At 42.3% G+C, this 463399-nt stretch overlaps 8 protein-coding genes and 1 long non-coding RNA gene across 46 annotated transcripts; 6 read left to right on the top strand and 3 right to left on the bottom strand.

Annotated features, from left to right (window-relative positions):
- The first annotated feature begins 11493 nt into the window (after window positions 1–11493).
- On the top strand, window positions 11494–32429 carry SACK1F (scaffolding CK1 anchoring protein F). The gene is made up of 5 exons (XM_009475223.2): window positions 11494–11949; window positions 15706–15873; window positions 25658–25779; window positions 26926–27638; window positions 32365–32429. The coding sequence occupies exons 1-5, from the start codon at window positions 11494–11496 to the stop codon at window positions 32427–32429; spliced, it is 1524 nt and encodes a 507-aa protein (XP_009473498.2).
- Window positions 32430–48712: 16283 nt separating this feature from the next.
- On the top strand, window positions 48713–183281 carry TNRC6B (trinucleotide repeat containing adaptor 6B). 21 transcript variants are annotated; one of them, XM_087767830.1, is made up of 26 exons: window positions 48713–48820; window positions 65241–65313; window positions 70344–70442; window positions 90375–90442; window positions 137655–137742; window positions 141603–141624; window positions 143171–143515; window positions 148492–150822; window positions 152155–152313; window positions 155642–155820; window positions 157069–157143; window positions 158446–158491; window positions 163900–164048; window positions 167690–167815; window positions 168861–168992; window positions 169525–169620; window positions 169866–170040; window positions 170428–170562; window positions 170766–170942; window positions 173202–173285; window positions 175743–175889; window positions 176125–176220; window positions 178672–178992; window positions 179394–179464; window positions 181336–181475; window positions 182439–183281. In XM_087767830.1, exons 3-26 carry the CDS (start codon window positions 70389–70391, stop codon window positions 182827–182829), a joined length of 5607 nt encoding a protein of 1868 aa, XP_087623956.1. In that variant the 5' UTR covers window positions 48713–48820; window positions 65241–65313; window positions 70344–70388; the 3' UTR covers window positions 182830–183281. The 21 variants fall into 21 exon arrangements, with proteins under 21 accessions (XP_087623956.1, XP_087623957.1, XP_087623969.1 ...); XM_087767831.1 differs by lacking the exon at window positions 48713–48820 and adding an exon at window positions 49100–49242 and having other exon boundaries at window positions 70344–70433; XM_087767843.1 differs by lacking the exon at window positions 48713–48820 and adding an exon at window positions 49100–49242 and having other exon boundaries at window positions 178672–178896.
- A 13398-nt stretch (window positions 183282–196679) lies between these two features.
- ADSL (adenylosuccinate lyase) lies at window positions 196680–215207 on the top strand. 3 transcript variants are annotated; one of them, XM_087765700.1, is made up of 14 exons: window positions 196681–196945; window positions 201496–201699; window positions 202831–202875; window positions 203662–203741; window positions 205926–206097; window positions 206403–206449; window positions 206860–206950; window positions 207765–207834; window positions 208853–209000; window positions 211143–211233; window positions 211770–211859; window positions 214056–214232; window positions 214541–214642; window positions 215025–215207. In XM_087765700.1, the coding sequence occupies exons 1-13, from the start codon at window positions 196790–196792 to the stop codon at window positions 214625–214627; spliced, it is 1458 nt and encodes a 485-aa protein (XP_087621826.1). In that variant the 5' UTR covers window positions 196681–196789; the 3' UTR covers window positions 214628–214642; window positions 215025–215207. The 3 variants fall into 3 exon arrangements, with proteins under 3 accessions (XP_087621827.1, XP_087621826.1, XP_087621825.1); XM_087765699.1 differs by having other exon boundaries at window positions 214541–214660; XM_087765701.1 differs by lacking the exon at window positions 215025–215207 and having other exon boundaries at window positions 196680–196945; window positions 214541–214684.
- A 1379-nt stretch (window positions 215208–216586) lies between these two features.
- On the top strand, window positions 216587–247316 carry SGSM3 (small G protein signaling modulator 3). 8 transcript variants are annotated; one of them, XM_087765692.1, is made up of 25 exons: window positions 216595–216721; window positions 217359–217714; window positions 220036–220250; window positions 220351–220558; window positions 226982–227064; window positions 228358–228443; window positions 229679–229745; window positions 231172–231380; window positions 231534–231641; window positions 232594–232737; window positions 233126–233321; window positions 233552–233697; window positions 234645–234872; window positions 235828–235882; window positions 239340–239467; window positions 239776–239931; window positions 240459–240513; window positions 240957–241006; window positions 242328–242480; window positions 242581–242651; window positions 243003–243051; window positions 243381–243466; window positions 243834–243956; window positions 245594–245654; window positions 246072–247316. In XM_087765692.1, exons 5-25 carry the CDS (start codon window positions 227058–227060, stop codon window positions 246153–246155), a joined length of 2262 nt encoding a protein of 753 aa, XP_087621818.1. In that variant the 5' UTR covers window positions 216595–216721; window positions 217359–217714; window positions 220036–220250; window positions 220351–220558; window positions 226982–227057; the 3' UTR covers window positions 246156–247316. The 8 variants fall into 8 exon arrangements, with proteins under 8 accessions (XP_087621819.1, XP_087621818.1, XP_087621817.1 ...); XM_087765696.1 differs by lacking the exons at window positions 216595–216721; window positions 217359–217714 and adding exons at window positions 217934–218367; window positions 218470–218638; XM_087765691.1 differs by lacking the exons at window positions 220036–220250; window positions 220351–220558.
- A 1090-nt stretch (window positions 247317–248406) lies between these two features.
- Window positions 248407–349487, bottom strand: MRTFA (myocardin related transcription factor A). Of its 6 annotated transcripts, XM_087765689.1 has the most exons (17): window positions 349316–349487; window positions 340309–340372; window positions 329976–330237; window positions 280478–280543; window positions 265271–265326; window positions 263168–263243; window positions 262330–262491; window positions 260724–260899; window positions 260108–260263; window positions 259349–259602; window positions 258821–258992; window positions 257419–258534; window positions 256084–256254; window positions 254307–254471; window positions 253229–253402; window positions 252747–252807; window positions 248407–252312 (listed from the first exon to the last, which is right to left on the bottom strand). In XM_087765689.1, the coding sequence occupies exons 4-17, from the start codon at window positions 280482–280484 to the stop codon at window positions 251813–251815; spliced, it is 3246 nt and encodes a 1081-aa protein (XP_087621815.1). In that variant the 5' UTR covers window positions 280485–280543; window positions 329976–330237; window positions 340309–340372; window positions 349316–349487; the 3' UTR covers window positions 248407–251812. The 6 variants fall into 6 exon arrangements, with proteins under 6 accessions (XP_087621815.1, XP_087621812.1, XP_087621816.1 ...); XM_087765686.1 differs by lacking the exon at window positions 254307–254471; XM_087765688.1 differs by lacking the exons at window positions 248407–252312; window positions 252747–252807 and adding an exon at window positions 253826–254155 and having other exon boundaries at window positions 253275–253402.
- Window positions 349488–381548: 32061 nt separating this feature from the next.
- Window positions 381549–402629, bottom strand: SLC25A17 (solute carrier family 25 member 17). Of its 3 annotated transcripts, none has more exons than XM_087767231.1 (9): window positions 402444–402581; window positions 396327–396393; window positions 393801–393886; window positions 393207–393358; window positions 390679–390795; window positions 389823–389968; window positions 387788–387883; window positions 383539–383621; window positions 381549–383089 (listed from the first exon to the last, which is right to left on the bottom strand). In XM_087767231.1, the coding sequence occupies exons 3-9, from the start codon at window positions 393821–393823 to the stop codon at window positions 382942–382944; spliced, it is 765 nt and encodes a 254-aa protein (XP_087623357.1). In that variant the 5' UTR covers window positions 393824–393886; window positions 396327–396393; window positions 402444–402581; the 3' UTR covers window positions 381549–382941. The 3 variants fall into 3 exon arrangements, with proteins under 3 accessions (XP_087623357.1, XP_087623358.1, XP_087623359.1); XM_087767233.1 differs by lacking the exon at window positions 393801–393886 and adding an exon at window positions 397466–397526 and having other exon boundaries at window positions 381555–383089; window positions 402444–402629; XM_087767232.1 differs by lacking the exons at window positions 396327–396393; window positions 402444–402581 and having other exon boundaries at window positions 393801–393890.
- Window positions 402630–402887: 258 nt separating this feature from the next.
- On the top strand, window positions 402888–411435 carry LOC148054646 (uncharacterized). Its single transcript, XR_015706799.1, has 3 exons — window positions 402888–404487; window positions 404636–405064; window positions 406680–411435. It is a non-coding gene; the product is annotated as an uncharacterized LOC148054646 (long non-coding RNA).
- Window positions 410871–434079, bottom strand: ST13 (ST13 Hsp70 interacting protein). The gene is made up of 12 exons (XM_087767230.1): window positions 433878–434079; window positions 428791–428848; window positions 427453–427522; window positions 427272–427342; window positions 426666–426732; window positions 426003–426087; window positions 423809–423919; window positions 422339–422441; window positions 418948–419064; window positions 418181–418244; window positions 416955–417049; window positions 410871–412723 (listed from the first exon to the last, which is right to left on the bottom strand). Exons 1-12 carry the CDS (start codon window positions 433985–433987, stop codon window positions 412595–412597), a joined length of 1080 nt encoding a protein of 359 aa, XP_087623356.1. The 5' UTR covers window positions 433988–434079; the 3' UTR covers window positions 410871–412594.
- Window positions 434080–434411: 332 nt separating this feature from the next.
- XPNPEP3 (X-prolyl aminopeptidase 3) lies at window positions 434412–461302 on the top strand. 2 transcript variants are annotated; one of them, XR_015706798.1, is made up of 13 exons: window positions 434412–434584; window positions 436328–436444; window positions 438974–439381; window positions 441188–441390; window positions 442249–442311; window positions 443700–443813; window positions 446226–446311; window positions 446955–447138; window positions 448662–448782; window positions 449576–450718; window positions 452462–452774; window positions 455595–455943; window positions 456030–461302. XR_015706798.1 is itself a non-coding variant. In XM_087767229.1 (10 exons), exons 1-10 carry the CDS (start codon window positions 434524–434526, stop codon window positions 449740–449742), a joined length of 1524 nt encoding a protein of 507 aa, XP_087623355.1. In that variant the 5' UTR covers window positions 434412–434523; the 3' UTR covers window positions 449743–451980. The 2 variants fall into 2 exon arrangements, 1 of the variants encoding a protein (XP_087623355.1); XM_087767229.1 differs by lacking the exons at window positions 452462–452774; window positions 455595–455943; window positions 456030–461302 and having other exon boundaries at window positions 449576–451980.
- Window positions 461303–463399: the final 2097 nt, after the last annotated feature.

The raw sequence follows: 463399 nt of genomic DNA, 5'->3' as shown, positions 1-463399 counted from the left end.
CAGAGAAGACATGGGGCCTTGTGTCAGTGTTTATGGAATAAGCAATGTATATTCAACTTGGTAAACTCTGTCATTTAGCTTTATCCCCAGTCCCACCCAAACCACAAGGCATGAAAGAAAGACAATATTGAAATCATTTGCCTGGACATACCTATGCTGGGAGAGGATGTGGCAGGTTCAGAAAATAAGACAGGAGGACCAACAAAGGGGGAAAAGGACAGTTTTCATTGAACCATGACTCCCAAGTCCATGAGAGCCTCGGCATCACACTGAACAGAGGGTAATGAAATGGAGGGTCACAAAGGCCCAAGTCTTTAAAGAGGTCTTTATTTTCATGTCCAGTTTCTTTATATTAACGTCATCTAACGCCCATTAGTTGCAGTGAAGCTCCCTTGCGTAAGGGGGAACGCAGTATCTAACTTCACTTGAGGATCCGACCCTTCAAAACGGACCCCGCCAGACCCTGCGGAGCCCCTGGAGCCTCTGCTGAGCAAGGGCTGCTGCGGGGGAGCACCGCGTGGGGTGGGAACGGAGCATCCTGTCCCCACAGTGGAGGGGAGCGGCTGCACGCAGGATGCTCTGGCACAGACTGCTGACATCCTGGATCAAAGTTAGTTACCCGTGTCTTCATTTTCGTTCTCTGGCTTTCCCACTAATGGTTCTTCCATATTTCTATGGTTTCGTATGTGCAGCTGCCTGTGGTCCAGAAGGTCTATTATCTTCCCATCCTGACATCTTGATAGGCAGTAGAATGAGTCGGATAGAGCACTAAGAGGTAATTAGCATTCAAATAGGTCAGGAGCTCACTTGGGGGTTGTGCATGACTGGGTTTTCCCAACTTCTTGTCAGAAACAAGTGTTGATAGAGCGAGGGCCGTCACAGTGGTGAAACCGAAAATATGAAATCAAACCTCGGTGGTGCTTCAGAAAAAGTACATGGGGGCAAGGAGGAGTTCACCTTGCACATTTGCTCATCTGCAGGAAAGGGAGGTCATGAAATGCTGCCCAGAAAATACAGAGCATGCTGCAGAGAGCTCGTGTTTGCGTCGTGCACCTCTCCTCTGCTGTCCAAGCCGATCTCATGTTCTGAGATGTGTCCTTTTTGGTGGATGTAATGTGTCGAGCGCCTCTCTCCTGTCCTACAACAATCTTACTGGTCCCTTATTTTCGGTGTACACTAATATGTATGTAGACTACTGTGTGTATGGGTGCATTTGTAGAAGATATAGTTAGTATCTGTTTAAATTTGTGGGTATGTGTGCTTGTTAGGAGTTTCATAATTTCTTCTGGAATCTCCTTATGTGTAAAATGGAGATAATAACACGTAATTACCTACCTTGCAGGGCTGTTGTAAGGACAAATTAACCAATGCTTGTGTGGGTGTTTGCAGATGAAAAGCATGATATTAAGACTAAATATAATGATTGAATGTTACAGAAGAGAATTTGTATTTATTATGGTGATTGACTATGAGACGAGAGTGCTTTGTGGGTGTTTATTTCTTGTGCAGTACCAAGTATTTGTGGAGGGTGGGAAACTGGGGGAGCCGAGTTTGGGATAGGTGTCAAAGAGATGGTTAAAGTTAATCTTTAACCTTATAGCCTACTGACTTTCTTCTCTTAACTAAAGCTGATGCTGAACAAGGGACAAGAGAACAGAGGAATGAAAACAGGGCCAAGCTATAGAGGAAGAGAATGAAAATAAAGTACAATTGAAGATCATGATTTCAAAGAACAAAAACATAGAAACTGAATGGGAAAATAAAAGCTAGGGCAAATGAGGACAGAGGAGAGAAAAGAAACCTCAGGGATTCATGGTGTTAAATTATCTCAGTACACGGAATTACAAGAAAGTAAACACAAATTCAAAAGAGGCATCAGAAACAATTGATGGAAAGCGTGTGCAGGGAAAGAAAGAGTGGAATGGGAAGGAAGCAAGAGATGTTCTTAATATTTTTTTGTTTTGATTTCATTAAGTGTAATGGCATCATTCTTTTATTTCCCATGCGTTGTTGAGAGGTACTTCTTTGCAAACCTTAAAGATGGTCTCAAGTATTTTAGACACTTTTTCCATGTGTTCCATAGGCAGGCTGGTGAGAGTTAAGGTGTGGATGCTTTTGTCAGCCTCAGAATGGCCCTGTCTGGTTTCATTTGGCTTTCATGCTCTCTGGAGAATTAATGGAACAAATTCATTTCCATCGACTCCAGTGAAGCTGCACCAGGAGTGAATCAGACCCATTCTCCCTGCTAAATGCAGCTGTTGCCCTGTGAAACCCTGATCCAAAGTCTATTTCAGGTTAAACCTGAAATGTTTTGTGATTAAACACAAAAAAATAAAACCAAAGTTTTATTTTTATGATCTCTCATTGAGTATGGTATGTGGGTGTGCAAGCTGCCCACAGGAGTGGCAAGGGGAGGTGGACCACGAGAGGGAGTAAGGGGTAAATAACCACTATACTGCAGAGTTCAGGGAGCAGACTGCCTATGAAAATCATTGGCCAACATCCTGCAGGGTCCTGTGGCCTGTTTGCCTTTGCTCCCTCTTGTTCGCCCTCTCTCATCCCCACCCTCCTCTCTTTGACATCTCTCCAAATCCAGGATGGCTTCAGTTCTTCACCTGGTCCTTGTTTCACATCTCTTCCTTGCACCCCAAAACTTATTTTAGGCTGACTCACTCTCACCTCAACTCATTGACCTAAATTAATCTTTTGTGTAATTCAACTGACTAAAATTGACGTAAATGGAGTTACATCAGAGCTGAAATTAGCCCAGTCTGACTAAAATAGCACCTGCCTTTTCTACCAAACCATTGCTTATCTCTTCCCCACCTCCACCCACATATCATGATTTTAACATTTCTTTCTCTTCATTGCTCTTTCTCTTATCCCGCTGCCATGAGCAAGCTGTGTTCTCTGTGGCCAGTGTTGCCCTCTCCTCTCCAGCATCCTGTTCTCCTTCATCCCCACAGCAGAGGCTGTTAGTCCCTGTTAACAGACGAGCCTCGCCTGTGTCCAAGTCTATGCAACAGCTTTTCATCTTCCATCGGATTGTGCTGTTCTTCATGATGGAGATGCACCGGCTGAGTTCAAAGCCTGGCTGCAGTGGGCACTTCATATGCCTGTAGAAATTATAGTCTTACTCCAAAGAATTTGCAAGTCAGAGTGCCAAGATGTACAAAGGTGAGGAGGGAAGGTAGATGAAGGTGAAGTGATTTGCCAAAGGTAGCATAGCAGGACAATGGCAGAGCTGTTGATATCTGACTCAAAGCTCTGCTTCCTTTTCCGTGACTATCTTTATGCCAACATAGCATTTCTCATCATATCTTACAGTCTTTGGGCCCTCACCCTCACGTGAGGGCCCAAATCTCCTTTGCTTTCTTTCTCATCCCCTCTGGCTTTCTGACTTCTTTCAGCTTACCCTTGGAGCTTGCTCATGTTGGCTAGGCTTTCTTCCCTCCTTTTGCAAAAACCCTGGCTGTTTCCAGCACACTCCTCTCTAGCTGAGCCATGCTTCATGTTTGGCAGCATGCTCCACCATTTGTATCTGGGTATCTCTTTGGGGCAAGGATTTATTCCGTAATTACCCTAGCTTATTTGTTATCGTGGCGTATATACCTGCAGTGTTATGCAAACTGTAAAGGCTTCTAGTTCTAAAGGTCACCATGGGCGTACTTTGTGTTTACCTTCCAAACGCAGATGAGCTCAGAACAAAGGGACTGACAGGCCATTGAGTAGATGATGGCAGGGAATCACTCTTATCTAACTAATTTTCCAGGGCAGTGTTCATAAAAGTAGGTTACTGACTACTGCAGACAAACAACCCAATCCAAACTTGCCTTCTTCCAGCCGACTGAATTAATTCCCCAGTATTGCTGTGTAGTCCCACAGCAGTATATAGCTGCATGTCCTGAGCACCCAGAGCAGGAGCCTATCCATCTCCCATCCTAAATGTCAGGCCTGCCCAGTCTCCCACACTGGGGCTTGCGTACGGCGCTTCTTGTTCTGCCGTGGGTATCACGGCTGCCTCTCATTCTGCATCCATCTGCATGGTGGATGTGCCCCGCCCCCCCCCCCCCCCCCCCAAGCTCAAAAGAGCCTTGCTGCAGCTAATGCCCTTCAGATGAAGCCTAGCTGGAAAGCCACCATGCTACCTGGTGACCAAGGCCACCAGTACATCCCTCACATTGCTTGTCACAGTGTTACCCCAAGTATTGGCATGAATGATATTTGAGCTGTAATTTGCTATTCACATTGCTCTGCAGTGTTAAAAGAGGATCACAAGGTAATTACCTCACAGGAGAGGATGAAATGACCCCACTATATCCCATACGCAACTTGCAGGAAGAGTAGAAGGATAAATTAAATGTTTGTGAGAAATGCAAAATGCTAAGCCATTAGTTGCAGTCCTTCCCAAGATCATCCACTGTCTAATTGCATTTCCTGCCTTACTGTGGCTTAGGTCAATTGTCAGCATGGGGGGAAAAAAAATCCGATCATCGCTTCCTCTACGAATTGGCAGCCTCAACAAAGTGGAAGTAGAGCCATGAATACTGGACTCTCTCATCCTGCTTGTCAGAGCAGAGATACTCCGGGAGGGATGAGGATCTGCCACAGGCTGCACTCTTCCCGAGGGGATGCAGCTGCTTCTCCAACAGAAGGAAATAAATACAGGGGGCTGGGGAAGAAGGTGTGGGGGTCTGACAAGCAGAAACATGTTACTGAGCCAGCCTTGCTGGAAGAGTAAAAGGAAAAAATGCCCATTGTCACTCTCAAGGGAAGATTTTTAAAAGATCCCACAAAAGGATGGCAGGGCAAATAAATAGAAAAGAGCACGTGAGGAGGATAGGCTAAACACAAGGAGAGATCTATGGATTCTCCATCGTCAGGAGAAGAGGGAAAAAGGAACATGGATAAGCTCAGAGCCGTGGCTTATTTCTGCTGCAGCTCCTCCTCCCCCTCCCTTCCTCCTATGCGTTTTGCATGAGGGTGCAGCACGGTAACCAACAGCCTCAAAATAAAGAGTAGTGGGGGACAATCTGTCTGGAAAAATACCCCTCTGGAGAAAGGAATCTCTTAAATATGATGATCAAAGTGTTCAGATATTAACAGACAAGAATGGTTTATGAATCTGGATTAGCTCAGAATCCATTTGATTATTTTTAAACCTCTAAGACTGAAAGCTATAAACCTTCCTAAGAGAAATGCCACTTATCTTAAAATGAGCAGCGAAATCTTGATTAATTGAGTTGCAAAAGAAATGGATCTAAAAACAGGCACTGGAGGAACATAAGTGCATTATGCATTTCAGTCTTGCTTTCGGAAGAATTCAAAACCAGATCTTTCTGCCAATGCTGATCTGAAAATATGATATTCTAAGCTTGAATTTAGGTGTCCGTAGGCACAGGGAAGGACAGCCTGGGTCACTGTCCCTGTGACACTGTCTCAGGACCAAGACCATCACCATGCCTCAGGCAGGCTGGCTGGCTGGCTTGGAAGCTCTTCCCTACTAACATCCAAGGTAGGAGTGTCTCCTATATCAAAACATAGGCACTATGCTACTTTCTCCTTGTGTGGCTTTGGGGTGGCCGGAGTGCACCCCTACTTGGAGCAGCATTATAGCCTGGGATAAGTGCTGCTGTGCAGTGTCTCGGTCAAGCAGAAGGGTGTTTTGTCCACAGAAAGAGCAGCCAGAACAGAGGCAGGGGATGTCATCTGGTACATTTTTTATGGCCTTAGTTCTGGATTTATAAGGCAAAAAATTAAACAGCAGATTTCAAGCGTAACTTCCTGTAAAGTTTTGCTTTCACACCTACAACACGTCTCTTGGAAACAGCCTTTCAGGAGGGAGGTCTGGTCAGCTCCTTTTATTTGTTTTTTCTGATTCACGGGAGTTGCTTGCACCTACTCCATCTGCCTTCACCGTGGCATTGCTGGCCAGAAACACCAGCGAGTGAAAGGTAGGGATCCTCTGGAGCTAGCAGTGCTTCTGGTAAGGTCATGAGCAGCTGACTTCTTTACACTGACTCTCTGGATATTTTTAAGCTAAATACACATCAGAGGCCAAGGTATGCTGATCAGTAAAGGGCATCTTCCAAACCAAATAAACACACTTCTACCACATCTTAAAATCTAGCTGTATCTTTCTTCATGTTCACGAATCACAAATCTCCTTGTTTCATCTCCAAGTCTAAGCCTACACTTAAGCCTTCTGCATCTCCTCTCAGGGGGGGGTCCCTTTATCTTTCCTATGCTGCTCCCTTCACACGGTTTTGCATTTATTGTGGGGACCAAACTGCTTCCTGCCTGTTCATTTTTGTAGTTTAGGGCCCATTTCTAACTTCTCCTCCCCATAGCCAAGCCTCACCGTTCTATTCTTTCTCCCTCCTTACAAAAAACAGGGCTTCCTTTTTTGCCATGGCTTTTTTTAGCCATCTTCCAGGATGGCTAAAACTCTGTGGATGCCAGAGCCTCATCTCGGCTGCCCACTGCTCTCCTTTCCTCCACGAATTATGCAGCTTTTCAAATGAAGTTGTTCACTCTTGGACATATCATGTCTCTCGCATTCCCTCCGTTGACTCCCTCTTATCCACTACATAGCACTGGGACATCTTGTCCTTGTCAACAGCACATAACTCCATCTCCCACCTCATCTTGCTGCACCGGCTGGTGGCCTGCTCCACTGTACCAAGATTGTCCCATTAAACTCTTCCTGCCAGTCTGCTCCCCATCCCTCCAGCCTCTGCCTGGGACACCCATCCCAGCCTTCCCTCTGTGCTCCACTCCTCTCCCCATCAGCTCTCACCTGAGCGTTATCTTCTCCAAAGAGCCGGTAGCAATGCACACTGACAGGGGGCCAGTACACAAGTAAGTACACGATGCTGTAGACTTGTTGCTGCCTTATCAGCGCCCCCCATTCCTGGTGTTCCTTTGTCTATAAAGCACACTGTGATTGGAGAGCAACATAATTATAGCTGCAATTAAGCATCCTATTCAGAGACTCCATTGCTTATTCCTCACTGTTTTCTTTAGTGAGAGCTTCCATTCATGGTTTGGCTCATGTGCAAAGGGACTCTACAGCTGTCTTTTTTTCTCCCCGCCCCTTGCAGGAGAAACCAAAGTAAACGTAGGTGATGTTGGTTTGGGTGTTTATTTTCTAAGCTCTTCCCTGTAGCAGTCCTGTGAAGTAGAACAGTATTTTCCTCATTTTACAGATAGGGAACTGAGGCACAGCAGACAACTTGGCCAAGGCCCCACAGGCTAGCTCGGCTGAATTCTGAATTGCAACCAGTTTGAGTCCTTGCCTATATGGAAGTTGAAAGATTAAGCGAGAGACCTGGGTCAGCGCTATTTCTTACAGGAAACTGCCTCAAACTGTTGCCCTGTGAATAGGAGCAGCCGGGGAAAACAGCCAAAGGCCTTTCTGTGCGTGCTCAGTCAGCAAATACCTTGCTGCAAGAAATGAGCCCGCAAACACAGTTGTTCCTTTCTGCTCTCTTCAGAGGACTCTCTTACCTATTTACTCTCACATGGAAACAGCAGCTCAAAAACTGAGTGGGAGGCCAGAAGCACTTGACTCAGTTGCGGCAATTCTCCGATTCAGCAGCTAGGTTTTCTCCCTGAGGCAGTGTAATATGACAGAAAGGAAGCATCTGAAAGCATTTCTTCATCCTCCGGATTGCAGTCTGTCACTGCTGCTGCAGAAGTGACACACCTACCTTCCACCGCCTGCAGCTCTTTGGGTCGCTGGAGGGAGAACGGTGAAGGCAAACGCTTCTTCCTCTCCACCCTGAAATCACCTTGTTTCAGGCTTTTTAGCTCTGCCAATGCTTGGACGTGACTAATGCACCCATTCCTGCGCTGGGCTGGCAGCCCTTGCAAATGAAATTTCAGACTCGGGACGAGCAGAGCGCGGCTTGCTGCGCACGTAATAGTCTTCCCACAAACTCCTGGATCCCGTCTGCAGAGAAGAGAGTCGAGAAGACGCAATCTCCACCAAGCCTTTGCGAGTCTTTCTGTGGTGCCAGCCAGCACAGGGGAGGAGTGTAGTGTTTAATAACAACCATGGCACAGGCACCTATTTATATACCCTTCCATTTCAAGATGACAAAGCCCCATCACCTCAGGCTAACCTGCAGCTGGGACGCTGAGAACTGGAAAACACTCTCTTGTACCCTCCATCACTTAAACCATCCTGTTTTCTTTGCAAAACTCATTTTTAACCAGTTGCTGCTTTTTATGATGGGAAAACAAAACAAAACAAAAACCCAAAAGGTAGTATGGTTGATCAGGACATTTTGGGAAATCAGGTTGTTTCATTTTGGAGGATACCCCCCCTCAAAAAAAGGCTTCTACTATACAGCTCTCAACCACTTTATCACGAAATGATCCTTTCTTTTTAATAAATACCTTCCCCTGTTTTTACTCCTATTTTGCATGTAGATGCTGACTGCCCTTGGGAGAAATAAGATGTAAAGAAAAGGTGAGCATAAGAATTTTATTCCTAAAGAGCTGAGCACCCAAAGGTTTATAACAAGATCTTGTAGCAGTTTATGTTACAAGAAAAACACTGCTGGAAAATTTATCAAAGAATATATCATGAGGTGGGCTATTTAGGGCCTGAAATTACACAGGAAGGACTGGCAAGAGAGATGTATGCTCAGGACAAGCGCAGTTACAATTAATGCTAAATATAAGGTGTCATACCTTTATCTAATACACAACCTGCACTGCCTCGCAAAGGAAAGTGAAGCAATTAGGCCCAAGTAACCAGAATATATGTGGGAGGTGTTTGAAGGCAGAAGATTTAAAACACTGTAATGGGGTTGGGGGAGGGTTACAATAAGAGGTAATATTTCCTGATAGGTTAGTTTACATCCTTTGGAAAAGGTTTTGGAACCAGACCAGAAAAGTAAGCAACACCTTAACCAGGACTTGGCTGGGATGGCACCCAAACAAAGGCGAAAAGCAATGAGACCCAACCCTGCCTACGCACAGGCAGCCCCTCCAGTGAGTAATCCCCAGGAACAAAATAAATCAAAGGACGGATACTGTAGTTCTGCGTGGATTTGCAGCTGCCTCAGCCCAGTTCAAAAGCAGGCTTCCCCTTTCTTCTTTCTCTTGAGCCAGGGCTAAGGGCAGAGGGGAAAACCTGAGCTGAAACAATAATGACCCTCTTCTAGAGGGGAAACTGGAATTCACTCCTCCATCCCAGAGAGGCAGGGCCAGGCACAAGTATTTCCCCCCACCCTGCCTGCCACGTTTCTTCCCCAGTCCCGAAGGGTTGGGTTACCTCTGTGACAGAGAGGGCAGTTTGTTTGCACAGCCCTTTTTACCAGTCTTTAAGGTAAGGCTGTCAGCTGGAGGGTCAGGGTATATCAAAAGGGATTGAATCATCAGACCTTATAAAAACTCCATATAGGAAACACGCTTGTTTGGAATGTATTGCTGTGAGAGCGGGTACGGGACACACGCATGCATTGGGAAAGGGGCTCTCAGCTTTTGCACAGCTCCTTGCCCCTATTTATCGATCAACACACAGACAGCACTTTGTCTTTTAGAGTGAGAGATGGGGGCTAAATATTTCATCACAACAAACTGAAAAATGTCTGCTGCTTTTACTTGGATGTGGGAAACGTTTGCTTGCTTTTAAATATAAAACTAGACATACATTTGTGAACCTACCGTTGCTTTCATGTGGGAGCCTTAGCTGAACACAAAGGATTACATTGTGCAGCTACAAATGAATAGAGCACCTAGGATTAAAGAGATTTTATTTAGCCACACATGAAATAGCAGAGCTGATGGCAGCCTCTGGTACAGAAAAAAAAAAGCCAAGAAGTAGTTTAGTGAGCACTGGAACTGACATAGCCGCATCTCCTGAGTATTTGTATATTGTGGTTGATTGACTAGGGTGTCTAAGACAGCATAAACTTCATTTGAAGCTTTTCATACAGATCAGGCACTTATTAGTGTTTTTACTTTTATGGACTATCTGAAATCTAATAAGGTGTGAACGCATGTTGTAACTTTCCCTGTTGGGGACTGTGATAGGGTCTCTTTTTGCTATCAGGCGATTTATTTTCACAAAATTTGTAGGGATGTAATTACACTTCTGCCAAACCTGTTTGAAATCAGCCAGTGGGTTCAAAAGTCATTAGAGAGATGGACAGACAGGCAGACAGATGCAGACACCATGACCACATAAGCTTCATTTCCATTGGAAAGCAGGCTAAAAGACCCTATATTGAAATTAATTTTTAAAGGGGACTTGATAGGCAGAGGAGTAGACCTCTGCAAAGTGCAATTGCTAATTTTAAGTGAATTTCATGCTAGGAAAAGCTATTGATGACAGCCTGGAATACTAAAATTCTCCCTTCTACCTAAAGGAGAGGAACAGCACAGGATGAGCTCCGGTGCCCCACCTCATCCTTGGGTTTTCAAGTTAACTCACACTGAGTGGAAGCAATTACTTACAGAGAGGAGACAAAGAGCAGCTCCAGCAGCTCTCTGCCTACAGTTTTTTGTGCACGTGAGCACTTAGGGCTCGTCACGTATGTAAAGTGCTGCAAACGCTTCTGAATGTTTGTATTTCACCACTGCCTTGCCTTTACCGCCTTTTGCTTGCTCCTCCCTGCCAGCCCTGTCCCTGGGCTGCAAAGGGGAAGCACTGCTTTTTATCCTTTGTGTACGCACTGCAAACCGCAGTGGAGCCTGAATCTTGATTAGGGCCCCTAGCAACTATTGCATACCACGCAAAAATCATAATTTAACATTACAGCCCCTAGCGTCTCAGCTGGGACGTGTGTCAAGCCGGGGGTATTTATTCACGCTCCCAGCCAGAGACTAGGAGCAGGGCGGTTTTATTCCCAGCTCTGACACCAGCCTGTTGGGCGGCCTCGGGCAAATCGCTCTGTCATCTTCCCATCTGTAAACAGGGTACCCACCTCCTGCTTTTCGGGAGTCGCTGAGCTGTTACTGCTGCTCTGTAAGTGGATTTGGAGCTGTGGCCGACGGACCATGGCTTGCGGCCACCATGGTGCTCTGCCCGCACCCCTGGTCCCACTTGTGTCTCCCCATTCCCCATGAGCACCCCTCAGGTGGCTGCCACATCTGAAAAAAGGGGGGGACAACCCTCTTAAATAGACTTTCGCATTTGCACCCCAAAATCCACCCGCGGCCCAGGCCTGGCTTTCCTCCAAGCGCTGTGGTCAGGGACTCTGGCCCTGCCCATGCCGGGGGGACGGCCACCCCTGTCCCCCTGGGGGCCGGCCACCCCTGTCCCCCTGGGGGCCAGGGACATGTGCAGGTCTGGGAGAAGGGTAGAACAGAGGGGACAGCCGTGTCCCCAGGGAGCCAGGGGAGCGTGAGGCGCCGGCGCAGGGCGGTGCGGCCGCCCCACCCGTCGGGGCGGGCTCGGGCAGGCCAGGTGAGGCGGTCCCGGCTCTGCCTTTCCCTCCTTCCGCAGCCTCCCCAGCCGGCGCTGCAGGTGCCGGCAGCATGGCGGAGTCCCAGGTGCTCCTGCTGGACGAGTCGCATGTCAACGAGAAGGTGACGGAGGCCCAGGCCCGCTTCTACTACAGCGAGGAGCAGCGCCGGGCCCTGGAGGCGCTGGTGACCCAGGGCGAGGAGGCCTACCGGGAGGCGCTGAGGAAGGAGCAGCTCCGCGACTTTCTCTCCAGCCGGGAGCTGCAGGCCCTGCGGGGCAGCTGGCGGGGATACGACGACCCCCGGGAGGGCGGCAAGGTGGTACGGGGGCCCGGCGGCAAGACTCTCTCGCTGGCCTACTGGCCCGAGTGCTCAGACACGGAGGTGCCCCCGCTGGACTTGGGTTGGACCGACAAGACCTTCTACCGGGGCATCAGCCGGGTGGCCCTCTTCACGCACCCCCGCAAGGAGGAGAGCGTGCCCCACCTGAAGGAGGTGGTGCGGGAGATGATCCAGCAGGCGCAGAAGGTAGGGTCCAGCCGCCACACGAAGCGGGCGCCCTCGACGGGCCACCCCTGCCCGCCTTCACGCCTGGGCCGAGGGCACCCGGGCAGAGGGCCCGGCTGGGGAGCATGTGGGGTGGAAGGGAGGCGAGAGCCCGCCACGGCCGGGCTTTCCTCGCTGGCCCCCTCCAAAGCGGGAGGAGCGCGCTGGCCCTCCAGCTGGTTGCCATCCACCCGGTAGGGCTTTCTCTGCAGTTTTTGCTGGTCACATTACTGTTTGCCACAGCTGATGGGTTAAACCCCTGCACCCCCCCAAACTGGGGTTTTATACCCATGTTTTGCTTTTTGGGATTCACTGGCTCAGGGGAAGACAGGTCGTGATGCGGTGCCAGCCACCCCGCCTGTACGTGCAGGTATCCCTGGTTAAACACAGGGCAGCGAGTTTGTTTATGGGGTGGTGTTTTTTTGGGAGATTTATTTTTTGTGGTCCCAGCACCATCCAGCCTGGACTGCAAGCAGCCAGAGTCCAGACAATATGTGGCTGCTCCTCCTGTTTATCTTTGGCTGGAAAGGACTGTTAGTGATGACAGGGCACCTTTGGCAAGAACACAAACCAGCTGTGACGCTACAAGAACTTGCGTTGAATAGGTAGGGGGCAATGACGAGGTTTTTCTAGGTCTGGGTGAAGTTTCCAGGGAAGACCACTCAGGAAATAGTCCCCTTCAGAGCTGACATCCCCCCTAGGGAAAGGGGATAACAGCATAAGACACTTCATTCCTGCTCTTAGTTTTGCTGCTTTCTGTTTTTTCTGCTTTCTAATTCAGCAGTTATTCCATCCTCCACCCGCTCCCCCCCAGCACACACTATACACACAACCTTTGCATACCTGTTAAAACCAAATCTGCTGGGAAACACAGAAAACTTTCCAGAGAGGCATTAATCCAGCAGGTGATCTCCTCAGCTCCCTGCTCGCAGAAATACATGCACACACCATAATCCTGTTCAGCAACTGCTGTGATCAGTTGTTTAGAAGAGCCAGGAGCTGTAAAATGCTTACGCTCCGATTTAGTGCGACTTCACATCCTCTTTGCACTGCTGCAAATGCCGCTACAGACTGTGGAAGGACAGGGAAACTTTGCTTTTTTCGATATCTGTGCCTGGCACCTAAAAGTAATCAATTCCTTTGTAGATTTTTATTTTTTCACTGACTTGACAAACTGTGCCCCTCCCAGCCTGAAGGTGGTTTCATGTTTAACAGCCACCTAAGTGTTTAATGGTCCTTTTCGTAGATAACTATGCCCGTTGTTACCTATGAAACTGAGGCCAGCTGAGCTGGCCCTGGCAAAAAAAATTTCCAGGTAGCAGCTTTTCATTCAGTAGATGAGAGTAGGTTTTGGTTGTTTTGGGGTTTTTTTGAGGGCGGGGGGTCTAAACAGATACTAGTAATATGTGGCACATGTTTGTGGGTGGCTTATCATCAGTGTTTTACAAACATATGTTAATTAAGCTACCTTGCTGCAATGAGATTGGCAAGTTAATACTTGCCAATCTGTAAATACCTATGAAGAGCTAGGCACACCTATGGGCCCTATAGATAAGTTGTTATCCCTGGGATAGGTAGAGGAATGGGGAAAACCTCTTGCAGGAGTAGACACTCGTGCTCTGACTTGCTGTATTTGGGAATGCTCCTAGGTAATCTTGATGGATCACCAGCTGTGGCAGAGGTTTGGGAAGACTAACATACCAATAGTGGGGTTGCCCCCCTCATATTTTGCTGGCTTGCAAGTGCCATCTGCATGGCAGCTCATCTGATTTTCATACAGGAGAGCAGTTTTCATGGATTTGGTCCACAGTCTTGCAAAGAAAGAAGCCTGAACTGACCCAGGGCCCCAAAGCCTGGAGGGAATCATCCCTTCATATTGCAAGGCCAGTACTAACAATTAATGGTCTGTCCAGGATGTGGCGTAACCTCTGCAGTCATTGGACTCATTGCAAATGGAGGGGATGGAAGGAAAACAAATTCACGCTTCTGGTATCTATTCTTGATCAATTCCCTATGTGGATGTTTTTACTTCAAATGAATATTATCTGGCATCCTTGCTCCTAAATAACTGCATCCATACCACAGTGTGTGGAGGGGAGAGGGAGCATAACAGGCCTGAATTAATGCATGAACTCTTCATGCCTTTAATTATAATCTGCCTGTTTATGAAGTTGCTCAGGAATAAAGTGGCACAAGTTCACTGTATTTTAATTTTCAGAGGTTCAAGTAACATTCCCTGTATCTCGCTGCTTTGTGCTGGGAAGTGAGAACCAAGGCAGGATCTGAAATCCAGTTCTGCCTAGCAGAAGTTATCAAGGGACTAACTATTAGTTTATAATGTAGCCCCACCATAGTTCACCCGTATCAGGAACCTACATGTTAATGATGAGCATAAACACAATGTCAGCTTTTTTTTTTCTTTTTCTAACAAAGAAAACCTTGTGTAAGCACTGTTGACAGAAGGAGCCTGACGGGCAGATGTGTTGGTTGTTGTTGGCCGTACAAGCAGAGACTCAGCAAACACAGTAGGGGACATTTACTGTGGTATCACTTTCCCAAAAGCAATTTGTTCAAGGGCATTTTTCAAAGGAAAGAGGTGTCTGGTGAGAATTATTCCCCCTTCCATTGGGGGCTCCTGCAACTTGAGCTGCACCTCTTCCAAACTTCAGGTGAAGAAAACCCTACTGTTTAATCCAGTCTTCAGCTCCATTCACACCTGTACGTGCTGTCCCAGCACAGCCTGGCTCGTCACTGTGACCCCAGCACCTGCAAAATGAAAATTTAGGCAACTCTATTCACAACATACTGTCAGAATGAGAGCTCTGACCTGGCAAGTTGATGTTTCTCAGGAGGACTAGGAAACCAGTAGTTGATGTAAAAGGTACAGAAAGGGAGAGAAAGACAAAATATGTAAGATCAGAATTAAAGTTGCCCATAACCTTCTTGGGTTTGCTGTTACTCATCCTATGAATGTTCAGGCTTGTCTGTCCTGTCAGTGCAAGCTTTTGTTTTTATGTAAAATCTATGCCTGGAAAGAGGGGGTAGTTTTATACCAGAAAAAAATGTACATGTGAAGAGAGGGAACAATCGTTTTTGCCGCCACATCTTGAACACACTCTCCAGTCCCTTCCTGACAAATATGAGGTGTTTATGTTTGAGTTCCATAAGACATTCCTCACAAAGCCAACCCTGAGAGCAGACTTCTCACAGGGAACTGGGAAAAAAGGAAAATAAAATTCTTGTTGTCTGCACTATGCACCATGGCTGAGGATTTAGGCCCTGATTCCTCTGCACATTCATTCTTCCATTACTCACCTTCTGATAAAGTGTTAGAGCTGTGGTTTTCACTCTTCTTTTTCAATCTATTTTCAGTGTTGTTCTTTGTTTAAGTGGATCCTTACAGAGGCAATGAAAGTTTCACAATACAGAGGAGAAACTAGGTATTTGGCTTTGGCATTCCTCAGGCTGCTGAAATAAGCCATCTTCCTCTAGAACAAGGAGAACTCTCAAAGACATTTATTAAGTTCCTTCCAAAGTGCAGCAGGAGCCAAGCCAGAAAATTACAAGATTATTGGTAGTGCTTGGGCATGTACATCCCTGTACTTTTGCCTCCCCTATATCCTCCTCCTCCATATTCTGGTATCAGTGCTGTCTTTTATTTTGCACCAGTGTGATGGGCATCCCTTTCAGTTCCTAATATTTTATTCAGTTGTCTGTCTACTGTCTTCTTGTTTCCAGATTATTGCAGTGGTCATGGATGTATTTACAGACCGGGACATCTTCCGCGATATTGTTGATGCAGCATATAAGCGCTGGATCCCAGTCTATATAATCCTAGATGAGGAGAGTGTGAAGCTCTTCCTGGAAATGTGCAGATGCCTTGACCTCAGCGACTTGCAGATCCGGGTAAGATATTCAATACTGAACCATTATGTCCTGCAGATCAGTGGCCTTTTTCAGTTGTAATGAATCTTGGAACTCACTTGGACAGGCAAACACATCTCTTACACAAGTCATATCACAGTACTTAGACAGGGGTTGATGGAACATAGAGGCATAAGAGAGTGGCTTGCTAATACAGAAGGAAAGAGAAAGGAAATATTTGGGGTTTTCGCCTTTCACCTGAGACAGGGGTCTATGTAGTTCCTTAGCTTTTGTGATCTAAAAATTCCTGTTTGGGAAGAAAATTGTCTGAGGAAATTCCTGTGGGTCTCCTATGCAAGGATTCAAACTAGAGTTCAAAGTAGCTCTGGATCCCAGTTATAGGACACATATACTCTGTGAAATCAAGACTTTCCTATCTACCAGTGATCATCTGGGAGAGAATGAGCTTGTAGTTCTCCTTTGCCTGAGAACATCAGAGTATACCTTCTTATAGTGCATGCACTACAGCAGAGTAGTCAGCCTAGCTTGGCTGGCAGAAGCAGCCTCAGTAGGATCTCATTCATAGAATCACAGAATCATTTAGATTGGAAAAGAAAAGACCTGTAAGATCACCAAGTCCAACCATCAACCTAGCACTGCCAGGTCCACCACTAAACCATGTCCCAAGCACCACATCTACATGTCTTTTAAATACCTCTTGGGATGGTGACTCAACCACTTCCCTGGGCAGCCTGTTCCAGTGCTTGACATCCCTTTTGGTGAAGAAATTTTTCCTAATATCCAATCTAAACCTCCCCTGGTGCAACTCGAGGCTGATTCTTCTTATCCTATCACTTGTTACTTGGCAGAAGAGACCGACCCCCACCTCGCTACAGCCTCCTTTCAGGTAGTTGTAGAAGGCAATAAGGTCTCCCCTCAGCCTCCTTTTCTCCAGGCTAAACAACCCCAGCTCCCTCAGCTGCTTCTCGTAAGACTTGTGCTTTAGACCCTTCACCAGCTTCATTGTTCTTCTTTGGACACGCTCCAGCACCTCAGTATCCTTGTAGTGAGGGGCCCAAAACTGAATACAGTATTTGAGGTGCGGCCTCACCAGTGCTGAGTACAGGGAGATGATCACTTCCCTAGTCCTGCTGGCCACACTATTTCTGATACAAGCCAGGATGCTATTGGCTGCCTTGGCCACCTGGGCACACTGCTGGCTCATTCAGCCGGCTGTTGACCAACACCCCCAGATCCTCTTCTGTGGGGCAGCTCTCCAGCCACTCTTCCCCAAGCCTGTAGCGTTGCATGGGGTTGTCGTGACCCAAGTGCAGGACCTGGCACTTGGCCTTGTTGAACCTCATACAGTTGGCCTCGGCCCATCGATCCAGCCTGTCCAGATCCCTCTGTAGAGCCCTTCCTACCCTCCAGCAGATCAACACTCCCACCCAGCTTGGTGACCTCTGCAAATTCACTGAGAGTGCACCTGATGCCCTCGTCCAGATCATTGATAAAGATACTAAACAGAACTGGCCCCAGTACTGAGCCCTGGGGAACACCACTCGTGACCGGCTGCCAACTGGACTTAACTCCATTCACCACAGCTCTTTGGGCCCGGCCATCCCGGGTTTTTTCCCAGCAAAGAGTACACCCATCCAAGCCATGAGTAGCCAGTTTCTCCAGAACAACGCTGGGGGAAATGGTGTCAAAGGATTTACTAAAGTCTAGGTAGACAACATCCACAGCCTTTCCCTCATCCACTAAGTGGGTCACCTTGTCGTAGAAGGAGATCAGGCTAGTCAAGCAGGACCTGCCTTTCATAAACCCATGCTGACTGGGCCTAATCACCTGGTTGTCCTGTACATGCCGCATCATGGCACTCAAGACGATCTGCTCCATAACCAAGGCACCGAGGTCTGACTGACAGGCCTGTAGTTCCCCACACCCTCCTTCGAGCCCTTCTTGTAGATGGGCACCACATTTGCTAACCTCCAGTCAACTGGGACCTCCCCGGTTAGCCAGGACTGCTGATAAGTGATGGGAAGTGGCTCAGTGAGCACCTCTGCCAGCTCCCTCAGTACCTTTGGGTGGATCCCATCTGGCCCCATAGACTTGTGTGCATCTAAGTGGTGTAGCAGGTCGCTAACCATTTCCCCCTGGATTATGGGGGCTTCATTCTGCTCCCTGTCCCTGTCTTCCAGCTCAGGGGGCTGGGTACCCCGAGAACAACTGGTCTGACTATTAAAGACTGAGGCAAAGAAAGCATTAAGTACCTCAGCCTTTTCCTCATCCTTTGTCACTATGTTTTCCCCTGCATCCAATGAAGGATGGAGATTCTCCTTAGCCCTTCTTTTGCTGCTAAGGTATTTATAGAAACATTTTTTTATTGTCTTTTATGGCAGTAGCCAGATTAAGTTCTAGTTGGGCTTTGCCCCTTCTCATTTTCTCCCTGCACAACCTCACAGCATCCTTGTAGTCCTCCTGGGTTGCCTGCCCCTTCTTCCAAAGGTCATAAACTCTGCTTTTTTTCCTGAGTTCCAGCCAAAGCTCTCTGTTCAGCCAGGGGGGTCTTCTTCCCTGCCGGCCTGTCTTTGGGCACATGGGGATGGCCTGCTCCTGCACCTTTAAGATTTCCTTCTTGAAGAATGTCCAGCCTTCCTGGACTCCTTTGCCCTTCAGGACTGCCTCCCAAGGGACTCTGTCAACCAGGCTCCTGAACAGGCCAAAGTCTGCCCTCTGGAAGTCCAAGGTGGCAGTTCTGCTGACCCCCCTCCTTACTTCTCCAAGAATTGAAAACTATCATTTTGTGACCACTATGCCCAAGATGGCCTCCAGCTATCACATCACCCACAAGTCCTTCTCTGTTCGCAAACAATTCCATTACATATAGACTGAAATCCTTTGTGTGTTTATAGTTAGTATTGTATTCTTTGCTTTTTTCATGTTTTTTAGTCACTGTCACTACTACAGACTTGTTCCAAATACTGAAAAAGTTGCTAGGTTGGAAACAACCTACAGGGTGCAAGACTCGCATCTCTTGTGAGACAACGGTTCTGCTGAGCAGTTGAAACAAAATAAAGTGTCTTTTTGTCTGGAGGAAGGGCAGGTCTTCCATAAACACACAATTAATAGTTAAAAAAAAAAAAAAAACCACAACCGAAACTCAAAAAGCTCTGAAGGTTATAGAGGCTCATATTAACCATTTTAGGAGAACCATCTTAAATCTGGACGAAAATGACTTGCATATATCTGAACAGTGCTCCTGAGAACTACCACTCTGCTCTGAGTTTCTGGGCTTCTTCATCAAAAAAGACATCCAGCCGAGCAGCTTTCTCATCTTTGTCCAAAACAGAGATGGAAGTTTCTTTCCTCTGGTGTCTTTCAAAGCAAGACACAGACATCATTATAATAGACCTGTTTCAAGCTTCAGGGGTATTCTGTGGCCTAGGCTCGAGTCTCTTTGGTACAAAACTGTGAAATCACAGCAGTAGTTCCATTTGCTGTGGTACTTGTTTTCCAGTACTTTTCTCACCATGTCATCATGTGCAGGAATAATGACTTCAGTACTGCATATTTTAACTCCTGGATAGAGTGAATGAAAAGATGCCCTGGCATTTTAGCAGAAGTTACAATGCTATTGGAGAGGTGAGTTCCTTTTTGTCTGCCTTTTCTGTCTTTAAACAGTAAGCAGTCCCCTTCTGCTCTTCCTCTTACCTCTTTCTCCATAGGTATCTACACAGACTTTACACTCCAAAACCAGTCACCACAGTGGCATTCTACAGCAGTGACTAAGTCCTGCAGCAGCCTAGTTGCATTACAAGGTCACCTTTTCCAAAGAGGCATAGTTTGAACTGATGCTATCAAATGCAGGATAAAACACTTCTGTGTCCCTTCTGTGCTTCCCTTCTCCCACAGCAGCCCTTGCTATGTTTTTCACTAGACTCCTTCAGCTAAAAAAAGTCCAAATACAAGCTGAGCTGAAGGAGGTCAACTGAGAAGAACTTTTAATACTCTTCTTTGACCTAGTTGTTCACTCCAGCCCACAGAGTGTTGTCCTTCAACTTTTCCCCCTCTTTTCCCAGCTATCTCATACTGTATCTTAAATTCCCCTTAAGGTTGTTGTTTTCCTTTTCCAGTATGGCTAAAAAGGCTTTAGTTAATCTTGTTAAGGTCAATGCAATTTATTCTTGTCTATGGTGCTATGGAAGGACTGGGAAGAATCTTCCTGTAAGGGGAAACAGGTCATTTGCCTCTCAAAGAAGATGTCCTCTTAGTATCCTGCTCAAGGCTGCCTTGGGTGTATCCATGCTGCTGCTTGGGTCATTATGGCAGAAATCATCATATAGTGATTCCCCCGACAGCAGGCTTTAGATACCCAAGTTGTCTCAAGCAAGGTTAAAGCTTCCCCTTGTGGACTCCCCTCACCCCTACCTCACTGATGTAATGTGTCTAGGGTTGATTTGAACTTTTAATGTTGAAGACCCAGAATTAAAGCAGGAAAGCAAGCTGGGCCTCCGGTCTTGTTCAGGCAGAATAATTTTGTCCTGTATTGCTTGATCACAGAGGATGTTGGAATTGCTAAGGAAGAATGAGAAACTGTAATGCAGTTAACTCTATCATTCACCCATTTCTTATTTATAACATATCTTTCTCCTGACATCTGCTTTGATGTCTGAGTTTCTTCTACAGATTTTCAGCAACAGGGAAAACATTCTCTCCTTACAGTGCCTTTTGGTGTAACCATTTTGCTTTCTTCTAAAAGACTTTCATCAGTGGGCCACAGTTTGTCAGCAAAGGAACTGCATGCTCTTCCTTCCTGCCCTTCTTCCCACCTTTCCTTTGGAATGCTTGTGCAAGATTTACAGGATGGCTTTTCTCAGAAAGTTGCAGCAATGTGGGATGTAACTTTAAGGTTTAGAGCCAAGTTCTGATCCCAGGGAAAGAGAGAGAGAGATGACACACTACCATGGGCTGTCATTGCTGCAGGGTCAGGATGCTTATTCTGTCTTCTGTCATCACCAGATGCTCAGATTGCTCTGTGATCCCTCTGCTTTTGTTTCCGTTGCCCTGTTCATCCAATGCAGAGTGAATACTTCAACAGTCCTAATACAGTGAGATTTGCTGTTAACACTGGATTTTGCTCTTTTTTCTACATACATTGCTGGGCGTTTTCACATAATTCCCGGCTAGTGTATCATTTTGAGATGGCAAGGTATCATGATCTGCTGACAGTCTCACAGGAGGGAAACTGCTGTAGGAAGACAGTACCTCACTCTGTAAAGACAAAAAGTTCTTTACTGACTCCAAGCATGAAATGAGAAAAACTCAATTTTTGTCTGAAGGCCAGAGATCACTAGAAATGCATTTAAATTCAACCATCGGTACATTCATCCTGGGATGTTAGCAAGAGCGTGTCTTGTGCGTGAATCATATGGCTTCCTGAGCCTACAGGACATGGTTTGCCAGACTTCTGTTATGTTTGACACGAGAGTGTTCTTCTGACATCACAATGAAGCAAAGTTCTCATAGATATAAAATTCATAGCCCCACAGTCCTCTTTTTGTTGACCTGAGGGTGAGTGTTCTCACCAGTTTTTAGATGAGTTCTCTTCCTCCCCATGCTTCTGCTAATGAAAACCCCCGTAACAGATGCTCCTGCTCAAAGACAGGGAGTTCACCTAGAGCTCCAAGCAAGCCCGGGGAATAAGTTATCTGCAGGAAGTTCACCTTCATGGTAATTTTCATTGTTCCTCTCCTCACTCCAGGAATTCTTAAAAGTTTCTGCCTAAGAAATTTTTGGAATGTCATTTCAATATTTCATGTCTTTATCTCCGAGCTTTCCTCATCCAGTCCAAACTCAAGTGAGTGAGAAGCTGAATGTGATGTGATGCAGTGCCGTTCTTTTTTTAATTGTCTGTTAGAGAATTCTTCTAGGTTGTTTATGAACTTTCAAAAATGGGGGCTTACAAGGCTCTTTTTTTGCAAAGACCCAGATAAATAATACCCACTAATGACCTTGGCAGGTCAGGTCCAGCTAGCTGCATTCCATCCTATTCTACTTGATTACCTGCAAGTTTTACTGTGTTGTCAACAAGCATACTTTTTCCAAAACTGTTTGGGGCAAACACATAGGACAAGTCCACAGTATTTTCCAGCATTACTTGGTGACTGCTTCCAGACTGTGGCTGCTTTTGTGTCCCTGTGTAAGATGAGCACCTACCACCCATCTCTCTGACCTAGAGGTCTGATCACCAGAAATGAGAACCTTGCAGACCATGAATAGGAAAGATTCTTTGTCTGTTGTTACTGTGGTCCTGTCCACGTGAATCCCATATCTCTCTTCCTCTTTCCCCCTTCTGTGAAACCTCCATCTAAGATTTTAGAGTGGGAAATAACAGGCATCTAGGGCCTCCCACTCAGCCTTGTGCTCAGGTGAAGCAGTGTTATAAGAGAACAGAAGACAAGAGCTACCCCAGCAGATGCTATTGACTGAAGGGATCTGATTTTTCCAGGGACAGCAGAAAGGGGATATCTGCATTTTGAAAAACACAGTCAATGTAAGGGGCTGTTGAGTCACTGTCATCTACCAGCTACCGCTTTTGTCTGTTGCCTTTCATTTATCTGTTTTACATCTGTTAGTTTATAGAGGTCATTCATGCCATCCATCCCAACTTGAAATAAAGATCCCTCCTTGCTTTGCAACATGTATACCAGTGGTTGTTCTAAGAGGGAAGGTACTCACAGGCTTCCCTGGTGGAAGTACTTGCAGTACTTGCCTTTAGGGTCTGTCTTGTGTATCTCACCCTACTTGACCCCAGCTTGTAGGCACTGCTGCCCAGGTCTGTCAAGGGACAACTAAGTGTTAGTCACAACACAAGCTATTACTGACTTTCTAAACTGGGTCTAATTTAACTTTCTGTGGATTCAGGGTGAGGTTTAAAAGTGCGTCACAATAAAGCAAGAAAGACTGATTCCTTCACTGTTTGTGTTAGGATGCTCTGTCAGGCTTGAGTGTTACCAGTCCGTAGTAAGTTGCTGCCAGGGAGACATTAGTCACTGCTTGTGATGAGGAGTGGTGCAAGCCTGTGTAAAGGAAATGTGGAAATTTAATGCAGACTGCAGCTTCCATAAGCCAGGATATGACAAACCTTAAGCATGCTTCTGCAAGAATACAGATCCGGAGGGATCACTTCTATCTGGCGAACTAACTGGTGCTCTACCCAAAATATTTCTTACTACTGTAACATTAGTGGCCCCCCAAAATGGCTGCAATCTCACCTCATTTATATTTGCCTTTCCTCTTTTGTTGTTGTGTAGTCTTCAGTACGTGAACCCAGGCTTGTTCCTGCTCTGTACAGCTTGATATATCAGTCTGCAAATGCTCCAAGATCCTTCAAGGCAGAAAACATTATACAAATAACCTGTTAAGTGACTCGATGTTTATATGACTTTGTGCTTGTTTTCCGCATTTCAAGATGTATTTATGCACTCCTGTGCCTACTTTGTTCAAGGAGGTTTATGTGTTCAGCTGTTTGGTTCTATCCCCTCTGTGCCTTTGTAAGTGTTACGTGTAGTTACTGCAGAAATTCAAATGTGCTTTCTTTCCACCAAAAGGCGGTGATATAACATACAAACAATAAAATCCACACTTGTTACATGCTAAGAAACTTTCTGCTCACACAGGCTAATACTTCTTAATTCACAAAGGTATGTGACATGTCAGAGCTGCTGACTGATTTGAAGAACGGAGGTCCTTGAGGTCCTTCTTGACACCTGCAGTCAATATTCCATGATTTGGCAAATCCCACATCCAGCTTTACTCAGCAAGGAAAAAAAAATATTTCAGGTGATCAGCCAGCCAGATACAAATGTTATTCTAAATACTGGAAAGGGCACCCTTTCTCATGCGCTCTACCCAACCTGCATTCAGCATCCCACACATATGACTCACTGCTAGGCCTTGGGCAAGTCACTTCATCTTTTTCTCTCTCAGGCTCCTCATCTTTAAAACAGGGTAATAATACTTTCAGCAGTATTGGGAGCATTAATTAGCTAATGCCCACACAGGACTCCAGACAGATCAAGCAACAGACGAATGCAAAATAGTAGTATCATCAGTTACTGTTAGTCAGAATTTGTACTGCCACTGCTGTATTTTAGTGGGGAAAATAGGAGCAGATTCAAAAGGTAAGAGTTCTATTCAGAAAACTGTATTTTGAAAGAAATCTGCATTCTTATAATCACTCATTCCTGCATGCAGATTTTTATAGCCTATCAATATTTAAGCTGACAGTGAGGTTTATAATAATAGGGATTTTTGTGGGATCTGAGGCTGTGCTAGCATTAGCCAAATCCTCGTGATTCTCCTGCTCTGCAGATGGGGGAAGAATGAGGCAAAGGTGAATTGGCTTTCCCAGAACATCACAGGGAATGGTGTCAGAACTGTGATTACACTTGGGACTATCTGACTCCCAACCCTGGGTTTATTACTGCTGATCACAATACCTTTTAGCTTTTCATTGTTAAAGAATTCTTATGGAAACAGATGGCGGAATGAACAAAATGGTCTAAATTTGTGTGTCAGAGAGATAAGATAATTTTCTCTAAACTTATACTGACAGTCAATGCTTTGAGGTTTTGTTGCTGGTTTTTTTTCATGTTAGACAGTACATATACCTGTTTGGCAATTCAGCCTCATGCAGCCAGGACTCATGAGCATAATAACACTCAGTCCAATGTGCAAATATGTTCTTATAGCATGTGCAGGCACACATCTGTTGTAGAAATCATGTAACCTTAAATCTGTGTTTTCTCTGTCCCCTGTAGAGCTTTGTTTTATTACTTGTAGGTTTGCTGGCCAAAGGGTGTGAGACAGGAGTTTTGGGAAGAGGTATTATCTTTTTCTAACTACTTCCTTTCATTTCATGAAAAGTTTTTCCTTTCTCTTCTTGAGAAATTCTTCTTGGCTGAAAGGAGAGACACTTACCCTACTCCTTTTGTTCAAAGAAAGTTCTGTGTTTTTTTCACTCTCTGTTGAACGGTGGGGAATCTGGGTGGACACTGTAACTGTTTGGGATTCTTAGCAAAATGACAATGGTCGGGGTTCTCCTTTTGTTGTAACAACATAGAAAACATCTATGTTTTGAGCAACAGAACTGTTTCCTCCTCTCTTCTGTAATAACTAAATTGTCCAGTCTTCTAATTTGCCCGGTTTTGTCAAGTCATGTGTTGTTGGGATCAGAACAAAACAGAAAAAGAACCTAATACAGATCTGTCTCATACGTTACCCTCCAAGTAACTGTGGCCTTCGCACTGCGCAGGTGTTGCAAAGTTCCTTGGTTTTGTGGTCCGGCTAACATAGTCTGGAGAAGAGCTCATGAGTGCCGTGGAATAGGGATCGGGATTCAGAGAGTGCAGACGTGACTCAGAGCTTCCTCTGATTCATTCCCCTGAACTGGGCTGGGCCTTCTGAGCTACAGCACAGGACTGAAGATGGAGGATTATTTGATTTTGAAAGCATTGTCTTGTCAGTGGGCTAAGATGAATAGCTGAAGACAGCAGGCAGGGTTACAAAGATGCTGACCTATTGGACAGGGCTATATACCGACGGAGGGGACTGACTTGCATAGACAGGGGATGACAACAGGTCTTACGGCACTATGCTTTCCTTTCTGCAGCCCTTCTGATTTCTGGTGGCTGATACAAAATGAGCTGTAGTCCGAGAAGTAGTGAGATAATGTGAGTGACATGTTAAGACTTGGAGCTGGCAATTACCTAATTTTCTGCCCTATTTATTGCAACATTTTGTCTTTTCACCTCCCTGTTAGAATATCCGCGTACGTTCTGTGACAGGAGTTGGGTTCTACATGCCAGCAGGGAAGATCAGAGGCACGTTGGCATCCCGATTCCTTTTGGTGGATGGTGAAAAGGTGGCCACTGGATCATACAGGTGGGTTGCTCTTACTTAAGGCAAAGCTACATTCTTTGTGTAAAGAATGGCTTGTGGCTTTTCTTGAGAATCTTCTTCCCATGTCATTTCCTTTCTTATCCCAGCCTCTGTAATCTGTGTGGCATCTGTAGGAATTGGGGTGGGATGACAGAGAAGGTCTGTCATGGTTTAATTCAACAGGCAGGTAAACACCACACAGCCGTTCGCTCACTCCCCCCCAGTGGGATGGGGGCGAGAATCGGAAAAAAGGTAAAACTCATAGGTTGAGATAAAGACAATTTAATAGGACAGAAAAGGAGGGGAAAATAACAATAATGATAAAAGAATATACAAAACAAATGCACAATGCAATTGCTCACCACCCACTGACCAATGCCCAGCCAGTTCCCAAGCAGTCGCTGCGCCCCTCCCCCCGGCCAACTCCCCTCAGTTTTTTGTTCAACATGACGTCATATGGTATGGAACATCCCTTTGGCCAGTTTGGGTCAGCTGTCCCAGCTGTGTCCCCTCCCAGCTTCTTGTGCACCTCCAGCCTCCTCGCTGGCACGGCAGTAGGAGAAGCTGAAAAGTCCTTGACTTAGTGTAAGCACTGCTCAGCAACAACTAAAACATCAGTATGCTATCAATATTATTCTCATCCTAAATCCAAAACACAGCACTATACCAGCTACTAGGAAGAAAATTAACTCTATCCCAGCTGAAACCAGGACAAGGTGGCATAGAGCACAAGCTGCTCCTGAGAGAATGGAATATGCCCATGCTAGTGGACCATTTCAGTGGGCTAGAGATAGTTCCACACTGCATCAGGTGGTAGTCTGCAAGGACTCCCCACCAGCCACTATGCTCAGTTCTCTTCAGTGAGGTTTTCAGTCTAGAGACTCCTCCTGTTGATGCAGTGTTGCTTTTTTTAAAAGGGTAAACTGCCCGTCAGAGTTTTAGGGCCTGTTCTTCCAGATCTGGTCTGCATGCATAATGAAGAACAATAATAAAGAGCTTCATGTATCTATCCTGACCCATCTTGGCAAGGACATATGGGCAAATGTCACAATGCTACATATTCCCATGTAGTGTCTTAGATATTGTTAGGTGGGCTGCGTCGAGTATGCACCCAAAAAATCTAATGTCAGTTCTGTTTCCTACTCTTAGCTTCACATGGAGTTCATCCCACATTGACAGAAACATCCTGCTAGTCTTGACAGGACAGCAGGTGGAGATGTTTGACGTTGAGTTTCGCGAGCTCTATGCCATCTCAGAGGAAGTTAATTTCTACAAGGAACTGGGTATTGCTAACCCAGTCCTTCTTGGAATTGGGAAGCCAGGCCTTCATTCCTCCACCGTGGCTCGCAAGTTCATTAACCCCAAGTACGGTTTAGTGGCAGGGGCAACCCGTGGTGATATGATGCTCTGGGCTTCACGACACAGGCAGGATAATCAGGGGAACATGGAAAAGGAGGAAACAAGTGAATCAAAGAAACGGTTAAATCAGTTCCTGAATGACCTAATCACACTGGAGCAAGAGTTCCCAGAAATTGATCCACCTTTGGAGAACTTGAACAAGCTGAATCGGAGCCCTCAGAAACTGTTCTCCCGGCTCCAGATGGACCTGAGAAATAAATCCAAATCCAGAGAGTCTATTCGAGATGCAAAGAAAGAAGATGCACAGGCCAATTCAAAGCAAGGAAAACGGTTTGCCAGTGGGCTTTTCGGTCGCAAGGCCAAACGGTCTCCAGGCTCAAGCATTGAGGCCAATTCTTTTGCCAGTGAAGGACATTCAGGAGAAGACCTTGGGAACATGAAACTGGAATACGAGCGGCTCAGCATTGGCCATGCCAGTGTTCGGAGCACTGGAGGCATCTCAGGTAAAACCTCTTCTACCAGCATGTTCTGCTGCTCTGTCCCTTGTGAGTTTGGTTGATTGGTGCAAACATATTCAATATAGGCACCTGTGAGTAGATCCTCTTATTGCCTCTACATTAAAATGAGTGGAATCAAAGAAGAGTAGAAGTTGTATCAAATGATACAGGCAATTTAAGTTGAAGGCAATTTAATGGCAGTGTTCTTGTAAAGTTGGTACTTCTCATGTAAATGTTTTCTTGTACTTGTCAGCAAGTGGGTATGGGACGGGGGGGGAGAAAGGTGAATGTCTCCTTGGGTAAAACAGATTGCATGTGCAGTTCTTGAAGTGCACTGCCCTAATAAACAGCAGCAGTATGTTCACTATTGTAGTGTCTAGCGGGGTACAGACAGATTTCCAGTGTAACCTCTCCTTTCCTCATTTGGGTTTAGTCGGGTGTGTTTACCGTGACAAGTTACTGGTGAAGAGAGGAAAATGTGTTTATGTTGAGGTGAGGGGGCAAGGAGTGGAGGAGAGGGTGGAAGTCTTTTTAATTTGCTCCTTTATCACCTTCTGAAATGGGGGAGAAGGCCGTGAAAATAGAAGCTATGGAGAAGTACTAGATGTCAACTTTTCTTTCTTTGCTAACGCGTGATTGATATTTTCACTAAGTCATTCCAAGGCTTCATCCTGCTGAAGACACAAATGATAAAGATTTCTCCCAATTTATGAGTTCATAGCTAACTTCCCAACATTTTAAATGTTTTGATTGAAGTAAATCTATGGACTCCTCAGCCTGGTTGTCTTCCTCTCTCAGTGAGCTGCGCCAGCAGGAAAATAAACTAGTTCCAGAGAGTAAATTTCTCCTCAACTTGTCTGGCCAGAGACATTCTGTGCTCTGATGAATACGAAATGCAGGTGTAGGGAGACTGAATTCCCTTGAGACTGCCATGATGTGAAATGGAAAGACATTTTCCTGAGACTAAAAAGAACGGCAAGGTATCGGGAAGGTCAACAATAGCGATTGATTAGGTTCTTAGAAATATTTCTGGCTGAATGAAGGACAGACTCAAAAATGCCAAATGAACACAAGGGAGGGGAACTGTAAGAAGGCATGGATAGTTTATTTAAGACTATAGTAGACCCATTTTATGATGCGTGTTTGGCATTTGGGGACGCAGAAGTAAACCCTGGTCTAAAGAGGTCCTCTCTCCAAATCACTTTATCTCTTGAGCACAGACAGTTATGTGCTGCTGGACCCCATTCCTCAGAGCCAGGAAAAACAAAATCCGTGAAGACCCATGGGGAGATGTATGGGCATTTCCTCGCGGAGGAGCGGACCTGAGGGCTTGCACCACCCTCTAGTGACAGAAGTAGGGAATCGTGTAATCTTTGATTTGTCAGCATTTCGCGGTATCTGAGATTCCCTACGTTTCTCACTGTCAGCTGTTTTAAAGCAGACAGCCCGCCATTCCTGCAATGTCATGATGAAATTAGGCCTGGATTAAGGCACGAAAGAGACTGATGTCTCTAGCTGAACAGCGAGGTGCTGCGCCTTTCTGGGGCATTGCACAGCCAGGGCAGCTGGGATGTCCCTGTTCCTTTTAACACAGTGGATCTGTGCCAGCCAGTCTGATGCTTGGTCTGGACCATTTCCACAAAGACACTATCATGCTATTATGTTCAGGTTTTATTTATTGCCACAGCTACTTCCTGAGGGCTGCCACCTCTTTCAATAAAGGGGAAGGGAGAACTGAGAACAGGTGCAGGGAGGGCACAGAGGTCCAGCGCACCACCCTTCCCGCTGTGCTCTTCCTGACCTGATAAGTCTTTCCAAGGAGCCCATGCAAGTATTTTTTGTTTTACGCAAACTGAGAATGCCTGTTCATGGTGGCAATGGGAGACTCCACAGCTTTTGAGGTATGGTGTAAGTAGAGTTAGGTCATCCAGTGTTGTAAAAGGCTGGAGGGAGATCACTGAGTGCGGGTTGCTTTTGAATGGAATCACTGTTCTTGAGAGAAAGCTTCTCTAGTCTAGTCCCAAAATGGCATGTGAACAGAGATGATAGAGGGTGTATTAGAAAGATGGAGACTCATGAGAAAGCGGGAAAAAATGAGTTACCACAGAAGATCCTGCAGCTACGTGATCAGTAGCACATGCTTCAGTAGGATTTAATAAAAAATTCTTGAACATGGGCATGGAATAGAGTTCCAGCTTCAAGATAAAAATAGGAGGCACTTTCTTCTTGAGTAACTGTAGGACTGACTTTATTTTAAAAGTTTAAGTTATCTTTGAGCAGGTCTCATAAAAACTGATGCTGTGAGATTCTAGGTGACAGAAAGGAAGTAAGAAGTGGAAATGAAGGAGGGAGAAGGTGCTTGGTATGCAGTCAGGTTAGGATGCAATTATTCAGAGCTTCACAGTTTGAAATAGCTGCCCTTACCTTTTGTAAAGACTAAACAGCACACTTAAGCCCTGTGGGCCTGCCTGTGCACACATCCTCCAAAGTCACTATTAATTCTGGAGTACCACAGAGACACATCCCACCTTGCAAATGCATAGAGAGACCAGATCCACACCCCAAGTAGCTCGCAGAGTAATTGAAAGACATTATTCAAGCAAGCTAAAGGTCAGGTTCAGTCTTGTAAGAGCAAATGGTGATGAAGAGAATCCAAACTGGGAAAGGAAGGGATGAAAGTGCATTCTGTGACAGAGTCTGAAAATCTGACTGGGAATTTATTTATGTGCCAGGAAATGATACCTACAAGTCAGAATTGGCAGTCTGGAAAACACAAGGGCTACAGATAGTAATGTCCCAAACTAAGTGTCCAAATTAATATCCTGAGGTGTTGTCCTAGCACACCGCATGGAGATTGTGCTTTGTCTTACAAGGCTTTCTTAAAACCACATCATCAAATTGACACAACTCTTGAATTTCACTGTTGCCCGCTTAGGAACACAACAGCAGCAGCTCTGAACCTGACCAGAATCTTGTTAATTTTAAGCTGCTGCTGGGCAGACTGTGATCAGCAAAGATACTGTCGTCTGTGTGCAGTTTCTGGAGACGCTGCAAGGGTTTGAAAGCTGTGTGCCTTTGGAAGGCGCTGGCTTTTTGTTTTGTTTTCTGCCCTGCAAGAAGCAAAGCGGGCTCATTCAGGAGGGTCTGCCGTCCTGAGTTTCTCCATACATTGGCCAGCGCCAGTTACAGGTGGTAACTAGAATTTTCAGCCTCTGTTCTAAAGAGAAAGAAGGGAAAGTTTTTGGGTACATACAAGGAGGGTGTTTGCTCTAACTGTAGCAGGATCTGTAGAAAAAGGTCAGAAGACAAGAGTAGAAAGTGAGAAGAATAAAGGAGTTGGGATTTGAGATTAAGCAGAGGAGCACAGACACTTGTGAAAGTAAACATGAGGGTCTTGCATGTAATACAGACAGGGAGGGGAACAGGGGTGGTGAGGAGATAGGAGTAATGATAAACTTAGTAGTAACATACAGAATGGGTCAGGGGGACAGGAGATAGATCGAATGAAATGCCATGGGGAGATGTGGGGAGGAGGCAGCAGCATACAGAGCTGCCACAAGAGTGAGGGGGGCGTTGCAGTGCAGCCTCCCATGTGGATATCAAGAAGTTGCAGTATAGAAGAAGTTGGAGAGGAGGAGGGGGAGAGGAGACAGCTCTTCTCTTCCCCATCACCTACAGGTGAGGGAAATGTTAATCAAATACCCACAAGCAAGAGAGTGACATGAAAAATTATTCATTTGAAGCTCAGTTCAGAGACAGTGCTTGGGCTGAAAGCTCCCTCATCTCAGCAAGGCTGAGACTTCTCAGTAGGATGTCACCATGACCTGTGGCAGTTTTCCCTCCCTGTTCTCACTCTGTACTGGTCACTGGTTCCGACTGCTTGGGAGATGCACATATACCTTCCTTCTGTAGAAATACACGAGTGGGGTCTGCCCTTGTTCAGAGTGACCGCAAGCCACGTGGCAGCCCCTCTCAGTATGTACTGCCCTGGGCTATATGTCACGTAAGCCTCTCTGAGCTCAGAGCACAGCAGAGCTCCCTTACTTGCAAAAGCCTATGCAAACACACTTTAGTACAGTGCTTGAAAAAAATATGCTGGGGCATCCAGACCAACATTTGGCTGTAATGAAGGAGATCAGACAGCAGTGCAAGCATTGAAAAGTACAGATACTGGGAGCAGAAGGAATCCATAGAGTGATCAATGAAAAAAACCTAAGATGATAAAAAATTGGGGCAGCATACTGCGCCACTTCAGTGAGAGACCCTGGGGCCTTGGGATTTCTCTTGCAAAGGAAATGGTGGAAATACTGAGATGTTTAAAACTGGACATGAAAAAACCTCTCCTAAGACTATGTGTGGGGATGAAATGGACAAAATGACCTGACTTTTTTTTTTTATCCCTCACTCTTTGGAAAACCTCCCCCCCAAGTCATGTCCAGACTGTTTTTCAGTGCCAGCTGGGACCTGAGAATACACTGAAGCTGGCCTGGGTACAGGCCAAAGCCCAGAAATACTTCTCCAGTGGTTTTCTCCACAGTATACTCTGAATTTGCTGTTATTTTAATGTCTCTTCATTTCACAGTAGTAGGAAGTAAAATCACGAGAAAGTGCAGAGTAATGTAGGCCTAATACAATGTGTAAATAACGAGAAAGGATTGACGTGTGAGTCCAAACTTTATTCAGGTCTTATTTACTTAACATTAACATTACTTTTAACTTCTTTTCATTCCAGGTAATCTGGGTCCAAAATCCACTATGAGTGATAAGAACAAACAATCTACCTGTGTGTTATCTTGATTGGGAAGGATTGTCTGGAGAACTGAAGACTGAACAAGCTGGAACAGTAACCTCTTGATTGATTTTGAATCTACAGCCATGTCCTCACACAGTGGTCTGTCAAGCCACTGTGTGGTCCTGGATGCACCTGGCACCCCCAGTTAAAGCACATTTACTGGGTGAAGCGTAGACTTTGGATGGTCAGTCCCTAAAACGAGGGTTAGTGATGAATGTGTTAGTCCATGTGTCTGTGTGCACGCATATTTTATATATAAAAACAACTGTGATGACTGGTCTCAGAGCTCGCTCTGTGTCCAGATAAATGCAGGAGATTTTCTGACCGACTTGTGCTGCTATTTCAGTCTGTCTAGCTACAGACTCAGAATCACTGTGTTGCATTGTTTACTCTACTGCACTGCAGAAATGTATTGGTCTGACTGGCTGGAAGGGTAAATCCAATCAAAGTGGCAAATTCTGGGTGAAATAAGGATGTTCACCGATAGCATAGTAATCCTTTGTCCACAAGGAATCTTCCTGTAGATTCCTGTTGTCACTTATCCACACAGAAATGAGTGGTCGGGGAGAAGGGTTTAGCTAGCAGAGGCCAACAGATCAGTATCTTAACTGTTTCATGTCATAAATATAGCAGTCGAACAAAGTGATTTAGCAAGAATAGAGCAAAGAGAAAAAATGGAATATAGGGGAATGTTTAACCTGCAGTTGAGACTGTGTCAAGAGAAATGCCTTATAAGGGGGACTGGGCAGGATCTGGGAGCAATAATGCAGCCTTCAGTGGCTGTTAGAAAATCCCGTTTGTTGCTAATTCAGCCATACTTTACCATTCCTGAAAACTGAATGATTAAGGAGCACATCTTTGAGGCTTGAAAGAGGAAGCAGAGGAGGCATACAAGCTTTTCAAATGTTCCTTTTTTTTTTTTTTAAAGTTAACCTTTCCAAACTCTAAATCATGCCAAAATCAAGGGCTTTGATCCATAAGAAGCACTGCATGCAATCAGACCAAAGGCCATCTAATCTGCTGCCCTGTCTCTGAGGATAACCAGTAACAGGTGATCACAGAACCATAAAATACAAAGCTTGTATACAGAGGTCTTTCTCTGACACCTTTCCAGCAGTCTATGGACTTTCTGAACTGGCAGTTCCTTCTGGGCCTGGCCTTAACGAATGCACTTAGTCCCTTTTTAAAAATCCTTTTCTGCTTTTGGCCTCCTCAGTGTTCTGTGGCAGTGAACCCTGAGGTCATTGTGTGGTATGAAAAAGAACTGTTGTCAGGCTGTTTTAACGGTTTTCTTGATGATTTCATTGAGTGACCCTTATTCTTCCACTGTCAGATGTAGTGATGACCACCCCTATTCCTTGTCTCCTTGCCGCTTGTGATTTTACAGACCGGTATCATATAAGTCCTCAGTCATCACTTTTTCCAAGTTGCAGGTTCATGGTATACGTAGCTGTTCATTATATGGGACCTGTTTGTCACCTCTGTCCTCTTGTTCACTGGCCCTTTTCCAGTTCTACCCACTAACAGAGTGGAGAAGGGGTTGTTTTTGTTTCTTCAGCGTGTGGATTATGTTTCGCTCTGCTTTCTTGCCATCTAAATTACATACTCTGCTGTCATAAATAAGCCCTCTTGTGATACCCAAGAAAAATAGATCCTAATTGTAAGTAGACACCTGAAAACTAACATACCTACTTGCCAAAAAACTATTCAGACATCAGAAAACCACATGTTTAGTCTTCTTTCTTTTTGTTTAGAGAAACCATTTGGGTTTTTCACTGCACAAAGAATTCACAGCGAGGCAACTGCTGCACTCCCAACACAGAAGCAGCTGTTCCAAAGACTATTCTAGGTGCTGGGTTGCAGTAGTGGTTGTTACACTGAAACAGCTGCCTGTAGTTGATGACAAAATGCAATTGATTGATTGATTAATTGATTAACTGCCTTTCCTGGAAGAGTATTTAATTTGAATGGCCAGCAGGTCTGTTTTACTCTGAGTTTACCCTGTAGAACTTAAGACCCTAAAATACCAAAGGTATTGTGCCCTCTGTTAAACATACTCATCCTCACTCAGTGGGTTAAATGCTTGCTACTCTATATAGCTATTCTGTATAGCCTTCTGGGAACAAGCTGTAGTTTTACAGCTGGGTCTGTCAGCTCCTATTATCAGCAGTGTTTTATAAAATTGTTCCTGGTAATGGGAGAAAAGAGGTGTTGGAAATGACACCATCACTTGGATGTAGAAGCAACTTAATACACGAGTTACACTGTTGGCTTCAGGTGTACAGCTCATGTGCCAAAAGCTACTCGCTGTGTGTTTGTAGGATTGTCTAAAATGGCTTGATTTTGCCATACTTCCGTTATTTTCCAGATATTGGGGAGATTTTTTTTTCTCTCCTTGTATTTATTTCATTTTGTTAGCAGAGATCAGAGATAAATTTATCAGGCCAACTTTTTGTTCTGATAGGAACATTGTCATCTGGTGCTTCCTTGTTCGCCCAGACTTTTAAAATATTTATTTATTTTTCAATTGTGCAATAGGTTAATTAACTAATTAGTACCATGTTGATATATATGGTCAGGTTTTCCAGGAAGTCCTCTATCTCTGTTTTTATGTCTTTGTTGCTTCATCTTGGGTGGAGTGACTTCACAAATAGTCCGAGAGGCTGATTTCACTTGCCCTTCATTTCCTTCTGTGCTTACTTATTAACGTGCTTTACTTTCTCTTTCCCATGATGGCTGTGAGAGGACTTTTCTTTAACCTTGTCAACTAACAGGATTTCCTTTCCAGAGAAAGTCTCTCATCTGTTTGTCTTCTCTTTTGTTGCCACACCAGTTCCTGAAAGGTAGCCTTCACTTGTTGTTTTTAAATTCCTTCCCCTGTCACAGAAGTTGCGTCTTATGCCTTGACTCCAGGGGCTAGTAGAATTCCTTAGGCTTATCACGCGCTGCTTAATTGCTTAATTTGAGAGAGCAAACTTGCTTTCTTGCATGATATGAATCTGCTCCTTAAACTCAGCGTGACTCTTTAGGGATGCATGCTGCCTTGCTGATCCAGAGTGGATATTTCAGAGTCTGGTGGAACTTGTTCTTCTCTGAAGATAAGATCAGCTGAACTTGGACTATTTGGCTGCTCCTATGGCAACAGATCTGAGTCCGGGTGAGGTGACCACAATTATTTTGACTAGTTTCGCTAATTGTGGTTCTTGATGAGTGCTAGACACCTGAAGCTGTGACCTGTAAAATGAATCTCTATCACTCTCTAGATAAAATGTGGTTGATGGTGCTGGGGAGCAGAGGGGCAAGGAGCAGTGGTTATGAATTCTGTTGGAAGTCTGCAAGTGGAGGCTGAAGGTACAGCAGTACCTACAGCTGTCTTCAAATAAGCTATCATTTGGTCCTTGCCCAAGAAGCCACCTCTTGCAACCAAGTCACTAACCTCCCTAAGGGGGTGGGAAAGATGGGAGACATTTGTTGTTCTGTTGCTATTTAAAGAACAAGGTTAGCTCTCTTTGGCATCTGTGTCCTGACCCTGGACAATCCCAAGAGGACGCCCGTTGTCCAGATCTTGTTTACTCTTTGGCTTGTCAGCCCACGTTTGCTGATCTGCGTGGCGCACCATGGGGCCTACGCTTGCGGTCCTGGTTTTGGACAGAAAGTAACGAAGCTGGGGCTCATGGCTCTTTCTTTCTGGCGTGAAATGGTGAGTGGTTCTGAATGAGCCTCTTGGCTGAATGTGTGCCTTCTGGATTTCCTTTGGTATGCATTTGTATATTTAATGTGTATGTGTCCAGTGAATTATGCCGGAGACCTTTTCTAAGTCAAACAAATAAACTCTTTACTATGTTACATTCAGACAGTTTGTTCATTGGTGTCACTTTTAATTTCTCAGCTACAGTTCCCGGGTTTTGGGGATTTTTCTGTTTATTTGTCAAGAACCTGTACTGTCTGGATTAGAACGGGTTTCTGTGTAACACATAAACATCTTTGGCCAATATTTGGCGGTGCTTGTTAAAAGATGTGTGAGCAACTAAATTCCCCACAAGTACAGTGTCCTGTGGCTTTCAGTACCTTGAGAGTGACTAATTAATTCCTGCTTTCTCGATGCTGAAGTAGGCTGTAGTAGATATCCACTTCAGTTTTATTTTCTTTATTTTTTACTACTGCTCTCTTTGCGGCTGAACTGTATCTTGCTGCAGCTATAAATGCATCTGACAAAGTGCCACCTCTGTTTCCCTTTCCATCTTTCTTACATAATTTGTTCCATCAGCAATGACATTTCATTTATGAAACTGAGTCCCTCTGCTACATTTCAGTTTTACCTGGTACAATGTAATCCTTGACATTTAAGTAACTCCCAAGCTCTTGTTTCCCGTGCTCCCTTTGTTTGTGTATACAAAAGCCTGTTTTAAAATTCCTGACCATGTTTCAGAATAAATCCAGCCTCTATTTTACTTTTGGGCATTAAGGTACATGAAAAAGTATTTGCAGTAAACAAAATCTTCGTCTTTCTTTCAGTGTTTAAAGTCCACATAGCTTTTGCATTCATGCTGTTTAAGAGGAATGTGTCTAATCCAAGCTCGTTTCACAGGGTATGTCAGGGCTCTGTGGATCCTGAGCCTCTTTGTTTATAGTATTAACACCACCATCGCTTTGTGCTTTTTCTTTTTCTGCACTTGTTTTAGGGAGGTTCTCCAAGAAAGTAAGATAAACTTGTCCTTCCCCTCGCTTCACTGCTACTTTAATATTACATTTTTCTCTTGTTTCTTGACACTTTTTTTCTGTGCTCTTTCAAAATTAGCGAGCGGTCCAGGAATGAATGACCTCTTTGTGTCCCTAGACCTTACGTCCCCTCTCCTTAGCCTGCTGAAGAAATGCAAATTTGGGAATCCTCATTAGTAAGCAAGGCTTAGGAAAAGCACAGTCAGTGACTGTAGGAACCACCTTGGAAGAGAAACCTATGGATGCAGATGAAACGATAAGGCCTTTCTGCATGCAGCAAGGCTGGCAGGTGTTTACCTAACTCTTTGCACAACACCTATTTCTAATCTTTCTTGCAAGTCTGGGCACGTGTACTTGGAGAGTTAGGGTACAGAAAACCACAGCATAATGTACAGCACCCCAGCAACTCCATTCTCGCTCCCGATGTTGGCAAATTTGCCGTGCTTTTCAGCAAGATAGGGAAGTAAGGGACAGTAGCTGAGAAGCGTCTGCACAAGGACGTAGGGGCAGAGTAGCTGGTGTATCCTAAATTCATAACATAATGTGTCGATGTCTCAAGTTTCAGAGATGTTTCTAATCCTGCTTCTCTCTCTCTTTCCAGCCTGCCTGTCTTCAGTATCAACTTCTGCCTTTTAATCTGACTTGTTAGGTTTTGTTTTCTTTTTCTAAAACATTAGATATGTCACTTGTAGAACTATAGGCATAAAACAGCCCTTCTGCTTGTCTCAGGTAGAAAGCAGCAACTCCTCAATGATGGGGAGTGCTGAAAGCCATGATTTTATAGATGCTGGATGTGTGAAATTGCACATAACCAGGAAAACACAACCAAAAGATTTTATGCAGAAAGCATAGAGGCAAACTACAACATTTGAATAATGAGGATTGTAGCTATTATAGAGGGCCTGAAACCTAGAATATAAAAATAAGAGCTGATTTTAATGTGTATACATACAGTAGCATAAGGAAGGATCAGGGAGGTCAGGTTAAGGATATTTTCCATTTGTGAGTATTGACTGTATTCAGGGGGTCCTTTGCCTTTTTAATTTATTTAAAGCAAAAAAGCTTCTGAGTAGCGAATTTCCAATGTGCAAGAAAGGAAAGTATGCTGCACCAGTGGGCTGTGGACTGATCAGCGCTTTGCATGGGTTTGGGGGTGGATTTGGCACATGCTTGCTGTGGGCTGAATGAACACCCGTGTGTCTTCAGCTATTTCATTTACCAAACTGGAGTGGCCGTTACAGGAAGGATATTGCTTTCTGCAACCAGACCAATAGCTGATTGATTGCAGGATGGAGCACTAATATCAAGACTCTCCAGCCTTTGTACTGTGGCAGGTGTTGTGCCCTTTTATTTAAAAGTGCCCAAAGCAGTACTCCCAAGCCAAGGGCGAAGACATATGAGCTAAATGAACATGAGAACATGGGGTGACAAAGGAACAGGAACACCTCTGCGAGATCTGCATCCTTGTGATACGGCTGGTGGAGCACATTGGTCTGTGCTTCCCCTGAACTGGCTACAGACTAGTGGTGGGATGGAGAACGGGGAAAAAAATTGAGCACACGAGAGCAGGCTGCTTACTCCAGAGCTGGATCCTACACCAAGCATTAAAAACAAAGGCTACGTCTTGCACGCCAACAGGGTGCGTGGGATAGGAATGTCAGTTGTCTGCATCTGCAGAGCTGCAGCAGCCCAGGTCTGGGGTTTTGCACGCTGGGGATTGTGAAGAATATAAATGTTATACCTGAGTGTTTATGTAGGCAGAGCCTTGTGTCTGAGGTTCCCCCTAGGACCCAAGGAAAGGTGTAAGTGCTGCTGCTTGGTTATAAAGGGCAGAACCATACTTGCCCCTTCTTGCATTGCTTGGTGGGTGTTGTGCTTAAGAAATGCAGGGGCTATTTTATTATTATTATGCTCTGGCTTTTCTGAAACGTCAGTACCAGGGGAAACAATAAGGAACTTCCAGGTAGCTGGGGTCTAACTTCTGTGGAGGGGACATTTCCACAAAGAAAGATAATTAAAAGAAAAAGCTAGCTCCCTGAGAAATTGCAGTATATTTGGTGAAACTCTGTGCGAAATCTCAAGGTGTAGATGCCAGACAGCCTTGGGAAAAGGGCATTTACCTCAAGTGTTTGAAAAGAAAAGCTATTTAAACTTTGAAAGAGCTATTGGTTTTATTGTTGCAATATTTATGATCTTCTCTTTATAGGTCATGCAACCATTTCCTTAGTTATACTTAATCTCCTACCAGAAATTCTTTCCCTTGGCTGGCAGTCCCCTTGTGCTGAACACTGCGCTACAGAAACAGAAAATAGCAAATCTAAACAAAGTGGGATCATTTCTAGCCATCCTGCTAAATGCACAACACATCTGCAGGAGGATCAATTGCTCTGATTTAGCGTGGCCATTAGTGACATTTTGCTGCCACTGAAAGGAAGAAAATGGCTCTGTTTTAGTGTCCTGAGGTACAACTGCGATAACCATAGACATTAGAAACGGAAAAGGCCACTAGGTCGTCTGGTCCATTGCCCCAGTACAATGCAAGGCAGTTCACCAATGTACCTTTTCTAGGACTTGGGACATTATTCTACCACTTGTTTGAGATTCTCCTTCAGAGTCTAATAAATCTCATAGGAAGGAAGTTAAAAAATAACTTTTTGGAGAGGTACAGTAGGTAGACGTTCTGACAGGCATTGCACTGAAATAATGACCTGTCTCCTGGTTTATCAAAGCATCTGCCATTGCCCTTTCACAATGAGGACACTGCAATATATTCACTTCTTTTGTTCTGTATTTATGACTGCAGCATTTCAATAAATCAAAAGAAGTCTTCTGGAAGGAAAAGTTGGAGCGGTCTCTACTGGTTTCTCACCAATTTCCAAACCACTTTTAAAGATGTTAATTCAGCTACGGAGCTGAAGTTATGCTTCTGCAAATCCAGATTAGTTTCCCTGCACTCAGTGGGGTTACGCTGGATTTACACTGGAGTTACTGACAGCACAGTATGACCAGCAGCTTCCTCTTTGCATCCAAGGAGACAGACTCACAAGAACAAAGAGAGAGACAGACAAGCACAGGCGCTGGCTACAGATGCTGTACCCTGCAGCCAAAAGGAGGGTGTTGTTCCAGGCAGGCTCCATCTTGTTTCAAAATCTTCCAGGTAAGTAGTGCTTGGTGTAAGTAATTGGGAATTCACCCATGCACAGCAGCGTTGTTAACATGAGGACACCCTTGGAAACGCTGTAGCGACTTTGCATTGAGCATTGCTGCAAAAGCAATTGCCACAACAGAAGGTCTTCTGGAGGAGTTGAGCTCCCTTGGTAAACACGGGCTCCCTGTCTTCTTGAACGCAGCCCTGGTCTGGAATGTCTCGGAAGAGTAGCTTAAATGGGTATTTGCCTCGCTCTTTGTGCACTAGCACTGCCCTGTGGAAGCAGGACCCTAGGTTACAATAGATACCAGGGCCGGTTTAGGCTCTATAAGATCCTAAATGACAATAAGCAATCCAGCAGCAGAAATCAAGTGTGGTCCACGCAGTGGAAGCAAACAGACTAGAACTGAGCTGCTGAGGGCTTTTGAGAAGGAACATACTTTGTTTTTAGCACGATCCTTGAATCTAGAACAGCAGTCATAAAAGAAAGAACATTTTGCTCTCTTTCAGAAAAAAAAGAAAGAGAGCCCCAACAAACTGTTGACTTCCCTCTAGCAATCCAGGAGTTGCTTTAGGGCGGGATTAGGAGGAAAACCCCAGGGTTTTTGTTTCCTTTTGCCCGAGTGAGGGAGAGAGAACCTGGTGTTCTGAGAAGGGCTGTTTGCACATGGTGAAACCCACTGGAATCTCTATTACCTTTCTTTCCTCATGCAAAAACAAAATGGCACAGTGGGCCAAATACTGCTGTAGCCCCTGAGCAAATGAGCCTTCCTCCTCTGCTGCCTGTGTGCAGTTTATCAGTGTCTCCTACGAGATCATCTCCCAGTACCAAGAGGTCTTATAATCGCTCCCAGGAGTCGGTCTAAGGGCTTTGCCCACACAGCCCCACCCTGAACTCCCAGCAGCCGATCCCATGGCAGCCCCGGGGAAGCTGCTGGCAGGTTTTCATCGAGGAGGTGACACGGAAAGCTGTATTCGCAGACCTGGGTTGACTTTGCTGACAGCTGTTGCAGAAGCAGAGCTGGGATAGCGAGTGAGTCATGGGGTTTGCAAGTAGTCAGGTTTGAGCAGTAACGAAAAAGAGCTTGGCCCACCCAGCTTTGCTGTTCTTTGTTCCCGCAGCTGCCAGAGGCAAAGTCATGGGAACGGCTGCCGCCGCCTTCCTCGGGGTTCACCCCACCTCACGTGGGGTGACCCTGGGCCATTTTCCTTCGCAGCTCTTCCTCCTGGTTACTCATAGCCCATCGTCGCCATCGATCTCCCTTCTGCCTCCCCACGCAGCTGTCTCTGCAGGGTCCTTGCCAGGCTCTCCCTGCAGCTGATCGGGGATGACGCAAGGGCGAGGAGAAGACTGCAGCTGATGAGAGCGCCGTGTGAGGGACAACATACGCCCTTCTATGCGCAACACTGGCCCTGGATCCAAGAAACCTCCCGTGTAGCTTCCCACTCCCTGGCACATAACATCTTCCCCACATTTTTCCCACCATCATCCTCCTGCCTTGCACTGAGATTTTCAGTCATGATGTTTTTTTACCCATCCCAGTTTTATGCTGTCTTTCAGCTGGTTTCCTCCTCCATCTTTCTTACTTATGATGCTCCCTTCCTGCATTATTCTCACTTTCTGTCCTCAGATCCTGCCACGATTGACTCTGGGCCCTTTGCAAGTGTCAGTTAGCAGTGCAGTTAAACACTCAGGGATGGGGTTTTTTGGTGGTGGTTTTTTTGTGTTTTTTGGGGTGGGTTTTTTTGGTTTTTTTAAAAATAAAAATGTAACTGTTATGCTTCCCTATCAAACAGCAGTTTTGGAAACTTTGGGAAGAAAAGGAAGCCTGTGAAGGGGGAAGAATACATCCAAAGTGTGGGAGAGTTTAAACAGTCAAATTATAGCTTCAAATCCCTAATCAAAACTGACAGCAACTTTTGTGTTTTTTCCTTTTTCACCTGGGCTGCCTGAAGGAGGCACGATTTTCCACACACTAGAAAAGGAAGCTGATTTTTCTCCCCTAGATTTTCTGCCCTGCCTTCTGCACACTCCACTGCCCCATCCGCCAGTTACGCTTCAGTCCGTCCCCTGTTCTCCAGGCCCCGCTCCTTGTTTTCTCATATGTTTTTCTCGCAGAGCATTATTCCTGCTCGCTGTCTGCGCCCGGCTCACTAGACCAAAGAAGGGCAGTCCCTTTGCCGCTGGTATTGCTTTCAGTCCTGCTGACAAGTGCAGACAGCGCTGTGCTTTTTTGCTACGGACAGTCTCACTTCCACAGACTAAGGAGAAATGGCAGCCGTTCTGCTTGCTTTGATCTCATTAATAATAAAGGACAATGGGAGCTCTTTTGAATATGAGGAAAAAGCTTGAGTTAAAATAAGAAATTAAACAGCATACCCAATGAATTAAAACCACAGCAAAGCCTTGGAAAGGTGCCATCTTAAATTACTATCCAGCTACAGCTCCCAGAAAATAATAATAATAATTAAAAAAAAACCTCATATGCTCTTGCTGTCCTAATAAGAGTTTGGGATAGAAGGACAGGTGGGAGCTTTCCCCAGCATCAGTATTGATCCTGCGTGTGTGATATTACCAGATGTACGTTCCTTATTCCCGTCTTGCAAGTGCACGGGCACATATATATCCATAGCTCCTGTGGCATAGGGAAGGAGCTGGCAGGAACGTGCCCAGCCCTCTTCCTTCTTCCAAACCTGAGTCTTCTGTTGCGATGGGGCTGGGTGGCATAAATTGGTACATAAATGAGTACTACACATGAAACTGGCTAACTTGGGAGAAATAAAAACTCCAGTGTAGATCTGAACCTTGGAAAATGGAGGGACAAAGTGCCTGTAGCAGTTACGCTACGCCTAGCTGTAAAATTCTAACGCTGTCCTGATGATGAAGGTGGACCTGTGACAATAGAATACTGTAATTGCTTTCACATACCTATACTTTAGTTTTCATTTGGGTTCAGCTAAAGGTGACTCAAAACAGTTTTGCACAGGCTGCTACTGGTGTTGAGTATCAGAGCTCTAACCAAGCTGGTGGAATGAGGGGTTAAAAGGTAAATAAAATCTTGTCTGAAGAGCCGCATGACCTCTAGCCTCAGCATAACTGCTCCAGTCCTAGCCAATAATTCCTATATGCACACTGGTTCACTTTCAGCACTGAAAGCACAGAGCAGGCATCTTTCTCTGCCAACATAGTGAAAAAATGGGTAAAATAAAGACTGTTTGGGTAAAAGAATACAATATTATTCAAAATATTTTCCTAATTGACTTTTTTCCATTAAAAAAAAAACAAACACGTTAACATTGTTTTGCTGAAAATGGCAATATCTAAAATAGCTTCAAATAATGTTAATGAAGCATTGTTTTAATTTTGCCTCCAGGAAAAAAAAAAAAAACACAAAACAAAACACTATTATAAATTGTTCTCCATTTAAAAACACTGCCATCATATTAGTAATTTTTTCCCTTTAGCTGTGGCCTGACAACCTTCTCTTTTCCTCGTTTCCTTTCAACAGTATTATGTGAGCGCAACAGCACAACAAATTGAAACTTCTCCTAAACACTTTGCTCAAGACATGCATAAACTGCTCTTGTTTCTATTGCAACTGCATGTCTTTCCTGTGTATGACACATAAAAATAGGTAATGTCAAAATAAGCCTATTATATTAAGAACAGTTATAGAGGTGGAGATGTCTGACTGGGACTTAAAGCTCAGATCCTGAACACTAACAGTCATTGAAGATATTTTTTTTTGTAAAGCAGGAATATTAGCACTAATCAGCTGAACAACGTATGAATTTGAAAATTACATTTGACATTATCTCCCTAATTTCCTCCTGCTATTTCATTTAATTCTAGTATTCATTACTTCTTTTTTTCCTTAAATTGCTCTTTTCTGTTCTCTGCTGTTATAGGTGACCTAGAAAGGAAAAAATAATTGGGTTGAAGTCTGCTCTTCTCTATTTTAAATACAAATTCCTTTCTCCTATCCCCATTTTTACAGCTCCCAGGCATAAGAAGTATTACGTCCCCTCTCTCTTGCCTGTTCCCTGAAAAGCTGTGTGAAGGATGCAGGAGAATGGTTGAGAAATCTTCTCACCACTCAACTGAAGGAACAGGAAATGCCGAATCCTTAGCAGGTATCTTTTCTGAAAGTAATTATTAGGATAAATACTTTTAAATAAGGATAATTGGTATTTTAAGCCATATCAAAATGTTTCCAAACAATCACGTTTTATTCTTTTGGTACTTTGATGTTATACACCTGCTGAAACTTCACTGAAGTCTTCTAGGAAAAGGACGGATAAAAAAGCAGCTTCCAGGGGAAAGAAATAAGCAAGAGAATAACGTAATCAGCCTGTCTTTATATATAACAAGAGAACATCAATTCTTTTATTACTTTTTTATGAATCATCTTTTTAACAACAGCCATCTTCTTTTCCAGTGCTGCCTGCATGTCAGTCACAGATAAAGTACAGCATTATATCATATGTTAAATGCCACATTTCATACCAAAACACTTAAACATGATGCGCCATAAAGAGCATCAGCATACACTTTACTGTGGCTTTCCAAAAAGTAACCTCGCTCTTAATCGCAACACAGGTAGCGAACCAGTTACTTTCTGTGCCCCCTAGATAGCTGCTGCTTAAAGCGTCTGAAGCAGAAAAAAGGTGGGATTAGCAAAGACTGTTTTTCAGTATCAGTAGCTTTTAGTGACTGATTATCCAGAGTTCATTCAAGTACATTAATTTAAAAAACCTAGCAAGCCTATAAAAAAGATGTTACGGAACTGTTGGAAATAATAAACCGGTGTCAGATCTAAAAACCCCTGACTTTCAACTCCAAATATCAAAGCTGCTTCTAGTGTTTTGTCCCCTCCCATTCCTGCATTCAGAATTGCCCCAAGCTGGCAGCACTCCTTTTTTGTTTAGAGAAGTCCCTTCGCACAGCCTTTTCCTGTACTGTATCCCTGTCAGGGGCAGTATTATTTGCCTCTCTGATTTCACAAGTAAACTTAATTTTAAAAAAGAAGAGGCCATGTATTTTCATGGCATAAGGAGGTGAGGTTGGAATAGTCAAAAGGTTGTGGAATTGACCCCAACGTTGAAGCGCGTCTGTCTCTCAGGCTACAGTCCCTGTGAGGTGTGATACTTCACGACATTTGCAGGCAGGGTCCCAGCCTGCTTCTGCAGAAGCCAAAGGGAGCACATTCATACTGCAGCGAGCCCGTTCCCCCGCGCTTCAGTGGTCTCTCACGTCACTTGTCCACCACAGAGCAAAGATCTTCCGAAAGTCCTCACCCCAAAGAAGCTCAACCTTTCCCAGCACCTGGAAATGCACCACAGTGGTAGTGTAACACTGACATCCAGTGGATGAAAAAATGCAATTTCACTAGCCAACTTGGTCCCATTTTTGGACAGAAGTGGCAATGGGGGACATATGAAATAAATAGGAAGAACTACTTTGTGCATGAGCATTTGGACTTCATGAGAGCCAGAAACTAGCCTGGGAGCCCCCAAATGCACAGGTGAACCCAGGTGGGAACTTCTGAGTCATCCATTATCACGTCAGACAAACCAACACAATCTGCTTGCTTTCTGCAGTTCAGATTTGTTCTGTAGCGTGAAACTACAGGGACAATGGAGCATGGTATCTTTTGCTCCACTGAAATGAAAAAATCTGGTTTTCTATGCTTATGCAAAATAAATCACATTGCTTTCTATGTGCTGCTACAAGCGCACTAAAACCCTGAGCAAAACATATGAAGGAAAACCTGCAAAAGAACACCGACAAGGGGAAAGGGAATCTAAACAGGGAAATTTTTTTTTTTTTTTAATTTTTTACTTATGGCAAAGACAAGGTCAGCATCTTGGACATATCCTTCTCTCCCAGTGCGTGCAGCCTGTACTCTCAGTACGTGATTTCTGCTTACACCAGGAAAAATATATGTGGATATAGACTGGATATAGATAGGATATAGACAGCTCCTGCTCAGTGAATAAACAACGAGGAACAGAGGCAAGGCACATCCCCAATTTATACCATTATTTCATATTGATTTATATAGTGCCTTTTGCATTCCTTAAAGTACTACAGTAGCAAGTACGGACATACCCAGTATAAAGTCTTATTAATGGGGCTCTTTCCCCCACCAATCAATGTAAAAATCAATTACCATTACTGAATGGGGAAGCCATCAAAAGATTCAGTGCTGTTTACTAACTTGTGTAGCCTGGGTTCACATGGATCTTGCCTGCTGCCCGTGCCAGCAGCACACGTTGTTTTGCTGTGCTGGCAGCTGTCCCTCCCGGTGACGAGTAACCTGTGAAGGGCTCTACGGCTCTTCGACGGCAAACCGTGTTTTCACTGAACACCCACAGACCTGTTCACTACTATGACAGGCACATGACATCTCTATAGTTCTCTGTTCAGCACCAAAACGGTATTTTCAGCTGCCCCACTATTCTGTTGATCAGGTTGTAACAGGATTCTCCAGAGGAGATGAAATGAAAACATTGTACTGGCATGCAGCCCTGGGTGAGGTCAGGAAGTGACAGCCATTAAGATAACAGCAGTCTTCAAAAATACCGGAGAATAAGGAGAATGAGAAGGAGCATAGAAATTCAGTACAAGCAAGGATACCCTCTGTCTCCTCCTAGTTTATCCTCCACGTGCTTCTGTTATTCCATGTATTCCCCTCCCTGCTTTCTCTCCCTGTCAGTTTCAGAGACGTATATGCTCCTCTGGCCATCCTCTTCTGCTCTATAATCCTAAACCCTTCTTTGTCCCATGAAGGTCCTGCTTATACATCTCCCATTTTCTTCCTTGCCTTTTGGAGATGCAGAAGTGCTGCCCCATGCCTGCTCTGCAGACCCATCCAGCGCCGTGCTGATGTTGCTGCACCTCACCCTGGGCTTCACATCGCCTCCCAGGAAAGCGTCGCCAGGCCAGCTCAGCTCTGCCCCATCCCCGCAGCCCTGTTTCAGGCCCAGCCCACTCCACTGATACTGAAGATCAGCGCTTATTTTTAACAATTACGTTTATGAATGATACTGTGGTCACTGCAAAACCATTTTTCACAGGTTTTCCTGATTGCTATTCACAGCTTCCACCTGAAAATTTAAGTGTCATTTTCAGCCCAGAGAACCTGGACAACAAAGGGACTGTAGACATTCTGGACTGAGCTGTCTGGAGCACTGTGGCCTGCAAAGCCTCAGGCCTTGTTCCAAAGCAAACCGCAGCCGATTCTTGAAGCCCAAAGGGCAAAACGCTGCTTTGTGGAAGCCGATGGCCGAGCTCCTCTCAGCCCTAACGAACCCCAGATTCCACCCGTGAAACGTAAAACACTGTCAGCTAGGTAGTATCAGGCGAGCCCGGATCACTGGCCACCCCCACGCCGCCCTGAGGCCGCCGGGGACCAGCCTCCACAGCTGAAGGCAAGCCCTGAGGGAACGCCAAGGCCGGCAAGAGGGAGGTGGACCATGAACCTCCCTCCCGCAGCTCACCGCGCTGTACTGTGCGGAGACAGACAGCGAGACAGACGGCATGCTGAGGGGGCGAACCGCGCTGCCGCCATCGCTCCTTCTGCCCGGACGCCTCCTCCCCTTCCCCTCACCCCCCCACCAACGGCCGCCGCGGCGCCTCGCGGGCCCCCGTCACGTGCGCAACTCCCCGGGCCACGTGGGGCCGGGCAGTCACGCAGCATCGCCCCGCCCACTGCCTCACGCGGCCCGGCACCTCCCTCCCCGCCCCACTCCGCGCTCCAGGCAGATTGACAGTGAAATCAACCAATCAAAGACAACTTCTTCCCCTCCCCCGCGCCCCCTCCCCCCCCCCGCCTCCGGTTGCTGTGTCATCCGGCGGCTGACATCGGGGTCGGCTGCCAGTTGGCTGCGGAGGCGTCGGCCTCCCGCCAATGGCCTCGCGAGCCGCACGACTGACATCTCCCCTGCCCAATAGTTGTTTCAGGGCGGGCGTGTCCCCGAGGGGAGGGGCGGAGCAATGGGTAAATGTCGTTGGGGGTCGGTGGGCAGTGTGGCGTTGTTGCGGTTCCGCGGCGGGGGTGCTTGGCGCCGCTGAGCGGCGACAGCCGCGGCCGTAGTCGTTATCGCGTGTGCCCGTCACAGCGCCCCGCCCTGGGGGCCGGCAAATGAAGGAGGCACACTGACGTAGCCTCCCCTCCCGCCTCGGCTGAGGAGGGCCCCAGCGCTGCCGCGAAGAGGCCGCCAAGGAGAGCAGCTCGGTGGGCGGGTCTTCGTGCTGTTGTGGTGTAAGGGGCACATCCCTTCTCCAATGGTGTCCGAGGGTGCAACCCGCAACCCAATCCGTGGCGCGGAAGGGCGGGGCAAGTAGGGGCGGGCGAGCGGGTGCCCCATTTAAGGGGCAAATCTCGCAGCCAACTGGCAGAAAGGAAGAAGGGGTGGGAGCCAGTGAGGGTTGCGAAGGGGGCAATATTAACCGATGATAGTCAGCAAGTACAGCCAATCAGCGAGGGTGTAGTGACGCGACAGCCCAGTTAGAAGCGCTGGGAGGTGGGTGTTCCGCTCTGATTGACGTGGGCCGTGGCTAATGGGCGGAGAGATCCCCGAGGCTCTTCCCAATGGGCAGCGTGTAGGGGCGGAAAGGGGAGCGGAGGGAGAAGACGAGCAGGCGGAGCGGCCAATCAGCGTGGGGGTCGGCGGGGCGCCGTCCAATGGGCGGTGCGAGGGGCGGTGCGGGGGCGTGTCTCGGTGTGTTTGGGTTCGTGCTCCTCGGGGGAGGGAGACGGCGGCGAGGAAAGTTTGGTTTTTTTTTTTTTTTCTTTTTTTTTGGTGGGGTTTTTGGAGGGCGGGGGGGCGTTTTTCGCAGCTTCTTCGCGTTTGTTCCCTGGGTTCGTGTTTCCCGGGCGGGCGGGCGGAGCCGCCCCCGGCACTGAGAAGAAGGGGGCTCAGCGCACCGCGGCGGCGCCTCAGCGGTGAGTGCGGGACAGGCCCCCCCCCCATTCCTCCCCCCCGTCCCCGGGCGGAGGGCGGGCGGGCCGCCGGCCTCCCTCGGGGCCCTTCCCGCCCTGGGGACCCTCCCGCCGCCTGTGAGGGGGCCTTTGGCGCCGAGCGCGGGCGCCCCCTCCCCCCTCCCCGAGCTGCGGTGCCTCGGGTGGGGGGGGAGGGGAGGGGGGGCCGGGCCGGCGGGAGGGGCCCCGAACGGCGGCTCAAGGGCGCTGCCCCAGCGGCGCCGGGGCTGCTGCTCCCCCCGCTCCGCCCCGGCGAGCGCCTGTCCCGGGGCAGAGCCGGGCTCGTGCCGCCCCCTCTCCGCCGCCCGCCTCACGTGCGGCCGTCGCCCGCCGCGGCTGCGGCCCGCCGCCGCAGAGGGTGCCCCCGCCGCCCCCGCCGGTTTTCCCGACAGGGCCCCGGCGGGAGGCGCGGGCGGCCCCCAGGCCGCTGGCCGGCGGCCGTGGTGCGCAGCGCCGTGCGCTCGGCTGGCTGCCGAGCCCCGGGAAGAGCCGCCCGCCGGCTCGCCCAGGCCGGGCAAAATGTGCGACGGCGGAAAGACCCCGAGGAGCCTTTCTGTGGCTGGGGAGAAAAGTGCTTTTGTGCGGCGTGGGGACAGTCCTGAGGTTGCGTTGATACCACTATAAGCCGCGCTGGATGTGTTGAACATGATGCTAGTTATAATGTGTGTATGTGGGTGGGAGGGAGGAGTGACCGTGCTCAGAGGTGTGTCCCAGGCGGAAAAAAAAAAAGCCAAAACCAACTTTCCCGAGCTGTTTGTAGCAAAATGAGCGAATGTTTGTGTCTGGAGAAACTTCACTGGCTGTGGATAACGCTGCTTGTGGCATGGTTATCTTGCAAGCTCAAATCTGCTTTATGGAAATGCATGTAGGAGTATCTACTACAGGATAGAGCTGAGGCTTGTTGAATAAAACCAAGTTTCAACAAAGTGTTTTCCTAGCTAAAGTAGACATGCTCATTACTGTAAACGGTACTTCATTTGTCCATTTTTAACATTTCACAAACTTTAAGGAATATTTGTTAAGATATCTCTTTGTAAATTTAACTTTTTTTTTTTTTTGCAATCCATAATTATTATTTTTTAAATCATGACTTGTTAGGTTTCAGTGTCGCATTTTCATCCTCTATAAAACCTGTGAATCTTCCTGAGAAATAGTAGGTGGATCTTCAGGGTTTGTATATCTCCGTATTTGAAAGGTCTCTTTTACTTAGTATTTTCCAGTAATATTGCTATCCAGATGAATTGGATTTTTAGTTTCTGCTACAAGCGTTGTAGAGGTAATAGCTTAAATTCGCAGGGCTGTTACATACGTGCACAAATTCAAGCAGCTTTGTAGTTAGTTTATCTACACTGGAGTTGTTCAACAATTCCGTCCTCTCCTATGGTGACTCTCTCTAATGGTACAGATTCCTTGGAACATGCGTGCTGTTGAGAAGCTGGGAAAATACTGTCATCTGCTGCATTACCTGAGGTCCTGAATTTAAAGATAAGGTCAAGTTTTTCTACACGATCCACGGTTAGTGCAAGTACTGCCATGTAGATATACCTCAGGGAGTGGTTTGTAAGGGTGACTTTTCACCTGTGTTTAACTAAGTTGCAGGTAAATCTAGTCAATTCTGCAGTGAAGAAATCATCCTGCAAAAAGTTGAGGCTGGGGAAGGGGGAATGGAGCCCCGAGCAGTAGGAAGTGTGTGTTAGCTTTTCTGCTGTGAAGTTCTGGCGGCAATAAGGCGCAGGCACATCTTTCTTTGTAGAAACTAGGTGAGGTTATCATTATACCTTTTACTTTCATCTTGGTTAGCTATATTGCATGTAAATGTTTAGTGAATATACAATTTTATGTAAAACTATACATATGTATAGAATTAGCTCAGAAGTTTCAGTGCTAGTTGGTAAAATTCTAATGTGCATACTTCTCGTGTGAACTTGGTCTTGGTTTCTGTTTTCTCATAATGTTGTTATCGGGATGCTTGGTAAAGGGAATCACTTCAATCCTGTAATGTGGAAGTACTGGGAAAAAAAAGAAAAACCAGTCAGTGTCTCTTGATTAGGCAGCCTTATGAATTGGTGCATTACTGCAGTTTCTGTATAGCTGCAAATTTAGCTGGAAATCTAAGCTTTCATTTAAATAAGCTCAAATATTTGGAAATAAAAATCTTGAAACTGTGAATCAAAAAAGGCTTCGTCTACCAGAGTTTGTGTGACTGAATAGTCCAATAAAACATTTAGGTAGAATGTTGTCATGGCTTTGCTTGGTGATGAATGTTTGATCATTGAAACTTGATGTTGGAGGATGATGACTTGAAGAGGAGGGAGCTTCAGGAGAGAATTTTGCGTAGTTCTGAGGTAGTGTATTTTACCTGGGATCTTCCTCCTGTCGTAGGAAGTATGAAATTAGAAATAAATTTGTTTTGCAGAAGTAATGCATAATGTACATCATATATAGAGATAGCTGCATCTAGAACAATGGGATGAATAGCTGCATCCAGAATGATGGAAAGAATTAGAGGACTGCTATAGAATAACTCGTTTGAAAATATGTTCAAATGAGGTTTGTTCTCTTGGGTTTTTGAGTGGGGTTTTTTTGTTGGGTTTTTTCCTCCGGTAAAGATGGTGTATTTCTGCTCACAGAAGAGACTGGATTTACAATTAAGCAGTATAAAGTAGAGATCATAGAATAAGTCTAAGGAGCTTAGTTATTGACTTGAATGAGTTTATTAATAGTCTGCTTAATGGTTCAGTTACTTTATTCTCCATTTCTGCAGAATGCTTGGATGCAAAGTCTCTTGCATCCTAGTCACTTATTGCCATTATCATGTTTATTTTCTCAGAATGTCTCTTTATACATAGATATTATCTGGTTTGTGCAATAATAGTAATAATAACGATTAACAGTCTTTTTCCAGCTTCTTTGCAATGGCTTTCCTCAGTAATTGCTCTCTAGTGCTACTATTAGATTCACAAATTCTGTCTATACTGAAGATTTACAAATTCTGCAATACTTCTACTTACAGAGTACCTTACAGCTATTCAATTCTTTATTATTAGATTTTATTTTTCACTCAGCCTTTTTCTGTGTATAATTTCTGGATCAGTAAATGTGTCATTGTAAAGAACGGGCATTGCTTGTCTTCGTAGGATAAATTAAGCATATTTAGCACATAGATAAGGGGGGGAAGTACCTGATACGAGCAAATATATACCAGTGGTTTTCTTTTAACTTACAAGTTTTCTGTCACCTCAGTGCTTATAAAATGTGTTTGCCTGAATTATCTCTGGAATTGCTTTTAATGATCTATTTGTTGCGATTTCAGAAATTTTACTTGTGAAACGTTATACTATCTTGGGGAAAGAATATCATGAAGATGTGAGTCTTCAGTTCTAATAGGAAGAACTTAGCACAGAGATGTTAAGCAAACAGTTAGTAACATTATTTCTAATTGTTTGACCAGATGTGGTAGAATAAGACATGGATTCTTCCTGATAGTCTTCCTTAGCTTAACATTTACTGTCTGTCTCCCTTTTCAGATAAAATAGATATGCCAAGTTCACTTGTTCTTTCAGCAGTGTGTGGAATAGGGACTGAAGAATTGTTTTTAATTTCTTGTGAATGCAAACTAAACTTTCTGCTACTATCTGCTAATAAAAGTAGGGGCACTTTTTGGTACTTCAGCCAGCTGTCACTGTCAGACAAGTAGTTGCCTGTTGGTATTTTTGCTTGTGAGGTGGTCAGGGTAATAGTAATCAGGGTATTCTGATTGCTGTTCCCTGTCACTTTCAGTGGATAGTAAAACTCTTATACTTCCTTACATTTCTCTGTGTTACTGTTCATACCATCTTTGCGTCGCACTTTTTTTTTTTCTTCAGGGGAATAAGCATGCTTTGCTGCAAAGAGCTGGTGTATTTTTTTTTTTCTCCTTTAGAGCAGTAGGCAGTGAAAACGTTAAATAATTTTTCCCTTTGCCTTCTATAGCGGTAAGAGGGAGAGGGTGGTTTTGCACTTATTATGGTTTGCATCATGTTGTAGGGGAATGTTCTGAGGTTTTTAAGTTTTCATCAGTGTAAGGGTTGTGGTTGGAGTTTGGATGTTCTCCGTGTTTACCATGTAGTGAGCTATGGAGATGACCTTTTCCAGTTTCAGCTAGTCAGTACGGATTGCATTTCTGGGCCTTGCCAGCTTTAGTAGTTCTGAAATCAGATATCTTGCGTGTATTTCCTGATTTAATGTCTGTGAATTAGAAAAAACACAATAGTTCCTTTGAAAAAATCTGGGAAGAAAACTGATGTTCTATCTGAGACTTCCACTGTTTAATAATTTTTAAATATCTATTTAAAAGGGTAAATGGATCTGAAAGTAGTTCTTGCCCAGTTTAGCTTTTAGGTCTGTGGAGAAACATAGTGCTTGTCAGGAGAAATAGGAGGTACTGTAAGGCAGCAGTCTTGCTGCATGTTAGAGGACAGTGGTCAGAATAAATGTGTAAAGTATAAACTGGTAGTCAATATATTTTGATCCTGTCGGGCACAAGATTGAAGGCTGAAAAGCTAATTAGCGGATGAAAGGATAAGAAGCAAAGTTGCAAAACAAAGATTTGATAATTTTAGCCTGACAGAGGATTGGGCAAAAGGTGATACAATAACATCATGCTGCCTGTGTGAGGGGAAGCCCTCTAAGCCATCTAAATGAGTAGCAAAGTAAGAGTCGTTAATGTTTTTACTTGCATTTAATTTGTATAATTTCATTGTAGCTCTTGACAGCATTATAAAAAGCATTATAGTGAAAAACAACCTAACGAAAGGTTTTTCAGTAGTGTATTCATTTTTTCGATAGTGAAGTCTGTTTGTATTAGGAGAAATTTATTCTTTTATGCTGTTTGATTTAGTAGCGGACTAAGAACAGTTTTTACGAATACTATTAACTTTCTTCTGTTAAGTTTAGAGATTTTCAGATTCTAGTCTCTGTTTTCCTAGTTGGAAATGCTTCTTCCTGTTCCTCTAATCATCTTGTATCCTAGCATTGCAGGTTTTTTCCTACTTGAGTCTCTCTTTTCTTACAGCAAACATCGGTCATGCCTTGCAGTTCTCTACTGTGTTCTTCATGTGGCAAAAGTAGACTTTGTGAGAAAGTTTCACAAGTTAAATTGAAAGTTTGATTTTAAATCAAGAAGCTAAATGTTTGAAAAGCTGTATGTCGGCATTCTTGTTTTAAGACTGGTCTAAAAAGTCTGCACATGATCAGAACTGAGAAATGTCTGGGCTGCTCTAAGGCAGTTGCTACCGACTTTCCTGGCCCTGTGACCTCTCTGCAAAAATCTCATGGCTGTATCACGCATGTGGTAGAAAAGGGATTCACCTCTAGGAAATAGAAGTAACTCTCCAGGGACTTAGCAGTCTACCGTGGACTGAACATGCTTTGGCCCTAGAGCAGCCCACCAATGTTAATAGGAGTAGGCCCTCTTGTCTTGCTGCTTCTTACAGCCAAGAGATTTAAATTACCCAGCAACCCTGTGTCAGCATGGTCTAGTTATAAACTTGGCTGTCTTATGAGCTATGTGTGGTTGAAGAGACACACGTTGTCCAGCTCTTCGCTTGTACGTTTGAAAACCTTTTACTTCCCTCCTAGGACATTTTTTGGATCTTTAGAAATAATCTGATGACTCTTTCTGGAGACTATTGAAATGCCATAGGGTACATTTTATTTTCTCACTACCGCTGGCAGTAGAATCTGCTTTTTATACAGCCGTACCATAACTTTGTGATTTAAAAGTTTTTCCAGAAGTTAGATTTGTAGGTGGTTAAATCCCCTATACATTCCCTTTCTTTACTAATGCAGTGAAACACTATTTCAAATGTCCGAGGTTTCTGTCCTTGCACACTGTGACTTAAGAAACTGTAAGTTAATAATACTAGCGGGTGCAATTAGCTTGAGGAACGATGTCTTTAATACAAACTTAGAGAAAGTATTAGTATAAATTTTTGATGAAAAAATGTTGTCTCTGAAGTAGAGGAAGGGAATGTGTCCCCTCACCTCAGCTTCGTACAGAAACCAAAATATACTTCACTCCAAAATGAATTATGATCCATCCTCGACCTGAAGCAGCTGAAAATCACTTTAAGAAGGCCATAATACATGTTGCATGAAATAGTTGCTTTGCAACATTGTCAGCTACTTTTATTGTTTTTAGTATGTATCTTTGTGACCCTCTCTAGGATTTTTATGCATTGAGATTTTTCCCAGATACATTTGTGTGATTATGACAATATTCTTATATTGCTATAAATGAGGCAGTTTAACTCTGTGTTGGGAACATGCTTATTCTGAAATTTGTGTGTTTGTTTCTTTTAAGTTCAAGTTAAACCATTTCTAAGTAAGAAGCAAAAAAAAAAAAAAAAAAAAAAAAAAGAGCACTTTGGCACAAATGTGTGTCCACACAGGAAGTTTTACTATTGCAGCCATTGTAATTTAAATTCATATCCTTCCGTATGCATTTGGGTTCTGAGAAGAATTTGTTTCGAATTAGCTTTCTAACTTTTTTCTTTGTCAAATGGCTAAGATTCTGCCTTGTCGGATTTTAATTGCATTGCACCAGACGTCTATTCTTGCAATTAAAAATGCAGATGAGTCTCTTTTTGATGAGGAGAGCAAGAATGAAAAAGAATCAAGCCACAGTGCTTATTTGGAACTGTTCGTCAAGATACAGACCTTTTTTCATTGACATTGCAAAAAAATTCCAGTATTTAATATTTTTGAAAGTTTTCTCACATTGGGAAGCTTTTAAAGATGGATACCATCTTTATACTAGTATTCCCCTGCCCCTCATATTAAGTGTCTTTTTTGTGGTGATTTTATGCAGGCACAGCTCATGTATTTCCTAGCCCTTCAAAACAATGTGTGATACTAAAGCTTAATTATTTTTTTTTTTAAAGCTGTGCTTTTTTGCTTGGGTAAATGTTTGGGTGCTTCAGGATCTGCTCATCCACTTTCTGTAGCTGGTGTGGCGACAGCATGAAGAACGTGCAGATTTTAGTTGTTTTTCAATGTTTCTATTTAATAAAAGGTTAGGGGAACGTTACCTACGTTTCTGACGGCACCCACTTTGCTGAATGGTACTTGAAAGGGGAAAAAATGTTTTTTACTGCACAGCTAGGCTTTTTTACTCACTTTTTAAACTACATAGTTGCAGTAAATTAACTGTCTAGAACTTTCTTTGCTTGGCCTTTTTAATTTTGAGGGTACACCGAGAAGCAACCAAAACTGGCAGATAATCTTCTCTTTTGTTGGAAGTTAACTCCTCTGGTTCTTTCATCTTTAAAAGCCAACTTTCTTTCTTTTCCCTGTCCTTGGCAATTCATGTATTGCAGAAAATGGATTCAAATTGAGAAAGACTTCCTGTTGATTGAAAAGTAAATTAGCTTGTGGAGAAGCGTCTCAGGGGAAAAAAGGTAGAAGTCCCATTGTATCAAATAATTTTAACATTGGCTAATAAGCAATGGAAAACGCTCCTGACAGCGTAGCATAGTGGTGGCCTCAGGGCAAGAATACAGTGACGTAATTTGTCTGTTCTGTCTCCAGCTCTAACCCTGTACTTATCCAACGCTGGATAATGTTACTTTCACCAGTTTAGGTAACTAGATAAACTGGTACTGCCTTGTGTATGGATACTGTATGTCAGCTTAACTTGCCCCTGCTTCAGCTGGGTATGTAAATAAACTAAAAATAACCTTAGTTTTACAAAGTTTTAACTCAAAAAATAACTGGGAGTTTTTATTACTACAGTTTCAGATTGAATAAAGGATGAACAAAAACTAACATCTACCGGTGACAAACATTCAAACCTAGGAGCAAATTTAAAGAGAGATTTTTAGATATGGTGGGAGAGCTTGACTGTGAAAATCGCTTGTCATGTATTGCAAGCAGGTAGCCAAAAGGCAGACTTTTATGTTTTTGATAGAAATAATAAAGATTGGTTACCTATCTTTTAAATGCCACTTTCAGAGGAAATTAGATGTGAATGTTGAACTGTTTTGTGCCAAACCCAAAGGACTGAAAATGTAGGGCCCTGACCTCACACATACTTGAGCAGGTCCAAAACTCTTCTTGCCAGTAGTTCTAACTAAGCGTGTTTATCAGAGGTTGTAGTGTTGAAGACTAGGATTGTATCGCTAATAACTTTGCTTTTGTTTTTAAATTAAAAAAAAAAGCCATAAAAAAATGAGTGTGTTGCCTCATTTCTTTGAAGAAGATTGAAAAAAACATTGAATATAGAGCAGATTTTTGAAAATGAGCTTCCTGTTCCTTTCTTAGGTGCCTAAATAGCTGAAAAGTACAATTCAGACTGATGTCAAGCTATAAATATTGATGAAGCTGAACTTGGCAGCTGGTTATGTTGAAAGGTGGTATTTGCAATTATAGTTTAGAATTATTTGCTTGACAACTCAGTATTTGTTGTCTTTGACAATAATAGTGTTAAGATCTTGGACTTCTCTGCATATATAATCATGTGGTAGGAAGTCAAAATGTCTTTATATAAACCAAAAGACTCAGTTATTAATGATTAGAAATGCGATAAATATGGAACATTCATTTGGAAAATTTCGGGGTGTAAACTAGCAAAGAGTGAGGTAAAAAATAAGAGCAAACTGTGATTTAAGCTTCATTCTCCATCCCCCTCTCCCCCCGGCTCTCCTCCTGGCTCCGTCTGGCTAGAAGCGTCTCCCTAAAGCTGCGTTACGGGGTGTAGTGCCGCGACCTAGAGCGGCTCTGTGGGCGGCTGGGGATGCCTGTCTGTGTGTCACGACGGCTGTAGGGGTGAGCAACCAGCAGTGCCGCGCTGGTGTGAATTCCCTAACAGTGCAGCTCTTAGTGTGAAAGATAACAAAACAAAAGGATAGTTTAACAGAGGAAACGTTGATACTCTTCTAATTATAATACAGGAAGACAGTAAGAACTAGAGAGTTTGAAAGATGCAGTGTCTTCCAATCCTGTGATGCATTTGAATGGTGTTTAGGAGTGCTGTCTTTAACTCTTGTAACTGCTGAAGTTACCATTTACATGTGTCAATGGATAAGCCACCCCTCCCCCTTTGCCGTGCGCATGCCTGCTTACTACCTTATCAGTTTTAATTTAGTTACTACTGCTGGTTTTGATAAACGTACTGTTATATAGGACTTGATGACTGTTACTGGTGGCTCAAAAGGAAACCTTCGATCCCGAGTTGTCTTTCATGGTATGAACGGTCGGATGGGATGATTCTGTTGGGATTATCAGCAGTGAAGGAGTTATTTATAGCTTTCAGGTTTAAAGTTGAGCTGTTGAGAAGCAGGCTTCTCTCTCATCATAACATTTTGCTTAAGACGGAGAAAAATGTTTAAAGTCTCTGGTCTAGTGTAACATCCCCTCTCCTTCTCTTCACCTCTCCTCCAGGACACTCAAGTCCTCTGTATTCTGAAGACTCTGTCGTTTTGCAAATGTCCTGAAATAAAGGCTTGCTACAGTTGCACTGGTTTTGCTTCAGCAGTGCTGAATCATTGGGAACGCTAGTATGCATGGATTGCTGGTGCTTTGAGCGTGTTGACTGCATCCCCATTTTTGCCACCGGGGCACCGTTAAATTACATGATAGTTGTAATACTCATGGTAATGACTGCTTGTGTGCCATTAGGATTCCGAGCATTGCTACCATTATCAAGTAGAAGCGGTATTAGCTGTGTGAAATGGTCCCTTTTTGTGCCTGAAAAGCATTAGTTTGCAAGACCTAAGAGAACAGAAGATGAACAATTGAAAAGAATGAGTTTTTTATAGTGATAGTTTGTTTCCAACTTTGCTAAAAAATTTCTTTCATTATGTTGGCTGGGTAAAACTTTGATATAGAGTGGAAAAAGTAGCCAGTATTCTCAACTCATCATGTTTTAATTCCTAGATGCTCCCGTCATCATCAAAACTCTTACTATGCTGCTGACTGTCAAGAAGACACGGTTGGTCAGCTAAGATAGAGAGTACTCCCAACAACCTCAGTTTCGGTAGTTGCCATAAACGTTGTGTTAGAGTGTTGAAGGACTTGAAGAGAAAAAGTAGAAATAGTTTTGAGGATGTTTATTACATATACATATGTACGTACACACACACATGCATATGCATATAAACTCGTGTATATATATGCTTCAGCCATACTGAAAAAATAAAGTGGGACAAAGCACAAAGGACTTTGGAAAACTTAACCAGTTGGCAGCTGTGGGCAGATTATAGTCGGGACGTAACCTTGATTACAGTTGCGAAGTGATAAGTAGTGTACGATAGGCTGCTGAGGCAAAGTAGAGACAAATACCTTTTATGTTCACTGTAACCTGTAACAGATTATTTAGCAAAACCAGTATAAGCAGGAAAGAAGTGAATTTTTATGCTCCTTTGTGCAGTAGAAGGTGTCAGAAAGGTGTAAGCAAAACACTTCTAAAAACACAATTTAAAATTTACTTTTCCTTTAGTGGGAAGAGGAACATTTAGCACCTTAAATGTTTATGTAAATATTTTGGAACACTGGGAAGGTGGCAATGCAGTGTTCTGTCTTCAGCTCATGTTTCAAGGCTGTCTTCAGATTCAAGAGCTAGAAACAGGATTTTTTTAAATAGAAACTCTGACTTAGGGCCATTTTTGTGCAGTCCAGGGCTGCCTTTCCTTACCCTGCTTTTGAAACTGATGATCTGGTACCCAGGTGATCAAGTGAATAAAATTTTTGCTTTTTTAAAGGTTATATTTCTTAACTCGTGTCCATATTACTAGTTTGCTCAGAAAAAGCCCCATAAATGTGATTTGAGAACTATCCTTTTGCACTTGTTTCTCATGTCCTCCTTAACATTGAGTCAAAAAGGGGGACATTCTTTAACAGCAAAAACCCAACTCACTAATGATTGGGTTTTCTTGAGCAGGTCATGTTGTGTAATTGTCCATTTAGCAAAAAACCCCTGACATCTTCAGGAGCGTTCTCTTTTATGAAAGGGGTTTGCTAATTTATTTTTGGGCTGTTGATGTGAAAAGACTTAAGTCCTGTGAACTGGGGCTTGTGTTTTGTACATGTAGGTTAATGACGTAACTTCAGTATAGTCCTTCTGTTCTCATGTTCCCTTAGGAGAGCAGTACAGACTAATGTACATGATATCTGTTCCAAGTTACAGTTATTTATCTTGTCGTTGAAAGTGGCTGTGTCATATCTACATTAACAGCTGAAGCATTTTCCATATAGTACAGAAAACGTCAGTGCAGAGAAGTTAATATTGAACTGCATATTGAATATGAAGTTGTGCAGCCAACACTGAATTAAACATAATGGACATTTTGTCCAGTGTCGTGTTTTGCTGTAGAACACCACGGTGATTTTGTGGAGTACTCAGCTGCCATTGCTGAATGATGATCTCTGGATTTTTTTTTTTTCTAAGAGGCTGAGGATTTCTGCCTTCTCCCATTCCTCCCCGCTGCTTTGTTTAGAGTCTATCTTTAGTTCGTTTTTCCTTGAAGTGCTAATCCTTCCTGAATTTCCTTCCACCTAACTAATGCAAAGAGATGGTTCTAAACAATGTGAAAGAAAGAGGTTGTAAATCTTCTCTCAAGCACCAGTAGCATCTCTCCTTCTCCTAGCGAATTGTTTCTAATTGAGTACAAGTTCCATTTCCCTCTTCAGTCTCCAAAAGTGGAGTAAAGCGGAGAAGGACTACCACAGTGAGACCTGGATTGTGTTGGATAATTTTTATAGTAAATCATGACTGTTGGAGTGCCAGTGTGCTGTAGATGAATAACTATGAAATATTTCTGTATTGTTTTGAAGTCATGAATGACTTTAAGCCAACTTCCCAATATCCTAATTGGGCATGTGATGTTTTTGTGTATTTATGTCGGCAGCTGGTTTTTGTGAGGTGATGTTTTTAGACAGCTTGAGGCCTTCTGAGCAGAGAGTGTGCTTTTATGTTGTGGAATGATTCTGATAAAGCAACCAAGTCAGAACTAAGCTTAAAATTAAAATTTGCTGCTGTCAAACATTTACCCACTTAGCAAAGAGACAGTTAAACCACCCTGGCAGCAAAGACCCCCTTTTGTCTCCAAATTACTATTTGAATGGAAATCATGCCCAGAAAGCTCTCAGTTAATGCTAGGAGCTCAGGAGAAAATACTCAGTTTATGGCAGCTAGTCCAATGACAGGAACAGTTTGTCACTAGATAATGCTGTAGTACATTAAGTATGAGCAGTAGCCAACAAGGTGATGCAGTGAATTTAGAAACATGCCACCTGTTGGTTACTTTCATAACAAACCTTTCTTTTATGGTGCCTGAATAATGGCAACTGGAATAATTTAGATTTTAGTGATGTTAACTTGGATGTATAGTGGTAAACCAATACTTCTGGACCTCTTTTCATTCCTGGAAGTTGGTTATGTTTTGCGAAACCAAAATTGAAGTATTTAATTCTAGCTGTGGTTAAGACTGGGTGGTGGATTCTGAATGAGTTGAAATGGGCTTGAGCTTTAGCCAGTTCAGTGCTGCTGATATGTTATTCTTTCAAAATAGGATTAAATACCCGATAATTGGTAGGTAATGGGATTAATTTTTACACCTAATATTTAATATTCAGGAGTTATTGTAGGATTATGTAATCACTTTCCTTGAACACACTTGTGTGTGTTCTCTCAGTTCTTATACAAAAAAAACAGTTTCACCCTGTGTTTTTTTCCCACTTGTGAATAGAAATTATATTTTTTTTTTTTTTTTAGGGCTTCTTACTGTTCTGTTGTATCTCATAGTCTCTGTTTCTCCAGATTTGGATGGGAGGCTGGGGGGGAGAATTTGAAGAAAACATTTTCTTGATGGCAACCTGTTCCTTTCAGTTCTGTGCACCTGGAATATTTTGTGTTCCTACAGAGGCAGCTTATGTGAGGTGACCAGAAAGGAGATATTTGCTTTAAGTAAAGGACCCTGTGCACAAATGTGGGAAGATGTGCAGCACCCTAAAGAATACTTGAGGAAAAAAGCTAGTCTAGGAGTCCTGACTGCACGGGATATTTTGCTGTTTCATAGATTCCCTAACCCAGCTAAGCAAATTGCTGCACTTGACTATATTGGAACTAGAAATACATACAGAATATTTGGGGGGTTACACTATACATGCATACAGTTCTAGTCTGTCAGGGCAGGACTTAATATATGTAAGCCAGAAGTACGTAGGTATAATGAATTGTTTCTGCTATGGCAAGATAATAAAGACTGAGTCTTGATCTTTCAGTGTGCCTGGGTGCCTGAATTAATAAGTAAGTGTTGTAGTTAGCTGATTAATGCTTCCCTATGAACTGTCACAGTTCTTGGAGGGAAGGGGGAGGTGCCCCCCTTCGTTCTGTCAGAGGAATGGTGGGTTTGTGGGTGGGTTTTTTGTTTGGTTTTGTTTTTTTTTCTTTTTTCTCCCCTCTGGCTACCTAATCAAACTATGTCTGCTTTCCTGGCTAAGATTTTTCCTGTGCAGTCCAGGCAAGTGGGTTGATGCATCCTAAAGCCCTGGCTGTCGGCAGAAGTAGATACTTACTCTGAGGATTTGAATTAGGACAAGATGTATGCATGACATTTAAATTCTGTTGTGACTGTGGTAGACACTGAGATTCTCCTCGCTGTAACATCTTTGCAGTCCTACTCAGCTACATATCGCGTTCTGTCTTTAACCCAAACTGTTTTCACTGGGTCCTACTCTCTTGTGCCACTTTGACTTTGCTAATTAACATTGTTATTGCTCTAGAAACATAGGCCTAAATTTGTCAGAGTAACAAGAGGAGGAACATCAGTCTTTTCTTGTCTTATATCTATTAAAAGTTAAATAGATACTGCCGAGAGGCTTTTTTCAATTAGGGATAGGAATCCATACTCCTCTTCATGAATAAGATTCTGTAATGAGATAAGACAGATTATTGGCATAATTAGTAGCAGTTCTCTCTTTTCCCATGGAGGCATTAGTGGTCTATAAGCATGTGGTGGTTTGGCTGGAGCTTTGAATGCTTTTGCTAGATACTAATGCTACAGTATTTCAGTATCCAGCCTGCAAAAACCCATTTCTGGGAAAAGCTGCTTTTTGGCCAACTTCTGCCATATTTCCTGTTTTCGAACTTCAGATCCTACGCTGTGAAAAACTGCACAGACACTTCATTAGTCTTTCTTTTTTGCTGATGCTCTCATTTGATGGACGTACATGTCAGAAACGCATGATAAAACTGCTAAGGCAACAACAGCGTTTGACTCCGCCTATGTGTACTTGACTGTGTAGATTAATAATAGTGTATTAAATGGTGTGTCTGGGTATTTCTGAGATGTTTTGGGGAGATGAATAATACTTTAACGTTCAGTCAAGGAATCAGGTTTTTTTTTTTTTGCTATAGTTTTGGAAATTAATAGGGAAAATTGAAAACTTACAGACGACAGAGTGGATTACTCTTACCTCCACATAATATTTTTAATATATTTCAGTAGTAGAAGTATTTCCTTGATCTACTACTGTCTAGTGAAGCCAGGTAAATGCAACTTGCTTTACTTAGTTTGCTAAGATGAAAGCAGTGCTGATTTTTTTCAATGGAGGAAATATTACAAAGTGGTAAATTACGGCTTCTTACTCATTTCAGAGTATGCATTTACTTATTGTAAAAGTAATCAAGAGTTTGAGTTTTATTAGACTTCTGTCTCCAGAGCCTTACTGTCTAACAATGATTTAAAATGCCTTGCCTGGTAAAAACATTCTCAATTTGGGTGTGGACTCTAAGGTTGCTAATGCTTTGGGGACATCATAATATTAAGGTGATGATGTACTTAATGTACATTTTTCACGTGGAAAACTACTTCAGAGTGATTGAGAAGATTGAGCATGTTGCACATGTACTTTGATAGTGCTTTGACTGCATGTTCATTTCTGAATGAAAAATGAACATTTCACACATAGCAAGTAAACAGTTAAAAACTGTTGTGAAAAGGATAATATGATGATTAATGATGAGAAAATTGTAACTTGCTGCCAAATAAATAACGTTTTCAGCACGTATAAAATTTGCAGTGCCTAGTTTAAATGATGACATTCATTTTAGGAGGTATTGCTGTTACACCTTTGAGGAAATGTTAGCCTTTTCCGCCCCCCCAGTGGTTCCAGTGGCAAAGTGTGCAGAAACTCTGGTAGTGACAGTAAATCCTTGGAAGGGAATTTCCTGTTCAATAGCAGCTTGAGGTTTCTGTCATACAGCACTGTGCAAGGTACATTGTTAGACTTCAGTGTCAGGCCTGTATCTGTAGTATTTAGTGAAGATTCAGAGCAAGCTAATCAGCCAGCAGACTAAGTCCTATAGGTACAGGTACAAGGTACCTCTGAAATGGTTTGGTGGGTCACAGCGTAAGGATTCTTATTTTTTTTTCTCAAAACTGATTACATTGATCTAAGTTGCGTGGTGATGGGTGAGTAAGAAGTATGCATAAGCAATAAACAGTATTATGTTTTTAACATTTTCTCTGAGGTAGTTAAAGATGCATTTCCAGCAGTGGTGCAACTTTATTCCATAAAGCCTAAATTTGCTAAAACTTGAGCCTAAATTTGAGCCTAAGGCTCAGCAATTAAATACTTTTTGTGAAATGTAAATTTCTTGCCTTTGAAGAATAATTTCCTAGACTGGGGTGGCAGTTGAAGTGGAGGAATAGTGAGGAGAAAGGTACTTCTCTCCTTAACTCTAACCCTAACTGTATCTCTCTTCCCCTATCGCCCAAATAGTGCATAAATTACCGGGGGGGGGAAGAGGTCTGGCTGTATTGCTTCTTTTGCGATTGCTGTTGTTTACCCTACATGATTTTAAGATTAATATGGCTTTTTCTAAATGCTTTGGAGACAACTGACTCTTGGTTTTATATGTGTTTTATCTAGTAATGCCCACAGTTGGCTGGCCTTTTAAATTTTTTTTTGTCTCCTTTTAGGGTTTCATTTTTGCACTGAATGTAGCCAGGACGGATCCTTGTGGGCTTTGGCAGCCCTTGGAAACTGTCAAAGGTAAAAATCAACCAAAGTTCAATATTGCATTCTTGAATGTTGGAGGTGAGAAGAACATTAGCCTATAGTAGTTATTAACCAACTATGGGATATGTTGCTGTTTTCATATACTTTCTAGTGTGTTATTTCCTGTGGGTTTGGGTGTGAAGTTTTTTCTGTAACTGCCTGATACGATTTGTTTTTGTCAGCTAAAGTTGATGCGTATGATGGTTTTCTTTGAAAACTGATTAATTTATGACAAGATTTTAAAGTCACTGGAATCAGTTAGTGATTAGTTCCTACAAGCAATGAAGTTACATTCAAGTTTTGTTTATCTTCTGGATGCTCTTGCTTTCATCTCAGTGCCTCTCAACTCACATTTAAAGTGACAAAAAATATTCTGTTCTTTTTCCATATGTTAAATTTTATGTTGCTTTTGTATGTTCTTAACAAACTCAATGTAATGTAAAGCTGTAGCAATTAGATATATGGCTAGACCATCTGTTAAAATTAACACTTTTTTGTCTATGTACCTAGATAGAGACTAATGGTTGCAATCATGTATCAATACGATTATGTCAAATAAGCACAGTCTCATTTAAGACATAGTTTGGTACAGTACTGCCTTGTTCTAACTGCTTTTTTTCAAGAATGCCTTGTATACAAGATCACCATCTTTGAAGAGCACTTGTGTGCCTGTTTTGCTTTGTGCTCTTGTGAGAGAGTTTGGGACCTACCTTCAGTTTCTGCTCACTGTCTGTAAAGGTGGCAGTTTGCACAGCCTTGCTGTCCTTCAAGGGTTTTCCACTGGGCCATATCCAATTTAGTCTTTGGAATTCACAGGAACCATAATTGGTTTTACATTAATAAGTGCTTCTCTTGCAGCTGCACTCTTCAGAAGCTTGAAATAATTTTTTCTTCTACACCAAATGAAGAAAAGTTTTTCTCTTTAGTCCATATTTGTTTGCTGCTGGCAATCTGAAAAAGAAGTGTTGCTGTGTGAAAGGCCCATTTATTAGACAAGGTGCTTATTTCTAGTGATGCCTGTTTGGTGGACAGCAAATTTGAAGACATTTGGATTCCAGCGCTCTCTTGCTAATGAGGACTGTGTGTTTCTGAATGGTGAATCTTTCTACCTGGGGGAAAATGAGGTCTGGGAAAGTACCTTGTTCACTGGTATTGATTTTCAGGGATTTATAAGTATACAGAAATTTGACTCGGGTTTTACTTGCCAGAGCATGCTAGAATGCAATAGTGAAAAGACAGTATCCATCAGGCGCTCTGCGCTCTTCTGCTTGCACTGAGTTTATGACTGGTAGCTGTATCCATCATCCTGATACCACTGAATTAAATGTGTACATCTTTGCTGCAGAAAGAGATGGAACATAAACAGGACCAAATATCCAACTGGGTTGTCCCAAAGCCATATTGTTTTATGACAGGACAATATTGTAGAGGGCATTAAAGTTCATAAGAGCTGCAGCTAGTTCATATTGGCGAGTGTTTTTACCTTTGAGAATAGATTCTCATCACTGTACGGTATTTCAAAGAGTTAAATAAAAATTGTTCCTAACTTTAGACATGCATCTACTACATCATATGTGGACATACCTGTGCATTGCTACTTGCCAGACCTTCCTTCGAGTCCTCACTTAAGCTGAAGTTGGTTAATTTTTCTGGAAGATAGCAGGTGAATAAAAAGATTGAGGGATTTCAGTCCCATCTGAAGTAGTTTTGGTGAGTTATATGCAAGAATGGAAGAGGAGGATTATCTTACTTTTGACCTTTTCCAAGAGTGACTTTGTTGATAGATGTTGAATCTGAAAATCTAAATGGACTGTCTATAAACGTTATGTATTTTTATCCCCTGGGAACCTGACATATCACGTAAATATTGGAAATAAGTAAATAAACGCCTTTTGGCATTTGGCCTTTTTTCCAATCCTAAAGACGCCAGTACAAATTCTGATTGCCTATCTATCCTCTGTGTACAAAGTAAATTACCCTATGTGTGACCTTCAGCCCTCTGCTCAGAAGCTAGTGAGCTGAAGAGGCGGTGTCAACAACATGGAATAATTATGTTGTTTCTTCACATGCTGGCACTAAGCAGTCAACTTTGTTGGCTGAGAAGTCATCCTCAGTTGTAAATGACTGCTACAAAAGTCTGCCACAGAGGTAGTTTCCCATGGATTCAGGAATCCCCAAATGCCTGCTTTTGGCAATAGATAAACTTGAAATGCAGCACTCTTGTGTCAGTGGCCATGGGAATCAAGGGATTCACGTATGCAGAAAGAACATAAAAATGATAGTATTGAATTGGGCTCTTAGTTTGTCGCCTGATGTTTTGCCTCCTGGAAGAAGCCAGAAGCAAATGCAATGGGGAAAAATACAATAGGGTAGTGTTCAGCAAAACTTCCTCTTGCAATACCTCTTGGCTTAGGGTCTTCCTACACCAGCTGCAAGATTTTTATTGATGGATTTTCTACTCCCCCCATGAATTTTTCCAGTAAATTACAGAGCCTTTTAAAACTTCCACCTTTTTGCCATCCCATGCAAGTGAGTTCACTCTAACTGAGCATTGTATGAAATAGTATGGTACACGTTTTGAACATTAAAGCTGATAAAACATGAATTACGGGACAAATGAAGAGTGAGTGAATAAACTGTCTTTTCCTTCTTCATTACATTGCTTTTTTACAGATTTCTCTCTGTTTTTCTATTTCCTGCTCTCATCTCTGAGCTATGGATAGTTCCAGTGTATTTAATCTGTCCTCTGTGGGAGAACTTGCTTATCTTTGTGCTTGTAGCCTTTCCATTTATTTTGTTTTCTGTTTCCTAGTTCTACTGACTTTTTGTTTTTTGAGATGCACTGGTTGGTAGGTTTTTGTCTTCTTCAGGAGTAATATATAAAAACTGGTGTCAAATATTTCCACTTTCCATTCCTCTGGTAGTGAGGGATAGTTCAGAAGATAAACATGGCAGTTTTTCAGAGGTTCATATTTGAGTTCTTCCAGCACTCTGAATGAACAGTGACCCTGTCCTTGCAGTGGTCTTGCCCTCACCTGACTGGTCTTGTTTTATTTTATGAGCTTCTTTTCATGCTTCTGTAGCTCAAGTTCAGTCTTGCCTGTTTCGCTGATTTGAAGCTAATTCAGTGCCACAGCAACTCTTCCGGCCAAAGCTGTTTTGGCTGTTAGACTTCAGACTATCTGTCTAACAATCTGTGGATCTTCTCCATCGCTTGAATCTGATATTGCAAAATCATGCTCAGAAACTCCCAGCTCCTGAGCTCTGGAGTGGGTTTCAGAAACTCAGCCGGTGAAGTACCATGGACAGGGACTGCTCGGCCTGTCCTCCTCCCCTCCTGCCGCACAACAGAACATAGCCTGGCAGCGAGAAATACTTGCTACATGCAGGAGGATCTTGGCATAGATGCATGATGCAAGTCTTGTTTAGCATTTGATACCTACGATTTTTGATTATATGCTGCAGGCAGAATATGTGGTGAGGATTTGGGTGAGAATTCTGCTTTATCCTCACTCCTCTTTCCCCAGAAAAGGAAATTACTATGCTGTAAGTCCTTACAGCTGTCGTGCTTTGCATGAGAATCTATGATATTACTGAACCTAACAGCTTGTTGGCTCTAAGATTTAATACGTTGTATGTAACATTTTGTAGCTTCGGGCCCTTTATGTTCGTAGAACATATTCTTCAACTTAATAGCCATGAAAGATGTTGTCTACCTATGCACAACATACGGAAGACATTGGCAGCGCAGACAGCCTTACCTTATGAACAGGCTTTAACCTGGAAATGAAGGAGGTGCATCTAGATGAACAATTTCCAAGCTTTCTCTTTTTGACCTCATTACTATTGCACTCCCAAAGTTGTCAGTTTCTGGGCTTGGAATTGCTGCTGTGAAGTGACAGTGCTGCTGTGACAGTAGAGTCAGCAGCTCTGTAGCTGAGGTGCAAAAATGAAGTGGAGAGACTTTAAATGGATTTTAAATGCCGGTGCAATTGAAGAGTTTTAGTATCTTGAGAGGGACAGCTGTTAAAGGCCATCCGCTCTTGGCTTTAAGAGAGTTTTTAACTCCGTGTGAGCCCTTACTTTCCACATGCCTGGAATGTTACAGATCTGCTGATAGATTACATCTTGCATTTTGAGAGTGAGAGATTCCTTCTGAATTTATGCTGGTGCATTTGATGTCCTAAATTGATTAATTTGATCCATTACCTCTGAAAGATGGCTCATCCTCTGGAGTGGAAGACATTCTAATTTTTGTAACCAAAGTCTCCCTAACTGTATTGCATTCTTCCAGAAGTTACTTTACAATTCTAAGAATGGAGTTTGGGGTGTAGACTTTGTTCAGCTGGAACTGCGCTGACACTGTCAAACAAATTTAAAAATAAGTTACCAAATAGCGTTGAATATTGGAAACACTGGGAGTTGTTGATCTGGGTTAGATTGGAAATGTTGACCTAAAGATGAATGACTTTATCAGTTCCGTGAACCATTTAGAGCCTAGACTGTATTTATTTCTAAAATGAAGTAAAGGAAAAACTCCCTAAAGTAAGAATTCAGAGGTAGTGTGGGATCACTGGAAGTCTAACAATTTTTCAAACTAATAACCTTTAGGTTGCCTGTAAGCTGAATCTGTGAAGCTTATATTTGCACAAAAGCTATTTCCGAGTAAGTATGAATTGCTCAGCTCTAGTCTGTGTGATTATTCCTTACTGACTGTAGCTTTAATGAGTAAACGCAATGAATATGTTAACTACTCAGCAATTGCATGTTTTAAAATTAAAAAGAAAGTATATTCCTGTTAGCTGCTTTTTTTCTCTTAATGAAGTAGAGTTTTGTGTTATCCTGAATAACAGTTTTCTCACTTGTTTGTGTAAAATGTATAAATTCAGCGAATATGTGCAGAATGGGAACATTAAAGGTCATAGCCTAGAATTGTTACTTATGTGCACCGCAATCTCATGTAACACTGTTAAAGGCAGAAAAATCATTGTTTTTAAAATATTTCTTTCTTTTTTATCCTTTAGGCAGTATTTTGCATTTCTGCAGAGCTTTGCACAGATCCTGTTCCCATGCAAACCGATGAGGGAGAAATACTGGAGGAAGGCAGTCCCAAGGTCAGTGAGGTAAATGCCACTGTGTTTTGGAGGAACAAGAGCTTCCTTGGCTGAAATGGGGGATACATTGAGTGAACGTTGACCGCTAGCGATGTTTTTAATAAATACCGGCATGCAAGTAAATAATATTTATTACCCTGGTGATATTTAAAAAATCAAGTTTTTAAAGGCCTTTAGGAAGACAGGCTTTTTGCCATCTACTAAAGATTGCGACATGTGTCTTTGGGCACTCCCAGGAAGGGAAGAGGAAACTCTCGTAAAGAAATACTAACCTTGATTGTATTCCATTTATTAGAACTGGAAGGGTTTGTCAAGCTTTCTGTCCTACCTACCCACCCTCTCAACTGACTTAAAGAATTAGGCATGTGGGCACTTAGATGCAGGTGTCAGTGATTGTGGATTACTGACTGATCTATATTCAAGGTGTTCTGCTTGTTTCCTTGTACTTGCCAGCATGTGCTTTGTTGTGAGACTGCATAGTATGGTGCTTTTAAAGGTACCCCTGATTCTCAACATACCTTGTTGGGACAAGAGGCTATAAAGTGTGCTGTTGAATATAATGTTGGCTGTGTCCTGCTTTTTGCTTACTGCCTGAAGATGCAGATGTTGAGTTGCAAATTACTTTGCTTTGCACAATGGCATAGTGATTATCATATTCTTCAATAGGTTTAGAAATGTATTTTATAGTGCTGACTATCTCAAAGAGTTAGTGTTAACTTTGAACTGATCTGTGTTTAAAATATGGCTCCTAAATTTCATGAAAATCTGAATCATTGTTAGCTTTCTTGTAGTTTTGTGTAAGAGACTGGCTGAAAAAGTGGAAAACTAGAGGACTAAAATTAAAATTTGTTGGTTTTTTTTTTTTTTTTCCCCCTAGCTGGAGCTTTTTTGAGAGATGTTCTCATCATTTTATGCTCTAATAGAATAAAACATTTTTTTTTTTTAAGCTGTAGGCATCAAGTTAGGAGATGCCTAATTATTAGAGAAAGGATTTGGCAATTGTCCTGCATGTACTTTAGGAATTGTGTTAATTTTAAATAGCTTTGAAGGAAGGCTTGCTAGATTAGGAGCTGATAAATTAAAACATATCAGTGAATGTACCTGCAGCCATCCAGGGTATTGAATGCATCTCTTGACAAGGATGTGATTACAGGGTTTAGTGGATAGACGTGTGAGAAGAAACATCATGGTGCCGATTTTATTAGCATGGTTCCTAGTGCTTACTTTTCACCAAACAGAGAGAACGTGTGTGTATACATATTTATGTATATACACACAGGTGCCTGTATGTATGCATGTATGTATATATATATAGATACACAGCTTTCATTTTTTTTTGTCTGTGTGTGGCAGGAAGTAGGTTGAAGTAACTGTCTTGTGAAACTTACTCTTTTCCTCCAGTGAAACATATGCTTTTCTTTGGTATTCTTACTTCTGGGTGTAATGGCGAAGATTGTATCTCTATTCCAGCATTATGTTAAAAAAATTTAGTGAGCTTAAATTTCAAAAAATCTTTTAGACTTGCTTTGAATACCTAAGTGTGTGTGCAGTATTGCTTTGAAACAATTGTCATTTAGAGAACGTGGGAAATTTCAAATCATACATCTGGTATTCAGTGTTATTAATTAAAGAGCTATATAGGATTAGTATATATTAAGCAAAAAAGACTCATGACTACATCTAGTCCTTCTCCCCATCCTGTGATGTACAGGACTACTCACGGAAGTGTTTTAGTCTGTAAATTATTATCCTCTCTTTCCTGGTCTCAGGAGAATTTTATAGCTATAACAGTTGAAGGATTTGTCCTAGAAAAAATTAGGCAAAGTGTATTCCACTATATTGTCTTGTATCGTTAAAATGATGCCCTTAATTTACAAATGTTTACATGATCTAGTGAGCCATTTTCATAAAGATACATTTTTCTAAGAAATATTTTTTTAAGACTTCAGTAATATAGTTCAGGTTTTTTCCTTTTGTCAGGACATTTCAACTCCTTCAGGCAGATGACATCAGGTTTTTTTTAAGAAGTTAGTTTGTGCTTCAAAGACACTGATACAACTACCTATTCATTCATATTTTATTTGGACCTTTCATTTCTCCCCTTCTACCCATTCCAAAACACTAACCTGTAAATAAAAGCTAAAATATATAATTACTGTTATGCTTATTGTTCAGATCCGTGGATCTTTTCTTCTATGTTTTTCTAGGTGGTTTTTCTTACACATGTATTAAAGTACCAGCAATCCTTTCGGACCTCACTCAGTTTACACTCTGTTCTCAAAAATCCCATAACTTACCTGTTTTTTTGCCTTCACTAGAAATGGTATTTTTTGAGCCTGTAAATGATATCTAAGGAGTCATCTTCTAGCATTTTATTTCCTATGAACGTTTAAGGAGGACTTGGAACACTTCATATGTTAGTAGCTCCTTTGAAGCTCTTCCCTTAAATATTGTGGAAGTTGAGTGTGCAGCTTGTCGGTCTTATGAGATTAGTAAATGCTGATTAAGCCCATTCCAGCTACTTCAGTGATAAGTTTGATTATATCATATATAATGTCAGATTAAGGCCCCATTCTTAGCCTTTGTTCTGAATAATTCATTTCTAGCCAAAAGAGATTTTTTGCATGTGATACAAAGAATGAAATTACTGTTTATGGTGATTCGTAACATCTTTTATTGGCTGCCTCAGAATAATTATGAAATAAAAGTGGGCAAGCTTTCTGTCTTGAAATTACTTCTTCAGTCTTGTAGGCCTTCAACAACAATATTAAAGCTATTGTTGCAAAAGGTGGAGGAAAAGATTGTAGAATTTATTTTTATACTTTTTTATAATAACATAAAGCGGTTTTTAACTTATATTTTATGTTCAAAAGACAAAGGTCCAGGCCTACATGCCAGAATGCCTTGATATCAGCTACACTTGAAGCATTTCTGTTGAGCAGTAAATGGCCTTGCTGTGATTGTGCTTGATACTTTTTCTTCTTTTCAGAATGCAAGGTGATCAGGGGTCTGGTAGGTACCTCCCCACAGTTCAGAATTTCTCTCTTATTCAGTTTTGGTCTTGACAAGAAGTGGAAACCCTACATTTGGGCCTCTTGCAGAATGGTCCTGTTATCACTTCATCTGAATTTAAATTGAAAAGCACTTGAACAAGCAGACGTGGACAATTGTCTTTAAACTCTGTAGCCAAATCCCTTCCATGTTGTAGTATATTTTGCCAACAAGGGTCTTTGCCAAAATGTCACCTGACAATCACTTCTGACACTGTCTTAAGCTGATCTCGAGTTGAAAATTGATCTGCCTTATTTTCCATAAATATGCATTGAACTCGAGGGAAAGAAAGGAAATGCACTAACTTCTAGAGATATCTTTGTTATATTGTTATCAAGGTGTTTTGTCTTTATCACTGTGGAAAGACATGCTCATAATTTATCTTTGTAAAGAGTATGGCTCACCACATGAAGTTCAGTATCTCAGTGTTGTTAGCTGACTCTTCTGCTTCCACAAAACAAGACAGCAAGAGGGGTTCCTGTTGATACATATAGCAGGAAAAGCAGTGATTAGAATAACAGTCTCAGTTGCCTGAGACTGCAGATCCCATGACCAGTTACCAATACTTGTTTCCAGAGTCTTCAGTTAAAAGAATGTTTAACTGACAGAAAAAATGTCACTCACTTTGCTTTTTATGTGCTTGCCCAGTAGCATGGGAAGAGACAGTATGTTAATGCTGTCAGCAGTCCTAACCGCTAAGAGCCTTGGTACTTCTGGAATCAGCAGGGCATAACCTGAGGAACCAAATTTATTGTAGATTGAGGTATACTTGAATGAAGTATTCTGGGGTGTTAGGGATGACCTCAAAATCATCTTTCATGGAGATACCGTGAACATCAGGATGTAAAGATTTGGGTACTGCAAGAATTAACTTTCTTATGGTGCCAGTCTGGAAATAACCTAAAAAGTTTTGTGTGAAGACTCTATCACACAGTGGGAAACAGATGATATACCATGCTTTAGTCCTTGTGAACTGGTTTGGTTCTATAACTGTCTCAGATTTTCTGGCATCCTAGACTGAATAGTGTTCTGAGATGTCAAGACCAAGCCTTGAAGAGAAAAGGAGATTTCTTTCTGTTTTTGAAAAAGAAAAAAAATTGTGCCTCGTGTAGACCTGAGCAAGTTACTTTAAAGACTAAATATTTATGTGCTTTGAATTAATTAACATTACGTGAGGTATAATTAGAAAACTTAATCCCTACAGTCAGGCATCATGAAGATTGATAGTCTTGCTTGACTCCTGTCAACCTGGTGGCACTGCTACAAAAGCTGGCCTTCATGCTTGCCTTCGTCACTCCTGAAATGAATGACAGAAATCCAGTGTCAACCTCTTGGTAATTAAGCTTAAGGAAAGTTACTGATGGACTCAGTCCTCACTTTAATGTTTGTTTCCCGCACTGTTATTAATGCATACATTTTTATTTAATTTTGTAATTTTTTTTTTAATATTGTGGTAGTTGAGTTGTGCTCTCATTCTTCTCAATTTTGCATGCTTGGGAAGTTACTACAATTTTTCCCTTTAGTTTTTTGGCAGCGTATCCTTCTGTCATTCATTGGATTGCTTTCCAGCAAAGAGTATTTTTTGCGCATGCTCTCTCCCCTTCTCGCCCCACCTGCCCCATAGGCTGCTTTTGGAGAAACTTACTGACTTGGTAGTTTTGTTGCCAGGGCTTTTCATCTTAACTGGTTCCATTGTTTGATCTCACAGTTTCTTCCTTGTTACGAAACTGTCAGAAAATGTTCTTTCTGTTAAAATGGCATGACACGGTAAAGACAGCTGGCACCTATCAATAGCACGCTCTTGATTCCAATAATTATCTAATATTAGTGCCACAAAGAGGGGAAACAACCTGTACAGAAGTAAGCTTTTTCAAATGAGTGTAGAGTTTTTAAAAACGTAGTTATTTTTGGCAGACGTAGAAAACTTATTTGACAGGAATATTTATCTTCTGATTAATATCATACAGCAAAGTATCCTTTCACTTTATGAAATAGTTGGGGGATGAGGTGTCTGGTTTCTGACTTTTCAGGGTCTCTCTTCCTCCCTTCACAAAAAAAAAAAGAAAAAACAACATTTCTATTTGGAACCCCACACCCTCTACTGTTCTTTGGGTTATGATTTTGTTTTATTTTTTTAATGATATTTTGCGGTAGTTAATGTGCTACTAGTGATTACTAGGCTTTTTCCATTAACAGCCTTGGTACTCTGAAAATATCAACAAGCACTGAGCTTCTTGTTTGTGGCTGACTTTTCAGCTGTTTTCATCCATCTGTTAAGGATTACTGCACAGACAACACTTAAACTTTGTTTCTCAGTTGTTCCTTTGCTGTAAAATATTGCAGGAGGAAGCTAAAATTTTATGCCTGATTTGAAGAATTTTTAGTTTTCTTTCAATATTGGCAGGAGTTTTGAGCTTATGTTGCGATCTTCTTTCTCAAAAAATGCAATTAAAATTTTCATGTCAAATGTAAAATGTCCCCTCTCCTCTGTGTTGTTCCTTCATCTTTCAAAGTAAAAACCTATGAATTTGCAGGGAGTGGGGGACTTTGACCTAAGTAATTTATAGAAAGATATTTACGAATCATGGTTTTGATATTTTTGCCCTTTTAATGCTTTGTGAAAAATGTGGCTGCACAGGATTTCTAATAATGCTCAATACCTAATAAGTACAGGAAAAGTGAAAAGGTTCTGTACTGTATGGTGTTAGATAAATGTATCTTTATTCAAAGTTTGCATTAGTATTTATAGAAATAATTACTGAACTGAATAGGTAGTCTATAAATTAGGCTACTTTTCCATACTCCGATGGCTTTTTTCAAAACCAGTGACAGAAACATTGAGGCTTTTCCTGCTGTTCAGTCTCACTGTCCAGTGCCACTTAATCAAGCTGTCTTGAGGTTACCTGTTCATCCTTGTTTTATTTCCTTTTAAGTTCCCACCCTGTTCTTACCTGTCAACATGAATCTTTCCCTTACATTATTGCCTGCCTGTTCTCATCCTGGTTAATTCTTATTTTTATTGCCTCTTGGTGTCTTAATTGTGAACTAGCATTTGCCTTCTGTTTAAATCACTCTTCAGAACTCTGTTGGAACTGGCGATGTGTTTTGGTTTTTGTTTTTTTTTTTTTTATCCTGAAGCATTCACACAGAGGTGATGAAAAGGTTAAAAAGTATGACACTTACTTGAGTATCTAAGCTCTTGCTTTTGTTTCATATATGTTGGGAATAAAGAAGCATAAGCCTGCCAAAGTAGTATTTGTATTGGATCTGTTAAGTTACATGTTTTTATATTTATAAACAGAAGCTTAAAATTCAGAAGGAAGTGTTAGGAGAGAGTGTTGCCAATCAGGACCTATCTTTCCTAAAAGCACAAGTGTTCCACTAGCTGCATTTATGGGTGAGTTACGCTCAGTTTTTGATAGTGGATGTTGCTTGATGCTGACAGTAGTGCAAAAGTTAGGCTGGCGCTTTCATTGTGTGGGATTTAGAATTAATATAGTAAAAAGAAAATCTTAGTTGGGTAGTTAAACTTAACACAGCATCCAAAACCTTGCCACCTCTGTCTCTGGAGCTTATAATACTACTTAGTGATAGAGAACTGAGTTTCTATTCAGATGGCACTAAATAATTTAAAGCATTCAGGCTGAAGGCCTATATAGTAATGAAACTAACAAAATGCTTTGTCACTGCAATTAAAAAAAGGTATTTTCCAGTCTAGTACTGGCCTGGTACGTGGTGCTTTCAGACTTGATGGTTTTTCCGTGGTATGAATCCCTGCTACTCTTGAAAATTTTGGCTTGTTACGAAGTGGTGAACTTTCAACCTCAGTGTACTTTCTTGTGAATACCTGACAAGTCAGAGTAGGTTTCGGTTTACTCATGTGGCTGTTGCCTCTCCATTGGGTCCAGGAAAGTTTTTTGTTTTTTGTTTTTTTTTTTTTAATCACTCACCATATTTTTGGAATGTATTAGTTTATTCATTTTTTATGTCTGCTGGTGGGTTACTTGTGGAACTTTCAACATTTCTGTTCCCTGATATACAGGGCACGTTTCCATCATTTTTCTGGAACGTGAGTTGTAGGAGCAGCTAATCTTTCTAATGCTGACCTACAACTATACTAAGTTCCTAGAGTCTTTGTATAAAGTATTTTGTAAAATCTTTTAGACAAGACGACTTATGCTTCTCCCGAAAGGTAGCAGCTTAACAACTGGTCTGAGCACAAAGATAATTTTTCACAACAGAAACTGATGTCATCTTCATCATGCTCTGCTAGCTTCATTTTTCTAGCCTGAAAATGTTACAGCTCCTTAGGAGAGTAATTTCAAAACCAAAATCTTTGCATATCATGCATTTTAAAGAAAGAGAAATCCATTAATCTCTCAGTAAAGAATGAAATTACTTCAAATCTTAAGTTAATAAAGTAGTCCTCCCTTTTAATGACATGTTATTAAAGCTTGTAAAAAATGTTATGGCTTACTCCTCCTGTTTTAGAAATAAATTAACATAGTCCATCAAGGGGAGCAGAAATTTTGGCTAAGTTTTTCTCTTGAACTTTTAACACTGTGGCCAACAAAAGAGCCTAATAACACTTTGCAACAAAACAGTACACAGTTGGATCTTTCTACATCGGGGGAAAAAAACACCTGCTTGTGAGTTTATAACTTTGAATTTCAAAATTTCAAAGTATTGTAGCAAAGAGCTATAATTACGGTATATGGTTTAACCTCAGCTGGCAACTAAGCACCACACAGCCGCTTGCTCACTATCCCCCACAGTGAGATGGGGGGAGAGTGGGGAAGGGTAAAAGTGAGAAAACGTGTGGGTTGAGATAAAGACAGTTTAATCATTTTTTTTAAAGGAGAAAAAAAACAACAGAGAGGAAAATAAAACCCAAGAAAAAACAAGTGATGCAAAATGAAAACAATTGCTCCCCACCAACCAACCGATGCCCAGCCAGTTCCTCAGCAGTGGCAGCCCCTGCCAACCTTCACGCACACCCCCGCCCACACTCCCACCTCAGTTTATTGCTAAGCATGATGTGATATGGTATGGAATATCCTTTGGGTCATTTGGCATCAGCTGTCCCAGCTGTGTCCCCTCCCAACTTCTCGTGCACCCCTAGCCTACTCCCTGGTGGGGCAGTCTGAGGAGTAGAAAAGGCCTTGACACTGTGTAAGCACTGCTCAGCAATAACTAAAACATCAGTGTGTTACCAACACTATTTTCAGCACAGATTCAAAACATAGCCCCATACTAGCTACTATGTAGAAATTTAACTCTATCCCAGCCAAAACCAGTGCAGTATGTTATGAGGGGTCTACTGGCTTCATAAAACAGCAGTTATAAACAAGGTAAAATTGTCGAGGACTTTGCAAAAAAGAACATGGAATTAAACAGATACTACTACTTGAACTATTGTAAAGGAATGCTGTTGATAGCTGCTTGGACATTTTTGAAGAAATTCAGGATCAAGTGCAAGACTTTGCCAGTTGGGTGTACTGTTTTCTACAGAGGCAGAACAGATTACTCATTCGAAACCTACTTACACATAGTGAAAACTGCTAAAATATAGATACCAAACTGAAAGAGGACTCTCTGTTTTCTAATCTCAGAATACCCTGAAGTGCTTTTGAAGCACAGAAGAGAGGGTTAGTACAATGTTATATTTTCTTTCCCTTGGAAAATACCATTATTTGCCAAATTGAATTTGAGATCTGTACGAACTGTCATCGTACAGTCCTTTGATCCAGCCTTTATGTATGTACAGTTCATGTGGCGGCAATGTAATCACATGGAATGTCATTGCAGTGAACAGGTGTGTATCTCTGATTTCTAAAGAAAATGCTTCAGTCTTAAATAAAATTGAGTTTAAACTCACCTTTTCCATTCTTTTAAAGGTTCTTTTTCATAAATATTTTCTCATTAGCTTTTTCTCAACGAATAGCATCTCTTCTTCAGTTGATTACAGTGGTTTATAATACTTTGCAAAACAGACAAAAAAAGCAAATAATACTTGCTTAAAATTCAAAAAGCACTTCTGCATTTGAGAGTTAACATGGTATAGTCCCACTATGATTTTGGAGACACAGTCAGGGATATTGCTTTGTGGCTTTGCTTACGAAGTGTCTCTTCTCATGCAGGTGTACTATTGGCACACAATTTGAGGGGTTTCTGCCTCTTCAGAATATTGCCTTTTTGATCTCTTTCCATTCAGTATTGGCTTTACAGAGTCATTGGCAGTGGTTGTAGTCCATGTCAATGTGACAGAGTTCTATATAATCAGCCACTTAAAGTCTTGTAGATTTGAAAACTGATAAATGTTTTCAATCTCACTGTTTTATGGCAGACCGAGGGGGACAAGTGTTTGGGGAGAAATTTGAGCCATGGACAGTACAAGCTTGTTTTACCCTTCCAAATCATTTGTAGTCTGATTAATTTGGCTGAGTCATTGAAAGGTGTAAAACTCGCTGGTCTTCATACGTTTGCAAGATTTTAAACATTTGCATGACCCTACAAGGACAAATTTGTTTTCAGTTTGTGAAATAGATGGGTATGAATTTGTTTCAGTTCCTCAAAATTTTTTCTTCTCTCATTGGGTGAGGAAGAAGTGGATATGGGGTTTGTGGAGATGACCTTTTTTTTTTTTTATTCTTGACACTAAAAATAGTAGTGATGGTCTTCATTATTACAGTAGATAAGAGTGTGTGGACAACTAAGGATGTTTGAACTCTGCAAAATGCATTGTGCAATGTCAGTTCCCCTGAGGGTAAAAGCAGCATTAAAAGCATGTCAACATTTCCTGTCACTTGCTTAAAGTCTGTTCACTGAGACATTTGGATAGTAGACAAGACAGTGTATTATGAAGAAGGTAGAATGTAATAGTTGTCTACAGATGCAATAAATCTGTGTGGAATTAGGTTGCTAAGAAATGTGATGGAAGTACTCTGAAATCATATTGGTAGGTTTTAACAGATACAGAGTTTCCACATGTGATCCTAGAAAAATAACTTATTCCTGTGGCGTTTGAGTGTGTTTTGGTTTGTTTGTTTTTTTTTTTTTTTTTTTTTGTGAGGGCAAGTTGTAACGTATGCAAGCAAGAAAAGCCCAGGTTCTGCCCCAGAGATGAGTGGGTGTTTTAATCATTTGGTTGTCTGTCAGTTATCTAACAATTGTAATAATCCTGAGATTGACAGTGGCTCCCTTGTGACTAAAATGAGTTTGGATTTACATTCTGATAACTGGAGGAACTGGAAAGTAGCTGTACACTGTGAATGTGAATAGCCTGTATTCCTTCTCCTTTTTGACAGTGGTCAAAAGTAGATGCCTAAGACAGGTTTAAATCAGAGTTAATAGATGCTTGTAACAGAATTGCTCTCAGCCTCCAGCTGGTTGTTGCTCAGGAACTTTCTGGGCCACTGGCAGTTTCTATGTGTTTAGGATCCACACAATAGATTTCTCTTCTGTGAACACAGAAAAGAAAGTTAGTTCTTCTTTCTCTTCCTTGCCTGTCTGGTCAAATCTCTTGAGGCAGAATAATTTCAGCACCTCTTTGTATGTGCCTGGTTTATGTCTCTTTCAGTCACTCCTAACAAACAGCAGAAAACTATCTGTGGCACTGAAGGTGATTGAATGTGTAGTGCAAAAGTATAATTTAGTTTTCCGTAATTCTGATTATCATCCGCTTTCTTGAGCCATTAAAAATTCATTTCGTTGTTTGTGCCTGCTGTCCTTTTGTGGCAATGCATCATCTAGCTTTCCAAATCTAAGTGGAAGAGAGCAGTTAACATGTTTTCTCTCTTCTCTGTCAGGGTGGTTAACAATGTGTATATCAAAATATCAGCCACTTACAGCAGTTTAAACTGACATCTGTAACTTGTTCATGTGTGTCTGCACCGTAAATAGTAAATTAACTGTAAAACGAGTTGGTGAAATAGTCATTGGGCTGCATATGAGTGTCTGTTCAAAGCAGTGGTCGGGGGTGAACTGTTCAAGGGCTTTTGGGTCAGATTTTCCCCTAAATGGAAAGTGTAAAAGATTTGTTATGGAAGTGTAAAAGATTTTTTTCAGAGTTGCAGAAGTTAGCAGGAATTCATGGCTTGTGAAATGCTCATGATCTTTAGCTCAAGAATAATACAGAAAGTTAGTTAAATAAAAGATGGGAATTACTCGTGTCATACTAAATTCAGATTTTTCTGGGGTCCATACTATGTATGTACAGAACACGCTAAGAAATGGACGGAGTGCATCATCAGCTGTGGTGCAGGAGAAGGAGAGCACTTTTGCTTACATTCAGAGTGCTTTATGCATTTTTGTGCCTGAGATTGCTGAACTATTATTCAAAGCTGCCTTGGCAGCTTCAGAGTTGGTTTTCAAATGACATTTCTAGATATCCTGTCATACCATAACTTGAGTGACTTAAACATCTTTGGTGGTTGAAGGTGTTACCGGCAAAACAGTATCTTGCTGCAAACAACTAGGTAGTTCGAATTGCCTTCAGAGCAAGATTCAGATGAATTATTGTGTGTATATCTATATATATTGATAAGCTGTTGTATTTGAAATACTTTGCAGCTGAGTAATGTGTTTTACTTAATTAAAAAATTATTTTTTTTAAACTTTATTATCTATACAGTGTGAAATACAGTGGCTGGGGTCCTGACCGTTTTAGCATTTCCAAAGTGTGACTTGTTTTCATAGTATTCATAAAACTATTTGTTTTAAGCTTAGCAGGGAGTTCGTGTTAAGCTGCTGGGTATTTCACAGAATATTAGATAACATAAACATTTTTAAAATTACATAGAAAATGGGCCATAGGTTATTTCTGCAAGTGCAGGTGATTAATTAGTGACAGTTGGAAGTAGAAGCAAAACTTAACAGTCCTTTAGCTACTGCTGCGTTTGGTGCTTATTTAAGTGAAACATAAATTTCGTATTCTGAGTTACATAACTTCTCTATTCTTAATGATTAATTGAGCTGCCATTGATAATCTGTCCTATTGTTCTATGAGGACGATGCACGTTTTAATGGTGGTATATGTTAACATGTTGGCATTTATAGTTAATGTTGTAACATTTAATTGAGTCAGGAATTAAAGTACCATTAGGCTGCATACACCAAACATAGGTATTAGATTAGTGATTTTAAAAAGTAATTATATGTAGTTTAAGTGTGTCAGCATTCAGAATTATTAGCAGGGAGTACTGCATGTGATATATGACTCGGCAGTAGGATTGATTATGTTATTAAGTTTTCACTTCTCTTTTTACTAACAGGAAAGCCAGTTAGGACTGCGTGATGGTAATAACATTGAAATGCTCAATCTAGATGCTGATGAGAAACTTCAAGAAAATATTGAGTAGGCTAGGAGATGGTTCACATCTTGTGTTGGTATATTTGTATATCGAGACAGTGCTTTGGCAAAATTGAGAGGGGAAAAAAAGGTAGAAATAGGTTCAAATGAAAATTTAGTAACATCACAAGACTGTACAATACAACAAAATCCTGAAAGAGACCAAAAATTCAAAAACTTTTCATGCATATCTGTCTCTAAGACTTTCCTCTGTGTGGTTCAGAAAAAAATTTTGTTCTTTCTCATTTTAGGAGCTGCTTTTTCTACTATTTGCTTTCTTTTAAGCTTAAATCACTATTAATGCTTTCATCTGTGTACTGAAATTAAACCTTAATCTAAAAAGTATATTTTGGGACTAATTTTGCTAACCAATTTGTGCTATTCTTTGCATATTTTGAGATGCTAGCTTAACACTAATTAATTCCTAAGAAAATTATTAGAGTGTTTCCAGCTGAATTGCATTGATTTTTATTAAAATAAGTTAAATTAAAAATTTAATTAATCTGTTGCTAATGAGTAAAAGTTTCCCCTATGCAGTTTGTCCAAAGTGCTCCTAATAAAGCCAGGCAGAGAGGTGACTCGGCTTTCCTTTCATTTGTAGTAGTGATTACCTTTCTGTTACACCTCAAATTGTCTCTGAGATTTCTGACAAGTTCTTCTAACTGCTTGGCATTTATAGGGCTTCCACCACTGTTAGCAGTAGTGACTAGTGACTAATTGCTTGGATTTTAACGATTAGGTTGTGCAATTCTACTTAAAGCAAGTGTTAATGAGACAAAAGAAACGCTGATGGCCTCTTTACAGTAGCACTTGCTGCTCATGATTGGGAAGGTGCGCTGGTGTTAAAGCAGTAGTTGTGAGAAAACACCAAATTTATCAGTCTTAAGCTGGGCCTGCAGTAGGCTGTGTTAAAATTAGCAGGTAACATAAAGCACTGGAAATAAATTGCCACAAGCTACAGAAAGCAGCTTTTGACCTTGCCTCGTCCTCACCGGAGTCTAGTTGTATGCTAGAAAAGGTTTTCAGTTCATGTGTGCTTGAGATGCTAGCGAATTAAAAATGTTAAGAGAGTCTTCATCTCCTGTTCACTCAGGTGGCTGGTTGCAGTCTTTTTTTTTTTTTTTATAAAATAGAAAAGGAAAAAAAAAAATCACAGCTATGAAAAGGAACTATTGAATGAGTGGGAAAAGGTAGTGATAGCAGCTCTCTGATGAAACTTCATTAAGTATATTTTTATAGCTGGTGAAGACAAAAAGACAATACTGTTTAAAATTAATAGCCGTTCATAATAAGTATAGGGATTTCTTAGAAGCATCTGTCGTCTTTTCCTGAGAAAATGTTTGGTTTCTCTTATGCTCAGCTCAGTTTTGGTGGGCTAGGATATCTAATGAAGGTATTGAATCTTGGTAGGAAAATGTGCTTTCCAACATCAGGATTCAGGAAAGATGAGGCTTTTGCCCTTGAAACTTTCTGACTCTTCAAAGTGTGGCTGACTTTATCTAGGAACTCCAGATTAGGTTTACTCATTAATCAAATCCAGTGGGGTCTCATTGAAGATATTTCTAAAAAGAGTAGTATGAAACTGTAATAACAGGTGTTGCACTTCTGGAAAAAAAAAAAGCAATAGTTTATTATGTCTAAGCTCCTTCTGGTATATTTCATTTTCTAAAAACTAAGTATTGAGTGTCTAGTTGTGAATAGCTTTTTTAAACTTACATAAAACAATTTGTCTTTTATTATTTAGAAAACTCAATGTATAAGCTTTTGTCAAAATTTGGATATTCACAGGTGCCTGGATTTTTAAGGGAAAAAAGCTTTGAAATAATGAAATATGAAGTTCAACAACTTGCGGTTCCTTTTTTTAAAAGTGCAAGTTTTCTATTGACTTCCCCCCTGCTGTTTAAGGGTCTATTTCTGGTTCCTGCTTCCAGCTGCCAGAATCTTGAAGGCGCCTCCATCTCTTGCCAGGAGAAACAGGTGTGGAGTGCGGCTCCTTTGGTTCCTGCTCTTGGAATCAATGGCTCCCTCTGCAGTCCTTTTAAGAGAAAGTAAAGTGTTGCAGATTCTCTGCCATTCCACCTTTTCTTCCCTTGGGAGGAATACAATAGGTACAAGACTTTTTGGGGTTTTTTTGTCTTAACTCCACCTTCCACTCTTTTTCTACATATTCAGGACAACTGCATTTCCTGCATATGGTGTAAGTCAAGAGAGACTAAAGACTTAGAATACGTCTTCTCAGAACGTTTGCAGTTAACCAGATCTGTTGTGGTTGCTGTATGTTATGTATGGCTGAAACTTAGTGAGGACGCTAGGCTGCAGCTTTCTTAAAAAGAAGACTAGAAGAGCGCCAGATGTGATACGGTGACGATAGAGTGAAGAGAAACTGAGAGACTTATGGGAAGAAATATGCATAGGAATTTTATAAGAGCTGTGGGTGGAGGAGAAAAAGAATATTTTTCAGCTAACTGTGGCTATTATGTGCTGTTCCTGTCTTCAGTTCATGCTCAGGTAGTCACTTAATCAAAAACTTAAAATATCATGTTCTCATCCTTTCTGCAATGGGATGTTACTATTGCCATTGGGAAAATAAGACCTAAGTATTTTAATTTATAAGTACTTTTTTCAATCTCAAAAATGGCTCTAATGAATAGATAGCTGGGCCTAAAGAACTAGTTTTATGAAATTGTAAGCAATGTCCATGAAATTTTACTGGGGCAGTTTGCTCATGAATTGTTTTCAGAAGGCTCTGTGTCAGATATCTCTTTGAATTAAGATGAACTACCCAGTAAAGCGACTTTTAAATGTCAGAGAAAGCTGGAAATGGATATTACTTTATAAGCTTATTCTAGAATTTTTAGGACACAAAATAAACTGTGTAGCATTTTCTAGCAAAACTTAAAAACTGCAAATTTCAAAGTGAAAAATATAGATTACTGATCACAAAACTGTTTAACATACGCAGGCAAGCAAAAGAAAATTAGAGGCAAGGTTCTGCAACAAGGGGAATGCAAAAATTGCAGCACTGGATCAGGCCTGTGGAATGATCTTATACATATAACTTCCCCTTGCACTTTGTAAAAATTATTTCATTGCCAGAAATGGAAAAGCTTGTATTGCTATGGTTTTGTAATCCTCTAATATACAAGTAAATCTTCATACATATAGATATATAAAACATAAAATCCACAAGAACTTACGAAATTCAGTGTCGCAATTTGTTTGTACAACTAATTTTTTTGTCTGCTTAATAGTATATTTTCCAAATAATTGAATATCCTCTTATGTTGTTTTTTTGTGAGTGGGTTAGGTTTTATTTATATTGTGGTAGCAAAGGGGTGATGTTTGTTACAACACTGTCAAACTGTGCTTTTTTTGTGTATGCCTCAGTCATGTGTCATCTCACATTGAGGGAGATCTGCAGCCCAAATGTTGGATTTCATTCATGTAAAATCTTCCCTCTGTCTCAGACCTTTCTTTATTCTGAGCTCTCACATTTTGAGAGTGTTGTGGAGGGGTTTTGAGCCTTCACTGTCTGTACTCATAGACAGTATTCTAAAAGAGGACATACTATGGTTCTGTTACAGTTATTTCAGTATTTCTTTTTGTATTACTGTTCTGCATAGTTTAGTTTTTATTGGTGGTTGTTTTATTTTTGTTTTTTTGATTATGTGACTTTCTAAGATATTTTTCTTAGACCTATTTACACTGAAGTGCAGGTTCTTTCTGGGTTGGGAATTTGGTAGGGGTTTTTTTCTCCTATGTATCACCTCTCAACATTAAACTGAATCTGTTCTTGTGTTCGTGGGATTGCTGGGAAATTCAGGTTGGAAGGGACCTCGTGAGGTCTCTAGTCTGACCTCCTTCTCAAAGCAGTGTCAGCTATGAGGTCAGACCATGTTACGGGGGATTTTATCCAGTCTGGCATTGAAAACCTTGAAGCAAGGAGACTACAAAACTTCTCTGGGCTATCTGTTCCAGCGCTTGACTGTCCTCATGGTGAAAATGAGTATGTGTATATGTATACAAGTATACAGTATATAAAAATCTTATATCCAGTCTGGACTTCTCTTGTTTCAACTTACGCTCATTGCTTCTTGTCCTGCCACAGTGCATCACTGTGGTGAGCCTGACTGCTTGCTGACCTCCTTGTAGATACAGACAGGCTGCTGTTAGGTCTCCCCAAAACTGTGTCTTCCAGGCTGAACAAACCCAGCTCCCTCAGCCTCTCGTCACAGGGAAGTGCTCTGGCTCCCTGAGCATCTTGGTGGCCTACTGCATCCAAATTATGGGTGTATTTGTTGTATTGGGGGGCCCAAAATGAGGTGAGTTAGACCATATATGGCTAATAAGCACTGAGGAGAGGTGATAATCAGTTCCCTCATCTACTGGCCAGGCCCCTCTTAGTAAAGCCTGGGATACTGTTGACCTTTCCTGCCAGGGCACACTGCTGGCTCATGATCAGCTTGCTATCTGCCAAGACCTTTTCCACAGAACTGCTCCCCAGTCAGTCTCCAGCCTGTATTGTTGCCAGGGCCTCTCAGGTGCAGGGCTTTGTTTTTTGTCCTGTCTGAATATGAATTCAGTGCCTGTAGAGTCCATTCCTCCAGCCTGTCTAGGTCCATCTGAATGGCAGCCCAGCCCTTTGACTTGTTAATTGAACCTCTTCACTGCAGTTAAGTATTATCTTAAAATTCTGACCAGAGCACACCCTACTAGCCCTTCAAGTCATTGGTAAAGTTGTTTAATGGACTTGTCCTAGGGTAGACCCCTGCAGCACCCAATTTGATGCAAGCCTGCAGGTAGCATACAATGCTGTAACCATTATCCCCTGAGCCTGTCCAGCCAACTGTTTCCTACCAGTCTAGTTGTTCATCCATTCTAAAAAGAGGTATTTTTTTTTTCTAGTTCACTAATACTCAATTTGTTGAAGTTCCCATATTCTCTCTTAGTGTCTTGATGCGTTTTATTGTTAGCTTTTTTAATCAGTGAAAACCTACCGATTAATCTTTATTTTGTGTATTGAACAGTTACTTTCTCATTCTGTGACTAATTTTCTTGGTGAACTCGTGAGAAACTTTGTCGTTGCCTTTCTCTAAGTTACACGAAGCCCAGCTCTTTTTTTCAGTGCTGACATAATCATACCATATCTTCTTCAGTTCTTTATAATGGTGATTGTAGTCATTTCAGATACTCCTGCCTACCGTCTGAAGTAGAGCAAGCTGATTAACATTTGTTAAAGTAGATGGGGTTTTCTAGTTGCTTTAAAACAGATTGTGCCTGGACCTACAATCTCGTTTCTAGCTCAGGCGATTTGTTGTTCTTAATTATTTGCTCACTTCTCTTTGAAATGGTCATTTTGATAGATATGCGTGCTAGATGATAATGTGTCTGGAAAAGCTATGTCACTAGCATTCTTCATATAAAATTCATACTAAAGCAACAGTTTTACTGGCAGTACTTCAGCAATTGCTTTGTCTTGGTGGTGGTCTACTAGATGTTCCAGTTCTTATTCAAATTTGTTGCTTATGATCTAATAAAATAATTTCCCGTTCCTTTCTAAGCTTTTGTTGGTTTTAAAATCATTCCTATTTTATACTTCTTTTTTTATGATCTCTCCTTTTCTACAGCTTCATTAAATTGAATTTCTATTTCATATGGAAATCTTGTTAGTTTAGTGCTATATATGCTGTAGGTAGTCTTTCTTTACTCCCAAAGGCCGTATTTCATCTTTCTTCCCAGTACTGGCCGCAAACTGTTCCCTTGCTTACCATTCATATGAGTTGTACTTGTTGCATACCAGCAACAGGCTAAAATACCTCCTGATTTCAGGTTGTATAAGAGTAACTCTTAAATGTTTACCCTCCCTCACAGAACCATGCTGTTTTGCTATGTGGCCGCAAATCTGTAGCTATTTTACCAGTTGTCACACTTCTGTTTTAACATCTGCGACAACAGAACTAGTGGAATGAATACCTTTCTCTTCAGCTAGACAGTTTTGAGTACAGATGTTAGAGCTCTTGAGAATCAGATATGGACTGGGGTACAAATAGGTTTCAGTGTGTCTGATATGGTGGGAACACATGGATGAAAGTCTGAGTTATTTACAAAACTGTAGTGCAAAATTTTCTTGCTTTCAAACATTGCTTTTAAATGAAATACTGTTTTGACTATGGGTTGCATGGGTACATGTTTACAAATGTGAAATTACCTTATGCATATTTGATTGACTACCTGTCTTCTGGATGTCATTACCACCTTAGAGTTCAGCAGTTTCTTGGTTCAGTTGTGTTTTGCTTAGGTCTGTGTCTGCGCAGGCAAACAACATAATTTCTGTTATCCTTATTAGATGTCAATATGCACATAATGGTTTTTGTCAGTATTTTTGACCTGTCAACAGGATCAAGGTACAAATGAGTAAACTTGACTCTTTTGGGGGGAGGGTAGGGACACAAGAGAAAGTGGCCTCTGGATTTTGGTTTGGTTTGGGGGTTTTTGCTCCTTCAGAGACTGCCTAAATCATGTTATCTTTACTGACTGAATAGCGCTTCTCTCCTCTTTCCAGTTTAATGTAGTGGATCATGGATTTGTGTGTGATTATGATTTAGTTGCTTTGTTGTATGGCTTATTGAGTATTGCAGTGTGGCCTGTTTGCTGGCTTCACATGAAGTAGAGCATTGCTAACTGTATATCTGGATGTTTATATAAAATACTAAGTGCATGTGTTGAATTTTTGTATAGAGAGAAGAATATTTTGCTACCTGTGCAAGAAATTCTGGCCAAATGAAGTAATTAAATGAAGAGTGCGTATTTAATTAATGATCAAATACAATGTGATTCTTCTTTCTGGCCAAAGAAATTACTGAAAATGTGTGCTAAAACTGTATTTTAAAAGCAAACAATTAAACAGAAAACTTCCTTAGTGCCCTTGGAATCTTTTAACATGTGAGCCAAAGGAAATGCCTACCTTATGTTGTCATTGGAACAGCGTCTATTTGAGGTTCCCTTAGGCCTCTTTTTTACCCTGCTAACTAAGCTATGTGCGTGCAGTGAAAGTCTCTTTTTCATATAAAAGTTACTTTTCACAAAAGTACTCTGCTTTCACAGCAGTTTCTGTCTGTGGTTAATAAATTTCTTTGAAAATTCTGATTTTTCTCCAGAGATGTTGATAGACATAACATTTTTTAAATTCCTGATTTATATGTAAGGAAGAAGTGGTAGGAGCCATATTTATTCAGAATGACAAAGGAAGTCCATAGCAGAGCAAAACTTAGAACCTAGATACCCTGACTGATAGTCTTCTGCTCTAGCCATTAAATCATTCTTTTTTTCTGTATAAGATTTTCTGAAAATTGTGCTATGAAATGATACCACAGTAATGGGGTTGGAGATGTACATATGTTGCTAAGAAACTGCATGGTCTGTTCTGGACCAGCCACTGTGATAAAGTGGCTGTCTTAAGTTGTTGCGTATGGAAAAGGGCCACTTTAGGTGATGTGCGTTTTGCTCCACCAATTTCTGACCTGCAATGCTTGCCTTTGCAGATGGAACATGAGGATTTTGTAATGGAGGGGCATGGCAAGACTCCACCTCCTGGTGAAGAAAACAAACAGTGAGTCACACGTTTATTTAAAAAGGGCCTTACCATAGTAAATGGTGTGAAGCACTCTTGTTTAAATGTGCTGGGAGCATTGGTTGGTTGTTTGGTGCTCGCCCTTTTGGTTCCTTAAATATCCATATAATAGTGGATGGTGGCTAAAAAAAACCTTGACTTGCCTTAAATTTAAAAGCATAGAAATATGCATTCTGATTTCAGAAGGTAAATCAGAAGTTGTTGTAAAAGGGATCATCGTTCTGGAAGCTTGGCACTGAGGTAGTGAGTTTGTACATCAAGTTTTTATACAGCTCTTCTTCGCTGAAATAATGTGAAATATGATAGAACCAGGGCCTTCCTTTTGGTGTGCATACGGTAGATTGGTCCTCTTTGAAATATGAGCCTTACTTCTTTAGAATGCCTTTTAATAAAGGAACAGAAATTGTAAACAAAATGCTCTTTCAAGGATGAACAACTTAAGATGCTGGTACGCAGTGCTTTAGGGAAAGAAGCTTGATCAGAAAAGAAAATGACGGATTTCCATTAGCAAAAGGCATGTAAAAATGGCTTTTTCATATGACTTCAAACTGAAATCCAGTTGAGTTTTTTTCCTGGGTTTTTGTTCAGATGGGAAGAACAGAGCCTTGTCCTAAAAGTACTGCAGTGATGGTTGTCTTCTGTATTCTTTTCTTTAGTTAATGCAATAGTAATTCAATTTTTATATCATAATTAATTTTTTTTCCTGACCTGCCTTTTGGAGCAAGCAGAAGATGGTCTTTGGGAAATCTACAGCACAGAACTCTTTTTTCTTTTTTTTTTTTTTTTCTTTTTTTTTTCTCTCTCCTATGCCTGACTGGATGTCTCCTCACCTCATGAGAAGGAGGAAGTTCTCATTGATCAGTAGTACACTTGTTGCAGAAAGGCTGGGATTTGACTTGGGGTGAAGGTCTTCCTTGCTTCATAGATAAGCTAGCAGCTGTAAGTCCACTGCCTCTGCAACAGTGAGAAACCATTTCTGAGGTAGCCAAGATGAGTTCAGGGAAGTTCTAGTGCTGAACATGCACATTCTTTCCATCATGGAAGCGAGCCAAACGTCTCAAAGTAATTGCTGCTATTTCTTTCTATTCAGACTGCCCAACTTACTCTGGTACCAAGAGATACAAAGCTTGTTGAAGTAGAAACTTTCAGAAAGTTCCAGAAGAAACATCAGTGCAGAAATAAAAAGTAGGAGTTAGATTTCTGCTCTTCTGAATTGTTTCTTTAGATATCTAGTAGTATAATGAAACATGTTATTGTAGTGCATAATACGAGGGATGTTTTATTGGATTTATCACAGACTTGTGTTCGCTGTCTTATTTTAGGTGCAAGTGGAAGCTAGAATTACTTTACAGTTGGCCTGATTTCTAACTAGAGCTTTTCAAGTGCCTTACAGCATTATCTCTCTCTTCTCCAAAACTGTGGTTATTAGAAAGAGATTATGAGATTAGTGATAGGCAGGATTTTATTTAACTAATACATTTGTGTTCAGGTGGCATCTGGAATCTTGTCATACAGATCCTGCTGTAAGGAGTATCATTCCTAATAATGTTGTTAGTAATATTTTGATAAAAGTCTAAAGGTGCAATTTTAGTAATACAACTAAGAGATGAAGATACTTGTTTTGTGCAACTGTAGCATAATGCCAGCAGAATTCTATTGTGGGTATTGCTCTTAAATTTAAATCAATCACTTGAATCTTTTTCTACCCACTATCTCAAATTTTCAACTACCTAATGAAATTGTCTGCCTTGGTAGAGCTTACCTCTTGCTGTAAGTGACATTGATCTGGCATCTGAGATAAACAAATGATAATCACACAAAGGATCAGTAATTTGTATTCTTAAGTGACTCCAAAAAGCTGCATTGATTTCAGATCTTTTTCTGTAGATCTCAAAAGCAAAGAAAAATCTGAAATTGCCTTTTTGTATTATTACTCACTTGCATTAGGACATCCTGGAGTGGGTCTAGTGAAGGGCCACAGAGAGGGACTGGAGCATCTGACATAGGAGGAGAAGCTGAAGGAGCTGGGACTGTTTAGCCTTGAGATGAGAAGACTTAGGGGACAATCTTATCCATATGTATACATACCTGGTGAGGGGACTAAGGAAGACTGAGACAAACTCTTCACAGTGGTGCCCAGTGAAGAGGCAAGAGGCAATGGGCATAAACTGAAATACAAGAAACTCCACTCAAACAGAAGGAAAAAAACTTTTTTTTTTTAGCTGTGAAATGTGGTCAGACCTTTGGAATAGGTTGCCCAGAAAGGTTGTGCCTTCTTCATCCTTTAAGATATTCAAAATCCAGCTGGACGCAACCCCAAGCAGCCTGCTGTAGTTAACCGTACCTTGAGCAAAGAGGTGAGACTGACGGTCTCAGAGATCCCTTCCATCTGCAATGATTCTGTGTACCTGTGTTTACTCTTGTCCTCCTAGTTGGTTTGAAATAAAATTGGAGCTTGTTAGTGAAAAGTAGATCATAAGTTTGAATGTAGAGTCACATTCACTACAGAAATAGCTGCACTAGCTGAAGATGCTTCCTTCCCTTTCCAGCTGTTCACCAGACTTCCTGGAGTTTACTGCCTCTATGTAGATGGGATTTTTTTTTTTTTTGAGTGCTTCTGATTTGCTTTCCTGAAAAGTTGGCCATGTTAATTTAATTGCCTTTCATAGGCAGCCTGAGCTGGGTAACTCTGTACTGAGGTTGTTGAGGAAGTATTCAGAAGATGCGGTTTCAGCAACTGACCTGCAAGGTTGCTGCGTGCTGGAGCAGTCTGCAAGCATTAACTTCCTAGGCAAGACCAGCAATTTCTTAATATTTAACTGCATTGAGTGGGCAATGAAGGAACAGCAGTAAAAAGATACTTCTGAGTGACTTTCAGTGGAAGCAGTAGTTCTTACCTAGCCCCAGTTTCATGTGAAATTTCCTTTGCTAAAGTACAGCTTCGTAATGGATTACAAGGAGCCAGTATCCGCGGATGACTTCTGGCACTTTATTTCTGAAATGCTACAGAGTATTTCAATTCAGTTTGATTCAGAGATAAAAACTTGGCATTGCAGGAGTACCTTCTAGTATTAAAAAAAACCAAACTAAACCTGCTTTAGTCTCGCAAACCTTTCTTTTGCTGTACTGAACAGTTCTTTCGGGCAGACTTACTGTACTATAGTTGCAGCATTTTAAGACTTTTTGATTGAACTGTAGATGATACCTGAGAACTGCTGTCTGCTGGTATCTGTTAGCTTCGTGGGGAAGAATTATCTTGTTAGACTGTATACAGGGTCTTTAGAAATCTTCAGCTGATCATTTACAACATGAATATAATTGATTTCAATTGAAGCTAATTATGAAAAGGAGAATTACCCATTCAAAATCCCTAGTATGAATGAAATACGGAATGGGCATGCTAGTCTCAAGTCCTGTGAGAGATTTGCAGTTTGTGTACAGTGCTTGTGTCACAAAACTGTCATGGTTGTGCAGCAGTGAGGGCTGATGCTTACTCTAAAACCTACACTTCAAAAGAAGCAAGTCTGCCTGGACTAGTGGGGCTGATGATGGCCGTCTTGGACCATGCTTCTGCTCTGGCAGAGGACCAATGGACTCCTTGAGAAATTGGTACTTCTCAGTTTTTAAGTACTCGGTAAATTCTTCCCTCCTCTCAGCTCTCTGGTATGTGATCTAACTGTTTGTTTCTTACACTTGGCCACATGATTGTTATGTGGCTACTATGTTTAGTAAGAAACCCCTTTCCCTCCCAAAGGAAAAGTTTGGAGAAAGATCAGTATCGTTATGTTTAATTGCAGGTGGAAATTTTATTAGAGGCGTTCTCTCATACTTCCATCCATTATGAAGAGGTTGACCTGAACTGTCACGCTTAAGGAGTAAATACTATCTCCCCCCAAAATACTTATGTTTCACATGGGAGTAGCTTCTTGGTGCCTTACCAGTTGTAATAGGGCTTTTACTTTTTCACTGCTAGAGCAAAGATTAACAGGCAACTTTGATCCAGAAACATCTTTCTAAAACAGTCAGGCTTCTGTTGATGAGCAGACAGCAGCTTCTCTTTGTACCTTTTTTGGAGTAGGAAAAAAACTCTACTCAAGTCTTTATATTGAGGTTGTGCTCCTAGTTCTAGCAGTATTAATTAGCAACTCTGCCTGTGCTAATAAATTATCCCCTGCTGTCACCACCAGAAACGTATGCACCTTGATATATTAGCGAAAGAGATCGTGTATTGAAAAACTCCTTTTTACAAGAAAAATGTAAATGTTTTTCTATTCCTGACTGACACACGGAGAAGTCTGTTTGACAGTAGCTATTTGGACAAAAAGTGAGCCAAGTTCATACTCATGTTTACTAGCAAGGTAAGCCAAGCTATTGCTGCTGTCTGAAGTAACTCAGCTGGCTATTCCCCACCTGCTGTTTTGTAGTAATGAGAGAGAAAAGTCTTTAACTATCTTGGCAATTTGTACATCTGGAAGTGATTCGTATTGTAAGAAAGATAGCAAAACAAGATAATTTCCATAAAGTGTCATTGGTTAGACCTACTGGATAGCCTTTTCCCTGGCTTGATAGTTTAATGTATAGATTCTGAGGCAAGAGCTTTTAGCGAGACCCTCTAAGATTGCAGTAATGCCAGGAAGAGATTGTAACCAGTGAGGATCACAAAACTATTTTAAATTTGGTAATGTTCTCTTACATTATTCTTTGCCATTTCAGCAGGAATATTCAATGTCTTCCTGGATTTGTGTGACACTGCAATTAAAGCGGTAGCTAAAATGGTCTAAGCTGAAAACAGGAATCGTAGACTAATAAAATAATTTAAGTTGGAAAGGACCTCTGAAAGTCATCTTGGCCAGTCCCATGCTCAAAGGAGGGCCAGGTTTGAAGGTTAGATCTAACTTCTAAGTTGTATCAGGCTTTTCAGGATTATTCTAGAGCCTTTCTGGGCAACCTGTTGCAATGTTGCTCACCCTTACAGTGAAGAAAACTTCCTAATATTCAGTAAGAATTTCCCTTGTTGCAATTTATGCCCGTTGCATTTCATCTTCCAGTGTACACGTCTGAAAGTCTGGCTCAGTCTTCATTAAAACACTTCTATGTTTGCTTATGCAGCAGAATTATTCCCCCCGCTGCCCCCGTTTAGTTTTCTCATTTTAAAACTAAGTGAAACAAGCTCTATCAGCCTTTCCTTGTACTTCAAATTAAGGAGCCAGTTAATAGGCCAGTCTTGCTTTGTTTTCAGTAGCCTGCCAATATTGGGTGCACGTGTAAATATCACTGCCACAGTGGCATAAAACGGCTGATCTTACTCTTTCATAGTGTTGCTGAAAACTATAAAAAAGCTGTAGTGGTATATCCTGAAGATGTCTGCTTTGGTTGGTGAGAATGCCAGACGTTGTAATGAAGTACTACGGTATTCTTTTGAAAGGTTTCTTTAACGTTGAAATCCTATGAATGACCCTAGCCATAGCTTCTATCCCTGTAGCATAAAACACTGTTCTTACCAAATTTAAAGTAAACAGTTAGCTAAATGCTTGCATAATGGGGGTTTTGTTTGATGTTTTAAGGACATTCCATATTACAGAAGGTATGGAGATTTGTCTTGAGTACCATTGCACTTTTTTAATTTACTGATAGTACCAACCTAAGCAGAAGGGGTTTTTTCAGCAGATTCACTCTGGGATTTTCAGAATAGCCTCCAAATCCTAATTCAGATTATCAACTCAGATTTGGGGTACCTGAAATTCATGGTGAGTTATGTCTTTCGTTGAAAACATCAACAATTATGTTCAAAAGTAAAGGCATAGCTGATTTTTTATTGCTGATTGTTCTAAGTGTGTGTAGAATAAGTAGCCCATTAGAGCAATGTCCCCAGACACTGAAGTCCTCTGTCCAACATCCTAACAAGCCACCACAAAGACATGTGCTATGTCTGTAGTGGCCATAACCGGACACTTTTGTCACAGGGTATTGCAGTTCTGTTAGTGTGTCAGAATACGCTTCAGTCCCAGTGATCATTCAGACGAGCTTTGGTATTGGCATCTGAGTAGGAGAGTTTTAACTTTGAAAATTTTTTGTCTTTTATGTCCTTGGAGATTTGTAAGGATATTGGAGAGCGCAAGACCATTAGACTAAAACTTGAGATGGAAACTGGTCCAGCTAAGGTTTAAGGAATATTTTCATCACCTTCATATTGTAGAAGTCTGTTTACTCTCTGCGGTGGAGCAAGTGGCAGGACAAGTTTGCATTTGAAGGCAACTCTACCTGTGTATATAAGGGGGCCCTGAGGCATAGAGAAAAGAATTGCCCTTTGTTGTGCAATTGAGTGGGTAGAAATGGATGAGACAGCAGTGAATTCTGTATCTGTAGAGGCAGCTGTGTTGTAGCCGTAATTCTGGTAAGTCAATAATGTTGCAAAAGCTGGCTTGCACCCTTTATAATACAGTACTTCTGAACAATGTAACAAAAATACGCAGAATTTATACTTAAAACTTAAGCACTTTAAAATGTCAAAAGTTGCATCAATTGTCTTTTTATATTTTACCAGTTTAATGTTATACTTAAATCTTTTGAAACTTTTGTTCTTTAAATTAGAGGTATTACCTACAGGAAAACTCTAGTTGGAGTATTCTAAGCAAAAATAATTTAAAATTAGGTGTTCATTTCTGCAAGTTAGTCTTGAAAATAATCTCAGCTGTCACTTCATGGTTTTTAAGATTTCCCATTTCACTCTCTCAGTGTTTTGGTCCCCCCCCCCCCCCCCCCCTTCAAACCATAAATTAGGAGGCAGCAAAGCATATAGCACTGTGTGGTTTATTTTGTCATGAACAGATACAGGCTTTCCATGTACGTCAGCTAACCTACACCATTAGCGTACTGTTATTTTGTAAGTATTTTCTCAATATGTGGAAAAACAGAAGCCAGGTGACTGTTGGGGGGGGGGGGGGGGAAGCTATGGGAGATCACACAGAAAAAAAGTCAACTTTGGAAGATAAGTTCCCACTTACCATCCCAATGTATTTAACCTACACTGCTTCTGAATATTGAGAGAGGAAAAGATTTGTGGATAGTGTACATTCTAAGTGTGAATAGTTTGGCACTTCTTTTTCCTTAGGATTTTATAGTACTTTCTTCCAGATGTCTTGTGGTAAGAACAGGGCAGTTTGTTTGGGTCAGGTCCCGCCCCCCGAGTTCTGTATTTGTCCTGCGTAGGAAGTGCACAAAGCCTGCTTCTGAATTTGCAGTCTCATCTGATCAAGAGACTTCTTTACATTTGTTGTCTTTCTAAAACAAGAGAAAAGTATATTTTTCCATTCCAGCTTGCTTATAAACACGATATTGCAAAATACCTAGAGTAGATAGTTTCACATGCTATCCTTTATACCATTGGTTTTTCTAGTTATTACAGTTAGTAGTAATTCTGATTTCTAGCGAAAAGGAGGGTATTCTGATTTACTGCTGTCTTAAAGAGTTTACTGCGATTTGAAGGGGAGAGCATTTGCATACTGATCAAATTCCTAAAATCCCAGAGCCTCTTTATTCCGGACACCACCACTCCCTCCACCCCCTGTCCTCTAGTCCCTTTCCAGGAGATAACTGAACGCTCTATTGACATCTCAAGTTCGTTGTCCAAGAAGTCTGTTTTAGGTCTGGTTGATTAATTCCCTCTCCCAGGTTACCACTTCCTCAGAGCTGCCTGAGGTAACTGCACTCTGATGTATCATTTATATGGGTGTCTGGACACTGCTCTCTTCTCAGTATTTCATTGCTTTTTAGATGACAACTGTTGGATGACATCTTACATGGGAGCGAGACAACAGACTCAAAGAACAGCAAGCAAGATCATTTAAGGGCTGTTAATAATTTTAAGCCCTGTCTAAATTAGTGTTTTGTCTCTATTAATGTAAAAAATAATTTTTAATTCAGACAACTTTCTGTGGTATCTACACCAAGTTAGCGCCACACATTTTGGTTTGCTGAGGATCCACTTTTTGGACTGTTAGCACAAGTCAGCAGCATCATAAATGTGTATGAATTACAGTCCTAAATTGGATGCAAAAGGAAAAAACAGTAACCTTTAAGTTGCTCAGTGCCTTTTTTTTTTTTCTGTGCTTCATTCTCTCCAAAGAATAAATACATTCATCAAATCTTTGGGGTTTTTTGTGTGTACACCCAGATGAATGGTTGAATCTTCCTTTCAAGGAGATGAAGAGGGGAAGGGAAAAGAAGTCTGATGGTTGTATGTAATATTAGAGTTTGTGCTCTCTTGTTGTTTCCTGTGTCCAGAAAATAGAAATTTTGGTGACTATCCACTATGTCTTAGAGACACCAGAGGTTAGAGAGTGAAAAAGGTAAATGGTCTTAAAGTCCAAGAACTTGGTTCTAGATCCCATCTGGACCCTTCAGGAATTGACCATTATTGGTTAAAGTAAAGGAGGAAAGAAAAAAAAGCAAGCTCTTTATTCCATGTAGAAGATATGACTTACTTTGTATGACTAAAAATACTTTGCTCTGTGGTCAACATGGTATGAATTAAAAACTTGTTTACAGAGATATTTTGGAGCTCTTACGCTGCATTGCTCCTCTGGCATGCTGTGATCTGGAGAGCTGGTATGATTTCTTTTGCTCCTACCTAGATAGATGGAATTGGCTGAGCTCTTTGCCCTTCATCAAAGTTGATCATATTTGGGGATCATACTGGTTTTGGATTAATGCAAGCATTTGAATATTTGTGACAGCTACAGCTTGTAGAATTTTCTGCATGGATAGCTAGCTGTTCCTTTCCTGACATTTCAAACTGAAGGGCTGTACATGAAGGCAAATTACTTAGGGAAGATGTTCAAGTCACTTGGAAAGATCAGTTTACAGATTTTTGCAGCAATAAATAGTGCTTTTATTAGAAAAATGAGTCAAATTAGGGGAATATTCTCTTACAGTAATCCACTGAATATGCATTCCTTTTGTATTCTGCTTTTACTTTGGGGTTTTGTTTTATTTATTTATTTATTTATTTATTTAACTTAGTATATTATGGTTCCTTTAATGAGAACAAAGGAAAATGGGTTGGTGCCAGCTCCAGCCAAGATGCCAGAAATTCCTTTGCTCAGAGGTTTCCGGGCCAGTGATTGAGCTCCCCATACTAAAACTAAAGGCAAGTTAGAACAATTTGTAGAGAGGCACTGGTCTATCTCACCATAAATAACAATACTTTAAAAATCTAAGTGCAGTATAGCATCCGGGGGGGGAGTGGGACGAAAAAAAAAAAAAAAAGATTGGACTAGAATAAGACTAACTCTTTCAGTCCAAAAATCTTCCTTGTCTTTTGTCAGACCTCCCATAAGTATTTGTAAGAAACCTGCTTTGCGTGAGCAGACTAAAGCAAAGTGAGTAGAGTATACTTAAATTTCAGTAGAAGCATGTCTAAAGGCTCCATATAAAGAAGGGGTCCTGTTGTGGTAAAGTGTTTATAGACATGAAAGATAAGTTTTTCATTAAATATTCCAACCTCGTCAGATGAAAATGCTGGCTGCTATTTGTTTTAAAATGTTTAAAGCTTCAAGGCTTAAACAGGGAGAAGGAAGGATTTAACCAATGAGGTTACTCCTTTTGAAACACGTAGTAACAGCTATTGTTGATGGAAGGTCAGCTGAATCAGTCATCTAACTGGCATGGGAATTCACATGCTGTAAATAACAATTAGAAAGCAACGGCTTGCTGTATATATGGGCGGAGTGATATCCCATTTCCCTGAACATCTATTTATTTCAAACAAGTATTATCTTTTCACTGGCATAGATAGAACTGCATAAAATGGATAAACTTTTCCTATTTCATAGATACTTTGGCAGTTTATAGGATTTTAGAAACTGAGGAGGGAGACCTATTAGGATAGGATTATAGTCTCCAAAATCAAGAAGCTTCTGAGATGATAGTAAGGAGCAGGTTAACCAAATTCTAAGAATACTAATTTGCACAAGTTCCCTTGTATGTTATGTTACTGGAAAGTACTTGTCTAATTTCCAAGGATATGGGTATAAAAACTCATTCAGCATTTAGAGGGGGACTTGATTGAATGGGAGATGTTTGGGGTCAATTCTTTCAGTTCCTAGAGTAGTTAAGTCTCATGCAATTGCTTTCCATGTCTGTATCTTTCCTGAGTAAGTTTGGAGTCTCTTGTCCAGTTTTGGTCAGGTGAGGCAGAGGAGTAAGAAATTATAATATGGTTGTGATTACCAGTACATTAAACTTCAGTAACTGCCTGGAGAAGAGACCAAAATTAATTTCCTCACTAAAAGAAGGGCTTCAGGACAAAACAGAAGACTATCTGTTCTGGTTGTGTCTGCTAATAGCTAATCATCATGTGTATTTTGGGATTAGCTGCAGCATATGCTATTTTTTGCCCAGGTACTGAAAGAGGTGAAAAAAAGTTATGGGAAGAGACCTACATAGGGCTCGATATACTGGTAGAGCCTTGGCATTGAAGGAGAACTGGCTGTGCAGGAAGCTGGGATTAGTGCGGTAAAGTAGAGGTTCGGTGATGTGTGACAGATCCGTAGGAAATGAGCTTTCAGTTCCCTTGTTCATGGAACGACTTTGTTAAAAGGCAGCTAGAAAGCTTCACCTTTCTCCAGTTTGGAAAGGGCATTTGAGGAGGTTGAAGAAGTGGAGGCATAGTGATGGATTATTTATAGGCTGAACAGCTAGGGAAAGCATTGTGGCAGATTGAGCAAAAATTAAGTGGAAAAGCGGCTGTTTGCAAAGTTTGGTGAATGAAGTTTTCCTTCTGACTTGTTATCTTCCTGTGAGCATTTCATTAATGTATGGGGTCAGAACTTTGGCTTGACCTTGAAGTCATGTATATATAGTTCTTAAACTTCATATGCTGTGAAGTTTTCAGGCCTTGTATTGTTTCTTTTGTCCCTGGCAAGATATGAATGAGATCTGAGCTTTAGTATGGCTCCAAAGCACTGTTGCAGTATAAGTTTTGAATAATAATGGTGGTGTCCTCCATTCCTAAAATGTGTCGATTAGGTGCCTTTGTGTAACGGATGCAAAGGTTGTTGTAACCTTTTCAGAAACCAAGCAAGCTTTTCCTTTGTCAGATGCTTTTCGTCACGGTATTTTTCTCTGAAGAAAGAATTTACATTATACTGTTGGTTATTATAGTTAAAAACTCCTGCCAGGTCTGTTTTCACAATTCTGCAGCATAAAATACTCGCTAAATGTGAAGGGGGAACCCCAAAACAAAACCCTGGTTTTCCTTAGGAATGAGTATTTTGTCCTTGAAGAATGCTTGAACATCTTAAAGTCTTGCACTCCTGCAGAAGGAGAGGTCATCTCTCTTGCACAATGCCTTAAGTGCAATTGCTGTGAAGACTTTTAAAAAAATTGTATGTTGATACAGCCAGATTTAGCTATCGTCTTCACTTTTCAAAAGTGTTGGGCATTCAACATCTCTGTTCAGAGAATATAATTTAAAAGTGATCTGAACTATCCCTTCTCCAGGACTGAGATGCCTGTGTCAAGTTCCTAGTCGTTACCAAGTCTAGGAAGCAAGATGCTTTGAACTCCTGGTTTTAACCTTAATGTTTTTAATTGTTCTCTTAAAATAAATCGTATGATAGTTGTTAGAGCACACAAGGAATACTTAAGACGCTTACTTCTGTTCCTTAATGTAAGGGGTTCTCTGCTTGCTTTTTATTATTAGAAATTGTGCAACTATGTAACCTAGTCCTCACATACATGTCCCTACCCTAAGAGCTATGCTTTTAACTTCAGCTCGGGAAAGACAAAGGGACCTTTCTGATTCCTGTTAACTGGAAGAGGTGTGCTTGCTAAGATTGTAATCCAGGTCAGTTGGTCCACTGGTGACGGGTTGGCGAGCTGGGGAAGAATCGGCCTCCAATTATCTCGTATCTGTTACTGCACCCCCTTTCTGGGGTTGGGGGAGGGAGGTCTAGGGAAATCTAACTGATGAGCTGCAGTAGGATAGAGGGCATGTAGGCGTCAGTTCACTTTGGCAAAACAACCTGCCTTTTTGCCTCTGATACTTCAGGAAACAAATTCTTCACCAGCAGGAGAAAGGACAGTTGGTGAGAAGGCATTCATGCTATGAGAAACTTGTTAATATTTGAGGTTTCTGCTGAGGAATTGTCTCAGGAGGAGCTGAGTTGACTTTTCCACTTTCATAGTATCAGCTATGAAGAACTTTCTAGGGGGAAAAATAAGTCTTAAATTTATTGCCACATGTGTATGGGCAATGTAGAAAGCCCAGTGGGTGGAGTTCAGTGTTGTAGGGCGGCGAGGGCTCAGCCTTCAAAATAAGTAAGATATGGCATCGAACTGTAGGACTTTGAGCCCAAACAAAATGCCAGCTCATGAGACAGGGAGTTTTGCATAAGGACTGGATGAACTTGAATCCTTTTAAAATTGAGTAAGGATCTATGGATCAGACAGACCAGGTCTCCTTTTTGAGATGACAACTAGAGGGTACAGTTGATACCTCAGTTTGTCTAGTGGACACTGGAGCATGCCTGTGTACATAATGTTGAAGCCTAATTTATTGATTCGTATCAAAAGGTCATCAGAAAGCATGAGCTGTTACTAGAAGCACAATGCAGCTTAATGTGAATTAAAAAAAACACTCTTCTGTCTCAGTTGAGATACGAGCGCAGAGAGTCCATGACTGTAAGCATCTCTGTTAATGTGCGTGTGTGTGTGTGTGTATACGTCTGCTCATACTGGATACTGTCCTCATAGGAGCACTGTGAAGCTTCATTAAAGTTTTTAAAGTGCTTTATGATCCTCAGATGGAAGGTGCTTGGAAATGAAGTGTTTGTAATCAGATAAGTTAGTAGCACATAACAAGGATATAACCTATTAACACTAGCTATTAGCAGCGCTGTTAGCATCAGAAAGCTTAATGGTTAGGTTTTAAAGTGCAGTTGCCCTCTGAAAAGGGATGTGCAGATTTTATATATGCTGTGTATTTTTATGCTCTACTCCACTGTTTTCTGAACTACTGTGCTGCTGCTTCTTCCACAATTTTGGTTGGGGAAATGCTGCATTTAAAAAAAAAAAACAAAAACAAAAACAAAACCAACAAAACCTCAAACCAAAAAAATGACAACAAAAACCAGCCAAAACAAAAAACCAAAACTTCTTGTGAGCCATTTTAACCAATATGCCAACAGGAATAGATAAAGAATGAGGTATGTTTCAGTTGTTAGCTTAGTTGAAAAAAATCAATTAAAGTATTTATTTCATTTATTTTTATATTAAAATAAGGATTTTGAAGTTGCTTCCAAATAACATTTTAAAGGAGACAAAGCGTGGGTAACTTTCACCTTGTCAAGTGGAGTCCATGTTTCTTTATGGAAGACAAACTAGTCAAGGTAAAACCTAGGCCCATAGCACAGACGTTTTTAAGAGTGCTAAATAACCCAAGCTGTTTTATCCATGCTACAGTTACTTAAGTCTTGCCTATACTGGTCTCTCGAAGTATTTTTAGTTCACTGATTATTTGCTTGTCCCAAAAAAAGTTTTCTGATTGAAAAAGCTTTGTCAATAGAACATTGACAAGGTGAAATTTCATAGCAGTGATTTACACTCGATACACAGCAACTCAAGCGAGTGCTGGTTGCTTAAAGTCATCACAGTACTATCAACTCCTTGAAGTAAAAGCTTCCAGGACTTTAGAATGGAGAGCTGGCAAGCCCTACTGAAGTTAAGAGGATTTATAAGTCTGAGTAAAACAATTTGGCTTTTGAGAGGGAGTAAAATTATCTGTAGCTTAGTGCATACTGTCATACTCAGTGTGAACATGTATAGAACATGCAGCTGCAATACTTAATGTAATTTTTCAGAAGGGGGATAGCTGTTTCATAAATATGCATATATATTTGCTTTTATGAAACTGTGTAAATCAGATGCCTAGCAGTTGTTTTGGGTTTTGTCTTTAGATATTCAGAGCAGTTGTGCTGTTCTCTTCGGGTCTTGCCACAAATAAGAACATGTTCATTGAGACTTCACCACATTTCTTAAATTGCCGTCTTTGGATTAGCCCCGCCACAAAGCGCTGCAAGCCGTTAGATCCAGCCAGCAGGCCGATTCTCTGCTCTGGTTTAGACAGAGCAACCTGAATAGCTAGCATCTAACTGCTTTTATTTCATTAAGTACCTGTAAATGCAACGCGCATTAGCTATTTCCAGAGTTTCATGAGCCTGCAGAGATAGATGTCGGGGTGGTTACAGTGCAGGCTGTGGTCCTGTTGAAGAAATCCCCTCACTGGGGGAATCTCCATTCGAGAGTTTCCGTACCTTACTGCGAGGGTAGTTGGAGCAAAGCGTGTCAAAACCTGAGCCGTATTAGCCATTCGTAGCCTCCTGATGATTTTTTTTGAAATGTAATGTTTAGCCAATGACTGAGGTAGTATGATAGTATACACTAACGGTTTTTATTCTCATTCATAACATCTGCAGCTTCTGCTCCTCCAAATTCATTCCCGGGGAGTGCCCCCCCATGACTTCTCAAGTTAGTTTCCTTCTGTGGTATTTTTTCACTGCTAGTGTAGTCTTTTTTTACTTTGTACATAGTTATAGTGCAAAACTGTACAGAATTAAAAGCTCTGTTATGTTAAGGGTGTATCCCGAGGGTGCTCCCGTGAGCTTCCCGATCCGCGGTCAGTTCTCTCACCAGGCATGGTTACGTTACCGGGTCGGTTCAGGTGTTTCTTACCCGTGTCGGGCTGACTCAGGAGCAAGTCTCCTCACAGCAGAATCATACTTGCATTACCGTATACTGTTTCTGAACTATCTTCTTCGCTGTTTCTGCACATTCAAGGTAATGTCTGGGAACATCCTGCAGATTTCTTGATGTTGCAACATGCTGGGATTCTCTCTTTCAACTGTTGGAGCATTTATCTATGGAAATTGTGGGAAGAGACTATCAAGTGCGTGCCTAATGATTGAGTTGCAGCCTGAGACTTAAAGGCAGTAGGAGCGACCGAGTTTGCTCTCCTGTGCTGTAGGTGATCGTGCCTCTGAACCTAGATCTCAGGTTGACGTGTGCACGTCGTGTAGGCAGTCCGGTTACAGCCTGGATTCATTGTGGACTGAAGAGGAACCTCTTCTTGTCCTTGAACCGGGATGGGGCACTTAAAATGTGGTTTCCTCTCGAGGTAAGTGCTAGGGTCAAGTGTCCGCCAGGGCACCGCAGAAGAGTGAGTGTGGCTAGTGGGACTTCCACGTTCCATCATGCACCGTCTGCAGCCTTAATGTGGAATTAGCATAATTATCTGCTTGATTTTTAGCTAGTTTTCAAGAGAAACGCTCCAGCCGAGTTGCTCTCCGTATTCTCAGGGCTCACCTATTTTACCCTCTCTGTGTTGCCTCTGCAGGATGAACGGAGCAGAAGGAAGCGGGCGGGGAGCGCGTTAGAGCGGCGTTGCTTGGCGGGGAGCAGTCGTCCCCCGGTGCAGGCAGGGCGCGGTCCCTTTAAGGCGGGGAGTAGGCGGGCCCCGGGTCGTGATTGACAGCCTGCCTGGAGTCACATGACCTGCCTCTATTTGAAGGTCACAAAAAGCTGCTTCCTTTAGAGAGAGCAAGAGGGAGAGAGAGGGAGGGAGCGGGAGAGTGAGTGAGGGAGTTCAAGCCAAAATGGCCGACAGAGTCTCTGCTGGTTTCTGAACATTTGAAATAAAAAAAAAAAAAAACAAAAAAACACAAACACAAAATCATTTTTGGATCTTTTTTCATTTCCATTTCTACCTTGTATGCCTCAACTCGCTGGATTTAAGCACTGCTGCACTTTATGAGGTTAGTGGTACGTTTATATTTTATTATTATTTTTTTTTTTTTACCTATTACTAGATTTTTAAGAGTCTGAGCTGACCGGTTTCATCTGTGGTTTTGCAGAGGTGTTTTTTCTAGCACAAATACTTGCTTCAGATGCTGTCTGGTTTTACGTGTAAAGCACTTTTTGTGGATTTTTAGGGCTTTTTAGAAGGAGGTCTCCGTAGAAGTGTATTGTGGATTTTGAAGAGATTTGTAATTTAAAACACATAGGCAAATTTCAGAAGATCGTTTGTATTTTCCAAGCTGGTGAAGTACGAGATAGTACTGAAAATCTTGTTTTATTTAAATAGAGGCTGCTTAAAGAGTGATTTCTTCCCCACAGCACACGAAGCTCTTAAATCTGCTGCAAAAATTTGCATATATAAAAATGGGTTTTCATTCTTTCTGCTGCTGGGTCCGACAGGGGACCGATGGGGAAGTGTTCTCACCGGGCTACCCTTCCCAGGGAGAAAGGAGAAAAAAAAAAACAAACCCAAAACCCAAAACCAGCCCTAAAATCAGGCACCCAAACAGTCAGGGTGCCAGGTGTGGGCAGGGAGCGCGGGGAGGCGCGGGGGTGAGAGGATTCCTGCGCCGGCGGAGCCCCGCCGAGCAGGGCGCAGGCGGCAGCCCCCGGGCTCCGGCGCCGGCTCCGGCTGGGGCCGCCGCTCCCCGCGGCGGCCGGGCCCGCCGTGTCGGCCGGCGTTGGGACCAAACGGTCCTGCCCCCGTAAACATGGCATCGGGACTTAGAGGGAGCTGGGCGCCCCAGGTAGTGCCGGCTTTCAGGGGGTCTTGCCGTGTCCGGTTGCCCAGAAGTAAGGGGACCCTTCCCTGCTTAACGGGTCTGGCGACTGATCAGATGTGGGGCAGATATTTAGGAACGCACGCTTGCAAATGCCAGATGCTGGGTGCTACTGATGTTTCGTAGACTTTTGCTCTGTATTCTCTATAAAACGGGTATTCATCTGCATGTTAGTAAACGTAGCTAAAAAGCTGTGTTTTCTCGCTTTTTTTCCTCCGTCTTCTATGTTACTAAAAATTTAAAACCAAGTTATTTTTTTGCATCTCACTCCACAACCAAGCAGAAAATTAAAGAGAAATAGCTGAAGCTTGCTTTCTGAGAACAAGCCCCTCCTCCTGCATTGTAAGAGTGTGATGTAATGCTCCTTTCTGTGAGGTTAAATGAAAAAAATTCTCTGTGGTGGTATACGTTATTCTTCACCCCTTCCTGACAGGCCTTGTACTGTGATAATTTTTGTAGCTGGGTATTTAAGCAGCAGATAATTATGCAAATAATCATGTGAATGTACTTTCACACTGCAGTGTGTGTGTGAATTGATTATGGTTAGCAGGTCAACTTTGTAAACCTACAAGATGGGTCGTATTTTATGTTTCTTTGTGGCCTTATATCCATGCAGTTAAATACGAATGGAGGAGACGGATTTGGATACGTTTACTGAAAATGTATCTGGCTGTCCTCATTATTGTCTTGTTGTAGTATGTATCGGGGCTTTTTTTTCCCCTCTACTGCCTAGCAAATATTTGAAATAATTCTGCAGTATATTAAGTTTTTCTTTTGGAAGTTAAAGGCGGTTTTTTATTTTAAATTAGAGGAAGCCCATAAAAAAGAACTCTACTCAAATTTGATATGGTGTATTGTGCTGATGATTTTGGTCTTACAAAGTTTAGTAGTAATGGATAACCCAGTTTGTGTATGAAGTACTACATTCTCCCTGTTTAGGGTTAATGAACTTATTAGATTCCACCCTCGTGTTATTGGCATGTATCTGTGTGAGGGAATATTATAAAAATGCTTTGTGTCTTAGACTTGGTGCAGCCTGACGGTTTTGTTATTCAAAGCCTTCTTGGGCTTAGTGGAGATCCTGATGTAGCCAGAATGTTGAATATACTTGTTGACTGACAAACTTAATTAGACATTAGAACGGTTTTCAAATACAATATAAAGTAGTAGTATTCTCAGATTTGGTACTTAAAGGACCAAAACATGAATTATGTAGTTTATGTGATAATTGCTATAGCATAGGATGGCTGAACTGAGGAAATAATGAAAACCTAAATTTTGTCCTGGGTTGTCAATGTTGTAGGACATTAGCCTTCCCAGAATCTGTGCTTGAGAAAAGTATTCGCCTTGCATGCAGGCGAAAAATAAGCAGGAATTATTGTCTATATTGTACGCTTCCAAATTGTGTAAATGTTAGTATAGCTTGATTGTTAGGAAGGTGGAATACAGGGTATTTTCTAATAGCTGCAACTGCTCGTAGCTATAGAAGCTGTCATAGATCAGACAAAAAGCAACTATTGAGAATAATAGAAGTGATTCCGGTACGGACTCTGCCAAACATTTAAGTAGCTTTGTGAGACAGTACACTGTGAATAGAAAGGACCAATTAAAATAATTCCTCATATAAATATGTCTTTGACCCATCAAATTTTAGGGCAGGGTGTGCTGAGGACTGCAGCCTGTGAAACTGTAGGATTTTAGAAGTGTGGGTCTGAGCAATTCTCAGTACTGTTTGCATTCAGTATGTTCCTGCAGTACAAAGGGAACAAAATACTTATTTAAAATCATTTTGAGACACATGACTCGAGTTGCAATTTCTAGATCAGTTTGAAGCTTGCAGAAGTGCTGGGGTGGGGGAGCTTTTTCTGCTTCGTTCAGTTTACAGTGATGACAGTGAGCTCAGAAGCTTACTTCATTTTTCTCTTTGCGGTTGTGTGTCAATTGTTATTGCTATCTACAGGAATCAGTCCCTTTCCAAAGCAGACTATTTTAGTAGGTTGAAAACTACAGTGAAGTCTGTAGTCAGCAGAGCCCCTGGAGTTTTTTTGCACTACATCTAAGAGATTCTTGAGAAATAATTGACAGGAAAAGCCTTATCACCATTGAGCTTCAATATACAGGAGCCTGCGGTTCTAATGGGAAAAAAATCAGGGAAAACAAGTGACTGAAAAATCAGTATGCTTACTTTCAGCAGCTTATTTTAGCCTCTTTCTCTCCTGCTGGGAAGGAAAAAAAAGAAACTTCATAAGAACATACAGTCTGTGCTGGCTGGTTTCAGCTAAACTTAACCTTTTGAGACTTTTGTCTCTTACTTATTAATAGATGTCTGAGTAGAGGAGAAAGCATCCAAATCTATAAATGAAGAAAAATCTATAGAATTAGCGTATTGCTGGAAGAGAATTTTTATCTGTACCTTTCCTAGTACCCCTGCAAAAACTTGTTGTGGCTTGCACCTTGAAGCAGAATTCTTTAATTCTGGTCATTATGGATCTACCTTTCCTTTTGGTGACCAGGATGGAAGGCAAGAAGTTTAATTTACAGTTTTATTTTGAACAATGTTTGTTGGAATCTGCACATTTGGTATTGTCTTCAGCTGGCTGTTGTTTTATAAGTTTGAGGGTTTGGGGGTGGGTTTTTTTGTTTTTTGTTTTTTTTTGTGTGGTTTTTTATTTTTTTGCTTTAACTGATTAAGAAGAAACTTACCTCCTTCTGAAGAGCTGTTTCAGCTTGTTAAGTACTGGTTTCCTATTTAAACAGGTCAAGATTTGAGGCAGGAAGATACATAGGATGTTTAGCTCTAAAAAGCTATACTTCACGTCCTATCAAAGGGATCGGGTGTGGGTATCTGGGTTCTAGCTTTGTAACCTTCCTGAAAGTCTTGTAAAGGGTGGTGTGTAATGTCAGAGCAAGTAAGATGTCCTTTCACTTAGAAGAATCCTACTGAGGAACTGGTTAGATTTTAAGTGGCTAAACTTTAAATATTTAGTTATAATTATTGCTGCAGAATTGATTTGATAAACAGATGTAAAATTCAGTTTAGGTGGATACAAAGATTTATTGCTTCTCAAAGCAAGACAAGTTTAGTATTTATTTCAAGAAACAGCAGCTTTAGTTGCTGACGTAGCACTGGAATTTAGTTGGTATGATTGCATGTGCCATATTTCAAATATTGGTCAAACAAGATATCTAAAGTTAGGTGTCAAGATAACACTTTTTGGCCATTTCAGCATTGAGGGCAAATGTGGAGGCATCATGGAGTTAAAAAATACTACATACTGAAAATTATATCTGTTTTGTTTTAGTGATGGTACCATGATTGTTTTGAAGGGCACAAGAGAAATGGTGCCTTTCCCTAACTGTGGTGAATTCCAGCTCTAGAGCTGTACATTTAGCAGTTTTCACTGCTTAAACTTTTTCTGCTTTGTACATAGGCTTCTAACCCAAGAAGACAATAGTTTCTTTTTCTTTTTTTTTTGTAGAGACAGAGCATGTATTTTGGGAACAGTGTGAATAGATGCAAACTCTGATTTTTTTTTTTTTTTTTTTTTTTTTTAAATACGTATGCGACCAACACACTTCTGAAAAGAGTTCATAAGGCTTTATGGCCATTGTAATTTTAAAGGCTATTTTCTTGTCTGTATACAGAATGCTGGCATTATAGTTCAGGGCTGAAATGTTCTGGTGCTACTAGCATTATATATTTATTATAATTTCTGAAATGTCATGTCTTAAGAACTGGCTGATGCGATATTTGGATATTATATATAGTATGGGCAAACTGAAAGGCAAACCTTGATCCTCTTTCAAAATATTGTAGTTCCAGGACTACTTTTAATTAGCCTCTTTAGCTATGTGGGGAAACATAAAACAAGATATGAACCCTGCAGTTATTTCCGGTACCTGAGAGAAGATACATTAATAAAACAGGAGATGATCTTTAAATGCAGAACAAATCAAACCAAGAGTTAAACAGCATGGAAAAATGTGTGCTAATACACCAGGAGAGAAACTGCTGAGGGGAGTCTTGTTAAAAACCACAGGTAGTAAGCATGAGAGCTGAGTACTTTTCCTTTCAGTGCGACAATTTGTGTCTGAATTTAATTAAATGGATGCTTGTATATGTTAGAGAAAATTATCTAAAAGTACTTCGATATCGATAGGTGGAAAAATGCTTAAAAGTACAAAGCATGTATATTAACACAAATTTATGTTAAACTGAGACTTTTAGAAGTGAAATGTAGCCTTGGATTTTACTACAACAACAAAACCAAAACAAAGCATCAAGATACAACTGTGTTTTATTTCATGCCAGCAGGGGAGTGCTTCTCTTTTTAGGATGGTACTTGTGAGGCCTTAACTTCAGAGCATTTTGAACAGTAGGGGAGGTCGACAAATTTAGAGGTAGCTCAAATAAGAGCAGTGAAACATAATAGAGGGAGGTAGTCTAGCAAAAAAACACTTCAGCTTTTTAGTATTTGTTTTTATGGGTACATACATTCTCTGTAAATGAATAAGCAGTTGTTTAATTTGTGTCGGGAAAAGCATTATTTTGATACTGAGCTCTATCATAGTTGAATGTGCTTTGAACAGGATAGGCACTTAAGCAACTGAAAAGCAGAAAGGTACAAATATTTTAAAATGAAGGTGGCCAGTTCTTTAATACCTTAAGAGTAAACAAAACCCCACCATGCATGTTTAAATTATGAAGTAAGGGGAGGGTGCTCATCTTGCCCAGCGTTCTCAGTAGATGTGGAGTTAGGGCTTCCTGAAGTACAGACACAGGTATAACAGCTGAACCCAAAAACTGATTTGAACTTGAGCAGAACATTGTCTGAATTTCCAAATTGGAGAAGAAGTATTTTTTAGAAAAATAAAACAATGGGAAAACTACTTCTAGTATTCTCAGGATTTTCTTCCTTTTTTAAGCACAGCATTTCTTAAACAGCACAGTCAAAAGCTACTATCCATCTGTAATTTCGTAGTGGCTGTTGGGCACAGCCTCCATGTACATCAGAACACGTGAAACTTCAGCTGCAGTGAGACTTCTGGCATTTATTTTTTTTTAAGTGTGTGCACACCGTAGTGTTTGTAGATTTTGAGCTTTTGGGGCTAGTTGACCTATATGAAAACAGGAAAGGTTAAACATATATTCTGTTAATGCCACTTAACCATTAATGAGAGTTCAGCTCAGTTGTCCCATTTTATATGTGCTCTGCAGCAAATATACACAGATGTGTTGTCATCGTGGTTCAGTCTACATTTGTGAACTTGGTTATGCCCGAGCCATCCAGTTGTCCAGGATGCAGTGTCCTGTGTCACTTAAACCTTCCTTAAAATAAGTCTTCCGTGTCTTCTTCCACTTCTTTCCACTGGTTTAAATTGTACTGTTTGTAGCAGAAGACAATGCAACTCAATATTAAAGCCCTAACGTAGCAGCGTTTGTGTTCTTGTTGCAGCTTCTGTATTAGCATTTATATTTTTAATTGTATACAATTTCAGTTAAGCAATCATGCTAGATTCAGGGTCTGATTTCAAACACATGGTTCTAATTCTATGTTGATACTCTAGATATACTTGTCTACAAAACAGCTTTCTTTGGCAAGAGGGTGACTATTACTGAGAACTTCATCAATTAAAGTGAGACTGATACATTCTGATACGTCACTTTGCCAGCTAAATATACAGTGTGTTTATGCTCAGCCTTTTGCTGAACAGTTCATGGGGAGGGCGATTTGATCACAACATACAAGTGAATTTTGGTATTTTAATGCTTGGAAATTCTAATCTGGTAACTCTTGCTGGATTTTTTTTTCCAGGCTATTTTGCCTCTTACTGGAGAGAGTTTGAGGACAAGAAAAATGAAAATGGCTGCCTTCTATATGCAGGGGAGGGGATGGCAGAAGGAACCAAAACTTAGCTAACATCCTTTCCTAGCTTACTCATATGTGCGTCAAAAACTGGTTGTCCTGTGAAACAGAAAATAGTCATTAGATAGTTTGATCCCCATGTGAATTTTTAAAAATTAATTCTTCTATATTCTAGTTAAGAGTATATAAATAAACCTTTCCTATTCTGTTAGGCTTTACTTGGGTACCATTAGTGTTATTACTCCACTATTTTACTCAAGGGAGCTTCTATGGTAAATACTTAAAAAAAAAAAAATCTTAAAAAAAATTTAAAACTGGTTAAAAAATACAGTGCATGGAAATAGAGGATATCCTATTTAGGTTATACATATGTCATTCTATATCTAGCTCTATTTTTCTTTGTAGATGTGATTACAAGTTTATTTGCACTGGTCGGAATCTAGATGTTGACCAGGTTCAAATTGCCTGTAAAAACACTTGGCTAACCTGAAGTAAAACCCCAAAAGCTTTTTTTTGAACCTAGTGTAAAAGAAGGCTCCAGCTGGTGCTACAGAAGTCAGTTATAGCAATATTAATGGGAATTTTAAATTAAATAGCCTTGTGTTACAGAGCAAAATAAATTTTCTGTTCCTTTGCAGGTAATGCTCAGATGATCTGTTTGATACATCTCAACCAGACCAAACAATGCTGAGAGAGAGGAAGTGGATGAGGCATTAGCGTTATTTCTGTTTTATTTTGTCTTTACCTGTGTCCTGTAGTCCTATTCAGAGCAGATCTAGATAACTGTGGCAGGAATGCTTGCTAACCAATATTCTGGCCTTGCTGTAGTATTTGTGACTGCTTCATCTGATGGAAACATACTGATGGTAGTGTGATGTAGGAAACTAAAAATCTCACCTGGGTGAAGATCTAATCTTCCTGATAAGTTGCTTAGATGTACTTCTTCATGACGGTATTTCTCTAATGTTCTAGGTTTAATCAGCAAATATGTTTTGAAAGCCACTGAATGACAGTGGAAAGTTTTAGTAAATGACCTGGGATGGGAGAATCATGTGTCTTACATGCAGGTAATTTTACAGCAGTTTGAATCAGCGTAGTTGTCCCTGTGCAAAAGCTATCTGAATTTGCATTTAACCACCTCATCTTTGCATGGTAGCTATTCTGGAACGGCTGTTTCTGATTAAGTCCTTGAGTGACTGTTTTTATCACAAAATAACGTTATTCTGAATTAATTTACTCTGCTGTGTTGTTAATTGGAAGACAGTTTTGCTTTACATTTACCACTTTCTACAAATAAATTCTACGTTCTGATACAGAAAAACTGTAGGAAGTGTGTTCTTACCAGATTTTAGGTAAAACAAGATGAAAAACGTGAAAGCAGGTGGACACTAAAATTTGAAAGTCTAGGATTTACATTGGCAGCTTAACGTACCATGAAGCTACGGTTGCTTGGTTCTTGAAGCTAGCTCTCTGTGGTTAGGCTATGAATAACTGAACAGGTTAGTTTTTGGAAAGTCAGCCTGTCTTGATAAAGTTTTTGGGACAAGGTTTTTTCCCAGGGGTGGATTTAAAGGCAGCATATACTGTTTTAAAGGTGATGAGCTGTAGTTGCGTGATTGTATCATTGGAGTTCAAGAAAAGCTGAGGTTAGCTAGTGTCAGTCTCCATTACATTCTGCTTCAGTCTAGATAATGTGAAGTGAAACTCTTCTACAGTAGACGTGCAAGCATATGGTTGGCTTAAGTTTATGTAACTTCCCTTGATCTTTTTCTTAAGAAAACTTATCTTCTAAATTATGTTTGTTAGCGCTAGGTAACTTGGTTAAGCTTAAATCCTTTCTCCCCTTCACATTCCTAGGCCATTTTTCTATTGTTACAGTAATATTCTAAAATATTAGTTGTAATTGTTTTAGCTTGAGCATTGTGTTCCCTGTACATTTATTGTTAAGCTGTTAAAAACAGACTTCATCACTGGCTCAGTGGGTTAATAAGAACAAGGTTCTAGGTTGTTCTGCATTCTAAGTTTAATTACAGCAGATAACTTGATTTCATTTTTTCCATCCTGTTTGTTGACAAACTTTGAAATAATTCTGTTTTCCAACTTACTACATCTTTTGATATTTGTGTGTGTATCATATGTGTGTATACACATACGTATGTAGTATGTGCATGTTGGCAGTTAATGCAGTTGAAAACTGCCAGGTATCGGCTGAAATGTGGAGATTTATTGGTGGGCCTTAGGCATTAAAGCCATACTAAAAACTGCTGTCAAAGCCAATTCAAGTTTTTTGTTTGGGAAAAGCCTGCACAAGCAAAGCAAGTGCCATTCTGTAAGGTAAGCCTACAGATTGAAGACGAGCAGCAGAGAAAGTTAGAGGCTCTCTGAAGGCCACACAGAAAGTCAGTGGCAGAGCCAGACTTGAACTCAGAAGTTCCTGGCTTGTGGCCTGGGGCTGAAGCCAGTCGTACACAGCTGTATTGAATTGTGAATAGAATGATGCTTTCTTTTTCCTTTATGGCTTTATGGGAACAAAGCTGATTTAACTAAAATTAGAATGTGGGTAAAAAGATGGAATTGTGTATTTTACCTTTTTTGAAATTTCAAATGCTAAAAGTTCTGTTCTATGTTAAAGCTTGCATTCAGCGGTTGTGGATTTCCACTTACCAAGGAGTATGGTTAATGTAGCTGGGTCATAAATTGTAACAAACCATAGTGTGGTGTCTCCAGGTTCAGACTAAGGGCTTTTGCTGAGGGTAGAGGAATTCAGGCCTTAAAAGCTGCTCTGCGTACTACCTTGAGAAATATTAACTTTATTAAAAAAAAAAAAAATCCCTGAAGAGTACATGATTTTCTTTGATGTTTTAAAATAGAAGTGAAAACCTAGTTCAGAGGCAATCTTCCTGAAGTAACTGTTTGTTAAACTGAAATTCACATTCTATATTTAACACTTGTGGAGTTTTTAATGAGGCTTTAAACATTGTTATCCTTCAGTGCAGTATGAGAGAAGAGAAAACCTTCTGTAGGTCCGCTGACTGGTATTTTCTTCCTTCCCGGAGTAAATCTTAGTTTTGAGTAGCTTTTATTGAATGTATGGACAGTTTCGGTTATTTGAGGAGTTCCCTTTAGGGAGGAGGAGGTTTTGATCTAAAATATTATTATAGAATGAACGTCACCATTACGAGTTATTTTTCTGTACTGTTAAAAAACTTGGCAGGGATTAGTAAATCCATTTTCACAGTAAAAGGGACTTTGTTTTCTGCACAAAATGTCATTAGTTCCAAGCTCTAGCAGCAAAGTAGAGTTTGGGTTTTTTTCCTTAGGTACATTTGCTTTATCTGTGTACCATTTCTTGCTGAGGCCCTATGCAAATGTATAGTTAGGATATTTTCCTAAATTACCAACATGGAACCTAGCTAGAGAAAACTAAACTAAAAAACCCAAAACAAACAAACAAAAAACACCTCAGTGTTTTACCAAGAAGTAATTTTCATTTTGTCTGTTGAAAATAACAAAAATGTTAAGTAGTTCCAAAAAGAAATCAAAGTATTGAAAGCGTAATAATAAAATATTTCACTTCTGAGGGGTTGAAGCACTTGAGCCCTCCTTTCTGTCTTCTCTCCCACTCCGCAACAGTGCCCCAGTGTCTCCTGGCGTGTGCAGTGTGACTGTATCTCACTATTCGGAAAGAATTGTTACTGAGTGGTGTGTGCTTTGAGGCTGCATCTAAAACTTTTCATTGATAGTTAACAAAAATCAGACTAATTAATTTGAGCATTACAGTAGTCTACTCTTTTACTCACTCTTTTTTTTTTTTTTTTTTAATACACTCTGCTAACCAAGCCAGATGGAAAATGCTTTCCGAGTTTCCCTTTCAGTTTCAGGTATTTGAGAGTTTACAAGTCCCGATTCCCTTTGGTTGTGGCTTCAGAAGACAGTTAAACTGGATGTCTGTCAGGTTTGTTGCACAAGCCTGGGCCACTTTAGAGATTGACATTATTGTGGCAGTTCTTGCTATATTCACCTATTACAGCTGGTAATACGTTGTAGTTAAATTGTATAGTTCTTCCCAGCAGGTCTTACAAAAATACTTGTAGCCATATAGTGATGAGTGGCTCTGAGTTTAGAGTTGCTACCCAGTCACCGTCTGAAGCAGTGTTATGGACTAGATTCTTGCAGCGGTGAGTGGGAGACCCAGCTGAGACTGTTTCATTTTGAGCTGTGTTGCCCCCTGATTTAAGCTGATAGAGATAGCTTCAGTGGCAGAATAAAGCTCTCCTTCGTCTCTTTAAAACAACGTGTTAGTTAAGAGCAGGCTTATCAAAGGCCAGTTTAACTAAGGATGTTGTTTCCAGTTGTGCCCAATGTATTTTTTTTTTTATACTCTTTGGATAGGGCATAAGAAAAAGTTGCTGACTCTTACTTGGTACACTTCCCCATTTAAGTCAGCCACGTATAAATTACACTTACTGACTACCGTAAGTCCAGCTGGCACTTCCAGCATAGCAGATGGATTTGATTAAAGCTAAAAGCCTGGTCCTTCACCTGAAATTTTGAATTTTAAATGCTTATGTGAGTGATTGAATTCTGTATCACTTTTACTATAAAGTCATGCTAACCTTTTTGCTAAGTAGCATTGACCATTTTTTCAATACAGTGGCTTCATAGAAAGAGAGATGCTTTGCACTGGCAGTATGCATGGAAGCATCAATAAGCTGACAAATTAGATTTCAGGTTCTAGTGTTTAAAGGGCTTTTCTTTCAGCAGGAAATAGTCTCCCACATCAGTTTACACATTTTAACCTTCAACTTTATATAGCAGCGAAGGGTTGACCCGTCTTTATGCAGAGCCACCTTTCTTAAAGAGGATAGAGAGAAGGTTTAACTGAACAGATTAGAAGTGCCTTTTTGTGTGTGTGTGGAACAGTGAGTATCTTGCATTCCTGTCATGTATCGTAGACTGTTTTTGCATAGTGTCTAAAAAATGAAACTGCTCTGTTCCACACTTCTACGAAATTCATCAGTGGTAGATAGGAAGAGGTAGCTGTTAATTAAAGATAGGGGGAGTCTTCAGATCTACTGTCAGCAGAGGTAAAAATTATTTTTGTTACTGGAAACATACAGAACTTAAGTGAATCTATATGCTGAATGCTTTAAATGGTTTTGATGTAGCTATTTCTCTGTTAGGACTGATGGTGAAAAGGAGAGTGTATTTTTAACCCCTCAGAAATAAAAAATAACTGTTATTCTTTGAAAATTATAGTCTCTGTAGGTTTTATGCATTTCTTTGTGTCTTATGACATCATTACTGAACATGAGAAATGTGTGGTTTTCATTAAAAATAAGCTGTTAATCTTGCATAATTCAACAAGGCAAAAAATGCCTAAAAGTAGCAAACACTACTTGGGTTGAGAATTTTAACAAGACAAAGCAGCTTAGTCTTGGAACTTTAGAAATGTGTTACATGGCAAATTTCACTTATATCACTATAAGTTTCACCTCAGTTTTTCCCTTGTGAGTTTACATTTTTTATTTTCTGTGTACCATTGCGGTGGTGCTCTTCTGTAATCTCTTAGGTGGCAGTTCAGCGGTTTCCTCATTTTAGGTTCTTTTCTGGATTACCTCTTGCTTTACAATTTATTTCACTCTTCCATGGCAGAAAAAGTGGTGCATGTCTGGAAGATTAACCATAGCCATGTTGTATGTGGTTTGCAAGTTCCTGTCATCTTAGAATTTTTGTATGCTGAAGCAACTTTCTGATGTGAATTTCCATGTTGTGAAGGAATCCAAGCTTTCTGGAATATAGATGTTACAGAGCTGACTTAGTTTACAAGAGACAATTCTTCTTGGGTAGTAATGTATCATTAATTCAAAGATATTTCCTTCTTGCTTTTTGAATATGACTGGACACTAGATTTTTCAAGTGAGATGTATATCCAGTTGTCAGACTGATTTACTATTTTTTAAAAATTTCTAAGTTCTCTTAAGCCATCGTATTAAAAGGCAGGAGATATTTAAATGGAATTGAAGTTAGAAATTGATCTGGTACCGTATCTGTGAATGACATAAGCAGCAAGTAAAATTCATCACTTAAGCTGTAAATTATCATTCTTGGAATGAGACAAGGAATGATAACCCTCAATCGAGATTTTAAAAATCTTGTCTTCTGCACTCAATACAAATAGGAAAAGCTCTCAGATGAGTGGCTGCTGAGATTGGGCAGACACCAATTCCACAGAAATAACAGCATAGTTAAAAAATTCTTTCCCTGGTGGGAGACTATCCTTAGTTTAGACAAATGCCTGAGGATGCAATGAACACTTTTCACTTAAACTTTCTAATGTCTTTGCTTAAGAAATAAGGAAGTGATTGTTTACTTAGCAATTAGTAAGAGTTTCATGTCTAGACTAGGTGGTTTAATCTATGCTTCATTTCCAGAAGGCATGAAATAAAGTTTGGTTTTTTGGGTGTTTTTGGTTTTGTTTGGTTTGGTTTTTTTTTTGTTTTTTTTAAATGCAGCTCCAGGAGTGGTGCACAGTATCTGGACTATAAAAATGGATGAATCAAAAATAGCTTATCAGATTACTGAACATGAGAGGTGGCAATCATCTCTGCCTATTAATGGACTATTTCCTAGACCTGCTTTTGTTTCTACCTCATAACTATTGTGGCTAGTTAATTTGAAATAGGCTGTTAAATAGGTATGATAGTATGTCCTGCAGAATGCTGTTTTCCACACTTTTCCATTCCTTTTGAAACGAAGAAGAGACATTTCTACATTTTTCTCAGTTACCACTATATGGGTGTCTCAGGTCATCTGCACAGATTACAGGTAAGATGCACTACTGTGTGTAGCAAAGGCTTGTGTTTTCCCATTTAAATCAGGAAGGTGCGCGATTTAGGGTAACAGTACTTCATTGTAATGCAGTGGCAACTACTTGGGATGGTTTTGTTTCATGGATTCCAGTAACTTTCTGCTTTGGTTCTTACTTTTTGCAAAAACATGTGAACAAACAGTAGTATTTCTAGTGTTCACCTAATTTATCCTCAGAGTGGTCTCTCTTTAAAAATGTGTTTATCATTAGATAGTTGCAGTTTTCTGTGACCTTACAAAGCTCTTGACTGAACTTCTAATATCCTTCCTAATAAAGCTTCCAATGGAGAACTGACAGCTGTCTCTAGTTTTCCAAATACAGCCTGCCAAAAAACACGTTAAAAATATTAAAAACCAAACAGCACCACCCCACCCCTCAAAAAAACCAACAAAAACCCCACCCCACAAACAAAAAGTAGTATTGAGATGTTTACTTAGAAATTCTTGTTTTTTCTCTATTGTATCAGTTAATGGAAGCAAGTAATTCAAAATATGAGGAGAAATTAGAAATTAAAAGGTTTGAGATGCCACAAACTTTCAAATAGTGAGGCGCTTTTACACTTCTGTATAAGCATTATTTGCCAATACATTGTGCTTGTAGACATTAAAAAAAGGGGCTGAGGTTTTTTTCTTTGCTATATGTGGAAACTGATTTTTATTAGCTTTCTGAAGTGTATTGTACATGCTTTCCTAGGAGATTCCTAAAACAGAAGGAATTTTCCTTGATACATATTCAGTCATATCATAAAATGTAGACCTATGATATAATATGCTTAGAAATTTAACGTTGGCCTTTAGAATTATTGTTTAAGAATTTGTTCTTCACGAGGAAAGAAGGGTGCACAGCTAATGTCAAATCAAGCGTTCTGCAATTAACTGGTCTTCAAAAACACAGAAGCAATTTTAAGTCTTCGAAATTTAGGGAAGTGTATAGCGATGCAGCTTTTACTCTACTATTATGTGTTGGTTGTCCCTGTCTTCCCCCCCCCACTATTTTTGATGTTATCTTGGGCAAATAGCAAAGTACTAGATTCCAGAGAACGTTGGTGTGATACTTGTTAATTCAGGACAGTGATCAGCATTCCATGTCAATGAAGAAGTCACAACTGTAGACAGACAAGAATAATGTTCTGGGTAATGAAGAGTGCAAGTGATCTTTGTAGACGCTGCATGCCTTAGTGAGGGTATTTGGTTCTTTCTGCCATTTTGGGATCTTAGGCAATCATTTTGTTGGAATGCCAGATCAAAATGATCACACCTTCTTTGTGTCCTCAAAACTCAAGTGATTATATGAGGAGACAAGTTTGGAGAGGCTTTGAATTTTTTGGCTGCTTAAGTAACTTCGTGAGGAAGAATTATTGGTTTCTTGTAGTTCAAACAAGTCATGTCTTGCACTTGTACTGTGGTGGTGTTTCCAGTTTTCCTGTTTCCTACACACAGTTTCTTTACAATTCTCTAGGTTCCATTCTGTGTGCCAATAAATAATTTCAGCTTACATCTTAATTAGTCACATGAGTCATGACACGAAGTATTGAATTGTGATGTTTTGAATAATAATTTCTCTATCTCACTTTTGAATGGAAAATGACTAATGAAAAAGATGGCCAGCTGGTTGCAGTACGAAGGCTGAGAAGCACACATCTGGCAAACACGCGCATCCGTACCAGGCTCTGCAAAGAATCTGTGTGCTTAACACATGCAAAGGTTCCCTAAGAGTCAGAGTCATTTTTTCAGTGCCCCTGAGGTCTTGCTGCTTTAAAAGTAGATATCAAGTCTAGCATACCTCTTTGTTTTGACCAAACTGCACTATAGAATAGAGTTCACTTTATTGACTGAGAGTGTATCAAATTCCATAGTAAAACCCACACCTTTCAATTACTCGCTTATATTTTATGCCTTTAAGTCTCATGTTTTGGCTTTCAGAATGTCTGTAGCAATGCGGCAAGGAGAGGACTTAATGCACTTGTGATTCACCGACTTTCTTGAGCAGGGTCTGTAGTCTCTCATCCTCATTGAGGCTTTAATGAGACCTGATCCCAGCCTCTCTGCCTTAACAGCAGGTGCAAGCCACAGAACAAGAGGGCATGGTCTGTTAACAAAATTGCTCACTTCGGTGTCATGTATACATCTTACAAATATCACTCCATCATATGAATGGTGGTATGCATCCGATTCTAAAAGCCATTTAAAGGAGATAGCTGATTACTTGTATGGGTGTTTAAATCTTCATACAAAAGGAGGGAGGGAGGAAGTTATGTTAGTTTGTATATTGTGAAGAGTATATCTTAAAATGCATGCCAAAGTTGATGTGTGACAGGACAGTCTGTTTCAAGTTACACTTAAAGTGGTAAATGTATTTAACCATTTTTGTTGTGAAACACCTGGCTTAAAATTTAGCACTGCTGTTTCACTGGATTTTAGTTTTTCATCATCGGTAATTACCGTATAAGCAACAAATATTGAATAGTAGCCTTATAAAATAGGGTGTTATAGTGATACAGTATTTACTGTGTCTTTGTAGTACTGGCATGGCAAATGCTGACTTTATTGTTGTCTGCAGTGGAATCTTGATGACCTTAAGTACAACCATGATCTGCAACAGTATAGTTCTAATTTCTTTCTTCATATACATACGGTCCTCCATGACTTACGGAGTGTCTCTTAAAAGTGTGAGAATATGCTGCAACACAATTACACATTTTGCATGGGGTATCCATTATATCTAATACTAGATAAAAGCCAGGTGTCAGCAGCTTTGTGTATGTAATAAAACTCTATTGAGAACTGACTAAGTGCACTTGAAAAATGTTTTTGACTGATCATTAGAACCAAAGCATAAGCTTGGAAATACTGTATTGTAACAAAAGGATCACCTATCTGTGCTTTTCCAGACTTGGAGAATTACTTGCCTAATGGTTATGTCTGTAGTAGATCTGTTTGTCTGTAGCATACGCTACTACCACTGTTCCCATAAAGCTTCTGTGCCTGCAGACTAAAAGGTTGCTCCCTCTTCGGTTCCAAGTACACTTGGACGCCTCTCAGCAGTGTTTGATCTTGAACTTATTGCCACTTAGAAGAATGAACGAGTTGGTTAGTATCTTCAAGACCTTTGTGTTGAAGGCTAGGTGACTAGTTTAACCCAGGAAAACCCAGCAACTTTTGGGCTGTTGATTTCCAAAGAATTACTGGGGGTGTGGGGTGGAACGCCATTTGTTGAAGCCTAGCTGTTAAATCTCATCAGTTGAAGGCATAATGCTTGATGATAACATAAACTGTGTTAACTAGCTGTTGTCCCATGTAAGAGAGAAGAAAAATTGTTTCATGTGCTGAAAGCTGTATATTAAATAGAACAGTGAATTGTTCTCTGGTTTTGTGCTGTAGGAGAACTTGAGATAAAATTGTAATAGTGATACACACCTTCATTGCCTGGAGAGTAAGTTTCTACTGCCAGATTACGTCCTTTTGAAAGGGGGGGAGGGGAACAAAAAACCAACTAGATCCAGGTGTTCATTCTGTAGTCAGAAGAAAAACATACTCTGTAACTGAAAATACGAAACAAAACCCTGTTTTTCATTTGGCCAACTCTTTGTCAGCCTTCACTGAATCTTGTTAGTTTGGTGGGAAGTAAAACTTGTGCTTGAGCTGTTTTAAAAAAAACAAAACAAAAACCCCAAACAACCTAACAAAAACCCAAAAAGCTGCTGGGCTGAAATATGAATTACACAATTTTTCATTTAATTTCTTTATCGACACTGTAACAACAGAATAGTCTCTTCTAACACAAGGTTCACTGTGAAGTGAATCTGCAAATGTTTTTAGTGCAACTTGGTTTATTTTGTCTTATGTAGAAAACAGTCTTTCTCCAAAGCAAAAGTATTTTTTGCAATCATATTAATGTCAGATTCTCAAACCAAATTTAAAAGGGAATTTTTGCAGGAGTTCAGAGCTTGTCACCTTTGGGGGCTTTTCAGTAGGTTAACAAGAATTTAAAAAAAAAAAAAAAAAAAAATCACAGTCCTGTCATTGAAGTCTGCAAATGTGGCAGCACATAGAAGCAAATCAACTTCGGTATGTTTTAGCATAGTTGGCTTTCACACTAGAACGAGTGTTACAGATTGGTGTCTCATGATAGTTATGGTCATTGGAAAGAGTAAATAATTCTAAAGCAGGTCAAGTGTGGACATGTTATATTAAGTTGTAAGATCACTGAAGTACTTGATTAAATGACGACTACAATATAGTTTGCTGAAAATATTCATTTTGGACTCATAAAAGTTATTTCTTTTGAGAATGGATATTGAGTTCTTAAAAGAAATTGGAATTTCTTTTCCTTAATTACCGGAGTACATGATTAAATGTTAAGAAGTAGCTTACTTTCGTTTGTGGTGTCTGGACTCATATTTGAATTGTGTCTCAGCTTGATATTAACTTGTTAATTTTGTAAAAGTGCCAAAGAATATCACACTTATACCTGTCTTCCTTAAAGAAAGTTACCAGACAAGAAAACCAGAATTTTACTAGAAATCTCATGAGAACTGGTTTCTGTGTTTGGAGGAAGCCAAATTTAGTGTCTTCGTGAGAATGCTGCTTGAAATTTAGTGTGATCTTTGCAGGATTGAGCATGACCAAGACCAAGGCTTTATAGTAATGTATTGGTGATCAAGGGCTGTTCACATTACATTTGGAGTATTAATTATGTCCTTGTTCCTAATGGAGTGCTCCTTAATGGCAAGAGCCATTTATTCTCCATACTGCTGACTTGTCCTATGACTTTGAACATAGGTTATTTATTCTTTGCTTGGGTTTACTCATGTGCAGAATTAAGTTTTACATACTTCTTAGTGTTGTTGCAATGCTTAATTAATATTTATAAAGACCTTTGACATCCTGTGATGAAAGGAGCTGTGCAAGTGTTCAGTAGTGGTACTATTTTATTAGTGAAAATACAGGAGGAGTCAGGAGGATACCAGTTTTTAATTCAGAGTGAGCAATGGAGTCATTCTGTAACCTTGAGCAGGTCATGCAGTCTCTTTTGTAACGTATCCTGGGAAAGCTCGGTGTTGTGCGGCATGTGTTATTAAATGTCATCCTTCCCTCCCCCAAGTCAATTCTAAATGGAAAAAAAAAAAAGTATACAACTTCGCTGAGCTGCTAAACATAGCTGGTATTTCTTAAGGAAATGTATTATTAAAAGTAGCAGAGAGTGAGAAGGTAGTGGATGTAACAGTTGCATTTTAGAGTCAGCATGAGAACTGGAACACGGGTTATCTAGTCATAGACCACGCTGAATTTTGCCTGTTAGAGATCTCTTTCTTATTCAAGTTCAGTATACACTGTGCTTAACTGCAACTTCACTGTGAAGTGAGTGTATATAATCTTTATTGCATTCTAAGAACTCACTAATCCATGGTGTTTAGCTGGTAAACAAGTTCTTACTTCAAACTGAGTGCTGTCTGTGTTTGAGCTTTGATTGCCAAGGTTGATAATCAGCTCTTAGAGCATCTAGTATTTGGCTATTACATAACAATATACATATCAATCTCTTGTGTGGTTTTTCCTTCATCTGACACAGGAAGGTTATGATTATACTCTGTCATTAAAATTACAAGATACCGATGAACATTTGAAAAGTATACATCTGTTTAAGGCTTAGCCAGCTAACCATTTGTCTGATCATATAAGGTGCAATAGTATTAAATTATTTGCCATGCTTCATGCGTGCAAATACAGGGTTTCAGTTTTTTGTTTCATACAAGATGGTACGTCTGCATTTTACTCATGGTTTAAAACCATATTTGTGTTTTGTGCAAGGGGCTTCAAAACTGTCATTTAAAGTATTTTAGGAAGCAACCAACTTGCCCAGTGAAGTGTGAGGCATAGCTGAATGCAAGTGCTGGTTTGTGCATGTGCATTATGGTGGATTCAAATTGGAAACACCTGGATCTTTGTCCTGCTTTGTTGCAGTCTGGGTGTACAGCTTGTTCCCAAGGGCTTTTTACTTGCCTTTAGTCCTGCTTCAGCTCTCAGCTCAGCTGGCGTAAGGATGAAGAGGAGTAGCGTTTGTCTCTGCTGAGGATAAACAATGGTTTGCAGTCTTCAAGAACAGCAGTTATGGGGAAAAAAAGAAATCTTATAAGCCTTAATTTATGGAGCATGCTTAGTAGTGATGGAATATCAAGAATTTACCTGCCCAACTCCAGCTGAATATACTGAACATACGCAGATAGATTTGTTTGAAGAGACCGTAATTTGGCAGGATTTATACAGCATTTCCCAGACCTGCAAAATGTTACTTGCTTTTCCTTCTGCCTTTAATTTAGACCTCCTGATATGGATCATGACAGTCCTGAAACTTCGTAACTGAATATTTGCAGGAAGTAGCTGAATGAATTTTCTTACCTGGTAAAAATAAATATTGCCTCAGGCAATAACTGGAGTAGAAAACACAAACCTTAAATACCTTTGCCAAGAAAATCTGAGCAAGCCATAAGAGTTGGTTTGGTTGTTTGGTTTGGGTTGTTGTTTTTGGTTTTTTTTGTTGTTGTTTTTTTTTAAATGTAGTAGAAGTTCAAGCAACCTTAACTTGCTGGTTCTTCCAGCTTGGCCCACAACAGATGAATAATAACTTCGTGTGGAAAACCTTGTTGTTAACTTCCCACTGATAAAATTAAATACATTCTTGCTTTAGTATTTTGATTTAGTATAATTAAAATAATGACTTAGCTTGATAAATGTTATTTTCATTACTACAGTGCCCTGAAGCACTGTATATGGAAAATTTTACAATATTATACAGATCTGGAGGTATGTAATGTGCTTGTCAAGCTATTAATTAACTTGCATAAAGTGTTTTGGTTTTTATGGCAAGTGAATTTAGAGTGTTTCTTTGGAAACTCAATAAAAGTAAACAATCAGATCACTTACAAAATGAAGTATAAATTATACCATTCTGATGCTGTGAGGGTATCCTTATAGCATCCCCAGGCAGGTAGAATTCCAAGCACCTCATCATTTAGTAGAAGCTGCTTTTAAGCAGCGTGCTTCTGTCTGGGTTTGGTTGGGTTTGTTTGTTTGTTTGTTTTTCTAGTAGTATAACTGTCACTAAATAGAAATTGCTTAACTCATACGCGTATTTCAGTTTTTTTTCTTGATCCCTCCCGAAGTGCCATACCATGACAATATTTTAAAGTGTGTTAAACTGTAGCAATAGCACTGTAATGTGGTATTATCTAATATTTCCTTTATTTCCACCTTCCCTTAAAATTCAGTCCTTGTCTCTCCAGATAGTTTGGATATTTACCAGGCTGGCTTTTAGGTCTGGTTTATTGTTTTGGGGTTTGTTTTTTTTTTTTTTTTTTTTTACATGCCTGAGAAACACAAATATAAAAATGTTAGTCAGAATCCAAGAAAAGTTAAAAGTTTGTTTTAAATGTAACTACTTCTGTTGTCAAAGATTCTATATGATCCAGTTTCTTACTGTCTACATGGCCTGTGCTGGTGCCACAAATGGTGCTCTGCCAGACAATGTTTCATTTAATTAAACTGTATTATACGTTTTCAGTAGTCTTTCTGAAATGTCACATTCTGACATTAAAACAAATGTCATAATTGTTGTGTGTACTGTGGTGTAGTTACCATAGCAAATAGATTAGTTTCTTGGGACCTTTTTTTAGTGTTAAAAAATAATTCTATTCTTGGCATTTAAGACAGAAGTGTGTAATCTAAGCAGGTACAGAGCTGCTTTTGTTAAAGCTAAGTTTACACCGTAGCCAGCAGTTAGCATTTGCTTTTTGACTGCAGTCAGATTAACAGTAAACAGGTTTTTTTTTTTTTATAGCACTTCTCATACATACCTACAAGAATGTGTTATTAAGGTGGCAGTAAATGCCTATCAACTTCACTTGCGTCACAGTTTGTAACCAGTTCAAAGCCCCAGTGAGGCATTGGTAAAGCTGCCGGTAGAGCTTTGAGCTTGACTTGTGGAGTCAATCGGGGCTGCAAAACGCAGTGGTATACTGATACAGACACCTGAAGTGGAGGGTAGCTCATTTAGGGGTTTCTGCTGCAGTTCTTCTGCAGAAGACATATCTGTAATTAGCTCCCTGCTCACTGGACCACTAAGTACAGAAATACTTGTTCACTCTAAGGTAATACATTTTTTTGAAAAAGGATTCCAGAGCTGGATTGCCAGAGTCGGTGATACAGAGTTGGTTATGGTCAGCAATGCAAAGTCCACTGGCAGCTGGGCAGTATAGTGCCCCATGGGAGTCAACGCTGGGGCTAGTACTGTTCAATATCTGTACTTACGACCTGATCAATGGGGTGGAATGTACCCTCGGCACATTTGCAGATGATCCTAAACTGGGCTGAGTGTTTGACACCTCCAGAGGGTAAGATTGCTGTTCAGGGGGAACTCAGTAGGCTAGAGAAAATGGTCTGACAGAAACCTCTTGATATTCAACAAATATAAATGGAAAATACTACACCTGGGTCAAAATAACCCTTAGCTATAGCATAGGGTTACGCATCCACTGACTAGAAAGTAGCTCTGCAGAAAAAACACCTGAAGGTCCTGAAAAAGTAGAATGTGGGTCGGCAGAGTGTCCTTGCTGTTAAGAAACCAGCCGCGTGCTGGGCTGTACTGGCAAGGCTGTATCCAGCGGGTCAAGAGAAGCGATTCTTCTCTATTCAACACTTAAAAGTCCACCTTTGACATACTGTGTCCAGTTTTGGCTCTCATACAGGAAAGACGCTGACATATTAAATGGCCACTAAGATGATTAGCGTTCTGGAGCACATCTTGCACAAGAAGAGGCTGAGAGAGCTGGGTTTGTTCAGCTTTAGAAATAGAAGGCTAAGGGGGTAATGTTACTGCTGTCTTCAGCTGCCTGATGAGAGGTTATAGAGAGCCAGACTCTTCCTGGAGGTGGTGCACAGTGATAAAACAAGAGGCAGAGAACACAAGTTGCAGAAAAGAAGTTCTGATTAGATATAGGGGAAGGCAAATGCAATGAGTGTAGTAAAAAAAATGGAATAAACTCTCCACATTGGTGGTGGTGTCTCTGTCCTTGGAGATAATGGGAATGTGACTAGGTCCTGAGCAACCTGCTTGATGATGGCTCTGCTTTGAGAGTGGTGACTTCCAGAGGTCCCTTCAATCAGAATTACTTGTGCTTCTGATGGTGAGACCAGTAAGTATCATGTATCTAGTGCAGAAAGTGTCACTTAGTTCCAAAAGATGAATTGGTTTAAAAAATAAAAATACAAAATAATTTTAAAAACGAAGTGGAAAGGACTGTTTAGGGAAAAGGTCCTGTGTAACTTTTCTTTTGTTAGTTTTCAAATGAAAGGATTTTTTTCTCCTGACATGCAAGCCATTTGAGGTTATAAAACTGGTAGAGTGTACATCTCCTAATCTTTTAATACGAAGCAATACTGGCAAATACTTGTGTATACTGCACTTGCAGACTAATAAGCAATCCTTTAACTGACATCTGGCACTTTTCCCAGATAGCCCGCGTTCATTTCAAACCCCGTGTTGTATGGTGAAGTAGGACTCTTGAAGTATTTCTATATGCACAGTGAGGTAGGTAAAATATTCTTTTTGGACAATGTAGTGAAGTGTCTCACATGCAACAGAAAGTTCAGCAGCAGCTCCCTCAGAGTGATCATCTGTCCAGAGCTTTGATACCACCCCACCCCCACCACCCAGTTGCAGAAATGAAAGGAGTTCACTTAATGGAAAATACAGAGATATTTTGCCAGGTAGTATGTCTTATCTGCTGAAATTATGGCTATAGTGAGAATTAGGGTTTGAAAGAGTGTGTATTACCAGGATAGGTAATCTGTAGTGGAAGAGAGATCTCAACAGTACTTCTTGAGGATTGCCAGCTCTTCCCTTGTCAAAAAAAATGACTTGTTTCTCTCTAAGCCTGTAGCAGAGACAGGTTGAGATTTTATTGTGGTAGCTGTTATCCATTTACTGTTCCATATTGTTTGTTATGCATTCATTTGTGTATTTTTTTGTGGCTTTCAGAACCACAAAGATATTTTTATTGGTAAACAGTTATAGATAATAGAGCTTTCTAGAGGTGTGAATAGTTTTTAGAGGAATATAAGGTTATTTCATAATCACATAAATCCTTGAAGTCCTGAATAGAACTGTGTCTTGCTGAATGAATGTTCTGATATGATAAATTACTGGACATCTTAATTACAGGCAGATTTCTAACTGCCATTCTTGGGCTATTTTTACCACGTTTCACAATTCTCTAAACACGCTTTATCTGTGTCTTTGGTGCACATGAGTGCACATGCTGTGAAATAATAACTATGATCTGTAAGAGCTCTGAAGCATTTGAAGACTGAAGTAGGGGAGAAGACTTGCGCAGTTCTTACGTTCTAGAACTTTGGCTATAACTCTCTATTTCCTTAAAACTTTCCTTTTTATCAACTGTGGCTAACATTTGGAAACTTCAGATCATACCTGGAAGTCATTCTTTTAATGTATATAAGTGATACAGCTGGAAAGAGTAATTCTATAAAAGGAGAGGACTGCAAGCAAAAAATATGGAATATTAAAAACATTTCAGTTCTTTTTATTTTTTTTACACAATCCAAGGTTTTCTTATGAACAGGAGACTTAAAACTGCAATTGACCCCCTTCCCCTCAAACCGGTTGCTGAAGTGTTGAGAACAAACCTCCTTATTTATGAGCATTTGTTGTTGTATTGTAGGGCTTATACTGTCCAGTTCTTTAAAATAAACAGCCCTTTATGGTCAGAGTTGTTTTCTTTCTATTATGTAAATCATTGTGCATACATATAGAGAATACTCCACAAAGAATTAATCTTACTCTATAAACAAGTCTAATAGCAGACTATAAGGAGTCTTTCTTTAGAAAAGTGTACTTTTAGCAAAGTCAGTACGCCAGTGTTTTAAAGTTGGTTATTTTCTACATCAGCTTCAAATTACTGATGTTTTGCTGCGATAAAGGCATATCAGTTGTTCCAGATACGCTATTTAAAGTAAGCAAACTTCTTGCTGTGACGCTGTTTTGGTTTTCAGCCAAAGAGAAGAAAAAAGCAGCTTACTCTAACTTGACAAGCAATAATCTTTTGCGTTTTGAAAACACTGCTTTACAGAGCACTTCTAAAACACACTTTCTGAAGTCTTTTCATTTAATACATGGCAAAGTGTATGTTGTGTGTGTATAAAATCCACAGCTTGCTGGGGGGGGGGGGGGTGACACACTTGTGTTATTGTCTTGTGTGTTATACTATGTACATAATGTTACAAATATGAAAGTTTTAATGTCATACTCTATTGAAGGGTTGAATTCTGATACCTTGATTTCACTGTCATTCAAAAAGTGTGGGACAATCATCCTTTTACTAACTGGTTGATTTTAAACTGCATAGTTTATCCTTTACTTCAATATTGCAGTTGTTCGGTGATGCTGTGAACTTAAGTTATTTCAAGCAAACAAGTAACTTTTTTTTTCTCCTTGAAATTTTTATACTGTGGATCTTCAGGGGTGCTATTCTGGAGGATCAATTTTTTCCTTATAAACATCAGAATTCATTTGACCTAAAATAATTTCGTATTCCGTTTTTGTCAGTTCAGCCTAAAGACTGACTTTCTAAATGGCTGTCTCCTATTTAACCATCTTTTCTATGGCTTACGTCTGTCTAGTTTATCCATGCAAGCATGCTTAACAAGAAAGGTGGCTGTGATGTTGTGCCTTTTAACATTTTTTTAATGAAATGAATTAATCCCATTTTGAATCTCTTGATCAGCAAGACCAAACTCTTTACATGGCTTAGTCTAGTGGAAGGAATTTTACCTTTAGGAATTCAGGGTCTGTCAACCCTGGGATTTATCCCATGCTGTGTTACATTTTGCTTCTGTTTGATGTTCTGTTTAAATGTGCTGGAGCACTCTTGTGTGTTGGGACACGCCATATTCTTCTCATGCTGTTGAAATAATGGAACGTTTCTGTTAAGTGGGTTATGTTGAATGAAAGTAGAAGTAAAACTGTGACGATTTCTGTACTCGAGTAGCAGTGCATTTAATTTTGCTTCATTTTTAGTCTCTGACATCCAGCTTCCTGATACAATTTAAAAGCTTTCATCCACCTTGACAATTTGAAGCAGTAGATTGCCAGTATTCTTTGCTGCAGCAAAAAGGGCTTGCACCTCAAGGAGCAAGAACTCATTTGGGAGTTTGTAATTCGCTTTTTTCTTCATTGCTCATGACCTTTAGTTCTAATCAGCTTGTGCTTTTTAATGTATTTATAAATAAATACTCTTATGCTAGAGGATTGTACCAATAAAGCCCCTGTTACAGTTAGAACTGCACAGGTGCAGGTGACAATGCTCAGGTCACATATGCAGAGTATGGGATAAAGGACTAAATACAGTCCAGAGGCAACATTCTCCTTGATATATTAGAACAATGTAGGAGTCTGTTTCAAAAGGAAATACACTCACTTTTACTAGTAGATCTTTCTATGATACAATTTTTAGAGTTTTAACTGGGTGGTGTGTGGAGAGGTGTTGTGATACAATAAGGTGCAGTTTCATTCAATAGCAACCAATTTAACATGTTCCTTTGAAAGGAGGAGATGCCTTGCTGCTTATGTGTGCTACTTCTGGTGTTCATCTGATAATACGCTAAGCTAATTCCATTTCCAAAAGGAGGGGGGATGGTCTAGGTGAGTTTTTGTGAGTTGAATTTGCTTGCCATACAATCAGCTGAGTTCCAGAAGAGGCTCAAGCCAGGGAAGGTCAGGGACAGAGCGTGAAGAAGAGAAATAAAGTGGAAGAAAAGGAAACCTACTTCTCCAGTGGCAGCAGCAAGCTGTTCATGAAATAGCACTGTTGAAGACTGCTTACTTTTCTCTAAGAGATTTTTGTCCCTGTGTAGACTGAGATGAGCTTTTGCCTTGGAAGCGTACCTGGCCTTGAGCTTGTTATAAAGGTGTTTTGCAATGCATCTAAGACACCAGTGTGTGGTGCCTAATTCTGCTGCTATCTAGGCTGTATAATTTATCAAAATACTGAGGAAACTTTCAGAAATGCTGAGAAGCTGGATGCTTGTAGTTAGAGTTCACTGGAAATTCTTCTTGCTTCAAATCTTGACCAAAGTTGTATACCTTAGTGTAGATTAAATTTCTGGTTTAGTCCCTCAAGTTTTGAGTCTTGTCATCTATTTCTAAGCAATTAGAAATGTATTTGTGGTCTGATATTTTGGATCACTAGAGGCCCGTCTGTAAGAAAGAGTTGGTTATTAGCTCAAGTGTTGCCTCTAAGTGAGACTGGTCTACGCATGCAAATCATTATCTCACCTAAGGTGATGGCCTTTATCTCTGGCTAGTTATGGCTAAAGCCTTTAGGGAAAATTTTAAGTTGTTAGTGTGACCTCATAGCTATATAGATAAAAGCTTGTTCTGTTGAAGTGCTGCTGATGCTACAAGTGTAGCTTTGGAATCCCCTGTATTCTGGAAGAAGGTACAGAAGTTGGCTCACAATTTGGAAGCAGATTTGTGAATCATCCTATGCTTATTACAATGCAGAGAACAGGATGCACCTATAGAAATTTCCTGTCAGTCCTGTGTTCTATTATAGTATAGCTAAACCAAGATAACTGTACTGAAAGTGAAGTGTGGGGTCAAGAGGAGGGAAGATGACTCACAGTACTGGTAGCTAGTCTGCATCTTTACGTATGAGGAACTTCCAAACACTGTTACACTGTTGTCCTGTAGCCCTGTGGAAGGAACTGGGAGTTGCATACACTTAAGTGCCACTCCTGAGTTTCTAGGAATTTTCATTTCTTACATTTTACGTATATCTTTTTGTGCAGTTTTAGTTTGAGGGTGACTTCATAGAGTTCTGGGTTTTTTGGTAGACTACTACTCTGTGTGGCACTTTATCTCCACCTATCAAAGTGTGTTGCCAGCAGATAGTATGTAATGTATAGTACGTCATCTTGTCTCACAGTTCAGTTTGTGATAGCAAGAACTTTGAAGACAATTTCTGTCCTCTACCCATGCCTCAAGCCCATGCGTTGCGAGAATAAGTCTTTTTAAAATAGAGTTTTCTGGAAAAATGAATATTAGGATTTTGCAGAAAACTAATACTTTCCAAAACTGGTAAATTGTCTCGGGGAAGGGCACACTTCTTGGATACCTATTTTTTCTTTTTTTCCTGAAATGGCTATCTGCTTTAATAACTTGGACTACACAAGTACTTTCTGTTACTTCTCTAGTTAACTAGCTGAAAAACCTTCTTTTCTCTGAAATGATTGCTTTTGTCTTAGCCAGAAGAGGTTGTTATAAGAACTTAGATAAGGTATGGAGTGTACTGCACCATAGCTACTAGGTTTGTTTGGTTTAGTTTTTTATAAATAAAATTTTGGATTACAACCTATAGTTTCTCGTCATTTGTAAGCTGTTCATATGCCTTACTTTAAATACTTTGAATTAAAGTCTGTAATGTGCTTTTTAAATACTTTTCAATACTGTTGATTCTAAGATTTTGTGGGAAATATTAAAATGCAATTAGGTCATAATTTTAAGATCGACACATGCTTTCTTGAAGAAAGCTAGAGTTAAAAGCTGACTGCTGATTGCTATTTAGCAAACTTCCTCTTCAGGGTTGTGGTGTGTCCGTGTTCCCACTACTATGTCCTGGTAACAAAAAACGGAACCACACCCCATTGTATTACTCTAAATTCACTCATTTGGAGTTGATGGATTTTCTCCCCGTGTTGATCTTGTCAATGTAAGCAGCCAGTTGCTGGAATGTACATGATGGACCCTCCAGTTTCCTTGACCTGGCCAGGAAAAATTATCTTTTAGCTAATGAGAGCAGGTTAATAGGCACCGTTGTCTTCTGAATGAATCAATGAGGTACTTGAGAGCTTTGTTTATGTTAAATTTATCGGAACACTTAACACTGCAAGTTAGGTTTGTCTTTAACAAGCTTCTTGCATACAACTGAAAAGGGAAAACCATTGATCATAAAACTTCAAATATTAGTGAAATGCATCAAAGAGTGAAAGTGGGAAGATGGCAAGTGTGATGCCCCAAATGGCAATAAGCTATTTCCCCCCCTAATTCAGTGAACTTTCAACACAGTGGTATGTTGTTAGCGTGTCTATAGCATCAGTTCTTGCTCTGTCGTTTGGCGAGTATAACTTCATACTTCCTACGTGTTTATGAGGTTTTAGTTACATTTTGTCAGAAACTTCATAGTCTTCTACATGTGATGCAGCCGAAGTGTTCAGATAGATCCCTTGTACCTCAGAACTTAGGTGGGTGCTTACATGAATTGAAGCCTAAGTTACTAAGTATTGATTATTGCTATATTGTAGTTGTTGGTGATGTGCCCAATAGAATATTAAATGCACATCTCTACTAAAAGAGCAGAAGAAGGGGAGGTCGCCATGAAAGACAAAGGGCTTCTCTGGAGCCTTACTACCACAGATATTTGTCTGTATATGTCTGAAAACAAGGCAGCAGCAGTAGCAATCTCTGTGTCCTGAATTTACCACAAAGACAGATAGATGACCATAACTAAGTGTTTACTTTCAGGCTATGGATCTTCTGTCCTTGGGTTCTTTTATTATTAGTGCTACATGTTGTTGTAAGCCATAGCTTCAGCTTTGATTGTGAATATGACCTTTTTCTCATTCTTTTCTATTCCCTGCTCTTCTGCTCACAAAACTAAGGAAGGTGCTTTGAAGTAGAAGGCTGTCTGTGTGCCAGGCAGTTACTGGAAGTCATTTTGTATTTTGACTCTACCCTTTTTCAGCAGCTCTTTTAAGACAGCTCTTAAACTTGCCTGCTGCAAGAAAGTTTTTTTGGAAATAGTATACTTGTAACTGGCGCTACAGCCCAAAAAGCACACATAGCTTGAACAGTACAAAAGTAGGAAACATAATTTGAGGTTATAGTAACTTTGAAAGATGAGGGTGTCACTGGAGAGCTTTTTCATATTGCTTACAATCTGTGGCTCAAAGAAAACAGAAAATTTTGTCTCGATGCTATGACAGACAATGTGAAGTATACGAACCTCCCCAATGCTTCATGTCTTGTGCTGTTAGTAAAACTGAAAAACCTGTGGGGCTTTTCCTTGCCAGAGTTTAGGGCTGGGAAGTGTGCTTTGACATTTCGTAGAGAACAGAAAAGAGCAAGAACTGACCTGGCTTAAGCAATACCAGACAGAGTGCATAAAACACTGTTCTGTATGATGTGGAATACTTGCCTCAAACTTTGTTAAATGCAGACTGAACTTGCCATTATGTATGAATTTGGTAATTTGGTAATAACTTAAGGATGTTGTTACGAAGGACTCATCTTGCCCTTATCCATTTTCTCCATCCATGGAGGAGAGCCTAACTTTAGGAAACCAGGAAGACATTTTATTACTGTCCATAGAACCTTTTCTCTTTAAGAGAGTTCTTTGAAGTCCTCAATCAGGAAGCCGTTAACATGTAACATCTCAAAATATTTTTGTAGGAATTGATTAGTTATGTAAATGTCTCTTTGTACGCTGGCTTGGCAGTATCTAGTGAAAATGCAAACAAAAATATTACCTATACCATATAAATGCAATGGAAGGGAAAGTCTGAGTGATGTGACAGCAAAGCCAGCTCAACTCTAACCTTTTTAAACTGCGGTTAAAGAAGAGCTTTGATTTGTGCATAAATATAAGAAATAGTTCAGTACTCTTATAGACTCCAGTTTTGTTTATAAAGCTGTTCTGTTTTTTATAAAATCTTTTTCTGAAAGATCACGGGTTATACTTGTTAGTTGTTTCCCACATGGGTTATACTTGTTAGTTGTTTCCCATTTGTAAAGTACACATCTCTGGTCTCTGATCCTACCCCTCATCTGTCAGATCATCTTTTTACGTTAATTATCTTCATCTTAGTCTTTCCCTATAAAAAGAAATTACTCCAAGTGAGCTGAAAACTTGGTCTTAAATTTACTTTTAAGGAGGTGAGGAGAATTGGTTAACAAAAATGTGATTCACCATAGAAACAGCTCAGCCAATAGCATATATGCAGTAAATTAACCATTTTCTGGTACTTTCATATTTGATACGAAACGTAGCAACAAGATGATAGCTTGACAACAATAGCAGCTGCACATATTTTTCTTCCTTTTTTGAAAGAATGTTCTCGTGGAAAAAATAGATTCCCTGGAAAGTAATTTATGTTACAAATTTCATCACAAAAATTCTGTGGGTGGGTACAATAGGCTAGAAATTAAATTAGTGATTTGTATAATAAATGATGGGTTTGATTTGATATGACACTTCTAGTCTCTTACAAGTGACATAGCTACAGGCAATAGAATAATCTCTTCCCCTTGTGAAGATAAATGTCATATCAGACCAAACCATCTTATATTAAATTACAACTTCCCTTTTTTTACCATATGAAAAGATTCATGAGACTGTTCATTAAATAATAGCACAACCCAATTAAAAGGGTTCTTTGGCCAAAATGTCTTGAAGATATTTCCTAATATCAGGCATGTAGTTAATTTATATAGGATACTGCCATAAGAGGCCTGATCCAAATAAAGGAATTTTCCTTTGTGCAGTAAGAGGCGTGATTGTGGCCACACTGAGCCAGAAGGTGCTTTTCTTATCTCAGTTAGACTGAAACCCTCAAATGCAATTGAAGTATGATGATAAGAGGAATCTAGTATCTCGACTTCCTTTCTTGGGGGGAAGAGGAATATAGTATTTGCGGCTCTTGTTAAACAACTTGATTGTGCTCATACTGTTGCTTTTCATGTTTTGGCAGAGAGAAGGAGCAAGAAAGGGAAGAACAGTTAATGGAAGACAAGAAAAGGAAGAAAGAGGATAAGAAAAAGAAGGAATCTGCTCAGAAGGTAGGTTTTGATATTTGAATTCTTTTATCCAGTTGGAACATAAATAATATTAGGGGTGGCAAGATGTTAAATTGTTTGTATTTGAGCTTAAAAACTTGATTGTTTAGAGTGATGCTTCATTGAAGAATCTTTTTTTGTATCATCTTTCTCGAACTTAGATGTTTAACTTAAACATTTCTTCTCCTTAGTGTGTCATGTGAAGTAAAAGAAGTTTTTTTGATATAAAATATTAAACTTAAGTTATTGAATATGGGCTCTCTTGATCTATGCAACTCCTGCTGTCTTGGTGTTTGGGGATGGAAATGCTGCTGGGCTTTTGCAATTCTTGCAGTAAAATTGACTAAATATTTTCTAGAGCAAGAAGATGCCTTTTTTTCTTTTTAAATCCTTAAGGAAGTTTGTGCAATATTTACTACCGAAGGTTCCCTTTATTTTTTGCTGAGTATTGCTTAGGTTTTTCATTTTCTGTAGCTAATGGCAGTTTTGCTGAAGTGTATCAATTTGAGTCTGAGCTGTGGAGAACTGATAAGTCACCAAAAATTGGTTTTGCTCAGAAAATGGGTTTGAACACTTGATGTATTAGAAGCTCTCTATTTTGCTGAAAATATACTAGATTATTCTAGGAATTAGGTTGTCGTATGAACTTGAGTCTCTTGCAGCTTTATCCATGGCTTTACTGGTAAAATCCTTTGTCTGGTTCTGGGCTTCCCAGTACAAGACAGACGCAACCATTCTGGAGCGGGTCCAGCAAAAGGCCCTAAGATGATTAAGGGACTGGAGTATCTGACAAATGAGGAGAGGCTGAGAGCTAGGACTGTTCAACCTGGAGAAGAGAAGGTGCAAAGGGGTTTTACCAATCAATGGATATAAATACCTTGTCGGAGGGAGTAAAGAGTATTGAGGCAGGCTCTTCTCAGTGGTGCCCAGTGACAAGGCACAAACCATTGTGCACGAATTGAAATACAGGAAAATCCACTTAAAAAGACTTTTTTTGCGTGTATGTGTGACTGGGCAACCACTGGAACAGACAGGCTTCCCAGAGAGGTTGTGGTGCCTCCATCTTTGGAGATGCTCAAAAATGAGTTGGACGAGGCCCTGTGCAACCTGTTTTTGTTGAATTTGCTTTGAGTTGGGGAGACTCCTAGGCGGCAGGTGGGGACCAGGGGTGGGAACTGTGGCCTAGATCTCCAGAGGCTGTCCCTTCCCATCCTCAATGATTATGTGAAATTGAGAGCAGAAGACTTTAATTTCTTTCTCTGTTTTTCAGTTGCTTCATTAACAACAGACCCTACGAAAGATTGGACGTTACTCTGTGTTAGATTCTGGAGGTTTCTGCTGAGAACAGCCAGCACCAATTCCAGTTAAATTTTTGCTTTTCCAGGGTCTTTTTAAATCTGGCTTTTTCACCAGTTTGAGTCTGTCGGTTTAAATTGGGTGCAGATAAACTGGTGTATTTCTATTGCCTTTATGTGTTGATACATCCCCAATAATACTGCAAAAGATCAGTAGCTACAGAATAAGGTTCCTTCAGTGTCTTTTTGCCTCAGTGTTGCTGCTGTTTAACATTCAAGTACAAAAAATACATGTAGGAACCAGGAGGAGCAGACCCTGTTAAACAAAGACTAGTGACTTGAGGATTACATGTTGATATTGAATGATACAAGAGAAACTTGAAAAGGTTGTGCTGATCATCTTGATAACAGTGCTGGGAGTGTTTATTGAGGAATTGGTGCTTTGAATACAAAGGAGATTTGCCAGCTTTCCTGTGTGGTCCCTCACCTACTAAGTTATTCAGTATGGTTGAATGTTATGATATTTTGCCAAAATCTTGGGAAGGGTAAACACTAAATAAGTTAATCTCCTAGAGACCAAACTTAACAGTAATACTTGGAGATATCTAGGAATAGGAAAGCGGGCAACTGAATGGACAGAACATAAACGTGTGTGTTCGTTCTTGGTGACTGTGGTGGTGTTCACCAAATAAGCAGTAATGATTTGGGGGTACCTTTTTCAGACAGAGTTTGTGAAATATGAAACAATTGTTTCTGTCAGGATCTTCTGAAACTTAGAAAATAAAAAAAATCACTTCAATAGAGGTTATGCAAGCAAATTCACAGACTAAATTCCTGTGGTTGGTGTCCCAGGGACTGTTTGGTAGCTTGTCGGAAGGCTGAGTTTGACTCCACCTTCCCGTTCACTGTAGCTGCTCCTGCCCTGCTGATGCTTATAGGTTGCACACAGAGAGGTGACAGCTGTAAATCTGAGACAGTGTCACATTTTCTCAGCTTTTGTATTCTAGACAAAAAAAAAATAAAAATCACAAAACCAGATCATTTTGACTAGGAGAGAGATGCGGTATAGGCAGAACAGGCAGTACTTTTTTTTTTTTTTCCTAAAGCAAACTGTGGTTATCATGTAGAATTCTTTAAAGATTTGATAAAACAGGATTCTTCCAAGTAGACAAGTTACTCGTTTACTTTTGACCATAGTAAACCTATCAGCGTTACCGGATTGGATTAATGAATAATTTTATTCCCCCTTTTCCTTTAGTAGTGGAACATCAGAGTCACTTAAGTGCTTAACAGAATTTTTAACTGTGTTACAGAAGATGACTTAATTTGATGCATGCAGGATTTTTCTTAAGTGAAGTGAAAATTGATATCTGGCTTGGTACAGATGCAGTTTTGGTACAGGTGCATTTTTAGTATCTCGGAGACTTTTGGATTACATAATTCTATGAAGTTACGATGCTTAAGATTTTGTATTCTAGTGAATGTTCCACTTCACATATTGCAGTGTTGATCTTTGCAAAGTAAATGATGCCACAGCAATTCAGTGCAGTTTGTCTTTTTATTCTTTACCATACAAAGGAGTTCTGGCTTGGTTGGTTTAAACAATAAACTGCTTTTTACTTGTGCTTTCATTATTCTATACTGTCACTGTGTGCTTTCCAGAATTATGGACTAGTTCAGCAATTTCTTTTAAGAATAGGTGTCATAGAACCTGACACATGATGATCTTTAGGGTTTTTCCATTATTGTGTAGTGGAACTCATGATCGACACGTTCAAAACATGCTACAATACACGTGATTCCAGAGAATATACCAGTAGTATGTTTGTCTCTGCTGTAGCTTGAAATCTACTATGCTGAAAGAATGTAGAAATACAGCAAAACCAGATATTGAGTACGTTGGCCAGTGTGATATCTCACTTCAGTAATCAACTTCTTATTGCGTTCAAGAGATTTTGAAGTTTCGTGCTTTATAGGTACTGCTGATACTTTTTGTAATTGTAGCAATGAATCCAGTAAGGTTTAGGATTTCTTCTCCTTGGAAGAGATGTCATGGGAAAGGTAAAGTGGGAAGATGGCAGAGAGAGAGAGACTGCTACTCTCACCCATGGTTACTCCTGTGGGAATTCCTTTGCTAGCCCCAACAGTCTGCTCTAAGGATACTCTCATAGAAGGAAGTTTTTGTTACACTTTAACTGTAATACTTCACTTCCAAAATCTGAAAGAACTGTAGTGCTATAGCACATTTTTATTTGTGCTTTGGAAGTCCATATTTGGGATGAGGAGGGTGGCTGAATACTAAAAATCATCACGCGTGAAGTAATTACTATTTCTGTCAGGGACTTTTGCATCAGGCAAAGGTGTTAGAGGAGCTGTAGTATTTTTGAAAACTTCATATATATGACTAGGAATACTGTTTAGACTTGTAGTTCATCAGCTGATTATTTTCATGCAATGACAAATACTGTTCTTGTGCTAAAAAATTAAGGTTGTGATTTAGCACAGCCTGTTCAATGTTTGTTTTGAGGTTCTTAAAACTCTATTTACATTCTTGCTCTTAATTTGCAGGTCACAGATCAAAAAACCAAAGGTAAGAATCTTTGATCATAAAGAGTATTTTTTATTGACTTGAGCCAAGACTCAGATCTTGATCAAAACTTGAAGAGGGAATGAGGATTGTAGATAAAATAGGTTAGCTGAAATATTTAGTTTTCAGTTTTGCAAAGGTTTTAGACAAGTAACCAAAAACTGAAACCACCTATATAAATGGAATGAAAGACAGGGAAAGTACTGCTTATGGTGAGGTACTGAAATGAGTGAAAACGACTTGTTGGAAACTTAAGAGAAGTTCAGGCACCTAAAGGTCCAACAGATAAATCAGGACAGATGAGTGAGCATCTTGAAAGTTAAGCTTATTTAGCTGATCTAAAAATATATTTAATCTTGATTTGTGTGTCAGTTTTCAAAAAATTGTGTGGGGAAATGGCTATTACTGACAGAAGAGAACTAAAGATAGTAACTTGATTTTACAGCTAACAGTATCCTTTTTTGGGTTTTGAGCAATGAAGCCTGTACAGAGAGATCTGAAAAACCTTATCAAAATAAAATGTGGGGAATAATGCATTCATGTTGCCAAAGAGAGACTCTCTTGTTTTGAGCTGACATTTGTAAGAAAAAAGTTTTACTGATTATGTTCACTTTGCTGGGGAGGGGTTTCTGGACATCCCTTTCTTGTATTAATCTTCCACAAAGGCTAGAGTAGACGTATTAAATTTTCGTTGCCTTTGGAGTCTGATGTCTTAGCAATTGGACCTTCTAGATGCCTAGCTAGGAATTTCTTTTGCTCTGTTTCAAAAAAGCACGTGGAGAATGTGAGTAAGGGGTCACAAGTCTAGGGCCTCTTAAGCAAATTTTGTGATGGTGTTAGTTCCTCAAGGATTTGTTCGTAGTTTTCCTCTTCTCCAATGCATGATAGCCCTCAGAAGCAGCTTGTCCTTGCTTATAGGGGTACCTGGTGACCACCTGGGAAACTTTACGTGAGCCCAGTATACATGCTGTATGTAGGACTGCCTTTTGGGTGAGAGTCAACTATTACTGCCTTAAAGAGCAGCGCAAAGAGCTCAGATTTGTTAACTCTGAATCCAAGAGAAGGGTTTTTTTTCCCCCTATTTTCGTTTGTTTTGAAGGTGGCCATGTAGCCTACTAAGCAGGTGAAAAGTTGGGATCTGATTTCAGGTCTCCCATAAGGCATAACAATCCAAAAACCAGTTGAAGATCAGGGAACAGAGTGAGGGAGGGGGAATCAGTTATATTTGACTGCTCGTACTTTAAAATGACTCATTGCCAGGGAGATATTCTTTGCCAACTTTACGTTTCCAAGAAATTCGGGGCTTAGAGCGAAATACTTGCTGAGGGCAGAGTTTCATCCTAGGGTAGAGAGTTGCACACGGAAGCAAAAGGTTTGCCGCTACTGCTTATTCCTGCTTCTTTAATTAAATTGTTCTTCGATAAGGTTGAAGTTGCACAATATTTCGGAGAAGAATGAAATTATAAAAGGAAAGAGTCGCAGTGAGTTCTTGTAGCTAACACAAGTTTAAGTGGAAAAATTTCTGATTTTCATTCTTCCTGTTTTTCAGTGCCCGAAGTGACGAAACCAAGTTTAAGCCAACCAGTGGCTGCCAGCCCAATTGGCAACTCTCCATCGCCACCAGTCAATGGTGGCAACAATGCCAAAAGGGTGGCAGTGCCGAACGGACAACCGCCAAGCGCCGCCCGCTACATGCCTCGGGAGGTGCCGCCGCGATTCCGTTGCCAGCAGGACCACAAAGTGTTACTGAAACGTGGGCAGCCCCCTCCACCATCCTGTATGCTCCTTGGGGGTGGAGCAGGGCCTCCTCCCCCAACAGCACCAGGAGCAAACCCAAATAACGCACAACCAGTGACAGGAGCACTGCTGCAGAGCGACAGTGGGACTGCAACAGGCAAGTAATAATAACATTAAATGAGCATGTGTGTGTGCATGGCAGAAAAGGGACCACTAAAATTGTGCATAAATATACCATTATATAATAAAACTCCTCAGATTGCTTTTGGAGAGCTTCTACTGTTGTAGTGTATAGACTTTTCTTTTGGTGTGTTAGCGGCAATGGATGCAATTTTTCCTACTAGATGGAATAGGAAAGAGGGTTACTCTTTTTAAGATATGTTTTGGGTGGTTTGAATCAGATGCTGTAATGCTCTTAAGACCACAGCAAGGTAAACACAATGCACAGATAAAGAGCATTTTATGGTTGTCATTGAGTAGTTCTTAATAGCTCTTTAGGTTTCTTTGATGACATGAATTTCCTATCTTGTCACTTTTTTTATATGATCTGGTAAAACAGATGTAGATATCAGGTCTACAAATGGCAGGTGTCTGTCACTTCTCATCTGGACGAAATAGAAAGGTGGTCCTTTTGCTCCTGACTTTTTTTAGTAGTAATCTTGGTTTTGTCCTTAGATAAGCCTTTTTCTAAAAGTCGTGACTATCCTGTTTTTGCTTTTCTGTTCACTTTGAATTCCAGAAGATAAATTGATTTTAAGATTAACTGTTTTATGAGCATGGAGAAATTATGACTGCTCCTGAATTTTTCAGACCGTTGGGGAATTGCAGTAACTGTAGTATTTCCTCCTTAAGTTATGATAGTAGAACGAACAAAATTCCACTCAAGACATGTGCCTTCTAAAGAACAAGTTAGGTGATCTGAGAAGTCAAGGACAACTTCAGTTCTAACAATAAGGGTGTTTAAAAAAGAAATGATAAATGCTTGAAAGTCAAAAGAAGAAAATAATGATACTGCTATGTCTGAGTTTGCCTTTGAAAACAATGACAGATTAATGGGGTTTTTTACCACAGTCTTGGAGAGCATAAACTTTTTGTAGTTCTCTATGGTTCAGAAGAAAAAACAGAGGTGACGTGGAATTCCAGAATGAAGTAAGCTAGATGGGATGTCTGTCTTTGTTAAAAAGGATTCTAGGAAAATAATTCCATTTGTTTTGTGGTTTTAGTACTTGAATTCCTTTGTAGCAAATCCCTGTTTGGCAGATTATTTATCTTGTTGTCTTTGATGTTTCCTATTTAATAAGGGGGGGGAGGGTGAATTTCAAACTACAATGGCAAAGTTTTAGCTAATCAGTTTAAAAACAGATCTCTTGGAGACGGCTGATGTTGATAAAACACCTGAAAGAGAAGAGGGGAAAAAAACCTGCCCCAGAGTCTTTCAACTATGTGTAAAATCCTAGCATTATGTCAGCGTTGGTATACCTTCACAGTGATTGTAGTAGACTGACAAAGGAGGTTTTACGGTAGTGAAGCATTCTAAAAGTTTTTTCAAAATTTCTCACAAACAGTATTTTTTTGCTGTTTGGTGTACTATATGAGGACCATTTTGAAGTATTTTAGAGGCTCCTTAAGTTCTGTGTAATTAATTTGACACCTAATATGTTTTTCTGAGACTGAAATTTGATTTTATGAATTCCCATATTTTTACATTTAGTTTAATAGTGCATTAACAACTAAGATGTTACGTGGCTGTATTTTATTGATTGTGGCAACTTTTTATGCCAGTGGTTGGTTGCTTTATCATGATGTAAGTCAGGGGTGTTGCCAAGAAAGATACGGGTCCTTCAGACCTGTCTCATTCCATCCAAATTTCTGCACCATAACACAGTTAACTGGGCTGGGGAGCTGACCTGGATTAAAATTAACTCAGGTTGTTTTTTAAAGCTGATTTCAGTCTGGGTGATTTACCAGTTCAGCTCACTGAATATCGGTGGGATCATATGTGCTAGCATGTGAGAGTAGGTGTGCCAGAGGAGCGGGAATGAGCAGCTGGACAACAGAAAGGCCCGGGCTGTCACTCGGGGTGCTCCATCAAAGTGCTTATGGAAGTGTGGTGTTGCTATCTGTCTCGCACATCATTAACCCCATATGAGATCCTGACTGTTGACAAATTGGATTTCAGATGGGGCCCAATTCTGTCAGGCACTTGTGCACTGATACTGCAATTAATTCATCCCACATGAAAACAAAAGCAGGTTCCCAAAGGGGAAAATGTTGCAGCTTATCTGCTCCTTTGCATTGTTATATTTGCCAGATAGCTATAGATGGTGTTGGTGAGGCTTTAATACAAAAAGTCAGTACGTAATCCTTCTTTACACGGATCTCTTTCTACCAGAATTGAAATGCTTCTGTAAGATAGCAAAACTCTAGTTCCCTGAAAGATGACACCAAATTTACTATTGTCTCATAGCAACATGGGGGGTTGGGGTGGAGGGCGCTGTATGTAATTCTTCTAATACCAGTGATATTCAGGATGCACAAGACAATTTTGGAAAGCAAAGCTTAAATTTTATTGGTGAAAGTCTTTCAATAGTTACAATACCCTCTAAGAATCACCATCATATCTCACAGCAAAACTGCATCATCATTTCAGGACTCCATTTCAATACTTCACTTACTTTAGTTCCATACTTTCATCCTTAAAAGTAGTCATTTGCTAGTAACTTTTTTCATTTTAGTCAGATCAGCAACTTGTTTGTCTTCAGCATGTTTGTTATTAAGGAAGAGTCTGTTTTAGAACCAAGAGCCCTTACCCATTATCTTAAGACAAAATCATAAATTGCCAAAATTTTGTTGCCACTGTCAAATATAGCAAGGGAGGCTGGTTTTATAAAACAGTCCATTAAATTGTGTCCTCCTACGCTATGTTAGGAAGCATCCAATCTTGGTGCATAGCTGCCTATGCGTCATTCATTTGCTGAATCATTGCTAAGTTCAAAAGACAGCAACCTTGCAGTCTTTTGAGCTTGTCTTTGGCTGTCCTCCTTAAGCTGTTCCTGTGACCAGTCTAATCAGAAAGTTTTTTAATGGGGGGGTTACTCAATGTACTAAAAAGATAGCCAGATATAAATACCGGTAGAGAGTCACATTTCCTTGCTATTGTTAAGTTTGCACTTGAGGTTAAGGCAACAGAAGGAACAGAATGTGCATGGGAACTGCTTGGTCTTTTGGATCGTGGTGGCTAGGGTTTAATGGATGAAGACAAACTTTTGTCCATCAGTATTCAAAGCGTACAAGAGAGTTTTAACCTTGCTATGAAGTCTGCATCTTTACTGGTGGCCCTCGGTCAAGCGGGATCTGGAAGGCATTCAGTGGATGTTCATTGATTAATCTAATGAACGGAAAGCCGGAGACAGGCACTCAAAGCTGAACTGTTCATCTTCTAATAGAAGTATTAGCAACCAGAAATTGTGGTCTTCACTTTTGAATATATAACATAGGAACTTGGGGGGGATGCACTTTTTTAAGGTCACTATGCGTTATTTTCATGGAAGCTGTCATATGAACCAGTATTGGTAGTAACACTATGTATTCAGGTATGAGTACTGATGCAGATGTTACTATGAACTTTATGCTCTGCAAAAGTAAGTTAAACTGCTTGGGTGGGATAACTGAATAAGACTAATATATTAGGGCTCAGTACATGGTTTTGTAGAAGGGAGAGTGTTTAGTCTTCATCACTGGGAATTTGTGGTAAGGGCAATTTAGGGTCCCTTGGTATTAAAAATACGTAGAAAAATGAGTGGAACCCTATGTAGAGAGCAACACTGAAGTACTAATGGACTTAAATTATTTAGAGGATCAGAGGTAATTATGTGGGTGGCAAGGGAATCTTGGCTCATGCTTTAAACTAGTCATGATAACATGTCCACATATATGCAGATGTCATGCTGCCAGCACTGACATAGGCTTCATCCATTGTGGCGCTGTGTTAATTTATGTCTGCTTTAAAACTATATAAAAATATCTTGTCCGTGTGAAGTCATACCACATAGGACTTAAATAGTTCACCACAGATGAAAGAAAGGGGCGCTATTCAGTTATCGTTCACTCCAAAGCTCATTAAACTTGCAGGTTACCCTGTACAATGTGCTAAGCCAGCAAAAAACTAACCCATTAAAAAGTGGACAGTTTTGTGTTGAATTATTGAATACAGTTGACTTAGGTTTAACTGCCATCAGAACTGTCACAAATGAGAGGTGAAACTTGGGGAGCTTGAAGCAAGTAGAGCTGGTGAGAGAAGAAGTGAGATCTTACTAGCCTCTATACAGTAGCAGAGATCAGCTTAGCTGCTCGCAAAACCACAAACTGTGGTTTGTAGGGTAAATACAGCAGTGACACAAATGTGGGGTAATTACATACTGAATACAGCTTGCATGTTACTACATAGGAATTGTAATTTGTGTAGTTTTGTCTCTTTTGATTTACAGTAACTTTTAAAATAATTTTATTAGTTTTGCAAAGGGTTGAAAGAAATTCCTAGTATTTGAAGTTGAAGTATAGACTTCCTCAACTTCCTCAACTTTATATATTCATTAGATGCTTTTTGTCTTCAATCTTTTATCTTTTGATCTGTAATAAATTGTAGTTGCTTTGAGTCAGTTGAGTAGCAGACCAACAGCTGACTGCGTGTACACACACATACATGTGAATGTGTGCGCATACGCATTCGTGTTCTATATATAGTATGATTTTAAATGTGTATTTGAGAAGTCTACAGCCAGTATCAGTAATGACAATGCAGGTTCATTAACTGGGTTATAATTATTATGTTGAACTTAAGAGTGGGACTCTTAGCAGAAGTAGTGAGTCAATGGTGAATTCAAATCCCCACAAAATGCTTTTCGGGAGTTTGTTGAAGGAAGTTTTTTATCAGTATCTTCAATGATGTTTTCTAGCCTGATGTTTGTCCGAAGCAACTTTGTTACACATTTAAGGGAAGGGTTCTTATTAATGAAAACAGTAATCAGTGGTATCAAAAATGTGATGTTCAGTGCTTGTAAATAACATTGCTTATTAACGACTTTTTTGGGTGTGGGGGTTTTTGTTTTGTTTTTTGTTTTTTCTTTTTTTTAGATTCAGCAATTGGAGGTGCTGCTGCTTCAAATTATGCAAATTCCACTTGGGGTCCTGGAGCCTCCTCCAACAGCGGCACCAACGCCAACCCAACTCACATCTGGGACAAGGTGATTGTAGACGGGTCTGACATGGAAGAGTGGCCTTGTATTGCCAGCAAAGATGCTGAGTCTTCTTCCGAAAACACCACCGATAACAACAGTGCCTCGAACCCTGGCTTGGAGAAGAACGCTCTGCCAGGAAGCACCACTAGTAACAAAGGAAAAGGAAGCCAGTGCCAGTCTGGAAGCGCTGGAAACGAATGTAATCTTGGGGCCTGGAAATCTGATTCCAAGGCTAAATCTGTTCAATCTTCCAACCCTGCTGCCGAGAGTAACAATGGACTAGGTAATTGGAGGAACTTGAGTGGACAAGATAGAATTGGTCCTGGTTCTGGCTTCAGCAACTTTAACCCAAATAGCAACCCGTCTGCTTGGCCGGCACTGGTTCAAGAGGGCAATTCTAGGAAAGGGACTTTGGAATCTGATAGTGGTAGCTCCAATGCACAGATTAGCACAGTAGGTCAGACCTCTAGGGAACAGCAGTCAAAGATGGAAAATGCGGGTGTTAACTTTGTCTCTGGCAGAGAACAGGCTCAAATTCATAACACTGATGGACCAAAAAATGGAAACACTAACTCCTTGAACTTAAGTTCACCAAACCCTATGGAGAATAAGGGAATGCCCTTTGAAATGGGCTTGGGGAACCCTTCCAGGAGCACTGACACCCCTTCACAAAGCACTGGAGAAAGAAAGACTGGGAGTGTTGGATCTTGGGGTACAGCTAGGGGGTCTTCTGGAACTGACACAGTCTCTGGACAGAGCAATTCTGGAAACCATGGGAACAATGGAAAGGATAGAGAGGACTCCTGGAAAGGAGCTTCTGTTCAAAAACCTAATGGGTCAAGAAGTGATTCTTGGGATAACAATAACCGGTCTACGGGTGGTGGGTCTTGGAACTTTGGCCCTCAGCATGCAAATGAAAGTAAATGGGGTGAAGGGAACAAATTAACATCTGGGGTCTCTCAGGGAGAATGGAAACAGCTGTCTGGGTCTGATGAACTGAAGATTGGAGAATGGAGTGGTCCAAACCAACCAAATTCTAGCACTGGAGCATGGGACAATCAAAAAGGCCACCCTCTTCCTGAAAACCAAGGCAATTCCCAGGCTCCCTGTTGGGGAAGATCCTCCAGCTCTGCGGGAAGTGAGGTTGGAGGTCAAAGCACTGGAAGCAACCACAAAGCAGGAAGTAGTGACAGTCACAATTCTGGACGCCGATCATATAGGCCTACGCATCCTGATTGCCAGGCAGTCTTGCAGACTTTGCTGAGCAGGACTGATTTGGACCCCCGAGTGCTTTCAAACACCGGCTGGGGCCAAACTCAAATTAAGCAAGATACCGTGTGGGATATTGAAGAGATGCCGCGGCCCGAGGGGAAGTCTGATAAAGGAACTGAGGGGTGGGAGAGCTCTGCCACACAGACAAAGAACTCAGGGGGCTGGGGCGATGTACCCAGCCAAAGCAATCAAATCAAGTCTGGATGGGGTGAGCTCTCAACCCCAACGGAGTGGAAGGACCCCAAAAATACTGGAGGATGGAATGACTATAAGAACCCCAATTCTTCTAATTGGGGAGGAGGAAGACCAGAAGAAAAATCATCTTCCTCTTGGAATGACAGCTCTAGTAAGGATCAGGGGTGGGGTGGACGGCAACCTAATCAAGGATGGTCTTCTGGAAAGAACGGTTGGGGAGAGGAAGTTGACCAAACAAAAAACAGCAACTGGGAAAGTGCAGGAAACAAGCCAGTGTCTGGTTGGGGTGAAGGTGGGCAAAATGAGATTGGAACTTGGGGTAATGGTGCAAATACAAGCGCTGCTTCAAAGGGTGGATGGGATGATTGTAAAAGAACTTCAACATGGAATGAGACGGGTCGACAGCCCAACTCCTGGAACAAGCAGCAGCAGCAGCACCAGCAGCAGCAGCAGCAGGAGGCTTCTGGTTCCTGGGGTCCACCGCCCCAAACTCCAAGTAACGGGCGACCTCCAAACCCAAACTGGAACAGCGGACCACAGCCAGCTGCCCCCAAAGAGGAGGAGCCTAGTGGCTGGGAAGAACCTTCTCCACAGTCAATCAGTCGAAAAATGGATATTGATGATGGCACTTCAGCGTGGGGAGATCCTAGCAGTTATAACTACAAGAATGTGAACCTGTGGGACAAGAACTCACAAGGAGGACAGGCCCCAAGGGAGCAGAGCCTGCCTACTCCAATGACTAGCAAATCACAAGCATCAGGTACTAGTCTCGTACCTTTTTTCAGCCAGCTCCTGTATATGAATGTAACCTTAATGCATAAGAGATACTCGTGTAGCCTCCAGTTCTTAATAGCTTATTCCATAAAGAAAACCAATTTCTTATTTGAATAGTTGGTTCTGTATTTAAAGTGTCTTTAAAATTTGAATCGATCAGTCCTCTGCTTGTTGTGCCTCAGTAACTGTGATCTGAATACTGGTCAGCTTGCCAGTAAAAGAAAATGTTTATTAGCTGACAAATCTGCATATTCAATCTGAGCTCTGAAGGAACAGTTTGAATTATAGAATCATAGAATTGTTTAGGTTGGAAAAAACCCTTTAAGATCATTGAGTCCAACCGTTAACCTAGCACTGCCAAGTCCAGCACTAAACCATGTCCCTAAGCACCACATCCACACGTCTCTTAAATACCTCCTGGGATGCTGACTCAACCACTTCCCTGGGCAGCCTGTTCCAATGCTTGATAACCCTTTCGGTGAAAAAATTTTTCCTAATATCCAATCTAAACCTCCCCTGGCGCAACTTGAGGCTGTTCTTCTTGTCCCATCGCTTGTTACTTGGCAGAAGAGACCAACCCCCACCTCGCTACAACCTCCTTTCAGGTAGTTGTAGAGAGCAATAAGGTCTCCCCTGAGCCTCCTTTTCTCTGGACTAAATAACATTTTTTTTATATTTAATTATTAGAGAAACGGGGAGAAATTCTTTACTTACTTTTAGTCCAAACCCTTTTTGCTCTGAAACACCCGGTTAACACTTGAAACACTTGAAATTGAGCGAGTCTGTGGTTCTCAATTTGGCTCTGCTGTTTGATAAAGAATATTTCGCAAAATATTTTCTTCTTTGAAGTAAGGACAAGAAAAAGTTACATAGCCTAGAAATATATTAAGATGTTATTGTTATGTAATCTCTTTTCTGACTCAGACATGCTTTAAAGAATACTGTTTCATTTTAATGTGTACTTCAAATATGTCATTATTCTTTCTTCAGTATCAGAGAACCCTGAGTTAGTCTGGTGCTTTTAATTAGTTACAAAAGTTCACCAGATTAGGAGGACAGCATTAGATGTGGGGTTCATGTTTAACCTGGGAGAAGAATATTACTCATCATAGCATTGTCTTCGTTTTCATCCCTAGAGGTCAGTGCCCGCTCTGAGTTTGATGTGAAGAGATGTCAATTCTGTTGCACCCACACTATTGAGAATCTAAAGTCCTCCACAGAAAGAATGAAGCAATAGATTAATGACGTGGTGCTGCACTGCAGTAAATAGTTCATTGTCTAAATAGTCTGTAATGAAAACTCTTTCTCCTTTGTGCAGTCTGGAGCAAAAGCACTCCACCTGCTCCAGATAATGGTACGTCCGCCTGGGGTGAGCCAAATGAAACCAGTCCTGGGTGGGGTGAAGTAGATGATACAGGAGCATCGACAACAGGCTGGGGGAATGCACCTTCCAACGCCCCGAATGCCATGAAATCTAGTGAGTATAGGCCAGATACCAGTTTCTTTGCAATGATCCTGGAGATTTTTAGTGTTTGGCCTTTTGATATGGGTCACCCATGGAGGAATTGTTATCTGAGGCCTAGAAGCAATGTTGAATGTCATGTAACATTTTGATGGAAGTGATTAAGTGCTTAAAAATGACTGGAACTTTGTCTTTTAAGGTAGTGAAAATTTCTTAACTAAGCAATTAAATGGGCAGCTCTGGTTTATGGAAGTGTTGAAACATTATAGCATGTGAGTGAGGAAATGTGTCTTTTTCTGAAAATGTCTTTTTCTCTGGCTGCCCACGTGTTACTTAGCATATAAACTTATTACATGATAAATCACTTTTCCTGATGATATCAGAAAAAGGAATGCACAGTACAGACAAATTTCTCAGTGGAGGCCATTACATGGTAATCTATGCTTTGGTAATGCAACTTGCCTTTGAATGGATTTTTTTTTTTAATTGTATGAGTGTGGAAAATTGCAATGCTTAAGAACGGAACTTTCTTTTGTGGTTGAATCTAAATGGATGACTATTTTCTGGGTATTACCTGTCTACAACTGTGTTCTCCATGAATGAGATGCCGTTGAAATCTTTTTAAAATTTACTTTGAAGTTAAAATTATGCTGTATTAAGAGTTTTATTTTTGTGGAAATTATTCCTGCTGATGTAAGCTGTCTGTAGAATTCTTATTTCACTCTTTTTAAGGAAAATGCAACAAACAAAAGTAATCACCTGCTGATACAACATAGCAATGTTATAGCCAAAGCCAGTAACGTTTGGATATGAAGTCACCAGTAGAAAATATTGATAATACATGACTGTTACTGAACTTGGCTGATGATACCCGTTGTAAGACTGTTTCCAGTTACGAGTTGCTTTTGCAACATGTAATTGTTTGGAATGAAATGCTCTGTACAGATGGTCTGCTGGTGGGTCATTCTCCCTTCCTCCCACCCCAATTAAATAGCTTGTTTATGAAACAAAACTGGGAAAAAAGCATTGCTTCCTTAATGTTAACATTATAGCAGCCTTTCTTGGATGGCTTTAGTGCTTCCTGTGCCTGCTGCACAAACTTGGCACTTTTCAGGATGCTAGACTTTTTTAGATGGATCTCTTCTTTCATCTGTAAAAAGCCACCTCAATATGACCAAAATCAGAGCCTCTGAAGTGCTAATGATCCATTGCAAATTCTATGGATTTGTTAATACTTAAGATAGTCTTTAAAGACTATGCATGGTCACTTGCTTGTCCTAACTGGTCTGCATGTGTGACATAACCAAAGCGCTGCAGCATACGTGTACTATTTCGTATGTAAGCTGTCCCCAGGTCTACAGGAGCAAAATGTAGGGAGTTTCCCCTTGACAGCTGTTTCAGGTTGGGGTGTAGTAGGTCACCAGTGTTAAGAGCAGAGATCTTCATTCCCCTGTGTTCTGTGACTGCTCTCTCAACTCCTTTCTAATTGGCACCCAGAAGGAATGAAGAAGAAAGCGATGTTATTCAGTGATGTAAGGGGAGATATTTAATGTCTTGGATAAGTCGGAAGAAGTAATTGGGACAAAGAGCCTGCAAAGGCATGATTTATGGTTGAAGGTAAGGACAGGAAACAGAGAGTAGCAATGACTGGAAAAGAAAACAAGAGTTTAGAGCCAATGAAAGAAAGCATAGATCATTGCCCACCTGTTTAAAAAAAATGGATTTACATTTTACCAGCATTGCACAGGAGTTCTCTGGCAGAAGTAGGAATAAATTCAGTTTTCTGTAACATCATTATTTTGTCTTTATCTTGAAAGTTTCTTTTGCTTACTGTAGCTCTTTGTGCCTCCTCACCCAACAAATGCAGAAAATGAAGCAGGAGTCCTGCAGACTAGTCATCTTTACACCACTGTCCAGATTCACATTCAAGAATCTCAGATCTGAGAGTTGTCAATGCAGAAAAATAATCTATGGTCATGTAGTTAAAACCAGGATCATAGTACTATATTTAAACACGGTGGCCGGAAATAAATTAAAGCTGCAGGGACTACCCCATATATGACGTTTCCAGATTAAGTTCTTGACTCTGCAAGCGTAATCCTTAAATGTAGCCTTTTCTGTGTAAGTAGTGTGATTAAAGGGTCAAGAAGTAGATTTTTGTGCTTGGACCAGTATGTTTCCTAAGCAGCCCTCAATTTTGATACAAAAATGAATATACTTTAAAACATTGTTTCCTGTGAAGTATCTGAGTTGTTACTTACGATTGATTTTAAGGTAGCTCTTAAACTGCCATGAAATGCTGCTGTGCTTATTTTCGGCTTGATCAAGGTAGAGTTCCCCTTTGTAGACTAATTACAATTCCTGACTTTTTTTTTATATTCAGATTTTCTGCTATGTGTGTTAATATCCTTATCCCTGATTTCCATACTCAAACCCCAGACAACTGAAAAATTAGTTATGAAAAAGATGATGATGGAAATCTTTTTTTAAAGGAGTAAATGCTTAGGGAATAAGTACGCAGAATGAAGAGCTACAGCAGGAAGGAGAACAGTTGCACAGTGGACAAGATGAGGATTTGGGCTCTTGTTGGCTTGTCAGCAGAGGTTAGAATTCTAAGTTGCCTGACAGCTAGAGAGTAACAGCAAGAAAAGAAGCCAACAGGGAAATTCCTTAGTCTGAATTGATACGATGAAATGGTTGTAGCTTTCTGGTAACGGCATCTCTACTTAAGCAGCACTGCTAATAACTCTCTTTAGTGACGTTGTTAAGAACAGAAATTCAAGTAGAGGGGTTTTTTTACATTAAACTACTTTTGGTGTTACATATACCAGAACACAATGTCAGGTCCTGTCCTTCAGATTCTGCTTAGTTTTTACTCCTTAAAGTTCTTTGTTTCTGTAATTTTGTGAAACAGTTCAGTGCAGGGGAAATGTTACGGTTTTGAAGGAAGAGAGGAAATAATTGATAAACCACCTGAACCAGAGTCCTCAGCATGCTTGGTTTTTAAGTATACTTGAAGTCTTTCATTTACACTAGAAAATAATAGGTTGCCTTTTAAAGAAATCCAAACACAGTTGTGTCTGTGTAAGAGAAGATGTCCCTATAGTTATTATATCTTTAAGGGTTTGACATTGCTTTAAAATAGCTGCAAAACACAACATGCTAACACACCACCAAATCTCATGGGTTTGGGGATTTATGCACAAGTTTTTATAGCTGTTAGTGTAGACACTTTTTTTTTAACTCCTTTGGGGTTCTGATGATTTCAGCTAATCTTGCAGTCTCGAGTCACCAGCTGCATGGCATTGTAGACTGCTTTTGAGCTTTTTTTCTTTTTCTAAAGGTTCTAAATCTATGCAAGATGGCTGGGGAGAGAGTGATGGGCCAGTGACAGGAACGCGTCATTCCAGCTGGGAAGAGGAGGAGGAGGGAGGAGTCTGGAACACAGCAGGCTCTCAGGGAAGCAGTTCCTCCCACAACTCAACAAGCTGGGGGCAAGGAGGAAAGAAAACACAAATGAAGGTAAAATGCTTGAATGATTCATAACTACTGTGTTGTCTGAAAGCAGTATAACTGATAGAGCATTATAATAGTTCTTCTTTTAATAGGGTATTATACAATTCGTCTAGAAAGGTGCGTGTTACAACAGTGTAAAAAATGTGAGGTTTCTGGATTTGTTTTAATGTATTACACCTGTTATGACTAACAAATCTGCCAGTAGGTGTCAAATTCTTTTGGTATGTAGGCTGCAGAGCCATTACTGAATGAAACTGAGCAATAAGTATCCCAAGGCTATTGCTCTGCTCTTGTTGACACGTCTTTCTGTGTTAGGGTGCTGCTGTTCTTGCATAGCCTGCTGAAGTTCGGATTCCACAGTCCCTTTGACACATGCACTTCTTATTTCTACTGACTGTTGGATTTAGGTCTGACTTGAGTTGGTTGTTATTGACCTTTGGCCTCAAACAGGAGCAGGAGCTTGGCTACAGTCCTGAGTGAATTGCTTTCTAAGGCTTGTTTGTGTTACAGTTCTCTAGTACAGTAACAGCTGGTACTGTATTACGATTAGAAGGACTATGCTTTGTCTACTTCTAATCAAATAGGTAGGGCAAACTTAAAAGGCAAGTGCAGAGCAGCTTCCTGGGATGTGGAAATACTATTGTGACGTGGTATGGAGTTTTACAATTCCTATTTTGCAAAATAGATTCTCAAGAACTTTTTTCTCACTTAAAGTTTTAGTCTAACCACCAAAGCAACTGTCCAAAAATTTTTCTTACCAATATCTTTTCTGTTGAACTGTGTTCAGTTTTGGTTTTGATCACCTGTAAATTACAGTAAGGCCAAACTGAGAGCCAGGTCAGCACAGTGCCCGTGTAAGAGAAACGGTACTAAAGGGAAGAAAGCCAAGGCAGAAATCTACCTCTGTATTTGGTGGATTTAAAAAAATGTATTAAACTGTAACAGAGAGAAAAAAAAATTAACATTCACGAAGCTTTCCAGATTCCAGAATGAAACCGAAGGTGTGATAAACATTCTACACAGCAAGTGTTCATCCAGGTTGGTATACGTAACAATGAACAATTTTATGAGAGAGAAGAGAAAAAAGTGGTAAATGTTTCCAACGATGCAAAAACTTGAAGTAATTTGTTCAGGAGATTAATTTCTCTGATACCAGGATTTTTATTCGACACTTGTGCCTCTCAAGGATAAAACAGAATTTAAGAAATCAAGAAGTTGCTTAAAAATACTTTTGTCTTTTTTCTTCCTCTTCAGTGCTCATTAAAAGGAGGAAATAGTGATTCATGGATGAACCCTTTATCCAAACAGTTTTCAAATATGGGCTTGCTAGTAAGTAAAGTTTTTAAATATAAAATCCAACTTTGTAAAAAAGCAGTAGTCTTTAAATAAGTCAAAAGATCAGCTGTTTCACAGTGTGTAACTACTTATTTATCTGCATTTGCTATGCTGCCATGTTGATTATAATACCTGTAATAGCTGGGTATTCAGCACTTCCTTGCTCATCAGAATGGCTTCTCAGAAAAACCCAAGACCTACTCTGACTCTTCAAAGTTACTTTATGACAGCTGTTGTTCTGAGATTGCAGTTTCCTTGCAAGTAATAGGATTTGAGTTTTTTGTTTGTGATTTTTTTTTTTTTTTTTTTTCTCGTAACACGCTGTTTAGACCACTTGAGGTAGGGGCCTCAGCTCCTGGCTGTAGTGTCAGACATCTGTGATTAGTCCAAGGCTATTCATTCTGAATCCCAGCCACCAATCAGAAAAGATTTACAGCCCTGTGTCTGTCTTGGCTATTTATGTTTTAAATACTGTGCAGCAGAGCCTTTTAGAACAAAAAGGGCTCATTATTAATCAGTACTTAAAGATTGATTGGTAAAGTGAATAAATAAACAGCACATCATGGAGAGAAAAGACAGATCTGCCGGGAGGTACCTTAAAAACAGTTACATATAAATTTTTTTTAAGAACTTCTGACGTGCTAATTTGTAAAACATTTTACAGAATATTGTGCCAACTGTCATCCTGTGAAGCTGGAGTAGGATGTAATGCACGCTAGCAAAAGATAATAGCACAGAGGTTCTGTGAGAAGCGCAGGGCTGCACAAACTGTCACTGACATGACTAGGATCAGTTTGTAATGTCTGTTGGCTCCCAAGCCCAAATTCAGTCTGCTAGACCATAGATGCTTCTGAAAGCTATGGGAACACCCTGTCCCAGACTGCCAACTAATAACTTGGCAGCACATTTCAAGATTTGATGGCTTGACAGGTCATGAGGATGAGCTATCATTTTGGCTGCTATTTTCAGTGTTGCATCTCTCGACCACTGGAACATGAGGACAGAGGTTCATTTCACAGAGCAGCTGTCTATCCATCTTTCTCTGTCTGTCGCATGCATTCATGTGTCTGGTTTCATATCGGTAAACTTGCCACAGGCAGCACTAGGGGGTCAAAGTGAGGTGCGCCCAGGGTGATATCAGGAATCCTTGTATCTGATTTTAGTTCAAAATAAAACTTCTGTTAGCACAAGCATGTCCTTTCTTCATTCCACCCTTAACCATCAAGGGCTGCTTTCTGAAACATTCCTCAGCATTTCATAGAAGGCAGAACTGATTTTTTTTTTTTCCCCCCCCAGAGTCAAACTGAGGACATTCCAGGCAGTAAGATGGACTTGTCTGTAGGTGCGTATAATTTAATTTAAATGCACTTGAACTATGAGATCATGTGTAGTATTTTTATGTGGATGACATGCTGTGTTTTGGAAACGTTTGATCCTTACTTTTAGCACTCCTCATAATAGAAAGGTAGAGCTATAGCATCCAGTATCTTAGCTGTAGGCTTTGAATAGTTACACAGTTGATGCTGGTATGCAAGACTGGGATGTATATCTGTACAGAACGGAGCTGTAACTTGTGGAAGGCACATCCTATAAAAACTGTTTTGATCAGTGTAGTTTGTACTCATTGTTACTGTTTCAAGAAAGTGAAGCGTCCCTTTTCAGGAGGACTGTTTCAGCTCTTGGCAGTAGGACATCCCAGTTACCACAGCTCCATGGAGGTGAAGTGAGGGAAAAGACTACCTTCTATCACTGATTTCTTCAGTTGCTTGCCTCAGGTTATTACAAGGTACTGTTCAGTAGTACTAGATTTTTCATTCTTGATAGCCTCACCACAAATCCTGCGCAGCTTAAGGGAGATGGGCTGTGTGGAAAACACTATCCTAAATAAGATGTAATTTTTCTTGATTTGAACAGTAGATTTTAGGGACTACAGGAGGCAGTTCTTCTGAAACTGGCCATTGTGCTATAATTGCAGTTTCTTTGCCATTCTGATTCTGCCATACCTCTTCTGTGCCTTTCTAGTATTGTTGACTAAATTATTCCAATATTATGCCTTGCAAAAAGTCTGCTCTGATGTTGACCCTCTTTGCACCATTGCTGTCACCAGCCTTAGTACTTCCAGCTTTAGTACTTCCTCATCTGCCACACGTGATACTACAGTCAGGATTTTCCCAACCAAAAAACTTCTCTTATTGGGAATATCCATTAATCTTGTTGGTACCAAAGATAGAGTTGTGGTAGTCAAGACTTTCTTCCATCTAATATCAACTCTAGATTTGGTATTCTAATGTAATCCAAATAGCTGCAGTGTCTCTCGGCTTAGAATCCATTATATTCTTAAAATGTATATCACACTTCATAGAGGATTAACTAGTTAATTTTTCCTAAAATAGCTTTCTTCCTCTGAACAGTTAAGGATCCCAATAAGAGATGTTAAAACGTGCATTTTTATAGTACAACACAGTTTTGGGGAAGGTAACAGAATTTTTGGATCTCTCCACTTTGGTCTCATACAGCCTCTCTAGAATTCAGGCTCTGATGGTATCATGCTTCTGTAAAGATCTTCTAGATGGAGATAAGTTGTCATCTTCTTGGATGTTCAGTTCTCATCTGCCTTCAGATGCTGCTGTTAAAGAACAGATCTAAGATTATACAAATGAAGAGGATGGTAGCCTGGATTATGCCGATTACAGCTTAGTTCTTTGTCTCCAAATTAACCTTTTGGATCTTTAAGAACTTTCTGCTGTCAAGGACCTTACGGCCATCAGACCTTCTGAGGAAAGATGGCTGACGCTCAGAGTATCCTGTGAAATGGTGCAGAAAGGTTGCATACTTAGTCTTGATATGTTGCACTTCTTTAAGTGTAGTATGCCCATTAATGGTCGCATTTCAGTACTTAAAGGGGGCCTAAAAGAAAGATGGGGATAGTCTTTTTAGCAAGGCCTGCTGTGACAGGACAAGGGGTAATGGTTTTAAACTAAAGGAAGATAGATTTAGACTGAATACAAGGAAAAAATTTTTCACGATGAGGGTGGTGAAACACTGGAACGGGTTGCCCAGAGAGGTGGTAGATGCCCCATCCTTGGAAACATTCAAGGACAGGCTGGATGGGGCTCTGAGCAACCTGATCTAGGTGAAGATGTCCCTGCCCATTGCAGGGGGATTGGACTAGATGACCTTTAAAGGTCCCTTGATCCCAAAGCATTCTGTGATTCTATGATCGTTGATCCTAGGTAGAGGCATTTATTGTAGTTTGTATTCAATTTCAAAGACTAAGAATGTAACAGATCTTCCTGAGACTTTTCTGTTAACTTTTCTGCTTAGTGGTTTTGCTCTTGTTGTTTATGGCAGTTGCTTGTGGAAAACAATAAGCTGTTTTGCTCAGCCTATATCTACTTCTAAACTTTAAAAGCTGGACTTACTCACGAGGCAGGCTTGTTCTTCAACTGGTTTTCAGTCAGGATTACAACATACCAGGTTTTCCTAACTAGATAACTCCCAGCATGATATTTTCCCACTTTATGGATAAATGCACGTTGATGTCAGAGTTTAATCTGTGCTTGGAGACCACACATATCAAAGAAAACTTTGGCTTTGGTATGCACAGAGCACCTTGGCTCAGATCATCATGCATTGTAAAATAGGTCCAGTTGTCAGTAAGTAATTCTTACTACGTTGGTCTCAGTCTCCTTGTTTGAAAAATGTGTTGCTTTTATTCTAAGGTGTTGGAGTGAGACTTCTATTTACTGGCCAAGACAGAAAAGAGATGGATCAGTAGCATGCCTGAGGCAGATCTACTTCCTCTTTTTTTAATTTTTCTATCAAATCCCTTCAATGGATAGCTTGTTTTATTTTGAAAATAGGATACAACTTCTTTTCCATTGAAATCTCTCCTAGTATGTAAGTCCTGAGGAATGACGTTTGCTACAGTAAGTAGCTTGGCAAAACCACTTAATATTTTATCTTTTGCTTCCCTCTGACAACCACCTTTGTCTTGTTTATTTTCTTAATGTATTAGTTGCAACCTCTGCAGATCACTGAATTCTCAAATCACCTGTAAAGACTGGAAAATTAATTTCTAATTTCTATTGATTCAAATGCAATTCATGCAGCTCTCTATTGTGAATATGTTACAAAGCCATAACCTGATTTAGCATTCAGGTGCAACACCTTGATATCTAAGTGCATGTGATTGCTCAGTAGGCTTGGATGATGTAATTTTATGGCAAAGGTATAAAACCAGTATCGTTAAAATGTTTTCACTTTTGTGGTCAAGCAGAAAACATGTTTCAAATGTGTTTTGTTTTGGTTTTTTTCCATTTGGGTTACCCCACTGGATGTATGTATTTTCACCACATTGAGTCTCTCGTTTGCAAATGTTTTAGGTAACTTCGCTCAACAGCAGTTTCTGTCTCCTATCTCCGAGTACAGGATCACATTATATAATTCTGTTTGTATAGAATTCAATTTTTGATTTTTTTTTTCTTTTAAGCTATGTGCATGTGGTGGGGGAGATCTGCTTAATAGGGTTTTTTTTCCTCGCTAGGGCGTGAATGTCATCTTCCAAGCTCTTGTTTCATTTTGCATTTTTCACAGCTGTTAATAGTGGGAAAAAATCCACGAACTGATGGAATGTCTTCTTTTATGAAGATGGTTGGACTTTTAACCTGTTCTACATTTCTGAATGTAGAGGATTTGGGGCTTCATATTTATTCATGCGCAAGTGTTCTTGCCTACTGCAGAGGGTAAAATTCAAACTTTTCAGATTTTAACGGTCATCTTGTACTGTGTAAGGTAAAGATAGTCTTCAGCCACCTGCATTATTTATGGCTTTTGTTGGCAAGTGCAAAAGACAGACAGGTTTCAACGTTCCATTAGAATTTTCTATGAATGGGGATAAATGAATACTATCATCTCTCTTATCAAGGCCTTGTTTATATTGAAGTTTAAGCAGCTGCCTCAGCACTGTGGCATGCATATCTATGCTTGAAGCCTTTAAAGGTGCTATTTAATGCCGGTTTAGGAGGCATCACTCAGTAATGTTTGAGGAGTTGATTGGATCATCAGGATAACTGAAGAGACAAAAGGGTGTTTCTGCAGCTTAGTCATCTTCTATTGGCATTGACCCAGTTTCATTTCAGATAGTGATGCAACTCTCTCTTGCTTTCAGTTTCTTTTCAAGCAACTAAGGGACAGGGCTTCCTGTCTAGATTTAAAGCACACGAGTCTTTTGGTAGTGCGTTGCTGGCATTGTGTGTAGTAGTTAGATGTAGGTATTGACAGGATTGAGATGTACATGACATTTTGTGACTGCTTTTGCAGAACCAGTTCTAGCTTTTTAGGATATGTTAGAAAGGGATGAGCTCATCCAGGTCAGTATGACTCCAGTTACAAGCCAAAATATGTAGGTGATTTGGCAGGTGTTTTTGTGATACATGATGTTGAAGGCATCCGAGAGGATGAAGCTGGATCAACTTTGAAAGCTGTGCCAGCAAGAAAACCCCATATAATTAGTGGTTGATTTCATAGGTTCTTGGCAATAACATACCTATGTATATTAATAGTTTGTGATCGGACATTAAGAAGAGATGCTGGCTTTGAGAAGTTTTTGAGGAACAGATAAGTGTTTTGAAGGTATTGGAGTGATTAGCTGTCTGCTCTGTTTGATGAAGACTTAGTTTTTTGTCAGTCATAGGGTAGGATATCTATCACCAACTTCCTTTGGAAGAGTCATAGATTTTGGTTAACTGTGGTGACAGGTTTTTAAACTGTTCTTGTAAAGGCCATCTGTGCTACTAAACAAAATTATTTAAAACTAAAAATACCAGTAAAGCTCATTTCTGTCATGTTGTCCGTATTTTAAAACGAAGATGTTTTCCATCTACTTCAACATAGCAATATGCATCTGATACCTTACAGGTGCCAAAAGTGACAAAAAAAAAAGTTGTTTCTTGGCAGCAGTCACTGTATAAGGTAGAAAACTTCCTTCAGTCAGCACTTGGCTGATGAAAAGCTTATAGAAAGATGTCTTGTTCACTGCGTATGTTACAGTTTGATCATCTGTTATTAATGTCTCTTCCTTGTGTTCCACCAGATTACTCACTAAACAATGGCAGGAGACTGCAGGGGACGTTTGAAAAGTGTCTCTGTTACTGGTTGTGTAATCATTGCATACAGGCTTAGGGAGATTGGTTGCCTGTCTGGAAGTTATGCTGTACCAGATGATCAGTGGTCTTCAAGAGTTAAGTTTACGTGGCTGTAGGAGAGTTGTGATCAAATTATGTGTGTGGTTTTGCAGTTTCAGAAATTCTTTCTCAATGCCAAACCCAGTAAAGGCTAAGTAGAATATATGGAGTACTTAAATAGTGGTGTCTCTATAGATACTGAATATCAATAAATAACAGTGCAAGTTCTGGAAGACATTGAGAATTATGTATAAAGGAATATCATTAGTTGAACTAGGCTGCTGTAGAAATGAATATATCTGTGCATAAATTGTGAGAAATACTTCATATTAGACTCTCTAAATTGGCTTGTTCAGTCTTAAAAATGAAACTTCCTACTTTAATTTCTCAGCACTTTTAATAGCAACTGTAGCTATGCTAAATTGTAAGACAGATCTAATTTTTTACCGTGATCTTAAAGATACTTTCTTTGGCTGTGAACATGCTGTCATGAAACGCGGTAGAGATTATTGGCGCTAATTTTGTTGCCTTTCCTCTTTTTTTTTGTTTTGTTTTGTTTTTACAGGTGGTCTCCCAGATAAGAAGTTTGAGGTAGATAAACGAGCCATGAATCTCGGGGATTTTAATGACATGATGAGAAAGGATCGATCTGGGTTCCGTCCACCTAATTCCAAAGACATGGGAACCACAGATAGTGGGCCTTATTTTGAGAAGGTGAGAGAAGTATCTTTAGATAAATTAATACCAACCTCTGTGTTCGAGGTCCCAGTTTTTACCCTACTCCTCTGGAAGTGCTAAAGATCTGGTAACCTTGGACAGACTCAATAATAAAAGGTGGGGGGGGAGTTATGTTTGTAGAATGAATGTGTATGTAAAACAGGTGTCAGATGTGCATAGACAAACTAAATTATCTGGGGAGAATGAGGCTTTTTATTCTAGAACAGACTGCTCTTAATATGGACAGAAAGAAATTCCTTTGTTTTTCTTGGAAGGGTAAACTACTGGTAGCAATGAAATTCATTACAGGTTTCATCACAATGATTCTTTTTGCTACTGACTGCAATCATCTACTGTAAAAAAATTGGTTTAGATCTAAGTAAACATAAGTAATCACAGTCTTCCAATTTTTTTCTGCTTTCATGTCTGTCATTTATTGGAAACACCCTTTCTAAATTCCGCAACCCCTTATGCTGTATGTCCGTGTACTGTAAGCTTCTGTATGACATCTGTTTCTCTGTGACATCTGTTGTATGTTATGATAGTGTTTCTTTCATATTCTTGCCTATTTTAACTAGAAGCTTTCACTGTTATTATCAAACATTAATTGCTTCACATTATGAATTGGAGAGTGTCCAATAGATTCAGAATGCTTTAGGGTTTTTTTAATACAGTTTAAGTTTATCACATGTAAAATGGAAAAGAAATTTGGTTTAAAAATTCTGAAGGCGTGTTACTGTCAATGAATTTTTTTAATTCCTCCATTTTAGTATAACAGGCCAAAAAAAACCCAGTTTTGTCAACTCCCTCTGGTGGCCTGATTAATAAATAACACTAGCAGATCTGATGCATTCCTATCAAACTGTTTGTAGGTGTGTGCTAACATTAGGAATTCATTCAAGATTTGTTTGTTTCTGTAGTGGTAATAGTCACTGTCAGAAACAAACTTCACAAGAGTTCAAAATGTATTTTAAAAAAGAAACCTTTATGAATGTATTGATTATCTCCTTGGACCAAAATCTTAATTGTCAAGTGATCATTTGAGTCAGAAGTTTTGTCCTTGTAATTGCTATTTCAAATTAACTTTGCTTCTTCCTAGTCACTCACCGTCCCTCTTTCTCTCCTCTTGCGTTCTGTTGCTTCACTAACCAACTCCTGCTGTTGGCTAACGGCTGCTTCAGCTGACTTTGCCTTTCTCCAATCAAGATGGGTGCCTTGGGGATGAGGCTCCCTGCTCTCCCTTCTCCCCTTCTCCCAGCTACAAGCTGTCTCCCTCTGGTTCCACACTATCCAACGTCGGCCTTGGGGCAATCGGCTCAGGGCTCAGTCCCCAAAACTTCGCTGCTAGACAAGTAAGCAGGCCACCTTATAAGATGCATTGTTATAAGGCTGCAACCTGAGCTTAATCCTGGTTAGTTGGTTGCTTGCATTTGTTTTCCTACTAAATAAATTAATATTGTTAATGGAAATTTCAGTTATATCAGGTCATTGAGAATCAATCTGCTTTGGTTCCTATCATCAAAATGTATTCCATCTGGTTTTGTTGGCCTCTTACTTCCTGAGTCACTGTGCAGCAGCAGATAGATGTGCTTTTCAGAAGTCATGAAGTTAGTGGCAACCTTTGTATTTTAACTGCTGTTTTAAAACCCACTTAGGCTGTTGATTTGCCCCTCCACTCCCTGACACTGAATTTTTCCATACTCCACCCAATGACCTTGTATATAGAAATGTGCCTGTAAAAAATTGCAATCATTCTGCATTGTGCCTGTTCCTTTCTCCCTTCCCCACAGCCCAAAGAAAGGATTGATTTAGCAGCCTTTAAAAACTCTTGAAGTAGCAATATTTTTGTTCTATATACGGGGGAATGACGGGAAAGAAATTAAGTGGGTAACTGCAGTTTGGAAGAATTTCTGGCTATGATGTTTTGCATTATGCTAGAAGAAAATGTTGCAGGAATGCTAGGAAATGAAAGAACAGAACCCGAGTATTGCAGCCGAACTAGCTGATATAGTCACATGCCTAACATGATGGTGTTTCTTTGTGTTGTCTTTCTGTTTCTATGTGACACAATCAGTGTTGAACATCAGATTAAGTCCAATATTAGCAGGCATGTTCTTGGATTCGGTGTGCAGCACTCTGTTGAGCTTTAGGGAGAGCTGAAAATGTAGCTGCAGCTTCAAGCCTCTCAAAAATGTTAACGTGTAGTTGACCCCAGTCAGTTCTTTCCAGAATAAAAACTCTTTTGTCTCTTGGGGTTTTTTTGTTTATCCTTTTACGTGCTTAATATGACATCTTGAGTAGCTTCTGAAAGAGAAGATACATTAAGGAGGTGAAATGTGATGTAGGTGAATGAGGCAATCCATAATGCTGCCAGTATAGAAGCAGAATGAGAGACTTCTGTTTTAGCAAAATGATAGTGGAGGATGCACAGTATTATGGTAGAAGGGAGGCAAAGTTTATGAAATCTTGGTATGTAAGGGAAGGAAAAGTTTTGGAGAAAGCCTGCACAATCTCAGTTTGGAAGAATGATGAATTTATGTTGGGTACAGCAGTGCTGGCACGGAGAGGGAGAGCAGAGAATGATGGCTGAGGGATGGAAAATGTACTATTTAGAACCGCAGGTATCTGAGGATTACAGACATCCTGATATACAGCGGAAGATGGGAAGTTCTGAGGGTCTTGAAAATGAAAGCACAGAATCAGGGCACATAAAGGCCTTTTGGAGTACGAGCTTTGGCTTTTAGAAGCAACATCATGTGACTGTTAGTGTAGGAGACTGTCCATAAGGTTTCCTGTGGCTTTTGTTGAAAGGTGTTAAAAATAAAGACAGTCTGCTCAGAGGCTGAAATAGTGAAATACAATCACGAATTTTCTTTAGTCTTTTTTGTGCAGTAGGGTTTATTATTACAGGAGTTGCTTATAAAACAGTAAATACTTCTCATTGAAAAAAAAAAAATCAAAAGAAACAGCAAGTATTTTTGCCTTAGAAAATAAATCGCTGGGAGAAAAAAAAAAACCCAAACGTTTCTTCTCACTTGAAAATTTTCCTGCTATTCAATTTATTGGGGAAAAAAAGGAAAAGACAAACATCCCAATCCAGAATGCTGAAATTTCCACATCAGAAGGAAAATTTTTAATACAATTTTTGAATTCTCGTTTCAGTTAGTGAAAGGCCTGCGGAGGAAGTAACAGGCTTATAAGTGATATCTCAACAACCTACTCAGAAAATGTACCCAACTTTTTCTGAAGTCATGGCCCAAAATTCTTGTTGACACAGACTTCCCTTACTTTTAAGCCAATGGAATGGTTGTTTTTGAGCATGTTGTTTGTACTCCAAGTTTCCATTTCCCAACATGTAAAGTGCAAAAAATATGAAACATTAGCTTTTTTATGTGCTTTGAAATAAGTGGATAAACATGACTCTTCAATGTAGAGGAGAAAGAGCTTGCATCTCGACAATGTAGTACAGCAGTTCTAACCCAGGTAGAATATTACTGATTTAGGGCAAACATCTCTGTAATTATAAGGGTACTCTGTTTAAGTCAGTACGTGCCTCATTGTTATTGCTATGTAGCTAATAGGATAGAAATCCATTATCCTGAAAGATTCATCTTCTGACTACTGCTTTAATTTTATAGGGTGGCAATCATGGTTTGTTTGGAAACAGCACAGCACAATCGAGGGGCATGCACACACCAGTGCAGCCACTAAATCCTTCCCCCAATATCCGGGCGCAAGTGCCTCCCCAATTTCTTTCTCCCCAGGTAAGGAATTTATAGTAACTGGTTACTTGTAAAAAGTAGAGCTACAGCCTTCAGAGCACATCATTGAGGTTACTTATACATCTACCTTAGTCTTGACTTGATGTTAAGAAATAGAAAAATTAGATAAGATACAAAATTAAAATTCATAGTTGACAGTGCTTAGAACTCAATGCAGAAGGATTAGCCTTCTTTCTTATTCCAAGACAGTTGATGGTAAATGCTCGCTAACAGTATTTTTAAACCTCAAAGTGGATTCAGGAATCCTGTGTCTTACATAGGCTTTTGCAAAGTATTTTAAAAACAACAAAAAAAAGTGAAAGCTGAAAGTTTTTCTGAAGTGTGATAGGTTGCTTAATTTTTTTGAAACAGTCTCGTCCTGTGCTTCCTGCCCCCCCCGCCCCCCCCCCCCAAAGAGGCCTGATGAAGGGCTATACATTGTAGAGCTCTAAGACCTTATCCAAATGCACAAGTTTACCTTTTGCTTTGGACTTGGTGAAGACTTTTGGAGATTCTCTTGAATTCTACTTGTGTAACTCTCAAATAATGCAGGGAGAAATGGGGGGATTCTTCTCCACCTACTCCTGTCTTTTACTATAGCTTATTCAGCATACAAAGAGATTAACTCTTTCTGTGAGCCACTGTTTCTTTGCTCCAGTGACTGCCTGAATGCCTTTCTTTTCCCTTGTCAAGCAGTACATTTTTAATGTGATAATTCAGTACTGTGATTACTGGTTAGCTGCATATATATCAGCATTTTAATTTAGTGCAGTCTCTAGCAACCGAATGGTTGGGGGAGGAACCTTTGTCTGTGTGTCTGCATCTGCACATGTAATACTGTATATTGTCAATCAAGTGAGGTATTCACTCTGCTCAAGTCGTAGATTGTGCATGTTTAAATGTGATGTGTTAATAAATCTGTAATGTCTTTCCCAGAACACCGTTTAAGATGGGTGTTGTACCTATTCCTTTATAGAAATACTTCTGCTTCATCATCTTTTCTCATAGCTGTGCATTTCTTGAGGATATGTAACTGGTTTCCATGCAGGTTTCAGCCTCCATGCTCAAACAGTTTCCCAACAGTGGCTTGAATCCTGGTCTTTTCAATATGGGCCCCCAGCTTTCTCCACAACAGATTGCCATGCTGAGCCAGCTTCCACAGATTCCCCAGTTTCAATTAGTAAGTAGCTAGTAATCTTGTGAGACAGACTGTTCACAAAGTCTGCCGAAAGAGTTTTCTTTTTATGTTTGTTCTAATTCTGTTTTGTCCTACTATCTTGTGTTGTTTTTGTACAAATATTCCCTGTTCGTTGTACAGGAAAATACAGCCCTGTTAGAGGGCAGCAGATAAACTGAACAGGCCTGTGTAATTATTGTGAATATTGCAGTGGGTTAGTAATGATTCTAAGCAATGTTTTTGTTCAGAAAGCAGTTGTTCATTGATTTTTAATGATGTTTTCTTCAGACTTGCAATCATAGTGATGGTAATAAAGCAGGTACTAGTAATACTGTTGCATGATGTTGAATTAGGAACAAGTGAAGGGTGTAGTATTCTTCGAATGCATTCATTGTCATTTTATTTGTGTGTGTGGAATGAGAAACAGTTTACCTAAGTTCCGAGCAGAGCATTTGCTAGTAACTAGCTCCCGGCAATTATATTTCACTTGACGAGCTCTGTATTTTCACTCTTCCCACCCCCACTTATCTTGTAGGCATGTCAGCTCCTCCTTCAGCAGCAGCAGCAGCAGCAGTTGTTACAGAGCCAGAGGAAGTTATCTCAAGCTGTGCGGCAACAGCAGGAGCAACAGGTGTGGCACTGGTTTTGTCAATCATACGAAGTATAAAGTGCACTGGGAAAATGCAGTCTGCAGCAAAGATGGCGCTGGCTTTAATAATGTCATCTGCTCTTTTCAGTTTGCACTCTCTTCACATTGCACTTTGCAGAGAGCAAGGTCCTTCGGATCTCTTTCAAGTCACTGTTTCTTCATGTTTGCTGGAATTCTGTGTTACAGTATAGGATATATCATCCCCATTTTTTTCTTACATTTTGCAGATTGCTCGTATGGTGAGTGCCCTCCAGCAGCAGCAGCAGAGGCAGCCTGGCATGAAGCATTCACCATCCCACCCTGTTGGGCCTAAGCCACATTTAGACAGCATGGTACCCAATCCTTTGAATGTGGGTCTCTCAGATTTACAGACCAAAGGGCAAATACCTGGATACGGTTCAGGTAAGTGCTCTATGAAGAGAGATTTGGTGCATTGCCTATAGTTACCATATTAATATGGTAATTGCGTTACCATATTAGCCAGTTATGTCTGGGTCCAGAAATGAGTAACTTATCTATAAGCACTAGAGCGAAGGTTACAACAAGTGTCAACTCTTGATCAAATTGCATTATTTTTCATGACATGGGAAGAAGACAAACCTAATAACAAAGTGTATCTTGGTGTGGCATACTGACCTAACAAGCTTATTTGGAAGTTGCCTCTTGAACATTTCATTTGCTACTGTTGATTTTTTTTTTTTAACCTCATGATCACAATGACTCCCTGTTTGAAGATATTTAAACCAAAAAGAGCAAATGACAATGGAGTTCTGTTTGTTTGTTTCACAGGCTTTGGCTCAAGTGGCATGGATTATGGCATGGTGGGAGGGAAAGAGGCTGGAACAGAATCACGCTTTAAGCAGTGGACTATGATGGAAGGGCTGCCCTCTGTGGCTTCACAAGATGCCAATATGCACAAAAATGGTAAGAAGGAAACTGGCTGTTTCAGGAATGTCCTTGCAGTATCATCTTGCCAGAGGGGAAATAGCTCAGATGAAACTGTGCTTCAAGTTAGTTAATACCTTACCTCACCAGTATGCGTCTTTAAATATTTTTGATTTTAGTATTCCATACTCCTAAAGATCCCAACCTTTCTTGAGTGTAAATGTATCTTTTTAATGCTTCAGGTGCAATAGTGCCCCCTGGAAAGGCTCGCGGAGGATCGCCCTACAACCAGTTTGACATAATTCAGGGCGACCCACTAGGTGGCCATGCAGGCCCTGCTGGTGATAGTTGGTTACCTGCCAAATCTCCACCAACGAACAAGATTGGAAGCAAATCCAGCAACGCCAGCTGGCCTCCAGGTATTACATAAGGGCAGGGGTTATGTCCTAGCTTTAGAGTACGTGTGCTGGGACCTTTCCTCATCATGCTTTTTAAATAACCACCACAAGGAAAACATTTGCTTGGCCTATCTCATTTTTTAAATTTCTTCCACATTAAATTAGAACATAAATGTTGAATTTCCAGTAAAAAATTGCTGGGCCAAATATGAACTAACTGCTGAATTGCCTGAATAGTATTTGGTTTTTGGTAAGTGAACTCTTATCTTCTGTAGTTTGGTGACCTTACACTTATGGAAATTTTCATGAGAACACTTGTTCATAGAATACACAATACCAGCTCCCTCCTCTTGTATTGATTCCTTATTTGTGTTGTGTTAGGCTGACACACAGTGTAAAAATTCTGATTGATAGCGTGGAATCAGAAAGCAAAAGACATGAAAGTTTTTTTTTTTTTCTGTGATGGCGGGAACAGGATTTTCTTGTCTTGACCTTTTGTATTTTATGTAGCATGAACTTTTCTTCTGGCAGTTGTTCACAAATATGATGCACTGCGGACCACAAGGTTTCTTTTGCCAGCAGTATTGGTACAATATGCATACAATGTGTGTGCTATGCTGTTGTGGTTCACCTTTGCTCGTCGCGTAAAGGATAGAAGAGTGTTGCCATGTTCCAGTACTGCTCAGCAATCTTGTGGCTTGAGTAGAAGTTTCTTGCTTTTTGGATTATAGGCCTTAGGACATTCTTTTAGTCTTCCAGAGTTTCACCGGCAGAATTTTATCTTTCCGCTAGAAAACTCAAAAATCTAGGAAAAACACATATGTATTTGAACATGCATGTAATTTTCTATACAAATGATTCATTAAACACAGAGTGGTGTCCTTGAAGTTGCACAGATTAATCACCAGTGCTGTTCAGCAAATGGTGGATGCTGTGATTTTTCTCTGCCTGGAAGACTTTCTTAACGTTCCAGGAAAACATTCCTAACTGCAAATCCTCTGCTGTTTATCTCCTCAAGCACAAAAAAAATGAAGGTGCAGGTACATCTCTTGTGTAAACCAGTAGCATAGACCTTGCATCAGAAAGCCTAGGAATCTGTGTGACAGATACAACTGCAGGAAACCTACAAAAAGTAGTTAAAGCTTTTTATGTGGGAGCCCCTCAGTGTCCAACTTGGGCAAGAAATTGTTTTCTCATGAGCTAACAGAGTTAAAGAATTAGTTATCTCAAGAACCTTTGCACACCCACAACATTTCATACCGCTGACTGCTCTCTGGAGAGGTGTATTTGCATTACATTTCTGTCAGCCTGATTGTTACGTACTGAGCTTCTTGAGCTGGAGTTACTGTTCATAATGCCAGAAGCCTCCAAAATTTGATCTTTTTCAGGATGTCTCTCGTAGACTTGTTGCTGAACTTGTTTCTTTAGTCACTATTCCCCTATATAATACCGAGAAACACAGTACTGCTTGGAATGTTAGGAGAGGGATGTGAGGATCAGCCCTATTTCCAGGTTTTGGAGCAGCCACTGGCTCTGGCAAGATTCTTGGTACCAGAAGGCCATTACAGAAGTGAGAAGCTGAATAGCTACTCTTTGTCTCTCGTTGATATCATAGAGCTTCCTTAGCGATATCTTCAGTCCCACTGTCAGCAATAAGTAAAATTTTTGCTGTTGCTGACTCTCTCACCACTGTGAGAGGATGGCTGGAGTTCACAAAACCTGAATATAAACTCTCCCTGGGGTCATCAGTACCATCCCTGGTTTCTTGTGTAAATGAATAGCCCGTGACTGTGATTGCAGGTGTCATGTAACAGATCATGGGTTTTTGGCATGTGGCTTTTATTCAATTATTGCTATATTGCTAGCCCTCTCCTATGAGGTCCATAGCCTACTGGGACAAGTGGTACTGTCCCATAACCATCAGCCACTTAAGCTGCCTCGTAGCCTCTTTAGTGTCTTGGCTTCCTTGAGAAGGAAAACTTAGCTGAAATCATGATCCACCTGATCAACGACCCTGACGAAGAGTAAAGATCCCAAATGATTTTACACTGTAGGTCCTTTTTCTCTGCAAACTTGTAGGTGAGGCCCACTGTCAGTTCCTGGCGTGGAGATATAATTTTTCTTCCTAGTGTTGGAAATTTAAGTTGTTAATGAAAATGAGTTTCCAAGAGAGAACCTCTTGAAATGGGTGCGTTTTTCCTTTGAATGAATACACTGGTCGCTCAGCATTCACCCTGACTGCACCTTTCACGTTTTCCTCCTAAATGCCATCTGCTGCAGAAATTCTGCCGTTCAAGAGAGCAGTATTGTTCAGCACAAAGATAAATGAAGTGATGCCCAATCAAACTGATATCACAGCTGGAGGTGAGAGCAAGTTTTGCTGCATTGGTGAGAACTATATCTTTTGGTTATGTCACACGGACTTGCATACCTAGGTAATAGTAGACTGTGATTTTTCCCATTCAGGAGCAGTTCAGTCATATACTCCAGGCAAACTGGCCTGAATGTGTCTGTCATGGTTTTCCTAATAATCTTATGTTTGAACTTTTTGGGAGGACCTTTCAAATATCAGTGGAGAAATGCACTTCATGTTTTCTTTGCTTAATCTAGAAATAAAAGAGCGTATCTTCAGGGAGAGTTGGTGAATGTGCATGAAAATAACTGTCAGTCCCAAAGGATAGTTTTGAAATTTGTCAATATGCTGAAGTTCAAGGAAAACTCTTCTCCAGACCAGGATTATATTGATGAGTGAATGTGTTTATATGCAATACGCCTGATCTTTGGAGTCTTGTTTGAATATTCTTTACCTTTTGATGAGAGCTTACTATGCACTTAATTTTCAGTCTCACCAATTCTCAGAAATCTTTACAAAGGCAAGACTTGGACTTATCCTCCTTTTTTTTTTCTTTTTTTTTTTTTTTTTTCCCAAAACAACTTCTGATTTCCAGGTCCGAACCTAGGTTCATGGATTCTTTATCTCGGAACAGAGAAGGTCTTGTGACTAGGCCCAAGAGCTGCCTTGCTTGTTCCTTAAGTGTAAGGTGGCCCTGTTTGTCAGGGGATTGCACTATTTTGGCAGTAGCTGAGCAGATTCCTTCCTTGATGCGGTGCTGATTGGTCATACTGTTAGAAATGTTGATACCTGGTACCCTAGATTATTTTGTTGAGCTACTAAAGACTGGGAGATGTGACTGAGGTTTACAAAATCATGAAGACAGTGGATGAGAAATGCAGAATTGTAATTCTGTGAATCCTGCAACACTAGAACCATGGTGCAAATGCTGGATATAAATTTTAAATCAATAAGAGCTTTTTTTTTTTTTTTTTTTTCCTATCAGGAGTGGTGAACTTCAGGAATGTGTTGCTTTTAGAGCTTCTGGAGACAGATGGTACTAGCCAATTGAAACAGTGATTAGATAAACTGATGGAAAAAGTTTCACAAGCAGGTGCTAGCAGATAGAGGGTATTTCTGACATCCTAGATAGAAGGACTATGGATGCTGGGAGAGTGTGAGGGCAGTAGCGTACAGGTAGTGACCAGGTTTGTGTTCTGTCCCTAAATGGTATCTCTTCTACAACTGTTAGCAGAATACTGGGCTAGATGGACCACAGCGCTGACCCAGTGGGGCATTTCTTGTTTCTTCTCTGAGATTCTCCTGCCAGTGCATTATCATAATGTAATACTACCCTTGCTGTGCCAACTGTTTGAACCAGCACTACCACATTTTTCTTCTGTATTTGTCTATGAAAGTCATGGTCTTGACTGCTTCTTCATTACAAAGGTGACTGAAATTCTGAACCCTTCCATGCCAGATTCACCCTACATGGTTTCATTTCGGAGAGCACATCCTGGATCCCACTTTTAATCATGGATTTTTAATTACACTCAAATATTCTGTCACTAATTACTTCAAAACTTCATGTGGGGAATAAAGGTATCATTCCATATCCTGGACTTGTATCTACAAGGGATGAATCTGCCACCTTGGCACTCTTTTCACACTTACCCAAGTTGTCACATAGTATCTGAAGCTTCTTTACGTGTTTTTGTGTTTGGCAGTGTTACTTTCTTATCACTGCTTCCAGAATTGACCACAGCACTTTATTCTTTGAACATCTACTCAGAGAAGGAACCAAGTTACTGATCTTTCTTACAGTAACCGGAGTTTTTGTATGTTCATACTTTATATAACTCATCCTCTTGTCTTAAAAAATCTGGCATGCCTGGAACTATAGTTGAAAGGAAACTAAAGCATGATAAGTATATTCCCTCTCATTGTGAACCATGAAGAACGTCAATGAGTATATACATTGCTTTCACCACAGGCATCTCACTTTAGCATTACCTCAATATTGATAGGTAATGTGTAAAGTGTGTGTGTACCTACAGTGTAAAGTGTCAAATGTTGTGTTTACAAACTCTTAAGGTAAGTAGCCTTTCCTTGAGAAAAGCTTCTGCACACACACAAAGTATGTGTGCAGAATCTAATCTTACATATCTTAAAAAAATATATAGTGTGTTAAGGAAGGCTGAAACTATTGAAGCCTCATATGAATGTAGTAAAACAGGAATAGTCAAAGGAATACCGTATGCACTTGCACCACTTTTTTGTAGTGTAGACTTGTATTCAGACAATAGAGATGGTGCCATGGAATATATGAAAAAAGGAACATGAAACAGATTTTTAACTAAGAAAAGTCTGATTTTTCTGAGGAACAGTGTAGAAGACAATTATTTACCCTCCTAAATATCTTCAACAGTTACTTCCAGTAAATGACATTGCCCTGTTTACATCTAATTCCTTTTTCCTTCCTGTCCCAGAGTTCCAACCAGGAGTGCCATGGAAAGGTATACAAAACATTGACCCTGAATCTGACCCCTATGTGACCCCTGGAAGTGTGCTGGGGGGGACAGCCACATCTCCCATTGTAGATACAGATCACCAACTTCTGCGGGACAACACCACAGGTAAAACAGTGAACAACTGGTATGTGATTATTTAAATTGTTCTGATATTTGAGAATATTCTGATGTTCCTGTCATAACAGGGTAATGATCTATTGCATTTGACTAAAAAGGAAGCATATGTGCATAAAAGCTCAGCATTGGTACAAATTGTGGCTCTCTTGAGGTTTAACTATATTACAGAAACTCTATGAAATTGGCCTACTCTTCTCTTTCTCTCTCCTTTTCCCTTTGATAGGGTCTAATTCTTCCCTCAACACCTCGCTGCCTTCACCTGGTGCCTGGCCCTACAGTGCCTCTGACAATTCCTTCACCAACGTTCATAGCACTTCAGGTATGGAGGCTCCAAAACTTACCTGGACAAAGCATTTTCCACTTACTTGCTAGTTCCTCATTCTTGTTCCACTTGTCTTTCAGTAATTTCTGAGGAAGCTTGGAGGTTTGAGTGACTAATCAGATAGTTTTCCTCCTGACGATAGAATACTCTGTTGTAGTTGCTTTAAAAACTAGGCTAAAATCCTCTGCCATTCCTCCTACCCCCAAAACAAAATTCTTAGTTATGCAAGTTAAAGAACAAGGTAGCAGTGCAGCAGATGCAAAAGGAGGAAAAAAAAAACACCAGCACATGCAGAGTCTGTTGACACGTGTAAGGGGTTGGGGGACTGTCGTAATTTTTTTCAGCTTACCTGCTCATGTATGTATGAGTTAAGGAATTTGAGTAATAAGGTGAGTGATTTTATTAATTTTAACTTTAGAATATTGGAGTGCTGTGAAGGGAATATTTTTGCCTCACCTTTTTTAGCACTCATCATTCCCTGAAACCTGAAGAGAGAGAGGGCTTTTAGTTCTCTGGCTTTTAATGGTTGTCCTGTAAATAGTAATTTAGATATCTGCCTGAGATCCTTGGTAAGAAGGTCTCCAAAGTTTTTTTTGTGACAAATGGTCTCTGTACGCACTTCTGAGAAGGATGCTGGAAATACTTGCTTCAGACAAACCATTTGGATTTTGAACTTCTTACAAATGCCAGAGTTTTCTCTTGAGACATCATTGTCTTGACAACTACTTAAAACTGAAGAATTGTGTGTAAATAGCAGAAGTGATGAACGTAGCTGAGAGCTGCATCTGGCCCAAACTTCATGGGTTTTGTATCTTACTGAATAAAAGCTGTGTACATATGTTATCTCAGCGTCTTCACAAAATGTGTTGAAAATCCTATTTAGCCCTCAAAAAAACCAGTGTTCCTGCTGCCAGTTTGTGGGGTGACTTTGGTTTGAAGCAATATCTGTGTATGCAGCATTCCAATGACATAATACATTTCTCTTTCATAGCCTGGGGAAAGGAATGACATGTATCAGCTTCTTACCTCTGCTTAATTTTTGTCTAGCACATAAGAAAGACCCAAGAGATAAAAACTGATTGAAGTCATAGCTGAATGGAGGAAACTAGACCATTGCCTGGCACACATACCATCTTCTGCTCATCTTGTTAAGCTACACACACCAGCATTTTACAGCGAGAAGGCAGGTCATCTGAATTAGGGATTTAGAATTCACATATCTGTAAAACAAACCAAGTCTAGTGAAAGCAGGTTTTTAAGCATTTTCATATACTTTCATAGGTTAGTGCTTGAAACCTGCTTGCTATTGACAGTTACTCTGTCGTGGAAATATACTGATCCCACTGTAAAATGAAGCACACTTTTATTTGCTGAAAGCTTTATGGTCTTGATTCCCACGTGTATTATTTGTGACACCCTGACATATTGTAAACCTGGATTTTTACCCTTTGTTTCAAGTAAGTAATTTACTACCTTTTGTTAGTGAATAGCTTAATACCTACATTTGCGCGCGCGCGCACACACACACACGAGTTCCAATTATGATAATTCATGACACAAGTGCCTCTTCCCCTGGATTGGTCTGTCTGTGTTCACTGGTTCTCATTACAGAACAAGGAAAAAAGAAATTATTCGAGCAATTTTGACTTTTGGTTTGATAAATGTCCCTTGGTGTCAGAAGGTGTAGGAGAATTTACGGTCTACCTTCTTAAGGAAAACTGGTTTAGGAAGAGCTCCTAAATATTCATGACCAATAGCGATGTTTTGGGGAGTGTGTTAATTTTTCTCTTTTATTGGACTTTATATAAAGAAGTCTTGAAATGTGTTAGGGATATCCACTATTGGTCTTAACTTCTCCTAACAGGCATTTGGTAATGCTTTCTAGTAAAAAAAGGAATATGCGCTATGAAGATTGTTTAAAAGTGCAGCTGTCACACAGCTGAGTGGCCTTCTTTACGTGTTACCGTTGTGTCAACTCTCTATGAAATCTGTGATTCATGAGAAAGCTTTGATCTTATAGGAGGACATCTTTAGGAGGTATCATTAGGTTCGTAGACCAAGAGTGGTAAATACTTATGTCACTTCTCTGCAAGTTTATGGAGTGAAGAAGGCTCAGATTCATTGAAGGTCAGCAGTGCCCAAAGTTGTAAGAAATTCTCAAATGAAATACAGTGCGGACATAAAAGTTGCTGTTCATCGTATTAATAATTGAACATACTGTGACAGGTTACATTATCATAAATGATCTAGGGATTTTTTTTTTGTCAGCTAAGATTAACCTACATGTAGCATGGCTTTTTTTGGTGTGGTAAATTAACTGTTGTATGGTTCTGTGTTTTGTGCTTGTCTCTGATATAAATGCAGTCAAAGGCTTTACAGTGATAGTACAGTTAAAGGCTAGTTGAATCTCAAGTTTTTCTAATATGTACAATTTATTTAATCTTCTAGCAAAATTCAGTGATTACAAATCAACATGGTCCCCAGATCCCATAGGACACAATCCCACTCATCTCTCCAACAAGATGTGGAAAAACCATATTTCCTCAAGGAACACTACAGGGCTGCCCCGCCCACCTCCTGGCCTGACCAACCCCAAACCATCATCTCCATGGAACAGCACAGCATCCCGATCGGTCAGGGGCTGGGGGGCACAGGACTCAAGGCTTGCCTCTGGTGAGAAGAATCAACTGATAGCACCATTGATCAGACCTGAGGAGTGTACGTTTTACAGCACTAATGGTTTGGAGGAAAGAAAGTTGCAGTTGTCTGGTAAAAGGAAAAAAAAGTTCCTTCTTGAAATGGAAATTTGCTGTCAGTAATTGGGGTGAGAGGTTGGTGGGTGTGGTGTGTGGAATCCCAAGTCCTGCTGCAGGGGATAAGCGAATAGGGCTGGGAGCTGCCAGGAGGGAATACCTACTGCATGGGGCCTTTCAAGACTAGATGCTTTCTGTGGGTGGGAAACTCCTTGAAGATAAAGTCTAGTAAAAAGTGAATCTTGATATGAAATGTGAGGAAAGATGTGGTTTTGTTTTCAAGGCTGAAGGTTAGACTACATTTGTTAGCAGGGCTGATAACGCTAAATTTGTCTGAGATTGAAACATCTGACTGCAAAGAAAAATGGTTTTCTTTGTATCAAATCTGTCTTGATTGCTCTGTCTTCTAATTTGCAGCATCTACTTGGAGTGATGGTGGCTCAGTTCGTCCTAGCTACTGGCTGGTTCTTCACAATCTCACTCCGCAGGTATTTTTTGTTGTTGTCTCTGAGAACTTGTTTGCTTTACCGAGATACAGATTTGCGTATTCTTCAGTTGTTTCTCTTTGAATAAAATTTAACAACATCAGGTTTGTCAGTAAGATGTGTTTCTACTAAACTTGGCTGCAGTCTGATTGGTTTTTCTATTGTAATCTCTTCAGCTAACTTTTAGGTGTTCAGTTTTTGCTACATAACTGTCATAACCTTCCATTACCTAGAGTTTCAAAAAAAATTACTGGAACAGAAAGATTTTTCTTAGAAGTGAAGATAAGTTGCATGACCATAACGTGGAATGGTTTATACAGCTGTTAAAGAGACTGTTCTTTGGGATGTTGTCAATAAGAAAGCTGGTGTAGCTGCCAGTTTTCACTTTGGTGTTTCCATAGTGAAACCACAGAATGTTTCCAGCACTCCTGCCAAGAACAGTCTAGTTAGGTTATTCCTGCAAGCATTCTCAGAGTTTGCCTTCCATTCAGAGCGAATTATGTGGAGATCCTGGTTTCAGCAATCCCAATTAATCTGTATTCAAGGCTTAGGAAAAGCCTATATGATTATCAGCAGCGCCCTGAGGTCTAGACAGAGAGCCCCCTGTTCAGCAGGATAATTTACCATGCTTCTACTACAGTCTAAGAAAACATCAACGTGAAAGGAAGGACTAAGGGCTCCTTCAGATCACCCAAAATGGCAAACCGTGCTGCTTTAATAGAAAATACTATTTTCCTTGATGTGAAGGAAACAGCAGTGGCGTGATGAAGAGGCACAGTTCTAAGGCTCCCTTGTGCAAGGTAGTTTAATACTGCTTTAGGAGTCATTTAATGGAAGAAGAATATATTTTGGAGGCATTTAAGTTAATAGAAAAGAGAAAGAAGCAGGTTATCATTGTCTCTTCCATAACTCCTCTTATTCGTTGTGGGTCAGGACAATAGAGAGAAGGAAGCGTAAAGGTTAAGGTGGATTCAGGGACAGTATCTTCATTTCAAGTTTCTCTATTTTAACTTTGTCCATATTTGTACCCATGCACAACTTCCTTTTCCCTCATTTGAGGTTGTATTATATAATGGGGGGGAAGGGAGAAGGAAGAAAGTAGCACTTCCTTAAGTATCTGCACATATGGATCCCATTCGTGTGTGCATGTTCTGTGGCATACCAGGAATGGAATCTGTCTGTACAGAACACCTTGGAGAACAGCAGTTACTGGAGGTAAGTAACAAGCTGTTGCTGCTGCAGAAGGAATGCGGGCAACAACTGCTGCGAAAACATTAGTTCAGGAGGAATGAACATTGCTGGGTTTGGCAGAAAGATCACTGACTGTTTTTGTGACTTACTGTTTCATAAAGCACAAAGACAAAAACGCACCAAAATAAATTTTAAAAAAACCCTCATTGTAGAGGTGGCATTTCCAGTTTTGCAAAGAACTTTTAAATACTGATTGATCTAAATTCTACTGAAATCAGAGTGCTGGAGACTAACAAATTCTGGTTCCTTTGGTACAAATCCTAGTGGCTGAAGATGGTGAGAAAGTACAAGTTGTATATAATTACTGGAAAACATGCCAACATGAGGATAGTGACAATTTAAGAAACTCGGTGAGACGGGGAAAACAGGACTCAAGCTACAAGTGAGCAGGAAAGAGAAGTCAGATTATTCCATAAAGCAAAGCCATTGTAATTGTGAGAAGTCAAGGCATACTGATTCCATTTGAAAATTAAATCCTGTCACCTTTGCCTACTTCCCACTGCTTTCACCCATTTTCCTTTCTGAGAGCAGATTATCTTTTAATTACTGAGACAAGTTAGGCTTGAAGTTCATTTGGAGAAACAGTTACCAACATCTGTTTTGTCCTGGCTGTTCTTCCTCAGATTGATGGGTCAACCTTGAGGACGATCTGCATGCAGCATGGCCCACTGCTGACATTCCATCTGAACCTGACCCAGGGCACCGCCCTTATCCGATATAACACCAAACAGGAGGCGGCCAAGGCCCAGACTGCACTGCACATGTAAGCAATCCCCGTGTCCGTTCTCAGTTACTACGTTAATCATGAACACAAAAGGTCTGTCCAGTGCTATGCTTTGGAAAGTCGTTTCAAGTATCATGGTTGGAAGAGAATCTTTCCTTCATGGACAGAAGAAGAAGAGAAACAAAGATGCCTTCTGTTTGTGTTACTGTAATTGCTCGCACAAACTGGCACATACAGAACTAAAAAGGTGCAAATAGGATGGAACTGTGACCAGTATGCACCTTACTGTACAATTTTGGCCATTTTATAAAAGCTCGTGAATTTTTTCAGATGAAAATCATTCTTAAATGCGTAACCCAAATGTGTGGGAATCTGCTATAGTTTTGAGATACACCTGAAATAGCTTGCTTGAAAAGCTGTGGATCTTAGGTTTCCTGTTCTTAAGCTTTTTGGAACTGACTGTGGCTCTGGTATGTTTTGAAAATGTGAGAGGTTTTGAGACAAAAATCTTGGGGGGGGCGGGGGGTGGTGTAAGCCATTAAACTCAGTGAAAACTTTTGAACTATACTAATCTTATCCTGAATTTCACAGGCTTTTAACCTATTCTTCCTCTGTTTTGTTTGAAAGGTGGCATATGTGCATTTACCATTGTAGCTACACTGTATAGGCACTTCTGTCGCTCTTGGTGTTAATGTTCAGGACCTCAGTTTAAATTTAGAAGGGTTTTGTTGCAGGCAGGCATAACTGAATGTTGGGGGAAGGGGGCTGGTTGGTTTGGTTTCTTGTTTTTTTTTTCCCCCCTTACAAAATGGAAGTTCCTGTCCTTTGAGTCAGTTTCACTGTCAAGAACAGCTAAAGTTTTCTGTGCTCACTCCGTTGTGGCAAGCTGATACCTGCTTTGGTTTGGGCACTTAATAATGTTGTTTCCATGCCTTCTGAATGCCTTGCCATTACTTTCTGGCTCTAATTTTTTTTTTTTTTTTCATGTATCTTGTCTTCTAGGTGCGTGTTGGGAAACACTACCATCCTGGCTGAGTTTGCCACAGATGAAGAGGTTAGTCGCTTTCTGGCACAAGCTCAGCCCCCTACACCTGCAGCAACCCCAAGTGCACCCACAGCAGGCTGGCAGTCCCTGGAGACAGGACAGAACCAGACAGATCCAGTTGGACCTGCTTTGAATCTCTTTGGTGGGTCAACAGGGCTTGGGCAGTGGAGCAGTGGTGGCGGCGGCGGCAGCAGTGGGGGTGATCTCACTGGCGCTTCGTTGTGGGGGCCCCCAAACTATTCTTCAAGCTTGTGGGGGGTCCCAAGCGTAGAGGATCCACACAGAATGGGCAGCCCTGCTCCCTTACTACCTGGAGACCTTCTGGGAGGAGGGTCGGATTCAATCTGAACTTAGAACTTTCAACTCTGACCTCGTGACCTTTTTTGGAACAGCAGCAGCACTAACTTGACCTTTTCGTTTTTTTCAACTTGCAATAAATACATTTATAAAAGGAAAAAAGAAAACGGAGAGAGAAAAAAAGGTGGGTCATTGACAGACTGTCTGAGCACATAGTTGCCTCCCTTATATAACTTCAGTTTTTTCGTTTGGAATATGAATCCAAAAAGAGAACATATCACTCTTGAAATACTTGAATCATGAACGCCAACTTAGAAAGACAATGTGAAGCAAGTACACATACCATTTAAATTTAAACACAAAAAATTAAAAAAATTAGTTTCTAGTTTTTCACTTTTTCATGTTATACGGAAGTTGTTGCTAAGAAACATATATACTGAAAAAATAGCTTTTTAACTTTGTTTGCACTGGGTGTGTTTCCGTCCTTAGGTCTACCATGTTGGGCTGGGGTAGGGGAGGGGTTCAAAAGAAAAAAGGGGCGGGGGGGAGGGGAAGACTTGACGGAGCCTCACTTTAAAAACAAAAAAAACTTAAAAAAAAATTTAAAAAATTAAAGAAAAAAACCACAAAAAAACCCACAAAACAAAAAAAAACCAACAAACAAAACAAAAAAACCAACACTTTGTGATTGGCTGGTCGATAAGTACCAGTGTGTTCTGGCACATGTAACTGCCCACGTGTGCTTGTTTCTGTGTGAGTGCGTGTGCACATGTTCGTGTGTGTGCATTTTTTTCTCTATATATATAATCTTGAAACGCTGCATTGCTGATGGTCTACGGGGTGGCTGGCCATCTGCATGTCTTGATTCTGAAAACAAGACAGGCATGGTGGAGTCCCTGTGGCTGAAGCAGAATCCAGTTGGGCTGGATTAAAATTTGTCAGTAGGTTTTTTTAAATTCATTTTAGCAGGGTGCTATCTGAAGTCTGCAGATCATATTGAGTGGGTAGTTGCTTCCTAGCCCTCGTTCTAACCCTGTGGTAGAGCAGAACACTGCCATATCCAAAGGATTTGGTGAGAGGGGAGCTAATGTTGTCTTTTGAGTAGCAGTGTATTTATTTATTTATGTCTGCATGTGGGGTTTTTGTACTGAGTGAACCCTAGAATGTTTGTTATAGAATGCAAGCCATTTTTTTTCTTCCATTGAGGGGAAAAGAGGAGGAAAGAAGACATTGCCATTTTTTGTGCGGCTAAGACAAATGTTCTTATTCAGTCTCTCACAAGCTTCAGTACCTTTTAAAAAAAAAAAAAAAGTGTGTTTCTTTTCTCCCCCAAACCTATAAATAGGCACCCATACTCATCCTTGAAGAATCCGTCAAAATCTCGGATGTCCAGCCCAACCAAATTAGCCTTTTAATTGATTTACTGCTTGTATTAAAACTGACAAAAACTAAATGGTGTCAGCAAATTGCTGGCCGGCCTGCCTCATCTCCTGAAAGCACATGCAGCTAACTCCTTTCTGCGTCCTTCATGGTGAGCGTTACCTGTGCCAGGCCTTGGTGTATTACAGCGCCAGACCATCACTGACAGAAACGTTTACTTACGAATGTTCTTAAACCAGTGTGTACTTCAAATGTTTCCTTTTGTTTCTCTGTGTTGTGTTTTTTCCTGTGTACGTGGTTTTGCTTAGGGAGGTATATAACTAGCAAAGACTTTTTTTTTAAAAAAGTATTGCACCTTTTTGTTTTTTGTTTTTACTTTTTCTGTACTGTTGCTTTTTAATTTCTGTATTTAAGGAAAGGTTTGGGGTTTTTTTAGCATCAGTGTAGTAGTACTCTGGGCAGGATAGGGGTGACCTATAATCCACAGTGATAGCCAGTGTGTGCGTGCACGTGTGCGCTGGGAACAAAACTTTTAAGACCTGTTGTTGTGAAAAGAGGTGTAGCAGACTTGAAGGAACATCCCTTGACACAAAGCGGGAAGTCGGGGTGGGGGGGAGGGAGGGAGAGGGAAGAGAGATGCCGGTACTTGTTTTGTAAGTGCTAGGACTTCCATGTGGTGGTGTCCAGCTGTTACACTGTCTAACAAAGTGCCGACATTCTTTACCAGCACATACCTGTCCATTCCAGCCCTCAGCGGGAGCAGCGCTCAGGCTTTATTACCTGGGGGGTAGGATAGGGGAGTCTCTTTCTTCAGCGTTTTCATTGAAGGATACGACAATGTCTCTCTCATACATTTAACTCTAAGCATGGGTTGGGTGGGGAGAAGCGAAAGCAGATTCAAGTAATGTAGGGGTATGTGTGTGTGTGTGTGTGTGCGCACGCGCGCACGTGTTTGTGTGTATGCCTGCGTGCTGGGGGTGGGAGGGAAGGGCTAGGGAGTTGCGTGGCTTTTTTTAATTCGCCCTTTCTATGTAAACCCAATGTCACAAGGAAGACTGAGGGAAATGCTGCATATACACATGCCTGTAGATTTGTATGCAAAGTGTTACGTGACAAAAAGTACGAGTAGGTTTGTATTTGTTTAGTAAACTGGAGTGTGCAGCATACTCTGGCCCCTTCAGAATATACTTTTCTATCGTGTCTCCTCCTTCATTCATCCCACCACGCACAAAGAAACAAAATGCTCTCTTCCAGCTCCTGCTAGCTAGTGCCCCTCGCGTGCACACATCCATAAAGCTTTGTTTCTGCTAGTCCCTGCTTGAAGACCAGCCGCACTCGGACACGCAGAGCAGGTTCTTAAAAGTCCTGTGCCAGCAGTACTTCCTAGCGAAGCACCTTTGGCCTGAGTAAGCCAGTCTCCGTTCTGTCACATGATTTGCTATATACATGCTGGTTCATTGCTGTGTTCCACCCTCACTTCTCTCTCCCAACCTGCCCTAAGGTCCCTTTTCCTGCACTTTGGGCTAGTTGAGTTCATTGCGATACTACGGTGAAAGCCGGGTGCTAGAGCCCCTCTTGTTTACAAGACATAATGAGGGATTTGAAATATTTAAAAAGAAAAGCTAAATTGTTCTTCCATTGTAAGCTTAAAGGGAAAAAAATTAAAACGTACAAAAAAAAAAAAAGACCAAAAAGTGCATATATATATTTTAGATGAAGACTAACTCTGGGAGCATTTAACAGTGTTTTTGTTTTTATTTTAACATTTTATTTTCCTGCTTTAAATTTGCAAGCATTCTCAGGAATTCTAGGGTAGGAAGCCAGTTTTTTGAAGATGGTTTATTTAACCTTATCTTATCCTAGATAGATGGCTGTTTCTTGTTGATAAACTTTTACAAGTTCCTGAATCTTCAAAATGTTTGAAAGTTTTTACTTTAAAATAAAAATGCTAAAAAAAAAATAAATAAAAAGAAAAAGAAAAAAAGAAAAAAAATCTCCAAATGTTACTGTCAAGCGGGGGATCAAGAATTTTAAAGGCTGTATAAATTAAAATACATTAAGAAAACTTCTCTATCAGCAACAGAAATTCATTGTAATCTTAAACAAGTTGTGGGAGAAGAAGGGTTATCATTTATAGTGCTTTGTTACTCATGCAGACGTGTGCAGTTGCATGGAGAAGAGAAGTGTGTGAATGGAAATCTCACTTTGTTCCCTCTCAATTGAAATGAAACAAAAATATTCTTCCAAGCACCTTTTTAAAAGCAAAGTGAAACTATAAACCTAATGAAAATGCAGTATAGTTTAACTGAAAGAGTCCTCAGTTAGGACGACTAGCAGAAAATACATCATGGTGCTTCTTTAAACCACTTTTAAGTAGTGCTAAAGCAAACCAGTGCTGACAGAATACCCAATAATGAAGTAGTTTTATTATCCTGCCTTTTTCAGTACAGAAAAAGGAGAGACTATGGAAAAACTCCAGTAATACGTACATTAGAAATCAACTTTCCTGTTTTCAGCTATTTGGTCAGTTTTATTCCCCGCTTGGAGATTTGCTGCTTGCTTTTCTTCACCCACCCCACCTCCCAGTCTTTCTGTTTTGTTTTATATGAGGGGAATAGCTGTTAAACTCTCCTGTTCACCCTGTTAATGCTGGCTGTCAGGGCTTACACTCGTGAACTTCAGAGTTTGGTATTGGGATGGCCAGCTTCTCCCAGCTCTAAGGGTCAGGGGCTTACTCTGCCTGAAACGGCTCGGCTTAAACCACAAAAACCGCGTTAGTGCCTTTCTACATGCACCCACATGCCCTACAGTAGGGGAAGGGAGGGAAGACAAGGCAAAGTGTGAGGCAGTATAGCCACTTCATGGAAATAAATATATCTGTTCTTAAGGAAAAAGAGCATGCTGCATAAGCAGTTACGTAACAGTAGTTGAGATAACTTGATATTATTTAAAAAAAAAAAATCACATGCCAAATTCCTGTCCTTCTCCTATCAGTTGCCCAGTGTTTTCATGTTGCGCTGCGTGTACATCTGAGTGTATACGTGTGTCTTGAAAAGAATGCATTTATAGTAATAATAATGCCCTTTTAAAAAAAATCCTGTCATGGGCCAGTAGAGGAGGGTTTACTTAGGGAGTTTGGGATTTTATTTTATTTTATTTTTTTTATTTTATGGAGGAAATTTGAGTGCTTTGCCAGAGGCTGTGTTTTATCAAATCAGCAGTGTCCTAAAAGAGAGGAAATTGTAGGATTTAGTCAAAAAGAGCCCAGGAACTTGACAGTCACTTGGAAGTGGGTTGTGACTGACTGCTGAAGGGTTGGCAGTCTGCAGTTTCAGCAGTCTGCTGGGTCCAAATCTATTGTAGTGCAACAGTCTGCTCCTCCTTTCTCTAAATGTGCAGGGCTGCAAACGTTAGTGACTGTCTCCTCGGTGATAGTTTTACTAAATTGTTGAAGCCACATTAATCTTACTATTTTCCAACTACAGTTGACAGTTCTGTTCCTCTCCAAATTATATGTAGCTAATCATGATGTTGCTAGTATGGCTAAGTCATGGCACTCCTAACCATCGCAAGTGATTTCTGAGCATTTTGCTAACCAGACTCATCTTCTGGGGACAACCATCGCTTAATGTTGTAAATATTCTGCTACCATTTGAGCTCATAACAGCGAAAAGTCAGCAGGAATTGATGTTAGGTTACTTCTGGGCTTTTACAAAACTGTTCCAGGGAGGGAATCAGTGGCAGCATCTTGTTTAAACATAATGACAAAGAAGGTAGGGAAAAGAGGCTGGGGAAAGCACATCTTCGACTAGATTATGGGCATCTCTTTCCAGATAAAAATCAAACATAACATCTTTCACTGAAAAACACTTTTTACTATCTCGAGTGATAAGGAGAACTCTGTTTATCATTTTGTTCTTGTTTTTGGTTCTCCAGGTTATACAGTTTAAATATATACGTACTTTACAGGTGGTTTTTAGCATTCCTGTTCTTTTTTTCTTCCTGGTTTTGAATCCTTCAGTGCTTAATTCATGAAAAAAAAAAATCCATTTTAGCAGTCTTCTAAGCAAGTATCCATTATTTACCAGCCAATTTGCTTACCCCGCCCTTCAGTGTGTATCAAGCTGACCGGGTTTTAATGGGTTTGATAATTCTTTGATCCATTTGAGTATTTCACTTTAGCAGTGACAACACAGTCTAGCAAGCAAAAAAAAAAAAAAAAAAAAAAGGTGGGGTACAGCTCAGAAACGTGTGTTGAGACCTCTGACGTTTACTTTGGAAAGCAGTTTTAATACCATGTACTTAGGAATACTTGCCATCTTTTCCCAGTGTTTTTATGCTTTTACCTGGACGCTTGCCCAGCAGTCTTGAGAGTGGGTTTTTTGTTGATTGGGGTTTTTTTCCCAATCACAGGGTGTCAGGTTTTTCTTACAAGTTTTTTATTCTGCTTCAAGTTAAGTGGCTTGTGTAATGAGCAAGAATATTAAGTCAAGTGTGTTTTTCCTCTGCAATATAAAAAAGATGTTTTCAACAAACTGGCTGGGATAACCACCTCTATATTAAGTTGGTCTCTTTTTTTTTTTTTTTTTGCCTGCCATGACATTTCTAAACATTTATTCCTTAGAATTTCTCCCCCATTCTTTTTTCCTAAAAATGCTGCCACATCTTCCACTGTGTTTTGGTAGTGCATCCAAACAGTACTGTAGATTTTTTTTTTTTCTTCCTTCTTTCTTATGTTTACCTCTTAGGCTTCTAATTCTGTTTGTGCATATTTTTTTCCTGTTGACTTTAAGAGGAGTACTGTATGTGTATCTGAGATGGCCAAATTTGGCCAAGGCTGGACCAGGAAATCAGGAGTGATCCTGATTAGTCCCACTGACGTTAAATGAGTGAGTACTGCTTGGGTAAGGGCTCTTTGTGTAAGTAAGCCTTAGCTGGATCAGGGCCAAGGTAGCAGATGAGGACCTGTTGTATTTCCAGTGCAGCAAACATCTCTGTTGCATATATCACACTCACTGTAAATCATGTGACCTTAGCACCCAGGTTTCTCCGGTGGATTGAAATGCTGGTTTTGTGGTGGATGGTTCGCATCTCAGGGTATGAGTCCTGGTTGAGTAAAAGGTAGTTTTTTCTCTCTGAAGAGGTAAGGTTCCCCTAGCAGAAGCAGCTTTCTTAATTGTAAATATGCATGCATGTATTTGTGGGCAGGAAAGTAATGCCAAGAAAACTTAAGTTGAAATGAATTCTAAAACCAACCAAACAAATGCTGTTGAAGTGCAACTTTGGTTCCGAGTCTGAAACAACATACACAGATTCTGTTGCTTTGTCTAAATTGATTTTGCACAAAATACCATTTAAGTTCTCTGGTTTATTTGCTACTATTTTGCAATATTAGGAACTGATACTGTTAGATCATATCAGTCATTCCCACCGTGATCAAAATACAGATGTCTAAAACCCAAACTCTTCCTTCACCTCCAGTACTAGGCTTCCACCTGTGGCTGAAGGATGTTAACAGTAATGGGGAGAAATTCGTAAAGTTTCCCTGATGTAGACAGAGCCTGTTTTCCCTGTTGTGCTGAATTCACATCCAAACCTAAAACAAAAGGCAAAAATTACGCTGGAGCAGAGTTATTGGTTGGGCTAAATGACAGGAGCCTAACTGGAGATTTTTAGCAGCCTTGCTAGTTCACGTCCCTCACAACGTTTTGCTAAGTGTCCCATCACTGTAAATACCAGTGTTTGCTGAATTTTACCAAAGTTCCCCTGCAGTAGATAGTAGGAAACAGATCCATTTTGTAGTGACTCGCTGAGCAGAGCTTTGTCTACAGTAGAATTCAAGGGTCTGTCTACGTTGCTGTTAAAAATGAGTCAGGGTCCTGTTTAAAATATAGCTATTTTGTGGTGTTATGTGAGACTTTAAACTTTGTGATGTAGTAACTGTAGCTTCTAATCCTTTTATGAAAAGTGATTTAAGGTTTCATCTGTGCTACAAAAAGCACCACAGCTCCTGATGGTTTGGAGCCTATTTTTAAAACTATTGTCAGGCCAAGATGCAGCTTCATCTGTGGCACGCAGCAGACAGCGTCCGTTTGCATCCACGGTTTGCATGCGTGTTGCTTTTCATCGAGCTATGCAGGAAAGGTTTCTTTTCTCTAAAAGTCTCCCAGAATCCTGTGCTATATAAGCAAGCTTCAAGCAAATCAAGTGCCCTCTGCAAAGAGCCATTTTTGCCCTGTATGTGTGACAGTTGGGACTGGTGACATTTAGCAGTGTTAGGGCTCCTGTTAACTTTGTAGTGAGAGTTTTTTGACTTGACTGACAGCCTTTCTGTAAAAAAATACAGAGCACTCCAGGGGAAAAGAAAAAAAAAAAAAAAAAAGGGAAGAATGCATTGTGCCAGCCAGCGTTAAGTATTCTTGCAGCAAACATTCTTGACTGTGGTGGGCAGAGGGGAAGAGAAGAGACTGGAAAAGTTTGCATGGATGCGCAATGCGAGGAGGCAGTGCTTAGCAAGAAATGTTTTCTTGAGCACTACATGCCTTCTCTTGGGTATTGGTGTGTGTTGTTGCATTTGCAGAACTAACTTTCTCATTTTTTTAATCTGTTTGGTTTTTTTAATTGAGACAAAGTGGAAGCTTCTCCTGTTTCAGATGAAACACAACCATAAGTGAACATTTTCTTCATCATTTACTGTTGAGCAGTAAGAGCAGGTTGCACAGCTTGTTAGAATAGCTATTTTAGTGACATGGTTATGATATTATGTGCTTTCTTTCCCCTCCCGCTCCCTGCCAGATATGGCTTACCCTTTCTATATAAGGCGCTGTGTAGGTTTTTTTGTTTTGTTTTGGAGACGTGTGGAGAAGAAGCAAAATGAAGTGAAAATGCAAGCCAAGGTAGAACAGCCTTACTTTAGGGGGTAGCCTTACAACAGAGCTTTATAGTGAGTGTGCTGTATTCCAAAATATGTAAGCCAAAAACAAAAAAAGCATTCATTTATGCAAAAAAAAAATATCTTAAAAAGAGGTGTTGGAAGACTTCTTTAATATGTACCTTCTAAAGGTAGAGTAAGGTCTCACCAAGTGATACGTTATTGTGATACTTCTTGCTGGGTCAGTAGGGATGGGTTGGGGTATAAGCGCTTAACGTTTTCCTCCTTCTATGTTTTTAAAAGCAGTAAGTTAAATGTGGTATTTATGAATGTGCCTTTGTGAGTATAGTGACTGTCTAATTGAGGAGACCACTTGGGCGGGAGGGGAGACAATGGTCAATTTATTCTTTCAAGAGGTCAGACATCGAGATTGCAGCCCACTGGTCCCTTTTGACAAGCAGCATCTTTGGGCTGGTCTCTACACTGCACAATACGTATTCATATGTGGTAGAGATCGGGGTGGGGGGGTGCGAAGGGATGTTGTCATGTGATGCACAGAAGCTGTTGATAGTTTTAGGCTAGTCTGCCGTTGCAGGTTGAGTTTGTATATGTATTATGTGGCTTCTCTTTACGTTTGTGTGCATGAGTGTGAGTGCGTGTGGCTTTATTTTTTGTAAGCACTGGAGAATTAAAACAGTGATGTTTGAGACAAATTTATACATGTAGAGAAGATGATGTTTTGTAGCTTCTGTTAAATAGTGGGTGCAGGCACACTTTTACCCTCTCTGTCCGTGTCCTGATAAGAGAAACAGGAAATTTTTTTTTTCAACCCTTCAACTTCCAGCACACTTAACGTTGCCATTTAATGAACAGGGTATTACACAAGAAGAAAAAAAAGAGTTTTTGAAATGTTGAGGTAGAAGTGTTTAAAAGGAAAAAAAATCTGAAGTAATTTTTTGTTTCTTCGAAGCTGTTTGTAGCTAAACATGGGAATCTGCAGTGTCTCCTTCCATTTGTTTTTTTTCTTTCTAATAATTCACCTCTTCGTCCCACCCAAAACATGAGGTGTACAAGATCAAGAGCTGTTCCTGTAGCCCGTCATAATTCCCACCCCGAAAAGAAACTCTAGTGGGATCCCTCAGCTCTATTCAGGAAGACAAAGAGAGGAGAGACTCTGCAGTTTTCTTTGCTTCGCTCTCATTCCTCTCTAATGGCCTTGAAATGTATTATTATGCAAATGTGAATTTTGATACTGAACTTAAGAAGAGGTTGTTTGTTCTTTTTTTCAAAAAAAAGGTCCCATATGTGGTCAGCATTGCTTCTTTATTTTGTAAGTGAATTGTAAACTATGCATTCTGCAAAGGGGGTGTAGGGGACAAAGAAAGCTTTGCTAAACTGTTTAGGAGTTTCTGTGTCCATGGTATATCCATTATAGTTTGGGGAAGTGGGGAGATGATTACTTTGAAATAAAAAGGAGTTGATAAGAACTTCTCTTTTTCAGAAGTTGGCCATTAGGTAACTGGGCAGAGATTTGGAAAACTAATGTTGACTGCAAATCAAAATCATCTCTAGACCTTCTGCAGGATTGTGAATTCTAGCCGTGCAGTGTTAACCCAGGGCCAATAGGGCGAATGGGACACCGGCTCTACCTGGGGAACTATCTACCGCCTCCTGTGTTCTGGCCCTTGTCAAACTCAGGAAACACAGTGCCACAGGCGCTGTCTTTTTTGGATTTACTACTTGTTTTCCATTACAGCAGTCCTATTGCTCTTCCAGGAGAATTGGAACACAGCTGGTTCTTGATGGCTACGCTTTCTTCTCCCTAAGATTTTCTTTGCTGCCATTTGTGGCAGGGCTCATACAGTGGCAGCACAGCTGTGGACAAGGTGGTGGAAGTGGTACTTACTTTCTAGTGCTTATCAAAGCATGACTGTGAGGACTGCGTTTTTTCAACATCAGCAGCTACCAGTGCTTTGTTGTCTGGTGTTACTGCTGGTGACGTAGCATTAATGTTGGCAGTGTGTGAAATTTTAGGGTATGTAGACTGATGTGTAGACAAGGCCCTCTATTTAAAAGAAATGATCCTTTTATAAGGTGGTATCATAATGGTCATAAAAAAGGATTCACTTCCTCACATCTCCAAAATGCAGTCATTGTGAATTATGTCTGTTCCTTGAAGCTTGCTGAGCTTCCAGGAGCAGTCTCCTCAGAAAAATGTAGGTCTCGCTGCCCTCTTCGTCATCTTAATAGGGACCCTTTGACTTGACTTTTTCCTTTGTCCATGGTGTACCATGGTACCTGCATTATCCTTGGCATTATCTTAGATGTAATATCATAAACTGAGAGATTATCCTGCCTGTATTCAGTGTTTTCATGCAGCAGTTTTATTTTTGTTGACGTTCACAGTACTGTAATAAGTAATAGACTTGATGATCACTCTCGCATCTGTGCCTGCCTTGCAGATGTGATCTTATCAGGGTTCCACTCTGTCAGATTGCCTTTAAAAGAAAAGGAAAAAAAAAAAAAAGAAAAATCTGAAGTTTAAACTCACTCACTAAAATACCTCGTTGGTACGTTTCCCCTTCTGATGTAACCTTTTAAATCTTACCTTTTCTTCTAAACTTAATGGGCTTTTATTTCCATCTGTTAATCTCCTATCTAAAAAGATGTTTGAACTATTAGTTTTAAGCACAGGACCAGAAGCCTGGAACTCCTGAATTTTAACATTGGCCCTTACTCTTCCCTTGCCTTGGGCAAGTCATTTAATTTCTTTGCCTTTGTTTTTTCATCTGTAAAGCGGGGGTGATAATAATACCTACCTACCTCACAGGGGTTTTGTGAGGATCAACTAGTAAATGTTTGTAAAGTGCTTCAAAGATAAAAAGCATGATAGAAGTATTACGAGGTTTTTACAGCAAGATCGCTCATTCTTTTTACATTGTTTGCTTGTGTGGAGGGAGATAACTTTTTTTTTTAATGATTAAAGCCATCAGACACTCAGATCCTAAATAACAGAAGTTGATGGAGATTGTTACTCATACTCCTCCTCTGTCTTTATGCCAGTTTCCTTCTCCTGCTCTACCTTATCTAGTTATGCCAGTGTTGATACAGGTCACACGTACTTTTTAGATAAGCTTCAAACTTGACTGAAGTACTTTGAGCTTGCTGCTTCTTTCACCACATCACCAAATCGGAATCAGTTTGTGTAGTTTTCCCTGCATTTAAATAGAGTTTTTGGTAATCTCGTCCTTCAAGTGGACACATCTTTTCCTGCCATCAGGAAGGGGAGGTGGTGGTGTGTAGTTCCAGAGAGGGGAGTGTAATATGAAGAACGTTGCCACTGTATGCTGCTGCTCCAGGGATGAAGGGCAGAGTAGCTTCCTGTTTCCTTCCCTGAATTAACTTCAGTGTGTTACCAGGGACGCTTCAAATGCAGTGTCTCTTTGTCCATGATATACAGAAGCCATCACCTCCCAATAAAACGTAGGAACAGAGGGAACGATAGTAGATGCTGCTTGTGTATATGCCTTACAGCTCTCCCAGAGCGTCTCTGGGAGGGTGGTGGGGGAAGAGGTCTTCGTTGGGTGAATCCCACAGCTGTCAGGGAACCTCTGCTACTTTCTCCCCTCTCCAATCACATGGTCGCCGTTTCTTCTTTCTTGGATGTGCGTCTCAGGGATGTGCATATGAGCCCATGCCTTTTGGAATTTGGCCTTTGAAATATCAAGAATATGGTTTCTGTACCTGAAACCTTCCTATCTGACACTCCCTGGTCCCCTCTGTCCTGCATCGCTCCCCGTGGCCTTAGGAACATCTCTCCACTGTTGCCATGTGCCACCCTCTCCATCTTTGCCAGTACTCACAGTGAAGCGTATACAGGGATTCTGCAGAGAAAGAAGTTGAAATGATGCATGTGCACCTGTAGGATTTACAGACATACGTATCTTGGATTTCTGCCGCACCCTGTCTAAAACATGCAGAATATCTGATGCACGATGCTTTTTCTTTCTCGCCTAGGAAGCAGAACGAACAGCAGTGTGACTCTGCTGATGGTAATTCTGTAACGTTTACTTTGAATTAAATGCTAAGCGTTTTCCCCAAAGAACCAAAAAACCCACCTTCTAACAAAAGTAACCAAATGTAATCTTGGGGGGGGGGGGGGGGGGAGGGAAGGGGAGGAGGAAAAGCAGTGACGGGGGAGCATTCTGATCTATTTTAATCTCCGCCGCTTGGATGGAGATACGAAATGCTGCTTTGAGTTCCACAAACATAAGGGATTATGTTTACAAAGGTAAATGCCTTCTACCTGTTCAGGAAACTGGCTAATGGTGGGCATCAGATGTTTGGCGAGTTTCTCTTCATTGCAAACAAGTAATGGGAGAAGGGTGCGTCTGGAAGAGGAACGGAGAAATAGATTCATGTCATCTAGTCTTCTTGGTAAAATAATGCCACCTTCCTCTCCCCGTACAAAATGGAGGGAGGAGGTTGCAGAACAGCAAATCAGCGATGTCCGAAATGGCTGGATTAGAAAAGGCAGCTTTTCTACTTTGCACATAAATAGGTAACAGGAAGGTACAGCTAAAGTCCTCTTGCCTGAAACACTGTCCCCCAGAAGCAAACATTGTAATAATAAAAATAGTGGCTGTGTGTATATTGATGCTACTTGCAAGTTACCTAGAAGTGTTTTATTTTTTCTTATACTTGAAATGGCTTCCTTTACTAAACTCTCACCGTAGCTCCGTTTTCTCCCCTCCTTCTCTAGTGTGCAGTAAAGAAACATACAGGACAAATGGGGAGAACGTAGAGGAGACAACACAATGTCTTGCATATCCAGGTTTTGTCTTAATTTCCATCCCGTACGCTCTCAGATGTTTGAACTTGCTAAGGGTTTTCCATGGACACAGAAACTCGGCACTTTAGAAGGTGCTCTCGTATGGCTGGCTGCCCCCCTCTTCCTCCTTTTCTATATTTTTATTTTACTTTTAGTATAGTGGTACTTAAAATCACTGGTTCACTTAAAAAGAAAGAAAAAAAAAAAAACCAACAATAAAATGTTTAAACTCTACTAATGTACAAATAAGCTGAAATGTTGCATTTTATGTGTATTTTTGCCATAGCAGGTACTGTATTTCTCATGCTGGATTTAGAGAAAAAAAAAAAAAAGGAGAAAAAAAAAAAAAGAAAAAAAAGAAAAAACAAGCAAACAAAAGGGTGATGATTTATTGGAGTGTGACACGTTAAGAGTAATAAGGAATTAAGTCGTCGTCATTTCATTGAAACTGAGAGATGGTGTAATACTTATATAAGTTTTCTGAAGGTTTTTTTGGGCTTTTAAACAGCTTTTTTTGTTTTTATTTTATTTTTATTTTTTTGAAAGATATGATTGTATTATGTGCAACTCAGTTGCTTACATTATAACTACAAAATATTTTTGGGTTCCTGGAAAAAAAAAAAAAAAAAAAGAAAAAGACTAATAAATGTGTTTGGCTGCTAAGCATTTAACGCCCCTGGTTTCCGCACGTTTGTCCGCCCCGCGCGCCGCCGCCATCTCCCCTCCCGCCGCCCCGCGCGCGCGGCCTCCTCCCGCCGGGGGGCGCCGCCTCCCCCGGGCCGGGCCCGCGGCGCCGCATTCCGCCGCCGGGGGCGGGGGCTCCTCGCGACGGCGGGGCGGGGCCGCCGCCCGCCCTTATCCCGCGCTGCCGGCGGGCGCCCGGCCCCGGGCGGCCGCGATCGCTCCGTCGCCCCTCCGCCGCCGCTGCCATGGCGACCCCCGCCGCCGAGGAGGACGCGCTGGCGCGCTACCGCTCTCCGCTGGTGTCGCGATACGCCAGCGCCGAGATGGGCTTCAACTTCAGCGAGAGGAAGAAGTTCGGCACCTGGCGCCGCCTCTGGCTCTACCTCGCCCAGGCTGAGAAGGTAACGGCGGGACGGGGCTGCTGAGGGGAGAGCGGCCCGGAGCCGCCTCCGTGCCCCGGCGAGGGACGAGGGCTGGGCCCGGGCGGCGGAACGGCCGCGGCGGAGCGTCTTCACGCCTCGTCCCGCTTCCCTGGGGTGACCCGCCAGGGCTCTGGCGGGGGGGCCGGGTACCGGCGGGGGCTGTTGGAGCAGCTCACCGCCCCTTTGCCCGCGTCGCCCGTTGGGTGTCTGCGGCGCGGGAACCAGCGGCCACCGCCCGTCGTCCGTTCCCGGAGCTGCCCTTGGGAAACGGGTGACCGAGCAGCGGCCTGGGCCCGCCGGGGGTGAGCGGGAGAAGGCGGACCGGAGCGCGCCTCGGGCGGCCCTCCGCCTCTTGGGGCGGGGGGGGCAGCGTGCGAGCCCAGCCGTGCACAGCCCTCTGCACGCAATGCTCCACGTACCCGTCACCCCGCAGCAAATCGCCTCTTCCTGTCTCGTACCCTCCCCCTTGTACTTTTGCCTTCTTTGCGAAATCAGTTTTGTAAAAGCTTTGCTAAGCAGGGTTTTTTTTTTGGGGGGGGGGGGTTGCCTTCTGAGCAAACATTAGTGTCCTTCTCTGGCGCTTGGCTGTTTGCTTTTCAGGAGGTGTGACTGATGAGACGTGCTCTCTTGTTCAATCAGGTTGCTGTCAGTCTGTGCCAAACTGGACCACCCCGCTCATCTGCAGCCAGTTGGTTTTAGATAGCCCTTATTTCTGAGATAAGTTAACTTTTGGCCGAAGCGAGCGAACACTCACCCCAGAAATGCTTACCGTGTTTCCGACGGGCCAGGCATCACACAAAAATCCTGATAGCACAAAAGATTGGTATCGATTCAGCCATGAGGAAGCAGCAACTGAGAGTACATCCGTATGATTGCAAGCTGTTGTGTTAGTAGAGTCTACGGAGTTAACATTTTTAAAATGTTATTTAAGCTAAACCTTCTTTCTTTGAATTTGGTCCTAATTATGGCTATGTATACAGCCAATTATTACTACTTAGTTGAGATGGAGTCACTTTTTAAGATGGACTAACTTGATTCCTTGTGACTGTTGGCATACCTTGGGAGGAAAGCTCATATCAGGTTTTTGACAGTGAAAACGCTGTAATATGTTCCAGGGGAGAAAAAAAGACCCCCACAAAAACACTGCCTTCTGGCAGAATAGCTTTCAGACTCAGTAGCTGCCCATTCGGTTTGTGCACAAACCTTCAGTTTCTGTTTTTGAAGTACTGGGGTTGTTAGGAAGCGATCCAAGCACCAGAGGTCTGGCTGTTACTATTAGCCTCAGGGCAGAGAAGCCACCGTGCTGGAGAATGAATAAGCAGTGCACAGTGTCACTGATGTGTTCCTTCTCCGTTCAAGGATCATACCGCTACAGTGGCCTCATCAATAGTATGCTGCAGGAAATGTGATGTTTTAGAAGCTGAAGGTGTAATTATACAGCTGTGTTAAATAGGAGTCCGATTCTAAAAGACCACATGCTAGGTGTTGTCACAGTTGAGATGCTGGAGTGAGCAGACTGCAAATCTCATCTAGTATAGGAAGTGTCATGCTAAGAGTGCATGTTTAAGGAGCTTTGTATGTTCAAAGCATGATAATTAAAACAGTCATATCAATTCTAGCAGATAATCATCACCTTTTCTAGTGTTAGAGGACAAAATACTTTACATGACTTGCCCAATAGGAGAAAGCAAGCTGCTGAAAGAACCAGTGAAGACTTCTCAGTTTCCACTCCCAAGCCCTGAACTTGGGGTTCCCCTCTCTCCTGACCCTTGCTTTCCTTCCCATTGCCACCATAGAGTTTTGTTCCCAGAAAGTAGAGACAGATCTTGCAGTTTCTTGAGCGCACTCTTTGTAGTGGGAAGAGGGAGACTACTATTTTTATCTGTCTCCTCATTCCAAAGGAGTTTGTCTTCTGATGTCAGCTCTGGACTGAAAGGAAGAGTCAGCAACTTTCAGCACCTGTTAGCTCTGTCAATGATCAGTTAGTTATAGATACAAGCAATTTCCTCAGGCTGCTTATTGAGGATGCATAATATTTCTTTTTGGGTACGTTTTATTAAAAAAAGTAGTGAATGAACTATGGGCAATATTTAGTCCAGTAGTACTCACTATCTGCACTGTCTTTCAAGCCACTCCAGTCATTCTAGAAGCCTATTCTACAGTAAATCAGAATATTAGGAAGATCTAACCACAGGTGTTCCGAAAGTTGCAGGGAAGTAGTAAAAGAGGGAAATGCAATTTAGTGATAAAATTTTAGGTAAAGTATAGGCCCAGGCACATGGTTTCAATATTCACCCTACTTACAGGAGCAATTTTCGAGTAGTTGACTTGGAATATGTGAAGTAAAAACTCAAATTTATTTCACTGGAAAGTGAATTAGGCAGAAAATCTGTATAGTTTGTATTTTGTTCCTTACAGCAGACAACTGGACAACCAGGAGATTGAAAGAGGAGACTCAGCAAAGTGTGTGATTAGTGAGAGAAAGCTCCTTCAACAAATCTTTTCCCAAATGACAGTTGTTAAAGTTTGGGTTAAGAGCTGAAGCGTGTGAGTTCATACCCATCCCAAAACTTTAGTTTATTTTTTTGAACAAAAATTCATTTGTATTATGATACCTCTATTAATACATCATTCTTTTTTTTTTTTTAATCTTGAGGTCTTGATCTAAACAATATGTTATTTGAAAGACAAGTACAAATTTCATGGAGCTCTTCCTTCTAGCAGAAGTAGCTTTGACATCCTGCAGCACCATACTGACCAATAAAATGTTTTGCACATGTGTAATCTGAATGTTTTCTCTCTTATAAGAATCCGTTGTAGCTCTTGATCTGTTTTTTGTCCAATTTAAGTTTCGTTATTTTTCTGTCATATGTTCTTTATTAGATGAGCAGCCCAGTGTTCGCATTCTGTTTGCAGGAGACGTTCCATGTCACCTGCCTGTTCTGCCCTTTAGGAATAGGGACAGTCGTGGTTGTTACAGTGGCACATCAAAGTATGGGAACAGCCTCGGAGGAGTGGCACCTTAGAAGCACGATCCAGAGAGCGCATCACTGACCTGTAGTGCTTTGGAGAAAACCCTGTGCTGTCCCTCAGGTAGTTTTCCTACTTAGTTTTCTTAGGCAGGCAGGTTTGAAGGACATTCAGTTGCTTTCCTCCTGAGGTACTGTCAATATCAGCAAAAGCTCGTAGAGAAGAGGCCTCACGTGATGTTTGTGGATGCATGAGAATAGGATTTGCCTTGGCACTACCCTATGTATAGGTATACCTATGGCAAGTAGTCCCTTTTCTTGGGGATTATTTATTTTTTTTCTGTATGGCTGTCAATGCCTGCATACTGTGGTCAGCTTTTCCCAACAGATCACGGACGTGTGACGATTTTATCTTCACGGACGTGAAGATTTTAATCTCGGCACAAGAGTGTATTGCCTGCCTAGTTGCCTGTGTGCTTTCAGGCAGTTATGGTCTGTATCAGTACACCTCAAAGAGCAGTCTGGGGCCAGGTGCCTTTCCTCATTTATCTGGACACTCATGGTTGTGTATACACTTGCAGCATCATATTTTAAGTTGTGTGGGTATTAGTTATCTGATGAGGACCTTGAAGACACATCTGCTTCACTTGCTGTCTTCTCTAGTTCCAGATTCCATATCTGCAAAACATTTTTTCAGTCAGTTTCATTTAGAACAGAACCAGCTTTTGAAAAGACTTTGTGTCGTTGAAGCTTCCTGGCTGGTGACTTCCAATTACTAATGCACAAGACAATAGCATTTTAATTTGGAAAAGGCTACTAGTAATGCCAAGTTCATTGTGAGACTTTTAAACTCTCAGTATCAGGAAAAGACATTTTTTTCAGCTTAGTTAGATTGTGCAAGTATAAGGCTGTGCAAGAGTTATACCAGTATATAATTCTGTAGTTTGATATCTTACTGTTTGTAAGTCAGCTTGCTGAAAAAGTTTAGCAAATATTTTTGAATATGAACTAGGAGCATTTATTTCTGGTCAAGTAACTGATTTCCCAAGCTTCCAGGTTCAGACTGAGATGAAGTACTTCAGGACTTTTGGAAAGGTACAAACATACGTACCTTTCCATATGTTCTAAGCCTGCTGTTAACGGGTGCGTAGGTCTAGTTGTGGTCCAAAGAGTTCTTCTTGGTACAAGGTATCTTGTCACATGGTAGCTGGATTGTTCTTTACCCAAAGGGTAAATTTCATGAAAAGCAGTTAAAGCTATACTATTTTTATATCACTTTTCCCCACGTGTCTAATTTTTGTAGTTGTCACAGGGATGTTACATGATTGAGGGAAGTATGAAGCCCAAGAGGAACAGCTAAGCACAGACACTGTCCTCTCCCATTGGAAAAGGTTGGAGGACCCTAGAATGAAAGCATTTGCTGTTACGGCTTTTGATTTTGCCATATTGTCATGCTTCCGTGAGTTGTCATATGGGAGTAAATTATTTAAACAGCTTCTGTCTCAATTTGGGTTGTCTCTCAAAGAAAAAAAGAAATAGAAAGTTCTTTTCCCCTTGCAGTCACTTGGGCTTCCGATCACAGATGAGCAAATACAGGAGATGGAAGCAAATCTGGACAACATTGACTTCCAGATGGCAGCGGAGGAAGAGAAGAAGCTGCGTCACGATGTGATGGCCCACGTTCACACCTTTGCCCACTGTTGTCCAAAAGCTGCAGCCATCATTCACCTTGGAGCAACTTCCTGTTATGTAGGGGATAATACGGTAATACAATATTTTCAGTGTCCTGCCTGCAGAGCTGGTGAAACAAAGCTACAGTTGCTTACTTGATAGCTCTTACAAACTTTTCTTTATAAAATAATATTAAGTAGATTTTCCAGACATTTTTATTAGTTTTACTGTTGAAGTTAATTCCCTTTTATCCTAGCTACCCTAGGAAGGCAAGCTCCTCTTGCCTTCTTTCTTTTCATGTGAAGCAAGATCTGTCTGGAAACAAACTGTTCCCTGAGCTCTGCTTGCATGTTAAATATTCAGGGAGATAAGAGATCGTGAGTTGCAAATGCATGCAGAAACGTATGAACTGTCAGTTGTGCCAATGGGACAAGAGTTCACTGACTTAGAAAACAAGGCCGTTTTTGATATATGCAGCCCATGGGCTTTCAACTGCTGCTTGGAAGCCCTGTGTTAAATACAGCTTTTCAATGGCCAAGAGAATGGATAAATGCGTTAAGTGAAAAAGGAAGTACCACCATTCTACAGAACTGTAAAATGTTTGTGAAAAACCTGTCTAAAACTGAGTGCAAACTGAAGTCTAATTTCCCATTATATGCTGCTGTTCCCCTGGGTCCAAGTCATTGCAACTTCACATCTACTTTTGTCATACGAGAAGCTGCTGCATGATTATTTTTACCCTACTCCTTTGCAAGCCCGTTTGGCTTTAGGTAGTACCACCTTCCTTGTGACATTTGCCACCTAGCTGTACCTCAGTCTCAAAAGGAGTGAAGATGGCTGCTGCCTGATCAGTCCACTTACTTTCCTGCTGTCTTTCGCCGACAGTGCCTGCATTTTCCACTTGGGATGAATGATTTAGTCTGTTATTCCACGGGCATCAGTAGTATCTCAAAATAATCATTCATGCCCAGTCAGTGGAAATGGGTCTTACACTGCCCAGTATGACTTTCTGTGGGTAGTATAGAAGGAGCAATGATGGATCCAGCATTTTTGTTGTAAGCAGGTTCACTGTAAGTTCTGATACAAGAAGAAAAGCAGAGCTTTCACTATAAGACACTTTTGAGCGGAAAAAGCGTATTTTAATTATCTGTATCCTTTCCGTGAGAAGCCGTTATGTCTGGTCCTTCAGACATGGCCCAAACTTCCTTTCTTTCCTTCTTTCAGGATCTGATTGTTCTCCGTGATGGGTTTAACCTGCTGCTCCCCAAGGTGAGAAGGCAGTTGTGCACAGTGTCTCAGAAGTGGGCAGCGGTGATGTCCTATGAATAGCCTGTGTTGAACTTGGGTTTTCCTAAGCCTTGCTGGGAAGCTAGGAGGAGCTGTCTGTTTGAGTTATTCTCAAGAAAGTGAACAGTTATCTTCCTTTCCTTTCTCAAGTCTTTCCCCAAAGCTTCTTTGGTCACCATGGCAATTACAAGCAACTCCTTGTTTATCTGTGCCAGAGGTACTAGTTTCAGAAAACAACTGTATTACTTTCAGGGTCAGCTTAGGCATCCCCTTAACTGTATTCCTAGGAGTGTGTCAGCATTCAGGAAGCTATATAATACAATTTTCTGAGGGCAAATATAGTGGGAGTGTAGTGCAGTGTTGTCTATCCGACCTGAGTATCTTGGTACCGAATTTGCCCTGGACTGTACCTGTGTCAATTATACCCCCAGCAGCTTTATTTCTGACCAGTTCCGGGAATAAAGAAAATACCCAGGGATAAACCAACTGCAGGACTGGGTTGGGCACGAGGACTAGACTAGTTTGAGCTGAAGTCCAACCGCTTGTATCATCTCTTGCTCGAGTTTTGTAGCAAGCAAAAATAATGTGCATGCCCTGAAAAAATGAAACACACCATATTCTACAATCAGAGGGGGGTATTCAAGGATTGCACAGTTGTTTCCCTCCCCTTTTTCTCACAATGCTGTTGTGCTTAAGCATGCTGCCTTCTGCTGTGGGGTTTTTTTCCCTCTCATTCCACCTCTTTTCTATCCTTCCCACATCCACCAGCTCGCAAGGGTGATCAGCCGGCTGGCCGACTTTGCTGAGAAGTATGCTGACCTGCCTACTTTGGGCTTCACTCACTACCAGTAAGTAGCCATCAGCTTTTGCTTTCATTTTGCCAGCTGTGCTTTGGTTAAATTGACCTGCTACTGCTTTCTTTCATCCTTCTTTTTCCCACTTCTGACCACTGGCAGTTGGTACTGCTGGACATCATTAAGACATTGTTGGTGGTTCAGGAAAGAAGTATGTGCCTAACTCCAGCCTTGTCTCAGGAAATTGAACTGTTGCTTTGACTAGCTGTCAGCAGTTGTTTTAACACAGCTTCGTAAGGAACGACTTCCTGGCGAACACAGATGTGTAAATTCTGGCTGTTTCAAAAAGCGTGACTGGGAATTGCAGTAAGCCTGTCTTCCAGTCACACTTTTGTTTTTCTGTCAGTTACGTTAGTTTCAACTGCAGCTTAAAGGTTTGTTACTGGCTACTTGTTACTACAGCTACTCTGTCACTGTTGCTGAAGCTTTCTTTGAAAGCGATGATTCAAAATCCATCAGTTTTCATACATCCCTATATGGATCCCTGGGAAGAATCAGGAAGATTTTCTTCTGTTTAACAGGGCAATAGTGTTTTCTGTCTCTTGGGAAACTTAAACTTCTTGTGCAGCACTTCTGACATTAGAATAGAATAGAATAGAATAGAATAGAATAGAATAGAATAGAATAGAATAGAATAGAATAGAATAGAATAGAATAGAATAGAATAGAATAGAATAGAATAGAATAGAATATTTTTAGGCAGACTGCTGAGTCAAAGGACAATGAGATCTGGATGGGTCTGTTGTTGGGGTAGGTTAATCTGCTGCTGCATGAAGACAGTTTGCTTTCAGAGGCATTAAATTGTACACCTTGAGGTAAGCCTGGATCTTCTGCCCCGGTGATGTGGAACACCAAAGGCAGGGAAATTAAGCACAGGTCATGTCAGACTCAGTGTCTGGCAGTTTAAAATTTCTCCCAAAGGAGAGTGGGAGCATCAGGTCAGGTCCCTGATCAGTTGTCTTGCTGTATATGCCGCGTCGGTTCAATCAGCTGTCGTCCTAGGCCCTTCTTCATCTACAGCTTTTCGGAGGAGTATTCTCTGGGCTCAGTTTTATCTTGGCTTTTGGAAAGAGTACAAAGGAGTATTCAAGAAGTGTATGCAAGGTGAAGTTGTAAAAACTACGGTGAAGAAGGCATTGATACCTTGGCCTTTTCCATGTCCTTTGTCAGCAGGGCCTCTGCCCCATTTACAAACAGGTCTGTGTTTTCCCTAGCCTGCCTTTTGCTGCGTACGTACTTGCAGAGGCCTTTCTTGTCGCCTTTCACGTCCCACATCAGATTAAACTGCAGGTGGGCTTTGGCTTTCCTAGCCCCATCCCTGCAGTGTTGGACCATTTCTTTGTCTTCCTCCTGGATCACCCGACCCTGCTTCCACATCTTGTATGCTTCCGTTTTATGTCTGAGCTTAATCAGGAGCGCCTTGTTGCTGTGCGTATGCTTTTTTGAAATGGTATAGAGGTTGTCTGTGGAGTTCATGTGGATAATTTGAAATATTTCCACTTCTAGGTTTTGCATAATACCCCCATTTTCTCCTCAAAGCATTTGCAGGGAGACGGTGTGGTTGAAGCTTGCAGATACTTATTTCAAGGTGGAGGTCTTACAAAAAATGTTGGCTAACAGTATTGTTAATTACTGCATGTTTGCCCAGAGGCTGCGGAATGTGTTTTTATAATTAAAAAGGAACAGTCCCTTAGAGGAATCATTTAAAATCACAACGTGTCCGCAGGTGTTTCTGCACTGAGAGATTCACACCCGTGCTATAAGTTACCCAGGATGCCCCCTGAGCCCTGGGCGAGTGGAATTAGGATGGGGGATAACCGCACCCCCCGTTTCTCCCAGCCCCCCACCCCCGGGCCTGTCTCCACTGCGGGCCGAGCCCCGGGCCGGCAGGGGGCGCCCTCCTAACACCCGCAGAAACTGCAATGACTCTTTTCTCTTGATGCAATTTCACCTAATTCCTGAAAAGAACGATCATATCTTCAGTACCGTTTACTGGTCGTATATATGTGCTGTTACATCTTCCCGCCTAAGCCAGGTCTTTTTAATTTCTGCTCAGAGGAGTCAGAGAGACCAGCCTGCAAGGAGGTCTTAACAGTAGACTCAGCAGCGAAGTGTGGCCCTTCCGGAATTACCGTGCAAATTGTCAATGAGTCGCATTCTGTTCTTGGTTGTTTTCAGACCTGCACAGCTCACCACTGTGGGGAAACGCTGCTGCTTGTGGATTCAGGACTTGTGCATGGACCTGCAGAATCTGGAGCGGGCTCGGGATGACCTGCGCTTTCGGGGTGTAAAAGGCACCACTGGCACTCAAGCCAGCTTCTTGCAGCTCTTTGAGGGAGACCATAGTAAAGTAAGCCAGATAGCCCAGGGCGTATACTTGCAGTCTTTGCAATTCTCCCCTCTGGAATGCTGTTCTGTGTGGGGGAACATGGAGATTCTGGCATCAAATTCACATGGGCACTGCAGTCCCTCTGGGGCCCACTGACAAGGCCCTGTGTGAAAGTGAGCAGAATCTGGGGAGGAGGTGCTTCCCAGCAAGTATGACATTTGTTGACAGTAAACTGAGAAAAGCAAAGGATCCTTTTTGCTGTTGCTGACCTTCCCGTGTTGTTGCATTGTGAGCTCTGTTTGTTTTGTTTTTTTCTTCACCCTGAGGTTGAAGAGCTGGACAGATTAGTGACTGCGAAGGCAGGATTTAAGCGGTATGTAACAAGCATGCTTAGTCACCTAAATTTGGTGTTAACAAAGTGTGACTCCTGCTGTCCGTGTTGGCCCAGATTCCCCTAGCTGCCAAACTGACATCTGCGCTGCTGTTGACTTATCTCCCTTTGCCATCTTCCATTCCCACTTGCAGCTTCGTGCAGGAAACTTCACCTCATAAATAGGCCACTTCTGTCTGCTTGTCTCCCTGTCAAAGCACAGCTCTCCATTTCCCCTCTGCTTTTCTCTCTCCCATCTGCATGCTGCCCAAAATTGACAGCCTGAATCCAAAGTTGTTCTCATCAGGGCAGAATGACAGCCCTCTGCTTTAAGATCCATGTCACTCCTTGCTGAAAGTCTTGCAGTACAGTTATATCCGTCTGGAGCGCTCAACTTCTGTGTTTATTTTTAGGGCTTATATGGTCACAGGGCAGACCTATAGTCGCAAGGTGGATATTGAAGTCCTGTCTGTGCTGGCCAGTCTTGGGGCATCTATACACAAGGTGAGTGCCCTATTTGTGTACATTGGGAAGAAGGGGAAACATTTTAGATCTTGAAGAGAAGGTACTCATGGTGCAGAACGCCGCTCTCAAGAAATATTGATTGGTGTTCCTTGTTCAGCTGTTCTCTTTGTGATCATGTAAATTCACCATTGGGTACATGCCTAGTAATCAAACCTCAAAGATCTTAAGCCCAGTGGCAAGTAAAGCAAGTTTACTGAGCAGATTCTAAGATGGGTTAATAAATCCCACACCAGATATTAGTCTAATTATGCTAAATTGATCCCATTAGAGTAAATGTCTTTCCTAGTGGAGTACAAGTTTTTGAATTTCACTATTTGCTCCTAGTTAATTGCTTCTCTGATAATGGTGGCGTTCTCTCTGTCCTTGTGGATTCTTTTCATTGATTTATTTGTGTTCCCTCTCTCCTCCTCTTGGACGAAAGTGATCTGTGCTATTTTCTTCTGGTTTAGTTTTGTAGGCTGGTCTGGTTCAGTGAGCACACGTTATCTGTGTTTGCAAATCACTGTGTGATTTTGTTATGCATTTTCACTGTTCCCTCCTAGTATCTCTTCCATTCCCTGCAAACATTTGCCCTTCTTGGAGTCCTATTCTAATACAGTGGACGCCTTTTTTGACTGGGATTTTTAGGCCAGGAAGTATGATTGCAGTGTCAATTTTTTTGTCAAATTTTTCACTCTGCCCCAATTTACTTCTTGGACACAGATGCAAACACTTCTCCAAGAACACTAACAGGAGTATATATTGGTGTGTGTTAGTTTGATTATGTTTGTTAATTTCTTGGGCTTTTTTCTAGATTTGTACTGACATTCGTCTTTTGGCCAACCTGAAGGAGATAGAGGAGCCTTTTGAGAAAGACCAGATTGGTAAGGGAGGGGAGACATTTCTTGGACCGGTGTATGTATCTTTTCATTTATGTTGGTGCAGCCTTTTAAGCAAACTTAGAAACGTCACTGACAGAAGTTGCTTTAAATTAACTGAGGTTTGACATTGTTAGTGTTTTGGGTCCTTTTTAAAGGAAAAAAAAATGCACTTTACCCAAAGGTTTCTGGATATTAAGTACTTAAAATCAGATTTGTATTTGTGCACTTCCTGGGTTGGGGAGGGAGCAGAAGCAGTCACATATTCCCCACAGAGGAAGACTTGGGTCTGAGGGGTATTTAGTGTTTTCCATTCCTCATGAAGCTTACTGGAACTGCAGGTTTTCAGCTTGACTCAGCATTTTGGTCTTTATAAACAGACAAATTTGGAACAATGAAACGAGGCTGGACCCTTGCCAGAAGAATACTAATGATGTGATTCTGACATTGGTAAGGGGAGAAGGAAACATAGAGTTTTGGCTCTTGGCTGGAAGAAAGTTCAGGCAACCATCCTAAATAGTTGCATAGGATCGAGTCAGCAAATTAAGCCTTAGTCGTATTTGTTACTTGAATCATTCTGCGTTCTGTGGTTGGTTTTGATATTCATTCACCAGAGCAACAGGCAGCACTATCTGACTTTGAAGGACAATGTTAATGAGCAGATGGGGTCTTGAACACTGCTAAAGTTGCCATGGGTAGCCTAGAGAGATGGTGCTAAATCCTGCATTAAAAATTAAATCCATTTGTTCTTTTTACATGGTAGTACTTCTTCTGTAAAATGGAATTGCAAAATGTCTTCTCACTTTTTTTCTCCCCACGGTTGGATGTTTCTAATCTGAAGGGAAAGTGTGGTGGTGTCATTTTCTTTATTCCATTTTGTCCTTAGAAAATCATCATGTTTTGAGGCTTTAGTCAAAAACATGATTCCTGACACATTTTTCTTATCTGGGACAGGACCTTCATCTCTTCTTCCTGAATGCACTACTTCTATGTCCTGTTTCCATCACTCTCTCTCCTTTCACAGGTTCAAGTGCTATGCCTTACAAGAGGAATCCAATGCGTTCAGAACGCTGCTGCAGCCTGGCTCGACACCTGATGACTCTGGTGCTGGATCCCCTCCAAACAGCCTCCGTGCAGTGGTTTGAGCGAACGTTGGATGACAGCGCCAACAGGTTTGTTTAGATCGTGCGATGCAGCAATTTTAGAAGGTCTTGTGCAGGAAGGTCTTTTGATGTATTTAGAAAACACTATTTTTAAACTAAAACCACAAGTTACTACCTTGATGAAAAGCAGTCTCCATAGAATCTAGAGATTACAAACTGGTTTCCTCTCTAAGATCAGATGAAAACTGTTAGCTTTTTTTAACATCAAGATCTTCTGCAAAGTAAACCAGCAGAAAGAGGGAGGGATGCCGAAGCCATGGTAATAAATTGCTCTTGTAGTCTTACTGTTTCAACAGCATACTGTAGCAGTTCTTACATTTCTCAAATTTTCCTCCCTGTTTTGAACGTTTTTTTTAACCCTACTCCTCTTCACTTCTTAAAGAATAATCAACATTTTATCTGTAATCCCTTAACCGTCCAAATAATCTAAAGAAACTGATTTTCATCTCTTTGTAAAGTGGTTTTTTTTTACAAGAGGTAGTTCAGATCCTAAAGAAAGAGCACAAACGTTACTTTTTTAAGTAATGTTTCATGAAAACCTCTGCAGGTCTTTTAGATATTGCTCAGCAAATTTTGCTTCGTTTTCTGATTCTTCATTATGACTATTTTGAGATGAGCAAAAGTTACCTATAATTATTTTCCAGTAAATTGTAGCAATTAAATTCAATGCTTCCATCTTCCAGTTAGTACTAAATTTGCATAAAGCTCATATTTACCTTTGAAACATCTTAGTTTCAAAGTAGTCTTCTGTTGCTGAATTTGATCTCCTAGAATCTTGGAAATCTTTAGATCTTTGTATTTCTAAGATATGGCGCTTGTGGAACAATGAACAGAAGCAGTTTTGGCTATAGACTAGTGTTCAGCTTGTTGCCAAGAATGTTATTTTTAAAAATGTCTCCACAAACATAATATCTGCATAACATTTCATGAAAGCATAGATCTTTTCCCAAAAGGACTTTACTCCACAGCTGCTAGTCTTGTTAAGAAACGAGCTGCATAGTCAGCAGAAAACAAAGTAAATTTAAGAAATTGGATACTGGTTGATATGTGTGTTTATTTCCCAATAGCTACCAAGTGTTGAGAGATGTATCGGAATGTTTCAAATTTTATTTTCACCTCATCTAACAGAAAGGGTCATTTGTCCCCTTCATAATCCAATTTAAAAATTTTGTGCCTTGGATTTTTTGTGTTAAAGCTATAGTGTTTTGAAAGGAGAGCAAGCCAGAGAAAATGCAGTCAACCTACAAAACAGCAAAGTCCTTTTGAAGACTGTGTGATAGAATTGGGGGCCTTAAATGTAGCACAAGGTTCAAGTACTAGTATACTTTAAAAGACCACAGTTTAGAATAGGCCAGGCACTGCTGTCACAGATGTACGATGCTGTAATTGCTGCACTGTGACACAGAGCCTTTTGCCTGATACAACTCAGCCCCCACCACTCCTCTCCTTTCCCTCCTTTGCTTTTTGTCCTTCTTTTTTGTCAGGAGCCTCCTTTGTGACCAGGAGCTGGTCTCTTGGAGGAAGCCCCCACCAAATGCATGGATCACGTTGAAAGTTCCCCGCCAAGCACAGCCAGGCACAGCATGAGAGTGCAGCATGTCTTACTCTTGGAGAGTAGGATCAGTAGACAGGGCAACACAGAACACAGGGGAAGACAGTCTCATATGTTTGCTAGCTCTGTAAATTGCTGCCCTCTTTGCTAGCCTTGTAATCGTTGAATTATCTTGGTGCTTTCTATGTGTGCCTTTACCCTTTCTCTTCCTCTCTCTCCCTTTCTCTACTAACAAAACAAAACTGCTTAGGGACATGGTTTAGTGGTGGACTTGGCAGTGCTAGGTTAACGGTTGGACTTGATGATCTTAACGGTCTTTTCCAACCTAAACAATTCTATGATTCTGTGATTCAATAAAAAAAAGAACCTGGAACCCTCCCGTCTCCCCAGCGTGAGAGCTACTGCTATAAGATGTTCTTTAGCTTTCCTGGTTGTGACCTTTAAGCAACAAGAAGCACCTATAAGGAGAAGAGTTCCAGCTTTGGGGCCACAGTAATGCTATTTACAGAATTATTTACAGAAACTAAAGAGCTGGATCTGAGGTAGACTGGAACATGGCCTTTATTGCTAACGGGGCCCTGGGTATGTGTGTTTCATAGGCGCGTGTGTCTGGCTGAGGCTTTCCTCACAGCTGACATCATTCTGAGCACACTGCAGAATATCTCCGAGGGACTTGTGGTATATCCAAAGGTAAAGCAGGCGATAATGTGTGCAGTGTTGCATCCTTGATAATGCTGCAGCTATGCCAAAGTGTATAAAAATCCTCCCACTCAAAGGATTACATTTTTATCTGTTAGTTCGAACAGTTTCTGAATTTTGCTCTCTATTCTCAGTGTTTGCAGGACAGACATGAAAGGGTATTTGTGGAAGCCAAAAGGTAGTAAATTAAAAATTTTTCAAAAAGGATATTTTTCCCTGAACTACACGGTGGAACCGTAGAACTTACCACCAAAAGATACTGTCAAGGCAGACCTGTAACTTACCTACAGGTTAAAAAAAAAGTTCATTGTACATCTTTTCCACAGTAATGTCCCTTGCAAGATATAGATTCTAAGTATTATCAGCTTCAATACCTGGATTTCCATAGCTAAGTTCAAAAAGAGAAATGATCTTTGCATCATTGTCCAATCCTGGAGATTCAAAGAGAGAGGAAAACCTCACTGGGAGTCCCAGTTGTCTGCAGAATTGCTGTAATGCTGTTTCTTTTTTCTGTTTGTTTTGTTAAGGTGATCGAGAGGAGGATCCGGCAGGAGCTGCCATTCATGGCCACAGAGAATATAATCATGGCGATGGTGAAAGCAGGGGGCAATCGTCAGGTACAAATGCAGTCAAAAATACCTTTGTTCACTGCCTGGCATTTCACTCCTAAGAAACAAAAGTACCTGGGCTCTTGTCCTGGCCATCTCACCTTTCTCTGTTCTCCACCTACTCCCACAGAGTTATTAATATTACACTGGTGCTGCAAAGCCAGACTCTGCTCTCTGAGGAGAGAGCAGTTGTGGAGATCCATATTTACTGTTAGGAACACTGTGCGTTTGAGCTAATCTGGCTGGCTGTGCTGGAGAAGAGGGAGACCTATTTTTATGTTAGATACTAGTAGGCGTTTTCCTTTTGTAAATGTTTGAAGGAACTTGGAACACAGGCCAGGCTTCTTTAAATGGAACATGTTGGCAGTTGGCTACCTTATAAATAAAAAGAATGAATCAGTGCTGTTAACAAAAAAGCAAGTAAGACCATTCTGAACCATTCATTCATGTGTCACTCTTCCCTAATTCAGTGTAGTGCTTTTTATTATTAACTTTGTTTATGGCCCTTTATTCAGTTTTCTGTGTTCAAGCAAATTGAAATAAAATGTTTTCCTTAGTAAATAAATCCAGACACAATTAGATTATATTTCCTTATCATTTAATTTCGCAATTCAGTTTAAAACTGATAATCAAATTTACATCTTAATAAAACAGCTTATTTTCACTTACCTTTAGATAGTAATTTTTCCTTCTATGATTATTTCCACACCAGGGACAGAAGTTAAACTTGCAAGATAGTAATAGCAAAAGGGTTTGCTAGAAGCTTTGAGTAGGATGTGTGGTTCTAGTTCTCTGAAACACTTGTGGCAGCTCACCGGTGATGTTAGTCAGGAAAAATCCTTTTTCCTTTTTTTTTCCCCCCATGTGTCTCTGATATTTGTCACTGGGTCAGTTAGTAAGCTTCCTAACTAAACTTACTAAGGGTTACATCATGTGGATAAGTTTCATTATCTTCTCGGCTGGTTCTCTTTCTAAAGTATCACATACTTACCTAAACAGTCCTCTCCATTTTGATTAGATTGAAGAGTGAATTTCATTTGTGTTTGTTATTGGCGTACCTTCTTTCTGGTGCTGTTTAATTACAAATCTATAGTTTAGTACACTTAAAATCTGTTCTTATTCACATTAGTATGTTCTGTGTTCCTGTGCTGGGAATGCCGGAACAGCACATTTTCTATGCTTTCCCACCTCATAGCATAGAAACTCACTTCCTTTCCCCACCACTGAACAGCTCCCTCCCCTAAACATCCAGAAGACAGATCTGGATTCACCCGAGGCAGGTCAGTGCTGGAGCAAGATGGCCTTTGGATGAATGAAACAAGGAACAGGAGATCATTTTCCTCCTAACTGAAGATAGATCAAGGATAATACATGTGAGAAGAAGTGTTACATGGCTGTAAATGCAACCACATGACTGTATTTTAGGGCCAGCATGGCAGCATCTGATTTTGCAGGTGGTCCCTGACTACAGTTGGGTTCCCGTGTGTTTACAGATAGATTCCACAGGAAATCAAGGGATTAGGAAGTATTTCAGAAAAATTGTGATAAGGGTTTTGCCAGCCTTGGTGTCATGTGAGGGTTGTTTGGGAGAGAATGTTTTAAGGCCCTCAGGTTTGTTTTTCCCCTTCTGTCCTTATGTAAGCCATGATTTACATAGTCTCACTGCTCATCAAGTTAGACAGGTTCTTTTCCCTTTTCCAAACCTGTAGAGGTTTTACGTTGTTATGCTCCCAAGACGTTCCATACAGGGGATGACTAGTGATGAATAAGGAATTCCTTTATTACAGTTCATAGAATATTTTGGGAACAGCTACTATAGTCTGTCTTTGGAAAAATCATGCAAGTAGGGAATAGAACAACTGAAGAAAAAATCCTATAGTGACTCCTAAGAGTATTTGGAGAGCTTGAGGAAGTGTAAAGGATTCCAGTGTTGTAAGTTTGTGGTACAATTGAACAGGGAACATACATGTCATTCAGACTGTTTTAGCCTCAAAGGGCAGATGTGGAAGGATGAAGAAAATCTTGTTCTAACATAGTGGTATAAGAGACACTGCAGTCCAAGCTGTGTCTCATTTGCATGCTGTCCAGTGCAGTATGCTTTGATGTTTCTCCCCTCCCCGCACAAGTTAGCGGGATGAACTTGTGCTGTCAGTAGCAATGGAGTGACTTTCTTCTTTTCCCCTCCTCTTCCCCCTGCTCCTACAGGATTGCCATGAGAAGATTCGCGTTCTCTCCCAGCAAGCAGCTGCTGTTGTGAAACAGGAAGGAGGTGATAATGACTTCATTGCCCGCGTCCGTGCTGATCCTTACTTCAACCCTATCCATAAACAACTTGAAAGCCTGTTGGATCCCTCCTCCTTCACTGGACGTGCTCCTCAGCAGGTAAAGTAGTGGAAGAGGCTACGGGTGTTACAGGTTGTAATGCAATGTGTTGTTTAATCCTGCATTCTCTTGTGTGCCAGAGAGTGTACATATTATGTACCTCTGCCCATGCTACTAAGGCAGACACATTTCTCTTGTTTTCCTTGTCTTCCTTGTCTTTCCTTGTGGTCTTCAAATTTTGACCCTGGATGTATCAGACTGCTAGGTGTCTCTGTGAAACAGAGACCCCAGTGAGACAAGCAGGTCTGAACGGGGAGAAGGGAAGCCTTTCTTTTGCTAATTTTCTCTTTCCCGTCTTTCTTGAACAGGTGGCAAAGTTCCTGAAGGAGGAGGTTCGACCAGCACTGGTTCCATACCAAAGCAAGATGGGTGGGAAAATTGAGCTGGCGCTTTAGGTATATTCTGCAAAGGTGTGTGGGTACAGGAAGGTAATAAAAGCCTTATTGAACCAGGTCAGTTTACTGTGTCACGTTATTTTGGTTCTCTACAGTAGATTTAACCGCCAGGGCTTACAGCCACCTTGATTCCAGATGGGCTTTTCATTCTTTGTCTGCTGTTTAATCAAGCCTCCATCTATTGTGTGCTGAGTTACTGAGAAACGCTTGATTGTGACAAGGTGACTTTATCACAGTACCTGTCATTGGCCCCTTACAGAGCACTGCCAGCTGTTTAAAGAGCAATGCCAGGTGCTGCCTGACATTCATGTGTGACTTGTTGAAGAGCAGGGGATAAGGGGAACTGAGCCCACTTCCATTTCCATCTTAATCATCTGCTCTTAAACTTTCTCCACAGGTGTCTCAAAAGATGATAAAAGGTTGTCCTGGCTTTCGGAGTACTGTGATTTGGGAAGCAAATAGGCCAAAAATTTAGGAATAATGAAAGGGAGGGGCCATGGAACTTCTCGGCTCATCAAACTGGCGGTCCTTCAGTGCTCCCTTGCTGGTTTAATACTGTACCTGTGGCTCTGTAGCTTCTGGAAATCATATTTACAGGTGTGGGTTAGGAACCAGCCATTGTGATTTACTTCTCCAGGTCCTTTGCTGTAGGTGCTTGGTACTGAATGGCAGGTGGACTCTGGCATGTGAGAGTCATTCTCTACTGCAAGTAAGTTTTGTCTGATAAGGAAAGAAAAAAAGATGTTGGAATTCATTGGATGCCAGAGAAATTCAGGAGCTTTGGTCTTATTTCTGACCCTGAATGTTCTGTTTGCAATGTCTGCGCTTTACTGGACGTTCAGTACTGGACCAAACTCTTCTCCCTTTGACTTAAACTGGAACGATTCCCTTACCTCTTCTTTCAGCGTTGTTATGTTACAGCCCATTTCTTTTGCTTGAGTGCAATAAAAAAGCTCCTTCTTACCTCTGTTATTTATTCAGACTCTCAAGAGATTATATGATCAGAATTACTTGATTCTTTTTTCAAGTGTGATTGCTGGAGAGAATTAAGAAAAGTAGAACTAATTGAAAGAAACTACCTGCTCTCCTTGAGGCCATCATTGTTTAAAGAGGATTTCAAAATACAGTATGTTTTAATGAGGCTTGTCTATATTAAGTAGTCAGAGAAGTGGGAAGCCTCAGGCCGTGATATGCCCTCATCTAGATTGCTCTGGCTTTACCTTGCCTCTAGACTACGGCATTCAAAACGTCTCAAACATTTGTGAGGTTTATGGCGTTTAAAATATTTTGCCTGCTTATGCTATTAACATTTAATTAGCTATCTGTTTGAAAAGGATAACTCTAATTGAACACTGGTAATTTTCAAACTGTTACTCAAATGGATAGCCAAGAAAGAAAACAGATAGATGCGGAAATCCTCGTCTTTTGGTCCTCTTTCCTCCTCCTTTATGGGATTAAAAAAAAACCCAAAGAACCCTGCGCAGAGAAAAGGACCGGGTTAACATGTCTTTTCTCATCATCTGGAAATAAATCTTTGTGCTAGGTCGAGGCTGCCAGCTGTCGGCTTGTTTTCCTGGGAAGTTTAAAAAGAGCAACAATGACAGAGGGAAAATGTCACCCTCCGAGAAAACCGTGGCATGAAACACAAGTCCTTTTGGAGACTTCTGCTCCTCTTCGGAAGAGCGTGGTTCGGGACCGAATGATGGAAAAGAACCGGGCAGCTTCTCCTGCCGCTGCCTCCTTCGAGGCGGGGGGGGGGCGCCTTCCCCAGCGCTCGCTCCCGCCGCCCCAGCTGCGCCTCGCACAGCTTCCTGCAGCCTCTTCTGCCGTAGCGGGCACCGGAGCCACCGGTATCGCTCGACTCCTGTCACCGTCCCCGAGAGACCCCGCCGCGTACCGTGTGCCGCCGGCGGCGCCGGCCCGGCCGCGGCCTACAGCCCCCACAGCGCCCCGCGCCGCCGCCCGGATGCCGCGCATGCGCGCCGCGCCGCCCTCCGGAGCGGCGTGTGGGGCCGCCGGGTCGGGGTCGGGCGCCCGCCCTGCGGGGACAGCGCGGCGGGCGGGCGGCGGCGAGGACGCCGCTGACGAGAGCGGGTGAGTGCCGGCGGGGCTGCCCCGGGGGCGGCGGGGGGTCCTGCCCTCGGCGGGCCGCCCCTCGCCCGGCGGCGCTCTCAGCCCCGCTCCTCCCGCCGCGGCCGTCGGGCTCCCCAGAAACGGTCGCGCCGCTTGCGAGGCGCCCCCCACGCGCACCTCACCCCGCCGCGCCCCTGCGGTGCCCCTCGGGCAAGGCGGGGGGGGGGGGGGGGATTAAAACCGCTGGGGCGGCCCTGCTGCTGGCGCCGTGTGTGGGGCGGGGGGTGCGCGGCCGCCTCCCCGCTCCCCGGCCCCTTCCCGGGCGGGGGGCTGCGAGGGCTGGGGGGGCTGCGAGGGCTGGGGGGGCTGCGAGGGCTGGGGGGGCTGCGAGGGCTGGGCCCCCCCCCCGGCCGCTGGGCAGGGCCCCGCTCACCTGCTGCGCTGACGCAAGGTCTGGGCTCCGGCGGGTGACTCAGGCTGGGCACAGCTTCGTCGTCAGGCTCCGCTGGGTTGGCGGGGGCTCGTCCTCCCCGTGGGTGTGCTCTGCCTGCTCCCCGCTTCCCCAGGCTTTGCTCTCCCCCTCCCCGCCGTCCCCGCTCCCCGGGATATGCCTCTCCCATAACCTGCCTTTTCTCCTCTCTGCGGCTGCGGCTCTCAGGTGGTCTCGTCCGTCCAGCTCTGCCATCCTCGATTGCTCTCCACGCCTCTGTCTTTTCGGAGGTGCCCCGGAGGAGAGACAGTCTGTCTCCTGTCTGGCTGGGAGGAAGGACCAGTCACGAAACAGAGATGGAAATATGGCAGTATCCTCTAGGCGGTGGGCATAAATAGACACGCTGCAGGCCCTGTGATTGTCAGCTGTAATAAGTGTTAGAAGGAAGTCGAGAGGCAAATGAAATTCCTCATACCTGGTGATGTAAATTCAAGGGAGTGAAGAACCGCCGTCACACGGATTTAAATCTCTTTGCAGGCAGTGGCTGTGGGCTCCGGGACAGCTGCTCTCTCTTCACAGAGCTGGTAAGGGTGGGACAGGAAAATTTTCTTCCCTGTGTCTGCTTTTCTTCCTTCCTCGTTTTTTGAGGGATGTCTGGATTTAGGCAGGTACTTTCCCTCTAAACAAGTAGATTTCAGTGTTGGTGTGTGGGTTTTTTTATGTGATGTCATAGCTTCCTACTTCACGATGTTACTCTGCATGGCTTGCTGTGATGTTTGGTGGGTGGAGTGGTGGGAATAAGGTCGTAAAAGTGCCTGAGGAAATGGAGGATCCTTTAGTGCTAATAGATGGGAGAGAGAAGCCGTCTTGCTGGATTTAAGAACAGTAGGTGTTCAGGAGTGAGAGGCTGGATCTTAAAATCACTCAAGAAGGAACTACCAGCCTAGCAGGAGTGGGGCACTGCTGTGCTGTTGCCGAGATGTTCATCGGAATACAGTTGCTTGCTGGATAATCTGAATTCTAGAGTAGTTTTTCAGCTGCTACAGAGTCTGGAGTGGTGTCCTGGAAAGAAACAGTCACTGGAACGAAGATCTATTTCATTACGTGTTTCCGTATCCGCATGCTGTGTGTGTGACTTTCCCTATGCAGAAACAAAGGTTGGATTCCTACCCTGGAGAATTCATGAAGTAAAAGGGAAGGAAGGGTGTGAGAAGAGGCGTGACGTGTAATTAAAGAGGTCAGGGTGGGGACTGGTTGTGGCATGCTAATATAAAGTTATGTTAATTCTGTATTTAACAGATTAAAATGACGGGTGCCACCTTTCTTAATTCCTATTTAGGATAATGTTTTGATAATGTGTCTCGGTAATCTCAGGGAGATGTCATTCATAGTGACGCTTCCTCAGAAGAAGGACGAAGGGAATCCATGAGGTGCAGCAGAGAGGAGGGGTGTATTTCTGGACGAAGTGCCCTGGTCAGGGGATGATAGAGTTAACGTCAGCTGATGAGGTGAGGGAAGTACTGCACACCTGCTCAGGACTGAAATGATTCTCCAATTTTGGAGTCTCTGCTAATGTCATTTAGGTTTTTCTTCTTTGCTGTGCTTTTAACCTGTTGCTTGCTTTCCTGCAAGATGGTATCTTTTGCAAATATCAGTGTTCTAAAGGACCTTGATGATCTTAAAAAAACGGGCAATAATCAAAATATTTAGCTTTTAAAAATCAACATATCTTACCTGAGGTGGCGTGGTAACAGTAGAGATTATTGGTTAAGGGATCTGTATGAAGTGAGCTGCCAGTCTCAGTCCCATTCTTAGTGAATTAGCTTGTGTGTGGCAAAATTGCTTACTGTGTTTGGTATTCGGGATGCTCTAACAAAGGAATCGGTGAGTTCGCCCTTCCCAAGTGATACCGCATATGAGGTTGTAACTGTTTTGGAAATGATTGGCATGATGTCTGTCTTCCTGGCTGTTAATCGCAAACTTCTCACCCAAACATGAGAAGGAAAGAAACCTTTAAAAAAAATAAATCCTAAGGAGTATTGCAACTTTATCTTCAGTGATAAAGGTAAGGCACCTTATATTTTGGTGTATGTGGTCCTACAGCTCTTCTAGCTAAATCAGTGGTGATCCTAGTTGGTGATCTGTGTCACACTGGTTATCCTAGATCCCTATCCTAGCTCAAATGGATGGGATATAGAGATTTTGTAATCGTCAAGTAGGATGAGGCAGACAAATAGCTTCATGGTATGTTGTGAGTGCAGTGTCCCAAATGCCCCTCAAGGGATGGAGAGGTGTTGGCACTCCAGATTTGTATCCTCAGCAACACAGACTTGTTTAATCTTCTTTCTATGCCACCTTTCATCACACAGTCAAGATTTTAGATACATAAAGCTTACACAGGGTAAGTATCTGTGAGCGTTGGGGAAAATCTCACTTGTCAGCTGTGTTACTGTTGACACCAGGTAGGGAAGAGGAGGATGTTGTCCTGCCACATTTGTTTTGTCTCCAAGGAAGTCTCAGCTTTTTTTAAACTGGAGTGCAACAAGTTATATTGGTAACAGAGGAATTCTGTTTCTGGCTTAAGAAAAAAAAAATAGGAGACATGAAAACACACTTGTTTTATGAGATAGGAGAAAAGAAAATAGCATATTGGTATGAGTATGACTATGAGAACTGTTGTCACTGCCCAGTCAGTGCAGTATTTCTTGGCTGGGAAGTACCTGATGATTCAGAGATGAGAGAAGAGTCCATAACCCAACAGCCCTTTTGTTCTGGAGAAGAAATCTTCCTAATCCCCAGAAACAGGAGATATCAGGGGGATTGTCTTGTTTTGTTACAAATGTTAATGATCACTGTATATATTGCTTTTTGTCTCTGAGTTACCTGTGCCTATAAATTTCTGCAGGAGCAAGATCTAAGTAGTCTGATACAACATGCTAGATAAGAGCTTTGCAAACAGTCCTGAGAGGTGTTTTGGGTGTTACTAGCCTCTTCAGAAAGTTGAGTTCTGGAAAGACAGAGCCCTGAAGGAGAAAAATCTTGAGTGCTGTGGGATATATATTCCTTAAAAAGCCATTTTCTGGAGACAAACGAAGTGAGACCTACTTGGAGTCCTGCTAGGTGAATCTGACGGTTTTTTACTAATACTAGAGCAAATAGTAATACAACAGAGCTACAGGAGCATGACCTGAATCTAGCCTTTCTTGCACCTCACCAACAGAATGGCAAACCCTGACAGCTAAAGCTTTGCAGATCCATCAGAGGCCATATCAAGGAAGAGCCATTCTTCAGGCTGTTGTTCCTTCATCCCTGGGAACAGTAGGATGAGACCAGTTTGAGAATCAAACTTTCACCTGGAGGGTGCCTGCAGGGCTGGCTCTGGAGGTGATGGAGAGAGCCTCGGATGGCACCGCTTGTCACTGCTCAGGGTAGGAGCATCATATAAAAGATGTCATAATATCTCTCTTTAAATAACTGTCAGTAGCGTCTTTCAGCCTTTCTTTGGTTGGTACAACCCTGCATCTCTAACAGAAATATTTACTTTTAAACTTCTGTATAGCAAATGAAACTGTACAGTTGCCATTACTTTCCACAGACATCTTATAAATAGTTTGCAGACTTGCAGAAGTTCATGGACCACAAGGTAAAAATCACTTCTGGAGAGTTTTGGGGAAAACGAGGTTCTGCAGAGTTCTGCAGAAGTGCCCTCGTTCTGCACCATGCTTATTTGGGTGAAAGTGTCCGTTTGTTGTGCAGAAATTGACTCTCAGGGAAGAGATGTTTGGGGCCCCCTTAGACACTAATCGGAAACCTTTGGATTGTATTTGTGTAGCAGTGTTTAATGTGGAGTCGCCTTTACCTTAAGCCTTGAAGACTGGGGCGATTGCACACCTGACTTTTGGCACACATGGCTTTTCTTCCCTGTGTGTTGGAAGCAAGGAGAATTTTGCTGTGCAGTGCGAGTGAACACCTTGCTAGTTTGTATCTGGCCTTTTTTTCTGTTGTCATTCAATGCAGATTAAAAAAAACAACTGTTGTTCCAGTGCTCGATCTATTGTAATCCTCCTGTGTGAGAGGGGAGGAGCGCTCTATATTCCCATCACATACCTTCTCACAACTCAACTAATGGGAGCACCGGGAAAGGGGAAACTCCTCCTCCTCTGATCCCAAGGGTCTTGGCAATCAAGAGGTTCTCCACAGCAGTGCAATTCATGCTTAGCAGGCACCAAGTGTCTGCAGTGTAAGGATAGACACCCTCTGCTTTCCAGGGCTACAAGTGTGGTAGCTTGTGTTAGCAACACAGGGAATCAGCAGAGCCATAGGTAAGTTTGGTTCTGGTTTGGGTTTTGGTTTTTTTTCATGCACCACATGGGGGAAGCGTTTGTTATCTCCAGATCTTAGAAGTAAGAGCTTCAGCCTTTTCCTGCATAAAGGATCAGCTGTCTGCTTTGGAGCCAGATAAATAAAAGGCAGTTCTGCTCTGAAAAGAAAATACATGTTGATATGTAGGATATCTGCATTCTACGTAAGTAGGTGTCGTGTAGGGGTTTTTTTTAGGGGCAAGCTTGACACATTGAACTGCAATCAGGAGGTTCAGCTGTGGTCGGTCTGTCCGATGCGTAAGCGGTAGGAACTAGGATTCTGCTTTTTCACATCCTTATTTTCAAAATGGATATGAAATTGATATGAAACTGGAAGTTACTGTTCCTTTTGTATAAACTGGAAGTGGCTCAGCACCTTCAGCTCCAGCGGAGCGCTCTCTGTCATTACGGCAGGCAGGCTTGCTGGACACCCATCAGGGCAGGGAGCAGATCTGTTGCATGGAAGTACCTTTTAGTTACATTTCTGCATGGAATTACATTTCCAATGTGGCCAGCAGTCTACAAGGTGCTTTATGGCAGGAGGCACAGAGTTCCAGTTTACTTTTTGTTGTCCCTGTTATGTGCCCTGGGGCAGCGGGGAGGAGGCGCTCTGCCCTGCCACACTCCTGCGGTCAGTATGTGATCCCAGTTGGTGACTGGGCAGCACTGAAGCCCTGAGCAATGCCTCCGCCGTCGGCGACGTAACGCTGTCAGCAGCTTGCCATCCTTCCTGCCTGCCCACCTGGCTCTGCAAGGCTGTCACAGCCTTCACCTTTGCTGCTTTCCAAGTCTCCCGTCACCCTTTTTAGGCCTGCCATAGGCTTTTATCTCTGATTCGCTTTCTCTGCTATGAGAAAGTGGGCTGAGGGCAGTTAAAGTCCCCCAACTTTTCATTCCAAGTCACGTGGTAGAAAGCAAGCATGAAGGGTACCTCGGCACCTCCCTCCTGCGTTTGTAGTGTGTTGCTCAACACCCAAAGCAATGTGAGGCTGGTCGTGGTTTATAAGCCTTAAACGGAGAGTTCCAGGGGTGACCCAGGTTCACCAACACCATGTTGACTCCTTAACCAGGCGCTGGTGCGTGTCAGTGTCGGCGTGGGATTCTGCATCACTTAAAAATCCAGGGTGTCAGGGTGCGGGGGCAGAAATTATCTGTATCTTGTCTGCCCCTTGGTCAGGTGTGTGGCTGTCCTTCGTTCACTTTTCTACTTGTTTGTGAAGCTGGAGTTTCTTCTGACTGTATACGTGCAAAGCAAATATTGACTCGTGGGACTAATGGCATTTGCAGCTCCGGGACAAGCCTTTGCCTGACCTCGGGGAGAAGCCCAGGGGGGAAGGGAAGGCAAAGGGCTCCTGCTGAGAGCTCCCCTTGTGCGTTTCATTGGGCAAGTCAGGATTTTAATTAGGAAAACAAAGCTTTGGAGGTGTGAGGGGACAGAAATGAGCTGCCTGATTCAGTGCAGGGTTTGATTTCTGACAGAGGAAGAGTCAGTCTAAATGTTAAATTGGATGCGATCTACATGGGACTTTAAAGGCTGAGTTGGAAGAGGCTTCTAGAACTAAACCTAAGTGCGTGGCCTCCAGATGAGTACTGTGGCTTTGTAATCGCTTTTCTCTTCCAAAACATACTTTCTTTCTTTTTTTTTTTTTTTTTAAATAAAGGAAGAGAATAGAGAGCAGCGGAAACCAGCTGACAGTCCAGAGGTGGCAGTGGCATTTATTGCATGCAATGTTGCTTCGTGTTCAAATTAAGCATAATGGAAAGCAGAGTTTTTCCCCATGCTAGCTTATTGTCGGAGGAAGCGTTGTATATGCTGTTCCTATGACAGTGGATGAAAATCATTCTAGAAAGAATTGTTATGCTTGTTCTGGTCCTTCTGATGATGTTCACTGACGGCTCCTGCATAGTTACTAGTTGCAATGTTTTCAGCGTACAAAAACGTTGTTTTGTAAAATGTTCATCTTCTGCACAGTCTGTCTGCTAGAGGTATGTTGCTTTTTTGGTGGCATTTTAGTGGATTCTTTTGTTGTTGTTGCTAAAATCAGCAGGGGAATAACACCCCTGGGAAGGAGTTTCTGTCCCAAAATAAAGATCCTACTGCAAGGCTCCGGACAGCGTTGTTTCATGCCTAGTGCATCCAGGTGCTACCACAGCAGGCTTAAGTGGAGATCACGTGGCAAAAGAGGCCAAGCAAGTAAAACATAGGCAGCAGGAGATTGTTATCTGGTGTTTGCAAGAAGCCAGGTAATTGAAATCTCTCATATCACAGCTGTGTGGAAGAGCAAGTGTGTCCAGAGGAGGCTTGATATTGTGAAGTGGAAGTAAATTTGCAGGTCTCTTTTGCAAACATCAATTTCTAAAGGACACCTACACTGGAAAAGAAACTAATTGGATATAATCCTGCGCGGTGTGTATTTGTAACTGATAACGGTGTTGCAGCTGGAGTGCTTCAAATAGCTGTACCTGATGCTGACTGTGTGCTTCCCTTGCAGCCTTCGTTTTCGGGTATGCACACTGTCGTTATAGCTCTCTTCTAACAGGCTGGAATCAATGGTGGGGTGACTTGTTTTAGAGTCTGAACTCAAAGAGTAAAGCTGCAAATAACAGGTACCATTTGCATTTTAACAAAAATGCATTTCTTTCAACGTGTGAAGACTACCTTTTGTGTGACCAAAATTGCTTCATATAGGAAATTTAAATTGCCTTTAAACATGGGAGATGCTTCTTAATGCATGGGTGAAAACTGGTTTTAATTTTAGAGTTCTGAGGGTGTGGGAGTTGCCATTAATGTTTGTTGGATCTGATGTGTTTTTTCCTTTGTATCCCTTACTGTTGCTCGTTTACAGAAGTGTATATTGTGCAAATAACACAGCTAAGTTAGCTGTAACAATTTCATGCATGCAATTTCACAGGCTTGACGGGAGCCTGTTTTGTTACTTGCTGTCTCCCGGCTAGGAGAGTTTGAGAGTTGTTTTAGGTTTATATCCCTCAGTCAAAAGAAAAAACTTACTGTATCAATCCCATATGCCAGGTATCCTCCTCTTCCTCCTGGCTTGCACTGGGTGGTGCCTGGCTACGCCAGGGAACCTTCCTCCCAGTTGCTGTGGTGCTTTACTGGAGGCAGAGTGGGAGGGGGGAGAAAGCAGAGTGATGAAGAGCTACAGGACTGGCGCAGTGGCCTTGGCAGCTTCTCTTGGAAACACCTGGCTCCGTGGGCAGTCCGCAGCGCACCGCCTCCTCGTGCCGCAGCAGGAGCCTTCTCTTGGCGCGATTCACGCTCCCCGCCCTGCCCTTCTGCACACCCTGGTGCCAGCAGCAAGGTGAGCCTCTCGTGCTCTCCCTGGGCCTGGTCCCAGATGGGTGCTTGCAGGAAGGTTTCTATAGGAACCAGGGGCAGGAAAAACCTGCCCACCAAGTTCAAGTGCTCTAATGTCAGGGACGGAGGGCAGGCAGCAGGCAGGGGAGTGATCTCCAGCAAGGCAGAGGCCAGCGTGCGATGACGTGGACAAGTGAAGGTGTTCCCCTCTGCTACACCTGTCCCGGGACGAGGAGGGACTTTAGGCCTCAGCACTCACCTGCCCTCCTTCCCGAGCGCTGTGGTTAATTCCCTTGTTATGGGGTGTTTTCTCATCTATGTGCCTAACGCGCTGGCCCAGCTCCTCCGCAGCAGGTTGGTTCAGCAGGGATTGTGCACGCGATGAAGGTTAATAATGACCGAGGGCGATCCCCACTCACAAGCTTGAGGCACTGAGCACGGATGTAGAGCACAGGTAATGAGAAGCGTGGCAGAAGTACCACGTGGCTGAAACAGTGACGGCGTTCCTAGTAAAAGCCATTGGAAACAGGGTTGACTGGGCTGAGAGAAGGCAGGTGGGAAGGACATATTGCAGGCTCAGGAACAGAGCAGCTGTGGTTGCAGGGCAGTGATAAGCCTGAAAAAAAGGCATCAAAATACATTCATAGTGATGTTAAAAGGGGAGTAACTATTGTCAGCAGATTTACCTGCTTGGTGTGCACGCTGTGTGCGTTCCCATGTAAAATGAGTGTGCAGGTGCTCATTTTGTAATTTTTGTTATGTCTTCAGCTACTGAGGGAAAAGTTGGTGCTAAGAGAACAAGTGGGGCTAGAGTGATGGGAAGGATAGAAGAGCGTTTACAAAATTTGTGGGTAAGCAACTGGCAGTTGTGCGGACAATGTTACTTCTCAGAAACAAAAGCTGAACATTCTCTTGTTTGTTTGTTTGTTTCCCTGAGAGTTGGTGTCAGAAGATCAGAGTGTCTGTTCATCCATGCCAGCCCTTCTCCTGCAGAGAACTGTTTAAATCTGGGAGGAAGAAGCCTTATCATTTGTGTTCTCAGACACAGATGCTTTTTATGCTTTTGCAGTGTTTTACAGCTGCTTATCTTGGAGTGCCATAGCAAGCCACTTCCAGACTGCAAGTGCTCACTGGAAAGCTCACTGAGATGCAAAGGCAATATAACCTTGTACTATTGAGCACTATAAACAACTTGGACAGGGCCTGCTGGATGAATCCCTGGGGTTCCTTCTTTTAGTGGTTTGCAGTCATAAGTAGCTTTACTGAAAAGGGGAAGCTGGAAAACCCATCCCAGACGTGCAAATGTTAGTTTCTCCCAGGTTCTTTCCCAAGTAAGTGTGAGTGACTGACATATCCCAGCACTGGCTTTATCTGCTTAGTATAGGTGGCCCTTGCTGTTTCCCACACACAGTTATAAGGTTGATCTTAAAGTCCAAAATATCTCTCTCTGATTACTGAACTATTCCATTGTTGTTCTGGAAAACCCCTATAAAAATCTGCTGGGAACTGGTATCAGGAAAGTAAGGAGGGGAGCTGTGTGGGCTGTTTCATCATCTGAGCTCTATCACCAGATTTATTTTAGAGGAGCCTCGCTCCTGGCTCATTGCAGAGGTACTCAATTGCATGTTGTCCACATCCTAGTCCAATTCATCACAGAAAATCCTTGTCAGAAGCTTTCCCAGCTCCCTTCAGGGAACTGTATTCCACAGCCTAATACACTTTGCTTCAGTGATGCTACCCCTAAAATCTCTTTCAGGCTTATTGCATCTGTACCCTTTTCACCATTCCGGTCCCTTCTCCAAGGGCAGTGTATTCAGAGAACGATGATGTATGGTGTGGTTTTTTAGTATTCATAATTAAATACAGAACTCAAAATATGTGATGGAAAAGGTGATGAAAGTTGACTTGTTTTTTGACATTCTTTCAATCAGCAATGCTGTTACTGTCTCAAGGAGTTTGGTAAATGACAGTGTGCTCTTTCTGGCTGATGGGTAGGTATGAAACCAAGAGGAAATTCCAGTCTCTGGAATTTAATTTTCCTGTGGGGAACTTAAATACTAAGGGATTTAATTTTCCTGTGGGGAAGTTGTGTGTGAGCGGTCTGTCTGTCCCCCGCCATGTTCTTAGATGGTAATTGAATTCTTTCATCAGCAATTTTTTTCTTTTTATAACAGGATAGTGACCTCTCACCTCTGAGAACAGCATTTCTGGACCTGCTGACAGCCTCTGCTGCTCGCCTTACCTAGCGCAATGTCAGGTGAGCAGACAAAAATGGACACAGTATCTTCTTGTTTGGTTGCTTGTTCTTTCTTCAGCTGCAACTTAGTAAAAGAAAGTTACTGGTTCCAAGAGCCGTTAATTAACATTAACATCCTGTCTGGGCAAATTGGGGGAGAGGAAGCCACCCGAGTCTTTGTGACTGAGCTGCCTTTTCACTCAGGGTGATCTCAGTTCCTTCTTTTACCCTGTGCTGAAGCCTGCAGAAGCTGCTTCAGTCATTGAACACAGAGGAAGAAGGAGGATGAAATGTAGTCTGCCTTCCCCATTTTTCATAAGGTTTGCTTGCTTCTGTTCTTCTCCCAAGATTTGCTCCAAAATGTGTGGCTCACTTATGATCTGAGAGATTTTTGCTGTACAATGGTAGCTCTAGGGCAGGCAGAAGGCTGAAGAATTACTGGAGTTCAACTGTGGACTACTGAACTTTACTAAAATTAGGTTTCCTTCTTACAGTGGCCAACTCTCTGACCCCATATTTTTGTCTAAACTTTCCTTCCTGGTCCAGCTGGTTACTTCAGGGCATATAACCCTGAGGGAGGCTATACTTCAAAGCCAAGTAAACCTTTTTCTCGGTGATGTGCACAGTGGAAGACCTGGGACATGCTTATCTGCTTCAATTGCAAAACTTGATGTCTCCTTTTATTCCAAGGGAAGCTATTCAGTGGGACACTACCTGAGACTGGAAAGGTGCTTATCTCGAACACAAAAGACCAAGATGATAGACATGCTTTCATTGCTGCAGCTCTCTATACATAGTCTAGCAATATTCCAGCCCTTCTGGAGCAAAGGGAGCAGTTGAGACTCTTGCTGAGGGCTCTGATTTCCCATTTTGGTGCCTGGGTGACAAAGTTTCAGCGAACTCTAGAGTGCTGCTGGAGCTGGGGTCAGTGCCTCTATAGGAGGCATTTACTTCTCCATAATAATTTTTTTTTTTTTAAATGGGTTCCCCTGGCTTGGCACTGATCGTACAGCTTTTCCAAGCAGGAAAAAGATCACATGATGCCATGAAACTATTTCTCTTCCCTAAAAGTCCCTTTCTTAGAGGGAACCCCATTTGGCCTTCCTGCTTCTTTTGCTCAGTAATAAGGGTCAAAACCATCTGAAATTACTTGCTTCCTTGGTGAAGTGGGAGCTGTCTCAATGCCTAGAGTACCAGTAGTGACAAACTGTTGCGTGAGTCTTTCCCTTGCTGGAACAGTCTGTATTAAGTGTGTGTCTTCCAAGGGAGTCCTTCTAGGTTTTCACTGCTGTATGTTGATCTCTTTCTGTTTAGGCCATCACACTCCGTCTGCTGGGGGTCCCTTCTCAGCACTCACTCCCAGCATTTGGCCTCAGGAGATCCTGGCAAAATACACACAGGTACAGTGCGGGGCAGGGAGAGGGTGTTCTCTGGCTCTGCACAGACATAAAGGGACCCTGGTGATTTCTGGTGGTCTCTGAAAGCTGCAGGGAGAAGGAGGGAGGGGTACGCTTCTCCTCCGGTGGTTTAGTTGTGGATGCTTGTTTGCTACTTAAATTTCACGTGTTTTGTAGCTGCATCCTGGCTCTTGCAAGAGGATCTTGCAGAGCACAAAGAAACTTGTGTGAATTATTGCCCTGCTGTTTTGCAACTATTGCTCCACTGTAAAAATGTTGACACCCTCAGGGAGTCTCTGTCGCCATCAGGCTACTCTGGATGGCTTGTGCATGGCAGGAAATGCTAGCCTCAAGACTTGTCACCAGGTGGGCAGAGCAGGAAGGAAGGCAGCAAGCAGCTGTGGAATTTTGCAACTTACCCGCAGTGTTTGCTGAAGGCAGTTGAGCTCAGTGAAGCAGATTAAAGCTTATTGTGGAGCTATGCTAGAAGCACGCCTGGGTGCTGCCTGGGCGCAATGCTTGCGAGAGACCCCACAGGAGGGGCAGGTGAGCTTGCAGGAAAGGGGAGGTATCTGTAGGTTTTCAGTCCTTAAAAAAGCCTGGTTGTAGCCTCCAGTGTGTATCCCCCAATGCCAACCACGAGGAAAGTTGAGATTTGGGTCATGGACCTTAATTTCCTTTGGCCTATAATTTGAGCTTGCTTCACGGGTGCAAATCCCAGTTTTGCCTGCTGTCTTTCAGAGCAAATCTGGAAGCGACAGGCAGGAGATGGAGCAATGCAGAGAGCTGAATTTGCAGTATGCGTGCACTAGGTGACAGAGGACTGCTGTGTATTAGAGATGCAGACAATAGAGACCACTTTAGCTGGTGTATGTGGGTTCCTCAGTCCGTGAGGAGGGCTGTGTTCCCCTTCAGGTGGGGAAGTTCTGATCTTGGTATGATGCTGCACTCAAGCAGAGGTACCAAGCCCTGCTGGAAAAGGGATTGCTGGGAAAATCTCTATAGGTGGGAAAGCGGGGCTTCACAACTTCCATGGAGAAGTCAAAACAGGGGTGGCATGCAACACCTCCCCAGCTGGGAATGATGGTGGGAGGCATCAAAAATAAAAGGGCAAGGAGTATCGTTGCTCAGAGGAGGACACGGTGCGGGCAGTGGTGGGATGGGGCAATATCCACATGTCTCTATTCAGTTGTTCAAGACTGGTGATAGTGTCTGTTCTCCTTCCTCACATTCCCCAGAAAGAAGAATCCATCGAGCAGCCAGAGTTCCACTATGATGAATTTGGTTTCCGAGTTGATAAGGAAGGTAAAATCAGTCCCATCCCTAACCCTTCCGCTGTGTCTGGGTCCAGCCCTTCCCATGCTTTGGGGTGATTTTACAACCATTCTGTGCTAGGTCTCATCTACCCACCCGTCATCATCTTTCTGTATCCTACCGCTGCAATCAAGGGCCGTACATTAGATGTGCTGGCCTTATGGGGGTCTGGAACATAGAATATGCAGCAGAGTAATTTCCATCCCCTTATGCTTGTGCCGTGGGTAAGAGAGAGAGGAAAGTTAAGAAGTTATCATTTCCACTAGCATCTGCATGCTGGGGAAGGGCAACTTTCCCAGTTGACAGTGGGGTCTCTGTTGTGGTCGGTAGCACTGTAAGCACCGACAGCAGGCACAGTGACACGTGCTGTCTGTTGAAAAACTTGTGATCAAGATGAGTGGCAGCAGTATGTGTTCTGCCCAGCCTAGGAGCTTGGCAAAGTGTAGGGCAAACTGTAGGGGCGGAACCCACATCCTACTTTTTCTGCAAGATATAGAGGCAGGAGACCAAACAGAAGGAGGTGTGGAGAGCTATTGCAGCTGGGCATTGAACTACAACAGCTGGCTGCCTTTGCAAAGAGAAGGAGAAAGGAGTGGGGGATGTAGGAATTGCTTTATGTGCTCTGAGAGGACATTTCCAGGGCTCAGGCCATACAGTGCAAGAGCAGAAATTGTTTGCATGTGTGCCCTGAGGCACCTTGAGTCATAGAGGATCCTCTTTGAAGCAATGACCTGTAGATGAGGACAGGACACAGCAATTTTCTTCAGCCGGAACATTTGATAGACTTGTGCATTATAAAATCAGCAGAAAGACTTGGACTGCATTGTTGGGATGTGTTACGTGATGAAGGACAGAGTGCCTTACGTCAAACCTGTACTTGTGCTAAAGTTTCTATTTTAGAAAGCCAGCCTCAGGTTAAGGTGCTCTCATTGTGAATTTGGAAGTGTTCTTATGAAAGCTTTTTTGGTGATTAAATATCCCCAAAGTTAACATTTTGCGCCTCATTACTTGCATGAGCATATAGCTTCTGCTTGCCACCTCTGAGGCTTGCTATGCTTTTGTCAGCCTGATTTACAGATCCTTACAAAACCCAGCAGGATGACTGCTGTCTGGGTCTTGTTTAATTCCAGCCACACTCTGCTCTAAATCATGAGTAAGTAGAGACTAGAAGCCTGCTGACAGCTTCTTAGTTCTCAAGGCCCCAATGCCTTTTGCTTATGACCATAAAATTTGCTGCATGGAGAAGACAGACAGAAACCAAGCTTTGCCTTTCCATGCTCTGGCTGAAAGACGTGAATGTTTTTAATGTGCTTGCTTCAGATGGCCTTCTTACTCCCCACCCTGCCCTATGCTTGTTCCCTCTCCTCCTCCCTCTCTCACTTGTCTCTATTTCATTCTCCTCCCTTTGCTGAGGCAGATGGTGCTGAGCCAAACTCCAGCAAGCTTCTGGGGGTCCCACTGACGGAGGAGCCACAGCAGAGGCTCAAGTGGCAGGCTCATCTGGAATTCACACACAACCATGACGTGGGAGACCTCACCTGGGACAAAATTGAGGTCACCCTACCGCATTCAGACAAGCTGCGCTCCCTGGTGCTAGCCGGCATCCCGCACAGCATGAGGCCACAGGTGAGAGTGCTGCCTGTTCTGGGCAGGCTCTCCTGCCTGGAGTAAGAGACAGTGGAGCGAGACTACTTCCTCTTGGTCGAGAGGGCTCCAGATTATGGCTTCCTGTGGCTGGCTTAGTGACCCTTCCTATCTCTGTTCACCCTGTCCCCCCAGCTGTGGATGCGCCTGTCGGGGGCCTTGCAAAAGAAGAGGAATTCAGAGATGTCATATCGGGATATCGTGAAAAACAGCTCTAACGATGAAACCATTGCTGCCAAACAGGTAGGCAATACTGCCTAGTGCTGACTGGGCGCGGGCAAGATTTGCTGCGTGAGGAGGAAGGGGTGTCTGCCTAATACCTGCAGCAGGGACAGCTGAGAGGCCATGTGTGGCTGAACCCTGCTAAAGCTTAATCCTGTTGGGCATATTTCTCCTTTGTTGGAATAGCAATTGTGCAGCTCCCCTGCTTCCTAGGACAGCAGGGAAGGGGTTGCACCCATGCTGCCTGCAGGCTAGAAAACAGGGCTGCTGTTGCATCTCCGCAAACATCCTGGTATTCATTGAGAGAAGTGAAGGGTGAAGGGCTGACAGATGCACCTCTGTTGAGGTAGTGGCAGCTGCTTCCAGGGACTTTCTTTGTTCCCTCAAATACAAAGTCTCTGAACACCAACAAGACTGTTACAGGGTGTTTCCCTTCTTCCTCTGACCTCTCCTTTTGTGGGAGGAGGCAAAGGCTGTGGCAAAAGAAACTGAGCTGTGCGCCTGTTCACATCTCACTAAGAAGTTAGGTTCAAAATGTTTGGAAGGAGGAGCAACACTGCCCAAGGGAGATCTGTGGGCTGTTCACCTCCAAGTCCCCTGTCACAGATGTGGCCAGGTTGTTGGTTTCTTTCTGGGATAGGTTTGTTGGAAAGCCTTGCTTGAAGTCCAAGCAGATGAAATTCCCAACCAGTATGCCTACTATTCTCAGTGGTGATGCTAGGGGCTGAGTTTAGGCAAGTATTTCTTGGGAAACACCAAGTCACCGTCTGCACTGGCATTTTCCCACGTGTCAGTGAAGGCTGTTAAACTGACCCCAGGTGCTTGGACAGGGCCATCTTCTTTGGTGCCTAAGGACTTATGCATGAGTGTGGGGAAGCACAGTTCCCTGAGGCAAGAGGCCATGGGGAAGTGCAGAGAGCAATTGTTCAGATGCTGCTAGCTGACCCTGTCCTTGCTTATGGCTGTCTCACAGATTGAAAAGGACTTGCTCCGCACGATGCCCAGCAACGCCTGCTTCTCCAACATGAACAGTATCGGGGTGCCACGGCTACGCAGGATACTACGGGGGCTTGCCTGGCTCTACCCAGAGATTGGATATTGCCAAGGCACTGGCATGGTAACCTGCTCTCAGAGTGTCTTTATGATAGGGATTGTTTTGTCTGTGGTGGCTATGCTGGGGCAAGTGATTTGAGGCAGTGCTGCCAGACACTGTGACCTCCAGATGAGCTGAAGGGAAAGCCCTTCCACATGGAACATTTTTCCTAGGGAAGGGAGAGCAGAGCAGCGCCACGTGTCCAAAGATGGGGAATAATTCAGTTCATCTGTTGGGGAGGGACAGACATTACACCGAGGAGAAATCACTTCAGTGGGAGACTGCAGGAGAGCTGCAGCTGCAGAGGAAGATGTTGGTCACTGAGATACTGGTCCATTGCTCCATGCGAGGAAGTGGGGAAAGAGTTCTGCTCCTCTTAGGACATGCAGTTCTTCTTCCTTCAAAATCCTAGGTGGCTGCCTCTCTGCTGCTCTTCTTGGAGGAAGAAGATGCCTTCTGGATGATGTGCGCTATCATCGAGGAACTGGTTCCAGCCTCCTACTTCAGCACCACCCTGATGGGCGTGCAGACCGACCAGCGTGTCCTGCGACAGCTCATTGTGCAGTACTTGCCCCGTCTGGACAAGCTGCTCCAGGAGCACGACATTGGTAAAAATGTGCCCTACAAACCATAGCTTTTCCTGCCAGGGTGACACGCAGACAAAAATTATTGTTCTTCCTTCACAAAAGGAGAGCAGCAGGGCTAGGAGCATACCTCCTGGCCCTGGAAGCAGTGCATGGTCATCTTTGAGCTGGGAGGAGGGCATTTAGGAGAGTCCGTCTTCACTGGTTGGCTGAATTCCCTTTGTCATGTTTCTTTTCCGCATCTTTATTCTCAGAGCTCTCCTTGATCACGTTGCACTGGTTCCTCACCTCCTTCGCTAGTGTTGTCCACATCAAGCTGCTGCTACGTATTTGGGACCTTTTCTTCTACCAGGGCTCTCTGGTGCTGTTCCAGCTCACTTTGGGCATGCTCAGTATGAAGGTAATTCCCACCTCCTCTTCCTCCTTTATAGTATTTTGGTGTTTAATTCTGAGTTTTAGGGGCAAGAAGGTTTTGTATCCACTTCCTGTGTGTGGTTTGGGAATGTGCTGAGGAAGACAACTTCCTGCCTTCCTCAGAACTTGTGAAGTTCTTGTGAAGAACTTCCAAGGCACTTCACAGGATTCAGGGATTGCTGTTTACCCTGCCTACTTCATTTGTTCCCTTATAATTAAACCCCATCAGCTGCCCCGCTTTATTCAGTCTAGATCCCAGCCTGAGAGTCCATCTTACCTAAACCAAGATACCTCTTGATTTTGCACCACGTCTGAGCAGAGATACAAAGCCAAGGTTGTGGTCATGTGGGAAGCTTTTGATGGCACTGTTGAACGCTCCAAGAGATTAGCATTGTCCTGCCTACATTTGATTTGGCTGGTTTACATTTAACCACCTGATCTTTTCCTTTTTATGCGAAAAATAATGTTGTGGTTCAGCTTGCTGTGTGAAGGGCAAGGATGAGCCTGCTGGGAGTGAGGGGAAGGTGGAGCACAGTTTGACATGGTAGGCGCTCTGTAGTGTGTGAGACTGAGCACACGTTGTCCCCAGCAAGATTCCTGCTGTGCCCAGTCCTGGCAGTGGGTGCAGAATAGCTTCTGTTTTGTCTTTGCTTGCTGATTTGTCTTCATTTCAATGATGGATGCTGTGATTCAAAAACATGCTAGCTAGAACTTTGGGGTCAGATCTCAGTGCAGTAGAGTAGTAAAAGATGCTGTTCCCCTCCCATAGGTAGCTTGGACTCTTCCTACTGAAGTTTTTATGGGGTTATCTAGTTGTACCTGCATTGTTTCTGGCCCAGGCTATACACTGAATATAAAATTGTATCTAGCAGCCCCAAGAGCATAGCTGTCATGCTCACTGTTCTGTATGACAAAATGACTGCATTGTTGCAGGAGGAAGAGCTAATCCAGTCTGAGAACTCTGCCTCAATCTTCAACACGCTCTCGGACATCCCAAGTCAGATTGAAGATGCAGATGTGTTGCTGCGGGAGGCCATGCGCGTGGCTGGCACGCTGACAGATGTGGCGGTGGAGACCCAGCGTCGCAAACACTTGGCCTACCTCATTGCTGACCAAGGGCAGCTGCTCAACTCCAGCACCACTGTCAATAATTTATCCAAAGTGAGTGCACAGGGTCCCATCTGCCTCTGCTGCTCCGTTTTTACCATTCCCTTACGTGTTCCCTCCCAATTGCTGTTTGTGAGCAAGAGGTCCTCCTGTCTGAGAGGATTTTGGCTCCAGGATGACTGTGTCATTCAGTGGAGAAAAGGTGTTGGGAAGTGAGGGGAAGGTCTGTACTAATGAAATGCTGCCAGATCTGTCCTGGTTGATAAATCCCCAGGTGAAAGGGATATTGACATTGATTGTAATTGTCATTACCAAGAGTTATGATGGAAAGTGATGCATTTTATTAATGGAAGCTAAAAGAAACAACATATGCTTTTGGCAGAATTTGCTTGGAGCATGCAGAGTAGGAACTGGAGTTAATCCATTAGTAAGAAACTGATACACTAAAATAATTCTGGAAGGAGGAGTCAGAAAACAGCAGTAGCCTTTGAGAAGCTGAATAAAAAAATGCATCTGCGTTTAATCTTGGACTACAGTCTGCAGTTGCGGATGTTGTAGCTCCTGCTTGTCAAGCCTGTGTGGAAGACATATTCTTGATGCTCGTCTGTGTGCTAATCACAAGACACTCCTGCAATTCTATCATGTAATAGGCATCCACTTAGAAATTTATATATAATTACATGTAGAACTGCTTTTGGCAACAAGTAGAATTAGAACTAAAATTATTCACTGGAATCATGGTTGATTCTTCAACTTCAATTATGCTCTCATAATAATTGAGCTATAAATAACTCATTGCCCATGGAGCAGATCAAGCAGTAGAGCTGATTCATTGCGTTAGAACTAGAACAACTCCTGTCTAAAATTGCCAGTGCACTTGCCTGCCCCTTCCAGTAGCAGCTGTCAGGACCTCTTGTCCAGAGCTGACCTGTGTGGAGGATTGCTTTATTTTATTTCTGAAATCTGCCCTAACGTGTGCACTTTGTCCTCTCTCTTCCCTCTCCCTCAGATTGTGCGGCGCAGGACTCAGCGCAGGAAATCTGGCATCACCTCTCTGCTTTTCGGTAAGGACAATCCTGTGCCTTTCATGTGGTGTTGATGGATGTAGCAGCCTAAGAGGGAGGGAAATGAGCAAAGCAGGGAAACACTGGGACAGAGGAAGAGGAGAAGAGCGAGCCAGAACTGAAGAATGAGAGGGAAAAAGTGTAGTTTTCTATTTGCTTGTTTTGGTGTGAGCTCAGAAAGTGAATTTTAGGTTAGATGGTTAGTCCTTAAATGGTGACTAACAGCAGGCTGCAGCTCAGCCCAGCTGTAATGTCCTTGCACTGACCAACAGGTCAAACACATTTTCTGTCAGACCGTATGCAGTCCACAGGCTGGATGTTGTACTCTCCTGATCTTATTCTGATCAGTTCAGGAACATCTCTGAAGATCTGAGACAGGGCAGGATGGTCCAATGTGTCACCCATCAAAATTTATAAATGCAAAACTCACTGATGTTTCCCCTTTGAGAGTTCGATGTTGTGAACACTTTTAAGTCTTAATTTTCTTTGTTTATGAGCTAAGCCAGCATATGTCCAGAAATCAAACGGCCAGAATAGGTTTTGCATGGGTTTAAAAGTAACTTGCTTCTGTGACTCCGTAGTAGCCCTTTCTATTGTAAGCCTCACTGTCATCACCTTCCTTGCAACTGGTTAGCTTTCTTGAAATTGCCACATCTCACCACAGAAATTGTTTTTCCGGAGGAGGACAACATACTGAATTTACAGAGTTCAAACAGCATTTCTGTTGTGGTTGAAATGGCCTGAATAAATCTAAAACTGGGTTTTACCGGTCTTTTCAGAGAAGAGCTTTTCTGATGTTCTCCAGGAAGCTGATATATTGTCACAGGCTTGCTACAAGTTCATACAGCATTACATACAAAAGTTATGGTAGAAGACCAATGAAGCTGTAAAGTCAAGCATGCAGAAGTGAAGAAATGCAGGGAAGTTGCTTGTGCAACCTAAACTCAGACCTCTTGTATGTAATGTTGTCATACAGTCAGTACAGACTGAACTGGTAGGGAACTTAGCTGCCAAATGCATCTTTCTTGTGCCTCAGATAGTCTCCTTGCCCACATTTCAGTAGCTTTATGAAAGCTATAGCGAGTTATACCCATGCACAAAGATTAAGTTTAAGCTTCAAAATGTATCAGTGGTAGAACTGAGATGATTGATAGTGTTTTCGTATTTTAGTAGGGTTTTTGTACAGTGACTATCATGGTTTTTACCTAATATTCTTAATAATTAAAACATTGGTTAAAATAGAGAAGAGCAAGAACTTACCCAGAACTTAATTCTTCTTCCTTAGAGTGAATGCGGATTTAGTAGTGACTTGGACAGGAGTTGTAGAACCACAGGAGCACTGTTGAGAAGGGACCTCGAGATGCCTGTAGTCCAGCCTCTCCTGCGCAAAGCCAGACTCTTGCTCATGCTAGATCAGGTCGGCCAAGGCTTTCTCTAGCTGAGATTCAAGTAGTTGGACCAGACTTCTAATGAAGGGATAGAAAGAAGAAACAGCAAAAGGTAGTTTGGCAGAGAACAAGATGTGCGTGTTGCCCTTTTCCTGTTGGATGAGCATTGCAACAAGGGAATACAGGAGAGCTAGTCCTCCTCTGCACAACTGTGCAGCTAGTCAGTCTTTGCAGGCTCAAAATAGAGCCTCCTCACATGTGGCCGATCCTGCACTGGTTTCCTGTTTTGGAAATGTACATGCAGGTGTGTCGGGTGCAATGAGGTGAATCTGGTGGACACCCCATTTGCTTTCCTCTGTATCATGTCTATTCTACAGTGGGAGGGTGTGGAACTTGCTTCCCATGTCTCCTGCTTATGTTTGGGTGGGATTGATCTGAGTACAGAGGGAGGAGCACGGTATTTCAGCCAGAAGGGACTGAATGGCGACAGAAAGAATCAGTGATGTATGTAAATGAGGGCAACCCACTGAGCTACTGTGGCTATAGTTGAGTAGTTTCTTTTTTAGTCACATTCTGTTTTAGCAACACGAATTTTCTGGGAATCCCCGCCGTCTGCGTGATCGCCTATCTGTTTACAACCTTTGTATCTCTGAATCTGTAGTGAGATTTCTTACATGCTCTATTTCCTACCCCTGGCCACTGAGGAGGAGGTTTTGTTAATTTTCTTTGCTTGGACTGGGAGTAAGTATGCCCTACAATTTTTCTAGTCCAGAAGCAAAGTTCAGTTTTCTCTTAAGCTCTGTGTGTCTGATTCTCTAATAATTTAATTTAGCAAATAGAAAACAATTATAAAAATAATTCTAAATCTAATTTTGTGCTTCTATTTATGTTCTTAAAGTTTTAGTCTTTTTAATTAGGATCACTTGTGATTAAAAGATACTGTTAAATCACTTTTCAATAAGTAGAAGCTTCATGTGTACATAGCTGTTGCAGCAGCTGTATAGCTCAGGCCACACTTTATTCATATTGGTTTCTGTAATGCTGTTAGAAGATAAGCAGAGTACTAATTTGCTAGCCAATGATTTACTTGGGTCTCGCATAAAAGCTGTGTTTCTATAAAAATTGGAGTTCAGTGAAAAATACATTGTTTTAAAGGTTCCTTTTGTTAATCCAGCTACCACATCTTCAGTATATTATAGAAAAAACAAAAACAGATGTATGAAAATACATTTCTAATTTGAAACAAACTGTATTTTTTTTAGAAAAAAAAAGCAAACGGTTCATTGTTCCCAAACATCATGTACTGAATTTTTAAGGCATTCAGATACATTAACTGCCTAAAGAATCCATCCCATTAGGTACCTTTCTGCATAAATTAATTGAGATAGGCCGTCAAAACTCCTGGAGGAATTAGTGATAATTCAAAGATACTTTGGTAACCTTTACTTTGTACTTGTGACCATTTCTATACACCCAAGACCTTTGAAATCTGGCTCTTAGGGAAGTCGAGGTCTTAAGTAGATGGCGGCTTTTCTCTCGTGGCTCTGACTTCTAGACTGACACAGGAAAGTGGGCCGTCTTGGTTTTTCAAATCTTCTTCAAGACTCAGTGAAAAATATCCTCTCAGACTGTGAGGTATGCAAAAATCAGAAGTAGTTCAACCAATAGCTGTTTCAGTTTCAAGAGAATTTCAGTTGAAGAGAATTTTTGTAAGTTCCCTAGTTTTGTGTCCCACCATTCAGCTGTCTACATACTGTGTAGACACTTCTCTGAAGTAGTAGGCAGTACCTTGGTATACTGAGTTATCTAGACAGATCAAAGATGACGTCGTCCAGTTCCATGTGTGGTTTGAAATACCAGCTCCGTAAAATTTGAGACAGTCAAATTGGTATTGGTTATTTACATTGTTGAATAGATTGGCAGTAAGTACCTGCCTTAGTGTCGGCACTTCTAACGTCACGCTTTTTTGATTTCTGTAGAATCAATGATTTCTAATGTTAACAAAAAAATAAATACCTCATACTTGTTTTCCTTTCCTTGCCTTCCCTCGGCTGTGTGGGCTCCCCCAGGGGATGACGATCTGGAGGCACTGAAAGCCAAGAACATCAAGCAGACGGAGCTGGTGGCTGACCTGCGTGAGGCCATTCTCCAGGTGGCACGGCACTTCCAGTGTGTGGATCCCAAGAACTGCAGCATTGTGAGTGGGAACAGCTGGATCTGCACTGCTGTCTGCTCCAGGCATGAGTGTTGAGTGTCCACTACACAGCAGGGCTGTTCAAATGCTCCTGGAGTGCGTGAGCTTGAGGAAGAACACGCCAGGTGCAATGGGTGGAGAGTGAGGGTTGCTCAACCCATCCCTGGTGGAGGAGGGCTGCACTGAGAGGTTGTCTGCCTGCTAGGAGAAGGAAAAGGTTTGGGAACAGGGGCATGCAAGCTTTGGCAGATCAGCTGGGAGTCATCTGTTGCTTTTCGTTCCTCTTTGCTCTTCATCCACATGCATGCTAGGATCTGACTCCAGACTACAGCATGGAGAGCCACCAGCGGGACCACGAGAACTATGTGGCCTGTTCCCGCAACCGACGACGACGAGCCAAGGCACTACTGGACTTTGAGCGCCACGATGACGATGAGCTGGGCTTCCGCAAGAATGACATCATTACGGTGCGTCAGCCTTTGAGACAGGGACCGGGGCAAGACCATGCAGACCCAACTTGTTTGGGATGCTGCACTGCCTCTTCTGCAAGAAAAGGGAGGAGGTCAGCTCAGAGCCCCATTGGAAGTCCAAGGGAAGCAGTTGTTGTTTCTGGGGGCTGCCTGGATATGAGGCAGTATGTTCCTGTGAGTGTTGTCTTGTGGGTCATTCTCAATGCAACCACAAAATCCCTTTCCTGGCTGCCATACAGCTGAGCGAAAGATTGATTTCGTCCAGCCTGGGTCCTGGTTTGACTGTAAAAGCATCCGTTTGCGTTTTAGCTGTGGGCATCCCATCTGAAATTGGGGAAAACAGGGATAGCATTGCATTTGTAGTAGCTTTTTGCCCTTGAAGGTCCTGGGCCACGTGAGAAGAGAACATTGGCAAAACAGTTGAGAAGAAAGCAGTTCTTCATTGTGCACACACATCCGGGCAGCTGTAGCCCTGCTGGCACTGCACTCTCTTCAACCAGTGTTTTCCACTCCCTGTTTTTCAGATCATTTCCCAGAAGGATGAGCACTGTTGGGTGGGAGAGCTGAATGGACTGAGAGGTGAGAGGAGGAGGGGTTTGCACTGGGGAGAGTGGGGCCGAATGCGGAGCATCCGTTCATCCACAGCAACTGCTCTGGCATGTTTGCAGCAAAGGCTCTGCCAGTTACCTGGAGCATCTGCCAGGCACAAGGGAAATGTTAAAGCAGGGTATGAGGGCAGTGGTGCAGCTACCTGGTTACTTCTTGCAAACAGCAAGTTTAGGCTCCATCCTCCTGGTACAGGGTGGTTGGGTGCATGTCATCTCTGCTGCTTGTGCATAGTGTCCTGTAATTGGCTTCCTCTTGCAGTTGCCTTAATTCTTGTGATTTTGAGGCTGCTCACTTCCTTCTTTGGGGCTGGACCCTATGAACTGTGATTTATTCTCAGCTTCCACTGGGCTCTGGTCTTGTCTGTATTAGAGGTTTCTCAGTGTCAGACTGGCTTCTTTGTCTGTTCTTTATAGGTTGGTTTCCTGCAAAATTTGTGGAGATCTTGGATGAGCGGAGCAAAGAGGTAATTAAAAAAAACAAAACACAAGAACAACAAACCCCCAACATAAAAAAAAGGTCATGTCATAGCTGAAAAAACATAGTTGAAGAGAGCCATATATTTCCTTTTTTAAATCTGTTTGCTCTCTCTGGCTATTGAGCGCTTAGTGATGTGATCAGGCAGCTTATCTTCCTAAGCCTGTTTGCTCAACTTCCTGATGCTGACTGAGTGGAGAATGAGGGCCCCAGAGGGTGCAGGGGGTAGCTGAGTGTGATGCCTGGGCTTGCAAGGCTCCTAGAGATGAGCTTTGGGAAAGCTGAGAAAGCAGCAGGCAGGTACGCAGGAGGATCCTGCGGGCAGTATTTCTGCCTGCTCCCTGCTGGCTGTGCTCTCTTCCTCCTTTGAGGCTTTGCCTGTGAACCCTGCTCATGCTTTGCAGTCACCACAGTGGATTCTCCCCGAGCAGCTGTGCCTGAGGGGGCACTCTGTCTCAGTTCCTCTCGCAACCGGCAGTGGTGAGGTGCCACCTATTTAGAGCAGATACCTCAACGTGGCCCCAAGGCTGGGGTAACGGATAGGAGACAAACATCATCAGCTGTTGACCTAGGCAATTTGCAGGAGAAGTGGAGAAGGCCCTGTTCTCCCTCTCCTCCTCAGCATTTGGAGAGTGAGGAACGGCTCGAAGGCTGACCTGAGACCCCAAGAGAAGCCCCTAGAGAGATGTCACTATTGACATCTCGCTTGCTTCCTCACCCCCTTCTCAGGGCTGGTTCCTCAGATGCAGATCACTGGTCTGTGTATAAACACACGCTGCACTGCTGAGCAGTTCTCCTCCCAACTGTGGAAATAGAGAGGATCCCACTCATCCTAATTTTGGAATATCCTTTATGCTAACAGCGTGTCAGGGTGACACCTCGGAGTGGTGTACCAGCTGACCTGGGAATTCCCATCTACCCCCCTTTGCCTTGACTTTTAGCAGCTTACAGAGTCCCAGAGAACCCTCGGTGCAAGTCCTTCTCCTTACCTTAGCTCAGTCAGCATCACACCAAACCACAGCAGTTCCTACATGCTGAACGCTGCCAGAATGGTGCTGGGGTCACCTGTGTGATCTCCTGGGCAGCACCTAGGCACAAAGGTCCTGGTGTCCCAGCAAATCCCAGGGGAGTACCACTGAACACGGTGCCTTATGCAAGAGCCAGCAAGAGCATAAGAGATGAAGGGAGGGGGGGCTGGTGGGCACCTGGGAGTGGAAGAGATGTGCGCAGGGAAGCTGTAGGTGAGCGGATCACCTCCATGCTCTGCCCCCTTGTCAGTATGCTGAGAGCTGGCTCTTCATGTTCCTCAGTACTCCATTGCGGGAGATGACTCAGTCACAGAAGGGGTGACGGACTTGGTGCGAGGGACGCTGTGTCCAGCCCTGAAGTCCATATTTGAACACGGACTGAAGAAGCCATCTCTGCTGGGGGGGCCCTGCCATCCCTGGCTCTTCATTGAAGAGGTGAGATGTCTCAGTTCCCTTCTTTGGGGCAGCGTTGCCAGAGGGCTGGGGTGAGGGGGCTGTAGGGCAGAGTGTACTGACTGTCCCTCTGCCTTACCAGGCTGCAAGCCGGGAAGTGGAACGGGACTTTGACTCTGTGTATTCTCGCCTTGTGCTCTGCAAGACTTACAGGTAAGGCCACTTCATTCACACAAAGTGGCTGGCTCTGTGCCCTGCTCCTGCGTGCTCGTCAAACTGCTGCTGCTCTCCACCTTGGGAAGGGTCATGGTCTGCCCCATCCTCCTGTCGGTGTGGTGTCAGCAGGCTGCTGTGCCCGTGCTGACTTGGGACTGGCAGTGGCTCTTGCCCCCTTCCTCGCGCTCCTGTGTTTGCTTCTGGGGCTGTATCTTGCTCTTTCATGGCTGCAGGATCGCCTGTGGGCTCAGCAGTAGCAAGCAAGCTGTTGGGGTACGGAGGGGGAAGGGCCTGCTTGTGCCCAGGGTGGCTCCGGAGCTAGCTAGCTCTCTGCTGTGATCTTTGCAGGCTTGATGAAGACGGCAAAGTCCTCACTCCAGAGGAGCTGCTATACCGGGTGAGTGCTGCCCCCAGCCCAGCCAGAGCCCAGCTAATGTGGGGAAGTTTCCCACAGAGGCTGCTGGAGGGTGATGCCCTTCTCTAGGGAGATGCTCAAGAGTCTCCCAGACCTTCCCTGATGGGAAGCAGTAGAGACACCAGGTGCCTGGGGAAAGGCAGAAAGTGAAGCCATCAGGAAGGCCGGGCCCCTCTGATGCTGGCAGGTGGCACTGGGTGAGGGTGGGGAGCTCTGGGGAGGGGAGCATTTGGTTGTGTTGCTGAAATGGCTGCCCGGCCCTGCCTAAGGCTAAGCTGAGAAGGCGGTAATGACATCTTCCCACCCTGCAGGCGGTTCAGGCTGTGAACGTGACGCACGATGCTGCACATGCACAGATGGATGTGAAGCTTCGTTCCCTCATCTGCGTTGGACTCAAGTGAGTCGCCCAGTCCTGATACCCCTGGGCGGGGTGTGCCAGGAGCTCGGGAGAGGGCAGAGTGGGCTCAAGGGCAGCAGTTGTTTCAATCTACCTTAGGCCACAGGGTATTTTTCTCCCTCTCACTGCAGCCACTGAGTGGGACCTGCTCCTTTCTTGTTCATCGTGCTGGCCTGGCTCCTGGCTGGAAGAAGTAGCTCTCATTGCATGGAGTGGCTCACACAAGTTTACTGGGTTATCCTGTTCTCCCTGGGGACAGGACTGTGGGCTGGGGTCAAGGCTTGGGCTGGAAATAGACTGTCCCAAAGGGATGGGGCTTCTTCCCCTGGCTTCAGCCGAGTAACATGCCTCTAACCCATCGCTGCAGTGAGCAGGTGCTGCACTTGTGGCTAGAGGTGCTGTGCTCAAGCCTGCAGACCGTGGAGAAGTGGTTCCATCCCTGGTCGTTCCTGCGCAGTCCTGGCTGGGTGCAGATCAAATGTGAGCTGAGGTGAGTCTGTCCTCGGGCCTTGCCAGGGTCTGGAGTGGATTTCTTCCTCCCCTGCAGGAGGTGGCCCTCACTATGGCTGGCTTTGGACCCTCTCCAGTGAGTAGCAGCGTGGGCTGCCCCGACATCCCCGCTGCAGAGATTTCCTTCTGTGTGCTGAGGCAGCAGCAACTGTCTAGACAGTTTAATGCGATGCACTGTGCCTGCCTGATCAAGAGCAGAGCTTGGCTCCTGGGGAGCTGTCGTGACAGGCAGGCAGCCTCTGCCTGCAGCAACCTCCTGCTGTGCCCTGCACCTACTCTGATCATGCCTTTTCCAGCCCCTGCTTGCCAGGTCCTCTGCCAGCCACCGTGAGTCCAAGCAGGGAACAGGGAACGTGCTGTGAGACAGTCTGGCTGTTGCTGGCCAGGAAGGAGTCGCTCACCAGCTGACTCCTGGTTAAGCGAGGGAGCGGTGTCAGGGGCTGAACGTGGCTGAGCTCGCACAAAGCACATCGCTTGGAGCCCAGGGCACACGTCCACGCTGCTTGCTCCTGGCCCTCCCGCACTTTGCAAAGCTGCATCCAGTCCCAGGGAGCCACAGAGCAAACCCCACCGTCACCACCGCCACTCCAGCCCTGCTGCTGCTGCCATGCTGCGGGAGCTGGCTTTTGTCTGTGCCACCCGGTTGCCTCTGGCCCCAGTGGGAGCATCTGTAGCCGGGAGCAGGCCTGTGTGTACACACCTCGGGGTGCCCCATTCTCCTTGTGCTGCTGCTGAAAGGGAGGAAGGGAGTCCCCTCCACCTCTGTGCTGCGGTGTCCTGTGGCTGCTTTCTCGCAGCGTGGAGGCAGCGCTAGTTCAGCACAGCCAAAGGACCAACTGGGACTGGTTCGTGGCTGAGCCCAGGTTTGTGTGGAGCAGGAGCAGATGCTTATGCCATATTTCTCCCAGCCAGCTTCCTGTGGAGGGCCTTGGCTCCCTCACTGCTGCAGGAGTTGGAGGAGACCCCCACGTAGGAGTTTCCCCTGTACCTGAAGGACTGACAAGCTTGTTGCCAGGTCTGAGCTGTGCATCCCTGTCCTAGGGACAGGGTTGAGGCTGTGCCTGCAGCCCCTGCTTGGAGCCAGGTCCAGCAAGGGAGCCCTGCATGCCAGCCCCACGTGGCACTGGTGTGTGAGGGTCAGGACACTTCTCTTACTCCAGGGAGAGAGAGAGGGGTGCAGAAACTCTGAGGTGCTACTGGCAGGAGTCTGCTTTCTGGAGAGGAACCTGCGATCCTCCGATTGCTGGCTGCATGCGGTCCTCAGCCATACGTGTCTGTGGTCTAGCAGAGCCCGGGGCTCCCTGTGCCTCCCTGCGCTGCTGTGTCAGGCTCTGTAGGGGATGCGCTTGAGTCACATCTTCAAGCTTCTCTTTCCAGCCTGGGCCTGGCAGGATGTGAAGCCCAAAGAGGAGGGGAAACAGGGGATGAGTGGCTGGTGCTGTCCTTCCAACACCAACAAAACAAGGATTTCCATCCTTGTAAGCTTAGTGGCGTGCCAGGGCAAGCTGAGGAGCCGGTGCAATTGTGTGCCTGGGGGCAGCAGTTGTGGGCACAGGCTGGGGGTGTGATCTGGGTGGGCGTGCGCCTGTGCGTTACCATCGCTCTCTTCCATTGCAGAGTCCTCTGCAAATTTGCCTTCAGCCTCTCTCAGGACTGGGAGCTGCCAATAAAGAGGGAGGTGAGTAGGTGGCATCTCTCATTCTCTCTCTCGGCCGCGGGCTTCGCTTACCGCCTGCCCCTCCCAGCTTTGTGCTCCAGCCCATCCTCTGCCTCCTCTTGAGCCGGCACCAGAGGCCGTGGATGGGGCCACTCTCCCTGCCAGGGCAGGCTGCGCGGGAGCTGTGTGGCAGTGCTGGCAGAGGGTGCTGCCCGCCCCTGCCCAGCTGGGGCAGAGGGAAATGGCAGGCCCCTCCCTTCCCCGGTGCTCTCCAAACCGCAGGGCCTCTCCCTGTTTCAGCTGCACGGAGGTGGGAAGTGCAGAAGGCTGCTCTGTCTGGGTGCCGGAGACCTCGGCGTGCTTGGGCTCTGCCCGCAGACACAACCTCCCCTTTTCTGGGTGCGGTGCACTGACCCGGGTCTCTGTGTCATCCTGCAGGAGAAGGAGAAGAAGCCACTGAAGGAAGGGGTGCAGGACATGCTCGTGAAGCACCATCTCTTCAGCTGGGACATAGATGGGTGACCCCCACCCCGCCCCATCCTGGGGAACCTTCTCAATGGCGCACACTCCTCTCCCCCATCCCCATCATGTCTCACCCCCTGCCCTCCCCCACCCCACCCCCTTATATCTGTGACAAAATCCCCCTCGCGGGGGGCTGCCGGGCCACCTGGGACAGATGGCAGCAGCGCCGAGAGGCCGAGCTGCAGACCCAAGGGAGGTGATGGTCGAGGGCGATGCTGCAAAGGGACAAGTGCGTTCTGGCCACAAAAACAAGTGCCCCCTCCCAGCCTTCTCCATCTCTGCCACCCTCCCCCCCATCTTCTGCTTGCCTCAGCCCTGCTTCCCCCCCAGTGCCTGGGGGAGCAGCCTGGCCCGGAGCCCCTCATGCGCTGCCCCATGGGCTGGCAGCTGCGTGGTGCGTGAGCGTGTCTGCTGCCGTAGCTGTGGGGAAGAGACAGCCCCTGCGGGGTGGCTTTGATCCGTGAGAGCTGGTGCCGTTGGCAGGTGGCACCGCGGGTGCAAGTGGAATTAGGCTGGTGAGAGACTCGTCGCTGTACGGGAGCAGGGATGGCACGGCCCCCCCCGCGCCAGCCACGGGCTCGCCTCTGTCGGGGAGAGGGATGGCAAACCCTGAAGCGCCTGGACAAGTTCCTCTGACCTGGAGCCGGGGCTGAGAAGGGGGAACCAGCATCAGCCTCATCCCGCCTCCCTGGCACTGGTGTGCGGGGTGGTGACAAGAGGTGCCCGGCTGCACCGGCCTGTTAGCACTGCAACAGCCTTAGGGGATGGGCCTTGTCTCCTCTGGGAGCAGACAAAAACCACCTCTCCCCTAAACGAGAGTGTTTCATGCTGTCATTTTAGTTTCTAGATGATTTTTACTGTTAACCAAAAAGCTGTAAATTAACCCCAGGAACGTGTATATTTTGGCACCGTTGTAGCTCAGGACGAGGTTCTGGTTGGAGCTGGCTCAGGGAGACTAACTCGTCCTCCTCGCCCTGCGGTGGCAGCGGGGACGCAGGTCAGGAGTGGAGAATTGCTGCTTTGTGGTGGTGGCTCTGGATATGGAGTCTGTGACTTTCTACTGAAAGCGCTTGTCTGGGAGCACAAACTACTCGTGAAATGACACTAGATTCTTACTTTCCTTTATTCAGTGGGTTTGTAAATAAACTGCATCTTGGGAGAGTGCTGGGCTTTGGCTTTGTTTTTTGGCAGGGCCAGGACTAGATTTAACTCTTAATTTCTGCCGATCGATAATTATGACCCCATTTCTGCGCTGGCCCCTGCCAGCGTCGAGCCGAGGTCTGTGCTCAGCCTGCGCTGGCACCGTGGGGGCCAGGCCAGGCCGCGGCCGGGGCAGGAGCGCTTCTGCTGCCAGCAGTGGCAGCCCTGCCTTGCCTCTCTGCCGCCAGCCCTCCCTGAAGCGCAGCTCCGCAGCAGAGCCCCGGGAGGCCCCGACAAGCAAGAAATACTGAAAACGAAGGGAGGTAGGGACCCTGCGAGAGGAGGGCACGTAGCAAAGGGAGAGGGGCTGCCGGAAAACAGGGCTGGGTGGGGGTGGACAACGGCGTTGTCTGCAGGTTAACAAGCTTCTCCAGAAAGAGCCAGTGGTGTCCCTTCTGCAGAGTGGGACAGTAACAGGGCCCTGGGAGAACCGTGTTCAGAAGCCCAGGCTCATGGGAGGGTGGAAGTTGCAGCATATTTACCGATGTGAAAATCAGTGGGTTTAGTCAAAGTCATTCCACTTTGGCATCTGGCTGAGGAAGGCCGCAGTCCCACCTCACCACCGTAACAGCCGGGGTCCAGACCAGCCTGCTGGGCTGTGGGGAGCTGTAAAAGCTGCCCATGCTTCTCCTATCGTAAAACCTACTTGTGGTTGCAGGGTGGGTGATTTCCATACGCAGAGGGAATCTCCCGGCAGCTGAGAAAGGATGAGGCACCACCACTCAAGCTTCTTTTTTTTTTTTAGGTTTGAGAAAGACCCAGAGGGATCACCCACCCTTAGCTGGAAAAGGCAGAGTGACCCCAGGCCCTCCCACCAGCATAGCAGACAAGTTTTTGAGCACGTGGCTGTTTGGAATTTTTTTAATAAAATGGATTTTTTTTCAAATATTTGTAACTGAAAAAATAATTCAATTTAAAGAAGATCCATTCTCTCCCCTGTTGTCACTTTTATCCTTTTCCAGTTGAATACTCGCTCTGGATCCGATGCCCCAACACCATCCGTCTCAGATGGTGCTGACCACCCCTCGCTGTTTGCTGCATAGTGGAAGGGAGAGTGCGTGCTAGTCAAATACACGTTACAAACAAGTAGTGGTTACAGCAGAAAGATTCAGGATTACATTCAAGGTAGAGGCAGAACATCAGACTTTGTTTTTCCCAACGGGTGCAAAAATGTATGTCCAGGGGAATACCTCTTCCAACAAAGAACTATTGAACTATTATTCAAACAAATAATAGTAAGAAAGCAGAGAACGGGGGTAGCCTGCTCTGGGCACTGCCTGGGGAAAAGACTTTCTAATATTTCCTGGGATGAGGCACCATCTTCCCCTCTGCCCCCGGGCACAGGGATATCGCCTGCTCTCCTGGCAGGAGCCCCTGGTGCAGAGGGGCTCTGGCAGGGTAGCTGGGTTCCTCGGGAGGGGTGAGGCTCCTTGAGGGCTCTTAAGCCCAGCAGCCAATTTCAAGTACGTTGGGTAAAGTTAGGGTAATTAAACTCCTACAAAGTTTCACAAATGATGGTGGCTGGGTCAAGGTGAAAGGGAGCGGCTGTGAGCTCAGCCCTTCACCAGCAACCCTGGGGAAGCACTAGATCGGTAACGGGCATCGGCATCTCTCTGCCAACGAAGAGTGGGGTGCCTGGCCCAGTGCGAGGAGCAATGGCTGGGTCAGGCCAGGAGTGCAGGTGGAGTGCTCCCACCTTCTTCTAGGAGCTCATTGCACTTCAATAATTTCATTCTTTCTTTATTTACTGTTGCAGCTTTGTAATTACTTGTACAAAAGAAATCACACAGCCGGTTTGGGGGGGGGGGGGGGGGCTATTGCTCACTGTGGGCTAAAAGCTGATTTTGCTTGAGTTTGACAAAGAGGCAGCCTCACTTTTTCCCCTTAGCATTTGAAAGACCCTCCCACCCCCCCACACACATACTTTCCTCCTAAGAAACCACTTGCCTCCTGTGCCCACCTGGTCCCAGGGCTGGGCAGCTGCCCTGGGGGGAACGGGTGGGAGCTCTGTAAGGCAATTGCTAATGCACTCACTGCTCCCAGCGAGCACCAGGGCTGCACCGGGACAGAGGTGAGGGAGGGCTCAGCGGGGTGAAGGAGGTGTCCACCAGTCCCAGTTATTCTGATTTTTTTAGGACATGACACTGCAGCTTGGGCAACAGAAAGCAGGCGGGGCAGGGGGAAAGGGGGTATCCTCTCACTCCAACCCGGACACGGAGGGAGGCAGGTAAGAGGCTGTGACTTGCTTACAACAGGGGGTGGGGGAGAGGGGAGAGAAGGGGGCAGAAAGGAAGGAAGCTGCCAGCAGGCTCCCCCTGCAAATGATTAAGAAAGTGGCTCCCCATGCAGTTAACAAGCAAATAGGGCTCAGGAAAGCAGGAGTTTCTCCCAGCTGCGAAACAGGCATGACCGCACCTGGCTGCCAGTGCAGTGGCTGACAGAGAGCACGTCCTGCAGGGCTGGCATCCACCTGCCCCGCCGTGGGGCAGGGGTACCCGCACCCCTGCAGCAAGGCCTCCCCCTGAGAAGAGCGCCAGGTACCAAAGGGGCCCGGGGCATCGTGTGCCCACGGGCACCTACCCCTCCCCAGCAGGCAGCACCGCAGCCTGGCGTGGGGGAAAGGTGGGGACAGCATCCTCAAGGAGCTATTAAAAGGATGGCAGTTTACCCCTCCATTGCCTGAGCAGGGTCAGCACCTTAGTCCGTATGATTTCAAAAGCCACTGCCCGCCCCGGCTCCCTCAGCCCGAGCAGCCCAGACCCAGCTCCGGGCCAAAGCAGGGGTAGCTGTGCGGCGAGGCGGCCGCGTGGGGCACAGCTAGGCTATGTCTCACCTAGTAAATACGGCGGTGAGTTACTACTGACAAACAGGAATTTAAAAGCGACAGGAGTAACAGCACGAGAACGAGCCACAGGCCTGGGTTTCCAACGCAAAACCCTGCACAAGAAATAAATAGCATCGTCATGGCTCTGGGGGCTTGGGGTACTCGTCCGCCCACTCGTCAGTCAGCAGCTACCCCGAGGCACCAGCCCGGTGCCCGACCCGGCAAGGAACGGGCTGGACACAGGGCCGCAGCTCACCGTAAGCAGCCCTTTGCTTTTGCCTTTTACCCCGTGGGCCTGGAGGGAAGGAGAAGCAGAGGTCTGCTGCCCATCACTTGCTTTCAGGGGAAAGCCCCACTTCTTTCCAGAAGAATAATAATCTTTTCCACTTTCCCCACTCCTCCCCAGAAAGGGGCCCTCACAGGCACACTGCTGCGCTAGGACCCGTGTTGTGCCACACCACACCCGGTTTGCAGCGCTGCTTCCCCTTCCTTGCCTGTTGGGTCTGACCTCCTCAGCTGCTGCTTTCCACTGGGGCACCTGCTACAGGGAGGCAACAGCACAGCTGAAAGCAGGAGGGAGATTGCACATGGCCCCTAATATGTTGCTCATTGCTAGCTGTGCCCCTCACGCTCCCCAGGACAAACAGACACTTTCTCGTCCCTAGCCCCCACCGCAGGCTGACAGCCTTGCTCACCTGGGGATGTCACAAGTGCTGGGGGGGAAGAGGGGTGTGCCTGAAGGCGACTCCAGGCACAGCCAGAGGTCTGGGGCAGCAAAGGACAGGTTTAACATATAAGGACCTGCATTTTAGCACCTTAAAAATCTGTTTTGCAGCCCAAAGCGAGTGAAGCAAGCAGGCAGGCCTCTGCCAAGCTCAGCAATATTTGGGAAACCAGCTCGGATGTTACCAGCTTGGTGGGGAACCCTGGTTCCCTTTGGCTACACTTGGAAAAGGTGCCTGTTCTGCCCAGCTCCTCACAGCCCTGTGGCAGACCAGACCCTCCCCTGACAGACGGCAGGTAGTGCGGAGGGCAGCCGTTCCGGCCCCCAGCCAGCATTCCTGCCTTCGCGTCCTGCTCCGGTGGTAGAATCCCCTTCTGCAACCGTTAAACCGACCGTGCCGGGGCAGCACAACCCCCCTCTATTTGCCAGTCCCAGCAAGGCGTGGGGTGCTGCTTCTGGAAACGGCTCAGGCCCAGTCACGCTACGCCCCACTGCGAGGCGTGAGGAACTCGTGCCTGGCAGCATCGTGCCCCATGCGCTGCCATCGCTGCTCCTGCCTGGAGAAAGAGGGGCTGCCGGCTCCGTTCTCACCCGGGCTGGGTCAGGCTGCACTGAGGGGGCAGGAGGCCACCAGCCCCAGAGCTCCTGCAGCCTCCTCTTGCTCCCCAGCAGCCGTTCTCCCTGCCCTGGCCTGGGCCGCTGCCCAGGCAGCAGTGACTCGAGCAGGGGGTCTGCCTTTGCCACCACTGCCGGCTTCGTGCAGGAAGGACACTGTTGGGGGAGGAGTACAAATACTAGGAGCTCATGTCTTTTTTGTTTTGTTTTTTTTTTTTTTTTGGTTGACTGGCCTCTTCCCCCCGCATGCCCGTGCCCTCCCACTCCCATTCCCTTCAGTCTCTGCTCACAGAGTTACAAGCAAGAATCCCAGTGCAGCTGCAGATCGTGTCCATCAAGGAAGTCTGTGGAAAAGAGGCTGGGAGCCGCAGTGCTAAGGGGAGCCAGGCTCATGACAGGCCCCCCCGGCAGCTCCAGCCAGTCCATGCTGTCCAAGTTAGCCTCAGCCAGATCCAGGGCTATGCCCCCGGACGGCTCATGAGCAAAGTGCAATTCCGAGGTGTCCATAGGTGAAGGCGGGTGGTCCAGGATGGCCGAGCTGCTCAGCATCTCACTGTGGAGGTCATCAATCAGGGACAGGGGCTCTGGCCCATCGTGGCCTGCCGTCAGCAGCGGGAGGCCAGTGCTGCTCTCCAGGAAGTCCTCCAGCCGACCCACGGGCACCGGCTGCCCCAAGGACACTGGCACCGCCAGCTCTGAGGAATGGTGGCTGCTGGGCGGTGAGGAGCAGGCTGGGGCCACGGGCGGTTCTTTCCCAGCTGGGGACGATTGATCCTTGAAGTCAGCAGAAATCTCTGTACAGGAACAACCAGGCAGGCCAGGGTGAGGAAAAGCTTGCCCAACCACCAGCAGGATCCCTCCCACCCACCAGGGCAACAGGGATCCCCCCCAGACCGAGCCATCACTTGGGATAAAGTTGTTCATCCTGCGCCCGCACTCGGCTGGCTATGGGGAGTTTTCAGCCCACCTCTGGCAAATCCAAGCTCTGTCCAGTATCGCAGAAGAGACGTGCCCAGGTCTGGTGCAGCAGAGCCACCAAGAAGCTTTGTATCATACTAATGCCTGACTGACAGCTCCCATAGTGCCTTAATGACTACTGCCTACGCTGAAGGCGCTGGCAGGGATGCGGGAGCAAAGACCTGGGCCATGACAGACTCTCCCCTCGATGCTCTATAATCCCCGGGCTCAAACCCAAAGACCATGGGAAATGATGGCTTTGTCTCCTTACCTCCGCTTTCGATGAGAATGTCAAACAGGTCGTCCATCTGCTGGCTGGAACAGCCGTTCTCCTGGGGAGAGCAAGCGCAGGATTAGCTTCCTATTACCGGGGAGCTTCCACCTCCGGCAACACCCTTGGCTGCTGGCTCTCCTCCCTCGCCCCAGGGATGGGGCTGTTATCTAGCAAGACCGAGGAGCACACAGAGACATGGCACTGCAATCCTCTGTAACCCCAGGCTGTTACTGGATGGGAAGATATAGTCAGCAACTGCTGTACTAACACTCACCAGGCAGTGAGTGGTTTGGGATCTCTACCTGTGGTTTAGGGTCTGCCCCAAACCCTCCAAAGGAATTCAGCTAGGAAGGCGCAGTTAGAAAGGGACGTTGTGTCTCCATTCTCTGTTACTGGCCCCGATCAGGAATCTAAGCAGATTTACAATGGCAACTTTTCACCTGCTCCCCAAGGAAACCGGGGAGAAGAACTGCTCTCACCTGGGCCTTTGGCTGTTGCTTCATGGCCTCTTCATAGCCTGGTGGCTCTTTCATTGGGACCGAAGGAACAGGGAGAGGAGGTGGAGGACTTCCAAAAAGCGACGTGTGCTGTTGCTGCTCCAGGTCCATCTGGGATGGGGAAGGGGCAGCAGGAGAGCCGGGCTGCGATGAGGGCTGTTTAGAACAAAGGCAGGAGGAGCGATCAGGGGAAAGCCCACATCAACTCCTGTCTCACAGCTGCTTTGAGAGACCATCACCCCCTCTCTTGGCAAGTGCTGCACAGAGGTCTGCACTGCTCTGCACCCAGCAGCCTGGCTTCTTCTGTGTACTCTGTGTACTATGCCCTGGCTGCAGGGGAGGAAGACAGATTTCCCCTCCAACCCACAGCTGGAAATCTTTTGCTGAATTTTCTAACGCTAAAGCAACCATGCCACAAACCGCCACCGGGCTGCTCCTGGATGGGGAGAGCCTCATCTGCCCAAGTGGGGGATTCCTCTAGCACTTTGGAAAGACAGAGAGGGCACTTCCCTGCTGCGTTCAGCCTACTCTGCACAATATATCCAGGACCTATCTTTTAGCTACCTCCCTCTGCAGTACCTGCTTTGGGGACACAATCAAGCTTCACTAGCAGCAGGTTTCACGGCCTGATGGTGGGCGGAGAGCACCAGAGCACTCAGCAGCACCAGAGACCTCCAAAGGAAACCCCAAGTGTTGCAGGAAGTGGTGCTCGTGACTCAGCTTTACCAGATGAATCAGCACACAACTGCCCATAAGAAAAGTTGAAACGTGGATCCGGTCTTTGCCTCTACAGCAGTTATGCATGATCCACACTGAAGCTTGCTCCCCTGGAGCAGTGATCCCTGGGCAGTAGCTGAACGCCAGTTCCAACACTTGTACATATTGGTGCTCTTCCCCATCCTGTTTTCCCTGGAAAGCCGTTCGTCTGTTCCGTGACCTGCAGGTAGAGGAGCGACCCCAGGCCCCAGCCAGCAGAGCTGCTCTGGGGTCTGCTCTCTTCCTGAGAGGGGCTGGAAGCTGGCGTTGTGGCACAGGCCACCAGGATGTGCTGGGAGGGTACCTTTTTTGACACACTGGGTGGGCCGGCTTTGGCAGGAGCACCAATTTTCAGGGACTGTTTCTGGAAACGGTTGGGGAAGAAGGGCTGCAGGTTTGGAGGTGCTGAGAAAGACAATATGGTGCGGGGCAGCTGCCCCGTGACCACCCGCAGACCTGGCTTCTGACCCTACAGGGAGGCAAAAGGATTAGGAAAGTCACTACAGATGCCCCCACAGCACACGAGCTACGGGAGTCTGAGGGAAAAGGTGCCTTCGTTTACCTTCTGCATTTCCTCAAAGGTCTCAAAGCAAATGAAGGCACTGACCCTTTGCAAAGTGGTATCTCACTCTGACTACACCAGAAATGACTCCTGTCTTCATATCCTTGCCAGCATCTGACTCAGAAGTGATCCTCCAAGCTCTAAAAACCCTTCACAATCTTTCTGTATCTTATCTTAATTACATGTTAGAGAGAGAGCTAAGTCATCCCTGATGTGGGCTAGAAAGGGAGGAGATGCACAGCAGAGCCTCTTTACAGCCGTCACCTGGAGAAGGGGTAAAGCCAGAGGTGCTCTCTTTCCTGAAGCTGCACTGCACTTCACAAAGAGATGATTACCAGGTATGCTCAAGGCACAGAACAGAAATCACAGCATGTTCATCGGTACCAGAGAGTAAAAGGTCACACACATCCTTTTGCCCCTCTCAGAGCTCACACGCCACCTTCAGTAGCAGACTTACTGCCTGCACCACCCTCTCTCTGTGCAGTAGCCACCTTTTCAGTTCAGCAGCATTCGTTCAAGAATCAGGGACACCACTATGAACCAAGGCTGCCCATTCTGGCCTCTCATCGTTTTTAATTGATAGATAACGCCTGTTTAAAACACCAGCTGGTATTCTGTCCAGATGTGGAAGCAAAGGGCAGAAGCTAGTGAACCGTCAGGGTTTAGCCCAGAGCTCTTTGCTGTAAAGCCTCCACATCACTTCCAAGCCTGCCCATAGGGGAAGACCTGATGGACACCTAGTGCTCCTGAAACTTCATGCCTGATGGGCTCTCCATCACAGCTAGAGTTCGGCAGGAGGCAGGGGAATGGCAAGGCTACACCAGTGTCCTGGTTTCAGCTGGGATATAGAGTTAATTTTCTTCTTAGTAGCTGGTATAGTGCTGTGTTTTGGATTTAGTGTGAGAATAGTGTTGATAACACACTGATGTTTCAGTTGTTGCTAAGTAGTGCTTACACCAGTCAGGAACTTTTCAGTTTCCTGTGCTCTGCCAGGTGCACAAGAAGCTGGGAGGGGGCACAGCCAGGACAGCTGACCCAGACTGGCCAAAGGGCTATGCCATACCGTATGACGACATGTTCAGTATATAAACTGGGGGAAGAAGAAGGAAGGGGGGGACGTTGGGAGTGATGGCGTTTGTCTTCCCAAGTAACTGTTACATGTGATGGAGCCCTGCTTTCCTGGAGATGGCTGAACACCTGCCTGCCGATGAGAAGCAGTGAATGAATTCCTTGTTTTGCTTTGCTTGTGTGCACGGCTTTTGCTTTACCTATTAAACTGTCTTTATCTCAACCCACGAGTTTTCTCACTTTTACTCTTCCAATTCTCTCCCCCATCCCACTGCGGGAGAGTGAGCGAGCGGCTGGGTGGGGCTTAGTTGCTGGCTGGGGTTAAACCATGACAGCCAAGCACCCCTTCTTCTTCAGGGCTGTGTGTGTGTGTCCCCTTCCCATTGCTGCTACAAACCCCGTCAGCAAGCAAAGAAAAACAAGGAGGAAAAGTGAGCAGGCAGCGAGCTACCTTTCTGACAGATTGGTTTAGTCCTCGGGGCTGCTGCTGCTGCAGGGGCTGCTGCTGCTTCTGCTGCTGTGTGGGCTGCTGCTTCTGCTGCTGCGTGGGCTGCTGAGGGGTGCTTGCAGGTAGCTGACACGGCGGTTGGCTGGAAGTTTTAGCGGGCGATGATTGTACTCTCTGGAAAGAAAAGGGTATCAGTGAGAAGCTATTCCCCAGACACACCATGGAGCAAGGCTTGTATTTCTTAAAGGATTTATGAAGTTTGGTTTTCCTCACTCTTCATTCTTTGGGAAATTCAGTCTATCGTTCCGTTTCAACAAGCAGAGAAATCAGATTGGGGTGGGATTCAGAGTCCTAAAAGAGGAGGCAGTACCACTCTAAATCCCTGGGCTATCCATGACATCCTTCAAGGGCTGGCAGACCTGCCACAGGACCTGTGCCCTTCTGGAGCAGCGGCTGGGATACCCTGGGGTATCAAGGGTGACACTGGACACTGATATTTAAGACAGCTGACTTGCATCTCACCTGCTACGCAACAAATGCAGCCTGCTCAGTGCCTGCCCCTGATGGCAGACACTGCCACTTGCTCTGCAGAAGGTGCAAGAAATGGGGCAGCAGAGAATGAGAATCTTCTCTGATGCCATGGAAGATGTTGGGGTTTGACTTATGCCATAAAACCTGGACATATTTATCCCTTCCTGGAAGAAACACTCAGAACACTTCTGTTAAGTGCTGAGCTCATACCAACAGGGGAATAGCAGATCATCTCTGATGAAAGACTCTGTTAACACTGAAATACTGACATGCATTAAAACAAAGAGCAGTCGAAAAACAGAAAGTCTGCTCCCAGGGTCTGATTTCAGCTCTCGGTAGACGAGGTGATGTATCTATCACTCTGACTACAATCTCTCTAATAAAGGACAAGAGGTGAGATACACCCTGCTTTTTTTACTACCACAGGCATAGTTGTTCTTCCAAAAAGTAGTGATATGTAGCAGCAAACCCTTGTCCTCGAAGCCTGAGATCCTGCCTGACAAAAGGCAGAACCATGTGTTTGGAAGAACACCGAACAACCTGTGATGCACACAGTCAATCATGCATTGCTGTACACAGTTCATGGTCAAATCCTGGTCTTTTTGCTGAAGATCTGCTTACACTGCTCTGTTTTACAAAGCCATGAACTACCAGCCATCGTAGCAAGCAACTCAGCCATTTTAGTATTTAGTGCGTTGAATTTCCACCGCGTTAAGTCATGCTATGGTAACCTGAAACATCGGAGCGGGAAGAGGGAAAGAGGAACCCAACTGCCTGCAGCAGGGATGTGATCTAACCCTTGCCTACCTGCAAGGCCGGGCAGCTACTCCCTGCCTTCCCGTGGGGCGAGAGGCCCTGCCTCTCGGCACTCTGCTTGGTCACGGTGAGGACGATGTGGGTCCCTGTGGAGTCGGTGATGAGGGTGGGGGGAGGGGCGCCCTTGATGAGGTCACTCAGGGGGCTCCCTTGCTGGCCAAGGAAAAGCCGCGGGCTGTGGGACTGGCACGGCGGCTCTGCTTCCGCGGCTGGCACCTCCTGCTTCACCATCACGGCTTTCTTTGGCACTGGGCTTGGATTCGAAGTGTCCATTTGGCTAGCGGTTGGTGCAGGGCTGAATTGGTCTGTTTGGCCACTGGATTGCTTTGCAGACTGGCAACTCAGGAAACCGTTTTCACTCTTGACCTGGGCGCCAAATGCTACTGGGTTGGAGGCAAGGGCTGTTCCTTCTCCTGCAGCCGCTGGGGCCGGTAGTGACTGCTGAGAGCGCTTCTCCTGCTCTAGCTGCAGTCTAAGCATCTCAACCAGCTGCTGCTTCTGCTTCAGCATGCGGGTGAGTTCCTCGATCTGCTTGTCCTTCTCCTGCAGCATCTGGTCTTTGTCCCTAACTTCTGCATCTCTGCTGTTACCAGTGCTGCACCGCTCTGACCTAGGTGCTGCACTTACGCTGCAGGAGGCAGACTTGGAGCTTTCTTCTTTCACTAGGAACTGCACTGGAGATGCCTGCAAGGTGAGCTGGGTCAGGGGTGAAGTCACCATCTCTCCAAAGGTGTCTCCGGTGGCCGAGTTCTCATCCCCTGTGCTCATCTGCGAGCGCTCAGAAGGAGTTGGAGAAACAGGAGGAGTCGAGCCTGTGCTGCCAAACTTCATCACGCCGCCACCGGTGACTGTGGCCACAACTACTTCTGCTGGTGCAATGCCAGTGGTGACCAGGGCTGGCCCTGTGCTCAGCCTGGCAGCTGGGAAGGCTACCACCACTTCGGCAGCTTTTGGGAGGATGGCTGCTGTGCTGGGCTTGGGAGTAGAGGTTGTTTGGCCGGCTGCACCGTTCTGTTCTTGGTAAGCTCTGAGACGCTCAATCAGGTCTGTCTTTGTGCCCGAGACAGGCAAGGCCCTCAACTTCAGCTCTTGCTTCAGTTCTGCTACCTGATATGGGAAAAAAAAAAGGGGGCAACATTAAGAGAACATACACTCTAACCAGAACAACTATTAACAGCTACCAGAGCCATGGGGCAAAGCACTAAGCTGACCTTCCTGCAGGCCAACAAACCTGCACCTCAGGTACAGACTGCAGGGTAGCAATGCCAGCTGCTATCACTAACTCCTGCCAGTCCAACTCAGCCCTGCTCCGGGGCAGCAACACCGATCAGTACTGCCCTCTCCACTGACAACGGCAAAAAAAAAGGGCTGTGCAGCTTCACAGGACATTTACCTTCATCTCATCTAAGTTGGCAGGGAGAGGGCCAGGCTTGCCCACTGCAGCATTACTGTTTTGTCGCATCAGCCCGCTGGACCCAGAGGATACTGAAGATGCGCTGCTGACTGTGGCAGAGAGATTGCGTACACCAGGGGCACTGGCACCACTCTGCTGCTCTCCTGGAGGCCTGTGGGGAAAGAAAAAACACAGACATCAAAACCAGGGTGGAAAGGCACCAGAGGCCCTCAGTGTCAACAATCATAGGTGTTCAGAAACGTCTGGGTCACTAGTGCCACCCTAGACATTAAAGCACACGAGCGCCCTTAACTACATTCACGTGCCTTACATGGCCAACCAACTCGCTTCAGCTGCTTTTGTCTGATTCATCTGACACCGGCCCTTTTTGTGGCCCGTTGTAACTTAATGAGATTGAGCACATTACCCCCAACCACCACACCTCACATCCAGAACACCATGTCTCTGATTAACAGTACTGGGGAAGCAAGTGCTTCCTAAGAGAGACCTGCCATTTAGGACCCATACTTTGGTGGAGCTGGCAGGATGGTCTGATAGTTGTAGTGCTGCTGCTGCTGCTGGTTGAGGATCTGAAGCTGGAGAAAGAGCTGCTGCTGCTGCAGTATTTTGGCATAGGATGAATCCATGGGAGGAGCTCCCTTGTCCTGCTTTTGGTCCGGGGGAATATACTGATGATATTTAAGCTTCTTGACTTTCGGCTTCAACTCCTTGGCTTTTTTACTGCGCTGAGACTTCTCACTAGCAGACTTGGGCTGGCTTTGCTATTTAGAAGAAAGGGAGGAAGCAAATAAGAATGGAAACACTGAAATAGCACAACACCCCATGTAAACCAGAACGCACACTGGGATTTTCATTTCAAAATTCTCCAGATTCGACCTCAGGGTCTTTCTGTGCTTCTCTAACTCAGGCAACAGTACAGTCACAGCACCTGCAGCAGCTTACGCTGCACCATAACACAGGTCATCTTTCCCAGCACACCACATCACCTACTCATCCAGCGAAGACTCACTGACTCTAATTATGGATAATGCTGGTTGTTTCAAAACATTCTGCATTCAGGACCCATTTTACAGAAGGTGAATACATCATGGATCAGAAAACCTATTAAATATGTTACAACTAGCATCAGAGGAAGACATTAGTGAGAAATAAGCTTTCCTTCCTTTGCATCTGTTAACACAATACTTCCAGCTCCAAACCTTCTTCAGGGTAACCATCTTATCTTTCTTCAGACTACAGCAACGAAGAAATCAGCTAAAATAGTACCTTAATGAGTGTTGGTGGGGGCTTGGCAGCAGTAAGAGCCGCTCCATTGGTAAGACTAGGAGGCAGAAGAGGTGGAGGTGGCAGAGGCGGGGGTGGCTGTTCAGGTAGGAAAAGTGTTTCACTGGAGTCTGTGCTAATCTGCAATTGGGATGTACCCTGCAGGGACAGAAAAAGGCGTAATGAATACACATATGAGGAGGGAAAGAGTTTAAGAGAGCGCAGGAACTATCCACTTACAGGGAAGCAGCACAGGTTTCAAGTCATTCATCAGACTCTTTTAACCCACTGCTTCAGTTGTCCCTGAGAAGCAGCACAACTTCTTAGGGCAGAAAAGGAATCAAAATCCCACACCTGTATCTCCCAGCTTTGTCTGCCAGAATCAGTCACACACCAACACAGGCTGTATCACCAAGTAATGACTGCCCACATGGCACCACTACGGGGGCTTCTGAATAACCAGAGGACTTCACCGACACCACACAGAACTAAGACCCCTTGTGAAATCTCACAGACTATACCTTTTAAGGGTCACTTGGTCTCACTTTTTAGGATCCTGCCACAAATCAGCAGTAGCTGTGAAGCTCCAGGGCACTGCAGGAGGCAACTGCATTCTCACCTGAGCTAGTGATGTGCCAGTGGTGCTAGGGAGAGGCTCACAAATCCGAGAGTCCATCGGCGATGGGACAGACCCCTGGGACTCATGGCTGGCTGGCTGTTCTGGGGAGAGGGCATCACTGCTGTCCTCATCAAAGGAGGAATTGTCTGCAACCTTTGGGTAGTTCACCTGTCCAACTAGAAACACAAATATCAACTGTGGTCTTTAAAGTGGAATAAGAAATCATTTCACTTGACACTAGATGTTTCACAAAGATAATGAAGGCATGGAGAGAGTTGTGTATGAGCTGTGCTTAAAGCACCAACCAAAAATGAGACAACAGAGCCCAAACTGGATCAGTTTTAAGTGTAAACATTCATCTCTGCTATTAGTACAATAAAATGATGCAGACCGAGGTGAACCATTTCCCTTGCTTCTTAGCCAGACAAGATCAGGACGTATAACGAGAGCTACTTCACTCTGCCCAAACCCAGATCTGTGACATGGCTTATTTGATTATCATTTGGCACCAAAGAAGAAGAAGGTTAGACAATTAAAGTTGAGTCATGGTTTCTTTGGTGTTCATCCTATGCGGTAGAAGGTAGAATCCTTCTTCAGGACAGAATCCCAAATTGTCCTCTAGTCTTATAAGCAACAAGGGCTATGAATTAAGTGGTGGCCCTGACTGCTATTAGCATTTCTGCCTATCTACATGTTCAGTAGATAAATTCATTTGAGTGCACGTTTGTAATGCACTGATGTTTTTTAGGTTACATTATCTCAAATTAATCCTGGTAAGCGGGAAAATATTATAATTTGCACCTAACATAAAAGCAACGGAAATCCAGAGAGGTGTCAAAGTCAGAAGGAAGCCACATCTCTAATGCTCCAGTTCACAAGGTCACACTTCGTGTGCAATAGTGAAGGCAGGCTCTCCCACAACACTATCCTTTTCCTTTTTCATTAAAAGTATTCTGTCTTGCTCACAGTTGTATCCCATTTGTCTCTAAAGTAGCTGTGTGTGTTTGAGGGGATGAATAACCACAGACGCAGACAGACTCCTCAGTCTGGGGAGACGGGAAAGAGCACTGCTGAGGCAGTGGGAAGGCTATTCCTCAGCATTCCTTTCAGCCCTTGGAATGGCACTGGCATGATTTACACCTGTTCTGGTTTATTTTTAAAGGGGTTGAATCCTCTGAAGTTTTTAAGTTCACAGACAGCTTTTGTTTCATCACACCTGTTTATATTCTGTCTCCTCCCTGATCCAAGTAAGCCAGTGGGTTCTCCCTGACCAAGGCTGCTGACATGTTATACCAAGAGAGAGATTTTTAAGGAGAGAATCTAAGGAATGCAATCTTCAACAGTCTTTCAAGTCTTTAGGGCATTCAATTGCTTTCACGTTATGCTGGGATGTCCATACTCCTTATAATTTAATGTCTCTGTAGCACTATCTGGGCCAGAGGGAGTTCTGCTCTTCAGAATCCTCGGGGCTGAAAGGTTTTGTTTCCGAGACAGGAAAACAAGACCAACCATGGGATTGCACTCCCTTAAGCAAGCAGGTGAATTGATAGGAAATCACAGCCACTTACAGGAAATGCCCTCAACACAGATCCTCCTCTGGCCTTACCAATAATGGCTTCCTTCAGGCTTGATTCCACAGGCAAGATGTTCTTCTCCACCAGCTCCATGGGACCTGGCCTCTGCGCTATCTTCTCATTCAGGTCATCTGCCAGTCTGGCTCTCTTTAGCTTCAGCTGCTTTGCCTGCAAGGAGGGTTCAGCTGAGGTCTCTGTTCAGGGGAAAGTAAATAAAACGGCATCAATCCAGCAATGGTCAACCTATGCACTTCAGCAGTATTTTACTTCTATTCAGAAAGGTAACTGAAGGTAACAGTAGATAACTACAGAAAAACAGTTGCAGATAACAACAGATAACTATGCACTATAAAGATAATACAGATATTACATATATTTAAGTTACAAAGATAACTACAGTAGCCCTTGTGACTCCAGAATAGGACAAATTCTTTCTTTTCAAACTGATGTCACGCAATTCTCATTCACCTTTTCCCTTTCAGTTGTGTCCCAAGATGTGGTACTCAGCAGCAGCATAGTACCCCCTCTCTGAAATTGAGGTGCTTACTAACTAGATCAAATTTGCCTCACTCCCTCTTGGATATTTTACAGTGTCTTCCCTTAGTAGAAGAGCAATCCACAGGCATTCCATTTCATTGTTGCTCAGCTACACAAAACTGCACAATTTTGAGGTCACATAACAGATCCTTCTGAGAATCTCCATGCAAGCAGAGTTGAATCCCTCCCAAGAAATCATGCAATAAGCATGATCTTCTGCCTGCTCCCAACTGAAAGACAGACTTGGAGGTCAGAGGCAAAATAGAAAGATGTTAAATAAGTAATTATGATAAAGTTTATTGTTGATGTTTTCCTGTTTAGCACGTGTCATACCTTCCAGAATGTGCATTCTAACCAGCTCTGATCTCTCTGGCCGGGACCGGATTTTCCGTTTCAGATAGTCCTCTGTCTGCAGCAAAAATACACAAGCGAGAACCAATTTCAGTTGATCAGACACAGGAGTGAGGTAATCTTGGACAGCACAAACAAGAGAAACAACCACCTTTAGTTGTTACTGAGAGCTAAATAAACACAGAACAGAGAAAGGGCATATCTTCTGTCCCAGAGGACCCAGAGAATGAGCTTATTCTAAAGGTGACCTTCTACCATACATCGCGCCTCAGTATAAGAGTGCACTGCTGCCCCACAGAACAGAAACCGGAAAGGACTGAAGGGCTGAAGCCCTCTTTTCCCCTTTTATGCAACACCACTAACTTGTGTCAGGGTGAAATTTAAGACATTTCTTTTTACATTAAAGACAGATGCACTGGTTCCATTGCTCCCAGCAAATACTTTCATATGCTGCTGGCATTTGGGGCTGGCTTGTGGTTTGGGCATACTCTTTTATTTGTTTAAAGATATGTTATTTGTTAAGCTAAAGACCCCATGCACACCCATGGTGGGCAGAATCCAAATGTTATGACAAGACCCATTTAATTTCCAGGACTGCTTTTAGCTCTGTCTTTGGAGAATGCACTACAAAGCAATGTACAGAGATGACCCTGTCCAGGCTGAGCGTGTTATCCTCTACACAGCCAGATGGAAATCTGGGAGCAGTGGGTAACAGACTGGTAAGTACTGGCCATCAGAATGGGACTTCAGAGAAAATAAATATTAAAGTCAATCAGAAAACTGCACCACACTCACTCAATTGCCCACACCAAAATATTAACTTAATAAGAAGGTTTTAGGAAAAAAGAGGAGAAGCAGCAAAAGCCTTTGGGACGCTAGTCTTAATGCAAAGTCCACTGTTCCAATCATAGAATCGTTTAGGTTGGAAAAGACCTTTAAGATCATCGAGTCCAACCGTTAACCTAGCACTGCCAAGTCCACCACTAAACCATGTCCCTAAGCACCACATCCACACATCTCTTAAATACTTCCCAGGGATGGAGACTCAGCCACTTCCCTGGGCAGCCTGTTCCAGTGCCTGACTACCTTTTCAGTGAAGAAGTTTTTCCTAATATCCAACCTAAACCTCCCCTGGCGCAGCTTGAGGCCATTTCCTCTTGTCCTCTCGCTTGTTACTTTGGGAGAAGAGACCGACCCCTGCCTCGCTACAACCTCCTTGCAGGTAGTTCTAGAGAGCAAGAAGGTCTCCCCTCAGCCTCCTTTTCTCCAGGCTAAACAACCCCAGTTCCCTCAGCCGCTCCTCATAAGACTTGTGCTCTAGACCCATCGGCAATCCTTCCACAGAATTTAAAGTGCTAACACTCCCTTGCAGGTTTTAATCACAGCTGTTATTTTTTCACTTACATTGCTTTCACTTTTAAAACAAAACTTAGCCCAGCAGTCATAAGGGGGTTTAGTCCCCTGTAGGCTAATCAGAACAAAAACTATCCCCAGAGGCCTTTTGAGGAACAGAAATCACCAAGAAACCCCCCAGTTAGCAAAGGTGCCCCATGAAGTGTGACGTCTGGCTTCCTCTTTCTATAGAGCCAGAAGTCTGTGTGATTTCAGTGTTACAAGATTTTGGGGGGGATCCTCTCTACTAAATTTTCAATTTCTAATGTCCTAGATAAACAAGTGCACGTGCAGGTAACAGAGAAACCATATACCTTCCTCAAAGGTGGAACTGAGCTCCCCACGATAGGAGCATTTAAGGGCAAAACAGACACCATAAAAATAAAAATTTAAAGTATATGATGGACAGTGGGGAAGAAGAGTATCAGTGACTTCCAGAAAGAAGACTCCAGGGTAAGTCCAGGCACCATATTCAATGTTTTTCAGGCACGACTAGTTCACTGAGCATTAACCACCACCACATACAAGCTAAAGGACACCCCATCCAATACATCTCTGACTGCATAGCGCTGTATTACATCCAGAATATGAATGATTTCCTTCTGCATCTCATTAACAGCTACAGGATGCCCAAAACGTAAGAGATACTACTCCTGACTTCCCCAAAACATTAAAGAGCATATTGCATCTTACCCTGGCCCGCTCCAAACTCCTTCTTTGTTCATGAAATGCAGCTGGACTTTTCAGAGCTGTTGAGAGAAAAACATTTAGGGAATGAATTAGAATGATGGAAGTTCTCTCACTGCACGTCCCTTCAGGCCAACTAAGTTAACAAATGCACTGCAGCAACTGCCTCCTGCATCTTTCAACACACTGGACCAGATCTCCAGCTGGTATAAAGCGATGCGAATTGACATACTCCATTTGACAGCACAGGAGCTACAGGAGCTGACCTGGACTTTTTGTGGGCTACTGAAGAAAGTAATATGGGCTACACTTCTAGTTGAACTAGAAGTTCACTGTTCACAAAATTGGGTCCAAGAACATGAGTCAAAAACAGCCCCCCAACAAATGCCTTTTACAAGCTTCAACATGGAGTAAAATATCCAGGACCCTTAAGTAAGGGAATGGCACTGAAACATTGAAGAGATACATGAAATGGTTGGAAGGATGGAGGAGGACCCTAATGAACTGTAAATCCTCTTCACTACCTTTTAATGTCAAAGGAAGCTGCAAGTCTTCCCTTAATCTGCACCTGTGTTTTGTGTACATGCAAGGGCTGGTTACAAACTCTGCAGGTCCACAGGACATATATATTGCTCCATGTAAAAGAAACTATCGTGCAAACAGGAATACTTGGACAGGAAAGTACATCTGTCTGTTGACAGAAAACCAAGACTTGAGGAATTAACAGCAGCTCTCCATATAACAGACCTCCTCGCCCCCTCGGGCCCAGTATAAAACCAGAGCCAAAATGGATCATGTTTGAAGAAACTGATCCTCTGCTGTCCAGGACCATACTAACCCTGGAGGAATCTCTCACTCTGCCTGGCTCCTCTGTAGCACACAAAGCTCACGTCCCACAGTAAAACCAGAGAAAGAGGGTGACATTAGTTCTAACTCAGCAACAGTAAGTGTCACTAGCTCCTCACAGTTTTCCTGAATCCGCAAGTTAGCTTGTTTTTTAAAACAATCACATTGTGGCTTGTATTCAGAACTAGCTGAAGGGAACACAATAATTTATTTTCATATTTGTGAAATACTCATATTTAAAACTGCCTGGTGAAGTTGCTAAATTGCCATCAAGCTAAACAGCAAAGTTAAAAAAATTCAGCTTTAAAGATAAGTTGCAAGTCTTCTGAAGACAGAAGTCTAAACTTGTACCGTTAATAGCTCCAAAGTATTGCATCTAGGTCCTATGAAATATAGTCTACTCGTATTATTTTTCACTTAAGACCAATGATTAAATATTTCTCAAATGTCACTTCATAATGAAATCTCAAAAGGCTATTAAAAAATAAAAGCCCTTGCATAAATGCAATGTAAGAAACTACTTCTAATGCATGTATAGACTTATAAACTCTTTCCTACAGAATAAAACAGAGCAGGCAAAGACAAAGTGTTAAGACAGACACACGTTCTGCAAAACATAGACAGAGTCCCTCTAGGCTCACATCAATGGGGTAAAGAGTAGAATTTAGTCCATATGCCAGGAACACACATTCTGAACACACCAGGGCATCATAGACAGGATTCAGACTACAAAAGTGAATGAAGAATAATTTGTAGAATAAATTCACAATAATTGAGAACTAACCATAGCGAGTGAGTATACAGACCCCTACAATGATGGGGCAAATAGTTCCTGTTCAGATTAAAGGTAGTTTTGTACAATCTGGTTATGGAGAGAAATCACCAGAGAAAGTTATGCAAGCTGTGAAATGGGAGTGCACTGATTGCACTTTGGGATAAACCAAAGAAAGGGCAGAGATGTGGTTTTGCAATAACTGCAAAAATAATACAAAAAACTTCACTGGCTAGCTGAGACATCAACTCCCAGGCAGTCTGACCATCACACTTCAATGAAGAGCAAGCAACAAATAATATTGGGAAATACCCTTTTCAAGCTGCATGAACTGCTTGTGAATATGCACGTGCTTGAACTTAAACACGCGTTTCTTTCATTGTATGCATATCACAGAAAAGTGAAATAAAAGTTCAGGTACAGTTGGGCAAAGATACCATGCAATATATAAATCGGTATAAAAATCTATCCTGGAGACAAGCAAAGCAGACCTCATCTTGAGTCTTCAAAAGCTCTCTACCACTGGAATGTGCAGGCATGACAGTAATTCTTTACTCTCCCTTTCCTGCCTACCTCTGCCGTCAGTAAGAGGCAGCGCATGAACTTTAAGTGACATTTCCCTGACCATAGCAAATGGTCAGGAAAGTCAACTGCAGGAGTTCAGCTGATTTCACAGACGGTCCAAGAAAACTCTTGCATACAGAAGAACAAAGCAAGAAGAAAAGAATCCCCAAGTAAAAAAAAAAAAAAAGAAAAACCCTCCCCCAAATCACACACACATTAAATAGTAAGCAATGCAAAACTGCTACAGGAAGAATCTCGTAAAGAACAATTTCAAACTCTCATGACTAGTCCTCTGGAAACAAGCACTGGGTTGTAGCTGTCTGGGCTGGCAACATGACAGAGGACTTCATATTCGACCTCTGAAAATGTCAAGAGGGCACCAATCCTTCACTGCTTCCCTCAGCAATCTAGGATGGGGCTGACATGTCAGAAGAGGGTGTCTATTGTAAAATTATATTCCATTCAAAGTTAACTAAGCCTTGCACATTTTTCTGGCTTTGAAATGACTACATAGCCCAGAGCTGTGGAGCAACCGTTAACTTTACTACAGCAAATGGAAAAAAAGAAAAATCTTATGAAGACCTCTGAAGCAGTAAGGCTCTGGGTAAGCTCTACAGGAGACCCACAATGCAGATATGTCCCTCTTCCAGTTCCCACCACTGCCCTTCCCGGCCACTCGGCACTGATCCCTGCAAAACTATTCCTGCCCTCTGTACCCTGCTGGCTTGCTCACCCAAGTGCTGCTTTATCCATTCCATTCAAAATTACCCATATTCATAAATCTCTACTGTTCTCAGCCGTATCAGCTATTCTGGCTCATTCTGGCGGTGTACGCAAATGAGCGGCTTAGCTGGTGGAGCAGAAGCAGTGGTAACCAGGTAGGCATGGGCCAGCACTTCTGTCACTGACATAGGATTCATGTCCACAGCTCTTGGTACCTGAAGCAGTGGATATAACCACAGAAAACAAGGATGAAGAAACTCCAATCACCTAATCCTTTCTGACTGCTCAGGCTGGATAAAATATACTAAACTATTCCTTACAGTAGTTTGTCTAACCTGTTCTTGAAGACCTCTCATGAAAAAATGCAATATTATTGCAGAGGAATCATTCCAGTGCATAGGTGTCCTTACTATTTAAAAACCTTTCTGAATGTCTAACTTACATTTCCCTTCCTACAATTTATACTCATTCTTCCTTGCCTTACCTGCAATCATTACAGAGAAAAATTTATTATCTTCCTCTTTGCGTCTATCCCTATATATTTGAAAACTTTGGTCTTTCTACAGTCTTCTACTATGTAAAATGACCAAAGCCAGCTGTTTCAACTTTCCCTTATAGATAACATTTCCCAGCCCTTTGCTTGTTTACTCTTTTGGACTCCGTCCATTTGATCTGCAATTCTCTTGAAGTATAGTGTCCAAAATTGGGTACATATTCCAGCCTAGGCTTTATCAGCTTTTATAGAGCTAAATGATTATTAAATAACGCTTCTCAGATATATGTCCCAGCCGGTTTGCCTTTTTTGTGTACATAAAATGCATAACATGTTCACTTGTGCTTGGCTCACAAACCATGAAAGGCCTCCAATCGCCTTCTGTAGAACTGCTATCTAGCCAGCCATTCTCCATCCTCAACTCATGCCACTTACTAGATATACCAAAATGTAGAAACTCTGCATTTTTCTTTGGTTTTGTCCTGTATTTCTCAGCTTCTCCAAATATCGTGAGTCCCAATCCCGTCCTCCTCCCAGCCTACTAACCTGCAAGTTTATAAATATGCGCACTATTCCCTTGTTTACATCACATTACTGAAAATACAAATGGTATCAGACATGGGCCTCCTCCCTCCCCACTCAAAAACCCTGCCCAACACATCCTCCCAGTCTTGACACCAAGCCTTTATTCCAATACTGTTCCCTCACCAGTTGCACGTACGGCTTTGAGTTGTCCCAGCTTGCCTACGAAAATGTCAGGCAAGCCTGTGTCAAGCACCTTACTAAACCCAAGAACTGCAAAAAGACATTTAACATCTGCCTTCCTGTGGGGAGGCAGTTCAACAGATGTTTAGTCTGCTGGTAGAACCAGCTTAAGTAATGACCTCTTCTTCTCCCTCCCCCGTGTCCCATCCATTTCTGCCTCACCACTGATGGGCCGATTGTACTCCTGCCGCACAGGGAGCCATACCAGGGAACTGTCACCATAAAGCAACTCCAGCACCTCCCCATGGTACTTGCCCCTTCCCCAAAAGAGGTACTAGTTAACTCGGTTCGAATCCTTGATCTGTCTAACTGCGTGGCCAGCTTTGCTAGCAAAACTTCAGGTGAGCCCCTGATGAGAATAGAGTGCTGCCAGAGAAAAAAAAAAACTTGCCAAACTACAACAGTAGTATCAGCTGTTGAGAGTTTTTGTTTTCCAGTGTATGCAGAAAAAAACTCCTTGATATTTCTCTGCTACTGGGATATTTGAGAATGCAGAAGTAACTTCTGCAGTGCCCAGTTTCAGTTAGGTGTACTTTTTGCCTGCCTTTCTGATTTCGTTTCTACATGATATGGGCGTGGTATTTTCATCCTCAATAAACTGCGGTTACGCTTTCTGCCCTCGTTCTTGTACCTAGGCCTGGGACAAAGCATGTTAGCCCTCAGTTATGCTGACAAAACCGTTTGTGGACTCAGATCACAGTTGTTTTGAAAGAGTTATTTTAACCTGGACTGGTATGCTGGTTTACAGCATGGCTCCACAAATAATAGTGTCAGCAAAACTGAGCAAACACTGCCCTGCCAGACAAAGTCAGACAGCAGAGGCTGTGTTTAAAGCCAGCGCTGCAGCAGGAGCCCCCCGTGCTGCTGAACCACAGCCCCCATGTCTGCAGACTGCCCCATCCGCCTTAGGAAAACAGCTTGATGTTATGAATGGCCGAACAAGCACTAAAAATGGTTTAGTGAAAGAACAGAAGGGACAAGAACATCACCAACAGGGTCTGGGGCAGCACAGTCCAGCAGGGGCCCCTCACTGAGTTGTAAATCCTTCTGTCCCACTCAGACAACCAGCTGGCAATTTGCAACATCTACTGTTGTAAGGATGAGCTTGATACCCCTCACCTTTAGATGACTGACAGCAGGACATGATTTTCCTACCACAGATGGGTTGGCGAGCAAGGATCTCATGAAATTCTCACCACATACATCCTAGTTTTTTTAGTCTCTCTGCTACTTATTGTGGAGCATTTTGATGCTTCATCACCAGAATTCCTGAAGCGTTAGTATCTTTGTGGTCACACCCTTAGCTACCATGAGAAATCTCCCTGGAGATCAATGATGCAACTTTTTTGTGCCTCCACCCTGCTTCAAAAATGTTTGCAGCTATACATTGCAACTACTGTCCTTCTGTCTGACACCCTGAGTTAAGCAGCAGCACAGAGGACCATCTACGATGATGCACACCTTTCCGTACAAAGCACGGAGATGGAAGTTGCTAATCTTTGATTCAAAGCAATGTACTAATTCCTGTGAAACAGGGTCCAAAACTGCAATGCATGAATTCAGTGTTCCCTCCGTCCAAGACACTTCTTTGAAAATGGCAATGTATGAATTAAGGGAGATAACTGCTGCAAAGCATCAAACTGGTGCTGCTATGAACAGACTGAATCAAGGCCCAGGAATCAAACCCAAATCTCCAATATACAGCAGAGACAAAAAGCCAGGTAAAATGCTGCTAACATTTTCTGCTCAGGGTTTGCCCCGCAGCATACAAAAGCAAGTGTCAGCCTTGCAAAGCTTTCAAAGATAGTCATATGCAGATCTTCAAGTTCCTGTTACCTAGTGTGAGAAATAAGCGGAATCAGAACCAAATTCAATCACTCTAAGAACGAAACACAGCAGGGGAAGGGGACTGACCCAACTGCTGAGAAAAAGAGGTCAAAATATTTGTACACCCTGCATTTGCTTATGCAACGGACAGAAGACACGAAGGTTTGCAAGAAACCAAATAAAGGGAAGAAAGAAAGAAAGGCAAAAGGGTCTTCACATGCTCTCACAGCTCAAGTGTCTAGGGGAGGAGGACAGGCTGCAAAACCTGCAAATTGGTAAGATCACTACTGGAGGCTATCAGATGTGTAGGCTGACAGAGGAGACAGCACAGTATCTAGCTCATCATAGACAACACGGTGATACGTGAACTGCAAATGAGTTGGTCAGACAACATGCAATATTTGCAGAAAGGCTACTGATTCAAGTATTCTGCTCTTCAATTAGATCAGTTCCTGAGGGAAAGGTAAAATCTTCCTTTGCTATGACAAAGAGAAGCTCGTGTCATGTCCAAACCCAACCTCCGACATGCTGACTTAATTCAGAATGGCAAAAGGCCTGCTGCTGCAGCTATTCACCTCTGCTCTCAACCAAATTCTAGTTTCTCTCTCTTGTTTACTATGCTTTCGTAAAAAGATGAGATAAAGTTCTGCAAATAGACTCGATGACTTCCTCTGTCGGTTCAGGGTGGGGCTCCCACCCCATAGCATTCGGTGTGTAGCATTTCGTAAGAGACACAAAACTTGAACCACAGATCAAGGCAGTTGGCACTTTCTTTCCCCCTTCATCTTCACCCCACTTCCAAAAAGCATTTCTTAGAGCATGGAAGAAAAAAGTATTCCAAAACTGGGACACGTGCACAGAAGGAGCCATCATCTTGCCAGTGGGGCAGTATCAAAGAGCAGCATGCTGTAGAAATACGGAAAGGGGGTGGGGAATACACAGGGGACAGAAAAGAGATCTCCATCAGCACCCTCTTCTCCTTACGCAGCTCCAAGGAGTTTCACATCCAGTACACAGACTTGATCATACTTGAGAACTCTTGCTGATTTCATACCCCTGGCATTGGTAAGAGCCCTTGGATTAAAGCTAAGATCTGAGTATCAAGTTAAGGATAAGAAAAGAAGCCACAACTGGTAAATTGTGATTATTCAAACCCCAATATATATATATAAACTCAGAAAATTCAAAATTAAGATTGACCTAAAAAGAACAACCCAAATATTTTTATGAAGGTGAGAAACACATCTCTGGCAGCCAAACAAATGCAGCTTTGCCCTTCAGTGACCCCCTTCAAGCACAATGTCATTGTTATTAAAGAATTACGAGTGTTTCTAGTCTCAAACTGAAGAAAGGCTGGAGAAAGGTTCTTCCCCATATTGTTACTGTTGCCAGCACTGCCAAAGCATGGCATTACAGTTACAATGCTATGGCTTTACAGAGACTTCCCTGTTACTGAGCTATTCCAATCAATAGAGATACGGCACAGAAGACAGCACCCAAATAAAGGCCATGTTAGCTAGACTGTTTGGTGAGGCTCACGCTGTTGTGGAAGCCAGAGCTGAAGAAGTCCTGCCTCCCTGACACCCCATCTCATAGAGCCACTCCTTCTCCTGCATCAACACACGTGAGCCTGCACAGCAGACTGGCTCACAGAGCTGCTGCTCCCCAAAAAAGCCACTTTCCAGCTCCCTGAACTAGGCTTGCCCTGGTTGCATGAGCATCCGCGCAGGTGGGACTGTGGTACCCTGCCTCAGCTCAGCTCACCATGGAGCCATGCACCACCTAAGCTGCTTCCAACGCCTGAACCAAGCACCTCTCCAGAGCCCACGTCCGCAACTCAGCAAAACTGTCAGTAACTTTATCACGGCGGTATCTCCTTTACGATACAGCTGAAGTGTAAGATTTTCATTAGTTTTAACCGTGTGAAAAGCCTGAAGTGTAGGTTTGTCACAGCAAACATGCAAAATTATTGACAGAAAGGGCTAAGATTTTTCAAAGCCCAAGACTGAGTTACTTTAAACTCTAACACATATGTGTAATTTCTCAGAAAGTTCACTGTCTTTAGGAGCAAAATAGAAATTATCACCCATGGTAACAGTTATCAGATGTATGGGTGACTACGGCTACAGCTTTCTGTCAAAGAACATTTACAGCAAAAACAGATAGTATAACCTGCTCCGTCCATCCCCATTAACTCTTGGCATTCAAAAGACATTACCTAAATCCTGAACTGAAAAATAAAAAAGATGAAAGAAAGCTTCATTACAACTAGGAGGATTATGCCACCTCCAAACTGAAGAGGAAAAGGGAGATAAGGAATTTCTAGTGAGAAGCCTTTGATCCATGCATTCCTAGACCAGACTTCATGCCTGCCTCTTGGATGGATAATCGCCTTTGCAAACTCTTACGACAACTTTACGGAGTGCCCAGACCAGGGGAGGAGTGGGGCCACGAGAAGAAAAAGGATAGACCATTCCCAGCCAACGAGTAAGAATGAACCCAAGATGACTGTGGGAACATGAAGGGGAAAAAGCTGTTACTACATACCAGATTTTACTCCCCTGAATTATTATGTTTCTTTTGCAACCGGCAGAGTTAAATCTTTTATCATTGCAGGGATCAAGGACTAAACGCAGCCTACCAAACCCCTGAGAACAGCCTTTTCTTTCTATAACTTTAGAAAGGGCAAACAGCACATTTCCATTACTAACAAAATGAACTTTCCTATTCCAACCATGTCTCATTAATCACAGACGATATAAACACATGGAAAACAAACACAGAAAGCTATCTAAAAATATAAACAAACCAGGTGCAGTTATTAGGCCCCTGACAACGAGGCTCTCAGCTTAAATGCACGGACTCCTTCTCCACACAAAGCCTCACGGCTTTGAAATTGTGCTTCAAGAGAAGAGATCAAAGTCAAAGAGCCAGCAAATCATTCCTGGGAGACAAGTTACAGGTAGATGATCAAATTAAAATAAAACCAGTTACAGATTTCTGTGCTACATGCCACAAACAGAAATACAGCTGCAAGTGCCCTCTACAGCTTTTGTTTGTTTTCTGATACCTGCTTAGTGTTCCAGCCTTACTCTCAGAGTATATCAAAAGTCTCGCTGCAGCCTCTGTTTTTGAGGTCTCATTCTGTACACAACGAGCCAGGAAATAGCAAGGTTTCAGAGGTTAAATGAAGTATTAAAAAAAGTTGTTATTATTTTTAGATCTCAAAGACTTGACAGGTTTGGACATTTTATTAAACAAGTCTGGGAGTAATGATATTTACAGTCCATACATTTGTTTTTAACTCCTTATCCTAAATGAAAGTACAGTTTCAGCTTGTTTTGTGGAAAAAGGGTATGAAAGTGAAGCAGTCACCAGTGGGCAGAATAGCAGACACTAGATGGCAGGGAAGTAAAAATTTGTATTTTTGTTTCGTTACTATAAATATATTCCAAAAACTATAGGGAACGTCACTACAAAGACTTGATATGTGAAACAGTGAGAGAATGACCGGAACATGTTATGCAGCAGAGATAGGTAAAGCAGGAAGAGCTCTTTCGGGGTGTTAAAGCAAACGGTTTATCTGCAGTTCAGATGTAACACACAACGATCTCAAAATGTTGACTCCGTAGCCAGACTGCAACACTTCTAAATCAGTAAAATTCCACATAGGCGTAGCAGTTCATCTTCTATCCTAGCCTTTACGTAGAAGATAAAATATTGTTGAGACATTAAGAATTGCACCTGAAGTTATCAGCATGACTGCAGAACGATTCCTGCCATGAAAAATACTGCACATGTAGATAACCGTGTATGTTCCAACAGCTTACTGCCTCTCCTTTTTTTGACATACATCAAAAGATGCTCATATTTCACAATTAAGAGGTAAACAATTTTAAAAAGCTAGGTTTTTTGTTCTGTTTTGTTTCTGACAACATTTAATATGTTCTGCTGTAGCTATTGTTTGTGACAGGAACCAGAAGTTGACTATATCCTCAAAGGACAGGCCTCCTTCAACTACAGCCCCATATACTGTATTGACGAGTTTCAGGTTTAAAACTGGCAGCTTAATAAGAAAATACGAACGTGAATAAAATATTAAATATAGAGCTATGCAATAAAGTTGGAAGTGCATAATTTTCATCAGCTTACTTCTTTAAAATTGAGACATGGTTAGACTATCAGGTAAAGGCTAAAGCAGCAATTTAATTTTTAGCGACCCTACACAAACACAAGTGTGGATGTACAGCCAAATTTGGGGGTTGAGGTGTTAAAGTCTAGAGACGTGGTTTAACTTTAGAAACTCTCAAGTGGCAAGCATTTTGCTTCATGAAATCAACACCTCAAAGATCCTTGTTTTCTTGTGATGGTAGCTGTGCTGGATGCAGAAGACCAGTTACAAGCTTTGCCTGGATGATGATCAACACTGATATGCCAAAGCATAACCTGTGTTCTGTATCCTCAAATCACTAAGTGTCCACAATAAATGGCAATTCCTTTAGAATTAATTCTAAGCAATGTCTCACAGCCCCCCAAAAAAGCAAATACTGTATTTCAGTTTTGTAAGAAATATTACATTTTCTCCATTAATCTTACAGCTACAAAAAAAGCGCAGCCAGTGATATGAGAGGCCTAATAAGATTATAATCATTAGACTGCCTGCTGTATTACAGTCATTCCTAATCGCGTGACATGTTGCAATTGCCTGATGGCACACTCCCCTCGTGTAGTCCAGAGGTAAAATACACTCTCTTCAGGAGAGTCTGAAACCCAGCAGCACAAGATTCACAAATCTTGTATTCCAAAATACACTCAAACAACTAAGAGGCTGCACGTCCAAGCAGAAAACTGCATCGGAGTGTTGGTAACGCAGACCTATAGCATGGAAACATCTCAGCGCCTGTAAAAATAGTCACATTAGAAAAACAGCGCAAACTCCATCCTGTTTGGATCCTACATACATTCATGCATTCTGCATATATCGCATCCTGGAATGCAAACATACAGTCAGAGTAATGGGATGTGGGCACAAAAACTGGCAAACATCCAATACCCTGAAGCGAAAACGAAGCTCCCGGAAATTCTCTGCCTGTACTGCAGCCACCCTCCTAGTTTTCAGTCCAGACGATGCCCTTTTCAAAGGCTGCCTCTGTCATCTTTCAGATATTCACAAAGCAGTGCTACAGAGCAACAGAAGGCACATTCCCAGAAATTATCTTCTACTTCTCTTTCACCCACTTATGTGAATCTGATGGTCACAACGGCAGATTTCCTGCAGGATTCTGCCACACGACAACCTTGCTTGCTTGCCTATATTTTGTGTTTGCAGCCAGAAGCCAAAGATCCCGATGGATAAAACAACGGGCATGTGAAGCTTTAAACCTTGCAAAACAGAAGAAGCGCAACATATTTTGCAAGGCAGAGTATTGCTACATTTGCCAAATGTCTTTCCCCTAAAAATTTTTGCTGTTTTAGTTGAAGATACTTTCCACATGTCTTTCTACTCAGATGCACGTTAGCTACTGTTTTAAATATTCTTTTCAAGGGTGGAAAACTGGGTGTTTAATACTCCCCCCAAAAACCTTACAATAGCTGTAACCTTGAAATTCGGCACTGTAAAAACTGACAGCATCTGACTTCTACAGCATGACAAGAGTTCAAAGAGTTGAGCATAAACAGCAGTTTTTGTTTAGCTTGCATTTTATGAGGACGAGAAGATGAAAATCACCTCTGCACAGCTACAAAAAAATGCAAAGAGCAAAAAAGCTTGTCTGTTTGCACTATCAGAAAATAGGCCAAAACGTGAATAAATATGAAAACTCAGCTCTCCTTGTTTCTAGATACAGTCCTTCTAGCTCAAATCACTGGTATGTCAGATGCAGATGAAGATTTGCTTCCCACCTCTTTTCTATGGGCAATTGAGAATTTTAATCTTCAACTAATGAATCCTGCTACTAGTAAAAGGTTACGTAAAGTGATAACAGAAAAGGAAGAGGAATTAATGAAGCATAAAACCCAATTATTTTGAATCCTCTGTCACTGCTTATAAATGCTTTGTTTCTTACTACAATACACTAATCTTTTAGTGAAGCATAGCCCTACTGTAGGTAGCTGGTGGGTTGGAAAGGTTATTCAAGCAAGATTAAGTGTACTTGGTAAAAAAATGTTGAAACATTTGCCTTTCCTCTCTACCATATAAACAAAATTCCACATGGGAACAAAGTAAGCAAGTCCCAGCTCTGCTCTGAACAAGCAAAACAGGAGTGGTGTGACTCTCACTCTCACTTTAATGGGACACCAACGTGTCTTCTCCCACTCCTCAGGTTTACAGCGTCCAAAAACCTTGTGTTGATGGAAGCCTGAAATACAATTTCTCGTTTAGGGCACCAAGCTGAATCTAAACACCATGTAAGACTTATATTGCAGTCAGGAGAACCAAAGGTACCAAAGTAAGTTTGCACATTAGATAGCTTTTAATGTAAAACAGAAACTTTTACTTCTCCCATACGTGTTTCATGGATTTTTCCACACCTGTTTGGCTACAAGATCCAGGAACTGATCTGTATTAAAGGCTAATCTAAATGAACATGTAGGAAAGCATAGTAAGGCCAAATCTGCACAGAGTAACAGTTGATGCTGAGGAACTGACATCCACACTCTATGCGTGAAGGTGAAACGGGAGGTGTTGTGCCAGACAAGCTGTAGTCTGGTCCCATGGACTGCATGCATATTCGCTGTAAGTAGAATATTTTCCGGTTTACTTTCATCCCAATTTAATCCAACTCTCAAACTTCATTTCATGGTGCAAAGCAAGGTACAGTAGGCAGATGCAATCAGGAGCTTCACTTCAAAAGCACCTTCCTGATGCAAGCTATAACGCTAATGTAGATACAACTGCAACTACCACAATTGTTTCAAGAGTGTTAAAGCTCTCCAAATGGAAAATAAAGGCTAGAAGCCAACCAGTGTTTCACATGGAAAGAGCGCTCCAGCTCATTTCATTCAGCACCAAACCATCCTCTGTATTCCCACGTTTATATTTTTGTTAAATCATCATAAAGGGCTGTGTGGGGCTTGGTTCCTGACTAACAAACTCAAGAAGGAGACATGGGGCCCCGTATAGCCATGTTTAGTAGCAGATGACAGAGGAACAAGGTTAAGTACCTAAATGTTTTCACAGACAGGGGGTACAGGGCAGAGAGATGAAAGAATACGGATACCTGCACATTCCCAGTAGTAAGTAACAATGTCTGTTCTGAACTGCTGAAAGTAGAAGCAAAGCTGTCATGGCTCTGAGACACCTTCAGGAGGAACATGGCCCCTAGTCATCCTCTGTACTTCTCAAAGCAAAAGTCCCATTTTTAACCTAAGTATCACAATTTAGCTCACATCTGATCTTCTCATTAAAAATGGCCCAGGCAAATAATGTCTTAAACATTTCCCTATGTGTGGTTATTTCCAATCGGCAGGTATGGGTAAATGATACCATGACTTGGAGGGAACTAATTTCAAATCATGTTTAGAACAGATCTGCTAAAGTGTTTTTTCTCCATTGCAGAAAGGACCTTTTCATGTGTCGCCAATATTTTCACAATGATATTTCACTGAGCATTCTTCTTTGGTCTGTCATAAAACTCACATATAAGAGACATAAATGAAGCAACGAAGGCCACAAGTCTGCAAAGACTAGTTATTTAGGCTATATTTTAAGCAAATATAAGACTGACTAATTACTTTGGGTGCCTTACTTGAATTACTTGCAAGGGCCTCCTTTTCAAAGGGCCCGTAAAACAGACCCCTCTCAGGAATCACAAGTTTGGCCAGCCACACTTTGAAGAAAGCCAGTACTGAATATAACTTAATACGGTATTTGCATACATATCCACCTAAAGCAGGAGACCACAAAGAAGTCAGGAACATTTTCTTCTGGGAAGCATTAGTAAAAGGGCACAGTCACTGGGACACTAGTCTTTCATCCAAAAACAAGTAAGTGTATTCTGTAGAAGCAAGTATACGAGTTCCCCAGGTAAAAATAAGAAGACAGGCAGAAGACTGGTACTATAACCAGACAGGACAATCTTTCCGTTTTGATCTGCTAATAGAATTTTAAGTAGGGGTCCCAGAAACATCTTGAGTATGTCACTACCTTCCAGAGAGCCACTTCAGCTGGCAGAGTGCTGCTGACAGGTTCTGTTCATTCAGATGGAGAGCAGACAGCCTAACTTCACGCCTTTAGCAAAGTCTAAGCCACATCACTGTGTCATATTACAGTGTGCACCCCAGAAAGAGAAGGAATGAGAAACTCCTCATTACTACACTGTCTTCAAATAAGGTTTGTGAAATGGCAGAGGGGGAAAGTTTTTGAAAGAAGAAAACATATACCTGATGCATTGCCTTTTACTAAAGCTGTTAAGTGAAACTGAGACGACCTCAAAAATAAAACACTTGGGTCTTTGGTCTTGCTTCAAGTTGTTACCTGTAAGTCATCTAGTTCGGAGGCACCAAAGCATGACAAAACTATTTGTCAGATATCTTTTTGCATTTTGGGGGGGGGGGGAGGGGAACAAAACAAAAAAATACCTTCTCCAACACTAACCTGACAGTGAATTTATTAAAGCTTGGCAGTAGGGTATATCCTATGTGTCCACCCAGACAAGTTCTCTGGCTCTGCAGATTTTTGCCTTCCCCTGCAGGAAGGGGACTGGCCCATAAGGCTCTTTCTAGCTATGTTTTCTAGCTACAAGCATACAACATGGGCCCTTGTTGGTTAACATCTTGTACGCACTGCCTGTTTTCACTCAGTTTATGGAATATGCACATACAAAGTTACAACTGCCTCAGAGGTCTGGGGAGCTGACAAACAAGAACAGAAACTGCAGAGGCAGGAAGCCTGTTAAAAGAGTGATTACCAGCATGTGTGAAGTATATAAGGCACTTCTAACATAGCATGTTCTCCAGAAGACTCTTCTCCACTGTGATCAAATGCAAACTTTGTTTTGGAGTACAGTTACACTTGGAGCCATTACTCTCTTCGTCAGTATCAGAGGTGGCCCATACCTAATCAACACTTCAGAAGGACCAAGTTGGGTGGGAGAGGGTGGGGCTCTTTCATACGATGTTTTTCATCCAGAAACAGAGAATCTGATCTTTCAAATCGTAAAACCATTCTCCGCTCAAAAACATGCATAAAAACACCAAGAAAAAGAGTTTAAGTGATACTTACGCGGCATGATCCCTTGGCTCACCAGCTCCTCCCGTGTGCGTCGCTGCTGGAGCTTCAACTGCAGCACTGCACGACAGCAGAGAGAGGGAAGAGAAGGAAACCCATCAGTGCAAGAAACAACCGAAGAGACATTTTCAAATGCATCTCGTTTTCTTGTTTGGATGCCAAGGTGCTAGCGAGCAGCAGAACAAAAAGACCCCCCTCCCACCCTGCTCCCCTGCACCACTGCAATTGCAGAAGTGGCCTTCAGCAGGCAGGTTTCCGTATTCTGCTGTGGGCAACAGGGAGAGGAAGTTGCGCAGGGTCTTGGCAGGGTGATAAAAATCCGCAAAGCCAAGCTTGTTTCTTAATTCTTTCTAGAGCACCAACTTCTTTCCAAACCATTAATATTAAAAAACAAAGAGAAACACCGGCTGACAGTCCTCCAATAAACACAGAGTGACACCCCAGCTGCTAATGACTCCTGAAAACTCTAATTACCATGTGTAGATTAAATTGATATGACAAAATTATTGGTCATTACTCTAAATTACAAGGCTGATTTCCTTCTTCAACTCAGAAATTCACCTTCAGAAACATCTCATGAAAGTGAAATATCTGGAAGTATCCTTGTTCCACAGCAAAAGGAATCTCTTATCACTAGAATTTTTCCTATTTATTTTAGAGTAATAGAACATATGCTTTATGTATATGAAATGCAATTATATTTTTTTTTCTAATGCAAATCTCTGGAATAGTCATAATTTCAACATTTAGATTATAACAGCAGTTTCCCTTTAAACTACACAATCAAAGCAATATTCTAGAGATTGTGCTTACAAACAAAGACACCTCCCATATAAAAGGGACCTTACAAAACCGAAGAAAAAAAATCAGATGCGCGCGTGCACACACATGTGCGCAGGCGCGCACACATGCGTGCACACACACACATCAATTTAGGACACCCTGAGTGAACATCAATAGATACTGAATCCTGCCTGCAGTCAAGCCCAAGCTCCTAAGTATACTCAACATAAAATATTACAGAATGAATGTCATGGCATCTTCCCTGTTTTCATTTCAAGTTCTCTGTCAAGCTTATGTTCGTTGTATAGTCCATATAAGAGAAGTCCACACAAACGTAGTGGAACCACCAGACAGCAAAACTACTCTACGGCCCAACTATACAATCTCATTATAACCCTTATGCTTCCTTTCTCAAGGACTTTTCTTGTCCAATACGTGCGTTTCATACATTATATCCAAATTTATACTGTATGGTCCCTGAAGTGGGGATCAAAAAAATTTAAGGAGAAGATACCACTTCATCTACTTACACACATTATCACATTTTACCTGTTTCTTTCAACCTCCTATTTGCAGTTTGCATTTGACTAAGATACATCTTCCAATAAGGGTTCTGGTCTTCATATGAAGTTAACAAGAGATCCATCTCTTCCTTGGTTGTTTGCACCGTGGCTAATTACCCTCACTTAAATGCACACTTAAATTTTCACTTGGAGTTGTCTGACTTCCACCTCCCTTGGCTCTTCATGTGCTTTTCTTTGAAAGGTTTATGACAGTGAGATTACATTTCCTACCTGTGGAGGTACTTCTATACACAGTATGCAACCAAGTTACCTCTCTTCTCTTTCTTAAACCAAACTAGGATTTCTTAATATATGCACCCTGGGCAGGAAACTACTTCCTTTAGTATGGGGAAGGCAGAGAGGGAGGGTGCACAGAGCACCATGCTAATTCTGTGTGGGATCAGCCAAGAGCCAGAGCGAGGAGGAGGGAACGCAGAGGGGAAGGAACAGGACCTTCGTTTGGCCATGAAACTGCAAACCGAAGTGGTAGTCCCAGACTCTTCCTCCCACCCAGCATGCGATCGCACTCCTACTTCTGTGCTAGCGTGAGGGCTAATACGGTCTCACGGCTGGTCTGTTCACAGCACTCTTCCTTTGCTGGATTCGTTTTGAGGTGATCAAAACCTGAATCAGGTGATGATGCATCTACACGAGCACTTGATCTAACAGCTTGCTGAGAGGGAGTCAAATCCCTCACTCCCCACATCATCTCTCATGTTGCCCTGACTGGTGGCTGGACTCACTGACATGACAGAGACCACAGCCCAACCAAAACGGGGAATAATTTTCCATCTCATTAGTGAGTTGAAGAGGACAACTGTATAGCCAGATATTTGCTAGCAGTAACATAAGGTGGGAGTAAGACTTCATCCTTCCAGCAGCGGTATGCCACTAAGGGATTTCAGCCCTATTAGGTAACGGCACATTAAGTCTCTCACTATATGGCATTATTTCCACTAGTGAGCCATTTCAGGGACTCATTTCCATACCTTAAATTAGCACATGTCACTAAATGTATACAAGCAAGGCACAGACCTACAGCACCAGGTCTATCTCCACAGCTTTAAGTGCAGATCTCATTGTGTGATGTCTTCCCACTTCCACAGCTAGCAATGTACGTTAGCTCTTTTTGCCACTTTGCTATTTACTTGCTAGGACCATCTACTTTCCCTCCCATTTCCAAGTATACCTACTATTTACCTTTCACCTCCCAGAGTTAGGGATTTTCAGCAAAAAACTCCCACACACGTGTGGCTGGCATTTTTCGCTCCTTGGTGCATAACTCTGCCCTCACCTGTATTTATTCACATTTTGCCCAGCTGTCTCAGTTTGCCTAAATGATCTAAACCATTTTTTTAATGTCATTATTTACGCCTCCACTAATCTTTGTTCTGTCCACACCATTACCGTCTTGCATTTGTTTCCAGACCGCACCAGGCTGATCCCAACTAGAAACGCTTTTCTGCTTTCTTTGATTACAGTCCGTTCTTAATCCACTTAAACAGTACTTCATTAAATTCAAAGATACTTTTTAAAACCAAAATCTACCACACTACTAAGTTAAAGACCTTATAAAAGTCTATTACACCCAGACAAAACCCCTAGCAACCAAATTTCATGTATCCAAACAACAAAATCGCATTTGAACAGACCTGTTTTCACATATTGAAAAGCTGAACAGCGTGATTATACTGCTATTCTTATACCATCTAAATTATTTATCAAATTTTCCATAGTTTTTTCCTGGAACTGATACCAGATTAGCCACTCTTTACTCATTCACCCTTTTTCAGTAGTGATGCAAAATGTTACTGGTCTTTTGCTCTTCTGAAGTCTCCCTGCTGTTCCCAGATTTATTAGAAAATTAGTCTCAGCCAGACAGCTAGAGACTTCATCAAATGACTTAAAATTCCCTTCCTGACTTCAGCTTCCCTTATGAATTTTCTAAATATATCTTATTTCTGTATCAGTTACCATCTACTACCCCTTTTCTCTACCCATTTTATGCATCTTTTATTTTTAAATACTATGTGCCTTCACAGCAAGAAGCTAGCAACTGTCAAGAGGACTAAACTGGAGAATACGAAAAAGGTCATTTTCTATACTTTTAATAGCCACTAAGTAATTCCTGGGATTTATGAATGTATATACATACATATTAAGCACAAGTTATAATCAGCACAGAATGCACTTTTTTTCCAATACAGCTTATTTTTGTGGCAGGGAGGAGAGCAAAAAGTATTACTTCAGTTCACTCCTGAATTCATTTTGGCTTAAATAAGTACTTGGAGTTCCCAACACCATTTCATATATTTAGGAGATCACCTGTTTACGTGTGCAAGTGTGTGAATTCTATATATAGATTAACAGATGTCCCAAGAGCCAATCCAAGGCTGTTGTACATGGAGCTCAGCCAAAGGTCTAGAATGACCAGAGAAATTCAAAGTTACTCAAAGACAGACTGGAGTGTCTTTCAATCACAAACCAACAATCTTCTGTTTCCTTTATCCCTCTACTTAAACTTTTAAATTAATTTTCAAATTAGGAATAAATCAGGTCATATAAAGGAGAGATATCTCTGCTGGCTAGAAAATAAGTTCCATACTGGTACCCTTCTACCCACCTCCTTCATTCAACTTGTGTCTATGCAACATTTTGTGGGCCTTGTATGCTTGTCTGATTTTCCCACACAAAAATGGGCATAATTTATTTATTTCACAAGTATGAAAAATTCTGAAATATAGTTAAAGTTTGAACAAGGTTTTTATATGTCTAATGAACCGTGCCAAGAATTAGTAAAACATTCCAGGGAAATCTGGGAGCTGGTATAGAGGACTGTTGCCAGCAGTTTAAGAGGAGGGGTAGAGAAGAATTGGAGGGGGGGGGTGTGTGGGGGGGTGTACTAAGAGACAAATAACATTACGATACACCTACTATCAACAGAGTTACACCGTTAGTGAAATAGAGCAAGTCATGATTATTTTTTGTTCACCCTACCACAGAACTGCCTTAACAGGGAACCCACAGGCATATTCCGAAGACCAGAGCTTACTCCTGCCTACTCATGGCTGGTGGCAGCTCAGAGCAGTATATGTGTAATATACAGAGGCTGCACCCATATGGACACTTCCAGGACACTTACAACTCTAATCGTAGTACAGGGGTGCATTAGTAGTAAGCACTAGAAAGAACAATGTTTATGATGAGCTAAGGTGTTTTTTGCAGCTTGTCATCTAAACCTGCAACAGCATGCCTGCACTTACACACGCATATCTGAAAGCCCTTCTATTTCTAAATCACACTTCGTGTTTAATAGTTTGGCTAGAACTCCTACAGAAACTAGACTCTGCATCTCAGCATCTCAAGAGAAAAAAAAAATAATCTCATCTTCGAGACTATGTCACATACCAGGACAGATTTACAACAACAAATTAAAAACATATTCTGCATTTCCTGTTTTTTTGAGAACTAGTGAAGAGAAGCCCACAGCACTCAACTGCAGCCCGCGGTAAGGCCCTGTGCATGTTACGCTGAATACTGACTTACTGCCAAAGGGGAGTCTGTGTTCATATTTCTACAAAACCTTTTCTTCTGAGGAATCCCCAGTGATACTCAAGGTCACCCAACCAAGGTAATGATTAAGCACAGCCATATGGCGGATTACAACAGACAGCACGAGCAGTAGCACAGAACAGGAAGGGAGGAAGGCTGCTACAGCCAAACGAAACCCTATAGAGAACCTGAGGGAGGCAGAACTCCCTGAAATTCAGGCGAGGATACCCGTACAAAAAGGGAGCGTGCAAGACATAAACCGCATATAACTAGATAGGCTGTATGCTCACAGACATGATTTATTGATTTTGTAAATTCAGTGAAAGCAGTTTGCCTGATAGAAAAATTCATCCTTGCAACGCAATCAATAAGCCATGTGATTAGAAAGAGAAACTACCGAAGAACAAGTGAAATTAGCCTAACTTCATTATCTAAGCTGAGGAAAGTGCAAGCGTAAGTAAATGCAGTAAAAAGCAAACTGTGCACTTCAATGCTCATAAGGGTTCAGGGTCATTTATTTGTATGCTGTTCAGCACCTCTGCACACCCCATTTGAAAGCCCTGTGCTACAGCATCCACTTAACTCACAAGGAAGCAGTAATAGAGCACGAGCTGGGATGGAAACCTGCCAGTTAGTTCATCAATACCTCTACCTTTCGGTAGTGATGAAGATTTTTAGGAGAATTTTCACTGGCCTAGCACTCAGCACGTAGGTCTGACTGGGTTTACTTTGTGAGGGTCAGAGACCACAGCCTAAGGAAATGGGGCACTAGGCCACCGTTTGCAGCCCACACATTTTTCAATTTTTCAGTACAATGTGTACACCACCATTAGATTAAACGAACAGCCTATATGCAACCAACGTAATTATAATATGCAACCATAAAAGATGACTTTGACGACATGGGATATTTGCTGAACAAAATCATCACAGCTGTTTGCGCAGAACTGGGGCCTCTAACTTAAATATCACAGTGCCATGTAACTACTGCTTTGAAGGGCGAAACCACTTTTCCACTTACTACTCGGCCAGCAGCAGCCATTCTAATTACATTGCAAAGAGAATATTTTTCCTAGTTTCTGATTAAATAGTCACATTTGACCAGCAGCCAATGCCTAATGGAGCTTTGGAATATGCAGCATATCAGCCGTTGTTTGCAGTGGAGGATACATCCTACATTTATGACTGAATTCAGTCCCTTGGAGATGTGATGAGAAAACCTTTCCTGTGCACCGAAAATGGTTTCTGAACATTTTTCAGCTGTGCCTGCTTACAAAACAAATGTTGACTTGCATTAGCCCTTTCATGCTTCGACGGGAAGCCAGATTAGATTCTGGTTCATACACCAGCAAGAGCAGCATCTGCTAAGCTCCAGTTGCAACACCTTTCTGTACAGAAGCAGCAAAGGGCGGTTAGTATTACCAAATTTTTTTTAGTGTCCACAAGAAGCTGTAAGAAAAATTCAGCTATGATAGTTTGTGATCAATGAGTGAGTATACAATGGTCAAAATTAATTTTGAAAATAACTCAAATCGCTGAGGTGGATGACTTATTTTTTTTCAGAGCTGCATTTTTCTGGCTCTGTCAACAACACCCCCCACATCACACAGAATGTGCTAGAATGGGGGTTACCAACAAAGAAAAGCCAACTTTTGGGGCCTTTTTTAAAGGCAATTTTGTGAGCCTAACAGCATTTTAATCCACTAACTGCTGATGGGGAACACACGCTGGCTTTGCATTTAAGCCGACTGTGCAGTTAACAGAGAAGCATTTAAGTGAAGCAGACTGTAAATGACACCCAAACTGCAGGGATTATATGACCGTTTGCTACCCTGGGAAGGGGATGCCAAAAATTCATGTCCCTCTGTGGGGTGAAGGAGAAGCAGCAGGTACACTGTTGATCCTCACAATTTGCAAGCATTCACTGTTGTTGGAAATAGCAGGCATACGGTTCTAGTCATCTCAATGCATTTTAAAGAAAAGCTTGGAGCAAGCCTGGGCAAAGGGACAGTTAAGCAGAAGTTTATTTCTTTACTATTTGAGACTATCTCACATTCCACTACCTCTTTTCTCTACTGTAGCAACAACGGCTGCTATTAAAATGCAGGCAGTTTCCTCATCTCTTCCTTAGCAACCATACTACGGAGAAAATGGAGTTTGGGAGGGTAAAGAATAGAAAGATAATTTGTTTTGGTCTCTTAAACTGTTACAAGAACCTTTCAAAGTAGAGGCAAAAGCCACTTATTTATATTCATGCTGTGGTCTTCTCTTTGTGAGAAGTAGGATTGGGATCACTCTCCCTACCCCCAAAGAGGAGGTCTGTGAAGCAGATCCTGAACAGGAATCAAAACCAGGATCAGGAGCAGTTCCCTGTTGCAGGTGACATGTATGATGAAAGTGGATTTCTTAGCAGCACTGCAGAAATCAGCATGTTCTGCCGCAATACGCTTAGATGAGCAGGTGTCTCATATCAGTTTGGGGAACACTGATAAACTCCTTACCCAGCTGTGCTTGTCCAACAGAGACGATTGCAGGCACAAAGCCAAACAGGAGGTTCCACCAAGCAAGCCATGCAGCTGCATCAAAGGCAGATCTAGTATAGAGGACTTGAAAGTTTTTTCACAACCACCTTTTCATTCTTATCCTCTTAGTAAGCTTTTGAGAGCATTAAAAATTTGTCCAGGTGAGAACAGGAGTACAATTCTGCCTGATGTAGACCTAAAACCTCTGTCAAGAGCTTCTTAAAAAACAGAACAGATCCTTCACCTCCAAAGCAACAACTTGCAAAATATTTCACAGGAGATTTGCTAGTAATAATCCAAGGATGTAATGTGGGTCACATAACACTAGGGTTGGTTTTTTCCATCCAGCACTTCCAAACGCCTTCAGGCTCTCAAATGTCCAGAAGCTTTTAAAAGCAGCTGAAAAGTACAGAAAAAGGAGCGACTGGTCATTTAAGAACAGAAAAAGAGGAGGAAGAGAGAAAATTAACTGACTCTCACCCTCAGGACAAGAAGGGCTTGTTTCACGATAAAAATCACACTCTTCAAAGCTTCTACAGCTCAAAATGTTCTTGGCTCATATCAAATCATTGGCATGACATGCAGCTTACACATGCCTGCTGACATATTAGATGCATTGTTTATATGACCATGTTCCAGTAGACTAGTTTTGGCTACTAGAAATGAAAAAACAGGTACAGGGCAATAGTCCCTTTTTGTTGGGATGATGCTGTGGGAAGAGAAATATGAAATAGGAATAATTTTTTGAAATGTTTTCAAAGGATGATGAAATACTTGCATGTATGATCTTTTAATGAGTCAATGTTATGAGGCATTAAATAGCTCTCTTAGTGGAGACAGACAAATATGGATTCTTTGATATGGTTAATTTAGCAGAATCAAAGATCCCAACCTACAGAAGAAACTGGTCCCCAAAGAATATGGAATCAGAAGCAAATACACAATCAAAAGCAAGAGAATCTATTTCCATCCTCACAAGGCAGCTGGCTCACACTGTGAGCACAGTACAAGCTACCTCAGCAGGTCATTTTTGAGGCTTCATATCAAATTTGATACAATGTGGAAATCAAAGTAATGTTAATTAAAGCCTGTGTTTAGAAGATAAAGCTACCGTTTACAGCAATAGTAGTTTTGTTAGGACATAGCATTACAAAACAAACAAAAGGAGTAGCATGGTCCAAGTATCACGGCATAACACAATCTAACCTTCAAACAGGACAGAATAGTTACTCCTGACAGTGGTTCTCAAAGGCTCAAGTTTGGCATTCTGCTGTGGTAAAATGAGCAGATACAAAAGGAAGAACCAGTTCGTAGTCTTCGAAGTTTACAATCTCAGTCCTCAATATTGCACACAATTGAATGAGTTTATTTCGCGGGTGCTACTCATGTGTATGACTCTAAATATATGCAAACTTGATTATTACTACAAAAGTTATGCTGAGTTTTGTAGGGTTCTTTTTATGTTTATTTAAAATAAAGAGTAGCAGTTGCTGTGCATCTTACAGCATTTGCCTTTACGTTCTTCCCTCATGATTTAACTCCTGCCATTTCCATTAAACATGTAAAATTTAGGGAGGTTTAATGCCATTTTAAATCATCACTACTTTTTAATGCAATGCCAGCTTTGTCTCCTTTAATACTAAAATTTTAAAATCAGATAAATGTATTACTATTTGTACATAAGTCTTTCTAATGAATGCATAGAAGCCCACTCTTACCATAAAATCTTGGTACATCTAATAGTCCATTTCAGCATTCATTGAAACTGTTAAAATAGAATAGGACTTTAAGAAATAAACCTGAAATACATGTAACCTGGTCTATTTATTAAGATATGCAACCTGTAAAAATGCGCAACAAGCTTGTCAACAGGAAAAGTTGGTTTGCTTTCTGTGCAGGGTAGATTCTTAGAAAATCATTTTGTCCCAGTAATAACTGGTTAGGTGAAAACGAAGTGTGTGAATAACTAGGCACATATCCGTATCTATGGAATCTGGCTACCATGCATGATTAACAAGATGACCTGTAACAAAATACCTAGGTGGAAAGGTCTACCTAAAAGTGACACACCAGTATCATAAGACAGTAAATATTATCTGTAATTAGTGCTTGTTGATGCCATCTATATATTCATTGTTACTATCTATAGCTGAAAGAGAAGCCTGGGGGGGGGGGAAAACAGACAGAATTTCCCAACTCCCTGTGTAAACTTGAGTCACAGTCTATACTGATTTATCTGTTTCCATGAAACAATGAACAAGGAGGAACTAACATCGCCCTTAACTACCTTGCAAAGAAGACCCTAGAAAGAAATTCTCCCAGATAACTTAATATGACATGGCAGATGGGGACAAATGAATAGGTAGATACATCCTGGCAATCAGATCTACAGCTGTCTACTAATGTGACAGTACAAAAGGCAAGCTACACAAGGGAAAAACAAGTTTGGACCCTTTTTCTTTTCTTGTAAAGATAGATATCTCTGCCTATAAGAAGAAAGAGCTCCAATCTTCTTATTTTCCTTAAAGATGAGACATGACAGTTGTTTATACTTTTTCTGAAAAACTATACAGAAGAAAGAAAAAACATGTTTAGAGTACATCAGAGTCTGAACAATTTTTCATTTTATTTAAAACTCGGGGTTCAAGGGATAATATGCTTTTGTGTGTTTCTGTTAAGCAGAAAAAAAACAAGTCTTGAGACAGTGCCAAGATACATCCATAAAACACATGATTGGACATGTTTATAATACTAAAATTGATGAGGAAATCTTTCCATGCCTCTTTCAGCAATAAGAGACACGGTCTAATATTTTTCCTTCATAGCTCACCTCCCATACTGCAATTTCTGCTACAGCACAGCGCTCCAGTGTACTAACAGCTCAGATGGAGGCCAAAAACTTCCTCAAACATTTCTCCGAGACTGTGGTGTTGGCCCAATGATTCAACCTTCCTTCTGCCACAGGGCACCCTCTACAGATAGAAGTTAAAAGCTCCCTTCACAGAAATCACCTGATGGTCAAGATACCACAGAACTGCTGAGACAACAGCTGGGACACCTCGACATATGAGCTGTGTTTTTGGGTTTTCCACTTAAACATGGAACAATTCTGTATTTCCAAGACCATTTCAGATTCTTAACCACCTAAAGATAAAAAAAAAAAACAAATTTGAAACCAAATGCAAATGAGAGCAAATGTGTTTTTCCACAAGTGGTAGAAAAAAGGACTTAGAAGTATGCAAATTTAAATACAAAACCAGCAGTTCTTCAGAAGAAGTAATTAACAGGTTATATAGGGAACTTGGAAAGCTGGCCCTTATAATTTTAAATTAGCTAGCTTGAGCATCTCCCAGCTTCATTTGGTTGATTGTGCTGACAGTTATTTCATGGGACATGGAACAAAAGTGGGTTTGCCCAACATACATATTACATGCAAAATAAAGACTCAGAGCATTCCCTATTTAGTTAGCATTCCTACCACCAGCTTTTGTGCAGCATCCATTCTTAGCAAGAATTTCAGGTGGATGCTACAAGGAATTACATATTTCTTCAATTCATGGTAGTGAGAAACATCTTTGCTGTTTTCTCAAGGACTGCAAAGAACATATGCCACAATCATGGCATCTGAGGTTCAAATAAAGATCCCAGCCTTTGCACTGCAACAGTCTGACACCTTCTTTACAGTTTAAGTGCAAATTCTATTACAGTTCTGTTTCTACTTGTAAAAAAGTTACGAGATTCAGCTATGACCATCGTATCCCTCTACATTAGAAAGCAGTTCCTTCGCAGCAGCCCAGTATGGAAGCTCATCCCCAGAATTTGCATTACACATAAAAAGCACACCAAATTCCCTTAAACTCTTTAAACTGTGATCATACAACATCTATCTACTATTTTTTACTTCCTTTCTCTTTGGATATTTACTTTCTTTCAAAACTCTGGACTACAGATCTCCAGGACTGACTTTCTTGGGTTTTTCCACGAGGGAAGATCCACAGCATTGAAAACAAATCCAGCTATGAGGCTTAATGTCGTTCTTAAGTGCTATCATAGCTATAAATATCTAAATAATATAATTCTGTGTAACAGGTCAATCAGCAAACTAAAAAAAACCAGCAGTCCAGAATGGCCTGCATGACCACTGACTTCAGACTGGTGGACAAATTCTGCAGATGTTTAAAATGTTTCTGCTGGCTCAGTCCTCTACTGAAGGGCAGAGAGGAGACTGCCGGCACCAGCAGGTACTCCCACACTCATTACACACAGTGGAAGATTCTCTCCAACTGCTAATAGAGGTGGGCTTTCGCTAATATACTGAACAAAAGCAAGTGAAGGGCAGACACGTTTCCTTTCTGTTGCTCCCTCCAGCAAAGAGGCAGGGGAGATAGCTACGTGGTGACAGTGGTGGTGACAGTGTTTGCAACCGCTGTAGTTGGATTCACGGTCACATGTCAGTCCTGAAGACACAATCCTCGTTCTAAACTGCCTGCAGTCAATGTGACAGCTATTATTAGCAGCAGTAAAAGAGTCTCGCAGTGAGGCACAAAGGTACTACTAGTTTAGCATCTACTCCTAAAATGTTGTCTTCCACTTCTGAAAAGACAAAATTTGACATTGGAGCATGGAAAAGGGTGTGAGCTGCAAGCAGGCTTAGAAGGACTTTCACACAGAAAGATACAGAAAGAGGCATGAAAGCTTAGGAAAGTGAAAGTGAAGAAAAAGAGCATCAAAAGAGCATCACAAAGAGCATTCACCAAAATAAGAAAGAAAACCCCACAACTATTTGCAGGGACAGGTTATGTGCTGCTTGCAATACTGACCAAATTATACAAAGGGAGCTTGTACATTCTGGCTTCCAGCACTGCTGTGAAATTTGCAGAGATGAGCAACCAAAGACCATAGTTACTGCCACATTCAATTCCTACAAAAAAACACAGCTATAATCTCCATGCATTTAATACTAGAGAAACAAGTAGCAGCATGAAGCTGGGGAAACTCCACGCAGAGAGTCAAAAGTGGATCTCTTCTGTCACCCAGAGGGCATCACTCAGTTGCCCCCACAACAATCCAGCTGGGCAGCACAGTGCTTGTGCCCTGACAAGTGTTTCAGTGAGGAAGGTTACCAAAAAGATGGTAACTGTGTCAGCTGGTAGGGTGCGACAGTGACATTACGGGAAATACCCTCAGAATGGTGACAGGCCCCCCTCAGACTCCAGTCTGTGCTTCAGCTCCATGAGCTGCCTTTGGGGATGGAGACCACAAAATGAGGTCTTTATAAGCATGGCTGCAACAGATGATCCCTGTCCCTACCACGGAGAAAAATCCATTACGGACACTTCTATCAAAAACTTTCAAATACATTTTTTTCCCCCCCCAAAAGATTTTGTTTACAGCTGCTGTCTTCTGAAAATCTGTATTAAAATGAGATTGTCTAGAAAGCCTGGGTTTCACCAATTTGCACTGTCAATTTTGGAAAGAATCCCTAGAGTCATAGAATCGTTTAGGTTGGAAAAGACCTTTAAGATCACTGAATCCAACCGTTAACCTAGCAGTTCCAAATCCACCACTAAACCATGTCCCTAAGCACCACATCCACACATCTTTTAAATCCCTCCAGGGATGGGGACTCAACCACTTCCCTGGGCAGCCTGTTCCAGTGCCTGACTGCCCTTTCAGTGAAGAAATTTTTCCTAATATCCAATCCATGTCCCAAAGCAGTATATACTCTTCCTTATTGACCTTCTTACACATTTCTTGTTAGCTTCATCAGGCTTGGTCTAACTTTAGATGGCAGAACTGCAGACCAGAAAGTTCAAATCTTTGTTTTCTTGGAAGAATGCTTACTATATTATATACACAATAAACTTTGACAGTAGGTCACCTGCACAGTTCTTCTACCCATCTCATTGAACACCAGGAAAAATCCTGAATACACTGATGAGCAAAAAACATTTTGTAGTTCTTGCTGGTAATCACGATATCGCAATGTACTTCAGCTGCCGCGGCCTGCGCTTAGTTTGGAGAGGTATCAGGTTAGTAAATTTTACGCACCGCCAGGGAAAAACATTGTACCTACTTCCACTAGCCCAAGTAAAAGAAAGAAAACCATGAGTTCTGCTCCCTGTTAATGCCATTCAGCAGATTATGCATCCACTTACAGGCCTCCTGCAAGAAAAAGGAACACAATTTGCCCCATAGGCTCACTGCATGTTTTCGTTTGACAAACCTAAGCTATGTCAGGAGCCATATCTCGTTTTCTACCATAGGCTGCAGAGGTTCTTGCCAAGAAATTTGCTGCTTTAACATTTTGGATCGAAATTTATTGATGCAGCAGGTGACAAGATCAGTAATTCAATGCTCAGAAAAGACTGGATAGATGGGAGTTGGAGCACGAAAGGAAAGATCTAAGCATGTACTTATTTTTGGTATAGATATTCGTTAAGTTGTTGATCAATGACTTGCAGGTGTGACAGAATGCTGAAAAATCTGAGGTGACTAGTGACAGATCTTATAGATGATAAAAGTACCAAGATAAGATTTACACAGGCAGCCTGATGTGGATCCAAAAACAGGAGCAGAAACCACAACTGTCACTGACCCTTATCTTCTTTGGGCATGAGAGTCACAGTGACATCTGTCTGGCAAGGACTCTGAACAAGCATGTTAACTGCAGAAGTTGTTTCTGGATGCAAAACAGGCAATCTGAGTTTAAGTATCACAGTTCTGTTTTCAAAAAAGCATCTGCTTCTCAACAGCTCCCAGAAGTCTAAGCATCAGTCATTTGCTGTTTAAAAGTACAAATACAGATATTTTCTTAAAAAAATAAACAACAGATAATTATCAAATAATGAATAATTCGAAAGCCACACAAGTTTTTTCAAGCTTTATTAACATGTTTCCCAATTGCTGGATTATCAATACCCCAGCACCACTGCCGTTGAACGTGAAGCTCAGTTTAACTGTGAAGAAAATTCAGTTCATAGGGCTGGAAAGTACTTACTGCAACTTTTACTTGGTATCATTACTAGTTCAAAGCATTGTCTGCATAAATGCTACTGACAGCTGCACTCATTGCACCACACCCAGTTTCTATTCTTTTTGTTTTCTGCATGTGTTGAGTCCTTACATCTCTTTGCTCTTGCAAGTCTGAGTCTACAACTCTTACCTTTCAGTATTACTTTGTGCTAAAGAAAGTATTATAGTCGCTGTTTTTTGACAAATCAAGTAGATCACAGTGTGGTAAACAAGCTAGCCTCTGTTCGTCTCCTCCTCCCATTCCCAGCATGAAAATAGCTAGGGCTAAAGCAACAGCTGGGGATCATTACACTGACAGGAATAGTTCAGTAAACTCCAAGAGGGGAAAACATGTCATATCCAAAAAAACCAAAAACACATTAGGGCAGCAGGACCAAAAAAAATATGTGAATTCAACTCCAGGGATAATGCTACGACTCTCCTTCCACTGATAACCACAGGCTTATAAAAACCCTGGTCATTCAGTGTTAACCCTTTCCCTAAGCTTCGCACTCATGTTACAAAGTTAACAAATACCCTGAAATGCCTCTAAGTCTTCACAGTCAAACGAGGCACACTGGGAATTAAGCAAAAATAAATTTAAATTGCCACCTTACTGCCAACTTTGAGCCACCTCACATTAATATATCATTATCTTACCTTCACTTCACCTCTTACCTTTTAAGCACAATCACTGTGCTACACATTTGCAAAGAATGGTTGCAGCACCAGGCTGGAGGGAATCTAACTACATAGATTTGGTGTGCTTCTGGATTTGCCATAAGAAATAACAGCAGGTTAGCTCCCCATACGTTCAACACATTTTCTATGTTTTTTCCCTGTCAGAGGACTATTTGCATAAATAATTCTGAATTGTGGGATGTATCTGGCCATAATTCAGAGATGCACCTGTTGTATTTTGTGACTGGTTTCTGATGTTCTTTACCCATGCATTCGCATGAGGCATCGCTTTGACATCTCCCACAGCATCTTCAGGTCCACCCTGAACCAGGAAGACGCAGATCGACCTTTATAGAAAAACGTCACCCTGCATTCCTGTGAGATGCCTCAGACGCAGGGGCTGCCCTCTTGCTGGGGATCTCCTTGGTGTTGAGAGCTTCCAAGTCCACACGTGCAGGTTCTTCTGCCCTCTACTGGATGAGGTACGGCCACCAACCAGCTTTACCTTCAGGTGCCTGGACACGTTACGACAATAAGGTCTAGATGACTCGTGAAGAAAGCCGTATGTTAACAACCACTTGCATAACTCCTGATCTCTTCAAAGTACTGAACAGATATTAATAGTTTAATCAAAGGCTAACTCACTCAAATTACCTCACATTTGCTGTGGACCAAGAATGTGCACACAGTTACCGCAGATCAGATGGCATGCAGGAACTTGTTCGTGTGTCTGGGCCCTGAGACACAAATCTTGGAAAAAGACAGGTGAGTTTCACCGTCAGCCCCCGAGTCACACTGAACATTTTTGAAGGGAAGACTTGCCAAAAAAAGTGTTTAGTTTAAGAGCAATGAATGAAAGATGTTGCACAGAGGGGGAAGAGTTGGAATTTACTTTTGGAAGTGCTTAATTGTAGGTTAGAACTCACATGAATGCTAATGGATTTTTGAGTAGCTTTCTGAAATTTTCTAAAGCTTGCAATTCCCTCTTCATATCTTTCATGAGGGGCTACCATACTGTAATTGCTCTAGGAACTGCAAACTGGGCTCTGGTATTTGAAAACTAAATCATTCCAAGGCATTCTTGAATGGAAAATATGTTTATGGATTCCTGAATTCTAGGAATTTTACAAATAACTGCCTCAACACATACTTTGAAAAATACAAGCATACGTTCTTTGACTTCCCCATGTCAAATCCATTTCTGTGTGGAAAGGATCAGCAGTTCCCAAACTTCAATGTCAAGTTCCAATTCAAAAAAGTAAATAAATCAGATTTAGGAGACCATCTGTTTTCCAGAGGCAAGGAAACAAGAGGAAGTCTATTCCAGATAACCGTTTCTCGTGAGATTCATTAAGAGAATAGGCATGAGCATTGTCAGCATCATACAGACATCCCTTATTTGCCTGGCTTTATAAAGAGGAGAAAGCAGACTGGCACCCATTCACCTGTGTGTGGCAAAGAGTGAGGAAGAGAAGTGCATGAATTTCCTGTCCTGGACGATAACAAAACTAAGCTGTCCCATTTTTAGGGGGACCAAAACCAAGGTACAACAGTCATTATAGTTTCAGCTCAATGCTAATTCTGGACTTCCAGAGCTCCCATAACAGTTTACACATGAGTGTATCTGCTTCTCCATTGCCTGTAAGATTTGGCTCTGCAAATACAGTGCACGCTACAGCATAAATACAACAGGCATCCCGAGACTGCAGGAGACTTAAACAGAGCAGCAGCAGCAAAGCTAAAAGGTTATGCTTTTCTCTTCTGACATGAAAGAAGCTGGCAGCATCTATTTCTCTTCCCTACCCTTCCTGTTTGGTAGCTGGTAAAAAGTAGCCTTCCTCATCATGTATGATATTAGAGTATCACGAATTAGACATGGGGTAGGCTGATGATATTGCTAGACTTTGCAGAGTCAACACAGCTTTTTCAATAATCAGAATTATATAAGAATTCAATGACCTTAATTCACTTCAACTTGGGACAGCAGCAAACATTTTTATATTGATTAAAGTACTACAGAATTGCATTTTCCTCATTCTACATGTTATCCCACTGTAGAGCTTGTGATATTTAGTGACTGGATGAAAGATGTTTCCTGGCACATCCAAATGCAGAGTGCTCACCTTCTGTGAAAATCAATGCCTTGCAAATACAAGACAGCTGCAAGTTCTGGCTTTTTTTATTTTGGTTTGTTTTTTTCCTCTGAAGATTGATGTGCTGCAGTTCTGTGCCTCCAGAGCAGACAAAGTAATCTGGGAATATTGCCTATACTAATGGATTTATGACTCGCAAACTTGAATTTGAGGACTGTGACTTCAGTTTTCTTTTCCATATTTGTTTGACAAAGAGTATTCCAATGAAAACAAGCAACAAAAATAGTAATATTTTTAAAAATCTAATAACAAGCTAACTCTTGATATCTGTTAAAGAAGCTTGGTAAGGGGAGTGACAATAGGGAGTAGAAACTTAACAGTTTTGTTTGGCAGACTCAGCAGGCCTAGAGCTGCACATGAGAGAAAAATCCTCTAAATGCAACTGCTAAAAGCGTCTTCCACACACTGGCCATCTTCCCGCAACAAACATGGCCTTATTCTATCTGGCTTTTTATCCTCAACTCCTACCACCCTTTACTTTACTTTTCTGTCCAAAATGTCACTTAAAGTCATTTTCCACTCCTCTCAGATCACATTACTCACTCTCAAAATCAGTCATGACCTTATTTCTGAGGCCACTGTGCTCAAGATCTTCGTTCACTCCTGCAAGTTCCTATTAAAATTTCACCTGTAGCTAGACAGATCCAGTATTTCTGAAAAAACATAAATCTTGTTATGTTTGCCATTGGCATATTGTTACGTTCTGCCATTCTTCCCTGTAATCTTTTCCCGGTTCCTGTTTGTTACTATTTATTATGCTGTGGACTATGAATGGATCACTGTCTGTTTTCATCTTCTCAGTCTTTTCTCAATCCCTCCAGATCTTCTTCTTTCCTCGTAGGTATCACTCCCTGAAATTTGACCACTATCTGTCTACATAATCTTTCAGAACTGTCAAACCCCCATTAAAAAATCAGATAGATTTGCAGAATACCATTCACTAAAACAGAATCACATTTAGATATACAGACCCCACTCCTTCCATACCCTCCAAACAGCAACATACTGAAACTTAAAACATGATACTCTATCTCCTTCAAAGTAGAGTTGCCACTCCAGGACAAGCCTTTACACCTTTAATAAAACAGCTTTAAAACATTGCTCACAAGAACCCTATAGACAGAGAGGAGAGGAAGACATTTAAACTCTGAAATTAAAACTTCCAAACGCAAGTGAAATTGTCCTAAGGTCCAGGCGTTGCAAGTCACTACATACAGAGCTCCAACCTTCTCCTGTGACATGCTTATGAGCGCCCTCAGGGACAACAGGTCACAGGAGTCAGTGGGAAACCCAAAATCTGGACTACTGCCCAGAAAAGAAAAAGCACTCAGATTCAATATGCAAAAGGAAAAAAAAAAAAAAAAGAAAAAACCCAACCCATAAACCAATTACACAGTGCCTACAACAAAGAAAGCAGAGCCTGCTAACCTTCTCGTAAGCTGTGGTATGAATCCTGATATGTGCTTGAACAGCTCTTCCCTTGCTTTGACACAGTCTCTGCAAGCGGCACAATCCCGACATAGGCAGGCTGGAGTGTCTTGGCTTTATCCAACATATTAGAGGAAATCCCTGGACCTGAAGGCAGATTCTGTAACACAGGAGGCGTCCCAGGCTAGTGGAAGGGGTGCTTAATCCTCACAAGAGACCCAACCGCAATCCCTCTCTACCAGGTTTCAGTCACTGCACCAAGCGGGAGAGTGGAAAAAAAAAAATTAGTTTACTGCTAGATTCCAAGGCTGTGCTTGCATAGGAACAGGGAGGCACTCAAGGCACAGACAAATCCTGACAGCCAACATCTAAAGATTAAAGTCAGTGAGGTTCTTGGCAAAACTTTTCTTCCTACTATCTCAAAGCTCAGACAGAAACTTCACTGTTTCAGCAGGCGGCTAAAAGCATTCAGGATCCCAGTATGCAGAGCAGTGCTTATCAACAGATGCGTGGACTTCTTCGTGGGGCCACTTGCAGTAACAGCCAACCTCATTCACCCAAAATAGTGAACAGTTGGTTTCTCTACTCACACTACAGACACCTGCCAGACAGGCAATATCATGTGATTGAACACTACCCTCTCTCCCCCTGCACCTCCCGACTGTAAGCACGCCCTGCACACAGCTACGAGAACACCACCACTCTGAGTGCAGAAGCCACGCTGCCTTTTGTCCCTTCCTGTCTAAACTATTAGAAATGGAATTTTAGTTGTGGAGAAAGCTAAACTGACAACCTGGGAAACAGAGTTCTTACATGCATTTGCTCTGAGACCACATATCAGTAACAGCAGGCTACTTCTGTACAAGCACACGTTTTCGCCTCTCCCCTTAAAACCTTTCTCCCAACCTAGTAGAAACACCTACCTGAAGATAATCAGCAGCCCCCAATCAATAACCCTCTACTGCAAGCACTAAAACTTCAGAATCTGTGCTTGTATAGAAGCAGTCATCTCACCTGGAGATTTTTTAATGTGCATCATGAACAGATGCCATATGCTTGACAAACTTCGGTTATACATACTACCCAGCGTGGTACTGGAACTGGAAGTGGCCAGGGAAAAGCATACTCCATCCGAGCAACGGCCAGGAGGTGCTCTCACCAGTACAGCTGGTGGCTTTGTTGGTTTTTAATCTCGCTAAGCATGCATCATAAAAGGTGCAATGAAGTCTGAGGAAAAAAAAAGAAAAAAAGAAAAAGAAAAAGAAAAAAAGAAAAAGAAAAAGAAAAGAAAAAGAAAAAGAAAAAGAAAAAGAAAAAGAAAAAGAAAAAGAAAAAGAAAAAGAAAAAGAAAAAGAAAAAGAAAAAGAAAAAGAAAAAGAAAAAGAAAAAGAAAAAGAAAAAGAAAAAGAAAAAGAAAAAGAAAAAGAAAAAGGAGTTGCCCAATGAACACACATACCTGAAAAAAAGTATTCTGGTATCTCTCCAGAAAACAAAAAGATGAATAGTAATCGGTGTCATCCTACAAGCCTGGAGCAAAGATAGCCACATGGACATTACAAAAATAAGAAGGTGAATAAACACTATTGGAACAGTCTCCATTTCATATGCTGGCCCTCCCCACCTTCAATCAAGACAAAAATTTCTCATCTCCAAATAGTTTGAGAGGCATCCAAGCCATTCTATAAAGTAAGGCTGGAATAACAACCACAGGGAAAAAAGTCTCCAATAATGAAGCTAATATCAAAGAAAACTGGTGTTCAACAAAATTTTAAAAGCATGACTTTTAACTCTGCCATAAAGCTGCACTAGAGGAATAAAACAATCTAACACATTTTTAAGTTACGAATTAAAAACTAATATACAGAATTTTACATGTTTATTAAATAAGAATACTAGATGGCATCAGTGACATTTCTGAGTACCTTCAACAGTACTCTTCTTACTTTGAAATGTTAAACCTTCACTCAGAAAAGAATCCAAACTCTAAAGTTCCTGTGAATTAAAAAATACCTTTGGTGATAGTATAAAGCTCTGTAATCGCGTTATTCCTAAATTACCAACGTATACCCAACACAAACTCTCATCTTAAATTTAGGATTTGTGAAAGTCAGGTAAAGGTTCAGTTTCACAATGAACTTTGGCCAATAAGATCAAATTACTGCATAAATAGATGAGCCCGCTTTTGCGTGAGCATTAGCAGTCGTGACGCTGCAGGGAGCTGCCTCGGGAAGCTGACCTGGCAGACCACAAGATTGCTAAAGCCAGGACGAAGGAGGGGAAAAAAGAAACACACTGTCCAGATCTCCCCTTCCAGCAGCAACACGCAACTGCACATTGAATCAGGCCTGACAGTCTGTGCAGACAGGTCCCATAATTACTGTAATAACTAAAGAACAACTATCCTGTGCCAGACTGAGTCCTACTTCTTCTGGGAAGCAATACACCACCTGGATGGTGGAAATGACAAGATTCAGCTACAGATGTCAAAGACTGCTATTACATCGCCAACCAGGGCCTCTGAGCTAGTGGCTCACTACAGTGTACGAGGCCTGGGAAACGCAAGATGGTTGCTCTATCCAGCTGACTCACCAACACCCAGGCACTGCCGAAACAGCCCGAGTTCTGATGAAGAAAACTTTGAGAACTGAAAGAAGAGAGGCACCAAACAGCTAATAATATATGAAATATATTGCCAGTTTTGGCAATCTGATGATATAACCCATCCTCTGCTGCTGTAACTGACATCCAACTTGATGAAGAATTGATCCTCTCAATGTATTATTGCAGAGCTGCAGATACGTATACAGACATACCTTTCTTCCTACATAGAAAACCGCTTGGAAAGAAAAACACCAGATTGGCTCAATGGTAGGTAGATAAATCTTTTCTTTGCTGAGCAAGATATTCTAAAAGTTTGTCCTACAGCATCAAATTTGTCCTACAGAGTTATTTACTGTTCTGAAAGAAGGAGCAGTTATCCAAAACAGAAAAACATGGGCCAGAACACTCTGAAAAGGGCTTGGATAATGCCCTACATGCTGTAAGAAGACAAACTCCGAGGGGCCCAGGTTGGAAGATATCTTCAACACGCAAGCAAGCACTTGTGGGCTACCTCCTTGCAAAATATGGATTCTGACAGATGAGTAAAGGCTAAGAGCAACCTGTCTTGTATGAAACGCTGACACTACTGCCAGATGTTGATGAGCATCAAAAAGTTAAATGGAAGTTTAATTTGTTTTATTGGATCCTGATGTACTGGTAAGAGATCTGAAAGTCTGCTCAATGATCGCATGGACAGAAATGTCAATGCACTGTAAGAACAAGTAAAACCTGATGAGTAACTTTCACAGTTACTTTGGAAATCAGCAGGGTAGAAGGGAAGGCCCATTTCACAGCAGAGGTAGGATTTCCAACAACAGTTTCAGTTGCTTAACCGTTCCAGAAAAGTAGGGTCAGCCCACACCAATGCATGTCCAACAGTCAGTGTCTTCCACAACCTTTGCCCTGGAATTGGCAGCAGTGCTGTTGGCATAAAAATCACCTTTATCAACAGGACCTAGGTATTTGCCACAGATTTCTGGTTTGGAAAACATCAGGCCTAATTTTCATAATCTGTCCATGAGACATCTATTGAGCCTTAAATCCTTTGACTTGCAAGTGTGAAATGAGACACAGACTGTGGGAATGTATTCTTCCTCAAGATGCTGCATTACTATTTATACCCTCACACAGAAATATAAAGTAACATCAGGTGCACATATGGCTTGCACAGATACTGCTGCTAGTTCTGAGGCCTGGTGGGCACAGAATGCAACACTTGTATTTGAATGCCAGTTATCATTACTTACTCACTATTTTGAACAAATTCATTAACTTTTTCTTCTCTTATTTTTCTGTCCTCAAAAGCCAAGACAGCATATAAGCAGCAGCTTTTTCAAATTCCCATTCTGTGCTAGAAGAGAAATATGGAAGAGTGAACCACCCTCAAGTTCAGGTCTAATGCTGCCATAGATATTTGGCCTTTAAATTCCAGGAGCACACAAAATTTTACCTGTGCAAAGTTAGCATCAGATCTGCAAGGTGCTACAGCTTAAAGCTTGCTACCACCAAAAGGATCTCTCTCAGTTCACCTTCTCCTGTCCTTCTCCCAGCCACACACACTCTTAGCCTCCTTAAAACCAGTTTGGACATTCATCTGGTACCCTAATGTCCCGATTCAACCTACTAAACAGCATTACCAACAGGTGGGATGAGCACCTGAGCTCATGGCCGGTGAACACAGCTGGGAAGAGAGAGTACACCAGTCTTGACACAGGCTAAACTTTGGATCAGCTTGACTGTATCACAAGACTGCACTATTAGTTTTATCCCCAAAAATGAATGTATTCTTTAAAATCAAATTAATAAGCAGATAAAAATTTGCTGACAACCCGCTCACACCAACTTAAAATGTGCTTTTTTCCCTCCTTTCACCTCCAGTCCTCCCTGCAGCAGATTCTCCGTCTTCCTTGCCCCGGTAATCATGTTCTCAGACAACGCAGTGCCTGCAAGGATCTGCATGCACACAATTTAGTGATGAAATCCAAACAATGTAGTGCTAAAAACTGGCAAACAGCTGCAATACATACACACGTAAGAAAGACCTCAGTCAAGGTCTAAGCCAGGTGAACCCTTAGAAAGAAGTATGAGCCCACTATATTTGAAGATCTGTCTCTGATATTTCTAGCAAGCAGACAAAAGCTGGAAAAATAATAGAATGCTGCACCTACATCACTGTAAAGCTTTGATGTCTTATGACTCTATTCATTTTATACTTCAAAATAAATACAGACTTCACACTGACACTTGTGTCGCTTACTTCTTCTCAGCTAAGGATCACATTTATGTAATGTGAGTTTGCTTTGGATATTCCCAGGATCCTGCCTCCCACCAACAGTGACCTTCAGGAAGAAGCAGAAACATCTAGCTGGGAGCACTGTACATTCTCGCTTCTCCAGTTCTCAGGAAGAGCCTGAAGTTTACATACTCTGATCTTTTCAACTAGCTGGTGACAGCTAGTGCTGCCAGTCAGCATTCAGAAAACTCCTAGACATGACAGGTAGCCAGAGGTAAACCGCCATGCAGATGTAAAAAAAGGCAACAGCAGCAGGCGTGCCTGGGAACCTGGACCTTTGCCGTAGCTTTTGAGCAGCCCTTCAGTCCCCCAACCCACTCTGGGATATACCACCACCCCCACTTTTGGCAAGTTGGCTGTCATTGAGCTGTAAATACTCTGAGTTGAAAGCATAAAAATAGCTGCTGCACAGGCTGGAAAACCTATCAGATGATGTCAAGGCGCGTTTTGAGCCCTCCCCTCCCCCCCACCACTTCCTTTCCTATGTCACTTTCTCATTACCTCACTGTCTCTAATTCTGAAAGTGCTTCTCTCTGCATCTTTCAGCTGCCAAAGTGAACTTTACACAGCAGCTAGAGCCAAATCAACCCCCAGCACATATATAAACTCTGCCACCCACCCCATTCCTTGGGATTCAGCCAAGATGTCAGTTTGCCTTTCCCTGAAAACACACACATGAAATCCGCGATCCCTATCAGCAAAACACAGGCCCGAGAAGAATCAGTTCAGCCCAAGGAATGCAACGCTGATCTGCATTTGATTAACTCCGTAGATAAGCAGTTTCCAACCAGCAAGGCAAGTCAACATTGTAAGTGAGGTGTGGAGAGACAGCAGCAGCGATGCCCCAGGCCCCTCTCCCTGAGTCACTCAGCCCTGCCTCTCTCCCAGGCTCTGCAGACCTGAGGAGGAAGGAGAGGCAGAAGCAAGAAGCCAAAACCTTTGCTTTTCCCACCTCTCCCCTCCCCAAACCAAGAACTCACTTGGTCAGTGTTGCTGACCAAAGGTCATCTGCAAAGAGACTGCAGCAATATTGCTACAAGGGCAGAAAAGAGGGGAAGGGGAGAGAGAGGAAGGGTAGGAGAGATGTTGGTTCACTCATGGTCCATGCTCTCCTCTCCCCTCCCTCCCTCCAGGACCTGTTGTACTGAGGATGCCAGGGGGTGATGAAGAGAAGGAAAAAGGTTCAGAAGTCTACCCTCCTTTAGTTCATACCAAAACAAAAGCATGAGGCAGCACATGCTCCTAATATTACTAAATGGAAGTGTTACACCCGCTCAGAATGTGTCATCCACACAGCCAAAGAAAGCAGTGCAACTTTTAAAGACAAGTCAGCTAAATCACCTTCTTTTTGTTTTTGAGTTCGTTCTTATTTTCTTTTGAAAACCACTGTCAACAGTTCTGTCAATGCTGTCCTCCAGAAAGCTGCACATATACTCCTTGATGACAAAATGGTGTTGCCTACGTAGAGATTTCTATCCAAGAGAAGAAATGCAAATAGTAGGTGGATTTCTCTGGCTAAGGTAGTGGAAGAACTCCGTCCACAACCGAAGACTTCAGAGTAAGGAAAGGAGGAAAGCAGATTAAGAGAAAGAAGTTTTATAGCTAGTTCCCAAACAACTGCAGTCCGCTGTGCATATAAGCCTAACAAAAACAAGCAAGTAAATTAAAAACACATATCCAAGCACATTTTATTTGTTATTTTTATCATTTTGGTTGATAAATTCGGGTTAGATGCAAACACTGTCGCATACCTCTTTATAGTTCAAAGTTACTAGCCCTTCTTCAGGTTACCACCCCGTGCTGAGCCCCCAGAACTGGTTGTATGAATGCTCTCACTCTGTTCCAGTGCAAAGTTAGAAAGATTAGCTCAAATTACCTTTGCTAAGCCAACGAGCTTCACAGTGAGAGCTCACACATCAAGTACGGCGGCCCCACAAATGCGGGGCAGGTATCTCCAGTGGAGGGGCTTAACTGAGAGCTGCTCCAGCTGGAATTGCAACAGAATTCCCATATATTCCTTTAGTTCAGTTATTACCCATCTTGCTCTAAAATAATTACTTAAGGCCAAAGGAAGTAATAGTTCCCTGCTCTTACCTAAGAGCAATAGTTTACCTGTTATAAAAGAGTCAAAGGTTTCAAGCCAGAGACAGTCACCCAAGATTCAACAAAGTTAAGATTGTTCTTATCGGCCTTCCCACCTGCAGTTCGGTCTGCTAATTCACCCACATGCACCCCAAATAACTTTAGCCTCTCCAGGGGCAGGCAGATGTGCTCACACGCATGCAGATCTGCATTTCCCCACTACCACCACCACACGCAGGCAGGAACATCCAGAGGTCGCACGACGATGGACATGTGAGTAAGTATACACTGTGCCCAGTGAAAAATACTGAGCACAAGAGACCAGACTTTGCAAAACATTTGCAGATATTCCAGGCTTTAATTTAAACCACTATAAACAAGTGAAAACAGAAAAACCCAAAACACTTGGTTTTGCTCTCGAGAGCAGAAAAAAAGAGGAAGTTCTGGCTGCCAGACCAAGAGGGGTAGTGAGCAGGACAGAGCGGAAAACGAGGCAATTTGAATTTGTCTTAAAACAGCAATTTCTTTTTAGGAGGGAATAACTGGGAAAGGACAGGAGAAAGATACCCTTCCCCTCGTGTTAAGGCATGCCTAAGAGTTTGAGAAGTTATGTCACTAATTCCTGTGGTTGTTGAGCAGAAGACACCCCACACTTCTCCCTCCCACATCCTTTCAGCTTCTGGCAATAAAAGGTTTCTTCTCTACCAAACCCTCCTGCTGCACAGAGGGGCTACCTGCAAACACTTGGGAAATGCAGTCTATTTTTAAACTACCTAAGTAAGAGAGGAAACAGCCAGGCTGCACTCCCTGTTCATGCACCACTTGTGAAAGGATTAGCAAACCCTTCGTTTGCTTCGCAGTTTATACTAGCAGAATAGCTACTAGGTAAACTCTCGCTACAGGATTGTGACTTTTGCCCTGAAAGCTACTGTTCATTCTCCCAACACTTCAGTTACATGGGAAATAACTACATTGTTGAGGCTCAATATGACAATTAATTTTTGTTAATCTGATACAGAATTGCAATTGCAGAATCTAGATTTTTATTAAAATGTATATTTACCTTTTACGGTTGCAGAAGACCGCTTCCCAACTTGAAACAACACTTAATATGTTAGTAGCCAATGTTAATAGTTTTAGACATGGTGTTTTCTCGACTGTTAACTGTTTCTCCAAAAATGATTCAAGTGCTTTGTCACAGACATGTAGTAGCGGAGGCTTGGATGAGGTAAAATAGGAGAGGAAGTTTTATGATGCCGCCACTGAAAATGGTGGTCCCCTTTTCCATTGTCACAGATGCTCATCTCACCCCACAAGAAAAAATAGCTATTGTCAGGATTTTTTGAGACAGAAAATAATTTTGTCCTTAGAATGTAAAATTCAGTTCTTGCATTGCCAAAGATCGATAAATCACCTCCAGTGTCAAACGCTCAAACTCCTTCTTTAGTGCTGAAACTCTCAGCTATCCCCTGGACAGATGCCAATCTCAGGCTTTCATGGTGGCTTCGACAACTGAATTTATGTTTCCAATATAAAAATGTATAGCACGTTCAAGTTTTAATCTTCAGCTACAACATAAAATAAGCCTGAGACAATGTCAAGGCGCACAACCATTTATTTCATGGAATGGACTGCACTGATACAGAAGGAAAGGGCTTCCAGGATCTAGTATGGACTTATCCCTCCTCCACATGCGCAGACATTTCGAACTTTAACTGCAACATAAAGCGTGAATCTCAAGAGGGAGACAGAGTGAGACTGGATTTGGGATAGTTTTTACCTGTGTGCCACTAAATCATTCAGCTTTTGATTAGCAGGAAAAATATCTGGGTTATGCTACAGTAGAAGAAGTCCTTTAATGCCTTCATGGCATTCACTTGCCTATCACTTCAGGAAGATGCGGTTTTGATGGTATTACCATTCCTTCTCCACAGACTACATTTTTAAGTAAATCGTACTCTGCATTAACCAAACCAAAGGTTTGTTTTTCTTGAAGCTGTTCAAGACTATAAGAGAAGACAGGCTCTTGGTATGAAATGTACAACTTCTTCTCGTTCAAACATCATTTCTACCCTCTCCCCAATGATTTGGTCACAACACTCACAGGTACCAAACCAAAGCATAGTATTTTCCCCAAACGACCTGAATTGACCTAAAATATTCATGCGGTTCACAATAAATCCCATTTTCCAAGCATTTGAAAAGAACCATTTCTGGATGGAAAAGCAGCTCACCAAAAACCAGGCTCAAGCAAGAAACAGTAATTTTGCACGGAGAAAGCCATAAAGACAAGGGGTCCCTTCAGTGAAAAGCAGGGGGAGTTACCTTGCTTTTACTGCTTGGTACCTCAGTGTAAGTTCACACATACAGGGAACTGCCACAAAACGTAACGCTGTAGGCTTTACATCCTAAAGTTAGCCTGCAGGTATCCATGTTCCAAAACTCTGCCCCAAAGACATTTCCACGTATGCGAGACTGCAATTTTTTAAGCACCCGTGATACTACCATCACTGGCAAAAGTTTAAGGCAGAAAAGATTTTAGAGAGGTGGGGAAAGTACAATAATATACTGCACATGGTTTGATCTGACCTATGTGGTTAGGGTGGGGTGGAGCGGGGCGGGGTGTGGAGCAAAGACACAGGCCTCCTTTGCAAGGAGCATGATTACTTTTAAAACACATTTTATCTCATAACCAAGACTTCTGGTAATCCCGGCCATGAAAGCAAAGAGAAAAGGCCAGTAACCGGGAGGGTGTATCCTCTTCTGTTGCCCCAGCAAAACCTGCCAAATCTTACAAGTTTTAATCCCCAACTGGCTTAAAAGCATTGAAAGGCACGTAGCCTAAGTGCTTATAACGGTAAAGATAGCTGTGCTTGGAACATTATGTTCCGATTCGGGCCTCAACTTTCTGTTCTGCTTCCCTCCTCCTAAATCTGTGAGCTCACCTGAAACAATATGCAAAGAAGCCTCTTCGGTCACTATCTTTCATCAGCTGTCTGGCATCCATTTAAGATCTTCTTCTGTCGCTTTGGCATGAGTTACCAGAACTCATCAGTCAGAACCTCACATTTGTTGATTCTAAACAATTTAATTCTATTAAAAACCCTTTGGTTTGATAAACTGGGTTAAAACAAGTAGAGAGGTTTACATGTAACACAGAGTCTGTGTGTCAGAACTGGAATGAGAACTCCTAGCACCCTTCCTTGGCTACTGAATCCAGACACAAGAGAGGGACAATTGAAGTGGGACCGCATAAAAGCAAAGAGGTTGATGATTTAATTGAATAAACAAACACACAACTGAAAAAGATATATTTTTTATATGCCTGCCAGTTCTTATGATCTGACAGGGCTTGGCCGCTCGCTCCCAATACATCTAACAGCTGGCTTAACAGAAGTCACTTACAAACAAACTCTTCAGAACAAAAACAATTTCAACAGTATAGACATTGCCATATGCTTACTTTTGGCAATTATGCTACAGTAAGTCCAGAATTTACTATAAACTCACAATTCTCCCCTATCAGAAAATATTTTTGCCTGAGCAAGACAAAATTGGGCAAAATTTTCTTTAGGTTTGAGCTATAATCTGGAAAGACAGATGTGGTAGAAGAGGGGAGAGCAGTGGATATTGCCTACGCAGACTTAGTGAGGCTTTTGACACCATCTCCTGTAAAATCCTCATAGAGAAGCTGATGGAAGTATGGGCTGGATGAGGAGACAGTGAGATGGACTGAAAACTGGCTGAACGGCTGGGCCCATGGGATGTACCAGCACATGTTGGGGGCCAAGTGGCTGGAAAGCAGCTTGGCAGAAAAGGACTGGGGATCCAGGTAGACACCAAGTTGAATATGAGCCAGCAATATGCCCTTGGGACAAAGAAGGCTAATGGTATCACAGGCTGCATTAGGAGGAACTTTCCCAGCAGATCAGGGGAGGTGATCCTTCTCCTCCACTCAGCACTGGTGAGGCCACACATCTGACCTCAAATGTGTATAAATACCTGAAGGGAGGGTACAAAGACGACAGGCCAGGCTCTTCTCAGTGGTGCCCAGGGACAGGACCGGAGGCAACGGGCACAAACTGAAACACAGGAGTTTCCCTCTGAACACCAGAAAACACTTTTTTTTACTGTGAGGGTGACTGAGCACTGGCACAGGCTGCCCAGGGAGGTTGTAGAGTCTCCATCCTTGGAGATACTCAAAAGCCGTCTGGACATGGTCCTGGGCAACTGGCTCTAAGTGGCCCTTACTGAGCAGGGATGTTGGACAAGATGACCTCCAGAGGTCCCTTCCAGCCTCAACCATTCTGTGATAGACGTGTAACCACCCTTTTTCCAGCGGCTTGCCTGTCCATTCATAGATATGTAACCACCTCAGAGTAAAAACAAAAAAAAAATTTCTAACATGACAAACCTCATACTGGGGAAATGCACATATTTTTAATATTCTCCAGAGTGATATGTACTCTGGACCCTAAAAAATTACCCACTTCTAATTTCATACATTTCTCAATTATTTGAGTCTATTACACACTGTATATCCTTCCTTGCTGCCTGATCTTTTCTCTCGCCTAGACTTACTGCCCAGCCACTGCCATTCTTTACTGGTTCCATGATCTAGCGTTCAGCAGTTTTCTCATCCTACTGATGACTTCAGAGTTGAAATTGGTTCTCTCCTACCTTACTCGGTTTCACTATTCAGTACAGACAGTTTGAGTGATGCTACCCAAGCCAGATGAAATAATCTAGCATCTTGTTCCACTTCTCATCATTCCTTCTTTTCGATGGCTCTAAGTTTCATAAGAAAGTTCAGTGAGTTAAATCAGCCCACTGATCCAGCAGAAAACTTTTTTTTTAATGGCTTTGTTTGCAAAAATGAATTAGACTACTCACAAAAAAGTCCGATCACGCAATTTACATCCAAGCTAGCTAAGGCTCAACAGCAGGTGCACTGAGCTACTAATGATGAAACACAGAGGAGTGAAGAAAAGTAGAGCCCCTTCTCCTCCCTTCCATTGGTCATGACAAATCATTGGGACAGTTCAAACCGTTTCCTGTTATTTCACCCTTGAGTCAAGCTTCTTCATTTTAGTTTCAATCTCTTTACCATAAAGAGGTTGGACCCCAAGAGACAGAGCTGCCACATTTCTGTTTGGAATATCCTGAAGATAAACATGCAAGCACGTCCTATGTAGATTGCCAGAGCATGTACAATAAATCCAACACACTGTGGACACACCAGGATTACCCTCTGGTACTACAAGCACGCCAGATACTTAATTTGCAAAAGCACAACATTTTCAAGGTATGCCAGATTTATTATGATTATGCTGCAGAAATGTCTGGGATTTCTGAATATCTTCTGCCCTCTCAGTTAATGGGGTGTCGGACATCTGGAAATTCTGCACAAGTCTTAGAAGAACCCCCATGGTCCGGGGGGTGGGGGGGGGGTGGGGAGGGGGCTACGAGGGGCCGAAGGAAAAAAGGTGAACAGTCTGGGAAAATCAGACATATAGTAGCCATACCAAAGTTTACAGGCAGAGGCAGTATCTATTATTAGCTCAAACCTCTGGAAATAAGAGCTCCCACCACAATTTAGGCCCCTAGCTCTCCACAACCAACTCATGCTTCAAGGTTCAGTCTGAAAACTCCTGTCCAACAATGCTTTTTCAGGATACGCTTCTGCTATCAGCATCTTGAAACCATTGCGTTATACGAATAAAATTATGCACAGCCAGCCTCCTTACACAAATTAGAGAGAACTACTTAAGCATTTGATAATGCCAGAATTACGACCTTAGGACAGCCTTTCCCCACACAGTCCTCCTACACTTTTCCGTCTTCTGCCCCCGACTCTTCGCTCCTCCTCCCCTAAACCAGTTACTCACCATTCTTCACTACAGAACTAATTTTGCCCTCCTGCTCACTCTCCAAATGATTAGCTATGCAAAACTCTAAATCAAGCTCTGCAATCTCCTGTCCTAATTAAATCAAAGGAAAGAGTAGTTCGCATAAATAACATTTTCAAGATCTAGTTTTAGCTTCTAGATTTTGCAGCAAAGTTTCCAGTCCCGCTTCAGGGCCAGAAGGTTAAACATTTCTCAATGACGCAGGCTCCCTTAGCGAGAGAGCGACGAGGAAGTGGTCCAAAAAACCTCATTCTTCCCAGGCACTAAATCAACAGCCACAGCAAACAGCGAGTGCCTCTCTCCGAAGAAAACTGGGACGAGTGGAGCAGTCTCTTATTATAAGCAGTCACTTAGTCTGCCACCATAATGCAAAAGCCCAGTACAAGGAGAAGAAAGCAAAACATAATAAAAGAAAAGAAAAAAACACGAAACCCTAGAAATGAGATTGTGTGTAATACATTTAACGTTATATGGAAATCAACATAAAATAAAAAAAACAAACAAACAAACAAAAAAAACCACGCTTAAACTTCTGTAGAATATTGCATTTCTGTTCAAAATTGCTATTCTTTTCTGGTCCGTTTAGGTTGCTGGTAACTTTCTAGCTTAAACTTAAAGATGGTGCTTTGACCTTTAAATGGGCTGAAATTTTCCTGCCTGAGAGACCACTTTTCATACACTGTTCCAGACACTCACATGTTAGTCTCTGGATTTTCAAGATAAGACCAGCAATAGAGGTTTCTCCATAGGGAGCCTACTAATCTGGATGTTGTTCTTGCTTAGTTTGCGGTAACAAGGGGTCAGCAAAGGCGTACTGCAAAGTGTTTTCTGTTTATTTCACCTTTTAGTGAAAGAACATTGAAGGCTCTAAGCCTTCGAAGTGTTTTGCAATAAGTCAAATTCAAGGTACTTTCTGAAGAGCTTAACCAAAAGTTTTGGGAGTTGTAATTTTTAACTGGTGGTACCTCAGTGTCAGATAGTAACTTTAATAAATGAAAACTACTCAATTTATTTTTAAAAGGCATATATTTAATTTGAGTTGACATCAGTGAACGCAAAATCTAAAATATTGAAAGACAAGGAAAACCAGCTTCAATCAGAGTATCTCCAGCAGGGAAAAAAAAAAGGGGGGGGGGGGAATCTCATCAAGGTCACTTATCATCACAGGCTGATCAAACCAGCTTGTGCTTCACTGGAAGCTGCAACTTCTTTATTTGGGATATACTCGTTTCTGAGAAAAAACGATCCGGGCAAAGAAAATGGAAAAGACTACAAAGAACCATAAATACATTTCTCAACCTACTTCTCACACTGGATAATTAAATAGGTTCCTAACCTGCTGGGATTCCAATGATATGTATAATGCCTAGGAAGTATCATTAACATTACTGATTTAAAATAAGCATCACAATAGAAAGATATATAAAAAGTATTCAGCAGGTCACATTAGCAGACACTACTTTAGCACTTGCCTACTTAAGGATATTTTAAGTGGATGCAGCTTCCTGCGAAAATATTTCACCGGCATCAAGGTTTGCATCCGTTTAACTACAAAAAGTTATTTGGACTAAAAGACACTGACACACATGCTCACTGGAACAGGTTGCCCAGAGAGGTTGTGGATGCCCTGTCCCTGGCAGTGTTCAAGACCAGGTTGGACGGGGCCCTGAGCAACCTGGTCTAGTGGGTGGCGTCCCTGCCCACAGCACGGGGCTTGGAGTTACATGATCTTTAAGGTCCCTTCCAGCCCAAGCCATTCTATGATTCTATGATTAATATTGAAAACCAGAAGATTTTTAACCAAAGAGAGAAATTCCAGGACAGCTTTCCAGTATGAGTTGCTGGCAAGTGAGAAATCTAACACTTTTTAAAATGATGCTTGATAAAATTATGAAGGGGAGTATATGACTTTGCAACAGCAGGGGAGTGGGCTCTGTGACCCTGAAGGGTAATTCCAGTTCTGTTTCTTTATGATTCCTTACCTACTTAAACTATTGCTAAGTTCTACAACATTCTTAAACTACACTAAGGTTAATCACAAAAGGGAACGGTGCCAATGTAATTAAATTACTTTCCTATATTGATTCTGTTAGTAAAATTGTCTTGACAAAGAAATAGAGCGGAGAGGGGGGCAATCTTTCTTCCCTTAAGATTCTAGTTTCACCTCCATAAAGCACTGTTCATGTTTCCTTAGTCACAAATGAAGAAAAAGTTGAGACCGCCTCAAGATAACCAGCTGAGGTTTCTCTGTTTGAAAAGACAATTTGAAACAAGTGTCAGCCTCTTCTTGGAAGAACCCTAAGGTCAGAACAGCAGAGGGTGCTGTAAGTCTGAACTGAGGTGCATCAGCTCAGCCACAAGGAGCATCCAGATGCGACAGGAAGCTGTAGTTACCTCAGGTTTGGGGGTTTGGTTTTTTGTGGGGATTTTTGTTTGGGTTTTGGGGGTTTTTTTGTGCTGCAGGAATCACTTAAGACTGGTAAAAGCAGATGGCAAACAGTTAAATATTAAAATTTATCTATGTCAGTTTCCACATAACACCAAACAACATCAGAGACATTCCCAAAACCTCAACAGTTACCTATAATCCCCACCACTGATCTATACAGCTCTGGGCACACATTAGAGACTGATTCATATTGAAGCTCAGATATAAAAAAAAATTCATATTTTAATGGATATAATAAAAATGTAGACTGGACATGAATCCCATTATTACAAAAAAAAAAAAAATCCTGAATCTAAACCCTAATGTAAATTTCTGCTGTCACACAGGAATGGAAACTTGAGCGCTTTGTTAAACATTAGCCGTCTCTTAAATCTGGCAAACACTGGATATCAAGGACTAACCAGGTAACTGGAAGAGAGAACGGATGTGTCTCTGCACTGTACCCCTTTAGGCAAAGCATGCATGGTGTAATCATCATACCAGTTTAGAGAGACTCAGCATAACACACGTTCAGATATTAACCCAGAACCCGAATTAGTGGCAGGCCAGAAAGATGACTATGATCAGTCGGAATCACAAAGATAACAATGATCAGTCTAAGCCTATTTAAATAATCATTAAGTAATTTTTATACAATAGTGCCTAAAGACCCCAAATAAGAAGCTGATTTAAATACTACTTTTTTATTTCATTTTGCTCATGCACTTGAACTGTGTTCCTAAAGAAAGGTTTATTTATATTCATTATGCAAATGAACGGGTAACTTACAGAATATGACGACAGCAATTAAATAGGGCCCATTATACATAATGCATTAATTTCACACCAAGGAAGACTCTGCTTTGATTAAAGTTACAGCACATAAAACCTTGACATGAGTTTACATGCATTTTAAACTTTCACTTAGTTTTTAATAGCAATTGGTGAATGACACAAAAAAATGCAGTATGATGATGACAATCTTAGTATGTAGACTGGAAACTGGTTAAAAAGCACATGCACAGACACCCCCCTCACTTAAAGTTATTTCTCAATGGCTACGTTTTAAAGTAAGCTGAAGCCATAAGAATGGTTAGGAAACAAAGCTGTTGGTGAATAATTGTTTTGTGTCTACCACATCTTTGCTGTTTTAGAACAAATGCAGCCTATGTGTGCCCTTGCAAGCTCATCTTAGTTCACAAGACGGATAAAGACAAAAAGCTGTCTGGGTGGTTTTTTCCTACTCCCTCTTTCTCAACCTGTAGTGTAACGCTTGCTGCATAAAATGAATGAATAGAGTATTTTCAAAGCAGATAGAGAAAAAATTACTATTTTTAAAAGGTAATTTAACACTTCAACAAATACTTACTCCAAGTTTGAATAGATTTCCAGCAGTTTCTTGTTTAAATTTAAACTTGTCAGTAGAAATAGATACTGGTCAACTAAGTGATTCTAATGAGTATTCTTTATTGTAGCCTGTCATTCTTGACCAAAAAAAAAGCATCCTTTATATATTTAGTTTCAGTACAAACCTTTAACTCTAGCTTGGCTAACACGACAACACAGTGATTTGATTACTCAACAGTTAATCACAGGGATAAAAGGCAGCAAAAGGTTATGTTCAAATCTTTCATGAATGGAATAACTCAGTAATGTGCAGCTTACAGTTGTGCACTCCTCAATCCATGTCTTATAACAACCAACTCAGAACTTCAAACAGTTGTTAGTAGCTCTGACATAAAAATTTCCATATTTAAAGCTGACTTCAGGAACGTCCCATTTGCTGCTTCGGAAAGAATTCCCGCTGCATGATGACGATGAAGCTCACATAACTTTGTTCAGTCTTTGGATTACATGCAGGATTCTGGTTAAAAGCCAGTGAGAGTCATTTTATCACTACTCAGAGTATACACATCTCGGGGAACTGTACCAGCAACCAGAGGACTCTTCGCACTCCCCAGGAACTTGCTACCTAGATACAAAAGGTTACATTTCCAAATGCCATAGATTCCAAACTGAAATCAAAAGTTCTATTTTTAAAGTGGTGATGATACAAACCATAATGCTAGGAATGTTTTCCCCTCACCTCCACTCTCCATCCCAAACCAAAATCCTGATTGTGTTCATTCAAGAACTCATTGCAATCTCAAAATTCCAAGGGGGGGGGGGGGGGGGGGAGCAGAGAAGAAGGGGGTGGGGGAAATCAGTATTTTAAGTTCTACTATTCAAACAAAATGAAAAGCCAAAAACCAGAGGAAAAAAACTCACAGCTAGAAAAACCTCTTACTAGAAAATTAAAACAACAGTAAGGAAAAAATCCTACTAACAGGTGCTTGAAAAAGACAAGATGAAGTCAGAAGGCATTTTAGTGCATGAATAAGAGGTTATTCTTACGAGTACCGAAAGCCAGCACTGAATTTATTTAAAACAAGAAAAAGAGAAAACCAACCACAAAAACTGCAGCTCTGACATTTGTCACTCCTGAAAGAGCTGAAGAGGGGGACACCTCCCATCTATGAATACACAGACATGCTGTCCTCTTTCTTCCCATTAGAAGTAGTTTAACAGTTGACATTCCTACAGCACTTCGACTTAAATCCTTTAAAGAGGGAAGAGAAAGAGCCTGGGAGCTGTGTTTTGAAAGAAAGAATGAACGGGATCAGCATCGGTTTGTCCTAAATTGAGTTGAATATATCCCTAATCTGCTGAAGTAGCTCAAAAACGAGCTCAAAAACACAACTTTTCCCCTGAAAATGAGTGAAGTTTTACATTTGATTCAAGATAACACTAATTTTCAGCTGAAGCGAGTGTTCCTTTTTCAGAACCAGTTGGATACAAAGCAATTTAGACCAGATAAATCAAGTTTTATCCACTATAGAGAACTGAATTATTTCTATGATCATTTACAGTGCTGACTTCAAAACAATACTTCTTTTGTTCTCTAAATATACATGGAAAAAAACCTGTTGTTCATCTGAACTGCACTTCTAACAGTTTAGAACAACCTGCTTCTGGTTTGCATACCTGGCTTGACCTCTAATAGATTCTAAGATTTTTTTCAGCAGGTCAATGGAACAACATATCAAAACCCAAAGATGCTATCCAATAGATCATTCTATGCTGACAAGGTGTTAATTTTTTTCAGTGTACTCACAGAAAGAAATAAAGATTACACAGAGACAATTACTAGCGCACAACATATACCAAGACAGTGCAAACCACAGTGTAGTGCACAGAAACAAACCAATGCTACCCTGAACCATAAACGAAGAAGGTTTTAAGTAGAGCACAATTTAGGGGAAATGGAATTCATTAACAGAAGTAGCTATTTAGCAAAGTGCTAACATCCATTAGTTCTGGCAATGCACTGTTAGACTCTAAGTGACCCTAAGTGGCCATAACTCTTATCCATCCATGCAAAACATCTGCAAAAAACGATCTGAAATTTCAGGTTTATCTATCTGGCTGATTGCACCTCTGTATGTGTACTGCACACGCATTTCTGCCCAGCCATCTGCTAGAACTCATAAAAAGAAACTTGTGAGCATAATAACTAAAATAAAAAAGAAAGTGAAATTATCACTGAGGGTTTGTATTTGCCATTTAAGCACAAAATTTGCACATAGATGCCAGCAGCACACCCAAGACTCCTGAGATTTACCTAAGTTGCATGAGTCCCTCATATGGCTGTTCAAAAACAGTTAAGTATTACTGGATTGTAGATTGTGTCAAAAAAAGTATTCTTCTAGCCCTCTTCCCTCTTCGTAAAAAAAAAGAAAAAGAAAAAAAAGAAAATAATATTCATGACTCATTCTTTCAGTGGGCCAAACAGTGTGTTACAGAACTAAGGGAGGTCATATCAACAAACTATTCAGTTCATATCTTGACCGAACAGTGACCAACAGCAAAAGAATTTGCAAGATCTCCATATGGGATAATTAGGTAGTGACATGAATAACACAAAGGCTTCAGGGGACCACAAAAAGAGGCTACATAGGGAGATCAGGTTGAAGTAGATAATGGGAAGGAAACAGCAAGCTTTTGGAATCAGCAAATAAATACAAAGAAAACAAATGAGTCAGATGCTGAGAGAGTCAAGGCAGGAAAAAGGACCAAGTGACTCTCGGAGAAAAACGCTAATGAGGGAGCTCCCACTGCTAAGAGCTTGGTATAGACCTGCACATCAGCTTCATTTTCAACAGAATGAAAACACAAACTGGCACAGGGCTGTTTCCAAAACTGTATTCTTGAATATGAATGTAGAATTTTGCCTCACTGCGTATGATCACTTTTTGAATGACTGGGTCAGTAACATCATAGTTCTTCAAACAAGTTCAGTAGTCCAATGAGATGTCAAATAGAGCAGTTAAGTTTCTGCTCTTATTTTCACAATTTTTTCTGGGTCTACTGCCTTTTCGGAATGTCTTTTCAGCCTCATTTTCACTTTTACTTTTTCTTCCTCAGCTGTCATCACCATCACTTGTATTGGTTTTTTTGTTTTGTTTTGTTTTGTTTTTTTTACTCTTCACTTTTTCAGTTTGACAGGTATGTTTCATTTTTTCTGGTTAATACATGCACCTCACCAGTCATCCTGTTCCTGCTTCACTCATGTTTTGTTCTGAAGAAACAGTCCCTCCCTGCTTAAGCTATTCTGCTCCCAGAATAGTAAAGTTGTATTCTCCCCCTCAGTTCTTTCTCTAAAGTATTAAGAATGTTTTCTCATCTTTAGTATCGAAGATGTTGCTTTTTTATGTACCCACCAACATGGAACACAAACATTATTTCCTATGTCAGCTATGGCTTCAGATACTGTTACTTCTTGAGTGGACTCCCATTAATACCCAAGCATTAAATAAGCAGTCTTATGACCTGCGTGCTTTAAGAACATTTGGTCTATGGAGTGCAAGCTGTGTAAGGGCTATCGGGATAATTTATTTACCCAGCTTAGGCCACGATTCTCCTACTTCTTCAATGGCTGTTCAGAAACCTTGATGAGTTGACTGGGACAACTGTTTCCAGCTTCCATCTTTCCAGTAGGGCTTCTGGAGATGAACATCAGGACCAAGAAGCTTTGAGAAGATAAGTCTTTCCTCATTAGATGATTCTAGCTCTCAACAGAAAGGAGATCCATTTTCAGTCTCTAAAAAGTCTCAAGTAGTTTGCCCAACAGACAACTTAACTACCTCCCTAAGCTAAATAACAGTAGCAACCAACAGCCGCTGAAGTCACTAAATATTAACTTTTTTTAGGAAAAAAAAGTTGAACAATTTGGTCTCAGCATCAAGTAGCCATTTTCCTTATCTAGAAGCTTGTAATACACTTCCATTATTCAAGACTGATCTTTAAAACTTACTATGCACATGGTTCCATCCTGTTGTCATACTTAATTTCCCCACTAATCTTGTGAACGTAAACATTTGCCTGCTTCTTGCTTAATATTTTTCCAGCAGTGGTTGACCCAGGAGAAAAGAGAGCTGCCACTGATGGAAGAGGTGCAATAAATCTGTATCTCTCATTAGGTAAGCTAAGCTTGACAGGAAATTGCCTCAACATTGCAGAACGCCACTGCATAATCTAGGACTAGGGTTAGCTGACTTAAGCGAAAGGTACACAGAAGTACTCTTTACTGGGAGAAACTCTCACCCTAAGAATTAAATGCAAGCCTCAGGAGTCTTCATAATTTGGAAGAAATACGAAACACAGCCACAAATAAAGTTTTGGAAAAAGTAATACTAATATAAAGGCTGTTTCCCTAATTTTAACAAGTCTTACTTTATTCTGTGAGTTTCCCCAGAACATCATACACAAATTCAGTTACAAGAACCCTGAAATGTAAATTCCATGGCTCTTCCTTGTCTACAAAAAAAATTAACATGACTAGAAAACGTATTAGAAACAAAGCACATTGAGGTAAACAACTTTACGTAACAACTGTCATATCAAGAAAAAATAATTTGTTTACAACAAAGACAGATTAGAAACTGTCTTGCCATACATATCCTGTTCAATATCAAACACCTTGCTAATGTCTAAATCTTACCTCCAAAATTCAGACTGCAAGAGTACAACTAGAGAAATGATGCATTGTGTCCGAACACCCTCCTGAGTTGAGACAGAAACTATGTATTCCATGTAAGATGTAGCCCTGCCCTAAGACCTCTCTTGCCTTTCCTGTCTACAACAGGAGGTGAAAAAAAACATACTTTGGTGCTCTAAACAACAAAGAATACAACCATATGTCAGAACTATAAAATAAAGGTCATACAGGATCTTTATAGACATACACAATTTTCACAGATATTTTACAAAACATAAGACCCCAAGCTAGGGAAATCAACGCTGCAAATTCAGGAAAAAAACCCAGCAATTTCTGAAAAAAACTATATTACACTATGAAGTTATTGGTTTACTTGTCTCTTTCCAAGTCACTTCTTAAGGAAAAGAAAAAGCATTTAACTTTCAGAAACAAGTCTGTCTTGATACTTTTGGCATCACGTATGCGCTGCTTTTCAGGCAACGCTGTACAAGAGATTAAAAGTACACAAATGCAACCCCAAACTCCTAGGCTACTACTAGTTTGCGGTCGGAGCTTACCAAGGTTACAGTCAGTCTCTGTTCCCATCCATAGGACAGAGGGCATTCATATCCATACATATTTGTTAAGTTTCATGACTACAGGATGTTCTAAAGCCTCAGATAAAAATGTTCTTCAGAAGTACACCATACTGTCATTAACAGATAATTCTCACTCTAGCATATCTTACATCTCAGAAATGCAACTCTCTACACATCTAACAGGTAAGCACAGTATCACAAAAAGACTGTAGTATTTAGGACAAAAATCATATAAACACAATACCATCTCCATTTGCAAGGAATCAGTCTTTCAAGATATAAAACAAGTACTGGAAAGTTTCAAAGCAGAAGTGTTTTTCCCAAAATACACAATTTTAAATCTCTCCAAAGTATCAAGAATATGTTTCATCGAAAAATAATTAACATCAGCTAAAAGCTAAACAGAGGAAATTTCTTTAGAACAAGTCCTAGATTTGACTGGGATTTTCTAATATCCATAAGGCACTTTAAACTTAACACTGGGAACCAACAAATGAAAAACAGAAAGATAAAATTATCTCTGATGAAGCTCTAAGTATTTAACATCCAATATCAGTATTTAACATCCAACTAGTATCCATCTGCAACTTGCACATGAAGTTACCACAGCTCTCTAATTTGTCTTTACTCAAAGTCACATAGCCTCCTGGCACTCCCTATATAGTTCAGCGACCATGATTCACTAGCAAAATTTACCCATGGGATATGTTTGGGGTGATACCTGATTGGAGTGTTGTCAGCTGCATTTCTGGTTCCAGCAGTGTCATGTTGATCCTTTTCTCAACAGTTACAATCCCTTAAAGGCCTCTCTTTGTATGTAGATTGACAGAGAGATAGATAGAGATATGTTAAAAAAAAAAAAATAAAAAAAATCCAAGAGGACCTCTCAACTTTAATCTCGTTCAAAACTTGCAAGAAATTCTCAGCCTTATATGATGAAAACAGTGCCTACTGAGAAAACTCAGTCTTTCAACATGCAGTTCTCTGCTTATTCACTACAGGCAAGTTAGAACAGCCCAGAATCAAATTACTGCTAGGAGAAAAATGAATACTCAAAGGGGAAGGCAAGATGTGTAGTTTGCAGAAGTAATGTCTGCCCTTTGATGCTCTGTAAGTAAAAGGGAGGGGGGAGGAAGGGGTCAGAGACACCAGAACTGGCAGTTTTTTCCTCTTTTAAAAGAGAAGGATGACGTCTTGGGTAGATTTTCAATCCCCTAAGGGCCTCTGCTGATGAGGCAATTTCATTCCAAGGACAAGGAGACCCAGTGTTAACATAAACATGCAGACATCCTCAGCTTCGAAACAACATGGCCAAAAACATATACATCCCGCTGATAGATCAGTCACTTCTCTTTAATCTTTATCAATCCTTTTTCTTAATAATTGCACTATTCCTCTATCCCTATGAAATCCCCTTGCTGTTCAGTAAACCTGAGCTACTCTAACAACGGACTGGAACTTCTTACAAATAGATGGTAGCATCTGTTTCTTTAAAACAAATAAACAAAAAGCCTTTTCTCCTTCAGACTTTTCCCATTATGGATCACACCCTCCATCCAACCTGTCTAGAGGTTAAAAAAAATTTAAGCCATGTTTCCCACATCCAGATGATTACTTTCAAATTATTTGGGATAGTGGACAAAACTTTTATAGTCAAATATTTCTTGAGTAAAAGATAAAAATAGAATTAAGTCTTTCCTCACTAGATGATTCTAGCTCCCAACAGAAAGGAAATTCAATTTCAGTCTCTAAAGAGTCTCAAGTAATTTGCCCAACAGATAATTTAATTATCTTAACAAACTAATTGCAATGCTTCTGTCCCCAGAGCAGCTTTCCCTTATTCCCCATCTTTCTCCAAGGATCATCGTCATTTCTCATTAGGTCATCTAAGTAAGTAACTGCATATATTTGCACCAAGCCCAAAAATATATTGAGCTCCGCATCAAAGATACAGACCAATTTTTAGATTTAAAATCCCTTTGCAGCAAGTCAGAATCCCTCTCTTGCCACGATAGTAAGTCATGAAGATGAGTAACTGGGTGTGCAAAACAGCTTTAGCGCTGTTTTCTGACCCCTCCAATCTTAAATAACTTCAGAACTTCTCTAGCACTCAGACGCAAGAACTCCACGACAGCTGCTCGACAGCTGAGAGAAGAGCATGGCAGGTTTTAGCAACACATCCTCCTTCCCCACACAAACACATCTGGGGCTTCAAAGGACACAGAGAAACTCATTTGGCAGCTTTTAACAATACAGGAAAATCCCTTACATTGATGATATTGTAGTATTTATCTGATTTCCGTACTTCTTACATCAGTAGTGTGTTGTAAAAGGACAAGAATCAGTTCATTTGGGCTTCTCTCATAGTCAAACGCTACCTATGCAGTCCTAGGTTCACACCCAGACTAGGCAAAAATTGCAGGCCTAAATGTTCCTTTTTGCTGTGCAATCGGTATGGATAAGGAACTGCAGTGGTGCACTGTATCCTGAGAATTTAGAGACACTAGTGACAGAAATAAGTCAGCTTTAACACCTGAATATCCATGTTCATCATAAATAAAGGAAACCATCAACTTTCAGCAGAACGTATGCTTTTTTTTGTGGTGATACGTGGAAATATAAGGGGAAGGAGTATGAGCAAAAAGGAAAGGAAATCTTTCCTGCAGTGTCCAGGAATATCACTTAACTCCCTGAAGTATGTATATGTGCACTGTCAGTGACCATGGGCAGATGAAATGTAAAGCATTAACCAGGATGTTATTTATTTGACCAGCAAGGAAGATGAAGATTGCACTACTCAATGCCTTCGAACAGAGATTCCTTCATTATACTTTGTGGTGATATATTGATTGTAGTGGCGAGTTACAGCCTGCAGAAGTGGCTGATAGTACCCCAATATAAATGAATTGCAGAAAACCTGAAATTTTCGTAAGGAAAGACACACGTTACAGAAGCAGGCTATCACCCAAAGCTAGGATTCTGTTTGCTAAGTACTAACAGCAAGTGACTATTGTGAAATAGTGCAATCTTTCTTGCATGAAGCAGCCACTCACTGTTTAAGTAGAACAGACCGAGAATCCTGTTGAATGGCATTGTCCCTTTAAAGAACCAGACTTCCTTTCCCCATTACTACTTTTAATATTTAAAACAGCAAAACCAGCAGCAGAAGTCCTTACTCACACAGACAAAACAGCTGCCCAGATCTGGGCCTGACTTGTTTAGCAAGCAGTTTAAATTCATGAAAAAAGGAATGTTTTTTAAATAGCTATCAAATGATATGTCTAAAGTTCATCCATCAGCCCTGAACCTTGAAATCTCAAAGGCAAACTGAAATAAAAGAGAAACTGGAAAGGAGAAACAGAAGGGAGAGGAATATTACAAACCAGTGATCGGAGAAGGGCATTATAACCTTGTTAACTTGATCAGGAACAAACAAAAACTGTGTTGAGAGCTAACTTGTTAAAGCCACCACATTAAAGCTGCCTTTGGCTTGACTCCTTCCAGCTCAACTATTCCTCCATCACTATTTAAAAGTTTGTTTTAAATATTTCAAGAGATTACCACTTCTCAGCTGTTTAGTAGCTCCCATCAGTAACAGGCCAGTCATTTCTATCATGCTCTGAATCTCATAGCTCTACCAGAAACTTTCAGACAGCATGCTAAATTTATAGTCTCCTGGGACATAAAGTCTCTTAACACAAATCTGTCCAGGATAGACTGGTTGTTTTTATTCTAACAACTATTCCGCTTACTCACACACAAGAGAAAACAGCAAGCCTCATTGGAATGTGTGTGAAGGACAGATCAGAGAAAGCTATATATTTCCTGCCTTGGTCCTTTTGTTACAATACAGACTTAATCTTCTTCACATGTAAGTTCTGGATGAGGCAGTAACCACCACTATTCCAGAAGTTAGATATACACTAGAACCAAAAAAACCCCAAAAAACTGAGAAAGTAATTTCAGAATAATCCTGTCTTTTTAAAACCCTTTCTCAGGAATAAAATACCACCCTTGTTGATAAGCAAACATGCCTAACTTCTTAAATGAGTTCACAAGTCACAATATTCACTTTTTAAAAGTTTATGACAGTTTATGACATGATTTTAAGAAAACATTATCAATGTTTTTAAAGTCACAATAGCAAGAAGACAGCTATAAAATCTGCAAAACCACCATAATAAGTTATATTTGAAATAAATGCTGAATCTGACTGCATTCAACATAATGACAATCCAGGATGGAAAAGGGAAGGAAGGGGAGGGAGACAGGAACATATAACCTAATAAAAGAATTATAGGAGCAATCACCTACAAAATTCTTTAAAATAAAACCAGGTGCCCTAATAAACATTTAAAATATTACTCGTGTCTTTTAACAGTAAATGGGCATAGGCATATAGGCACTACGTAAGCTCCTTAGAACCATTTAAAAAGTTCAACTCTGTAATTTGTAAGTGAGTATAATCACCAACAGTTTATGTGGCAATAATTAATCCCATGCTTTATACAGCACTCAGTCTTTACAGTAACAGGAGTACCTTCCGATACCTAAAGCACATGCCTGTTGTATGACTTCAAGTCATACTGAAATTCCACACATTCCAACTAGTCTCTTTCTGCCCCCCGCCGACACATATGGTACTTTGTAGAAGGGAAGCATCCCAGATCAAGTAAACCTCCAAAACTGACAAGCTGGTACAAGTTTTGTCCAAACCTGTAATCATAAAATGCAACAGTTTATTCAAAAGAACGTTACCTCACCTTAAACAAGCCTACAGTGAGAAGAAACCAGGACTGTCGTAGGCTTCTAACACAATGTTTTTCATGACCTCTGGGCAAAGGTAACTATGAATTCATCTGGGGAAAATGGGTCAAAAAAGAGGGCCAATAAGCTAGTGGAGCAATCATCATAATTTCAAATGAAAGTTAAACACAAGGACAATTTTGATCAGAAATGATCGAACTGCACAAGACTTGTATATTCATCACCTGTTTTTTTCTCTTTTTTGTAACCACATTCATCAGGGCCTTGCTCTAACCCTGCCCTAAGGGTTGGGAAAAGTTATCTTGGCATCTTAGTACAGGCGACTGAGAAAAATCAAGATACACTTAAGAGCTTCAGATGACTCTGTAATGACCTTTTTTTGGCTTGTGTGGCAATGAATGAGTCAGTCATAGGTAATCTCTCATAGTTAAAGCAAGTTGCGGCCTTGATCAACATGGGTAAAAAAGGAGAAGGAACGTGAATTTTGGGTAGAAAATCCACTGTGAAGCACAAAGACAAATGAAATAACTACACCTTAAATGTCCCATTAAGCTTGATGTCTGAACAGCACCTAATAATTGTGTCAAAATATTTTACTAACACCTTACCACATAAAGTTTCCTTCCACTGAAGTGACAAGAAATTGTTTCCTATCTATCTGATGTGTTCCAATACTTCACACATATCTGTAATAGCTTTTATTGCATTTTAATTTAGTGTAACTTAGTAACAACTATTCAGTCAAGATGTTTAAGGTCTTTACACCCATCTATCTAGGTGTACCTAGCCTTGCAGGTACACACACCTACAAGGATAATGTGTAGCTGTGATAAGAGAGAATATGAAGAAGAGTCTGGGTCTGAAACAAAACAAATCCAACAAGAAAACCCCCAGAAACTGTCTCTTGCTGCCCTTCAGTTCTCTTAAGAGCAGGAAAAAAAAAAAGGAACCCGCTGTCCTAGGACATATGGCAGCATGCGCATACAGGACTGCATTCCCAGTTCTCCCATGGGATACATAATTCCATGATGCTTCACATGCCACAGAAATTTCTATTATACCTCAGCTAATAGTTTATGTCCTAGATCCACTGCCTGGAGTAACAAATTCAGTACAAATCTATGTAATATTTTTCTACAGACATCTACAGATAAGCAAAGTCTTCTGTAACCAAAAGTTACACAAAGGGTTAACCTGTTAGAAGCGCTCAGCATAAATAGTTAGTTCAGCTGTGAGTCAGCAATGCCTGTCTAGAACTGCTAACAGGAGACCCTTTGACACAGATAGGCAGCTTCCAGCAAGTCTCTTATTTACCATCTCCTCCCCTCCCACTGCCACTCAGCCTGAATCTTCCTCATACCTTGAATTTGTCAAGTTGTCACAGAAGCAGTTTCGCTGCACAAGATACACTTCTACAACCACTTTGGATTGCTCAAATGTTTAAGCAGATTGCCATCTCAACTGGCAGATCATCTCTAGAGGTTTTTTAACACGTTTGAAGCCAAAGGCACAACAACAAAGATACAACATGTTTTAAAAAGAAGCTTTAACAAGCTCAACAGCTTTCAACAGCTGTGCAACCTCTACCCCAAGATAAGTGAAGAGTTCCCATTTGAGAGAACAAGTTTATTAATTCAAAATGCATCAGCTATGTTTCTCAACAGCTCACTAAGCCAAGTCTCCTTTTATGCTGTGACAGTTTGCAGATAACCATATTTCAAGAGCACTTTTCAGTCCCACAATATTTTAATGAATGTACACACAAACAACACATAACGACATAGTGCAGCCTAGGAGAAAAGAGTATGGTATACCTCTGAAGATAAGGAATATTCAAGTAGTCTAGATCAGGGACTTTGGACTTTATGCCTTGTCTGAAAAGCTGCACCTCCAGCAGTAAAATTCCCACTACCGTGCTGAGCCCTGATAAAGAATCAGCTCTGAGGAGACCCACCTAATGAGTCATTTCCGGGAATATCCTAATTTTCTTTGGCAGAAGGTATGGGCAGAGGTGTTCCTTTTCAAATACTTTTTAAACCCAACTCTATTTTACCTGTTCCAGTCAAACAGATTTGCAGCCCACAATGGTACAGCTTGAAGGTTGAGTCCATAAAAATAACATTATTCTCATAGAGGAAAATAATCTGTTTCTGTAAAATATTCCCAAGATACCAATTTTTAAACCTATCCAAACAACTGAATCATATAAAGACTCTCTCATTTCTGTAACAGAATATCCTTTCCTCTGACCATAACAAATGCTGCTGTGTCCTGCTTGTATCCATTCAAAGTGCTGCTACAAGTTTCATTTTCCTAAAAAGGTACTCTTAACCATTCCCAACACTAGTATCCCTAGTATTTCTGTGGCATCAAGAATAAACTACTTCTTCCCAGTTCAGGACCCTTAATGATGTCTTATTCACTAAGAAGAGAAGAACCCTACCTCCAGTAAATTCACAATGTCACCTTCAGGTGGCCAGCTGCCAGGTTTTAGAAACAAAGGCTCATGCGCTTTTCCCATGCTGCCTTCAAGCCCTCCTACCAGTTTCAAAACCATCTCAGTTAAATTTCATTTGAAATCTCTCCTTGCCTTCATAACTATAAAATGTCCAAGTCTTCCACTAGTTGAGATGTGTTGAGACCACAGCCTACCATGCTGACTAATATTCCGATTTCTTCTCTTTTATTTACCACAACCACCTTTACCTCCATCTGTTGTCTTTTATCTTATACTTAGAGGACTACAAACATTATGGATTAAAAGCTTTTTGTTCTGTTTTTGCAGTTTCTAGCTTCTCCATTTTTAAGGCCTGTAAACATGACTGTAATTACATAATGATGGTATAATGTATATGAATGAGGAAACTCTTTTTATCCTCTTAAAAAACAATATTTTGGGGTTGAAGTTAATTAATTCTTCCAACTAGCACAACACTGATACACTGTTCAGAAAAGAGCATGCTCAGTTTCTGGAGGTAAAGAACCAGGCATGTGAAGTGAGGTATCCCTCCAATCCAAATTACTGCCCTACAGTTCACATATTCTAAATCACTTTACCATAAGCATTTTGTTCTGGCTCTAAAGCCACTTCAAAGCTCCCCAGCATTTCCAATATGCTGTGCCATGCAACTCTATGTAATGTGTATAATGCAGCATATAATGCAACATATAATGCCCGACACTAAGGCACCCAGGACTCAACCATGCTCAAATCCATAGTATCTTGGAAGTAAAGTTGATAGCAAGAATTCCGACTTTAGCAAGACCTTCATATTGCCAAGAGCCACCAACATATACCCCAGAGGGTGGAGTGAAGGGAGATCACCAAGAAGAATTCACAAACAGAAGCCACCAGTTATCAAATGGTTTCAGCAGTCTGTCACAGGATGGGGCTGAACGTGCAAAGGCTTTCATGGCAGCCTGCTGATTCTGAGCTTCAGACAGTTCACATTCTTCCAAACCCAGGAATTCTTGTCACCAAGTGACCCTGTATTTTGCCACTCCACTGTCACCCACCAAATGGTTAGAGGGATTCATACCATAGTTGTCCATAAGCTACCCGCAACTTGAGAAACATAGGCAGGTCATTCTCACTCTAGGATTAGAAGGCCTAGTGGGATATTTAATTTTTAACTCTAAGTCTTGTTCTTCCTTCTAACAAGTCTGACAGAACCTTTCAGACATTTGCAGTGAGAAAGTTGCTCACCCCTGGTAAGTGCAGACCAAGGTGGCAAAGAAAAATCTGCAGATGGCTATAGTCCGAAGATGAGCTAACGCTTCCTTTGACTGACTGTCTCAGCTTTGCACAACCTTTAGTCACCACAAAGCACATGGAAGTTGTTTCTGGTATTCACCTAAAACAACCTTAAGTATTTATCACTGGAGCTCTCTGGAACTTCCACAGCCAGTAACATCAATCCTTCCCATCAAACAATATAAATCAGTTTTGTCAACTCTAGATTATTAGTTCTTCATACAAATAAAACATTGTAAGAAGCAATAAGAAGCAGCCCTGTCATCAGAACACGTACCATGACAACACCACAGCTCTTCCTTGGTGAGGACATGCTACACGAGACATGAGTGCACTGTACCACTTACCATTCTTCCTTTCACTGAGTGGAGGAAGGTTGGGGTTTCGGCCATGATGGAGGCTGAGGGTCAGCTCGGGCTGCAAGGAGAGCTCCTGCAGCTCATTGGCAACAGCTTCGCTCTGAGGGCTGGGGGCCGCCGAAAGCGACACCAGCACCGGCTCATCATCATTTTCGCCAGCCCCTCCTCCGTCCAGCCCATTTCCAGCAATGACGGAAGGGGGCAGGCACACCACTCCGGAGAAATCCACTTTGGCTTTCGTGATGGCAACCTGCAAGACAAATTAAAAAAAGTATTAGAGTCTTAACCCATATGTCCAGTTCATCACAGCATCTCCGTATTCTAGAGAAACATGTTCTTTAGCACAGTGTTTGTGTTATCATCATCAATTTGAATCCAACCAGTGATTGAAACTTGCTAAACTCGGCAGTTTATAAACTTGCATAAACCTCCAACAGCATCACTGCAGAAACTACCGATGAAACTACAGATTATTATCGTTTTCTTAAAGTATAAGAACATTCTCAACTTTTGGTACTTTAGGAACCCAATCTTGAGAAGACACAGATTGAGTTGTTCCAGTGAAGTCAGCCTATCTAGAATCTTGCTGAACTCTTGATTACTCTCCTTTTATACTGACAATGGTGTTTTAACAGGACAACTGTCAATTTGAAATCCAGTCAGGTAAAATAATCATTCATAATAAACCTGGAAGAACAGCTGAGTACAACAAATAAGGATTTTCAAATAAAATCATTTGTATTTCAAAAAATAATTCTCTCTTCCCCATTCACTGTCAGTGAAAATGAATGCAAGAAAAATATTCACATAAAGTAAACAAAAAAGCTTTCCTGTCTAAAACCTCAGCTACAGTAACTGAAATGTGCAATATATAAAGGGATTTAATGAAATAAGCAATTTTTAAATGTTTCATGATATTCTCATAATTCTTTAAATAAGTATTTAAAAGCCACCACTATGTTAAAATTAAAATTCTTTTATGTTCAGTAATTTAAACAGAAACAAACCAGCTGGAAGTCTCCAGTGAAATGGTTACTGTGTCAACATTTAAACAGCAATGGACATTATACAAGGGCAATCATATTTGGTTTTCATTAATGAAGATGCAAGTCTCCTGTTTCTTAGTATGCTGCTGTTTCAACCAGTCTAAACTCAGAAAACTACCACTACATAACTCTGCTGCACTGTAGTCATTTATCAAGCAAAAGGTATTTCCAGAGGGTAACCTTCAGCTTCAAAAAGATGCAGATAAAGCAAGCTGCAAAGAAGCAAGGTAAAAACCATCAGGATAATCCTCTAGAAGTCGATCAGAAAGCATAAACTTGGAGCAATGTTTTTAACAATACGATTTGTTATTAAGTATTCCCCACTTAACATTCATAATTAACCTGAATGAGTGTGTCAACATTCAACATATTAATAGCTGATAAAGTAGCTCAAATAGTCATTTTCCCCACTTCCATTTCAGTTTCACACTTCAGTTGATTAGTAATGTTTGCTCTGTAATACCCAGAACAAAGTTATAGTGGTAGTACATTTGTTTCAAGAATTTGTTCAATGTATATTCAAGGCAACAATAAGAATTACTGGTAATGAATACATGCTATTTCATCCATGTTGTCATACATTCATTCCCAGGACCCTATGTCATGATCTGAAGAGAAGCGAGGAAAAGAAGGATGAAGGAAAAAAAGAAAACTATGAAAACCACCAACCGAAGCTGGTGCTTGTTATAACAAAACAAACAAGACCGAGCCAAACCTTACTGCCATATGAAGTATTTGCTTTTACTTCAGTTACAATTTGGCTAGAAAGTGCCTACCCCCTCCTTGATAGATTTCCTGTCCAAAGCAAACATCGCTCATATCCATTTGAGAGCAAATTGTAATGGTAATCTGCAAAGAGAAAAAATTGGGATTGTGCCCTTCTTCTCTTTACAATGTACACAGAGAGCCTGGAAACACATGCCCTTAAACCACAGACTTAGAATAATGCTATAACAATCCTTGCAAAGGCTGGAAAGAGTTAAGTCACGACTAATATAACTGGCTTCAGGCCCTGTCCCTGTAGTGATGGGAGGCCTGTGGAAAGGGGCTAAAAGGAAGAGTAATTGCTCAGTTAGGAGGCTGGCTGGTAAAGACTGCTGTCACCATCTTAGAGGAGCCAAAGCCAATTTGCTTTATCAAAGGAGATGTACTAGAGACATGACACTTTGCCTAGTACCACATGACGGTTAGGTCAGACCATGCGGGAGGACAAGTGCAGCCAGGCCTGAATCCACAAACAGGTGACAGACATATCTAACACCCACCCAGCAAGGATGTGGAATGGCAGAAGACTCAACCTTCCCCCCTCAATCCATCAGAGAAAAGGAAAAAAGTTCCTTCCTCTTCCCACAAGGGGAAAAAAAAACTTGACGTGTCTCAAAAAGTCAGATCTGCTTCAACTAGGAAAACAGCAAGTGCACTTAGGAACTTCTGACATGCTGGATTTTCTTTTAGACAGGAGTTTGTAACCCGAAATCACCATTTCAAACACCGTTTTAACAAGTGTTGTAAAACAGAGTCTGTTTTCCTAATCTAGGTACATTCATATTACCCAGTTCACTGAAACTATATCCTTTATGTAAAAGCACAGTACCAAGCTACAGTAAAAGCAGTCTAGCCTAGCCGGCCACAATGTAGAGCAGAGCAGGAGATCAGTGCTCACACACCAGTTTGCTGTGTAACCCTGAGCAACACCATACCAAGTGGCGTTAATTGGTACTGGGATTATAAACCAGAGTTTCTCCAGTAAACTGTCCAATGGAATTTCAGCAAAGGGGCTGGATTATTACTAGAGTTGTACCTGGATCTGCAGGTTTCCTAACTAATGCAGAAGACAACACAGATGGAAGGTATCTTCTTCTTAATACTAGTTGGCATGTCATTCAATGTTTGTCCCGCATCAAAGGTAACACAGCTGAAGCAAACCTTGCCTTGCCATTCATTCTTGCCCTGCCACTATGCCCTGCGTTGTGCCAGCAGCGCTGCCTGTACAGCCACGCTGCGAACTGTATCAGAAAGCTGATTCAGCTGAAATGCAATTTTTCCTAGGTTATTTTCAGCTGGATCGATTCCTCCATACAAGCCACAGTTAAACCAGCACAGTACAGGGGAACATTGCCACAAAATGCAAAAAAATCACAGTCTGACCCTGTGCATCTCAAACAGCCTGGACAACAATTCTATTACTTCACGTAAGGTTGCAGCTCAAATGAAACTAAACTGGGATGAACCATTAAATGCATTAGGAAATACTGCTTTCTCCTTCCTGAACATCCCCTCCCATTTCAGGCCAGCAGAAGAATCTGCAGTGACACATGATAAACCAATGAGAAAACTGACCCAGGTGTAAAAGCTAGTCTTCTGGTTCACACTCCAGCACAGCACAGGGGAGAGAACCTGCTTACGCCATTAGTACATCCAAACATCTAGCCACTACCTAAGGGAAAGAGAACTTTTTTCAGAGCAATGCCAAGTCTTAGTATGCAACATATCCCCACTTAAAAAAAAAAAAAAAAATGCATCCAGTCCACAAGACTACAGTAAAAGCTATAATTGGATGAGTTTGATTTTAGTGTTTTCAATTAAAAGTCTGTTGAGGACATAGAGGGATTTGGAAGATGCTTAGAGGATTTATAATCAGCCATGCTGCATTATTTGGAAGTCCTGTGAAAGGCGTGGAGTCCTTTTCTGTAACCAACAGTAAGGCTGTTTTTAGACTTCCCAGACAGTTATACCACTCTATAACTGTCATTGTAGAATGATCAATCAGTTTGTTACACACATTAATGTTTAGAACCTAATTAAAATTTTAAAATGTTTGTTTTCCTGTCATTTCTGAACAGACTAGAAACTTTCCCATAAAGAAATGTGCCATACCATGATCTTTAAGTGAGTCATCCAGAAGCTGATGGACAGTCTTAAGAGCAAGTATTTCTTATCCTCAACAGGGGTTTCAGGGTGAGTGCCCTCAAGGATTCATGTCTGTTGCCTAACCAGACAAAAGCTTTCTATAATGGCATTTTTCTACTTTTGGGCCAGCTGCTTCCGGGAGAAGAGTGGCTGTGATCCCACAGACGTTCTACAGCAGCAACACCAGCTTAAGCAACCCTCAAGTCCTCCACTGTCCAGCTGCTCATTTCTGTCCCTACACTGCCCCTTCTTCAACTGGGGAATCAATTGAGCTGAAAAACAGACATTTTTTTCTGGGTATTCAGCAAAATTAGTTCCCCAATCTAGTCCATTGCCAACTACACACACAGCTGTGTCACCATAATGCAGGGGCAACAGTGAGCTCTCAGGAGCCAGGAGTACTCAAATTATGTTGCTATAAAATACAAAACGACTGTCTCAACAACACAAGCATGGACCACAGCACCAGTGAGAAGATGGAGCTGCTCAAAAGACTTCAATTTCAGATAGGCAAACATGGCAGAGTCAATTTTGTGCAAGTGATAAGATTAAGAACCATAGCCAATAAGAATTTTTGGAAAAATATGATTTCTATCAAATCAAAAGCTCTGCAACTTCTACATGGTAGCTTTTTAGGTGCATCCTCTTGCCATCCCAACACCATATCACAGTAAACACACAGTAAACCTGATTAGCTTACTCCTTGGTGAAAAAAGTATTCTACTTTGCATTTACCATATGACAAAATTACTTGTAGAGACACCTTGTAAAGCTGCTCATCCAGAATCACTGAAGGATAGCTCAAAGCCCGAGAGGTGAAAGGGAAACAAAATAGACAGACACATGCAGTACTGAAATCTGTCTGACCCACAATAAGCCACTTCACGGAGCTAAGTGAAAAGAAAACTGGGAGGGGAGAAGGGATTAGGATTAGTTTCCTGCCGTTTTAGCTCACTAATCATCCCATCATAAGGCCAGACAAGAACCAATGTTGGCACAAGGAAGCAACAAAGGCACGCATCCAAGACCGCCCCTTTTGGCAAGAGCTAGCTTAGATCAACTTAGCTGTATCATAAGACCACATCCTCTGGTTAGACACTAAACTGGCATTGCCAACAAAAGGAACAGTCCAGCCTGCTAAATCCTCACTTCTTGTGGGCCAGCACAGGCTGAACCAGATCAAGGAACTGACCTGTGTTAAATTTAACCTGGCCACACACACACACAAACTACTGGTTTTAATCTGCATCAGCTCCTAATCTGGCTTGCCACCCAGCCACACAAAAACTTGGGCTAGCATGAGGGAGAATGAGGCACATGGTAATAAAAATGAAATCAGAATGGCTGCTTTTGGTAGCACTGTCACCTTAAGGTGTTGTTATACAGTTTAATCTACTCAACATTCATGTTGGACATGAACACGTACACTAGGTCTTGATGCATTAGACTTCTCTCAATTTTGGCAATATTGACATACTCATGGCATAATCAAGACCTCGACAGTCAGTATTTAAATGAACCAAAGAGCAGTACCACCTTCCTTAATGTGAAACCTCAATAACCAGAGTAAAAATATATGAAACAAAAGGAATTTAATAATAAGTAAGTAAAAATCGGAGAGGCACAAAAAAAAAAACCCCACATAATTCTCAAATCAAGAAAGGACACCTCTATAAACAGCTTTCCCTTGTTTGCATTTTGGGGCTGAGTTGCCAGGGTAATAGCAATTTCCTACCAATGTAAGAATTGCTAAGCAACCTCCAGCACCTAACAGCAACAGCATGTATGTGCAGCTGGGCTATTTTGAGAAGACAGGTTTTTTTATTTTAAACTTAAGAGCAGCCTTCTGTTAAATGATTATGCCAGCTGAGATCATCCAGCCAAGAGAAGAGGCAATCTTGGGGCAAAGTGGCTTTAAGTGGACGAATCTTTGAAATGAGTGAGAAGGGAGGAAGAGAATGCCATGGCATGCCCAAAGGCAACTATACCCCCCACAACATCACAAATCAAAAGAAACCCGGGAGAAGTGAAGTTCCAGCAGATGGAAGCCAAAGCATCACATTAGCTTGAGAAGCTATAACGATCAGAGTGAGAGACATTCCTTTTATCTTTAGATACCAAAGAAAAGTCACCAACAGGAAGACCTCCAAGGTAGTATTAAAAAAAATTATTTAGTTTCCTGTCAGTCAGCTTAACCCAGGCACACAACTGTTGGCAGAATTACTTTTCCAGTTAATTGAGAGTTAAACTGATGACACTGTCCATAAAGTATATACAATACAGTAAGCAACAACGCAAACATCACAAAGACCATACCCTGACAATGTAATAGCTTGCTCGTGAGGAGCCACCTTAAGTTAAGAAACCAAACTATGCAAACCACTAAAGAGAGACATTCTTAGATTATGGAATTTTGTTTTAACACACATGTTGCACATGCATTTGTCTTCTGCAAAATGAACCAGTCATCAACTTCCTTTACTTTCACAGTAATTGGGGGGGGGGGGGGGGGGGAAGGCAAAAGCAGTCAAAAAGTAACCTAATTTGTTCTGAATTAGAACCGATGATTTGAAGGTGTAAACTGTTCATCTTACCATGATCACAAGCCTCACAAGCCACTACCCTACAAAGCCCTTATTAAAAATGCAAAGATTGCAACATATGTGCACGAAGATGCTGGTAAAACATGGATGAGCACAACTTTCTACCCGAGCTAAAGAATCTGAATCTGTATGTCTACTGTGCCAGTAACATTACAGTAAGGGAGGACATCTTTGAATCATCACCGGAAGTTTCTCCAATACCACCTCCAGCAAATCTATCAGTACAAGAGTCAAAAAACATGCTCGGGCCAGCAAGAAAAAGGCAAGAAATGTCATCAGACAAAAGGCATGAACAGCTGTATAGAGATGTTGGGACTTGAGGGGGAAAAGATGCAAAGAACACACCTAGTGCAAAGAAATCAACTGCATAATTTCTGCTGTAGACAAACACAGCCTGGCACATGATTTCAACAACCACTCATCAAGAACCATATTTCTCAAGCCCTAAGTATTTCCTTCACAAGACACTAGCATTTGTTTCACTCAGTCCAACAGTGATAGAAAGTCTTTAAGAAGTCTTGAAAAATCATCAAACATCCATTTCTTAAAACCACAAATAGCAGGCTAAGAAATGTAATTTGGCATTCCAGATGTTTTTTAAGAAATACTTGTCATGATTCAATATGTATTTGGAGGAACTTTGTGGCTTTCAAGTTCATGGAACTCTGGGTACACAGAACTGATAATACCAAAGCTAGTTTTGAGAATCACAATGGTATTTATAATAATCCTTGCTCGAAAAGAATGAACTCCCCACCAATTTCTGAAGTTCTTATTTAAGCTTAAAGCACGAATGAGGAAGACATCGTTCTAATTTCAGAGGATGTTGAGCCTTAAACTGGTGAAGCAGTTTACAGACACATAATTCTATCATACCTCTCAGTGTGTTGAATTAATCATCTCGTTTGTGAGACTACAAATGATAGCTACTGAAGAAATAACAATTTCTACTGAAGTTCAAAGAACAAAAGAGACCAAAAAAGACACGATGTTCAGGTCTCATGTGTCAATGGGTACACTTGTATATTTTAGGCCTTGGTCATGATGTAGCTCAATGTCATAATTAAAAGAGGAATCCAGCCTTCTGCTACCGAGCTATTGGTTCCTGCTGCTTCCCTTTTGTCTGATCTAATGAGTCTGCACCCACGGGGTGACTCAGGTCAGCTGAACCAGCAGACGATTAACTCTGCAAAAGATTAGAAACCATTTTCTACAGATCAGTCAGCTAGCTGGACGTGCCCTGTGGCTGCACAATCACTAGCTCTGATGCAAAGGAAGAAGCAGGAGTGCACAGCTGCGTAGAGGTTTGACCAGCCTGTGCAACAGCAGCTCACTGAAAGATCAACTTAACTGTAATGTCAAAGAGCACACTTAAACATCTAGCAGTGGTGCCAACTTAAGCAGTCTGTTACACATTCCCACTCTCATACCTTCCTCATTGTGAAACTAGCATAAATCTTATGGAGACAACATGTACTGGACCAGATGAAAAATAATCTAGGAAAAACCGCTTCTTTCCAGGAGGATCTGTTCCCCAGAGTGGCTCACCATGGCCACAAAAACAGCTATGCCAGCAAAACAGAGGGAGCCATGAAAGGGAGCAAGCTGTTTAAACCTGCACTGGTGCCAAAGAAATGCATGATAAACTACTGTGTTTAGAACAGGATTGCCTGTTTTCCACTGCCTTCTGACTGACTTCCTTGCAATTGCTGTCTGATGCATTTTTTAAAATTTCCTTCATGTCGGAGGCAAAGCATTCCTCCCCGCCCCACAGGGGCAAGCAGATGAAGCAATGGATTCAGCCAGCAGCAAAGGCATGTGGCAACGGATGCCAACAACCAATGGAAGCAGGGAGCCTGCAACAATCTAGAAAAGGGAATGCTGACAATCTGCAGCCAGATGTGAGCTTTGACTTGGAAATTCATGGCAGGAAAACTGAGGGGCTAAGAAAGTATGTTGAATGCTGATTTAGGGCAGATTGGGACGAGAAAGTCATTGGACAAGAGGAGAGTGGAAATAAGGCCTCACAAGAGACAATACGCTTTCAAATGCAGAAGATTTGAACTTTGGGACAAGAACTGGATGACCTAGGGCATAACAAAGTGGTCACTTGGGCAAGGAAGGAAAGATAGCTCAGGGAACCAATCTAGACTAAAATAAAAAAAAATAATTTTTAAAAAGGAAAAAAAGGAAATAAAACAAAGGTAAAGTAGGTAAATTTCAGTCAGTTCAGTTCCTGGCACAAGCTTTCATGTCAGCACAAAGCAGCAGGCAAAACTGCAAAACTTAAGAATCTTAAGGAGTTTATGGCAAAGTTTTTTGGTAACTTACTTTTGTGTGTCTGAGGAAGTAGCTTTACATTTTACCTAATTCTGTCTGATCATGCACTGTGACTGAGAGTGTAGGTCCACATTGTATCACCTCACCTCAGTTTGAAATTCTCACCTTCTCTCCTTCAAATCTAGTGGCCCTGCAGCCACAGAGCAAGTCAATTCAGTTTGCTGTTCTGATGAAAAGCTACACCTTGAAACATGCTTTTTTTTCCCCATTGTGCTAGCAATCTGAACCCTGCAACCACAGTTTCATTAGATCTCATCCAAAAAAAAAAAAAAAACAACAGAGGAGCAGGGCCCACTGAAGAGTGACAGCTTTCAGTTACCTCATGTTAGGTACAGTGTGAAACCAAAGCCTGAAACAGTCTTCAAGAAGTTTTCTGACCCCAGTCACATTCTTTAGTCATGACAGTATGAAACTGTCTACAGAAATTAAACCAATCTGAATTGACTTTGCCTCTCCTCCCCGTCAATGGACACTGGGCGTGGAATCCAAATTTCTTTGAATTTATTAGCATCTCCTTATGCAGCTACCCAGCATGACATTCATTTAAGTGGAAAGTCCAGCAATTGAGACTGAGTTACCAGACCTTCTGTTCCCTTTTTCCCCTATGAGAGCTGACTTTCCACCCTTGGATTTCCCCACTACTGAAAAATAGGTAAGAATTTTCTTCAGTGATTCACAGAGAAGCATATATCAATATTACTGTCTTGTCTAAGCTAACCAGTTTATCAAAAAGAAGTAGTAAGTACTCAAAAGGTGCTCCTTAACATGTAAATCTAATGAATGTGAGTAAAGAACATGGTGGAGGGGTGGGGGAATCAGTATTGCTGCTGTTCTTTGCCAATTCAAAGGATACCAAATTCAACCTTCACTACTTCTTTCTTTGAAGCAACAATACTAAGAGCCAGCACATGAAGGACACCTAAACCAAGACTTTTGTTCTGGTGTTAAAATAGGTTAAAACATTTTCTATTATTTACTACAAGACTCAGCCTGGGACCACAGATAATGTCTGAATGTATCATCCTCTCTTTTGAGTGCTATTGGATCATGGTACACTCAGTTACAGTTTTGCAGACATTACAATTTTACTGTATAGTCTGCCTTCATATACTTGAATAAATCAGTCTAGCGAGCCAAGTATCAGTAATACTGAAAAAAGTTGGCAACACAGTACCAGCTAACTTGTGACAAGTCTGACTAATTGCTAGGCAGCAGTCAGAAGGGGACAAGTGTGCCACTTATACTCTTACACTATAAAGTCCTTGCTGAACAGCTGTCACACCTGATGCTAAAAGAAATTCGAAATACTCCATCTCTAACACACTACTATCCCTCATATTTAGTGACCACAAGCAATTTTCAATTCAGCACAAATGAATAAAAGGTGCAGACTAAAGACAGCAAAGAGAACACAATACATACCTTACTCACAGTTCCCACGGACAAACCCAGCTCACTTCCATGCCAGCAGCTCTCTCCCCAGTCACTGAAAGGGAAAACAGGACACAAATATTCAGAGATCTTAAAAAAAAAAACCACAGCCCATTTTCTCCTTTAAGTGTAAGGAGGGAAGTCCTTCATCTAGGATTCTTTTTTCATATAATGTTTAATTCATTTGGCATACACAACAGAAGTTGGATTGAAATACCATAAAGACTGCCACATTTGTATACAGATACCCATGCTACTTGCAGAGCAGAACTTTTACTTTAGGACTATTGGTTTGTCAGTTCTGAAGAATGCATTGTTTGAGATTTACTAAGCCAGAATATTCACCAAATGATACACTCACTCTTCCTGTCCTTGTACTGAAATCATTCTTAAACATTGGATAGTAGAAGCTGGAGACTGTTATGACTCCATGTTACCCATCCAAACAAAAACAGGGAAGGTTAAAAAAAAAAAAAAAAGTACCTTTCAGAGATTTGTCAAGACTGTAACGGGAATCCCATTTTGGAGGTGAGGGGAAGAGGAAACCATCCTGTGCACCTTAAAAACTCATAAACACTGAAGTAACACACTACTTTGGCCATACAGTTTTAACAGGTGTGCACAGCAGTACTTGACTAGAAAATAATTACTTCGGAGGCTCTGGAAGACTATTGTCTCAAATGGCAATATAAAGGGCTGGAAGTTGATTTGTAGTTGCCATACTTTCACTCCTACTTCATTAGCCACCTTAAAAAAATGCAAATCATCATATGAAGGTTTTAACACAAAGTTTCCATTCCATTTCCTCCTCTGAGCTTTTCAGATTTTAGGGCTTCCTAGACACCAGAAGCACAGAACTGCAGTTGAGATGCCATGATATTCTGTCAATAAGAGAAAATAAAAGAAACCCAGGCACTCCCCAAATACAAACTTCAGATCGGTTGGACTTAGGACACAAGCATTAACATAGCTGGAGTGGAAAGGAAAAAAGAAAAAAAACAGAATGAGCTGTCTACTACTTTAACATCAGAAGAAATAAGACCAATTAGACTGATTAGTCTCTTCTGAAGAAAGAATGACCACAGCTAGACGCTTGGATAATCAGTGTATCGCAAAATGTGAGAGAGTTCCCTGATCCCCAACAAATAAAAGAAGGAGGCTGTTTTGAAGCAGCTACAGGTGATGAATTGCACAGCTACTTGGTCAACTCTCCTCCAATTAACAATTTGCAGGAGAAAGGATTTACAATACTGATACAAATTTTAAAAAGTAAGGACGCCACTACTTTAGAAGCTTCCCTTACAATCCGTTCCAGAGAACGTTTCAATTTTTCTTTGAATAAAATGTGTCAGCACACATTAATCATGGCTCTACCACAGAATCAAGAAGTCATTCTGTCACCTCTTACAGTATTTGTCATCAAGTCAATATTTAGAATTACTTACAACCACGTAAACAATGAATTTAATGTGAGAACCCATAACAAGTAATTATTTTTTCTTTAATAAAGCAGCCAAACTGATACAACTGTAATTAAAATATGATAATGATGCAAGGCTACAAAACCAAGTATATACTTACAATGTACTTTTTACAGAATTGCAGATCCTAGATTCCCTAAAAGGCAAGGCAAAAAGGCCTCAAGAAGTCAAGGAAAGTCTTCCACAAAGATAGTAAACAATTAACCACTGATAAGAGTTCAATATTCCAATCTGATGAACAAAGTGCCTGATCATATAATCTGATAAAATAATTTTCCTGGAGCATTCTTCTGACAGCATTAAACACATAACATCAAAATTTAGGTATGGAATGTTTGCTTGCGATAGTGTTGGGTTTTTTTAAATCACAAATTATAAGTGAGTGAAATTTATCCATATATTAAATCTTTACTCCAGTGCAAGTTTTTGGCATTATTTCGTTTTGAGCGGGATTTTTTTTATTTGGGGTTTGGTTTGGGTTTTTTTTTTTTTGAGACATAGGTACCCCTGAAACAGCTTGTCACTCATGAAAGTGTGGAGAAGTTAGAGACACATTTCATTTGAAGATTTCTGCTGGCCAATCCCTAATTTCCAGTAATCTTGGTTCACTGAATATTCTCTTCCAATTTAAGATTGCAGCAGCACTGATAAAGCTGGACAATCATCATGCTGCTGCATTTAATTTCCAGCACTTCAGATCCATGTTCTCCTGAATCTCGTTTGAGTCAAGACAGCTCCAACACTGAGCCTTTTCTTGGTCTGCCTGTCCTACTACCTGGTACAGGGCATCTGCTAGTCTTTTACAAAAGTGGGACCCTATACCAGTCAGAAAATCTTTGTATTTTCTTCAGCATGTTTTTCTCTGGGAAACTTCAGACTGCTGAATACTCCAGGTCTAAAGAATATACCAGGCTATCCCTAATCAGCTGGCAGGGTGAGGCAGAAGGGGGAAGAATCTCTCTATACACCCCCAGTTCTACATCCCTTCCAAGGCACTCATCACCAGCAACTGCCCAACACAAGACACCAGGCTTGATAAACATCTCACCTGGCACAACATGGAAGACCTTGAAGTCATACCTCTTAAGGTATGCATGAACACTTAAAGAAAAATATACGTATATGTATACCTATACATGAAAATATAGATATACACTCAGTGATTTTTAGCATCTTTGCAAAAAACTTAGCACCATCCTTCAGAAAAGAACACGTGTGTGTGTACATGCAAATACACACTCAGAAAACAAGACAAATTATTTCAGTAACTTCCTTGCCTCATTTTATTTACCTCTTCTGAGTTTCCAGCACTTCCATTAGCCTTCTCAGGTGTCCAGAGATCCTTGTTCTCCCACACATAACTCATCCTCCAGGACAGCATGTCTTTATCTTTCTCTCTCTACTAAGAACTAAAGTTTTATTCCAGATACTCTGGCCAATAAAAGGTCAACTTTAAACTTTAAGTGCTATTTGTCAAGGAAGTTCCTGCTCAGCCTTAGCAGGCGGTTAAAGTATTGCATCCTGCAATTTACTGCTTAGTCATCTGAACCCCAAGTAGGAGATAAACTGTCTTGCAATAGGTATGGACAGTCATCAGCTTCTTTTCTAATATGTGTGCCAATAATCTAAGAGATGCTGCAGGTATAATGTATTTCTATCATTATCCTTATTCAGTCACCCCATGGAATTTCAATCCAGCTTGAAAAGAGAACAACAGAAAACACAGACACACCTTCAAAATAACGAGTCAGACTTCACAAAAAATTAGCAGAACAGCCTTACAACTGTAATGAAAGACAAGCTCTTTACTTCTCCTTCTATATGGCAACGAGTGAGCAAAGATTAATCTGATAACTGAAACATTTTCTGGCAAAATTCTACAGTTAAACTGCTTTTGTTATTCTTTGCTTATAGCACAATCAAAACATTCCTCCAACCCTCCTTTTTCCTCTCACTATACAGTCAATGCAGGCAAAACTACTGTCCTAGATTTTCTCAAGAAAAAATAGTGTCATCTCTAAGAAATGCAGAAGTCTCATCTTGCTGATAAACTTCTCCATCCAATGGAAATGTTTATATGTCAGTGTTTACATGTTCAAGCCAAATGGCTGCTATTCCAGTGATTACAACGGCTTATTGCCTTCACTGGTGACTTGGAGTTTGAGCACGTCTGAACAACACAGAAACTCACTGACATGATTTGCAAGTCTGATCTGAACACGGCAACGCAGAATTCATATCCCATCTTTCTAACAACCACACTACCTCTCAGATGCAGGCTTTGAAAAGATTCCGACTCCAGGCGATCTGTTGCTGTAAAGCACGCCTGACAGTACGTATGAGAGCGAATTTAGAGGCACAGTTATATTAGGCCTAAAATTAACTTGGCCCTACCAATCACTCAGAGAAACCTCTCACCCAGGTTTGGGTCGATCTTACATAATGGAATAGATATTAAGTTACAATGCAAACCATTGGGAAACTTCTTATATTTCTATAAAAATATCAGAAGAGAGGGCAAAAATAATAATTTTTAAAAAAATAAATAAATCATCCAAGCAGAGTCTTTCAATGCTTTTCCAAAAGTTTCTTCCTGAAGGAGGAAAAGTTACCCTGTAATTGACAGAAAGTGAATCCTGTCTTGTCTTTGCTCAGAGCTGTACCTTCACACATATAAGCAGTTACAGAAAGAATGAGTTCATCATAACATGGGTATGGCTGTGTGTAAAGGATGATCTCATTTGAGTAAGCCTAAATGGGATGTCGACCAAATGCATCAATCGTGCAGTGAAGACATATCCTCAGTGTTTCTACTAAACCACAGAAAGGATAGAACTCAAGGAACCACAGTGTACACACACCCCCACCCTAGTGTGGCTAGAACTTGTCGTAATTGCCATATATTACAGGAAGCATTAATTTGAGGTTGAAACAATTTGCGATGTAGACTCCTGTCCCAGAACAAAATTAATTTCACAAAACTAGACCTATCATTTCAGTCTCCTGTTCCCCTAACATGAAGGTACTCTGAAGATGATGTGTAGTCAGCGCATTTATTTGCCTCACTGGAAGATGGCAAAATAGGGAATTTTCTGCATTGCTTGACGTCAGAGGCTCCTGCATTGTGGTACATACGCACTTCAATATGCACCCACGGCAAGCAGAGATGGCAGCAGCAGCAGCTCCTGACCATGTCCAGGGCAAAATTTTTATTTCAGTGAATTAGGAATTTCCACAGAGGCAGCCCCCAATGATCAGCTGTTAACAAATAACATCCTGGCACATGCAGCAGCAGCTACCATGCTGCTTCTGCTCTGCTCCACAAAAACCCTGCTTTTCTGGATCAGCAGGGCCAAAAAAAGCTGAAATAGGGAGTACAAGTTAATTAAGAAGGATAAGTAGAAGTAGTCGACATACTAGTTTGTGGTAGGAGAGCAAAAGCAGACGGATGGCATGAGGTTAAGGTGCAAAAGAAAATCCCCAATTAAAAGCTCAGCCTTTAGCTTTCAAGATTTAAAAAGACTTGTGACTGTGTGTTAAATTTCACCTTCTTACAGAGATGTTATCAATGTGGCTTCGTGCCTAAATCCAAAATATTTCTTCACACAAGAATAATGATGCCGCACACACACGAGAAAATGGGGGAGGGAAGGGGAAAGGAATGCTGCACAAACTAAATTCATTACTTCAATTTCTGAAATATAAACCAATCTAATTTAAACAATTACCGTAACTTGTTCAGTGACAAACTCTCAAATTTATCTGTGTGGAAAATAAGTGTCCCCTATCAGAAACAGAAAAGATCAAAGGAAGTGAGCTACTGTTACCGGCATTGTTTCTTAACGTCTGAAAACATAGTCTCAGAGCGATGGCAGATTCCTGCCTGAGCTGCATGCACCATTTGCCCTCCACAAGGACAACCTGCACTTAAAAGATCTCAAGGCATTGACTGACCACTACGGCATACCTAAGCCTGGTAATGTAAACTGTCCTCACCCCAATGCCATTCATTTCCCTTGAAGAAGCCACTTAACAGTGTTTGCACTCCATAAAGCACTCAAAGGAGGGAAGGTAAAATATACACATTAACCACACACATTATGTCCCTGAAGGACCGAACAGAGTATTTGACAAAGGAATGAGTTTCTGAATTCACACAAACTCATCCATTTCATCTATTTGACGCACACGCATAAAAGAAGAATCATAGGAACAGTTTTAAACTATGGTTCCAAAAACGTTCCCTTTAACTGTAGCTCTTACCAATCCGCTTCTGCGCTCCCTCCCCTCCACTCTAGCTATGCATTCCTTCGGCCCTCCCCCACCTTTTATTTTGGGGGCTGAAGGGGGAGAGGAATAGAACACACACAGATTAAAAATCGGGTCTCTAACCTGGCTCAGCATGCAGCCCCACAGACACTCACTGACACCTCACTACGGAGGTGACAGCACACGGTGGGGAGGGGAAAAAAGGAAAAAAAAAGACAGATGGGAATATGAGCTGTTTAAGACAGTCCCACCGCTAAAAGAAACGTCTGTGTAACCACATCCTCTGTTTTCAGTCTCAGTTCAGCAATGTGTCCAGCAGGAAATAATTAGATTTGGCTTTCCCAGAGTAGGTGTTTGACGGTTTCAGACCGCTGAACGGTTGCTTTTTCTGCTTCCTCTTCAACAGTTTCTCAGGAAAAGACACTGACCCTCAGGACACAGTCGATTAAAAAAAAAAAAAAAAAAAAACACAACACCACTTTAAAGTGTAAACACAGAGGAAATCAACTGTACTCTTCGAAAGGGATCTTAATCGTAATACTGAGTTATCAGTAAGTAAACAGACCCTGAGACAGTCCAATTGTATCATCTACAACACAGGAAGGACAACTGAGTAAAAAGAGGAAAGACAGAAGACTCTTGGAATTGCTATAAATTGCGCTTTTGAGGTAAAAAGCATATGTGGAGACACCTCGCACATTCCAAACGAGTGTAACAATTAATCTTGTGATAATGTTTTGACACATCGTAAGAATTTATCTGCTTTCTGCTCTAACATCCAAACCCTTTTTGCGCTGATCCTCCTCTATATCTAGCACAGCTGCCCTTTCCCCCCACCAAATACCACACAGTAGTGTAATCATGGCCCAACAGTGAAGGAACTCCAGTAGGGCTTTTTATTATTATTATTAAGGGGTATTTTGATTGCTTGAATGTACATTTCACCTGGGGGTTCAAGGACGAAAGGGTCTGTGAAAAACGCTGCTGCTTTACCATGCCAGCAGAAGCCAGAGTGTTAAAAAGCAGTCACAAGCAAGCACTGCTCCCCAAACCCAAGAGCTTCCTAGTATTTCACATTCAAGGGGAGGAAAATTGAAAGACTGCTTTTGGAAAACACCCATATTCTCTTAGCCCTATGTCAAAATGTCTTCTGTACTCCCTCTCTTTGCATTTTATTTCATGATCTGCTTGTTGCCTGAAGATTTAGGGGTCTTCTCCCACAGAATGTCAGAGTGGATGGCCTTAATTAAATAGAAATTAAAGCTGCTTCCGCAACAGTTGGAAGCAGCAAACGCAGCACTACTTACATTTTGTGCAGAACAATATGATTCCCAAGAAGCTATAACAAGCAATATTTCACTCTCTTCCTGAAATCACACTTGGTATCTAAATTATAAGTGAGGAAGGACTGAAAAGGGCTCAGTAAGTTAATAGCTGGTAATTAAGAAGGGCAAATTCTCCTACTTGGGAAAAGCTTACGGCATTTGCTTTCAGCCCTGAGTCTCTTCCTCCTTTCAGCAGAAAGCACAATCTCAAGAACAGAAAAGGAGTTCACAGTCAGCTTCAGATCATACACTTATTTTAAAATCTATTATTAGATTCTATTTAATCACAACCATTAGATCACTCATTTAATCACTGCAGCAAATGGGAACAAATGGGTGTCCCTCTCATTTCATATTCAGAAATGACTGAAGTATTTTTGGCAATGCTTATGAAGACCTAAAGGCATTACACTTCTCGCACTTCTATAGCATGGATTTTAACAGTGTCTTTACAAAAGCCTACTGATGGGGTTTGTGCAAGCAGCAAGACATACTTTGAAATCAGTGCTGAAAGTTTGTTTGTGTATCTACCTGAAAGTAAAACCAACACACAACTAGAAAACACACTTTCAATAAGTCAGCTATGCCATGGCTAACTAGCCCTGAGGTCAAATGCAAATTTCAAATAAAGACAGAATTGCATACTGAATTGTCTCAGTGCCCATGCTGGAAATGTTGGGATAGACCCATTCAGTCCAGAATAGCTACATTTTATATTTTCTAAATATTCAGAGCTGTGTCTTCAAATCCTACCAAGACATAAAAAGCATATTTTGGTTTCCACAATCCAGCAAAGAAGCTACAGACTTAAACAGAAACATTTCTAATGCCTTCATAATGTATTTTCTGTTGATGATGGACTAAGATGCAGTTTCATGGCAGAGGCCCTGATATTGCCTGGACAAACATGACACAAGAAAAGAAGTGCTATAAGCAGCAGCAAACCTGAAACCCCTTATTCAGCCCACTCAAGGTTTATCTTGTAAAACAGAACGACACAGAACCATGTTAGCACACAGTTTGCACGATGCAGTATAAGGGTACATAGATGCAGATCAGAAAGGTCTCAGGAGGGTCTTTCCACTTAGACACAAGGGAAATGGTCAGAGTTTTCACCCTTGATCGGGGAATATGTGAAATTACAGTCCTCTTTGATACAAGATTTTACAGTCACAGAGAGGGAAATCTAATCCCCACTGGACAGACAGTGTGTGGGACACACGGATGTCACCTTAAGTACACATCTAGCCATAGCACGGACAAGCATCTTTCCAGTGGGGAAAACTAACCCCGCTTAATACAATCTGGTGTGGGCATGGAGTGGTGGGGACGGCAGGAGATTGCTGCTGCACAAACCCTTGTAAACTACTGTCACCGCTACCGGGCCTGTAAAATCGGTTAAGAGAGCACCGAAGAAAACCACCGCCGACCTACTAAACGCGAGGCGCTCGGGGCAAGAGCGGGGAAACGGTGCGCTGAGCCCCTCGCAGCGGGAGAAGGCGGGGAGAGGCCGGAGGGGGGCAAAAGCGAGCCAGGGGCCGAGAGGAAACAGGCGCGGGGGCTTCGGAGGGGACGAAGCCGGCCCGCGGCTGGAGGGAGCGGCCGTGCCCCGGCGAGGGGAGGCCCCGCGGGGCGGGCCGGGGCCCCGCCGAGCGGAGCTGTCCAGCCGCTCCGGGCACCCGCCTCGCCCCCACGACCGTCGGTGGGGGGGAACGGGAGGGGGGGAGAGGACGGCATCGGGGGGCACGCGCTGCCCCCTCCCGCCCGCGCCAACGGCCGCCGCTGAGAAGAGGTCCGGGCGGCAGCGCGAGACCCGCGCCGGGGCGGGTCCCCGCGGGCGGGCCCGCGCCCACCCCCCTTTCTTTGCCCCTGGCGGCAGAGGTCGCCCGGCAGCTCCGGGCCGCGCTGGAGCTCCGTACTCACCTGGTCACGGCTCCATCTCGCTCCGACCCCGCCCGTCCCTGGCGGAGCCGCCGCCGCCGCCCGCCGAGAAGGCGCTTCCCCCGAGCGTGCAACCCGGCCTGGCCACCGCCGACCGGCGCCTCGCAACCGCGGAAGCGCCCGCCCCGCGCCTCCCTGCCTCGGCGACACGCGCCGGGCCCCGCCAATCAGAGCGGAGAGGCGCGGGTGAGCGCCACCGAGGCTCGCCAATGGGCCGCGAGCACCTGGGGAAGCTAACGGGCCCGAGGCAGGGCGAGGGGCGGGGGCGGGGCGGGCGCCGCGTGCCTGACGGGACTAGCAGCCAATCGGAAGGCAGGGATGATGTCATCGGGGAGGGACGGGGGCGGGGCGGGGCGTGCCCTGGGAAGGCGGGGGCGGGGAGGGGCGGGTCTTCGGCCTTAAAGGGACAGCGGTGCCCTTGTGGCCTGGGGACGGGGGTGGCTTAGCTTTTATTGGGTTTGTTTGTTTGTTTGTTTGTTTGTTTGTTTGTTTGTTTGTTTGTTTGTTTGTTTGTTTGTTTGTTTGTTTGTTTGTTTGTTTGTTTGTTTGTTTGTTTGTTTTATAAGTTTGTCTTTTTTTTTTTTTTTTCTCCCCCCAAAAGGCGCTGTGGGAGTGGTGCGGCGAAGGCGTGGCCGGTGCCAGCGGGGTCCCCTAGGCCCCGCGACGGCACCGTGGGGCCGGGCGAGGCCCACCGGGGCGGCCCTGAGGCGGCGGCAGCGCGGTGCGAGCCTGGCCGCCCCCTTCACCCTGCCTCCCCCGGCCCCGGGACGTGCCTTCCCCATGCCGCCCACCCCTAATCCTTGGGGTGGGCCGGGGTGGGTGCCCAGCCCAGGGGGAGCCGGGGGCCCCTGCCAGAGGTGGCGGGGAGGGGTCAGGGGCCACGTTGCCATCACCGCCTGCCCTGTGCCTGAGCCGGAGGTTTCAGCTGCCCCTCCGGTGGCTGAAACCTCCAAATGTCTGCCTGGGGGCTGTGCTTCTCCTGGAGAAGCACGTTGTTTCTTGATTTAATGTGAAGCCAGGGAAAGAAACTGCGAACGGGTGAAATGTCCGTAATGAAAACTTTGGTTAACTGGGGCGGGATTGTTGAGGAAATAAAGGAGCGATGCCATACCTAAAGAGTAGAACAGAGGATCATAATTGGGGTATTATAATATAGTTATAAATAGCTGGTGAGCGTCTACCTGCAACATTGTTCTCACCCCTGCTTATTGTATCTTAAAAAGATGTTACGGGTATGAATCATGACAGAGGCTGTAACGATGCTCCGTGAAGGATCGTCTCGCTGCAAAGCTGAAAAAATTAGGATTGCCTTTCAAAACAAAGAAAAGGGGACATGAGGAAGGTATAAAATAATAATATCGTACAAAGAAGGCAAGATTGGCCTTTCCTTATCCTCTTGTGTAGTCAAAGAACTAGTGAACATGATATAACTGCAAAGCAATGTATGTGAAGTAGTTAGGAAAAAATGTTTGTGCCATGTACAATTAGCCGATGAAATTCATTATAAGAAGCTTGATGATACAAGAAGAACCAAACAGTTTGCCAGTTACTGACAGTCAGCCACTATCTCGCCCTAGTTTCTAATCCTGATACTTACAGCTCTTTGCTTTTCATTCCCAGGGATCCAGTTCAGCTTTGGCTACGCACATAAATCTTGATGTAACGTAATTCTTCTCCATGCTCTCTGACAGGGTTAGCCCTCCAGAGGTGGTTTAGTGAAAGAGTAAAGTCAAAAACATGAAATGTTCCCATGGATAATGGTAATTCTGGGAGTTCTAGGTTTAATGACAAGTCAGGAATATTTACCTTCCTTTTTTCCCAAGAATAGCTCTTTGGGGATCTGAGAGAAATGCTCCAAGTGGATGAGAAAGCATGGATGTCTTTCTGGTTTACATTGCTGGTTTTAGCAAGAATGGTGCATGGCTTGTTCTTCAAATCATTTGCTTAGGAGACTTGTTAATAGATCTGTTTACAGTGTGGGGGGAGAGAGATGATGTGTCCAAGGGCATACCACAAATTGATGGCAAACCTCACAGCTATGCCCGTATTTTCAATTCACAAGCCAGAGTCCTACTCACCAGGCTATATCTTCCTTCAAACCTTTAAGAGATGGAAGCCTTTCCCTTCATCTCTGTGCTTAGGTTTCATTGGTTTGCTAACATCTCTACTGTTTACATACTCATTACTGATTGTTTTTAGTATCTACTACTACATTTTTCTAAAGTTCCAAAGGTATTTACAAACCTTGATAAAGATATACAGTAGGGAAAAAAAGAGAGTAAGAAATCTGCTTGCCCATAAAAGCTCTCTGTCTTCACCAGGAATAACAAAAAGTGAAGAATGTGTATTACATGCAAGCTATATTTTTTGTTTTAGTTTTGAAGGCCTCTTTCTTTGTTGTTTTTAGTAGCCTTCCATTTCCTTAAGACTTATAATGAATGAACTAAATTCACATTTTATTAACAGATGCATAAGAACAGTCTGTAGTATTGGTAAAGGCAGCAGATATTAAACTACTTCCATTTGATTTTGTTAGATGAAGGTTTACAATGAACAAAGAAAACACCAGTGAGGTATAACAGAATACAGCAGAATGCAATCTAGGTACAGTAGGACAAATTCTAAGTGAAATTCTGAACTCAATTGCGTAATTACAAAATCAAGTTACATTTGGGTGCCTAGCATGAGAAACTAGGCTTGGAATCTTGCACAGAAATATTTGATTTTCCCAACCTGATGTCTTAGTCATCAGTGACTTAGCATTACATTCAGTTTTGCATTTGGATTTCCTTTCTCTTTAAAGAAAAGCAGGAAGAATGGGGAAAAAACATCAAAAGAGAACAAAGCTAAAAGGTGCTCGTAAGAGTATTTCTAAAGATAAAGTTCTTAAAATGGCTCAATGCTAAGCTTAACCTTAAAGGCTGGATGGCCTTCAGCCATCTAAAGATGATTCTGCTTAAAACCGTAAGCTATTAAAGAAACCTTAATGGCCCAACAACTCAGAACATGCCTAATAATGTTTGTTGTCTTGGCATTAGGCTGATGGACAAATCGTCTCCTGATGGAGAAAGAACCTGGTTGGCACAGCTAACTATTCCAGCTTAATTTTTTTTTTAAAAAGTAATGAATTCTGCTAACTTGGCTTCTGACTAGTTATACGCACCTTAGCAGCTCAGCAAGACCCCAAGTTTTCCAGTGGTTTGCACAGGCCACAGCAGCAGATGCTGACGTGTGTGCGCACAAGAGAGAGCGTGGAGGTGCTTTCCAAGGCCCTGGGGAAGCTCCTCCCAGAGGCACTTGGCCAAGCAGGGGTTATTGCCAGCCCTGGGCTCAGGCAGAGCCCGTACACCAGCTGCTGTGGCCAGGCTCCTGCAAGGCGCTGGGCTGCAAGGGAAGCCACCTCTGTGGCACCTCTCCCCCAGCAGCTCTGGCGAGCACTTGCACGTAGATGGTTTCTGCTAGGCCATAGTTGCCTGCATCGAGGCTGGACGAGCTCTTCCACCAGACCAAGTGCTGTCAGTCACTTCATCAGCTCGGCTTCTGTGTACGGCCTCAAGCCATAGCCTGCACTTCCCTCTCAGACTGCAGGGCAGAGGCTGACGAGGAGGGTGTGCCTGAGACAGGGATAGGCAGGGAAAGGAACAGGAGGGTGCACAAGCGGGTACTGGAGTTCAGGCATGTGTATTTGAATACACAGGAGGAGTAGTGGGGTGTTGACGCTGAAGATTGGGCTCCTAATGGAGCACGGTATGAAGACACCCTTCTGCACATGGTCTGGCTCTGAGCAGGCAGCTGCTGCAACCCCCCGGGGTGGTACCACAGTCATACTATGTTAGGAGCCCCTGTGGGAGCTTTAAAGGCATCGGTTGAGTTTGGGGTTGTGTTGTAAAACTAGGAGGAGATGGTATGTTTCTCAACCTTGTTTAATCAAGTCCTGACAAGCAAGAATAAGAGGCGACCAGAGGTAGTGCCTGATATGATTGATTCCTTGCCTTCAGAGAGGCCAGTCATTTGCACTTTTTTAATTGAATTGTGTTCTTTACATGGCTTCATTCTTCTTTTCCATGTCCTGCACATCAGCGGCTGGTTGCTGTCCTGTAATCCCCATGGTACAAGTGCCTCTTGAGAAAGGAGTTGGGAGAGGACATAAACATCTTGCAGAGGCTGTTCAATGGCTGTGTTCAAAGCATTAGAGGCAACCAGTTTTCCTATCTTACTAAGGATTTTCTGTTTTGAAGTGGGTCAACAGTTTCCGTTTGGTAAATACAAACATATTTCTATTAATGTCAGCTTTGCTGGGCAAGCAATCTACCTTCCTATCTGTCCTTTTCAAGAAAAAGAGGATTTTGCATGCTCAGCTGCTCAAAGAAAGAGTAACATATAGGAAAAGGAGAGCAAAAGCACCTGAAATCTTTTTAAAAGTATGTCCTTCCGGCAAACAAGCACAAGAATTTCCAATAAAGAAATTGTTTGGGGAAGTGATAAGCGCATGTAAAAAGTGTGTGGACTACTATCAGAGTTCAGGCTTAATAATTACAGTGTCTTCTATCAAAGAACCCATAAATTATTAACTTAAGGCAACTTGGCTTCCAAGTTGCAATCCACATGGGTAGAAAAGTGTTTAGCACAGTAAACGACGCAGTTTCCAAACTCATTGGTTTAAAAGTGCAGTGATAAAGATACGTTGTGGTTTACGAGAAGAGTTGAAGGTTGGCCGTAATCTTTTGGTCTGAAAGGACTGGAACAGACACCAGCTCATTTCTGGGGGTATTGTAGTATTGTAGCGCTTCCCACAGATGGAGCCAAACTCACATCGTCCAGCTGCATGTGACTCACCAAGAATGAATGCAGCTTCCCCAAAATCGCAGAGAACTCTAGTAGGAGCGTTTGTCATGTGTCCCCAGGCCCTGTTTCCTGCCCATTCCCCTCGGCTGACTCCCTAATACTGTTTCACTGTCTCTCAGGTCTGTTCCCACAGTGCAGTGGCAACAGGCAATGACACATGAAAGCACTAATCCGACGCCGACCTTCCCATACAGCTGGAGGGGAAGTGTTTTTCAGATGTTACAAATATTACCTTTCTAACTACATGTTATATCACAGCTTTGGCTATTGGTCTATTCTTCTGCATATTGAATGGACAAGGCATTAGAAAGGGTCTTAGGAAAAATGTTTTGGATGCTTCTTCCTTCCATTGGACTTCCACTGCAAAATGTTTGGGATCTATGGATGCAATGCAATGACTTGTAATAGAAAGTAGGAGCTTTAGAGAACAGAGAGGAGGACTCTACAGTCTCTGCCACCTCTGAAATGATAGCTAAATTACAGTGATTTGATCAAAAAACTGTGTAAGGAAGACAGACACAACTATCAGTCAAACAAGGATAAGAGCATTACAGGGTAAGGAACGAGCTTTTCCAGCCTTTGGGATTAAGAAATCATAGCTACCCTCCTGACAGCAACTCAAAGTTCTTTGCTCACTTCAAGAGCCAAGACAGGCATCTCAACATCTGTGTTCAGAACAGTGCAAAGCCGCTCACGTCCCAGTAAGGGGCAGGAGTAAATATTTCCACGCTGATTTTACGTACCTGGCAACAGGTTTCATTACGTTGGACTTCAGTGTTGTGGAAACATCTGAGGCAACTTACTGTATAGACAGAGTGCCCTTTTGCTAGGCTTTTATTTTTAAGCAAGAGAGCAAAGCTGATGATTTTCTCAAAAGGCCTCTATATTTAGCGGGCCAGTCTTGTTATCCTGCTATTTAGTGTTCAGACTGAACGACAAAAGACGAATTGAAACATGGAGACTATGTGTCAGTAATATCCCAGTGATACAAATGTGTGACTATCTGGAGAAGAGGTCTGCTTCTGTTTTTATGTCCCTGTGGTTTTATGGTTTTTACGGTTGCATTTGCAGTGGTCGCTATAGTTTATCCCTTTCGCAGAGGCACGTGGCATGCAGCAAGAGCTTGTGACATCAAACAGTTGAGGAAGCTGGGAAGGGTTTTCTGGTGCCAGACCGGTCCTTTGGATGGAGCCTCCTCTTCCAGAGGCTTGCAATGAAGAAGCAAGAGGTTCTGGAGCCCTCTCTGGTTTAGCACATCCTCATCGGGACTGTATTATTTCCCAGCTGCCGTTCTGACTCCAATGTCTGCTCTTGAAGGAGTTATGTTCTCCAGCTTTCTTTCATTGCTAGAGATGGTGCAGCTGGAGGATTTGGAAAGAGGAGATTTGATCCCCACACAACCCCAGGGCTCCCCAGAGGGGTGAGTAATCGGCATGGGGAGAGGAAGTGTGTGACACTCACATCTTTACTTTGTTTAGATGTTTCCCGTGGAGCAAGTGAGTACAAGAGGATCTTTGGATTACTCTTTGCAAAGCCTGGGTCTGATTTCAGCTGCGATGTCATCCCGAAAGAGCTGACTCATCCAGCAGGGCTGCAGCTCCAAGGAACACATGCAGAGGCTGGGAAAGTTCAGAGCTATTTTCAGAGCTCAAGGGAGTTGCACCGTGGGGTCCCACTCTCTGGAAGAGGTGCTGGACAGAGAGCGTGCTGTCCAAGAGCGTCCGAGAGGCTCAGTAAAAACTGGATGCTGCCATGACCCCGCAGGCTTCAAAACAAACAGACCGCAAAGGCAGAAATTAGTAGAGGAAAACAATCGCCATCCACTGGGAAAGTGTTTCTTCAGCATTTTGATCTTGCCAGTCACCTTTCCATAGCTTAGCTGCTTTACATAGTCCCTGGAGCAGGAATTTGGCAGTGCCCAGACGAAGGTAGTCCACGGGGAAATTGTGTGTCGCAGCAGCAGAGCACGCGGATATTCACCAACCTGACTGCAGGCTCCTCTTCTGCCTCAGTTTACCTTCATCTGTTCACCTCAAACCAACTACCATGCCTGGTATTTCCAAAACTCTCCCTAGTCTGGGTAGGGCTTGTTAACATAACATTCAGCCTTTCAGCCTTAATAACAAGATTTACAATTGTGATAATAAACATGTTAAAATGTGATTTAAAATAGATATTAAAAGCAGTGGAGGGGAAAGCTCTGGATGGAAATTAGAGTGTTCTGATTTATGTCTGAGAAAAGAGGGATCAAATGAAAGGAAAAAAAGAATGAGTGCTTAATGCTGTCTGGGGAACACAGCAGCAGCCTCTCTCAGACAGGCCTGATGTTCCTACAAAATAACCGATCCAGGAATGAGCGTCCCACAAAAAAAAAAAAAAAAAAGAGGCATGAACAAAGGAAGTAGGAATGAAATTCAAGTGGAGCTGCTTTCCACTTTCCCCTGCCCCTGCTGCAGCACAACATTGAAACTGAGCAGATGAATTTGCTCCCAAAGAAAGATATCCTTGTGTGGCAGAGTTGCCCAGCAGACACCAAAGACTCTTCCAGCTGCTGGCAACGTAGCAAGAGTGGTGGGCTCCTGGCCAGGGCTCTCCTGATGGAGCCCACGTAAATCAGAGAAGCGCCCGTAGGCGGTTTGTTAGCACTGGGGACTGCTCAGCATCTTGGATGCCGACACTCCGCAGCTCCTTCTGCTTGCAGGGAGCCATTTGTCAGAGTCAGAGTTAAATGTCTGGTTAAAGGGCCTGATGATAAAGCGCTCTCTGCAGAGCTGATTTCTCCAGAAATGTGCGTGGTGCCAGTATGTAACTGTCAGGAGGCAGCTTTGCCTGAAATATCCAGGGGATCTCGTTTCAAAAAACTGGATACTGGAGAAAGGGAGTAGGTTGGGAATTGAAGGACAGATATGATTAAAGGGAGGGAGAGACTGCTATGCTGAAGCCTCCTGTGATTATTTAGTTTACAGGGAGACATTCAGAAAAGGGAGCGTAATAGAAAAGCAGAAAATACTGAAGACTATAAAGGTGCTCTATTGGGTGCTGCTTGCTCCTATACTGAACGAGGACTCAGTGAACCTGAAAGGTGATGCATTTTAAGATGGGTAACAGGAGATGTGCTTATTACAGAATAATGTTATGTGTGTGCAGGACATGTATTTACTACAGAATAACGTTATTTGTGAGAGTTTCACAGACCATCATTGAGAACAAGAGTCACCTTAAGTCTTAAATAGGATTAAGAGGAGGGGAAAAGAGGATAATTAGAGGTTGCTACTTTTATTCTCTCTTTCATGTTTGAGGGATAAAATCCCACTAGCTTCAGGGCATAGAGCAACCTCAGAAAGCCCATGACTAGAAATAACTTCTTGTGTGGGCAAATTATCCTATCCTTCTCTTGAACTTTTCTGGGAGTAATCTTCTGCTGGTTTCTGTCATAGATAGGATAGTAGCCTTCAGGGGTATTTATTTTGCTATGTTTGTTACTGCTGGGGTGTGTTAGTAAAGGTATGAGATGAAATTTCAAAGACTGCTTCCAGGCCACTTTCATTGGCAGAAACACAGTGTGACAGACCCAGATAGAGGTATACTGACTGACATGTTTTTTTCCACCACTCAATACTATCCCAAACATAAGAAAAAAAAATAAATCTGTATTTTGTGACTGTTTCTTTTTTCACAGCAACTCAGTCTTCAGAGCATCTCTTAGGTTAATATTGTCCAACTTTGTATCTTGGGCATCATCTATCTCCTGGACGTTGTCTGCACATCTATTGCCATTTCTGCTGTAGTGAAGAAATCCAGCCTTCTCTGGTGCCACCATGTTCCAGATGTCTTCAGTCTTTCCATAGCGGTTCATCTTTGGGATCTGTCAGCATATGGGCAATGGGGTCTGGCATGTTGGGAGACCCCATGTTCGCTCCCTCTGCTATGGATGTCAGCAGCTCCCCAGCAACCTTATTCTCACTGCTGTGTCCATAGACTGATATTTAGCCACTGTTCACCAGTCTTCTCCCTGAGATGTTGGGAGTCCTCTCTTGCTGACTTGATCATTTGCCTCCTGCGGGCACATCCTCATCGGCAGTACCCTGGTTTGGCTCCATGGCAGGTTTATCCTGGCCCTGATGGTGCCAGAGGTTCTGGCATTCACTGTCCCTACTCTGTCTGTGTCCTGTAGTGACCTTCACTCCTCACGTGGTGCTGCCTGCATGCAGATACTCTGAAAGATTAAGTCTCTTCTACCCCAGCTGTCCAGCAAAGTGCCCAGCTGAGGGTGAAGTGAGCCACGCAAATTACGGTTGCTGTATGTCTGGTCTTCTCCGTCTGCTGGGCACGGTGTCACTTGCTGCCGTAGACACATACACCCTCTGATCCTCATCTGCTCTTGCACCTGAAACGTGCCTGTCATCCCGGGCTGTGCACAAGGCTGGCTTGTCCCCCCATGTACTCAGTGGGTCGCAAGAGCTGTCACTGGATCTTTCTGGCAGGTCAGTGGCTCAGGACTGGCAGGGACTGACCGCGCTTTTGCCAGGAGGCAGATAGCAAGCCAAAGATTAAAAGTATTCGATCTAACGGGGATATCGAGTATTGCGCACAGATGCCTTGAGTCCAGAAAGACTTCAAAAGGGTGTTTAATTTTCCCTGGTGAATCCATGCTTTAAAATGTTTAAACAAATCAGATGTATAATTTGGTCGAATGACAACTCTAGAAGAGAATGTGATGATAATTCACGAATCTTTGGAGGATATAAATGTCAAGGAAGGAGGAGTGGTTACGGTGGTACTGGTGTGATAGCCAGGACAACCCAAGTAAATTTGAGAAAAGGAAAATTTTGGCTCAGTAAAAGGAACAAAAATATAAACTAAATAAAGCAACCTAAAATAAGTAACTGTACAAAGCCTAAGAAACCAAACAAAACCTTTCCTCCAAGTAGTTGTTTTGAAAGAGGAAAATTACCAGATACTACATTGAGTTATCTGTGAGCTTCACTCTTGTTATGAGTTTTTATATGGGAGCCACTCAAAAAAATCATGGTGATGGTGGCTGCCTAAAATGGAAAGAGCCAACAATAATCTCTGCTTGATTTGAATAATCCCTGAAAGGGAGAGGCTGAAACCCCTCAGAAGCAGTAAATTAAAATTGAACAGAAACCTGGCACATACAGTAAATGACGCATATAGTGAATGGCACAATCTTCTGTTGGGCATTGCGCATAGAGGACAGACACATCATGATTTTCCATGTCTAAAATAAAAAGCCTATAAAAAATACTTCTTCCAGTTATGGAGACAAATAAATTTGACAAGAGTGATTTGTCTTCTTATTACAGAATTTATCTGAATTTTTCCCCCTTTTTTTTTGTTTCCTCCTTTCCCTGCTGAGCTTTAAGTGCAGAGAAAAAAAGCGTCTGATCTGGGTAAGAGTCCAGTGCAGATGAGGGGTCCGAAACTGAGAAAATATCGCTAGTTTTCACATCAACAGTGCTCTCTCTTCACTGGAGTGTCCCTGGGGTTTAGAGGATGTGATAAAGTATGTTCAGTCCAAGTGGAGGAAACGTTAAAACTTCAGACAAGAACAGAAATAGTCTTTAAGTTTATGCACTGTATTAGAAAATGGTAGCAGTAGCTAAACCAAATGTTTAAAGACGTGGAAATTTAAAGTCCGGTTGATGGTCAGAAACAGAGATCAAAGTTGAGCTTCCCAGGTGGACTTTTTCTATTTTCCAATGAAGATTTTTTAGAATGAAGGCTAGAGATATCTGTATACTGATGGCTGTGCTTTGGTGGATGAGTGCGTAAAGCAAGGCTGGTCACTGGATCAGCAGGACAGATGCTGCAAAGGAGAGCATCCTCTTCAGCTTTATGAAGCACTGACCCCTGCGTGAGCGGGGAGGCAAAGAACCGCTGCGCCATGTTCACAGTACATTAACCGCTGGTATTTTCAGTACATACCAAACCCCAGATCAAATAACTCTGCTGTTAGATCATGCTAAAGTGCTCTGCTGCTTATTTCTCTCTGTCACATACAAGTTACCAGGCTGCAGAGGCACCGGCGAAAGCGGTACATGGAAGTTTTAAACTATATAAACTTTGAGTCTTAAAACAAACAAATGTGCAATCAATGAGCACTTGTTGCTCCATGTTTATGCTTTGATGAAGAAGGCCTGGGGTTCCTGACGGAAAGAGGGACGACAATTTTAAAAGGGCACGGCACAGTGCCGGGCAGTCAGTCCCCACACCACCCCGCTCTGCCTGGCCCCCGCAGGGCCAGGCCGTGCAAAGCCATCGCTCTGCTCCTTCCCGCTCCCCCGGTTTCTGCAGTGAAGGCAGCTGGCTCAGCGCTGGCTTCCACAGGCTTTGGGGCCGGGACAGGACAGTGGTTGCAGGCAGGGAAGAGGCAGGCGATGGGAATGCGCCACCATCGCGGCACTCTCTGTTCCCCTCTGTCTGTGTTTTTGAGCTTTTGGGCATTTTGCTTCAAGGGCAGTGCTCTCAGGATGTTTTCATTCACATGTACTTGCAGATGTAACTGTCTGCCAAGTGATGCGCCTGGTTTTTTATCTAGGAAAATCCTCGGTGTGTTTTACAAGGTGGACGTATGAGGCCCAGGAGCTACCAGCACGCACTAGCATTTGCAATCTTTCTTTGGACAAAGCCCGCAGGCCCAACGCTCGCCATCCCATCCGAGAGAGCAGAAATCGGCGCTCAAAGCGGTGCCTGGGCATTGTTTGCAGGAGAGGCTCCCTGGCTGGCCCCGGGCCAGAGCCCGCAGCCCTGGCCCGGCCCTCAGCGGCGGGGGAGACGTGCTGTGCCGGCAGTGCTCTGCTCTTTCTCCGCTCGGCAGAGCAGCCCTGGGGTGACAGCACTGCTGATACGCTGGAGAAGGCTCTGGACTGCTTCAGCCGACACAGGGTGGGGAGATGAACTGCAGTGCCCCGTCAATTGGCAAAGCACATGGAGACGAGTTTAAATGCTCTCTCTTGTTTTGCCACTGAGTCCTGCACTGTCCTCTCCCTCCCAAGCCCCATCCTTCCCTCTTTTCAGATCCTGTTTGTTATCCTCTGGTCCCCAGATTTCTACCACTGATTTTTTTCCCACACCTCCTGATTTTTCTTTTAACCCCTCTACCCCCTCTACTGGCACACACCCAGCTCCTACACTTGAACAGAAATACTGGGAAGCTCTGAACGTGCCAGGGACAGTGTCTCTCAACATTATTATTATTATTATTACTATAACACCATGTAATAATTACAATAATATATAAAACAGGTAAAATAATGCCAGTAACGTAACAGTATCCTGCAGCTGGGAGGAACAACTCCCAGGAAAGCTCTGCTCCATCCAAGGATGGCACATGCTTTGGGGACATCGCCTGCCCGTGCTGAGGGAGATGTAGGAACCAAGACGGTGGTGCTCTATGTTTTTATTTAAAGGCTTATAACCTCAACAGGTGTGGAGCAGAGGGTAGTAGACAGACTAGCCTCACATCTGAAGTCCCTGCTTCAGGGCAGGGCTGTGTTAGGAAATCTTAATGAAAGAGAGGTGGCTTTCTTTTTACACTAATGAAGCTTGTTTCCCTTAGTCAGGTTTGAAGAAATGGATGAGTTGTTTTAGCTGAAATTTTCCTGAGACAACACAGGCCACAGACAGACCCCCAACATAAGAAACTTTCTGCCTATACCACTGGTTAACCTTACCAGCAACTTCAAACAAGACTTGATAAGAGGAAGGGTCAGGTAAACTCAGCAATTAGTATTCCTCCCTGTGCCTCTCCTAATGAGATCTAGCCTTGTTCGTTTTGCCAGGTCAGCAGTTTTATAGCTAGGTGAGACACTGGAGGAGCCACATGTACCTTCAGAAAGCTGTAATATTTAGCTGTCCTTTTTGTTTTGTGGCAGAGGCAGCAATTGAAAAGGACAGAGGACATCCAAAAGAATGGCTTGTGGAGTGGAGGAAGAACACCTACGTCCTCTTTGAGCACCCACCTCTCTTATTGCTGCTAGTGATGGGTCTGCAACACCGGTGAATCAACAATGGGATTTGCGCTTGCCACTGAAAATATGACCATGAAAGTAGCTGGACAAAGCCTAGGTCAGAATCAGCAGGAACAAATGTGTCTGCATGTCTTTTCTTGCAGTTTGGACGTCCATATCCTGAGAAAATCAGGCACTGTCCAAAACAGGCGAAGTGTTTTTCTATTTGCCAGCTCAAGAGCTGTTTCATTTGTGATATCAAGAAGGAAAACACAGATGCCAGCGAGGTCAGGCTGTCTCAGTCCATGCTTATTTGTGTTTTGGATTTGCTGTGAGTGGGGCTCCGTGACCTAGCAGCATGAGCTCTGGCACCTCACTCTGCAGGGGGACGTCCCCAGCAGCAGAGCCTCCTGAGGGGGTGTTGGGGTAGGACTTGGCAGCAGGGGTCCTCAGGGAGAAAAAGATCGAGCTCTGTGGTTTTATTTCTATAGCCTGTGCAGTAGATCTCTGGACAGGAGTCTGAGACCATCGTCTCCTGATTCAAGGTCCTTGCTAGCAATGCCGATGCTTGTGGAGTCATTGCTTCCCCCTTACATCTCCAACTGTTCCTTCCTTGAGCTGCAATCTCAGCACACCGCCACCTCTGCAGTGCCAGCACCATGGGTTATAGAGCCAAGTGTTGAACCCTATCAGGGAACTGATCCAGGCTAAAAAAACAATATGGTGCGGGGAGAAGAGGGCTAGATCTCTTTAAATGGGTGTTGCCACAAAAAGCCCTTCAGGAAAATGCAGCCCCCAGGGTTCAGATGGCCAGCCATGAGCATGACCAGTCCTGCCTGGATGTGTGAGCACAGGGCTCCCCTAGTCCCGCCTGCCTTTCCCCAGCAGAGCAGATGGACACCAGGCACCGTACAGTCTGTGGCCATACTGGTGCTTCCAGACACCCTGAAGCCTGCTCAGGGCTGTAAGCCCCAGACAAATGCCCACAGGCTGTCTGGGTGACCATTTGAGGTGAGAAAAGCAACTGTGCCAAAGGAAATCCATCTGCATGGTTGCCCTACTTTGTTCCACCAACCAAGTCTGTTCCTGTGTTCAGAGGTAATCTTCACATGGAAAAAAAGAAGGGGGGGTGCCTTTCTGCCCCCACTTTTTTTCACTACTCAATGATAAACAAAAGCAGTTGGGAAAGTGCCCTTCCTCACCTTCAAATTTTTCCTTTGTGTCAGAAATTCAGGTCTTAGCAAGCTGGTTCCCTTGAAAGCTTCTGGTGATGAAGAAGGAGCAGTTATGTGAGCCACCAGCTGCAGCAACGTTCAAGGGAAATCTGAGGGAGGGGAAATGAGTTCATTGAGACCACCTGGAGCCCTGTGTGCTACTGAGGGGACTGATGAGCAACAGGCAGAAAGAAGCGGTGAAAGGTAAAGTGTCCAAGACCAATAGGGAAACAGTCGTTGCACAGAATTTCACTGGTAAATTTGCTTTGCAAATACAAAAACTCCCAGAAGTGGACGGCACCCGCAGTGTTACACCCTAATAAAAACTCTCCCTCAAATCACAGCCACGAACCCAAATTCTACGTGTAGTTCAGCTTCCTCTTACATGGCTTTTGGGCTTCCCACAACCACCATAGCTGATGGCTGCCCCTGCTTCAGAGCCTCCTGCAGCCCAAGCTCTGCATACTCAGTTGGTGAAATAAGTTGTTGCATGTGATGATTGTCCTTTTGAAGTTCACCACTCGCTTCAACCATAGCCCTGAAAGAGCTGCCCACACGTGGACGTGGGCTGAACCCCAGGAAGATATTGCTGCTAAATAGCGGGTGATAGTCAGAGCTCAGTTAAAAAGCAGGGAGCATAGTAAAAGCATGAGTGTGAGCTTTCGTGATGAAAAGGAACAGTAAATTGAGCCTTAAGCACAACATGTCTTTCTTACAGTTAATTTAACACTCATTCTGACAGCTCCTGGTGATGCAGACCTTTTATCTGCTGGCTGCAGCCTCTCCTGCAACCGTGACTCAGCTGGCCCTTGCCTACATGCCTTGTTGGAGTGGGAACCTCTCCAAGAGGCCCTAATAAAGTTCAGTTCCCGTTGCCCCAGACGTTTCTGACTTCTCTTGTCAGCAGAGCTCTGCCACTGAGAGAAGCCACCCTGCTGACCACCCTTTTGCCACCCATGGCAACATTGCTGTCTGATCCCATGGAGAACCATGGGAGTCTTGAGTAGGTAGAATTTAGAAAAATACAAAATAAAATTAAGCAGAGCTTTAAAAGAACAAACAGAAAAGCTTTTTTGTCAGATCTGCTCCCTGCACTGGCTCATTAAAGGCTTCAGTGAGGATTATATCAGGGTGAGGGTGGCCCCACTTGCTCCTGTCCTTGCATCGTCCCTGCACTGGCCTTGCCTGGCTGCTGGCCAGGTGACACAAAGCGCTCGAGCAGGGGACGCTGGATGCAGAATAAACCAGGTGAAATCTGGGAGGCAGGATGTCGTGAGCTGTTTGACCACACAAACCTTGGGACAGCTCGAAGCAGGGAATGAACAAACTGGGGAAGGGAGGGTGACGCTGAGCTCAGCTCCCCAAGACCTGCCAAAGGAGTTTCCTGGGATGTTTGGGGGACTTCTTGTGTGCAGCAGGACAAACATTGCTGCCTGCAGCCCCAGGGTCGGAGATCTGAGAGCTTGTTTGCCCTTTTTTCCTGAAACGCTGCAAGTTAAGGTTATAAAAGATACAACTTCTCTCTAACCCCTTGCCTGCATCCCTCTGTGGGCTAAAACCATTCATCTCAGCCTGAAGTTTCTCCAGCAGGGAAACGAATGCGATTGCAATGGTTTGGCCACCATGCCCTGCCTCCTCCGGCCATCAGTGTCCCCTTGTACAGCTAAAAGACTGCCAGCAAGGAGAGCTCCTGCAGATGATGCAGCTCCCTCACAGCATCGCCCACACCAGTACTTGGTGAGCGCTGTGCCGCACACAGCCAGGACATGTAAGAGCCAGCGGGGCTAAGGCCCCTCCAAAAGGAGCAGACTGAAATTTGGTTCCTTGCAAGGCCAGTAAATATCCCCACTGGCTGAGGCTCCGGCCGCAGCAGCTGGTGCTTTTCCCAGAGCCAGCAAGAGGCCGGAGGGTCCCTGAGGTGCCAGCCCTGGGGACCAGGCAAAGCTCATGGTCTGGCAGGGAGACGAGGGGGCTTTACTGGAAAAATTGAGATGCACAAGGGATCAGAGGGTGAAAAGGACTCCAGAAGGCTGGTTGGAAGTGGTGTTCACAGGACTGGCTGGCTGCCAGCAGTGGCTGCAGCTATGCAGAGCTTTCTGGGTTTAAGAGGTCAAGGAAAAACTGCCGAAAGGCAGGGAGCGTAAGAGGAGGGATGGCGACTGACTGTGCAAAGTCCTGTCTGAAGAGCATAGAAAGGTGAATTTAGGAGCGGAGGGAACTGAGGCAATGGCCTGCAGCCACCTTGCGCCGCCTGCCCCCCACCTTTACCCCAAGCAGGTGCCCGGAGACGGTTTTGATCCTGACTTGGCCACTTTGCTCCAAGCAGGAAACCAAGAAATGTGTTTATTTCTTCCTGAAGAGGAAAATAAAACAAAAGCAAAACAAAACCTCCACTCGGGATTACAGGAATGAAAGATGGGCAACGGGAAACACTATTTCCAGTGCCGGGAAATGCAGTTGTCATGTCAACCAGCTGCCATCAGCGATCCCGCACGGCGTGATAAATGGGATCAGGCTTGGCAGGGAAGCTTGCTGGCCTGCGCTGGCCAAATCGTTATGGGAAGAGAAGAGAGCTTGAGGACAAGTTTGTCCACACCCAAACGTGGGTGGCTTTGGAGAGCATCAGCTATCGGTGTCCTCAGCGGTACCTGGTGAGAGCGGCCCTGGCGGAGCACTGCAGCTAGCAGCGTGCTCCTGCAAGCGCTGGGTGCCACCAGCACCCCAAATCCACCCAGACAGTTTGCCCTTGAGGGCAGCAAGAGATTTCAAGGGAAAAGCCTTCATGGTGACCTTCTCCTTTCACACGCCGCAAAGCTGACACGCTGTCCAGTTCAGTCTGAGATACGATCAGGGAGCAAAACAAAGAAGGAAACGAGCTGAAATAAGCGAGTGTCCCAAAAGCCTTGGGTGTGCGCTTGTACCCGCCAGGAGTTTCCCTTCACCTGGCGCAGATGAAGAAAAGCCACTGAGAAACCACGCGGACCCCTTCAATAGCATCTGTGCTGGCTACGTGCCTACTGGGGCCAGTACTTCATTGACCTCTGACAGTGACTGGGGGCTGAAAACCCCAGTGGGCAGCTTTGCTCAAAAATAAACATCATAAACACATTGGCTGTGACATCTTTGTAGCCCAGAGAATATATAGATGGGGACTCCCCAGCAGCTCTGCAGGATAATGTGCTGATTTCTGTAACCCAGAGAAGCTGGGGTGCTGATTCCCCTCCTTTGAAGAAGCCAAAATTGCAATTTCTGTTGCAAAAGTAACCCTAAATAGTAACACCCTTGCAGCAGCCTTGCACGCTGTCTTAGGGGAGACCTTACGTGTTTATTTTGAAAAAGCAGTGTTTTCAGACAAGTGAACAACCACCTTGCCTTTCAGTTTTAAATAGATTTCCTTAATAAAATAATGAGTTTGTCTCTATTTTGGGGGCTAGTTGGATCGTTCGATTGCTCACGCATCGGATGTGAAGGACTCTTTTATGCATCGAAAGCAAATGCGCTCAGCAGAGTGGCTTGAGAGCAGAAATAGCAACTTAGCCCCTTTCTAATGGCTGGTGACAGTATTTAATGCTGTGGTGACAGCGTGCTTTTAAAATACAGAGGACAATTATTGTGTCCTTCTGCCCATCTAAAATACAGAGGACTATCGTTGTGCCCTTCTGCCCACACCTGTGTTTGCAAGCCTTGCAACCCAGCCCTTCCCAGGAGGCAGGGGCAGGGCAAAGCACACAGCAGTTGATTTACTTGGCTTCGCTGGTGTGTATTTTTATCCTCTGCTGTACAGCTTGCATTTTGTTTTCATACTGCTGTAAGAATCAGTGCAAATTAATTATGTTTAAAAGGGACAGGAATAGTGCTCTCAGATGTACTTAGATCTTGGCCCTCCCCACAAACACTAATTTCCACAGATTAAGTTGTTTAGAAAACTGTGGACGTAGTTAATAACAGCCAAAGGGAGTTTTGAGCAAGAGTATTTAAACAAAGAACAAAAGGGAAATTCTGTGGGAAATAAGCCTCGCTTTTATTGTTAAAAAGATTATTTAAACTATTCAACTTCATCAGTGATGTCATGGCTAAAATTACCAATAAATAAAATAAAAAAGCCTGACAAGCTCAGTCTGCTATTGTCTAGACACTCCGAGGAGCTTTTGCCGTCCTGTGGCCACTGCCCTAGTACAGCAGAAGAGAAGAGAAACTGCTTCTGGCCAGCAGCTCCCCTCTGGCGACCTGGCCCGTAGCTGCTGCTCGGAGCGGGATCCTGGCCAAGGAGGCAGGTGGGGATGGTGAGGAGCAGCAACTCAGCTCCTGGAGCACCTCGGCCACCCCTGCCCTGCATTTGAGCAGGCAGGATTTTGTCCCCACACCTCCAGGTTTCGCGCCGTCCGCCTCTGTGATGGCTGCACCAGCAGCTCCCGAGCTGTTTGGGTCAGCACCCTTTTTCTATGGTCTCAGGAATGGAGGTGTAAAATCTCATCCCACTCACAATGGACGTCCCCACACGTCCCCTGTCCCCTCCCGGTGTCTGGGGAATGATGAACGGGGTGATGTGCACAGATCTCTCGTAAGCTGCGGACAGGAGGGAGAAGGGAGGGACACGGCTTCAGCACCCACCATGGTGCCCCCGGGATGCACCTGGTACAGGATTGTCAGGAGAGAAACACACAGGGTTTTTGGGAAACTCTCAACCACCCACGGAGAAATCAAGGTGACGGTACTCCCTTTCCATAGGGTCTTCCAAAGCGGGAATGGATCCCAACACGGGGGCAGTCATGGCTGGTGCTGCAAGGCACAGGGCAAGGGCAGGAGTCCCGTCAGCCACAGCAAAACCCCTGCATCCAAGCTACGGCTCGGTCCCGACTTCCACATCATCACCAGCATGGGGCTGGGACTGCGGCCAGGGCTCACGCGTGGCTCCCCATTCCCAAATCCCCTGGCACTGCTGAAGACTTCGCCTGAACACCTCTCACTGATTGAATTTGCCTTTGCTGAAGTATCGACAGGCCCCAGAAGCTGCCGTGGGGCCAGGAGATGACAGGAGCTGTGAGCTGTCACCAACAAGATGGGGTTTCTGTTGCCAATAAGTGGGTATCATTGGGCAAGTTGATCCTAGAAGAGAGAAAAGGGGAAAACCAGCAGGAGAAAAGCCCAGTGTGTTTCCCTGCCAGCACTAGTGGGTCCTGCTAAAACTGCAGCCTGAGCTCCTGTCAAGAAGAGCTGAATCGGCACAAAATTAACTGAGGGAGAGAAAATGAGAGAAGGAGTGGGAAAACAGGGGCGGGATGAACGGGAAAAGCAGGAGAGCAGCAATCCCTGCCACTGGTCCCCACAGCACCTCCTCCGAAGGGCTTCGTAGGCTCTCGCCCACCCACCCTCACATGCATACTCACAATGAAAAGTGATATGTTGTACAAAAATGTGACTTAATTTCCTTCTTTCCCATTACTAACCTTTGGCATGGTGCCTCCCTCACCGGCAGCTTTTGTGCACACAGGGTGTCTGACACCTGCTAAAACGGAGCTGGCCTTTCCTCTAAGCGCACCCCTCTCGCTGGTTGCAGGGCTGCCGGCACGCCGAGGGGATGAAGCTGCCGATTGCCTGAGAGACAAATATTTTGTCACAAAGCAGAATTAGTGGGAGGGTGGGTTGGGATGGAGGCAGGAGGAAGCAAAGCCATATGGGCGTGAAATGCCAGGAGCACTGAATGATGGCTGGGACCGTTGAAGAAGGGCTTTTATTATTAAGAACAGCTAAAAGAGAAGGGGGCACCTGTCCCTTAACTTCAGAGCCCGGAAGAAGGAGCCCATCCATTTGCACTCGTAACCCATCTGCGCTTGCCGAGGCTGCTGGTGGACGTGCACGTCCGTGGTGTCAGATTCCGAACTTGAAAATAACCGGTGCCCCTCGGGTCGGCTGTCACCTCCGGAAGGCTCAGCAAACTCACCCAGGGCACTGAGGGAGCAGCCAGCCAGCCAGAAACACTGCAGGTGAGGGGCAGGGGGCTGCCAAGCACAGAGGAGCGGGGAATTGGTGGTGACTGAGCAGGCACGAGGTGGGCGGGAAGTCCGCCGGGAGCAGGGGCAGCAAGGAAAGGATGCTCACACAGGATCCTTCCTCATCACAGCTTCCTAACGGCTCCTGGGATCCACCTACACCTGCTCCTCCACAAACATCACCGGAGTTGTGTAGCCGCGGCATGGGGGACACGCTGTGGCCTGGCACTGGGTCCCTGCCGCTCTGCACCGCGTGGTCGGGATGTCACGGAGGGTGGCAGGGGGAACCGCGGGCAGATGGTGCCCCCATACCCACACAGCAAGTTTTCTGTTTCAGCTGCGTTTGCCTCGGCACGAGCACACAGCGACATCGCATTCCGAGTCGTGTGGAGGATCAGACAAGCTGGTTTTAGCCTGTGAAGTGTTATGTGGCTTCGGGCCTGTTCTCTTTAGGTTTTGCCATGTCACATTGCCACAGTTTTTAAGCACAGCAGAGCCAGCAACGCTAGGGGTTCCTCCAAGCGCAAAGGGACAGCTGCCTTAATGGTCTAATGAGAAACGGCCTTTGGCAGAAACCTCAGAGCCCCCGTTGGTCCCAAATGACTCAAAAATACTGGTTTTTGGGGCAGATCGCAAAGCTGCTGTAGGAGGAAGGGATGCTAATGGACGAGGTGCAGGAGAAGGAAAAGTGCAGAGGGCTTTTGCCAAAGGGTTTATTGTTTTGCCAGTTGCATTTTACCAGCAGGTACTTTGCGATACCCTTAGGTGGGCGTCTGGGAGTGCGAAAGTCCCTCGAGCCACACATTGTGCAAAGGGAGCGAGTGACGATGCCGATGCCAATGCCAGCCTCCGCAAGGCCTGAGAGGCAGGAACTGGCAGGTGACAACAGCAGCACGGGTGGGGGTACGAGCAGGGGGCAGAAATGGCACCGGGTTTTCACACGGATTAGCCGCCCGCACACATTACAGGCAACCAGCAGCACCGCTTGCTCTTGTACCCAGCCCTTCTCTGCCGGGATTTTCCCGCCTGCAGTGCAGTTGGGATGAAATGCAAGGCTGCAGGTTCAGCCCGGCACCATCCCTACCTGTGTGGGGGGGTTGCTGCTGATTTTTTCTTGGTGGCCTTAGAAATCAGTCTCCAGAAAGGCTGTTCTGGTTGCCTTTCACTTATCTTATTTTTCCCACATATTTGCATGTTTCCAGAGAGAAAATTTGGGGTTATTTTTTCATTTTGGGGCTGTTTGGTCTTTCTTTTTTTTCCACACTTGGGTAAAGAAAGTATGGCTTGTGAAAAGAAAGGGCCTAGAAAAGGCAGAGGCATCACCTCCTTCTGGCAGCAGGAGAATCCCTGGCTCACCCTGCCACGAGGCCATCAGTCCCTCGTGGACACGTCCGCCTGCAGAAGCTGACAGGAATTAAGAGAGTAACATGACTTTACCCGAACAGCACACATGGGCTCGCCCATTCCTGCAATTACATGGCCAGGAAATTAATTTTAATCAACTGCTCCCAAATACTTCCCATGCAGACAAAACCTGGCAGGATTTCTTTCCTCTGCTATCACTGGGGAATCTCAAAGGGGGTGAAACTCGTCCCTGAGAGGCCCTGAAGTGCTTTACGAAACCACCGTGAGGCACAGGGACCTTCACATGAGGCAGAACAGGATTCCTTGCCCTTCCCGACTGGGAACACCGGGGACTGCTCCGTCTGGACGTGCTTCGGCTTGTGGGGATGTAGCGATGGCACCTCCTGCCCCACCTATGCCAGCTCCATCCACCCCACACTGCCAGGCCGGCGTGCCGGCACCTGCCTCGGGCTTCGATCTGCTCTGATGAACAACTGATCTACACAAGAATTAATCTTGTAAATGTTTGGAGAAGTGGTCTAGGTTGCGAAGAGGGGTGGAAATCATATGTATGTGACTGGCCAGGGAAATTGTAAGAGCAATCTTGTATTTAAAAAATATTTAAACTACCCAGCATGAATTTTATATCAGTGATCTACTGTTTAATATGAGATGGGTGGCTGCTGTCTGATTTCAACCCAGAGACCTGCCGAAGAATTGATCCAGAACAAGAGGTACTTGCCTTGAAAAATCAACCCCGATCCCACTTTTCTCAATTAGCATCACAAATTGGAGCCATCCGATATTTTTCACCGAACAGCCCAAATTTCACAAGACCAGCTCCCACTCCAGGTGAGAGTCCCAAGCTCTTTTGTGTGTTCCAGAAGAAGCCACAGATTCATTTTCCTTTTCCGATGCACGTATGAAGTTTTAGGAGTCGACCGCCAACCCCATGCTAAGAGTTGTCAGACATTTCTGGCTGTAGCCCACCTTCGGGGTAAGGCTTGCCTGACGGCGGTGGAAGGAGGCAAGAGAGGCGATGGTCCCCCACCCTTCAGGACAGGGAGCTGCTCAGCGCCCATCCGCAGGCAAACCACCCTGCTCTACAACAGACTCCCCAAGTCGCCTGCCCCGGCTTAGCAGCAAGCCTGGGAGGAAGGGAAAATGGATTCAATGAGTCGGACATGAAACACCAGTAGCGAGCGCAGGGATGGGGCAGATGAAAACTGTTCATCAGCGGCTCGTGTGAGCACGCAGAAGCCATCCTGAACTCGTTCGCTGGCTGCACGTGGCGGGGTCTTTCGTTTCCTATCCTGGACCATGTGCTCTCGCCTTGGGCAGAGCAGCAGGGGATGCTCGGCTGCTGGGCACTCCTGGCCAAAGTCACCCTTTGACGCATCCCGCTTGGCTTATGAAAGATCCATCTGCAATGTTGTGACTCCCTTGAGTGCTGTGATAGTCCAGATTAGGATGACCACAAGAAAAATGTGTAAGTATTTTTAGATCCCATCCTATTTTTTTGCTGGGTCCACTGTGAAAAAGGATGAGGAGAAAGATTACTCATAGTCTGTAAGATTACTAATTCTCTCTTGAGGAGAATTAGTTCAGTCAGTTGACTCCCCCTCACTCCAACCTCACATCCTAAGACTGAAAAGCAGAGAGAAAAATTACGTCCCTATTTTGCACAAATAACTCTAGCCATTGAGAAGGAAACTATTTTTCCACTATGTCTATCTTGTCTCCTTTTCTGCCTAGTGCCAATCCTAGCAAGGTGACACACAGGAAACTAAAGCAAGAGCTTCACGTTTGCTTTCCATTGGAAAGTGTTTAAAGGTTAAGGTTTCCACCCGTTATCATGACAAAAAGGGGTTTGTATAGTGAGGGCAGAAAGACGAAGGGGGCCCTTTCTTCCTTTTCTGTTTGCACCTTTTAAAATGAACAACATTAGAGAGCAGAACTATAAAATAATGGGTCGATAAGGACTGCCCTCGTTCCTTTTCTCAATAAAAGAGCTAGTAAGACGATCTCTGATGTCTCCTGCATAACCAGCAAGCCAAACTCACCTTTCCAGGTGAGTTCAAGCTGTACTTGCTTTTCTTGCATTTTTTACCTATATTCCACAGTAGTGATCACTGCAACGACGGATGGAAAATTAAGAGGCAGCATCACACAAGGGACAATCAGCAGGAGACCAGAAGGAAGGCAGCTTTCAGAGTCCCTGTAATTTTTAGCTTCTCTTACCAGGGTCCTTGCAAGACAAGGCAGGAATAAATCATTACCAGTTGTAATGGTGCTCGTACAGCATTAGACTCCTGTCCAGAAGGAGCTGATTACATCGAACAACTCAGCCTGGCTCATCAAAGCAGCCATCACAGGGGGAATTCCTGGGCTTATGACATCTCTGGGCAGAATTGTTGAGGTTCAGGAGGTCTCCTAAAAGTCCCCCCCTGGCTAAGAGGGCTCAGCGCACTCCCCCAGCCACGAGTTGCACCATGGCCAAGAAAAGAAAGATGTTAAACTGGCATCCTGGGTTATTCAAAGCCTCTCCCAGTGGTAAAGCTGGGCTTTTCTAAGCACCTCTGCCTGTGGTTAGAAAAAACGGGAACCTCGTTAGGTTCACATCTCTGACTACGCGCTCGGTGGACAAGGTGACTTTCTGCAGTTGCATCTAGATTGGAGCAAAGCATTCTGAGCATCAAGCCGTAATTCCTGCTCTGTCTTACCAATAGTACCACCAGGGCAGACAGGGTTATGAAAGCGTATCTATCTGCTTTGTAAGCTGTCAGGGATGGACTTCGTTTGCTGTAACCTGCCCTGAACTTGATTTGGCCACTTCTCTGCAAGCCAATGGTATTCTGTCGGCAGTGACTGCTCCAAAAGTCTACATTGAACTGGCATACTTTTCAAGCTTAAAAGCAGGTCACGTTCATATGGCATTTGCATTGATCCCAAAGCACTGAACAAGGAAATTATTTTTATAAAGGCCTCTCCTCTCAGGGAGCACGGTCAGATGTTATCCCCATTTTGTCAATCACGAGACAGAAAAAAGGACCACATTTTGCTGTAAAATCAAGCACGTGTTCCCTTTTCTACACAACATGAGACACCTGGGAAAGGTTTACAACACAGTCTGAACTGAACTAAGACAGATGGAGGATCACAGAGCCCACGATGTTCAGCTTGGTAGCCCTGCTTGAGGAGCTACTCAAGGTCTCTTCATGCGGACCAAACTGCCCTGTTTTGCATCATACGGTAGAGCCAGTTGGATGTTGGGCAATGCGTGCACCACTCACCACACGGCCCAGCTTGCACACAGACGCTGGTAATTTAATGGGACCCACCATCCTCACACCACAGGCCACAGTTTCACTTCTGGTTATATACTGGCCAAGGGGCTTGGGAGTTCCTCAGCAAAGAAGGCTGCGGGGAAGTAACAGCAGAGAGCAATTCCTCCAGCCTGTGCCTGAGAGTTGCCTGGGAAAGAGAGGGGCAGGGAGGAAGTCCCAGGCAGAAGTTGCTCTGGTTGCCCTTTGGTCATGGCCAGTGCCTCTGCTCTTGAGGCAGGCTGGGGAGGCTCTGCCGTGCACCCCTGCTAAGGCTGGTCAGATGTCTTTCTCTGTGGCATTGGGAAGCCGAGCTTCATGCTCAGACATCGTATCATACATCACATTAGCCGCTCAAGTAGCTAGGGAGGGACAGTCAAGATTCATTAATGCGGTTTTAACATTAATTACATTTGTAGAGCAGCACTGCAAAGAAGCCTTTTGACAAGCACGTCTGTCCTTGGCTGATGTGCCCCGGCAGGGTGATGCTACTTCATTTTTCCCTTCCTTTGCCTACCAGAACCGCACACCTCTTTCCGCCAACAGAAAATGACAGAGCATTAAGATCTGTCAGGACAGAATAAAGGAGTTCACGGTCATTGTGCTTAACTGATGATTTTGACTTTTCCTCCCCATTTCTTCCAATGCATACAATACTAGATAACTACCCTGTGGCAACTAACCTGAATCCCTCTAGCTTCTGGAAAGCAACTGGGCTGAACTGGAGAGGTGGCTGCCTGGGACAGTTCTTGTTGCAAAGAGTCAGTTTTCTTAACATAAAGTTTCAAAGTCTTCATTTGTTGCCTTAACCAACAACCACCCTACAAACCGCAGAGGCTTTTACAACTGAAAAAGCATATTTCCAGAGCTATCAGGCCACGTTATTTCATTCACCTCTGACTTTCTAATGCAACTACAAAGCAAACCCCTCAGAAAACACGGAGTATATTTAAGCGGGATGAGAGCTGTGATGAAGTCGTAGATGGGCAGAGGAAGGATGGCTCAGGCTCAGTTCATCAGAAGGGACTCAGTTGTACAAACCAGAAAGCAGAGACTGAAATCATGACTGTTGGTGGCACTGTGAAATTATCCGGTGCTATCTTTAAGCCAAGTGCTAGTAAGAAACCTGCCCAAAATGCAAACAATCACATGGGGCAACAACATTTACTTTTGCAGGCCAAGTCATTCACTCTGCCTCGCAAAATCTGTGAAATAAAGATTACACTGAAATGGCCCAGCAGGTTTTGGTGGTGGTGGCAGCAATATAAAAATATCATCCCACCACATCCCTGGGGTGTACTGAATTCAGACATAACCTTTTGCCACAGTCACTTTACAAATGCTTCCTTCTTGCAACTTAATTTTTCCATCCCATGTAACTCCATGGATTTCACTCTCACCTCTGAAATGTCTTGCACTGAAACACACCACTTGGCTACTTCTTTTTCTTCCCACCAAAAACTGTCCCCTGCTTGATTCAACATATATTTACCCAACTAGAGCGTTTTTTCCCAGCAGTATTCAATGCACTAGGCAGCACATTCAATTCATTAACGTTCTGACCCAGCATCAAACAAAAATTTTGCCTGTATTAAAACAAAGGTCTTAAGTTCACCTAGGATTTTAATTCACTGCAATGCTATAATGAAACCAAGGAAAAACTTTAACGCCACCAATTTTTACGAGCGGCGTATGATGCAGACAGCGTAGTTCAAAAGCGAGCATCCCGCCCAGCAAGGGGATGCAGCTTTTCTATGCAGAATGGCATTGACCCTATCCTCATTTCCCGCTCCTGGCGTGCCTTTCCTCCAGGCTAAGGTTCAAAATCTTCAGATCGTAATTTGATTTCTTTTGGATCCCGTAGAAGTCCCTCTGCTTCGGTTCCTGCCCTGCCTGGTCCCTGGCAGCGGGAGGGAAGCGGGGCTTGGCTGCCACCTGCCGGTGTCCGGCCTCACATCAAAACCCACCGAAAACAGAGGAAAAAAAAAAAAAAAAACAGAAAATACCCAAAATACAAATAATACAGGCACTGCCCTCCGGCTCCCCAGCTCGAGCCCCCTCTAACTCAGCAAGAATAAAACAGACTCCTCAAGGAGAAGAGGTGCATGATCAGGTTGCTGAGCTTAAGGGTGCTGAGCTTCAACAAGTTAACACAGCTTTAGACTCGGCTACGAAAGCTCATGGTACGCTAGAGGAGCAGCTAACATCTTGCAGACGGGAGCTACAAGGTCTCCAGAGTCAGTTTTCATTTTTAAAAGGTCAGTCAAACATACACCTTCTCAAAGGTGAGGCCAACATGCCACTCCATCACAAAAAGACTTCCATGAATGTTTCTCTTTCAGCTTTAGGTAAAACTTAGATGTATTTGCTCCAGAGAAAAGCAATGAGGAAATGAGAGTTATTACTTCTTCCTCCATTTCTTTGTCCTCTTCCCTGCTTATGAGGAAAGGAGAAAATTTCCCCACTTTATCCTCTAACACTAAATACAATATTTCAGTTTTCTTGGAACATTCTGTTTTATTCTTGATAAATACTTCAAGAGTTTTGAAAGCAGCGTATGAAGTCTCCAACTTGTATCTTTCGAAATGTTATAGAAAGAGTAAAAATGCAACAGGGAGATAAAAGGCTGTCTTCTCTTGTGAAAAAATTATAAAAACCTCATATATTGCCTGCTGTAAACTGGGGAATCTCAAAACTATAAAACTCTGGTGTCAAAGTATTTTTTTGATTCATGGCCACAAGGCAAGCCTAGGAGAAATAATTCAGAAGAAAGGAAGACATTTATTTTGTATGCAACGGGAGACTCCAAGGCTTAGGACTGCATGGACGTGTGCACAAGGAAAGATGATGAGAAAAATCCATCAAATTAGTTTTCTCACATCAGCATTCACGGAAGGCAGCGCTTCATAAAACCTTCACATCAGCAAGTCGCCACAGCTCCTCAAGGACATTAAAAGAATGACAAACTTCCTAAGAACTACAGGAGAGGGGAGATTTTTTCAAAACAGCAACTCTAGGCCTCTCCATGTGCCATCACTCAGCTGAGATAACGGGACATTTAGCGGGGCCCCATCACGTCTCTAATCCACCCAGACATGCTGAAATCTTCTGTACATCATAGATTAAGATCAGAAAAAACAAGCCAAGAATTGTAAAGGAACAATTTTCATTAAGGAAGCCACAGCAAAGCCTGCCAAAGCCTGGTCAGCATTTGTCTCTAATTCCAAATAAATCCTATTGGAAAAAAAAAAAACAAAAAAAAAACCCTGCATCCTCCATATCTGGATGTAAGCGTACAGAAGAGATTAGCTGTTACTAAGAATAAGACCAACACGCGCTATGACGACAGCTGGATAACAAGCACTAACGATCGCAATTCTCCCAGCGTGAGCTGAGCACTGGGTGAAGTCAGAAAAATGCGTTTTCCTATGGATAAACCCAGGCTGATCCCACCACGCCGAGGCTGGCGGGGTTTGATCCCAGGCCCCTTCTGCATAGATGCCCCCGAGCCCAGAGTATGTGTGTCCAGCTGGCAATGGGCATTAGAGATAAAGCTACAAATGCAACACTGTGAAGAGGATTTCCCTGTTGTTAAAATCTGCTCCTCTGAGGTGTTGTTCCCAGTGTGACCAGTAACCGTGTGCCTTTTAAGTTGTTTCTGACTCGGTTACAACCTGGCATATTGGCATAGTTGGGGGAACCTCCTAAACGCCTTAATGCAAGTTGGGCAGCCAAAATGCAAGCAAAAATCCCAGCAATCTGGACGCACCTATCACTTACTTCAGCTGCTTTGAAAAAAAATCACAGCAAACAACACTGCAAATTAAAAGCACTAAGTAGTGGGGTATTCTGCAAGAAAAAAACCCCTATCCAGACCATTCCAGCTCCGAAAGAATACACATCCAGTTTTCCAGCCGGTGATTGTAAAAGTGAAGACTCTCGCCACTGATACGGCTGAGGGGATGACGTGAAATGCATCGTTCATTACTGCTGCGATAGCACCCTCGTGAGCGAGGCCCACTGCGCAAGTGCTACATCAGCATCTGTTAAGTCGCCGGAGATGTACATCTGGGAACCTCTCACAGATAGTTTTTGCCCTTGCTATCACTTGTACGTCTCCATTGCTGCTAGCTATGGGTGCAGACTCTTGTCTCGCTGAGCTTTCTGACCTGAACCGCCATCAAATTACAGCTCTTCCCTCTCCTTCAGCCGCAATGACTGTGCTGGTACCTCCCCGACTGCAGAGGATGCAGAAATAAATCTATCTTTGCACAAGCTTCTGCCCCTTACCTTAACGTGGCTGCACTGTCCTCCCAGCTGTTTTGACAGATTCACTACATTGCTACGAACAGCAGAGAAAACTGTTGCTAGGCAAAGAGAAAGGTGGATATCTCTCCTTTAAATTACTATTTTCCAGGAGGTTCTGGAGTCTCTTTCTTTCAAACACAAACCAAAGGAAGAATAGAGGAGTGAAACTAATTCAGTACCAGGCAACTTCCTGCATGGCGTAGCACCCGTTGAAAATGAGCTCTTTCACTGTTGTTTATCAAATCCTAAAACTAACCTTACTATTATATCTAATGCTATCAAAACCTGTAAGCTATAAATATTATTAAGTAGATTACATCCTGATGTTACACGCTGGTGAAGTTCTACACTGGGTCTGCGTGAGCAGCCCCGCGCAGACCAGGCGGTTGTGCGCAGATTTATTTGTGCAAGAAGTGGACCTGACCCCTCTCCATACCCTGAGAACTGGCTTTGATGAGGTGTCTGTAGCCTACGCCATCGGAGCATGCCCTAAAAGCAAGAGGTTTCTGCTGCAAGAGACAGCAACAGCAAGAAGCAGAGGTCTGTTATGCAAAGAGCATCTTCTCCCCGCCGTGTGAAGCAGCCTTTGCAGACACAGAATTCAGCCTTTTAGATTAGGTGATTAAGCAAATATAAAAAAACAACTGGTTTAGACATCCTGCCTCCCCATCTAACACTGTGCTTTAAATCATATTGATTAAAAAAAAAAAAAAAAAGACATAAAACCCAACCACAGGCTTAAGTGCTGCTGGCCTCCTAAAGAGCTCCTGCTCTCCCATGGCTCTGTACTCTCCTGCCCCACATGCATCAGTTGAGAAATTTTTTCACATATGATGGAAAAATAATTGCATTTTTCAACAGACCCCTGTGCTGGAATATCCCTGTCTTGAAGGTTCACCTGTCTTTATCTGAAGAGATCGTGTTTGCCTGCCTTTACTACAAAAGGCCAGCAAGGAGCAGGGCCAGCGCTCCCCTTTTCCTTCCTAAGCAGATGAGTAATAAGATGCGTAATGGAAGGATTAATCTGTACGAGAAGCTTTGCAGTGCAGCACACTTTATTCCTCTTGGACAGACTAGAGGTAAATCTTGTTTTTCCTCCCACACAGGGTATGTGCCAGCTTTCAGGTTTTAAGAATTTTCTTTAGTGCAGCCAGCAAAGGCAAACTGTACGATGGAGTGACTCTCTTCCAGGAAAGCACAACCAGCTCTGCAACAGATACTGCTATTTAGCAGCATTCAGCAATTCAACAACGTTATTTAAGACAAAGAGTGTATGTTATACCCTATCAGCATTCAGCCTCTAACCTGAGGCTTAGTAAGTAACATTAAAAAAAGCTAAAATATGTTAAATACTGTTCTACTATAATTTATACAGGCAAACAATCTATGTAATGATGAGAGGCATGATCTAGAACACAAATAGGAGCAGAATTCATCCCAAACATCACAAATACCTGAGGAGCCACTTGCTTCACAGTCTCTAAGGTGTCTTAGAGGTCTCCTAGCTTCAGTCAAAGTGTGGGGCAAGCAAGAGAAAGCACAGGACAGGATTAAATTTAAATCTCCTAAATCGAGCCAAGGATGGGATTAGCCATGATGAAACTTGGCTAAGACAGACGATCTCTCTGCTGCTGTCCTTCATAATCATCTCTTCTTTTTTCCCCTCAAAAATAGTATTTAAAAAAAAAAGAGGGAGGAGGTCTGTTTTTCACTTCAAGATGAAAATATTTTCTGTCAGGTTCTCTAGAAGTGAATTGACACAATTTTTTGGCCGGAACATGCAGTTACATACTGGCCACACAGCAGAAACGTAGCGTACTGGCAGCAGCAGTCCCAGAATCAGGCTTTCATTGCAAATACTTGTGCGTAAAGCTGCTTGTGCCACACCACCTCATGCTCTGTCTCCATATCCATCTCCAGCTGCAAATGCCCAAACCATGTCTGTTAGAAGTCACTTTTGTCTAAAAGAACGCATGTATGTTTTGTGCTGTTCATCATGGAAATGCGTAACTAGTTCCCCTACAACTATTTTTTCAGTGAAATGACTTAACTACGGAGCCAGATTAGCTGAATTTTCTCTTTATAACACCACCTGAAACTATACATTTGCTTGTGAGGGGCACACCAGAAAATATATTTTAAAATATAGTAAAATTATTGTATTATGATTTTGCTTCTGGACAGTATTTATGTGGTGACTTACAAGTTTAGTACCAAGATTAGAAATACTGTCTTTCATAGTTCGCTTTGATAAATTATGCTTTTTTAATCTCAAAGATACTCACATACGCCTTTGAAGCCCGAAATAATTTTAGCGATTCTAGCAGAAATGTCATAATCTGTTCAAACTACGCCGGAGAAAACTTAGGCAGAGGTACCAGCTGTAACATGAACATTTGCCTGCTGATTGAACAAATCGCTGAACAATTCCTCAACCATCTCGAGTCTGGCTCAGGCACGTGAGATTAAGCAGTCTTTCAGTGAATTCAGTCTAATGTCTAAATCAACACTGCAGAACACGGGAGCAAAATAAAGTTTTAAATACCATAGGTCTTTCACTAAAATGAGGCTGAAGATGCTCCTGGCTTCAGTCGCTTTTGTTTTCATCCTTTTATGAAACTGTTTCATTATAACAGCTGGTCAGTAGAGCCAAGTAGAGAGTTTAATGCAAAATGTCTACTCCAGATTTAACAGTAACACAGACACAGCAAAGGCCAGCACTCCTCTCTATATGGTTGTTCTGTATTCATTTTCTTTTGCAGAAATGGGGCACTTTTTTATTCCTTTGAAACCACTGGGTGATAGGCAAGTATTTTTCAGCTAGATAGCAAGCAAGCATTTACTTACTTTCTTACAGGTAAAGCAACCAGAACAAAAAACTTCCTGTGTTTGCAGGACTTGCTCCTTCATGCCACAGACTAGAAAAATCTGAGACACTGAGCTAAAGCTTCTAGCAGCCACACAGATTTCAGCCAAAGTGGCATCAGAACCACTTTGCATAAAGCCAACAGCCTCTCAATGATTCTGACAGCTGGAATTTCAAAGTGAGGTAGCTCATTAAGAGCCATACTACTGATTCCGAATTTCTTATTAAAAACACCAAAAAGACAGCAGACTATCTTGCCACATGATAACTCAGTTCAGTCAGCAGAATATTTTCACTGAAATTTTCAGAATTGTTTCTTTTCCACTGGTGAGGTCTACAGAGTCTTTCATTAAATTTCATGTCATCTATCAAAGTATAATTACAGCTCATCGTGCTTTTACATTCTTACTTGTCATATGTAAATCCCACTTCGACTGAAAAGCATCCAGCATTGAATGAAGAGCATTTTTCTTGTACACAGATACTCCCAATACTCTTAAAAGGAGCAGTTATTGTAAAGGTTTTTATTCTTGTCCAAAAGACAACATTATCTGCAGAATTGCATTCCAATTTCATGCTTAGAATTCACTCAATTGAGATCCAAAAAAGGGTGCCATTTGGCAATTCAGTAACATATTTCCTGCAGCACTTAATTCCTCTCCCAGACATTCCTGGTGTTAAAGTACCATGGAATTTCTCAATACTTCAAATATAACACTGTTCTGAAGAACAATCCTACTGCAAATTTAACGATGGACACAGCATGATTTATTTGGATTTTATGGCCTAGGACTATTAAAAAAAATTATGCAAAAAAGAACATATACACTCACATTAACTGGGACAACAGTTACGACCTTTATGCTTTATGGTCAGGAAAGTGTCTGGGAAGATCAGTGGAAAAATAATCAAAGCACATTTTTGAGAGGGCATACCACTTCTGAAGCATAGGATGGTGCTCCCTCTCTGTATGAGAATATGGCATGAATTCACGTATTCTCACAAGGAACCGGATTACAGAACATCATGTACTTCTGTGTAGCAAGCCCATTTTCTTGAAGCAGCTTGAGCTACTCAGCTTGAAAAAGCAAAAGGTTATATTCCTCCTATCTAGCCACTATCTGCATTTCAACATTTTCAAAATTCAAAATAAGGGGATTCAAGAAGGCACTGATAACATACGTTCTAGCAGTTCAGAAATCTCACCACCAGATATTTGGGACAATATCCTATCATTTTGTGTCACAAACATACCTGAAGTTAAAAGAAAACTATGTCAAAAATCTTGTTCTTTATGAATTATTTTAATGAACTACATATGAAGTGGCATAAACACAGGTCAAGGAAAATAACATGAAACCAGCCCCACCAGCTGCTGACAGAGGGTAAAGATAGAAGAATAGTTGACGATGACTTGAGGGAAAACAAGAAAGCATAGCAACAGATACTCATTCTTGCCAAGAACGTCAATCAAATCATATAGTAGTTAAAATTTCATGTCAAGTGCTTAAATAAGGTCTCTGCTTTGTTTCACATAGTGAGTCCACAGAAGAGTAGGGAATGGGCTATCCCTGAATTCATGGCAACAGGTCCTGTAGAGTGTATACCAAATTTCTCCAAATAATGGAGATGGAGGTGGCTAAAAAGAAAAGAGAAAGAGGAAGTGAGGACCTTTTGTTACCCAGACTGTCTCAGAAATGGACCATGTTTTCTAGACCCCATAATCTTTGGCATAAGTTCCTTTTTCAGTGTTTGCGTGAACGCTTTAATCCCATGACTGTGAAGGTTGCTGCAGTCAGTTTCTCATACACTAGAAACATAAGAGCAGCAGTAAGGACTGTCTGCAGGAGCTTTGCTTCAAGGCCTTTGTAGAGTCCCATTAATCCAAAACGCCTAAGAAGGAAAAAAAAAACAAAAAAGAAAACAAGTGTGAATAGCCTTCTACAAGTAAATCAGTACACTACAAAGAAGAATTAATATCACAAGTTAATGACAACTGTAAGAATCAAATTCATTCGTGATGTCTTGTGCGTCAGCTATGTTTAATAATATTTTAAAGAGAAAAATCTGCAGAAAGTTAAGTCTTTTGTGCAAGAAACTTGCTTCTTTTCAAGATGAGAGGTGAATGAATTGATATCCATAGATATCCTTCATACCACTGTACAAATATTTAGCAGAATTTGGTTTTGTGTACTTATTCTGCAATATATTACAAAAAACTGGTTGACTCAAATGGCAATTTAAGGGGGGCAAAAAGAAACAAAAGTCAGATCTAGCAATATTTTCAACATTAGTAATACTCAAGTCTTCTGTATCATGTTAGAAAAAACCAGAAAGCTCACCTCACTCTCTGCTGAAGAAGGTAAAGAACATTTCTAAGACTGCCTAGCGTTCGGTTCTCTGGGTTCAACCTGTGGCGTCCAAACTGGGGGGGGAAAAAAAAAAAAAAAAAAAAAAAAAAGGAAGAGCATTTTGTTGTACTATTTCCCCATGGTTCTAGGCAGAGAACCCAACACATGCATAAAATCTGGAGAGCCTATCTTAAACCTCTTAGCATTTGCCAGGTTATACTAGCCATCAGTGAAGAACTGAGGCCAAAGCTCACGTTATTGAACTTCACACAGAAAGCAGTAAAATGGTATGCGCTACAATAATGTGTTTTCGTTTTAAGATGGATTCTAAGAAAGTGCTACACGTGGCCATATTTGCTCTCTTTCAGTTGTTCTGGAGGAAACGGTTTTCAAGATCTCAAAAGCATAATTTACAGAGTCTCAGTAGGGATATGACATTCAAAGCAAGTTCTTTCTGGCTTGCTCAGCTTTCATTCAACAAAGATTCAAAGCCTCATACATCTGCAAACCATTATTACATTGAGATTACATAGCTGAACCCAGAATTTATCTGCCCAGCAATGGTCTTTGAGCAAAACATTTACATGTGAACTGCTGTGGAAGAACCCGAAATTGTTTGATCCACCTACCTGGCCTAAATAATACTTCTCTCTTACTCACTGCATTTGCTTATCCCCAAACCGTTTTTCAGTAGACATGATAGCTGCTGCTGCAATTTTATGTCTCAGAGTTAAACTAGCAATTTCAGCAACTCCTTTTCTAGCATTCATTGATACTCTTATCTGATACAGGTCAACAGTACTGTCAGCAAGCTGCAGCTATGAATTATTAATATACAAGGGTTGCCACACTTGTATTTATAACAACATAGCCAAATAGCTTTTGAAGCCTGTATTATACTTCTGTGCTAAGAAAGGTGAACTTAAGCAATTGCCTGTGGATGAGTTCTCCCAGAACTTACTCAGGCAACTGCTACTTCTTAGGCGTGAGAAGTTACCACTGACAGTAGGTAGAGTATGCAAGCAGATTTAGGCAGTTCAGAAATGCCAGGATGACACAGTTCCCTTTGCTATATGTCTTAAGAACTCAGAAACAACAGCAACAGAATGCCATTGGAAATCTCCTTTATTAGGCAAATACGTGCTCACAACCCACGATCTTCTCATCAGCAACTAACTCGTTTGATATTGATAAATTAATGTTAAGGATTACTGTCAAAGACTCAGACACACCCCCAAAAAATTGCTAACTAGGTTCCAAGTTACAAGGCCAGTCACTGCCCAGATTACTCATAGGCTTCCAAGCTACACCAGGATTAGGTGCTCCCTTCTCCTCTCTTCTCCACCATTGGACTATGTTTGTACTGCAAACCAAGGTTCATCAAGGGGGAAAAAACACATTGATTTCTCCCCAGGATGTCAATACTTCACTGATTACTGCAGATGATTTCCCACAGGGAGTAGCATTCTCTACACTAGAGAAAAAAAGCTTTAAAAAGAACTTTTTTTACCGAGGATCACCAAGAACATTAACAGTATTGCTGTTTCTCTAGAGGCAAATTTAATTTATCCACTGTTTACCAACACATAGGCTAAAGAACATTTTCACTGCATAATGAGTAACACCAGTGTCACGTATTTTTAATGACCGAAAAGGAGATAGACATACCAAATGGCAAGACTGGAAGCTGCTTACAATCAATTACACAGGATTATTGTTCATTATATGGAAGCAAGAGTGCTTTGCCAAAAAGTTGAAAGCAAAGGTGTAGAGACTTCATTACAAAGAACTCTAATAACTTTCAAACAATAGTAAGTTTCTAAAGGTTTAAGGTTGAAGAGAGTTCTGTGCTCGTAATTTGATGACAGAACTTAATTATGATGTGTAAGTTTTTATTAATTATATCGAGCTTGTATTAGCTTGTGTGTAAATCTGCTAAAATTGTTTCAAAAACCCACAACTATACAAAGTACACTTCATGTGGAATGTTATTTCTGAAAATACTAAACCTTTATTCATAACTTTTTTTTTTAACATCACTTCCTCTGAGTGACAAAAAAATTCATCAAATATAACAATGCTAGCTTTAGATTAGAAAACACATTATGAAGTATTGCAAGTTTGAACTGGACAACACAGGTATCACAGATGCATGTTCCTGCTGTTCTTGCCAGAAGCGTCTAGGATTTCTGGCTATTACTTCTTTCATAGAGCAAAGGGAAAGAAGTCACCCCTAGTGACTGCAGAACTAGAGACAGGGTCCTTGTATTCCCCATCATCACAGGGAGAGGATGGACTGGCACAGAGAAGCAGCATATGGGCCACTTTATTTCACAGTGGCCCACTGTGAGAACACCACCACCACCACCAGGACACTGATGGTTAGCTGTGCTCTAGCAGAAAGGCAACTTATCACTGCTCAGGCAAGCCAGCAGCAAACTAGCTGACTTCAGCTGAGGTGAGCAGTAAGCAGCAGCTGGTTAGTACATCAAGCTGGCAGCACAACTTACCAGAGCTGCCCTTTTTTTAAAGAATGACATTGTCACCAAGAGACAGAAGAATTTTGTTCAAAAAGCCAAAAGGAGACAGACAAAATATGAAGTAATAGTCACAAGACTGTAACCATTTCTATAGCAACCGTGGAAAGGAACAAGGGTTGAAGCTGTACATTGAGGTAGCCCCGTGAAAACTGTACTGCTGTGCAATGCTGAACCTAAAATAAAGCACTCCAACTTTCCATCCAGTTCTCCTTCACACCAGCAGAAAAAGCATCACAAATTAAAAACAGACTGATGTTGCAACTTATCCAAACAAAGCTAAATTTGCTTAAATGTTTTTCTGTATCTGTCACTTCAGTAATAGAAGTCTGTGTTACTAGTTTAACTCCTGAGACATGTCCAGGCTGTTAAACAGGGTAAGACATTGAATGAAGGCATTAGCTCAGCTGATCATCAGAAGTTAGAAAACCTTCAGAAAAAACGACTGCTGACAAAACGACAATGTGGCTGACACATCTACAATGTGGATGCCATTTTGTGCATCATCAGGGTGAAGTAGAAAGCTGTGCAGGCACACAAGTTTTACCTAGCATCTTTTCAGTGTAGCAGCAACCACACAGTAAATATATTCAAGTCCTGTTAGCTTGAAATAAAGCATCCAAACTATCTTTTTGCAGGCCATCAAAAATCAAAATGCATTTAGTCCACTCTAATTACAGAGAAGAAAAACTAAAATAATTACAAAATCTGCATGAAAATAACTTTTTCCAGATGAACAGTTAACAAGAAAAAACCCCTATTAGAGAAGTCTGAAAAGTGATATCCTTAGCATGGAAGGCTCACATTCAATAATTCAACTAATTCTCCAAATTTATACAAGTTTTAGAACATATATAATGGCTTTACCACACACGCAAGTTAGGGCTTCTCCTTACTTAGGAGAATAGCATTATATTTCATGTGGAAACATTTATTAATATTTAACTGTTGGAAAAATAATCAAGAAACAACTTACAAAAATAGATTAAAAAGCACAGAAATTAAACTACAATATGCTTGCTTATGTATGGTGAGGTCTCTCCCCCCAAAAAATTTGTTTTGTTTCAATATTACAATATTGGTACATACTGAAGGTAGCAGCATTATCCAGCATACATACAAATTGCAAGTCAGAATAAATGCAAGTGTTTCCATTACCACTACAATTAGCGTACAAAGCCGGGCAAGTGGTTAAAGATATTATTTACGAGGGAGCTCATCTCCCCCTGATGAATCACATTCTGGCTACTGACAAGGTCAGGCCATCATCCAAATAAAACAAAACCTATGAATAGAACTTTTTTTGGATTACCCTAGGTCATCTGGAATCAAACTCGGTTTAGAGGATTTAATTTTAAACTTCCCACTTGACACATTTTCTATTTATACTCAAAGAAGTAAATGTACATTTTTGTAGTGCCTAAAAGCAGTATGGTGCATCAGCTTCTGTGAGGCACTGTACCAATGTTGTCAATCCTACCAGCTACTTGAAACAAATGTGCACCAGTAATACCAAGTTCTATCAGAATCTGTCAGTACAGGATCAAAGATGAGAGGCATCCTTATCAGTGACCTGCATTGTGCAAAAGGAGCTCCCAAAATGTTGGGTTCATTAACACACAGAAAAACAAGCCATATGAACAGGGCTTGCATTGTACAGAACAAGTCAGAGGCAGTCACCCCGAAATGAAATTATTACTTACCCGCAGAATTGACTGTACTGTCTGCAGAGGATAAGTGAGCGTGGTGGCAATTGCTTTGGCTATTGCACCAATGACAAAAGCATCCAAAGATGTGAGCTGTTCAACAGATAAAGGACGTATTACTTCCACATAGTATCAAAACAGCCAGTTACCCCTACGTGTTTGGGGATTCTGTACTGGTACCTGCTACCAGGTTATCTAAGTATCCTTGACACATAGATTTCATGAAGTCTCTGGGTCTTCTCATTTTAAAGAGTTATAGTTCAACCAACGTACTTGCCCACAACTGAAGTTTATTTGTAACTTCTACGTGCTCACAAGCTTTTGCATTTCTCGCTATAAACAGGTTACTAAAACATAATGGAGATAAATCCATGCAACTAGACCAATTTAAAGCACTGAGAGTAAACAAAAGATAGGGAAGTAGCATTTAAACATCCCATCAATCAATAAGCATTTCAGCTTTTGCAACATTTAAACGAACAAGTCACATGGCACTTGTGAAAAGGCAACAGTGAAAGAATCCTTGAACATCACTCTATAATCCTGAGACACGATCACTACGCTATCAGGCAGAATTTTAGACTTGATGATGTAGGCTAAAAATCTCATCCCCTATTAGTTAAGAACACCTGCTGGAAGTCCATCCACACCTCCAAAGCCCACAATGTTCCACGATGCACCAAATACATTGTTATAGCCTGAGCTGATTACAGTGCATCTCAGTCTAACAGTGTGAATTCATCACTGAAAATAAATAGGCGCCCATATCAAAACACACTCCAAATTTGCGAAATATGTTGATTGCAATCAGAAGTATGCACACACATGCACATCTTTAAAAAGTCAATCTGATATACTTAAGACGATCAGGAAAAGATCAAATAGAAAGAAAAACATTGTCCAAAATAAAAATGACCATTGCTAGGGGAAAAAAGTATTTTCCCTCTCCACTGATCACGGATAAAACACGCCCTAATTTAAGGTAGAATTAAGTCATTTAAAAGAAACACAAGAAATAAATATAGTAGTTAGCCAACAGGCAAATAACAATGCAGAGGGAAGCTCAGCTCATCACTCAAAAAAATGTATTATCCATAATGTAACTGGGTAGATCCATCAGGCACAGAGTGCTGCAGCTGCAGTATTGACTAAAGATGGTTAAAAACCCAAGCCTTATTTATGATGCAAAATCTCATGTAAAAATAATTTCACTGTCTTGAGGAAAAACAAGATGGCTTTGTAACATATTGATATGATCTAACATTTTAATACAGCCAAAGGCATTCTGAAGTCACAAACTAACAGCAAAGCACTGCAGCTTAAACATATAATATGTTATGACATTATCCTAAAATGTAACAGAAACGCTTTTCAATGTACTAGAACATAAAAGGAACATGAGTTCGGGTGAGATGCTATAACTGATACAGAGAAAAAAGAAAAAGAACAAAGAAGGGGACTCTAAAGCAGGGACAGAAAAGTGATTCTACCTCTACTTAGAGAAGCGGGGAGGTACGGTTGCAATGCTATATGTTCAATCCTAGTCTCCATCCTTGGACAAAAGATAGTGAAAAATTGAGGGCTTCAGGAAAAAAGTGTTATTAAAATGACAGGGTCCAGAACAAACCTGTGATAATTTAAAGGCTCAATATACTTGATTTACTAGAGAAAGCGTTAAGAGGTGACTTCAAAACAGTCTGTATGTACATGCTTAAAAAACAGATGTATTAGAATTGAAATATCTACATTGAGACCTGTGAACAAATCAAAACAAATGTGGACAAGAGGTGCAGTTTTATTTTTACAGGAAGAGGAATTTATCACAGGAGTATCTTCCCTAGGGACATGAAAGATTCACGTCTCACTTCACGATGACGGAACTTTTTTAGAAGATACACTAACTCAAAAAAACCCCTCAAAAATAGAAGAACCAAAACGAAATCTACATTTCTGAATTTGCTCAAGTAAAGCATGTCAAAGAATCTGTCTTATAACAGAGTATGTCCATCACTTGCCCTCAAAACATACTCACTTGCAGCTGCTTTTTCAAAAGCTTCCGTTTAAAGCCTTCATAAAACATGAACTGTATGGCAGGATTGAAGACCAGCAGCAAGGAGGGGAAAGTACCATTCCATAAAGCTAAGACTCCTTCATCTCGTATTATCTGATGAAACGCATCTGAGAAGAAAGGTGGGGGGGGGGGAAAAAAACCATCAAAATTTTGATTACAAAATTCTGACTGTAGAAGACAAGAAAAGTTACACTTAAAGCCTAATATTCAAAGTGTATAATAAGCCACTGCAATCTTTTATGAAACTTTTTTTATCTTTCATTCTAATCTAGAAGTTAACGGAAAAATAGTGACAAAGGAGGTGCTTGCTCACGTCACCATTAACGTAAACAAAGTTTATCATCTGCATAGACACCCCACTCTTTTTAGTACAAGCTCAGCATCAACACTAAGGTCTTCCAAACCTTCTTCAAAACAAAACCAATATTTGTTTATTTATTTTCAAAAGGAAGACAGTCTGAACATGTGGGTGATTAAGAGATTAAGGTGAGTGAAGTTTCATTTGCAGATTATCTGCCCAAACTCAAGACTCCCAGCTACCATCTCACTGGGCTCACTACTACTCCAGGATCTGTATGATAAGACACCTGCCTTTGCAAAAGGAATTTTAGTTACAGGTGTGCATACTACAAACTCTTAATCACCATCAGAAATGGCCAAGTCCAGTTTCCTATAAAACTCATGACTGCAAAGCGATAGGGAAGCATAGAGATTCCAGGGTGAAATCAGTTACATGAATAAAAGCCTTCAAACTTCAGAGTCCTTGATATATTTCATTTAATGAACTTCTCCTTGGTTGAAAACAACAGGTGCTTACCTATTATGCCTTTATAATTGGTTGGTACAATGTCTTCATTTCTAAATTTTGCTCCCTGCAGCTTCAGACGTGTGTTCACTACCCAAAGAGGAGTGGTCAACAGGACATTAACTACACCTAACATAAAACACAGCACAAAGAAAATCAGCCAGAACCAGAAGATTTCTTCTATCTATCTGGTCTTCTATCAGATCCCCTTTTATGCCAATTCACATACTACTGAAATTACTGGTAGGAAGAGCAGGAAAAATTAACACAGCACAACAGCAAAAGTAAACTGGTAATTTGTAATAAGCTACTTCAGCTATTCCCCAGCACAGCTCCACCATGAATTAGTTGTCAGCAGATGCATGCGGTTGGAAGACATTTCTGCTACTCCTCCCCAAAACAAAACAAACCACAAAACCCCCCCAAAAAACAAAAAACACCAAACAACAAAACACACCAAATATGAACATGTTGAAGGAATCTTAAGTGAACTTGTTACTTTGCTGCATACTACACCACACTGGAGCACAAGATACTCTACTTTTTCATGCCCTACTTCACTCCATGATGACATGCTGCCTGCCTACTTTTGGAAAGAAACACAGAGCAATAAGGTTAGAAGGATTATTTTATGAGGAGAGATCAGAACAGATAAATGCATGCAGCTTGATTACCAGAACAGAGCTCCTACGCTGCCAAAACAATGAGAATATCTAGTTTCTAGAGTCACTAAGTACACTTAAGGTGGAAAACACAGGATTCTGCAAATATTTTGTGAGGCTTAGAAATGCCAAGAGATTACACACAATAACAGATCCCAACAGTAAAGTTTGAAAGTTGAGTATCAGAAAGTAGGATGAGGAAGGAGAAATGGACAAACACACATAAGGCTGCCACAAAGTAGTACTGCAAAGTAGAGTTCTAAAGCAACAGGGAGAAGGACTAAGTGACATTACTTCTGCTATCACCTGGTACAGGTCTTTCCTGTTCAGTAATGACTGAGGCAGTTACTTTGAAGTAATCATGTAAAAACAAGCTTCTGATCTTTCTTATTAATATTTCTGCATCACAGAAGTTAGCATCTGCTTCTACCCTGCTTGCTTTGGTAGGAGTCTGAGTGACAGACTGAATTATTTCATTATACTGAGATGGACACAGTCTATCACTATCAAGAACAGTAAATCTGAAAAAGGTGAAACTTTACTACCCACATTGTGCCTGTTTGTTCTTTTCCTTTAAGAGGGTTCAGAAAAGCAGAATATAAACATAACTATATTTCAGTATCCTTCACAAGGACTACAATCAGCTCAAGTTTTGAGCAAAATCAGACACTAGAAAAAGTAAGCCACATTAATCTCTCTTAACCAAACTCAATGTGAATACATTGTGGAGTAACACAGAGCACAATATACTTGTAATTTTTCACCCAGACTCAGTTAAAGGAGAAGTCATAAAACTTTATTTTCCAGACTGGAAAGGTAATTTTTTTTAATATATTTTTCCAATCTGTATTTGCTACCAGTAGGAGGAATGAGAGATGGGTAGGGAGAATTAGTAAACACCTCAAGTGGAATTTTTCAATTTACACCAGATATTATTCCGTCATGAGGATATAAACTATGGACATTGAAGAAGTCATTTAACTGACAAGCTATTACTCTAATTCCTACAGCCTTTGTTCCAGAATGTAATTATAAGAAAGTTTCCCCCAGTGATAAAAGTCAAGTTAAGAATTTCTTTCCTTACTTTCCCCCAACTATTCAGCTATTCATTGTGCCTACACACTGAAAGTACAAGAAACTAGCAAAAAGTAAACAAACACCAACACCTTACCACCCTCCCAAATAAACACAGGCTTTTTTTTTTTTTTTGACAGTTTTTTTTAAATCAGCTTGTTTCATTGTGGTTGCATGAGCAATTGTTCCAGCAGAACAGGACAAGCAAACACAGACACACAGTAGTAATTTTTCACAATGGATTTGCTAGAAAAGCCATTAGTGTCATCATTCCTTCAAAGAAGCCACTGTAGCATCCACATGAGAGGAAGGGATGAAAAAGAACATAAAGTTCCCACTGTGCTGCATACATCTAGGGACTTATTGTCACTTGCAGATGATGATCCAAAAAGAAGTCTGAAAACTGGCACCCAAATCCTTTACATTAAAAGCTCTTACTTATCCTAATCAAAAATATTTCAGAATTGGCATATATCTTTCCTTTTGAAAAAAACTACCACCTCTCCCTGCCACTTGTCTTCAACATCTAAAAGATGATGGTTATATACCATGGTAAACAACACACCACGCACAAATAAAATAGTAGACTGCAACAGCACTGTACTGTGTGCCAGAATTCACAACAGTTTATGCACCTACTTATGAGGTGGGAAGGACACAGAAGAGCAATCAGAGCTGTACAACAAAGCAGGTCTGCATACAGTGCGAGGCGTAAGCACTCAGTGTGATCTCCAGTGGACTTCATAAGAAAAACATTAGATAGAATATACTAAAAATACATTTTTGATGAAATGTAAATATTACCTGCAACAACCCCAAGAACCAAGTCTTTTCCAGTGCTTGAATGCTGACCTTTGACCCAGAGAGCTTTAAGACTGTTAAATGTATAAAAATAAACAAAATTGGAGCAGCAAAGGCTGGAGATAACAGGGAACCATCCTCGATATGGTGCCAACCTAAGGGAGAGGAAAGAGTCATGGTAAGGGATCAGCAAAGCATTCATGTGATCTAGTCGATTTTACATGCTGGTGGAAGGTGCCAGAGATACAATACTGTATACCACATACAATACTAACTAGATACAACTTTATCATTAATAGTAGCAAATCATACTGTACTAAACTCCTGACTGTACCATAAAAAAACCCCTAAGCACTTATATTGTACCTCTACAGCTCCTTTCCAATGGAATTATTCCTGATTACTATGAATTATAAACATATTTACAGCGAGAAGCTTGGGGCTCACTCACTCCAAAAGTGATTATTACCACCGTAACTGCTCTCTACCAACAGCCAGCGATGTACTACAAATATCCAGGGGATGAATATATGTTTGGAGTATGTATGTTAGCATACAGACTGATACAGTCAGTTCAAATCATATACTAAAACATACCAAGGCATGACGGGAATTCCCATCTTTGCTAAGAAATGGAGTTGTCAGTCCAATACAAAAGATAACGCCTCAGTAAAGAGATGCTCCTGTCTCCAAGGAAACAAAGCAATGCTTAACATAGCTGGAAAAAAAATTTAAGACAACTACTCCTTCAATATGAAATAATAATAAAAAATAAACCTAGAGCAAGGAAGAAAAAGAAATATATCTGTCTGGATTCTCACATAAAATTTAAAGATGGAAGACTAGTTACTGAAATTAATATCCACCAAGGAGAGTCTTCCAAAGGATGCAACCTGGGGCATGAGATATGCAGGTGGGAGGAATTTCTAATAAATGCCTTGCAGCAAAGCCTACAGCAAATCCATCAGGTAAGTGAGAAAAAGACATTACCTATTTAAATTTAACTAGCTCAATCACAGATGAAAAACTGAATACCCCCTTATAATTCACAGCTATCTTATTTTTCAGGTGTTGTGAATAATTGTCATTGTTTGTGTATTACCTAAATCTATCTTGATTTAAGAATGATTTCATAACAGCTGACTAACAAGGCTTCCTTCTCTGACAGGCCTGATGAGCCTGTAAAACAGGGACACCTCAACAACTGCCCTACATCCCCAGCATGTTCTACAATCCATCTAAATAGCATAATGATACGCACCTTCACTGAAGCTGCACAAGCCAGGTAGAGAACTGGTATCATGTTAAGAGCATAAGAAATCTCCTCAATGACCGGCAGTAATCATGGAGGCTCTTTAGTATTGATTAAAATATTGGGAATATACAGAATGTAAGGATCCTCAAGGAGACCATAAAAGGTGCAAGGCTGGTAAATGCAGCATCTGACTGTTCTTATGATGTAAATGCTAGGTTTTCATCTCAAATGCATCAAGTGCTTCTCCCTCCCACGTAGGTGGGAATACACCGTGTTATTAGGGCTGTTTCTGAAGTTACAGGCTTAGCTAACCATACAGTTACAATTACAAATTAACTGCCTATACTGTCCCTCTGGGGATGATGTCCTCTTACTGAGAATGTTAGTTTAGTTTTGCTTGATTTATTGAAAATCATCATCAGAAATTCTTAAAGGAAACATCTTACAGTAAAAAACATGAAACTATGACAAAAAAACATGAGTTTATTTCAATGACTTAAGTTGTCAGTGTTAGCATCTGCAGTTCACATACAAATCCTTCTGCACACAAATAAAAACCTAGGTTTGTGTTCTAAACTGCAACCTTAAGAAGAACTCGGTGTACACCAGTGAACACCTCTCATATCACCTAGAAAAGGATGAAAGCACAGGGAAGAAAGGTTTAGCTAATGGATTTTCTGTAGAGTTTTATCAAACAGCTTTAATATTTGCTTTATGTTACATCTAGATGAGAAAAGCAGTCTCACAAAAGTGTAATATGAGACAAGATTCTACATACTAATGCGAACAAGATGTTTATAATCTCACATCACAGATTTCCTATTTGTTGTGGGGGTTTGTTGGGTTTTTTTTTATTCCAGAGACATCTCTAAAACTAGTATCATTGCTTAGCCAGGCCTTGCCAATACCTTTGGAAGAAATAATGTTTACCTCTTGCCAGAATTACTGATATTTCTGTTTCACAGGAAAAGTAGGATAACCGCTTTTGCAGTCTCTCAATTTCAGTTAACATCTTAATTTTTCTTTTTTACTTTTTTTTTTCTTTTTTTTTTTTAATTGACATTTACTTGACACCCTCATGTAACAAATGTAATGTGGGAATGTGAACAAAAGAGATCACCAACTGACTGAGAAGTACTCATGCATACAACTGCCAGCTGCTCAAGTTCAAAGGTGGCAAAACATTATTGGCCAAGCTAAAGTCTTGTCAACTTTAATGTCCTGAAAGCTCTGGTCTACATAAAGAGTTCCAGGGATTCACTTAGGAAAATACTTGTAACAAAGACACACATACAACTGTTTTTCCCAGCCAGCTCAGCTCAGACTATGTGGCAAATAAAGCACAGCATTGATGAAAGTTAACTACTTTTAGACAGATCTTCAATCTCATCAGCATAAAGAGTCACTTGTTGTTTACTTCCACGTGCTTAGGAGGAGACAAAACTTCTAACTGGGAAAGGTCTCAGTTCTCCTGTTGAAAGTGGCTCAGCTGTCCAAGAGTTTCATCTTGGTTATGAGAAATGGACACACCCAAGAATCCGGGCAGACGCAGCTGGTTTATCAGGTACATGAAGGTACGTTTGCGTACAAACCTGCATTTCTGAGGAGGCACAGCTACCTCCCTAATGGAGGCACAGTCACATCACTGAACAGCTCGATTGCATAAGGTGCTCAAGCAGGTTAATTCAAATTAGCTAAAGATGAACACATAAGATTATGTAAGACATATCACACTTATATGAAGATATTTGAATTCAAAGTAAAAAAATCTGTCCACGTGGGCTAACTATTCCACTTTAACAGCAAATTCAAATTCGTTTTAGAGCTTGCCTACATGAAGACAAGAAGAAAAATTAGCATCTACTCACAGGCCTTCTTCTTTGATTATTTCCAATAGGACTGCCGGTGTTGTCTTAGACTTCCGCTTCTCATCAACTGGAAAACAGAAGAATCAAACTGTTAGATTATTCTGATTTTTAGCACTCATTTTCAACTCTTTATCCTTCCTATTCTGAACATCCCCCAGAAGAGCATGTTTCTTCTTCCTTGTAAAGGACAGACATTCCCTACTTCTGCAGCAATTCCAGAAAGCATCTCCTTATTTTCATTTGCAAGGTAACTACTTCCTTTTTTCATTCTTCCCCAGACTAGCAGGTTCTGTTGGGCACCACAATATCTGCAGTTGCCAATTCCTGTCCTGATAGTTGTGACATGAACTGAAGGTAGATTCACCATAGGTAAGAGACTAGAACTGGGCCTGCCTAACTGCTCTCAAAATTGTACCTTGGACTCCAGACTAGCAGCACTAGCACAGCAATCTCTTACAGTTAATCTGCAAACAGCTAAGCCTTAGCAAGACACTGTCTCTTCCTGCGTTGAAAGCTGCTCAACAGCAATATGGTGCTAATTGTTCAACCACATATTTCTGACAACCTGGCTGATGATCTCCCTCTAGCTCTTAAGAACGCTTTAGTCACAGTGCTAAAATGCTTGGTGATTCTGTGACTTTTGATTGGGAGATAGAGCATTAGAACAACAAAGTTTATACCCAGATTGCATTTTTGTAAATATCAGACATTCCTACTCCCAGTTCTAACCCTGACTTTCCCCTTTAAACCATTCTCAGGAATAACTCTAGACTAGTTTTTCATGATACTGCCCCTGCATTTTGAAGTGTTCTCAGCAGCCAAAAGCAGCAACACGCAAATGTAATCCTGTGTAATCTCACATCTTTATTTTTCTTTTTGGTCTTAGATAACCATTTAAAACCCATGTCTGGCCACACATCACACAGCGTTTTCAGCTAATTAAAAGGTTGCCAACTACTTTCAAAAGGAAGAATTACCTTCAGCTGGAAAAGTGGGGTTAGTGATTAAATTGTGTTAGTGTTACACAAGTAAGATTCCTGTTCATGCAAGACAGGTCCCCCTATAACCACCCTTATGAGTGCCCAAGCCAAGATGAACAGAAACACCGTCGTACAAAGAAACTAGAGTTTGACACTTACCCTGAAGTCTAAGCCTAGCTGTATCCAAAGGAAAAAATACAGTCATTGCAGTCATACTGCCCTGAAAAACAAAATAAACTGGCTATATAGTGTATCAGTTGCTTGTACAGATGCCTGCCAGACTCTTTGTAGCCCTTCACTTCAGAAAGTGAAGTGAAAATTCGCCCAGAAACCAGCGTACTGAGTAAGTTTTAAAAGGGGATAACCTCCATACACAACCATGTCTTTTTTAAGTGCTTTTTGGTCCCACACTTACAAAACAAGTTTTTTCTCTTGTATTAGATCAAGCTAAAATTAAAACCATTAGAACCTTTTTGCCCAAAGGAAAGTTTTTGAAGTCTGAGACCTGATAAAGTGAGTATCAGGAGACAAACATATTGCTCTTTCTCTGCCTCCTATTAGCCTCAGTACCCAATTTCTGGTTTGTTTGTTTGTTTTTAAAAAAGCAATAATATGACACAAGCAACCATTGTGTTACAATAACCTTGTTTTGACTTACGAAAAAAAAAAAGAAACTTTTGTTCATTAAAAAACTGCGTACAAGTTTTTCAGGACTTAATCTAGCATTGTACTAAATTCCAATTTAGGCAATAAAGATCTGCCTACCAAGACACTCCCCCTGTGGCATGAATTACATATGATGAATTAAATAATGACCTAGATGTCATCAGATTCACTTCTTGTGAATCCAACGCTCTCTTCACTTCCTGTGCGATCCAACCATTAAAGCCTCCGAATGGAAAAGCCAGCAGCCACTCTCCTTTGTAACAGGATTAAATACTGTATTTGCAAATGCCCTTATCAAGCAGCTGTTCCCTCTCTCTCTACCACCATTCAGCTTCTTCATTCTTTAGTACTCTAGCATTAATATTGCACAGCTTTTGGAAAAGATATCTAACTCAAAAAGACCTTGGCTTGGTGTAAACCTGTTAACACTCTATGGTAGTATTAAATGCATCAAGTGGCTGCTAAAGCTGTGGCACTGTTCCGTTAGTAGCCATGCAAATGGTTTAAACGGTGGGAAGGTCTGGGATACTGCAAGTCACACAAGCACTGTGTTTAAAGCACACTATGCAGTCTGACTTGAACTTTTCTATAGCTATGTTATGGCATACATTTAAGCAAGCTTTGCCTCTGGGAACACTCCAGCTCCTGAGCAGGCTGCTTGGACCTCTCTCTACAACCAGCAACAGAGGATTATTTTTCAGGTGGGGTCTCCTCACTAAGATAGCTCTTAACAAGACTTAAGTTCTCCAGTTTTCATAACACCAGGTAGCAGATGAAACAAAATACTTGGCCATAATTACCTAGTTATTTTAACCCATTTAGTTTGGGCTCTAGCCAAAAGGGTTGGTTCTGCTCTCCCACCTACTTGTCCGGTGTCTGCTCATTCTTGGTACCTACTGTGTACACAGCTGGACAGCAAGTAGGATTAATGAACCCATCTGACTGAAAATTTAAAAAAAATAAATTTAAGTTGGAAGGCTAGTAGCAGCACAAAAAGAAGCGCCAGAAAGAGCCAAAATATACCTCCTAATGACAGCTGCATTACAGCAACTCTGAAGCCAACCTCAAAAGAGTTACACACACCTATGCACAAAACAGCCACAAGACTGCACAGTCACTACAAGTTCCAGCCTTCCCCTGCTCAATTTATCCCAATTCTATCCATCCTCCCAAAGTGAGATTTATCCTGAATCCTACTCTCAATGCAATCCACCATACAGCAACACAAATACTTGCACTCAAAATCAGAAAAGGAAAATGGGGAAATAGTTGGGGTAGTGGCACGCAGGACAAAGCGGTGGACACAAGGCACAGAACAGAACAGAATATTTCAGTTGGAAGGAACCTACAATGATCATCTAGTCCAACTGCCTGACCGCTTCAGGGCTGACCAAAAGTTAAAGCATATTAAGAGCATTATCCGAATGGCTCTTAAACACTGACAGGCTTGGGGCATCGGTCACCTCTCTGGGAAGCCAGCTCCAGTGTTTGACCACCCTCTTGGTAAAGAAATGCTTCCTCATGTGAAGTCTGAAACTCCCCTGATGCAGGTTTGAAACACTGCCACATGATGAGCCTTACATGCTTCTAGAAGTAAGGGAAAGGAGAGGGACGAGAAGGACCACCCCTTTCCCCAGCAACAAAAACTCTTGAGACGGGCTCAGATTCCTTACTGAATCGCACTTGAGATCAGTAGGGAAAGTAACTCATATGACTGAGTGCAGGTACATACGATAAAGCGTATGACCCTGTACTATTGAAAGGCTGAGGCTTCACTCTGCCTTCCCACCACCTCCCTGTCGGTGCCGAATCTCAGCCGTTTGCCAAGTCAAGTCATGCTATCACTGAATGATCACTAGGACAGGTACGAACCGGCTTAAGCAATCCCAGCTCTTGGTCAACTGTATTTGCATCCCTGCCTCCTCCATTTTGGTGGCATAACTTTTTGGGCACCTACACCATGATGCAGACAAGGAAACTAATCTGACTGAAAAATAGCTTTTTCCACTGGGCTACTTCTTCAGTCAGATCAGTTCCCTGATCAGCCGCAGCACCACATAAACAACTGTGCAGTGGCCAAGAGGTGGCAGTAATTGGCCAGAACAAATGGCCTGAGGTGGCTGCTGCCAAGAAGAGGCATGCAGGAGCACAGCCTAAAGTTTGGTTTTCTAAGAAAATAATAATAAAAAAATTAAAATTAAAAAAAAAAATGTTGTCAGCCAACATTCAGAATCAAACAAAGCAGCTTGACTACTGCCCTAATACTTCTATAAAATTCTCATTCCTACAGCTTTTGTAACAGGAAGGTTACTTCATAGCCATATGCAGAGTTAAAGAATACTTATGTAATTCAATTAAAGTTCACAGGAAATCAAGCACTGATTTTTTTGCTGCTCACAAAACTATCTATTTGTCTCAGGTTTGACCAAGTAGCCTAGAAGATGTATGAACTTTCACCATATTAGAACAGAAATAAAAGTTATCATGTTGTGATCTGACATGTTCTTCTGACTCATTACCTCAGCACAGTTCTGTGGGTTGCCTTTTTTTGTTTTAATTCTTGCATCACATCTGCACATCAGCGTGCTTTGTAATAATTTAAACAAATGGTGAGACAATATCAGAACAGTTAGTACCCATGTCAAAGATCTTGCCAAAATTTATATATTACAGCAGCAAACAGAAATCTCTAAATCGATGAGTACATCTTTACTATAACAAAAAAAATGTCAAGGTTTCCAGCATAAGGCAGTAAAAACCAAGAAAAAAGCCACCTCGTTTTAGGAAAAAATTCTTCCTCCAGAGCTTTAAATTGTATATGAATATTAGTGCCAGCAAGTAGAAGTCACAAGGGTACAGAAGTCCAATAGCTCCAGAAAGTTCTGTCTTCCCTCACAGCAACTTCACTGCAGCGGAGATATAAGCATCTTTAAATACAACAGGGAATTTCTATTAACTTAATTAATGCCACCAAGGAACTTAAGATATCATTTTATCATGCATTTTAAGTTTATGGCTGGATTTATAAGTTTGGTTTGTACCACAAAGTTTGTTCAGGAGCACAGCCTGATTATAGCATCTGTATACGACAGTGAGAAGCTAACAGTGAGGACTAGGAAGTATTACCAACTTCTGCACACCAGCAAAAGGAGAGAGCAGTATTTCAATAACAAGATCATTTGAGAGAGTTCCATTTCTTGAAAGAGGAAACAAAATCCCCATTGCCTTTGATGCGTAAATAAGCAGACCTAAAACACTTTCAAGAGCTGACAATAATCCCATGTTTATTTATGATAGAGACAAAACAACCTTCAGAGTCTTTTTTTTTTTGCTTTCTCTGGCAGGCCAATTTAGAATCAGCGTTTATTGTTCAATAACATTTAGTGACTTTCATCCTATACAAGACATCACGAGTTATTTTAAGGACTCAGAACAGGAAGTTTTGCCAGAACAATAGATCAGCAATTGCTAAAATACATATTTAGGTGTTCTCGCCAGCCTGGAATAACCCTAGAGTAGAGCTCCATCAGCTTGCTTGAAATCTATCAATACATCTGGTCCAACATGCTACACTGTGCTAAAATTTTTAATCTGTTGGAAGTACAAGGCTGATTTGCTATTTACAGAGCCAGCACTCATTCATTCAAGGGCTGGGCATACTAGGAAATCTAGACAAACTAAACACTATTTTTTAATTTACAAGTATCATATGAAAAATTTAATTCAATAACCTACACCAGCCTCCCCTAGCTGCACTGCGCTTGCTTCACGTTTTGATTAACACCTCACCCTTCACAACTTGTAAGTATTTATGAGACAAACGCAGCATGCGGATGCTTAGCGCAACTCAGCATGCGGATGCTTAGCGCAACTCTTATTTTACACAGCCTCTCCACCTTAACTTCTGGGAGGCTTACCTTTTCATCGCTAATTTGATGCCCAACTTCAGATGCCTACATGCCCACTTTCTAAGGGAGGACACCTGCAGCTCCCGTTGGGTTCACAGGAGGCTCCAGGAGCTCAGGAGAGCCAGCCTCAAGGTTTATCAAATCTTCCATCCAAAACCAGCGAGGAGCAAGACTAGGGCTTTGCAAGCGTGCTCGCACGGGACGGGTGGCGGAGCCGAGACTTGGTGCCAGGGAGTCCCTCACCCCACGGCCTTGTGACCGAGAAGGGTTTGGGCACGGCCACGCAGGGTTCACGCCTCAGCACCCCAGCCGGGCCACCCCGGCCCCGCTGGGCCCGCCCGCACCGCCCTGGGCTCCCCGCCTCCGCCCCCCACCCGAGCCGCCCCCTCCGGCGCGGCCCTCCGGCGGCCCCTCAGTCAAACAAAGGCTTAAGGCGGCCCGCGACCTGCCCAGCGCCCCCCACCAGGCCGGCAAGGCCGCCCCGCCCGCCCGCCCGCCCGCCAGACCCCTCCGCCCCGTCACCGCCAACGGCCGCCGCCGAGGAGCCCGACCCGCTCGCTCACCACAGCCCCGGACACGGCGTGCACCAGGCTCTCGTAGGAGGCGATGGCAGACATTGCCGCGCCTCCCGCCGGCTCCGCCGCCAGCCGGCCTGACTGCACCGCGCCACCGCCCGGGTCCGGGCTACCAACGGCCGCCTCCACTCGCCCCACGGCGCCCGCCCGCCCGTCACGTGGCGCCTCGCCCCGCCCCGCCGCCGGGCCCGGCGCATGCGCGCTGCCGCGCCGCCGCCGCTGGGTCGGGGCCGGGGGTGGCGGCGGCGGCCGCGTCCGAGCTGAGGGGGGGCCTGGCGGCGGTGCGGGGCTGGAGCCCTCGGAGGAGCGTGGAAGCGGGGTGGGCGGGCAGGGGGAGCAGCCAGGGCAGGGGGTGGAGGGACACTCGGGAACGCGTAAGGCGGGGAGTTCTAGCGCCTGGCTGTAAGAGGGCAAGGCGGGGGGGAACGGCCGTAACGGAAACCCGGAGCGCTGAAAAGCCGCCAGGTTGGAAGAGCAGACCTGATGTGCTTTTTATGTATCCAGTTGTGTAGGGCAGGTTTTTTCTTTGCACCAAGTAGGCCTTACCTCACGGAAGCTTGGAATAATTGCCATGGCTTTAAGAAAGATACAGAATTGGGGTAGATACTGGGAATACAGAGGAAATCCACTGTTCCTTCCTGTGAAAGCACAATAATACCTTTTCTCTCCACCACCAAATGTTTCCCAAGCATTTAACGTAACCATTTAATTACGAAGAGGAGACAATATTTACCTTAGCGTTCTGTTTCTACTTTTTCTAACTTCAGTCCTTTCCCTTGTACCTAAAGTCCGGTGTCTTCTAACATAACACTCTTTCGAGCCGATTGTTTCTTATTCTGTGTGGACCTACCAAGCTTGTTACTTTTTCCGGCTATTTTGTTTGCTCCTTTTCCCGGTCCGCGAGCCCTCTCCCGCTCTTCCTCTGCCGTGACGGCGGAGAGGCTGCCCAGCGCGGCAGCCGGAGCACGCCGCGGCGAAGGGAGCACCCCCGGGCTGGCCGCGGCCTTTGCTGGCTGGGGGTGGAATGAGAACCGCCACGAAGACGGGACCAGACGCGGGTAGCTGGCCAAAGGACAGGGCAGCCACCTCTCGCAGCAGCGAGTTAGGGCCCACGGTGACGAGACTATTAAATACACAGCTGGGAAAATGTCGAGAATCCTCTAGCTTCCTCTTAACCTTTTATGTAGAAGAGGTTCTGCAGGGTAGGAAGGAGCTGAGGAAATGAAATGAGGTTGGACATGCTACAATTTGTAAAATCACTTGGGGTGATGCCTGTGTCTGTTCCTATCCTATCCTGGTTTTTTTCCCCCATTCTCATGTCATGTACTGGTTTCCAGATAGCTCCAAGGTTTTGCTGTGTTAACAATCCTTCCCCTCTTCTTAGCTTCACCTATGCTTCAAAAAAAAAAAAAAGATAAGAATGAAAATTCTCCTTAGCTTTGTATCATGTTATTCCTGGGCTCTTATTTTTCTGCTGTTACTCCATCTTTCGTTCTCCCTTTCTGAACAGAAAAAAGTAACTTCAGAACTTGTTCTTCAAGTTTTCAGTTCTTAGTTCTTCGACCACAACTCGCCAGCTGCCTGTTGCTTGAGCTGCAAGAACTCCTAGCGCTTACAGCTGTGGTGGGAACGGCCATACCATTCATCACCTCAACAAGGACAGGGCAGTTAGCACATACATGCTTCCCGAGAGATTCGCTACCACACAGCCATTTCCTTGTGGGAGGACATTCCCTCATCAGGTGGCCTAATAACACACCACTCCTCTTTATTTACCCTTCTGTGAGGAAAATCCCGTGATCTCTTGGGAGGGAGGGGGCCTATAAAGAACGCAGGCTACTCTGCTTCGGGCAAGCATTTCAGTTTGAGAAAAACATTCTTCCAGTGCAGTGCTCCAGCATCCCTGTGCTCCAACGTTAGATGCTGACACCAGCAACCTATGAGGCCACAACTGTCAACTGTTTTACATGAGGCTGATACCACTGGTAGTCCCGATGATCAAATGATAATTAATTAATTATTAAAAATTATGGTAAATGTTATTATATTTCTGTTAAGAATTTGTTAATATAATTATTATATTAATGGTATAATAATGATATAAGAATATATAAATATAATTGATAATATAAATTTATAATAAATATAAATATTAAATTTTTTTTTTTTTTTAAAATAAGATCCCCTGTGGCGGATGCACCCGCTGTGACTGAGTGAACAGTGCTTTGGTTCAGGCATCACCAACAAGTAGGCCTGACTGAAATCAGCCCTGCTGTGAAAACCTTGAGAATTGCGCTAGGCCGTATCTTCTCAGGAACCAAGGAGTTTAGGCCATGTCTTATCAGGCACTAACAGTACCAGCCTGAGCTGGGACTAGACAAAACTAAAAACTGCTACAGCAGCACAACTGCACATACAGCAGAAGGGGGTTTGACTACGAGTCAGTCGCTTTACGCTATAAATATCTGTAAGCCCACATCAGCCCATTGAGCTCTCCTGTACGGCATCGGGCTGCTCTGCGATGATCTCCCTCTTGAGCAGGAACGCCTCTCAAGGCTACCCCTCGAGGCTGAGAGACCCCTTACCCGGCATCTAACATCTGTAACGAGGTAAGTGACATTTAACGTTAGGCCTAAAAGTATATTGTATGCTAGCGGCATTTTTATATACATCCAGCTATAGCTTAATTATTAGAAGTGTAGTAAGTAGCAGAGTGTTTGACCACGATCTAAATTATTGTTTAAATCATAATTTAAATCATTGTGAAATCCCTGTTGAATTACCATTCAATTATTGCTTAATAACCATTCAATTACCATTTAATTTTCATTCAGTCATCGATTAATTACCATTTGGTCATCATTTAATCATGAATAAAACCCTTTTAGTTAACCCCACAATGATTTCTCTTAAGAATTCACCTGTGACACCCCCTACATGCAAAAGACTCAAACCTTAATTCAGAATTAAGGTGCACACTCTTCACCGGCTATCTCCTGTCACGAAAGCAGCCAGGAGCAGCTTAGGTTTTACAAAGCCAGGGAACAATTACGCCAACTGACTTTGCACAATCAGATACACGTAGTTTTGGAAGAAACGCCTCAAGCAGGACACAAACTCACTTACACTACTGCTGGTTTTGGATTCTGTCCCTTGTGTGCAGAGGGAAGCTTTCACTAAGTCAATTTGTGCTACGGATTGGATTTCCATCGTAAATGTGCGCCCAAATCATTCTATACTATTACTATTCTACTATTCTACTACTATATCTAGTTGAAGGTGTCCCTGCCAATTGCAGGGGCGTTGGACTAGATGAACTTTAAAGGTCCGTTCCATCCCAAAGCATTCTGTGATTCGATTCTATTTAGCAACATTTTAAACACTCCACTATGCCCTGTATATATTGCAAAACAGAGTCTAACAGGTGACACAATTGCAACATTCCAAAACCAACTTACTTTATTGTTGGAACTTAGAGACCTAGTGAAGCTGTCCGAGAAAAGCAATGGAAACGCTACAGATTAAGTTAAACAAGATGTGTGATCAAGTTAACAGATGAAGTTAACAGATTAAGTTAAACAAGATCAGTGTGTTCTGTAGGGGAAAAAAATGGAACCTTCCTATAAAAGGTTTCACGAAGAGATGGCCTTAGGTCTTCACAGAAACGCTGCAAATTCAACGGGTCTCCAGGCAAACAGGACAGAAGGCCCGAGTTACCCCCTTTTCCTCAAATTTGTCAATTCTACTAGAAAGCCTAGAAGAAGTGAACCAAGTTAAGCAACTACAAACAGGAACACGTTCTCTGTACATGAACTGCATCTTAGTAATTTCTTGTTTGCATAATTTTAATTCTGTAGACTCCTGTCCAAGGAGGTAACAGATCTTGAGAACCTTTAACCTTGACAGATTTCCTTTGGCCGGCTCACAGCTTTGTTTCTGATTCATGACAAAGAATGAGGACACTGTTAATAACTCCAGACGACAAGTTTACTGCCTCCGCTCTGTGTCTTTCTTACCTTAGCAAATAAGGGATGAACTCTGAACTCAAACTAATTTCGCCCTACTACTATCCTTGTTGTAACATTAATTTATAAAAAAAAAATTTAGAAATGCACGTCTCCTTTCTTTGTTTAGAAATTAAATTCGTTAGTGAAAACATGTTAAGACATTTAATTACTACTTTCAAAAGGACTTTCTGAATCTGTTGCAAAACTTATCTTTCAGAAAAGGTTGATAAACTGGATCATGCTGCCAGTGCACCATGGATTAAAGCAACTAGAGATTAACGAATGAGACTGCACGCGCTGACAATTTGGCAAGATCCGGCTTAAGTATAAGACCATGGAAAGACCTGCCTATTCCAGAAGCAAGCACTGTAATCACAAACGTATTAAAAAGCCCATTTCTTAAGTACACGTGTGTGTGCGCTTTGACTGAACAGATTTTGACTGAGCCCCTGGAATGCTGCTGAGTTTTCCCTACGCACTTCATCTAGGCTCAGGGACATCAGAGAAGTTGAAATGCTTTTCAGTTTAAACTACTTGCATCTGCCATTATTAAATTTAATCTGCTATCATGCTACTTGTTCAACAGCCTTATTAGTTCAGACCAAATGTTCCTTAGCCACCTTTAGTTTTACATAGACCAAGTAATTGTCAAACACAAATTTTGGTGCCTTGGTGTTTGGTTTTTTTTCCCAGGCACTTGATAAATGTCTAACCTCTGTTCTAATTGCACATTTTTGTGGTCTTCTGGTTTTTTTTCCAAAAACGCTAGTAATTCATTCCCGTTTTGATTTTTATTTCTTCTGGTTTGAAAAGTTTTCACCCAAGAGACTAAAGAAAAAATATCACGGATTACAAAATGGCTTCTGAAAATCTATTTTTCTCAAGCATTTTTCCTTATTGTGTGTAACACACAAAAAAGCTAGAGCAAATCTTCTTTTAGAACAGTTGTGTTCATTTTTCCTCATAAACTGTTAGCAATAAGCCATTTTTTTTTGATTCATTTTTTTAAATCTGAAATAAGAAAGCACAGGTGGCACTTGGTGCTTTTCTTTTCCAGATGAGAACTAGACACTAGTGGCTGAGCTTCAGTGTGAATTTTCTCTAGTGAGAGGCAGTGCAGTTGGCAGCAGCTCAGCCGCTTCATTCTCCGTGTAATACCTTGATATTTTTCCATCTAATTCTGATGACTTCCCCATAACTTGTACCTTCAGCCTATTTTAAAAGGTAATTTTATTAAACACTGCACTGGTTGTTAGGTGACTGCTCTGATTTTCTGCTATGATACTTTTCTTTCTGGAATGCAAGATGCAAACTAACTCATTTCTAGAAACTCTCACCCTCCAAAGTGAGAACATTAGATTTAGAAAACCAAAGGTTTCAATAATGGAATTCCCTTTACTATTAACTAATTTAGACCTCACCTCCTTGTTATTTACTTTATAGTTCACAAATAAACACCTTTTCTTTCTGAATACCTTTGTTCTATACAAATTATGCTTACCATCTGACTGTTTCAGCTGCTGTACTTCAGGAAGAAATTCCAAGATAAACTGCTACCCTCAATCCTGTAATCTTTCACATTTAATTTATTTACACCTAGTAGCAACTTGTATTCCTTGTAGCCACTGAAATGATTGTACATTTAAAAAATCCTGGTTTTAGTAAATGTCTGCAACCACAAAGGTGCCAAAGTTTGTTACCCACTTACTTTACAACAAGAGTCATAACACATTCTGCAAATACATTTATTTACTGACAAGATCTCCAGTTTGTCTGAGACCATCCATCTGGAATATACATTTCAAAAGCGTATTTGTACATCAAAGACAGGTACAGTAATAACACTTCATTAGCAAGATTACAAGTTAACATCTTGATTTGGTTAGTCATCAAGATTCAGATTTACAGGAAAGTCCTCGGTTTCATTCAATAGGACCTCCAGCCAGCAGGGGTGAAGGAAGGTTTGTCTCGCATAAGGTTCCTGTTTGTGAGGACCACACCAGGAGAGTGTGACTTACCTAAACTCTTGATTCACAAGGCGATCAACTATTTGTAGTAGCCCAAAGTCACCTCAATCTTTTTGTTGCTCCATAGCACAGATCCACCAGCCACCACCTGACCTGCTTCATTTCTTTGTCACCATTAAAACTGTTCCTGCTTCCTCTGTATTTGTATTTGCTTACATCATATTACTGACCTCCTATGACTTGTCCTGTAGTACTCAATGTAGTGGTCTCTGCATCCAGTTGGAAGTTGCCATTTTTACTCCATTTCAGCTCTTTGGTAATCCAGAATTGCTTTTCTACAACGCCGCCCTCACTCCGTCACATATGAAGTAAGGTTGAGGCCCACCTCTGCAAAGCTCTGATTATGGTTCATGAGACACCTTTCTCTAGACATCAGAAGAAAATACTGCTACCGTTTTCCTAGTGAATCACCCTCCTGCTCGAGGATGCCAATCCACTTCTGGACTGACACCAGCCATTATCAGACTACCCTGCAGCCAATGAAAGGAAAAAAGCCTCTACCACTATCCCAACAACCCACTTGCCCTACAGCCCTGAAAGCACTGCAGTATCCCCCAGCCTAGATGCCCTGTGGGATTTCAAAGGGACTCCAAACACTTCCAGTCAGGAGTACGCCATGATCCACAGGAAGGTACATGCCACAGCTGACCTGGCTCCGACTCGCCCCGGCTAGGTCCACAACCTCCCATCCTTTGGGTGAAGGATTCTGCTCAGACAGCAGTGGCTACGAGCTCTCATAACAATATTGTTCGCTCTTACACCTCACAGAAGAGGGATGTACAGGCACATACGAGAGTGTGGCTCGTATGAGCTTTATGCAAAGGCCCTGAAGGTAACAAACAAGAAAAACGAAGTGGCGTTCAAAGACGGATTTAAACTACAGATACTACTGCTGGCCACTTGCAACAAGCTGTTTCTACACGGCTTTTTAATACTCATTTATTGACCCATTCTGCCTCTGGCCTGCCACTGCTCTGCCCAGTCTTGTTCCACCTGCCTTCACCCGACTTTGAGACAGGCTGGTTCCTGCCCATCTGATCGCTGCCTTCCAACAAAGACAAACCTAGCCACTTTGACAAACAGCTTTTATTCACGGCCCAACACTGAAGTGAGAGAAATTAAAAAAAAAAAAAATTCTGGCAAATTATGAGACAGGCACCAAGCCTTGCATTCGCCACATTACGATGCAACGGGGCTCACTGTGTAGTACAGTCTGGAAGTGGCATCTGACCTGGCATTTCCTATTTTCCCTTGGGGCAGCAGCTGAGCCACAGAGGGGGCGGACAAGTCACTCCGACTCACCCACACGATGCAATAGGGCTACGACCCTTTACTACCAGCCGACTGCAAGTGTATCACCATACTCTCTGGCAGACCAGGTCATCTAACCTGTGGCACCGGACTGGCCAAACAGCGCAGTACACCACTTGCTTCAAACGGCAGAAACGCACACCTGAAGCAGGGCAGCTCAAGTGTTTTTAGAGTCAAGTCGTCAGCTAAGCTGATTACTGCCACCGCACTTGTAAGAACCACCCCTGCTCTGTGCTGCAATGGAAGCAAATAACCCGAAGGAGCTGCCAGTAAATACTGGAGCAAGCACTGAACAAAATAACAACTTACTCATATAGCTACTTATATCCCACATTTGGAACTTATCATCTTTGCTCATGTCCTGGACAGTTAACTTTCTGCACTTGCACTTCTGTTCAAAGCAGTTTAGCTGCTTGGATGCCCACATGCCAACTTGGAGAACTGAGATGAGGTCCAGACATCTCCTCAGTTAACTTACGAGATAACATTAAAAACAAAAAAAACCCCACACCAAGGGAGTCATGGGATGTGCATTCCCAAAGGATCACAAGAATTCAGCTAGATTGCTAATGCTAACACCAAAATTAGGGAGAACGTTTTTCTTGAGTCAATCAGCAACAAGGGCAACTGATGTGGACGCAAGCAGGCAGGACACAGATATGACCATTTCTACTAGCTAGCAGTAACTTCCTACTTTTAGTCATGGGTAGACAGACACAAACAGCTAAGATGGAGTAACAGGAAACTGTAGGGAATAAATTCAAGATGTTCCAATTCACGCATAGCACATATACACCAGCCTGAATGAAGAAGTTGAGTTTCAGCCTATACTGAGAGGTGACCTACTTCAAGTATCTCCTCCTGGGAAAAGAAGATCAAGAGTATGACCAAAAGCCAGGCACACAGCAACACTCAATCATAATTCGAGTTCATTTTGTCATGAAGACAAGCCCTTCAGCTTTTAGTTCCAATTTAAGCCACAAGTTGTATATACAAGTTTAATTGAAGCACTTCCACATTTAATTTAAACAAAATAGGTTTTCTCAGAAAGTTACAGAAACCCAAAAAGCTTTATTTTTCAAAACCATACTTTATTTTTAAAGGCTAAGAGTAGTATTCAGAACTATATCTCTTAAGCAAAAAGATTCACATTTCATTCTGCAGGGTCATTAGTCTGAGAAAAAGCATTTGGGGATTTATTTTTTGCAACTGTTGTCGAGTTCCTACACCAATCCAGATTTATTTAAAAATGGTAACATCTGTTATGGCTTAAGATACAGAATTACAAAAGAGTAACACAAATGTTGAGACTCAAGTGGTGAACAGGTAACTATCGTCATTTTTCCACAGAAAGATAACGTTTTAGGTAAGACAAACAGAAGCAACAACTGTCTTCATTGGTAGACAATCAACTGAACATCATCAGCACAGACACTGCTTCAAGGATACCCATGCTGTTAATCTGCAAGTGTTAGAAGAATGTTCTGTCTGCTCCAATTACTTCACCTTTTCCTCCGTATCACAAGCCTCAAAACCATGGAAGTATGAAACCATGACAACAGCTTTTTGTGGGTTTGGGTTTTGGGTTTTTTTGTGTGGTTTTTGTTTGTGTTTTTTCTTTTTTTTTTTTTTTTTTTAAAGAAAAGGATACAAGAAAAGATGGAAGACTACAGCATGTGGTGAAGGAAGAGTCATCACCGCTAAAGAGACAGCAGGACTTTGGCCAAGAAATTTTAATCAGTAAGCATGTAAGGACTCAAACTGACTCAGAACCCAGAGCTGCAATTTTGTTGGGTATTCTCCCCTTCACTGATTTATAACTCTGCATTTACATGTTCTGGATGGCTTGCATTCAGTGGGACAGAGGTAGCAATGAGAACAAGATTCCTTCTCTAAAGTTTCCAAATAGGTGAAACCTGGTAAGCATGGCCCCAAAGAAGGGCAAGTGCAACCAGCTGAGGACCTGCCAACTGGGAAAGGACAAGAGCACAAGCACAGACAATAAGCTGCTCTCCCATACCCAGACTGATAAATAAAATGTTACAGAAAGGTGCTGGACAAGAATTGAGCAAGTAACAAAACCTCTGGGGCCTCTGCCATATGTACTTCATGCCAGGTGGTGCAAAGGATAGGACTGTACCTTTGCTGCACAGTTGTGGTGATCAAAATATTACATTATTTGCAGTACTGCCAGAAGTTCCAGTGTGTAACTAGCCAGCATGGTTATACTGATAATTTTAGTAGCTATATAAAGTCAGTCACCCATTTAAAAAAAAAAAACATAAGGACTTTTATTTGCAGACAATTCCTTTATCCAGTTAATTCTTCAGACTTGTCCCACCTTTTCTGTTTGTGACTAGGCCAACTTTTCTGTCCTAAGGGGATTAAGACAGACTTCAGCTGTTGAAGTTCCCTCCTCTTTGCTCACTGAGAGTAATTAAAAAAAAAAAAATCCAAAATAACACAACAGCAGGTTTTTACCTTACACTCCTGGAATATTATGATTTCTTATAGGAGTGCTCATTCAAAGGAAACTGTCTGTAATACTTATAATAAAAGGTTGCAACTCTTGGACAAGGAGGGATGGTTTAAACTAGGTCATCTGAATATAATTTGAGTGCTATAAACCAATCATTGAATAAAGTCAACACTTGGGGCTAGAGAGCAGTTCTCCTTAGAACACCCCGTTTCACTTCTTAAGAAGATCAGAGGTACAATGGTTTGTTTTATTGCAACACTGGTTAGCCAAATCCAATCCTTCCCATTCAGATATGATTTTTAAGAACCAGGGATATTATGGTTTACTGCCAAATTTGGCAGACAATTTACTGATGAGATTCATGACCTTGGGATTGTTCTGGTACTTGGACATATTTGCTGGGTTCTGGGCAACATCTTGGAACGCAACCATAACTTCTGGATCCTGCAGGACAAAACGCAAAAAAATGAGGGCATTTGTAAAACAATTCTACAAAAGTTAGTGGTTATGTTGTTACAACATGAATCTAGTCTTGCTCGGCTTTTCACATGACAAGACTAGATCAGAGTTTTGGGCAAGACGTCTCTAAAAAGAACCCAATGATACAGCACATGCTGTTGATGCTGCATCAGTAAACACCAGTCATTTCTGAACTTGTTACAGTAATAGCGCAATGTGTGAGAAGGAGGGTAAGATAAAGAGTTCTTTTTACCCAAAACAGGAGCCATCAAACACAGCCCCACCTACTGGATTATTTCTATTCAGGCATCTTCAAATGCATTTTGAAGGAGGCAGGAGCTCTATGTGTGTAGCACACGATAGGATAACCCTCCTCCAGGCAATAGCTGCTACTCCTCCCTTTCACCTCTGTTCCTTCCAGCAGCAGAAACTTTGATCTGCTGGACTGTGAGCAGATGATGTGGCAATGTTTGGCTTTTAAAAATGCATCTAATTCTCAGTCATTCCCCACCACCTCTGATAAATCACAACTAGAAAAGAACCTTGTTACCTCTCATCACACTACTGTGTTTCAGTTAATAAATATATTCACATATACATTAAAGTCAGTGGTCAAAAGAATACCAACTTCATCTTCTCTATTTAGTATGAGAAGCATTAATACTTTTTTCTGCACTTCTAGTACACCTTTGGCCTCCATTACACTAGAATCGTTTTTACTCATTTCACATGTGCATGTTTTGAACAGTGCCCTTTAATAAATCTGTATAGACCAATTTTACATCTCAGCCTGGCAAAAGGTTTCCATTATAAGCAACTTCTGCAAAGATTCAGGTTTTCTTTAATCCACCTAAAGTGCAAGCAGTTTATTATGTCCAATACGAATCATCTGCATCAGCTGTAATTTCATTTCCTGTTCTTTCTAGCACATTTAAGTAGTTTCACTGAAAGATACGATCTTCCCTAGACTTGTAGCCCACTGCTACCGCAGATGGATTCTTTGGAAACCATCAAAAACCAGCTGCTGTCCTCGGAGCTGTCTGTGTTACAATAACACCACCCTGTATCTATTCTAGCATCAGACACAGACAAAAGCTGTTTAACAAGTCTGATCCAAAATTGCATTTAGTAGGTGTGGACTCCACTGAAATCACCCACATCGTTCAGTCATGTTTTATACATGTTGGGAACCACGAGTCAAGTCTTCGCTTTTGTTAGAAGGATTTACAAGTGTTTTGTCTCCCTCACAAAAGGCAATGTGCAAAAGTCTATGAAAAATAGGATGCTGAAATTCAGAAAACAGACACTAGATATATTTTCTCTACAGGATTCCAATGCAAAGGAAAAAAAGATGACTTTCACAACCTCAAACTTCTTGAATTTCCGATTTCAAAATAGGGCACATGACTATAAAGATTGTGTCATGTTGTTAAATCTGTGTTTTCACCTGTAAATGAATCCGGAACAAAAAGCTGAGTAAGCTTAATCACTGGTTTGTGTCAAAGCACACCTAAACGAATGTTAAATACCCAATTTTATGCTACGTGTTTCATGATCCTGTAAGTTCACAGCAAGTAAATTACTCTGTACTTGTGCAACTCCCTGGAAGCCCTCAACCTTAGACTGTGTTTATAAAAATGTTTAACACATCCAAGGTTTCACATTGATGAGCAATATTATCACAATAAAATTTAAGACTGAAGATATCAACATTTCCATAGGGAAATATTTAGTGCATAAGGTGGAATGAGAACCATTGCGTAAACAACGTTAGTGAAACATTCAGTTTTCTAATGGTCCAGTCATTAGTTGCGGAAGGATGAAAAATACTTCTAAGGAAAAAAGTTATCACTATTCTTTTTTCCAACTTACACGTTTTGGTGGAAGTCTGGGTCTAACATATGACTACATGTCAAATAAGGAATCCATAGGTTCATCTTACGCATCACTGCTTTTGAAAAGAACTTATATTTGACCCATGACAGCTCTCCAAAACACAAATGTCATGTTGTGTCCAGAGAAAGCAGTTGCACATAAAAGAGAGGAAGTACTACAGAACCCTCCAGAGAGCCACAATAGTAAAATAAGAGAAACACACACACACAAATTTCAGCCAATTCTTCTGGAGACTAAAAAGCTTAGGGGCAAATGAACTAAAATAACATGCATTAGAAGTCACTGCAAAAGATCAAAACTACCACCGTTAAGACGACTAGTATCAGCTACCATTTAAAAAAAAAGGAAAGAAAAAAAATATCCTGAAGACAATAAATCTTCACGTAATGGAACCAGAAATCTTCATCAAGAAAGAAGTTTTTATACTAGTTTGCAGACATTATCATCTTTATGCCAATGATGAGCAATAACTTCTGTAAACATGTCCTTAGGCAGCCATATCTGGTTCTTCGGTTGCTTCTACAGATGACAAGCTGAAGTTGACAGCGTAACCAGTTTAATCTAGCTCGTGTTCAGGCACACACAGTTGTAAAGGTTACTGAGATGTTAACAGACTCAGGCATATTTCAGTGTTAACTCATGGAGAATAGTCTCAAAGATGATGAGACGATAGTCACTAAGTGTAAAGAGATTGAGAAGAAGGTCTTTACTCTCAGCATACTCCAGTTTCAGCAGTAACTCCTCACTATGAAAAGCCTCTATATACTGTCAGTTAAAACAGTATCTTAAGATTAAGGATTTGGGAGTGACTTGTGTGATTCAGTATCTTCAGACTTTTTTGTAACACCTCGGATAACCTACGTAATAGCTGCCATCTACCATTAGCCGTCAACATATTCCACAGTTGCACCGAGCAGAAGCCAAGCAGTAGAAACTACTGTCTTTTAAGACTAGAGTTTACACTGCCAATTCAGAGAGGACAAGAACATAGTCAGCTGGACGTTTTAGGAAAAGGCAGCCGTGCAGACATAGGTGAAATGCTGAAAAAAATCATATCTAGATGTAAAGTTTGTACAAAGAGGTCAGCAAGAGACTCAAGGCTTTGCTGACAGGTTCTACGTGTTAAAGCCTGCCTGCATTATCAGAAAACATCATCAATGCGCATTCTTGCAACGGAGTCCTACAATATGTTGGGGTATATATAATCACCATGCAATGGAGTCTTCTTAAAGGCATGTGGCAAGCACTTAATATTTAGCTGCACCTCAAAACTCTGTTTTCAGCAACTCTAATTTCAAATTCCTGTATTACAGCATAAATTGGCCAGGTAATGAATACAACTACAAGTCATGGGCTTTTTTTGGATGGTTTGCATGCAAGTCAACACTGCTGACTCTAGCAGCCAAGTAAAGGTGTATTTCCAAACACCACCAACCATTAAGGGAACCCATGAACTTTTGCATGGAAAGTGATGCCTTTTTTGTGATTTCAGGGCATACCAAATAAGGGTCCCTTGTGATGCTTTTATTTAGATGGGGATCACAGTTCTTCAATGAGATGAGAACACCACACATCTACTTTAATCACAGCAATCCAGAAAAAGTAACAAGACGCTTTTATACTTTATCACATTAGTACGCAAATATAACTATATAGCTCAGATTTCTCCTAGCCCACCTGCCCCTAAAACTGATGTTGTCAGATATGTTCTATTTAATCTGCTGGAATACGTTTCTTTTGTACAAGTAGTCATAACATTGAGCAATTAATTAATTGAGCAATTAATCGAGCCCACTGGGGAAGTAAGCTTTCTGAACATGGATTTAGAAAACGACAGATGCAGAACTATTCTGATACTACTTTGCCTCTGGCAAAAACCAAACACTTAATCCCTTAACAGAAAGGCAATTCTCATCTCAATATTGTTGTAATATATTGTGTCATTTTTTGTTTGTGCATAATTATCTCGCCACAATGTGTGTGCATTCAAAAAAGCAGCAAGCGAATTACACTGTGTGGAAAACAGCCATCCAAGAGACACAAGAGATGAGGAACTCTATATAGCACATAGTTTTGCCTATCATAGGCGAGTATGGGGCAGGGAGGGGGGGCATCTTTAATTAAGCTCCCATCAGTTTGAAAAATAGCTAACACTGATTCCAGACAGTCTGGTGCCACACACCCAAGGAGAGAATTTCACAACAGAAATAAGCAAGCATTCCATTGCTATCCAGGTCACATCTTTCTTCCTTCCTTTAGCTCATAGGTGCTGTTCTTCCCTCGTTCAGAACATTCAGCTTTGATTTTAACAAATACTCACCTGCATGGCTGCAAGGACTTCTGGATCACTGAGAATCTCATTGAGACCTGGCATACCTGCCATTCCTGGCATACCTCCAGCCCCAGGAAATCCACCTGAAAACCCAAGACAAGAAGAATGCATGAAGAAAAACATTTAATTCATCTATACAGGAGGCTCACTGACAGAGACCAAGACATACTTCCTTTGCCACACCCCTAAAGCCATGTCTTCCATAAGGCTTCACCTTCTCTTTCTGTGAAGACCTACATCTTATTTCATCCATGGGTTTAACCCGATTGAATAGGAGGCTTGTAATGAGTGTCAGATTCTAGCATCTTATACACAGATATTTTTCTGGTTAACTTAAATCAGGTAGGTCTCAAGCCCAGAACATAACGAGTTTGAATGCCTGGGGTGAACAATTCAGGGCAAAAGCAGATCAGTTGGCAGGAACTTTAGGCTTGAAAAAATTGTACTACCAAAGGAAAAAAAAAAAAAAATCCCTGAAGCAAAATGCTTGAGGTTCTGTTTCTGAATCCTTAATCAGCAGCTACCCCAGCTGTGCTGAGCAGGGTAGATAAGGTCTCTATTTGGTTCCCCTGACAAGCTGATCCAGTCGGAGCATGCATGCAGCCTACCTCAACTACAGCTCAATCTTCAAGAGCATTAGTACTTACTCTTGTTTCTCCCCAATTTATTGTACCCCAGAATAACATGGAAAGCCCAGTTTTCGTGGAACTGTTCAAGGACAGCTTTTCTATAAGGTAAACTGCACTACCTCCTTTGAGAAACTATTCTGTTCAACAATAGCAACCAGCACAGGTTTCCCTAATATTCAGTCCAAATTTTCAACTTTAAAACTATTGTTCTTAAGCAGAATGGGTCCAAGGCACCCTGGGTGAGGGTGAACAGTTAGAGGACAGCTTTATACTAGTATTTCAGCACATATTATTAAGCAAATACTGCACATTGTTTCCTCAGACCTAAATCCTTTCTTTCCGTTATCGATCATTATTGATTTCTGCCTTCCCTCTACTTGCTACCCAGCATCAATCCTCTTTAAGAGAAAGAATCCCATCCCTCTTCCTACTAGTGCTCAAAGAGTTATTTGTAGACAAGTTCTAAACCTCCTAAAATATTTTTCTCTCTGCCTTCAGAACAAATGCTTTAAAAACTGGTTATAATCCTCTACATGGAACAACAGTCACCTCTACCTCAAGCATTGGTGCTTAACAATAAAATACCTGGGAAGCCACCCGGGAAACCACCAAACTGAGCTCCTCCTGCCTGTCGTCTTGCTTCTTCCTCCTGCAGATGAAAGCACATCATTCCACACAAAGCAATGGAACTGCAGCCTGTTTTCTACTGCTCAACTGGTTTTAGGAGAAAAAAAATAGCTGAGACTGTTTATTGTGATGGCCTACCTGCCTGAAACAAAGCACTTGACTATGTACAAAACCACTGACAAGAAATACCGATGTCTACTCTTACTTTAGCATGTTTTTGCAGATAAGTTACGCAGAGCGTGTTTTTACTGAATATCAACTGTATGGTTTGTTTTAGCTCCTCAACTTACATTTTTTAGAACTAACTCCCACCCCCAACATATTAAAATATATCAGTAAAGCATGAAGAAAAAGGAAGCAAACTGTGTCAGAAAGTGAGAAAGAGAAGCAAAGTATTATCCTGAATTTAAAACCTCCCACTTCAGCAGATGTATGTATTTTCAGTGAAAACTATTCTAGTACAGTCATACAATAACTGACTTCTTGAAATACAGGATTAGTAGAGATTCCAGAGCCTGTTTTAGTCATAAGCAATAAAAGCAGATGCAGTACAACGCTCTCTTCTCCAGATTTCATTATTGGTCAAGTAACCAAGACAGAAATCAACTCTCTAAAATTTAGTTCTAAGCCTTAAAATGAAAGCAATTCTTCTCTACAATTCATTTTAACCAAAATAACTACAACACTCTTCTAATTATCAGAAATATTAAAGCCTAAGTATTCACCCTTTGTGCTCTCTCATGCTCCTCTCGTGCCTTCTTCACTCTTTCCATTCTTTCCTTGATTTCCTTTTCTTCACGCTTCCGCTCGTATTTTCGGCGATGTTCTGCAATTTTCTGAGCCTGTTACAATAGAATACCAAGATTTCATATACATTTCTGGCATATCACACAATGTATTTCAATACAAAATACATGTAAACATAACCATCTGCTTTTACCAGTTCTTAAAAATAAGATGTGACTTCACATCCTAAAAGCCCTTTTGTTTTAGGAGCCATTTGCTACTTCCTCTCTATGGCAATCAGTTATTCATGTCTACTTGGTCCTAACTGGATTCACCAGAACATGCACTCTGGTATATTTTTTTTGATATAGAGCTCTGGGACTTGCACCATAGTTAGAACTTAAACATGTTATCATTCCACATCCCTTCACGCTTTTATGCCGAAATATTAATTTCTCCGGGCTAAAACCAGCAACTGCCCCAGAAAGGGAATTTTCACTGGCACAACAACAGGAAGTATAATTCCCCCTGCACACACACACATTTTAGATAGTGTCATTGGTGTGCCAGATGCCTTTGCAGCATATACAGTTGGACATAAGCAGACCAAAGAATTCCTGAACCAAACCAAGAAAGGGCTCTTGCGGAGAAAGTTTGCTTCCTATTATTAGCTTTTTCTCAAGTCTATCAAATCTACAGCCCCAGCAGAAGAGAGTAGTTCGCAATGAACTCCCCAAGACTCCTCACTCAGGGCTCATTATAATGATAGAGCACTAACTGTAGCACTGCTTTCCTGAAACTAGAATGTATCCTTCTATAGCATGGCAAAAAAAGGTTCATGATTTCACAAGTTGTGTATGATGGTTACCCTGTAACACTCCTGTAACTAAAAAACATAGCAAAATCAAGGTTCAAGAACAGATACTAACTACTACTACAATGGACACTCTTCTATTCTTTCAGAATACTCTTTAAACGAAGAAATGATTTTGTAAGTAGCGAAGTTTCGATACAACTTATTTTAGCTAGGAGATATTCATTCCATAACACATCATTCCTGAAGTACATCTGTCAGAGAAAGCATGCTGCAGGCAGCAGGACTGACTGACATTGAATGCAGTACGTTATCAGAACCTGATGTTACAGCCATTCAGTAGTTCATTAAGAGAGAGCTAAGTGTTTTGGGTTTTCTTTTTTGTAATGAAACATAAAGAGTTTCCAAAGTTTTGATTTTCATTGTTTCTAAGTATTTCTCAAAATGAGCTAAACATTTTTAGAATTTGACTCAGCCTTTCAGCTGAAAGTGCTGGGAAAGCTGGAAGTGAATAAATTAGGCGTACGTTATCATATTCACTTATTAAAGATAAAAAAATCACCCATGAAAAGATCATACATTTTTCCTTGAACTACATACACAAATTCTCAGACAGCTGGCAACTACACGTCAAGGTATCGCTGACATACTCTGCTGTTTCTGTGCATGGGCAATTAACTAGGAAATAAAAGGTTCCCCCTCAGCCAAGCATTAAATATAGCTCTTATAAAAAAGGTTGAGATCTAAGACCTCATTACATTTACCACAGATCAATAGTCTCCAACACAGAAGACTAATAGGTTGTAAGATGGTTTCCATTGTTGTTTTATTGGAGACAGTGTCTTCTACAAAAAACTGAAAGCTGAAGCTACTAGACACAGGAATGTTTATGCATGCGGTGGGTTAAGCTTGGCTGGCTGCCAGATACTTACTAAGCTGCTCTCTCACTCCCCCTCCTCAACAGGACAGGGAGAGAAAATAAGATGGAGAAGCTCCTGGCTTGAGATAAAGACAGGGAGATCAGTCGTCCACTACCATCATAGGCAAAACAGACTCAACATGAGGAAGATTAATTTAATTTATTGCCAATTAAAAACAGAGTAGGATGATGAGAAACAAAGACAAAAAACCACCTTCCCCCTATTACTCTTCTTCCCAAAGCTGCACTTCACTGCTTCATTCCCCACTCTTCGACCTCCTCTCCCCACCGCAAATGGCACAGGGGGATGGGGGCTGTGGCCAGTTCATAACACTGCACCTCTGCCACTCCTTCCTCCTCACACTTTTTTCCTGCTCCAGCATGGGGTCCCCCCCACAGGATACAGTCTTTCACAGGCTGCTCCAATGTGGGTCCTTCCCACAGGCTGCAGTTCTTTAAGAACTGCTGCAGCGTGGGTCATCCACACAGGGTATGGTCCTTAAGCAACAGACTGTTCCAGCATGGGTCCCCCATTGGCTGCAGCTCCTGCCAGAAAACCAGCCTCTGCGTGGGCTCCTCTCCATGGGCCGCCGTTTCTGCCAGGAGCCTGCTCCAGCGTGGACTCTCCATGGGCTGCAGCTTCCTTCAGGGCACATCCACTTGCTCTGGCATGGGGACCTCCATGGGCTCAGGGGAGACAACCTGCTTAACTATGGTCTTCTCCGTGGGCTGCTCTGCTCCCGTGCCTGGCACACCTCCTCCCCTTCCTTCTTCACTGATCTTGGTGTCTGCAGGGTTACTTCTCTCATTTTTTTTCTTTACTCCTCTCTTTCACAGCTGTTGCACTGTGTTTTAACCCTTTCTTAAATATGTTATCGCAGAAGCTGACTGGCTCAGCTTTGGCTCTGTTTTGGAGCCAGCTGGAACTGGCTCCGTCTGACACAGAGGCAGCCGCATGTCTCTTCTTACAAGACGCCAGCCCTGCAGTCTCCACCTCCCCCCAACCTTGCCACATGAACCCAATACAATGCAACAGCTGCAATCTGTGGTCTGTCAACCGCTCTAAAGGAATATGCAAAACAGATGAAAAAGAAAGCCTGCTATCAACAGTCTCAGATTTTTTTTTTTTTTTTTTTTTTTACACAAAAGTTTTTCCTTAGAAGAACGCTGTGATCAATCACTTGAGAAAAGCTGAAAAACAGTCTTACAGAGATTACGCTGCCCTCATGGGGTAGACTAATGAAAATACAAATCACAGCAAAGAGTGTTTCCTTTGTAAAACATGTTTAGGATGAAGCTTTGATCAATTTAGAAACATCTTGAAAAAAATCCATTATCAGTGTTCTCTTGCCCCTCTGAATGTTTTTAGTCTAGATTCTAAAATGCCTGGAAAACTTCAACTGCTTCAGATTCTTCTGTTAAGATTTTAAAAAGGAACATATTTCATAGTTTGGTTACAAGCCCAGCCCCAGAGACTAAATTTCTCTACACACAGCCATAAACAGCTGTGATTGAAGACAGAAGTATTTATAAACTCAGTTTGAAGCGTCAGATGACACATTAACACAATCCCACAAGACAATGCATATTGGAAGAATGTGAAGGCAGTGATGTCACTCAAACAGAGGCGGGACCTCCATTATGCCTCCCCACTTACTCTTGGTTGCACCTCCTTCAGCATGGCACTAGCATCTTCATCATAATCCAGTTTACAAGCTAATGCAAGATCACGAGCAGCCTCCTCCCAGTGACCCAGAAGTCTGGAATTCAGAAGACACCAATATTCAGAAGGAAAAAGCAAACTGAACTCTTATAGTTCTTAAGAATATTTACAACCATGCGGCATTCAGTATTTTTACCTGCAGCTATATGGACTTAAAAGTTTAATAATCACGGTGTTTTCTGTAACATGCATGCCACCATGCCATTAGAGGATACTTGCTTGCTTCATACCCTTGCGATAACTTTGTTTGAAGTAACAATGAGAGGAAAACACCCTCCATCAGCTAGCGTCATTGTTTGCCATCAACAAGAAGGGTCTAACAGGGAGAAGGTACCCTACCTAAACATGTGAAGTACACTAATAAAAATACTCTGCACCACTCAGCACATGTTCAGTGTAAAACTACACATTCAGTGTTCTGTACAAGTCCACACCACTACTACCTCAAGCTTAAGTGGACCCTCTTTACTCAGCACTCAAACACCCTAGCTAACTGGATGCACCATGTCTTAGCTGAAGAGGTCATACAAGCTACTGTGCACACTTAACTATTCATTTATACAAACTCTTGATAATCAAAAATTTAAGCAAATAGTGGTATTCCTAAATAGTCAAAGCACTTCTGACAGGTGTTAATCCAAACTGTGCTCCAGTCTTCTCACTCTTAGGCTCCATGCCATTTATTAAAACTGTAGACATTAACAAACTACTCTCTGATCACTGTTTAAAATGCCCTTTTTTTGGTAAATTCTATTAGCATTTACTCCCTCCACTTTTATACAGACCGTAAAAAGTGTCACTTTTTTTTTTTTTTGCTGATTTATTATCTTTAAAAAAAAAGCTTTAACTACAGTTGGGGGATGCATGCTGGCCTAATGCCATTTTAAATAATTACACTGTTTGCTTAATAGCACTCTTCAATTGCAACAAATGGTTCCCTTAATAACTAGGCAGTTTAACTTACTATGTAAAAGAGCTTTAGGATCTAATGGAATAAGGGCAGCACAGAAATGCTTAAGAATTATAGGTTAGTAAACAAAAACTGAAGTGAAAACAAAAGACCTCCAAACAAATAAAACCCACAGTCCTAGAACTCAATCTTTAGCAAATTAGAAAATGCTATTCAGAACAGCAGTAACCCATTAGAAGATATGTTTAAAAAAAAAAAAGGAAAGAAAAAAAGACAGTGCCAGAAGGGCTACTCATAAATTGCCATCAATAAATCACCATCATCCTTTCTTTCCTGTAAGCCATACACTCAGCACAATAGTTTCTTGGCTCATGGCTACTGCTCTCAGGTACAAGACAGACAGTTCAGAGACACAGAGAAGGAGAGAATGCATAAACAAAACTGTTCCCCCTAAGTAAGGAAAGAGAATATCAAGTACAGCTGCAGTTCATTACCTGTGTGCTTTCCCCCTCCATTTGTAGGTCTGTGCCGAGTCAGGATTAATCTTGATGGCTCTGTCACAATCTCTAATGGCAGCATTTGGCTTCTGTAGTTTCACAAAAACACTGTGGGAACAAGAACATTTATTGTACGTATTGAAATACCAAGTTACTAACTTAAGCTGGAAATAATTTTGGATGACTAACAGGCAAGCTAGTGAGATAATACATTTGAAGAGCTGAGTTCAAAAAGATTTTGTAGTGATAATGAAGTCACTGAAATTTAGTGTGGGTGTCCCCCATTGCAGGTGAATCATTAGCAAGATGCAAAAGCGTTCATTGTTCAGACTCAAGCCTTGCCAGCAAGAATAACTTTAGTGCACAAGGAAAGGATGCATAAATGCAAAGGACAGTTCAATTCCATGGTGTTTGGAGTCTATAGCCAATGGCAACTAGCAATTTGAACAAAACAACAATATTATGCACGCCATATTACAGTCTTTAAAACAGTAAGACAAAGAAAGCACGAGTTATCATACAGGCTACAAGGACCAATGGCTAGAATCATCAGGAACTACAAAAAGAGACAGGAGGCGAGTCATCAAAATTAAGAGGCAAAACAAAACACAAACCCAGAAAACAGCCTCAATCCCTTGTCAGTTAAGTGAAATAACTGCAAATTTTACAATACACAATCACATCAGATTAACTAGTAGGGCAGTACTTTAGGAGGTTCAGGCATTTCAAATTAAAAACCACTGAAGGAAACACTATAAAACCATTCCTGAATTGACAAAAGTATTTGATATTCAAGATACTTCAAGTCAGAACTTCTGCCCCTTTACATCTACTTGAAAACAATTTATCAGCAATTAGAGCGCCTGCAAGTAACATCACCATTAAAGCTTGTTATAAAGCAAGCACAAAGTCACACATTCTTTTCTAGAAACAAACAGGTGGACACTGTGTCGGGAAACTGTCTCAAAGCTACACGTCACCAATGAGAGACATTCCAACGCTGCTGGCTGCACAAAATCCCTAGTCTCCCAAACACACAAACCCCCCTGAACCAAAACCCAAGTCCACCAGAGAGGTGGATTACTCACAGCACTTGATCAGCACTGCCATTACGCTGCAGGTTTTACAATATCCCAATATATTGTTTGCTTATTTCTAAAACAGACCAAATTGAAGTAACTTTTAAACTTCTCCTAACATTCTTTTTTTTCATTGCTAAACCCAGTCCTGAGAAGATACGGCACTATAGGAGGTTTTAAAAATACTACTGTGATGGCAACAACCACAACAGTGTATTAAGGTACACAAGTGGTGTTACATGCAAAAACTTTGATATGGAAAGGAAAAAACAGCAAGGCATGTACCAGTTAAGATGTATAGAACAGTACAGTTAAAGGACATTAATTAATCACATGAAAGTCATCAGAAGTTGAACATTTCTTTGAATTACACCTTGCTATGGAAAAGATCCACTAAACTATCAAATCATCCATGGTTAGTGTTTTTTTTGTGTAAAAGGAGAAAAATGAAAAAAAGTCTGTGGGAGCTTCTCCTTCTGCAACCCATACTTGCTCTGTCTTATTCAAGAATTAGGAAGATAAATATGTTGATGGATTATGAAGTTAGGGCTACCACACATCAAATCTGACAACGTTCCCAATGCATTATCAGCAGTTTGGTAGATGTTATTAGCAGCAAGGTGGATACTGAATGGGTTGAGAAATAGGTGTGTCCTGTTCAGACGCAGGGCTGTTGAACAGAAACAAGTCTACTTCACAGTGAATGAATTCATTTAGCAGGTACAACAGGGAGAGAATTCACATGATCCACAATTAACTTTGCATCTGAACAGGACACGATTTCAATCATCATCTTAATCCCAGAATAAACTTCAGATCTTACAAGTGTTTTTTACCCAGCATTATTCTAACTCAACATACCAAAAGCCATATTGCCACAATGCATTTTGGAACATCATTCTGTTACTTACTCTTATTATCAAGATTCTTTATATGGCTGCTTCAGCAAATCTGCTTAATCACATATAAGAGAAAATGCATGAAGTGTACTTTTCTCTTTCCCTCATGTGGTTTAAGTTTACATAGATCCTCAAGTTGCCATTACATTTAGGTTCCTTAGGGAAAATAACAGAACAGGCAGAAACATAAGTCACTAGTTTATAATGACTCACCTTGCCCTCTTGGCATACAAGATGGCCAAACAAGGATTCAGCTTGATAGCATCTGTGAACAAGTCGACAGCCTTCTGAAGTTCACCTAAATACGAGTACCAGTAAAGTCTCAATCATTACGCAATGAAATTACATCCAAATTGCCATACACCCTGCCTTACAGGGTGTTATGTCCCTAGGCACCTCTTAAATGGAACATTGTCAACAAAGGAAAATCCGTTTCTCCCCCTTGCTATGGTACTGAAGTACAAACTCCAAAATTAATGCTGCAGGGGAAGACACTTTTCCCAGTTAAATTTCTGCATTTAACTTTGTATGCAATCAAATAGGAAGTCACCTCTTCATTACACAGCTTTTCACTGCATTAAGACAAACCACTAGAGACACTAATCATAATACGTAGGTAACTACTATAACAATCAATTTGTAATTAAGATGCTGCAGTACCTCATTCCCCCCCATCCCTGCCCAAAACTATAGCTACATTGGAAAGACAGTACTTGAAGAAGCTTTCATGTTCTAGATAGTTTTGGGTATCCAACAGGAAGTGAGTTTTCTCTTCCTCGAAAGCGTCCAAAATGGTCCAAGATATTTACTTCCTTTTTTTAAATGGAGAACCAAACTTAATGTCCTTGAATATGTACTAAAAACCAATTTAATCACCTTCACTTAGAGCATTTATCGCTTCAATCTTCTTCTCATTAGCTTGATCCATCATCTCTTCAGTTACCTAAGAAAATAAAGAAAATTAAAAACATACACAAAACCCAAAACCTGTAGAGTCCAGTCCACAATTACCAGCCAAAGACCAGCTTCAGAGAGTGCCAAAGAAGGGAGCTCCTGTTTTCCGATTCCAGAACCTTGTTTTTAATTTGCATTGAAATCATAGCTCAAAAAAATATAACTTTTTGCTTTCAGCTTGAGGACATTAGCCACCATTATTTTTAGCTAGAAAATGCTCAAAAGATAAGTTGAATAATGGCAGATTTCTACATATCTAGTTTTCATGGCTGTTTTGATAATTTTTTTTTTTGTGTTTTCTGACCTGATTTTCCTCATTGAACTTTTTAATAGACTCTAACCTTGAATAAGAAAAGACTGTGGTTTTCTGTTTAGTAAGTTTTCTGTTTAGGAGAAAAAAAGCCAAAGCAACAACTGACTGCCTAGCTAATATAGTACTCATCCCCCCTCTAGCTGCTATCCTTGACTAAACTCAAAACCTCTCCCTATATTTCCTACTGCCACAGGCATTGAAAATATTGTGCTTACCTCCACATTTTCATCTCCCATTTCTTGAGGGGCATCATTGTCTGGTTCAATCACTCCCTCATTATCAATTTCTGGGGGAAAACCAAAAAGCTACATTAAGCTTCATTTACAAACAGAGAGAGGATTTCCAGAGTCATGTTCGAATTGGTTAAATGTCATAAAGTCATCTATTTTCCCACACCTAAGTCGCTCTCTTCACTTTCTGGTTCTGGTGGTTTAACTGGCTCCTCTGGCTGTTCCTCTGCCTTGCCCTGAAAGAGAAATGTATTTGTGAGCATACATTATTTCTGACTGATATTCTATTCCCTCTCTAATAAATAACAATGCATCAGAAAATCCAAAATTAACCTTCAAAGCATCAGATTGCTCCGCAGCTAAACTGCTTTATTTTTAAGATACAAATCTCCTTTTTCCTCCTCTCAGATTAAGTCTATCATGCATGCAAATAATTCAGAGCCCAAATTTTGACTCATGAACTTCTACTACTGGTAAAGCCTGTCCTTCAAATTGCGTAATTCAATAATCAAAACCAAATAATCCAGATAATACCCAATTCAGAACCAGTTTTGCAACCAACCAACCTTTCCGATCTTCCTGCCTTCCCTCACACATTCTCTGGATCAAAAATTCTCTCAATCTAATACTATTAAGCTAAGGTCCTTTAGCAGTGAACAATAAGCTGGTGTCAAGGATCAAAATATTGTTTCCTTTTGCCAAAGTCAGAGATCTTTGCCACTTATACATACTTCGAAAGTTTTTTCAAATGTTTTCCTATCGACTTCTAACTACATTACTGAGTTCCTCTGAATTCCGTAACTTAGCACATCCTGCTTTATCACAGACATAAGCTGCTTGTGTTCATATTCAGTGTCACAGACTATACTCACTACAGATACATAATCCCTCCATACAGTTCTAACTAGCCAGTAATTCCAGTATCCGCTGCCTTGTTAAATTAAAAAAAAAAAAAAAATTCTACTTTTTACAAAAGAATTTCAAGCTTGGGAAAATCCTGCTATAAATATCTATAAGCCAAATGTATTATCTCCATTAAAACAAATGAACAAACACAACGAAAAACTCTTCCACAATACTGCCTTAAAAAGTTGATAGTTCAACTGTTCAATTCATTACCTATTATGCTCACTAATATTTCTTCTCATGCAAAGATTATAATTGAATCCGCTAATGACTACAGAAGAGGTGTATAAACAGACAGTGAGAACATAAAGAAATCAAGACTTTGTTTGGCTCTTGCATTGCACAGAATATCAGGCATTCAGGATTAGGCAAATGGAGCGTAATAACACTTGAAACAAACTAGGAAGCCATCTGCAACAAGTCATCTACATCATGCAATGGGCAGGCTTCAGACTGAACTGTCACATTCACTCACCCTAGCATATTCACCCACCCTATTTGAGTGAAAAATGGCAGCAATTTTTACCCTTCTCCTGCTCAGTAATTTTTGCAGAGCCTCCAAATGTTAGTTTTCAATGATAAACTCTTCATATCTCACCTTACTTGTCTCCTCTGTGGAGGCATTGGCTGGAGCAGGCGGTATTGTGCCTCCCATGCTTTTCAGCAGAATAGAGAAGAGAAAAAACAAAACAGTAAGATTATCAAAATAGTGACATGTGTTTTATTGATGCAAATCCTGCCGATAATCTCAGCTTTTTGTTGTGACACAAAACACGATGATCCAATTCACTGTAAAACCAGCAAATAAAAAGCACACATCCACCATGCTTTTCTCAGTGTAACATAATGCACACTGTGTCTGTTGGCTCTTTCACCCAGAACTCCACTGTTACTTGTACTCATGCACATCACACATCACCCACCCACCCTTTCTCATATGGAAAAGCTGCCTCCTTGGCTGAAAGTTTTAAGTCAAAACTAAATATTATTACAGATATTACTAAAATTAAAATTATTTTTTGAACAGAGGTCAAACAAGTTAAGAGAATCCTAATGGCCTAAAATGCTTACGCAATTAAAAAATTGCTGCCTAGAAAACAATTTCATTTCTCTTACGTATTGCAATATTCGTGCCTTTCCTTAGCTACAAGTTAAGGAGCATTCTCTGTACAGACAGCATTCTTTCGATATAGAATAACGTTCTATATTATATTGACTTTGGTTAGCAGCCAGAAATAAGCCTAGGCTGAATTCTCCAGCTGTTTCATATAACATCTAATCATACCTAATGGCAGGCTGCCACAAGGACTACCATTCCCACCCATCCTCTGCCTTGTGTTCCCATCTACCGATAGTTTTCAGTTGCTTTGGCCATACACACTCCAAAGGGAAAAAAATGTTTCTATCAACTCAACAAGCTCAACCAACACCTTGGGGCCCCACACAACCAGTTAGACGTGATTGCAGGGGAGAGGAGAAGGAAGCGGGCAAACAGGCAGGAGGAACTGGAAGGGTGCAGGATCTCCGCTTTCAGGAATTAGTGCAACACAAAACTATATCCTAAGGATGAGATCCTACAGCTTCTTAAGTCAGGCTGCTGCAGTCCCCTTCTCCCCTCTTTCCTCCCTCCCGTCACCAGCACCATCTCACAGTCAGGCCCTAAGCTGGCTGAAAACAAACCCAGATCGGGGGGGACAGGACAGGGACAGGGATGAATTGGGGGAAGAGAGGACAGAAGAGGGAAGAGGAGGTGGCAGGACTGACAGGTCCTGGCACCAAGCCCTGCAGTAAAAGGCAAGCAAACAGCACTACACTACCTCTAGTTTAGAAGAATAAACTGTCAAGAAAAAAATACCACAAGTTACCAAAAAAAGGCATCTTCTCTATTTATTGCAAAAATCTAGATGTGTCTCTGGAATGCTGACATTACTTAATCTAAGTTATACCGCAAAGATATATATAGATAGATAGATATATACATACAACTGCAGTCTAATAAATCATTACAGAGCTAGGCAAAAAACACAGTACCTGTAGTAACTGTTCCTCCTAAATTTTTACCCTTGTAGGCTGACAATAGGGCATATAATACTCTACCAGTCTCTAAAAATCAAAGGGTTTTCCCTAGGACTATAGGGACTGTCTAGACGAGCTTTGGAACTTCACTTCTGCTACGAAACTACAAATTCCAAAGCATTTTAGTAGTGCTAATAGCTAATATCCAGGGCAACACAATGCTCACAAGTTAGGATCCATCTAATGCTTGTTGGCAACACTTTTTTCTTTTTTTTTTTTAAACAGTAAGAGTCTTTCAAAGCCTGACTTACTGGAAAAAGACTGAGAACCCTCTAACTCAAAAAGATCAATAACATTCCCAACTTCCAATAACATATTTAAGAACAGCTCAAATTAAAAAACCACAGGAATCCAATTCTTGAGCAATTCCAGATTATCAGCTGGTTTTAAGTGTGACACCTTGAATCATCTCAACACTGAAACAACTTGGTCAGTCTCCTCTGCCCTCTTCACATCCTCGTGAAAACTACCCAAGTCTATGAGATATGTTTAAGCAATACATACACACATTTTAAAATATGCTATTTAATGAACTGCCAAGGCTAAACAGTTTCATTCCTAGTTCTTGAAAATGATTTTACTATCCAGTTATCCTCTATTGAATCTAGAGTTACAATCCCAGAACAATTCAAAATCAAGTTACTCTAAGATCATCCCTTAAAACAGTATTTGATTACAATGACTGAATGCACAGCAAGGATATGCAAAGTTTGCAGTGTATTTAACCTCTGCAGTATACAGATATGAGACACTCTCGTAGGAAAAGGCAGCTACTGAGCTGTATAAATAGCGCACACACACACACACAAAGATTTTAAAATTAAAACTTTGTGCTAAAACAGAGTTGTGGAATTCTCGTTACAATTCTTGGGAGCTGTCAGGACTCCACTGCAACAATGCCTCCATACTTCCACCCATCACAGCGATGAGAAGTGCTGATTTTATGACTTGTTGGAAGAACTGCAACTGTTATTTCTGCATCCACTTTCATCACTGACAGCAAAATTATCGTTAGAGAGGAACTGGATTACCAAGAATTCAAAAGGATCAAAATCTATCTGAACAAAACAATAACGAAAAAGGCAAAAATCCCTGTTCATCAATTAGGGATTCTGTGCTTTATTTTTAAGAATTGCTATTGTTTCTTTGCTTAATTGCAGATTTTTGAAACATTGCCTTTAATGACTCGTTTTGTAACAATTTGAGACAAAATATTTGTATTTTTATTCAATTACAAAAAAGCAGGCATGACTAAAAGGGATGTCAAAACACTTTCCAAACATAAGCGTACACTAGTGTATGCTTTCTATACAGAGAGCATCTGTATAGAAATTAAATACAGCAGCTAGACAGAATAAAGGTTAGAAGACAAGTGCACGAAAATAGATAAGACTCAAGGTTTCTGATGCAATATTAACGGCTAGTCAGAAATAAAGCATCCCATTCTGGCTTTACGAGCAGTTAACATCATTTAAGTTAGAATCGCTAGCTTTAAGAAAAAAAAAAAAACAACAACAAACAAATGAATCATCAGAATTTTATTGAAAAATTTAATGATGGATTTCAGTATCATTTAGTCACTATTCTGTAATCACTCACAACATTACCTTGGTGACTAAACCTATGTCTTTTAGATTAATACAGGTGAGCCTGATAGAGATATCAGACTCACCGAGTTTATTTCCACCTGAAGCCAGGCCATGCTAAGTTTCAAGCAGTTTCCAAAGAATGAGAAGACCCTACAAATGCACTTAATAGTCCTACTGCAAACAACACTACTATGGAAGGGAAGAGGGGAATCCTCCAGACTTCCAGTTTGATATGAAAATAATCTGGCTACCACTCCAAATATCCAAGTGTATAACTTACCCAAATATTTACTACAAATACATGAAGAAAACCAGAGAACTTAAGAGAGCTATAGGAGGTTCTACTTCGAAATATTTTTTAACTTTGGAGATGAAGATATCCAGTGAAGACTTTACATGGAACAAACATTCCACAGTTCAAAACCTATTTTTTATACTTATAATATACCCTTCTATTAACCAAATACAAACTCTAAAAATTAATCTGGAAGTTAGAGCCCTCCCCATTAACACGGAGAAAGTTAGAAATCAGATGATCACCTTCCCGGTCCCTAACACTTTCTTTGGCCAAAAAAAGTCAGTGTTCTTCTGATCCCTCCCACAATATCCTGTTCACACCTTTGGAGTTACTCAACAGAAGAATGGAAGTAACCTAGGGCGAGGCACTGAAGTCTTTTACACAGTAGCTAAAGGAACTAAAGACCTGCAATAGGATAAAATAGACACGCACCTCCTTCCTGTAGGCACAAGTGCAGCTACTATTGGTACTGGAGAACCAAGTGAAGTTAAATAGGAGTGGTTTTACAATGATGCTAATATTCAGATGTGTAAAAAAGTTTAAAAATCACTGTAAAAAACCCCAACTGAATAGTTCATTGTGACCATCTTCATTATATGACATACTGCGAAATGCCCGTACTTATATATATGCACACAAAGCACCACTACTTGTTCAACTAATTACAAGTACTATACAGCAGAAAGTACAATTAAAATACTTTCAGATTAAAATTTAAAGCGAATTTTCTAAAACAAATCCCAGTTTGTCACTAGACAGAGTCTTTTTGCTTCCCCTTTCCTAACAGGTGTATCTGCAAGGACCTTCCTCACTTCTCACAGTCCTTTAGAGTAGCTACGAAAGCCAAGCAGAGGTACCCTAGCTGAACACAGGGGTTCTGCGAGTTCTCTGCCAGCAGCAAAGGACCTCGACCCTTCCAGCCTGGTGCTTCTGGGCACTCAGGGGGGAACCCAAGGATGTTTTTATATTGAGAAGCATGTGCTACGACAGGCCACACATGCACAGAAGACTACGTGCAGCGTAAATAGCGCACATCTGAAGTGCCTCACAGGGGAATGAGATTTCAACTAGTTGATACATGAAACTTCAAGAGGCAAAACACATTTTTGGCCAGGAACCGTTCCACGTGCTAAACTGTCAGGTATTTTATGCTTTTGGGTACCAGGTAAATCAACGCCACTCACCTCCCCACAAACTCGGCTCCTTTTAAGACTGGCTAGCCAGTCTGCATAATGCGAGAATTAGCTCGGTAAGTATTACTCTGGGGCTTTCCAGCCTGGAAAGCCGAGCCACTGAGGTGGCCGGGGGGCAGGCTTTTGCAACGGGAATAGCCAGAGTTTAAAAAAACAAAAACAAACCAAAAAATAGCAAGTCTTTTTAAACGCTCCAGTTGTAACCCCTGCGCGCCCTGCGGCGGGAGGGGAGGGGAGGGGAAGGGAGGCAGCAGCGCACCGGAGCCGCTCCCCAGCGCGGGCCCGCCCAACAGGCCCGGGCCGGACCCGCAGCGGCGACAGCCCGCGACCCCCTCCCCCCAGCCCCACTTCCTGGCCACGCGGCGGGGCCGCGCGCCGACAGGTGCCACCCCCCCGCCCCGCCCCTCCCCCTCCCTCGCTGGCGAGACACGCCTCCTCCCCGCGTCCCGCGCGAGACACCCACCCCCCCCTCCCCCGCCTGCCGCCTCCCCTCGCGGCCCCTTCAACGGCGGCGCGGCCCGTGACCGACCTCTCCACCCACTCGCGGAGGAAGGCCAGCTCCTCGGTGTGCAGCAGGCCCGGGTTCTGCTTGCAGAGCCTGACGAAGGCCCGCAGCTCGCTCAGCTTGCGCGAGTCCATGGCGGAGCGGCGGCGGCGGCCAAGGCTCCCTCGCTTCCCTCACCAACCGCCGCGCGGCGCCGTGGAATCTTCCAGCCCGCCCCGCCCACCGCGAGGCCCCGCCCCCGCCCCTGGGGCCCGCCCACCCCGCGGCCTGGCCCCGCCCCGCCCCCGCGCAGCGGCGGGAACGTTCTAGAAGCGGAGGTGGCCGCTGAGCGGGCGAATCCCGCCGGGTGCGGCATCTTCCCCCACACTCCCCCAGCGTTGTCGCTCGATCCCGCCACGGCCCGGGTTTCTGCTCGCGTCTCCCCTGCGGGCGAGGCAGGCGGCCTCCGCGGGCGCCTAAGCCGGCGTGGCGGCGCTCATTGGCGGCGGGGAGGGGCGGGTGGCGCTGGGCGCCCGCGCTCGTTGATGGTGTCAGCGCCCGGCGCCGCGGCGCGGGAAGCCCCCGCCATGCGCGGGCCGGCGCGGGGGGGCCGGGGCCTGGTGGGGGCGCGGGTGGGCGGGCGGCCGAGCCCCGCGGTAGCCGAGCCTTGCGGTAGCCGTGTCCCTCGGACATGTCGCGCCTTCCGGCCCGGAGGCTTGCCGCGGCGGCGAGGGGCTGGCGCGGCTTCTCAGGTCAGAGACTCCTTCTCCCCTCACACGCCTTGCTTCACCGCACCGGTGCCGCCCGGCTCGGTGCCGCCGTGCCCTGCCCGCCCCAGTCCAGCCCGCCGCCCCCGGGGCTCCCGTAACTGGCTGCCCGGGGCACGCTAAGCGTTACCGCCGCTGCGAGCCCACCCTTCCCCCGGCACGGCGGCGGCTCGGGGCCGGGCGGGCTGCGGGGCCGCCGCCCCCGTCCGTTCCGCTGTGGGGGCGAGGGAAAGCGGCTCTCTCTGGCAGGGGAGCCGTAGCCTCGGACACGGTTGAATCCGAGGGAAGAAGGGCTTATTATTTGAAAAATGAAGCAACGATGTGGAAAGCTCCTTGTTGTCTTCAAAATACTGCCTTGTTTAATGCTGGTTGCGTTCTCTTGTCTTGTTGCAAGGTACCCTGTTTGTCTTCTGTGTAGGTGGAGAGAAACAGTGAAAACTCTCTCTTTTTAAACTGCACAAAAAGCTGTAATTATATTTCACTGCCTGGGTCTCCTGACTGTTACTCCAGTCAGTCGTCACATAGTGAACGCTTTATGATATGACCATCAGTTGTCATGCATAAGTAATCTTCAATTAGTGGCTAACCATACTGGCTCCCACAGAAAATCCAGTCTATGTGTTCTGCTATAAGTCTTGAGCGTCAGCTCCCTGAAAGGCAGGCAGCTGTTCTGCTTGTGTTATACTTGCTTATGCTAGTGGAGGGTTGATGATCGTTTGTTCCAAGAATCCAGTACCATGCCATGGCAGCATGAATTCATTTTGTAGTAGGCACCTGGTAAGTGACATAAAAGAGAACCAGTTTCCAAAACATCAGCTGGTGGATGTTAGGAAACTGATTACCATCTCCTTGCGTGTGTCTGATGGTTTGCATCTCCGCGCAAGCAGTTCTTCAGCTGCAAAAGGTGGTGACTGAGAATTCCAAAGTTGGTGAAGTTTGTGACAATGATGTTTAATTTTAGCTTTTGTCTTATCGTGCACGCCCCCAGCTCCCAAATGCGCACTTGTAATTCTCTTTAAAACTTGTCTGCTTTGGCTGTGTGTGGATTTGGAAGCAGGATACGTTACTATATGCTTCTGAGGAACTGTTTTCAGTTTGGCTAATGCTACTGTCAATTAAGTTAAATACATAAACAGGGACTCGAGTATCTTTCATGCAGAAAAAAAGCGCATTGCTGTATAAACCTGTGTTATTTGATGGTTTCTTTGTGGCATTATTAGTAAAAAAAGAACTGGAAAGGCCTTGATAACTGTATAATTGTTCCAGATGAGTGGTATTTTTTGAAGACATAGTCAAGAAAAGATGCTATACAGGTGTTGTGCTTCAAGCCCTGCAGTGTTTGAGGGGAGCAAGGGAGGGTGAGTGCCAAGTGCACCATGAACACCAAGTGTAGAAACTGGGATGTGCAAACCAACATAGCTTTCTAGGGTTTCTTGCTCGATTGTCAGGTTTAGCATATGTTAATTTCTTTCAATCTGTTTTATAAATATTTGATCATTAGTTGAGTTTTGTGCACATTGTTTCATAAACCATTATGGTACACAACAAATTGAAAACTTCAGGAGGTATATTTATGTCACATAAGGTGAACGAATGCTACTAAGTGTCAGATGACTGGAGTATGAGAGTGTGTGTGTGTGTGTGTATATATATATATATATATAACTGCAGTTTTCTAACTGGAAAGGTCTTTTACCTTGACATGGTGCATTTTTTTTTTTCCTCTAGTTTGCAAGTCATGTGCTCTCCGAAGATTTTCCATCCAGCCTGCCCAGCAGAAGAAGATTCCAAACCGGTATTTGGGGCAGCCCAGCCCCTTCACACACCCACACCTTCTCAAACCAGGTTAGGTTCAGGCTCTCTGTGAGCCAATCGTTGGTATTCTTTCTTGTCTCTGTTTTGCTGAGATGTCTAGGAGAGAGTATTTGCTGCATCATACAGGTATCTGTGATTTCAGCTGTTTATGATTACCTTCATTAGGCAGTAATTATATTTAGTAGTTCATTTCCTTGTCTGAGATGATGCTGATTCCAAAAATAGGCTTCACGTGTTAGCTTTTTACCTTTTTTCATGGGGTGCTCAGTGTCAATGACTTCAGTACTGCAGACCTTTCATGGCAGTGGCATCTTGGGAGCTCATTGTCCTGCAAATGCAATACAATTTATATTAAGGGGGAGTCCTTTGTGCAAGCTGAACTGCTAGAATGCTTCATATCTAATGTCTTGCAGGTCACAAAATAAAGGTGTCATTCAGAAAAGGAGATCAGGGAGAGACTTATTAAGAGATGGACACCACTTGTGTAAAAAGCATGCCCCCTTCAGAAGAGTATTCAGGCTGTGAGGAAAAGAAGAAAAGGAGACTTGTGGCTGTAAAGTTAGAAGGTCGTGATGAAAGAGAAGCTGAGGTTGTGCAGTTTTATGAGATTAATTAAAATAAGCATGTAGGTATGAAATGACCATGATTAAATCTGAAAAAAATTGGAAGTAAAAATATATTCAGGACATATTGTCCAGGGAAACATCCTGGTTCCGTGTTCTTTTTCCATAGATAGGTATACAGAGAGAACAGATGAATGTATAACCATGCACTTACATATTTAACTGTAGAATAATTCAGGTCAGAAGGGACCTCAGGAAGTTACTAGGTCCACCCTCTGCTCAAAGCTGAGCTAACTTCAATATTAGATCAGGTTGCTCAGGGCACTGATTAACAGCTCACAGTAAACGAGGCTGACACTTTAAAAGTACTCACAGCTGAAACACTGGAGATTAATTCTAGCTAGTAATTTTCTATTTAATAAAGGAGTGGTGTTTTCCTTAAAATAATACAACATCATTTTATTGCAATTATTGTTTTAAAAAGCAAATGCCTTTAAGACAGGAGAATTTCCAGGCCTTGCAGTCAGAAGACAAATGGGATTCCCATGTTCCACCCTACTGCAGCTTCTAAACTTCACTGGTCTGTTTGTGATGGAAAGCTGACTGCAATACAGTAGAGCATAGGAAATTTGCAGTATAACATTGCAGAAATGTGGGGTCAGATTGCATTAAAAGAGTTTCTGTGTTCTCTGTCATTTCTAGATCTACAGCGTAAAATGAATTTGGTGGTTTTGGTTTTTTTCTTAAAAAAAAAAAAAAAGACTTTTACACCAAATAGGTGTTGGGGATGTATTGTGTTGAAAAGGTGTGAAGTTTAATGCAAATACAACATATGTGATTTCCTTAAACTCTCTTTTGTCAAGGAAAAACATTCTGTATAGAACTTCCTCCTCCCACCCCACCCATGCAAGAATCCACTTACAGTACAAGTCAAGTTTCAATTTTTGTTCTAGAGTTGTCACTGCGTAATACATTAAAGAGGAAGAAAAGGTTATGAAAGTAGAAAGTTAACAGTATGAAAATGCAATCTATGTTAAAATAGAGTATTAGCCAAAATACTGATGAAGGCTCATGTGTTAATTTAAATCATAGTTAAAGAGTCTCACATTTTTAAAAATACATACTTAAGCTGTTGGTTGTTCTTTCGACTTCAGTCTGGTTCTGGTGAGTATCTTGATCGCTGTACTTCATGTCCTTCGTGACTGGAGCAGTTTAAAATGTACTTTCATCTAAGAGATCATTTGTTTAGTTAGAGTCATTAGGAATATAGTATTTAACTTTGGAAAAATCTGCATCGTTAATTATTGAGAAAAGCCACATCTGCCCTGGAAAAGATTCATTCTCTTAATCAGAGTTTGCCACCAGCCTGCGGTTTGTGGTTTCTTTCTGCCTGGAATCTTGTGACTGGTTAGACTCTGCAACCTCTATGTTTCTGCCTGATCTCCCACTATCTGTAACACTCAATCCGCCCATTATGCTTTAAAACTAGTTACTTTATGAGTTGACTTAGTGTGTATTTGAATAGACATTCTAGCTTTATCTGAGGAAATTAATGCTCAACTTCAGGAGGTAATCTTCTGTTCAATGTCCAGATGCTATAAAACCCATCGGTTTTCAGCAGTCAAAGTCCAGTTTGCCTTGCCCCTTCCCCTTTTTTTACATGTCTTTCTGAAAACACTCATCTGTTTTGGATGTTTGTCTAAAACTACCAGGTTTTGTGATTTCTGCTTTTGCACAGAAACACATAACAGAAAATCCGATTTGTTAAAATAAATTTCTGTCTTTGCATGGTGGAGGAGCAGATTGAGTGAGGATGTGCTGTAAGGATGGAAGCTGAAGAGATGCATGAGAGCGCAGTGGGAAGGCTAATGAGGGATCACAACAAAGCCATGCATGTGAAAAGCATTAGGGAGTAGGCAGGAATCAGGCATGCGACTAGTGGAATATCACGAGTGCCTTGAATTTCTCTATCATCTGGTTTGTTTTGTATTTGTAGGAGAGGTAACGCCAGGATTGTCACAGGTGGAATACGCTCTTCGCCGACACAAACTGATGGCATTGATCCAGAAAGAAGCCCATGGCTGGGATGGATTGGACCACACAGTGATTCTGCTGTCCAACCCCACGTACTACATGAGCAACGACATCCCCTACGTTTTCCACCAGGACACTAACTTCCTGTACCTCTGTGGGTTCCAGGAGCCTGACAGCATCCTGGTGCTGCAGAGCATTCCTGGCAAAGCGCTGCCCTCCCACAAATCCATACTTTTTGTGCCCCGGAGAGATCCAAGCCGAGAGCTGTGGGATGGGCCTAGATCAGGCACGGATGGGGCAATTGCTCTCACAGGAGTAGATGAAGCTTACACCATTGAAGAGTTCAGGCACTTGGTGGCCAAGCTGAAAGGTAACAAAAAGATGGAGGGGGAATAAGATGAGATATCATTTGCAGGATCTGAATGGTATGGGTTTGGAAGGTGGTCTGTGACACCAGTTCAAGACTGTCATGAACTTGGGGAGGTGCAGGGGGTATGACAGTATGACAAAGGCAGTTGGAAGTTCTTGTTAGCTTCTTGAGGGTCACCAATGGAAATGTAGTTTGGAAAATAATAGGTTTTCCTCCCCTCTGAATTTCTTGTGTACCCATGTGAATGCCAGTGAGCACATCTGTGAAACATAAGGAAATCACAAAACATGTTACTGTTTTAGTCATATCTTTTCACTGACAGAGCCAGAATCAGGTGAAGTATAGGAAACTTGAAGGTATTTTATTTATTGGAAAACAATCCACACAGGGAGGTTGTTAGTCCACTCGCCTTTTTTAGGTAGATGTTGACTTACTCTTGAAATACAAACATTGCTGTCCTTTAGACGTGTTCTTCTGCATCTGTCATCACCATGTAGCCTCAATACTTATAATCCAGGGTGAACTTAAATGCATTATAAAATGAAGCTGAAGGTTTATGACAATATAAAAAGGGCAAGTGCTTGGGGGATTACACAAATAAATGGAGGGAATTCTGCAGTCTTAAATACCATCTCGGATTCTAGTTATTTTGTTTCAAGAAAGGATATATTGAAAATAGAAAAGTCACAGAAAGGGCAACAAGGATGATCAAAAGTACAGAGTGTGTGTGAGATACATGCTGGGCAAACCTGCTCAGTTTGAAAAAGAGAAGGTAAGGTATGATTGATGTCTATGGTTATGGAAAGCACAGAGAGGATGAGTAGGAATGATTAGTTGCTATTTTTCATAATTTACAAACAAAGGGAACACTGAATGAAATGATCACATGGCAGGTTTTGACACCTTTTAAGTTTTAAGTTGTAGATCATTCACAGAAGGTTTGGAATGTCGAAAGTATAAATGGATGCAGAAGTTTTCAGTTCCGTGGGGAAGAGGTCCATGAAAAGCGGTTAATCACTGTTATGAAGATGCAGCCTTGAAATAAAGAGACCAGAAATGGGGAGGATGTGCTAAGGGAAATACTCTTTCATAAGTGCGCAGTTTCTTAGAGACTTTTTTTTAAGTACCTGCTAGTGGCTACTGTCACCAAAGAAGGAGGGCCTAGGTGGACATTAGCTGTGACTCGGCATGGCTTTTCTACTCGTTCCCATTTAAAATGCTCCTGTGGGGAGAATGCGGGTGCTAACTCTGATGTTCTAAATAAATTTCCACATAGCTAAGTATGTTTGTCCTCAGTAAGTTCATCTTCTCTGAATGGCTGAAATAAGCAGTTGTTCCCCAAAGATACTCTGAAGCATAGTTAATAATGACCCTGATTCCATGCGATGGGTAAAAGGTAAATTGCCATCATCAGGGGGGACAGGCTAAATGAGAGGATGATTCAGAACATGCACCACTTAGCTTGCACAAGTGCAGCTTTGATACACAAACTCTGAATGGATCTGTGCGAGATACATTCTGTGCGAGATACGATCATTCAGTAATGATCGTAAAACCCAATATTTGCATAGAAGTGGGGATTTGTCAAATCTAACACTATGAATTGATAATATTCCACATTTTGAAGAGATTGCTAGTATCCTGTGGCAGTGAAAGTGTCTATATGGTCTGTAAATGCAGATTCAGAGGAAATTAATTTCTCAAATATAGCAACAGATCTAGTTTAGGAGGAGTGAGTTTGTTCAGTATGGGGAGGACATTTCTACATTTATTTTTGTCCGTGTCAGCTTTTGTTTTGTATTCCAGGTGAGTCAAACGTTGTTTGGTATGACTTGACGAAACCAGTGCATACAGAGCTGCACTTTGACTACATGCAGCCCCTGGCTGAGATAAAAGCTCGGAACAAAAACCACATCCAGGGCATCCGCCATCTAGTGCAAAACCTTCGGCTGATCAAATCTCCTGCAGAGATTGAAAGGATGAAGATAGCTGGACGGGTGACAGCAGAGGTATGGGGTCGTGTGCTCTCCAAATGAACCAGTGCATTCCTTTAAAGAAGAAAGGGGAGAGGGCTGTTGATGGGGTGACATAGGTTGGAAGGATAGCTTTGGTCTAATCTGTTACTGAACTGCTGTGTCTCAACCATCAGCTGGGCTCAGCTCCCTCCACATGACAAGGAGAAACAGGAAGACTGCTTGGACTACCAGCCTCTCTCAATTAGTATAACTCCAGCAAAGACAAGCCAGCAGCTGTTAGACTGTGTTTAAAAGCAATATCTATTCAGGAACAGGGGTAGTCTCCTCACTCTCTTCCCAGCTTCCCTTCTCCTTCCTCACACCATTTTCTTTCCCATTTGTCCTATTGATTTTGAGGAAAACAGGATTTTTGTGAATGCTTGCCCTGTGTATGTCTCCATATTCCCCCTTCTCCCCCAAATACCTTTTGAACTCATTGGCCAATTTTAAACAAATCTGACAGATACCTCAAATGCAATTATGTTTTTGTAAATATTTAGCCAAATAGAAAAGAGAGGCACAGCTTGTCTTTCTCTGAAGGAAAAGCTACATAAGGCACTCCTAATATATGTGAGGGAATCCACAGGTGGTAAAATACCAACCCATGGGATCAGCTTTAATCATCTAATTCTTTTTCAAAAACTCGAGTCAATCAGCCCCTAAATACAGTTTCATGGGCAACAGAGCTTAATTGGTTCTAGTCTTGACAGCACTCTGCATTTTCAGCAGCCTCTGGTTCCTGTGTTCTGGGCCAGCTGATTTTAGGACTTCCTCAAAAGACAGCAGGTAAAAAAAAAAAATTCCCTCAAGTTCAGGCTCCTTTGCTAACTGAAAGGCCCTTCCTTTTCATAGGCTTTCACAGAGACAATGTTTGCCAGCAAATCCCCAGTGGATGAAGCCTTTCTGTATGCAAAGGTGAGTACTTTGTGGTTGGAGGTGAGATAGAAGGGATGGATGTTGTTTATCCTTCCAGGAAACTAGAAATGTCAGATCTCTCTATAATGTGCCTCCCATTGTAGCACATTTCTTCTTCACCCAAGTTTTGTGCTTCCTAGGACGTGCGGAAAAGTCAATGTGAGGAATTCTTCAGCTGCACTTGCCATACCCTTATTGAAGGAACATAGTTGTTGTCTAAGCTTATCTGCTATTGATATCTTTTTCTACTGTATTTAAATACAAAACCTGCTAAACAGTCAGAGATATAGTTATTATCTTTTTCTATAATACAGGTCTATTGTCAGAATTTAAGTAGTTATAACACCTATTTGTAAAGCCTGCTACTCTTGACTCTAGCCTCTTACTACATCAGATTGCACAGCTCTCTTGAAGCAGTGTAGACGCCTCTCAGTTACAAAATAAGGACTAATTGGCCTGCACATTTGGCAAGGAGTTTTGTAAGGAATTGCAGTGAGATGCCTGTTTGAGAAACATCAGCAGCATTTGACCCTCTGTTATGACATAGATGGGCCTGTGTTGACATGGCACTGAGCAGTAGTACTGACTTGTAAAGAAAATTATTTTAATTAAAGTGTATTTTACAGATCAATTTTTCATTCCAGATCAGGATTGTAAAACCTACTTTACTATATGTAGGCATCCTGTTATGTTCTGTCCCATGTGGTTTTTGGTAATTATAGAAAAGACGTGTTATTAATACATTAAGGATATAGAGGGTCTTTATAGATATAAGTTTATTCATTTCCATGCTTTCATCAGCTTCATCACTCAAGAAAGGTAAAGATCTTGAGGCTTACAGTGCTTCCCCCTCCCTCCCCCCGCCCCCACCATCAAGGTAATGCATGCTTTCAAACCTTCTTAGTTCAACAAAGTCATGAAACTAGATGCCTAGATACTGCTGTAAATATGCTGGTACTTTGTAATTTTAAAAGACAACAACAAAACATGACCGTTGTCATGCTGACATTGAGGATCTTTGAAAATTCGCAAAGTCATATAGCAACTAAGAGCATCACTTTATATAAGAACAAGTCCTCACCTGGATTTATGACAACGTAATGAATCTTTGATACAGTATTGAGCAGCTTGCACCAGAAAGAGCTTCCATGAGACCAGATGCAGGCTTAAAACACTCTTAAAAAGTGGATAGTTATGTATTTTTTTTCCTCCAGTGTTCTTGGACAACCTTCAAGGCTGCTTTCATTTAGTGAACTCACTTTTCCAGTTTCGCTTTGTGTTGTACAAATTAAGAAAACAGTTGTAGGACTTGAATTATAATAGCCCCAGGGCAGTTAATCACCTGAATCAGCACTAACAGTCTCCTCCTCTCTGAATTGGTATTCCAGTTTGAATTCGAGTGCCGGGCCCGTGGTGCTGACATCTTGGCGTACCCCCCTGTTGTTGCTGGTGGCAACAGATCCAACACTTTGCACTATGTGAAGAACAATCAGCTCATCAAGGTAAACCATATGCTGTCCAAGTAACTTAAAATGCAGTGCTTTGACACACCATCCCCTCTAGCTGCTCTTTGTTTTGACTGAACAGATCAAAACACTTAAATACCTATTTTCAAGCGAGCAGGATGAAAGGAATTCTGCCCTGGTTAGTTTTACTGTCAGTGACAGATTAACTTCACTCTGTCTAGTCTCTTTTTCTCCTCTTTGCACTTACTGCAGTATTTTCTGAACAGTGGAAGGACTTGCAAACAAGCTTGCAAATAACTTCATTGAGCGAGCATGTCTGCTCCTACACCGTGTGCAGCAGCGTGTAGTGCTGGGCGGGTTGCTAACCTCACAAAAGAGAGGGACCGCTGCAGCAGGCAGAGTGAAGGCACTGGGGGGGGCCTTCTGCTGTTACTTGCATTGCTTAGGTTTGCTTTGCAGCATACGGTGCAATAGGGCATTCCTGTTCTGATGAAGCTGAAAAGCATTTTGGATTCCCATGTAGGTCAGTAAAGCAGGGAAGGGGAACACGAAGGGAAAGGATCAGTGTTAAATGTTGAGAGGTGGATTAGGTGGCTGTAGGTCAATTAACGTGTCTTGTCGTATTTTGAAGATTCACATTATTGAATTGAACCTTCTCCAGTTTTCCTGACAATACACCTTTAGATTCAGATAAGTATTTTCAGGAGAAGTATTCCCCCACTGCTCTACTCACAATTCACTTTTCAGAGCAGCATATTTTTCCTCTGTCTTAATGCAGGATGAAACTTTCCCACTAGCATTGTCTTTTCTTGAAGCTGGCATGCTAGCAGACCTTGAAATGATCTGCAGAGACATACATACAAAAGATATGACAGGCTGCTTTTGGCAGAAAGAAGCCTCCTTTGTTGTATTGTCATCCAAGGTCAGGCACGCTCATATAACTCCAGTTGCTTCTGTTAAAGTTGTTCAGTTAAATGACTGTCACTTGTTTTTTTCAAAACTGTTAAGTAGGAGGTTAAACCCGTAAACTTGACTCTTTCTTTTCCTTTGTGTGCTACTTCCTACAGATCTTGTTGCCAAATAGGCCAACAAAGTGTCTAATTTAGAAGGTGTCTGAAGGCTGCTTATGGCCTCGTGTGGGCTTCATTCAGTCCGCCACTTGGTGTACTCGGCTTTAAAGAACGAGGACAAGATGCATGACATAAGGCACTTACTGGACAATCAAACCACAGGCTGAATTCCTTTAGCCAATAAATTGTTACTTAGCTTGTTTAATTGCTTGGAAGAGGGCAGGTGCTATAATTTCATATTTTACTTAAAGAATTGAACCAGCGATTCTGAAAAAGTTAAAAATACAATTTAAATGGATAGCTAATGGCCTGTGTATTCAGTGGGATAGTGAGATCTGCTCACTGCTAGTTTATCTGCTGTGTGTTTGTGGCACTTAACTGTACACAATGATAGTAGCTAGCACTGGAAGTAGTGCTAGCAGTGAAATTCTACTTCTTATTTTTTCCCTTAACGTGCTTGAATTATTCCTTGTCATTCCACATCATGGCTGCTGGCACAGTCACGAATCTTTGGAGTGAATCTCTATAAAAGGCCTTGGATTACATGTACTGTAAATCCATAGAGAATTTAATCCAAACTTTTTACAGATCTCACTGCTCTATTTGTTGTTAGCCCCTTTAAGGAGGGAAAGCAAGGCAGTGATTTTGTGTCTTTTTTGCGTGGCTTTTTGGAAGATGTGCAGTCAGTGATTTAATTGACATGGAACAATTTTGCTGAAGTGAATTGGAGGATCACATCTCCAAAAGTTTTTTCTTCATCACCAGATAGATTCAGAAGTATATCTTAGAGCAGTCAAGAAAGTCCCAGGAGAGAACAGGGAAGATGGTACAAGCTATTCAATAGTGCATTTACAGTAGTGATACTCTGTCAGAGAAGTGATTTTGCTGGGTTCTCCTACCTTGTGACAAGGCTAAATCTTTAGCTGTTAGTGATCTTGTGGGTAGCTCAGAAATCTATGGTTTTGTTGCAAAACCCTTCTGTCTCAGTCACTAGCAGAGAACTTCTAGTGAAAGGAGTCACTGGTGTAATTTGCTGGAGTAAGCGATCCAGGTGTGAATGGCACTGATGTCTCAGAGCGCAGAATAGTTCAAGGAAAAAGTCTTTTTTTACTCTGAAGTGTTTGAAAATCAGTGTGTTAAGAGTTCAGGCTGTAGATAAATGTAACAGTCAGAGACTACCTTGCAGAGAAACAATCCAACTGGAATAGCCTATTTATAAACAGTAGCACCTGGGGTGTTGTTCAGCTAAAGGAATTCACATCTCTGCAGCTGCTTTGCAAAAAGAAATACATAATCTCCTTTCCTGCTCTCAGACAGAAAAATCAATTCAGTTAATAGCTGGACTAACCCACAGGCATTTTTTCCTGTTGTTCTTCAGGATGGTGAACTGGTCTTGCTAGATGGTGGATGTGAGTCGTCCTGCTACGTAAGTGACATCACACGTACCTGGCCTGTCAATGGAAGGTATGCTTCAATAAGGCTGTTTTGAAGAACTTTGAGAAGCTCTTAAATAGTTGATGGATTGAGTGTATGTGTGCTTAATCTCTGTGTGAGTAGTTTTAACATGTCCCATTCTGTGGTTCTTCAGAGTAATCAAATTATATAAACTAATCTTTCAGCATGAGAAGCTGTATTCCCCACTGCCTCATTAGTTACTACATGAATGTGTGTGATTACTGCTATTTTCAGCTACTACAGCATTCTTAAAGTGCGGAGAGGGCTTTCGTGCATTCAGCTGTGACTGACTCTGTGTGTAAGAAAACAGGAGTGTAGTTGACCTGTACATGGCTCTGTCAGTTGTGAATTTGCTGGTGTGATGTCCCTGTGATTGTGTGTTTGTTTCCTGTGTGTTTTGGCTCAAGTGCATTCTTTTTCCTGCAGTAGCTTTGCCTTGCTTTGCTTTGGGGTTAGGTTGTCAGCTGAGAAACCCTGCCTCTACCCAGTGTATTGAAGGGCATGTTGCAGTGATGCCTTGTCTGGCATTTCATATAAGGAGCAGTTGCTTTCCTTTCTGACTTTCCCTGCTCCAACACTGAACTGAATCTGCCCCCAAAATAGGTTCTGGATAGAGGTTTAACTGTGAGAAATGTCCTTTGTTCCTTTTCAGGTTCACCAAACCCCAAGCAGAACTATACCAGGCTGTCCTGGATATCCAGAAGTCCTGCCTGAGCCTCTGCTCCCCAGGCGTGAGTCTAGAAAATATCTACAGCCTCATGCTGAGCCTTATTGGACAGAAACTGAAAGAGTTGGGGATCCTAAAGAGCAGCATCACTGAGAGCCACTTCTTCAAGGTACTTGAAGTTTTTTTACTCTGGCTTCCCCGCACTAGGCCTGACTGTTTTCTCCTTGGGTTATGTTAGTGGCTTTAGTTTGGCTCAGGAATGTGCTTTAGAGGTTAATCTTTTAATTGTCCCCACTCACTATGCTTTAATTCATGTTGTGGACTGGTCTCAGCCCAGGACTGGATTTTTCTCGGAAAAGGCTAAACTTGAAGATGTATTTCAACCATTCAGCGTACAATTTGGTCTGAAGTAACCTCCCGGTCTTATATGTGCATATCGCGAATCTGTGTTCCTCAATACTTGCTCTTTCACTCTGCAGATCCATTCCCATTGGTCTGCACTACTTGTTAGTGTAGATGCAGCTTTAGAGTACAGACAGTCTGAAGGGACCTATAGAGGCATTGGTACTAACTTGTAATTCTGGGTCCAGGGCTGGCTGCAGGCAATTAGTCATAGTTTTGTGATCTGTTTAACATAGCATAAATCTGCAGTGCCACCAAAAGGTGCAGCCCATTATTCTCAGTTATTCCACTTGCTGCCTCTTCTGCACCATTTTGTGTCAGTATTGGGATTCACAGAGCTACCTGGTGAACGAGACTGGGAAACTGGCCTGCCTTAGAGCTGAACCTGCAGATAAAATAGGATCCGTTTGCAGTTAGAGAAGTTTATCTGGTCCCACTCATTGAGAACCTGCATGATTGCTGATGCCCATACAAGAAAGATGGCAGAACCAGGTGGCAGAACTACCCCTTTGGCAGCAGGACAGATTTCTGCCAGATTTAATTGTCCTACAGTGTCAGTGCAGTAACAGCACAAGTTCTCGCCTGTGAGGGGAGGCTATCATGCCAGTTTCTCTCGGCAGGCAGCAGCACAGTCAGATGAGACCAGCGTCTGCCTGCAGCTCACCCCCCAGTGAATGTGAGGAGCATGGGGCAGAGGAGGAATTAGCTCTTTGATTCCTGCTGTCAAGGAGCTCCTCTCTGGAGGGAGAGGGATTAGGATGGTGCAGGGGGAGGCGGTGTCAGTGCCCTGTAGACGTGGATTAAAATCCTGCTGTAGCTGCTGAGTGGAATTGGCACAGCGTCCACTCTGTCGTGCATAGGAGACCTCTGCCACATCACATAGCAGCTGTATAAGCTGCTGCCGGTTGTCAGGGTCTGCTGATGGGAGCAATGCAGGGCTTGGATGTTTAAGGGATGGAAAGGGTTGGGGCAGCAAAGCTCAGTGAGCTGAAAACTGAAGTCTTGCATGACATGCTGAGGTGGTGATGGGCTTGGGCTGTTCTTTTCAGTGACGGGGAAAGGGAGTCTGCAATATGCTCATAATAAGCACCTGGTACTGGTGGGTTTTGAGGTTTTTGGGTTTTACCCAGTTCTGGCAAAGAGAAGACAGCCCCTGGTGACCTAGTCATGGCAGTAAGATTGCTAGTTAAGCACGTAACTAGTCTGTCTCTTATCCCCATCTTTTGTTTTGTAACAAGAGGTTGAACTGTGTTTAACTGCCTCCATGACACTTGTTTTGTCTTCTGCTAGGCTGTTCGAAAGTACTGCCCACATCATGTGGGCCATTACTTGGGCATGGATGTTCATGATACCCCAGATATATCCCGGTCGCTCCCACTCCAGCCCGGCATGGTGATAACCATTGAACCAGGTAAAAAGACATGCAGTCAGTGGTGGACAAAAACATGCAACACTGAGGATAACAGTATTGCTTTCACTAGTTAGTTGGTCCCTCAGACCAAAGCATTCACGTCTTTTCTGGTGCAATTGAAAATGATTACAGTATTGGAAAACCTTAAGTTATTCCCCTCCCGAAGTCATTACAGTATTAGAAAACCCTATTTCCCTCCCAAACACAACCAAGGTAACAAATTGTGGGAGTAAACTGTCAGACAGTGATTGAGTGCAGTGCAGAGAAGCAGGGTCAATTCACTCGTGCTGTGTTCTGTGTTACTGTGACTAAACTACTACCAGTCGCTGGTAGTGTAAGTCTCAAGCATTGCAGTCTGCAATTACAGGCATTTACAACTTAGCTTTGCAAATTAGGCATTTCACGATGAATCTTTCTGCTTGTCGCTGGATTTGGAGCTGTCAGCTGGAAACTGATATTTAATGCTTGGCTCTTCTCTCTCTCTATTCAGAACATTGTTAAAATCATCATTGTGAGCATAGTATTGAGAGCAAGAAGTGCAGAAAGCCCAGCTGTAATTGTGGAAGTTCTTATTAACATGCTAGTGTCTGTAGCCACTGAGGGATGTTTTCCTTTCTTTGCCCACCAACTGCCATGAGTGAGGGGAAAGAGAGTAGCTTTCCTTATTAAAAATTGTCACCATCAAACTCGTGTTATGTTGCTGAAAATCCAACCCTGCTCTCATGGTGGTGCAGTAAGGGAAAGCTGGTGTTGTGGAGAGTGCTGTGTGTTTTAATTCCCTTCCTTCTTTCAGGCATTTATATACCTGAGGATGACATGAGTGCCCCGGAGAGGTTTCGTGGCATTGGTGTGCGCATTGAGGATGATGTTGTGATAACAGAGGATGCGCCTCTCATCTTGTCTGCAGACTGTCCCAAGGAGATCTACCACATCGAGCAGATCTGTGGCCGCAGCTCATGATGCCCCTTCTCTGCCTCTTTCATCCTCCTCAGGAGACGCAGCCTTCCAGGAATGCAGATCCCTGTAGCTGGCTGTAGTTGTCAAGTGATGGAGGGTGTGGACAGTTGATGGCTGTTTCCAAGACTGGGGCTGGGAAGTAGAACGCAGAAGGCTTGGGTACTGAGGGATGAAAAAGCAAAGCAGCCTTTTCTGTGCGCATTTTCCTTCTGATTTGATTAGTGCTGATGTTGAGCTGTTGTAGGACATGGGGGTGGATTCGTCTCTCTGCTTTGTGGATCCATCTGTTCTGGTGCCCTTGGAGGGATGAATTTTGTCGGTGCGACCAGCAGGGCTTCTCCCTGGTGTCTCTCCAGATGCATAGGTGCAACTGCTGAGACCAGGACCTCATTTTTCCCCCTTTAGCAGTAGTTTCACAACAGTCAGGTTTTAAAAAATGAAGCTTTGATAAATGCTGTTTTGGGGGAATAAAGTGTGTCAGACAGCTTTGATTTTTATAGAGCCCTGGAGGGAGGGGTTTTGGTAGTCAGGAAGATGGGTTTGGTTGGGAGGTAGTTTTATCTGAAGCCTGTGGAGAACACTTTCAGTATGTTAAGGATAAGGATGTGTTTGGGCCTTGTTCGGGTATATGCAAAACAGGCCAGCAGGAGGGAAAAACTTCTCGTCTGGTCTTTCAGCTTATTGGAGTGTTTGGTAATTTCAGAAAGGACAGATAGGACTCAGGAGGTTGGACATTCCCATTCTCGCTGTCTTCCACATTCCCTTCTTTTTATCCCAATGTCCATTCCAGTCTCCTGTTCTGAGCCCACCTCTATCCTGGGAACCAGGGCCATGTTGGCTGTGCTGGACTCCACTGGTGAGCTGCTGGTTGTCACCTGGATGTGAGGTGTCTGACTCTGGGACAGTCATAGCACCTTTCTGGTTTATGCTATAAGTGCCAGCAACTTCAGCAGTGTATTTTTGAAGAGTCTGCTCTATTGTGAGTCTCAAGTCTTTATATGACTTTTATATGGAATTTAAAGTAATTCTCCTTTTCAAAACTCTGAGGGCATGATCACAGCTGCCTTTTGGGTTTTGCCAAGTGCAGTCAGTAACTAACGCTGTGTGATAATATTTTTGAGGCAGCTGCAAATGTGATTAGGGGCTAGGATGGATGAGCAGTAAAGAGAAGAGTTGTCTTGCCTCAACATCAGCCTACCACCCAGGCCATTGTACGCACTAGTAAATGCACCTACTAGAGGTATACGTGGCGTCTGTGTATTTACTGAAAATATTTTGACAATCAGCTATTTAACATGTCTGAAAAATGCCTCTCTTCAGTGCATCTCCTTTTATTTATGCTTGCTGTTGCATCACATCATCTTACTTCCTTTCTGATGGTAGCTTTCAGTATTTTTTGCCTGTTATTCTCAATTTTCTTTCTTTTTCTCTTCTGTTCCTATATTGTCTATTTTTGACCCGCTATAATGTCACTGCTTCCTAATCCATTTTGCTTTCTAATCAATGTCACTGCATCTTCCCTGGTTTGCCCTAATTCCCCACAGTGAATGCAGTCAGAAGCATGTGGGGAAGGTAGTTAGCGTTCCTGAGTTCAACCTCTGGCTCTGTTGCTGTGTTAACTCTAGCAAAATCTGCTTTTTTTTTTTTGCCTCTCTTTTTTTCTTTTCTGGGTTTCATTTCACTTAGTGAAGGCCAAATGGACAGTGTCTTGCATCCCTTACTGCTTTTAATGGGAGCTGGGTGCATGCACTGGGGTTTGAATTTGACACTTGAAAAGCAGCCAAGACATGGCGTAACTTTGTTTTTTAAACATGACGAAAAGTAAATGCTTTTACAGAGTTTAGTGTATCAAGTTTCACCTAGTTAAGAGAATCTGCTGATCTTTGATGGAAGCCTTTGTTAGATGCTCAGGCGTTACAGTGATACGTACAGTGTCAGTTGTTAGAAGTCTTGTTAAGTGTGGGCACAGAACTGATGAACACTTTTGATGTTGTGATCTGTTAACACGTTTGTTGTTCCAATTACACCTGTTAGAGCCATCTCAACTGGGACAAATCTTGGATTTTGGAACTATGTAAGCAGCTTAAAATAACATTAACCTGAGAGCTACATGTGTGTGCTGATCTGCACATCTGCCGGTGTACCTAACAGATTTAATAATTGTACTTACTGTAAATAAGCCTTTGAAATACATATTAAAAAGCTATTTTTAAAATAAAACAATTTGTAGAAAGTCATTTCTCAGGCCACTGAGTTGCATGGCTGTTGAACAGATATAAGCACCTCCAGAAAGAGCATTATTTTTCAGGGAGATGTATAAATTATCTGTAACCTATCTTGGACTTGAAATAACATTGTCAAATGCCGGCACACACTAATTCCTACTCCTCTCAAGAAAATCCTGCCACTTGCAAACACCGGTCTCGGGAATGTTGCGGATGAATGTTTCTGTCAGTAAAGAAGTGTTCGTGACTCCGCTGAGTGGGGAGTAATGGATCTGCTAGGGCTGCTGTGCTGCACCACGTTAAGCGTGCCTTATTTAGGCTGTGCATTGCTCCGTATTCTGTAGTTCTTCCACAGTGTTCAGCCATTTCTTCAGCATAAACTGCTGCTAATGTTTTGAATCTGCTGTTCCATGTAAAGAAGAGTGCATTTTGCAGAATGTATTACATTTGAGTCTTATCGACCTGAATTTTTGAAGGCCTTTTCTCGCTTGTTGCAGAGGTGCACAATCAGAGTGTCATCGGGGACCTACACACCGGCTGCAGTGTCCCTTGAATACAATGAAATCCATGAACATTTTACATGGCCTTCATCGAGAGACTCTAAAGAATCCCGCCTCCGGCTGCACATGCCGGTGGCGTACCTCCCCAGTCGCCAGTCCCATGCTGCCAGATTTACCGTCTGTCTCTGCCACAGAAGAGATTCCTCGCTCCAGCCACTTGGGTGCAGGAGCAGCTTTAAGCGGCAGCACAAGTTACCAGCTGCTCGATGAGGGCATTGGTGGGATCACTGGAAGCGAAAGAGAAATTCAGGTATACGCAAGTTCACTTGGGGAGAGATTTTATTGCAGCTATGGCCCAGGTCTTAAGGCCATCAGAGTATGAGAGAAAATGAGAGCCAGCCATCCCTATGAGAAGCTGCTTTGCTTTCAGAGGAAGCCCGGGAGGCTTTTTTTTTTTTTGGCTTTCCCATTTCACCTTCTACCAGGGGCCTGCTTTACCTTGCAGAGAACTAGTTATTAGTAAAATCCTGTTGTTAAAGTAGTCTGAGCAGAGGTGCTAATAATTTGCAGATATGCTTCTGTCATCAAAGTGGAAAGAAAGGTGGCATTTAACACAATTTGGCATTCTGTCTCTGTCATCTGTGAAAAATACAATATGTCTTTCCTAAAATTGCACTCATTATTTTGCGAAGGAACCTGATGGTGTAGGAAGAAGCAAACTGAGGGAGCACGTAAAAGAGAATGGAGATGGAGGTTTTGGGGAATGTAGGATGCAATAGAGAAGATTCAGGAGAAGGGTGTGATTTGGAGCTGTGGGGATGTGTGCAGGTGGACGTGAGAGCAAGGGGAGAACAACGGGATACAAAATGGCTATTCGGTGTGTTGTCAGAGTGGTGCAATAGCTCCAGGAACCTGGTTATGCGAACCAGGAGACCCTGCCTGATTTGTCCTACTCAGGAGGAGGGAACAAAGGAGTCAGGTTGTATTGATGAACTTGGTCTTAACAGTTAGTTTAATTATTTCTTTTAAAAATCAATAGAATTATCATATGAGAAAGTTTTCTGCAGTTTCATGTTATTGAACATGTGTCATATTTAAAATAATGTGAAGGGGAAAAAGTACGTTTCTAGGCAAAATCTTCATTATGATGGAGGGAGCAAGGCTGAGGTTACATGCTCTTATGCTACCCAAATCACTGCTATGGAAATTTAGTAATTACTCCCAGGAGAATTACCATAAAGCAAAAAGAGTTAGGGTTAAATTTAGAACAAAATCTATATGAGATAAATGACAAAAATGCTTTAATTATGATGAGATGCTTAATACTTTGTGTAATTGGATAACGAAACTCTGCACTGCAATAAATTGACGTTTTTTGATTTCTTTTAAACTGAGTTGTCTAGAAGCCTATATAGGCATCTCTTCATTAGTATGCAGATCCAAGCTGCATTTAAGTTTATAATTTTCTGAGATCATTACAGCATCTCTGCTATATGTGCTCCCTACATGCATGCTCAGCCTCTGCTTGATTAAAAATCATCATTTGGACATTTTCAAAACGCTGGCTCTAGGAGTGGGTCTGACTTATAAAATTCATTATATTTCAGAGGTGTAACAATAAGTAACATTTTAAAGCGGGATTTATAACCAAAATGGATAGTGAGACACGTTGGGCTCCATGGCGCTCAGTTTCTCCCCTCAGCTCCTTTCGCCGCCTTGGAGTTTGTCTTGCTGTCTTAACTGGCTGCCAGCTCTGAGCCTTCCTCACTAGCGGCAAGCGGAGCAGTGAACTTCTGGGACAAGTTATGCTTCAGCCCACCCGGTTGTTTCTCTGAAGCACCACCTGATGTTTGGCTAACCAAACCGAGACTCTTCAGAAGGTGGGCAGAAAGGAACAAGGAAGAATTTCCAGGTCCTCCATGCGTGTTACCTTCTCTTGCTGACTCATACCACGTATGCCTTTTTAACTGCCATGACAGAGTTATCCATTGACAATGGCAAAGAAAAAATATAATTCCTGTCTGGGTAAGCCATATGACCAGATCTTTGAGCAAAGAAAAAGTAAACGAGAAAGCTGGTTGTAGACCCAGGAGTGAGAATGGCTACTGGAGGGTTCAAAATGTTCCTTCTCCTTGGATGCTGAGGAAACACGTAACACTGCGGGAGCGATGTGCAGTCTCGCTTTGGGAGCTTCTTGTGAACGATGGTCTCGGATGTGCTGTGATGGGCCAGAACTGACAGTGGTTGAAGCTCTGTGTTGGTTTTCTCCTCTCAAAACCCTGAAGAGCCTGTGGCTTTTTAAAGGAATCCCTTTTTGTCATGATTCGGGCAGGTGTATCATGGCAGCAGAGGTTGGGAACACTCAGCCTGTGGTTCAATCATCAACTAGAAGTTGGCATTCCAGCAAAAACTGGTTGAAATGCAGTTCTTTCCAGGGAAATAGGCTTATTGCATTTTTTTTGTCAGTAAACTGGACCAATATGAACAATATTATGTAAAGGGGAGAGAGGGTCAGCTGCTTTTTATTCCTAGGCAGAATGAAGCTTCTGCATCTATGTCCGCTTTTGAGAGATTAATGCGAAATGGGCTGGGCCACTGATGCAAGTTAAGATCAAGCAGTCTGACTCTTCTACCAGGAGATAGTTAGCAGATGTCCGGTAATTTCTTTTCACGTGAATCTTTTCCTCAGAGAGGCGGTGCTTTAAGTTTGGGGATAATATACTCTGTTTTTCCAGTCTAATGTGCGCACAGAGTGCAACATATAACATCAGTTTTGCCTATGGGAGCTACAAGCAATACCTGTGTAATTAACAGTATTGCATCTGGGCTGTGGACGCGTTAGCCAGCGTTGTAGTCATTCAGAGAAAGCGCAGCTGTTAATGGTACAGAAGGGGTGGAGGTTTAAGCTTTCTCAGTGCAGGTCTCTTGCCGGGCTACAAAACCAGGCAACTGGTACTGCCTATGAACACCCTTTCTTACCTCCTTCTGGCAGACCGGTCATTTCTGTTTAGTGGCCTGGGTGAATTTCGTCATTTGTGTTGCCATTTCTGCGCTGTCGTCCTAATGTGCCATCAGGATCCCGTTTTGATCTAGTAACGGCTTAACATTTTTAACGTTGCCCCTTGGATAGGCAAGGTTGGATATGGCATCAGGGATCAGGAGAATTCCCATCGTGGGATTGAAACCGCTGTGGAGCTGGTCTGGCTGACTCCTCGCACACCGTGCATACGCTCCCTCAGCCCAGCTGCACATGTCTTCTTCTCAGAGAGGCAGAGAGACGCGGCTCTACCGACGGCTCAGGAATCTCCGGTCCTCGCATCCCCATGCAGCTGCCCCTGTCACGGAGGCCTTAAATCTCCGACTGTCCTTCTAACTGTTCCCCCTCCAGACTTGTAGAGGTACCAGTCTGCAGCAGAAAGAGCCGTAGCCTCCGGTGTGCTCGTTGCGCTGACCTGTTGCTTGTTGTCAGGTTCCATAAGGTACCGCTGAGGTTCCTGTGATGCATTGCAGATATCTGGTATGTATATTGCTTTCTAATTTATGCTTTACCCTGTTCTTTTTCCAGGAGATGAGCTTTTTAACAGCTACATGGATGTTACTGTGGTGACTGTAACCAGGCAAAAACATACAGTTCGTATTGAGACAGTTCTACGTTTGTGGACTCGGATACGATTAAGAGATTTTTAAAGGCACACTGTATTTTTTGCCCTTCCCTGCAGAACAGAGAGGTTTCTAATGAACTTTCAGTTACACAGTATAAAGTGGAAATGTGTGATTCATCTTCAAAAGCACGTGTGTATTAGTATATATATACAAACACACACATATTATGCAAACAAATGTTGTGACTTCTAGCTAGTTAGAGATTTAGAAGAGATTTTCTCCAAGCATAATTAAGATTGTTTAGATATTTGACTCTTCATTTCTTTATTATTTATTTGGATTTCTTGTTAAATTTAATTTTACCTTAGAATTGCCAGGGTTTATAATTCTTGGGGTTTGAATAATTGCATTATCTCTGTAATATATTTTACTGTAAATCACTGCCATGTGGCCTTAACATTGCCTCCATCTTCAGGGTTTTTTTAGTTTTGTAATGTAATTTCCCTGCAGTATGAGGCTTTTGAGGAGACAGCATTCTGTGATTCTCACTTGAGGAGTGCCTTTCCAGAAAAGGTGAGAATGTGCTATCTGAAAGATGTGATTATTACTCTTGAAATTCAAAACTGTAAACTATGTGAGTTTTGAACCCAAATGTATCATTCTAACTGAGTTTCTCAGAGAAATAAAATGGAACAAGTGTAGCACGTAATGAAAAGGAGGACTGTACTGCAAACCTAAATTCCTAATATACTGATAACTGCAAATTAATCTCAGCAATTAGATATGAGAGCTATTTTCCTCCAGTGTGCAACATACTCTGAAATTTTAGTGAATGTTAAATTAGAAGACTGATAAGCTGTTTCTCTAAGCTCATTTAAGACAAGAAGTGCATCAAATGCTACATTTCTTAAGGACTCCATTTTTAATGAGTCACAAGCTAATAGAGGACTGAGTTGAAAATCCTCTAGAATATTGCATATCTTTGGTTAATAGAGCCGCTGAATGAAAGGGTAGGAGGCACCCTTTGATCAAGTAGTTTGAGCGCCTTCCTATTACAGCCATTGCATTTTACCTCCTCAATTTACTGCTGAGCCTGGTAGCTCGTGTGTGACAGCAGCAGATCCCTCAGTAAGGCATGAAGCCTTGATCTCAAGGCTGGGGGAGGGAGAAGGATGAGATGGAGAATTGTTTCTTTCAGTCATTTGCTCCAGCTGTTAACCACCCCATCATTAAAAATCTATGCACCTTTTCCTTTTTTTGCCTGCCCTCCACCCCTTGCAACAGGCATTATAGGGAGGATAAGGAGCAACTTTATATGTTTAAGGAAGGGCTTGGATACCTGCTCTGGGTTCAGTTTAGCCTTGACAGTGGAACTGCGACTGTACTTCTATAAAAATGCCTACAACTCTGAACTTCATGTCCTCCTTCGGTCGCATTTCTCAGAGTCCCCAGAGCTACACAACGGTGCTGTTCACAGTTTAGCGAGGAAAGCAAACCCAGAAGGACGAAGAACCAGGGAGGAAAGGAAGAAAATAAGCAATGAAGAGATATATGTGTTCCTCTGGTAGAAAAGATCTTGGACACATACACACACACAAAAGAAAATCAAGTCTTCCAGTAAATAGTACCTTCTCCTTTTTATTCTTTTTTCCCTAGTACTTAACGTAATTTTTGTGTATTTAAAAAATTAAATGTAAAGTTGCAAAAGGGGCTGCAAAGTGGCTCCTCTGGACCTGGATCCATACTACTTTGGGGCCTGCCCCTCTTTTTGCCGTCGTGTTTGTTCCAATAAAATAAGCAATTGTGCAGGACATGAGCGTAGTCCAGATGTTATCTAAGTCTCCCGTTTGTTCCCTGAATTGCCTGGCTTTGCAGATCTCTGACTACGCATGCCAACGCAAAGTGAAAGAAAAAAAATCCAAATCCTGAAGAGTGAGTGCAAAGGAGAAAACTGAGTATAAGCCTGTGAATTGATGTTGCCTGTTAGGTTACATTCTGGACTCAGGATCTGGTGTTTCAGAAAAGGCCCGTCCTTGAAACTCTGTGTTCTGTTAACACTTGATCACTTCAACCTCCTCAACAGCAAAGGTCTTCCCTTGAAGTCCTCAATGTCTGTTTGTTGTTCTTGCTTCACATTTGAAATCTAACAGGCATGATACAAATTTCATGTACCTCCAACTTTTTTCCATCCCACTTGGTAAACTTGTGTTGATTCAGCTATAATATACCTAACAGGTAACAAACATACTGTGGCAGGAGACGTTTCCATCCTATCACCTGATGTTTTCAGAACAACATTTCCATTGGAAAGCTTGCTCCAGATTGCATGCTGGAAGATATGAGTGACACTGAGTGTGGTTAAAAGGAGGGGTGACCTTTTACAGGGTCCGTAACCTGGATTTGCCCTGAAAAAAAGTTTGGAGAAGGTCTGGAGGAGACTGACCCAGGCGGCTGTTCTCAACCGCAAGCACTAACCAGGAGGATGTCTCCATGAGAGCTTTATTCCATGCCTGGAGGAGAAGGGGTGTGAGCCTGTGTACACCCAGCTGTACACGCCACTGTGTGCTTTTCTGCGTGCTTCCTTTTCAATTCAAATAGGGAGAAGTAGATACACACCTACTTTCCTCTTTTCAGTAATTAATCCAAGAAAAGTGACCGTACGGAGCACGAGTCTAGTGCTTATTTTGAATTCATTATTTCCTCTATCTTTTCAAGTCAGTCATATTTTGTCAGTCATATCAGTTTGAATTTTGCTCTGCTCGGGCTCTTCCATTCAGTCTCTTGTAACCTGCTTGTGCCACAAAGCATTATTTCATTTTATCTGAAGGTGGCTGGACTGATGATAATATTTAATCTGTTTCAGGAAGTTTTTAGAGTGTCAAGGAACAACAATTTGCATTATCTCCTTTATTATGTGTATCACTTCTTCAAAAGAATATTATTTAACTACAACGTGGCAAATAGAAGCGTTCTTGAAATTTATGCTTGTTGCAGATGTCGTATCCTCTTCCCCCAGCTTTGAAATTTGTGGTGGGTTGACCCTGGCTGGATGCCAGGTGCCCACCAAAGCTGCTCTATCACTCCCCTCCTCAGCTGGGCAGGGGAGAGAAAATATAACGAAAGGCTCGTGGGTCGAGGTAAGGACAGGGAGATCACTCAGCAATTACTGTCACAGGCAAAACACACTCGACTTGGGGAAATTAATTTAAGTTATTACCAATCAAATCAGAGTAGGATAATGAGACATAAAAACCAAATCTTAAAACACCTTCCCCCCACCTCTCCCTTCTTCCTGGGCTCAACTGCACTCCCAATTTTCTCTACCCCCTCCCTTCCAGTGGTGCAGGGGGACAGGGAATGGGGGTTGCCGTCAGTTCATCACACGTTGTCTCTGCTTCTCCTTCCTCCTCAGGAGGAGGACTCCTCACGCTCTTCCCCTGCTCCAGCATGGGGTCCCTCCTATGCGAGACAGTCCTCCGTGAACTTCTCCAGCGTGGGTCCTTCCCACAGGCTGCAGTTCTTCACAAACTGCTCCAGCGTGGGCCCCTTCCACAGGGTGCAGTCCTTCAGGAACAGCCTGCTCCAGCATGGGTCCCCTGCGGGGTCACAAGTCCTGCCAGCAAACCTGCTCCAGCATGGGCTCTTCTCTCCACAGGGCCACAGGTCCTGCCAGGAGCCTGCTCCAGTGCAGGCTTCCCATGGGATCACAGCCTCCTTCGGGCATCCACCTCCCCTGGCATGGGGTCCTCCATGGGCTGCAGGTGGATACCACCATGGACCTCCATGGGCTGCAGGGGACAGCCTGCCTCACCATGGTCTTCACCACAGGCTGCAGGGGAATCTCTGCTCTAGCACCTGGAGCACCTCATCCCCCTCCTTCTTCACTGACCTTGGTGTCTACAGGGCTGTTTCTCTCACGTATTCTTGCTCCTCTCTTCTGACTGTTGTTGGTGTTGTGCAGTTTTTTTTTTCCCCGCTTCTTAAATAAGTTATCCCAGAGGTGCTGCCACTGTTGCTGATGGGCTCGGCCTTGGCCAGCGGCAGGTCCGTCTTGGAGCCAGCTGGCGTTGGCTCTGTCAAACATGGGGGAAGCTTCTGGCAGCTTCTCACAGAAGCCACCCCTGTAGCGCCCCTGCTACCAAAACCTTGTCACGCAAACCCAATACAAAATTGTTACATGAATTAGAAGATCAAAACCATTTTTGGATTATAAAGATCTAGGCAAAATGGAAGTTGATTCCTTACTTCTAGCTTTATTATTCAAGAAACACATTTATAAAAAGAATAAAATTTTAAGTGGGAGATGAACTGATTTAGAAAAGTTAACACTGTCAATTGTAATTAACTTTGTAACTGCTTAATATATAGAAGTTTTAAAGTATCCTTTTCACTACTCCCAGGTATAAAAGCTCCTAAATAAGTAGTTGAGATTAGAGTGGTCTTGAAGTTAACTGGCATGTTCCAGTCTCTGACTGGAAGTATGATTTCTGTACGGTCTGCTATTGCCTATCATACCCTCAGCTGATCTTCATAAAAAGGCCAGCTGAAGTATTGCTGAGCCTATGGAAACAGGAACAAGTGTTTCCAGTGTTATCCCAGCAATGTTTTAGTTGTTGGGGTAGGGCTTTTGCTCCTATGAATTCCAGTCTTCATGGAAGTGACTGATGTTCTCTGTCATGCTCTAATGAGTATTTGAAACGTTAAGTATTAACAATGCATTCAAATTATGGAAAAAATTTCTCCCAACTGATCTGGCCACTCCTTTACGCAAAGGACCGTTCCCCATGTGACTGCTGCTGCATTAGTTGGATATAGCGAGACTACAAGTTCTATATGAGCTTTGGCATACGGGGCCAGAAAGAAACTTCCATTCTGTGAGAAAGTTCTTTTTTGCAATTCTGTATGAATGTGCTAGCGCTAATGGCAGAAGCCACAACTCCCCTTTTAATTAAAATATTCAATGGTATAATAAAAAGACGTTTTCTTCACTCATTTTGCAATTTTAGAGTCAAAATAAACTAGCACAATGGCTTTAGCCTAATGTATGCAGTGTTGATGCAGAAATGCTTCATCCCCTTGTTACCTGGGCAGTTTGTATCTTCTTGGGAAAAAAGGCTTGGAAAAATATGACCCTTGACTGCTTTCCAGGGGTTTTCCGTGCATCACAGTAAAGAAATAAAAATTTGTTGCCTCTTTTTCACACTCTTTCCCTGACCGTTCAGCGAATGAGATGTCCTCACTCCAGAGTTAAAGCCAACACACACATACACACGCTGCCCCGTGCACCTAGTCTTTTCCATGTAATTCGAATAAAGCATGAATGTTCAAAATACTGGTACAAGCATCTGTGCAAAAATAATATAAATACTGTTGTTCACAGCCAGTCTAAAGGAGTTCTGACTATCATGAGCAGTCTACTGCATAGCCATAATGTTGGGATGGAAAGGCAATTGTACTACTCGTGTTCAGGTTCCCTGAACTTAAACTCAGAGGCAGTTTATGCCAAGTGGGACGGAGGACTCACTTTCATCTCAGAGAAACATATCCTTGAAACTTATATGTGTACTTTGGTGATATATGTCTGTGAATCAGGAACAGGGAACAAATTTTAACCTTGCAAGTTGGTATACAGCTGTTATTCCTGGTCCTGGAAATAGTTTGATTTTTTTTTTTAATATAGTTTTGGATTTGCAGGGGGATGGTTTCTACAGAGCTCCCTGGTGTTAGTTACATTAGCGTTTTATAGGCTGCTCATGTAAACTCTTGAGCTTTCATGGGTCTCACTATTAGCTTTTTAATATAACACAGTTCATATTGGCTTTTATTGCTGTTTAATTTAGGTTGGGTTTTCTATGTGGCTCCTCAGCTGCAAGGAATGTGGCCTACACTTGTTTGAAACTTTTCTTGTCTGTGTAAACCTGCTATTGATGTCCTTTTTTCTTGCATATTGTAACACTCTCTAAGAGCTAAACTTGCCTGTATTTGTCATGCAGATCAATGAATTACTCTACATAGCAAACCCAGATCTCATATTACAGGTGGGAACCCCGAACTTTTAAATGGTAACTGGAAGTCTCTCCTACCTTCGTACCATATTTTGGTTGTTCCACAAATATAGAAATCCATAGCTGAATTGTCTAAATAAATCATTCTTAGCAAATAATGCCTCTTATTCAAAGGACACATGCAAATAATTGCCAGCCAAATGTTAGTTATTGGCTTCTAAGTTCATGTGCTTTTTCAAGTGATCCCAGTATCACCTTTCTCTTTTGGGCATCTGAAATTGTTTAAAGCAACATGTGGTTTCTCAACCTTCTATAAGAAAAAGCCAATTTTTAAATAGGGTGAAGAAAAATGTAATTTAAATAAAAGTGTATTTTATTTTGGATATTCGTGTTTATAACAGCAGCTTTCCTCAACAGAGAGAGAATTTTCTACCTAAAAAGATCTTTCTTAATAGCTATTATAGATAAATTTGTATGGACAATTCAGATAGTTTTAAAAGACGCTGTATAAAATACTGAGAGGAGCAAAGCTTACGTTTTCACAAGTCTTACGAAGAAAGGATGTTCTTCTTTGTGCATTAATGTGTTTCATCAGAATTCCTGGGAAGCTGTCCAGCTATACATAGTAAATATTTCACATACCAATAAAGTGATTCCTCAGTAATTCAACCACTCAGCACAAATGAGATTTGATTTATGGTGAATATCTGCACCTGTTAAACAGTGAAAAAGGCTCCTGACATAAGTGATCCTTTCATGCTGTTATTTATCTAAATTTTTAAAAAGGTCCTATCTTTCCAGATTATAATCTTTTAAAGATAATAATTTCAAAAACATTCCCAGGCTTGAATTTTGAACTTTCATACTGAAGAGGGAATATATGTGATTTTGAGCTAAAATATATATATGTAGGGCTAAGATCAACACCATCAAGGGAAGGCATAAAATGTGCCTATTACTGAATTAGGCATTTGTTTTGTATATCTAATGATAAAATCAATATGTGGCTCCATCAGAGGAGAGATCCATCAGCTTCTGTCTTGCTAGCATTCAATAAAGAGATTGAATTTGCAAGCTTCAAGGGGGAGAAATGTTTCTCCATCTTTTGACAATCCATATTACACTAATTCGGACAGCTTTTACACAGAGCTGCACCAGTTTACTCAAGCATTGCTTTCAATATCATTTCATTAAATCAATGCAAAAGGTTGTGTTGACCTTTTAAATATATATTTAAATCTGATCAGTGGAGCTTAAATCGATCAGGAACTGATTTTAAGCCAGCTCTTAAGGCAAATAAGTGTGTCCACACGGGGTTCCTCAGCTG

The sequence above is a fragment of the Nipponia nippon genome, unplaced genomic scaffold (assembly GCF_047370975.1).
Source record: "Nipponia nippon isolate SJK-2023a ecotype South Korea unplaced genomic scaffold, ASM4737097v1 scaffold_3, whole genome shotgun sequence".
Classification (NCBI taxonomy): Eukaryota; Metazoa; Chordata; class Aves; order Pelecaniformes; family Threskiornithidae; genus Nipponia; species Nipponia nippon.
Note: the sequence above shows the minus strand (reverse complement) of the source record. Positions and strands in the feature narration are given on the sequence as shown.

Excerpts from the sequence above, each read along its gene's own strand:
- MRTFA (XM_087765690.1), bottom strand. The coding sequence starts at position 299,306 with ATGTTGGATAAAGCCAAGACACTCCAGCCTGCCTATGTCGGGATTGTG. Across the intron at positions 280,544-299,179 it reads ATACCACAGCTTACGAGAAG|TGCTGCAGTTGAAGCTCCAG; the intron begins GTTAGCAGGCTC and ends GCTGTCGTGCAG. Across the intron at positions 263,244-265,270 it reads GGAGTTTGGAGCGGGCCAGG|ACAGAGGACTATCTGAAACG; the intron begins GTAAGATGCAAT and ends TTTTTGCTGCAG.
- SACK1F (XM_009475223.2), top strand. The coding sequence starts at position 11,494 with ATGGCGGAGTCCCAGGTGCTCCTGCTGGACGAGTCGCATGTCAACGAG. Across the intron at positions 11,950-15,705 it reads TGATCCAGCAGGCGCAGAAG|ATTATTGCAGTGGTCATGGA; the intron begins GTAGGGTCCAGC and ends TCTTGTTTCCAG. Across the intron at positions 25,780-26,925 it reads GTGGCCACTGGATCATACAG|CTTCACATGGAGTTCATCCC; the intron begins GTGGGTTGCTCT and ends TCCTACTCTTAG.
- SGSM3 (XM_087765693.1), top strand. Across the intron at positions 239,932-240,458 it reads GCAAGAATGACATCATTACG|ATCATTTCCCAGAAGGATGA; the intron begins GTGCGTCAGCCT and ends CCTGTTTTTCAG. Across the intron at positions 242,652-243,002 it reads GTGCTCTGCAAGACTTACAG|GCTTGATGAAGACGGCAAAG; the intron begins GTAAGGCCACTT and ends TGATCTTTGCAG.
- ADSL (XM_087765700.1), top strand. The coding sequence starts at position 196,790 with ATGGCGACCCCCGCCGCCGAGGAGGACGCGCTGGCGCGCTACCGCTCT. Across the intron at positions 201,700-202,830 it reads GTTATGTAGGGGATAATACG|GATCTGATTGTTCTCCGTGA; the intron begins GTAATACAATAT and ends TCCTTCTTTCAG. Across the intron at positions 211,860-214,055 it reads AAGCAGGGGGCAATCGTCAG|GATTGCCATGAGAAGATTCG; the intron begins GTACAAATGCAG and ends CTGCTCCTACAG.
- ST13 (XM_087767230.1), bottom strand. The coding sequence starts at position 433,987 with ATGGACTCGCGCAAGCTGAGCGAGCTGCGGGCCTTCGTCAGGCTCTGC. Across the intron at positions 427,343-427,452 it reads AAGTGAAGAGAGCGACTTAG|AAATTGATAATGAGGGAGTG; the intron begins GTGTGGGAAAAT and ends GTTTTCCCCCAG. Across the intron at positions 417,050-418,180 it reads TTTCCCGGGTGGCTTCCCAG|GTGGATTTCCTGGGGCTGGA; the intron begins GTATTTTATTGT and ends TTGGGTTTTCAG.
- SLC25A17 (XM_087767233.1), bottom strand. The coding sequence starts at position 402,497 with ATGTCTGCCATCGCCTCCTACGAGAGCCTGGTGCACGCCGTGTCCGGG. Across the intron at positions 397,527-402,443 it reads ACGCCGTGTCCGGGGCTGTG|GGCAGTATGACTGCAATGAC; the intron begins GTGAGCGAGCGG and ends TTTGTTTTTCAG. Across the intron at positions 390,796-393,206 it reads GGTTCTTGGGGTTGTTGCAG|GTGTAGTTAATGTCCTGTTG; the intron begins GTAATATTTACA and ends GTTTTATGTTAG.
- XPNPEP3 (XM_087767229.1), top strand. The coding sequence starts at position 434,524 with ATGTCGCGCCTTCCGGCCCGGAGGCTTGCCGCGGCGGCGAGGGGCTGG. Across the intron at positions 446,312-446,954 it reads ACCTGGCCTGTCAATGGAAG|GTTCACCAAACCCCAAGCAG; the intron begins GTATGCTTCAAT and ends GTTCCTTTTCAG. Across the intron at positions 447,139-448,661 it reads CTGAGAGCCACTTCTTCAAG|GCTGTTCGAAAGTACTGCCC; the intron begins GTACTTGAAGTT and ends GTCTTCTGCTAG.
- TNRC6B (XM_087767824.1), top strand. The coding sequence starts at position 130,811 with ATGTTTTGCTGCGATAAAGGCATATCAGTTGTTCCAGATACGCTATTT. Across the intron at positions 141,625-143,170 it reads CACAGATCAAAAAACCAAAG|TGCCCGAAGTGACGAAACCA; the intron begins GTAAGAATCTTT and ends CCTGTTTTTCAG. Across the intron at positions 150,823-152,154 it reads TAGCAAATCACAAGCATCAG|TCTGGAGCAAAAGCACTCCA; the intron begins GTACTAGTCTCG and ends TCCTTTGTGCAG.